Genomic DNA, 576,716 nt, shown 5'->3' with positions numbered 1-576,716 from the left:
GCCATGTTTTCTAGGCTGAGAGTTTGCATACACGATCTGACGTGAGGGTATAAAATATTTGAAAATAGCATGGTCATAGATCTGCTCACTACACTTGCAGGCAATTCACCAAAATGCCTCTCCTACAGACCGGAAGAAAAAGAGCAGCAGCATCCCAGTGCTTCCCCTGAACTGTCTTTGCAGCTGATCTCATCAAGCTCTGAGGGTCTCCAGAGGAATCAAGCTGAAAAGCGTTTAGCATACAGGTTAGCATTTGTCGTTTCCCCGTGTTTTTAAGATCAGAGATGCAATCCAGCACCACCACAAGAGGCTGGCTTTGAAGAAAAGAAAAGGCCTGTGAGAGGCAGCTGAAGCTAGTGAAAGGGCACTGGCCGGCTCTAGAAAAATGTAAAAAGGATTATGCACCAAGGATTATAACCAAGAGGGATTTATCCCAGGAATGCAGAGTTGGTTTCACTTCTAAAAATCAATCAATATAACATACCATATCAATAGCAAAGGAAAAAACGCATGATTATCTCAATAAATAGAGAAAAAGCATTTGACAAAATCCAACATTCTTTCATTATAAAACATATTCAACAAACTAGAAATAGAAGGGAACTTCCTTGGGGGTGGGGAGGGTACAGCTCAGTGGTAGAGTGTGTGCTTAGCATGCATGAGATCCTGGGTTCAATCCCCAGTACTTCTGTTAAAAAAAAAAAAAATCCCATATGATCCAGCAATCCCACTCCTGGGCATATATCCAGAGGGAACTTTAATTCAAAACGATATATGCACCCCAATGTTCATAGCAGCACTATGTACAATAGCCAAGACAAGGAAACAACCTAAATGTCCATCAAAAGATACTGGATAAAGAAGCTGTGGTATATTTATACAATGAAATACTACTCAGCCATAGAAAACAACAAAATAATGCCATTTACAGCAACATGGATGGATTCTAAGTGAAGTCAGCCAGAAAAAGAAAAATACCATATGATATCATACATATGGAATCTAAAACAAAAAGACAAATGAACTTATTTGCAAAACAGAGACAGACTCACAGACACAGAAAACAAACTTACGGTTACCAGAGGGGAAAGGTGTAGGAAGGGATAAATTGGGAGTTTGAGATTTGCAAATACTAACTATTATATACAAAATAGATAAACAAGTTTATATTGTATAGTACAGGGAAATATATTCAAATACCTTGCAGTAACCTATAATGAAAAAGAATATGAAAATGAATAAATGTGTGTATATGTATGACTGAACTATTATGCTGTACACCAGGAATTGACATAACATTGTAAACTGACTATACTAAAATAAAAAATAAAAATAAAATAAAATTAAATTAAAAATTGTTTTAAATAAAAATTTAAAAAAAGAATAAACCTAATTATGTCTCCCCTAAAAAAGCTTTTTAAAAAACCCACAAAAACAAAAAAAGTAAAAAAAAAAAAAAAAAAAAGAAAGAAAGAAGAAGAAAGCAACTTCCTCAGCCTGATAAAAAGCATCTTCAAAAAACCCACAGTGAACATCACATTTAATGATAAAAGACTAAAAGCTTTCACCTAAGGTCAGGAATAAGACAAGGATGTCCACTCTCTTCACTTCAGTTGAACATGGTACTAGAGGTTCTAGCCAGGGTAATCAGGCAAGAAAAAGAACTAAAACACTTGCAGCTTAGAAAAGAAGAAGTAAAACTATTCTACTGACATGGCCTTGTATATAGAAAATCTTAAGGATGGTAACTAGACTTATCATGGCGATCATTTTGAAATGTACAGAAGTATTAAATCACTATGTTGAGTACTAGGAACTAACAGAGTGTTAACACAGGGAATATAGCTAGTATTTTATAACCGTAAATGGAATATAATCTTTAAAAATTATGAACCACTATGTTGTACACCTGAAACTTATATAAAATTGTATATCAACTATACCTCAATAATTTTTAAAAGAATAAATTCAACCAAAAAAGTACAAAACTTGTACACTGAAAACTACAAAACATTGTTTAAAAAAACTGAAGGCCTAGATAAATGGAAAGACATCTCACATTCATGGATTGGAGGACTTACAGTTGTTAAAATGGCAATACTGCCAATATTGATTTGAAGATCCAAAAAAATTCCTATCACAATCCTGGCTGCTTTTTTTTACAATATAGGCAAGTTGGCTCTGAAATTCATATGGCGACACAAAGGACCCAAAATAGCCAAAACAATCTTGAAAAAGAACAGAGTTGAAGGACTTACATATCTCAACTTCAAAACTTACTACAAAGTTATAATTATTAAGGCATTCTGATATTGTCGTAGGAATAGACAGATAGATCAATGGAATAGAATTGAGAATTCAAAAATAAACTCCTACATTTATAGTCAATTATTTTTGACAAGGGTGCCAAGGCAATTCCATGGGGAAAGAAAATTCTTTTCAATAAATGGTGCTGGGACAACTGGATAGCCACATGCAAACGAATGAAGCTGGACCTCTACCTCACTCAATGCATGAAAGTTAATTCAAGGTAGACCATAGATCTAAATGTAAGAGGTAAAACTAAAAAACTTCTAGAAAAAGATACAGAAGCCAATTTTTGTAAACTTGAGTTAAGCAATGGTTTCCTAGATATGATATCAAAATCATAGGCAAAAGAAGAAAAAATAGATAAATTGGACTTCATTAAAATTAAAAAGTCTTATGTTTCAAAGGACACTGTCAAGAAAGTAAAAAGACAACCCACAGAATGGGAGAAAACATTTGCAAATCATATAAATTTGATAAGGAACTTGTATCCAGAATATGTAAAGAATTCTTACAATAAAACAATAAAAAAAAATCTAATTTTTAATATTCAAAGGATTTGGGGGGGTTGGGTTTTTTAATTGAAGTATAGCTGATTACACTGTTGTATTAGTTTTAGGTGTACAGCAAAATGATTCAGTGATAAATGTGCAAAGAATTTGAATAGACATTCTCAAAAACAGATACACAACTGGCCAGTAAACACATTAAAAGACGCTATTATAACTGGCTATTAGGGAAATGCAAAACGAACCACAATGAGATACCACTTTACATCCTCTAGGATGGCTAAAGTCAAAATGATGGATAATAACAAATGTTATCAAGGATCTGGAGAAACTGGAACCCTCATTTGCTGCTAGTGAAAAACTCTGGAAAGCAGTTGGACAGTTTCTCAAAACGTTAAACCTATCAATTCTGCTCCTAGAAATATACCCAAGAGAAATGAAAACATGTCCACACAGAAACTTGTGCACAGATGTTCACAGGCAGCATTATTCAAAATAGCCAAAAAATTGAAATAATTTGAATGTTCATCAACTGATGAATAATAAGGTTTTAAAGAGTGATATATCCCTACAATTAAATATTATTCAGCAGTGAGAAGGGAAGAGGTACGGGTACAGGCTACAACACTGACGGACCTTGAAAACATCATGTTAAGTGTAAGAAGCCAGTCCCAAAAGACCACATGTTATATGACTCCATTTTGATAGACTGTCTAGAACAGGCAAATCTATAGAAACAGAGAGTAGGTTAGTGGTTGTCAGAGGTGAGGGAGGAGAGAGGAATAGGGACTGACTGCTAATGGGTATGGGGTTTTGTTCTGTTTTGGGGGGAGTAATAAAAATATTCTAAAATTAGTAGTGATGGTTGCAAACACTGTGTAAACAATATACAATATTGTGATTGTACACTTTAAAGATACATTTTATGCTATATAATAAAGCTGTTATTAGGGGGGAAAAAGATATAAGGAAAAAGCACAGGACTACGGATCAGACCTGAGTTCAATCCCAGCTCCGCATGAAATAACCTTGGGCAAGTCACAACACCATTCTGAGCCTAGGTTCCCTCTGTGCAAGATGAAGACGACAACAGCCCCTGTGTAGGGGGACTGTACAACCAAGGTCTGACTCAGCGAGGCTGCTCAGCGCACCTTGTTTTCTCCCTCCCCTCCTCTACCACCTAGACTCACTCTTTCCTCCTACACAGCAGAAGAAAAACAGCATCCCATCTCTCTGGAGCACAGATGATTTTCATAACCAGGCACTTCCTACTCTCTATTCAAAACAGAAAGACAAAGAAAGATAAAATTAACTAAGAGACACATTCATAGAGACAGAAAGTAGACAGTGGTTACCCGGGGCTGGGGAGAGGAGTGATGGGGAGTTACTGTTTAATGAGTATGGAGTTTCATTTTGAGATGATGAAAAAGTTCTGGAGATAGATGGTGGCGATGGTTGCCCAAAACGGAATGTACTTGATGTCACCAAATTGTACACTTAAAATGGGTAAAATGGTAAATTACATGGTATATATATTTTACTGCAATAAAAATGCATTACTATAAAATATATCATTAATTAAAGCACATCTTTAATTTGAAATAATTTTATTCAACTCGGCCCTTTCTAGTCAGACAATACGTCTGAGCCAATACGTCTGAGCCAATAACAGGCAGACCTCCTCTCCGCCACCTGGAAGGAATAATGCAGTGAGAGATGGACTCTGGATTCCAAGATAATCAGCTGGGGAGGGGCATGTGCACAGCTCGTTCTGCCCTCATGGACAGATACTGGGGAGGAGGATAAAATGAGTTTAACTCCTCGTGGCAGACTGATGTTGTAAGTGGGCACCATCCCCTCCTGCTGGCATGACATCTTGAATCCCAATACTATTTCTCCAGCTTTCCTGGGAGCTAAAATATGGTAACCCATCCAACCGAAACACTGTCCAGAAGAAGCCATCAACACCATAAACCACATCCAGTCCAAAGGGAAGCATGAGAAGGCCCCTCGGAGCCTTCCGTCTAAGGACCAGGCTGGACAAACAGAAGCTGGCCAGTTGACATCTGTATGTTTTCCCCTTTGTCCATACCCCAATACATGCCCTTCCCATCCTTTTCAAGCTGGTATTGAATTTAGGAAAAGATTATTATAACTTGAAAATGGGCCAGAGGAGAACTGAAACAGGCTGGGTGAGCATCCCCACAGCTAGTCAGGCTCGATGCTCAGCACTGGGTGGCACTAGAGAACAAGCCGACCCCGGTCCTTGCCCTTGTGTTGACACACTCCAGTGGTGCTCGGGAGCCCCAGTGCTCGGAATCACTGGCCTCAAAGCTCTTGTTCTCCAGTGCATCCCCAGGATTCGTACAAGGCGTTAGGGTGTGGTGGTGGAGACATGAGACTTGGAGTAAATGAGACCTGAGTTCAAACCCTGTCACTTTCCAACCGAGCTACCTTGAATGAATGAATGTCTTAACGTCCCTGAGTCTTAGTCTCTCATCTGTGAAGCACAGATCGTAATCTCATCAGCCACATGGGGTTGTCGGGAGAACTGAATGAGGTGATGCTGCAGAGTTTTTTATATGGCACTTGCCACATGACAGCTGCCAATAAAAGGTAGCTGTCATTGTTAATAAGAATAATTTTGATCTACCAAGTTTATTTATTTGTATATTTTACTGGAGGTACTGGGGATTGAACCCAGGATTTTAATTCTTTTTTTTTTTATTGAAGTATAGTTGATTTACAATGTTAGTTTCAGGTGTACAGCAAAGCAATTCAGTTACACATATTTTTTTTTTCAGATTCTTTTCCATTATAGCTCATTACAAGAAAATGAATATAGTTCCCTGTGCTGTACAGTAGGTCCTTGTGGTTTACCTATTTTATATGTAGTAATGTGTGTCTGTTACTCCCAAACTCTTCATCTATCCCTCCCCAGACTTTTCCCCCAGTAACCGCAGTTTGGAGGCACCGAGGATTGAACCCAGGACCTTGTGCAAGCTAAGCAGGCACTCTATCACTGAGTTATTTCCCTCCCCACCCTGAATCTCTTTGGAAAGAAGTAAAGACCAGAAGACACAGACTTAGGTGTCAGGGAGTCCCAAGTTTGGTCTCCATCTGCATCTTCAGATGTGTCAAAATCTTACTACCTCAGTCTTACCAGACATAAAATGGGAATAACACTTACTGCCTAGGGCTGTTATAAGGATATATTAATTACTTTTTGCAGGGCCCTTTGAACCTAAAAGTGCTGAGTTAATATTCCCAAGTAGCAAATGAAAAGGCACATCATTTGTGAGAAGAAAAATACCAAACTAGTGCCTGTCCCTTTGTCATCAGGGATGTGGCCCCCACAGCACCACCTTCCTTTGTCTGACTAATGTTAAGTGAGAGCTCTTCAAATAACACCACAATGGATGACGCACTGCCGCCCCTCCCCTCCATCCCAGGGAGGGAGTGAGAATTTCCAACAACTGTTTTGACAAAATGTGCTTTCAGATGTTTGTCAATAATAAGAGATTACATGTGCATCCTAATAAACCAGTGGCCACATCCCAGTGAGTGTTGTGCTAAGTCAGGGCTCTCCAGAGAAGTGGAACCAACAGAACAGACAAAGGGAGAGAACTGGCTCACAGGATTATGGAGGCTTGGTAAGTGCAAAATTTGCAAGGCAGGCTGGCAGGATGCAGACCCAAAGAAGAGTTATAGTTCATGCCTGAAGGCCAGGCACTCTTCTGAAGTGCTTTAATGACATGCATTTGATTTCATTTAAAATAAGGCTTTTTTCCTAAGTTTGTAGCATTCATCCTTCTGAAGACAAGATGGTTCAAAACTGCCCTAAGACATTTGGAACATCCTCTATCAACTCCTTTCATCCTTACAACAATCCCATATACCAAATACTATTATTATTGCCTCCATTTCACAGATTAGGAAACTGAGCTACAAAGAAGTGAAGTCATTTGCCAGGGAACTTAGGTCCAGAGTCACATCCCCAACCACCCTACTGCCTGCCTGGGATCCTTCTCTCAACTTACAAGCTGCCTGCACCTTATTCCTGAAGGCGGATTGGACCCACAGTGGACTAAGGTGTCTATCAAGGTTCACATCTAAACCCACTGGCCTCCACCATCTGTGGCTTGCTGTGTGCACTTGTTTCCAGAGCATCCTCCCAAGGGCCTGTGAGCCCTCAGAAGTATGTCGCCAGCATCACCAAACCAAGTAATTTGGTCAAACTATCTCAGCAGCTCCCACCTACCTTGACCAAAGTGGTCAGGGGAGTTGTGGATTGCTAGGAAGAGTCTGCATCAGCCCCACTTCCCAACTTTGTAGGGCCTGGCAGAGTAGCTTCATACCAAAGCATATGCTCACATGTTTACTAATATTTAGTACGAAGCAGAAGCTATGTTCTCAGAACTTTAAAAAGTACAGCAAGTCTTACATTACAAAGCATTGCCAAGGACTCTTCCTGCTAAGCAAATATCCTGGTTAATGCAAAGTTGCCGTATGTTCTTTCCATGGATTGTTAATTTAGACAAATCCCATAATCATAAGGCATACATTTTGGAGATCTGAAAAAGACCTTCTGACTTAAGTCAACACACCTTCTCAGGGTCTGGTCCTCTAATCACAGTCTTTGTCCATTATTCGTTCAGACATTAATTGAAGGGAATCCATCCCCAGTGCAGACCATTCCACATCGAGCAGCCAAATAGTAGGAAGATCCCATTTTAATGAGCCAAGAACGATCTCTCTGCAGTCTCAGAGTTTGACCCGTGGATTTAATCTGTCCTTCACTTCATCTTCAGATGCTCGAAGACAGTGAAGATGTCTTCCCCAAACCTTCCTTCCGTCCAGCTCTCAGTTCTGTGACTCTGTCTACCAGCTGAGCATCACCTCCAAACTCATTCCAATTTTGTTGGTGTCCCTCTTAAAGTGTGGTATCCAGCACTGAGCCCCAAACTCCAGGACAAGTTCTGAACAAGAAGAGGAACCAAACAGTCCCTCCCAGTTGATGGACTGGGATACACACATAGCTAACGCCACCTTGCTGTGTCTTCGTAAGCACAGATACGGAGTTCATTTCTGAATACGTGTGCAAATAAATTCCAGACACCTACAAGTCTGTTAAATGATAAGAAGTACTTAAAAATACTCAAAAACATTTTTTAACAAGAAAAGCACAAGACTGATCCTCACCTCCCCCACCCCGAACTCCTCTGTGCCTTCCATTTCAATTAATGTCGTGAGTCCTGCAGCAGTTGATGGAAGACTATGGAATCAGAGGACCTCAGGGCCACTACAGGAGCCGCCTACCTGAGTCTGGGGGTGTTCCTCCCCACGGGGTTACTGGGTTAGGACGTAAGACCTGCCTCACTTTGTGATACACAGTCATGACCTCATATAGATGAGGCAGCCATGGGACTGCGCCTCTCCTGGAAGCCTGCCCTGTGGCCAGACATCCTGGGCACTTGCCCAGCTGCTTTACAGAAGCAGATTCAGCTCTCTTCAGGCCCACTGAGGGGAAGGGAGGGAAATGTGCTGATCACTATTAAGTGCTACACACTACACTGGTTCACATGTCTTCTCTCTCCTAGTCCCGCATCATCTTATGAGGGACGTGTGTTGTCCTCAAGGAGCAAGGAGTGGGTGTGTAACCTTCCCAAAGCCAGGCAGCTGATTAGAAGCAGGTGGAATGAGAATTCCAGCCTGGCTGCCCAGGGTGACATGCCCCTCTGACCAGGCCACCAGGGAAGCCAGAAGGATCACCACTCTCCATCACAGCATGCACTGAACATTGTGCTCTGTGAGATGGGGCTGGAGGGGCCTGGGGGAAGCACCAAGCTGGCCCCTTATCCGGAGCAGGGCCCCGACTCCCAGGAATGCCAGGATCCAACAGGGTCTTAGCCCTGCCCCCTAATAGTCACTTGGGTCCCCACCTTGGGAAATGGGTCCCTCGCTGGCTCACATATGTCTGGGTTTTCTCTGTGGTCTTGGGAAAAGCCTGGGCCACTGGTGGGTTAATCAGTGCATATTAATTAACAACGATGTGCATTTTTCTCCCCTCCCTTCACACTTAGTGAAATGCTCTGGATTAAGCAGATTATTCATGATACACAAAAACTGCCACTTTTCAAGTCAGATCATTCTGGGGTGTATCAAAAGAAGATAGATAAGGGACATTCAAATCACTTTTAGGATGTCTATAGATTCCCAAGGCATTAAAGTTTTCTTGTGTATCTAGCCTGGGGCTGTCTGTAATGTCTCTTGTCTGAATGGGGAGCCAAGATGCAGTTAAATGACTTAAATTAAGAGAGCCATCTCCCAGTGTGTTCTAAGAAAAAAATGCCATTAATCATAATAATAATGGGTGCTTACTTAGGGTCTTTCATCTGTGCCTCTCAAAGTATCTTAACTACCATTAATTATACCTCGCAATGTACCTCTGAGGTAAGTGAAAATTATTATATCCATTTTACAGGTAGATAAAGAACTACCAGGAGAGGAGGATTGGGGCCACACATAAGCCAGTGGCAGAGCAAGCAATTCTAGCCCCCAGGTCAGGGCCCGGGCTGCCCTGTTCTTGTTGGCTCTCCTCTCTGAAGGACGGGGCTCTGGGAGAGAATCAGAGATGCTATTGTGATGCCACTTCTAAGGGCCATTTAAACTGATCACTCTCAGCCTCAGAAAAGAAAAGTGGCCTCTTTATGGAAAGCATAAAAACAGAATATTCTCATGCTATGGGCATTCTCCCTTAGGCCAGATGTGGCCAGTAATCAGTGGGATGTTCAGGACACATCTGAGACTGTGATTCAGCTGCCCTGGGCCCTGACCGAGAGGCTCCTTTCTACAGAGTCAGAGTCGGGTGTCAAAGGAAACCTGAACCAGCAGACGGTCTGTACAGCAGCTCCTCCTCATGCCCAGGGCTCCATCTTCTCAAACGGTCTCTGCCTTTGCTTCTTGGCTTCGGTGCCCCACCCCCACACCACAGGCGCACATGGCAGGGATGTCTGACCTGCTCTTGGGGACTCAGGGATAGCCCAAAAGAAGAGCATGAGTAAGCCGGCAGAGGGAGGGGAAAGAAAGTATCTGACCTGGAGGTAACAGCATCAGGGGGCCGAGAGGTGACAGAGCAAGGAGCTCTTTATGGCCGATGCCCAATGTGAGGAAAGGAGTGCGTGGGAAGAGCCACAATAAGGAATTTTACAGAAGGGCACCATTAGAGAGTGGTAAGCCATGGAAAACACAGCCAAGTTTATATACTGGAGGCTCAAAAGGAGGCCCAGGCACGGGTGGAGAGATGCTGAACTCTCAGGGACACATGAACTCTGAGGTGCCTGCAGGGCCACCAAGTGCAAATACCCAGTGGGCTTCGGGTCCAGAGGTTAAACTGGAGCTAGAAATGGAGACCTGGGGTCATGAGCAATCAGTGGTCCTCTGGTGAGGATGGGATCACCAAAGGAGAATGTTAAAGTGAGAAATGCAACCCTGAGGCCAACCAACATAAATCTGCTCCAAAGCAGCCTTTTTTAGACAAATATGATATCTCACTTCTATGTGGAATCTAAAAAATAATACAAATGGATCTATAGGAAAACAGAAATAACAACATGGCTGGACCTAGAGATGATCATACGAAGTGAAGTAAGTCAGACAGAGAAAGACAAATATCATATGATATCACTTATATGTGGGATCTAAAAAAAATGACACAAATGAATTTATTTGCAAAACAGAAACAGATTCATAGACATAGAAAACAAACTTATAGTCACCAAAAGGGAAAGGGAGGGAGGGATAAATTAGGAGTTTGGGATTAACATATATTAAATAGACAATCATTGAGGTCCTACTGTATAGCACATGGAACTATACTCAATATCTTGTAATAACCTATAATGGAAAAGAATCTGAAAACGACTAGGTTTATATGCAACTAAATCACTTAGCTGTACACCTGAAACTAACACAACATTTTAAATCAACTATGCTTCAATTTAAAAAAAAGACTCACAGACATAGAAAACAAACTTACGGTTATCAAAGTGGGGGCAGGGGAGGGGGAGAGGAGGGAAAAATAAGGAGTATGGGGTTAACAGATACAAACTACGATACATAAAATAGAGAAGCAACAAGGATTACTGTACAGCACAGGGAAAATAGCTTGTAATTACCTATAATGGAAAATAATCTGCTGAAAAAAACTATTGTTATGCTGTACATCTGAAATGAACACAATATGGTAAATCAATTATACTCCAATTAAAAAGAAAAGCAGGCCTAGAAATAATTAAAGAAAAAACAAAAGCAGGCTTTCTTAGAGAGAAAACTATGTAAACTGTGTCTTTGCAAAAGGACCAGCATGGTGCCTTGCACGTGAACGTTTGACGGAAGGAGGTTACAAAAGAAGGAAGTTGGGGAGGGAACGCATCTCACTACCTCTGCTGTTACCACCCTGGGGCAAGGCATCATCTCTTTCCTGGATTTTGCTCATCGCATCCTAACTGGTCTCCCAGCTTTTGTACTTGCTCCCTCACAGTCTGTTCTCAATGCGCAGCCACAGGGCTCCTGCTAAAATCAAGTCAGACCACTTCACTCCTCTGCAGGAAACCCTCTAGCAGCCCCCATGGCACTAGCAGCGCAAGCTGGAGCCCAGGGCGGCGGCGGCGGTGGCCTAGGAGGCTCGGCCTGATCTGGCCCCGCCTCCTCTCTGCCCTCACCTCTTCCCCTCATTCAGCCTTCTGGCTACTCTTCTTGCAAGTGAGCCCTGCTCCCACCTTGGGGCATCTGCCCTTCGGTTTCCTCCGCCTGAAAGCTCTTGTCCCAGCTGCCACACCACCTGCTCCCTCGCTTCTTCCAAGCCTTTGCTTAAAGTCACCTTCACATCCCACATTCCCGATCACCTTTTTGAAACTGCAGCTTCCTCTCCTGCCCATACGCCAATCCCCTGCAGCCAGCTCCACCCTCCCCTGCCCTCAAAGCGCTTGCTGGAGTTGGTCCCACAAATCATATTTACTGACTTTGCCTCCATCTCCCTGAGCTACTCCCTGGGTAGCTCCAAAACATAAGCTTCGTAAAAGCTGGGATTCCAGACTTGTTCCCTGAATCCTTATCTCCATCCTGGCCATGGGTACCACATGTCTCTTCTGCCCCCACCTACATCTCCCCTCTGCTCCCCCGACACAGCCCATGGCGGGGGGGGGGGGGGGTGCTGAACTACAAACACAGGACAGTGTAATGTGAGAGACTGGAGTCACCAGCCGTTTGGTGAGAGCTTCCTGCCACCATGCCCAACAAAGTCCTGCTTCTGGGACGGAGCACTGCCCGCCCCCAGCAAGTGCAAGTGGCTCCATCAGAGGCCATTGCCTGCCCAGGGCTTTTTGGTCTGACCTCTTAGTCTAAACTTGAGCTACCACAACGAGCTGGTGAGGAAGACATATCAGTTATAGGGACTAAAAAGCCATACATATTTTCTCAGCACATCTCAATGTAGCATGAAGATGCGGATCCCACCTCAACTATAGGATGGGTTATTCGCTGAACAGCTGTCTCTTCTACTAGACTGTGTCCGTTTTACTCCACTGCTGTATTCCCAGAACCCAGCAACATGCAAATTGTTAAAAAAAATTTTTTTTGAATGGGTAAATAAATGAGCAAATGGAAGAATGAAAGAGTGTAAGTGGACAAAATTCACCTTGACCAAAATAAAAGACACTACTTCTAGCATCACGGGAGGAGAGAGGAGGAGAGACAGGAATATGGGGAAGTTCAAAGGTGCAGAGCTAAGAAGCTGAGGGAGCTTCCACAAGATGTTTTTTTCTTTACCTGTGAATTGGCAGGGTAAGGGGTTATCTCCTAAAAGGGAAGGTTGGCAAGAAACGGGAGAGAGGATTAAGGACAGAATGAAGGTGTGAAATGGGTACTGTGGGGAATGGGACTGCATATCCACCAGAGACTCAAGAAGGGATTGCTGGGCAGAAGGTGGTCCTGAGAATTCAACTGTGATGTCAAAGCAGCAGATGCCAGCAGCCCAGAAAGGAAACAGAGCACGAGGAAGCCTAATTCAGGGAGAAGTTAGGGTGGCAGGCGGTCAAAATTGCAGACAGAGCTACACCTCAGGTCAACAAGAATTTGTCAGGTTCCTACTATGTGCTGGAGCTGCTCCACTGAGGATAAAACAAAATAGGAGAGCCCTTGACTTGGAGGAGCTAGAAAATGCATCAAGTATGAAGCAGTCCTAAATGCCTAAGTAAAACCAGAGGAGGTCTCAGGCTACAGCTCAGTTGTGAATGTGAAGGATGCCAAGACTAAAGGTGTTTTCTCTTCTCCCTCTCTGTTCTCCTTTTATACCAAAAATCACATCCCCTGCATCGAGAATTCTTTCCCAGCAAATATGACCCACACTAGGCAGTCTTGGAACGCCACCTGGTGGGTATTCAAGGTATTAAACATGTAGCTTCCAGAGGAAAGGTTTCTAGAGGATAAGAACAGGAGAAAAATGCATTCATTCAGCAATATTTATTCCCCAAAACTCCGTAACAAGCGCCAGGAACACAAATAGATACTCTCAAGTTTCTTCTAGCCTAGTAAGAAAAAATGTAATTATTTATTAGGACTTAAACTAATTTCTGAATTGAAAGCTGATATGAAAACAAATTGAATGAGAACTAAGATCTGTTGACTGAATTATGGTTCCTCGCAGAAGAAAACATAGTATCCACTGTTTAGAAAACCCCAAGTCTAGTCCATCCAGGTAAGCTGTTTTTCTTCGAGCCTACCTAATCTCATCTTCCTGAGCTCCCCAAATTTCACTCTGACCAGACACCACAAAACCCCACATCTTCAAAGGAGCCAACAGAGGAGGCAACTCTCGGGGGACAGTGTGGGGATAACCAGACTGAAGTCAACAGTCCTGAACTTGAGCTAAATAAAGCCAGGTGAACTTGTGCAAGGCTTTTTATGTCTCTGAGCCTGCTTCCTCACTAGCTAACTGGAAATCAGAATATCTACCTTTCAGGATGGTTACAAGGATTAAATAAGGTAATAAAGTGGGAAACATGTTTCAAAGTGCTGATCAAATTTTGGTAAGTACTTTTACTAGTTCATAGAAGGGAACCTTCCATAAAGGAAAAACGTATCCCTTTCTCACTGATGAGCCATCACTGGTCCAGGTAAATAAGGAAAAGGTGGGGTGAAGGCAGAGGCCTTATCAAAGATGTTTTTCATTTCACAAAGAATCAAAACTGCATAGAAAAAGTATCTGTAGACAGATTCTACCTTTTATAGTCACATGAAAAAACATGAAGTACCTAGGAATAAATACAGCAAAAAATGTGCAAGATTTTAACAAAGAAAATTACCAAACTTACTGAGAGACATGAAAGATAACTTTATTAAATTAAGAGATATACCATGTTCATGAATTGCAAGATTCAGTATTGTAAAGAAGTCAATTCTTTCAAATCAATTATAGGGTCAATGCAATTCCAGTCAAAATCTCAATAGGTTTTTTAGCAATATTTGACAAGCTGATTCCTAAATTCACATAAAGATACAAAGGGAAAGGAACAGCTAGAGTACATAGAAGAAGGAGAATAAAAATGGAGAGCCAGCTCTGCAAATACCAAGACTTGTTAAGAAGCTATAATATTTAAAATAGTATGGAGGTTCCTTTAAAAACTAAAAATAGAGTTACCATATGATCCAGCAATCCCACTTCTGGGCATAAATCCAGAGGAAGCACTGATTCAAAAAAATACATGCACCCCAATGTTCATAGCAGCACTATTTACAATAGCCAAGACATGGAAACAACCTAAATGTCCAGCAATAGATGACTGGATAAAGAAGTTGTGGTATACTTATACAATGGAATACTACTCAGCCATAAAAAAATAAAATAATGCCATTTGCAGCAACATGGATGGACCTAGAGATTGTCATACTAAGTGAAGTAAGCCAGAAAGAGAAAGAAAAATACCATATGATATCACTTATATGTGGAATCTTAAAAAAAATGACAAAGGAACTTATTTACAAAACAGAAACAGATTCACTGGCATAGAAAACAAACAAGGTTATCAGGGGTGGTGGAGGGATAAATTGGGAGTTCAAGATTTGCAGATACTAACTACTATATACAAAATAGATAAACAAGTTTCTACTGTATAGCACAGAGAACTATATTCAATATTTTGTCATAACCTATAATGAAAAATATGAAAATGAATATATGCATATGTATACCAGAAACTGACACAACATTATAAATTGACTATACTTTAATTTAAACAAAAAACCACTATGGACTGGTACATGGGTCAACAAACAGACCTGTACAATAAAGTCCAGAAAGAGAACTTTGTATTATATGAGTACTTGATACATGATAGACATGGGCAAAAGACAGTTTTTAGTGAGTGCTGCTGGGACAATTAGTTACCCGTATCAGTTAAGCGGAAATCAATTCCAGGTGTATGCAAGTCCTTAAGGTAAAAAGCAAAACTATAAAGCTTCCAGAAGATAAAATAGGAGAACATCTCCATGACTTTAGAGTAGGAAGCTTTCTTAAACAATTACAAAATGTACTAACTGTTAAAGAAAACACTGACATACTTTGACTATATTAAAACTAAGAAGTTCTGCCCATCAAAAGATAGCATTAAGGGAGTGAAAAGGCAAATGACACACTCATCACATGTGTAACTGATGAAAGGACTCGCGTCCAAAACACATCAAGTACTCTAAATCAGCGAGGAAAAAACAGACGATCCCTTAGGAAAATAGGAAAGATATTGGAATGGAAATAGTATTTTGCCAAAACAAAAGCAAAAATATACATATATCCCAAATAACTTTCATTACAGGGAAAGCTTAGATTACAACAACAATGATATAACATTACACACCCATCAAATAGGAAAAAAAAATTTTTAAGTTGGTATTATTAAGCATTATTGGGGATACAGAGCAATGAAGATTCTCATACACTTACTGCTGGGAATATAATTGATACAACTGCTTTGGAAAACTGTTTGGGATTATCTACTATATTTGAATATATGTGAATTTTCCCTCTTAGATACATTCCTTAGAGAAACACATGTACATGTACACCAGAAAACACGTACAAGAATATTCAGAGCAGCATTTCTCAGAAGCCAAAACACTGCAGACGACTCAAATACCCAACAAGAATGTAACAGAAAAGTAAAGTACAGTGTATTCATATAGAGCTGGGGTCAGAAAACTTCTCCTTTGGAGGGTTAGAGAATAAATATTTCAGGTTTAGGTCTCTGTTTCAAAATCTTAGTAGTAGTAGTTCTTTTGTTTTTTGGGTTTTTTTTTTTTACAACTTTATAAATATAAAAAGAGCTCTTGGTCCCGGGCCATAGTTTGCCAACCCCTGATGTAGGAAGCACTGAAAATGAATGACCTACAGCTACCTGCAGCCCCATGTGTGATTCTTATAAATGCAGCAATGAGACAAAGACATGACACAAATATACACACATATATACAAGTCACATAGACAAAAACTATAAATAAAACCCACAAAAATATAATTCCATTTATCTAAAACAGGCACAATGACATTATAGGGTTTAGGGATGTATAAATAGGCCCTAAAATCACAAAGAAAAGCAAGAAAATAGTTACCAGACAAGTCAGAATCACGGAGACTTACGTGTGAGGGAGGGGGTTGTGACCTGAAAGGGACCTCTGTGGCTCTGGCAATATTTTTTTTAATTGAAGTAGAGTTGATTTACAATGTTGTGCCAGTTTCTGGTGTACAGCAAAGTGATTCAGTTATATACATATATTTTTCAGATTCTTTTCCATTATAGGTTATGACAAGAAATCGAACATAGTTCCCTGTGCTCTACAGTAGGACCTTGCTGCTTATTTTATACACAGTGGTTTCTATCTGCTAATCCCAGACTCCTAATTTATCCCTCCCTGCCCCTTTCCCCTTTGGTAACCATAAGTTTGTTTTCTATGTCTGTGAGTCTCTTTCTGTTTTGTAAATTAGTTCATTTGCGTCTTTTTCTTTTAGATTCCACATATAAGTGATATCATATGATATTTGTCTTTCTCTGCCTGACTTACTTCCCTTAGTATGACATCTCCAGGTCCATCCATGTTGCTGGCAGTATTTTATTTCTTGACCTGGATGATGGTAACAGAGGTGCTTGCTTTCCCATTATTTGTTACCTTGTGCACTTGTGTTTGTTATTTGTCAAACTGTGTATTTCTGTTTTATGCATTTCCCTGCAGGTATTGTGTTTGGATGGGTCACCAGCTAAAATAGACAAAGAAAATGGTACAGAAAAGAGCTGAAGAGAAAACTATAGGCAGATGACACAGCACTCAAGTGACATGAGAGAGGATCTGAAAGGAAGAGGATGATGTCCCTAAGAGTAGGAGAGGCGAGTAATGTCCAAATATACGGACACCAAAGGCGGAGGAGCTACTGAACTAGCTGGAGAAGCCCTGGTTAGAACAGCACTGGGCAGTGGAGAGAGGGCTGACCGATTTTTCTGGTCTTCACAGGAGCTAGGACTAGAAGGTAATTCTACAGGTTTCACCAGAGCAAGGACGTAGGATGGGCTGGAAGGGCCATCGGGAGAAAAAGAAGAGGGCTGACAGGACAGGACAGGGCAGTCAGGGGCAGCCTGAGCAATGGAGGATGACAAGTAGTTTGTACTGTCTCTGACGTCTCATCGCCCCCCTCCCTGACACCCCCTCACTGGCACATAGAAGCAGTCAGGAGAGCAGTGTGTAAAGGGAAGAAATGGAGATTTCTGAAATACATACTTTTTAAATCTCTATTTTACAGGTCAAGAAATTTAGAGTCAGGGGAGTTAAGAGATGCGTCCAAGGTCACAGATGAGTAAATGGTACAGATGGGATTGGGGACTGGGACCCTGGCTGGCTGATGTAGTAATCAGGGTTCCCAAGAAAAACAGAACAAATAGGGGAGGGAGGGAGAGACAGAGACAGAGATAGAGAGATTGATTTTAAGGTACTGGCTCTTCCAAGTGCCAAGCCTGCACTCAGTGGAGCCGGCCAGCGGGCTGGAGACTGAAGCAGGATTTCTACATTTCAGTCTTAAAGCACAACTGCTCCTTCAGAAAAATCTCAGTCTTTGTTCTTAAGACCTTCAGCTGATTGGATGAAGCCCACCTACACTGTGGAGGGTGATCGCCATCACTGAAAGTCAGCTGGTTATAAATCTTAATCACCTTCTCAGATACCTTCACAGCAACATCTAGGTTAGTGTTTGGCCAAACAAGTAGGCACCGTAGCCGAGTCAAGCTGACACATAAAATTAACCATCACAGCCGGCCGTGAGCACCCCGTACTGACCAACTCCAGACTAACTTACGGTGACTGGGCAAACTTAGGCAAGAGGCTCAGATAGGAAGCACAGAAAGACCACCATATAATGAAGAAACTGAGGCAAAGCCATGTTAACTGACCTGACCTGAGCCTCCGACCGTCAAGGCTGGGTCTGACGCCCCAGTCTCCTGACTCCAAATACCCTGCTCTTTCTCCTGGCCACTCCACTCTCTGTGGCTCCCCCTTACTTTCCTTCTGCCAGGCTCTGGAGCAGCCTAGGTGCTAAGCCCATGCCTGCCAGACTTGGGCCCCACAGTCCTGCCATTTTTTTTATCCTCCTAATGAGAACACTGAACTGTTCTTGGACATTCATTTTGTTTTTCTAGGCTGTTCAGCAGAACTATATTAGAGATGCTTAAGGCTAAATCATGCCTTAAGGAATGGCGTCCCTTCTCTCTGGGCACAAACAAACCAGCAGCCATCCTGCAGCTCATAGGTCCACAAAGAGATGCCTTCTCTCTCCCTTTCTTCTCAGGCAACCTGGTGGCCCAGGTTCTAAGAACAATTCCATCAGGTCAGAGATTCTACCTGGACCACCTGGTGGGGCATAGTACTTATCAATCAAGGATCCCCCAGGAAGCAGGCCTCTTCTGAATTTCAAAAATCATGCTTGAACCAACAGCCTGTGAAAGAGAGTCCCTTGCTTAGAAAAGCTAAGTCATACTCACTTGCGGGTTCAGACCTAGTAAGCACATTGGGCAACTGCTGGCCAGGGGCCAACTTTACATCAGGAACAAGTAACATCTTGGGAAGTCATTCATCCTAATGGAAGAAGTCCCTCATATTCAGCGGTGGGGGGGGGGGGGTCAGTAACAATTGGAGGAGAGGCATGGATCTGAATACCTCTCAGATTATACACTAGGAGCTGTGATGAGGAGTGTGGACCAAGAAGCCAATGAGTGGTCTGCCTAGTCCCACTGTAGGACATCTGCTCTGTGGCCTGTGCAGGAAACACCGTGCAACATCAGTGGGAGTGAAATGTACCTGCCCCTCTTGGTGTGAGGGCTGCAGCTCTCAGAGGCATGAAAGAGAGATGGTGAGGGACTGTCTCTTCTAGAGAGACATGGCTAGAAAAGTGTAGGGATCATAGGTCAGTTCAGATCAGATCAATTCCCTGCTCTGTGCCAGGCCCAGAGATGCAGAAATGGACAAGACACAGCCCTTGTCTTTTCCAGAACTGACCAACTGGTGGGGGAAACAGACAGATAATACCAATAAGATAGAATAAGTGCTGTGATAGAGACATACCCAGGGTGCCAGGGGAGCCTGGTGGAGGGGCACCCCAACCCGCAAAGGGGTCAGGCTACCTGAGGGAAATGACGCTTGAGCTGAGTCTTTAAGTATGAACAAGAATTTACTAGTGGAGGAAAGTGAGAAGAGCACGCAGGCAGATCCAGGAGTGTAAGCAAAGGCCCAGAAGCATAAACAGCAAGGGTGAACAGGGGAAACCAGCTGAGAGTTCAGAGGTCAGAAAGTAGTAAGATAGGAGGGCAGGGAGCAAAGGCTGGTAGTGAGGGAGGGGCCAGGCTCTGTATGCCCAACTAATAAACAGGTTAGACTTTATTCCATAGGCTATAAAGAGGCCCAAAAGGCTTTAAAAAGGAGCATGACCCATTTATGTTGTTCCAAATTGCAACAGGTATCACTGATTTCTATACGCCCATCTTCCAAACGATCAAGTTCCAGAGCGATCTTTCTAATGTGCAAATCCAACGATGCTGAATGAATGAATGAACCAATCAGAAGTGTTACTCAGGGACAAAGAGAAAGATTATCACCGTGCACTAATGATCCAGCTGAGATGAGAAATCATGAATTTACATAGATGCCAACCTGCACTGCCGTGTCATTTAATCCAGCAACAGACCAGCAGAAAAACACATTTGTGAGATGGTTACAGAGTCGGAATTCTGCCATGTCAGGCCTGAGAGTGAAGGGTATGGGTGAGAGAGTAACTCTGATGATTCGCCACAGGGGTGCAGGCTGGGTAAGAGGAGAGCAGAGCACAGAGTCTCGCCCATAGTGGGTGCTCAGTATATTTTTGTTAAATGATGAAAAGCAAGAGGAATACAACTGTTCCATAATGTGTATGTGCGGTGGAATTGTAATAATTCTACACAATAAAACTGAAAAAGAAAAAAAAAAAAAAAAACGAAAAAGAGGAGTACAACATCTCTGGATTTTACTCCCCAGCGCGTGTTTCCCCCCTTCTGGTAAGATCCTCCCACCCTGCTAACCGCGACCATGATCATGTGCTCCAGAGCTGACCAATCAGAGTACTCCAGCTCCCTGCTCACCCTAATAGGCCTAAAGAGAGTCATGTGACCCACAGCTGGCCAATCAGTGTTCTTCCCAGCACTGCCGCTGGGACTAGCTGGGAAGCCAGCCTTTTTCCTACAGACTGTGGACAGTGGAAGGGTGGAAGTCTAGGGCTCACCACAGCCGTCTTTACCACACAGAGAAGCCCCCTCTGTAACAGTGGGGGATGAGAGAACAGAGCTGAGATAAAGAGTGAAACACTGGCCAAGGTCATCCTAGCCTGCATCACACCTTTATGTGATTTAGGGAAAAGCATCTTTTCCTCAAAAAAGCTCTTTGGCAACGTATCAGAGTACAATCTGAACATGTCTAAGTCACAGGCCCTGAAAATAGGCACAGAGGGGGCTGTGCCCTCTGCCGTGTTCAGTAACCCTAGGCACGGCCACTTAATGGAGTGTTCTCGCCTCAGTGGCTATCCTGCCGTCTTAGAAAGGCTGGAGTTGGAGGGCAGGGTACAAGAACGTGCCTCTGAGAGCGGCAGGTGAGAGAAGCAGTTTCGGGAGAGGTAGGGAGTAGCTGGAGCATGGCACGGTTGCATCTGGGTGTACATATTCTCCTGAGCTTGTCCAGGGCTTTGGGTACCAATGTAGATTTACCAAAGAGGTGATGCTTCCTCACTGCTGCAGGGCTCAGCTGAAACCATCTCACCTCCCTACAGACCTTATGTAGGTTAGTACGTGAATGGCATGTGTTTCACATACAGTGCCATGGGGATGGCTCTCCTTCAGATGTGGTGCCCTTGTGCAGAGCACAACCTGAACAATTGTACACGGGGACCCCGAGTCTAACAAAATCCTCTAACCCTAGGTATTGTACCCCTGACCTTCCCAGTTGAAAAGTCAACAAACTCTTTTTTTCTTTAGGCAAGTTTAAAATGGGTTCCTATCACTTGCCATTGGAAAAGCCCTGACTAATAATTCACACTGACAAGCAGAATGAAGCATAATACAGAGACCAAGGCCCAGACTCCAGGCTCTCGAGGTTTCTGTAAGTATTAAAATGGCAATGGGAAGAGAATAAGAAAGTCTAAGATGTCAGAGGTAGAGTTGTTTCAGGTAACAACAGAGTGGAGGCTAAGGCAGATGGAGTGAAGGGGAGGAAGTTGAACTGAGAGGCTGGGCCATCCCCACAGATATGGAAATTCCCCAAGATGGTTGCAGACATGAGGTAGAAATCCACCTCACAGAATAATGGGCAATTTTCTTTCCCCTCCAAACCTCTCCACTACTCCTTCCCACTTAAACGTGATTAGTTGGTTTATTCCTAAATTTGCCTAGAAGCCCAGGTAACCCATTAATGAGGACTTCTTACTCTTTCTATCTCTGGGGGAAAAAAAAGCCAAACAAAATCCAATGTGTTCACCCTACAGGGAAAAACCCCCGAAGTGCCCCTGAGGCCTGGACATGCACAGTGCCCGCCCTTCCGCTCCCAGCCCGCCACAGAGCAACTGTGATTTGCTGAAGAGGCTCAGAAACTCCGATGTTATCATTTTGCCCTTCTCTCTCCAAAATGACCTCAAGTAACCGCGATGTGATGGAAAGATATGTGAGCTTTAAAGTGCAACAGATCTGGCTTGAATTCCCGTTCTGCTCTTGGGCAAGTGACACAATTTTTCTGAGCCTATATTTCCTTAACTCTAAAATGGGGATAACAATTCCCATCTCATTAGGCTGTTGTAATTAGTTAAATGCAGTCATTTATATAAACTACTGCCTTAGTGCCAGCACACAGTTTCCAGGTCTGCCACCATAATCCTTCCCCCAAGAACCCCAACTGCATCAGAACCCCTTCCATTAATCACTACTGAGCATGAGGATGGCCACGTGGGGTGGGGAAAGAGAACTGAATTAGCTGTCAGGTGCCCAGCACTCCACATGCGGCTTTAGAACTTCAACTGGGCACAACACCCAGCCTGTCTGACCCTCAGTTTCCTCATCTGTAAATGCAGATGACTGAACCCAGAACCCTGTGCATGCTAAGCATGCATTCTACCACTGAGCTATATGCTCCCTCATTCAATAAATCTTTATTGAGCTTCGGACGTTTGAAAGGAGTTGCTACAGTATTTAACTCTTATAGGACCTATTTCAGTCTTAGTAATTTAGTTGACTATCACCTCTTTCTGACTAGACTGAGCTTTTTGAGGGCAGATGGGATTTGAGCAGGATTCAGTGTCTGTTGACTGATCAAATGAACCCAAAGGACTGACCATGTCTCAAATAACACAGCTGTCCTGAGTTGCTTCTCTCTGCCCATTAACTCTACCCTTGGGGGCTGCTTGTTACTCTAGTCAGGCCCAGGAGACCCACCATGTTTCCATCACTGTGAAGGAACCACTCCTTGCCCTCCAGATGACTTAGCAGTCTCGAGGCCCTGACCTGGCATCAGACCCCAGGTTGGCCCGGGGAGGTGTCACCTCTGAGAGCACAGCCTGGCTTCTGCCCAGCCAACATGTAAGCTCTCCAGTCCCTCTGCAGCCCATGAGGCTCAGGGGCCATTAGCGCTGGCTGGGGCCGCTGATATTAATGAAGGATGCTCTCAGAACAACTCAGCTCTGCTTCCTGGGAATCAATCAGCCCACCAGCAACAGAGACAGATCTCGCTGGCAAATGTGTTTCCCTCTGGTGCTAAGCCAATCCAAGGCTGCCTGCTGGATGGGGGGTAGGGGAAAGATTTTGCTTCTCTTCCTCACTTTTGTCTCCTCCGTTCCTTCATCTCCCACCTCCCTTTTACTCTCTTTATCAGTTTTCCTGCTTTCCCATTGTCCCCCTCCTCCTCTTCCTGGTGTCCACCTTCTTTCCTTGGCTCTCTATTTTTCTCATCTTTGTCTAATTCCATCTCTTTGCCACTTTGCCTTTCCGGCTTTTTGTGTATCTGTCTCTCTTTTAGTGTTTTCCTCTTTCTCCCCTCCTTCTACATTTCTAACTCCTCACTCTCAATCCTACAGCCATTATAGAGGCAGGAAAGCACCATTCAGGGCACAAAAGTCAGATTCTAACAGAACACAGAACACCAGGGGGGCGGGGGTAATCAGAGGAGTCTGAGACAATATTTGAAATGATCTATTAAACAGCCTTGAAACCGGGCTAAAGGTTCCCTCCCCTTTCCCCAAATAAAACTCAATAAGATACCATTTCACACCCACAAGACTGGCTAAAAAGCTGACTTGACCAAATGCTGGCAAGGATGTAGAAGCAACTGGAACTCTCATACACTGCTGGTGGAAGTAAAATGTAAAATGGTGCAACCAATTTGGAAAAGTATATTCTTCTTTTCTCATAAAGTTCAACATACTCCATGACCCAGCAATTCCACTCTTTGGTGTATGCCCAAAAGAAGTGAAAAAGTATGATCATATAAAGACAAAACCAAATATTCAGAGCAGCTTGGTTCATAATAGCCAAAATCTGGAAAGTACCCAAACATCTATCAATAATAAAATGAATAAATAATCATGGTATAGTCATACAATGGAATACTACACAGCAATAAAAACAAAGTGGCAACATAATGATGAATCTCCAAAACATTACACTGAGTAAAAGAAGCCAAACACAGAAGAACATGACTCCATTTACATGAAATTCAAAAACAGACAAATTGCTTCAGCTGACTCTGATTGTAGCTTTGTGAGACTGAAGGAGAGGGCAGTGGTTTTTTCATGTTGTTAAGACTAACCTACTGTAATAAAAATGAGAACGTGGAGGTGTGGGACTGGCAGGGTGGCAAGGGCAGGAGAGAGATTACCTGGAAAGAGGCATGAAGTAACCTTCTCATGATAGAAATGTTCTCTCATCTTGGATGACAGTAGCACAAGTGTATATATTTATTAAAACTTATTGAACTAGACACATAGTATCTGCACATTCTATTGTATACAAATTATGTTCATTTTAAAAAAATCACCCATAATTATATGATCCACAGAAAGATACTGCTGTATTTTCACCATACAAATATATCTTCATAATTGTGGTTAAATGATATATACAGTTCCATTTTTCCCCCTCCCCTCAGCTCATTTGAACATCATTCTGTGTATTTTTCCATGCCTTTAAAATTCTTTGAAAAGCATCTCTTTGAAGGAATAGATCATCCCAAAGACGTATCATAACTTACTTCAGCATTTCCCTACTATTGGCTATGTGTGTTGTTTCCAATTTTTCACTATTATTAATGGCAACGTCACAACAAATGTTAAATGGAAACATGTAGGTCTTGAAGTTTTTTTTTTTTTTTACATCAAATTAGTAGTTTAAGAGCAGGCACTCTGGAGCCGTACTAGCTAATTTTGAATCTCAGTTCCACCACTTACTAGTTGTGTGACCCAGACAAGTTCTTAACCTTTCGCTGCTTCAATTTCCTCAATGGAAACAGAGATATTAAAAGTAACTTTCCTCCTAGGATAGTTGTGAGGTTTAATGGGATAATAAATGTAAAGCACTTTGAACTGTGCCTGGCACTTAGTAAGCCCTCAAGAGGTGTTAGCTATTATGTACAGTATTATGAGAAAGGAAATACAACTGGGCTTAGAACAATTGATGTTGCAAACAAGCTTAAAAAATTATTGTTGTTGGAAGACTGGGGGAGGCTGGAGAGAGTTTTTAGACGCCCCAAAGTCTACACTGGGTCTGGCAGCATGCAGACTTGGGATGGCATAACCCACATTTGCCACATCGCTTGACCTTGGCAGATGCTACTGTTCAACTACCACACTGTTCCCAGAGAAACCAGATATAGCCTCGTAATTCCTTTCATTCTAATCAAGTTGACATAAGGGATGGGATGGTTCTCAACCCTGGTACATATTGGAATCACCTGGGTGGTGGGGTAGACCAACTTCCAAGATCGCCCCCAACGACCCCCGCCTCCTGGTAGGCATGTCCTTGTGTAATCCTCTCCCTTTGAGTGTGGGCTTGACCTCATGGTTTGTTTCCAATGAATGGAATATGTCAAAAGGAATGAGGTGTCATTTCCATGAATGGGTTATAAAAGAGGGTGACTTCTGTCTTGCCAGCAGGCTGACTTGAATGAAGCAAGCTTCCATGTTGGAGAGGCCCAGGTGGCAAAGAACTGAAAGTGGCCTCCAGCCAACAGCCAGCTAAGAACTGAGACCCTCGGCCCAGCAGCCTGTGAAGAACTGAGTCCTGCCAACAACCACTGAGTGAGCTTGGAATCCTGCTCCAGCTGACCTTGACAGCAACCTTCTGAGAGACCCTGGGCCAACACCTTGATTGCAACTTTGTGAGAGACCCTGAAGCAGAGGATCCAGCCAAGCTGTGTCTGGACTCCTGAACACAGACACTGTGAGATAATAAATGCACATTGTTTGAAGCCACTAAGTGTTGGGGTAACTTGTTACACAGCGATAGATAATGAAGACAAGTGGAAAAGGAGGTCTTTAAAAATTTATTCTGCTGCTAACTAATTAAATCAGAAGTTTTCTAAGGATAGGACCCAAACACTGGTAGTTTTTAAACCTCCCCCGGGTGATTCTCCTGACTGGGCTTCTTCTCAAACTGTGAAGTGCATGAGAATCACCTAAGTATTTTGTCAAAATGTAGATCTAGGGCGAAGTCCAAGGTTTTGCATTTCCAACAAGCTCCCAGGTTATGTTGATGCCGATGGTCCCCAGACCACATAAAGTAGCAAGGGTCCAGGGACTCGAGACCCAAGACAAGACAGGCCTGGACCAGGTGTATGGCTGGGAAACAGCATGGAGCAGGAGGACGGGAGGTGTGTGAAGGGATATTCCTCAGGTCTTAGCACTCATCTGAGCAGAGGGTGAGGGGAGTGTCACAGCTGCCTTAAGTCCAGGGGACTGGGAAGGAGCTGGCATTTTTAGATGAGATGAGGAATTTTAAAAAGAGATTGCGATTGGCAGGAAAAATAATAAATGATGGAAGTAACCTGATAGAGGTGATCAGGACATGACTTGTGGGACCCAGTACAAAATGAAAATGTGGGGCCCCTTGTTCGAAAATTATTAAGAATTTCTGGGATGGGGGTTATGACTCACACACGAAATCCTGGGTTCAATCCCTAGTACCTCCATTAAGGGAAAAACAAATGATTAAGAATTTCAAGATGGCGAGAGTGGAGCATTAAATCCAAGGCTGGGAGGCCCTCTGAGCACGGGTCACACACCTTGGGGCGGATTAATCTAAAGCAAAACTTACCTGCTCCAAGAAACTATCTTTGGTGCCCCTGACATCCTCTCTCCCCACCTCTCTGCCCTGGGGAACGTCATGCTCTGTGCCCAAGACTCCCTCACACGTTATCCCACCACAAGGCACTGGTCCTGCTAGCTCCTGTGCCTGCCTTCCCAGGAAGACTGGGAGCTGACTGAGGGCAGAAAGAGTGACTGCTTTGCTGTTTTTTTCCCACCAGTTCTCATGGAAGACAGGGTGTGATCTGTTTAAGTCCCCCCAGATCAGGAGCAGCCCTGTAGCTGAGCCCCTGTCCTGCACCCGCTTCCCCTGTGTTCGTGCTTTGCAAAGGGAGAGCTGTGCTGCCCTGAGCCCAGCGGGGTATCCGTATTCCCTCCCTCCAGCCCCTCCCTGGGTCTGTGGGCCTCTCTCAGATCGGCCACTCAGAAAATAGGTTCTGAACAGAGTTCACAAGCTCTAAGAATATTCCTGAACAGTTACTTTTAGCAGAGTGCTTTATGGTCCAGAAAACAGCTGTTCCCAGGGGTCTGGGGGATGGAGAATCGGATGAAGTCAGTCAAAAGGTACAAACTTCCAGTTATAAGATAAATAAGTACTAGACATGTAATGCATAACATCATTAATATGATTAACACTGCTCTGTTATACATGAAAGTTAAGAGGGGAAATCCTGAGTGCTCATCACAAGGAAAAACTGGTTTTTTTCCCTTTAATCTTATATCTATGAGATGATGGATGTTCACTAAACTTATTGTGATAATCATTTCATGATGTCTGTAAGTCAGATCATCATGCTGTACACCTTGAACATATACTGTGCTGTATGCCAATTATATCTCAATAAAACTGGAAGAAAGAAAAAGAAGAAAACAGCTGTGTCCCCCCTCGAGGCTTGGCACTGGCTCCTTGCTGATCATCTGACATTGACTGGTTTCCTGTGGTTGTCTGTGAATTGCTTACAGTGCTAACCTGGACACCCTCAGGATCAGACCCCACTCTCAGGCCAGCCCCCCGATTGCCTTAAAAGGGGCGAGGGAGTCTCCTTCTGGGCCACGGGAATGAACAAGAATTTACAATCAACGTACTGGAAAAATACAGAATCAAACCAATCTACCTGGCAAACTGATCATCCCTTCCTGTACTTAAATCATGTCTCAAAGCAAGAAACTGAAATGTCAAGAGGATGAAAATAATGCAATATATCACAATCTACAAAATTCCATTGAATTTTATCTGCTGCAACTTTGCACATATCGTCCTGAAATTATAGGTAAATGATGGGATGTTTAGTATCTTGCTCTGTGACTTTATACCTAAGAAAGAAGGGAAGGAATAATATTCACTGTGTAGCTAGCATGTGTCGAGTACTGTGTTGGGCACCTCACATGTTACCAGGTTTACCAGCCTAGAGAAGCAGAATTACAGTGATGGGGAGAACAGTCTCATAAGCGAAACAGCCTGGGTACAAGTGAAGCTCTGCCACTTACTAACTCCTGCCTCACTTTTCTTATCCGTGAAATGGAGAGAATGGTAATAGTACTCGCCTCCAGAAATTGATGAACTGATTAAAGGATTAAATGAGTTATTACTTATAAAACACTTAGGACAGCACTGACTTCCCATGGTTAATAATCTACTTTTGTCTCATGAGAGAGTATGATAATGCTCAATTTACAGATGAAGTAACTGAAATTCAGAGCCATGAGTCAAGTTGCCCAAGGTCACAAAGCCAATAGTGCTGTTGCTGGTATGTGAACTCAGGAATGCTCCAAGCATAGCCCAGGACTGAAATTTGAGCTCCCATCATGTGTCAGGAACTGCAGACAAAGTGGAGAACTAGAAGATGAGGTCCTGGGGAGAAGAGGGGAGGCAAAAACAAGCAAACAGATGGAGAAGATAACTTCATACAGTGATAATGCAATGAAGACGATGAGACAGACTGACGTCAACAGGCAAAAACTGAAAATAACCCAAATGTTCATCAGTAGGTGAATGAATACACAAACGGCAGTAGTATATTCACCCAATGGGATGGCAGGGAATGAAAAGCTGATACACATAACAACACAGATGAATCTCAGAATCATTATGCTGGGTGAGAAAAAGCAGACACAAGATACTACATGCTATATGATTCCAGTATACCATCTAGAGAATGCAAATGACTCTACACTGACAAAAAACAACCCAGTGGTTGCCTAGGGCTAAGGGCAGAGAGCAGGATGGACTGACTGCCCAGAAGAAATTTCTGGAGTGATGGAAATGTTCTGTATCTGGATTGTAATGGCTGGTTCATCGGTGTATACATGTAACAAAACCCATCAAGCTTTACACTTTAAATGGACATAGTTTCCTGCATATTAATTAAACCTCATTCAAGGAGATTTAAAAACATGGAATAATAACTATGAGATTGATAGGGAAGGACTACTTTTTCATTTGAAGAGAATGAAATTTGTCCTAAGAACTTATTGATGAGAAGGATGTTTAAAAACACAAACAAACAACCCAATCAAAAAATGGGCAGGAGACCTAAACAGACACTCCTCCAAAAAAGACATCCACATGGCCAATAGGCACATGAAAAGATGCTCAACATGACAAATTATTAGAGAAACGAAAATCAAAACTACAATGAAATATCACCTCATAACAGTCAGAATGGCCATCATTAAAAAGTCTACAAATAATAAATGTTGGAGAGGGTGTGGAGAAAAGGGAACCCTCCTACACTGTCGGTGGGAATGTAAATTGGTGCAGCTACTATGGAAAACTGTATGGAGGTTCCTTTAAAAACTGAAAATAGAGTTGCCATATGATCCAGCAACCCCAATCCTTGGCATATATCCAGAGAAAACTCTTAATTCGAAAAGATACATGCATTCCAATGTTCATAGCAGCACTATTTACAATGACCAAGACATGGAAACAACCTAAATGTCCATTGACAGGTGACTGGATAAAGAAGATGTAGTATATTTACACAATGGAATTCTACTCAGCTGTAGAAGAATGAAACAATGCCATTTACAGCAACATGGATGGACCTAGAGATTATCCCACTAAGGGAAGTAAGTCAGACAGAGAAAGATAAATATCATATGGTATCATTTATATGTGAAATCCAAGATATGATGCAAATGAACTTATTTATAAAACAGAAACAGATTCACAAACATAGAAAACAAACTTATGGTTACTAAAAGGAAAGGGTGGGGGATAAATTAGAGGTTTGGGATTAGCAGATACTACTATATATAAAATAGATAAACAACAAGGCCCTACTATATAGCACAGGGAACTATATTCAATATCTTATAGTAAACCATAATGGAAAAGAATATGAAAAATAATATATATATAAAACTGAATCCCTTTGCTGTACACCAGAAACTAATACAACATTGTAAATCAATTATACTTCAATTAAAAAAAAAAGGATGTTCCAACTGTAAGAAACTAAACAGATCTCATCCAAGGGCACTCAAACATTTTCAAAACATGGCAAACTAGGGGCAGGGGGCACCTGGCCCCTGATGCAATGAGGAATCTCTAAAGAGAATTTAAAAAGAAGAATAAGATCCACCTAAAAGTTTCATTACCATCTACTGGCAATTCTAAACAATGTCAGCGACAAGATACTCCTCCCTGTTCGAGCAGACTGCTCCTATACCAATATTTTCAGTAATGGTCCATGGGATCAGAAAATTCTATGTGGCATACAGGTCACCTTAATTTTCATTAAGTATAGTGGTAAATCATGGTCTTTAAAATATGACTCATAAGCTTTCACCACACCTGTTTTAGTGTGGCAGCACTCCTTGACAGTGCCATGCCTTTGTGACTTTTTCCCTGACTTTTATTGAAATCAGACTTGAATAACTTGATTCCCATCTTGTACATGGGAGACCCAGGCCATTCAGGTACATAATGGTAATGTCAGATCCTGCTGGCCAACTAGCTCACAGATGCCAGCTACTTCAGAAAAACTGGTTTGTTTGTTTGTTTGTTTTTATATTTGTTTGGTTATGTTTGACTGAAAATCTCCTGCAGATCATATTCTGAGATCCAGCAAATGATATCACGTGCTCCAGACCATGTACTCAATGGCTAACGCTTCATTTCTACCAGTGAAGAAACTGAGACCCAGAGATATTAAATCATTTCCATAATGGAATAGCCAAGACCAGGATTCAAGTTAGAATTTTGCCATCCACCACAATACCCCCACTACATATTTACTGAACACATTCTATATGCCTGGCACTGTGCAGGCAGAGACAGCCCACAGAAAATCCCGAAGAAATCGTCTCTGCCCTTTAGAAGTATAGTCTTAGACAATGGACTGGAACAGAGAGCCCAGAAACAAACCCACGGACCTATGGTCAATTAATCTTCCACAAAGGAGGCAAGAATGTACAATGGAGAAAAGACAGTTTCTTCAGCAAGTGGTTTTGGAAAAACTGGACAGCTCCATGTAAATCAGTGAAGTTAGAACACTCCCCCACATCATACACAAAAATAAACTCGAAGTGGCTTAAAGGGCTAAGTATAAGACATGACACTTAAAACTCCTAGAAGGGAACATAAGCAAAACATTCTCAGACATAAATCATAGTGATATTTTCTCAGCTCAGTCTCCCAAGGCAAAAGAAATGAAAGCAAAAATAGACAAATGGAACCTAATTAAACTTACAAGCTTTTGCACAGCAAAGGAAACCATAAACAAAATGAACAGACAACCTACAGACTGGGAGAAAATATTTGCAATGTGACCAACAAGGGTATAATTTCCAAAAAATACAGACAGCTCATATAACTCAGTATCAAAAAAAAAAAAATCTAAAAAGAATAGTCTAATCAAAAAATGAGCAGAAGACATTAATAGACATTTCTCAAAAGAATACATACCGATGGCCAACAGGCACACGAAAAGATGCTCAACAGCTAATTATTAGAGAAATGCGTATCAAAACTACAATGAAGTATCACCTCACACCAGTCAGAATGGCCATCATTAAAAAGTCTACAAATAATAAATGTTGGAGAGGGTGTGGAGAAAAAGGATCTTCCTATATTGTTGGTGGAAATGTAAATTGGTGAAGCCACTGTAGAAAACAGTAGGCAGGTTTCTTAAAAAACTAAAAATTGACTTGCCATATGATCCAGCAATCCCACTCCTGGAAATATATCCAGAAAAGATGAAAATGCTAATTCAAAGAGATACATGCACCTCAGTGTTCATAGCAGCACTATTTTTAATAGCCAAGACATGTAAGTAACCTAAATGTCCATCAACAGATGAATGGATAGTATAAATACATAATGGAATATTACTCAACCATAAAAAAGAATGAAATATTTCCATTTGCAGCAATATGGATGGACCTAGAGACTATCATACTAAGTGAAGTAAGTCAGACAAATATCATATAATATCACTTATATGTGGAATCTTAAAAAAATGATACAAATGAACTTATTTATGAAACAGAAACAGACTCATAGACATAGAAAACAAGCTTATGGTTACCAAAGGGGAAAGGGGAGGGGGAGGGATAAATTAGGAGTATGGGATTAACAAATATACACCACTATATATAAAATAGATGTTAAACAACAAGGATTTGCTGTACAGCACAGGGAACTATATTTAGTATCCTGTAATAACCTATAATGGAAAAGAATCTGAAGCTGTACACCGGAGACTAACACAATATTGTAAATCAACTCTAGTTAAACAAAAAATAATAGAGAAAGAGAGAGAGAAAGAAATATAGCCTTAGAACCCAAGAGTAAAGATCATGAATACACCAAGGAAATGTATTCAATGGCTGAGTGCCTCTTATGCAAGACACGGAGCTGGACCCTGTCATAATAACTGACGGAGATCAGGGGCTCCCCTGCAACCATCCCACTTCACACTGTGTCTTACCTGACTTGCACAGGAGCTTCATTAAGTAGTAATATCAGAATCCCATTTTACAGAGAAGGAAACTGCTGTAAATACGTGTTAAATAACTTGTCTAAGGTCACATAACTAGAAGTAGAAGAGGTGGGCTTCTCCTGGGTCTGAGAGCCAGAGAGACTTCTTACTCAGTGTGCTCCCTGGCAACGCTATTACCATGCAGATGGGATAGGAAGAGAATAAGCTTTGGCACTCACCCTTAAGGGAGGAGGGAGGGAGGAAAGAAGGAAGAAAGGAGAGAGAGAGAGAGGATGAATCAAAGAAATGGTAAATATAATCACAGCTTAAATGGACTCATGCTCTCTCCCTGCTCCCCTCTGTGGAATCCTACTCTAAATGAAGGATCTGATAAACTCAGATCCAAGTGTCACTGAACATGACACAGGACGCTTTTAACTAACCTAGAGCAGTGGTTTTCCACCCGGGCTGCACATTAGAATCACCCAAAGAGCTTTCAGAAAACAGGAATGCCAGGGCCCCACCCCAGAAAATGTAATTCAGTTGAACTGGAACGAGGCCCAGGCCATAGTGGTTTTTTTCCTCATGTGCAGACAGGGTTGAGCATTTCTGGTTCGGTCCAACCCCCTCAGAGGTCAGAGAGTTGATGTCACTTCTCCATGGCCAGAGGGCCAGTAGGTGACAGAGGTGGGATAGGAACTCATAGCATCACTGACTTACTCTAGACTTTATCAAGTCTTGAGCTCATGAAATTCTTCCTTTTCCCTTACATGTCTCAGATTTCAGTTTTCCTCATTCATATACAGCACCTACCATGTGCCAGGTGCCAGGTGCCAGGTGTATGGCAGTGAACAAAACAGCCAGTTTCCTCTCACCTTGACCTCAGCAGGAAAAGCCCAACCATCCGGATGCCTTTCTCAGTCTGGATCATGTTGTCTTCACTCGTTCATGAGTTTCTTGGGTCCAGGAGCCGTGAGTTACTCATCTTTAGAGCCACAGGGCCTACCACAAGCCTGGCAGGGGGGCAGATTTAATAAAAGTTTGATCAATACGATAAATGAATGCAAGTGATTCCTGAATAATCCCCTTACATGGAATTAAAAAAAAAAAAACAGAAAAATGTCAAGAAGACCACTTGTATTAGTCAGAATTTTCTCAAATTTATGTCATAGAAATCCAACTTTAATTTTTTGAGGCACAAGAGGGTATTTATTTACTCATAACTGGCAAAGGCAAGTGTGCAGAATCCCAGAGCTCAAACCATGTCGTGAAGGCTCTGTCTCTCTTCCCAGTTCCCAGCTTAGGTGACACCATCTTGGCTTCACACTTCATTCAGGGCCTTTCCAGTATTCCCAGGTTCATCTCCTCTGATTTTAACAGTCCCAACAATGACCACAGTTCATTACTGGGGAAGACTCCAAGGGCCCCACCCAGTCATCCCTAAATCAAGTACTCTGGATGGTGAAAAGTGCACTCTGATTGGTCAGCCTGCCTCACAAGCCCACCTCGGGGCAGTCGGCAGGGTACCACTACTGTCAGCCTGACCAAGAATACATGGAATTGGCAAGGAGTCCCCCTTACGAAACAGAAGGCACCAGGATAGTGAGGTAGACTGCCACAGTCTTCTCTTTCCATCTTTTGGTTCCACAATCCTACTTGGCATTGACTTTTGTCCTCATCCATGTAACTTCATGGATACAAGATAGGTGCTAAAGAGCTAAACATTACAATGTCTTCAAGGCAGGAAGTAAGGGAGAGGAGCAGCCCTAGTATTATCTGTCACTTTTATCAAAAAAAGCAAAAACCTTCCCCATAAAGACATCCCTTAAACATCACTGGCCAGCACTGGACCACTCTCCTACCCACCATCTGCAAGGGAGGTTAGAAAATCTGGTTTTAACAAACTGTAATTGAATTGCATGACAAGCTGGGATGAGTCCAATTCCTCCCCCAGCCTGTTCTCTTCCCCTCTGTGGTTAATTACTCTTGCTTTAAGTCCCCATAGCATCCTGGGCCTCCCTTATCAAAGAGACAGAAGCATCATACACCAATTGCTCATTTTTCTAGCACCCACCCCCTGCTAAGATTTCTAAAGACTACTATCTTGTTCATAGTTGTATTCTCAGCTCTTAGCACAGTGCCCAGTTTCATCCCACAATGTTTTATGAGTACCTACAAAGTGCCAGGCCCTGTGCAAATAAGTGGGCTCTCAGTGAACACTTTTTGGATGGATGGATGGATGGATGAATGGATGGATGGATGGGGATGGATGAATGGATGTGTGTGCAGTGGGTGGGTGGATGGTGGATGAACGAATGGTGGATGGTGAATGGTTGATGGGTGGGTGGATGGATAGGTGGGTGGATGACTAGTTGGGTGGGTGGGTGGATGGATGGTGGGTGTATGGGTGAATGAACAGGTGGGTGGGTAGATGGTGGAGAGATATCATCACTGTCCAATGAAATGGCTCCACCCAGAGCAGCCTGAGGCTCCCTTGTCCTCCTACTCTCACTTCTCTCACCCCAGGCAGTCACTGTACTTTCCTAAAAGCCTTCTTATTTCATATGGAGCCATCAGATGGTCTCTCCTGGGTACTCAGGCAACAGCTAATACTTTCCCTCCCTTTTGCTATCCAGCATCCAGTTGTATCTTGAATCAATACCAGTAAGCTGGGTGTGAACGGAAGGTGATTACTATTTGCCATTATTTACCTCTGAGTGTGTGCATTCCAACTGCTTCCATTCTCCTCTCTCTCTTTCTCTCCCTCTCTCTCTCCTTCCCTCCGCCCCTTTCTTCTCCACTCCTTGGGAACTGGTTCAACCAGAGTACAACCAGCTCATCTGCATCTCGCCCCAGCGGACCTGCAGGAGGCAGCGGAGGCGGCGGGCGGGCAGGCGGTGCAGCGGCCGCTGCGACAGCGCACAGCCGGGCGCCGCGCCGCGCCGCCCAGGACGCCAATGCCCGGCCCGCGGCGCACGGGGCTCGCTCATGAGGCCTCTGCCGAGCCGGAGCAGGAAGAGCCGCGGCCTCTCGCTGGGAGTCTTCGCCCTCTGCCTGGCCGCAGCCCGCTGTCTGCAGAGTAAGCGCGGGGCGGGCCCGGGCGCGGGGCGCGGGGCGCGGGGCGGGTGGCTGCCGGGTGGGTATCTGACAGGAAACCGCCGCCTCCCGCGGGGTCGGGCGCGGCCGGGAGCGAAGGCCCCGGCACTGGCGGGACTCCCCCGGGCCGGCTCCTGGGCCACTCGGGGTGCGCGCCTGGCGCCCCTCCCCGGGCGTTATCAGAGCCGGAAGCCGCCCGGGAGATAAGCGGCTGGGCCCGGTGGCCGCCGCCTCTGCAGCACTTGTATTACTTTTTCCTGGTGTAGCCCGACTGCAGCCCAGGTGTCCATGACCCCCGGGGCACGCGGGCCCCGCCCCCTACTGCGGGGACCCCCCGCTCCCCTCCCGCGCGTTCCCTGGCCCCGGCGCCGGTCCGTGTGTCTGTAGGCCTCCTCACCTCTCAGATAAACCCACGACAGACTCTCCTGAAGGGAAAAGGTAGGGGGTGGGGGTGCGGCCGAATCCCTCCAGCCGGAGGTGGTCCTCCCCGCTCTGCCCCGCGGAGGGTTTCGGTGGGCGGGCGGGCGGGCCCCGGAATCCCCGCCCCGGCTCGGTGAGTCTGAATCACCTCGCAGCCCCGCAGACTCCCGTGGACGCAAACCGCGGATTAGAACGCAGTTCTGCTTTCTCATTTACTCGCTATCATTGTGGTCATTCCTGTTCTACATACTAGTCAGCTGAGGTTTAGAGAATGCCCAGTGCTGGGCCACGGGAGGTAGGGGGACTATAGTCAGTGCCGGCACTTCCTAAGCACGTATGCGTTCACCGTCCCGGGGACTTTACGCGACTTCTATCCCTTAATCCTGAGGGCAACCCTGTGAAAACAGTGCCACTCTTAATTCCTGCTTCGCCAGTGAGGAAACAGGCACGGCGTCACAGCTAGTCAGTGGTGGAGCTAGAATTTAAACCTGGGCAGTCTAGCACAGTGTGCCCATTGACACCTCTCTCTGTGCTAGAGCCCAGTTTTGGAGATTGCAAATCTCAGAAACCCAGAAACACTGGGATGGGGCACATGCCTCTGGCTGGCTGTGGAGCAAGAAATAGCCTATTGGTCCATCAGGTGTGTAGGTGTATTTGGCATTGCACTGACCTTTTCTATTGTTTTTCAACCTTCCAACACGTGTTTCCAACCAACGTTCTCTTTTTGGAAGGGGGTTGAGGGGGGAGGTAATTACGTCTAATTTACTAATGTTTTTAAATGTAAGTACTGGGGACTGAGCCCAGGACCTCATGCATGCTAAGCTTGCACTCTGCCACTGAGCTACACCCTCACTGCACAACCACCGTTATGCAACAGCTATACAGCTGCCCCTGGCATTTGGGGGCCAGACGTTGGCCACAGTGTTTATTATTCATTTATTCACCCACACATTCACCAGCACTCTCTGCCTTCAGGAAGCAGGCCACAGTGTTACTGGAGATACCATGGTGCACAGCCTTGTCCTCAGACAAGCAAACAGAAATACCAGCTTGGGGTGGCAAGTTCTGAGAGGCAAGAGGTGCCAAAGTTCTGGAAGCCCTGGAGGCTCAGAACCCAGACTTGGGGAACCAGGGCAAGCCTCCCAAAGGGGGCCACACCTACCCAGTGACAGATGGGCAGGAGCAGCCCGGGCAGTGGGACAGAGGGAACGCAGGATGTCCTAGAGAAAAAGGACACATGTGCAAAACCTGGAGAAAGGGTCAAAGTTTTGCAATTCTCCATTGAATGTTTGACTCCTGCAGAGCTATAAGCTCCAGGAAGGCAGGCACCCGTTCTCAGCTCTGGGTCCCCAGAGTTTGTCCAGGGCCAGCTAGAGTCTACCCCCTTAAAGGTACTGAGTGGGTGCGCACCTACCTGATGGAGGCCTGTGCTTCTGGGCCAGCCCTGATGATGTAGAGAGAGCCTCCTCCTGTTACCAGCTCCCTGATTCTCTGCTTCTTTAGCCTCTGTCCAAAGCTTCCACCCAGAAAGTCAGATATTCATCATTTACACTGAAGTCTGAGTGAAAGCATGCCCCGTGAACGCAGACACAGGAACACCCTGCATTTGAAGCCTTTTCTCTATGAATGAGACTATTATGGATTGAATGTTTGTGTCCCCCCAAAATTCATACGTTGAAACCCTAACCTCCCAATGTGATGGTATTTGGAGGTTGGACCTTTGGAAGATAACTGGGTTTAGATGAGGCCATGATGGTGGGGACCCCATAATGGAAGTAGTGTCCTTAAAAGAAGACGAAGAGAGACCAGAACTCCCTCTCTCTGCCGTGTGACCACGTAGCAAGATGGCAGCTGGCACCTTGATCTTGGATGTCCCAGCATCCAGAACTATATTGTTAAAATCACCGAGTCTATGATGTTTTGTTATAACAGCCCAAGATGGCTAAGACAGAAATTGGTACTGAGAGATGAAGTGCTGCTGTTACAAATACCTAAAAATTTGGACGCAGATTTGGGGCTGGGTAATGGGTAGAGGCTGGAGGAGTTTAGAGGTAAATGCTGGAAATAATAGACTTTAAGGGCAATTATGGTGAGATTTCAGGTGGAAATGAGGAACACATTGTTGGGCAGTAGAGAAAAGGTGATCCTTGTTCAAAAGTGGCAAAGAACTTGGCTGGGACCTGTGCTCATGTTCAAGCATTCTGTGGAAGGTAGAACTTGGGGGTGATGAAATTAGATCGTTAGCTGGGGAGATTTTGAAGCCAAGTGTTGAAGGAGCAGTTTGGTTCCTCCTGTCTGCTTACAGTAAAATGCAAGAAGAGAGAAATGACTTGAAAAAGGAATTCTTAAGGGAAAAGAAACCAGAACTTAAAGATGTGGAAAATCTCAGCCTGTCCATGTTACAGAAAAAAGAGGCAGCATGTTCAGAAGAGAACATGAAGCCTGTGGCCAAAACAACCATCTGATGAGATCAGTCTTGGAGTGAACTGGCTCTCATCAGCCACCGCAGCAGGAACACCGATAGTTTAACTGAAGGGGATGAAGACGATGGAAAGAAGGAAGGCTGTCAGATTTGATAGATCCTACAGGACTGACCTTATGGCTGTTCAGCTATGAACGGGGTGCAATACTTCCAGACAAGAAAAAAATGACTCTGAGGGCAATTCAGTGATCATCAGTGCTGTCTTGGTTTCAAATGGGGGAACCACTGCCTTGTTTTCAACAGGCAAGATGGAGGCCTTCCAGAGCCTCCAGAGGGCAGAGCTGCCCAGCAGAGCCTCTGGGGGACACAGAAATGCCCAGCAGAGCTGCAGGGGTGGGGGCACACTCCTGCCTCAGTGGGTCCAAAAGGCAAGACCACCATCCCAGTGGGTCCAGAAGACAGAGCATCAAACCAAAGAGGATTGTTCTTGAGCCTTAAGAGGTAATGGTGTTTACCTCGCTAGTTTTGGGACTCACATGGGACCCATCCCGCCTTTCTTCCTTCTGATTTCTCCTTTTTGGAATGGGATTGACTATCCCCTGCTTGTCCCACCGCTGCAGTTTGGAAGCACATAACTTACCTGGTTTCACAGGTTCACAGCTAGAGAGTAATTTTCTTTCAAGATGAACTGTACCTCAAGTCTCACCCACATCTGATTTTATGTGGTGTTTAGATGAGCTGAAATGAGTCAAGATTTTTGGAGTTGTTGAGATGAAATGAATGTATTTTGCATGCAAGAAGCACATGAATTTGGAGGGGTCCAGGGACAGAATGATATGGACTGAATGTCTCTCCCTCTGAAATTCGTATGTTGAAGCCCTTACTCCTGATATAATGGTATTTGGAAGTGGGGCCCTTGGGAGCCAATTAAGTTTAAATGAGGCCCTGAGAGTGGGACTTCCATGATGGGATTAGCATCTTTATAAGACGAGGGAGAGATCAGAGCGCCTTTTCTCCACCGCGTGACGACACAGCAGGAAGGTGGCGATCTGCAAGCCAGGGAAAAAGCCCTCACGGAGACCTGAGTGTGTTGGCACCTCGATCTTGGACTTCCCAGCCTCCACAACCATGAGAAGTAATGTCTGTTGTTTATGGCCCCCAGTTTATGGCATTTTGTTATAGCGTTCAGACTGGCTAAAGGGCTTCGAGGCCTTTTCCCTCAGAAAGCTGGCAGGCCTTTTGCAGCTGGCCTAGGTGGGGCGCCTTTCTGGGACCCTTGTTCGTTTCCTTTCTCAGCTCTCAACATGAGAAGTTGGCCATCAGGTCCCTGAGTATCAGTGCTCCCTGTCATTTGGAAACAGATAATCCAAGACTGAAGTAGGAAAGTTTGGTTAATGGCCTGAGGCCAAGTCAGCTTGCTTCCTGTGTTCTAACCCCAGCTTCTAAAAAGCAGCCTCTGTCACACACACATACACACACGCACGCACTTGCACGCACGTGCACACTTGAATACACACACGAGCATCCTGTAGCATCTCCACTTTACCAGCGTGGGGCTGGGTAGAGAGGAGCTGGTCCCCCTGAGTCACTCATGGCCCAGTGCCCAGGAGAACCGAGGAGCAGCGGTGGGGCTGAGCCTGGGTCTGGGGACGGAGTGGATAGGCCAGGGCGGCCACAAGCAGGTGGACCTATGGGTTCTGGGCTTAGCTAGAGGTAGCACAGGTGGGAAGGGGAGGGAAGGCCGGTGTAGGAGGGGGGAATCCCCTGGAGGCTCTGGGGAGACCCTAGGCTCCATCATTCCAGGACAAGGCCCACTGGTCACCTGTGCAGCTGTCCACGGGGCACACAATTACTCTGCACTTACTTGTGTCAGACTCTGCACTGGCCCAGATGAAACAGGCAAATGAGGCGTGGTCTGTCTCCGCACTGCACTCTCAGATTCACAGACAGTGGTCTTGTGTACATTAACTGTACCCACCAGAGAGAGTGGTCTTTGGGTGTGCTTTTAAAAAATGCAGCCATGCTGTACTTGTTACTCAGCAACTTAGTTTTTAGAGCAAATCTTTAGCTCTGTCCACGTTGATAGCAGGCATCTTGCTCCTTCTTCTCAACTGCTTTATGTCCATCACCGTATACATATGCTGCTTTATACTTGGCTGGCCCCCTCCTGATGGACATGGAAGCTTTCAGCTTTTAGCCCTCCCTGGGGAAGAGCGGAGCCCTTATTCAGGGTGCCGAGGGCAGTGCTGGTGCTGTGCACATTGTCTGGAGGATGAGCAAGGTGGGGTGCCACTTCCTGGCTGACAGGCGCCCCCTGCACACACACCTCCTTCCCATGGGGGTAGTGCTCAAAAAATGCCTGGAGGATTACACTGAAGCTATTGAGGGAGGGGCAGCATCAATCAGAAGTCACCCAAATTTCTTTATTCATGGTCTCTGGGGGAGTCATGAGTATATTCCCTGCTGGTCTGGGAAGGGGTGCAGTCAGAAGACCCTCCCTTCTCCATTATCCCCAGGACATAAGGACACCTATATATTTCATCTGCTGTAAGACTTTTTTTTCCTCTAATATTTTGATAGATCTAAAGTCGATGCATTTTGATATATCTAAAGTCAAGATGCATGTTACAAATCAATAGCTCTGCTATGACCTCTGTCACCCTGGACTGAAGCTGAGTCCTTCCCTGGAGAATGTGTATTTCTTCTGTCTGTCCCGGGAAGCATCCTCCTACCTGGGAAGTAGGGATGGAGCAGGTGAGACTGAGTCTTGAAAGATGAGTAAGTGTAGACAGCAGGACAGGGTGGAGAAGAGAGTTACAGGCACAGAGCAAGTGCTCAAAAAAATAGGTGCACTCATCCTCGTGGGGCCTGGCAGGGCCTGGGTGTGCTCAACAACAGAAGGGGAGGTGGGGTCGTAGTATACATATGCTGCTTAGCGTGCATGGACCTTAGCAGAGACCTGCTGGGAACCTGACTGGTGCCCTGCTCAGAGACCCCACTGACACTGCACCCCGTTTCCTGTACTGTCAGGGCCCTAGTCTGCCTGCATCTGGGTATTCCCTGGAACATGGACTTGGAGTAAGAAAGTATTTACTTATCCAGCAGAATCAGGAGTAGGAAAGAGGCAGGATTGGCAAGGTCGAAGTTGGAAGATGATTTTCTCCAGTGACTGGCTTGCTGCGCTGCCAAGGCACCAGTCAGCACTGTGAGCGAACGGAAAAGGACACACTGGACAGTAAAGGGAGCACAGGACGTTCCTTGCTCACTGTGGTCCAGGGTGCACAGTGGCCTCTCCCCTGCCGAGGTGCACCCCTGGGGGCAGGTCAGGCCGGTGCCACGGGGCTTCCTTCCCTGCCCCTCTCGGGCTTCCCGGGGAGTCCCCAGCTGGGAAGGGGCAGGGTCCCAGCCCCAGTGCTGGCTGCGAGCCCTGTATATGGGGCCACCTTCCTTCTCTGAGTGCGCAGGGGCAGAAGGGTGGGCTCACTGGCTTAGTGGCTCTCAGCCAAGGCTATACCTTAGAACCTCCTTGGGGGCTTGTAAGACCTAGAGAGGCCCACGCCCTCCCCCAGTTACTTCCAGATCTTCAAGGGCAGGACCCAGCACTGTCTGGTTTCGAGTTAAGCTCCTGGGGTGACTCTATAATGTGTGACTGGGCAGAGAGCTCCTGAACTAGACCATTTCCAGGTCCCCTCCATTAGTCTTGCCTTAAGGAAACAGCTGGTCAGGAAGCAGGCACCTTTCTCCCATCTTTTGTTCTCAGAACACCCACCATTGTGTGTAGAGGCGTCTTGCTTGTGCCTTATTTGTAGTGTGGTCCTGACGAACCTAGAGATACTCTGCCACCAGGCTTAAGTCAGGAGGCCAGGCTGCTTTGCCAAGCAAGCCAAGTTTGCTTTGGTTCAATAAATGGTTCCTCTGGGAGGGGCACCACGCCAGGAGCCAGGGATACTCAGCACATGACCCAGAGGAGAGGTCATATCCTACCGCGTTGATTTGAGGTCAGATGCCCCGGGAACACTGAGAAAGGCATTTAGGTCAGCTAGGAGCTGGGAGGAGACTTCTTGAAGAAGCCTTGAAGGCAAAGTAGGAGGTAGACAGGTCAGGGGGTGGGAGGGGTGTTCTGAGCAGCAGGAAATAGCACAGACTCAAGCTGTCTTCTCTCCCTCAGGGCCAGTAGTGGGTGATATTTCTTTAGTTAAACTGGACTTTTCAACTTTGGTCAGTTTCTTCATATTCAATCTGATAAGTTGCCTAACAGTTAAAGGAAGGGGGCTTGGGGAGGACTTGTATCTTAGGTGCAAGGTGCTGGAACAGTTCCTCTGATAGACTTACATCATCAGTGCCAAGGGATCAGGAGGGCGATGTGGGTCCCTTGGCAGCAGGCACCTGCTGGGGGACCTAACACGAGGCTCCTATGGCTGTTTGCCCTTCTGTACTAATGTGATATCCCCGCCTTGGGCTTACTGTGGGACAGGATCACATCCCTTTTGGAAGCCAATGCCCAGAAGCAGGACACCAGACTCACTCTTTCCAGTCTACAGCAGAGGAGCTGAGAAGAAGGGTGAGTGTGGTGGCCCAGAAGCCACGAGGCGCTCCACACAGGAGAGAGCACTTAGCAGTGTCTCAGGAGGACAAGGTCATCTGCTGAGAATGAGGAGGAATTGGCGGTCCAAAGAAGTTGGAGGGACCTGGTCATAATAATGATGGGAAAAGGAAGAGTGAGTTTGCGTGGAGAACATAGTAAGGTTGGCAGTACAGAGGGCTCTCTCAAAAGTACGCTGGAAACAGGGTGCTTTGTTGTTCCGGAGAGCGTCTGCTGTGGGGCGTTCTCCCACAGGGCTGATGGCTCAGGTCTCAGGTCTGGGCAGAGAGGAAGTAGAGAGTTGTTGATCCAGGGTGAGGGTTTTGCCAGGCAGAGCTGATGAAAAGACAGAGGCCACTGGAGTTTGTAGAATTTCGGCATGAGTGTGTGGGACATGATGGGCCATGGTACCCAGGCTGGATAGGGAGGGAAATGAGGAGGATGGATTGGGAAGGGCAGAGGGAGTTAGAGTGGAAGGACCAGGAAGGCCAATGGAGATGATGAACAGTAAACAGGAGGGAGAGAAGGTGGTGGTTAGAGCAGGTTGCTTTCCTGGAGGGAGAGGGAAAATGCGAGGATGCTGGATGGTTTGTCAGTGGGGATGCTGGAGGTATGTAGGATGATGCCATACCTTGCAGTAGAGTTGCCAACGTATTTAAAGAATGAAGAGGGAAGACTAGGGGGACAGAGCATTCACAATGATGAGGAGGGAAGAGGGTAGAACAACCTCAAGGAAACAGGATGTTTTTGCCAGAGGGTAGGGGAGTGATGGTCTAAACCAATGCTACCCAATAGAAACCTAACGGGAGCCACACATGCAAGCTATATACGTAATTCTAAATTTTCTGGTGGCCACATTAAACGAATAAAAAGAAATGGTGGTCAAAATTAAGTTTAATAATATATTCTATTTTACCCAATATGTGTAAAATATTATTTTAACATGTATTAAATCTGAAAAATTATTAATGAGGTATTTAACATTCTGGTTAACATACTCAATGCCAAGTCTTTGAAATCTGGTGTTTATTTTACATTTAGAGCACATCTCAGTTAGAACCAGCTAATTTCAAGTGCTCAGCAGCTGCTTGGGGCTTGCAGCTACCATATTGGAAAGCCCAAGTCTACACTCTGGCTTCCTGTTACATCTGTCTCTGAAGTCTTTACTAGCACTGAGAAATGTGCTGTTTTGGGAAACATGAAAGAAGTGAAAAACTCCATCTCTGTTCTCAAAGTGCCTTCTTTATTAGAGGCAGCTGTGGGGTAGCGAGTTTGGTTTCAGTCTCAGCTCATTTTCTGCTTGGCAGGAATTTGGGCACTTATGTCACACTTCTGAGCCTCAGTTTCCTCGTCTGTAAAGTAGTGATCAAATAAGCAAGTGCTGGCGAAGCAAAAAGCTTAAGTCCTTAAACCCAGCCCCCTGCCTGCCTCACAGTTGGAGACAGTGCTTGTGAAGTATGTTGTCAGTTGTGTAAAATGGAATTACTACCATTTTCAAACATAAAAATCTGGGGTTCCCCCCAAATCTTTGGCATGCATTCTATTCATATTTTGGAACACATTGTTTTTATGTAAGTAATTCACAAACTTGCTAAAATATTTCATCTGTCCGAAGGATATAAAGTGAAACGTAAAGCTTACTGCCACCCCAGACACCCAGTCCCCTCCGCAAAGACAGTCCCAGTGCCTGGTTTGGAGAATCCCCTTCCAGAGGTGTTCTGTGCATCTTGCGGATAAGTGTTCATCTCTGTGTGTACACATGTGCATATATGCATATCATAGCTCAAGTGGAAACAATCTCTACACACTGTTCTGCCCTGTGCTTTTTCATTATTTTTAGAGATCTATCTTGTTTTTTCAGTGTCTCTGTAGTATTCTAAAGTATGAATATGGATAATTTTTTAACCCATCATGACATAATAAATATATATTTGGGCTCTGCTCCTGGTTCCTAACAGAGAGCTCATAAAACCCTAGTCATTTTCTGGGTGATAAAGGCATCTTGGGTTATAGTATTTGGTCTTAGTCCCTGATTCCCCACACAGAAGCTTCTAAGACCCTTGGAATCTCCAGAGTGATGAGTGTCTTCTGTTTGCTAATGAGATAACTCTTGGAAGCTGAGAGCCAGTTGGCAGAGGAACCACCCATGTGATTAGAGGTTGGAACTTTCAGCCCCACCCCCAATTTCTGGGGAAGGGAGAGGTATTAGGGATTGAGTCCATCAGTCAGATGGTAGTGGTGATTTAATCAATCATGCCTCTGTAATGGAAACTTTTAAGAAAACTGTAACTGAAAGGGTTGGAGAGCTTCCAACTTACAGCTGGTTGGTCAGAAGTCCAGGAGGCCTGGACTTGTGATTGGTGTATGAAATGGGGGGCAGTCTTGTGAGGCTGAGCCCTTAAACCATGGGGGCTGCACTCACTTCCGGGAGTGTCAGAAGTGTTTTTTGTGGAGTGAGACACAGTTTTCCTTTACTGGCCCCTCACCAGTGAGCACATAGGTTGTGTCCAGCCTTTTTCTGCTGCAGTTGGCTATGCTGTGCTTCAGTGACAATACGTACACGTGCATCTTGGCCTCTGTGTGCCCTTATGACTTGTAGGAAAAGTTCCTAGAAGTGGAATTTCTGGGTCAAGAGGTATGTGCTACTGAATATTTTTATACATTTCACCAGACTGCCCTTCCAGCAGGTCGCACCCATTTGTAATCTCCACGGTGGTGACGGAGTATAACTCCTCCACACTCCTGGCAACATAATGTTCTTCACCTTCTCATATTTCCCAGTCTGATAGCATCCAAGTCACTCAGCTTTCCCAGCCTGGGTTTCGCTGGGCTGTGATCATTGCATGTGACAGCTAGTACTTAACAGGGGTTGCCAATAGAATTGGTGGCTCTTGCTATGTTGGAGTGATTTTTCTCCTTGGGGCACCAATACAAGAACCTGAAGGGAGCAGCCTGCCAGCCTCAATCTAAACCTGCATCTGTCCATGTTGTTTGGGTTTGGCTGACATCCGGGTGACTTCCCAAGGCCTTTGCACAGCAAGATCAGGGAATGGGGGATGTTCCCTCAGGGAGGAGCTGAGCTTTGGTCTCCGAGTAATCGGCCACCAAGAGAGAGGGTTATTACCTGAGCTGACAGGAGGGCTGGGATGCTGCAAATTACGTGCGGGCATCAGTCATCAGTGGTACTCACGGCATCTAAACCTGAAAGCCATTGTTGGGGGTTGCTGTGTTGGCCCCTCATGAAGCTGTGTTTCTGAGATTCCAGGCTCACTTGTTTCAAGAATGGCGGAAGTGAGGCAGGGACGTGGATGTAGTAGTTGGAGCTTAAAGCTGTGCTGTGTCTCCTCCTGGCTGTTTGACTCTCAGTGGACTAGGGGCTGGGAAAGGGGTCTTGCCAGCACCTCCCTCAGCCAGATCTGTCTGTTGCTGTCTCAGCTCAACGCAGATCCTCCCCCCACCCACTCTCCTGATCTCTCCAAATAAGCGCGGTTCAACAAGCAGGGCACACGTGTCTTTGTTTGTTCATATGTATGTCATGTATATGATACATATATACATCGTATTTGTATGTATATGTTACATATATATGTATATGATATATGAGTATATGGTGAGCATCTGTGAAGTGCCAGACCCTGTGCTGGGCACTGGGGTTTCTGAGATGAATCAGAAAGTTCTCCCAGCAAAGAGCTCACAAGCCTAGGGCAGACCTTTTGTGTGCACCCCTTCCCCCAAGTCCAGACCAGGTCTGGCTACACCCAGCACCTCAGGCTGTTTTCAGCTGTTTGGGCTCCAGCCCAGAGTTCTCCTGAAGCTGCACAGACAAGCACACATGGTGGGCCCGGGCCGCGCGGGTGATGTGTGCGGATGAAAAGACCATAGATTCTGCTGCCAGGTTGCCCTTCCTGAAGCCCAGTTGAGACACCGCCACACTTCTATTTGAATACCATCCTGGGTCCTCACTGCCTGCAGATAACTCTTTCTGGGGATCCTCACCTGTGACAGGTTCCTCATGGTACAGCCTACCTGTGTTTCTTACTCACTTGGTCCCAAGCATGGGGCTCCATCATGCCCCTCACTGTTCTCTTGGCTGGGATTGCTCTTTATCCCTTCCAAAATCTTATTCTTCAAGCCTCAGCTTCAGTGGGGTCTCCCCCCTTTCCAGCTCCTGCAAACAAACGTCCTGGCTCATCACGGGGATGGTGAAGACTTCCCTGGATTTACATCTCTGCTCAGCCGCATACTTTGGCAAATTACCTAACCCCGGTGACTTGAACTTGCACCTCTGTGAAGTGGGGATGATGATACACTCTTCACCTAGCTGGCACCCAGGGGCCAGTGCCCTGCTGCTGGGGAAGAGTGGTGAGTGCCGGGCTGGGCCAATCACTGGTGAGAGCCCCTGCTAAGAAGGGGATGCGGCGAGACAGCTGACCCATGGCAAGTGTGTTTGGGAGCCAGAGGGTTAAGGGAAGAGTGGCTTTTGTCCTCTCTGTTTACCCAGAGCTGGCTGCCTCTACACCCTCTTTGGTGCCTCTGAAGTTAGCCATTGTCTGTCTTAGATTTTATCTCTGGTCTTCAACATGTGAGGGTCAGGGTAGCCAACTGTGCTGTTTTGCCCGTGACTGCCCTGATTTTAACACTAAAATGCTCAGGTTCTGGGGAAAGTCTCAGCCCTGGGCAAACCAGGAGAGTTGGTCACCAGAGGCTGAATACACAAGGATGGAGAAAAGTGAATGGTAGGGGTTGCAGCTCCTGGACGGGCACCAGGTGCTAAGCCCCTGCTGGGCCTTACACCGCTTGTGCGACCCCCTCCTCATTGCTCTCTTCCCGAGGTTTTCCAGTCCTCGTTCCACAGCGGAGGAAGCTGAGGCTTTTGTCAGAAGGGATTGTCCCCAGGTCTCACAGCTGGGAGTCCCCGCGGTGAACCCATGCAGATCTTTCCACATCAGGTGTCCCCGCTGCACCTGGCCGCACCTGGAATACCCTTTTGTGATGTGACTCATCACTCCACCACCCTGCTCCACCAAGTTCTGAATTAAGACTCTTGAACTAGGCTTTCTGATGTCTAACTTAGCTGCTTAAGGGCTAGATGAGGATGCTGACGATGATGATGCTTGCTTCCTGGTTCTCATCTGATGATCACACTGGCTGGATAAGTGGCTTTCCAGATAAGTGAGGTGAAAATGAGTTGTATCCTCCATGGCAGGCAATATCTGTCTCCCCATGGATTGATGCTCTTGTCCACCAAAATTGTGGTCTGAACCATAGTGACCTTTATTGTGATTCCAGGAAATATATCCTTTGGAAATAATCCATTTTTTAAAAGCAGCAAAGTATTACCTCTGTATTTTACTTGTAAGAAAAGGAATAAGGAGCCATTCTGAATATTATATTCCAGACCGTTGCTCAGTAGCTGGTGTCGCCTGCCTGGTACTTTCTCCCTGATTAGTTCCCAGGGGGGTCTCACCAGCTCCAGTAAATCAGGCTTTCAAGAAGCCCCTTGGTTCAGGTTCCAGGGATTTCTGCCTTGGTAAAATCTTCAGTTCTGTGACCTCTTCCTTAAAGGAGGCATCTGCATCTATCTGGGAAATAGGTAGAATTTAGTTCTTCTTTCCACATGGAATTCAAGTAAAGATGAAGAGCAAGGTACATAAGAAATGACAACATAACGCCATTTGCAGCAACAGGGATGTCCCTGGAGAATGTCATTCTAAGTGAAGTCAGCCAGAAAGAGAAAGAAAAATACCATATGATATCACTCATATGTGGAATCTAAAAAAAAAGAAGACTACAAAGGAACTTAAAAATATAAAACAGAAACAGACTCACAGACATAGAATACAGACTTGTGGTTGTCAGTGGGGAGTGGGGTGGGCAGGGACAGACTGGGAGTTTGAGATTTATAGATACTGACAGGTATATATAGAATAGATAAATAAGTTTATACTGTATTTCACAGGGAAATATATTCAAAATCTTGTAGTAGCTCATGGTGAAAAACACTGTGAAAACAAATATATGTATATTCATGTATGACTGAAAAACTGTGCTGTACACCAGAAATTGACACAACATTGTAAACGGACTATAACTCAGTAAAAAAAAAAAAAAAGGTGAAGAGCAAGGTAAACTTTTAAACTTTAAACTTTGCTCACCAGATTGCTTGGTCTAATCAGGAGAATTTTACAAGATTTTTAAAACACTTTTTAATTACCAATTTAATCAATGTGAAAACTTGAAAATGATGTATAACTTGAAAAAGTTCTTTCACCATCCAGTCTCTAATAGAAAATCGCTTTTCACACAGCATATATTACTCCAACATTTTTCTGTACAAAATGCATACATATTAGCATATATTTATACAAATATAAATAAGATCACAGCATACTGTTTTATAAATTTATGTTTTTCTTTGTTTTGCTTGTTCCTATTTTTTAATTTTTTTAAAGTAAGCACTTTCTTTTATTTATTTATGGGGGAGTAATTAGGCTTATTTATTTATTTCTTTTTAATGGAGGTAGTGGGGATTGAACCCAGGACCTCGTGCATGTAAATTTATTTTTTAATTGAGTAACATGTCATAGGCATCTTCCTTTGCCCACATAAAGCTCATTCTTGCTAATGGCTGCCTGGCATCCATTTTACAAATAAAATCTGATTTATTGGGCCAGCCTCCTTGAGTAGAACATTTGAGCCAGGTCTGAATATTGGTCTAGCCACTAAGTTCCTCTGGACTTGTCCTGGCATGATTTTAGCATGAGCTGCAAGGGTGGTTACTCATTAATTCAACTTTTTAAACAGTAGACAAGCAGCTTGCCTTTAAACTCTTGGAACTGTTGATTTTCCATCATTGCCATACCCTATTTATTCCTATTTCTGTGTGTCAGGCGGAGGAATTCTTTGTTCTGAAAACCCAGTTAAATGCCTGGTTAGTTTGTCTGATTAGGAGGAGGTTTTTATGGTCAAAAGAAAATATAGGAACTAACAAGGACCAGTTGGCCAGTTTCCAGCTGTGTCGGCATCTGGGAAACTGGGCTTTTATTTTTGTTTGTTTTTCGGTATTGCTGTTTCTTGGGCCAAAGTAACAACTGCTCAAAATGGAGATCCCTAAGGCTATTAAAAGTACTGGTAGACACCCAGGAGACTGGTCTGTCAACAACCTGGACCAACATGGTTAACAGAGGGTGCACATGTAATACACATAGTTGATGACCAGGTTTGTCATTAGTTCTAAATACGGTTCCCCAAATCTTACAGTCATCACAATCCCAGCTGCTCATACTGGAGGTCAGGGAAATCAGAAAACATAGATAAATAGATAATAAGTTGATAGTCACCAAGTAGAGAGGAAAACCTCTGTGTTTTGAATCAGTCAGAACTGCATTCAAATCCCATCGTTGCCATTTCCCAGCTACATGGGCATGCTGCTGACTCTCATGTCAAACAATAAAAGTACTGTTAAAAAAAACACCTAATGAACATTTAATATAGTAACAGGCACATAAAGTCTTGACTAAACTGTAGTTCTCTTTGCTGTGTGTTTTAGCTTTTAAATGTGCATAATTTTTAGCTTTTAGATGTGCCTAATTTTTCAAACCACCCAAGCAGCAACATTTCTATCAGAACGGCTCACCCTTCTTGCTACTATAATTATTGGTATTCATTTATTCATTCAACAAACATTTATTGACCAATCACTATGTGTCAGGCATTGTGCTGGGTGTGGGGAACACTGAGATGAAGAAAATACGTAATTCCTGCTATCCAAGGGCTGACTGGGAACTTGACCTCTGTTTTCTTCCAGAGAGAGAGAAAGCATGAAAGCAAATGTGGAAAAATGTTAATAGTTGGTGAATTTAGGTGAGGGTGTATAGATATTAATTGTACTTGTCTTTCAACCTTTCTGTGAGTTTAACATTTTTTAAAATTAGAGTTGGGGAGAAAATATTTTTCCATTACTAAGTCTTGAAAGCCATTATTACCTCCCAGTTTTTCGGCATGAAGTCTGTCAGATTATCTCCAGTCACTTAGCCAAGCCTTGGGGACACTAGTGGGATATGCTGGGGATGGGAAGAACAATGATAAAGTCCTGGAAAAGTAACAGGCCGGGTTACCTGGAGCCACACAGCAGGGGTCCTGGGGCAGCTGGGCACCCAAAGAGTGAGGGGGCCAAACAGGAAGTGGAAGTGGAAACCCGGGGGTGGGCTTGAATCCTGCTCCGTTCACTACCAGTCTCCAGCCAGCCCTGACCGTTGCTCTCAGCGTGAGGGGCCATCTGTCACATTCTCTGCCCTCCACTGCCAGCCACCGACCTTTGATTTGAGCATAGAGGTTAAATATGTGAGCTTTGGAGTCGGAAGCCCTTGTGTGAATCTCCACCTTGCAGGGTGAACTTGGACAAGCTAGTTAATCATGTTGACAATGAAGTTTCTTATTTGTCAATCCTTGATAGAGTTGCAGTGGGTCATGTGACACTTTGCCAACACGGTGTGTGTAAAGCTGTTAGCACAGGCCCTGTGTGTGATACCTAATCAATCAGTACATAATGACACATACCATCTTAGCCAGTGGCACCACTGTTCACCTACTCACTCATGCAGACACGTCCGCCTGATGCCTGTTTGCCTCGCCCACCTCCACATCTAGTTGTCAGCTTGTTCTGTCCTTCATTCTTCCAAAGGCATCCTCCAGACCGCCTTTCACTCTCTCCAAGGCTGTGTCTCCCTCTCTCATCTAGTCCCTGCAGCAGCCACCTGACTGCTCTTCCCTGTTCTACTCTGGCCCCCTCACCTCCAGGTGTTCTTTCTCCACAGCGACTTTCTCAAGCTTAACAGACAATGTCACATTCTCATCCAAGCCTTCCTCCTTCCCGGGGCTTCCCATCACCCTTGAGTAAAACCCCGCCCTGACCCTGTCTAATGTTCTGTACCGCCTCCATCCCCACCGGTCACTAGTGCCTGTTTCATTTAAAGCGCTTGTTAGTCAGAATGATCTCGTGTGTTTATTTAACCCTTGTATATCTCCCTTATGCAAGGGAAGCTCTAGGGAGTAGTGAATAGTAATCCTGTATTTTGTTCACTGTCTTAGCTTGGGCTGCCCTAACAAAATCTACAGACTTGGGGGATTAAGCAACAGAAATTTGTTTTTGCACAGTTCGGAGGCTAGAAAGTCCAAGATCAAGGTCCTGGCAGGGTTTGGTTTCTGATGAAAGCTCTCTTCCTGGCTTGTAGACAACTGCCTTCTCACTGTGACCTTACATGGCCCTTCCTCCGTGTGTGCCCATGGAGAGAGAAAGAGAGGGAGGGAAGGAGGGCATGTCTCTTCCTATAAAGACATTAATCCTATTGGAGCGGGGCCCCACTCTTATGACCTCATTCAATCCTAATTACTTCCTTAGAGACCCCATCTCCAAATACAGCCACACTGAGGGGTTAGGGCTTCAACATAGAAATTGGGGAGGCTACAAACATTCAGTCCATAACGTTCCCCATTGTAACATCATCATCGGAAACTAGAAGAGAGCCTGGAATGTAATAGCCACTCAATAAATATTTGCCAAGTAAATTAATGCCTTATAGAAGTTCCCTTCACTGTAATTCCATATAAGTGGCCCCACGTATAGCACTCCATCCCGCAGGTCAGGGCGTGTCCCTGTTCATTCCCCAGTCGGCCATCAACGCCACGGTGGAAGAGGACATCCTGCTCTCGGTTGAATACTCCTGCCACGGCATCCCCACCATCGAATGGAAGTACACGTCCAACTGGGGAGTGCAGAAGATAGTGGAGTGGAAGCCAGGGACTCAGGCCAACATCTCCCAAAGCCACAAGGACAGGGTCTGCACCTTCGACAACGGCTCCATCCAGCTCTTCAGTGTGGGCGTGAGGGATTCCGGCTACTATGTCATCACGGTGACCGAGAGCCTGGGGAGCAGTCAGTTTGGCACCATCGTGCTGCACGTGTCGGGTAAGACCCCCCCGGGGCCCCGGCGCCTCTCTGGAACTGCGAGTGTGCGGGAGGCCGACTTCATGATATTAAAAGAGACGTTATCTTCCCCCTCCCCTCACCCTGCCCCGTAGAGATCCTCTATGAAGACCTCCACTTTGTCGCTGTCTTCCTTGCTTTTCTCGCTGCCGTGGCCGCAGTGTTAATCAGCCTCATGTGGGTTTGTAATAAGTGTGCGTATAAATTCCAGAGGAAGAGAAGACACAAGCTCAAAGGTAATTCTCTGGACCTTGTGATGATCAGTTCATGCTTTAATGGCCAGAGGTGGCATGTGTTACCTTGTTCTCACCAAGCAACCACCCTTGGCCAGTGTGTGCAACTCGTGTATTTGTCTTTTGCTTTGCAGAGAGCACCACTGAGGAGATTGAGCTGCAAGATGTGGAGTGTTAGCCGAGGCCGAGCCCCGTCACATTCCTACCTCAAGAGGAAAACGTTCTTTTCCAACGAAAGGAGCAAACATGGCCAGGCCACCCCATGGCCTCCTGTTCCGCCACAGCCGCCCATTCCTGATGGGACCACTGGACATTTACAGGGTTGATTGCGTGGGGCTGAGGACTCTGGATTGGATACAGTCAGCTCTGGCACCTGCACGGAGTTCAGGGAGGAGAGCACTGGAGGCTGTGAGCTGAACTTGGCTGCGGCCTTGGGGCCATGTTGACTTGTAACCAGGGGCCCAGGGAGGGCCCTGGCTGTGGCCTTGCTCCACTCTGCTTTGGCTAGGGCATGGCCGTTGGAGGGATTCTTGGATCCAGAGTCAGAGTATTTCCAGATCAAGTGCACAGCCAGCTTCGGAACAAGCTCTCTGTGCCCCGATCTCCTCCGCTGTACCCTCCTCCTGGGAGTTGCGTGAGAGCCTGAGAGGCAGAGGCAGAAGGAAAGAGACTACTGTTTTGTAACGAGCTGCTCAGAGCAGGAGAGGTCCCCGCCATGTCCTGGAGCTTTAGGGAGGGACCAGCACTGGAAACAAGGAATAAGCAGAAAATTATCTTTCCCTCTCTTGCTCCAACATTAATTGCATTTTCCCTTCTATGGCCCTGACTGAGGCCGGCGTGAGGAAAATAGTCCATCTCCACCATGGGCCATGTCTGGCCTCCTGCTGGCCCCCTGACAGGCTGGGTCGCGCTACCTGTGTGGAGGCTGGGCCTGCAGACTGGGTCGTGCAACCGGAAAGCCAGTCAGCGCAGGCTTCGAATCTGTCCCCTCAGTCACTCACACCTCCTGCCTCCAGTCAGGGCCTGGCTCGCTCCCAGCTGGGTAAGGAGCACTACCTCTCAGTCAGGGTATCAAGTGAAGCCCGCAGTGGCGTAAGTCGATTGAAGGAAAGCATAAGGAATCTTCAAGAGCCTCGGAAGCAATAAGCACTATACTATCCGAGTCCTGGAAAATGGTGAAATGCCCGGGGCGTACTGGGGCTCCAGGTGAACCTGGGGACTGGATCCCAGCCGGCCGTGGTCCGTAGTCTCTCAAGCTATCGGCTGCCGTGTTTACATGAGTTCATCCCAAGCTCTAAGGCAGGCGTGAATTTATTTTCCATTCTCTCCTCTCTCTCCAACATTCTTAGCTGCAAGCCAAAGGTACCGCCCCGATTGTTGGTGGAGGCTGAGCTTAGAAGCTGTGTCCCCAGCCCTCAGCTGCAAATTCACCCATGCAAGCATGAAGGAGAGCTAGAACATTGTCTTCTCGCTCACTTCAAGTCTCCAGTGTCTGTGTCTTTTCTGCTTCTCGTGTGGCAGGTAAGAAGTTGCCTGGAGAAGCTGGCCTGAGGCCTTTCCTTAAATAATGAACCCAGGGTTACAGGAAGGGATCTTTTAGAAGAACTCGGATGGGAGCTGTCCGGGACCTAGAGCAGAGCTCCAGCAGCACTACCAGACTTCAAAGGCAAGAGAGCAGTTATCTGCACAGCTGATTTGTAGCCCAAGCACGTGACCAGGAGAAGCGGTTCACCCCAGGCCACCTCTTGGACACACGTGTATGAACACGCACACCTGTGCCCTCTCCATGGCAGCAGTCAGAGGAACCAGGCATGCGCCAGGAAGGATGGGTGACCAGTGCCATGAAGAAGCAGGGTGAGGAGCGCCAGAGAGTAAAGGGGATCAAGGATAATCTGATGATTTCTTCCTCCTCTTTCATGCAGAAAGCCCAGTGGCAGGAAGCTGGTTTGATGTGGGTAGCTGTTGCAGTCTGTCCTCTTGACGCTGCCCGCTTTCCAGAACTATCCCTCTCAGCTTCTCAGAAGTCAGGGGTGGTCACTGTAATAAAAAGAGAAATAGAAAAAGAATACCTAGTGAGAAAGCCCCCCTCCCCACAAACCCACATGTAAATTAAATTCCACCCCCAAGTCTTCCTGAAAGGTTATTCCCTCAGCTTTCCATTCCTTTATTTTGCACTTTTAAAGCTCCCCCCATTTTGAATATTCCTGGGGAGAGTTCTTGATTCTTGAGCCTGAGGTTTTTGTCTATTTTTCAAAAAAGAAAATATTAAATCAGAGGTTTAGCCACTGTAAATGTTCAACTCTTAAGTTATGTTTCAAACTGTGAAAAGAAAAATTGTTTTAAAGGCTGAAATAAAACCTGAAAATAAAGCCCTGGTCCTTTTTGTGTGAGCCCATCCCTGCGGGGAACTCAGAGGCCCTGGGAGAGGTTTCCATCAGCTTGTGACTGACAAACATTGCCAGCCACATCAGTAAACAAAGAACCTGCAGCCATCAAGTCATCAGCCAACCACTGCCGCCCCCAACGGTGAGCTGGAGGGAACTCTGGATGGAGACCAGCAGGCTGGGGCTGCCAAGTCCTCAGCCTCTGCAGCCGCCCGTAACAGTGCCCCCTGGGAGACTCAGGATGGGAAAGAACAGGATACTGGCCCTAGAGAGCTAAAGTACACATCAAAGGAATGATTTCAGTGAGCCCAGACTTTTGCACTTTCCTATACGTAGAAAAGCACTAAGTTCCTTAACTTGAGATACGGGGTTTTCTTTAACAGTCATCTTCTGATGTTCCGACTACCTGGTCTTTGTTGCAAAAACTCTTATATCCTGGCTCCTCCCCTACCTCTTTGGAACAATCTCAGAAAGATCTGAGAGGCTGCCTCCTGGGCTTGAGGTCCTCAGAATGTCTGCTGAATAAAAGGTAACTCTTAACTTGTAGGTTGTGCTTTTACTTTTCTTTTTTTCTTTTTTCTTTTTTTTCCAGCTGACAAGCTGTAGACAAAACCCTCAGCCACAGCCAGGGGCCTGGCAGATTTTTTAAAACGACAATGGACTTCATCACCTTGATTCTAACCATAAACATTCTTTAGCAATTCTGAAAAACAACACGTTATTAGCACCATTATTCTCCCCTGGATTGTAACCAGAAGACTGAAGTTTTTTGCTTCTAGAGTATTAACTGTGGTTCAGTACATTCCTTCCTGCTTCTCAAAAGGGCTAAAATGAGGATATGGTAGTTGTACCACATCGTTCAGTGGTACATAAGATGCCAGACGGAACTTATGTGCTTTGTCAACAGAATGTCCTCTCAGATTGTGATCTAAGAAACCGAAAAGGGACATATTGTTCTTCCTTATCTGATGGTGTTCTGGATACTCAAGGAAACAGGGAAGCCTTGTCCTCTGAAGCCCATGTGAGATGCTAAATACCCACAGGACTTCATGCTCCATCTGCCTTGAAATCCTACCACACAAAGATGAGGAGCAAAGGCAGTGAGAGAGAAGGTTATCAGGATATCTTGTTCCTTCAGGGGTGCAGGGACACGCCCTGAGGATCACTATAACAAGGGCAGAGAAGAGGCGGCAGGACAGAATGCTGGGAGATGGAACCAAGGGGAGCCAAATACGATGGGGGGATCCCCAGGGTCCAGATACAAATGCAGCCTCCTTGACCACACTGGAGGGGAGGCTGGGGGAAAGGAAACCCTTCCTCTGTAATCAGGCTTTATATATCCAGCACATTTCTTCTGCTCAGTTTCCGGGGAAGCCTGAGATGCCTCTAGTTTTATTAAAAGCAGAGCAAGTCCCTGCGGCTTTTGATGACAGTCTGTTAACCCCAAAAGGGAAAGGGAAAAGATCCCAGTTCTTGTCATATTCGAAAGATAAGATTACAGATGGGAGGCGGTGTGTTGTGCAGCAGCAGATTTTAAGGATTTATTTAGGAAGGGAAAAGCACACCCCCAAGAACGGGAGGAAAGGCAGCGGTCTCTGCCCCTTCTCTTATACCCTCCCTCAGAGGTGGCCTTTTGATTGATGGACGGCTCTTGCCCCTCGAATGCTTAGTCGTGTTTGTCCCGTTTGCATATACCCTTACCTGTCGTGTACATGGAAAAACCCATGGCGCAGCCTAAACCGCAATGTTAATTATATTACAATGAGCATTGGGTCATGTCCGGTTAGGTCCTTCTCGCTACCACACAGCTGTGGCTGTCGGGTTCTAACCGATTTCTTACTGGCACTCATTTAGAAGTTACAGTCCCTTTAGGCTGAAGGCAGGCATAACCATCTCCTGGACCATCCTCCCTCTCCCCCACCGATCTGCCCGGTGCCCCCACTTATCTACCTACCTAATACGTCCACAGCTAGCTTCTGCTGAGGCGTGGTGTGTGTCTCCAATATGTGCACCTCTATACACATCCGTCCCCATCCCTACTGTCAGCTTTTCTAATCCTTGACAGCATGGTTGTTGAGATCACCATTTCCACTGCCTGTTAAAAATTAGGTGGGCGTTTCGTTTAATTACAAAGATGATAAATCCTTCTTTAAAATTAAAATATTGACGTCTATATTAAAATGAAAAGTTCACCCTGCAATCCTGCTCAATAGTTAACTTTGCTGTTATCCTTCTAGACTTGCTCATGCATATGTGAACATACCAGTCTATGTATACGTACCACAATAAACGTATTTAATCTGTTTTCTTCTTAGGCAAATGGGATTCTGTTATACATTTTACCCTGAAACTTGCCTGTTCACCCTTATTGTTCCTTGGGCATGATTTCATGTTTCTACTTATCCTTAAACATTGCCTGCACAATGCAATTCATTGCATGGATACATTATAATTGTTTGTTCACTGAAAACTTTAATTTCAAATGATATTTACAAAAAATAAATAATCTTGGGTAATCAATCTTTCTATCACATCAGACTTGTTCCTTCAGCCAAGATGGCTTTCTCTCATTAACCAGTGTGTCCGACTCTCTCTCTCTCTCTCATGAATCGCTTTCTCTTTCAGGGAATTCAGTTAATTTTTTAAAATATTGGTGGGTTCTATGTAAAGTTTATCAGAATCTATTTGGGGGAGGGAGAAAGAGCATTGCTAATATAAAATAAATCTGAAGTTGTAAGTTCAGGTTTGACCTTATCAAGTGTACACATAGGTAGATTAAATATTCTGATGCAGCAGACCAGTGGTTGTTTTTTAAAATTTTTTATTGATTTATAATCATCTTACAATGTTGTGTCAAATTCCAGTGTAGAGCACAATTTTTCAGTTACACATGAGCATACATATATTCATTGTCACATTTTTTTCTGTGAGCTACCATAAGATCTTGTATGTATTTCCCTGTGCTGTACAGGACCAGTGGTTGTTAAGGCAGGTCTGTCCCCAAAAATGCTAAAAGTATTTTCCCCTCAGGTACCTCATGGTTTGAAAGGATTTTTTTTTCATACTAAACAAATTGAACTTATTAAAATAATTCAGTTTCCTGTCTTTATTCATCAGTAATATATAAATGCCCATTTGAATTCCTGGTCAACGTGAGATTATCAGGAGTGTCACTTCAATTTCATGGTGTTCTGGCAAAGAAATCTGATGGTGAAGTTTTAGAGGGCACAATGTATGGATTCCATCAGGCTTGTTACCAATCATAGATCACAGATCTCTCTTGCTGCCTCTTTGGGTCCCAAGACGGTCGGGTTGTAAAGAAGCTTAAAAGAGAAGCCATGAATAAATAGATTTGGGTGGAAGAGGAGATTCTGCCACTGGCCTCATCTCCTTGATATACTCACAAAACTGTCAAGGTTTTCAGATTGTATGTTACTTTTCTATCTGAAACTTCTCCCTCATCTATCGAGTTTCAAGCCAAATATAATGTGTTCCATAACAGTTCACAATCAGTAAACACAGAAACGAATATTGCGTAACACAGGAGTTTTTCTGGTGCCAAAGCAAGGGGAGTCAGAAAATTGGGAGTAGAAAACCTCCTCGGCCGTCTGAGCTCAACTTTTAGAGAAGTGAAAATGAGTGCCTGTGTCTGGGCCCCGCTACCATACTGTAGTCACTGTTTCATTGGACGTTTAGATTGGTCTCAGTTTTTCACTTTTACCGACCTCCTTGATAATCCTTACACAATGATCCTTGTGAAGTATGTCTATAGGATACATTTCTGGAAGTGAATTTGCAGATAGGAAATGGCAAACTTCAGAGCAAAGACCAAGCTCTAGTCACTGACTTTTTGTTTTTTTTCAGTGAAGTATAGTCAGTTTACAGTGTGTGTCAGTTTCTGGTGTACAGCGTAGTGTTCCAGTCATACACATACAGGCATATATTCCTAGGTCACTGACCTTTGAGTAGCACTTGCGTCACAGTACTTGCTTTTTTGAAGAGACAGGGTTTCTCAGTGGTGAACTGCCTATTATATCAGTTCCCATCCTAAAGTGAGAGTCAAAAATACTTGACTTTGGCTCTGAGTATGTAAGGCATGAACAACGAACAGGAGCAGGAAAGTGAACGAATGAAAGACAAGGCGCCGAGCATGGAGACAGGTCGACTACAGAGCACGGCTTTAAAAACGAACAGGAAAAAACTAAAATCTTCCAGCTACAAATGTGCTCACTGTCTTTATCATCTGTAAATGTGAATACAGGACATTCTAAAACACTTTCTCCTAATAATAAATAAAGCTGATATCTTAACCATTTTTCCAGCTTCTTTATTATTATTTTTCATTGAAGTAGATTTACAATGTTATATTAGTTTCAGGTGTACAGCAAAGTGATTCAGTTATACATACATATATGTATATTTCTTTTCATATTCTTTTCCATTATAGGTTATTACAAGATATTGAATATAGTTCCCTGTGCTATACAGTAGGACCTTTTAAAAAAAATCTGTTTTTATATATAGTAGGTGTGTATTTGTCAATCCAAACTAATTTACCCTTCCCTACCTCTTTGCCCTTCGGTAACCATAAGTCTGGTTTCTGTGTCTGTAAATCTGTTTCTGTTTTGTAAATAAGTACATTTGTATTTTTTTAAAGATTCTACATATAAGTGATATCATATATTTGTCTTTGTCTAGCTTAGTATGTCTAGCTTAATCTCTAGGTGCATGCATGATGCTGCAAATGGCATGAGTTCATTCTTTTTTATGGCTGAGTAGTATTCCATTATATAAATATTTATCACATCTTCTTTACCCTTTCATCTGTTGATGGACATTTAGGTTGCTTCCATGTCTTGGCTATTGTAAATGGTGCTGCTATGAACATTGGGGTGTATGTATCTTTTCGAATTAAGAGTTTTCATCTTTTCTGGATACATGCCCAGGAGTAGGATTACTGGATCATATGGTAATTCTGTTTCTAGCTTTTTAAGGAACCTTCATACTGTTCTCCATAGTAGCTGCACTGATTTACATTCCCACCAACAGTGTAGGACAGTTCCCATCCTATACTTCTAATTGGCTTAACTTTTAAAAAAACAGTTGCTTATATTTCTGCTTTGTATTTGCACAGCCCTTTAGAACTTAACATCCATTACCAACTGTATCAGGACCTTTGAACCACTCCTAAAGTTAGCAGAGGCATCCTTGTCCCCATTGTATCTACCTGCCTACGTACCTACCTACCTGTCTATTTGGGAATGGATAACTAGGTTTATTTATTTATTTAATGCAGGTACTGGGGATTGAACCAGGACCTCATGAATGCCCACACTCCACCACTGAGCTATACCCTCCCCCAATCCCGTTTTTTACACATGGAAACAGGTCGAGAGGGTAACCTGCCAAACTGACATGGCTGAGTGGTAGTAGAGCCAACATTCAAAAATGGCTCTTTTGCCAAACTGTTAACTTGGTGAGGGTCCAATTGGTTTTCTCCAACCTCTCTCCTAAATTCCATAGGACATCCTTCCAACTCCAGGTAGTTCAGGTTGAAACATTAAGCTGGAAAATGTAAATAAACACAAGGCAAAAGAGTTGCTGGTGCTCAACTGAGCTGCCTGCCATTTCCCCATTTATTTTACCTTCCACTATTCCTTAGGTAGGTAGTGACCATTCTCTAAATAGTGACTTAAGATAACGGGGAGGGGAAGGTGTGTGAAGATCATGTTGGTCTTCAGTTAGCCTGGTCCTCTCAGATGAAGTGTAAATGAGCAGGTGGTAATATCTGTGCATGCATTCTCAACAGTCCTACCCAAAGTGTGGTCCCTTCACTGCTTCATGACAAGATAATCACAGAAATAGAAATAAAACATTCAAACATTTTTATATTTGATAGCCACTTTATGTCTATTGTAATAAATGGGGGGCTTTTATTTTTATCTTTTTAACTTTTTCTAGTAATTTATTTTATTGTATTATACCAAGGTATCAATCTGCAATGGATGGAAATTATAAAGACAAAAAACAAAAAAACTACTCCTTTGGAGAATGTTTGAGATTCACTGCACTACAGTGTGAGCCCTCATAAGACTCCTTATGTGAGTAGAAGTGTAGAGGTTAGCTTAGTAAAATTAGTTAAGGGCCATGATAGCTTGTGAAGCACCAGAAATTTTTAAAATAATTGCAGATTCATACCAGTCTTTTAATTTTCATGGATAGAAAGATGCAGTACCTTAATCAGAGGGAAAAAAGCAAACAAAAACTCAAAGGTATTATGGTATTTTATGGCTTACAAGCTCCACTTATCTTTTAAAAGAAAAAAGGTAGAGGAATACAAAGGTCTTCTAAAAAGTTAAAGGTTTGTTTCATACAAATACAAAGTAACTTCTTAAAAATTACTTCACAGTCATAAATTATTAAAGGGATATCTTTTAAAAATGGAAAGCCTTACTCATAAGGAAATTACTACCTAGAGATTATTTATGCAAAAGGCCCATAAGCCTACATCTCTTATGAAGGGAAGTTCCTCAGACACTTTTTAGGACTGGGGCACTATTTCCAAGAAGTTCATGTTATTTGCAAAATGTATTCCACTTATCCATTAGTATTTTCCCTGAGAAAAAGCTGAGAGCTAATGGAATAAGACAGGGCAAACCTTTAAACAGAAGAAGCAACCCAGGGCTGCTGGCTGAGGCTGGGGACTGCCAGCAGCAGGGCAAGGCGCGCGCGGGCAGGGGTGCGGTAAGGGAGTGAGGTCACTCAGGTGGGAGAGCAGCCCGAGGTACAATCTGCCCCCCACACCTGCAGCTGGAGCTCTCTAAGGAGCTTCTCAGAGCACTAGACCCAGGCGGGCGTGAGGACGACAGCTGAGGAAAAGGGACTTAACTCACTAGTACAAGAGCTCGCTTTTACAGCTGTGGTGGGGAGGGGAGAACCGGCTCCTCGTGCTGGCATGCACCCTGTAACACTTCAGGAAAAGGATCTGCTTCCCTCAGTGTGAGGGAATTCTTTCCTGTATGAAGGCTGGGTCTTGAGAGTGTTTAAATATTCTTAAGCAATCTTTAACAAATAGTGGAATGAGACAAGCTGATTAAAGACACAGTTCATTTAGGTTAAGAGCTCAGAGTGTCTGGAATTTTTAACCATATGCTTTATTTGATGTCAACATCAGAGGAATATTTTAAAAAGCAAATTCAAACCTATAAGTTAGTAACATTCCAAATCAACTGCATAAAAAAAGTATTTTACATCTCTCCAAACTTGTGTACCCTATAAATGTACATAAACTTGTGCATTTCAAAGCACTTGTCACTTTTAAAGTGAACGGTCTCAAAATGCTAGGTAAACATTTGCTAATTATTCCTTTAAAAAAACAAGACTCCTTTGGAAGATTTCTCTTCCTTGTGCTTATAGTTGATCTGCAAACATTTCTCAAGTCAAAGTTTCTGGGAATTGCTCTGGAAAAAAATCATAGTAGACAAGGGCTAAGTGCAGACATAAGCAGCTCCATTTTATAAACAAAGTTTCGGCCTTCCATTTTATTCCACTGAACTTCTCTGAATGGTCCACGAAGATGATTCCATTTGCTATCTTGTAAAACATCACTTTTTGGAAGGTCTTTACACTGGTTACGGGGAAACTGAACCATAATCTTGCTGCCACTTTCAGGGCCATTACGAACTGTGGAGCAAAACCAAAATATTCAATACTCATTTTCCAAGCTAGAAACAACAAAGATCACTTAACCTCATTTTCCACGACTACCAAAACCTTGTTTGTCTATCCACTTGGAAGGTCTTATTTACAAGTGCATTTTCAGTATCAATATGCTAAAAAAAAATCTGCTAGATACGAGGCTGGTATACCTATTCATGAATTACTGTTTGCAAGATGAGAAGTTGGCTTAGATAAATCAAATGTCCTATTTATTTTCAGAACATCATTTATTTTTTTCTGAAACATTTGCTAACCCAATCATTCAATGAGTTGGTTAATATACACCTACTATATGATGAAACGCAAATGTTCAAAATCAGGAAGGGAACGAAGGAAAGATTACTCTGAGTGAAAACTTCAAATTTTAATAATGCTTTAGTATTCAGGAAAGAAAAGGGTATTTTGAAATCCCTATCAATAAAGACCCAGCAATGACCACGCCCGCAGAGTCACAAGCTGTGATCCTATGGGGAAGACTTTGTAATTACCCACTCTCTCAAGTCTTTAGAGCAGGTATTAGAAAAGATCGCACTAAAACCATAAGCACTCCGAATACAATTGTCAACTAGGTAGTATGCGTATATGCCCGTCAAAGTGCCCTACTCACAGTAGGTGCTTCATAAAACACCTCTCTGTTCCATCTCCTGACCATCTTTAGGGTCAGATATTATTCCTGCAATATTTACAGCAGCATATTTTAAAAAGTCACTTCTCCATTAAAAGTTCTAAACTGCAGGAGCAACAATGCTGATGGCAATTTTCAGATAATCTCCTAGAAAAATGTGTTGTCAAGCAAAGCATTTTTTATAACTACTAGAAAGAGAAGTAATAATCTGTTGCTCTGAGTAACAGCTATGAGCAGATAAACGCTCAGCATAATGATGACATGAACTCACCTGTAGCAGAGAGAAATTACTCCTAAGTCTATGTAACTATTAAAGCTAAATGTGAAGGCCCAACTCCCAAAGGTCTCTTGGCATTCAAAGCAGCAGAAAGTACCTGAAATAGCATAGTCGCCGCTCGGGGAGGCCACGGTGATGGCAGAGGCGTTGCCAATGCTCTCCACGGGCCCCAGGCCCACGTGATTACTGAAGCTCAGCACCTGCCAGCCCATCACCTTGGCGAGCTGCTGGACTGCATGCACCTGATGCTGTGACATCTGTGAACGGCAAGGAGACTTCACTGACAACAGCATGGCTTCCCACTTCGCAGTCACTTGACATCATGACTGTAAACTCTCGTTGGGGTTTTCACTGCCTGGCACAGGAACCCCATCCTATGCGTGAGGAACTCTCCTCTGGGTGACTAGCGGGGGGAAAGGAACAGGACCCCACCTTCCACTGCAGAAGCTAAAATAGCCTGATACTCGCTTCCCTGTCCACTGGCAGCTGGAACACAGGCACACAACCTAAACTGGGCCAACGGGAGCCTCCCACCTGGATGACAGAGCGTGGAGCAGCACTACAGCAGCCGCAGGGCACGCTGAGCGCCCTCCACTTACCCCTTCAGGTGCACACTCCCCCCAGCTCTGCCCGGGAGGCTGATCCATAGATCCTTAGTAAACAGACCCTCCTGAAATTATCCCAAGTGAGCCACCGAATTTCCTGTTAAGACCCTGCCTGAGACACAGGTGCAATTCAGAGTACCTCCTGCCACCGGCGACAAAGGCAGAAGTGTTGGGATGGCATTCCCCTGGCTGTGGTTCTCACCATCCAGCTTCCTTTGATCCCAATCCATCTGCAAGCCTTATTCTCTGGACGGCCATTCAATTCTGGAAGCTACCCAACAGCCTGTCAATACATTTCTCTGTGTGTGCTTAAGCCGACCAAAACCATTTTAGGTGCAGTCAACCTAAAGGGTTGCGATGCCATACCTCACAAATGCACCTTATTTACTTGGCACCACACAAACAAGTCAGTATAAAAGATTACTGCTTCTGGGGGGGGGGGAGCTGTCAGTATTTTAAAATTTTATGTGAAATGCAAATTTATATTTTACGTGAAAAACTCATTAGCATTTCAAAACCTACCCTTTCTCCTGTAACTCCCAGAACTCAGGATTTCAATGGGTTATGACAACTCCACGAGGAAGGCAGGAAAAATACTGTTCCTACTTTACAGGTGAGGAAAGAAAGGTCCAGAAATATGTCCAGTGTCCCAAAGCAAGTTTGTGGTGGAGCTGGTACTAGAACCCAGCACTTTCCGTCCTGTCCCTTAAGCCCTAACTCGTTCTTAGGGCTTAAGGTGAAAGTATCTCATTTATCACTAAGGAGACTGGTCACTACAATTTTGTATCTGATCCTCCTTACTCTAGTTTTCTTGGGTTAATACTTCTCCACTTTTATGTCGTCCCGGAGGGACTGTAAATCTTGGTAAACGTGAGAAATAAAAGTTTGATGGTCTCAGAACCAGTCCTTCATCTCAAATACAAACTAAGTAGAAACAAACCTAGGACAGTTATCAACATTTTCAGTTAGCCAGTAGGTTGTAAAATATGCACTAGAAATTAGATAGCAGAAAAAAATGGCTTTTTATCATTTTATTTCTTACCTGCTTTGTTCTTTCAATGGTTACAAGAGAAAGGGACTCAAGATTTGTGGTCTGCAACTTTACCTGAGACAGAAGGAAATCCTGCAGCTCCTGCTCCTGATGAGACAGTGTGATTACTCTCCCATCTCTGTGTACAACTCGAATCTGCTCAACTCCAATATTCAACTGCAGCTGGATGGACCTTTATAGACACACATACTGAAGGTCAGCAGTGTTCAAAATTACCTCGTACAATGCCATAAACATTAAACCTTAACCTCACAGAAAAAGAATCTAACAGTAGTGAAAACCTACACCAACACCCATGGGGAAAAGTTTTCTTAGGTTCAACGGAACTGTCGGGACTCCCACCAAGCCACCACAGGACACTGAGCACCAGTGCACTCAGAACAATACAGGGGAGGAACCAGTGGCCAGCAGGAGCTGCTCCTCTTCTATGGCGTCCCTGCAGCTGTCAACATGGTGGCAATACGCCTTCGTTGCTATGAAGTAAAATCCACATTGAGACTATGTGGGATCTTCCCTGACTTAGAAACCTCATTCCTCACGGGAGCCACATGCTCCTGCAATAGCTTCACAGGCATGGTTTCTGGGGTTCCCACAAGAGACACCGTCCAGTGGTAGAAGTCATCCGATTGCGGGAAATCCAAAGCCATCACTATCAGGTATATGTAATTCCTCCTAGTCTAGCTCCATTTTACCAATTTGGGATGATTTTTGCTGGTAACAGTGTTTCCTAGTAACACACATGGCATCTTTCCTTACCAAGTTACCAGGGTACTAGAGCTAGAGAGTTAACCCAAGGTCAAATTCTCATACAGAAAGAAAAAAGGTTTGTTAACTCTTTACCCCTCCTGAAATAATCAGCAAACAAGTCAGAATGTGTACACTCTATTAAGTTGGCTTAGGTCAAACAAAGAAACATAGCCAATGAAAATACATACAGGTCACAAGACTTTTCCAAACCAATTTATAAGTTTTCAGCATATGACATATACAAAGAAACACAAAACTCCCCAAATCAAATCATCTAGATGAACAAATGCAGAAAATATAGCATTATCTCTTTCCACATTTGATAGTAACTTTTTTTTTTAACTTTGTTTTACAGCAGACGTTTCAGAATAAAAACATTTTGGCAACTGTCTATATGAAATTGTAACTCTGATGAATTAATGTTTACATATTCCTTTCCAAGAAAAACATAAAACTCAGATACTTAAAGGAAAAGATTTCGAAATCTAACCAAATTTTTAAATTCTCTTAAACAAAGGTGTCAGGGAAGAGGGTCATATTACTATCGATGGCAGCACACTTATGGCAACCACTCAGAGAAGGAATTTGGTAACAATAATCAAAATTTTAAATGACCCCTTCTTTTGACCCAGCAATTATGCTTGTAGGACTTTATTCTATAGATACACTTGTACAGATTATTTTGCAGGCATCCAACTAAAACGTTCACCAATGGAAAGCTGGAGAGTTCTAAGAAAGAGAATTACCTTCGGCTTTAAATACCGTAAGATGACCGGAGCTACAGAAGATGAGGAGAAGGGCGTTCCTCACTTCCTTCTACCTCCTGTCCCATCCTGGTTCTGGCAAGGCTACATTATCACCAACCTCTCCTCACAGAAGTTTAGAACATTTACACTGGGTTCTGTGACCGTAATCCCAGTTGTTTGGTCTTAGTTCTAGATGTAAATAATTTAAAATTCAATGCTGATCAATTTTTTGCTTTTCTTCCCATTTGCGCTCACTCTCTTTAACTTTTTATTATGGAAAATTTCAAACACAAACAAAAGTACAGTGTAGTATAATGAAAGCCGATGACCCCATCACCCAGACTTAATAGTTAAAAACAAATGCCAAACTTGTTTCACGTATTTCATACTTTCTGTCCCTCACACCCCCGAGCCACCTCCATTACTTCCTTAGGTAGAGGGGGAAGAAGACAGTGATCCAATCCACCACCTTTTCCTAGAGGTTTCAAGACTGATTCCCTTTGCATTGTATACTCCTGTATCTTCCACGTTTGATCTTTAAATCATGCTCATCTACTGTTTTTCACTTTAAAAAAAACAGTGAATTAAAACCTCCATACTAAAATACAGCATTATAAATGTACTCTATTCCCTCTTCCTCAGGGTGATTTTGTTTCCAGGTGTGTTTTGCTCACTGGCGAGACCACTGTGTCTAGGTCTGCCTGAAATAAAGCAACGGAAGTTTGAAAAATAAAACATCCTCACAGACCCTGATAAAGGTTTGCTGGTGGCTCTCAGACTGATGTGGGGAAGGGGACTCAGCTCCATCTTTCCAGTGGTTACATTTCAAAGAGGCTCAAACGGAGGCCAAAGATGCCTTTCATGGCCACTAGCTAACTGTATTAACTTGTTCTCCCTCCTCCTCCCCGTTTTACTGAGATGTAATTGACAATGTCACTGTACTCATTTAAAGTGTACAACATGATTTAATATCTGTATATGTTACAAAATGATCAGCACCACAAGTTTCATTACCATCCATTACCTCACAGGGTTACCCACTTTCTTTTTCTTGTGATGAGAACTTTTAAGATCTACTCTTTCTGTTTTTTTAAATTGAAGTACAGTCAGTTTTAAGATCTACTCTCTTAGCAACTTTCAAATATACAACAGAGCATTATTAACCGTAGTTACCACGCTGTACATTACTTCCCTGGAACTTATAAGTGGAAGTCTGTACCTTCTGACCACCTTCACCAACCCCCCACCACTGGCACCACCAGCACTACACATCTGTATATTCACTTGTGATTTATGAGTGTACATCAACTTTTTTCAGGATGCTGGGGACAAAAGTCATCAAAGACATCATTAACAGCTGGATGAGACACAAAACTTAGGCTGTTTCAGGCACACTATGAAAAGCACAGGCTCTATATAAACGGCCCTCCTGACTTCACATGCTCGTGCCGGCCACAGCCTCCAGGCAAGAACTGAGGTGGCCAGAGTCTGCGGGAGCGTGGCTGCTTTCTGCCCACGCTGGGGGTCCAGGTTTTACCAGAGCTCAGCTACGTGACACTCACCTAATAGAGACTATATTAGACATTCTTACCTCTCATTTTTAAAAAACACTCTACAGTTGATAAAATTTACTGGAATGCTATGCCACCCTAGCAAACAAAAACCAAAATCTTCATATACTCACTCAGCAATATCAGTACCTAAAAAGCAACTTAACATATTAAACACGTAACTTATTTCTGATACTTACTTGCATATTTGTTCATAACCTTGTGATGTGATTAAAACTTTCACACTAGATTCATAAACATCATTAATATTTGACCAATGAGCCTGTATCTGAGGATCCTCAATGCGACTTGCTAAGCTGTCAATGGTTGCAGCAGCTCTTTTAAAGAAAAAAAGTTAAAACTTTTATAAAGTCACCATGTAAAATAACAAGATTATAAATCACTTATCAATTTTATGGATATTTGAAAACCAGATGAATACTTTTCGAAAATACCACCATTTGAAAAGCAAAGATTTTAAAGGAAGGTGAGATGCCACTCTGATGTACTGTTCCTCAGCTTCGCATCATGATACATTCTCATGAGAAGTTTATTTCCTTTTAACTCCATTTGTTTTCCCCTACTCGAAAAATCTTACCAGAACACAAGTGAGAAGGGTACTTCTAGGGTACTAACCTCAGCTCTATAAATATAAATTATTCATAACTAGCATCAGTTCTTGATCCCTGGTAACAAATGACTTGGGACATAACCACACCTGAGACCCATTACTGTCATGGAATTATAATCATTTTCAAGAGAAGCTAGAGAGACTTATTGCATAATTAAAACCTATACTCCAAAAGTAAACACGTAAGTGAGAACTAAGATTCATCAAGTGCTAATTATATACCAAATACTGCAATTAGTGCTTTCATGAATTACATCATTTAACCTTACTCACACAATAATAGATACTACTGTTATCTCCACTTTTCAGCAGGTAAAAAAGCAGTTTAGCAATGCTGCATAACTTGCGTAAAGTTACAACAACTGTTTGGGGCACAAAAGCTGAAAGCCTAACTCGAGAGCCAATAATCTCTCCTTTATATTTTATACACACTAATCAACAGCCCCTGCCTAGAACCAAAGCATAAGTTATGTAAGTTAACCAAACTTCTGGAAATTTTGTTTTTAATATCTGATTCTAGCACTTTATCGGAAAGAGAAGGAAAAGCCGGGAGGAAATGAGAACAGCCATTTACGGACAAGGGGCTTTTACATCAATGGGCTTGGGCTCTGCTCTTTTATCCTGCTTCTGCTCTAGTACTGGTTTCTTTCAATCCAGTCTTTTTTTGGGGGGGGGGGGGTAGGTAATTATTTATTTATTTTTAGAGGAGGTACGGGGGATTGAACCCGGGACCTTATGCATGCTTAGCACCCACTCTACCACTTGAGCTATACCCTCCCCCCTCTCAATCCAGTCTTAATTTTCTCTTCTGTGATTTGTTTCCCTAGCAGTGATTCAAAAATTTCTACAGCAGACAAATATGTGCATGAGTGTTCTTCTCAGGACTACATCTACCAACAAACTGGAAATTTAAAAATATTTAGCAATTGAAAATTGGTAAAAGAAATAGAATAGTCACATAATGGGATATTACAAAGCTATTAAAATATCTTTGAAGGCAGTGTATAAAATTTTATACCAGATTTGTTTGTAAAAGAAGAGATACACATGCCCTGACACATACCCAGCTGACCCACGAATGACAGGCCTGAACTGCATGGTTACGCTTACACAAGGATTTCTTTCGCTGAATACATACTACAGTACTAAGAATCTGTGGTTGGTTGAATCCATTTCAGATAAGGAGGAACTGCCTGCACAGAGGCCAACTATAAGTTATGCCTGGATTTTTGACTGTGCAGAGGGTCAGCACCCCTAATCTCTGTGTTGTTCAATGGTCAAATGTGTTTCAAGATACATGACTATATTAATAGTAAGTCTCCCTGTGTATAGCAGTAAACAGATGGGTTGATATATTTTGAACATTATTTCTATACCAAGGGGGATAAATGGGAATATTTTTAAAGCTTTGCTGCTTATAAATCCTGATTTTTAGCTGTGTAATTTCCAGTGAGTTGCACAACTTTTCTAAGCTTCAATCTTCTCATCAGTAAAAACAGGTTAACAGGATCTGCCCCAGAGAATAGGGATTTATAAGTCAACATATGGAAAAGTGCCTTCCAAAGTCCTAAAATGTGCAACAACCAAAAAATATAGAAAGCTGTAAAAAGTTTAAATCAGTTTAGGAATGAGTATCTCCTGGGTGGGCTGAAGTATGGTGTTCTAAGACACATTCCTAGACACTCACCTTCCAAAATTCTGGGGCCAGTGTTAAAAATGATGTATTATATTACATGGGCAATGGATCTGTCTTCCCCAAACTTTACAGGACCACCTATGACCATAAACTCTTATACTGTAGCCACCTCCCTCTCCATGAAAAAAAAAAAAAAAAATTAAAACATGTCAAAAATAACATACATCAGGTAACTGATAGAGGAAAAAGGACTGCAATTTCAAAGAAAAACTTTGTTCATCCTTACCTACTCCTCAGAAATATATGCTTTGCTTGTTTAATTATTTTTTCCAGAAGCCCTTCACTTGATTGTATTGAATTAATTTCATTTTTATCAAAAGCTTGAGGACCTGAAAGTCTCATTCTCTTGTGGCCGAAAGGTGCACTTGCTGGATGAGGCATCGTGATGGAACTCAGGGTCTGTTTGTGAAACTGTTAACGAGAATAGCCATTTTAAACAACCAACACCCACATATTAAGTACTGCACAATGTTCAATCAAAGCACAGCTCACATTTTGGAAACATGAAAGCAATGGATGTGAACCACTTATAAAGGCAGTCTTGGCACACAGATAAATGTTAACATTTAGTCAATGCTTAATTTCAGTTTGCAAAGAGAAGGGTCCCTCTCAAGCTGCGGTTTTTATTTTAAAAGTTTTAAACTATAAAAACAAATATTCTTCAGTAAGTCCCATCGACAGAACACATGCCAACAGCAGACAGTCACTCCACCATACCCTAGATTAGAGGTTCCCAAACTTGGCTACCGATCAGAACCACCTGAGGAACATAAAAAAATGCTGATTCTTTCACCATCACAAAGAACAGAACTTTTGGGGTGAGGCAGGGGATCTATTAAAAGATTCTTGGAGGACTCTTCTGAAAGTAGCCTAACCTGTGAACCAGCACTCTGGAAATACAGTTCCAGATGACCAGTGTATAAGTAGAGTATGTCCCCAAATAACTCAACTAGCCACCCAATCAGAATCATCTTTTAGCATGCGTTTCTGACACCTCTCTGTAACACCTGTGGTGTATTCCTACTACCGTTAGCAGCCATGCTTGGGAGCAGGACCATATTCTGATCATCCCTGAGCCTACGGCAAGGACCTTTCACATCACAGATAGCGAATGTCACTGCCGTATGAAAAATGAGGACTCAGCCGAGGGGAGCGTGTACACATTCACTGCCCTGGATACGCTTATCACAATGCAAGGAAAAACATTTGTTTCATTACCTCTCTAATGAGTAGATGCAAATTATGCTCTAGGACATAAAGATGGTCCTCTGGACTTTGCTTCTCAGTAGCAGATTTTTGGGATTTCTTATCATTTGAGGAATGGCACAAAGAAATAGATAACTGCAAGCCTGTTTATAAAAATAAGTAGGACAGATATAAACAACCTAAAATATGGAAAGGCACAAACTGTCTGCATGAAGTCCAATCACAGCCCATGCTCAAAAGACACATCCTGAACTTGAAGAGGACCAAAATGACTACTCATGAATACAAAAAACTACCACATACTTAACAATTCAAATCTGTTGACCTACAGTGTCACTGCTGACCCTGAGCTGTGCCTAAAGACAAATGAACAGAAGCTATATATATTAACTAATTTGTTTCTTCTTGCTTTTAAATTAAAAATAAAACAAAACACTAAGTTAATATCTGGTCTTACTGACCAGAAGACAGATGTTCTTCCCTGCTCCCATAAAAATCAGGACGAAATTTTTCAGTCCTAAAACCCAGTCCCTTGACAAGACCCAAGAATATACTCAGAATTTATGTAAAAATACAAGTGTAGCTAATTACAAATTGATCTCTAGGGTAATAAGTCTGACTGCCTTTGAATAATATAGTTAAAATCCAATTCCACAAATTTAGAATTATGGCTATTTAATAAATTCAGCATTTTCTAAACAAAAACATTAATTAGAAAAGATGCATGCACCCTGATGTTCACAGCAGCATTATTTACAACTGCCAAAATGTGGAAGCAACCTAAGTGTCCATCAACAGATGAACAGATAAAGATGTGGTGTACATATATACAGTGGAATACTACTCAACCATAAAAAAGAATAAAATCTTGCCATCTGCAACAACATGGATGGCCATAGTACTATGTTAAGTGAAAAAGTCAGACAGAGAAAGACAAACACTGTATCATATCACTTACATGTGGAATATAAAAAATACAACAAACCAGTGAATATAACAAAAAAGAAACACACTCACAGATATAGAGAACAAACTATGGTTAACTAGTGAGGAGAGGGAAGGGGGAGGGGCAAAATGGGGGTATAGGATTAAGAGATACAAACTACTATGTATAAAACAAAAAAACTACAAGGACATACTGTACAACATAGGGCATACAGCCAATATTTGAGAAAAACTATAAATGGAATATAACCTGTAAAAATTGTGAATCACTATGTTGTACACCTGAAACTTCTGTGATATTATACATCAACTAAACCTCAATAAAAAAATTAAAATTAAAAAAATTAAGCATTTTCTAATTGACATCTCATTTAGACAGTAAGACAGGATCCCTGAAAAAATCTTCCACAAATGGTGTTAGCATGGATACCTCAGAGCAACTGTTACTGAGTAATAGCCTTGCTAGTGCAAGTTTTTCACATTTATTGTTTAAAGCCCAGTAGTGACCCTCCTGAGGACACAGAGCAGAGTCAGCAGTGCAGGCTGCGCTGCCCGCTTCACTGTACAGAGGACAGCGTCCCACCTCTTTGCTCTTACTGTTGCTTCAACACACCCCATAGCTACCCTTTTTGTCCCGATCCCAACCCACAAAGTCTTAACTACAAATCTCAAAAGGGCAGGCTGCTCTTACTTGGAAAGGGCTGAGAGATAATCTGGTTTTTCACCACAATGTGAGGGATCTGTGATTTAATTTGAACAGCTTCCCGAGAGAGCTGTGCAAAAATTTCTTTACATAATAGAACATTTTGTGCTGCTTCTAATTTCGTCTGCCAGTGTGGGGAACCTGAAAGACAGGGGATGTATGTACAGATTAATTATCCAATTATATCAGGCACCAACTAGCTTAAATGATGATCTGAATACCCACGACAGAAGTTCAGGAAACATCATATTACAGCACATCCTTTCCAAAATATAAAGATTTTTACTTCTTTCACACAGAGAAAACTGGTAAATAAGTTCAATCTTTAAAAAAATATTGCACAGCTATTCACTAATAGTTAATTAACAAGTTATAAATACATTTCCAATTGCTCTTACTTCAAAGTACCTATTTTTCCTGTATTCAGTTTATGTGTAAATGTAAGCTCAGATAAGACCAGAAGTTAGAGGACAGAACATAACTGTACCTGGTTTGGATTTAGGCAAAGGTCGTTTGAAAAGGTTAACTGTGCCCAGATCACCTATGTCTGGAGCCTGTTTTTGAATCGAAACCTATGTGACAATAGTAATACAAAAACAAAAACAAAAAGTTAGCAAATTAGCCTCCAGGCTATTAATAAGAAATTATTTGAAAAATACTTTGACAAATACCTTGATATATGCAGACCCTTCTAAATCACTAGGAATTTGGACATCAAGGGGACAGTAATCTTCAGGTATCTTCTTATCCAGGTCAATATCTGTATTCTTTATTACTTCAAATGTACCATGATGGGGAAACAGGGATCCTAATGGGGTGTTACAAATAGGAAAGTCAAAAACTGTTAACACAATTTAACACAAATTATGAAGTATATAATAACACTTCACATACACATCACTGAGGCATTAATTAAGTTCCCACCAAAAACGTGTGTTTCAGGGCAAGGGAGAGGCGTGGTAAGCAAAAGGAAGAAAGGAAGCAAGAGAAAAGAGTTATTTAACTTTAAAAAAAATACACTTTAGTCTAATGGCATCATTATAGTACAAACTCCACTGTCCATCCAAACTATTTTATTCCAATGGACTTTTGACAAAATTAATATAATTCTAGAACATACTTTCACAGATAAAATCTTTGGAGATTAAACATTCTGGAGCTCAGTCTCTGTAATAAGGTTGCAACTGAAGGGTTCTGAATTCAAAAACAGAAGGACAAAAGGACACTGTATACACCACTCTCTTTTTCAACCAATTCCTACTTTCATGTGAGGTCTTCCTGTGTATGGCAGACGTTTGGGGAAGTGGTGCTGGGCTGCTGAATTATCTGAGAAATGGATAGTTAAATGTAACGTTAAAACAAGGGAAGATGTTCAAGATTTTCTTCCAGTTAAAACCAGAATGTAATCAAATCCTTTTATAACACAGGTGACTGTCTCATAGAAAGAAATTGGGTGAGGTTCTTGTACATAATTAATTGTTGGGAAGAACTCACCATGTCCAGAGCCAGAAAGTACTGCTTCTACAGACTACCTATTAAAATGTAAAAACGTCTTGTCATCTTCATTCATCTTTGTGATGAAACATGACCTTCAGAACTCAAAACTTTCCAGCTCCCATCAGTGCTGAGGCACGGAGGTCCTCTAGTATTTGACTTAACCACTTCAACCTATCTTCCCTTAATTTTAGGGTAACGATGGCTTGCTCTGGCAAATGAATCCTTTAAAAATATCACCCAGTACTATCGTTATCCCTGTGATCACAGCCAGCGTGCCTTGCTTTTTTTAATCCCTTGACATTCAAAGTTCTTACCCCATTGAGCTGTGAATCTTATGAACTTTTGCTGTCTAGCTCCTCTCAATACACTTCAGCAGCTTAAAGACTACCATAATTATCTCAGGAAACCTACTATTACATATTACAGCTCGAGAACAAAGAATTTATACCAAAAGATGTGAATTCAAGATATCAAACTCTGGTATCCTCCAACGAAGGATATTCCTAACCAAGCGCTGCAGCCTCAGTTGAAGGGGGAAAAAAGCAGGGTGAAGTGTTCTCACCATCCTCTCTCTTCACCCAAGGCGTGACAACGGCTTAGCAGACTCAGGGAGAAAAACAGAATAAGGAAGAATAGAAATGTAACAGAATAAGGAAGAATAGAAATGTTTCTTTTCTCCTTTTATGCCCAGTTTTTAAGGACTATGGGTAAGCGCCTGATTTAGGAGTCTAGTAATACCTCCTTGTTCCTAACTAAAATGTTAATTATGGTTCAAGGTGTGTTAGCACATAAACCCTGTCTCTGAACTTTGTTAGGCGTACCTAACATGTTTTCAAATTAAATATAAACTATTTATAAAAAGGTTATTATAAGTGTAATTTTAACTTTTTCAGACTTACGTATACAGAAAATAAAGCTTCAAAATGTAGCATAATTGAGAAACAACTATTATAGAAGAATATATAACATTACAAGCAACCCTTTATAGTTTTTGACAATAGTTAAAAAGCAGAATTTTTTTCTAACAATTATCTATACCTGCACTTCTATAGCTCAGATCTCCAAGAATCTTATCTCCAACTTTCCGAAGCTTCCAGTGTTGCCTGAGTCTCAAAAGCTCAGAGTTGAAGTCTCTCTGTAGCTTGTTTTCTTGGTTTTCAGTAACTGACTTAGTCAGTCTTTCTGCCCCCTTCAATAGGATTTGTGCTGCTCCGGCAAGTGACTTCTTTTTAGATATCAACTGCAACGTCTGAGGATTCTACAAAAACAATCCCCAAGTGCAGTTCTGTATTATTTTTAAATGATTTCAAAATGATACATTTTCTCAAAATACCTACTCAAGACAAAATGTACAAATTAAAGGAAAGCAAAGAGAAGGGGGAAAGCACATATAACAATGATTTTTTAAAAAATAGTAACCTTAACTTATGTCTTTGGTCAACTCAAATAAAGGCTTGTAATAAACCAAAAGACCTATAACTCGGAACCAACATGGCATCAACCCCGCCCAGCCTGGGTCAGGTGCCCTCTCTCTCCTGCCATTCCTCTATGTATCCCGCTCTCCACCCCACCCACATGCACAGCCTTTCCAGGCACTCATTACACTTCTGATTAAGGTCTATAATCTCTGCTTGAATGTCACCTATGTAACAGTGGAAACCACTATATCCACAGACCCAAGAACAATACCTGGCACATAATATTTGATTTAATAAATAAAGAAATGTCTCCAATGAGTATAGCCATAAAATTATCTTGTATTACAGCAAGCCACTAAAGCGCCTTTCGAATTAAGTCTGAAGTTATGCAGCATTAATAATAATGTACTTCACTGAATGCTGATTTTTGGAAAACTGATGAGAAATCAAAATCTATGTATTATATATACATACATAAATATCCATAATCACTACCAATTTGTGTAGACATACTTCCAAAAAGTCAAGTTTAATAAAATGTTTTCTGGCTGTATAAGAGTCAAAATAATAAAGTTTCATAAGAAGTGTCACAATAATCTTTTGACCATATTAGGGAACCTAATTCTGAATTCCTGGAGAATTCAAGAAACTCCCGAAGACTGTTTGGAAGAGGCACAGAATGGCGGGGAAGGCGGTGGTCTACGAGTGAGGGGCTGGAGGTCACGTTTTGGCTCTCTAACCACTGGCTTTACTCCAATCTGAGCACATCCCAGATCTCTCTGGACCTCAGCTTTCTCACTGTAAAATGAAGGAAGCAGACTGAATGATCTCTTAAGTCTTCCACACAATGTTTCTGGATTCAGAAGCTTTCACCATGTTAATAATTATATTCCATTAACTTTATTTACAAATGGGTTCTTACAACCGCTGCCTCCTCTCCATGCCACCAACTAGGTCATGGTCTGTGCTAGTTTTCCTTAAGCACCAACTTAGTGGCCTCCCCGATTTCAGACTCTCCATCACCAAGTCATCCTTCTGCTGCCTCCCTTTCATTTTCCAATGTTCAAAACTGAATACATTTCCTCAATCTCAACAACTCTACTTACCTTTAAATATCCTCCTCCACCATCTGGCCATTCTAACTTTGCTAACCAGGCCCTAAAAAGTGGTATGGGGGTTGGAGGGAGAAGACTGAGACTGAGAGAGAGAAATAACTTGTTCAGGGTCACAGTGCTAGTGAGGGCAGAGTTAGGATTTGAACCCAGGTCTTGACTCCAAAGCCCTTTTACCATTGTACTTTTGGTAAAAGGTACATATTACAGACCAAGGATCCAGGCTGTAAGAAATTTATTAAGACTTGGGAACCTTTAAAGTACTACATTATGAAAGAAATGTAACTCTTTGAGGGTCACAGGTATACTAATAAAATAATAGATAAAAGAGATGCAGTTTTGTGCCTTTGTTTTGAACTAGTCTGCCTTTAAATCTTCATCTGTACTTAATTTTGCCTGGAAGGAAAAAGGAACAACAGGCACACAGCCTAAAAGATGGTCCTGGGACCTAATCAAATGGCACCATTATTCAATGAGAGCCCACAGATACCTGTTTTGGAGGAAGTGCATCCTGAGAGACGGGATCGAGAGTCATAAATTTTTTGTCCCTGACAATGCTGAGAACATCATAAAGAACACACATCTCTGTCAGGGCACTTCTTAAATTGTTCCTCACTGAATCCCAAGGCCAAAGGGAAGGCTGAAATTTCACCAACCCTAAAAGGAGAAAGAAAAAAAGAAATACACAGGTATTAGTTACACTGAATAGAAGACAGAAAGCTCATGTAGAGGTTTAAAAGCACTAAAAGAAGAAATAATGAATTCTATTTCAAATTGTTCCCTCTATTATCCCATTCTCTCTACCCTTTCTTGAATCTTTAACATTTAAGCCAGAATTCATACATAGCAAATTAAATATGATATATGAGTTCCAAAGTTAAATCTAACATTACAACATGATAGGTAGACATTCTAACATCTTTTTAAATTTATACAAGCCTTCTTAGTAACTTTCTTCCAGCTTTTAAAACCTAAATAATCTGCCCTCTTGGCGCAGCAGGCAGCGCATCAGTCTCATAAAACCTAAATAAGTAACTGTGGAGAATTTCCAATACACAAAGACAAAAAAATAAAAATAACCTATAATGGTAGCATTCAGATATTAAACACTAGTAATATATCTTCTAACTTCATAATCATTTTAAAAAATTAAATTTCATGAATAAACACTCACTATACAGAGTTCAAACTATAACAGAGTTACAGAGTAAAAAGTGAAAGTTTTCCTTTATACCCCTCCCCTGATTCTCTCTCCTCCTGACAGGCAATTACTATTAACCATTGCGGCGTACCCATCCAAATGTTTTTCTACGCATTTACATATACATATCCCCATTTTCCAATAACTTGCTTTCCACCCTCCAACTCAGTCTGTCCTAGAGACACTTCCATGTCAGAACATACGGATCTACTTCATTCTCTTCACACTGAATGATATTCTGGTGCATAGATGTACAGTAAGGTTAACCATTTCTGTTTAATGGACATGTATGGTTCCAACAATGCTAGTAGTGGTTAACATCTTTAACACAAATCTGTGTATAGGTCAACTTTTTCTGTAGGTTAAATTTTGAGACGTGGTATCAGCGGTCCAAAAGAGATGCATATTTAAAGATTTTGACACATACTAAACTGCAAACTGTCTTCCAGAAAGGTTCTACCAATTCACCCTCCCAACACTGGAAATGAACAATCTCTGAAATTTCTACCAATCTTACTCATGAAAACAGTATCCTAATGATGATTTCATTTTCATCCCCCTACCAAAGAGATCTGAAGTCCTTCCCCTGTGAGCTGTTTATGTATCTCTGCCCTAGTTTTCCAATGAGTTCTCTTTTTCTTTTCAGTTTGAATGAACTCTTTGAATATCAGGGCTATCAACCACTGTGTGTCATATGTTTTGCATATACTTTTCCCAGTATGTCATTTATCTTTTTACTTTGTTTATGGCATCTTTTCCCATTATTATTTTTAAATTTTATGTAATTAATATACCTATCTTTTCCTTTCTAACTTCTGTTTCCTAGCTTGCTTAAGAAAGTCTCTCCTACTCCCGAAGTTATGTGATTATAATTTCTTTTCAATATTTTGTTTTATTCTCTCCATGTGCATTTCAATCTTTGTAGAAATATTTCTGTGTGAGGTATGAGGTAGTATTTACCTTTTATTCCCAAATGGGTCCTTAATTGTCCCAACACCACTGGCTTGAAACCATTTAAATTTCCATTTCCACGGGGTTTTTGCACGTAAGTAAATCAAGAATTGTTAATATTTTTTATTCTTGTCAATGAGAATCCAAAACCACTCATACTTTTCCCGTAGTTCTCTAACTAGTTTCGTATTCCCTATAATCCCTACTATATATAGCACCCAGAGTAATGGTTTGCAAACAAAATCATCTGTCTACTTAAAATCCTTCAAAAGCTTTCAGTTGTCCTTCTAATAATAGCCAAATGCTTATCCTGGCCTGCTGGCACTTCATGATTTGGTCCCTGCCTCCCTCTTAGATCTTATCACATACTCCAGTCAATACAAATGTCTTTTCAGTAGGTGTTACTATTATCACCCACCTTGCTTGCACAGGGAAACAAAGTAAATCGTCCGAGGTCACACAGCTAATATAAGACAGAGCCGAGATATGAAGTACAGGGCTCTTAACCAGAGCGTGCCATACTGCAGGCGCTCTATTAAAAACTTAAAACAATTCATCAGTGACAGTGTCTCTCAAGTGCTCCCACTCGAAGAAATATGCAGAAGAATAAGGAGTATTAAGAGTCAAGTAGTGCCGAGCTATTTTTAAAAGTGCCCAGCTATTAAAAAAAAGATGATGAGCACGACTGCTTTCAAAATACTCCCACGCACAGCATCTCACCTGGCACAGGAGAGGCAGTGACACTACCTGGGCGGGAACCGGGACCCCCAGACGGGCCCTGCGGACTCGAGGAACAGACACGGGCCTTACCTTCCTCGTCGTCCTGGTCCGCGCTGGACCCGGCGCCCGCCCAGTCCTGCGCGTCGCCGTCGGCCCCCGCCGCCTCCTCCTCCTCGGAGCCCGAACCCTGGCTGAAGTCGATCCGCTGGGCCAGACGCGCCAGATTCTGCGACATGGACAGCGGCTGCAGGTACGTCTCGGTGCCATCCAGGCCCACCTCCTGGACCTGCTTCTCGCAGGCCGACTCGATGCTGATCCGCACAGCGCGCACCCCGGACATGCTGGCGGCGTCTGCAGGGCCCCCGGGCCAGCCAAAAATTGAGGGAGGAAGCAGGGGCGCCTCCGCAGGGAGCCGGGAACCAGGGAACTGCAGCCTTGGAGGACCCTCAGGAAACCAAACGCAGCTTTAGAGCCGAAAACAAAGACTAGAGCGCTGCGGTTTTCCCAGAATGCGCTGCAGGACCCTCCGCCCACCCCAGCTCGGAATCTCGCGGAAGGAAACTGGCAGGCGACTAAGCCTCGCACTTCCGGCCGAGCACTTCCGGTAAATCCTACTGCGGCGTTGGGAAAAGCTTCCGGGTCTGTAAGAGGCGTGGCCGGAAGTGGGAGAGAGGGGGCCCAGGTGCAGAGAGCGGGAGGAGGTAGGTACCTGGCGTTCTACGTTTTAAGGTGTTACGTGTTTAAAAGTGATGGAGGAAGGATGAAGAAAGCCGAGGAGAGGTAGGGAGAAGGAAATGACCTTAGCAACGAGAAGCCCTCTGAGAATGCTGAGATTTGAGGGCTTAAACCTAGAGTAGAAACAGCGTGTCTGAAGAGTTATGAAATGAGGGCATAGTTTGAGGAAAACAGTTGTGCTTAACGCTACTTAAAATTATAGTGAATAGTTTATTATCTGTTTTGCCGTTAGTTGTAAACTGCATGACGGCGACTCTCTCAGCAAGCACAATATCAATAAATTACTAGCAGGTAATGTGCACGTAAAGTTTATTTCATGCCTCAGTGGCTGAGAATAAGTGATATTTACAAGATCAAGAGACAGTGGTATAACTTCAGTTGAGTCCCCACGAAAATATTTTTGTAATAATTCTACAGGGGAAGATGGATTCCTTTATTTGACAAAACTCTACTTAATTTAAGGTAGTATGTATATCATTTATCATGAGTCTTTCCAAGTTTTGTGCTGACCAAGATACATTTAAATTTTTGAACTACTTTTTAAATGTATTTAAGAAAATACGGTTGCCCTTGTGTTGGTTTCTACTGAATATGTGTAGTGTGTCCTGGGAGTGTGAATTTTCAAGAGGGAACCTATTTTTGGCAAGCTTAGCTGTGATTCTGTTGGACAATTATGTTTGAGAATTACTGTACTTTACGCATAAATTTGTAAAAATTTTTAATACTTTATTTCAACATTTGATTAGTATTTACTGTGGGTTCTATTTGTGCCAGTCACTGTGCTAAGTGTTTTGAATGTATTCCTTATTTAGTCCTTATAAGGTGCTTGTACTTCTGCAGTTCTGCTGGGGCATCTGCTGTCTCAGCTGGGCTTAACCTGATGGCCAGCTGGTCTAGGCTGGGCTCATCTGGTTGGTTCTACTTCAAGTTATAGGCCTACAGGTCATTCAGAGGACTCTGTGCTGTGTGTCTCTTATGCTTGTTGTACTAGCAGGCTGCTTAGGGGATGTTGTTTTCATGGAGATGGCAGAGGTTCAAGAGCTGAGCCTTGCCTACATCACATGTCTAAAATCCACAAATCCCAACCACAAAAGTCAGGGGTGGGAGAGGGGTTACATCCAGATGTTTTAGTTGCAGAAACTGCAGTTACATGGAATGGGGTGTGGATAAAGGGAGGAGCGGGGCCACAATCTGGCACATATGGAAAATAACCCAATTGTGTATCCTTATATCACACCCTAAATAAAAATAAATTCCAAATGGATTGAAGATCTAAGTGTAAAAAAATGTAAGTCTTCTGCAGACTCAGATACATATAAGAATAAGCCCTGCTTCCCTCTAAGCAAAAAATATTTGTCAGATTTTGAGGGTTCACGGAGCTCAGCTCTTCCAAAAGGAAGAACTGAACTCCCTCCCCACTCCCACCCCCTCCATCTTTCAGCACCAACGTCACAGAGGTCAGCCAGCAGAGGAAGCAGAGGTCTGGCTAAATTAAAACCCCAGAAGTAACACGTGGAGTCACAGATTCTAAGCAGAGGTGGCCTGAGTTTTATTTAAAATGCAACCCAGCCCCAACCCAGCTCAATCTCTTGATTACAATGAGATAATCACTCTCACTTTATCTGCCTAACAAAAGAAAGGTGGAAACCCTCACTGGTGGAAGATATTATCTAGTAGTGGTAGTAGTAAGAGGCAAGAAAAGAGTGACTGATAACCCAAAACAAAAACAAATAATAGGAACATATTCATGAATGATCAAAATATTGGTGATGGGAGGCAAGGACTTTAACAGATTAATACGTTAAAGAAAATAGAGGAAAATGGACAAAATGGATGAAAAGATGAGTTTCACCAGAAAATTTCAATCCATAAGAAAAGAATACATTCTAGACTAAAAATAGCTGAAATTAATTACCCATAGAATATGTTTACTAAGAGATTTGACACAGCACAGGACAGAATTAGTGAACTCAAAGATTGGTCAATAGGAAAACCCAAAACGGAATAGAATAGAGGGTAAGATAATTTGGAATGACCATCAAAACTCTTGCAGACATTAAAAGGCTAATGAGGGGATACTGTGACTAACACCCCTTTTCCTGTTTCCTCTGGCCACAATTACCAGTTTTTCTTATTTTTAGTGCCCCACACCCCAGGCTGTAATGCAGTTCTTCTCACCTGGGGCCACTCCAGATGAAGCACCCAGAGAAAAGAGAAAAATGGAACCACAAGAGGCCCATTTCTGGATTCCCCTGGAATCGTTTTTTCTTAGTGTTTTAGGTAACAGCTCCGTTGAGACCACTGGTGGAGCAGTGATGCTCTGATTGCATTGGGGCTAGCCTTTGGGCAGGGCCAAGAGACAAAAAGGAAACAAAAGACACAGGAAAAAGAGACTTTCACAGTGTGGCTTGCTGGGGCTCCCTTTCCTGATTCTCTGGCCAAAAGGACTAACTCTTGGGAGTTTTTGCTGTCCATGTCCATTGAAAAGTTCTGTAACCCAGACTGCCTTGGGTAAAAGAGGAAAGAAAAATCAGGAAACTCATCATCATATTTACTGATTTATTTAATTGAAGTGTAGTCGGTTTACAATGTTGTATTAATTTCTTGTGTGAAGCCTAGTGATTCAGTTATACATGTGTATGTATATATATTCCTTTTCATATTCTTTTTCATTATAGACTATTATAAGATACTGAATATAGTTCCCCGTGCTATACGTTAGGACCTTGCTGTTTATCTGTTTTATGTATTGTAGTTAGTCATCTGCAAATCCCGAACTCCCACTTTATCCCTCCACCCTTCAATCTTTCCCTAGTTTTTTTCTTTTTTCTGTCTGTGAGTCTCTTTCTGTTTTGTAAATAAATTCATTTGTCTCATTTTTATATTCCACATATGAGTGGTATCATATGGTATTTTTCTTTCTCTTTCTGGCTTAGTTCTTACAATTACGATATCCAGGTCTATCCATGTTGCTACAAATGGCATTATTTTATTTTTTTATGGCCAAGTAGTATTCCATTTTGTGTGTGTGTGTGTGTGTGTGTGTCTGTGTGTGTGTGTGTATTCCACAACTTTTTTACCCAGTCATCTGTCGATGAACATTTAGGCTGCTTCCATGTCTTGGCTATTGTAAATAGTGCTGCTGTAAACATTGGTAGGAAACTCATCATCATATTGTTCGTTCTTCAAGTTTTGACCCCCCTATTCAACCGTTCAGTCAATATAGTTTAATTTTCAAGAGTGCTCTGGGAGTTGCTTTCTGTATTTTATCCAAAGCTTGATATTTTGTAATTATAGAAGAAAGTAGGCTGTTGTGGCTTATCCCATCTTGGGCAGTATGAGAAATCCATGTGTTCTTTAGTAAATTTCTTTTTGTGTTCACGGTATGAAGTTTCCTCTGATGTACAGTACCTTACAGGGTAATGCTAATAAAACTTATTACCCTATTTTATTTTAATAATTTGTCCATATATTAGTTGGTGTCTTGCGCTGGACTGGGGCAGGCTGGTAGAGTGCCTGGCACATTGATGGTGTTCAGTAAATTGCTATGAATGAGTGATAGAGCAGGTCACACAGAGGCTTCACAGAGAACCTAAAAGGAAGCTGGGCTTTTAAAACCAAACGCAAATGAGAGTCTGTTTTTAAGTATCTGTGGTAGTGGCAAATATTCGGTTGCTAATGTAACTAATCCAAGAGTTATTCTAAACTTAAAGAAGTCAGTCTTCCTTGCCATAGTTAATACACTTCAGAAAAATAGAATGTTTCAGAAAAATAAGAATGTATAAAGAGAAATGGACCAAAGGTAGGAGTTTCAGGAACAGTAATCATGTATTTGACCAATGAATATACCAGACTTTTTTTGTGAAAAGCTCAGTTTTTAATATTTTATTACTTTAGTCACATAATTGCCTTTATATCCATCAGATTGTATTCATTTTAGATTTGGAGAGATGATGTAAGTGTATCTGATCTCCAAGCTTTTCAAACTGTATCTGCACAAAAGTCTTCACCTGACACGCCTTAAATAATATACTTGAAGAAATGTATATAAAAATATATATTTAAAAGGCTAAAGTTTATAAATAGTCATTCTAATATTCCTGCACCCCTCTTTGGAGAACACTGATGGAGGGGAAAATGTTCACACTCTCATGGGGGAAGAGTCCCCGGACACTTTCAGAGGACACCTCCCCACCCCACGCACATCTGATACCAAATGGGAAGCAGCCCGAATTTGGGACTGAAGCTAGTTAACTCTAGAACTATTTCAGTATAGTAGAGGTTCTCAGCTCAGGTCCTTAAGGCAGATTCTAGTGACCTCAGGTGTGAACTCACCAGGCAAGCCTGTAGGACAGCTCACTTCCCCCAAGGGCTGTGATTCCTTAGTAATTTAGCCCATCTCACAGCTTCCTGTTAGGACAGGTTCTTGGCAGCTCTGCAGTTTTACACTTCACTTTTCTCACTCAATGCACGCAGACCCTCTGCCTGTTAATCTTGTCTTTTCAGAGCCAAATCCTCTTAACCCTTTACCTACACTTCTTTTATTTTTCCTGTCACTGCATCAGGGTGGACACTTGAAAATTAGGCTTGTCATTTCAGTCATAATATGCCTCATAGGAATTCACTAGTATCTGAGACAAAGAAGTTGGCATATTATGATCCAATCTTACTTAATACATACATATACCAGTACATTTCATAGAAAAGCGTTGCATAATATATTGTTATTGACATTTAATCATCCTTCCCAAAGGCAAATAAAATATCCCCACACTGCATAGTTGTCCCTTCCCATTACTGTCCGCCACTTCCCACGTACTGTAAATAGGGGTGGTCACTGAGCATGCAAAGGATGAACGCCTTAGGAAAAATGGTATTACATATAGGAATGGGATGTCACTATGTTAAAAGAATTCTAACCAAGTCAACAGAACAAAAGGGGAATAATTGAACATTAAATAGTAAATCATCATAATCCTTTCGGTATAAAGTTTAAAATGTTTTAGGAAAATGTGTGAAAAATTAAGTACAAAAGAACATACTTCCAAAAAAGAGATTCATGATGCTATGTCCTTAACTTTATACTTAAGAGTTAAAAAAAAGATAACAAACGTCTGTGTATTCACACCAGCTTAAGAAATAAAGCATTACTGATACAGTTGAAGCTCCTTTGTATTCTTCCTAGTTAACATCTGCCTTCCTCCTAGAAATAACCACAACTTATTTCCATGTATTTATTTTTAAATTAGTCACCTATTGCTGTGTAACAAAGTATGCCAAAAATCACAGGCTTAAAACAATAATCATTCATGCTTGAAGCATCTTTAGGTCCTGGGGGTTGGCTGGGCTTCCATTCTCTCCCAGACACTGGCCTAGTTTTCCTTCACTATCATGTTAACTCTGCAGTATCGTCAAGAAGGTACTTTTTGTGTTTTCCAGCTTTTAAAATTGTCTTTAATGATATAATTTGTCTGAATTCTCTAACCCACTGTTACTGGAAATAGAAATCTTATTTAACATTGGCTGTTGGTTTTTCTTTTTCTGCCAAATCCCAGTTCATAATTTCTGCCTATTTTTCTATTGAATGTCTTTTCCTTATTGGTTTGTAGATGTTCTTAATGCATTCCAAATAGTAGTTGAATTTCATCAGCTATGTTTTAAAAATATATTCTCTTAGACTGTGGTCTGCTTTCTACTTTTTTGAACTATAGTTTGACAAACAAGTTTTACATTTTAATGTTGTCAGATCAGGTTTATCTGTCTTTTTCTTTTACATAATTTGTGCCTATGTTCTTTAGGAAGTCCTTTCATACCCTTAGGTCATAAAGATATCCTCTTGTATTTTCTTCTAAAACTTTTAAAGTTTTAATTTTCACATGTAGGTCTTTAATTCACTTACTATTGAGTCCAACCAATTTCTTTTTTCCATATTAATAGCTCATTGTGCCAGAACTATTTGAATACATTTCCCTCTCCTCACTGATCTTCAAAACCACCTCAAAAAAAATCGAGTATCTACATATGTGGGAATCTGTTTCTGGCCTTGGTTTTGTGTTCTATTGATTTGATTGCCCATCACTGTGCCAAAACCACACTGTCTTACTTTAATAATTAGTTTGTAAGTTTTGATACCTATATATCAAATATCCCTGACCTTGTTGTCTTGAAAATTATCTTTGCTTATCTTGGCCCTTTGCTATTCCATATATTTCAGAATGAACTGGTGGGGTTCTATGAAAAGCCCTACTAGGATTAGACTGGCATCAAATTGAATTTATAGATTTGAGGATTGAAACTTCTGTGAGATTGCATCTTCCTAGATATAAATATTTGGACTTCTTTGAGTTTTCATCAGTTTTCATAATTTTCTCCATAATGGTTATATATAATTTTTGTTTAAAATGTTGCTGTGTACTTCTGGTAACATAGTGATTGATTATCTTTTTCAAATTTACATTTTAACCATTTCTTGTTGCTATGCAGAAATATACCTCACTATTGTATACTGATTTTATATTTAAGAAACTTTTTGAACTCAGTCTAATAACTTCACTATAGATTCTCTGGCGTTTTCTAAGAAGTCAATTTTTTTTCTGCTAAAAATTGATTTTTAATATGGCATTAATATAGTTTTGCAATATATATATATAGCATTTAAAAAATTGCTCCTCAGAATGTGCACTAGCGTCATGGGGTCAGGTGATCCTATTTTGTTCATAATGGCCTCTTTGCTGTTTCTTGAACACAACAAGTCGTCTTCAGCCTCTGAGACTTTAAATCTGCTGGGAAGGATGTTCCTCCAAATAACATCATGGCTCATTGTCTCATTTTTTTCATGTCCTAGCTCAAGTGTCTCTTTATCAAAGGCTTTCCCTGATTTCTCCCTATAAAATATGTCATATAGAGCCTGATTCCATTTTTGAGATTTGACTGCTGACAGCTAGCTTTTAAGCCTTACCCTTCTCCTCCCTCCCCTTCTGCCCCCCATTTGTGCCCATAAGAAAGCCTAGCTGCTTCTTTGACACCTGTGGGAAGTTCAAACTGCCTGCAGAACCGTCACCCTGGCCCTACCCCTGAACCACCATAAAACCCCCAAGCCAGTCTCCTCTGCCTGTTCTCTCCGGCTACTTTAGGACTTGTTTGGGAGATGCCCTGCTTTCCCCAGAACACCTCATTATAAATAATACACTCTTTTATACACTGTTGGTATGTGTATGACTTCATCAGTCTCGACATCTAAACTGAATTTTGGGTGGGGAGTCCACCTTTTCTCAGCGTGGGTTGCCCACAACAAAATAGCATCCTCCTCACGGTCCATCCTCTGCTTTATTTTTCTTCATAGCACGAATACCACCAGACATATTACATGTTTGCTTATTATTTGTCTTCCTGTGCTATGTAAATGATAGGTCCAAGCATCAAGTGAAGTAACTGGCATAATCATTCACCCATTCCTTCATTTATTCAACAAATATGTTTTGAGTGCCGACTTTGGCCAGGTTCTGTTAAAGGCATTATTGCTATAGTGATGATCAAAGCCCTTGCCCCTGTGGAGCTTACATTCCAGAGGGCGGGGTAGGTGTTCAATATGTATTTGTTAAATGAATGAATACTAATATTTTTGTCTGGAGGTACGATATTAAAAAGAAACACAACATCAGGTGAATATAAAATTTTTATTCAATTTTTGGCTACAAACTAGTGTTTATTTAAAAATAATATTTAGCAATTTATACTCACAGGACATGTTATAGTTAACATCCAAAGATAATGAAAATATTTCTTGAAGATTTATTATACGCTTAGTACTAAAAAGTTCTTAAATCTGCACATTGTTGGCATTAGGAAGATTAGAGTTGATTTTTGGCTAATTATTATTAAAGAATAACATTAAGGAAAAGTTCAACCATTATAATCAGTAAAAGTACTTTATATTTCATGAAGGATATAGTGGTCATATTTAGCAATCATAAGCAATAATAGCCTCCACTTATGTAAAGTCTACTCACTTCAAGGTTATTATGATGCTGTTTCTTTTCCCTTCTTACAAATAACCAGCAGGGTCCAGACTGCTTCCAATTAGCAATCCAAACAAAGGAGGAATTGCAGCTAACTATCTAATTGCTAATATTTATGAAAGGCAAACTGCAAACTTCTGAGTATCGTTCAATTTCACCAAAAGGAATTAAGTGCTTTCTCTGACCACCTTATTTCATAAAAAAGTGTACTCTGGCTTCTAAAATGGATTTTTAAAACTCAGTACAAAGATGTAACAACTATCAACATTTCCAACCCTGATTTTTCTAATACTCAGAAATATCCACTTAGCAGTTATGAGACTAATTTGGGAAATTGAGTAATAGTAGATTAATGTAAGTTATTACTATTAGCTAGTAGGAATAATCACTTCATTCTTAATCTTGTTTATTATATTTAAGGTATAAACATAACACTGATCTTTAGAATAAAAAAATGAACGTCTCCATCATGTACCTTTGTTCCCAATGATCTCTTTCAGTTAGATCTATGAAATAACACAGAGCACAATGTCAACATACCCTTCATTTCAAAGGCCAAAAAAGTAGGACTTAAGTAGTAAGATCATTTCTATTAGATTTCATATTAGTATCAATTAATGAGTTAATTAATCAACCTTAGTTAATTGTTTTTTCTAAATGAGTATCAGTTAATTTAATCTCGCCCAAATGAATGGGTCTTTTTTGGTTGATCAATGCGATAGAGAAACTCTGCAGGTGAGAAGTATCCAAGGTATTCCACTGTATCTGGGGTAGTGTCGTAGTGGTAGTGTCCTCCCTCTCCATGATGACTGAAACAATGCGTGTGCTCCAACCGCAAATCAAACCCCTAGGACGACAGAGAAGCTATCAGTTAGTATTCCAATTATTTTGCATAGAACTTGTTTAAGGGAGTGTGAGGCCATTTTTATTTATGTTATAATAATTTTATTTTTTGGTAGGTAATACATTTACATGATTCAAAATTCAAAGGGTGCAAAGGTTATATTGAGTAAAATGTCTCTTTCCATCTCCTGCCCTCACCATTCCTTTCCTTGCAGGCAACCAAAGTAAGCAGTTTTTTCTAAGTCCTTCCAGAAGGATTTACTTTTTTTTTTTTTAACTGAAATGCTAGCACTTTGCACTTCCTGTGCTGCGTATTGCTTTTGTTCATTTAATAATATAACTTTCAGATCTTGTGTATCAGATCATAAAAGAGCTTCCTAATTCTTTTACACTTACATAGTATTCTAGTATATGTACCCACCACTTTCAAATGACATTTAGATTATTTCCAATTCTTCTGCTGTTATAGCAGTGCTGTCATGAATAACCCTTTTAACTAATCATTTTATGCACTTACACATATATTTAAGGATAAATTCCTAGATATGTAATCACTAGATCAAAAGATACAACTAGTCAGTATTTTGGTAGATACTTGCTTTGAATTAGTCTATATTATATTCTTCTGTGGTAGAATATTAGTATTAGAATATAATGAACAGCAAATAAGATGACAGGAGACCTGAATTCTGTCCTGATTCTACTATTTAATAACAGGAATTTGTGTGTTATTTAAAACGCCTGTGCCTTCATTTCTCCAAAGGTAAAATCTACTCTGCCTAAGTGACAGGGTTGTCAGCCACCTGCTCCCTTACCTTTCAGTGTAATTCTAGAGACTACCCTAGTTCTTAAATAACAACACAAAAAGGGCTGAATTCTAAAAATCAAGGATTATCATTGTAATATATTGCAATATAAAAGACACACTTACTGGGTCTCTGGAGACAAAAACTGGCAGACAAACCAAAGGAGCCTTCATCTCATAAAAACGCAACCATTTATTCACCTCTTCATCAGAGTTCAATGGGCAGGAAGAAAATTCTGCAGGCTACAATAAAAGGTTATTAAACAAATAAACAGATTGAATATTATCGAGTATTGAAGTTTTAAATTATGTATAATTTAATTAAGTCAAAACCTTTAAGTCTTCATATTTTCTATTGCTATTTTTGGCATGAAAAGAAGTTATACACCCTAGTTTTCAAAAGGACCACCAATCAATATGTATGCACTAAAAGGTATGGATGAATAAATGAAAGAATCTATTACTATGTTTTTATTTTTCGTAGCTTTTCAGTTTTCCTGTGAACACATCCTCATCTTAATCTTAAATGTCATTATTGCTACTGGTAGATGGAAAAGAAAAGCAAGGCATTTAAAGTAGGGTAGAAGCATCAAAAAGAAGAAAATACTTAGGAATAAACTTAAGGAGGCAAACAACTAATACACTGAAAAAGACAAAGCATTGCTGAAAGGAATTTTAAAAGACTCCAGTAAATAGAAAGACATCTTATGTTCATACATTGGACAACTTAATAATGTTAATATGTCAATACTACAAAAGGTATCTAAAGATTCACTGTAAATCCTATCAAAATCCCAATGATATTTTTTGCAGAAATAGAAAAATCCATCCTCAAATTCATATGGAATCTCAAGGGACTCCAGAGAGCCAAAACAATGTTGAAAAAGAATAAAGCTGGATGACTCCTTTACTGATATCAAGCTTACTATGAAGCTAAAGTAATCAAAACTGTGACACTGGCATAAAGAAAGACAGGCATATAGATCAATGCACTAGAATAGAGATCTCAGAAGTTAAACTCTTGCATATATGGTCAAATGATTTTCAAAAAGGGTGCTGACAATTCAGAGGGGAAAGGGCTGGCTTTTCCACAAATGGTGCTGGGGAAACTGGATATCCACATGCAAAAGAATGAAGTTAGGCCCTTACTTTACACCAAATACAAAAATTAAAATCAATCTGACACCTAAATATAAGAGCTAAAACTATAAAACTCTTGGAAGAAAACATAGGGGAAAAGTTTAATGACATTGGATTTGACTTTTTGGATATGACATCAAAAGTACAGGTACAAAAGGAAAAATACACAAGTGGGAAAAAGCTCCTGCACAGCAATAGAAACAGTCAACGAAATGAAAAGGGAATCTATGGGATGAGAGAGAATATTTGCAAACCATACATATGATAAGGGGCTAATATCCAAAATATATAAGGAACTCATAGAACTCCATAGCAAAAATGAACCCAATTAAAAAATTATCAAAGGACTAAATTAGACATTTCTCCAAAGAAAACATACAAATGGTCAACAGGTATATGAAAAAGCACTCAACATCACTATTCATCAGAGAAATGCAAATCAAAACCTTAAGATATCTCACTCTAGTGAGGATGGCTATTTTCAAAAAGACAAGAGGTAAAAAGTGTTGGCAAGGATGTGGAGAAAAGGGAAAACTTGTACACTGTTGGTGGAAATGTAAACTGGTACAATCATTATGGAGATTTCTCATCAAATTAAAACTAAAACTCATATGACCCAGGAACTGTATTTCTGGGTATATACTCAAAGGAAATGAAATCACTGTCTTTAAGAGATATCTGCATTCCTATGTTCATTGCAGCATTGGGCACAATAGCTAAGATATGGAAACAACCGAAGTGTCTGTCAACAGATAAATGGATAAAGAAATAGAGATTATCTATCTATCTAGTTGTGATACGTATATGAGTATTATTTAGGCTTTAAAAGAAGAAAATCCTGTCGTTTGTAACAATGTAGATGAACTTGGAGGATATTATACCAAGTGAAATAAGCCAGTCATAGACAAATATTGCATTTGCATAATATCACTCATGTGAAATCTAAAAAAGTCCAATTTAGAGAAACAGTAAAAATGGTGGTTGCCAGATGCTGAGGCGGGTGGGGTAAAGAGGGATGTTGACCAAAGTGTGCAAACTTCCAGTTGTAAGAGCTCTAATGTACATCATGGCGACTACAGTTAATAATAAAGTATTGTGTACTTGAATTTTAACAAATCTCATAATCCTTTGGTGTTTTCCAATAAGTTTATCTATAACTTTGTTGTAAATAATTTGGAAAAGTAATTTCACAAATGTTACATCTTTCAATGCAGAATCAGCTGGCTTGCCATTTAAAATTATCAGGATAAAAAATATTAAAAACAATACATTTTCTGATGGCTTTACTGTTAAAACAAAGAGGAAATTAGGTTGTAATCACTTTTACACTTCATTCATTTATTCATTCATTCACTCACCTACCAAAAATTATATTGAAAGTCCTAAATGCCCTGGGGCTGTGTTCATATAGTATTCCACCATTAATGTCTTATAAAAATATTATATTTAGCCCATAAATTATAATTTTCATAATGAGTTCTTCCCCCTAAACCACAATCATCTTAATCGCAAAGCCTGTGTATTGAGGTCGGGATTCTAGCAATGAAAATGATCAGTTTCAAAGGCTTAAACTGACATTTATCTTGATCTTTAAAGCAAATACACTGAGAAGAAAGTTCTAATATACTAATAAAAAAGGACTCTATCTGGACATTATTGTACAGTATGAATTTAACATATCCATCATTTAAATTTTAAAGTTAATACAGAGTAAAATATTTTGTTCAAGGTGTCTTTAAGGGTGGAATTCTCAATGTATATTAAAAAACCCTAAGATCTGAAGCACGTACACACACACACACACAGACACACACATGTAAACACAGGCCCTTACCATAATGTGAGTCTTCACTTTTCCCTTCTGAATTACGAAAGTACCTCCCATCCCTACAGGCTTATCTCCATAATGTTTTTCAAGAGTCTGTCTCATACAAGTCACAAAGTTAAGCTTTCCAGTTCTTCTTTTGGCCTGCACCTCAATGACCTAGAGAGGACATAAATATGCATACCATTGTTCTAAGCTTCAAAATTTTATGTAAGTAACTACCAAAGGGAAACATTATATAATCTATGCCTAATATTCACTTGTTTTGAGCACCGAGATATGAGCTGAAGTGTCTCAAACCTCTACGTCTTGATCATTATATATGTGTATGAGTTATATATATCATTTACTCTAATAATAGTCTTATTTATGCTTTCTTGGACTGAGGAAGATTTAGAGCTAAATTCTACACTGAACTCTAGAGGTTCTTATTATATGTCAAGGTAGTAAAGGACTGAGAATGCCTTGATTTAAAGGGATTAATCTCTGATGGAAGGGAGGGGGATGATTACATTTTCTCATTTCCTTTAAAATTCTGGACTCCTGTTACCTCCAGTTTATTAGGTATTCTTACTTCACTATTTCATCTCTCAAAGTGGCTAAAGTAGCGTTCTCTTTACAAAATCTGAGAGTTCTCACAACTGCCAAAACTGAAATCTTTTCTTCCTTTTTTAATAACAGCTTTATTTGGGATATAATTCACATACCATACAATTCACTTATTTAAAGTGTACAATTCAGTGGGTTTCAGTATATTAATAGAGTTGTGTGACCATCATTACGATCAGTTTTAGAACATGAAATCATCTTTTTTTTGGTACTAACAGGAAGTAAGTATGAAGTGAGTCATTAATTCTCCTTCCCTCCTCTTTCTATAATTTTTTGCTACCATTATTTCTCTCTGTCTCAGTCAATGTCTGATCAGTCAGCAGTGAGCAAGTTACATATAAGCTAACTTTAGGTAGACATTATCTATTTCAGCTGCATGGTTCATCTGTTTGACTCACTCACTCCCCACATGAATATCCTAATATTACCTTTTAGTTCTTGGGAAAAAGGGTATTGCTTACTAAGTATTATTCTTAACCTCAGTTTTAAATGAGACTTTCACTCTGCCTGTAGTACTGTCTGATTTTTGTATAACTGGGTTATTTAAAGAGCTTTGACTTAGGTAGCTTTGGATTTCCTTAAGAAAATTATAGTAGTAGCAATAAACGTTCACATTTTTAGCTATCTAAAAACTTTTGGTGAATACTTCATTTTTATGAACACAATCACCTTTCCAGGTTGGCCCTCACTGGCAAAAAGATTAGCCAGTAGTGCAAACCCAAAGTCATGATATTTCTCACTGTATTTCTCCAGTAGGCACCCTCCATCTGCAGGGTTAACACGAGCAAAGTAACTTCCATTCACAGGGGGTTTGTGTTCACTTTCTGTTTGAATAACTGGCATAAACTGAAAAGAAAAGTAAATAAGGTAATTAGTCAATCCTAGTACCTCTATGCAAAGAGAATATCTTGAATACTGTAACAAAATATTTTGTCCTAGACTTTAAGACATTTTATTTGAGATCTAATTTTAAAAAACTGAAAAATAAAATATTTAATGTAATTCAAAATACTGATATTTACAAATATCAAAAAACTGAAAAAACATTTTATAAAATGTTTACAGTATTTCTTGTAGTGCTTCTATATAATATTGTGACATTTGCGTTAAAATGTCTCATTTTAAATTTTAAACTTCATCTATCTTGAACACTAGACAACTTATATTAATGTTTGAGTAAAAGAACTTGTATGATTATTGTCTACTGCTCACATCTGTAAGAGGCTGTGAGAAAATAAGCAGATTGAAGGGGTTATTCCCTCTTCTGTTCATGAGATGTGAAGAAACAGTGATTTTTTATGTTGAAAATACGTTGACATGCACACTAATAGATACTACCTTTTGTAATTAATTATATTACTGGGGTGTAGGTCCCTACTATTTGGTCTGAAAGAGGGAGTTGTGACTAGATCATGAAATAGTCCTGATTGAAAGTTGTCCTCATACCGGCAAATATTATAGAGCAGTTAAGAATCCTATGATGTATAAGGATTAAAATTTTTCACAGTTTAGAGTCCTCAGCAAACCACAGGAGCGCCCTGGATGGACTCATCTAATACTGAGTGTATACCTCAAGAAAATCTGAATTTAGAGATTAGTGCTCTATTTCAGCTGGGCCAGCTGGAACATGTGCTATGCTCCAAATCTATATCAAACATTTCAGATCTGTAGAGAGGTGTGACATCAACCACTTACAATTCATTCAGAAGACAGGATTTCTGACAGGTCAGTAAAAGGAAAAAGGCAAACTAAATGTCAAATCAATAAAATAAAATAATTATATATATCCCGACCTCAGAATTGAATCCAAGAGTCTGAAATGGGCCTGCTCCCGCTCCAAGAATAAAAGCTCCAGGAAGCTGGATTTCTTTTGCGATCTTATTTAGATCATAAACCTATACAAGAGGAAAAACATTATTTAAATCTAACTTACATAAATTCCCTGGCTTACTTCTTATTAGTGTCCGTTCACACTTCTTTGCCACATTGGTCAACAATAAAAAGAGGAATCAACCCAACTTCCATAATCATCACATGAGTGTGAAAAGTAAAAGTACACTTACCTTTTTTTGATTTACAAGTGGCAGTAAATAAGGCACACCTCCTACGTCTGCAATTCTAGTTTTCCCACAGATGCCTAAAAAAAAAAGCCATCTTAAAAATAGGCAAACATAAATTTAAGAATAAAATGCCAGAAGACACTAATTTATTAAGAGTATATAACTTTTCCATTCTTATAGTTCTACAAATAGCAGGTGTTGGAAGATGTAAGTAGCTAGGACCCCTGTCTGATTCTAACTACCTGTGTTTCTAATAGTGTTATAACAAAGCATAACTTGATATAGTTAGTAGCATAAAGGCAGTAGAAAGTTGATGACAGGTCAAGGACTACTGGGGCCAAAATTTGGATTGGATGAAGTTTCTCAAATTAGTCTACAGTGACTTATTCCTTTAAAAATCTTTTTTTAGGGGAGAGGGTTAGCTAAAATTGTATTTTAATTTAAATATTTTGCTCTGATAAAATATTAGTTCTTTTAAAAATCCATATTGGGAAGTCCTCTTGTCAAAGGTGTTTGTTCCCAAGGGTTTTTGTAAAAATGACAAGTAATTAGACGTAACTTCAGATGCTAGGAACTTTCTACTTAGATTTTTAATTAACATCACAAGTACAGCTAGACATAATTTGGGAAAAGGCACATTCCTTTTTTTTTTTTAGTGCAAAGTGAAAAATAATTATCTTTTGTCTGAGAAAAAGTAGTCTTGTCAGTTTCATATTAACATCACTCCACAGTAAATGTAGATAAAATTGAATTTATTCAGCTATACAGAGGATAGATGTACAAAATTCTTTTATGTTCCATGTATAATTAGGGATTTTGGAAATATTTTCCATGGGATCACCAGAAATTACTCATGGATAAGACTCTTTCTCATAAGTGATAGTATTGTTGCAGTTTAGAGAAACTATTAGAAACTATGAGAAGGGCTATTTTAGTAGTCTAGGGAAAAGACAGGTAATGAGCTAAAAGTAGAGAAGAGGAAATTAAGAAAAAGAACAAAGAAAGGAGAATAGGCACCTATGGTGAAGGAATGAGTTAAATTTTAGACATGTTGACCTCAGGTTGTCCTTCGCATATACAGGTGGAGATGTCCTGGAGACAGCTGGAATTACTGATCGATAGCTAAGAAGAAGAGAGAGCTAGGTGAGATGTAGCCATTTCAAAGTTGTTGTATCCAAGTGGTAAAACCACAGGAGTAGGTGGAAAAGCCTGGAGAGACTGTACAGAATAAGAAGATGAGGAAAGAATTCTGGGAAACATCAAAATTTAAGAGACTGTCAGAAAGAGAAAGGATCCAGAAAAACAATGAGGATGAAAGAACATCATGGAGGAAGGAAAGGCACCAAGGAAGAAGAGGCAAAAGAACCAAGGAGAGAGGAGAGCTAGGGGAGAAAATGTCCGGCAGCAACGGCCACCAGCATGAGATACAGAGGGAGACCAAACAATACCAGCGTCACTGGTGACTTGAGCAAGACCAGTTCATGTAGAAAGTGGATAACTATGTTTATGAAAGATCATACATATATATACATACACACATATCTGGCTTCCTTAGTATTACAATTTAAAGATTCACAAATTATTGAAAGCTTTTTCAAACCAACCCTTTGGGTAATAAAATTAAGATGAACCATTTTTCCTTTTTCCTTGTACTCTTCTGTGTTTTCTGATTTTTATTTTATTTTAATTGTTTATTTAATCAATTATTTATTGGGGAAATATATTACTTTTATAATTGGAAGAAGCATAACCAAAAAAAAGTATTATGATAAACACTTTCAAGGTGTGAAGAAAAACTGGCATCTGGTACACAAAAATTCTAGAATTTACAAGTCAACTTAAAATCAAAGACTGTTTAAACCAGAAAGACCCAAAAAGAACATTTAACCCAAATCCCCCTTCCCCCCATTTTAATGTATCTGAAGCCCAAGGTAATGAAATCTGTAAGCGGCAGAGAAAAACTAGAGTCCAGGGCTTCTATGTAAAACTACTTTTTAACAAAGATGTCAGTTATGTAAAAGAGTGAGTACGTGTGAGTGGCTCTCTCCAAATTCCGCGTCGCAGTAGGGTATAATGGGAGAACGCTGGACTTTGGAAGCAGATGGACCTGGATTTGAATTCTGATTATGATTCACACTGAGCTTACTCAGCCTCTCTGAGCTCGGTTTTCTCATGTATAAACTGTGGCTAGTACTTACCTCACAGTGGTATTATAAAAATCAAGACATCAAATAGAGACATGTATCATACTGTCTGACAAATTATATTTACTCAATAGTAATATCCCTTCCTTCTCTCTTTAAACTTTGGCTGGGTGATCACTTGACCCAATTTATTAAAGGGATATAAGTATTTAATAGATGATTCACACAGCGAAAAAAAATGTGACAATGAATATATATATGTTCATGTGTAACGGAAAAATTGTGCTGTACACTGGAATTTGACACAACATTGTAAAATGGCTATAACTCAGTAAAAAAATGTTTAAAAAAAAGATAAATTAAAAAAAAAAGATGATTCAAATACCATGCTTTTAAGATCCCTTCTGGTTTTAAATAAATAAATAAAAACAAAAATTAAAGTGAGCTTCCATAACAGTCATTTAAGCAATTTAAAACAAAACTCTCATGTGGTGTCAAGGGTTCCAGCCTACTGAATATCTACCATATTACCTGTGAAAATTACAAAATACATAAAACACAGTATTTTTTCCAGAAGGGTATAAAGTGAAATTTGAGCAATATTGGAAAACAGTCAGCACAGAAATTAAGCACAATTTAATCTAAAAGTCTGGGCAATATCCTTTAGTTGTAGATAATCTAAGATAATCCTTGAAAATACTCCTGGTTTTAGAAAAAGACTAGGACTGAAAACAAAAGTTCATTGCCAAAATTGCTTACCTTTTACAGGAAAGGTAAATGGCTCCTTAGTCAAATCAGGGCAATCAACTATAGAGACCTGGACATCAGCAAAGTTCTCCTTCAGCCCCTTCTGCAGAACTAATAAAGACAAAGAAAAGAGTTAGTTAACATTAGGTAGAAATTTGCCACCATGTATCAATTCTTCCCTCAACTTTTTTGTGTGCCACACTCCCAACCTAAATTTGTATAATTAAAAAAAGGGGGAAATGGTTTTATTAATGAATGTAATTAGACACTAGACACATAATTAACCACAGGATATAATGTAGACTAAGACACATGAATATTTCCATAAATACCACTACAAACTGTAGGGATTATAAGCCACTGGAGATAAACACTGCACTCAGGTGAGGACTACATTTCTTTTGGGGAGAGGATTCCAAATATTGAAATGTAAATATTTAAACTGCTAGAAAGTAAGCCATTGCATGCAACAACTTCATTAATGCTTACAGACAAAATGTTGAGCAAAAGAAGTAAGATACAAGAATATGTGACTTCACTTACACATGTATTTCAAAAACAGGCAACTAATCTAAGGTGACAGAAGTCAGAACAGTGGTTACCTCTTGGGGTAGAGATGTTGACAAAGTGTGTGAAGCGGTCTTCTGGGATGCTGGAAATATTTTATATCTTGATCTGGGTGTGTTATGGGTGTGATATGGGTATAAACATGTTAAAATTCATAAAACTATATACTTAATAGTAGTGTACTTTAGATATGTTATAACTCAGTCAAAAAGGTAAAACAGCAAACCCAGATTTCTCAAAATTATAAATCTTGGAGCAACGCACTTTTAAGGATGAAAAGTTCTTATAAAACACTTCTCTGATAGTAGTGTTAGCCATTAGTTTGTTTTGTAGAATCAGACTCTCTAAAAACATGAAGTCATCCTAAATGCAGTCATATAGATATTCCACACCAGGTCTTTTATCTATATAAGAACAGAAACCAAGGTGACTGGAAAATCCCCCTGCCTAGTCTAATAACTGCAGATTTATGAATATATAAATTAAGATTCAGTGTATGGAAATATAGTAAAATGTATTTTTTACAAATTACAAAGGGACCAAGTTCTTGGTATAAGATTTTCTGTCAAAATTGAAAATCAATCTTAAGCCAAAAAACTTAAGATTCCATCTCTATTCTGTACTGATTATATCCTGTACATATAGAAAGAAAATAGAAATGTAAACATACAAGAGAAGATAGGTTGTAGAAAGGCACTCAGAGACAAGGTTCCTAGCTGTCCTGTCATATCAGGAAAGACAGAACGATTGACAGAAAAGAATACAAAGAATACTAGCAATACAGATTATTTACTAACTCCCATTCGATTTAGGAAAAAATAGGGAGGTTATAAGAGGAGAGCCGCAACCAACCCGAAGATTAGTGTACTTCCTGACTTCATCCTTAGCAGGACAGGTAAACTACCAGGACGGATAAACTCTGAGAAATACGGATAGGTTTTACAGTTACCCTCAGAATAGAATCAAAAGGCTGTCAGGCATTCTGATAGGCTATGCAGTTTTGGATTAGTACTATTCCTGGTTTCATATTATAATCCTATTTTTATTTTCTTTTTTCTTATCTGTATCTGTTCCTTGTAATTAATCTTATGAAGCTGCCTTAAATTTGGGGTTTTTTTTTTTGGGGGGGGGGATTAGGTTTATTTATTTATTTATTGGAGGTACACAGAATGGACCCAGGACCTGGTGCTTGCTAAGCACGTGCTCTTCCACTGAGCTATACCCTCCCCCTGCCTTAAATTCTTGTTTAAATAAGATGAAATACCTAAAAATATATGCAGAGGAATCTAAGCAAGTTCATTGGCAGTCTGTCATATCAGGAGGGGGGGGGGAAGTAGTAGATTGGGAACATGATTAATACCCAACAGTAGATTATATATTTAAAGAATACTGCAACTGGCAAGAAGTTAATAAAGCAAAATCGTGCAACTCTTTGTGCACCACACATAAATCTTGGATTACTATATTCATTTTCATTCTGTAAAGTTGGTATCTCGTCAAGAATCTTTGAATGATGAATTTGTTTTTTTTTTCTGACAGGCAGAATTTCTGACTTTCATTAAAAAAATTTCCTGGTAAGAATATATGCTTACCAGAGGGTAGAGTGGGTGGGAAGGATTAAATTGGGAGTTTGAAATTTGCAGATACTAGCTAATACATATAAAATAGATAAACAACAAGTTTCTACTGTATAGCACAGAGAACTATATTCAGTATCTTGTAGTAACCTATAATGAAAAAAGAACATGAAAACGAATATATGTGTGTATATGTATGACTGAAACATTATGCTGTACCCCAGAAATTGACACAACATTGTAAACTGACTAGACTTCAAGAAAAACAGGATGCAAAAAAAAGTACAGAATAGACACCAAAAAGGAAAATGAGTTCTGTATCAAAAGTACTATTGCAAAATCATATCTTAGAATGTTTTTATTTTTGATTTTTTCCTTAGAATAATTGAAAAAACCCTCAAAGTTAGTATTGTATTTACCTCCAACAAGCTCCTCTAGACTTGGCACATGGAAAGAATACTCAGCACAAGCCATTTTCTTTCTTCCTCAGGTGCGAGGATGTAGAAAATAAAGCTACTGTGGGCTAATTATCACAAGAGTTCACGGTGCACGGAGCGTGAACAGCTACTGCTCTGGAAAAGAAAGAGTTCAGTTACATAAAGAGGGCCAAAGGGCATTTAGGTTTCTGTCCTCACAAAAAAGCAACCACAGCTTCTAGTATTTAATATTCCAAGTGAGAAATGCCCAAGTAACCTCTTTTAATACTAATACTTTAAATAGCTGACATTTAAAATAGACAGGAGAAACACCAGACCAAGAGCACACGTGATTCATTTGCTTCAGTCATATATCTGGACTGAGCATGCAGCTCTCTAGAAATTGTTGGTTTAAGGAATACAAGTCCTGAAATAAAAGGTAGTTACTAAGGTTTATCAATAGTGTTTCAATGGTTGTACAACAGTATAGGATGCTCAAGCACTTTTTTAAAAACTTTTTTTGGGGGGGTGGCAATTAGGTTTATTTATCTACTTATTTATTTTTTAACAGAAGTACTGGGGATAGAACCCAGGACCTCGTGCATGCTAAGCACGCACTCTCCACCGAGCTGCACTCTACCACACAGCTATATCCTCCTCTGTCAAGTACTTCTATAATAGATCATTTGTGTTTTCTATTCTATGTTTGACATTTAGGCTAAAAATTAGACAAGTTTCTTAGACTATCACTTTTACAAAAGAAAGTTTAAATTACTAAGAGAAATGGAAACTTCCACAAATGATTAGCTTTTGAAATTTAAATTATTACTTTCATTTACAAATAAACATATTTTCTTGGTAGGCAGCTTTAGTGTTCAATTATTCTGATAACCTGACCAGTTATAATTTGATATTTTAAAAATATATGCTAAGTATATTTTACAATAAGTAGACATATATACACAGTGATTAGTATCTTGCCTCAAGCATCCAGGTGATGAGGTGTGCAAGCAGAGATAAATAAAATGCAAGCAGAATAAAACTCCAAAAAACCCCAAGCAAAAGTAATAGGAAGTGGGCAGGGAATCCCACTCTAGGCCAACTGCAACAAGGAATGAAGACAAAACTTAACGCTGTTTCTAAGAACACTGTTGGAGTTCTCATTAAAATTGTTAATGAAACACCTCATTAATCTGAATAGTCTCTGGTACACGCTTACTTAGTAAGTGAAAGGTGGTCCTTCAGCATCACTTGAAATATTCTTCCAACAAAATTTTTTTTAAATTTTCCCAAGATCCACAAGTTTCTTAAGAAACTGAATTTCTGATTTTGATGATAATTTCAAATAACACAACCTCCACAAACATGCTATTCCACACATTTAAGACTTGGCAAATTGTAGAATAGACTACACTGTATAGCACAGGGAAATATACACAAAATGTTATGATAACTCACAGAGAAAAAAATGTGACAATGAGTGTGTATATGTCCATGAATAACTGAAAAATTGTGCTGAACACTGGAATTTGACACAACATTGTAAAATGATTATAAATCAATAAAAAATGTTAAAAAAAAAAAAGAAAAAAAAGACTTGGCATTTACTTTAGTACTTAATCTAATACCAATTTTATTACCATTTAATTACTTATTATGCATAATTTGGTCTCCCAAATAACATATAACCTGTTGACAATGGGCCACAAGCCCTATATAATCATATTTTAATTATCTCAAATATATTTTTGAATTGAATAAGCTATAATTGTTCCGGAATGAGCCATTTAACTTTTTCTTTTGAAATAATTTCAGATGGACAGAAAAGACATACAAATAATTACTGTATACTCTTTACCTAGATTTTCCAAATTCTAACTTCTTATATTTTCTGTATCAGAAACCAGCAAGTACTGATTAAGAACATGTCAAAATCGGCTCAATGACTACCACATATATTTAAAATGAGGATAATAAAAGCACTCTAGATATATCTACTGATAGTAGGAATAATAAAGACTCAAATTTAAATTAAATATAATCCTAATTTTGTACCCTTTACTATCTTTCAAAGGTAAGTCTTTTCTTTCCTCATCAAAACAGGAATAAATTCCAGCCCTCAGAGGCTATAGCCTGAATAACTGGTTTAGAAATGCAGAACATCAGGCAAGCCAACAGCCCAGAAGGTAGAGTGGGAGTGTGTGTATAAGTGTGTTTATATCTGAGTGGGAGGTGGGGAAGAGGAGGTTGGAGTTGGGGAGTTGAGGGAAAGAGGTTAGAAAAGCTCTCACACACATTCAGAGCGGCTCCAGGAGGACAGCTTTGGGCCACATGGAGGCAAACAACATTTACTCTCCAGATTCCATTGCTGGGAGTCAGTGGCCCAGAAGTAGGATCTAGAGAAGGGAAGGATGGAAAATAGGAGGCAGCTGGGTATCGAGCTGCAGAGACAATGCCTAAAGGGGGAGGCCAACTATAGCAACCAAGCTGAGAACTGCTTACTAACTGCATACTGTAAACCAGACACTGTGTTAGACACTTACATTCTCTCAAAACCCACACTAATGTAAACAGTATCCCTTTCACTTTATAAGAGGAAATAGGCCAGAGGAAATATATTATTTACTCCAGATCACACAGTTACTAAGTGGGCAGAAACAGAATTCAATACCAAATCTAGCCCACTGTAAAAGCCAGAACTCATCACATTATACTATGCCACTTACCGGTGAAGGAATGACACAGTCCAGCTCACAATAAGGGAGAATTTGTATAGAGCAATCTTACAGCACTCAGGGTGTACCTGTGATCATCTGTTTGCTTTGCTTGTGTCCCCTAGACTGGGATCTCTCTGAAGATAGGACTTTATTTCTTATATCTGTCTTCCCAGTACCTAGCACATAATAGATACCAGTTCAGCCTTAATTTTTTTTATTGAACAGTTATGATATGCCAGACTTATAAGACTCTGGGACAGGGTTTCATGGGTGTGCCTCTAGTGTAGTTACATAAGACCATGTGCTCAGAACAGCACATGGTTTATGCTTTGTTGTCACCATCTTTAAATTCTTAACTTTGTATTTGAACTTTTAGGACAGATAGGACAGTGGAGCATGCGCAGGATCAGAGGAGAGAGGCTCAGAGTGTGTGTCCACCACCATTCCTTGGTTCCCATTCATATAAAGCATTTATGAAATCCTGTAGGCACAGAATGTTGGGAGTTGATTGAGACTAAAATTCCCTGGATTCCATAGTGGTGGTAGGATGTGCATGCATCAAGAAGTAAAATAAATGCAGGCGAGTTAGTTTTGTGCAGTATCCAGTGCTCTAGTAAGAACGGAGTACATATGCCTGAATGAACTACAGAATACGAACTGTGAAATTTCAGTGATTCTGCATACAAGTTAAATGTTCTTATGTTTGTGTTTAAAACTGGCATAGTACAATATAAAAAATGGTAAAATTCATGCTAATGATTTAAATTTAAGTATTTTCTTTACTTAAGTGACAATAAATAGCAAATTAATGTTAATAATAATAAAATGATTAATAATAAATTAATAAAATAGCATGATTGTTCATGTTACTAATAATTAATAATAGGAAATTAATGCTATTAATTAAAACACCATGACAAGTCGAAAGAGATACTACAGAAGAAAGGTGACAGCTTATATTTTGGTACCTTTAATGGCATTTTTCCCCCTAATTTTGAGCTAGAGATCCTGCGTTTTCATTTTGTACTGAGCCCCACAGATCACATAGCTCAGCCTGCTCCGGGATATGGCGGTGACTAAGGCATGCGATACCTGTCCTGGAGCTTACAGTATTTCCTAATGCCTACAGGACTAGACTTTCCGCGCCTGGAATTGTTCAATGTTTAGAGCAAACGTGAGTAAAGAGACCAGATTACCTTCTAGGTCTGTCCAATCCCGAGATGACACTTAACTATAAATTAAGACTAGACAGTTTTCCTGGTTTTATCATATGATACAAGTCGTCTGAATCAAGCTAGCTCAACCCTTTTTGTACTACTTTGGGGGGAAAAGTCCCACCGTCACTAAACTAGTTTAAACTTTTATCTTAACACTCATTAACCGTTCAGGGAACTAAGGGCGGAGAAAACTTAAAAAAAAAAAAAATCCGCTGCTGGCATCTCTTGTGACACGTTGACCAACTCCTGGGAGGCCGACCCTTAGTTCGGAGTGAGAGTGAGCCAACAAAACACGTCCGAAGGTGGAGAGGGGCACGGGGGTGCTATGGGGCAACACTGGCTTCCAGTACAAAGGTTACACACTTCGAGTCATGGTCAAAGCACGATCCTTTCCCAAGTTAACACAGAAGAGGTTTCTGAAGGCAAAAGTAGACATAATATGACAGAACACAGCCGGCACCACACACACGGATACGCACACCCCCATCCACCCGGGACCGGGTTTGGAAAGTCAGACGACAGCCCAGCAAAGGCGAGATCCCTGGAAGCGGATCAGGCGGAGTGGCTTGTTTCCTCGCAGTTCACATCATTCCGTTCACTTGACCCCCACAATTCTTTTGTAGTTTGTTGAAACGTTCTTGGCTATTCCACTTACCCGATCGGTTAGGGAAGCGTACACCTGAAGCCTCCACTTGGCTCAGTCAACTCCGCCTCCTCTGGGTTAGGAAGCTCAGGCCCCGCCCACTCTAAATCGCTCCTCCTCTCGCGGCGATCAAAATGGCGCCCCGCGTCTAGCCACCTCCCATCTCTCACTTTCTTCCCGTAGTCAAAGTGTTATCGCGAGATTTCGGCCTCACTATTAGACGGCGCGCGTGACCCGCCCGGTCTTTCCCTCCGCGCTGTTGTAGAGGTCGGTTGTTGGCGTGTGGAGTGCTGCGGTGCCGGGGTTGCTGAATGCGGACTTCCGCGGCCGGAGTTGTGGGCATTGGACACGCAGCTGAGCCCCGTGCAGAGCCCGCGCTGCTTGTGCACGCCGTCTGCCGTCTGGACGGGTAGGAAAGAGGACGTGGCCGTCCCGGCCTTGTGGGCGAGGGAGGGGTTGCTCGTCTAGCTTTTTCCGGGAACCCTGCGTGGCTGGGCGGGATCCCGGGAGCCGCAGAAGTCGGGCCCAGAGGGCGGAGGGCTCGCGGTGGTTGTGGGCCTCGGGCCTAGTGGCTGGACTGCAGCCCGCACGTAAGCGGGGATAGCCTGGGCGTGGCCGGTTGTCTGGGGTGTCGGTGTTCAAACGTATTATAGAAAAGTACACGTTTTCTGAATTAGAGGATAAGTGCGAGGTAAGCGTAACTGACGCCATTTCCCTTGCGCGAAGTTAGGTGCTTCCGGGAGACGGTCGGCCAGGGTCACACAAAGTAGGGGTGAAGGGGTATTGTCAGCGCCGGTAAACTGCACTGTCTCGCCACATGGCCCCTCTGCGCAGAATCTCGGAAGCTGCATTGTAGTAGGAATGCTTTCTAGTTTCCCCCAAAGATTTTTGAGTTAACACCGCTTAAGTTTGATAATGTGCAGATAACGTTTTTTTAAAATGCAGTCTCAAATATACCCTCAGTGCTATTGGATCTAGTTTTTGTTGAATTTCTATTTGGGGCACTTGTTTCCTAACTTATTTTTTATACTCTGAATTTTTACTGCCTTCCTTTTTGTTTTGTTTACAGCGGGGAGGTGATTAGGTTTATTTATTTGGTTTTTCAGTGGAGGTACTGGGGATTGAACCCAGGACCTCATGCATGCTAAGCATGCGCTCTACCACCCGAGCTATACCCTCTTCCCTCTTAGATTCCGAATTTTAGAAAACTACAATAAACTATACACCGTGAAATTACCACGAGTCCATTGGACATTTTGCGAATCTAAGATCTGTGTGACCTTACTGATTTCTGTAATTTGAAAGATACTGCTATTGTGGAATTTCTTTTTTTCTCATTTGTCATTACCAAAAATGCTAAACACTAAGAACAGTACCAAAAAATGGAAGAACGGTGGCATCCCCTGTAAGAGATGCACTAGTAAAGCAAGACGTCTTTTATTTATTGTTTAGCCCAAACTGTTGTAAAGTCTTCCAAGGAGTGTTTTTTTTTTTTTTACAAAAGGAGACAAAGGGGGCACTGCTGTAGTCTGTAAGTCTATCATTGAAAACCTTGAATTCGGCGCTTTTAAATTAATACCCATACTAGTAAGTAAGTAATTTGCAAAGAGGTTTCACAGTGGTTCTGAAAGCTAGTGCGAATGGGAAGAGGCTGTAAATGAAAATCCCAGGCCAGGAGGTTTGAATTGAGGTGGTGGATTGTAATGGTTAGTTTTCCTGATATATTGAGGCCACACTCTGCCTTCAGTCTTTGTATGCAAGTTTTTCCCTGTTCTTCCCATCTGCTGTTGAAAAATGGCTTTTTGGCCATTAATAGTACATTACTATATGGCTAAGGATAAAATTACATTTTTTTTATTGTTGTGGAAAGATGTTTGATACTTTTGTCGGAATTACAGTACTCTTCTGGAATCTTGTTCCATTGGTTAGATTGAGAAGGTGCAGCTAAAAGAACCCGTGAATAAAATCTCAAGATTTTAGAATTGATCTAAAGTGAACAGTTCCTATGTGAAAATATTAAAGGCCTTGTGTATGATTTTGCCTTAGTTTACATATACTGGCATAACTGTCATGACTACATCAGTAGTTGAATTATTCTGATCCTAGCTGTTTGTGTTGGCATGTATTTGTTCAGGAAAGCTATGTCATATTTACCCAATTTTATATTGTCAGAAATCTGTTCAAAGCAAAGGACAAGTGACAAATAAGACAAGAGAGGAGCTTGGAGAATACATATCAGGAATGGATTCTCTCAACTGTGTAACAGCATCAGAGTCAACTATGGAAATTGAGAATCAAAGGTAGGTGCATTTTTTTTTTTTGTATCAACAACCACCAAATTTTTGCTGGAAAAGAGACTAGATGATAATGTTTACTGTATTTGAATTACCAGGAAAAAATAAATCATTCTAGATAGTGGTGGTAAAGATAATTTTCTAGAATTAGAAAAGAAAAAGAAAACCTGGTTTGCACAGGCCTTCAAAGTTTTAATTACTTAAAAACAATGGGATGCATTCTTAACCCAGGGAAACAGGAGTATATTTCCTGGGCCAAATTTGTATCTTCCTGACTAAATCATTCTAATTTTATAACAAAATAGGTATCAGCAGAGAGTCTTGCTTTAAAATTAACTTGTCCTGATACTCCACAAGGATGCTGGCTTGTGTATATGATGGAGGTATCGTTACCTCTTCCATTGATCTCACTGGAAAATCAGATACAGCATTTCTAGTACATTCACATCAGATGTCAGTCCGCTGGGCTGTTCTTACTTAGGGGGCGCTCTAGCAGTCAACAAGGCTGCCTTTGTAGAACTTCTATAGAGGAAGATCAGTGCTGTGGCATCATGGGCCATTTGAGGTGGAGTGGTCAGAACTACGTGGTTGGCTAGTACTGAGCCCATTATCTTAAATTATCGCCAGCATGTTTTCCTGCTTTGATTTGTAAAAGACAAGTATATTACTGGTAATAAACATTCAGTAATAAAAGGATGCAATTAATCTTTCCTTTTTTTCTAGTGATAACTCTTCCTCTGGTAGCGGTAGCAGCATATTTAAAACTCAGTGTGTTCCCATTCCACCTAAACGGAGGCAAAGAAACGCTGTTAGAAAATTTGTTCGCTTACCTGAAAGTGTTCAGGCAAGAGATTCATCTAGTGACTCATCTATAGAACCAAGACCATTGACTTTAAAAGCTATTTTTGAAAGATTCAAACAAAAGAAAAAGAAACGTAAAAAGAGGAAATATAAGCCAAAAGGAAGATCAGCGGGAAGACCAAAAGGAAGGAGGAACACTAGAAGGTCACAAATAAGTGAGAAACAAATTAAAGACAAAAGACTTAGTTTCCCATTTTTAGAATCAGAAAATGGAAGAAAAGCATCACCTTGGAGAAAAATTTTAACCTTTGAGGTGAGTCGTTTTATATATGCTGATGCATATAGCTGAAGATGTCTGCCACGAGTTGTTGGTCACTTGTAGAATTCAGATATACCTGAACATGCGGTCTGGTAATACTCTCCTATACTGACCATATATACTGAGTCTTGGAAGATTTTTTTCATTTTCTAAGTCCATGTCTTAAAATATGGTGTTTTTGGTACATAGCAAGCAGTGGCAAGAGGATTTTTTAACTACCTTGAAAAACTGAAGTATGAATACCACCTCAAGGAATCCTTGAAACAGATGAATGTTGGTGAAGATTTAGAAAAAGAAGACCTTGATAGTCGTAGATACAAATACTTGGATGATGAGGGATCTCTCTCTCCTATCGAAGAGTCAGCGTAAGTTGAATCATGGGAATAACTTTGGACATAGGTTTTATAAAATTAAATGCTTTTAAATTGTAACATTAAAACACCGCTCCATATTACGCTATCAGTTTGTTTGAACTTTGATTTAGTAGTGATGTGAGGGCAGATGAAAAGGGCCATTCAGGTTATTCCACTTGAGCTGTGAGCTCAGCACATTGAGACATGGATTTTGGCGTGTTATACACGAATCATTTTTCTCCGTGATTGGTATTGCTATTCCAGCTGTGTCATGATAGAGGATACTAATTAGGTTATAGAAGATTTTGTCCAAGTGATATGTTTTTAATATTACAGAGCAGAAGATGAGATTGCAACAAATCTTCAACATGATGAATGTGATATTAAGTTGGTGGTAAGTGACATTTTTATCCCACTTATTTTGAGAGGGCAGCAGTGATAAAGGAAGAATTTTATCTTGTGTTACCGTCCGTATTTAATTTTTGAAAGGCTTAATGCTTTTGGTGCAGGAAATGCAAGAATAAAAATAAGAATTTTATGGATAATCGATGAGAACATGGACTTCAGTACTTTTGTAAGTTTTAATGTGTGCGTGCTACTGGGATATCAAGTGAGAAAATCAGAAGTTAGTTTGGATTTGTAACATAATCTATATGTAGTCTCCAGTTTAAGTAACCCAGAGTCCAGTTATGTGTAATCACTAAAGGAATTAAATTACTAAATCTAATTCTACTAAATGTAATTTAAATACTAAATGTACTTACTAAAGGAATGTAATTATTAAAGAAATAAAGTTTCAGTTACTGCTTTTATGCAGGAAGATAATTATTTCATAATGAGTTATGAATTACCAAAGAAGAAGAATGTATGTTTGGAACAAGAGGAAAATACTGAAGAAACTGCTTTGTCTAAAAAGAGAGCATCAAAATCCAAAAAGCACTAGACAGAAGACAGAATGGCCTGAAAAGGAGATAGGCATGTGAATGCCAGACAAGGTAAACAGAACAGAGAAAAAGCAACTTTTTATAGAAGGAAATGATAACAAATGTGAATGTATTTGCCAGCCTAATGATAAAAAAGAATGTAAGAAAACAGAACTTTTGAAGAAAATTTGTGATACGCCTAAAATAGTTAATTATTAGAAAAAATATTTTCAAACAGTGAAATTATATATGTAGAAAAAAACTGAGGCTGTTAACACCAGAATTCATCACTTGTTAAATAATAAACAAAGTCCTACTGCTTTTGCCTATGGTGGTTTATTTCTGGGTAAGAGAACTTAAAGGTGTTATTTGAGCATTGAATCATATACAGAAACTGTCATCCTGAAAAGAAAATCTTAGTTGCAATAATCACTAATGATTGACAACCCAACATCTACTTGGGGTACCTGAAGCCCCTCCCCCCATTTTTGTCTTATTAAGACAAATTTAGCATGAAATGCTTAGCACTGTCAGAAGAACTTAATTTCCCTTCCTACTACCTGTAATATTTCAGCTATCATTTTTATCATCACCGTGTGTTGCAGATTATGCTGCTTTGTGTACTGCATTTTACGGTAGCACTTGTGTTTGTTTTTGTTTTATTTGTGGACAAAGACTTGTAGACAGGTGCAAAAGTAAATCCTCTTTTGCAACCCAGAACTCATTGTTCAGTATGAGTTTTGATACAGACAAGACGGAACAGGATACCTAAAACAGACTCAAGTGATGGGTGTTGAACATAAAGATAGCTTCTGGGACTATAGAACTGGTAATTTAAAAGCATAAGATGAGAAATGATCAGTTACATTGATTTAGTACTCTGACTTTAATGTTCACATGAGACAAACATGGCTTCTTTTTTTAGGCTTTTATCTTGAAAAGTGTCTGGACTTTACAAAAAAGGTATGTTTTATGCTTTAGGTGAGTTTGGATCAGATTTGTTTAAATGTAGTATATTGTCATAATTTAAAACCTCCATAGATTGCATTATTGAAAGACATTTTTGCCCATTTTAAATTTATGATGTAATTTTAGAAAAGGATTCTCAGAATTCACATGTTTTATAGTGATACTGTGACAGCTTCACTTTGCTTGCAGGAAAGGGTCCCAGAACTATAATTTAGTCTATTAGAATCAGAATCTTGGATATTCCCACTTTAAACATACACATTTTTAATGAATGCATAATTAAAATGAGGTAGAAGTGTAATAGTGTAATGTTAGAAATGACTACACTGGAAACGATCTCAGAAATCTGATAAAATGTAAAAACACCCAGTTGGTTTTCATTGATTTTAAAGTGGTCAGAACATCAGCCAGATTAACATTTTTTGTTATTTTTATAATTGATATTAAATAACTAATGAGAAAATAGTTTATATGTTCTTAAATTCTGAGGCAAAATTTCAGTAAGTAAAAATTTTGCTATAATCTGGAAATTGCAAAACACATTGCAGTATTGAAGTTTGTAAAAATCAAGACAAATTTACATGTGGAACTGTTCTGTGGTTCACCTGTAACAGCTACTTGGTACTCTGCAGATTTTTATTAGTATATACTGTCTTTTCAAACATTGTTAAAATCCCTACCATGTGATTAATTCATGGATCATTTCTTTAAATTTCATCCTCCATGTTTTGGCTGTTACACAGTTTTGAATTCATCTAAGAAATTGGAGCAGATCACAGCTCTTGCAAATAATTCTTTTCCCGTGGACTTGTAAAGTATAAGCAGTGGTTGAGGTCTATCCCGATGGGGCTTTTTCCGTAGACCTACATCGTTGGAAACGCCTCATAGAGTAACTATGTGGTTTCCTTTACTCACAGAACTACATGTTAGATCTGTGGAAAGAACTACAAGACAGCTGCTAAATAAACTATGAAAAACCTAACAGTCAGACTTTTTTATCTTAGGTATTGGCAACGATCAGTACTGTTCTAAGGTGTGATAAGCTTAGGTAAGTTTAATTTGGTGACAGTGTAATCTCGGGGGTACCATCTCAGTTCAGATGATGAATTTAACTGTTCAACTGCTGAATGATACAGACATGAAATAAAACATAATTCTGACAGAGCTGAGTGTAGCTAAAAATAGATATTAAGTGTATATTTAGGTTTTTAACACTTAAGTTAACCTTAATCTTTTATTTGGTATTTTATCTGTAGGAGTAAATGATTTGAACTTAATGCATATTTAGAGGTAAGTGGAACATTTAATGTACTAAAAAAAAAGTAAAATTTCGGTACAGCATTCCATTATGGTTGTGACTAGTAGTTATATAGGTATAAAACAGAAGTATCAAAATTTTGGCCAAAAATGGTTGCTGTAATATCTGTCCTTAACAGAATTGGAAAAAAAAATTAAACTGCATGGGGTAGGGCTACCAAATGAAAATGCCATTTTTTTGCACCTTTTATTAAACTGACATGTAATGTCACAACATGTAAATATGACAAATATACATAATACGATATTTAAATATCATGACATGTAAATACGTATGCTTGGATATGTTACAATAGGGTGAATTTTTTTTTTTTAAGGAAAAAGCAATTTGAGCAACCATGATCTAGTGCGTTGTTTCAGTGACTTGATAGTTTCTTGTTTCCTATATAAGTTAGGGTAAAAATAACAGTGACTAGGTTTATAGTTTAAAATGGAGTTAATGTAGTTATCTCATTGGAATGGCAATTGTGAATAAAGATCAAATTATTTTACCTGTAATAAATTTTTAAAGATTTGTGAAAATAAGTTTTTCTCAGGTAGTAGCATTTCGCACTTGAAGTTGAGGGATTTACATTTCAGTCTTAGTTGCACTGCATGGTATCTGCATTCAGCAGTTTGTTCCTGCTGGGTGTTCAAAGAACAGTGCAATATAAATTCAGTATCTGGCATCGTTGGTTTTCTTGGCTTTGCGCATGTTAGACCTGGTATTTTTACTGATACAGTATTCCTTTAGTTTCTTACACTGTTGAGTTCGACATAATCTTTAGTAGGAACTAATACTTCTCTTTTTCTAGGGTGTCTGAAATTCAGAACCAAGCAGATCAATCTTCCCTGACCCCAGATACGTAATGTAAGGCTTTCTATTTCTGTTGCTTCTAGCTTATTTGCCTTATTGATAGCATGGTCAATAAAACAGCACAACTTCCATAAAGGCACAGCAGCCTTTTGCGGTGTATATATACACTTGAGAAAATTTTATAAAGCCTCATTCTAGATGAAAATGGGCACTGTTGTTCATGGTGTCCAGAAGTTGTTAATGTGGCTACATTGAGAACACAGGTTTTGCTTCCATCACAGTAATTTTATTGCAGTGGTGACAATGAGACCTGTAACATTTTTGTTTTTGCTAGGTTGAATAAAAACTGAATATAACAAGGCTTTTCAGTATTAGGAAATGATGGAATAATGTATTTTAGATCATTTGCCAATGCCAAAATAGCAATGTACTTCTATATTTAACTTCTAGAGTCCTGAAGTAAATTGCTTGAGAAAATTGGATCCCAAAGATTACAGGTAAGATTTTTATTCTCATATTTAATGAAAAAAAGAAGGCGATTTACTGTTTACCAGTGATGTACGATGTTATGATGATGGGCAAAATGTTCAACTGCTCTGAATGGACTGAATGAAAATAGCCTTTCTGAACATCCATTTTACATTAAGCTGTATTTTTTAAAACATGAAGCTGATTTGGACTTGTATGACCATCATTCAAAGTTTAGGTCTGAATGAAATTTAACCTAATTTGTTTCCAACCTTTAAATGAACTGGATTGAGAAGATACTCCAATTTGCAATTTTAAACCTGAATTGAATACATGCTAGTTGGGAGTTATGTTTCAGGATATTTTGGAAGCTAATCAGCCTCAGTTTGAAAAATTTAGTTCTGTACAACTTAAAAATTTGTTTGTCATAGGTGAGTTTTCTGAAGTGTGCTCATGTTCCACTGGAAATCAAAGCCCAACTAAAAGAATTACGGCAAGTAATTTGTTTCATCTTACCGTACCAAATGAGTCAGGGTATAATGGTCATTACCAAGGCTTTTAGAATGCAGTTTCTTATTTGCTGTGGACATGACCATAAAAAAATTTCCCACTAGGTTTTCTTTCTGCTACTTTGTTAGCGTTCAGCCGACTGGGAACATTTTATTAGCCCTCACTACTGGTATTTCCATTGTCTAGGTCAGCACTGTTCCAATATAAATTAACACAAGCCATGTAATTTTCTAACCACACCCATACATGACTAGTGGTTATTATATTGAACAGTGCATGCCTAGATAGATCCCTGCAGTTCTTAAACCCATTTAATCCTGGGTTTTTAGTTTTCTACAAGTTGCCTGGTTACTAAGGGAGGGGGGAGGCTGGCTTCAGAACTTTACATGAGCATCTCTGAAAACGGAACCTTACTTTTCATATTCTTGTTGGTTGTGTAGGGCTGACTGACAACTGTTGATTGACCAAAAATCATTGAAAGGTATGTACACATTAGAGGAAATAATTTTATAGGTCATTTCAAAGAGGGCTTATGGGACCAAAACCCAGGAGCTCTTAACGCTGTGACCAAAGATTGAGTTCTTCATTGGTTGTAATAGTCACTCAATAGTGCTATGTTTTCCTAATGGAGACACAAGATTTTAAGCAATATCCATGATTGGTGATGTTGGAAAGTAAAAACAAATGTAAATGCCTTCCACATTTAACCGGTGCCTACTCTCTTCTTCAGGGCTGCCTTGAAGATTATATGACTCAGACATTGGAGGAACTAAGGGTTGATGGGCAATGGAAAGAATCAGAACGTGTTAAATTCTTAAAAAGTTTATTGACTTAAATTATATTACACAATAAAAAAAATTTACACTTTTTGTAGAAAAAGTCAGTGTGTATTTTTGGCTCGAAGTTTCTCTAGTGTTCTCTGCGGAGGGAACAAAAAGATCAGTTACTGTTGTGATGTGTCTTAGACATGAAAAGTTGGGTGGGCTGGGGGTGCTGCTCACCTTATGAAATTCTTTGGCCCTTGCTCTGTTTTGGGCATATGCTTCTTGCTTTGCTTTCTCTTCCTTTTGCTGTTTCACTTCAGCTAACTGACGGTATAATCTAAGAAATTTATTATATTTATGACAAACACCTCAGACATGTGAATTCATATTTACTTTTGTGTCTATATACACACTTACCTTTGAGCCCTCTGGTGCATATGGGCTTGTGCAGTCTTTCTGTCTTCAGGAAGAGACACTCTAACTTTATTCACACCCTTCAGCTGAAATGAGCCTGAGCAGAGAACAGGTCACTTAATACAATGCTAGGTTCTCTCTGAAAACTGCTGGATGGGGGGGGGGCGCGCGGTAATCATACCTGTAGGTTTCTCTTTAATTATTTTGGCTTGAGAATTTTCAGAGACACGAATTTTATTCCTTATTTCTTTCTGTCTCTGGGAGGATCTCTCTATAAATGATTTTTTTCTTTTTACAAATGCTTCTTGTAAGGTCTCTGATGTAGCTGGAAAGTTCAGTAGGGTTTCTATTTTTAAAAAAATGAAGCTATAGCAGAGGGAATTTGAATAGGGAACTTCCCACTGGCCCCTGGGTTCACTAACCATTTCAGATGCTCAAAGCCATACATACCTGCAGACACAGCTGGCTTCTCCACAGGATGTTCTGATACAGCTGGATAATCTGAATTTTCTGTTTCTGATACAAGAGGCAGAAATTCACTCACCTAATTACAAGAAAGTCACAGAAGACTTTACCACTTCACTTCAGTGTACAGAGTTACAGCAGGGAATGTAAATCTTACCCATTCTGAACTCCCTTTTGGTGGACAAAGATGTGCACTGTCACAAATTATTCACTGCTTTGTGTTTGCTTGAACATGCAGCCAATCTCTTAGCTACAATTTGAAATCATTTTCTCTTTAGAACTAAAAAATGCAAAATAAAACTTCACTAGCTATAGCCCCTCTGCTGCCTCTCAAGTCTTAACTGGAATTAGTAGTGTCATAAGTATGTAATTATATTTTTATAATGTTAATTTCTGTTGTACAGCATGTTTCATAACATTCAATTTCATATTTTTTCATTATGGATTACTACAAGACATTGAATATAGTTTCTTGTGCTATTCAGTAGAGACTTTAATTTATCTATTTTATATTAGTTAATATTTGCAAATCTCGAACTCATCCCTTACCAAATCCCAATTCATCCCCTCCCACACCCGCCGTAACCATAAGATGATTTACTATGTCTGAGGAAGTATAATTATATTTATGAGAGCTATTAAATTTACCTGAAAACAGCTCTTTGCCTCATTTTCTCTCTCTCCTAGGGTTAAGTTTGCAAAATCTGTTTCAGCAATACTGATATCACTGGTGCTTATCAGTGTAAGATCTGGTTCTTCCATTATACCATGGCCAGATTCTGTCTCCTGTGCAGTAAAATTAAAAAGTCATATTCAAAAATAATATTCTTTAAGCATTCAGAATGTGAGAAAAAATACATTTAAGACCAATGTTGTGTTCCCTCTTCCCACCCAACCCACTTAGGAATACCTACTGCATGAATTACAAGTGCAAATGCTTACAGGGTGAGGCAGGAAACAGAAATGCAGGTTGACTGATGGGCTGAGTAGAACTGGAACACGTGTCCTATCTAAAGGGAGCAGCAGCCAAACGTAAGGGAAAAATCTTTACACTGAACAAGACTTTGCTTATCTGTGGAGGGACGAGGTAAAAGCCATTCAGGTAACTGGAGCTGAAACCAAGCAGATTAACCCAAGGCTCAAAGCGAAAGCACTGAAGCCACTTCTCTTCAGGAATGCTGAAGAAGGGAAATGTGAGTTGGGAAGAAAGTGCTATAAAATTCAACTTTATTTTTCTCACTTTATTGAACATTTCCCTTGATTGTGAGATTGACTGTCTCAGGAATATTAGCTTTGTTGCATCTGTTGAATTTTGTTCACAACAAGGTCTTTCTTGAAAATGTTAACAACACAGATTTCACTTACCCAGACTGGAATAGAGCTCTGTAATGAAAATGATCCAGAACTGACAAAGAGTTCTGACTGTGCTAGTTGAGATAGGTTTCCTGTGATTCTTGGAGCTTCTGCTTTAGTTGAATTCTCAGGACATCTTTCATTTGGAACAGTCAGTGAATATGGTGTCTGAATTGAAGTTCCTATCTCCACTGTTGTTGCACACAATTGAGAGTCAATTTCCTCTACTTGAGGATTTATATTTACAACTCCACAGGTTTTATTTTTATCATCTTCAGTGAATCCTTGACCTTGTAACACTGTGTCAACCCCTCTTTCTGACAGTTCTTCAAAGCCCAGTCTGTCTTTTCTGCCTTCCAGTTGGTCTTTTATTGAGCATTCACTGGAGGCTGAACCACATGGAGTGCTATGCTGTAGATTTAACTGATGAAATACATGAGCCTCACCAGATGAATTGAAGACTGAACTCTGCAAATTTCCTACAGAGAGCTGGAAATGAACACTTTTTTGTTTGTTTTGTGATTCTTCATTCTGTTCAGAGTAGTTCTGACTTTCCACGCCTTGGAAAGAGTCTCTGGCTTCAATGCTAAAAATACTTGGTAGATCAGCATGCTGGCTCCCTTCCTGTGAAGAAAATTCTGGCAGAAGCTCTTGAAAAGATTGTTCAGACCCTATAAAAAATCAGTTAATCATAATTATATGCTGTAAAACTTGGATACAAATACAGTCTGTTTGAGTAAACTGCAAATAATGTCAGGTTACTTGGAATTTTAGGAGTGAGCTGATGTACACACACATAAATAGAAAGCTAAAGGGTGGTCAGTGGTTTCAAATAATTCCACTGCTCACACCATGTATTTCCTCCTCTAGTGTTATTTAATTAAAAAAACAGCTATTAGACATGATGACTTTCCCCCATAACAATACTGATTTCATAACAAAGACTTAGACTGTATGTCTTGTATGGGTTTGTGTGCATAAAATTTGTACAAAAGGTTTTAGAAGGATACTTAAACTGTTAACCGTAAGGGCTGAGGTAGAGCAAGCGGCAGCACTTGATCAAGTTCAATACTGTAAAAATGCAAACTGAGCATACATTACTTCTGTTACTTAAGTGAATACACCAGCAGTGGTGAGGACAGGAGACTACGAGCTGCTAGGCACACTTTCCAAGGAAAGCTTAAACAGCCATAAAAAATGACTGAGTTTTATCATACCTTCAGTATCTTCTGCAGCAAAACTCTGAGCTGCAGCATGAGCCACGTTAGGGCCAGGCTGCTGGTTCAGGCTGGTGCTGAGAGAGGAGTGCAGGCTGGTCCTCCTCAGTGCTGTAAAAGAAGCTGTACTTCTGGGTGACAGGGCGGCGTGGAGGCTTTCACATGAAGAATCTGACCTCTGATGGTAAACAACAGGGAAAGGATGAAATATTAATGTGTTACCAGCTGACTCAACACTCCTTGTTTCTTTGCTATTACTCTTCCTTAATTACCACTTTACTATCACATTAACAACAGGCTTATTCAAACTCAATTCTTTCATTTTAGAGACTTAATTTAGACAACTTATGAATGAACCAGATAAGAGTTCAGAACATGACTGAATCATTTTCTGATAAGCAGGAACTATGTAGAGCTAACTCAGATGTCAGGCTGTAGGAACAGAAAGACCCAGTTTTGAATATTAGTTCCTTTATTGTATAGGAAGAAACTTTTAAGTTTTACAAAATTCTGTCTCCCTGACTGTTTAAGTCTAAATTCCATTAAAGTAAACAAACAACCTGAAAACTAACAATAAAAATGTCTCAAGCATTTTTGGGTTATCCTAGATGGAGATAGGGCTGTTGGGACAAAATTCTAATGTACCCACCTTCAATATTGGTTCCACATTATAATCATTTTATCTGACTACTCATAGCGATTCTGACCTAACTGGTCTCAAGCACTGTCTGGGCACTGGTATTTAAAAACTTTCCATATGATTTTAATTGGTTGCCAAGACTAAAATCATTGTTCTGTTCTAACAGAAGAAAAGACAAACTGTTTGTGGAAATTCACTGCAAATAAGCATCCACTTCATTTTACCTGGTAAAAGTCTTTACTGTCTTGAAAAATCCCAGAGAATGATGACAAATCAAAATCTGGATGTGGTTCTAAGGGTTTAAACAGCTGACGATGCAAATTTGGAAAACTGTGTTCTAGTTCTGGAAAGTCAAAGTCAACTGTTGGAATTTTAAGGAAAAAAAGATATTTAAAAAATAAAGCCCAGAAAAGTAGTACTAAAAACATATTCATAAAAGTGTATTTTAAGGTAACTCCAATTCAACAAAATTACTTCCATTTTTTTCCATTACCAGCAGATGCTTTCAAATTAAGTCTTATTATTTCTAATGTACAAAAGGAGTAGGGGGAGGGAGTTTGACAAAGCCTTTGACAGTTTCCACTTCTGCTAGCCCCAAAGTCTTTATGCGGACAATGAGAAGTAAAGTGCCATTACGGTTACTGCTTTGCTGTAATAAGCTTTGTTACTCTCAGTGAGCTCATTTCAGGATCAATGATTTTTTAAAAAAGCTCACTGTACTGTTAACATGAGCCAGAAATTGTACTTTATGTGCATTATCTCCAACATTCCTCTCATACAGAAATGAAAGAGTAACTTGCCAGTGGGCTCAAGTTAGTAAATGTTCACACTAGGACTTGAATCCTGGTCTGTCCAGTTTTCTGAGTCCTCGTGCTTAGCACTGGCACCACCACCTCGGCTGCTCCAGCTCGCGCCGCAAAGGCGGGGAGACCTGCTCATCTTTTCTCCAGGACCTTCAGTCAGTTTCCAGAGCTCCCCTCTCACTAAATGCCCTCCTCAGCGTTCTCCATGTTGTAACTGTGCTACCGCAGGCCATCAAAACACAAAGCTCAAACAATCACTGCTTCAAACTAAAAAGGATGAAAGGTTAAAAGTTAAAATACTTTTACCCCGCAAGTCTGCTTTTTCAGCCATCAAATTTGCTTCGTTTATATACTTGTCTATCATCTGCTGAATGTGTGTTTGACCAGATGTAAATGTTTCCACTGCAGGTAACAGAGGTTTATGGACGTCCCGAGAGTCCTGCCTTTGATAAGTAACTTGTGTTGAAGGAGCTAAAGAACTGAAAACGTTTGTTTCCTCTTCTTTGCCGGCAGGAGATTCTTGTTCCCTATGGTCCATGTGCTCTGAAAATGACTCTGAAATTGGGTTTAATGAAAATATTTAATGGCTAGGTACTTCCTTTGAGACAAATTTTGGTAGAGAGGCAAAGCAATGTACACTGATAAGGAATCGGTACAACCAAGAACTCTGGTCAGGTAGATTCCCACTGACATTAATGGATCCTTCTCAACGTGCGATTGGAGATTGTCATACAGTTATCTCTGTGGGTCTGCAGGCCTGTGATTTCCAATCATGTTTACAGTATCATACTGTCCAATATTCTATCAGGCAGGAATACTTTTGAGATTTAAAGGAACAGTCCATATCAGTACATTGTGAAAAACAATGTTTGCTCTCACCACTGTACTGGTGCTTGTCTTTCAGTTTATTTACATTTTGATATTCTTACCTCGATCTGTAAGGCTCAAATCTGTGTTTTCATAACTTAAAATACTCCCAGTAGAAACTGTTATTGAAGATAATGGCTCACGATAAACTTCTTGTGTTTCAGCCTAAAAATTAAGAGGAATATTAGGCCACAATGTAGGAAGTAATTTCTAGAAAAAAACCAAGTCACCAACATTAGCAACTAATTCTGAGCTCAGATCAAGTGTAGAAACCTTCAGTTATAAAGGTCAGTGGTAAAACCTTTTCATCATTGCTCAGAACTGATCAGCCTTTCATACACACACACACCCCCCCAGCCCATTCTCACTCACACATCAACAAGTCCTCAGTTACCCACTGTCACCTTGACACACACACACACACACACACACACACACACACACACACACACACACACACACACCCCTACCCCACACATAAACCCTTATTGTTTTAAATGACTTTACACTTTTGCTTCTCAGAAGTACAGAGATCATGCATCAGGTAGACTAGAAAGTCTTCTGATGCTCAGATTTGGCTATTTTCATCATTGATCCACTTCAGTAAGAGCAGATCTCAGATAACACAGGCTTTAATATTCTACAACTTCGTTAAACTAAAAAGAGTATGACGCCAAATAGCTCTAACAAGGCAGCTCAAGACATTACCAACCTTCTCATCTGGCTTCACACTTGGACCCAGATATGGATGTTCTTCCTTCTCCACAGCGTGGCTTAATACTGCATGATTCTCAGCCACAGCCTCCTCGACTTTGACTGAAATGGGGGTGCACGTGGATTATGACAAATCAAATTCTTTAACACCAGAGGACATAATTTCCTGCTTTCCTACAATTTTATTTCATATTTTGCTTTGTAGAGTTGCCTTATCTTAGACCAAAAATTAAAAAATCACTGTCATTATTTTAAGTGAAGAGAAGCAAGAATATTCAATCATAAATACAGTATGCTCTTAAAGTGGAGAAAAGTAAACATAAAAAAGACAAAAACACCAAACAAAGTGCAAAGTGGTTGCTTATGACTGGAAGGACAAGGACGAATTTTACTTCTTTATAACTTTCAGTGCTCTCTAAAATCATGAGCATGTATTGCTTTTATTATAAATTATTATTTGTAATTATATTTGACATATTAAAAATATATAAAAGTTATACTGTGTATTAGAAATTCAGGTATTCTGAGTTAGGTTTTCTCTTACTCCCAACAGCCAACATTTGTGAGAAAGCTGCCCAAAGTATATGGTCGTCTGTGCTCTGAAACAGAATAAAATTAAAACTGCTCCACCAAAAATAAACTAGTTTGTCTCATTATCACCATATAGATAATGCACATTAAAAGTATGTTTCTTAAATGTTTGTGAAACAAATGTTTTCTAAGTCAACTATACTTCAATTAAAAAAAAGTCTTCTAAAAGGTAACCCAGGACACACACACACACACATACGTATCTGTATATGTGAGTGGATGTATATGTTAATTCATAAAATGATATCTATGTTACAGATAGATTTTTTAGAAGTTTCATTATTAACTTTATTAAGTTGAAAGAGAGCAAATACCAAGTAGTATATTAAAATATAATTGTTTTTAAATACAATTTTTTACTCTCTCCCATTCTCGTTTAGTTAAAAATATACTATTTTGACAACTGATTTAACCATTAAACCATTATTTGGTTGTGTCTTTACATATGAAAATTTTAAGTGAAGAAAATAAGAGATGGTGAAATTTTATAGCAAGTTGTTATCTTTTTTTAAGCAGCTCATTTCAAAAGCTAGGTTGGGAGCTGAAAGTTAGGTATCTGTCATTTCATAATCACAATTCTGCAGCTTATAAATCAAAGAAGATTCCCCCAGAGGAGGGTGACCAGGGTAGCATTTGGGTAGTGGTAAGTATTGGAAAATAAAAATGAGAGAAAGAAGCGAGGTTGGAGTTATTTAAGATGCTGATGAATTCAATGGATGGGTCCCTGAAAGCAGTTGGAAGAGAAGTATCACTAGTTTGGATAGGGACCATTAGGAGGTGCCATCATGAAAGCGACGCCTTAAACACAGTAATCTTCCCACACTGCTATGCAAGAAGGCCACATGTTTTGCTGTCCTTCAGAAGCAAAGCACCATTTCCTGCTTTCCTACAAAACAAAGCGTAGAGCTCGAAGCTTGTGGTACCACCTAAAAAGCTACTGAGAAATCACGTTGAGGTGATGAAGACCTGAAGAAACTGGTAGGGAGGGAACAGAGAGTAACAAAAGGACACCCCTCCCCACTTGTAAGACAGAAACTAAACAACCCTGGGAACGATTGTGAGAAAGAGACAAGAAGCCTGAGGGCCAGGAGCGGACGTGGCACTAGCAGTGAGGCCTTGCCGTTCTCCTGGTAAACACGAACAACTTCACAGAACACAAATGTCAGAAAAGGCCACTCTGTGACTATGATGGATGAAGACAAAAATCAGACCATCAGTCCTCACATCTGAACATAGGCAAAACCATGAATAATGTCCAAACCACAAAAATGACCAAGCATCTCCTTATCCCGGCTAACATGAGTGACCGCTGTGTTACCAGTTACAGCTTTACTTAGCCTAACTCCATTATTCCTACCTCCTATGTAAGAATTTTTCTAGGTATCTGATAATAAAATTACCCCTGCTTCCTGACAATATCCAATACTAATAAGCAAAGCCCCTTTTGCTTGAACCGCTCCCCTCAATCACCTAATAAAAGCACAAATCTAAAAAGTCCTTTCTAACACCTCTCACTCATTCACCTCATGGTTCCCCACGGTGCGCATTCTATCTCACCGCAACAAGTCAAAGCACCCTGCTTCTCTTCAGTTACAGGTGTGCTTGGTAGTCATTGGCCAAAGGATGCTGGCAGGTAGAATAAAAAGGAAATGCAAGTATCCACTGGCAAAATCTAAAAGAATAGTGATGGTGTTATTTTAAAATGTCAAAAACTGTAATTCACTGGAAATTTTACTTGTAGGTATTTCAATCTCCAATGAAAAACGGAGATGCTAAAGCCAATTTTTCTGTAAGCCCTCAAAAAGGGAGCAGATCTCCCTCATCTCTCATTCTATTCAACTCTAGATACAACTAAGAAAGCAATTATCCAAGTGTATGTGACCGCTAAAACAAAAAGAAATCTGGTTAGAAAAGGTAACTACTTAACAGGTGCTTTACAACCAATAAAGCAGCACTGGAACTGTGCTCTGTGGGGTCACTGTCACACACATGAAACAGCTTGTTTTAAGTGTGCATGCATCCAAAAGCAAGAAAATTAACACTGGTTGTCTCTGGGTAGAAGACTTAAGTTATTTGAAGTCTTTTCCTTATAACTCTTATTTTCCAATATTTAGAAATAAACATAAAGCAGCTCATTCAGAATGCCATAGAATTTTTTAAAGATGATATTTAATGGAATTTAATTAAATCTGGATTGTTACAAATAGGCTTAAACACCATCTGTAGAGGTTGCCAACTGTAAAAACCTTGTACCCTCACGTACTTCCTACTAGCATTTACTCAGTGCAACAATTTAAAAGCGAAATTTCTTATTCTCTAAATAAACTTCACTTCCCTCATTAAACTTTTCACATACAGAAATAATACATGCCTCTTGTAGAAAACATTTCTTTTACAGTATGTGAATGTATGAAATAAAAAGTGAAACCCAATCTCCAACAAAGGGTAACCTGTACAACACACTGGTGATTCTCATTCTCAAGTTTTCAAATGCATGAACACAGCCTTCTCCCCTCATTTAACACCTTCACGAAACCGCACAGTTGGGTATGATTCTATTAGCGACAGTCACTGAGGTCATTCACCGTTTGTCATTACAATGGCACTACAGTGACTATTTTTTGTCCACAGCAACTCCACTCTCAATTTCTTCCTCTCTCACCTGCTTCAGCAGAGTCGGCATCACGGATGTTCTCCTGGGCAACTGGGTGAAGGTGACCACGTGGATCACGGTCCAGGGGGCTCCCAAGAAAACTTTGTTCTCGACTTATTGAGACCCTCAGGGGGTCCCTGTCTTGATAAAACTCTGATTTACCTGGGAGGTGAAAAAAATGGACTCACTAGATTTCCACAAAAATGGCAATTTAGACTGTGGGTAAAAATCTGAACTCTTAAAGACTTGAACTATGCAGCAAGAAAATAATAAATGCTTAACTTTCACATGGCCTTTAAATTATTTTACTTCAATTTTACTAAGTTTTAGTGATAGACCTACTTCCTATAAAACCAGATAATGCTTCAGTACTGACTAATTATAGGAAAAATGCCTCGAGAATTCACTAACCATTAAGTATTACAAGGTACAATGTGCATTCATAATATAAAGTTGAAAAATAGCCACAGCTAATCTGTGGTATAAGAGATCGAGGCAGGGGTTTACCCTGGGGAGAAAAGGAAGAGTAACCGGGAGGGTACAGGGAAGAGTTTATGGCGTCTCTAGACGTCACAGAGTCTCTAACATTCCAGTTCCTGGCATGGATGGGGTTTACCTGAGGGTGATTATCAAAGTAATAATCACTGTGATAAACACTTATGATTTGTACACTTCTCTGAATGTTACACTTTGATACAGAAATAAAAACAAGCAAATAAAGGAGTGGGAGACACTGAAAAGTAGAAGCTAATCTACTGTGCAGAACCCCAGAAACACTTGGGAATTAAAGGCACCGGGTATTATAAAAGGTGTGTATCAGGGGACTGAAAACAGGAAGAAGGTTTAAAAATATGTACCCTGAACAGATCCCTCCCATCACCTGAGATCCCTGTCCTTCGACATCATCCCCAAAGAAGACTAAAGGCTTTATATTTTGGAGAAATTGAATCACATACACTCTGCATGTGATCAAATTTTGACTCTCAAACTGGAAAACTGTCAAAGGATCACTTTTCCAAGGGGAGAGGTACCATAGTTGACAGGATCTGAACCTGTGTGGGGAAATCCCAATGGATTTCTAGTCCATCACCTTAACCACTTGGCCACAACTACGTGAATCCAAATACACTCTGAATTTAGGGGGATAGGCACTGAGAGGGGCAAGGGTAAAAGGAAGAAACAGAATGCCATAAGGAAATAGAACGCAATAAGGGGTATTAAAAGAAAGTCTGCATCCTCAACTCAGGTCCCCTGAGTCTGGCTCCATGACAGCAACAGCCAGGCTTGTATCAGGCTTGATGGATCTTTTTTTGAAGAAACTAAACTAAATTGCTCAGGGAAAAGAACCACAGATACTAAGGTTAGGGCCCTCAATGAAAAGCCACCTTTTCCAATGAAATCTAGAAGTAAATAAGGTCCCTACCTATAGAATTTCCAATCAGACTTTTAGTGTCCCACTTAAAATGCAAGATATTAGAGAAAAGCTCCTAAAATATCAGATAGAAACAACAACAAAAAAGGGAACAAAAGAACTCAGACAAACAGAAAATACAGGAATCCAAACAAACAAAAACCTGTAAATATTCAAAGTGGGTACTATTTTCCACCCATGAAAAAACAACAGCAGGATGTTGTGGTAAAAAAAAAATCAAGAGAGAGAGCAAGCTTTTAGAAACTACAGTTTGAGAGCCAAATAAAAATTCCCAAGAAAAGTTACAAGAAAAAGCTGAGAAAATTCTCCCAGAAAGTAAAACCAAAATAAAAGGAAATGAACTATACAGAAAAAAAGAAAATTGGAAGAACAATATAATATAGATCAGTGTTTCTCAACATGAACTTCATCACCACCCACCTAAGCAGCCTTTTTAGACTTTCTTCCCTAATTGCCTCCTAACTCTGTGAAATTTAATAATTATAGATATACCGTCTATCTTTTAATGTAGATCTGTGCTTTGGTATATAAAGAGCAAGACTTTTTCATCTCTCCAAGAACCAATCTTCGTCCCCTTTGGGGGTACGAATACTCTTGTTAAGAGTGCATGACACAGGTCATCCAATTTCCAACTGAAAGTTATCCCCACAAACGGAGAAAATGGTATGATATCAAATTATTTTAGCAGTATTTAACATCTGGCCTAACTTTTGCTAAAATCCACTGCCAACTACAGAGATAAATACAAGAAACACCTAGAAGACTTGAAAAGTGACTGCCTCTCGTAAGCAGGACTAAGGGGTAGGGGGCATGCAGGTAAGAGGAAATGTCTTCATGTTGTAGCCTTTCAGCACTATTTGCCTTTTTAAACTACTTGCCTATAATATTTCGATTGAAAGTATTACCCAAAAGAAATGTTGTAAAGGCTATGGTGAAGGCTCCCAAAGAGCACACCAGAGGGATACGTGAATAGTTCCGGTCAAGTTCACTCCACACAAGTGGTGCTCAACCCTGAAGGAAGGGAGTGAGATCATGAAGCGCCTGGTGGGTGAAGCTAGAGATGTAAGACTTAATTTAGACTTATTCCTCGAGTCAAAGGGAAACCACTGAAGAGTTTTAAAAAGAGAGAAATAGAGGAAGATTACTCTGAGCATAGCATGGGAAAATGAATGAGTAAAGCTAGACTAGAAACAGGGAGACACTGGCAGTTGTAGCAGCCCTTCAAGAAAAGAAATGAGAGCCTGAATTAAAAGAGTGGTAGTGAGACTGGAAACAAGTGGACAGATTCCAGAGCTGACCAAGTAGAACGGAGAACTGGTAATTTGTTGGGTGTCGGAGAGATGTAGATAAGGGAAAGTGTCAAGACTTCCATCTGGGTACTTTTCACTGAAGAAAAGACTGAAGGATAAGGAGGTGAAGGTGGGGGAACATACAGCTTTCCCTTTTAGACAACATGGCATTTTTGCAACCTCTAACATAACTCAACAACGGTGAGAACGTCCCAATGCTCACTCTGAATTAGGGAAAGCACCATGTCCCTGAACATTTGTGCTTTGCCAAATAGTGCAAAAAGGAGAAAAGCTTCCAAAGTCTAGTAATAAAATCATTACTTTATGTTATAATTTCTATAACACACAAGAAGAAACTAGAAGGGGGAGTGATTCTTCAGAATTATTCTGAGTCTCGATTTTCTTAAACTCTTTCAGCCAGAAGCAAAGATGTAACATTTTATGGCTCAGGACTAAAATAGCTAATATTAACATTACACTTCTCTGAACCTTCCTACTGACAAAGCTAATCTTCCGCCCTTAAAAAAGGACTTGCTTTGATAAATTTGAAAAAGAAAATTATTTGGTCTGAAATCTAGGAATAATTATAAAATTCAAATAGGCTATTTACTAAGGACTGCAGGGAGGAATTCTAGATAACTGAATCTAGGAAGAAGTACAGTGAAGAAATATATCTGTTCTGTCCTTAAAGCCAGGACTTTAAGCATCAATATTATCCTGTGAAAGATACAGGAAAAGAAGAGTGAAGGTACCAAAGTGAAAGAGCAGCAAGGGAAAAGAGAAGAGACTGAGTAACACCCTAGAGAACTGGTTTAGAACGCAGACATGAAAGGAAGCAGAGGGAAGCAAGGGTGTCAGAATACGGGATGTCAGAGAATTTCTGTCTACAATAAATTGCTTTTCCCCATGCATAAGACAAAGAAACTGGTTACCTAATGACACATTTCTTCAAGCCCACATTTGAAATACCGTTTACGTAAACCATTTTTTTTCCTTTCATGAATACTCACAGGCTAAGTTCCTACAACAAACAAAAATTCAGCATCCTGAAAAAAATGTAGAAAACTGGCAAACTTAGAAAACCATCTGTTTACCTAGCATAGAAGTTCTGCCGCTTGCTGGTGATTCTACCTCTTGTATAGCACTAAGTTCATGTGGGGTCAAGTCCAATCCACATTTAACTTTTGCTACAGGTGGCTTGGAGGGTCTCCTACCCACTTCTTTATCCAGATGCTCACCTATCAAGTCAACAATAAAGTTAGGCACAATATAAATCTGTTAACACACAACAAGCTTTTGTTCAACTAGCAAGCTGCAGGAGGCAGGAAAAACAAGAAGCATCGTCAGGATAATCAGTACAACAAATGCAGTTATCTTACCACTTTGCTTGGCTTTACTATCTTCAGAAAGGAGTTGATTTTCATCCCAGCTGCTCCTATCTGCAGGACTGATGTTTTCCTGATCATCTTTTGCTAGATCTTGGAGATGAGGAAGCCATTCTTTGAGCTTCTGGGTTTCAAAATTATTTTCAACTGTGGGCTTACTTGTCTGAAGAAGTAGACAGATGAGGGTGGGGATGACACGATAAAGGATCATGTGAAGAAATCATTAGATTTACATCTCCCTTCTTAAATTAGAACCTCAACCAAATAAATAGGTCCATCAACCACATTATTAAAACTTTATCTACAGATTAAAAATGAGAAATGCTTCTAATACTGAGAGGGTAATAATTTCATTGAAAAGTAGAACCAACCACAGCTTTGAACCTAAAAATGTAGCCTCCACTGTATCTTTCAATAAGAGATTATACTTGTATCCCTCTCTGCTCTTCTTTTTCCATTACTTTTCCTTAAAAAGACCAGTAAATCCCTAGAACTCAAGTTCTCATGAACTCAACTCAAGCTTCTGGGCATCAAAGGATTTGTAGAATTCTACTTAGGTTAACTCAAAAATTTGGAAGTGACCTTTCAAAATAAAATGGACACATTCATATTTAGGAGAATATATTTTCTCCCATGTAGAGAAACTATGAACAGATGTCTCTGAGTGACCATAACAGAGTCCTCTTAACAACCTGATCACAAGCAACAGGGCCAGCTGTCCATCAGCCTAAAATCACACCACTTTCATAACAGGCAATGATACTGACACTGCCACTTGAGGAAAAAGACAGTACTGATTTTGATTCTGTACCAGTGTCAACAAGTGCTATACAGAAAGCACCATGTCCACTACTTACCTAAGAGGAACTCTGCGGACTAGTTATTTTACAATGTAATCTTCTTGTGGTAGCTCGAAACCCTTTATAACAAAACTTCAAATGGCAACCTACATTTCTAATGATGTTTGAGTTTGGTTGTTATCAAACGACTGGCTGAAATTAGTTGGGCTCTGAATAACTATTAACCTTATAAACACCACGCAGGGTAGATCAGTTTTTATGCTTTAATTTCCATGTTGTTTAAGGTAGAAAACTAAAGCACAGTTTGGGGCAAGCCATTTATTCTCAATAACTAAGAACTTACTTTGGCGTAGGTTTAAAACGAGTATTTAGCTTGGCTGAGTTGGGTCACTGCCAATGTTTTATTCTTGGACATTCGAGTTTATACATACCTGACTGTTTTTAAAGAAATCCTTCAAAGTCTCTTGATGTTTCTGTATCTGCTTCTGTAATGCTGCTTGTCTCTGTACAAGCAATTCTTTTTGGGCTTTTTGACTATAATGCAGAACTTCTCTTTGAAGGTCCAGCTGCTTCTGAAGTCCCAGATTATCTTGCTGAGCTAAGACAGGCTGTGAAAAACTCAAAAATCTATCTTGAAGTCTTGGGCTCACAGAAACGCTTGAGGGGGCTGCACGTTCATTCTTGGCTGAATACAATTCATTGATGTCTTTAGATTTTACCTCAGCAAAAGGCAGTGGAATAAATGAATGCTCTCTTTCCATGGGTAGAAACAAAGATGGAACAGCGTGCTCTGAAGACTCACTTTCAATCGGCTTTGTCTGTCTGTTTAAAGGCAGTTCTTCCTGGGCCTTTTCAGTAAAACGCAGCACTTCCCTCTGTGCACCCAACTGTGCTGACACATGATCTTGCTGAGACAGAACAGCCTGGGAGAAACTCAAAAGCCTGTCCTGAGACCCTGGAATCCCAGGGTGACTTGAGGGAACAGTACTGCCACTTCTGATTGGAGAAGCCTTTCGGGTTCTTTCAGAGTCAGCAACAGGCAGTGCTGTCTGGGATAAGGATGAAGGGGTGCTGGTCTGCTCAGAGGATACCCCTTTCTCCAATTCACTTACTCTTTGCAAAAGCAGTTCTTCTTGGACTTCGTTTTGTGTATCTGACTGCTGTTGCCGTGCTTTCAAATCACCGTGGTGAGGCTGGATAAAATGTTCAGATGACTTGTCCTCAAATTTATATTGCCTGGGCAAAACCATTTCTTTCTGGGTGTTCTCAATAGATGGAAGGGAATTTGTCTGTGAGTACAAGTGTTCTTGTGAAAATGTAATCGGATAATCCTGCTTAGGTGAAACGGGCTCGGGTAAACCTGCAAGCCTTCCAGGCGACCGTGGTACCTCAGAGTGACCCGAGACTACATTATCACTCTTAGTCGAACAAGGTTCTCGGATTCTCCCAGATTCTCTAAGAGGTAGCGGACTAAAAGGATGCTGCACGAGGAAGGAAAGGGTGCCAGCCTGCTCAGGGGATGCTCTTCCCTTCCACTCACTCTGTTCACGCAGAAGTGACTCTCCCCGAGCTTCCTGTCTAGACTGAATGATGGCTTCCCTCTGTGTAGCCAATTGTTCTTGAAGTGCCCTCAGATTATCTTGTTGAGGATGAATAAGTTGTGTTATCTTCAAAAGCCTATCCTGCAATTGTGGGATCTGAAAATGGCCACCATCACTCTCTACTGAAAGAGGTTCCTGGGTGGTAAGAGATTCAGCAGAAGGCAATGAAGTCAATGAAAGCTGTCCTAACTGGGGTATGAATGACAGGCCAGCTTGTTCAGAAGATACGTTTCCTTGGGTTTCCTGGTTAAGATGAAGGGCCTCCTCTTCCGGGTCTAACCTTCGTTGGTGTCCCTCCAAGTCATCTCGCAGGGTTTGTACATGCTGTGAAAGTCCCAGAAGTCTTTCTTGAAATCTTGGGATCTTTGAATGGCTTAACGGAACTGGACTGTCACTCTTGAATGACTTAAATTCCTGGAATCTTTCAGATTCAGCTCCCTGAGACAGGGATAAAGAGGTAGCAGTCTGTTCAGAAGAGGTTTTTTTTTCTAATTCATTTTGTTTGTGCACAATTTCCTGAGTTTCTGGTTTAGCACCAAGTGTTACCCTCTGAATGTGTGACTGACCTTGGAGTGGTGTTAAATTTTGTTGCTGTGGAAGGCTGCACTGTGGAAAACGAAGAGACGCATCCTGAAATGTTGGCATTACCAAATAACTTGAGGGAGTAACACTCTCCTCAGAGAAATAAAAGTTCTGAATTCTTCCAGGCCCAGTTTTAGAAGCTTGTGAAGCAACTGAACGGTGAGCGACCGTTGGTGGGAATGAAGAACTCATCTGCACAGACTTCGAGGCTCCCAAATTCCTCTGTCTACGTAGAAGTAATTCTGCCTGGGCTCCATACCTCGCCTGAAGAGCATCCCTCTGTGTCGTCAGCTGCTCCTGGAGCAACTTCAAACTATCATGCAAAGGCAGGAACTGCTGTAGGAAACTCGAAGATCCATCATGAGATTTGGGGATTTCAGATTGGCTCGAGAGAAGCCCCTTCTCACTCTTAGGTGAATATTGCTTCTGGATTTTTTGAGATTGAGTACCAGCAGAAGGCATTGAAATAAATGTACGCTGAGCTACCTGAGATGGGAGAGAAGGGGACTCACTCTGCTGAGCCCATACCCTCCCATCCAATTCACCCTGTTTATGTACACATAATACTTCCTGGGCTTCCCGCCTAGCCTGAAGGCTGTCCCTCTGAATACTTAACTGCTCTTGGAGAAACTTAAAATTATCTTGCTGTGACAGGATAGGCTGTGAAAAACTCAAAAGCCTATCTGGAACTTGTAGCACCCCTGGATGGCCTGAGGAACCTGCAGTCTCATTCTTGGTTGGAGAAGATTCCTGGTTTCTCCCTGATTCAGCTTTGGCAAAAGGCAGTGAAGCAAACGAATCCAGAGGTACCAATGGAAGGAATACAGAGAGGCCAGTTTGCCCTTCCAATTCTTTCTGTTTGCACAAAAGCAACTGCTCCTGAGCTGCCTGTCTTGATCGAAGAACTTCCTTCTGTAGGTCTAACTGTTCTTGGAGGGCCTTCAAATTATCTTGTTGGGCTGTGATAGTCTCTGAAGATGGCAAAAACTTTTCCTGCATTTGGCCAACTACATAATGGTTTACAGAAGCTATACTTTTGCTCATAGCTGAGAAGGGTTCCTGGATGTCTCCAGACTCAACTTTAGTAGGCAGACAACTAAAAGAACGCTCAGGTACCAATGGTAGGAATGAAGAAGGTTCGATTAGCTTAGAAGATACACTTCCACTGTCCTCTGACACTTGCTGGGAGTCTGAAGTTGGAAAAGCTGTCGCCCTAGATGTTTCAGCTCGTTCTCTAGCCTCCTGTAATGTCAGTGGCTTCTCATGTGACAAAGCTCTTGAAAGTGTATGAGAGTCTTTAGGGACCAATGTATAGTCTCTCTGTTGTGTTTCAGACTGTGAGAGTTGCTTTAGCTGCTCTTGTGGTTCCAAAGCTTGCTTGGCCAAAACATCTGAAGTGATTAATGTTCCAGTTGTTTCTACCTGTCTCTGTGGAAAGCACTTTTGTCTTGGAACCTGAGAATCTTGCTCTGAGTTGGAGATCTGCATAGGCTGCACAGGTTGATGTTTGTCAGGACTTAACTTGGGTCTCTGACCTTGATCCTGATGCTCTGATATAACAGCAGGTTGTTCAGATTCCTGTGGTGGTACTGATGCAACAGAATCAGATACCAGTGGCGTAGCCGACATGGACGGGTACTTTTCTTTTAACATAGTCTGATATTCCAGTAATCGTTTCCGGGCTGTTTCAACAGACTGTCTGTGAAGCCTACCCCAAACAAACAAACATTATTGTTTTTTGATGGAAAAAATGCCCCATGTTCTCAAGTGTCTATACATTAAACTCAACAGATTGCAATCTAGGGGTGGCCATCATCATGGCAGAAATGGAACAATTCAACATTGTCCTTTGAGATATCTACATGCCATGGTTCTAAGGGAATCTCAATTAGATCTTCACATAAACCAAATAATCCTGAAGATGCAGCCACACACTATCACATATAAACTGTACCCCAGCTAATACCTGTTTTGCTGTAACAGCTGTTGTTGGTAGTTACGAATCATCTGCCTATGACTATCTTCATCAGAAATTACAGTGCCTGATGCTGGAGCAGTGCCAACCTAAAAAAGACAAAGCTACTAATTAAAAGGCAAATCCAGAAAGAAGTATTAAACTATTTTACATAAACTGAGGTTCTGTAACTGTAAATTTCCATAATTTTTTTCGTTTTTTAAATAAAAAAGACTAGCACAGGGGGTGGGGTTTAGCTCAGTGGGAGAGGCTTGCCTAGCATGCAGGAGGTCCTGGGTTCAATCCCCAGTACTTCCACTAAAAAAAAAAAAAGACTGGCACTTCCATTATTAAAAAATGAAGAGATCTACCACTCTCCTTTAGTGTCAAGTCCAACAGCTCAACATGCACACTACATAAAAATCAAAGTCACATATATTAGCACCCTCCAGACACTAAAAGACAAAGTCATTAGGTTTGTAAAAACTTATTTGTATACACACATTATTTTAGAAAATTATCAAATACGAATTAGAAATGTATTTTACTTTTCTGAGTGCTAAGATTGCTCCTACTTTCTTATTCACCAACAATCTATGTAGGGATGAGATTTCCTGCATCCTACCCCAGTCTGCAGAGTTTTTTTTCTCTTTTCTTCTTCCAGCTGAGCCCTGAAGCAATCAGTTTCTAATCTTAACTTCTGTTGTTCAATTTGTTCAAGTAATTCCAACTGCTTTTGCTTCTGTTCTTCTATTTCCATTATCTAAGTGACAAAAACACTATTGATCTATTAACAAAAACTCACACAAATGAAAAGTTTATATGCATTATATTAAAAAGAAAAAGGTCTCATGGCCAGGAGTACCCATTATCCAAGAAAAAGTGATGTTCTACCTGTTATTGCCACTGCCAGAGGGAGGAAGGGAGCAAGACAGGAAAAGGGGAAAAGAGAAAAAGGAAGAGAATTAAAGAAGCACAAGAGGATGAAAAAATGAAGAGTAACTACCGTTCTCTGGGAGCACAGGGAAACCTCGATCATCCCTGAAGAACCACCTCCAGAGAGGCAGCAAGTTCCATGCTCAGGTCTTTAATTTTACATTGTTCTCAGTAAGGATAATGCCTAAGAAATTAAACGTCAAGGCCTCTCCAAATACTTTGATTTCTCAGGCATACTCATATATAAGTGCAGTTATCTACAAGCCAAATAACAGCTCATTCAGTCTTTTCTGTCAGGTGTGAAACAGATGGGAAGACAATGGCAGAGGGATGACACATAAACTCTAAAATTATACCAACACACACGAATCCACAAAATAAGAGCAGACGTTAGAGTAACTGTAAGATTTGTGACGACAGGGACTAGTCTGTCTGGTTAACTGTTAAATCCAACACCTAATAGTCCTTGAAACACACATAATAAACATTTGCTGACTAAACAGAAAAAGGGACGTATGTCAAGTTTTATTAAGAGGAACAATTCTACTAAAAATAATGAAGAATGATTTTGTTTTCAAAATAAAAAATGTCTCAGCATGATACTACCTATTTCTAATCAGGCCATAGTGGCTAGAGCTGAGGTCCTGTCTTCATCTTCCTTACTTTCCCTCACTCACAGAAGCCACTGAATTTAAACCACTTACAGTTCTGTAGTACCTCTAGAACTGCACTACCAACACAGTACTCACTAACTACATGTGACTATGAAAATTTAGATCAATCCAAAATAAATACATTTTTAAATGTAGTTCCTCAGATGCACTTCTCATATTTCAGGTATTCAACAGCCCATGTAACTAGCAGCTACCATACTGGACATAGATGTGGAACATTTCCATTACTGTGGAACGTTCTATTGGACAATACTGTTTTAGAATATTGATTAGAAAACACTTATATGAGAAGAAATACTGGCTCCTAGAACTGTCACTCCCAGCTGTATTTTTATAAAAACTACGGCTATAAACTGACTGGCTTAGTAACAATTAGCCTCTTTCAAGGTGATCTGTGTTAAGAAAATCTTTCATTAAAGTAGAAAGGACCAGCCAGAAAGATAAAGCAAGATGCGGCATGATATTGCTTATATATGGAATCTAAAACAAAGGACACAAAGGAACTTATCTACAAAACAGAAACAGACTCACAGACATAGAGAACAAACTTATGGTTACCAGGAGGAAAAGGGGGTGGGAAAGGATAAATTGGGAATTCGAAAACTGCACCTCTTGGGGAGTGATGGAAATGTTAGCTATCTTGATTGTGGTGATGGTTTCATTGGTGTCTACATCTTATCAAAATTCATCAGATTGGACATCTGAAATATGTGTAGTCTACTGTACAGGAACCATACCACAATAAAGGTGTTAAAAAAAAGGAGAAGGGACCAATATTATACCTACAGAAATTGAATTTTAAAATTTCCTCTGAAATACTTTTTTCAAAAAAACTTCTGGGTTTACAAAGCCCAGCTGAATGTTTAATATTGCTACAGAGACTCATTCATTCAACAAATATTTATTGAGTACTTAACTCTGTATAAGGCACTGACCAGAAACTATGTAGGATAAATTAAATTTTTTAAAAAGTCTCCACCTTTAAAAAAAGCTGATAAATTTTATAGGGAAGATAAGATACATATCAGAGTATAAAACATCAAGCAGAAGCAGTAAGGGCCAAAGGAGTAGTATAAGCAAAGATAAAGAACTTCCTATCAAATGAAAGTGTTAAGACAAGGTAGAAGAGATGTATCAAAAGCTGCCCGATGTTAGGACAAATTTCACTGGTCAAACAAAACTACAGTGCCTAGGGAAGGAAAGAAGCCTTTAAAGATAAAAATGTCAAATTACCTGTTTCTGCCTTGCTGCCATTCTAATTCTGGCTGCTTCTTCATGAGGATGAAGCAGAACAGAACTCTGAGCTACAGCTGTGATAGGCTGAGTCTCGTTCATTTCTAAGAGAATCCCCAAAGCAGAAATTAGTTTCAATACTTTTGAATTTGATACCACTATAACGCCCTTTATTCATTTATTACATGTAACTTTATTAGGTAAAAGATTCAGTCAAGCAAATTTAATTTGAGGATGTGACTAAAAATACCTTGTTTCTTTTCAGAGTCTGCAATGTATGAAAGTGGTTTATCTTCACTAGTAAGTGGTCCAGAGTCAACTGTTAGGGTGTCACTTTCAACAACTGTAATAGATAATTATGAACATATCATCACTATCAAATTTAAAGCGGAACAATGTAACAAAAATCTACATTCTGATTAATAATTCAGTCTTGGTCCACCTGAATGATTTATTTACTATAGATGATGACATATTTTATCCAATAAACTTGAGCCTAATATAAAAAGATAGGTGTAAGACTAAAATTATAAACAAAAAGGAAAAAAAAGGAGAACTGATTTAAAAGATAGGCCAACAGAGTTTCCAACACAGTGTAACTGTATAAAAAGAGTAGACTAAGCAGGGCACCAAAGTGTAAAAAGAGAAGATAAAGAAATTTAAATGTATCTTTGACATATTTAGATACTAGGATCTTCATTATTTGTGAAACCAGAGCAGAGAAGGAAGTTAAAGCAGTTCACTTTGATCACACCAGGGCAGCCAGAAGCTCTGTGCGGAACGTTCAGTCACTTACTTTTTCATTCTGTACCTACTATGTGCTGCAAGCACGTTCACCGTGGTAAGAAAAGGCCTCAAGGAGGTTTTACAGAGGAGGTGGGGAATAGAACATTATATAATTATCCTAGAAAAAAACTGTAAAATTAGAAACTGTGATAAGTACTATGTAAGAAAAATAAGGGATTATACAATAGAATACTTCAGGGGAATCTGAATTAGACCAGGAGCTCAGATGAGATTTCTCTTAGGAAGTGGCATTTAAGTGGACACTTGAAAGGTAAGGAGAAATCAGCCAGGTAAAGAATGTGGGAATGTACAGCCCATTCCAGACAGATTAGTGGGTATTAAGACCTTGTCAGGATTAAAAAAAAACTTAGACAAAAGGGAGAATGAAGCCAGATGAGACTAGAAAAAGTCTACTCAAAAACAGGGCCTTTCCCAAAATAACTGTTATGAACTGATGACAAAAGAGCCCTAAGAGTTACAAGCCACAGTATTCTTTTCTCTCCTCCTCCTTTGGTCACCCCTTTATTCCGCCTTTGCTGTTTGCCGTTCCCTAGCCATTTCTATATGCTGGAGTCCCTCATGTCGTCTTATAAGCCCTTTTTTTCCTCACTGAATTTTTTTCCTTACAAGTTCTTCCACGCTCATGGCTTTAAATGTCATATATATGTCTGACTTCCAAACTTACCTCTCTTACTTTGTAAGCTATTCAATTAATTCAGCAAGTATTAACTGAACACCTTTAAGTACAAGGCACTAGTCTAGGCTCTGCAGACGTAGTAGTGAACAAAATCATATTTCTATATTCCAGGACTGGAAGATGGGCAGGGTGGAGAGGTGTAGGTGTCAACACAAGAAGCATATAAGCAAGAAAGTAAATTTATGGTCCATCAGACGCTGATATAGAGTAGAGGTGATAAGGAGTGAAGAATAAGGGGTTGGTGGGGGAGGTACAGAAGCTTGCTGTTTTATATAGTGGTCAGAAAAGGCCTCAGAAAGTGCTATCCGGGCAAACATCTGAAGGAAGTGAGTGAGCATGGAAGTATCCAAGAGACCCACCCCCTCATCCCCACCGAAGACCAGCACTTGCAAAGACCATGTGACTTGTTACTTGCCCATCTGAGGAACAGCCAGGAAGCCAGTGGCTACGGTGCAGCAGTTGGAGAGGAAGGTGTGGCAGAAAATGAAATCAGAGACAGTGAAGGTGAGAGTAGTGTGGAGGGGTGGGGGAGTACAGATCGTACAAAGCTTTGATGCCACTGTAAGCACTTCGGTTTTTACTGAGGGAAATGGGTAGTTGTTGGAGGGCTCCCCCTAGAGGAACAGCACAAGCTGATGTGTTTTAGCAGGATGACACTGGGAAAAGACTATGGCAGGGAGGTGCAAAAGCTGCAGACAGAAAACCAGTGAGGAGGCTACTCTAAGAATCCACATTAGAGAATGAACATTGCTTAAACTAGGATAGTTGGTGGTAAGAAATGGTTGGACTCTGGATATATTCTGAGGGCAGGACCAGCAGGATTTGCTGATGGTTTGGATGTAGAATATAGAAGAAACAAACTAGAATGACAAGCTTTTTGGCTTAAGCAAAAGAATCTTATTGCCACTTACTGAAATATGGAAGATTATAGGAAAAGCAGGTGTTATCAAGAATTCAGTTCTGGAAAAGTTGAAGATGTGATTAGATATACAAGGAAAGAAGCCAAACAGACATTCAAATAAGTAAGTGGAATTGGAGTTCAAATGAGAGGCCAAGCCTAGAAAGACACCCTTGGAAGTCATTAACATATACATGACAACACAAAAGTCCTGACATTAGAGATCAACTAGGGAGTGTCAATACAAAGAGATAAGATCTGAGAAACAAGTTCAGGGGGCAATGACTAGAGTGGTTGTAGAGATGAGATCCAGCCGCAAAGAAAACCATGAAGGAGGAGCCAGTGAGGCAGAAAAACCAAGACAGGGTGGTCAAGAGGTCAAGTGAAGAAATGATTTCCAGAAGGCTTCCTGTTGTACTTATGATTAAATCCAAAATTTAAATACGAACTGCAAGTCACTTCTTTCAGAAGCCTGGCAGCAAAGTATTTCTATACAAATCCAATTGACATTTTTTCAAAAACTCAGAAGATAAAACTCCAAGAAAACAACAAATCAAAGAGGAATTACATCACGATTCCCATTTGTTAGTATGTAATTCAAGGAGATAATACTGATCTTTGTAACTTCTGGAAATACACTTAAATAGTGTTTATCTACCAAAAAAATCATTAAAATTAACATATAAAGAAACCAAATCTCTGGTGGGAATGTGAAATAAACACACAATACAATACATTTAAAAGCTGTTAACATGTTCATACCCTTTGATTCAGGAATTCTCTTCCTTTGTTCCTAAAGAGATAATTAAAGATGTGGGCAAAGACTTTGCTAAAAGGATACTCATTACAGCACAAGAACTAATAAGAAAATTAGAAACAGCCTAAATGTCTCAACATAGATAACTGTTTAGTTCCAGTTCATCAGTTTCATTAGAATATACACATATATATATGAGTGTGTGTATATACATACATATATATGAATAATTCTACTACACTGAAAGTATAGGAGGAGATTCACTAAGGTTTCTAACATGTATTGCCTTTAAATAGCAGCATTATGGGTTTTAAGACATTTTCTTCCTTTTGACCTCTATTCGCTGATTCTTCAGGAATGAGTATATTTTTGTACAACTCAGAAAAGGTTTATGTGCCAAAGTGAGACTATTAGAGGCAGGAGGGTATAGCTCAAGTGGTAGAGCACACGCCTAGCACGCCTGAGGTCTGGGTTCAATCTCCAGTACCTTCACTGAAAAATCATTTGAAAAATAAGTAAATAAATCCAATTACCCACCCCCCCACCAAAAAAAAAAAATTAAAAAAGAAAAAAAGTGAGGCTATTAGAGAACCACCTTGTTCCTGCTCAGAGGATAATGTTCGGTCTTCGCTCACAGTTGCTCCTGATTCAAATGTCACTGCTTTACTTTCAGTCTCACTAACAGTTGTAATCATTTCACTTTCCTCCTCAGACACGGATTGAATTGTCCAGAGAGATTTTTGGCTTCGAATCTTATTTAATAATTTTTTAAAAAGAAGTTTTGAAGGAATCTGGTGGGTCTTCACTGCCAAAGGAACTAAAAGAAAAGAAAACTTTATTCAGCAGCTATTATACACCAGGCAAATTACTCTATCTTTATACTTAGTTACCACGACAACCACTGGTTAAAACAGAAGCACAACTTCACTTTCCTTAGTATTTGTAATTTAACAGCATATACAACGCTATTCAACCCCAATCACAATTTTATAACCAGGAATATTTTTTCAACTTAAATTTAAATAAGGACACCAAAATTCAACTACAATTGACCTTTGAACAACATGCATTTGAACTGTGCAGGTCCATTTATTTGCAGATTTTTTTGATAAATACGTACTACAATACTGTATGATCTGGGGTTCACAGAACCTGCAGATGTGGAACACTGGATACAGAAGGCCCACTGTATGTTATATGCATATTTTTGACTGCGTGGAGGGTTGGTGCCCCAACCCCCAGTTGTTCAAGGGTCAACTGTATTTTTTCAACAGTAGGCATGCAACGTAACTGTCAAACTTAAACGTTATCAGAAAGATGTTTATTTTCGCTTGCTAAATGATGATAGAATGCGTATTTCTTAATGTGTGGGTAAGATTGGCATTCAAAATATGTGCTGTAAGGCTCTACACTCTATGCTAGAGAAGGGTCTCAAATACAGTTCTGTACTTCTTAGTAGGCTACAGAGGAAAACATTACTATTTACAACCTTAACAGCAAATCAAATGCTCTCAAATTATTCCTGGCACTATCTGGGGAAATGTCCCCATTTCCCACATATCTACAAAAAGAGATCCCTTTAGTTACAAAAAAAAAAAAAATTTCTCAAATAACCTTCCAGATGAACTGATGATACAACACCAAAACTCAGTACAGTACTAACAGCTCTCTAAGGGGAAGAAACTTGCAAATACACAGTTCTCTGGCTGAATCAAGGAATAAAATTTAAATTTATGGAGGTTGAAAACTCACAGACTGTAGCTCTGACTCACATTTGAAAAAAACTTTTTGATCGAGTTATAACTTATAAACAATTGTCTGCTGCTTTATCTCAGTCAATACACTCCCTAAAGATAACCATTACTCTAACCTCGCAACCAGATTAGTCTTTCCTGTCTTGTCCCTTGACTTAACTTCAGATAAATATGGAAGCAGACTTAGGTATTCTTTCTGCCTGGATTCTTTCACTTACTATTAGTCTGTGACTTACTCATTTTTAAGAAATAAATTAGTTGTCATTATTTAAAAATAAGGATTTTTTAAAAAGGGATTGCTGGGTTCTTTTGGAAAAAAAAAAAAAAAAATCAAGAGAGCTGGCAAAACCAAGCCAGCAATTCCAAATGGAATCAGCAGGAACTGAAGAGTAACTGTCCTTTATAACAAGACAAGACTTGCAATTCTGACAAACCAGAGAGCTGAATGATATTCCCAATAATAAAACCAAAAAAGCAGGACAAAATAGTAAAAACACTTTCTTAAAGGCACTGATCATCTGGCAAGAAAACAAAAGATTCTGCAGAGGCCAGAAATGAAGTTTAATGAGAATTCAGGGCAAATGAGACCTGAACTCATCTTCTGAAGTTTACATCAAAGCACAGTAATGTACTTTGTGCAGCAGTGTGGGCACAGGAGACGGGGATAAAGCCTAGAACCCTCAACCAAGGAGTCTAAGAGGAGACCTACATAAAATTGGAACCCCAAAGGGCTACCTGTCCAAAGGGTAGGGTGAAGATAAGAAAGCCTGGGTGGTTTTGAACTAAGGCAGTACTTGGAGGAATGGGGAAAGAAGAGGTCAAAACAAAGAGAACTTGGTCTCTAAGGAACTGTGGAGTAAAAGAGATACCTTTACCTTCTGGGAGGTCCCTCTCACGGCCCTAGTTTGGATTACTGCTGACTGTGGTATCATTTACTAACATGAGAAAGATGGGAAGACAAGGTTTCCGTAGGCAAGAGAAGATGATGAATTTATTGTTAGACACTTAGTTTTAGTTCAGAATCGTGGAGACAGAGATGAAGTTTAGATGAGAGATCTAAGTTTGCACTGTTTATCATTATACATGAAGTGGTAATTAACACAACAGGATCTCTTTGGTGATTTGATCAATGTCTAAAAAAAAAAAAATGTTGACCTTCCAAATGAATTCAAAATTGAGCACCTAAATAACTAAAAATCTTCAGAGTATATGTACATATAAATAGAATGACACTTCTACATATATAAAAAGGATCTTTAGTGATAGAAATCTGAAAACATTGCTTCCTCCATCCATCACTCCCATTAGTTTAGTCACTGTTTGCACTTATTAGACCAGACTTTCCTAACTACTGGCAAATGATTAGCATTTTTTTCTATGAAATATTGTAACATTCAGCTCAGAAGTTCTTACTGTCTGCTTCACCAGAATATATTGCTTTAGCTTCTGTCACTGGAATGTTTTCAGTCTCTCCTAAACTTTCTTGTTCCATTGAAAGGTCCAGTTCTTCATCTTGGATCTGATCAGTCACAGTCGGCAAAGGCTCTGGTTCAAGGTGCAAAATCAGGTTTCCTTTCACCTCTCAATAAAGAAGTACAGAGAACATATTTACCTTCCAAAATGACTAAAAAGAACTTGAGCATAAATTCTTAAAGGCCACCATAGTCTCTAAGTCTAAAATATGAGGGTCTCTTTCAAATTGAGAACTCATTTCAAAATAAAAACTGCCTCATCAAAATAAATCTGTTTTCCCACCAAAACATTAAAAAGCATCATAAGAAAGTGTACTGAGTGGGGAAGGTATAGCTCAGCGGCAGAGTGCATGCTTGCCATGCATGAGGTCCTGGGTTCCATCCCCAGTACCTCTATTAAAATAAATAAATAAATAGATAGATAGATAGATAGATAGATAGATAAATAAAATGTACTGAAAATATCTTACTCCTGTCTGCATTATACATGTCTTCAAAGGCAAATTCCAGCTCTCTCTGCCAATCTTCTTTCATTTCACTGCGTTTGTATGGAAGTTCAACTAGCTGTGGTGGCATCCGTGCTACAGTCTGTCTCCTGCGTGCTAGGTCCTCTTGCTGTAGCTGATGGAGTTCTTTCATTAGCTTCTCTTGATTCTTCAGGAATAAAGAGAATCACTTAACAACATTTGATTCACAAACTCTGGATAGTAACATTAATAGTGTGGGAAAAGTGGAGACACCATGAAGAACAGGGACTGGAGTTCCCTCCCCATCTCTACAACTTGTTCAAACACAGAAAGACATGAAGAGGCAGCCCTCCCTATCCACGGCTCTTCCACATCTGCGGATTCAACCACCCACGGACCATGTAGGACGATAGTATTTACTACTGAAAAATACGTGGGTATAAGTGGTCCCGTGCAGTTCAAACTGGTGTTGTTCAAGGGTCAATTGTATTGTTAATAAGTACCAGAGAAATTGGTTCTGGTTAGGCCACAAAGTTTCAAAAGCCTGCCAGTTATAGATCTCCTTTCTCAGAACAGTCATGAAATTACCATCTACTTAAGCCGCCACAGCTCCCGCAATGTACTCTATTCTAGTTCTCCACATGGCCAGCAGCAGATACCAGGCCCAGGTGAGCACCAAGACCCAGAGTGACTGTGATACTTAACAGATACTTCTCATTACTTCACACTCTCATGAATCCCTAAGAACAAATGGGATCTGCATCTCTGTAGGCATAAACAATCTGGCAAGTACGGAAGTTTAAGCACAATGTTTTACTGAGGTTATCTAACCTAATTCTGGTGGTGGAAGATAAGGAGGGGGGATAAGGTAAGACCTCTCACCCCCTGGGATGAGGATGTAGCCAGGTATAAGTGCGGGAAGGAGAAGCAGTACAAGTAAGAAATAACAACTGCAGCACAAAAGTACGGAGATGAAGGCACGGGCGGTCAGGGCGAGTACACAGTTCATTACAGACAGGGTATGGAGGGTGAGGCTGGTTAAGGAAAAAAGATAAAGCTGGAGAGGCAGGTAGAGGCCAAATACAACAGACAATGGCAGGAAATAAGACCCCAGGGCACAACAGGGTCTGCAGCAAAAAAGGTTCAAACAGGGAAGGGGAAACCCTCTGGTTTTGCCAACCATTCTTGTGTAAGAGGCACAGTCTACAGAAAGGTAGAGAGCTTATATAACAAAGTATTTTTCATGTGATTACACACTACTTATTCGTAAATAATTTGTCACTTGGAGGTGAGGTTTTTTTATGTCAGGCTCTGAAAAAGAATCAAATTATGAAGGAATTCATTTATATTAAGATTCAAATCATCTAATTAAATTAACTTCAAAGTTACTTGAATGCTTATTCAAGTAACTGTTTCTGGCTCACTTGAGAATGCGGCATTTTATTCTACTTGAATTATTCATAACAACTACCATGATCACTGACATTTAGTGTGAGCTTATGAAATTCCATGCACAATTCTAAGGGCTTTACTAAACTCATTTAATCCTCACAAAACAGATGATGAAACAGAACTCAGAGAGGTTAGGCAGCATGCCTGTGATCAAACAACTAGGCAGCAAAGAAAGGAGGAAAACCAGGAAGACTGACCATGGAGTCCACTTCCTTAACCACTGAACACTACCAATTTATGGAAGAATGTGCTCAGTTTACAACTGCTTTTTCCACATTTTCTTTTCCTACAAGTTTAAGCCTTAGATGAAAATTACTGGTAATAATTCAGATGTTTAGTTATTTTAATCATAACTTACCCCAGTTTATAAAAACTAAAAATCTGAGTTCAATTATACAAATGAACTTGAAGGCACTTGATTCCCACAGAAGTTCTTAAAAACTCATTCTTCAGTTGAGTGTTTAAAACATCCAAATGCACTCATCAAATTCAGAAAATAAAATCAGACTTCTAAAAAGAGGAATCATTTTTATGCTCTATTTCAAGAATAAACACTGAACAGTAAGCATGACAGAAGGAAAGCTGTAACTATAAAGCTGGTTTTCATGATACATATTTTACAGCTCTGCAATCAAGTCACTTTTTCTTTTTTTTTGAAGTCACTTTTTCAAAGTTCCCTGACAACAAGGATCATGACTCTGCTTGATCTGCAAAGTCCACAAGTGCTCTGCTCAATAAATATTTAATGAATTGAATCTCAAGATTTGCAAAGCATTAATGCAATTCAAATAATTAAATAAGAAAAGTGATTAATTTCTTCTTAGGCTATTTTTGGACTGATTAAAATATTAAACTTTTAATACATTCATCATTTGTAAAACTTTTAGAAGAGCAATGTAACAAAAGCGAGAACAGCTTTACCCAATCTGAATTTGAAACAGGAGGTAAAAAGCAAGAATCAGAGACAGTATGTTCACATTCCCCACACCTCCATTCTTTGAGCCTGTTCACTATCAGTTCAACAGTGCCATCGGCAAGGCCAGCAGGAGGGGGAACAGCCAGAATTTAATTCTTACTTGAGCCAAACGGATCTTTTTCATTGCTTGGAAGCCCCGCGCATGTGCCTTCTCACACCGCTCCACCTTCTCCTGTGCTGCTTGTTTCTGTAGTCCTTCCAATCTTTTAGCTTCTTCTTCAGCAGCCAAATGAGGATCTGGCTAGCAGTCAAGCAACAACATTTTAGACAATTAAATAACATGTGAAACAAAGTGGTAACTAAACAAGACAATCTTAAAATCATGATTTTCTACTTATGTCAGATTAAATGATAACAAGAATTGTATTTTTCAACGACAATTATTAACACCATGTTTGTATGAAAAAAAATCACTTTATAGTGTATAGTTTTACAAGTTGTTTGTTTTAAACCAGAGTACACTATACTCATCCAAACACGTTCCTCCATTATTTTTTGTTAAGAAATTCCATTAAAACAACAGTGTTGAAAACACCCACAAAGCTAGTAGTTAAGAAGCCACAAACATTGGGCAGGGGGTGGGAAGGGATAGACTGGGATTTCAAAACGTAGAACAGATAAGCCAGATTATACTGTATAGCACAGGGAAATAGATATAAGATCTTATGGCAGCTCACCAAGAAAAAAATGTGACAATGAATATATATATGTTCATGTATAACTGAAAAATTGTGCTCTACACTGGAATTTGACAACATTGTAAAATGATTATAAATCAATAAAAAAATGTTAAAAAAAAAAAAAAAAAAAGAAACCACAAACATTAAAGGTCATGTAAGCCACCTGGGGAAGCAGTGAAGCCAACATCTGCTGCTTGGCTATGGCTTCAGGAAGGCTAACTCACCAAAACATCTACTTTAATTTCTGGGTTCCTAGAACTTGAGCATAATCAATGATCATGTGGTTGTACAGTCAACCAGCATCTCATTAACATAATAATAGTAATATCAAATGGGGAGGGGCACACAACCTGAATTTACTATTACACCTGAACATTCACTTTCAAATATAAGCACTTCAAATGTAATTTTAAGTATAAATCTTATTTTACATGCTGGTATTCTATAAGTCAAGTGAAACAATAATGACCATGAAAGCTAGTAACTATATATCTAAAATTATTTATAACTCTCAAATAGTGAGATAAATAGAAATAGTTAATGTATTAAGAAAGAGCACTGGCCAAACAAGTATATGAAAAATATTATGTTCTTTTTGAGCTAATATTTATGCAAATCTAAGTAACAAAAGGTTAAACAAAATTATAATCTCTATAAAGTTATTTAGCATATTAAGATGCATAACATTAAATAAAATAATCTTCAGGAGCAACTTTTCATTTCATTTCATATAGGCCATAAGGTTTTCAAGAAAAAAGTTGTTTGGGAATTTTTCACATCATTTGAGGGTGAACTAAAAGCAGAATGTCAATTTTGGTAAACCAGAATTTCAAGGGAAGGAAAACTTCAAAACATACAGTGTGTATAATAAACATGTTCAATCCAGATATAATGAGGTATATAAAGAAAATCAAGAAAATAAAGGGTCAGAGAAAAATTCGGTACCCCAAACAAGTTTTATTTTGACTGCCCAAACGTCAAAACAAAATTTTCCAAGAATGCTTTAGGAAGACAATCCCTTAAAAATTCGTGTCAATGCAACCAAAACTTTAAACAAAAATCTGGTTGAAATAATTGTTAGATTTCATTTTTAGCAGTTGAACTCAAAAGGTATAGGAAACTGCAAAAATGGTGAATACCAAGCAAAAATTCTTTTTAGAAAACATGTTTCTGAAAGTCTTTTCCATGAATTATAATCTGCAGTGCATAAAACAGTGAGTGATATTATTAAATATGTTACTTCTGCATCTTCTACATTAGACATATGGACTGAAATCTTTTTTAAGCATGACAAGCTTGGTAAGTAGAATTTAAGTGTTTTTGCTTGTCTACAGACAGCAAACAATATAGTGAATTTGATTAGAAAAGTATTTCTAGGATGAAAAACCCATTTTAACAAGTGCTATGTAACTGTCGTTGACAAAGGAACAAACAGGATGAAGGGCACGTGTACTTTCGAATTTCCAAGCATATGAAGTTTTGTGCTTATAAAACGTGAATATAGCACAAAACAAAAGTTAGAGAATAACTGGTCTAAGTAGGAATACAGTAGGTCAGGTCCATCATTCTTCAAAGACCAATTCTATGACACACAAAAGATTTTAGAACTACTTTATCAAGATACTCAAACAACGCATGATAGTAGCTCTTACATGTTAAAAAGGCTGACTGAACAAATGAAAGTAGCTTATTTGGAGAAAGCAGCTGAAGGAATAACCAAACTGTATGCCAGGAGCACGAGTATTTTTTACACAATACCTGCTCTAAAGGTCCTATCATTCTACTCCAGAAAAAATGCAAAATTATTATGCATGTGAAATAAGCTTAGATGCAGATGAAAATGCAGATTTGTTATCTGGAAAACCAAACACATTGCTCTACTGTCACATTTTAAACCCACAGTTTTAAGGACAGAGTTTTCCTAAGTGATGGTGTAAGGAAGTAGACAAAATATCAGAATATTTTAGTTTGTGGGATTGTTTTTATAAAGCTGCCTTATAATTACTGATCTAATCTTCATGTCCAGAAATTGACAAGAAGGTAGGCCTCTTAGTTACTATCAAAGAGGAAAGGTTAATAACTTACTTTGACACTTACTGTGACACCATCAGTGGCGTCCTATACTACAGCTGGAGAGAAAAATGTCTTTCTTCATCAATCTTAGTTAGTATTGAATATCTATTTAATACTGTAAAAATATAGTGTGGTGACCACAGAAGCAAGTTAGCAATAGGCTGAAGTTATTGTTCCTGTATTATAAAATACTGAAGTTGTAATAATATTTTATGATTTTAAACAAGTTTCAAGATTTATTCTTATTTCTCAGAAGCTCACTGTATGAGGATGATACTCATCTTAGGTCTTGATCAAATACTGATTTTTTAATACCTGCTAGTAAGCAATCAACCAAAATGTGTAGTTGTTGCATTCTAAACTCCACATGAATGCTATACGATGAAAGTTTATTTCACTGGAAGATAAACAGATCCAACATGAAAAAAATGAAAACCCACGGTTACAAAGAAATAGCAATCGTAACAAGGAGATATCATTTGTCACTCTTAAGACTGATGGTAATTTTAACCTATACCATTTCATACAAACAAGGGTCTGATAAGATGCCATTTTCATATGTTGCTGATGCTTTTAAAAGGCAATTTAATGACCTGTATCAAGTATTTGTTATCAAATGTTATACAGTTTAGAACCTATAGTTTCTCCTAGGAATCTATTCTAAACATACAATCAAAGCTGTAGAGAAATGTACAAGATGATTTTGTTTGCATTATTTATGAAAGTAAAAAAAAAATAAGAGAACAATTAAATAAATTCTGTAATGAAATATTAAGTGACTATTAAAAATCATGTTTTGAGAAGTGTGTGTATGTTTATATATAATTAATCCATTAATGTATCAACCACATTACACTTTGGTGATGGCATCGTATGTGTTTTTCCTATAGTTCTGCTTACATGTACAGTTCTAAATTTTCACAGAGTATGTATTATTTTTACGATAAAGTTTTATGGTAAAAAAACTATTTTAAAATATAACCATTTAAGTAACCAACTCCTTTCATTCGTATTAAATCTGCATTCATATTAAACATGACATCATAATTCAAAGTATATTTAAAAGATTTTTTTTTCCACTATTGCCCTAAGATGGTTGGTAGAGTTATTCAAATTTGGTATTTGAGAACAATGTACGTAGAACCAAGGTAATACTCAATTCAGTGAACGGAGAAATAATAAAGTGAGGGTCATGAACAAACAGTAAGTCAATCACCTGCTCTGTGTCCACCTCTCTATTTACAAAAGTATAAAGATGATGGTATGTAGAACTACTGGTTTTCACCTTAGAAGTTTTCTTTACGTCAATGTTCTGAAAAATGGAACATAGAAAATACATTATTAGGTTAAGTATTAATTTTCACTGAAAGCAGGATCCAATGAAAAAAATATTTTTTGTATTTTAATAAGTTGTTATTTTTTTCATGAGATCATTCAATTTATCTCCATTAACCTGGAATTTAGACTTAAAGCTACATGATATTGCAACAAGAACACTAAACAGCTGATGCTGCATAGGTTACTCCATGACGTCAGGAGGCACATAATGGCAAGGTGCTCCTCTGTTACTGATTCTGAGCTTGATCGTGTGGTTATGGTGGTTCATGCCCACTGATAAGACAGAGTTCTCTCTTCTTGTGCCTGTCAGAAGTGGGCCAATTAATAAATGAAGAAGGATGACAGATACCCATTTGGTGCCAAAGTATCCTCTCCCCAATTACATGGTAATTGTAAAGAGAAAAATACCCCTTTATAATGGAGATCTCCTGTAGTCACTACTGCAACCAAATCACACAAACACAGAATACAAGAAACTAGTCTAGTCTCTTCAACAATTCTGAAATTTAAAAGTTCCCAAGGGTTGGAGGATATAATGTTTTATTTTGAGAGAGACCACGAAATAAAACAAGCAGAAGCAATGGGTGAACCCTGACTGGATTCTGGTTTTAAAAAAAACGTTTAAGAAAAGACAACTTAGGGACAACTGGAAAATTTTGATTATGGACTGTATACTAAATGGTACTTATGAACTCATCTACAAAACAAAAACAGACTCACAAACATAGTAAACAATCTTATGGTTACTGGGGAAAGGGAGTGGGAAGGGATAAATTTGGGAGACTGAGATTTACAAATGCTAGCTACTATATATAAAAATAGATTTTAAAATTTTTCTTAAGTATAGAACACAGAACTATGTTCAATATCTCATAATAACCTTTAATGAAAAAGAATATGAAAACAAATATATGTATGTACATGCATGACTGGGACATTGTGCCATACACCAGAAACTGACACACTGTAACTGTACTTCAATTTAAAAAATAAAAAAATAAAATAAATACATACATACATACAATAGGGGGAGGGTATAGCTCAAGCAGTAGACTGCATGCTTAGCATGACAAGGTCCTGGGTTCAATCCCCAGTAGCTCCTCTAAAAATAAATCTAATTACCTCTCCCCACCAAAAAAAAAAAAAAAAAAAGAAAAGGTATTAAGCAATTAGTATTAATTTTCTTAGTGTGATACTGTGGTTGCATAAGAGAATGCCCTTATTCTTACCAGAAGCATGCTAAAGTATACAGGGTGAAATGCCAACTCGACAACCTACATACAAAGGTACATAAGTATTTGAAATCTACACACAACGCAAATAGCTATTCCCTTGTACTCTTAACTTCTCTGTATTTTGAAAATTTTCATACCAAAATGTTGGGAAAAAAAGTATAACAATACATATACATATAATTCATATTTCCAAATCACTTATACAATGTTTTGCTTATTTTAAATTTTTGACCTTGGCTTTTTAGGAACATTAGGAATTATGGCAAAAGTCATTGTAAAAACATGGATAAAAAACTGACTGCCTTTTAACAAGGTTCAGAGGGAGTGGCTGAAATATGACCTTTCCACTTGGATCTTACTGGATCAAATGTCACATGGCAGATGGCTCAACATAAAAGCAGGCAGGCTGACAGAACCAGAGGCTTAAAAGATGAATATCTGGTACTTATGCTGATCATACATATGTAAAACACACTCGTCTATACAACAAAATTAGCTATCTGTGTATCTGTTTAAGTATTTTTCACTTCTACTTAATTCTTTAGATAAAAATAACTGTAATTTTGATAATCATCCAAGTAGCCATTTCAATAACCACATCAAGCTAATGTGAACAAGAGAAACAATACCTTTTAAAATTTTCACTTTACTTAATAAGTTAGATTTAAAAAAAAAGCTCCAAATCACAAAATCACACATTCTACTCCCATAAAGAAACAGACTTCTCTCATCACTTTACATAGTCTTATGTAAATTTATTAACTTATGCAAACATAATTTCTTTATCTGTAAATGGTAACTATTTACAATAGCCAAATCCTGAATGTGGGAAAGTCTTTAGAGCAAATAATACAATTTTTTCCCCAATAAATAAAGGCTTTAAAAAAGAAGCCAAACTATTCATAATTTTTAAAAATAAAGAACACAATAGTTTTTCAAACAAAAAAATTTTGAGACAACTGGGGAAAACTGAACATAGACTAGGTATTAAAAGATACTGGGAACACACCAGTATTGTGCTTATAAAAAAGTTCTTATACATCAGAAACACATATTGAAGAATATATGGGTAAAATTATATCCAGGAATATTTTTAAATACTCCAGATACACTCATGTATTACTTGTACAATTAAAAAATAAGTTTAAACAAATAATATTTTGACTTACACTGAATTCTAACAGTAAAGGATTATTATAACCTAGTTCTGGTACTCAGTCAACTACTACAACCGACACTCAAAGTAATTCACCTCAAAAAGAGTTGGAGGAGGAGGTGGCAGACTTGTAATTTTGGCAGATCTCTCTTTTTCCACAAGCAGTGCTTCTTTTCGAGCTTTTATATGCCTTGAAAAATAAGAAATGTCATAAATTAATCTCAGATAAAATTAGCTCTTAGGGTTAAAAATATAACAGCCAAATCTCAAATCCTCCAGTCTGGACCCACAGGCTCAATATGCTGGTTAATAAAAAGTCTATACACAGTGGACATGTAAGAAAATGTTTACCAAGTGAAAGAAGTGTATCTAAACCCATAAAGCTCCACAGTGGGGACTGACCCAATGAATATCTAATGTTCCTTAGTTTAGAATAATTTAGAGTGAAAAAACTAGAAATGATAAAGATGGGCCACTGTATATAATGACCACTGCTGACTATGGACAGGCTCCTTCATTTTCACAACACGCGCAAATACTCATCGCTTACCTGCAAAGTCTGCAACCTCTTTTAATGGTCTTAATTGCATTGACTCTTTTTTGTATCAGAGACAGACAGATTTGGTTGACATGCATTCTGAACTAGCAATACATTTCTCCAGAAACTTAGTAGTTGCTGTTAAAGTCAGACAGGAAGAGAAAGCTCATCTGTTATATGATCTAAGCAAACCACTGCCTCTCTGCGTTATTTTTAAACCAAGTTTAACAAACACAGTGGACATACTATATGACTTTCACAAAGTATATACAATGTTCCCTTTACTTTGAGCTATATCCGTTTCAGTGGAGAATACGGTAAAAATCACTATTACTTTACCAGGTTTTTTGCTTCATTAACATTTCTTTTTGATTTTTCTGTACTTTCAGGGCCTCTTTATGTCTCACTTCCGCTTTTTTTTTCCTTTCTGCTGCACGGTGTGCCAGAGCATTCAAATCAGGTTCCTAAAAACAAATATTACTGAAAATGTCATGTTAAACAAGATTAAAATGCCAAATATATGAGTGGTACCCGGTTAAGGCAAAAATCATGATGGTGTATTCAAACGACTGAGGATTAGGAAAACACTGCACTAAGGCACAAAATTAATCATGGCATAAATAAAATTTCAAAAATCTGATGTCAGAACTTAAGGGCTATTACTAAAAATACAAACTAAAACCAGGCACCAAGGAACATTTTGATTGCTACATTCTTTAAAGAGTTCTTTTCTTCACTAATAGTTGGTATCAAAGACATGCCTTCTTTGGAACCCAGCCTGTTTTATTTTTTGTGACTATCTCTGGGACCACATCTAGTATTAACAACCATAAATCACAATAAACAACAGGCAGCAGTCTTAAATACTGAGGTAAGTTCTACTTTGCCTTTCTAAAAGTCATCGAAGAATTTTTAAGGTCTGTGAGTGAACTCAAGCATATACACATTCAACGACACGTTTTGGAGACATGAGAAATGATAATGAATGATAATGATAATGAAATGGGAAATCTGAATTCACCCCACTGAATCTGTTTCATATGCTCGAAATGATTAACAATTTCTAATTCTGAAGGTTGTTTTTTTATTTACCTAGATACTTAAGGACTGGAAACAAATCATGATAAATTAAACATCACAGGAACATAAGATTTCACTTGACATGACTTTTACTGGGAAGTGACCCTAGCAGCATTCTTAAATTACATTAACTTTACAAAAACATTCAGACTGCCCAAAGCAAATTCTATACATGAAAATATTTGTATCAGCCAAGCACCTAACAACTCTAATCTACTTTTAACAATTATCACTACCCCAGACAGGTAATCAAATAAGTGCTCACATTTTCTTTGGCTTGTTGGTGTCCCTCTCCCATATTTCTTAAACTTGCCAAATATAGTTTTTCCAAGTTCTTTATTTTCTGAGTTTGTGATTCCTCCCATTCTGTCCTTAGCGCCTCTGCCAAACGAGTGAATTGCTGGTTTCTTCTCTGTTTTATATCTTCTCTTATCTGTAAAGCAATACCCCTTTCTTGTTCTCGAACCTAAAGAATGAATATTTAACAGATTACATGAAAAGAGGCTTACTTCAACTTTTTTTGAAAAGCTATTTGGAAACAGGAACTTAAATGAATTGTCTTTAGGTATCAGGTATATCTGTTCTCATGAATATTCATATTATATTAGATAAGGTCTATTTAAAGCAGAAAATCCAAGTGATGTAGGAAAAATTAAAATCTCAAGACTATTTCTAAAGTTCCCTAACTGATCTTCCCTCCTCAAAGCACTAATGAGGTTGCCATTATCATTCTAGCAACATGTAAGAGGCTAAAATGGTCAGCATGATTCAACAATATTTATAGCCCAGGTGAGTACAGATGGAGCTAGATGAGAACTCTGTACCTGATTCATCATCCCCAATTCTAGACAGAATGGCACCTAAAACATGCTTCACAAAAACTTAACTATATTACTCCAAAAACAAACAAAGAAAAACTTCTGGAAAAGAATAATCTGCAACTTCTGAACAAATTTATTTCAGCAGTTAAATCTTTCCCATAAATCTTCTTCAAAGTCATTCTAATCTTCTCGCTTTAAACCAGTTACATATAATTTTAAAAATAAATTATTTTCTAATAATTAGTGAGTCAAATAATTCTTATCCTCAAACTCTTCTTCAATCTGCTTACCATTTCAGCTAACTTTTCAAATGTTCCAAAACTAGTTAATATGCAAGAACCACGGCTCTTGCACAGCCAGAAAAGATTTATAAATGTAACATTTCACAAAGAACACGCTACTGTAAAAAAAAATACTAATAATTTGGGGAAGACAAAGAATTAGAAACTTTGTTCCAAATAAACCTTACTTGTAGCAATCTTAATTTTCTTCTTCTTTCATAATCTTCCTTTAAAATGGAGGCTTCCTCATTAGGACTCAATCTCAGCTTACCAGCATTCACCACCTTTCTTTTCATTTTTGTGTAGTACTTTAAATATGAAGGTTCTGAATTAAAAAAAGAAAAAGTGTATCTATTAAAATAGGGAGGAAAGGACCAGGTACATGCAAATAAAATAATCTGGGGACACTAAATCCAACTTATTTACAAATAGCAATTATTAATTCAGCACTAAAATTAGTGGTTCTCAGATGGATGGGAAGGGGTTTAGTGGCGAGTGAATCAGAATTACTTGAAAAAGTTTTTCCTTATCTCCAGCAGATTATTGTTTACCTACAGTATCTGGGATTTGACTTATTCCCAACTGGGATTTCCAGAGTTTACCTAGCTTAAACATAAAAAAACCACGAAGATTTTTAAAAAATGTGTTAGCACAGAATAAGTGTTTTCACAACTACAATTTAACTCTAGAACTTTGATAACTTGTTCATAACCAGCAGGACTGCCATAACTGCAAGGGCCCCTGGCCCCTACTTCAACTCCCAGTCTGTTATGTATAACATGATCACCAAGTGTCGTTTTATCTTATAGAATCACATCAACCCCTCTACAGTAAAACAGCTCTTCAATAATTACAATGGTGTGATATTTAAATGGATAATCATTTAAAAAAATATCTCTTAGAATTCTGATGTTTGGATGAGTAGAGTTTAGATTCCCAGATCTATTCTTCCATTGCTCCTGTTTACACTCAGGTGTTCGGTCTCCTCGCTAGATAACATGCCCCTACTTGGGGAAGTCTGGTGAGGAGAAATGGAAAAAATGTAAGAATTTATCATTTCTGTAATTTGAAAACCCTCCCCAGGTAATGCTGGTATCTCCTTGTTTCCATTCATTTCCAAAAATGAGATATTTCATGTCAGTACAGGACCATGATTTTATCAACACCAGTCAGTATTTCTTGGGTTTCCTCACGATGACCAGGCAGGCAAACAGGGGAACTGAATGCTTACATCTTTCCAAAGCTAGCTTAAGTGCTACTTTTCCGTGAAGCTGTCCTCCAGTGATTTCCACTCCACCTGCCTACCACTCGTTCCTGGCTTCCCCACCTATAACACACATTACCTCCACATTCGTATGAGGACTGATCTTAGGCTGCCATGGTATTACCTTCCTCTAGTTTTTCATCACTTACAGCCTGCCCTTTTTAGTTAGATTTCTAACAACTGAAGGACAGAGGCTCTAATTCTATTTTATTTTAATATTCAAAATAATTTAATGAATAACTACCAGGAAGTATTTCACATACTACAGATGGATAGTTTTTACTCAGGTATTAACAGAGGATCAGCTAGAAGAATTTGGGGTTATGTAACAGGAACTAACTTTCTCAATGAATTCTCCACCAAAATGTAAACTCAGCAAGAGCAGGAATGGTCTTATTCATGGTTTCGGTTCTATGTCCACAGCCTAAAAACAGTGCTTTGCACATAAGCAGGTACTTCAGTATGTTGGTTGACTGACTGACTCACCCAGTGAGTTAATTCATGTAAAGTGCTACAGAGGTATACGTGGTCACTGTTACCAATCTGATGCCAAAAAGGAATAATTACTTGCGTTTGAAAATCTCTTCTAATGCACCCCACTCAGCTGATACTCATAAGACTTTGGAAATAGTAGGTTAAGTGCCAACTGTTTTCCATTTTATACACGAAGAAACAAAGGCCACTTAGATTAAAGGACTAGATCTAAGTGATAATATCTACTGGCAGAGCCAAGGGAAGAATCTGGTTTTCTTATTCCATATGATTCCCAACTTTCTGATATGCTAAAATATGTGGAGTGAGGAAAATTTTGTTTAAGGTGGTATTTTTTTCCAACTGAGGATTGACAGATAAGAACTAATCAGAGAAAAAACTGAGCAAGATTAAATTTAGTCTTCACAATGCATGTTATTTTTTATTTGAAGGTCTCTGAAAATTCACTCATATTTAAACTATTAAAACTAATTCCTGATAAATCCCATAGACACAGTATCAAGGAAAAAAAAAAGCAAAAAAAGAGGCATACTATAAAATTCCATTTACATGAAATTCAAAAACAAGCAAGGCCAATACACTATGAGAGAGGTTAAAACAGGAGTTGGTCACCTTTCTGGAGATTACCCAGGGGGCACAAAGGAGCCTGCAGGAGTGCTGGAAACGTTCTATATTTTAATCTGTATGATGGTTTTACGCATGTGTGACAGGTGTATACATACATAAAAATTTCTCAAGTGGTACAATTACATTTGTGTATTTAATTCTAAGTTATACCTCAATAAAAAAGAAAAAAACAAATTTTTCAGTATTTCGGGTATCCATTGTCTTATTTGCTAGAGGATTATAGGAAAACATACACATTTGTTATTTTTATCTCCTAAGATGTGACAAAATAATTGCTTTCTCTTGTATATAATTTTCTTAATTTTTAAACTTATTTGGAAATAATTTGACTTAGAATTCCCAGTTTCTCTAAATGTCGACCACAGAACAGCAACCAAAACCAGGAAATCAACACTGGAACAATACTTCTAACTAATCTACAGACCTTATTCAAATTTCATCAATCATCCCTCTAACGTCCATTTTCTGGACCAGGACTGAAGCCAAAGACAACATATTTCCTTTGGGCCCTCTAAGAAGTAGATGCCAAGATGGGATTAAACCCACAGAGATTTTATTAGGAGAAACACTTGTGAGGCAAAATGGGGAGGGAACTGGTAAAAGCTGGGAGCGTTTCAGACTTCTATGCAAATCTGATACTGAGTGAAGGAGGGAGGGAGAGCTGGGTAGATGCCTCTTAGAAGCTTCAACAAAACTTCCGGGGAGTCCTTAAGCCAAAAATCCCTTGTGACTCAGGAACAGGCCTGCCTTCATATCCATGCCATGCTCACTCGTTAACTTGGTGCAGCCCACGGAAGGCGTCCATGTGGACAGACTTCAGAATACAGGGGCTGAAGGTCCCTGTGAACCACATTCTAACAGCAGCCAAGGTTGTTTTATCTCCTTCCACTTCTCTAATCTGAGACAGTTCCTGTCTTTCTTTTTTTCCCCAAGATCTTGACATTTTAAAAAGATATCAAATGGTTATTCTGTAGAATGATCCTCAGTTTGAATTTGTTTAATCTCTTCTTGTGGTTAGACTGAGGTTATGCATTTTTGGCAAGGACACCACAGAACACCCTTCTCCGTACATCACATCAGGAGGTAAATGATCTTGACATGTCTTACTACTGGTGATGTGACTCACTTGATAAAGGTGGTGTCTGCCAGGTTTCCCCACTGTAGTTACTACTTTTTCCTTTTAAAGTGCCTTGTGGAGAGACAGCCAAGGCTATATGAATACCATGTCCCTCATCATACTCTTGCCAACTACGTTTAGTATCCATTGAGAATCGTTTGGAATAATTACTGTGGCATTTGTCAAAAGGTATTTTTCTATTTCAATTATTCCTTCTACACTTATCAAGTGGAAACCTACTGTAAGAAAGTTTCCGCCATTCCCTCACTTTTTTATTCGTATCAATATGGATTTTCAAATTCTAGATATTGTTACTGACCAATACAGGTGAAACAATTTATGTTGCAAAATTTTGCCCTGAGGATTAAATGGCAGCTGGCACATTGTAATCACAAATAGCAGACTTAGAAGATTTGGGTTCAAGATTCAACATTACCACTTAAGCAGGAAGACACAAGTCACTTTGGTCTTGTTTTCTCAAACTATATAAGGAGACTCATAATATCTACTCCAACAGGTTGTTCTGATGATTATGTGACTTAATGAATGTGAAACTGCGAAATATTTTCTAAATATTAAAGACTCAAAAGTTCCTTGTTTTAAAAGCTCAAGTTTGTGGCAGGACTTAATACTTGAGAAATGAGAAGTGAGAGGCACCGAGAAAGAGCAAGCCCTCGGTACGAAACTTTTCCAGGCAGTGTTCTTAAACGGCTACTAGGCTTGAGGCCACGTCCGCAGGTGACCTGGGGGGCAGGGTGGGCAGGACGCACCCAGAAGCGTTTGCAGTAGCGACCGCGAAGGCCCTCCCGGCCCCTCAACTCGGAAGCTCGGGGACCCCTCGAGACCCGACCCCGGGAGGCCGCGCAAAGCCACCCGCGCAAAAGGCCCGGAGCGGCCTCCCGCACGAAGCAATGAGGGGCCGAGTCGGGACGCGCGTGACCATGCCCCGCTGCTCCTCCCGGCCGCCCGCCAGACCCCGGCCGGGGCCCGCGGCCTGCTAAGGCCGGAGAGCCGCGGGCTGTGCTGTCTGCGCGGCACCCTCTTCCTCCCGAGCACTCCCTGCTCCCGGGCCTCGGGGAGTCATGCACGCACGGGGCCGCGGGGAAGCTGGCGCATCCGTCACTCACCCGAGAACCGTGAAGCTGGACTCACAAACCGCGGCTCAGTCTGAGAGAGCTGCGGCGGCCGCCGCACATCAGCCTCCCAACAGCCGTTCGTGCGCCTGCGGGTCGGCCATCGCTGAGCCCCCGTCACTTCCGTCATTCAAACCGCCCGCCAATGGCGCGGCCGAACCGCGGGAATCGGCCTTGTCCCGCCTCCCCCGGGGGCTGCCGGGACGGTCGCGCTGGAAAACCGGCTCCCGCGGCGCGCACGCGCACTCGCACGCGCACGGGCCGGCTGCTACGTAGGGCCCCATTATTTCACGTACCGCGGCTCAGAGGTTTTGCTTCGCGTCTCCCAAAATGCCGTTGTCAAAAGATACTTACCCAGATCCGTGAGGGCGACTTTAGTCTTAAGCCCCATCATGTAGGTGCCTTGGGATATGCATCCTTTTGTGTACTGACTACACAATTCACTTGGTACCATTGCTCACTCTGCAGTTATTTCCTGATAACTTTAAGCTGGTACAAGTGAACCGTTATCTTGATACTCTGCCTCCTGAGGTCCATACACCTAGAACGAGACAAGGATTTATCTGCTGTAAGTAATTTTAATCAGAAAAGGAATGAGCGCAGTTTCATATTTATTGATCATCTATTATGTGCCAAGCACGGTGTGCTAGGTGCAGGAGAGACAAGGCTAAATGGATTATGGGCCCTATCCTAGATTTTGTAGTCTAGGGGGTGAAACATACCAGGAAGCAAAGGATTAAAAAATGCGGAATGCTCGAGAGGGAAGTTGCTGATGTGATCAGATCTGGTTTCATTGTGGAGGAGAGGATGGAGTGAAGACTGAAGGCAGGGAAGCCAATTAGGATACTGCTGCAGGAAGTGAAAGGTGATCACAACAAGAATGGACAGAAGTGAGTAGATTTAAGAGGCAAATAGGAGACCAGACATCAGGAGTTGGTGGTTATCTGCTTTTGGATGGCAAAAAAGAGGGAAGATGGTGATGCCTGGTTTCCATATTTGGCAACTGAGTGGATGAGGATAACATTCTCCTATAACACCCAGAAGAGGGGAAAGTGATGACTTAAGCATTGAATATTTTGAATTTGACCTTCTTGTGGGATATCTTGACAGGAATGAATTCCAGAAATACTTAGGAGGCAAAATTAGCAGTTCTCGACAAACAGTTGCATGTGGGGTTGAAGAAAAAGGGAGAGTAGAGCTAACCTCACAGGCTACTGACTTGAGGAGCACTGTTGATGGTGGTGCCAACAACCAAGAAGAAATCAGAAGTGGGAGTCAGTTTAAAGGCGATGAGCTCAGCTCTGGAAATGGTGAACTTGTGGGACATCCAGTGATGTGCAGTAAGCAGAGGAATACAATGGTAGACAGCCTGCAGATCTGGTCTAGTACATAGACTTGGGTTTCATTTCCATATGAGTTATAACCAAAGCTAGAGAAGTGGGTGAGATCACTTAGGGAGAATTTTCAGAGAAGAGCTATGAGCTAAGGACCAAACTCTGAGGAACACCTAAAGTTAAAGGAATTGGAGAAAGGAAAAGTCAAGTACACAGAGAAGAAATAGTGTGACCCACCTTTATTTTACAGACAAAGAAGCTAAGTTACAGAGAAATTCAGTGAAGTGAACAAGACCACATTTAAGGGAAGGGTGGAACCAGGACAAGAATTCATATTTCTCCCAAATACTAGGGTTCTTCCTGTCTACTTTCCTCTCTGTTTTCTGTCACATTTATCTCAATGAATAATTGTATTTATTCTAAACATACTGTTACTGAGTCCAAACTCATTCTGCTAGCCTATAGCAGGCCAATAAATCAGGAGACAAGGTGCTGGGGCAAGGAATGGTGACTTTATTCAGAAAGCCGGCTGACTGAAAAGACAGCAGACTGCTGTCCTGGAGAGCCATCTTCCTCAAGCCAGAATTCAGGCTCCTTTTATGCTAATAAGGGGAAAGGGTGTGGTTGGTTGTCACAAGCTTCTTGGTGTCAGAATCCTTTGTTCTTGCAGCTATCCATGTAGATCAGGTCATTGTGTTCCTGTAAACCTCCGATAAGACAAGTGTTATTTTCTGTTCTGCAGCTTTTAATCTTTATATGAATGGGAAAGTGTTCTACCCTTAAAGGCCAGAACTTTGAGAAGGGGCAATCCTGCGTATTTCAGGCTATAGGCAACATTCTTTTACAAAAGGTGCAGAACCAGCACGACTAAGCACAGGAAACAGAGCACAGGGTTAGAGCCAAAGGAACAGATCTAATGTGGAGTCAGATTTGTTCTTCCCTGTTACAGTATCTCTTCAACATCCTCAACACAGACTCAGAGATACTCTCCCATAGCCAACAAAAGATGTGCCCATTATTTCATGCCATAGGGTAGGCTTAGTGTCCACCATGTTTTCCAAAGGCACTCTGCACATTCCCCATCATGGCACTTCTCAATTCCTAATGAAATAATCTATTTATGGGGCTCTCTGTTGATTAGACTCTAAATTCCTCAAGAACCACGCGTGCATTTTGTTTAGTTGCTTGCCACATAGACCTTCTCAAATGTTTGTTGAGTGAATGAATGAATAGGATGCATCTCCATACATCCTGGCAGAAATCCTACAAGTGTAGATGTTGAATTAAGGCTTGTTCTGTTTTTAATATGAGGCAGTGAGGAATCAAAGAAAGCCCAGTGGTTGTAGAATCAGAGTGTCTGGTTTAGCATCACAACCCCGAGACTTTCCAGCTGTAGGACACTAAGCCTACGAGCTTTAGTTTCTGGCTTGATTCTCCATCATTGCCAACCAAACCACCCTAGAATATCCAGAATGGCTCGCTTGTCAAGGCTGGCAGTTGATTCTGACTGTCAGCCAAACATTTACCTGGAACTGTTGACTGAAGTGCCTTCATGTGGCCTCTCCATGTGGACTGGGCCTCTTACTAGCCGAGTCTCAAGAGGAAGTGTCCAAGGAATGAGTATTTCCTGGGCAAGAAAGTGAAAGCTGCAAGTCCTCTTAAAGGTGAGGCTGAGAAATAGTTATAGTAAGTTCTGCCACATTGTATTGATTAAGTATCAAAGGGCCGGCCCAGATTCAAGTGAAGGGGAAACAAATACCACCTCTTAACGGACAAAGGGGCAAAGAATTTGCAGCCGCCTTTAACTCGCCACCGTTTCCTTACGATTGTGAGACTCAAACGGCATGAATCAAAAAGAGCACTTGTAAACTCCAAAGAGACATAACCATGTTAGGTATTTGAGTACCTATTTTATATATAAGCACCTTTCTCTCCTCTTCTCACACAAACCCAGCCCTCTAGGACACAGAGGTAGGCATATGACCCAGACGAGGACAATCACCAATTCTCTATCTCCCTTGCCACTGAGACTGACCCAAGGAGAGGTATATAATCTAAACCGGGTCAGAGTTTTTCACAGGAATTTTTCTTACTAGAGGTTGCAGGGATGAATCTTTCCCTCTCTGGGCTCATGTTGGGATGTGAATCTGGAGCTTCCACAGTGAGGTTCCCCACCCTGTGGTCACCCACAACTGGTCTGAAAGAGTGAGTCTGACACTCAGCCAGGAACACGCAGAGAGAATGATGACAGTGGTCAAGGCCCTGGATCCAGCCATTCCTGAGGTGAGCTCATTCTGTAGCTTCCCAATAGGCGCCATTATACTTAAGCTGCTTTGAATAGGAGTTTCTCTCACTTTTTTCCTCAAATTCAAAGGGGCTGTTGATTTACACTTAAATTCTCACAGACAAACAACATCTGGACATCTTACAGAACAGTATAGAATAAAAGTTAAGATCTTAGACCTATAGTCCAACTGCCTTAATTTAAGTTTCTGGCTTAGCAACTCTGTGACCTTGAGCTAGTTCCTCAACCTCCTGAAAAGTCAGTTTTCTCATCTTGAAAAGGCGTATAATAAAGGTATTCAAAGGTTGTGAGGTTTCAAGCCCTTAAGACAATGCCTAGCACAAGGTGTGCCATAAATATTACCTTTCTTGGCTTTTATTTTAACACATTCACTTCTGATTGCAGGAGGCCAAGCCAAAACAAAACAAACCAAGGAAACAAAGAAAAAAACCTTTTAAATGTGTTTATTGGTGTTTGGTTTAATTTTTAATTAGGTCCTTTTGAACTTGATTGTCCTAGGGAGAGGTGTGTATGTTTAGTTTCTAGTGTCCTTACCCCCGCTAGGAATGAACATTAATAAGCAACGATTAAGAGAAAGAGTCCCCATTGGCAGTAACGACATCAGTGTGACTGGTCGCCATGTAATGTGGCCCCTCAAAATACAATGGAAGCTGTTTAGGATTGGAACCGTTTAAGATGCTTCTCTGATGGTAACAGTTTCATCGTTCTGAGTTCCTTTGATTTTTACCCACATTCAGTGTAAGAGACTGGCATTAAAGTCCAGGTTGGGGGGACCCTCAATAATTCTTATGTATAAAATCCAGAAGAAAGGGAATCTCTGCAAGAACAGAAGTAATCAAACTCCCGTCTGACCCCCTGCCAGCTGGCCTTCCTCCCTCTCTGGCATACACACCACAGGAGCTTAACAAGTGATAGCATCTCAGGATAATTTAGAGCTGCTACCAAAAGTGAGATTAAGAGCATCCAGCAAGAGAGGAAAGATGGGCTGGGAAAGCCCTTTAAAAGCTTTAAATATATATTACTAAGGTGTGTGGGTAGGTTTGGGGGTGGGGAGGAAATTGGGCCATTTATTTAAGGAGAGTGAGAAATGAGAGGACGGAATGGGGAAATTAATTGATTTTTGTTTCATCTTTTAAATCTTTTTCAGCTAATATGATATTTATTAATATGACTGATATGTATTAAGCCATAAGGCTGGAGATCGTGAGTTACAAAAAAAGACAGGGAAGTCTAAATGAAAAGGGGAGAAAAGGAGACTGTTTACAACCCAGGCACGCACAGAGCAGCTGAGGAGCATTAGGTGGGATGAGGAGGAGCTTTGCAGCCGGGGTCAGAAGAAGTGGGTTTGAGCATCTGCTTGCCCAACAGTTAACCTTTCTGAGGCTCAGACTGTATAACATGGGGATAAAAATACTCAACACTGGGGGCTGGGTAGGAAAATGGCTCAGTGGTACAGCGCATGCTTAGTTCAATCCCCAGTACCTCCATTAAAAAAAAATACCCAGCATTTATTGGGCACTCCATGTGCCAGGGATGTTAACACCCTTCCTATCTTGTAGAGCAATTGTAAAGAGTACATTTCAAAAAGTTAAGTTGTAAAGACCAACTAGAAAATGTTGTAAATATACTACCTAAAAACATATAAATAACTGTAAAAGATCTATACTTTGGCCAGTGGTACAGACTCCAGGCAGGCAACTTCCACTCTGCAGTTTCTTTGTTACTGCCACTTGGCTTGCTTTAAATGATCCAGCTTTCATACAACAAAAATCAGCACTATCAAAGTCAGAGTTCTCTTCATCCAAAATTATTTCCATTTCCCTGGGAATGTAACAATAATCTATACCCTTGCTACACAAAATGTGATCCAGGGAGTGGAAGCACTGACATCCCCTGGGAGCTTGTCAGAAATGCAGACTGACTCCACCCCAGATCTGCTGAATCAGAATCTGCATTTTAACTCCATCTGCAGGCAATCTGGACACAGTGAAGTTTGAGAAGCACTGCTTGACACAAAGCCCCATGGAAGGCAAATTTAGAACAGAGTAATTTATATCCAAATAGGAAAGGGGAGATAATTGGGTCATAATACGAGTCTACTAGTGGCAGATCATAACACCATCTGAAACGGGGAGAGTAGTTCCTTTTCCTAATGTAGACCCTGGCCACTATATGTATATCGTGTGGTGCAAAGTGTATACTGGATTTAGAATTCTTTTCCCAGCTCTGCCACTTACTAATTTAGGAAATCAGTTACTCTGAGACTCAATTTCCTCATCTATAAAATGGGAATTATAATATCTATCATTTACACGAAGCATTGAGCCCAGAACTGAGAATCCTTTGTTCCTTTCATCTCCCTTGATGAAGCGGGACCGGGAGAGCAATAATACGGTGGATTGGTGCTATCTTTATGATATATCGGCTCTCACCCATAAGCTCTGGATGTGTCTACATATTGGGTGTCTTAATAAGATGGTGATTATCCACTTACAAGTATTTTGGCTGCATTATAGTTATTCATTCACTGACTATTCATTGAGCTACTGTAAAGTGCCAGGTACTTTGGCTGAGGATACAGTGATTAACCAGATATTGAGGATATGACAGTGCACGCGACAGGCATGATCCTGCCCTCAAAAAGGCAGCACAGACATGTGAACAGGCTCTCAAAATACCTAGTATTCAGTGCAACAGCCTTTTCAAATTCCTTCCACGCCCGTATACCCAGTCAGTGCCCTGCTCGAGTGTCAAATGCGGTCGCCACATAACTGGTGAACTAGTGAGGCGGCTGGCAGAAGTCTGTGGGCTTCTTAGGACTCAGATTAGCAGGAAGAAGGAGGCAATGCCTTTTGAGGAGACAACTGATGGGTCTGGTACACCAGAGATCCAACACATGGTAAACACTCTGCTTTCCAGAAAGGAGGAACTCCAGCTGCAAATCTTTGGCACCAGTAAGAAGACAGGTGGAGATCTAAGATATTCTAGCAATTTTAAAGGGAGCAATGTCTTGATAATATAATGCACATAGTGTCATTGTGTGTTGATGGGGTAGAATATTTATTTAAATGATTGTAATGTGGTGAAACAGGCATATTGAAGAGGATTTTGCTCTTCTATATACTGCCAAGCACAGCTGACAGAATAAATTTACGCTTGCTTCAATCTCTTTCTGTTTGGACTTGTTTTTTCCCTCGGCATTCCGGAAAGTGGTGACATGGGACGATCTTTCAGCCAGACAGCCTTCTATAAGCATTCCTGCCTTGCTTAAAACTCATAATGGTTCTCTTTACGTACTACATCAACACTAATGTCCCTTAATAGCTTTCCAGAACCTCCAAAATATGGCATAAAAAAGAGCAGAGCTCAGGGTTTGCATTTATCACTAATAGCTTTGAGCCTTAGTTTCTTTATTTGTAAAGTAGGGATAATAATATCCACCAAGCTCAACTCACAGAACTGTGTGAAAGTCAAACAAAATGATGGCTCTGAGAGCACTTTGCAGACCACCGATGCAATGTTACTATGCAAATGTCATTATTATTATGATGATGCTCTTACCCATCCAACTGTATTTCATGACACCCTTCATGCCACCCTTCAGCTGGGCCACAATATGCTGTGATCACTCCCATCGCTGAGTCGGGGCTCACGCCAGTCCCCAGCACAGTCAGGAAGAAAGCAGACCCTGAGGTCAGACTGCCTGGGGTCTGGGTGATAATAGTCCTTGCTCACAAGGCTGTAGTGAGGATTAAATGGGCTCCTGGTATAAAGCTCTTAGAACCGTGCCTGGCACGCAGCAGGTATTTTGTAAGTTTTAAGTAAGCTGCTGTCACTCCTTCTTTACCATGCCTTTTAGTTCTGGTTCACGTCCTCTCTCCTCCACGAAGTCTTCTCCCTTAGTTTTCTCCCACCTATGAAATGTTGTACCAAAGCTTATGTCACATAGGTTCACTGTTTGTTTATTATTTCATGAGATGATTGTTCTACCCGGTTAGATGCATTAATTCAACATTTAATTAACACCTGCTACTACCAGGTTCTTTATTGGACCATGAGAATAGAGATACAAGACACAGAGTCCTCTCTCAAGGGGCCCATGGCTTCCCCATCTGTGCCCAGATGGGCAAGCAGACAGTTACAATGGGGGAGGTGTTATAGACCGAATGTTTGCATCCTCCCAAAATTCATCTGTTAAATCCTAACCTCCAATGTGGTGGTGTCTGGAGGTGGAGCCTCTGGGAGGTGATTAGATCATGAGATTGGGTTCCACAGTTGGGCTCATGTTTACTCTTCTCCTTTAGAAAAAGCCCCTGTCCTATTTCTATGAGTTGGCTCTTGTCTCCGGTAGCTTTGCCCAGGTTTCAAGTTTCTGTGCTCTTTTCTCCCCCTTTCTTTTTCCCTCCCCTCCCATCTTTGCTCTTAAGACTTCGCCGTTGGAATGCCATTACTGGAATTTCCCTCAGATATTCCAATAGTGATCTAACTCACCCTGCGTGCTCTCTTTGCAGCTTTCACTGAAGAGCCTGATGACTTCATAATCCACCCCCTGAAGTCATCAAGCCACCAGGCCCAGAGGGGTGTCTCTTTTCAGTACACACCCCTCTTTCACCTTCAAAACCAGTCCCAACATACCACGTTCAAGAAGACTTAAAAACCAACAAAACCATTATATGATCTGTGGCTTAGCAAGTATTTCACTGAGAGCAGAATTATCACCATCATGCTCATGCTACAGGTGAGAAAGCTCACGTTCAGAAAGACTAAATACCTTGCCTGATGTTACACGTCTGGAATAGCCAGGGGCCCTCTGGCTCACTTCCCGTGGATTTTCTTGACCTCATCTCGCTGAGTCTCCTTCCTCAGGCTGCCTTCATTCAAGCCAAAGGTTCTCAGGCAGACCATGCCTAGGCTTAGGTACAGGTGTGCGCTCTCAGATAGACTTTCAAAGCCTTAACTCAAGGATGTGAGCAATGGGCCAGCAATGGGCCTTCCTCCTTTTACATGGCAGTGGCAGGACCAGTAGCGGGAGGTGAGGCAAGCACCTCAGATGCTGCTCATTGTGGGCATTTTCTGCTTCAATGCCAGTTGAAGAGAAATTGGTGGAAATTACTATATTTACCACTAGAGGGCAGATTAGTCAAATTTTGGAATGCTTGCTGGCAATTGAGAAGCCGTGGGAATTTTTGGTTTTGTTTTCACACCCTGCTCTCCTCCCCATTAGACAAGAGAAGAGAGACCAAGGTCACCAGAAATAGGAAAAAAACAAAAAACAAAAAACAAAAGCAGTGCCATTGCTGTTGATCAGAACGGGTCCTGCTCATCTTCTCTCAGTGTGTGCAGCCCACTAGGCTTGCCCTAGGGAAGCAAACGGGGAGCACATCCCGGTAATAAAAGCCTGGTATTTAGTGCCTGTTGTATACCAGGCACTGTGCTCTGCATTTTACCTGCATTATATTCTTTGAGCCTCACAACAGCCTTCTGAGACAAATTTTTTAAATCATTACTTTACTGGTGAAGATACAGGCTTATTAAAGTTAAGTGTATTGCTCAAAAGCAGGTACTTAGTAAATGGCAGACATGAGATTTGAATTGATGGGAAAAGGGGGAGTCTTGAAAGGGCCTGATACTGAGTGGTAAATCACCATCCAAAACCTCTAAGAGGGTTTCAGGGCTGGGCACTGTCTTATGGTAGCTACTCTAAGTGGAGAAAATACCTTTAAACAAATTATATACATATATATATATTCATTATGTATGTATATATAAAAAATCAACACAGAATATGTAAAGAAGAAAGCAAAAACTACCTTCATATCTTACCATCTAGATAAAGCATTTTTAATCATTTTAATTAGGCTCCTACAGTAGTGTTCTTATTTTGTTTTTAAAATTTTTAAAAGTATCTATGTATCTACATAGATACACTACAATGTAAATAAACACAGAATCTTTACAATCAATTTTAATAATTGTGTTTTATTCTATTGTACTAGATGCCCTAAATTACTTATCCAATTCCTATTTATAACTTTCTCATTAATTTCCAGATTTGGGGGGGTGGTAATTAGGTTTCTTTCCTTATTTTTTTGATGGAGGTACTGGGGATGGAGCCTAGGACCTTATGAATGCTAAGCACATGCTCTACCACTGAGTTATACCCTCCCCCAATTTCCAGGTTTCTTTCTTTCTTCTTTTTTTTTTTACCATTAAAACAATTGTGTAACAAATTCTTTGTGTCTGCTTCTATCCAAGGCATCCCCTTCTTTTGTTAATTGAATCCTATCTCATCTCCCTAAATTCCTTTGTCATTTTTTCCTCTCTGCTATGCCACTTCTTTAGTAATATCAGATAATAGCTCCCATCTTATGCATGCACCCTAATGTTCATAGCAGCATGATTGACAGTAGCCGAGACATGGAAGCAACCTAAATGTCCATCTACAGATGACTGGACAAAGAAAATGCAGCATGTATCTGCATACTGCACATGCACACACACACACACACACACACACCCCAAAGTATTACTCAGCCATAAAAAAAAAATGAAATAATGCCATTTGCAGCAACATGGATGGACCTAGAGATTATCATACTAAGTGAAGTATGTCAGACCGAGAAAGAGAAATATCATATGATATCTCTTATATGTGAAATCTAAAAAAAAATGACACAAATGAACTTATTTACAAAACAGAAAGAAATTCACAGACATAGAAAACAAACTTATGGTTACCAAAGGGGAGAAGGGTGGAGGGAGGGTTAAATTGGGAGTTTGGGATTAGCAGATAAAATCTACCATATACAGAAAAGATAAACAACAAGGTCCTACTGTATAGCACAGGGAACTGTATTCAATGTAATAACCTATAATGAAAGAGAATATATATGTGTATATATATATATAAAACTGAAGCACTACTCTGTACACCTGAAACTGATACAACACTGTAAATGAAATAAACTTCAATAAAAAAAAATAGCTCCAATCTTAAAAAAAAAAGACTTCCCTGATGTCACTCCACCTCTGGGTACAGCCCATTTTCTTTGTTTCCCCAGACACCTAAAATTCTTGAAAGAGTTGTTTCTACTTACTAGCCTCACTTTCTCTCCTTCTGCTTTCTCTCAAACCCATTCCAGTCAGATCTTCATCCACAGTCCTTCACAAACAGTTCTTGTCATGGTCACCAGTGACTGTCATGATGTCAAACCCAATGGTCATCCTCCATCTTCATCTTCTCCTTGTCTTCCTGACCTCCAAATGTGGGGGCATCCCAGGGTTCAGATCTCAGACCTCTTCTCTACATTCATTCGTTAGGTGATCTTGATTGGTCTCAGGACTAAATACTATCTGTTTGCCTAGACTTCTCCCTGAACCCCAAATTCATAATCTGAGTGCCTTCCAGATATCTCAGACTTGTCGAGTTGGAAGCCTTGATTTGTCTGACCTCACCACACCCTCTTCCTACAGACTACCTCACCTCAATAAATATCATACTTCTCAGCCCCAAATCTCCATCATCCTTGATTCCTTTATTTCTCTTACAACTCATATCTGCTCTGTTGGAACAACCTGTTGGCTCTACCTTCAGAACGTATCTAGAGCTCAACCACTTTCCACCCTCTCCATTGCCGTCCCTCCCCCATCACATCTCACCTGGAATATTGTCATCGCATTCCAAGTGGTCTTCCAGCTCACGCTCTTGCCCACTTCAGGCTTTCCTTCACCCAGAAGCTACAGAGTCTTTACAAACTCAAGGCATTGACCATCACTGCTCTGCTCAAAGCCCTCCAATTCTGCCTATTTCATTGACGGCCAAACCCAATGGCTTGCCATGACTAAAAATGCACCGTGTGGTTGCAGAGCACTCCCCCTCAGTTTCCACCACTTTGCACCACCCCCCACTCTGCTCAGTCTCACTGGTCTGCTCGCTGACCCCGCCTTTGCACCTGCTCTTCCCTCTGCCTGGAATCATCTTTCTGCAGGTTTCCCTATGCCCTGCGTCCCTACTTCCTTCAAGTCCCTGCTCAATGTCTCTTTATCAGAGAGTCTTTCCTAGTCACCCTGTTAGGACCAGCACATTCCATTTTTCTGTTGCCCTTACCTTGCTTTGTTTTTCCTACCATTATCACAGCATGCATGCAACACACACACGTACACACACCATTTCTTTGTCATTTGTCTCTCATGACTATAATGTATGCTCCGTGAAGGCAGGCATTTTGCTTGTTTGTTGTTGGCTGTACCATTAAATCCTAATCTAACGCCCAGCATCTATAAAAGCTCAATCCATATCTATTGAATGAATGAATAATCATCTTCTAGTATAATTATTTCCTTTGGGTAGATTTCTAGAAGTGGGATTACTGATTCCCAGGTTATGAATTTTAAAGGCGTATTTGACACATTTGACCAATTTATATTCCCATCAGCAGAGTATATGAGAGAGCCATTGCCCCAAAGCTCACCAAAAGGGGTTTGTCAATAGTTTTCATCTTTAGTAATCTTCTAGGCAAAATATTTTCTTTTCATTTGCATTTTGGGATTCTTCGCATGTTTTAATGTATAGATTTATTGACCATTTGCAAGTGCGTTATTTGTGTGAATTCCTAGATTATGTTCTTTGTCTGCTTTTCTAGTATACTTATTTCCCTTATTGATTTGTTCTTTGTGTGTTAAATCTTTGTGTAAATTGCCAATTTTTTTCCCAGTTTTCCATTTGTCTTTCAACCTTATTTTTGGTGTTTTTGCCAAAAAGAAGTTAACAATATATTATATGGTCAAATTGATTCATTTTTTCCCCTGGTGATTTCTTTTATTTCTCCAATAAGAATATAGTTACATGAATGAATATTTGAATATTGAGCTTGTTCAGGCTTTCTTAGAAACGTTTACTAAGCGTGTTCTTTACTTGTGGACAAATTTCCTGCTAAAGTATTATATCATGAAATCAGGTAGAAGGAGGTGGTACAGCACTACTTGGCCCATCAAACGTGTGGTTCCAGGAATCTGGGGGCTGTGGGGTGGGTAGAAATGCCTTACCAAGGCAAAATGCCATGAACCCCATTCCCTGGGATGTTCACGGAAGGGTAAGCGGACTACAGCTGTTAAACACCTGTTCATAAAGCAGGTGCCAGAGAGAGAACCTTGTGTATCTCCTGGAAGCTGTACACTCACATTATTCTGCTCCAAGGAGAGACACGCACGTGAACATAACTGCGCGGAATCAGAAAGGTTTACCTTGATGCGCCTCCCAGCTTGCAGAACCGTATAATCACCAGCTATTTCTCTTCCCCTCAGCAGTGCTGGCTGACATATATCTCGCCACAAAGTGGTGCTATACTTAAGCGCGGAGCCAGGTGTCTTCCCAGGCGCTAAAGATGTCCTCAGGAGCAGGAACAATTTCTGGTCTCTATATAAATGATAAGTTCACTCAAATTAATATGAGTGAGGATAGTGCCTCCCATCCATCATGCCACAGATGTGTTAAGGTGTCCTGAGATGTTTATTTCTCCCTGGCCCTCAGGGCTGCTGGTATGGGGCCTGGATAGCCTGAATTCCCAACCCTTACACCTCAAAGTACTGTCTGTGGACAAGCAGCACCTTTTGGGAGTTGGTGAGAAATGCAGAATTTCGGTCCTCAGCTCAGAATCTGCATTTTTCACAAGATGCCTAGGTGGTTGTCGGCTCATTTCGGTTTCAGAAGCTGTGCCTGGAACAACTGACTCTGGTCTTGAACAGCCCCATCATTTTATCCCACTGCAATGTGTAAATATTATCATTATTTGTTTTTTGATTGTGAAAACAGGTGAACACTGATTGTTAGAATCAGAACCAAAAAGAATGTCAGATAATGTTACTGCTGCTGCTGTTTCTTTGTGGCAAAATCTGAATATTATTTAGCACCCGACTTTGTTGGATTTGTACCCGTCTCTAATTGTTCATGTAAATATAAGACTTGCTCCTTTCCAGTGAGACTCTAAGATCCTAAAGAACAATGGGTTTTTTTCACCTTATAACACTTCCCTACAATTTTTTAGTGCCATAAAACAATGTTTTGCAAACTTTGCATAGGAATCACTGGCCGATGGGGTGGGGGTGTCTTGTTAAAAGGCAGATTCTTATTCAATGGCTCTGAGATGCTGCATTTCAAGCAAGCTCTCAGGTGATGCTCTACTGCTGTTCCACTGAACACATTTTTGAGTATCAAGGTTTCAGAGTATTCATCTGATTCTCATAACAAGCTTCTGAGGCAGGTGGGCTAGATGTTTTATCCCCATTTTACAAATGAGGCATTTGAGGAGCAGAGAGTTTAAGTACTGTGCCCAAGCTCCCTCAGCTGGTAAGTGATGGAGTTGGGTCCCTGCATGGTGTTTGCCTCTTGAAACCTTTCTTCCTTTGCACAGTAAGGGACAGAAAAGAAACTGAGACTGGCCGTATAACTAATGGTTAGAGCAGTCTAGGGGCTAAGACCAAAGTTTTCTCCTTTTTCTTTGGACGGCCATGACTCAGGCAGTACATTTCAGTCTGTTCAGACTGTTGTAACAAAACACCATAGATGAGGTGGTTTACAAACAACAGATATTTATTTCTGATCATTCTGGAGGCTGGGAAGTCCAAGATCAAGATGCCAGCAGATTCGGTATCTGGTGAGGGCCCTCTTCTGCTTCACAGATGGCTGTCTTTCGGCTGTCCTCGCATGGTGGGAGGGGCAAGAGGCTCCCTGGGCTGCCTTCTTATAAGGGCACTAATTCCATTCCTGAGGGCTCCACCCTCAGGACCCAATCACCTCCCCAAGGCCTCACTTCCAAATACCATCACCTTGGGGATTAGGATGTAAACATGAATTTTGGGGAGATGCAAACTTTCAGTCACTAGCCATGGTGAATAAGAGTTTTGTACTAGGGGAACATTCTGACATTTTCTCAGTTGTTACAAATAAATTTCACCCAAGATACTAGCTACTTTAGATCCAATGGCTCTCATTCTTGGCTTATTATGGAACTTAAAAAATATAGATTCCTAGGTTCCACCATGAAGATAAGAAATCAGAATATTAGGACATGGAGCCCAGGCCACCTGCATTTTTCAAAGCATCTCAGGTGATTATCATAATGGATGTTAGGATTTTAAGAAACCACTACTCTATCTTTTCATCCTTGCCAAGCCAATTGTTTTCTTCCAGTTTTATTGAGATATAATTGATATATAGCACTGTGTAAGTTACAGCACAATGATTTGACTTACATCATGAAATGATTATCATGACAAATCTAGTGCACATCTGTCATCTCATATAGATACAGAATTAAAGAAATAGAAAAGCATATATTCTCTCTTGTGATGAGAACTCTTAGGACTTGCTCTCTTGACAACTTTCATAGATAAAATACACCAGTGTCAATTATATTAACACGTTGCAAACTACCTGCTTAGTACTTACTTACCTTACAACTGGAAATTTGTACACTTTGACTCCCTTCATCTAATTCCCCCTTCCCCGACACCCCAGCTCAGATAACCACAAGTCTAATCTCTTTTTCCGTAAGTTCGTTTGTCTTTGAAGTATAATTGACCTACAATGATATATTAGTTCCTGTTAGCACAACATAGTGATTCGATATTTCTATACATTTCAAAATGATCACCATGATAAGTCTAGTTAACGATCTGTCACTATACAAAGTTATTACACAGTTATTGACTGTATTTTTCACACTATGCATTTAATACCGGTGGTTATTTATTTTGCAGCTGAGAGTTGGTACCTCTTAACCTTCCTCACCTATTTCTTTCCTCTCCCTTCACCCTCCCTTCTTGCAACCACCTGTTTGTTCTCTGTATCTACAACTCTGTTTCTATTTCGTTATGTTTGTTCATTTTGTTTCTTAGATTCCACATATAAGTGAAATCATACAGTGTTTGTCTTTGCCTTATTTCACTTAGTGTAATACCCTCAAGGTCCATCCAAGTTGTCGCAAATGGCAAGATTTCATTCTTTTTTATGGCTGAGTAATATTCCATTGTATTACACATCGTTATCCATTCATCTATTGATGGGCACTTAGGTTGCTTCTATGTCTTGGCTATCGTAGATAATGCTGCAATGACACAGAGGCACATACATCTTTATGAATTAGTACTTTTGTTCTCTTTGGGTAAATACCCAGGAGTAGAATTGCTGGACTGTACGGTAGTTCTATTTTTAATTTTTTGAGGACTCTCCATACTGTTTGTGGCTGCACCAATTTGCATTCCCACCAGTACTGCACAAGTGTTTCCTTTCCCCACATCCTCGTCAACACTTACTATTTATTGGCTTTTTGATAATAGGCATTCTGACATGTGTGAGGTAGTATCTCACTGTGATCTAATTTGCATTTTCCAAATGATTAGTGGTGTTGAGCATCTTTTCATGTGCCTATTGGACATCTGTACATCTTCTTTGGAAAAATGTCTATTCAAATCCTTTGCCCATTTTTTAATCAGGTTGTTTGGTTTTTTGATGTTGAGTTGCATGGCCAAGCCATCTTTTATAATGGAATGGCTGGTACTTACTCAGAATTTGCTAAGTGTGGACACGGGAAAATTGGCTTTACCAGGGAGCCTTGGCTTTACCAGGGAGCTTGCTAGAAAAAGAATCTCAGGCTCCAACCCACATTCACTGAGTCAGAATCTGCCTTTTAACAAGATCCCCAGGTGATTCCTATGCCCGTGGACTTTGAGAAGCACGGCTTTACATGCATAATCTCATTTCATTTTATCTTCCCAACACGCGTAGGGTAATTTTTCAGATGTGTGGGCACTGAGGTCTCGGGAAATAACTTGCCTAAGTTTACACAGCTATTGAGAATTCAGATTAGGTCCCATATGATTCTAGAACCCATGATCTTAATGGGTGCACTAGTGATTCACACAGTTTCATGTGTGGAAGATTTTCCTGGGGACCTTATCAAAAATACTGTTTTCTGTGCTTCCTTCCTGAAATTTTGATCCAGCCTAATTGGGTCTGGATCCAGAAACCAGCACTGTAACCCATCCACCCCAGAGATTTTGAAGCAGGTTGTCACAGAACACAGAACACGAAGCATTGTGCTTTATGACACTTTCTGAATGTACTTTTGGAGCGAACACTACCCTGTATTTCCAAAGTACTTCAAAATTTCCAAAGGGCTTGGCCAATAGTAATAAAGATTTCCCCACCTTGATGGACCCAGATCCTCTGGAAGCCTCTGGAGCCCATTCCATGCTTTGGGAGAGAGCGTTGAGGAGTCCCACCACAGCTGGACACGTGTGCCAAAGAAGGGGCTTGACTGAATACCAGACACTGAAGTCACGTAAGGGAAGGAGCCGGGCTCTATTTAACAACAAAACCAAAAGCTTGTTATTTTTTCACCATCTACAACACTGAACACAGGCAGGGATGTTGGTTACCTTTTAAAATTTTTATTATGATTTCATGTATAATTTAGGTCACTGGATGGCTGTAACTCCTGCTAATAAATTGGAAACACCCTGAACACAATAAAAATCAGCCAGCACAGCAGAATCGGTTTGTTCATTGCTGACCTCCTTGGGGGCATGGAGGAGTTAAAGAAGTGTGAACAGTAATGAGCCACAAAGGTGCAGAAGCTCTCCTCTCCAATTTTATTTCAATAGAGTTCATTTTGGAACATATGTATGTTTTTGACATACACTCGTCTTCCAGAGAGCTGAGGGTGTAACACACACACACACAGCCTCACCTTCCATTCAGTTGATGATTGCTACCAGGGAACCTACGATTGATGTCTGAACAGAAGGGCAGCTAAAGGGGAAGGAAGTGGAAAGAATGAGTAATAGTAAGTTATTTTGCAAGACTCCCCATTTTGAATCCATTCATTCATTATTGTATTTAACAGTCTTGTGTTGAACACTGATCACACCCCATTTGGTAGATACCTTGAGCCTGTCACAGCTTCCACCCTCAAGGTGCCAGGCTTTCCTGGAGGAGCAGGGTGGGCATAGGAGGAAAAATAGAAATACACAATTTTAGTACATTAACTTAATGAAAGAAATTCTTCCCAAATATATCTCCCTGGAATAGATCTGTCATCAGTGAGAAAGTAATCCAGGCCTTGAAAATGTGACAATGATTTGAGGAAGGGCTACACTCCCAGTGTCCCAGTGCCAGACACTCCCAGCAGCGCCACCACTGAATAGTCAACCCAGACAGACAGTCAGGGAGGGGAACCCCAGGAAAGTACTCATGTTCCCAAGGTTACACTTGGGGAATGTGGTGTAATTAGGACATATGTTTGTCAGACCCAGGGTCTTTCAACCTTGCCACCTTATTTCCATGGTTGAGAAGGGGATAAAGAAAAAAAAAAAAAGTAAAGAAAGAAAACCAGGTAATAAAGAGAAGAAAGGAAAATCCATATGTGAAAAAAATTTGACAGAAAGTAACACCTCTAATGGTGACTGCTGGGGTTTTAGAAATTCAATTCTATAGTGGTGGCTAGAGTCTTGTAAATTTCTAGATGACAAGGCCAAATGGGTGATTTCCTCTTATAAGGCCTGAAAGAGATCCATGTAATGAAACCCCACCACAGCCTTCTCATGTGCTAATACGTGTGTTTGCCCAAGGAGGATGCTAGATTCTGTGATGAAATTTTGTTAAGAGCCTTAAACCCAGAAACGCAGATGAAATCAAGGGACTTTGATGCTGAATTGTCAGAGAATACATGAGTATGTTGCTTTTCCCTGGGTGGTAGGTCTGTCTGTCTTCCCACTCTGAACATCATGGTGTGTTGGGGCTGGAGTTAAGTCTAGCAGTCTGTCTGTCTGTCTGTCTGAAGTTGCTATAAGTGATAGGAATCCAAAGGATTTGTGAATCAGTCATGCTACAGTAACAAATAAAGCTCCCAAATCTCAACATTAATATGATAATAAAGGTTTATTTCTTACTCCTATGTCCAAAAATGGGTCAGCTGACACCCGGTTCCACATCTCCATGCTGGGATCTGTCTGATGGAGTAGCCTCTCCCGGGAACATGCCTTGTCATTGAGACATTGAGAAAATAACACCTTTAATGATTACTTCTGGGGTTTTAGAAATTCAGTTCTGTAGTATTGGGTAGAGTTTAGACAGGTAGAGTTTAGACACAGGGGAAAGAAAGATGGCAAATTGTGTTCTAAGTGTCACTTCTGCCCACTTTTCATTGGCTAAGTGAGCCCATAGCTACCTTGGGGTTCAGTAGGCCAGGCTTTTATAAATCCTCTCACAGGGAGGAGAATCAGAATATTTGGTGATGAGTAGATCAATCTACTATAATGAGTCAGGAGTTCTGAGGAACAAATTTGGGACCTGAATTCAGAAGTCAAGTGTGATGGATAAAAGTAAAGCTGGAATTGGGAGGGAAGACCAGTGAGGCTAGAATCCACCAGAACTGAAGGAGCATAGGGATTCAGAGCAAGGGTGGGGGTCAAGGGTGATTTCCGTGGATACCCTGGGTGGTTTTTGTCTGCTGACCTGTCACTGGCTGGGACATGGATGAGCTGGATGGTTAAAAGTTTCACGAGTGTGCAGAACTATCCTGCCTCTCAAGCTAGGGTCTCGGTCTCAAAAATTCTCTTTTCTCAACTATCACTCAATTCCCTTGGTTGGGGACTTTGTTTAAAAGCAATGCTTGAGGAATCTGTAGATAGGCTAATTCAGACTACAGTGTAAGAGACTGGTAGTCGGCCAACATGTTAACCTTTCCTAGGGATATTTGCATTTCAAAGCTTCCCCAGGACGACGCTTAGACTAAGCAAATACTGCCATAATAGTGGAATATGAGCTAGTGGGGCTTGCCAGTGGGGGAGCTCTTTTGTTAGGGGGTCTTTTCTGGATTATTCTCAGTCCCTTCTAAACAACCTGTATTTATCACACCCCCCAGTATTTGTTAGCACCCAGCTTGACAAGCAATTCAAGCAGACTGGAAGCTGATGAATTCTGCACAGTACTGGGCTACTTTCAGCCAGACAGTGTGAATTTCAAGTGTCTCTGCCGGCACAGCCAGGAAGAAACTAGTAATTATAACACCATACGTATCATTAGGATTCACAATGATAAAATCATGAATTCCTAAACACTTCCACATGGATTAGCATGGTTAATCCTTAAAAGGTCCATGATGGGGGCAGGTCAGGTTTATTATTCCCCATTTTATAAATGCAGGAACTGAGATTCAGAGATGTTAAGTGACTTACCTAAGGTCACACAGCTAGTTAGTCCCCCTTCCATACCTATTTCAGTGCGTTTCCTTCCTGTTGTGCTGCTCCTTCAGCCTTGGGCACTGCCTGGACTGTGAGTGCTTGGAGCTTGGATCAGGCAGGGCAAAAGTGTAAGATGGCGGGGCTGGGGGCACGGTCATCAGTCAAAGCCCCAGATGTGCAGCCCCGCTGAGGCCAGGTCAATGCTTTGCAGCTGGGCGTCACCTCAGCAGCAGGAGTGATAGGGCTGGGGGCTTGTTTTGTATTTTGGTATTCTGCATCTGTGTGGGTATTGATTTCCTTCTCAAAGAGTTCCATCTGCCTTCTATCTAATTGAGTTACTAACCTTCATCCCAGTCCTTTAAGGATTTTTATCCCTGTTCTATAGAAGTGCAGGTTTCCAGGGTGACCAGAAATCCATAGATTGAATCCTTTCTCCAGCTTTCTTGTAAAAGTCCTTATCTGTGGAAATCTTGCTTTTCTTCACCTTTGTTTTCTGTGTGTCTCTCACAACTTTTCTTTTTCACTTCTTGTAGTTAATTTGTTAAGAATAATCCCTGAGAAGCTGTTTTGTGCAGAAGAAGATGTAAAATAAATCACAGACCCTGTGTCCTCAGTGACAGTTGAAAAAAAAAAAAAAAAAGACCCGACAGTAAGGCCAATGTCATGGGGTGGAAAGTACTCTGCTCTCAGAATCAGCAGAGCGGGGATGGGTCTCAGTTTGTTAATAACTAGCTGCGTGGTCCTGACAGAGCCATGTAATTGCTCCCATCTGAGTCTCAGCAGCTTTATCCATGAGATGGGGAAATAACAATGGCCACGTCGACTTGTGAGGATCCGATGAGATGACTTGTCGGATGCAGCTTCACAGGCTTTGATGCGCATAGAAATCACCTGAGAGGCTGCGTCACTAAGTCCGAGGTGGAGACTGGAAATCTGATCTCTGTCAAACTCTCAAGTGATGGGACCACGGTTGAGAAGTGCCGTCTAAAGAAGTGTTGGAACAGCATGTGGCCACAGCCACCCACGAGTGAACATTGAAGGGATAGGGAATCAGAGCAGCATTTATAAAACTTCCCCAGTTCATATTTAAGACCTCCCACAAAGTACTGCTTCAATGCAACATTAATTTTTTTATATTTTATTACAGAAATAATGAGTGATATTTGTGGACACAAGGCTAACAACTCACATCGCAACACTTTTCTTGGATGACGTTCAGACTGATTTACAGGGCCAGGAGCTAAAGGTTTGAAAGCCCAGCATCCTACTTCACAAACAGCTAAGCTAAACTCAATACCCAGGACCTGCATGATTAGAATAATGAACTATCCCAGTGTGCCTCGAAGACCTGTCAGTGGAGTATTACAGGAGCAGGAGGAAGACAAATTTGGGAAGCAGAAACTGTATTTCAGAAATGAGGAGTCCCATCAATTGTTTGCATATCAGATAAATTATTGTTTGGGATGGTGAGATATTTGCTATTTCAATTTGCCTTGAAGTTTGATGGATTTTTGACCTAGAGATCTTTTCTCATTTGGAAAAAGTGGGCCAAATCTTATCATAGTCAGTACCATGTCCCTTTGTATTCCCACGCCCAAATTCTCCATCCCATCCCCCAGGTACTGGACAATCTCAGGAGGGTTGTAGACCTACCATGCTGCTAACCCAAGGCTTTGTCATCCTCAGAATAATGAGCTAAAATTCCACAGTGCTTTATGGTTTAAAAAACACTTTCATTTATGCTATCTTATTTATCCCTATGACTACCCTTTAAGCCAAATAATATTATCTCCGTGATAAATTTTGGAGAATTTATGTGATGTGTCCAAAGTCATACTGAACGTGGCAGAGCTTGAAGGCAAAGCCATCTTTGGACCACTTATTTATTGCTCTTTTCACAATAATAATAATCTGTCCTTATTCAAGAAAGGCATCATTTCTTTTCTTTATAATTTAAAAAAATTGATGTATAGTCAGTTTACAATGTTGTGTCAGTTTCTCGTGTACAGCATAATGTTTCAAAAGACAACTTTTCAATCTTGGACTCATGTTAGAAGCTTTTAAAAAATACTGATGCTCAGGTCCTATCCCAGATCAATTAAATCAGAATCTTAGGGATGGAGCCAAAATCCATCTGTATTAAAAAAAAAAATTCTGAGACTGATTCTAATGTGCCTCTGGAAGTAAGAAATCACTTCTCAAGAAGAAGTTTTTGGAAATGCTAGAGGACAGGTTTGTGTGTGTGTGTGTGTGTGTTTGTTTTTGCTTGTCAAAAAGGAAGTATCTGTTTATTCAGGGCTAGATATTGTTGTACTTGGTTCTTTGTACGTGTGATTTCTGGTGCCTCGCTCAATGCCTGGCAGAGCAGGGGAAAAGAAACCAAAGTTACAGAGCTCCTATTATGGGTCAGGTGCTCTGTTGGTAATTTAGCTGCCCTATACCTCAGTGAGATCGGTATTACTACCTCCTTTTACAGGGGAGGGCACTAAGACATACCAAAGTTAAGTAATTCTTTCAAAATCATACCACTTGTAGGTTTTGGGGCTGGGATTTGAACCTCCATCTGTCAGTGTCAAAGCCCAAGTGTGTTCTGTCATGCCGAAGGTTCTAAACCCTGGCTGAGAGTCTGATTACCTAGACAAGAGTAAGGGCAAGACACTAGTATATTTAAAGTCTCCAGGTGACCCCGACGTGCAGTCAAAGTTGAGAGTCACTGCCCCACGTCATTCTGCCTTTCCAAAGTGCTGAGAATACATGTGTTGATCTTGAAAGGCATTGGGGAAGGGCTACATCAACCTACACACATCTCTCCCCATCCCTTCTTCCCATATTAGGAGGGATAAAGATGTTAATTCCACGGAGAACGCTTTTTAGAATAGCCATTTAAATTTACATGGCAAGCCTTTCCTGAGAACTTGGGTCTGAAGGCCTGGGTATCTCAGGAGTGGCTGGGCAGAGGGAGGGAGCACAGAGGGAGGGATCTCAGAGCAGGTACGGGAAGGTGCAGAAGGCTGAGCTGGGGGAGGGGGTCACAAAGACAACCTGGGACATCTTTGCAGTTTTACCTGGAGTCAGTCCACACCAGGAAGCAGTCATCTTGGCAAGCAGATGTGATCATTAAGACCAGACTCTACAGGGAATAGCCTTGTGACCGGAGATCATTAAGAGGCTTAGAAAACACCTTATTAACTCCCTGAATCCTGGCATGATCTCTGGGAGAGTGGATTTGTGTTTTCAGGGAAATATAGCAGATTCTCCCCCTTGGATGGGGTCCTGGCGTCATTAATTTTCAGTGAGTCCCATGTGTACATGCAATACTTTATGGGTTTCACAGAAGAGGGAGATGCATTTCAGTCTCAGGTAAAGTGATTCTTAGGCACTACCACTGCTTCCAAAACCATATCCGAGTTGTCATTGTTATTTAAGATTCCAATTAAGTGCTTCAGAATTGCTCCTTGGGGGTGGGCAGGGAAGGGGGAGAGACTCGCATCTCCCCATTAGTAGTCTAGCTGTGTTAGAAGAAAGCACAGTATGATTTTTACATCAATGTTTGAAATCTGTCCAAATGAAAAATTCTTAGTCAATTGCATTCAACTGGTTGCTCTCAACCTTAGTTGAAACGGAGACTCCAACCTTCCAGTACCAAACTGAGGGACACCAACTTTAAGAAAGGAAACCTTAAGATCCAGATTAGACGGGGTCCAAACAAATTTGATTTTGGCCAAAGATTATATGCTGCCTAAGCAGAAGGAGAACCATTGCTTTAGTTAAACATTTTGGGTCTCCTAAGCCAACATTTCAGGAAGGTCCCTTAACCTCTGTTAATGACATTTGAGTTGAATCTAAGAGGTGTTAATTGAAGGAATACTTCATTGGAAGATCCAAAATGAAGTAAAACAGACTCCCAATCATTTGTTTATCAAACATCAATCAAGCTGTTTCTATAGGCCAGCTTCTGGCCTGAGCTTGGGGGTATGAAGATATAAGCACGTGGCTGCCTCCATCTTTGGCTTCTAATCCAGTGGGGAGAAGAGACCCACAATATTTCCACGGCCTCCCCTGCAAAGCAGGAGCAGTATTTCCACATCCAGTGCACAGATTAAGAGAAAGAGACAGAAGGCAGCTGGCATGGGCTGTCAGCGTTCCCCTGCTCCTTCCTCATGCAGACCTGAGCCACACAGGGAAGCATGGTGGTACCTCCTGACAGCTGGAAGGTTTAGCTACAGCACTCTTTAGAGCTCTTCAGGGCAGTGATGATACTTGCTGACTACTTCTGTGGGGGTCTGTATTCATTTTACAATGAGGAAGGGGAAGAGGCTCACTCTGATCTAGTGGCCCTTGACTGGTCTCTTAAAGCCACAGAGACCTCTTGCTGGGTCCCCAGCCGTACAGGCACTGGTTGGGTAATTACACCTGGACAACATCATAGCAAAAGGAAATCTACCATTTCCAGGTTTTTCTGTTATTATGACGTGACTCACTTAACCGAGGCAAGAATGCTGGACCTTGAGTTTCCACTCAACAAGACACAGACTAGGACTCCATCAGGCCAAGGGGAGGGCAAAGTGGGAAACATCTGGGGTTGGGGCATTAGCCAGATCAGTAGGTGGGGCTGAGCCAAAGAGCCATGAGAGTGACATATGAGCAACAAGGACAGACAGAAGTCAGGTGACTCAAAGTTCTAGGCTGGAATCAAGGAGCGAATGGGTGAATTTTCTGGTCAGAAATCGACTAAAAGTGAGAAGTTGGAAAACCACAAAGGGCCAACGCACTCCTAGCTGCCAAGGTCAAGCTGGACTAGGAGTTCTCAGAGGTGAGGAATCTTGGCAGCTGTCTTGGCAAGAGTAAGGTTGACATTTGGGTGAGTGTATGCCCACAGGTGGGAGCTGAGAGGTGAGAAGGGAAGGTGGCTGGTTAAGGCAGAAGAAATTAGAGGCCATAGGTTTTTAGGAAGCTGTTTCTATTCATTAAAGCAGAGTAAATTCTTCCACATACATTCTTAGCCTATTGTTGCATTTCTCTGAGTGTGTACATGTGTGTATATGTGTGTGTATGTATATATATATATATATTTTTTTTTTTTTTTCCCCATACTATCTCCCCAGCAGATTTTGAGGCTTACAGGGCAGGGGCTACAAGCTTGCTTACCTCGGTTTGGCACACAGAAAGTTTCATTTGCTTTATCTGACTCCTAATGCAGAATTTTTTACTAACCCCCTAAGGTTTCCACATGAAAGTCATAGAAACGACACTTCTAAAATTATCCATGTCCTTTTTGCTACCGTTGTCTCTGACACAAGGGTCACGCTGGCTTGCAAAGCAGTGACATAATGTTAGAGACCTTGCTTACATGTTCTGCCAAAATACTCTAATGAAATAATATTTATTGAGAATGGCGGCAGCCTTCTCTGTGCTTTCGGTGCTGACCTCAGTGAAAGTTGCCATCAACGCAGCTGATTTTGTAAAACCAGCCCGAAAGATGCAGCTCTCCTCATCTCACCGGTGAGGAGCTGTTCTGTGGCAGCTCCTGGTATTCTGCTCCAGGGCTCTTATTTGCAGTTTTTTTTTTTTTTTTCTTTCCTGGGCTGTCAATCTTCTAATGAGGTATGACATTTATTCTTCCTAATTCCCCAAGTGCTATGATACAGTGAAAGCACTCTTACTGGCTGCTCTGTCTTGCAGGTTTTGTGAAGAAGGAAAAAAAGGCAGGGAGAGGAGAAAAAAGGAGAAGATCTGGGGTGCATCAGGGGAGAAAAACAAAAAAAAAATAGAAGAGTGAAGGAAAATAAGAAAAAAAAAAGTAATACGAATCTTGCTGACAGTTTGAGTTTTGCCTTATTCAGAAAGCTTTTTAAATCCTTCCGTTTCTCTTTCAAGCCAGTCCCCTGTCAGAACTTGAAACAACATCTTTTCTGCCCGCCGTGCAAGCTGTAGGAAACTAAAAAGACACAAAGACAACTATCTAGATACTTTTCCTATTTAGGGTGTGTGTGCTCCATGTGAGTCCATCCCTTAACAGGTCTATGGCAACCGCCTCTGAATTTGAAAACCAAAGACAAATTCTCTATTTTTTTTTTTCCAAAACACAGACTCTGCTTGTAGTTTTCTCACTGTGATGGCTTACTGGGATGGCTGAGAGGACAGTAGTTCAGTTATTTATTTTCAGGCCACTGATAAGGCAGGGGGCCAGGGAGGGGAGATGATGAACTGTCTTATTTCAGTGATTGCTTTTTTTTTTAACAGCACAATGTCCCAGTCTTGCATATACACACATATATTCATTTTCATATTCTTATTCATTAAAGGTTATTACAAGATATTGAATATAGTTCCCTGTGCTATGCAGAAGAAACTCGTTCGCTTTGTAAATTTTGAAGGAAGGAAAAAAAATGTTCCTTTCCCCTCTGTCCTCCTGAACCTCCAGATCTCGCTTGCTCTCCTCCTCAGTCCAGTTTCTGGCTGGACTTCATTTCCCAATTCTATACCCTGTTCCACTTGGGACTGTCTCCCCACAGAAGACTGTCTACTCAGCAGGCAGGTCTCTCTAACATCCTTTCCAGTGAGCCTTTTAGTGGTGCTCCTAACAAAAGACGATATAAAAAGCCAAAACCTAAGAGCCCAGGAAGAAGAGAAGCCAAATTCTCAACAGTGGGACCTACAGTTGTCAGGGCATCAGTGTGTGTGTTTGTGTTTATGAGTGTGTGTGTGTGTGGGGGGAGGGTATGTGTGCGTGTGTGTCTGTGCCTGTGTGCTGAGGGGAGGATGTGGTGATAGAGACTGAGAGGGCGGCGGGGCAGCGATCTTCCTGCGGGTTATTTTTCCCGATTGTTTAAATCCTGCCTCACCTCCACCCAGAGTGGCCCTCTAACCTCCCCTACCTGCCCTTCCTAGCTCCCTGGCTTCCTTCCATCCCTCCAGGATGAAGGGGAGGGAAGGGGAGGCTACAAGTGCCATGTCACATGGAAAACACTTCAATGGGTGTGGAGGTGACAGGGGATAACATAGGGAGGAAGGGGAGGGAGAAGGGAATACTGGGATGGGAATAGGAGTGTCGGCTTCAGACACGAGCTTAGATTTCAACCCCGGGGTTGACACGCAAAAGCCACTTGGCTTCTCTCGTTGCAGCTCTGACATCTGTAAAGGGGACTAAATTAGAATATGTGTTGAAGGCAGTTATAATGCTGTATACATTTAGTAAAAGCTCCGTTAATGTAGTTACTGTTAGCATTTACAACCTGGAGGGAAGAGCTTTTAAGGAGTGGTTTATATTTAAAGACTTGGTGGTTTATATTTAAAGCAATGACTTGGAAGGAGCACGAAGAACACTAGCCCCCCATGCCCCCAACTCTTGTACCAATTCTGTGGACAAACGTGGGATGGGCGAATGCATGCAAATACTCCTGGCCCATCCGTCCTTTCTCCTGTGTGATCCTTCCCCACAACGTGTGTGTGTTGGGGGCAGGGGGTGTGGCTTAACCATTCCCCGTCCCTCCCATCCCTCCAGCCCCCTACTCCCGGCCCTGGCCCACATCTTGTACAAGAAACCCTGGCACTCCATAGTTTGCAGCTGGCCCCCGGCCCCCCTCGGGTCCCTACCTCCAGAGGAAAAGGAGCAAAGTCAATCCAGTGAGAGCTGCTGCAGCTGTGAAAATCATGAATGGCTGTCCTGCCTCCAGCTTTTATAACCTGGAACTGGACCCTCCTTCTGGTTCCACCCACATCTGACACCAGAGCCAGAACTGGTTTAGGAAATGCCACCTCCTACCCACAAGCCCAACTTACAGACCCGTCCCTTGACTGACTAGATATTTGGATGAAGAGAGGGTGGGTGACCAAGGTTCACAGCTGCACTATTTACAGTAGCCAAGTCATGGAAGCAGCCCAAGTGTCCATCTACAGATGACTGGATAAAGAAGCTGTGGTATATGTATACAAGGAATATTGCTCAGCCATAAAAAGAATGGTATAATTTGGCTGCAACATGGCTGGACCTAGAGACGATCATACTAAGTGAAGTCAGACAGAGAAAGATAAATATTATATATCACATTTGTGGAGCCTAAAAAATAATAGAAATGAATCTATATACAAAACAGAAACAAACTCACAGACATAGAAAACAAACTTACGGTTACCAAAGGGGAAAGGGAGGGCGGGAGGGATAAATTAGGATTATGAAATTAACAGATACAAACTACTATACATAAAATAGATAAGCAGCAAGGATCTACTGTACAGCACAGGGAACCATTTTAGTATCTTGTAATAACCTGTAATGGAAAAGAATACGAAAAAACATGTAACTGAATCATTTTGCTGTATACCTGAGACTAATACACTATTGTAAACCAACTATATTTCAATTAACAAAAAAACCCTAATTTAAAAATTGATACTAAATCCAAAATGTATGAGGATTTAAATACAGGAAGTCCTCCTGCCTCCCCTTCCCAGTCTCAGCTCCTCTTCCCAGAGGCCACCACCCCAACCATTTTCTTATTATTTACAGTATTCTAAATGTTCTAGCTTATGAAACAGCTTTTCAGAATATCCCCTTGTCCTTTAAACCTGCATTAAAAAAATAACTTTAAGAGGGAGTGCATAGGTCAGTGGTAAAGTGTGTGCTTAGTGTGCACAGGGTCCTAGGTTCAATCCCCAGTACCTCCATTAAAAAAACAAATAAACCTAATTACTCCCCCCCAAATTAAAAAACCCTGACTTTATATATTCTCTTTTACACTTTTTGTTGGGGGTAGGGAGAACTTTCAGGGCTGTCATAGCTGGTCGGAGTGTGACCATGCCAGCTGCTCACAAATACGAGGCTCATTCCGACGTGAGAACATGGACCGGAAGGGACTACAGAACCTGCAAGCTCCGCCCCTTGCCCCACCCCCACCCCCCGCAGCAGAGCATCCCACCCACGTGCCTGAATGGCCCTGTCCACTGCTCTCCCTCCCAGGACATTTGCTTTCTGCTCTCAGATCCCTGCCCTCCCCGTGGAGGGCACTAACACTAACACAATGTGATCAGGAGAAGAGACAGAAGAGCACACATGCTCAGGAGTTAATGGTAGAGAAATGGAACGAATGTTTCCTTCTGTTTAAGAGCTTGGAGAAAAGGCCATGTAGGGCCGGGAGGAAGCGCTCAACTAGAAAGTAAAAAGGCACACAGGGGACAGAGTCACGTTGGTGACTGCCAAACTGAAAACGTAAGAGATTTTTCCTCTCTTGTTGCTTCCAAACTGCCTAATCTTATATTCTTGCCAAAGGCAGCTTCATGCCTTCCACTTTGCATGTGACATTGTCCCGGTCCAATCATACAGCCTTCATTCTTGATGGTTGATTTTGCTGAGATGCTCTCACAGGGCTGCTCAGCCCTAGTGCTTACGAAGTGGTTTGATTTCACTAATTTTATAAGGTCAACTCATTAGAGGCAAGCTGGGGAGCCCCAGAACAGGCAAATAAACAGTCTGTTAAGCCATTCATTTAAAATGACAATAATAAAAATGTTAATAAACATCAATTTGCACCACGGTTTATGACCACTTTTAACAAGCAATTCTGCTGTGATCTTCGAATTACTTTCTTTAATAGATGACCTCCGTGTTGTCAGATTTGGTCTTGACTCAGTGTGATTATGCTGCTCCCCCCTACCCCCCTGATGTGTGCTTGAGTTCAAATGCCTCTTGGCTGAGTTCCATAACCGAACCCAAGCACCAGATTCCTTATGGATTTTTTGCAAGTGGTGGTCACCTCTGTGCATGATTTGGGATGGAGGTTGTTGGTGATTTAAGTTGTAGAATTAAAACCCACTTAGATAAATGACTGATTTAGGTCCTCCAAAATCCATTTCCAGGGAAGAATTATCTGGACTGGGTCTCTGGACAACTACTGAGTAATTGCCTAATTTACTCTCAACTTTATCTTCTGCTCTTTAGACATTGACTTATTAGACCACAAAAAGTTCTTGAAAACAGATTGGGTTGGGTAATCAAAAGGTTTTATTCCCTCTTTGAGACTCAGTTTCCTTTCCTGTATATATATATCTTATTTAAGTAAGATACTATATCTAAGTGCCTAGCATAGTGGTGCCTGGTGTGTTAGCTATCATTACAATTACTAAACAGTGGCTGCCTCTAAGATTTTCCTGAAGTTCCTCAGTCAGATGTATAAAAACAGTAGGCTCACTTCGGTGTGTTCCTATTTTGACGTATCTTTTGCACAGTAACGGTACAGCAGATCATGCAGGCAGCATGAGCTCAGATTGTGTCTACCACCAAATGATGTTCCTCCATAGAGTTCCTTTCATTTTTATTTTTTATTTTTTGGTTCTTCCTTACTTATATACTCTCATTGACACGAATCTTTTACAGAAAGGGCTGAGATGAGAAATGGAATGTTCTATTTATTAAAAGGTTAAACTGAAATTAACCAGGAAGCCTCTTTTGTCCAGATCTTGTTGAAAATATTTCCAAATGAACAAGTCCCTTATTCTGTCCTCAGTTTCATGAACATGGAAGTTCATCTTTCTGTGATGATAGATGCTCTTTGGGTGTCTGGGTCATTGCTCTGAAGGCTTGCTTTTCTTGTACATGCCTGAAAAGATAAAAGCTGAAGAGCAGGTGCTGGAAACCTTTGACCTGCACCAAAGTTGGCACCGAGAGAAAACTGAAGTTTTCACTGGGTTTACTAGAACGGTGTCTTATACAGTTGTATTTTGTAGGCACTCAGTAAATGTTTGTCAAGTAAATGATAATTGCATCTTTGCTCCCCAATAGTCTCAGTCCCTCCTGCCACCTTTCTCGTCCACCTTCTTCCAGAAATATTGAAGATAGCTTACGAGGACTCCTGAAATACAAATGATGGTGGAGACACTACTTAAGGATGAATCAGTCTCTGCCATTTCACCCCCTTTCTCCTGTTGTATGGCCAAGTTTGTGCTGTGGTGGACCTGGTTCCACTGTCACTGCTGATTGGACCAGGAATTGGGAGATGGGGCAAGTAAAGTATTGCCTGGACAGAGCTCCTGGAGAAAGACAGTTCTCATGTCAGTGTGATGAAACTTCCTTCCAGACATTGTCTCCCCACTTGCGCTTTCTTGGTTTAGTTAGCTTGAGTGGGTTCTGATCTGTCTATCTATCTATCTATTTATCTATCATTTATTTGTTTATTTATAATTTTAAAAATTGGGGGGAGTGTTTTATGTTCTTTATTTACAACAACTAAACTATCCTTGATGAAAGCTGACCCACAGTTTGGCTCCAAGCTTTCTACAGGATGTCCAAAATCAGGAAACACAGAGTAAGCTTATTTTGATACAATAAATTAGTTACATATTCAAATAATATGCTTCACCTCCAGACAACTTTGCACGTGAAGCACCTCTAAATTTTAAGCAGTGAGTCCAATTGTTAATCTGAAAAAAAGGACAATAAATATATAACAGAGTGGCAAAAAGATTAAGTTTCAAAGCATAGGAAGATAATGTATTTATTCTCCTTTTTTCAGAATTAACAATCTGAAATGCTGTGGTGCATTTATTTTGGACACAGATCTGTGTTAGTCAGCATGTTGTCTGAAAAAGTAATTAACATACTGTTTAAAAATAAGCTTATCCTACATTCCCAGACTTTTCAGACATCCTGTGGTAGAAAACAAAAATGAAACGTTATATAGTTGAGAGTGTCATGAGATAAAATAGAACATAACCACTCACGTAGTGATAGTCTATCTAGTGCAGAGATTTTTATCCAGAATATCTTCATGAAATATCTTGGTTTGACATAGTAAACAACACCCTCAGCTACATCTATACAACACAAATATTATAGTTCCATTTCTTGTAACATCTTCCAACGCTGGCAGATGGTGTTACCTCCAGGTGCAATTCAGGAAGAATGCATTTTGAGGGCAGAGGGGACAGTGGCACCAATCACCCCTGTTGGCCTTGCTTCAGCCCCACTTGCTCTCCTTTGTTCAATTCTTTTCAAAAAATATTTATTGAACACCTACTATGTATACTGTGTATATGGGAAAGACCTACAATTTTCCCTTCTCCTGTGAGCCTTCTTTACTTTCACATAGCTGACCCTTCTGGTCACCAAATACATGGGGTTTCCCCACAGCAAGTAATTCTCTGCAACACCTGCTGGGTGTCCCACAATTTAACTCAATATCTAATGCCACCCCTCTGGAGATGATGTCAGATCCCAATGGTGAAGGGCTGAGTCCCACGAGAATGTTCTCATCCTACTTCTGATGCCAGTTGTAAGTAGTGGGTCCCCAGGTTACCCATAACTTCTGTCTGGCTTGGCTACAAATTGGAGGTCCCCATGCCCCATCCTCCTCAGGTTCAATTAATTTGCTAGAGTGGCTCACAGAACTCAGGGGAACATTCACCAGTTTATTAAAGGATATTGTAAAGGATAGCATTGAACAACCAGAAGAAGAGATACAAAGGGTGAGGTCTGGGAGGGTCCTGACCACAGGAGCTTCTGTCCCCAGGGAGCTGGGATGTATACCACCCTCCCGGTGTGGATGTGTTCACCAGCCTGGAAGCTCTCTGCTCTCTGTGTAACCGAGATTTCTTATTTTTTATTTTTTTACTGAAGTATAGATGTGTAACTGAGACTTTAATGGAGGCTTCCTCATATAGACATGATCTATCATTGACTCTATTTCCAGACCCTCTGCCCTCTCTGGAGAAGAGGGAGAGGTGTGGACCTAAAATTACAACCTTCTAATTATGCCTTGACCTTTCTAGTGACCAATGCCCATCCAGGAGCCTTCCAGGAGCCCACAGAGAGTCACCTCATTAGGACAAAAGATGGTCCCAGTGCTCTGTTCTTATCACTTAGAAATGTGCATGGGATTTAGGAGCCCTATGTCAGGATGGGGTCAAATACTGAATATTAGAACAAAAGATGCCCCTAGGGTTCTTATCACTTAGGAAATTACAAGGGTTTCAGGAGCCCTGGGTCAGAAGCCAGGACACAGACACCAATATGCATTTGTATTATCTTGGGCTGTGCTGATTGCTAGGGAAGCATATGTTTGTTTGTTTGTTTTTAATTTTATTTATTTTTAATTTTTTGTTGAAGGGGGAGGTAATTAGGTTTGCTTATTTATTTTTAGAGGAGGTACTGGGGATTGAACCCAGGACCTTGTGCATGCTAAGCATGCGCTCTACCGCTTGAGCTGTACCCTCCCCCTGGGAAGCATATGTTACTAAGATAGAGTCACTGCCCTCATGGAGTTTACCATCTGGCAGGGATGAGAGACATGAACCAAGAGATTGCAACTGAGACAAATAAAAAGCCCCTACTGGGTGCCAGGCCTCCTGAACACTTTACATCCATTATCTCTATTTAGATCTGGTTATGTCAAGTTTAGGGTACTGGGTCGTGGTGAAGTTAGGATATACAGATTTGGGACTTGAATTCAAGTTTGCATGATTTGATAGTCTAGAATCCCAGGCTATCCAAAATGGTAGCCACGAGTCATGTGTGGTTATTTAAAGTGAAAGCAATTCACATTCGATGAGATTTAAACATTTAGTTCCTCAGTCACACTGGCCGCATCGCAAGTGCTCGATAGCCACACGTGGCTAGTGGCTACTATATTGAACAGTGCAGATACAGGGCATTTCCATCATCACAGAAGTTTCCACTGGGCAGTACTGGGCTAGACGCAAAGTCTAGACACAAGCTCAACTTCAGTATCCTATGCCCAGAACAGATTCAAACCCCCAGGAGTCACGATAATCAGAAACTACTGTTTCTTTTCCCTGAGCCATCAGAAAGGACGCTTCTGAATTGGGACCTCGCCCTGGCACACTCTTCAAATGTTGCTGACCTTGGACGTAGATGTTTAGAGGTGGATCAGAAGTTCTGTTTGTAACAAGAAGTGTGCACAATTTGTTGAGATAATAAACCACACCCTTCGATGTGAGACCTGGCATATAGTAGGCACTCAATAAATGCTAACATGATATTAAAGAGTGTGGAATGTGGATTCGCAAGTGCTGGATTGAAGGCCCAGTTTACTGCTTTCCAACCATGTGGCCTGTACAGATCAATCAGTTTCTCTGAACCCCAGTTCCTTAATTATAACATGGAGATATTATCTGACTTTGGAAGACTGTGAAGGCCATGAGCTAACATATTAAAAGCACTCTATTAAGTGAAAGCTTTGCAAAGTAAGGTATTATTTCTGTCCTCCTTTGTGCCCTGAAAAAAATGATTAAAATAATAAATTCCTGACCTTAGCTTGTTTACCTGTGCTTTGCCTCTTTTTCCTGAAAATGGAGGACAGAGAAGATATGGCTTATCAAGGGCCGGAATTACATAAGATTACTCAGGTTTTACTGCAGTTGAAAGAGGAAGGAAAGAATTGGGGAGCAGCGTGACCCAGCATAAATCTTTGCTAATTCCCTGCCAGTCAGAGTCAGGGCTGCGGAGGTGGCCCAGGTGTCTGTGGAGCAGACACTCTCCTGCGTCTTGCATCAGTGAGTCCAGACAGACCTCAGGGGAGGGCTCCAAGTGGACCCCACTGACCACGTGGGACTGCCCGAGGGTTCACGCACCAGTCCTGGAGAGCAACGTGTCCCTGGGGCTTAAACTAGAGTTGCCTCCTGAGAACATCCAGGCAGCAGACTGCCAGGTGTGCAGGAGAAGCAATCCACCTTACATCTAGCTTTTTCCATCTTTCCATTCAGGGGTTGAGGGTTATGAGGAAGTTTTAACCCACTGTTGAAAAGGCTTGCCAGGGGAATTCTTTTTTCTCCCACATCTGCAACACATACTTGTAATCTCAGAGTCAATATCCTCCCCGAAGGCCCCCGAGTCACTGGGATCATCATTTCCATGTCACCCACCCTTCCCCACCACTTCCCTGCTCTGATGTGGGTCACCTGGCACTCGGCTCTCTGCCTGCCCCTCCTGCACCGCCAGGCACAGGCCTCCTAATAGGATGCTTCCCCTCTGTGGGACATCGGTGGAGGGGGACCAGTGGACAGTGTACATGTGCTGTTTACTGTCCATATCCTTTCCTTCACACATCATCACCAAGGGTCAATGAGCGAGTGTATCAGACTTTATCCAAAGAGCGAGTGCAACGAGAGGGAATTTTAATAAACGGGGGTGGGGGATGAGGGAAAAGGGTCTTAAAGGAGAACTTCCAAATGGCTGTCCTCAAAGTCAGTGGAAAAGCATGAGCAGAGTCCACCCTTCACAGGGGAGCCCTGGGAAGCACACCACAGTTCCTAGCCAGAATCTCCATCCTCAGGTAGAGCTCGCTCTCTTGGACAGCGCAGTCTTCTTCAAAGCTCAGAGTGTATCAAACCATCACCCTTTATGGAAATCCTGTGCCCCACCCTGAGGGATGTTAAACAACAAAAATCCAATCAAGTAAATTTGAAGATTGAATTGGTTTTATTCAATGATTCATGAATCAGGCAACATCCTACCTAGCAATAAAAAGGAGCTGCGCTGAGCTGTAAGAAAGGAAAGTTTTCTGCAAGTGGAGAGGGAGTGGAAAAGGGAAATTAGCCAAAAATGCATTGTTTTAGCAAAGTCACCCTCCTAAGGGGAGCGAAAGTGTCCTACCGGGCGCTGACCGGGTAATTTCAGGTGGACTGGTTGAAGATTACATTCCCGGGAGAGGTTATAGCTGCAGTTAGGTTGGGTGTTAAGTCTTCATTTGCTGGCAATGACCTTAACACAACTGACTCCATTTTGGGCCTATTGTTTCTTTTTAACTGGGATTTTCTGGCCCTAAGAGCTGGGAACACAGAAATCCCAATACATTTCACTAAGTCTCTGAGTTGAACCAGCTGGTCTCAAAGGTAACAGAATGGGTCAGGATGGGCTTTAACTGACTCCCTTCAAACTCTCTAAGGGGAGGCGAGGTGCACACGGGTCTCTTCAGCCTTCTGGGACATTCCAGATAAAACTGTTAGAGCACCTGTACACACGGGCACCCTAACGACACACACACACACGCACACACTACAATCTATATCCATATTGAGGAAATGAAACGTATTTCTAATTTGCAACATGGTCCACTGAAGTGCCTCTTGCCAGTTGATGAAATAAAATTATTTTAAGGGCAGGGCTAGAAAATTGTTAAGCATAAAATTCTCTGCTTGTTTGGGCCATTACCCATTCTTTGATGTGCACTGTGCACATGCTTTACATTTAATCAAGTCTATTTAGAAGACCTAGGAATGCCTGCTTGACCAAAAAGAGCAATTTTCTCCTGGAGCCAGCAAGGTAATGCCTTACAAGATAACGCTTCCTTCTCAGTCCTGTAAGGGGTCACCATGACCCACTGCTCACCTTTTACGTGCAGATGTGGACCATGTAAGCCATCAGTATGTTACTTTGATGTATAATCCTTTGTCTTGAAAACATATATAACTGTGCTTTGACCTCTAATAGGCAGAGTAGTCCTTGGAGCTCTCTGAAAGACTGTCTCCCAGGTTACAATCCTCAGGTTGGCTTGAATACAATTCTGTTTCTTTCTTAGATTGGCGATTAATTAATTTTTCGTTGGCACCACAATGGAAATGGAACTTGATATTATTATGCTGAGCTTTGTCAGTCTCTCTAAGTTCCTTTTCCTATGCCTTCTTGGTTTAGGAAAGACTGACCCATTTTGACCATCTACCACTTCAAGGCCATCACTTGGCTACTCAAAATACTTCATCAGGGCTTGAAAATTAAAATTGTTTGCTCAGTTTTTTTACTTTTGGGGCTGCATTAGTTTGCTAGGATGGCTGTAACAAAGTACCACATGTGTTTATACAATGGAATACTACTCAGCCATAAAAAAGAATAAAATAATGCCATTTCCAGCATTTAGAGATCATCATTCTAAGTGAAGTAAGCCAGAAAGGGAAAGAAAAATACCGTATATCACTCACATGTGGAGTCTAAAAAAAGAAAGAAAGAAAGATAGGGGGGAAAAAAGACACTAAATAACTCATCTACAAAACAGAAACAGACTCACAGACATAGAAAACAAACTTAATGGTTACCAGGGGGGAAAAGGGGTGGGAAGGGATAAATTGAGAATTTGAGATGTGTAAATACTAACTACTATATATAAAATGGATAAAAAGCAAATTTCTTCTGTATAGCACAGGGAACTATATTCAATATCTTGTAGTAACCTATAATGAAACAGAATATGGAAAGGAATATATATATATATATATATATATAGTTGAAACATTATGCTGTACACCAGAAATCGATACATTGTAATTGACTATACTTCAGTAAAAAACAAAACAAAACAAAACAAAAAACCCCAAAATACCACAGATTGGGTGGCTCAAACATCAGAAATTTATTTTCTCACACTTTGGACCCTGGAAGTCTGATGTCAAGGTGTCAGCAAGACTGGTTTCTTCTGAGGCCTCTCTGCTTGGCTTGTAGACGGCCGTCTTCTCCTGTGTCTTCACACCGTCATCCCTCTGTGGGTACCCAAGTCCTAACCCCTTCTTATAAGGACACCAGTCATATTGGATGATGGCCCACTCATATGACCACATTTTCAATTAATTAACTCTTTAAAGGTCCCATCTCCAAATACTGCCACCTTCTGAGGCCAATGGGGATTAGGTTTTCAACAAGGGAATTCTGGGGGCTTGGAGAAGGGGGTGGGGGTGGAGACACAATTCAGCTCATAACAGGGGGACCAGATTAAACTCTTGGGCTGGGTAGTTTTCAGCATGTTCTTCTGAAATCTTTGTATTCTGAAGGAAGGTAGCAGGAGGTGCTGTCATCCCCCAGTCCTAGCGACCGCCCCCTCCCCTACCCCGGGCACAGATGGATTGGAAATGGGGTGGGATTGCTCTGGTGTCTATGCAAACAGCTAATTCATTCTACACAGGACTGTAGGACTAACCCTTGTTCTTAGCAACAACATATCACTGAATGCCTGTTCTCCAAGAATGCCAGAAGATTCCCCATGACCTCTAACATCAATTTAAACTTGGGTAATGAGTTTTCCTCTCTCTCCCTGTTTGCTGAAACAATGCTCTGCATACTATGACTCCTTAATAAAAAGTCTTGAATAGAAGCTATTGTGAGAAAGCTCTGGAACCACAAGGACCTGACATGGTGCAGAAGCGTCACCCCTTACTGTGTACCTAGGGGTAATTCACTCAGCTCATTCCACAAACATTTACTAAGCACAGACCGTGTGGCAGCATGGTGCTAAATTTGAGAGCCACGAAGATGAAGATCAAATTCCTCTCTCCAGGAGTCTAGTAGAGGCTGATAGGAAAGTAAACAAATGATTATCATACAGCATAAAATAAGGACTGTAATAGCGGTAACCGCAGGTGCTGTGGGAGCTCAGTGGCCCAGGGGAGGGGAGGTCAGGGAAACATTCTCAGAGGGGGTGGTAATGACTGAGTGATCCCAAAGGATAAAGAGAAGGTCACCGGATGGTTAGGAAGGAGAGCGTTCCAAGTGGAGGTGAGGTAGGCATCCATACATGGGGATAGGAACACCTGAGTCAGAGAGCTGCTGTGAGAATTGATGGTGAAAAGGTATGTGTAGAAAGTGTCCAGCCCAGTTCATGATAATGAGACAGGAGGGAAGGGGACAGGGCACAACCATTAAAAGAATGACACAGCATTGCTGAGGCTAGGACGTTGGTTAGAACCAAGATGGCAGAAGGTCCCACTTCCAGTAGACCTTGAGCCTCATTACATGCTCCCTGTAATACATCAGCGTGGCAAATGGCACTCCCACAGGCGCCCTGACGGTTCCCAGGCTGACGGGAAAAGGTCCAAAAGTGGCCGGGGCCCAATTCCTGGTAATCCCCATCCCTTCCCCCGAAACAGTTGGACTAATCCTCTCACTCATTAGCATGTGAAATTACCCAGCCCATAACACTAGCCACTCCTGCACGCTGGAGCCGTCTCTCCTGCCTTTGGAGATGGCCTGCATTCTGTCTGTGGAGTGTGTATCTCTCTAAATAAACTTGCTTTCACTTCCCTATGGCTCGCTCTTGAATTCTTCCCTGTGGGAGACAAGAGCCCATTGTCTGGTAACAACAGGTGCTGACCAAGTGCGACCCTGTGAGCGCATTCCGCCCTCTTAACCGTGGTGTTCTCTCCCCGAGTTTCTTCTTTGTGGCGAGACTAGGTTCGGACAAAGCAAGCCTCCCGAATGTCAGTGTGAGTTTAGGGTCTGGCAAAGGTCATTCCTTCTCTGCTATGTCAAAACTGTTAGAGCAGGCAGATAGCTAGATGTGAGCAGAGAAAGGGGGACACAGACCAAATGGCAGGAATTGGGCAGAAAGGAGGGGCACAGGCCCGATGCAGGAAACCACACAGCATGTAAGCAGCAGGGATCCTTGGGCAGAGCAAGAAAAGCAGGGACCTTGGGGCTGCTAAGGGATCATGCTTTTTGGGGCCTGGAGAAGAACAAAGAAAGGTGTGTAAAGGCAGGAATTTCTAGTGTCTGAATGTAACCTTTTGCTTATTATGCCCTTATATCAATAAAATTAGCCTTGCAGATCAGAAGTACCCATCACGCACCAATGCCAGGACACTTCGGATCCAGACTAAAGAAGGACAAAAATTCCTCCTCCCTTTGGGAAAGTGGAGTTGGGATGATAATCAGGGAACACGACCCCAAACCCTTTCCTCCCCAGTGAATATTCCACCCATTCATTTTTACACCCTATGTAGCTAACTTGCCAGAGAAACTCAGGGCAGCCGCTCACCTGAGCCTGCCCGCTGTCCCCCTGAGAGTGTACTATCCATCCTGTAATAAATCCTCACTTTACCTTTTTTAACCTCTATGTCTTGTCTCTGAATTATTCCTGGGACGGGACAAGAACCTGGAACACCCATTCCATCAATCGGCAACAAAACCTCCCATCATTCATGCCTCTGAATTCCAGAAGTGCAAGGGGATTCAGCCGCCTTCTCAGTGGAAAGTAAGGGAGTCCAGGAATGCACAGAGAAGTGCAGCGGAGTGGTGTGTGTGCTGGTTCTCACCCTGACTGATTCCCTGCGTGATCATTTCTATCCTGGTAATTAGATTCCGTAATTAAAAATCACTAATGTTTTATGACAGCCCACAGTTGGATTTGGGGCACAAAGGAAAAGGTGGGGATACCAAACACAGGGATACTGTGCGGGGAAATGGTGTCATTCACTTCAGGACCTTTCACTAACAAGAAGTGTTCTCATTTATATACAGAAATGGTGAGACAAAGGAGTGGCTTTTAAAAAATAAAAGAGACACAGAGAGAAGATAAGCAAAACAAAGAAGAGTGATCACTTGGAAAGCCACAGTAATTTACCTGCCTGCTTTCCTTTTCTGGGAAGATTTTTATCTCTGCCTGCACTGTTATAAATTACTTAGTAAAGCTGAAGTCAAAATTGGTTTTCAGTTTCTTCCACCTCCATTTGACCCCTGTGTAAACAAGAAGCCACACTGGGTTTCTTCATATTCTTAGCTGTGGAACAGCCCCCAAGAAACCAGGATTTCTGTTTCCAGTTGACCGTGACCCTGAGGCTAGCAGGTCAGGGATGGCAGGGAGTCAAAAGTAGGTTCCAGGGCCTGCCACGGAGGGGAAGGATTCTCCAGGCTCCCAGAGAGCCTGGCCACCTGCTGGGTTAAGCAGAGCCTGTCCTTGATGTCCCCGACACGTGCAGAGTAGCCAGAAGGAGGGGAACTTTGGAAGAAATCTAGTTCCATTGTCACCCTTGTAGGTAAGGGATTTTTCCTCCGGCCTCTGAGAAGGTCTGCATCCTGTGAAAGGAAATTAGGTAGAAAATTACTTTTTGACAAACTTGACTGAGGCTGTGAAAGTCGTTCTGCCTAAGTTTGAAGAGTGATTGGAACTTAAGGATTTTTTTTTTAAACGATTCTTTCTCTCTTCTTTCCTTTTTGAAAAGCAGATTGCCCCAGGGGGAAGAATTCAGGTAGGCTGTGAGTCCTTTGCTAGCTTGTCTGATTCTGATGGGGAGCTCTTACCTCCATTTGCATGTCAATACCCAGGGCTCTCTTGGATTTTCTAGGTATTCTGGATCAGTCTGTCGAATTTTCTATTATTTCTCTTTGCAAGTGTATCATGTTTATGGATTATGCAGTCTTTCCTACTAGTCTTGGGGGACCACAACCATCATATTTAAGCTGTTGTGTCTATGATTATTTGTTATCTCTTGCTGGGTAATAAGGCATCCTAAAACTTAGTGTCTTAAAACAACAAAGATGCATTATTTTCCTCAGTTCTGTGGGTTGACTGGACAATTTGTCAGCCCCATATGGTACCATCTGGGTTCACTCATACAGCTGCAATCAGCTGGTCAATGGACTAGGCTGGAAATTTCATGAAGGCCTCTCTCACATGTCTGGGGTCTAGGTGTTGACAGTAGCTTCTGTTCTCCTCTGTCTCTCCAGAGGTCTTATCCTCCAGGGCCTCTCAACCTCCAGCTGGATAGCCTGGACTTCGTTACAACATGGCTGCTGGCTTTCAAGAACATGAAATCAGAGTGCCAGACTGAGACACGGAGGGGAAGGGAGGGGAGGGGCACAACCATTAAAAGAATGACACAGCAATTGAAGGTATGACAAAAACTGGTTAGAACCTTCAAAGCCCAAGATGGTGAAAGATTTTATTCACTTCTGGTAGACCTTGAGCCTCATTACACACTCATTATAATATGTTAGCATGCTAAATGGCACTCCCACAGGCACCATGACAGTTCCCAGGCTGACTGTAAAAGGCCAAAAAGTGGGCGGGGTCCAATTCCTGGAAATCCCCACCCCTTCCCTAAAATAGTTGGAATAACCCTCCCACTTATTACTCTATGAAATGACCCAGCCCATAAAAACTAAAACCCTCGCACCCTGGGGCCATCTCTCGCCTTCTGAGATGGCTCTCACTCTTTCTATAGAGCGTCTATCTCCCCGAACAAATCTACTTTCATTTACTGTGGCTCACTCTTGAATTCTTTCCCATGTGAAGCCAAGGACCCTCACTTGGCAGGGCCATCTCAGGGACTCGCCTGAGACCTGGGAAAAGACCATTCTCTCGCATCCCATTTTCCTGCAACAAGACCTCTTAAACTCTTAAGAGATGGGCTCAGAACTGGCACAGTGTCACTTCCGCCATATTCTGTTGCTCAAAGCAAGTGATGAAACCAGCCCATATCCAAGGGAAAGGGAAACTGATTCCCCGTCCCGGTGGGAGAAGCAGAGCCCGATTAAGATGGGAAGGGGTTATTTGCAGCCATCTTTGGAGATCTCTACCATCTTGAATTGATGCTTAAAAACGTATTCCAAGGCGGGGAGGGTATAGCTTAGTAGAGTGTGTGCCTAGCATGCATGAGGTCCTGGGTTCAATCCCCTGTACCTCTATCAAAAATAAATAAATAAGTAAACTTAATTACCCATCCCCCACCCCCACCCCCAAATATGCCAGGAAATTGAGGATTGTTAGTATTGCTGAATGGGTGCTGGATAAACTGACAGTCATTAATAATGATTAAAAAAATATAGTTATTGTTCATGAATGTCTGCTAGGCAGGGTGTTATATGCATGGTCTCTATCTTCTAGAAAACAACTCTGAAAGGGTGGTATTGTTATATCCATCTTACATATTAGGAGACTGGGGTTTAGAGACCCTGTAGCGCAGGGGTTCCCTGCAGCAACTCATGAAGATGCCGAATGGAGCCGGTTACCTCTCTTTGCCACCTTCCCTCCCCCAAGCACCGCCGTGCTCCAGGTGCCCCACCTTGGCTCTTTGCCAGCCTGGGTCACAGCAGCCAGACACCTGTCCCCTCTCCCTGTGATGACTAGACTCTATCCAAGCTTGCTTTCTGCTCAGTGACACAAGATGCTAAAGGGTTTTTAGTTAAACTTATTCCATCAAATACGTTACTCCTTTAAGTTGTCAGCCTTGACTCACCCAGTTAAAATTTTTTCTTTCTTAAAAAGGCACTTAGCCCAGGAAAGTCAAGAGATTCTTGAAGAATTTAGAAGGGTACTTGCTATATAGCTTTTAAGACTTATTATAAAGTTACATTAACTTGAGAATGTGATGTGCGTGCCTAAATGGAACAGAACAGAGCTGAAGACCAGCCCCACCCGTATATAGACTCCCATAGAGAAGAGCCGTTACACCAATAGGGTGGAGATGAGTCACTGGAGAAAGAATAGATGCTTCAGAGAAAGCATCTAGATAACCAGCCATTTATGCAGAAAAGTGCCAAATTAGATCCTTTCTTCACAATGTACCCCAAAATAAATTCCAGGTGGGTTGAACGCCTTAATATCAATAGGTGAAGAAAATACACGACTATTTCCAGAAACTTAAGTGTAGAAAAGGATTTTTTAAATAAGACATTACGGTTGAAACCATATTGAAAAAAAAAAATGAATTGAAGTGACATTAAAATGTAGAACGTCTGTGCAGTTGAAGATGCATGTATCCTGTAACCCAGAGAGCTGGATTATGGGTGGATCTAGAGAAACCCTCGTCTCCTCTGTAGGCATGACAAGGAATGCAAAGGTTGCTCATTGACACATTGGCTACGATGTAAAAATTAGGAAGAGCCTAATTGCTTCCAGCAGGGGAGTAGAAAGAAAAATTGTGGTTTGTTCATATAATGTAATAATATTTAGCTGTTAAGATGAAGAAACTAGATGTATAGGTAGTCACATGGATAAATCTCAAAATCCTGGTGAGTCAAGAAAGCAAGTGCAAAAAATATATATGGAATGATACCTTTAACGAAACTTTTTAAGTGTAGGAAGTTATATTGAACATTTTTTAATATAGCTAACTACGTGCGTAGAAAAGCATGAAACATACACAGAAGGATACACGCCAACTTCAGAACAATGGGAAGGAGGAAGGGAAAATGGGATTGTGCATGGGGGCTTCAGTTGTATCTTTATGCTTTGTTTCTTGAAGAGAATCTGGATTAAATATGATGAAATATTAATATGTGTTAAATCTAGGTAGGGGTAACGTGCTCTCATTAAATGACTTACTATATTTTTATTATGTTTTTAAAAGTTAATGTTTTTGGAGCCCGTAGAGAATGATAGCAAGGCTGTGAGATCCAGATCAGTGTGAGAGGGACATTTTGGAGGATGTCCATGGCCTTAGAGGTCAGCCCTCCATCCCTGGACCATTTCCTTCAGGCTCAGCCCTGGTGCAGCCAAAGCTGCTGCTGCTCTGCTTTCCCCTGACCACTCTCCAGCTGCCTCTGGGGACACCCGCTGCGAGTGGAAAACACGTGAAGCCTTTGTCTCTACTTACCGATCCCAGCTCCCCAAGTTCATTCCTATTCCCCTGTTTGTCCTCAGACATTCGAAAACCAGAGATAAATAACAATGATGCTGTTGAAGGAGAGGAAGTCCACAGGCCTTACTTCTGGAAAAGTCTTTCTGTTTTTCAAGGCTGTGTCATCTGTATTATTTCAGCTGCTTTTCACATCAAGCCTGTAGACAGAGCAGGCATTCTTATTCCCGTGTTACTGTTAAAGAACCTGAGTCATTGAAGAGCTAAAAGACTTAAGAACTTGGGCACTGAAATGACTGGTGAGATGGCTGGAACTAGAAACTATGCTGAACCCCCAGCTTGAGGCTCTTTTCAATATAATGAGTTGAGCATGGTGTGCGGTACTGTAACACTATTGGTCCCTGAGGGAGCCATGGGAGGGGGCCGTCACTGCAGTGGGCTGAATTGTGTCCCCCCAAAAGATATGTCCAAGTCCGAAGCCCCAGTACCTGTGAATGTGACTGTGTTTGGAAATAGGGTCTTTGCAAATGTAATCAAGTTAAGATGAGGTCATGCTAGATTAGGGTGGGCCCTAAATCCAAGGACTGGCATCCTTCCAGGAAGGACACACACAGGAAAGAAGGGCATGTGAACAAGGAAACGGAGACTGGAGCAACCCAGCTATAGCCACGGAACACCAAGGATTGCCAGGAGCAGCCAGAGGCTAGGAGAGAGGCCTGGGGGACAGTTCCTCCTTCAGAACCTCTAGAAGAATCTATGGAGAATCAATCAGCTCTACTGACACATCAATTTTGTTCATTTACTTATTTGTTTGTTTGTTTATTTATTTTCTTAATGGAGGTACTGGGGATTGAACCCAGGATCTCGTGCATGCTAAGCATGCGCTCCCTGACACCTTGATTTTGGACTTCTGGCCTCTTGAAGTGTGCGAGAATAAATGTTGTTTTAAGCCACTCAGTTTGTGGTCATTTGTTATGGCTGCTCTAAGAAACGAACTACAGGCATCGGGTAATTTCACTGGAGGTGACGTCTTAGCTGAGAACTGAGGGGCTTGTGTAAGGATCGTGTTGGGGATGTGTTCGGCCACAAATAACAGAAATCCCCTCCAAAGGGGCTTTAACAAATAAAGTTCCTTTATTTTCACATAACAGGAGGTTCAGAGATAAGCAGTCCAGGACTGGTGTAATTGCCCCATGTCATAGGGGACCCAGGCCCTTCCATGTTTCCACTCTACCATCTCTAACCTGTTGGCATCTTCTGTCCTCATGTTTATCGCTTCATGATTGCAAGATGGCTACTGAGCCACTCAGTGGTGTATTCCAGGCAGAAAGAGCAAAGAGTTAAAAATGAAAGCCTTTTCCAAAAATCATTAGCAGACTTCCACTTAGATTTTAAAGGCCAGAACTGACTTACATTTCATATAGCCATCTCAGCTGCAAGGAAAGGACACAAATATTAATATTTTTAGCTTGCCAGCTTCTATAACAGAAGGACACAAATGAGAAGCTGATAATTGGTATTGAGTAAACCATTCTACAACACCTCTAAAATACCACTGTTTTAGATCGAGTTTTAGAATTAGCATCAGATAGCAAGAAAACCAAAACAAGAGTAGTGTAAACACGTAAGAGTCTGGATGTAGGCTGGTATGGAGGCTCCACAATCAGCAAGAGAAAATATTTCTTTTATCTTTCTCTCCCTTTATCCTTAGTGTTAGCTTTCATCCTTATCATGGACTCATTATACAAAATAGCTGCTGAAGTTCCGGCCATCCCAGTTTCATTCCAAAAACCAGGAAGGATGAAGGGAGATGGCCAAATAGCATATTCTAGCCAACTGTCCTTCTTTTGGGGAGTCTTCCAACCAATATCTCTCACTATATCTCATTGACCAGTGTTAGAAGAGAGGGTGAAAAAATATTGCTTTTATTGAATAAAAACAGGGCTGTCTCAGTAAGGAAGAAAGAGTTGTCTGTTGGGTGGCAAGAAGCCGCTTCTGCTCTGTAGAGTCTGCCCTCTGACTCTACAGGGCAAGTAAGTTTCATCTCAAGTGGCAATTTTGACTTATCTGTTGTCATTTCCTAGAGCACTGGTGTTCAAAAAAAGATTTTGAAGTGACGATCTGGGCTCAGCATGTAGCATGCAGTGGCTGACTGTGGATCGTGATCAAGTTCATGCGGGTGGGGGTAATAATATGTACACATGAGCCTTGAACCACCAATCCTGGCTATGTTAGCCGGTGAACATGAGGGTTTAAGGGAAAACATGCCTCATATCCCTTCCCTTCCCGGTGTGGCTCCTTTGCTGCCTGATGTCTTACTGGCCACCACACCACAGTTGGTTGTTGAATGGGTTCCTCTTCCCTTGGAAAGCGTGGGAGCAGCTCATTTGCTGGTGATGGGGTGACTGTGGGAAGATGTATTCGTTTGCTAGAGCTGCCATAACAAATTACCACGGACTGGTTGGCTTCACAGGAGCAATTTAGTTTCTTGTGGTTCTGACGGCTAGGGGTCTGATATCAAGGTGTCTGCAGGGTTGGTTCCTCTCGAGAGCTGCAAGGGAAGGACTGTTCCCAGCGTCTCTCCTTGGCTTGTAGACGGCCGTCTTCTCCCTGTGTCTCCACATGGCCGTCCCTCTGTCCATACCTGTGCCCAAGTCTTCCCCTTCTTATAAGGACGCTAGTCATGCTGGATTAGGACTCATGCTAGGGATCTTGTTTTAACCTAATTACTTATTTAAAGGCTCTCTCTTCAAATACAGGCACATTCTAAGATACTGGGGGTGAGGACATGTGAATTCTGGTGAGGGGTGAAGGGTAGGGCTGGTCCCACTACAGCCCGGAACAGAAGGTGTTCTTTTCCCCTCTGACCGAAGAAAAATGCTGGCGTTTTCCCTTCAGACGGAAGGGGAGGCTGGAGCTTAGTCACAGGTATCACTGAAGTCTCCTCCATACAGAACAAGTGGCTGAAGGCAGGAAGAGCCCAGCCACACCGGTTACGTGACATCAAGCAGCAGGGGCGACAGTTGCCTTCTTACACGAGTGTGGCGTCACGGGTGGTGACAGTTGTGCTGTGGGGACCAGGACAGGAGCTTCGTCAGGGGCAGAGAGCCGGTCCTGAGAGCTGAGCTGTCACAGGGGAGCCGGCAGGCAGCGCAGGCTGAAACAGGGAAGGCTGTTCAGAGGCTGGGAGGCCAGTCAGGGAGCAGAAGGGGTGGGCTCCAGAGCCAGACAGAGCTGGGTTTGAACCCTGACTCGCGTCCTCCTGGTTATGTTACTAGGTCAGATAGTCTCTCTGGGCTTCCATTTTCCTGTCTATAGAATGAGGACAAGCTTATGGAATTGTGGGACAGAAGATAACGCACACAAAGTATTATCGCATTAACAACCCACACTGGTAACTGTTCGCCAGGTGCTGAGAGGTCCGGGGCCTGGAGAGGGGAGCAGAGAGCAGTGTAGACCAGGTCTGGGCAGCCCAGGCTAGAATCCAGTCCTGCAGTGTAGATAACGTCAGGGTGGGTCACATGGAGTTTGAAATTTCCAGAAGGCTTTGAGGGTTCGCAACTTTCTAAGGTCTTGTCCAGAATCAGACGTAGTTTTAACCAGGTTCCTCGAGGGCAGGAATGAAGTCCATGTCTTTTTGAGTTTTTTTTTTGGCCCCTAAGTCCCAGTGCCTGGTCCCTGCATGATACTCACTTAGTCAACAAATTATTGGGCACCAAATCCTGGCTTTACATACGTAATTTAATCTAATCATCACACGGTACACAGCAGGCGTAATAATCCCTGTTTTTTCTATGTGAGAAAACTAAGGATTTGAGTGGGTCAGTAATCTGTTTAAAGTTATGCAACTAGTTGGAATTGGAGGCATGGTTCCAACCCCGTTCTGTCTGATGTCAAAGACCATTCCCTTTGCCTTGCAAAAGAGGGATGTCAGTCTGGAGCGCCCGCCCTGTGTGTGCCCAGCGGCAACTCAGGGCAGGTGGTCGTCACCTCACACAGTCTCCTTAGGGGCTGAGGCTGTCGCTGCAGCTATGCCATCTCCCCCCCTTTTTATTCATTCATTTATTTATTTAAAAATAAACTGACCTGGCCCTCCTAATCCTGGAATACTGTAAGCACATGACTCAGGTAGGGTCAGTTATAACACACCCGATACCACTCCCCTGTCCTCAGAGACGGGTCCGTGGGTAGTCATGTAGCTCAAACTAAGCCAACCAGAGCCCTTCCCTGGAACTTTTCAAATACACCCGAAAGAGCGCCCTCCTTCCTTTAGAACATTAAGCCTGAAGGCTGTAAGCCCGGAGCAGCCTCTGCCGTGTCCCTTGTCATGTGGAGAAATTCCACTCGCAGCAAAATCAGTGAAGCCACGATGTAGAAAGGAGCCGAGGCAGATTGTAGAGACAGAGTCCCCATGGCATTTGAGTCCCTGCATAGAGGGCCCCCTGAGACCGGTCCCATCCTGACTCTTTCTGTGTCTGTGTAATCCAGTACATCTCCCCGTTTAGGATGCTAGAACTGGGCACCTGCCACTGGCAAAGAATCCAGATAATTTCCCAGTAGGTGAACGGTAAGCACACTCAGCAAACTTTCTATCTAATCAATGGGATAACCAGTCACAGACCAAAAAAGTTTAATTTCTAGGTTTGTTTCTTGGGGACGCATTTCAATGTATGGGTCCCCAATTTTTAGCAAGGCTATTTAGAGCACTGGCTATCCTGTAGCCATGGGTTGGTGGTTCCCAGAGGAAGATATTGTACCTTTCATTGAGAAGATGTTTCAGGGTACAATATTAATTCATACAGGAAAAATTATTATGTAAGTCCCATTTACATAATTCTCTTTAAAGTAACCTTTCACATTGGACCTTTCATCTACACACAGATGTGCAGTTCCTTTGATGGGCTTCTAACAGTGTCTAACTCTTGAATTCCCTTTTTACTTTCAACTATATGATATGTAAAACACTTAACAAGCATTTACATTTGAGTGCTGGTTAGCAGATATGGCCAAATTGTATTTTCAATGAAGCAGCCCATTTAAAGTAACACTTACATCTCGGCTCCCAACAATATTTATAAGAAAACTTCATATTGTGACAAAATATGCAAATTCCACTCTGGGGAGGAGGTGACATTGCTAATAGTAGAGAAGAGTGGCCTGACAAGTCTATTTTTTCATGGTAGATATGTAGAAACACTGCCACTGAGGTTTTGTTTGCCCTTTAAAGTTAATGAATTGCATGATCTAATAAGAACGAATTGTACCTTCCTTCTGTCATAAAGCTCTTAAAGCATTTCACAATCAATTAGCAGCTCAGGGACATCATTATTACCAGACATTTTGCAGTATGAATGTACTCAGAGTTAATACAGAATGGACTTGACTGCTGAGCGGTAAAGGTGGGGCAAGGTTGTAAGCCAAACAGGTGGACTTTGAAGTCGCCGAGAAGCTTTCAACGTCTCACCAGCTTCCTGGCAAGGTTTCCTGGCCCCTTGTTTTTCTTTTTCATCTATTGCTTTTCTCACTACTTATGCACTGACCATTCAATCCAGCACTGGAGCTGAGGTCTGCTGTTTCTGCTTCTCCGAGTTGCACGGCTGCATTGCTGCTCTTGGTTTGATGAGTTAAATGTGTGTACCCAACTGAAACAAAGTCCAGTACTGCATGATTATCTAGTGTATTTGGTCGGCACAGGCCCTCAAGTTGGGTGATTTAAGGTCAGAGTGGATTTTAGGTTCAGGTCATGCTAGAAACTATTCAAGACTTATGCAGTCAAATGCTCTTCCCCTGAGCTATACCCCCTATTCAAGACTTATGGGTCAAATCTAAACATTCAAATGCCACCAACCTCTGATCCAGCCCTTGAAAGGCAGTTGAAGCCCTGTATTAATTATTTGCTTGTAACAATGGGTGAACCTAAAGTCGTCAGTAAAACATACGGCACGGTTTCTGTAGAATCCTTGGACGTAGACACTGCCCAGGAGTTTTTTAGGTTACATGGTACATTTGTTTGATTCAAACATAGGCCAAATTTAAATAGCTCTTTATGGATCTTCCTAAAGGGAATTCAAGGTAGCCTGAAAAACCTCCTATAATTTACTTCTATTCTCCGGATGCTCTCAGCCTAACTGGAGACTGGGTATTCTGTTTAACTTGGTAGTTTAAACCAGGGAGGGCCCTGGGAGCCTGGGATGCCCTGCAAGACGTCCTAAGCTGAGATGGACTACTGAGCTCTTTTTTCTTTTAGCTAACCCCTGCCTCCAAGTGACAGAAAAGTCACATTTTAGCAATCAGTTACAGTGTGGTAGGCTGAGTAAGGGCCCCTCAAGAGATTCCTTGTCTTAATCTGTGAAGCCTATAAATGCTACCTTAGATGGCCCAAAGGGGGAAAAAAAAGAACTTTGCAGCTAGGATTAAATTAAGAATCTTGGAATGGGGAGATTCTCCTGGATTCTCTGGGTGGGCACTAAGTATAATCATGTGTATCCTTATAAGAGGGAAACAGAGGGAAATTTGACAGATAAGAAAAGGCCAGGTGGCCACAAGGCCAGAGATTACAGCGATGCAGCCACAAGCCAAAGAATGCTGGCAGCCACCAGAAGCTGGACGAACAAAGAATGAACAGGTCTTCCCTGAGAGCCTCTGGAGGGAGCATGGCCCTGCCAACACCTCGATTTTGGACTTCTAACCTCTAGAACTATGAGAGAAGGAATTTCTACTGCTTTTAGACACCAATTTGTGGTAATTTGGTATAGCAGCCCTAAGAAACTAATATAAACTGTGGGCTGAGGTGACATAAGGGGGCGGAGAGGAAGGTTCACAGCTGTGCCAGGATCTGCCTCTAATTAGGAAGTCTAGAGAATGCTGCTGTGGTCCAAAACTGGGCTCCAAAAGACAATCTGAGACTGATTGTTTGGACCCAATAATGTTAATTGTTAAAGAAATTAAGGTGAGTTAGAGACTGATGGTAAAAGTTTTGTGACTTCCTCAAACTCGGATGACACCCCAGACGGCAGACTGTAGAGTGGCTCAAATCTGCTCTTTTGTGTGTGTGTGTGTGTGTGCGTGTGTGCGTGCGTGTGTGTGTGTATAAAAATGTTGGAGACTGGTGGTCTGTGGATGCTTTCCTTCATCTCAGCTTTATCTTTATCTCATGGAACTTCATTCTGAGGGTTGTTTTCTCTGGCTCACTCCCCTCAGTTTATGAGACGAGACTTTTCACTGGATGGCTCCTCAGATGGGACAATTGCATCCTGAAAATCTTTTTGAAACCCAGTATCTTGCTGGTTCTTTCAGGCAAAACGGAAAGTCTGGCATCCTGGGGGCTCTGCCTCTTCCCCCGTCAGACTGGCAAGTGTCAGCGCCAGTGGGGCAGCTGGAGGAGTGAGCCTGGAGCAGCGTGGAGAGGAACTCCTGTGCTCTCTCGGGGCCTTGCCAGCTTGGCTGTGCAATAATGCATCTACAGCTGCGTGGCTCTTACTTCTGACAAGAAGCCCCCGAGGGGGGAAGCATTGGGAATGCTGCTCACTCTTAGGGGCTGGAAGAAATTTGGTGGAACAGAACAAAGTGATTCTGAGGACAAAATGGCTCAATCAAGTGAAAAGTGATTTCAGAGCTGACATCAGCCTGACATTAACAACCAGGTTCTTATTATTATCCGCTTTTGAACCTCAGTAGGAGAACTTGCCTACCTTTGATACTGTAAGCACGAAGCTTCATGTTTAAAGATTAAAGCAGCTTTCAGGCGCGTTCGAAGGAAATCACATGGGAATGGGTTTTCACAGCCAGAAGCTGGGCTCCCTCAAAAGGATGTCACTTCTGCAGCAAGATTATCTGCCCCTTCCATGAATATCAAAAAAGCCTATGATTAATTCTTTCCATTAGGAGCCCCATCTCCCGCTACTGTTATGCTTAGGATTGAAACAATGTAGTCTGATTACCATTGTGTCCTTATGCAGTTTGATTGTAGGTGCAAAATGTGAAATGTAGGAAGTTTTTTCCTACATCCTGTCACTCCAGATGAGAATACCCTTCGGAAGTGGAATTAGAAACAATGCAACAGTAATTAAAGACTGGTGTCTTCCCTGGGACTAAACCGCAGCCCATGGTGCCAAGAGTTTGATTGGCAGTATGTAATTAAAAGTTGCTTTAAATGGTTACTCAACATAACCAGCTTCAAGAAGGTGACAGAGGGGAATAGTTCTAATACAGGAATTTTTTAAAAAGTTACACACATTTAGAATATGTATAAAACACCTGATTCAACACTTAAAATTAAATCCCTAGGGTGCACTGAAAGGGCTATACTCCACAGTTTTTGCTTTTTTATTTACATAAAGTGATAATTTAGTGTACACTGTATTTACAAAAAATTATCAGTTAATGTGTACACACTTCAGGGAAAAGAAGTTTGGAGACAACAAAATGATGGAATTTTAGAAGATAAGTTTTAATATGACTGGATTCATCTCTTTGTTTTAAATTGAAATATAGTCAGTTACAATGTGTCAATTTCTGATGTATAGCACAATGTCCCAGTCATGCATATACATATATATATTCATTTTCGTATGCTTTTTCATTATAGTTTACTACAAAATATTGAATATAGTTCCCTGTGCTATACAGAAGAAATTTGTTTCTTTAAATCTATTTTTATATATAGTGGCTAACATTTGCAAATCTCAAACTCCCAAATTTATCCCTTCCAACCCCCTTCCCCCCAGTAACCATAGGATTGTTTACTATGTCTGGAAGTCTGTTTCTGTTCTGCAGGTGAGTTCATCACGCCCTCTTTTTAAAAAAATTTTTTTAGATTCCACATATGACTGATATCATTTGGTTTTTTTTTTTTCTCTTTCTGGCTTACTTCACTTAAAATGATGATCTCTAGGTCCATCCATGTTGCTGCACATGGCATTATTTTATCCTTTTTATGGCAGAGTAGTATTCCATTGTATAAATATACCACAACTTCTTTATCCAGTGATCTGTCGATGGACATTTAGGTTGCTTCTGTGTCTTGGCTATTGTACATAGTGCTGCTATGAACATTGGTGTGCTTGTATCTTTTTGAATTAGAGTTCCCTCCAGATATATGCCCAGGAGTGGGATTGCTGGATCATATGGTAAGTTTATCTTTAGTTTTTTGAGGAAACTCCATACTGTTTTCCATAATGGAACTCCATAATGGCTGCACCGAACTGCATTCCCACCAGCAGTGTAGGAGGGTTTCTTTTCTCCACACCCTCTCCAACATTTATCATTCTTGGACTTTTTAATGATGGCCATTCTGACTGGTGTGAGATGATACCTCATTGTAGTTTTGATTTGCATTTCTCTGACAACTAGCGATATTGAGCATTTTTTTATGTGCCTATTGGCCAATTGTATGTCTTCGTTGGAGAATTGCTTGTTTAGCAATTCTGCCCATTTTTGGAATGGATTTTTTTGTTGTCGTTATTAAGCTGTATGAGCTGTTTATATATTTTGGAAATTACAGTTTTGTCAGTCATATCACTTACAAATATGAGACCTAATTAAAATCATAAACTTTTGCTCAGCAAAGGAAACCATAAGCAAAACAAAATGACAACCTACAGAATGGGAGAAAGTATTTGCAAATGATGCAGTTCATCCCTTTTGATTGCTGTAATTTTATCATTTAAATAGACTGTATTTAATTTATTCATGTAATTAAATATAATTAAAAATTAAAAATTAAAATTTTTGGTTTACTTTATAAAAATTATACCTCAATTAAAAATACTCATTGTTGGTCAATTTGGGTATAACAATTTGGTGGGAGAGGGAAACATTTAAGAGAAATGAAAGGCAGCAGCACAAAATGCTTCTTCCTGCTCCCTCAACAACTTTTACATGAAGGCCCATTTACTGCAAAATCATTTCAGTTGTGATGTCACTGGAGAGTTACCAAAATGTAGAGAAACCTTGTTTTAAAGATTGGAAAAAAATTAAATTGATTTAATATATGTATTTATAAGTTTGAAATAGTTCACACACAATTTGTTACTTTGAGTTTTATTTGTTTTTGCTGGAAACACTACCCCTGATACTCACGCCCGAAGCCACCTGGTTGTCCATATCCAGCCCCACAGCTGGGAAAAGGCACGGACAGAATCCGAGAGCGTGCATTCATGTCCGATGGGCACAGGTCCCCTTAGGTGGCTGGTAGTTTTCTCACAGCTGCACTTACAGCCAGCAGACCCCATTAATTACTCACGTAGCCAGCCCTGGACTTTCTTCTTTTAGAACTTAAGGAAGAGATGGAACTTCCCTGACAACCAGTAAATAGGCATAGAAAGCCCTGACTGGCATTATTAATCTTCCCTAAAGAGAAACACAGCAGGGTCCTTGAAAATGTCAGGTTGAGAACATTCAACAAATCTAAACAGCCCAAGAGAAAAATGTCGCTAAATGAGTTCACAGCCAGCCCCTCACATCCCTACCTTCTACTGCAAATTGCTTTGCGACAGTGGGAGAGGTGGAGAGACCTTCATTCCCACTGGAGCAACGTGGGCTCTTTGTCAGGACTTGGTTCCATTCTGACACTCAGATCAATGATGGTAACAATTCAGATTACTGTCCTTCAGGGACTGGCTGTCTTTTTCAGCGTTAGCAGTAACTCTGTTGTCTCATCAAGCAGTCCAGTCACCCATGGACGAGGTTAGGACTGCTGGTAGGTGTTGTCGGGGAACAAAATTGTGAGCGGAAGTCTTTACCTCAAGGGGCACTGAGCCTGCTTGAGAAGATTACACAGACACACAGTGCTTATTTGCCAACAAAAGAAGGAAGGAAGGATGGAAGAAAGGATGGAAAGAAGGAAAGAAGGGAGGCCAGAGAAGAGGGAAAAAAGAGGTAATTTAAAAACAAACCCCACTGCTTTCCACGCAATCCCTGGTCATTATTTTTAAATTGACTTTAAGCTTAATTTATTAGAAGTGCAATGCTTAATTAAAAAAAAAAACTAATGACTTACTAGCATTTTAAAGAAACAGTATTCAAATCCTAGGCATGAGGGTTCAGACATTACACTTCCAATGTCTTACTACCTTTTTTGCTCATAACGAATCAAACAGAAAAGTATTTCCCTCAAAAAACTCTGCTTTTCACCATGTTCTCGTCCTTATTGCTTGTAATAGTGGTGAAGTAACATTCTTGCAATGTCCATGAATCCTCGAGTTTCTTGGGAAAAATGTGAAAAAGAAGCTTCTCCACTTTTCTGCAGAACCAGCAGAGAGTGCATTTAGTTACACAGCATCGCAAATGGAGATTTCTGCATTCATGTCTCCCCTTTAGTATTTCTCTAACTCTGCGGAATGTGGAGGGGGCTGATCTCCCAGCAGATTCAGCAGAAAAGGAGGGGAGACACAGACTGACTTAAAAGCGTCTGATTAAAATACAATTTTTAATAACTTTTGGGGGGAAATAATATCAAATTTACAGAAAAGTGGCAAGAATCATACAAAGAATGCTCAGAAACCCTCTACCCCATTCCCTAATCCTAAATCCCCTAATCTGGTATTAACTTTTTACCACATTTGCCTTGTCATTCCTTCTGTTTCTGTATGTATTTTCACATACAGGTTTTTTGAACCTTTGAGAATAAGTTGCAGATACGATGTGGCATTACTCCTTAATACTTCAATGTACATGTCCCCAAACCATGACATTCATCTACAGAACCGCAGGACAGTCATCCAGATCAGGAAATGAGCACTCATACACAACCCACATCTAGTCCTCAGAGCCCAGTTGGGTTTCTCTGGTTGTCCCCACCATGTCCTTTTCTGTTCCAGGACCAAACCCAGGATCACGTGTTGCATTATCTGTCATGTCTCCTTTGTCCCCTTCAATGCGGAACAACTTCAGGGTGTACTGCTAAACTTGTTCCTTGGGAGGAAAAAACCCTGGTTTGTAATGGTTGCCAATTTTTATGGTGTAAATATTCCCATTCTAGCCAATTTCAAGTTACCAACTTGATATCACCAACATTGAACCGCAGAGTCGGGAAGAGATGTACACAATTGATTTTCTAGAGCATTTCTGAGCCAGTACCAGCTGGCTCCAAGACATCACTGACTTCCTCTGTCCTTTCTTGTATTTCACGACTACAGTATGATTTTTTTTTTTTTTTTTTACATACAGGCCAGTTACTTTTTAGAATGCCCTTCACTTGGGGTTTGTCTGATACGTCCTCATGTTGAGATTCAGTTTACCCGCTTTGTGGCAGGAACACCACAGATGGGATGCTTTGTTCTTTTCAGTGCATCGTATCAGGAGGCAAGTGATGTTGATTTGCCCCATAACTAGAGATGATAAAAAAGATGTCCCATTCTATTATCACATGGTAAGACAGTGTCTAACTAGATTTCTCCACTGTAAAGATAAACTGGAAGCATTTTATACCTTATGTAATAGGTAATCAATAAGCATTTTATGGGGAGATACTTTGAGACTTTTTAAATGTCTTCCTTAAAGCTTTACCTACTAGTTTTAGCATCCATTGCTGATTCTTGCTGAATCAGTTATTCCTATTATAACTGCCAGATGGTGATTGTTTAGGTCCATCAACACTTTACAATTACTAGTTGTCATTCTTTTTTTTTTTTTTTTTTTTTTACTAGTTGTCATTCTATTATAACATAGATTCTCCCCCTTTCCCCAATTTCTTTATTTGTAATAGTATAGACTCATGGAACCCTATTCTATTCAGTGAGTTATAATTTGTTTACCATCATTATTTATTTTGATACTGAAAGATAGCAGATTTGGTCAGGCTGAGCCCCTTCAGGATGATGCCTACGTTCTTTTGATTCTCATCACTCTTGGATCAATTTCTTACTTTATGGCACAAAATATTCTAGGTGTATCTTGTACTTTGCCTGCATTAGCCCTGGAATTTACCATTTTCTGTGGAACTGTGGTTTCTTTGAGAGAATGGTATTTACATGTGCTCAGTCTGCTGGGGTTCTGTTGCTCCTGGGTCTTTTCAGAGGTAGGAAACATACATACATACACACACACACGTGCACACACATAGACACATGCATTGTGGTGGACATGAAAATGTACCCCTCAGATCTCCCTGCAAGGAAGGACTTGTTGCAGAGAAATGCCTTGCCCAGTATCACACCTTTCTTGGGCAGCCAGCCAACATTTAATGCTTGATCGAGGAAAGGGGGTGAAGACTGGTCATCTTGGCACAACGAGGAACAACCCTGACAGATCACGTGTGCTCCAGGGTGGAGCTGCCCAAGACTGCCTCAGGCCTGCATTGTGGTTCACCATCTCTTTCTGCCTAATCTGTTTCCATGCATGTGTTTTGATCCCTAATAAATATTCTACACTCCAAACTTCATCTCAGTGTTTGCTTCCGGAGAACCCAATCTGCAACACACACGCACACACACACCTATTTCTACATTTATAAATATATGAGTTCAGACCAATATTTCCAATTCCAACCAATTGCCATGGGTTAATGCTAGTCTTCCCCTCCCCACCATCATCAATATATTCGCTTAGGTTCTCCGTCCCTACCTATGTAAGCAGTCTCCTAACCAGGCAGGTTATCTTTTCATCCCCAGCCTAATCATGCTGGCCCTGCTGACCTCACTGGCTGTATTAGCTGAATCCTCAGCACCGAACAAGCGGAAGGGGAGTCCAATTCATTTCATAAGATAGGGGGTTCTAAAACTTCATATAAAAATACATTTTATTTGGTTTGAATGTTTCAACGGTTTTTGATATCTGTTTCCATTTCACTGATGGCTAAGGTCTATTAAAAATGAAATTCCTTATTATAATTTCATCTTGTGTCAAATGGAGAAAGAGTGTTCAGACTCAGCATTCTGGCACCTAAGAGAGAAGGGAAATGTCAGGAGAAGGCCCTAATTACTTTCGGAAGTTGCTCAGTAAAAATAGCAATCATTTCCAGCTGAGTCTTTGCAGGGAGGCGGAGTTTGAATTGACTTCTCTAGGATGCATTGGATTTGAATAAATGGATCAGAAATGAATCAAGGAAACAGAAAAACGGGACATGGTGCCAAGGAATAGGTAGAGGGGGTAAGCATAAGGAATATCGGGGGATGTGATTAGATCAATTTGGCAGGAGAGAAAAATTCACTGGGGGAATGAGGAACATAAACCTGGAATGTTAGCTTGTGGAGGATCCTGACCATGCTTCAGATTTTATTTTATAGGCCACGGAGAGCTACTCTTCATGCTTTGAGTATAACGCAAGAAATGAGTCTAGCAGCAGTGGTCAAGATGCATTGGTGTGGTCCACAAACGATAAATGCTGGAGAGAGTGTGGTGAAAAGGGAACCCTCCTATACTGTTGGTGGGAGTGTAAATTGTTGCTATGCAAAACAGTATGGAGATTCCTCAAAAAAACTAAAAATATTGTTACCATCTGATCCAGCAACCCCACTCCTGTGTATATATGCAGAAAAGACAAAAACTCCAATTTGAAAAAATACATGCACCCCAATGTTCAAAGCAGCACTGTTTACAGTAGCCAAGACATGGAAGCAACTCAAATGACCATCAACAGATGACTAGATAAAGAAGCTGGGATATGTATATACACAATGGAAAACTACTCAACCATGAAAAAGAACAAAATAATACCATTTGCTGCAACATGGTTGAACCTGGAGATTGTCATTCTAAGTGAAGTAAGCCAGAAAGAGAAAGAAAAATACCATATGGTATCATTCATATGTGGAATCTAAAAAAAAAAAAAGACACAAATGAACTTATTTATAAAACAGAAACAGACTCACAGACATAGAAAACAAACTTATGATTACCTGGTGGGGGAAGGGGATGGGAAGGGATAAATTGGGAGTCTGAGATTTGCAGATACTAACTACTATATATAAAATAGATAAATAACAGGTTTCTACTGTATAATACAGGGAACTATATTCAGCATCACCTATAATGAAAAAGAATATGAAAAGGAATATATGCGTGTATATGTAGGACTGAAACATTATGCTGTACACCAGAAAGGGACACAACATTGTAAGCTGACCTCGCAGCTGTGAGCCTGCCTTAGTACCCCTGCCATGCTCAGTTGCTGTTGGACAATGGTCCCTGGGAAGTATCGCCTGGGTGCTATGTAGTCATGGATTTCAGTGCAGCACCTGGGGCCAGCAAGTCGCACTCTTTGTAGTTGGATATCCAAGAATCTTATTCTCATGGCCACCATATTCTTCTCTTGATCAAGTCTTACCTGGAACCAGGCAGGGAATAGATTAGGTTCCACAACTGGTATTAGTAGGGTAAGCAGAGGACTTGGGAAATGCCTCATGAAGGCAGAAAATGACAGGAGTTGGTGACTGGGTGGGTCAAGGAGCAAAACAGAATGTCAAAATGTGTCTCATCTAGGCTGCTGGGTATCCTTAAGAGAAAGAGGGAAGGAAGTTAGAAGCAAGAGCTTGTCTGGAGGAAAGCTGACAAATCCAGTTTTAGATGAACTGGAGGTCCTTGGAGGACATGCAAGTGGAACTTTCAAACAAGCAGCTGGACACAGCAGACAGGCTCTTGGGCAGAAGCTCAGAGAAAAAGATTTGATGGCCACGCACGTAGAAGAATTTGTGGAAGGCATGAGAATAGGTGGGTTTTGAGAGATCGTAGAAAGAAAAGAATGAAAGATTCTCAAGCAAAGGCAGATTTGAACAGAACTGTATGCTGAGAAGGAGGAGCCAGTGGAAATGAGAGAGACCTGACAATATTAAAAAGGACAAAATCCTAAAAAAGCCTAGAAGAAGTGGAGGCAAGAGCTCAGCGGAAGGAGTGTCTAAATGTTGGAAAGAAGACACATGTATTCCGTTCCCAAATACACATCCCTTCCCTCGCTCCTAGCAGAGGAATTCTAGCCCCTTCTGTAGAGGTCCTGCCCGTTATCCTCAGACTAATTAGCATCATGCATTTTTCACTACTAACAATATACCACGTAAGCCAATCATATATTCACAAATTAAAAATGTAAGTCGCTTGGCTTTTTACACAGCGTTTGCTTATTGAAACTAATTGCATGGAGCAATTAATAAAGAGACCTATCTTGCAACTCACTAGGGAAGGATCATCCATAGATGTCAGGATTCTGGTATTTTATTCCTGCATTAAACATAAGGACACGGGGCTTGTTAAACTGGCTTTTTATTTGGGGATTTGTGGAGTTAGCATCTTCTGAATGTCTTCGGCGAGATAATTTAGGTAAGAAAGTTTGTGCAGATCTTTTACTGCAGGTGAAAACATTCCAATGAAGTATTTTACAGAGAGCAGAACACAGTCATTAATAACGCAACATCCTCACCAGTCACGCATATTTCTTTTTTATAACAAGCATCTTGTTTGGTAACGGCAGGACAGCAGAGTGAATACCCTGCCACGTTGAAATTCATGAAGTCCAATCCATTTTGCGAAATGCACATATGAAGACTTCCTGCTCTACTCTTTCCAAATTGCTGTCTCCATCCTTATGACTTAGGGATTTGGGGAATAGTCTCCTGGTAATGATATTTTAAAATGCATCTCCCTTGCAGTAGACCCATTATGTCGATTGACCCACATAAGAAATTCTTCAAATACAGCCTGCCTTGTTTATATGAGGATAATTATCTATGGAGGATGCCAGGCTGAGAAGGAGCAGGGGAAGGGACTAATGGCTGCATTGGAGGACCGTCCTGGGACTCAGCACCTTTGTAAGAGCCGCTAGTAGTCCATGCTGTCAAAATACATCAGGCAAATCAAAAGATGAGAATTCCTCTCTTTTGTAAGATCAAAGGGGAAAATGAATAAAGTGTGTACTCAAGTAGCGCACTGGGTTCAATTCCTTTCCCTCCGCTGCTCTGCCAAACCCAGCTTCTTGAGACTAACTGGGAGAAGAAATGTCTGATTTCTGGAATGTTTTCAAAGGAATGTCATTTTAATATTCCAAAAAACAGCACAGTGACTCAAACCAGATACAAATTTTGCCAGGTGGGTGTCCTGGGAGGACCAGTTCCGTGACTGGAGCTGACAGTGATTTGTGGTTAGCGTAGTGACTGTGTGTGCAGCAAGCTGATGTTTCTAAAGTGCTGTCTTTAAACACATTTTTTTTTTTTTTTTACTTTTCAAACTTCAATATTCTTCCTGCAACTTTGTTTACCCTAGTAAGTAAGCTTTTGGAAATAAACTTTCATCATGTTCCTGTTTCATGAATTCAAATTTAGTGGGACCTCAATTAAGGATTTATTTGTGTGTGTGTGTGTGTGTGTGTGTGTGTGTGTGTAAAGCCATTTTATTTTTAATCCAGGAAGGAGAGAAAGTAAACACCAAGTTATAGGACACAATGTCATATAAGTTCTGAGGGTGGGAATAAGGGCGTGATCTCAAGGGAAGTGAATTGATTTTTTTAAATATATATATACCGTGTTCCAATACTGAGTTAGATGATTTTGAAGCAGAAAGCAGGATTTCTAAATCTCGGCCCAGAGAGTCTTATAATTTAATCAAACCATCTATTTCTTATAATACCAAAATATTCCTTCCAAAAGACACAGCGAGACCTGGGACCAGGCCTTGGGATAGAAGAGTCACTTCAGTAGACGACCTAGAATAAAGCCAAAGAAACAAAAAAACAAAAAGCCTGCTCTATCTCAAAACAAAAACAAGAAAATCTTAAGCAAAATCAAATACCGTGAGAGTGAAACAGATGAACTCAAATCAGCAAGCTTAAACTCATGCACTCATCTCACAGTAGAGCATCGTGACTTTTCTCTCATAAGCGATTTGCTTTTATGTTGGGCACAATTTTAACTCACTTGAATGAGTGGCTTCTTAGCCAGCTGGAGGTTAGAAGCAGCCTGTTCCATTAGGGTGCTGGTAGTGGCAGCTCATAGAAGGAAGAAATATAGTCACTATGACTAGCAGGTGTCCAAACTCAATGCCTGCCAGTCCAGAGTCTCTGACGTAGAGGGTGAAGTGCTTCAGTCATTCCCACATCTATTTCTGTATTACAGCACGGAGAAACAGGACTCTGAGTCATCAAGCAAAGATTACTTTATGTCCAATGGTCTCACGGTGAGGTGGGAAATTGTCCAAAATATCAAAATGTTTTTGAGTAGAGTTTCTACTACATTTAAATTCTATTGATAAGGAATATTTTGTTTCTGGCAGAGACAGAAAAACACTATTTTTTCTTTTATTTCACTCATTCTTTTCCTCATTTACTTGCTCATTAGTACTTTTTTTAAATTGAAGTATAGTTAACTTACAGTGTTGTGTAGGTTTCAGGTGTACAGTGTAGTGATTCAGTTACCCATATATATATATATTCTTTTTCATATTCTCTTTTGTTATAGGTTTTTACAAGATACTGAATGTGCTAAACAGTAGGACCTTGTTGTTTATCTATTTTATATACAGTAGTTTGTATCTAATCCCAAACTGCTACTTTATCCCTCCCCCAACTCTTTCCCCTTTGGTAACCATAAATTTGCTTCCTATGCCTGTGAGTCTGTTTCTGTTTTGTAAAAAAGCTCATTTGTATCATTTTTTTAGATTCCACAGATAAGTGATATCATATGATATTTGTCTTTCTCTGACAACTTTACTTAGTATGATAGATAATCTTTAGGTCCATCCATGTTGCTGCCAATGACATTATTTAATTCTCTTTTATAGCTGAGGAATATTCCACTGTATAAATACACCACATCTTGTTTATCCATTCATCTGTGGATGGGCATTTAGGCTGTTTCCATGTCTTGGCTATTGTAAACAGTGCTGCTATGAACACTGGGGTGCATGTATCTTTTTGAATTAGAGTTTTCGTCTTTGCTGGATATATGCCCAGGAGCGGGATTGCTAGATCAAATGGTAACTCTATTTTTAGCTTTTTAAGGGATCTCTATACTGTCTTGGCTGCACCAATTTACATTCCCACCAATGATGTAGGAGGGTTCCCTTTTGTCCACACCCTCTCCAGCATTCATTGTTTGTGGACTTTTTAACGATGGCCTTTCTGACTGATGTGAGGTGGTACCTCACTGCAGTTTTGATTTGCATTTCTCTGATAATTAGCGATATTATACTTGCTTATTATTTTTATCCATTCAACAAAAATTGATGGGGCTGAGGTGTTATCATATTAAGACATTAAGGAGACACTGCAGTTTCAGATGGTCTGATTTCCAACTGGTCTTAAATCACTTACATAGGTCTAGCAAGTCTCAGGCTCCAGATGCAATCTGAGGAAATGTTTCCCTGATGAAAGGAAAATTAAGAACTTTGGAGTGGCCATGAGAACCAAATCACAAGCCAAGGCAGTTCCTTTGGGAAAAGTTTAATTGTAAGTAAATGAGTGCTCCTTGTCATTAATATAGATCTCCTGCATATGAACAGAGAAAAACCATTGAGGCAATGTTATAGATTCAAAAGAATAAAAGGAAAAAGGAACAGCGGAGAAACAAAGAAGAAAGAAAAGGAAGAAAACAGATTAAAAGCAGGATAAGACCCCCACTCAGAGCAATGCAAATAGGATTCAAGCTACTTCTCAGCTCAGGATAAAAAAACTCTTCAAAGGCACCAAAACAATGCACCAAACCAAGAGGCACAGAAGACCAGCCTGAACTATGTCCTAAGGCAAGGTTTACTTTTGCTTGAAAACTCTCAAAGTTCGGTTCCATTTATATATTCAGTTCAGTTCAGCCAATTTCTCAGACTTTGATTGAGCCTTAAAATATGGTAGGCCTGTTCAATCGATGAAATTTAAAGTTAAAACTGTCCCTTATCAGTTAGTTCCAAAAATGTTTGGAGATACACACACACACACACATGCTCGTAATTTTATTACTTTAAAAAGTTGTTTTTATTATTATCATTTTTTTGCTGGTAGAGGAGGAAATTAAGTTTATTTATTTATTTTTAAATGGAGGTACTGGGAATTGGACCCAGGACCTCTTGCCTGCCAAGCATGGACTCTACCACTGAGCTCTACCTTCCCCTCCAGTTACTTTTCAATAAACTTAAACAAGTGTATGATTTCCTTGTGATGGTTTTCTTTTCTTTTCCTCAGCAATTGGAAACCAGCAATGTCGTCTTAACACAACCAAGAGCTATTATAATAAAACTGGTTCAATAAAACTGTGAAGTTGGCTAAACTGATTTTCTTTGCTTTCATGAGCTGCCTTTCCTGCAACATTGTTTAATTTCCACATTTATTAAGCACTTACTATCTGTCAGACATTAAAAACCCTGTCCTCAGAAAATATTTTGGTATCAGTTATTTATTTACTTACTTACTATCTTAATTACAAATGAATATCTATCTATATCTATCTATCTATCTATCTATCTATCTATCTATCTATCTATCTATCTATCTATCTATCTACCTATCTATACATTCTTTCAAGTGTCAGGGTAGGTACTGGTGCTCCACCAATAAATAAGATTGATATATTTACAGCCCAAGAGTGTAGCCTGTAAGTCAATGTGTTGCTGTCCCTAAGATATCTGCTTTAAAATTTTCTCAGATTGAGGAATAAGACTTTGAACTGTAGAGGAGGAAAAAATCTATTCCTCTACCCTCTTATGCTATGTATCTGGTGCTTGCAAATTAAACTGACAAGTGACAGATTAACAAACAGGCATATGCATTTTATCTGAGTTAATATTTTAATTTTTACATGCACAGAGATCTTCACAGAAGAGAAATGAAGACTCAAAGAGGCAGTTAGACCTGAGGGCTTATATACCATTTTAAAAAGGGCAAGAAAAATGACAAGACAAAGGAAGAGGAGTTTGGGTTTCTGGGGGAAATAAGTTGTGGGAAGGTAAATATATGGGGAAACTAATGGAAGAGAAGGATTATTTTGGTAAGATTTGTTTGTGTAGACCCACCTCTGGGCTGGCTTTCTGTCTCCAGTGACAAGGATTGTTTTCCTCTTGGTATGAGAGAGGGGAGAGGGAACACCTTCACAGAGGGAAATTTTTAATCTGCTTTTAGGGGAGGGCAAAGAGCTTTTGGCCTTCTATTTGTCAAACTCCCTGGTTCCACCCCAGTGTGATGCTCTTCCATGTCCATCTCCCCTGTCTTCTTCAAACCCCACGCCCCTGACCAGGTGGAGCTGATTTCCCTGGGCTGTGAGCTTCCCTGTTGATTATTCATGTAGGTGAAAAGAGGGCCTTGGAGACATCGAATCTGCATGCCTCAGTCTATACCTCAGTGACCTTGGGCAAGCTACCTAACTGTCTAAACCTTGGTTTCTTCAGCTGTAAAATGGGACTAGTAACATCTGCCCCAATATCTCCGTGAGAATTATATGTGTGAGAAATTCTAACAACAACTAATATTTATTGAGTACTTATGGAATGCCAGGCACTTTTCTAAATACCTGGGGTGTATTTATCTCAGTAAATCCTTAAAAACAACTGTATAAGTAGAAATCATTGTTATCATTCTCCTTTTATAACAGAGGAAAGGGGGACGTCTGAAGTCATATGGTTATTTAGGTGCTAGAGCTGGGTTTGGGATCCTGTCTGTCAGTCTGCTCTGGTTTGTAACCACCATCTTACTGGCAGTCAGCAGAGGCTAATTCTTCTTCTTTTCTTTTCTTTTTTTTTTTTTTTTTTTAACATTTTTTATTGATTTATAATCATTTTACAATGTTGTGTCAAATTCCAGTGTTCAGCACAATTTTTCAGTTATTCATGGACATATACACACTCATTGTCACATTTTTTTTCTCTGTGAGTTATCATAACATTTTGTGTATATTTCCCTGTGCTATACAGTGTAGTCTATTCTACAATTTTGAAATCCCAGTCTATCCCTTCCCACCCTCCACCCCCCCGGTAACCACAAGTCTGTATTCTCTGTCTGTGAGTCTATTTCTGTCCTTTATTTACACTTTGTTTTTGTTTGTTTGTTTGTTTTTGTTTTTGTTTTTTAGATTCCACATATGAGTGATCTCATATGGTATTTTTCTTTCTCTTTCTGGCTTACTTCACTTAGAATGACATTCTCCAGGAGCATCCATGTTGCTGCAAATGGCATTATGTTGTCGGTTTTTATGGCTGAGTAGTATTCCATTGTATAAATGTACCACATCTTCTTTATCCAGTCACCTGTTGATGGACATTTAGGCTGTTTCCATGTTTTGGCTATTGTAAATAGTGCTGCTATGAACATTGGGGTGCAGGTGTCTTTTTTTTTAAATTGAGTTATAGTCAGTTTACAATGTTGTGTCAATTTCTTGTGTACAGCACAGTTTTTCAGTCATACATGAACATACATATATTCATTTTCATGTTCTTTTTCACCATGAGCTACTACAAGATCTTGGCTATATTTCCCTGTGCTATACAGTATAAACTTGTTTATTTATTCTATTAATTCTCTGTCTCCGATGCTTGCCTGCTGGCCCACTTGTCCTCTCTGCTGACCCCTACTGGACACCAGCAGGACAGCACCAGTACTCCCTTGGGCCGAAGAGGGCTCACTCTCACTAAAGCTTGTGGTTCTGGCAGATGAAACGTGGCAGGAACTGTCTCCTCAGGGATCCCCCTGTCCCTGCCCTATTGCACCACAAGAGCAATCGCCAGTCTCCGCCCACAGGTCTAATCAGCTGCAGAAGCCCCGAGTCTCTGGTAGGCAAACGTGGAAGTTCTCAGTGGTCTGGCATTTGGACCCTCCTCTCCCAGTTTTGAACCAACACACAGACTAGTCCCTTAGACGCAGGGCAGGGAAACTGGTTTGATGAGGGATTTCCAGGCTTCAGTTTGTTATCTCTCCTGATAGCTGTTCTCCCGTAGTTGAAGGTTGTAGAGTGGAAGAACAAGAAATTTACTCTGGGTAGGCCAATGAGAAGGAACCACCAGAGGTGAATTTCAGCTCAAAGTAAAGACTTGTTTATTTTTTTTTCCTCAACAATTGAGCTTGTTACGGTCTATAGAATGGGATCACGAAAGGATGAGTTCTCTGTCTGTGGAACTGTTCAGGCCCAAGGAGGACTCCTGGTCAAAGGCACGGAGCAATGTCATGGTTCCACGTGGACTCTGAAATCAAGCTGGGTTGGAATCCCAGCGACGCTGCTTACTTGCGCATTGGAGGAGTCACTGCATCGTGCTGAGCTTCCTCGTGTATGAAATGGAGTAAGGGCTGGGGAGAGGGTTAAATAATAGCACATATGAACAGCACCTTGACTGGCGCCACACTTAGAGGGCACGCCACAGTCTTTATTTAACTGACATTCGTAAAGGCCTTCTTACATGTCAGACACTCTTCCCGTTGCTTTGCAAATATTAACCCATTAATTCTCATGACGATCGTACGAGGGAGTACTGTTTATTCTATCTGGGTGAAATAATGGATACAGTGATTTCTAAGATTCTGCGATTCAGGGACCAGGATCCTCTGATGCTAGTTACAGCTCCAGCCCGGCAGCTCTTGGCGAACAGAACTGATGTTTGAAGGACTGTTTGATTATATTAGCCACCAGCTTTCGTGAGCCTAAGGGTCAGGCATATAGATGGATACATCCCTGAAGTCTCATACAGCCCAGGGCCCATGAAAATACCTCCTAATCAACCATTTCCTCCCTCATCAACATGTGCATTAACACATCTTCCCAGTATCTTTGAAAGCATTCTCTGGCTGCCTGAGAAAATCTCTCCTCTTCCCTCTCCTTCTCCTCCTCCCTCCCCACCTTCTTTTCTTCTCATAATTAATTGCTATCATGTATTTAATACTTATCTATGCCAAGGTCCATGTTAAACTGCACACATGTATGTGCATATATAAACACATACATATATATATGCATATGGACACACATATTTGAGAGGGACAGGAGCAAGTTATGTTTGGTAAATTCTTCACTATATGTGCAGTCTGATTTCGGTTGAGCCCTTGCTTATTTACATAGCTCCTCTGAGGTGCCTGGGATCCATTCCTGTCCCTGAAGATCCCGTGCTCCCTGTCTGGGAGCCCCTGCTTTAGCTAAGCAAACAGCAGAACTGAGGTTTCCCATGACAACAACTTTCTCATTATTTAAGAGAAAAAACAAGTGCTTTATAATGAAAGGTGATCCAAAAAAGATTGCAGTAAAAGACAAGGCGACCAGAAGATAGAAAATGAACAAGAGCATCTAAAGAACCAAATAAGACCATGAGAGACCAGGTCAAGCTGGTAATTGTGTGTTAAGACTAATGCATTCTTCACAAGCTAACATTTTGCATGAAGGATTTTCTGTGAGTAAATTCATGTGTTCTTTTTTGTTGTTCTTACAGATTTTTCTTAAACCACAGAAACACATAGCCTATAAGAAAAGAGGAATAAAAAGAAAAGCATTCCTTTATTTATTGATATAATTATTCAATAATCACATATTAAATTTTTATTTTGGCCAGTTTGCGGTCCCTTAGTATGGGAAACATTTGGAAAACTATAAAAACAAATTAATAAAAGGGCAAAGAAATGGACTTTTCTAAAAGACTAAAGACAGTTGTTTGTTCAAGGAAAAGCAATGGAAATTTATCTGCCAGTAACTTTAATTATATTAGAGGTTATTATAAACAATAGTGGTCAATTATTTTTCTTTACCGGGCAGAAAAAATAAGAAATAGGTTTCAGCTACAGCAAGCAGAGTCGAGAGGCTGCAGTGGAATCTCATTAGAGAATTACTGAGTCTGGGTGATTGGGCTGTGTTAGACAAGGGCATGGTATGAAATGAAGACCTCACCCTCCTTTCTGTTGATCTCATCACCCATCACACCCACACACCCTCCGTGTCAGTTCCAGGGAGACAGATTGTTGGAGTGACTACTGCCAATTGCCTGATGAGCATCGCTGGGAGGTCTCTGCCGAGTCTAACCGGATTTGGCTCCTGGCAGCCCTCCTCCCAGGCCCCAGCTGGGGCTGTGGGCAGGGCAGCAGGCTCAGGGTGAGGAGGCCTGGCCAGCAGGTCCTCCTCCACAATTTGCTTCCCTTCTTTGGAGCCCAGTTTCCTCGTCTGTAAAATGAGCCAGCTGGTCTTAATGCTAGTGATTCTGAAACTTCAGTGTAGATGAAAAGTCTTACAAATGTTGGACTTTTTTTGCAGAGGGGGTGGTGCTTGTTTAAAACCCAGATTTCTACCCCCTTTCCTACGGACATTTTTATTTCGTTAACCCAAGGTCCTGTGTATTAACAAGCGTCTGGTGTGCGGGATCCTGGGCTGGGGTATGCGTTTGCTAGGGCTCCTTAACAAAAACGCCGCAGCCTGGGCGGCGTCAACAACAGAGCTTTATTTTCTCACTGTGCTGCAGCGGGGAGGCCCAGGACCAAGCTGTCGGCAGGACTGGTTTCTCCCGATTCCCCGCCCCTCGGCTTGCAGATGGCCTTCACGTGGCCTTTGCTCTGTGTGCACATTCCTGGTGTCTTTTTGTGTCTCCTACTCTCTTCTGAGAAGGACATGGGTCAGGCTGGATTAGAGCCCACTCTAAAGACCTCATTTTAACTTACTCACCTCTTGAAAGGTCCTATCTCCAAATACAGTCACATTCTGAGGTGCTGGGGGTTAGGGCTTCAACATATGAATTTGGTGGGGTACAGCCCCTAACAGCCAGTTAATCTGCACAATTCCATGGCTGATGAAAGCTAGATCATACCTCTTTCCAGGCCCAGCTTCCTTTTTGAGTCGTCTGATAGAACAATTGTGGGATAGTGAAACTCTTATTTTTTCAGTCTCTCCACTTCTTCAGCCAGAGTTCCCAGTCCTACTTTGGTGACTTCTGGCCTTAACCTCCTGGACCTAATTGCCATCACCACCCTTAGATAGCTAAGCTGCCTGCCATCTCCCGCCCCACCACCTCCTACACTGATTTGAGATCTATTATTGCCTCATTAGTTTCCTTATTTCCTATCTTTCTCCCCTGCTAGACTGTAAATTTCATAGCTCAGCCTACCTATATAGTGTGTTTTGTTCCCAGCACCACACACAGTGCCCGGCATACAGAGGCACTCACTAAATAATGATGCATGAATAAATAAATGAACAAGTGAGCTGAGTTGAGATGACCTTAAGGTCCATTCCAACCATGGAATTGAATCACATTTCCCCTTTATTCTTTTTTTTTTAATTGAAGTATAGTCACTTTACAATGTTCTGTCAATTTCTGGTGTACAGCATAATGTTTCAGTCATACATATACACACATATATTCCTTTTCATATTCTTTTTCATTATAGGTTACCATAAGATATTGGATATAGTTCCCTGTGCTACACAGTAGAACCTTGTTTATCTATTTTATATATAGTAGCTAGCGTCTGCAAATCTTGAACTCCCAGTTTATCCCTCCCCACCCCTTTCCCTGCTGGTAACCATAAGTTTGTTTTCTATGTCTGCAAGTCTGTTTCTGTTTTGTAAATGGGTTCATTTCTGTCTTTTCCCCCTTTATCCTTTCATTAGGATAATGTTTAAGAAACTTCTCTCCAGCCAGAGGGAATAAAATATGTGAATTCTATCCACAATGATATCCATGCAGAGGCCTGGGAGAGGTGAAAATTATGATCACTTATCATCCTACCAATGCCTTAATCACCAATGTCTTAATAGTGCCCTGGACCTAGGCTTCCCGGACGGTACTACCCTGAGACAGGTCAGGGACAGAAGAAGGCATTTCATCAGCCAAGAACAGATGGCACACACCACCCATGATGTCTAAAGTCCTGCATGGGTGAGTCTGCATGTGAGACAGGCAGGGAGGTGGGACCCTCCATCAGAGTGCTTGTACCTGGACAAACGTCTCCTAGAGCAATAGAATACAAAGAAACTATAAGGGACTAAAAATAACTGCACACATGCACAGTTGGGCAATTATGAGCATTAGTATACCAAAAGGCCACAAGCCAGCTGCCACTTCTGACATGCAGGGAGCAAAAAGAGGGTCCTACGCATGATCCCTGCACACAGCACCACAAGGGGGTGGGCAGGCCACCAAAGCTCCGCCTCCTGCCCGTCCCACCCATCCGCCCCGACCCTTACCCTATGTAAGGAACCGGCTTGCCCTGCCTCTGGGAGTGAGCAAGAACACCTACTTCTTGTATTCGTGCTGTAGCACGAGCCCCAGTAAAGCCTTGCTTGAAATTCTCGTCTGGCCTCTGACTAATTTCTATTGATTAAAGGGTCCAAGGGCCCAGGGCAGTAATACACAGTCCCACAACTGAAGTCTAGATGTGATCATCCGTCTTGTTACAGATAGTCCAAAGCTCTTTTTTATAAACTTTGGGCCTGAGACATTTACTAGGAAAACAGTTACACTTTTTAACTTCTGCCATTCTTTTAGGTGGATGGAAAGATGCTGGACTGTGTCAATAAAAGAAACAGTAATAATGCAATAAGACTGATAATAAAAAATAAAGTATCAATAATAGTTTAAACAGAGACAATCTGCGGTACACTGAAGATAGGTGAATTTTAACGTGCAGTTGGGCTGGATCTACATACATGAAAGCTTGATCATGTCTTCGGCCTATAGGAAGGCAGTATTTTCAGACAGCACACAGGTGTAACTTGGCTGAAGGCCTCAACCCCAGGTTGAATTGATGCTTTTTCCTTGTATTAGATTTGAGAGCAAATTTTTTTTTTTTTCATATATGTTTCCTCTACTGTATCAGTGGTTCCTGGAGAGGAATAATCACATCTTACTTATTTCTGCATCTCCTGCACCTGCTACATGGTGTCAAAATTGTTTATTGAATGAATGACTAACAAGGAGATTTAAATAATATGGACTAGTAGATATTACCAAAATGTTTCATGGCAGCTTAGACTGAGACTCATTTAATTACTGCCATGATCATTCTAATATATCCCCCTCTCAACACTTTTATTTATAGAATTTTCAAAAACTGGTTTTAGTCTAAGGCTCAGGTTTCTTGGAATGGGGAATGTCATGCATGTTTTGGGGAGGGAAGGAGCCGGGAGAAGGATGCCTGCATGGCCCACCTCTGGGAATGCAAAGTGATTTTCAAATGATCCCAAGCCAGACATAATCAGAAAAGTAAATATATGGAAGGGGAGTCAAATACCCGTAACACAATACAAAGCATTTTAAAAAATCATCATGTGCTCCAAATTATACACATTGTTACGCCACTCAGATGTGTACACAATGGTAAATTGACTCTAATTCTTAAAACCAATAGTCCCATTCACTGAGAAATCAGTTTATAATAAAGAGTTATTTAGCTTCCAAGCTCCTGGGGCCATAGCCAAGCACCAGCCAGAGAGGCAGTCACAGGGGAGCATTATTAATTATCTGTCCAATTATTCCTCTGTCTCTTAGGAACAGCAACAATACACGCTCCACATCTAATGAGGGAAGGAAGGATCCATCCGTGCCCAGCCTGAGACTTCGGGTTTTCCTAACATAGAGACTGTCCTGGGTTGACACCGAGGACAACTCAGCAGGTAACGCAGCTCCTTAAAAAGCCTTCAGAGCTGCACGGAAATTTGTGCCAGTCGGGGAGACTGACAGAAGTTTTCTGTACCAGGAAATTGCTTCCTCCCGCCTGCCCCATCACTTTCCCTTCTCCTGCCCCACCCCCCCACTTCCATCTCTCCCCATTCTCAGGATAGCCTTCCCTTAGCACTGCTGCCTTCTTGAGCTAATCTTTCTCATTGTGCTCCCAACCAAACCGTTTCTTCTTCTTTTTTTTTCAAACGGCTTGGGGAGATGGCAAAGGAACTATGAAGCATCTTTAAGTAGAATAAGGCTTTTAAAAAGTTGTGGTAAAAGACATATAAAATGTATGATCATTTTCGCCATTTTAAAGTGTACAATTTAATGGCATTTACTATGTTCACGATGTTGTGCAAGCATCACCACTACCCGGGTCCAGAAGATTTTCATCATCCCCAAAAGAAACCCCATCACCATTAAGCAGTCATTCCCCATTCCCTTTCCCTCAACCCCTGGCAACCACTAATCTGCTTGTGCTTGCTCTTGGTTTGCCTATTCTGAATATTTAATATTTAGTCTGTGACCTTTTGTGGCTTGCTGCCTTCACTTAGCAAGGTTCATCCACTTTGTAGCATGTAGTAATCTTTTTTATGCCTGAATAGTATTCCATTGGGTAGATATGCCACATTTTGTTTACTGATGCACATTGGGTTGTTTTGTCAACTAAACTTTTTTTCTCTTTTTTTAAATTTAAAAAAGTTTTGTTTGTTTGTTTTTACTAATGAGGATTGACTTCTAACAGGTTGTCACCCACAGTTTAAAAACCATGGCTGAAATCCAACCATCCATTTTTTCAGTCTTTTTTCACTTGAACTTTAACACCATTAGATGGGTCTCTACTTCTTGAAACTCAGCTTATTTTTGGATCACTCTCTCTTGGGCTATTTCCCACTTTCTTCCTGCATCTCAACCTAATGTGTTATATGTGCTTCAAACATATGGGTTCAAAACTGAACTCATTGTTCCTGCCTCCCTTTCCACCTTTCAAAACTGCTCTTTCTCTCCTGGTCCCTGGCTCAGTTAATCTCTCAAGATATATGAAGAACTCTTACAACCCAAAATAGGACTTTAAAAAAGAATATATACAAATGGACAAGCACATGAAAAAAACGCTCAACATCATTAGTCATCAAATAAAATGAAAATTAAAACACCATAAAATGCCATTATACACCCACGAGAATGTCTAAAATTTAAAAGACCAACAATGCAAGTGTTAGCAAGGATATGGGGCAGCGTATATTGCTGGTGGGAATACAAAATGGTGCAACCACTTTAGAGAATTGTTTGGCAGTTTCTCGTAAAGTTAAGTCTACGTTTACCATGTACTCTAGCAAGTCACTCCTAGCTGTTTCCCCGATGAGAAAGAAAAACATATTTCACACAAAGACTTGTATATAAATGTTCATAATAGCTATATTTGTAATAGCCCCAAATTGAAACCAACACAAACATCCATCAACAGGTAGCTAAGTAAATAAAACAGGGTACATCCACACTGTAGAGTACTATTCAGCAAAACAAAGGGACAAACAGTTGATACAGACAACATCCTATATGAATTTCACAATGATTATGCTGAGTGAAAGAAGCCAGACCAAAAAAAAGTGTACATTGTATGACTCTGTATGAAATTCTAGGAAAGAAAAACCTTTCAGGGTCAGAAAGCATATAAGTTGTTATCTGAGTTGGGTGGGGTCGGGCAATTTTTTCACTGACTGTCAAGGGCATAAGAGAGCTTTTTGGATGATGGAAATATTTTATGTCTTGGTTGTGGTTACCTGGGTGTATACTTTATCAAAACTACTGAAATTTGATACATTTAGATTTTATGTAAAGCATAGCTTTATAAATTTAATTTAACCAGCCAGCTAGAATTATTTAAAATGTGTTCAACATCTTTTCTTCCTTTTTGTCACCTCCTACAACTAATTAATTATTCAATTCTCCTGACTCGACTTCAGACATTTCTCTCAAGTTCTCCCTCTCTGTTCTTAGCGATTTCCCCCTCTGTGAAGATTACCCCCACCTACCCAGGCAGATGTAGGTGTCTCAACACCTTTTATTTCACCCTAACATAACATTGCCTGGTTATCATTTCACTGTCATTGAAGTCCATTTCCTTTTCAGACTGTGATTCAATGTTACAGACCATTACGTTCATATCTGTACCTCTAACAGCTAAATGTTTATTAAATTAGAAGAACCAGGCACATACATTGGCCATATTTCTACTGATGATGAAGTTAGCAACATCAATTCTCCTATTAGAATTGATTTTTTCTTCTCCTGCCCCCCGTAATCTTTTGCCAATGCCTCTCTTGTATCACTGATTATTTCCCCCACTTGTTCGTGAACTTTAAAAAAGTTTTGAAACTGTTGAAGCACCTAGAAATGTGAACAGAGAATAATAACCTTCCAGGTACCCATTCTTGTCATTCTTAGCATTTTTGCTGTATTTGCTTCAGATGTTTTAAATAAGTACACATAACTTTTATAGGTACAGTTGAAGGCTCTTAGGACCCCTTCCCAATGCCTTTCCCTTTCTTCACTCTCAAAGGCACTCACTCTCTTAAATTTGATGTTTATCATTTATTTGTATATTTTATACAATGTACATATGAATTCATAAACAGTGTATGGTGTTTTTACATATTTTAAAACTTTATACAAGTAATATTGCACATATTATTCTGCAACTTGTATTTTGCTTTGTCTCAACGTTATATTTTGATTTATCCGTGTTGACACAGGCAATTCTAAGTTAAATGAGTGAGATAAAAAATACACACATGCAGAAATGTTCAATTAGGTGTAATCCAACTCTGTATATGCAGGGAACGTGTGATATTGTGCAGTCATTGCTCTCATAATTTGCCTGCTACAATACATGATTTGATTGATTTAATGTCTGGCTTTTAACTAGACTCTAAGCTTCACGCAGGCTTAGATCGTGCATGTCTTTGCTTTTCCATGTGTCTGGACCTTGCTCATAGCAAGTCCTTCAGTAAATATTTGTTAAAGAGTGAACAGACTCCAGGAAAAATGGATGAAGTAACATAGACCTATAGGATGATGCAAGCCTAGCTTCCAAGTCTTGGGTCAGAGACTCTTTAACTTTCAACAAATAAGATTCAAGGACAGGCTAAGTTGTGGAGGCATGTGCCCTGTTAGACCAGAAAACACACCCCTCCCCAAAGGTTAGGATTTGGCAATCCCTATACAGTGTCAGAAGCCAGCTGGCTGCCAGCACTTTTGAAAACATGGTGATACGTTTACCCTCAAAGGCAAAGTTCAAGGGCACGACTTGGCTGTCGGAGGGCTGCCTGCCTGCCTGCGGCTTTAACAGCCTGCTCTCCACGTGTGCGCTGAGTCAGCGGGAGCTCCTCGGGGCGTGGCGGGTCTGACTCACCCTCCGCCATGCAATTTGGAGAGGAGGATTTGGCCTGAAGACATTTCACCTGCTACCTCTTTGGGGCTTAAAGTCAAATTTAGCATTTATACTTTTTTTTTTTTTTTTTTGCCCTGGTGTAATTTAACCTTCAGCTACTCTTTGTATTTCCTAGTTCATGATTTGCAAACTATTAAATAAAAATCTAAATGTGGAGCTGGGGCTGGGGGAAGGGAGCAGAATCTAGTTCTTTTTAGTCTTTTGCCAAAATTCCAAACCTTGTAGGTTAAAGATACAACCAGAAATGTTGTGTCACTTTAGGATATACTAGAGGCTGCAGGATTAAAGTGTTTGATGCCGTTTTTATTATTAAAAATCTTTTTTCAACCTTAAAAATAAAATGGGTGAGCCTATAGGACCCTGAAAAATCCTCACCAAATGGCTAATCAGGGCATCATATTAAAATACCAGAAATATGCTCCTAATGAAAAAAGTTATCCTGTCAAGTGTTCATAAAAAGTAGTTTGAGATTGTGAGCCCCCCTGAGGCCAGACTACATTTGTTAGCTATTTGTGACAGGCCTACCTTCGGGGTGTCTGGTGCTTGTTAGGCACACAGAGAACAGGAATTGGAATCAGAGAACTCTGTGCTCCAATTCTGCTCTCATATATCCCAACTCTAGGACCTTGGCAAGTTCCTAAATTCCCCAAGTTCCATTATTTTGTAAAATGGGGAATCACACCTCCTCACAAGGCAGCTATGGTAATAAAATGAGACATGTGTCCTGCATGCAGTCAGTACTCAATATATGTTATTATTAAGAACTTAAGAGCTGGGATGCTGGGCTCTGCCTTTTGTTGGCTCTGTGACCTTGGGCAGTCTCATAACCTCTCTGAGCCTTGGCTTCTTTGCAAAATGGGAATAATAATATCTACCCATCAGAATTGTGGTGAGGAACAGATTTTAGACTATTGGATTTAATGGCCGAAAAGAGTCTACTGATTAACTAGGGTTAATTACGGTTGCCAATCTTTTATTTTTCAAGGAGAACTGTTCCAAAAAATAAACTATCATCTACCTTCACCATAGAAGAAAGAGTATTTTAACACCAAAAGAGTAGAAAGCATTAATTTCTTTAAATGAACATATCTTTAAAGAAAAATGTTTTCCAATGTCTTTTTTTATTTAAAAAATATTTTACTTATTTATCATTATATTACTTAATTATTTTATTTTGGCAGGCGTGGGGGAGTAATTAGGGTTATTTATTTTTAGAGGAGGCACTGGGGATTGAACCCAGAACCTCATGTATGCTAAGCATGTGCTCTACCACTTGAGCTATACCCTCCCCCATCCAATGTCTTTATTTATATTTTTTTACATTTTTTATTGATTTATAATCATTTTACAATGTTGTGTCAAATTCCAGTGTAGAGCACAATTTTTCAGTTATACATGATATATATATATTCATTGTCACATTTTTTTCTCTGTGAGCTACCCTAAGATCTTGTATATATTTCTCTGTGCTATACAGTATAATCTTGTTTATCTATTCTACAATTTTGAAATCCCAGTCTATCCCTTCCCACCCTCCGCCCCCTTGGCAACCACAAGTTTGTATTCTATGTCTATGAGTCTGTTTCTGCTTTCTATTTATGCTTTGTTTGTTTGGTTTTTTTTTTAGATTCCACATATGAGCGACCTCATATGGTATTTTTCTTTCTCTTTCTGGCTTACTTCGCTTAGAATGACATTCTCCAGGAACATCCATGTTGCTGCAAATGGCATTATATTGTCGGTTTTTATGGCTGAGTAGTATTCCATTGTATAAATATACCACATCTTCTTTATCCAGTCATCTGTTGATGGACATTTAGGCTGTTTCCATGTCTTGGCTATCGTAAATAGTGCTGCTATGAACATTGGGGTGCAGGTATCTTTTTGAAGTAGGGTTCCTTCTGGATATATGCCCAGGAGCAGGATTCCTGGGTCATGTGATAAATCTATTCCTAGTCTTTTGAGGAATCTCCATACTGTTTTCCACAATGGCTGCACCAAACTGCATTCCCACCAGCAGTGAAGGAGGGTTCCCCTTTCTCCACAGCCTCTCCAGCATTTGTCATTTGTGGATTTTTGAATGATGGCCATTCTGACCGGTGTGAGGTGATACCTCATTGTAGTTTTGATTTGCATTTCTCTGATAATTAGTGATACTGAGCAATTTTTCATGTGCCTATTGATCATTTGTATGTCTTCCTTGGAGAATTGCTTGTTTAGGTCTTCTGCCCATTTTTGGATTGGGTTGTTTGTTTTTTTTCTTATGAAGATGTATGAGCTGCTTATATATTCTGGAGATCAATGTCTTTATTTTTGACTAGTGACAACTTTAGTCTTACACCAGTGTTAATCCACATCCATGGTTTGGAAACCAGTAATTAAGAGGATTAAATGCAGTGATGTGTGTAAACAGCTGAGTATAGAGCCTGGCACACAGGAAACAATAAATATAAATGGTTGCTATTTAATATTATTTTATCATCATAAATTAAAATACTTGACTCTTCCATTATAAAATCTGATAAATGAATGAACTAAATGCCTGTTATGTTTGTTATCAGTGGACCTAAAGAAGGAAAAGAGGAAATGATATGAGTGACCAGAAAACAAACTTATGGTTACCAGGGGGTAAGAGACTAGGAAGGGATAAATTGGGAGTTCGAGATTTGCAGATACTAGCTACTATTTATAAAATAGATAAACAACAAGTTTCTTCTGTATAGTACGGAGAACTATATTCATTATCTTGTAGTAATCGATAATGAAAAACAATGTGAAAACAAATATATGTATGTATATATATATGACTGAAACATTATGCTGTACACCAGAAATTAACACAACATTGTAAACTGATGATACTTCAATTAAAAAAAAAGAAAATGATCATTCCCATGTATATGTGGAATCTAAAAAATACAACAAAGTAGTAAATATAATAAAAAAAAAGAAAGAGACTCACAGATATAGAGAACAAACTGGTGTTTACAAGTGGGGAGAGGGGAGTGGGGAGGGGCAAGATAGGGGCAGAGAATTAAGTGCTATAAACTACCAAGTGTAAAATAAACTACAAGGATATATTGTACAACATGGGGAATATAGCCAACATTTTATAATAAGTATAAATGGACTATAACCTGTAAAAATTGTGAATCACTATGTTGTACATCTGTGACATAATATCGTACATCAACTATACTTCAATTAAAAAAAAAAAGAGAAACAGGAAAGAAGAAAGGAAATATCATGGTCTCTGGACTCCCTGGAAAGTTCCTAGTGGAATATAATTTCAAATCTGAAATCTCTGGGATATTACCAGAGACGGAAACTTCAGGTGAGCCATTGGCTGGGAGCAATAACGGCCGAGGTAAGGATGGAACTGGAGGAGCAGAGCATGTCTCTAAGGCTGCTGTTAATCCTTGCTTCCTCACAGTAACCTGAACATTTGATGCTGATGGTCCTGTCCTCAAAGAAGCCTTTGTCATTTCAGTGACTTTGAATCAGACTCTGAGAACTTGGGTTTGGAAATCGGAAAATTGGTTCTATCATGAAATTTGAACCCTGCTTCTCTTTGACTAGGACTTTGAGTAATTTATTTATTGAATAAATTTATTTATGTGGACCTGTTTTCTCATCTGTAATATGGGGCACAAATAAAGACAGTGGCTGCCAGAAAAAAAAAGAATATTATTGGCAAACATTTACTGAGGGCTTCCTGTGTTTCAGACACTCCTCTTAAGAATTTTACACGTGATCTCATTTGTGCTTCATAAAAGCCCCATTTTTACGGATAAGGCAACGGAGAGGCTGTGGAACTTGCTCCAGGTCGCCCGTTAGTAGGCGGTGAGTCTGAGATTCCAGTCCAGGCCGTCAGACTCCATCACCATGATCTTCTGCCTCCCTACAATAAATGTAAGATATACAGTAAATTCCAAATTAAATGATAAGTTGTAAAAACAGAGGAAAGTAGCAAAAGACGATTGAGAAGGAGAGCAGCAGAGTGTGTGACTGAACCAGATATTGGGCAGCAAAGAAAAGCACATGAAGTTGGGCCCATCACCCCCCATCATACCCAGTTTAATGTAAACCTGTCATGCTCGGGAATGTGTCAGATACCATTTTCAGTGCAGTTGAAGAATTTGATGTGTCAAGGGCTTGGCACACCACCTTTGCTTTCTGCTGGGCTACTCCATCTGGGTTTTCTTAAGTGAGACATACCTCTGGTAGTGACAGTGGGAAGAGGTTAGGGGTGAGAATGAGGGGAAGTTTGCCAGTTTGGCCCTGAGTCTTGTTTAAGTGTTTTAAATTCTCGGTATTGCCAAGACGGCTAAGGGAGAGGGCTGGGAGGGCACTGTGGTCCATCCAGCTGGAGCAGGGGTGAGAGGCCAGGCGGACCGAGGTAGCCTCCTTGTCGCTAATCACCCTCACAGAACCCAGGCTACAGTATCAGTCTCCCTGAGAAGCAGCCACTGCTTCATTGCTCTGCACCAGCTCCAGGCCTGGGGCCAAAAGCCAGCTCTGGAGACTGGTCTGTGCAGAATAGAATGAAACAAGAGGTCACATTTTCCCAGAGCCTCCCTGCCAATGCGTGGCCAGTGCCCAGCTCAAACTGGCAGTCGTGGCCACCCAAACTTCCCTCCAGCCAAAAGCAGAGTGACTGGCATCTTGGAGATGGTTCAGTCCCAGCCAGGCCCTGGAACATTCCCAAGCTGACGCTCCATGGCAGGGACCCACTGAGGTCACAACCAAGGCCCCAGTGTCATGGAGGGGGGCTGCCAATGCCAGTCGCTCTTTTGAAGACCGGGCACCCCTGTCTGGGTTGATTGAGGTTAACCTCCGGGGTTCACTGGCTGCCAGATCACACATGCTTTCTGTCATTTCTTAATTACTAGTATTATTTTCTAATTGAAGTATAGTTATGATGTGTTCAGTGAGAGATTCAGTTCACTATATATATTCTTTTTCATTGTAGGTTATCACAAGCTGTGGAATATATTCCCTGTGTATACAGTAGGTCTTTGTTGTTTATTGTCTCATTATTTATCTTGTTTCTTATTAACCCAAACACTTTAGCCTTGACTCCAGTGCTACTCAGTACAAAAATGATACCCTCTTTGGGGTTCAGACTGATTGCCCTTTCTGTGTTCCCGGCCCAGCTCGAAGCCGTTAATGTGGATTATCTGCCTCTCACAATCCCCCTCGGCAGAAAGTGACAGGAAAGCACAGGGAGGTGGGGCAACTCACCGAGGGGCGTAGTGAGGGAGCTTAGCGCTCAGGTTAACTCCAAGGTCTAAGAGCGCTGACCCATGTCAGCACCTCTCTCCCATGAGAGTTGTGAGCATTATTATTATTTACGTGTTCGCGTCTCTATTTTCTTCCCAAATGGACTACAAGGTCCTTGAGGGAAGGGAGCATTTCTTACTGAAGTGCTTCCATCATGCCTCAGTCACCTTGGATTGCTGTGGGTACCACAGGCTGGGCATTTATTTCTGATAGTTCTGGAGGCTGGAAGTCGGAGATCAGGCTGCCAGCCTGATCGTGTTCTTGCTGAGGACCTTCTTGGTCATGTCCTCACGTGGCCTTCCTTGGTGGGTGCATGCAGAGAAAGACGTTTCCCCTTATTATAAGGACACTAATCCCATCCATAAGGGATGAGATCTAATCATGACCTAATCATCTCCCAAAGGCCCTACCTCCTAATACCATCTCATTGGGGGTTAGGATTTCTAAGTATCAATTGGCAAGAGGACACAGGTGGTCAGAGCATAGCAGTTTTCATTCGTGCCTTTGGGAAACATTTATTGATAAGCTATTATGTGCTGGGACCGCACTGAGCATTTGCCAATACAGAGCCAAGAAAATCATCAGGTCTGTTCTTTGGATGCTAATAGTCCTAGGAGGGTAATACCCAGGGAAGTCGATGAGTTACTACGGAATAACCAAGCCCACCTGGCATGACATATACTGTGCTGACAGACCTGAGCAGTTATTTATAGACTATTAACATATTTTATTTTAGATGCAATAAACAAGAGTGTTAGTCCCAGATAAATTAGTCCAACGGTGGGTGTAGCATAATCAGAGCCATCTATCTGGTCTTCACTTCTAGTTCCTGACACAGAGCTCCTAAACCCCTTGGAATTTCCTGAGTGGTGGAGATGCTGGGGGTGGTTTTTGTTTTAATGAGGTACTCTTGGCGGGTCCCCAGATAGCTTCAGGCTGGGGGCTTGTTGCCAGAAAGACCCAATCTTGATCAGTAAGCTTTAAGCTTTTAGCCTCACTCCCCAGCCTCCAAGCAGGGGAGAGGGGTTAGAGATTGAGTTAATAACCCATCTTGCCTACATAATAAAACCTCCAAAAAAAAAAAAAAAAAAAAAACCACCCAGAAACCTAAGCCTCAGCGTTTGGAGAGCCGCTGGTTCGATGAACACATCGAGGTTCTGGGAGGGTGGTGTGCTCAGAGAGACGTGAAAGCTTTATGCGCTGCCCCCCACTTCCTGGCCCTCTGCATCTCTTCCGTTTGGCTGTTCCTGAGTTCTAGCCTTTATAATAAATCAATAATGGTAAGTGAACTGTCTTCCTTGACACCATGAGCCATTCTAGCAAATTACTAAATCTGAGGAGGGGGTGGTGGGAACTCCCAATTTGTAGCCGGTTGGTCAGAAGTACTGCAGGTGCCTTGGGACTTGTGATTGGCGTCTGAAGTGAGGGCAGTCTTGTGGAACTGAGCCCTTTAACTCATGGGATCTGATGCTAGCTCCAGGTTGTTAGTGTCAGAATTGAATTGAACTGTAGGATACCCTGCTGGTGCCTGGAGAATCAGAATCAGTTGCTGGTGTTGGAAAATACCCCAGTGGCATTCTTCAGAGGGCAACATAAATTTGTCCCTAATTAAACAAGAATGTCAGAGATACAAACATTTCTGTCAAAAGCGAGTCACCAACTCAAAAGCACATACCATTTCATTTTTACGAATTGCATTAAGATCAAAATAAGAGATGGGTGTTCAAGCATTTTATGTCCAGATTCTTACAAAGCCCTCCTAACTCATCTCCCTGTTTCCACTCTTGTCCTGCTTTAATCTCTCCCCATCAAGTACCCAAGGGATCTTTTTAAAACAATAAATCAGAGTGTGTCACTTACCTGCGTAAAGCTCATCAATGACTTGCAGTTGTTTTTAGATTAAAACACAGATTTCCTACCATGGGCTGCCGGGAACTGCATGCTCTGGCTCCTAACTCTGCAGACTCATGACGATGATGATGACTGACAGACAGCATTTACTGAGCAGCCACTGTGCACTCTACATGCTTTCTCTCTTTGAGTCGTTACGACGGCCTTGGCTCTCGTGCTCTTGATTCACACAGCAGCCACACTCTGCTCCTTTTTATTCCAAATAACCCGGAGCCCTTCCCCATGTCTGGACCTTTGCATTTGCTGTCCCCTTCGCCCAGGATGCTCTTGTTCCAGTTCTCAGAGCTGCCTGGTGAGCATCCATCAGGAGTCCGTGCAAATGTCACCTCTTTGGAGAGGCTGTCCTTGACTTAATCTAATCAGCTCCCCCTAATTGTCAAATCCTTTCCAGCTGAAACTGCAAACTGATGAGGACTTATTGGAGCCTGTCATGGTCATGTTTCTCTTCTTGGTTTGTCTCTTTTCCCACCTAGAACATTTTGTAAGCTTTGTATGGCCGTTTACTCTCCAGTCTTGCCCACTAGCACCTAACTGTGTGAGGAACAGAGGAGGTGCTCAATATGTATTTGGTGAATGATTTCTTAAAAATGTTAAGTAACATATTCTAAACAAAAAGTCTTGTATATTTCTTTATAAGTAGTGACCACCTCACCATGTCAATATTTGTAAATTAACAGGCCTGGTTTTAGTATGGTCCCTAGATGGGCATGCGTTTATTGCTTGAGGGATGGTACAAAAAGCAGGTCAGGTGAACCTTTGGGAAACATACCTCAGTGTTTCAAATGTAACTGGATGATCAGGTGAGTCCTGCCATGCAGTTGAGAGCAGAGAACTATCGGGGGAGGGAAAGACAACTGTCTGGAGCTGTCGGAAATTCAGCTGGTACCTGCTCTTTGATGTGGGCTGAGCCTTGGGGTAGGTGGGTTGAGGATGGAGGGGTGAGGAGTGGCAGGAGATGAGGTTGAAGGTTAAACCACAAAAGATGGAGAAAGGTGCTGAGTACCATGCTAAAGAGGGCGGACTTTGAGCTGAAAGCCATGGTCGACCATGGAAGTGGGAGACAGCTTAGGAAATCAGAGTGATTAGATTAATGCCACACCAGAGGGGGCATGCACTGGGGAAAGGAGAGCCTATGGGCAAGACACAAGAGCCTCCCTCTGTTACCATGGTGCAGTAAGAATGAAGAGGATGCTATGCGTTGAGTTAATACTCACCATGTTTGCTCAGTAAATAGCAGATGTTCAAAATATGCACGCTGAAATACACAACACATCATATGAACTGGTTAAAGGAAATTTGGGCGAGAGAGAGAGGTGTACGCTTCCTTAACCCAGCGTGATTATTTATGTATCGGCATTACAGGCATTGCATATTCTTAAACGAAGGATCGTGGATACAATTTGTAGGTGAGTCACAGGATTAAGAACTAGAAGGGCTTTCAGAGTGGACCTGTGTCCTCATTCCTCATTCTCACCTGTGTGGCCTTGTCCTTGTCACCAGGGCTTCCTTAACATTCCCTGACTATGCGACATGCTCACTCACCGCCAGAGCTTTGCTCTTGATGATTTCTCTCCCCCATCCTTACTGGCTGAGATCCTGCTCATTTTTCTTGGCCAAGACACATAGTCTTGTGCCTTCCCTGCCTTTACTCGGATAAAATCAGTGGCTCTGCTCTCTGCTCCTGGGTCATTCGCGTTGAGATCTATCATTGGAATACACACTGGGACACAACTGTGACAATTAACAGGGTGGACTGTTTTTATTATACTAAAGTTTAGTTGATTTACAATATTGTGTTAGTTTCAGATGTACAGCATGGTGTTTCAGTATTTTTGCAGATTATATTTTATTATAAGTTATTACAAGATAATAGGTATAAATAACAATAAATCCTTTTTGCTCGTCTGTTTTGTATATAGTAGTTTGAATTTGTTGATCCCATACTCCTAATTTGTCCCTCCCCTCTACCCTCTCCCCTTTGGCCACCACAACTTTGTTTTCTATGTCTATGAGTTTGTTTCTGTTTTGCATATACATTCATTTGTATGATGTTTTAGATTCTGTATACAACTGATATCATATACTATTTGTCTTTTTCTGTCTGACTTATTTCACTAAGGGTAATAGTCTCTAGTTCCATTCATGTTGTTGCAAAATGACAGAATTTTATTATTTTTCACAGCCAAGTAATATTCCATTGTATATATACCACATCTTCTTAATCCAATTGTCTGTTGATGGGCATTTGGTTTGCTTCCAAGTCTTGGCTATTGTAAATAGTGCTGCTGTGATCATTGGGGGTACATGAATCTTTTCGAATTAGTGTTTTTGCTTTTTTTTCTGGCTATGTAGCCAGGAGTGGAATTGCTGGGTCATATTTTTAGTTTTTAAAGGAAACTTCATGCTGTTTTCCAAAGTGGCTGCAGAGGGAACTCTTAAATGAGAGACTGCCTGGGTTTGCTCTTAACTAGCTGGATAAATTACTGAAACACCCTGTGCTTTAGCTTCCTCATCTGTGAAACAGAGATAATAATAGTATGAATAACACAGTCCGTCTCATAGGGTTGTTAGAAGGATCTGATGTGTGTGAAATGCAAGGATAAGCCTTGGCACATAGTCAGGCATTAAATGTGTTAGCTACTTCCCTGCTTGACTGTGGGTTTCTGAGAGCAGGGGGTGTAGCTCTTACTCATTTCCATTGAGGAAACTGAGGCTCAGAGCAGTTAAGGGACATGTCCATGGCCCCACTGGAGCATGCACACAGGGCCCTGTGAGCCCCAGGCCAGTGCTCTTCGGTTGACCATTGAATTGGTCACTCCTGAATGTTGAGTAAGCTGTCCTGTCTGTGTGCCTTTAGCACAGAAGACTCAGTGCATTTACACTCACTTCTCAGGTTGCCTTTTATGACATCTATGAGAGCGACATGTGCAGTTACAGAACGTAAAAAAAAAAATGAATGTAAGTGTAAACTTCTGAAATTACTGTGATTTAGGGAATGATAGGTGTTATTTTTTCACAAGTTTTATGTAAGGTGAGTGCATGCTATTGAATAATCTGAACAAAAGTTGTAAATAAGCCTGAAGCATCCTGATCTCTTGGATAGGGGCTGATGGCAGTGCATGTCTAATCTTTCAAGCATTTGTAAAATGTGTAATATTTCTAACAGTTGAAGTGTGAGATATTTCTTCATGATGTTTTTTGGCCTAAGACACCATGAAGCAGAGGCATACTCATGTTTTGCGGTCCTGATTTAGGACCTCCATTCCCCAAATGTGTGTGCTGGGGGAGGCAGGAGAGCAAGGAAGGGTCCCATTTCCTTCCCTCAGAGCTAAGACCGCTTGCCCCCCAAATGCAGGTGTCCACCCTGCCCTGACTCTGGGCCTGACTCTGAGGGGGAATTTAAGGAACCCAGATCTATTGCAAGTTAGCTCTGCTGTTGGGCCCACTCTGATCCGGGTCCCGATTCCAGGTAAGGGAACTAACTTATTGATTGCCCCATCTGTGTCAGGCTGGTACATGCTTTATCTCATTTAGTCTTCCAATAAAATCACATGTGATGAAACAGTTGCCTAGAAAGGTTAAGTGATTTGACTTAACCAGGATTCAAAACCCGGTGCTTGGTGGAAACAACCCAAACGACCATCAACTGGTGAATGGACAAACAAAATGTGGTATATCCATACAAAGGAATATTATTCGGTCATTACAAGAAATGAAATACTGACACCTGTTATGTATTAGTCAGGATTCCTCATAGAAACAGAACCAATATGTGTATATATATAATATATATATATTAAAAAAACCACACATATTATATATATACATATATAAATACATACAACATATATTATCATATATAATACATATTAAAAATATCAATATTGGTTTACCTATATACCCATGTATCTCCTACCACTAGGATATATATTATATAAAATGTTACTACCTAAGGAATTTGCTGACATGATTATGGTGGCTAACAAGTCCCAAGATCTGCAGCCTGCAAGCTGATACGCAAGAGACCCAATGGTGTATTTCCAGGCCAGGTCCAAGGCCTGAGAACTAGGAGAGCCAATGGTGTAAGTTCCAGTCTAAGTCCAGGTTCAGAGACTGATGTCCCAGCTTGAAAACAGGCAGAGAGAGACAGAGGACAAATTCCCTCTTCTCAGCCTCTTTGTTCTACTCAGCCCTTGAGTGGATTGCATGAGGCCCACCCACGTTGGGCTAATTGACTGGTCCACCAATTCAAATGTTCATCTGGTCCAGAAACACTCTCACAGACACGCTCAGAAATAACGTTCAACCAAATATCCGGGCATCCCATGGCCCAGTCAATTGACACGTAAAATTAACCGTCACAGGCTACAACATGGATGAATCGTGAAAACATTAGGCTAAGTGAAAGAAGCCAGACACAAAAGGTTACCCATTCTGACTTCCTGTCTGCTTACAGCTCTTGGCCGGCTGCTCCTTCACCTCTCAGTGGTTCCACCTGCTTGTCTCAACTCTCATCTTCAGCCGGGCATCGTGGGGACTGGATTTCCACGGCCTGGTGCTGGGCCAGCGTGCCCTCGTCCCATCTCAGGGAGCTGGCCAGACTGACCTGTGTCAAATGCTTTCCATGTCCTCGTCCCCGCTCACTTTATGTCTTTTCTCCCCGAGGACACTTCCTTACTCTCCTGTCTTGCTCCTGACTTACTGCTCTGCTCTTCTCCCTGCCTGTACCTGTCAAAGGGTCCCCAAAGTGACAATTAGTCCTCTGCAGAAATGGAGTGAAAGCTACTCCTTCTGGTCTTTCGTGCCCTTCCCCAGCTGAGCCCATTTTCCCAGAAAACATGTGTCACTCACACCCACCCCTAATTAATCTTTCCAACATGCACATCTAAGGAGAGATGGTGTAGAAGGGAAGACGCCACATGATCCAAAACAGGCAAGAACAGAAACATTAGGAATTTTGAACACAGAAGGAAAGAAGGAAAAACCATCACAAGCTCAAAGGAACATAGGTGGGGACACTTGGGGTCTTCCAGCATCACTGAAATCACACAATGCAGGCAGCTACACCTTCCATCCAGTTCCCCCATCCCAAGGCTCCTGCCCTCTCCTGTGGGTACTTAATGCCACTGAACATTTCTTCTGCCAACACAATCCACATTCCACCCCCTGAGCAGCCTCAGACACCTGGAGACAGGGCTTATCTTTGAATAAACAGCCATACTTCATTTGCCATGAATTTCCCAATGTCCCTGCCTGAGAAGGATGATATCATTAGACATGTAAAGGGAAAAAAGAGCCCTTTTCATCTTGTAGCTACAAAGGAGGCAGGCTGCATCTAGGAGAGGTGGCACAGCAGGGAAACAGCGTAAGTGGGGCCGGGCTCACCTGTCGGGAGCGGGCTGTAGAATGACTGGGAGCCCTGTCAGACTTCCCCAGCGGGGAGAGAGAGGTACGGAAGCTGGGAAATAGGCTCAATGCTTTGGCCTGAAAAAAAAAATCTGTCTTCTGCTGACTGAGAGAGTCAAGCAGTTTCCACCTCCCAATCCTAGCAGGTACTGCAGTAAATACAAAGAGTAGACCCAAAGAACCAGTCTCTGCCCTCAGAGACGATTTTGCTCATGGGGATGGGGGTAGGTGTGCTGGGGAGGTAAGGTACAGCCTCCAGGCCAGGCGATACCTGCACACGTTTAACGAGTGGTGGATGATAAATGGGGTTCAGAGGAGATGGGAGATGGGGCTGAGAAATCTTCTTGGAGAAGGGGAGCCAACCCTGAGGAATGGGGGGATTTGGGACATGGAGGGGAGAGGCATTCTGGGTGGAAGCCCCTTGTGACCCATTCAGGGGACGGTGAGTAGAGAAGTCTGGCTGAAGCAGAGAACAGAAAGGGCAGAGGAATGATGGAAAGGAAGGTCAGGGGAAATGCCGGGTGGGGGGGGGGGAATTGATGAGTTGTGTGACTTTGAATGACCCTGCGCCTAATTTCCTCACCTCTAAATGGCCACGAGAAGAGCGTGGAATGCTGTTCGCGAGCATCATTTAAGACACTTGCTAGGAAGTCCTAACCCAGCACTCGCTACTGTCTGGACACTCCAAACGGCTGGCCCGGCCGGCCGTTCTGGGCTGAGATGCCTGAGCGCAGGCTGCGTGGAGCCACAAGGGCTAGGGAGAAGGGGAGGGATTCCAAACCTCCGCAGTGAGGGAATTACGAAGGAAGTGACAGCAGCTTGTGGAAGGTGAATCCCCCTCTGCTCTGACGGGGGCTGGCAAGGGCCGAGAGCTCTGATGGGAGACGCAGGTCCTGGAGTTACCAGAAAGGGAAGCCTTCCAGTAACCTCTCAGAGCCTGCTTGAGGCAATCACACAGAGCATGCCGGAAATCTCCAGTGCTCTGGGCCGGGAGGGGCCCCCAGGCAGAAGCAGGATGTGTGGGCCAGGACCGGACAGACTCTCCCCTCCCTTATCAGTCATCACCGCCCGTCATTTTTCACTTCAGCGAAAACTTAGTAGGTATATTTAAATGCATCCAGGCACAATAAAACCTTGTTTGAGGTTTAAAATATAGCTTGTCAGATGAGTATTTAGTGGTGTGTTTTAATATGCATAAGTGCAAACCAGAATTTAATGTGTAAGCTAAAGTACACGTTAGCAATTTCATAAGTGATCTAAAATTGCAGTGTACACGAGTAACTGGAGGGGCGGGTGGGGCGAGGGGGAGAGAGGAAATAAAGTATCATAAAATTTTGGGATCCTTTTCCTTTCTTTATTCCCCGAAGTAGGGCCTTGAATTCCCAGGTGAATTTATAATGGAGTTTCCTCCTACTTATTTCTTGATGATTGTATCTTACGTTTTCATTGAGAGTGAATTCACGTAACATAAAATTAGCCCTTTTACAGTGTATAATTCGGTGGCATTTAGTCCATTCACAGGGCTGTGCTGTGTGACCATCATCTCTTTCTAGTTCCATAACATTTCCATCACCCCAAAGGGAACCCCTGCATCCATTAAGCAGTCACCCCTCACTTCCCCCTCCCTCCAACCCCTGCCAGTCACTAATCTGCTTTCTATCTCCATGGATTTACCTACTCTGGACTGCTCTCTATTTTTAAAATTTACTGTTTTTTGCTTTCGTTTCTTTCTTACGATTCATACAAATGTGTGTGTTTCTCTGGACCCCAGGCAACGCCCATTGCTTTGGAAGAATTCAGAGGTTTTGATGCTGGGAGCTCATACGTCAAGTTGTTGAAAGGAGAGGAACTATGGGAGAGAAGCCAGCTTTGTAGACCCAACAGAGGTAAGGCTAGGAGACGGTCCTCCCAAGTTCTTCCCAAGGGGGCTGTTAACCTTTCTGTATTACCAGCCCCTTGGCAGCCTGATGAAGCTCTTGGAGCTCTTCTCAGGATAATGATTTGGATAAAATAAAGTGTACAAGATTACAAAGGAAGCCAATTACATTGAGATGCAGTTATAAAATATTAAAGTATTTGGGTCAAGTATTACATTACATATACTTCTTTATTAACACATTGAATAATGAGACCTTGCTGTGGGTCTAATTATACTGTAATTTTAAAGTAGTGAGAGGTGTAAATTCTATTTCAAGATATTTGCAACATTGCCATGTGATATGAAAATACCTGACTTCTATTGTGGCAAAGTCATAGATATTGCTAATAATACTGTGGTTTTGTTGCTTACATTCATAGTTGAAAGGAATGTGACTGGAAACCAGTGAAAACAAAGATATAATTTTCCCCCGACCAGGTTCATCCACAGACTTTGATTAAGAATCTTGTTCTGGGATAGATGGTTTGTAATTGATTTTCAGCCGTGGATTTCTTTGAGAATCTAACAAAAGCTACTCAGAGACCATCTCACACCCCCTCCCCAGAAGGCATTGATCTACAGATGCAAAAACTGTATCATGTTTGTGGACCTCCTGACACCCATCTACAGACCATTTCCAAGTCCACGGACCTGAGGTTAAGATCTCCAATTCTCCATGTACTGACAGGCAAGGATGCTGTACCATTTGGCATTCCTCGGCTGTAAATAACAGAAACTAACTCTGGAACCATGTGGTTTGAGAGGATCTCTGTAGTAGAAGCTTCTGGACGGTCTCATCTGCATCCTATATCGAGAATGTGTAAGTTGCATCCGTGGCCAGGCTTTTGACCCTCAATCATCGTTCTGATATCTGAGTGGCCTAGCCAGTGTCAGGTGGCCCCTGGAGGAGAGCTGGCCTCTTTGATCAAATACCTCAGCAGACTATATTTAATGAGGAAGGATAATTTCTCAGAAGGAATTTGAGGTGCTATTACCAACAAAAAGAAAAAAGGAAAGAAAGGAAGAAAAGAAAAGAAAAGAAAAGAAAAAAATTTGTGTGGATATGGGGCAGGCAAAAGAGAAAATTGGCTTGAAGTTCCATGAGAGTGTGATGGATATTGATTCTTTATTATTGTTATTGTTATTGTTATTGTTATTATTATTACAAGACATACTTTCTGGGAACATTTTGATGTTTCTGAAACCAGGATACAGCTCTCAATGTATGCACACATGGAAAGCAGCCCTCCCCTCCTCCCCATGCCCAGAGAAGTAAACTGTCGTGAAATCAAATCAGTGATGCATATTACAGCTGAGGAGTCTTAGAACCCAAGAACTGTGGCCTCACAGATTCAGTCAAAGCCATATAAGCCAGACTCCTTGAAGCTTCAGAATGTGCTGCCGTTCCTAGGCCCTTCATGCCACTTTCTTTTAATCTCTGCTCTTCTAAAGCATCCTTACTTGGTCTAAATTGGTTCTTCTCTCACATCAGATGTTTGCCACAGTACTAAATGCTGAGATGAAATCCAATTCCATTAGGCAGGTGTTCATGGAGCAGAGCTACTAGTCAGCTCTCTGCTGGGCAGTGTCAGCAAGGAGGACAAAGCAGGGCCACCTGCTTTCTGAGAGCTTAGAGCTTAGGTGTAGAGGCTGCACCCACACACAGGAACCAGGTGAAACCCTCGCCTGGACTGCCAGCCCATGTGATCCTCACTTAGTGTGCTCACCTAAGCGCTGCAGCCGGGAGTCAGGAGGGGAGACAGCAGAGTGTGGGCTGAGTAGTGAAGGAAGACCCTGGGTGTCCCTGTCCCTTGCCTGTACCTGTTGGGACACAGGACTCCCTCTCTGAAAGCAATGAGGCACAGAGAAGTTGCACTCCTTGTCCGGGTCGTCATCCAAGAAATACAGAAGCCTTGGGTGAAGAGGACCACGTGCCCGGTGGGCTCCTGACAGGGCCAAAAGCCATTCACCTTTCAGGTCTCTGCTTTAAGGTCACTTCCAGAATGTTCTTTCTAGACCTCTCAATTTAAAACGAGATCCCGTTATTAAATTTTCTCATGGCACCTTGTTCTTTTTCTTCAAAACACTTATGATAATTTGTAATTACCTGTTTGTTCTTCTCTCCACTGGTCTGTGGACTCTCCTAAGGAGGGAAGTTCTTTGTTTGCTCTATGTCCACAAAACTCAGTACAGTGCCTGCATACACGAGGTACTCAGGAAACCTGAGTGGAGTGATTGGAGAGTCAAATATAGGCTAGAAGCCATACCAGTGCTTTCTGATAATGATGAACTTGGTGAGGGACAAGGACACAATTGATAGGAAATAACTTTTGATGTTAAAAATGTGCCAGGCCAAAGGGACAGCTGGTATATGAGACACTGATGAAGATCTTGAGGGCTATAGATCTGAGAGTTAAGGTAACTAAGAAGCGTTGCTTTTGGGCTTGGAATTTAAAACCTGTCGTGAACTATTTACAACCAATGGACTGAAGGTGGGGCTCGCCCATGCCCTTCCACTCATGCCTACAGTCCCACCTCTGTTTGGACTCTGGGGAGTTGTGTGTTAGTGTGATCTTATTTTCCCAAGCAAAAACTAAAACAAAAACCAAACAAAACCAAAACAAACCCCCATCCCCCCCCAAAATGAAACCCTGAAAGGACTTAGATGATCATGAAGACAGGCAAGTTAATTAAGCTCTTATTTCTTCTTGAAATAGAAACTTAACATTTGCTGGCAGGGAGAAGGTTATGCAGGAATTAAGCTGAAAGAATCCACCGGTGTCCCCGGATCGAGAGTTTGCTTTGGTTGCTGGCAGCGGGGGTACAGGTGGGATTCTTTCCCAATCTTTAGCTGGAGACGTGAATTTCAGAAACCCGGAGGCAAGGAGCATGAGGATCTTGGCTGCACTGTTCATTAGCACTCCCGTGCCTTTGTACAAATGAACGCAGAGTCCCTAAAATTTTTCTTCTATGGGATTTTACAGCTTTATGAAAACAGGCAAGCCTTCCTTTACTGGAGAATCAAGTAGGTATAATTTTATTCAAAAGCTTTGTTTAAAAAAAAAGTAAATATATATGATATTACTACCAGTGAGAAAAAGGCATTTTTATGATAATACTTGATATTTATGCAGTAGTCTTCTCTGAAGAATTCCAATTCCAGCTCAGTGTATGAAATGGGTCAGCTAGGTTCTGGTGGAAATATAAATGTATGGGACTTCATGCTATACCACTTGCCAGATACAAGAAGTTGGATGTTTCCCCCTCTCAGCTGAGGGAAGATAAATTTCACCTTTTTTCTAGTTCTAGAAGAGCCTTTCCAGAATGTCAGCTTCTGGGAGTTCATATCAGATTTAAGACCAACTGAGTACCTGCAGAGGGAAACATTGCCAAAGGAGTTAATTGTTTGACCTCTGTATTCAGCTGGGCCTTGGGTGAATTACTTAAATGTTCTAGGTCTCAGTTTTCCCCTTTGTAAGACAGGGATTAAATACAGTGTCTCCTCTTAGGGTTAAGTAGCCCCCCTCTGGTGGAACAGTGTTGGTGACTTAAGAAGGACTCAGTCTGCCACAAGCACACACACACACACACAGACACACACACGTGGGTGCATGCATACACATGTGTGCACATGCACAGACATACACATACTCTGTCACTGACCAGACCCCAAGCCCAGGGCTGCATTCCCAATCAGATATCTCCAGAGCCACTGACAGTTCCCTCCTGACACACGGCCACAGACGCAGTCGTGGGAGTGAAGCCTTTTTAGCTCCACATTCTAACCAGCTCTAATGTGCCTGCCATGTAGGTAGGAGGCAGAAAAGGGAACAGGCGGGGTCCATGTGATTCAAATCACAGCAACAGCAGTTGAATGAGTGATGGTCCATTGACTAGCCTGAACCCTTGCAGGGGGTCGCCCAGGTCTCTGAGACTGTAAGGCGGTAACTTCCAAGGCTTTCAGATAGCATGGACCAGTCACACTACAAAAACATTTAGGGGGAAACTGAGACTGCCAACTTTAAATTTGGCTGCAAAATGGCTGGGGAAAAAACCCCAAGCTCTCACAAATATAATATTCATTGATAAAAAAAATGGAATGCATTTAGCTTTACATTGCTCAGATAAGATCTCCTCTTGTCAACGAGGAGCAGAAACCTCTCCGTGGACCAGTGTCCGTCAGCAGCTGAGCCTGGGACCCTGCTGCAGAGACAGCCCAGCTGGGCATGGATGGAGCCGAGGGCGCAGTTTCATGAACATGGCACGGTGACCTCTGCTCCTGGTGGCTGCAGCCAGGCCACGAGCCCAATTTCAGTTTTGAGGGTTTCTACTTCTGTAAACACTCTGAGGCACGCTGCCTTCACCATTCCAGACCTCCTCTTTCTTACTGCGCTGCTTATCTAATTTAGCCCTCCAGACTGGCAAAGCACAGCACAGCACAACACAGCACATCTCTGATGCACGAGGTAGTGTTTCCTCATTCATCTTGAGTACGAGTCCTTGTCCTCTTCACAGCATCACACAGGGACCCAGCATGGTGTGTCTTCCACAGACCTATACTCACCATATTCTCTTCGTTTTTTTCTCGTCCTTCCTGCAAAGCTAATGTCATACAGACTGAGTCAGAAGAATCACAAGAGATATATTTCTCATTAATGCATTTGTTTAATAATACTGAGAGCCGATTGTGCCCCAGGCTCTATGCCAAGTGATGGGGATATAGTTGTGGGCAAACAAGTTCAGTGCCTTCTCTCATGGAGGGAGAACATGACAGATACAAACAAACAAGTATGTAATTATAAAATGTAATGAGAACATTGAAAACTTAGGAGTGTCAGGAAAGCATATAACAGATGGAATAGTTAAGAAAAGCGTCCCTGAGAAGGTGACATTTAAGCTGAAGCCCGAGAGAGAACATAGTGGACATTCATTGGTTTTGGTCATCTTCGATCCACTTTCTCTTCTTTTGGTAACGACATCTGCTGATTGTCTCTGGAGGCTTTCATTCAGGGAGTCCCATTCTTCTTGGGTTGGGGTTATGACCAAGCTAGGTCATGTGATCAAGCCAGGTCAAGCTGGCTTTCATTCAGGGCTTGGAATTTTGAGTGGAGTGATGCAGGGACAGAAAAAATCGGAGCGGGCAGTGTGCTCAGTGATGGGTAGAGCCAAACCAATGCCTCTGGAGGGCCAGATGAAGGGTTTGCATTTTATCCTAAATGCACAGGAAGGCTATAAAGACATTTTGAGCACCAGAGGATACTTTTAGTAAAAACCAACATCTCAAAGGAAAAGCAACCCAGTAAACAATCCAATCCAATCAACAGTGTAAAGATCTCTGAATTGGTCATCTCAGTTTTGCTCTGAGCCACTTCCAGGACACTGGGAATTTATAAGGTTCTTCTAAATCTCTTAGCTTCAGCTTCCTCATCTATGAAATGAGGCAGTGTGCAGTTGATCTCTCACATCCCTTCCTTCTCTGATGTTTCATGATCTATAGTGAAATCTTCTCAAATTGCACAAGGTGTCCACCATTAAGAAGTTTATAACAAAAGAGGAGAGAGAAATACCCAGCCTCTATAGTACCTGTTGTGTTCCATGGAGTTAAGAGTGTTTAAAGTAGTTTATAAGCCCATTTTGCAAGCTCATTTTCCTGTTGGCTACAAAAGGATTTTATCCAGTACTCGGCTCAGGAGCCATTCAATGAAGAGCTTTAAAAGAAGGCATTACTTAAAGTGTGACACTCTGCTAAACTGAGACTTATTAACTCCAACTGAATGCTTCATGAGAGAAAACACTAGCGAGACTGCTGACTCTCAGTTGACTTTCACCAAGACCCTGCAATGGTTGAAATGCCTGTGTGTGATGTGTGTATCAGTTATCTCTTGCTACCAACACTTAATGGCTTAAAACAACCACCGTTTTATCTCTTACGACTCTTGGATTGGCTGGATCATTTTTGGCTAGTCTTTCCCGGGCTTACTTATGTGGCTGAATTCAGCTGGTGGGTTGGCTGGTGCTGCTACAGATGGGATGGCAAGCCTTTCTCTGTCTGGATATTTCATTTTTAAGAAAGTTGGACCAGGTTTCTTCACTTTCTTCACAGCCTTTCAAGAGGGCAAGAAGCAAGGCACAAATGCTCACCGAACATCCCTGCTTTTGCCTTCTTTACCGATGACCCAGTGGCCAAAGGATGTCACATGGCCGAGCCCAGGGTTAATATGGGACGGGGCTGCACCAAGGGCATGGATAGGAGGTGTGATTCATTAGAGGTCATTAATGTAACAGGGTGTGAATTTTCCCTCTTAGATATGCATTGCTAGTTATGCAACTTTAACTTACGGTGCTTTCCCAAAGACACAATGTACATGTTATTACTAGTGTGAGGAATCATTTGGAGTCACCTTATTAAGGGACTGAATTCTACATCAAATGGCTCTGCTTGCCTCATAAACTTATTCATTAATTTTTAGCAGTGGCCTTGGAAAGTTATGTACATAATATTTAGAGGAAAAAGACATTTACAATTATAATGAATTAAAGCAATCTATACTGCAGTATCACTGCCCCAATTTGGAACTTGAGGCTTGCTAATTTCATACCAGCATCATCTGTCTCCTCCCAATCGCTCTGCCTTAGTATGTGCATGCCTGACATGCACTCGATCTCAAATTCCTTCGAGGGCAGGAATCCTACCTCACACATGTTTGTTTCCCTCACGCTTCCAGCACTTACAATACTCTGTAGATGCTCCCAAAATGCTTGCTGAATAAATGAATTAATACTTGCCTTTTATTAAACACTTATATGTCCCAGGGACTTTATTCACAGACTGGCTCACCAATTCTCTCAGTGTCACAGGTAAGTGTTATCCTCCACAGTTTACAATTGAGATAGGGACAGAAAGCCCAAGGTAGACGGGCTAGGATTCCAGCCCAGTCCCATCTGATACCTCTTCATTGCACCCACTGCTGCTTTCCTTGTAGAGCAGGAAGGGAACTGTCAGATTTGAAAAGGTGGCCTCAAGTTGTTGAGAGAGGGTCAAAGAGAAAACAGAAGAGGCTGTCGATAGATAGGAGGGGTCTGTAAACGTTCAAAACAAACACTTGTTCATTAAGAAACTGGCCATTGAAACCCAGGTGGAAAACCTATAGAAGAGCCAGTTCTACGGCTCTTAAAAAACCCGGCAGGTTAATTCCTGGGGGTGGGGAGAGGAGGGACTGGAAAGATCTTACTCTCAGGCCTGGTTCTGTTGGGCAGGTGACAGTACCACGCACACAAGGGTATTAAGGTTGTCCTCAGATGAAACGGTAGCCATTATTTTACATTTTGCCTATTGTTTTTATTACCTACTAGATCAGTAATAACGCTAACAGTAGCTACCATATAGATACTACAGTATAGATGGGGTGGAGGGGCTGTGCAAAGTGCTTTATATACAATGCATGATGTCCATTAATCCTCACAACAACCCTATGAGTAGATTTTATTGTTCGTAGAGATGAGGTAACTGCCCAGGGAGATGCGCTTTCCCGAGAGTTCTCAGCGTTTAAGTGGTCGATCTAAAACCTGAGTCTGTTTAACTAAAAGCCCTGAATAACATTGAGCTGTGGGGCCTTGCGCGGCTTTGGTGCGGGTTGCGGGGGTGGGGCGGCGGGGAGAACGTTGTGAATCCTATTTATTCATGCAAAGCTGCGCACGTGTGTGTAATTTACAAAAAACAAATCCAGGTCGGGATACCTGTCCTCCAGAGGTTTAAAAGCCTACGTGGGTGGAGAGCGGCCCAAATCTCTACTCGCGCATTCACTCCTTCGCTCCCTCAAGAAGTATTTATTGCGCACTTGGGTATTCCAGGCAGGGCGCTAATCTAGCTCCAGGAGAGAGGATGATGAACACGAGAGACTTGGTGTTTGTTCCCCGAACCCGATTTCACTTTCTCATGGGCGAGGCATTCGGATTCAGAGAAGCAGGAAATGTATCAACCCAGGTTGGGAGGGGAGGGCGGGGCACGACCCGCACCGGCTGCGCGGGCGCGGGAGGGAGGGCGCCGAGCAGCTGGGTGGTCAGGGCAGGCTCCCCGGAGGCGGCGGCGAGCTCGGGGCCGGCACGCGGGAGGGTCTCACGCCTTGCGGAGCCCGCGGGGCGGAGAGCGTGGAGGAGGGCCGGGGGCGGGGCTGGCGGGGGAGGGGGCGGGGGTGGGCCGGGGCCGGGCCCGGGCCCGGGCGGGGCTGCTGGCGAGTTAGGGTTAGGGCTAGAGGATTCGGCTTCCCGGCGGCAGAGGGCGCCTGGCGCTGCGGTCCGGCGCGCCAGAGCCGCCCGCGCGGGCGCCGAGAGGAGAGGCGAGGCGAGGCGAGGCGGGGAGCGCGAGCGGCGGCAGCCACTGCCACGTCTTCCCGGCAGTGGCGGCGGCGGCGCGGGAGGAGGTGAGCGGCGGCCGCGCGGGCGGGCAGGCGGGCCGGGAGCGGCGCGGGCGGGCACCGGGCGGGCGGGCACCGGGTACCGGGCTGGGGTGCCGGTGTCGGGACAGCGCGGTTCCCGCCACGCCGGCTCCGCCTGCGTGCCGTGCGGACGGCCGAGGCCCGGGCGCCGAGCGGGTCCCGAGCGCAACTCGTGCCGGCGGGGTGGGCGGGGGCCGAGGGGACGCGAGCCCGCCCGCCCGCCCGCCCGCCCGTCGCGGCGCCGGACGCGGGATCCTCGCAGCTGCGGGGCCGGGAAAAGTTGGGGCGGACCGTAAGCCCGCCTGGGCCGGGCGGGAAGTGCGGGTGCGCGGCGGACTCCAGGGGGCGGAGGGCCGCGGTGAGAGGGGTCCCGGGCCGGGAAGGCGGGAGACGCGGGTCCTGTGCGGGCGGGGAGAGAGAGGGGGTGCGCTCAGGGTCTCGGGCTGGAGTGGGGAAGTGTTCGGCTGGGGCCCTGCGGGTGAGGAGGGAGGGGACCCCACTGCGGGGCGGCCGCTGCGGGGACGGGAGGCGAGCCGGTGGCGGGGTAGAGCGGTGGGGAGTGGGCTTTGCCTCCTCGCCGCCTCTGTTGGGGCAGACCCTGAGAGGGGTCAGGCTCAGAGTTGGGGACGCCAGTGGCATCTGAAGACCCGGTGGGGAGTTCCTGTAACCGGTGGAGGAGGGAGCGGCGCTGTGCTTCCTCTACCGCTTCGGGTCAAATACCGCCCCTCTGCATCTGCCAGGTTCACCTCCCAGACTGCAGTGCTTTTGTCCTGGGGAAGTTGAGGAGGGACCCCTGAGTGGATGAGATATTTAGGAGTTCCAAGGTGAGTAGGATTGGACTGCATGAAATCGTAACTGTTGCCAGGAGCTGTCTAAAAACCCAACTCTGACCTCCTCCCACACCCACTCACCCCGTTCCCAGTACCCGCAAAGTCTGGATTTCCTGGGCTGGGCGAGCAGATCCCCAAAGCCCAGCAGCACATCTGCTCACAGGGTCGTGGGTATCCTGAAGCGGAATAAGACGTGGCCTTTTATTCTCTGGGACTGAGGTTGGCTGTTTCAGAAACAAGTGGAGATGCTGGATGCTTTATTAAAATAATCTGTGTGGTGCCCCTTGACGATGGAGATGAATCATACTAGCTTTTTTTTTTTCCCCCAAATAAACTTTGTATTCAAGACACAAGTATGCCAAGTCATTTGCAACAGCGATAGAGCTGGAGACCCACACTCTGGGCCTGAGCCCTGGTGCTAGTCCTAGTGTTATTAGCAAGGGTTGTGACCGGGGATGAGTCACTTCCCCTCTCTGGAACTCAGTTTCCTCATCTGTGAAGTGGGGTATAAATAAAGAGCTAGACAGCCTGATGGAGGCAGGAGTAGGCTTCTGAGGGAGACTGAAATCTTTTTCCTCATGAAACTAGATGGGCCACAGAAAATGGGCCACAACCTGTTATAAAGAAATAGGATGGACTCAAAACAGCTGAGAAGCAAGGAAGACTGCAAAACATAAAACAAAACCAAAACTTACAATACTTGTACTAGATTTACAGTATGAGATACTGTTCTCATGCAGGGAGTCTCTTGCAGGCTGTCCAGCTGTCATTACTGTAAGGTATTTAACTGTGCTTAAAAATTTTTCATGTCTCATCGGTGGACCTGAATTTTTTTTTTTAACCTTCAAGCCTAGAGCGGATGCTCAGTGGGACTGGTCTTGGCACAGCCTTACTCAAAGGACGTCCCCAGGATCTGTCATTGCCATAGTCTGTAGGATTTCCTTCTGTCTGATTGATGCTGTGCTCCTGGTACCACTGCCCTTCTGTCATCCTTTCCATCGTGACTTGAGAAGTGGTGAGCTGATTCCTGTTGCGCCTGGCATTTCTGAACTTCCCAGGTTTCTTTTCAAGTGAGTGAAATTAGTAAGCAAACAGTGCATTAGAGGCAGCACATTAAAAACAGCTCTGGGTAGTAAGGTGTCCACCTCACCCCTATTCCCCAGACCCCCGGGCAGCCTGTCACTAGACCTTCTGGGTCACCTGCTGGCCATCTCGTTTTGGACTCTGAGTGTCATCGCAGAGTTGAAATGACGTGGCTGAGTCAAACAGCGCATTCATGATCAAGCCATGGTACTGGGAGAGGAGGATTATAATTTTTTTTTTTTTGTATTTTATCATAACTCAATGTTCCTGTCCTTCTGTTCTCTTCCATTAGATTTCAAAATCCATATTGGGTTTGACCACATCATTTTCAGTAATCCTTTTCTGTCAGTTTCTTGGAAGTGGCTGTTAGTGGTTATCTCTGAGTTTGAGGTAGTGGTAAAATTGTATCCTCTCCAGCAGGTAATTAAGTTGAATCTTTAAGATATCTATAGTGTATATATGTGTGTGTGTGTGTATAAATAACTGAGGGCTGTTAAATTAATAGCAATCATGATGCTAATAATAGTCATCATCTGAGCCCATAAGTCTATCAGGCACTGTGAGATGAGGAAACAAAGCTTAGACAGGATACAGCTGTAAGTGTTGCCACTAGCTTACACAAGTTACTGATGGTCTTTGCAACCAAATAGCATTTTTGCGAGAGTGGAAAAGGAATTCTTAGCTATCATACAGGTTTGTGATATTAAATGAGATGATGTATATGAAATGCAATGTGTAAACTGTAAAGGGCCTTCCAACTTGGGACAGTGTTTTAACACAAGCATTTGGGGGCACTGGAAGCTTATGAGTCCATGAGTTGTGTCTGGTAGGCTTGGGGTATACATGCTGATCCCTCTGAGCCCGGTTTCTGAGTATGTAAACTCAGGGTGATATTGTCTGCCTTGCGTTAAATGAGATACACTTGGGAATTGCAGGGGATGTGGTTGTCATCCAGCCCTTTCCCTCCACTTACCACAGGCACTCGGGGTAGTGGGATTGGTTAAGTTTTCCAGTAGGAATTGTCCTTGAGGGAGAAAGGCTTTTGAAGTACATTTTTGTACTTATGAATCGTTCTTTTAGCTGTTGCCTTCCCACCCCCACCTGCAGCACATTCAGTGAGCGTTCCAGGCCCCAGCGTCATCCAAAAGGAGGGAATTGACCCAAACCAGAAACCAGAAAAGACAGATCTTCGTTAGGAGTTTGAAGATGGATGTAGCTCCTTTCCCTTTGCCTATTTTATGCCCTTCTCTCCTTTTTTATTCGTTTTGTTGGGCAGGGAAAAGATACTGAATTTGGGGGTTTCTAGCTGAAAGGGGACATTGTTAGTGTAAGTTGGGGGAGTGGGTGCAGGGCAGATATGGGCCAGGAAGGAGATGAGAGAGTTGATTTGACAGTAAAATCTGGAAAGTTTGGCATGGGGGACATCTCTGTTAGATGTAGGATTTGGCTAAATATGGGGCCAATATCCATCTCGTCCTGTAAGACTCTCTTGTGGGGCTTTGGAGTTTCTGTGCTCCAGGCAGGTTTTGACTGGTGGCGGCGGCACTGTAAATGAGTTTCCATAGTAAGTTGTGTGGGGAAAAGGAAATTAAATTCCAGGAGGGTGTTTGTTGTGACTGATGCCAGAATTTCTCTGAGAATTTTATTAAGATTCAGTCAGTCTATAAAAGTACTTCTTCATTCTCTGAAGATATTAATTAAGAAATAGCTTTTAAAAAAAAAAACCAGAAGTGTCTCCTTTGTGAGCCTTTAAAATGTAATCTTCCTAAATCTTTGGGAAAAAATGAAGTCTAAAAAAATCCCAGAGCCATAGATTTTAAAAGCAGTTCCTCCCCAAAGTACTGTTTGCCTTCTCTTCCTGTCTCTTCCCTCCTCTTGCATTATTTTGATAATGAGTTAATTTTGGTTTCTTTCACATTTTGGTAGCCTCATTTTTCTGTTTATGACCCTTAATTTTTAGATCTCAAATGTGTCTTCTTTTCCCTTGAGTTTCTGGGATTCATTCGCTGCGGGGTGGCAGCACAGCGAGGCGGTGAGGAGGGCAGACTCAGGAGCCAGGCTGGGGACAGGAGAGTCGCGGTGCTTCTTGGACACCAGGCTCTCCACAACCTGGATGGGCCCCCGCCGTGGCCCTGGAGGCCGATCGCGTTATTCCTGTCGCACAGATGAGGAAATGGGCACAGAAACGCATGGGTCCACGTAGCCAGCCGGGCGTGAGTCTGAGTGGCAGCCGTGATCTCTGCATGCCACACCTGCCCTGCCAGGTCGGACTCCGCCTGTGGGCTGGGGCTTCATTAAGGGAGTGAAGGTCAGGTCTGTGCTTTAGAAAGGTGGCCCCATGGGCTGCGTGGAATAGGAAATGAGTAGAGAAACGGGGCCATCGGGGTCACTGGCATGAGAGAGGACAGGCTTGAACCAAAGGCAGTAAGATGGTGGCAGTGGTCAGCGTGGATGGTGCTCGGTCCTCTGGACGCAGGGTTGAGACAGGGAGGAGTCAAATCCCAGCCACTCTTTTCCTCTCCTCACCCCTCCCAGCGCCGTCATCGCCGCAGGCTGGGTACTGGAGATGCTAACTGTGCAGACCAAAAGCCATCCTTGTAGAAACGAAAATCGCCTCTTAAGGCCTCTTGTGAGAGCCAGAGAAACGAGCCTGAGTAGAACCCCAAAGCGCCTTCCCCTCTCTTTGACCCCCCCACCCGCACCCCAGGCCTTATCGTTTCTACCTTTCCTGGAGCATCTTAGGATGGAATTCAACTTCTCAGACCTCATTTAGGGAAATGCTGATTTGGATATTCAGATTTAAAATAAAGGCGTCAAAAGGAAAAATCCCCAAAGAAAGCAGCCTCTCTGGGGTGTAGTTGGCATCCGCTGTTCCCTGGTGGACTCAGTGAACCCCCTGGGAGCGTGGTCCTTGGTTCTGGCTGTTTCCCAGGGGCTGATCTGCCTCTAGGCGGAGGTGATTTGCGGTCACCAAGCCTGCAGAGCCTGGTGGGGAAGCGGGAGTGGTGGTGGGCGAGTTCTCAGTGGTGACCACCCTGGGAGGAGGTGAGACAACCCCCTGAAGGATGCAGCCTCAAAGAGGAGCCGGGCCATGCTCGGGAGAACCAGAGTCAGAGCAGGGGGACGTGACTGGTCCAGGTGGTTAGTGTTCACATTTTCGCCTCGATGATGCACTGTTGCCACGTCAGGACTATGCTGGTCCTACGCCCTCTCCCCTCGTCAGTGCCAGAGTCCATAATAAACTAGCCCGGGCTGCTGTTTTGCAGATTGCATAATACCCGTGCCCTTCAGATGGTTTGTTCTTGCTGGGTCCCAGCCCGTTGGTTGGGTGCCGGTTTTGCTTGGGCTGCATCCTCATTGCGAAGAGGCTGGGAGTTACTTTACTGGACTGGCCACTTCCCGGGGTCCGCAGTCACTGCCGTCTCTGCGGTGACTCACTGCGTAAGACCACTCCCCACCATTTAATGGTCGCCCCTTTCCCTCCAAGATGTGACTTCTTTTCCTGGTCCTGAGGGCAGTCCTCTAGCCGTGGGTTGTTAAAGTGCCCAGTGAGTATGGTGCATTGACAGGGTACCTGTTTTAACGGGAGGGGATGTTGCCCAGGATGTTAGCTGTCAGGCCTCCCTCCTGAACATCATGTCCTAAGCAAAGCCCCTCTGTTTTCTTTTTTGCTGCATATGTGTTTGGGGTGTGTGTTTGTTTTAATTATTACTAGGAAGCAAAAAAAAAAAAAAGGATATTTATTTATTAAATGTCTGAATTTACAGAAGTGATACTATGGACGGGCAGAAAAAGCACCTGCACCTTTGTCCAGGTTCCCACTGGTTCATGTCTCCTTGTTCCACATGGTTGCCGCTTTGTTGGCAGAGCTGTCTGATTTGTGTACTGGTTGAGTTTGGATTTCAGTATTGAGTTGAAAAGAGGCCTGCCTGGTTGTTTGCCGAAGTGGAGGGACTGGAACGGTTTGGCTCCGGGCTGCCAGCCTTGGCTCTCCCTGCAGCCCCAGGAGCCTGGCACGTGGTGCCTTTGTCGGGCAGGTGGAGTTTGGCCAGGCCGTTCCTTTGCCTTAGCCTGGGAGCAGCTCTGCTGGTGGCAGCGGTGGCCTCCCCTCTGCTGTAGGAAAGGGAATTCTCTCTTAATCCTGGCTTTCACTTTCTTCTCATCCTATGGGAGTGAGAGGGAGGAAAGTCTTGGAGCCAAGTTCAGGGCAGGACAGGTTTGCGGCTTCCACAAAGCTTTTACAGAAGTTTTCCTCTGATCCCACATTTCTCTTCTGCCCTGCTGATCCTGACTTGGTCCATCATCTGGGGCTTAGAGGCTGCACTTGAAGTGTATCAGTCACTCTTGGGAAGACTTTGGAGTGTGGCACCAAAACTTGTTTGGATTGATGTGACAATTTCACATCAGAGCATGACCTCTGTTTTGGTGGTGGTGGCTTTTAATCAGTTCAGTTGCTTTTTTTAAAATGATACAGATAATACATATGATGCTCTCCCATTCACATAGTGAAGTACATTGCAGAAAATGTAGCACCCTCCGCCTCCCTGCTGGGTCCTCAGAAGTAACCAGTCGTAGCAGTCTGATGCATATCCCAAAACTGTCCATCAGTCTGTACTCACACAGCTACATATAGTTTTGTTTCTTTTGTAAGCATAAGTCTGATGCATCATGTATATTGTTTCACTATTTTGTCTTTTCACATAATGTAAGATCTTGTAGATCTTTTCATGCGTGTGGTTCTTTTAATTTGTCTGCAGAATGTTTTATAGTACAGATACCTCACAATTTATAAGTCAGTCCCCCATTGATAGATGTATAAACTAACTCATTAGTTTTGCCATTTAGTCTTCATACATATGTACTGTTATGCACATATGCACATGTTTCTCGGCGTGGAATTGGTGTGCCACGGGTTCTACACGTAAACTGTCACAGTAGTCCCTACACTGTGTTCTCGAGGGCTGTCCTGCTTTAAACTACCAACAGTGTCTAAGGCTGCCCATTTGCCCACAGGTTGCCATTCTGCTCGGTGATGGAAATGGCCAGTGTTTAGTAGGCATCTAATCCATCCCAGTGCGGCTGTCAGATTCATTTGGCTTCTGGGTCTTAGTGGGCGGGTCCGTCATAGCTGGAGGATGAGGGAGCTGAGCCCCCCAGGACCAAGGACTGAGGCCCAAGGCTCTGCTCTGGGTGGCGGGAGCGTCCTGCTGCCAGGGGTGGCAGCGTGGCCCTGGAAGCGATCGCTCTTGGTGTCACGTCCTCTGCGCTTTCCCCAGAGGCTGGCTGCTGTAACAGAACACTTAATTTGGCGTAACCTGCCAGAGTCTGCGAGCCTCTCCCCGAGGAAGCGAGCCTGTGTGAGTGGTAGCACGTTGATGCTGGTTCTGGTCTGCGCGGCCAAGTTGGGGGCGGGGGGAGTTGAACTGGGCGGGGGGGGGGTGCATTTAAAGATCACTTGCCGGAAAGCCAGACTCCCTTGTTTCTGGAACAGCCTCCACGCACGTGGTGAAGAGAGATTCTGTGCGCGGTGGGGCTTTCCTTCCAGCGGCGTGGTGCTCTGTCCCCCTCTCTCCCGGCTTCTATGTGGGACTACTGTGACAGTTTGTCCCTGAGCAGGGACTCTTGGAAGGGGTTCTCGGGGCCTGACCTGCTGGAGGGGGCATCTGGAAGTCCTGACAAATAGGCTCACTGGGCCGTCCCTGCAGGCTGAGCGGCCCGTGGGTTTTGGGGGGCTCTGACTTGCTGAATGATGGTGTCCTTTACCTGCTGTTCAAAGGGGGCCACAGGGAGAAGGTGTGGTGGAGGGGGCAGTGAGGGGATGGGGTGAAGAAATTCTAGGGTCCTTTCCAGCCCCACTCAGTCGTTTGTGGCTGTGTGACTTACGCAAAGTTACTCTTTCTCCTTGGGCCTCGGCTTCCTTATCTGTAAACCGGGAATAACGTTAGTACCTTCCTCACAGGGTCGTTGGGGGGATTAAGAGAGTCATGTTTGTAAAGCTCTGAGCACATTACCTAATAAGTAAGCACTCGGTAATTGTAAGTAACTACTACTCTTATTTGTGTTCTCCTTTCCTTAATAAGTAACTTAAACGCATGAATGTGTATTATGTTTGCTAACTATAAAAACGCACAGAACCTGGTGATGTTAAGGAGTGGGGTCAGGAGATCAGGCGCTGCACAGAGGCGCCCGGATCGGCTGGGGCTGTGGGAGCGTGTTGGGGTGAAGGTGGCAGGTTTGGCAGGAGAGCACGTTTGATGTTCTCCTACACCAGTCCTGCTGTGCAACTCCAGGGCCCCAGAGCAGAGGCCATCCCCTCGTTAGAGTGAGGGCTGGGGACTCTCTGTCTAGCCTCTGCCCATTGTTTTTAAGTCCAAGCTAGGCCGTGAGAGCTGAAGTGTCTGCCGCTGGCCTGGCCGTGCAGAGCGGAGGTGGGCCCAGTCTCTGTGCCCTGCGGGGTTGAGGCTCTTCCCCCAGCCCAGCTCTCCTCGCTGCCAGGTGCTCCCACTTCCAGATATGAGGAAACAGAACTGTGTGGTGTTGGGTGCTTTGCAGCATCTGCTGTTCGCTGCCCCTGAGGCCCCTCTGAGCTGAGGTTGCCGAAGTGCAGGGAGGTAAAGTCAGGTGTACCCAGGGCGAGGCACGGCTGGGGCTCACACTCGGGTGTCTGCCTGGCTCCAGAGCTCGCGCTTTCCCCTCTGCCTGGTTCTGGTCCTAGCTGTGCTGGCCCCGGGCTGATGTCTGTGCTGGTCTCGTGCCCCTGACCCCAGATGGTGGCAAGTTCATTTGAAGTCCCTGATTTGTTTGCTCATGGTTTAACCAAACCGGAGGCCCAAGACCTGCAGGTTGAGCACAAGGAGGGGGGTACCCGAGGCTCCAAAGCAGCGCCGGCCGCCCAGGTCCAGCTGCACAAAAGAAACCTCATGCTTGGGGTGGAACTCGGTGGGGGGGCCTGGTGTCTGCGGGCCTGGGAGGACCAGATCCCCCAGTGAGAGTGCAGGCAGGCCTGGGCAGACTGTGTGGCTTACAGAGCGCCAGATGTAGTGGCCTGTGACGTGAGTCCAGGTCACGCGTGTGAAAGATGTGCCAGCAAGATAATAGTGGCCTGTGGTGAGAGAGAGATTTCAGTGGTGCGTGGTGGCTGCCAAGGGTGCTGCCCTAAGTGTAAGTCAGCCAGACAGAGACATCGCCTGGGCTCCAGGGGTCTGAGAAGACCTCTCAGAAACGGCACAGATTAAAACAAGCCTTGTTTATCTCTTCGAGAGCAGGTGAATGCGGCTTCTGATCCACCCTCAGCTGCAGGTGAGGACGCCGAAACGGGGGGTTTGTGGGGGTGAGCTGCCTGATTTAGGGTCACGGCCCTGCTGAGGGGATGTGAGCCTGGAGCCAGCCCTTCCTGCGCTCCACCCCACACTCGTGCTCAGTGAGTACTGCGTGCAGCAGCTGCCCTGAGGAGCCAGGACTGCTTAACAAATGAGTGAAGCAGGTCCCGATTCAGTTCCAGTCCTGGCTCTTCTGTCTCTGAGCAAAGCTAGGCCATTAGCCCCTCAGTTGCCTTCTGTAGGTTGGGTGTGGCACCCCTGCCTCCCCTCTAAGCTTGTCTTCATTCACTCAGAATCTATTCAGCCAGATGCTGTTCTGGGTGTTGGGCGTTTCACACCAAACCACAGATGTTAAAATCCTCTTCTCTTGGGGCCTGTTGTCTCCTGAAGGGTGACAGACAATCACTGGTTACAGTTCATGGTGTCCGTCCTAGTTTCCTGGCGCTGTAACACAGGCATGCACACTGGACGGTTTAAACAATGGGAACATGCTCCCTCGCAGGCCTGGGGTCCGAGAGGCAATCTGCTCCCTGCTTCTCCCCCAGCTTCTGGTGGTGCCGGCGTTCTCAGAGCCCTGAGCGGTGGCAGCGGCTCTGCCCTCCTCCCTGTGTCTGTGTCCTCTGTTTTCTTAGGACAGGGTCCCTAGATTAGGGCCCACCCTCCTCCTGCGTGTCCTCATCTTAACCACGTCCATCTGCAGAGACCCTGTTTCCAAAAGAGGTCCTGTTCTGAGGTGTCAGGTGGATCTGGGTTGACGGTGGGGACACTGTTTTCCCCAGAACAGTATGGGAGGTGGTGGTGATTGCTGAAAAACCATGGGGGCCCCAGGGCAGGGGGCAGTGAGGTGGTGAACAGTGGTCCAGGCAGGCCTGGCTGAGCAGGTGGTGTCTGAGCTTCCATCTGGAGGAGGGGACGTGGAGAAGGAGCTGAGGTGTGGAGGGACCGCATCCTAGGCAGAGGGGCCAGCAGACACGGAGGCCTTGGTGGGAGTCCCGCGTGTGTGTTGTGTGTGTGTGTGTGTGTGTGTGTGTGTGTGTCAGTGTCAAGGACCGCGTCGGTCCCTGCCGTCTTTGTGAGGCTTTGGCCTTTAGCAGGACGGGAGCTGCTGTTGTGTCTGGGTGTGGACCAGCTCGCTGAGGATTTTTCTGAAGTTCAACGGCCATTGCAGGGCCGTGTCCGTGTGCCTAGGTATTTTGCAGCAGTTGTTTCTCTGCATTTTCTTTTTGAAATGTCAGTGCTCTGTTGACCCTTGCTCCACCACCTTTTCCTGTCTATTCTTTCTCCTTCTAGTTGCCTTTTCACCCACCCGCTTCCCCACACTTAAACCACAAGCACGGAGAAGAGAAAGTAGACAGTAGACAAGGCTGGGGGTGGTCGGTGCTGCCCGGAGGCCTGGTGTGTGTGGCAGCCCCGCTGGGCGCCCTGGGGTCGCCTGGTGAAGGTGCTTCTTGCCCCGGCAGATTTAGAAAATGCTGAGGTCAGTGTGAGCTCAGTGCGCTCAGCTCCCCGCATCCTTCTGTGGATTTAGTCGCTCTGCCGTGAAGAGAGTTGAGTCAGCTGTCTCAGGCAGCAGGCCTCACTTGGCCTTGAAAGTGCAGGGCGGGGAGGGACGTGCAGGAGCACCTGTGGAGAGACCAGGGGACTCATCGGGTGGTCATTGCACCCAGCCCTGGGGCCCCCTCTGCTGCCCACTTTGTCACCAGCCTGCAGGGTTCTACTTTGTTCACATTTGCCATAAAAACACTCCGAGTATAGTTATTACAGAGAATAAGGCACTGTGGGCGTGGCTTGCCCTGGGCGTGCTGGCCGGGAGGTCTGAGGTCTGTGCCAGTTTGGTTGGTGTGGTCCTGGAGGAGTCATAACTTCGGATTCCTTGGCGTCAGAGCCGAAGGAAATCTCCTTATCTGGCCGACGTTTAATTTCCTCTCCGGGCCTCCAAAGGAAAGGTTCTGGCACGTTTGTGATTAGGGCTGCGGAGAAGTGGGCCGTGGGTGGCCCTGATTTCAGACCCTCTTCCCAGCCACCCCCACGAGGGTGGTGCCAGGAGCAGCCCGTCCGGGGGAGATCTGGGAGGCCGCTGGCACGGCCGCCCCTCTGGGGAGCACCGCTTTGGACGGTAATTACGTGTAAGCGGAGATGGAAATAGAATCTCCCGGCGCCAGGAGCAGCTGCTCCTCTGTAGGATTTCAGGAGCTGCTTTTGGGCGCCACTCCCTCCCCACCTCCCCGCCTCCCAAACAGAACACACCCATCTGACAGCGGGGAAGACTATTCCTAGTTAGAAACAAGCACTGGAAATGTGTTCCACGGGGTTGGGGTTCCTTCCCCAGAGTTATTTCTCGGGGTACTTTCCCAGCACGGCGAAGAGCTTCCTTCTTTGCCAGACTCTCCAGGAAGCTTTGACTCAGGTCTCGCCAGGAGTCTGCAGTGTCTGGCTTCCTTTCCACACTAGAGGCAGAGAGGCCTTGCCCCAGCGTGGGAGCCATGCAGGACACCAAGTGCTCCCATGAAACAGCCTCCTCATCCTGTTCCCATGCGGCCTTTGTCTCGTGCTGACGTGCCCCAGGCGCTTAGTAAACAAGTACTTGTGGATGGGCAGGACTGACTGCATGCAGGCTCTGATGGTTTTACCTTTTTGTTTTTTCAACTGGGCTCCTGGCAGGCAGCATCTGTGAGTAAGCTCAGGGCCGTCAGTGCTCAATCTTTGGCTGCATATTGGGACTGGTCCCATCCCTGCGGCCTTGGGACGGTCACTTGCCTCCCTGGGCCTCGGTTTTCTCATCCTTCACCTGGGGATTGCATGCAGTGGTTGTCACGCATGTCTCCTTCCTTGCGTCCCCCGCAGCCCTTTGATGGGTCCTGGGGTGATTTGCAAGCACTGACTTCCCTGGTCACCGTGGGAGCTGCTTGAGGGCAGCGGGAATATGAGCTCTTTGTCCCGGGGAGCCTGGCATATGCAGAGCGCCCACAGAGCTCCCCGGTCGCCCTTGTCCTGCTTGGCCAGACGCCAGAGTCTTGCTTTCCGGGTGAACATTGACAGGAGGCGGGGACAGGTGGTGGGGGTTGGGTATGACTCCAGGGCAGGCGTCCCCACAGTTGTTCAGCGTGAGCTCCTTGTTCCTGTCTCAAGTTTCATGCAACTTTTGATCCTTGCCCTGGACAAAGTCCCTTTATATCTGGATGTTGTCGTGACAATTGGTTTTACAATTACTAGTAAGTAGGAAAGAATGGATCATGATGACAAAATTATCTGTACATTGCATTCTAAATTTAAGAAATGTCTATGCATTGGGAAAACACTATAAAGAATTTTATTTCAGTGGTTGTCTCCGGGTCTTGGTATTACAAGAGATTTTTGATCTGTCTATTTTTTGGCGTTTTCTATGGTCAGCATGTGCTATCTATATAATATGAGCTATTAAAATTACTATAAATAATCAGTAGCTGTTTAGTAGGGGTTAATATGTGCTCCACACTGCAAGAACTTGCCATTACAGTCTTATTTACTCCTCGCTATGAACCTGTGAGATCTTTTTTTTAAATACAGATGTGAACCTGTTTTATTTTATTGTGGTGAAATATATGTAAGACTTACCTTTTAAACCATTTTTAAGTTCTGTGAAGTATATTCACTGTGAGATCCTTTTTTTTTAACCCTTTATTTTATAAATGAGGAAGCTGAGGCTTAGAGGAACAAAGCTGCCTAAGGTCACAGAGAGTAAGTAGTTCCAGAGATGGGAAGTGGACCCGGGGTGCTGGGACTCAGAAACCTGGCATCTGGCTTGTGGCTGCTGGAGTCCGTGATGACTCACCCTGCCCCGTGCCCATCGCTTGTTTGCAGAAAGCCACCCCTTGAGTGTGTGTCTCTCCGTGAAAGCTCTAGTGCTGGCCTTTGTTTATTTACAGGGAGGTGGGCGGTCAGCCTGGCTCGGGGCGTGAGTGGCTGGCATAGGTGCCCTGCCGACGGGGCCAGGGACGGTGGTCTCTGCACTCCTGCTTGTCTCTGTTAGGCAGGGTGAGGCGTTGGGGCTGCTGTGAGGGCGAGGAGGTGTTAGGGTTCTGTCTCTAGAAGGTGCTGAGCACTGGGGGCAGTGGAAAGAGCGGTGGTCTAGATAGAGCTCAGATACCCGGCTTCGTCAGGCCTGGGTGCGCCGCGCGGGCTGATTTTAGAGACAGGACGTTGAACTTGGAATTGGAAGGTCTGTGATGTGGTAGACATGCTTTGGCCTCAATTTCCTTATTTCTAAGTGGGTGAGAAAAATGCTTGTTCTGCTTGCCTCCCGTGATTGTAGACGATTAAATGTCATGATGTTGGGGGAATGCGCTGAGTAAACTAAGGGCTATTGGGTCAGTTTCTAGGATGGGACTTCTGAGTGCTCAGTGGTGTGGGGAGAGTGTGTGGGGCCGACCCTGGAGACGTGAGGAGGATGGATTAGGATGTGAAGGGTAGCAGGTTTGCTCTGGCTTGTTTTCTTTGGTTTTTACCATGAGCTTGCTTCTTCCACCATCACTTAGTTGGTGAAATGCAGTGTTCTGTTGTCTGCCTAGCACTGTATGTTGAAATGCCCTGGGATTTTACTGGCACGTGACTCTGCCAAGGTCCTTGGATTTACCCTCCCAAGGCTCACATCTCCCCAGTGAAATGAATTGTAAGTGGAGGAGATCGTTTTGTAACTACATGGTGGTTGAAACTATGCAGCAGCTTTCTGTGGTCTTGTGTGTCTTCCTTGTTTTAACAGCAAGTATCAGTCTGTCTGTTTCTGTTTTCCAATCTTGAGCGGCCAAGCATGTAAGTGGGCTGGGACCCAGAGGACTGTCACTGGTGGGGGATGGCACTCACCTTCTCATGGGGGGCGCAGGGCTTGCTTCTCGCTGACCCAAGACACGGTGTTGTGCGAGACATTACAGAGTATTGAGATACAGAAGGCAGGGTCTTAGCTCTCAAAGAGCCCACTGAGTCCTGGAGAATATGCAGATACTCCAGAAACAACTCTGAGGGTGAGAGGTAGGTAGCTTGAAGAGCCACTGCCAAGAGAGGTTATAACCTTCCGTCTGAATGAATGAAAGTGCATCCTTGGGGCTGGGCGGAAGGGTGAATTATCTGCATGACTTCTGGGATGCTTTGCTTTTTAACAGCCACTTGAATCAGCTGTTTTAAAACTAGGGTTTCTGTCTGTCTACCCTCAAGATAATTTTTTGAGCCATCTCTGTCAGTGCACATTTCAAGTGATGGGAAAGCCGGGAGGTTCTGTGCAGTACCCTGCTGAAGTCAGCAACCCCATCTCCCTGTCCGCTTGGTTTTGGCTTTGAGAACGGTGCTGGAAGACTAAGTAGGTCGTGGAGATCTATTTTGAACTGAGTGTGGCTGGGTTGCGTGGACATTTAATTTCCGGAATGAATCCCGTTGGACTTGTTTGCCCAGGCAGTTGGCGGTGGGCACTCTCTGGCTGGTCGGGTGGTGTATTTATAAAGCGTGAAGAGTCTGGAGGTAACAGGAGACGCCGGCTACTTCTCTGTTCCTGTAGGGGCACTGGTGATGGAGAGGTTTCAGAAAACCTCCGGAGCCGCGGGGTGTAGTTTTCCCACCTCACTTCCTAGAATTTTCAGCATTGTTGGTTCTCACTAATTTCACGAAACCTTTTTCTTTTAAAGACTGAAATTTAATTTTGACCTGGCATTTGCTGGCTCCTGCTTATGTTGGTAGGAGCTGCCAGTGGATGATTTCCTGCATGGGGAGCCTTTTAGGCACAGTATCTCATTTAATCCTCACAACAACCTTGGAAATAGGGATTACTGTCTCTGTTTTATAGGCACAGACACAGTGAGTCAGGGTGATGCAGTCATTGGCCAGCAGGCTTGGGTATGTAAGTAGCAGGGCCAGAAATTTGAACCCATGTCCTTCTGGTGAAAGTCTGGCCTTTTGTACACTCCACACTGGTCTTGGAGCCCTGGGAGTGGAAGGCGTGCCCCACCAGGGATGGGGAGCATGGTAGCAGCAGCTCCTGGGCCTGTTCTGAGGCAAGATGTGACCTTTCTTCCAGGAGAGCCAGCCGTGGGTGCTGAGGAGGCAGGCCCCCAACTCAGAGGGGCTTCTGTGTGCAGATGGAGTTGTATCTTAGGCTATCTCTCTGATATAACTGCACCCCAGAATCCTCAGAACCTCCTCTCTTTGTTGGATTCTTCATCTGTCTCACTCTTTTTTTTCTAGTGTTCTTGCCCAAGACCTTGGATGAGGGCAGTGAGGTGGTGGGGTCCACGAGATAACATAGGTAGTGATGGAGCCATTTAACCCTCTCCTCTGTGTGCACTGGATGCTGACCTGGGTATCCCTCCGTCTCCAGTACTCTGTGCTTTCCCTGCAGTTTGGAGGAATAAACACAAGCTTTTGGGTGTGTAATTGCTTTGTCTTTCTCTGCAGTTTCTTCCCCCTGAGCTACTAACAGAGTCCTGGCGGTGATGCCGCTGCTCATGGTCATTTATATTTGTTGACATGTTGGAGTTTTTGGGTCTTTGCACAGGCATTGCCTCACCTGGTGCTCCCGGTGAGTCCTCGTCACCCTCAATTCACAGACAAGGATTCTTAAGGGACTTCTCAGACCTGAGACTTTGAGGTAGCAGACTCCACAGCCTCTCTGGGAGTTTCAGAAAAAGCATCAGAGGAGGTGTTTATTTAAAATCAATTGTCTTCTGGAATTGGAGGCACACCCTCCTCGAGTGCTGTCCCTGCTGGCTGGTACGCAGGGGGCTCACGGGCAGCAGGGCCCAGGCCCATCCTTAGTTCCCCTCCCTGCCACTTCCTGGCTTTTTACTAACCTTCTGAGTATGTAGTCTATAAATCGGGCATAATAATGATATCAAAAAGAGCTGGGTGAGGTGTAAATGAAACAGTGTACATAAAATCACCCAGGACTCAATTCTGTCTTTATTGTAAACCTGCGTGACTTGGAGAAATCACGGACCTCAGCTATGGGGCAGAGCCTTAGTAACTGACCTCTCCTGAAACCCCCTCCTCCAGAGCAAGAGGGAGGGGACAAAGCATAGGGGAACCCTGAATAACTCTGATTTTTAGCTAGAATTTTCCTGAGATTTTCTTTTTCTTTCTGGTTTTAGGATAGGGTGGCTGACGTTTGTTTCACTTGCTAGGACCAGTGCTAAGGGGTGTCCTTGTTAACCACATGGCCCTCTCAAGTGCCCAGGCTCAGTATTTTAAAAAACAAAAAAAAATGCCAAAACAGAATTTTAGTAACAGGTTTTTTTTTTTAATTGAAATATAGTTGATTTACAATGTTGTGTTAGTTTCAGGTGTACATCAAAATGATTCAGTTGTACATACATTTATATACCTATTCTTTTTCAGATTCTTTTCCATTATAGGTTATTGCAAGATATTGAATATAGTTCCCTGTGTTATACAGTAGCACCTTGTTTATCTACTTCATATATAGTACTGTGTATATGTTAATCCCAGCCTCCTAATTTATCCCTCCAGTTCAGTTAACTGTGTTTGTTTCCCCTTCAGTTAACTGTAAGTTTGTTTTCTATGTCTGTGAGTCTATTTATGTTTTGTAAATAAGTTCATTTGTATCATTTTTTTTTAGAGTCCACATGTAAGTGATATATGATATTTGTCTTTCTCTAACTTAACTTCGTTTAGTATCATGATCTCTAGGTCCATCCATGTTGCTGCAAATGGCATTATTTCACTCTTTTTTTATGGCTGAGTAGTATTCCATTGTGTATATATGTATGTATATATATGTATGTATATGTATGTATGTATGTATGTATGTATATATATATATATATATATACACACATACCACATCTGTTTTATCCATTCATCTGTTGATGGACATTTAGGTTGCTTCCATGTCTTGACTATAGTATATAGTGCTGCTATGAACATTGGAGTGTATATATCTTTTCGAATTAGAGTTTTCATCTTTTCCCAATATGTACCCAGGAGTGGGATTGCTGGATCATATGGTAACTCTATTTTCAGATTTTTAAGAAACTGTCATACTGAGAAACAGGTATTTTAAATGTACACATTGGATACATTGATACTTTTAATGCACACACGTACAATGACTGTATAATTATCTTAAGATGACTTTGAAAGTCTAAATCTGAGGTTTCTGGCCTCACCTCTCAGGAGGCCTACTTAAGCACCTAGCAGATTCAGTCTTATATTTTTGACCACCTAATGGGAGGCCTTTCACCCTCTTCTCCCCTGCTTGTAAGTTTGGTTCTAGACAAGTATAGGGCAAGTTCCAGAGAAATCGGAAAAGTGACCAGCGATTTTCAATCTTTGGGGATTCCAGTTTTGAGTACATTTGCCATGTAATCTTGAGCAATTCGTCTTACTCTCAGTCTCAAGGAACTTACAGTCTCATCAGGGAGGTAGACCCAGCGTTGTGGCTGTCCTAATATTGCTGTGGGTGCAGACAAGGATGCTTTTCTTCCGGGCTTGAGTCTTGGCTTGGTGGAGGTAGTTACCAGTTCTTAACAAATTAGAAATTTGTGAGCTGTGGTTTTTCCTACTTAAAGAATTGCATGTAGGGCTAAGGGGTGGACTTTCCAGCATAAGCTGCCCTCTCCTTGGGCTCCTGGACTTTGTTACACCCTCTGGCACAGTGGGTTACAGTTACCTGTTTACCTATCCACCTGCCCAGCTTGACCGCATGCTCTCCAGGGGCAGGGACTTGGCCTGAGCCCTGCTATAGAGCAGACATCTCACATGTCATACTTGCATGTGGAATGCAAGTGATACCTACATAAAAGAGCTGAAGGAGTTGGGGTCACTTGCCGTGGTGGAGCAGGCTGTGGGGTGATTGCTATGTCAACTGTGCCATTTATTTTGCAGAGTTGGCTCTCAACCACCAGGGGGCTCTCAACCATCGGGAGCTGTGTGGGGCCAGGGAGGCCGAGGGTCCCCTGTAGAGCAGGCCCCGCCCACAGACCAGGCTTGTCTCCCTCCCCACCCTAGGCCCATGGCGCCTCTGTTGAGGAACGCAGAACCGGGTACCGGGCAGGCGTTTCATAACAAGCCCGAGGGGTGAGTAGTGTTATCTCCTATTTTATAGGCCAGGATCTGGAGAAGTCAGCCAGCTAAGGCAGCAGGCAAGTCAGTCTGCGTTTGACTGCAGGTCTGCTAATCCCAGGCCCTTAACTAATCTGATACTCTGCTGCCTCTGCCCCGAGGACGCATTTGCCCATACGCAATTAATTAGCCTGACAGCCCAGAAAACTTAAATTAGATGTAAGGAAGGACTTCCTCATATTTTTTGCCTTTAAAAAAAATTAGATTTAATTAGCTAAAGAGGTGCATTCTAGAGCAGGGCTTTTCAAGTTGTCCTCCAGCACCCATAGTCATGGTATCAATTTAGTGGGTTGACACATTGAAAAAAAAAAAAAAGGAAAGGGACATGGGGTAGGGGATTAAGAGATACAAACTGTTATGTATGAAATAAATAAGTGACAAGGATATATTGTGTAACACATGGAATATAGCCAGTATTTTATAATAACTTCAAATGGAGTATAATCTATAAAAATATTGAATCATTATGTTGTACACCTGAAACTAATATAATATTGTACATGAACTATACTTCAATTTTAAAAAAAGGGAGACAATTGAAAAGTGTCAGCACATTAGTATGTGTGCATGTATCCCGGATCACGATGGAAACACACTTCTGACTGGAAATACATTTCATGGCCAGAAATGCCCTAGAGAGACGGGACTAGTTTAGGTCAGTACAGGGTAGATGGTAAAGTCCTTGCGGGCGGGGATCTGTTTTCTCTTCCTTTGTATGTTCCTTTCATCCTTAACCCAGGGCTGAGTACGTAGTTGTCACTCTGTCTGTCTGGGAGAGCTGGTTAAGAGTTTTCCCTTCGGACTGGGAGATGTCAACACACGTCGTGCACTGTCCTGAGGGGGAGAGAGGGTGGTGGTCCTTCCTGTGCTTTGTGTGTGAGGAAAGCAGAGAGCCATCACACGTGTGGTAGGTAAGAGCCTGGCTCTGAAGCCTGAGGAATCTGGATTTGCATTCTGTGCGTGCAGCGTCCAGGTATGTGGCTCCTGGTGACTTTCTCAGCCCTACTAAGCTTCATTTTCTTCATTTTTAATGTGGGCGTGATAAGGGCACCTACCGCAGGGGTGTGGGGAGGATTGGAGGAGATAACTTGAACAAAGTGCCACTAGCCCAGTGCTTGGCATCTGATAAGGGGTCAGGAAGCATTATCTGCTGCTCTTGTTTTTGTGATTAATATTAAGAGAGATTAAGTGACTCATGCGGGGTCTGCTGCGGGTGGCCCCATTTAGAGCTCTGGTTCTCTGGTTGTAGATCTCGAACGGAACTAGAGGCCCAAACCCGTGGTTTGGTTGTGCAGGGAAAGGAAGTGCGTGTTGCAGTGGAGCAGGTGTCTGTGCAGGGAGGTGTTCTGGTTCCATAGTTTAGAGAGAACAGAACGTCTTCCACGTACAATGAGATGAGACTATCGTCTTGTGGACTCTGAGAACATAATGGCATTTTTTAGAAGAGTCAAGTACTTTTTATTTAATCAAAAAGCATGTTTCAATTTAATGTTATTTTTTTAACCACAGTAAAGTAACTGTTTCCTGAAACTGAACATAGCCACGTATATGATTAAACCGGTGATTTTGTGATGTTTTTCGTGGAAGCGCCGAGATCTGGTAAATACTGATTTCTGAAATCACCAGCTGGGCCCACTGTCCAGTGAGAACGAACCACGTGAAAGTAAGTATGTGACTTGTGGAAGGTGTAAGACACCAGACAGAATCCCAGAAGGACTTGGTTTGGGTTTTGGCCCTAATTTTTCAGGTCTGAGTCTGATCAATTCCGTTGTCTAGGCTGGAGAGTCTGGAGCCTTCTTTCTCCCCAAAGTTAAAATATTTTTGTTCTTTATATCCCATAGTGCTGATTGGTTTTTTCCCTTGGCGGGAAAGGTGGTACACACTAAAAATTACCCAGTGATAGAAAGTTCCTGGTGTAAACTTTAGTTGAAAATGTGGCTTTCTTCCTTGTTTGGAAGCAGACAAGTATAAGGGCTAAGAACACAGATTTTAGCTAGGAAACCTAGGATCCCTTACTGCCTGTGGTCCTTTTTTTTTTTTTTTTTTTTTTTAACTCTTATTTATTTTTTCCCAGCTTTATTGAGGCATAATTAACAAATAAAAATTGTATGTATTTAAGGAATACAGGATGATTTGATATACATCTGCATTATGAAATGATGATCACAGTCAAGTTTTTTAACGCATCCATCACCCCACAGTCACCACTTTTTTGTATGTGTGATGAGAACACTTAAGATCTACTCTGGTAGCACATTTCAGACATAGAGTATTATTAACTATAGTCACCATGTTGTACATTACATCCTAGAACATATTCATCTTATAACTGAAAATCTGTACTCTTTGACCCTCATTTTCCCATCTTCCTCCCCCAGCAGCCATCATTCTGTTCTGAGTTTGACTTTTTTTAGATTCCACATGTAAGTGAGATCATACAACGTTTGTTTTTCTGTGTTAGGCTTATTTCACTTAGTGTAATGCCTTCCCGGTTTATCCATGTTGTCAGAAATCTGCCTGTGCTTCTAATAAGCTGTGTGACTTTGGGCAAGTAGCTTAACCTCTCCATACCCCATCTGTGAAATGGGTAGTAATAGTGGATTGAGGATTGCATGGGATAATATATGTAAAGCCCTCATGGTAATGTCTGCTCATAAACTCTTGAATACGTGGGTGCTGTCCTCGTCCTCCTCCTCCTCCTCATCAGTATTGTTAGTGGAATACCTTCCAGGAGACCAGGATTGTAGACTTGGCTTTGCCATTGTTAACGTCTGGTCCTGGGTATGTGGCTGAACTTCTCTGAACCTCAGTATTATTTTCTCTAAAAGAAGGGAGTGGTGCGGATGCTCCATACTCCTTCTAGCTCGAATCCTCTGCTTTGTATGCCGAGTGTTGTTTCTTCTCCAGCCCAAGCGATGTGATGCTGGCGGCCAGGAGAGTGAGATCCCACTCACTGTTCAGACCTGTAGCGCTCTGCCAGGTGTTGGAACTGATAACCTTTGTTTTTCTTTCTTTGATTTTGTATTCTCAGTGTATTTCCCTTCCCCTAGCTTCTGCCAAATGATTCCTCATGCTTTTCTGTATTCTTTCCAGTGTATTCAGACCATAGGTATACCTGGTGGGCTGGAGTTAAGGCATGGCTTGGCAGAGTCTCACACAGAAGGGATGTTGCAAATAAGTGTGATTCCATTACTTTGCCAATGGTTTTTAAATCATTCTGTGTTTGTCTTTATCATGTTCCCAATCCAAGCACCAGGGCTGCCTGTATCCAGGGCTGACCAGGGAGAGCTGCTCACAAGAAAGGAATAACTTTTCTGATCCATAATAAGCTACCTTCCCTCTTTGTTTCTTTCCTGGCCTTGGTTTTAGATTGAACTTTAAAGGGCTTACTAGAGCTAATCTGGGTGTAATTTTATCTTTTTGCACGTTTGTCTTTGCTAGATCCTGCTTTTGCCAAAAGTCAGGCTGTGGAGTTAGTCTCTGGCTTGCCGCAGGTGTTTCAGGTGTATCTGTGTGTTCTCTGGGACAGACGTGCACAGAGAATTAATTGAGTTGTCATCAGCCCACTTCCTGCCTAATTGAACACCTGCCCGGTGGATGCTGCCAGCGCGCCTGCCTGTTTGCTGATTTGCCAGCCGCCCCTGCCATGTCGGTGTCTTGCCTGTATCAGAGGAGTCAGTTTTGTCATTTGTAGCTAGCCTACTGTGCCCTTCAGGGAGTTATTTCCTTCTTGACTTAATTTAAAGGTGTCAACGGGTCCTCTTTTGGTGAAGTCCCTCCGCATTCCCACCTTGCCACTGTCCTCCCAGTTCAAATCATGGGTGATTATCAGCCTCATAAAAGTTACTAAAAGACCAGGTGCAGAGAGAGGGTACGTGAGCGCCCTGCGCTGCTTCTCACGCGCCCTTCACTCTTCTTGGTCCCGGACTGAGTTTCTAGCAAGTCTTTCTTATAGTTGTGCTCATGGTTTAGAGCGGATTAGAAGTATTATTTTAAGGATGGAACATAATTTTTTTTAATTAAGACTTTATTTTTTCAGAGCAGTTTTAGGCTCACAGCCATATTGAGCAGAAGGTACAGAGATTTGCCCTGTTCCCCCTGCCCACGTGCACGACCTCCGCCGTTACCCATCAGCACCCCCGGCAGAGTCATACGGTTGTTACAGCTGACGAACCTGCCTTGTCACACCATAATTACCCAGAGTCTGTGGTTTACCTTAGGGTCTGCTCTTGATGCTGAAGGTTCCGTGGGTTTGGACAAATATGTAATGACACGTATCCATCGTTATGGTATCATGCAGAGTGGTTGCACTGCCCTAAAAGTCGTCTGTGCTCCGCCTGCTCATCCTTCTTGCCCCATTTACCCCTGGCAACCACTGATCTTTTGCCATAGTTTTGCCTTTTCCACAGTGTTGTAGAGTTGGAATCATACAGCATGTAGCCTTCTCAGATTGACTTCTGTCAGTTAGTAATACACGTTTAAGGCTCCTCCATGTCTTTTCATGGCTTGATGGCTCATTGCTTTTTTAGAGCTGAATAAATATGCCATTGTCTGGATGTCCCACGGTTTATCCATTCACCTACTGAGGGATATCTTGGTTGATTCCAAGTTCTGGCAGTTACGAATAAAGCTGCTATAAACATCCAAGTGCACGTATTGCATGGACATAACTTTTCACATCTTTTGGATGAGCGCCGAGGAGTGTGATTGCTGGATTGATGGCAAGAGTATGCTTAGTTCCATAAGAAACCGTCTTCTGTCTTCCAATGCAATGCAAGACTATTTTGCATTCCCATCAGCAATGGATGAGAGTTCCTGTTGCTCCGCATCCTCACTAGCCTTTGGGGCTATTATCAGTGTTCCGGATTTTGGCCATTTTAATAGGTGTGTAGTGGAATCTCATTTTAATTTGCATTTCTATGATGACAAATGATGTGGCAAGGTTATTTTTTAAAGAGTGCTAGGGTTTTTGTTTGTTTGTTTTGTTTTTTGTTTTTGTCTTTCCAAGGAGAAAAGTGGTTTTACTAAAAATGAGAGCCAGAGCAGAGAATCCAGTCGTCCTTGGTAACAGAAAGCCTTCCCAGTTTAGGGCCTGTGCTGGGTCCTCTCAACTCCTTTCTTTGGTTTAAAACTCTCAGAGCCAGCCTTGTGGCTTTGAGTGGATCCTTGTCTTAAATGTGATTTTGTTGTTAAAAATATTGTGGAGACACAGCAACCTTTGTTAATTATTTGGTAGGATTGCACATCTTAACTTTCTCTTCCCAGTGTTCTTGGCCTTTTAGAAAGAAGTGTACTGTTTGGATTCCTTCTGCCCATATTTGAACTAATTGAAAGGAAATGTGGGACTAGAAAAAGATTTTTTTAAATTTCTTTGATCTCACTGAGATTTTGCATTTTGCTTTCAGTTTCCTTTTGGCTTTTTCTTTGTAGTATTTCCTATTTTCAAAATATTTTAAAGAGTTCCTCAAAAAGTTAAACAAAAAGTTAAGTGCATGGTAATGTTTAAACATTATTGCAGGACCCCGCAATTCCACCCCAAGTATATGTGTGAAAGAATTGGAAACAGAGATTCAAATCTTTATACAAATGTCCGTAGCAGGAGGACAGATAAGCAAAATGTGGTATATCCACACAATGGAATGTTACTCAGCCATAAAAAAAAGGAATGGAGTACAGATATGTACCACAACACGGATAAACTTTGAAAACTTTATGCCATGGATGAAGGAAGCCACAAAAGGCCACGTGTTGTAGGATCCTATTTATATGAACTATCCGGAGTAGGTAAGTACATAGAGACAGAAGGGAGCTAGGTAGTGGCCAGGGGCTGGGGGGGGGGTGGGCATGGGGACTGACCGCTTAACGGTACAAGTATTCTTTTGGGGTGATAAATGTTTTGGAACTAGAGAGAGGCGGTGGTTGTACAACATTGTGAAGGGCCTAAAGGCCACTGAATTGAACACCTCACAGTGGTTAATTTATGTTATATGAATTTTACCTCAATTAAAAAGTTTCTTTTTTTTTAATTGACTATGTTTTTGGGGGTAATTAGGTTTATTTATTATTATTATTATTTTTTTTTAAATGGAAGCACTGGGGATTGAACCCAGGACCTTGTGCATGCTAAGTATGCACTGTACCGCTGAGCTGTACCCTCCCCAGTAAAGTTTCTTGAAGGGGCAGCCCATACGTGCTCTCGCCAGGGGTGGCTTTTCCAGGGGCAGCGCACAAGAGATGGCCTCCAGCGAGGCTCTATAATGAGGGTGCAGCGAGGACTGTGCAGCCCCCTTCCCGGGGCTGGGATCTGGCCTCGCCACTCTGCACAGCCAGTCACTGGCAGGGACTAGTCCAGAGAGCTGTCCCCTTCCCTCTCAGCCTGTTCCCTCTTCTGTAAAGAGGGCTTGCTGTGAGCATCAGGTGAGATAATGGAGGAAAGAGCCTGGCACACTGTGAGTGCTTCATGAACATTAACCTGTATCTCTGGTCCACAGAAGGAGAGCACGCCCTGGGCTCGGGGAGAGAAACCAACTGCTGGAACTAGAGAAATGGGGGTGATCTGAGGAAAGGATCCCAAACTCCCGTTCCTTAGATTCCTTTCAGATGTCACCATAACCACGTGCAGCCGGCAGAGCTGCGACAGCAGAGAATGTGTGTGGAGCACTGAGAACAGTGGCTGGCAGGTGGTGAGGGCGACAGAAGTGCTGGGTTACATTAAAGAGGAAGAAGCCCCCGAGAGGACTGTGGGGGCCCGTGCCTCCTGCCCGCTTCCTCCCTCGCTCTCGGGCGAGCGCTGTGCGCACAGCGGGTGTGCCTGCCTCCTGTGTTAGCGCTTCAGTCTGTGCACGGAATCGGGCTCCTGGGTTCCTCTTTGTCGCCTCGGTTTTGGGTTTCTGATTCCTGCCTTCTTCCTCAAAAGAAGGAACTTTACCATCGCCTAGGCCGGGATGAACCTGCCAGCAGAGTAGAGGACTCGGAAGACGTGGACCGGAGAAGAAGCTCCCTTCCCTCAGCCGTAAGGGGGCAGAGGGGAGGCAGGGAGGCGAGTCTGACTGTCATGGGTGGAGAAGTACAGTTTCTGTTTCTTCCCAGCACAAAACTGTGGCGTGGAGATCTCTCATGTTAGGATATAACTCGAGCTCTCTCCCTTCTCTGATTCTGTTTGCACTGAGCATCTTTGCAGCGCAGTTAGCACCATGTCATGGCCTGGCCGTCCTTTACTGTGGTTGCCGCACAGCCTAGCGCCCACGTAGTGTCAGCCGTGGTGTGGAACGAGCAAGGTCGCTGGACTTGGGGTCTGAGGAGTAGTGGCTTAGGGGTTGTGTGCGCAGGGTTTCTACCTATTTTTATTGTTTAATCTGCCTTCAATAAGCCTTCTTCCTTCATTTGGAACTAGTTCCCCCAACACTTCTCTGGGGAAGTCCTTCTCACGCTTGGGACCTGCCATGTGTGGTTCCTGACTGTGTGTGTAGGTGGATGCGTGACCTGACTGGGCCAGTCAGGGCTCTCTCCCTGACTCATTTTTTCCCCCCAATAGTAAAAGGGAAGGATTTATTATGAGGCTCTAGGTATCTCAGAGGCAATATTGCAGGCATGCGATAAGATGTTAAAGCGGGGCTTTTCCCTGCCTCTGTTTCTACAAGCCGCCAGTGCAGAGGTATTCTGTATCAAAGGGGACACAAGGCAGCCTGCTATGTGGAAACTGCAAAAGAAAAGCATAAAGCCGGCTTTACCACTTTTGGACCTCTCAGCTAGATGACAGAAATTCAGGGGAGGGGGTTCAGCCTGTGAAGAGGAGAGAGGATTTGATGGAGAGATGTCTTTGGGGCGCTGCCGTCCGTTGCCACCAGCCCACCACCCAGTTTAGGGCTGGGGAGGAGGGAGGCGGGGCTGACACCATTTCAAGCGCATCTCCCTGAAGTTTTGAACTTGAAGCCCAAGAACCTTTTCCTCGGAGGTGGTGAAGCTGGAAAGTGGGGTCTGGAACTCTGGTGGCCTTGGGTTCCTGTCTGGAGGAGAAGGCTGGCCTGCCCGCGGGTGGGAGGAAGCTGCAGTCAGAGAAGCCGGGAGAGGGGTGTGGTCCCCTGGGAGTCCCCGGTGGCCCTTCGTTACCGTGAGGTCTCTCTTGTTCCTGCGCTCGCTGCTGGGAGGTGTTCTTTTGTCCTTGTGACAAGGTCTTGAGTAACAGGCATTGTGACCTTCAGCCACTCCCTGAACTTCTCTTAGTCGTGTTTTTTTCCCTCCTGTGCGCAGTAGGGTAACAATAATCGCCTCACAGCTACTGAGACGATCAAATGAAATAACGTACGTGAGAGCGTTGGGGGGACTGTAACATAGGGGATGGGGGCTGTTACAAGTTCATGATTATTTTATTAATTACCCGACACTAATGAATTGATTCTGCACATTGTCGGTTTCTTAGATTAAATTAAACATTATTTCAGAAACAAATGATGCTGTGTTAGCATGTTCCATTTTTTTCAAGTCACAGAGTTAGAGTAAGCTTGACTTGACTTATGTATTTACAGGAAATGAATGACTGGGTCTTGATAAGTTATGGCCTTCTCAAGCCTTAAAAAAGCTTTCTCTGAGTTGGGCCCTACTTACGTCTTGATGAGTACTGAGTGTGGACTCCATATCAGATGGGCTGCTCTCCTGCCTCTGAGCCAGGGAGAATATTGCTAAAATTTTAGAGTGATTGCACATTTATTTGGCTTTGGAGCTAAGTAGCCTTGGGTTTGACTATCAGTGTTGCCACTTACTAAACTATGTTGTCTTTGGGCCTCAATCTTACCATCTGTAAAATGGAAATAATAATCCCAACCCTGCAGATTGAGGATGAAGATGAAGAAGCTATATTTAAGTTCCTTAGTTGTGCATCATATGTGGTAGGTACTTAATAAATACCACTGTTGCTATTAAAAATGACAGCTTTAGTAACAGTTGCAATGAAAGGGGGTGAGACTAGAAAATATGAATATGAATTTGGTACTTAATGCCAAAATCCATTAATCAGTACAAAAAAATCAGTGAATCACCTACTGTTGGGTGGCTTATCTGTGTAAGGGGCCGGGGTGGATGCATAAGAAGGTGTGTGACACCGTCCTGTCTGTTGGGGGAACGGGTCATGTACATATAGGAAAAACAGGTGACCTGCGAGGAGCTGGGCTTTGGAGGATGGCAGAGGGCTGGAAGTGACGAGGCATCCCAGAGAAGGCCTCGAGCTGATGGAAGAATATAGTGAGGGAAGTGATGTAAAGAAGTGAACATCCAGGATGATCTTTCGGAGAGGCCAAATGATGTGCACCCGTTATGCCTCATTTTTCCTGTTTCATTTTTTCCTTTGTCTTCTTGATTCTATCCCAGACCTGCTGAGTGTTTCTGATCATTATGATGAAGGTCCACACCCATCACTCATTCCAGGGTTTTAATGTTTTTGCAGATTCATTTTCTCTGTGAACAGTTGGTCTTTTGTTGACCCACAACCCCTGAATGACCAGAATTCTCCTGGTGGATTCTGCAGCCCCCCAATCCCAATTGCTCTGCCTTACTTTAGTTTCCTGAACTGTAAGTGGCCTTTTGGGGAGTTTTATCATGTTGAATCATTGACCGAGCACCTTCTGGAGGTGGCAGGCAGGGCAGGGCGCTAGGGAGATGGATGAGCCAGGGTGGTCCCTGCCCTGAAGCAGCTCACTTAGTAGAGGAAACAGATGGGCAGATGGGTTCTAATTAAATGTGATTAGTGCTTTCTGTTGGTCAGATAAGGAAAGACATTTGGCGGGAGCCCCAAGTCCCCTGGTCTGCCATCCGTCACTCACTGCTGGGCTGGGTCCGCAAAGGCTGCCCACTGCCTCAGCACAGTCTGGAAAAACGCATTCTTTATCAGTAGCTACAGTTCTGATGTGAGATCTCTCTACATGGTTCCCTGCTTGGTGAAAAGTGTTTATGTGCAAGTTCCTTTGTCACCTCACCCAAATCCTCCTCCAGGCAGGAAGTCTAGACAGAAGAGTCTGATTGCACCCTCTCCTCCCACAGATGTACACCTGCTCCTCCCTCCCCACCCCACCAGGTTCCCCATCTCAGAAATAGCACCATCCCCAACCCAGAGGCCCGAGAGTCACCTGACACCCCCCCCCGCCCGTAACTCATCCTTCACTGAGTCCTGTCTGTTCTTTCTCCTCTGTTGCCATCACCCAAGTCCAAGCCATCGTCTCCAACTGGAGGTCATGACCCAGGTGACTGGGTTCTGAAATTCATTTAGGGAGTCTTTGCCAGCATTTAAACACTAAAAAGAAAAAAGAAGTGGAATGGAGAGCATGATGGTGGAGCGCACATAGTAAGGTTGAGTTTTATTTGGTGAAAGTTGCATTTGTGTGTAATGAACAGAGAAAGGTTAACGTTGTGAAGGGCTCTGCAAACATTGACTGACCTCCCCCCACAGCAGCTGATGTCCCAGCATCGTCATCATCATCCCTGCCGCCCAGGGGAGCTGAGGCTCAGGGAAGTTGAGAAACTGGCCCGGGTCACAGAGAATGTCAGGCTGGTAGCTTGCCTCTCAGGACAGCATGTGTTTGTGTGTGTGTGTGCACGTGTGCACGCTCGCATGTGGACATGTACTGGGTTGCAAAGTAAAGTCTTCCTCATTCTGCAAGTTGCGCTAAAAATAAAAGTTGGAAGGTTTCTGTTTGACTGTACGTACCATCACTCTTACCCGCTCCAGGGCTCTGAGCTGCAGCCACAATACTTAGGATGTGGATTGGCTGCTGCTGGTCCTCTGTAGAAGGGCCCCCCTGCTTTTAGGAGGGTGTGTGATCTGTGTGCTCACAAGGCCTGTGCAGCCTAGCCCTGCTGGCATCTTCCCATCTCTCAGTTTCCGAGACCCCCTGGGGCCTCTGCCTGTGCTCCCAGACCTCTCAGACTCAGGCCCTCTGTGACCTGTCCCCGCAGTACCCTGGAAAGCAAGTTCCCACCACTTCCTACACCCACCAAGAAATAGTTCCTTGTCCACTGGATGTCTGTCTAGGGGCGGGGCACAGAGCCTGGCTTGCAGCCCCCACCCTGAGGACCATGTCTGGTGTGTCAATCAAGGAATGCTTGCTTGGGTGTTGCATTAGCTGTGGGTGGTGAGGACAGGCGGGATCTCCTGTTGGGCTTAGATGAAGAGCTGTGGGCGCACATCTGTAGGGTGGGCCCTCTGATCCCTGAGGGGGTGGGCGGTGTGGCCTGGTGAGAGACTCCTGGGCCCCACAGCGAGAGATGGAGGCCCTGGCTACACCACTTCTTTGCGGTTCAGCCATGGGACAGAGAGTGGGGGTGATGACAGCGTATCCACCCACATCCTGAGGCTGATCATGATAGTTGGGGAGAGAAACTGTGCACAGAAGTTACATGGCGCAGCGGTCTTGGCTGCTCAGGAAGGTGGTGGTTTGGTGTTTTCTCCCTTCTTACTTGGGCCTCCTTGTGCTTGGCGTGCCCTTTGTGATTGAAGAGGCCCACGAGGTCAGGGGCAGTTCTCTCATCTGGTGAGTGAGTGCAGCCCTGGGCCAAAGCCATTCAAATTCCTCCTTGCAATTCGCATATTGGTGATTTTTCAAACATTGGTATTTGACCTTGGGAGCTTTCTGGCCTAAAGTAGTGCGGTGACAACTCCATACTCCACGTTGGCCCTGAAATCCTAACTGCAGTGATAGTAATTCCAGCTTTTGTTTACTGAGCATCTGCCTCCTGCCAGCTGCATGCGCTGGGTCCCTCTCCTCCCGCCAGCTCTGTGCAGGCGGTGGTGGACTCCCTCCTCGCAGGAGAGGAAACTGAGGCCCAGTGAGTCCGAGAAACCTGCCACGTTCTTCCAGTTGAGTTCTTTATAGGGCACTTCTTATTTTAGTTACAACTATCCTATAGATTTTTTGGTTTTGTTTTGACTTAGAGAATAATGACTGTAAGCTCTTTGGAAACAAGTTTTAATAGTTGTCTTTTGTCTGTTCTCTGTGTTCTGTGCTCTTGACTGGTGTAATCCGTCTTTTCCTGGGTGAGATTCTTGCCCAGGAGGTCTGGTTGTCTGTGTGGTGGACTCCCCTGGGGACGTCTTCACTCTGCAGGTGCTTCCTGCTCCCTCCGCTCCCCTCCCCGAGGTGATGAGTGGATGGAGTACAGGCTCTGGAAACAGGAGTGGATTTCCTCTCCTCCCTACTTTTTATTTCTAAAGGCTTCTGTTTGCCTTCTCTGTGCTGCATTCATTTTCCCTCTTTACTGCTGCAGTTTATTGCTCTTTGCTTTATTTTTTATTTTTTAAGACTTGTCTGAAATGTGTCTTGATTTTGGTATCTTTAGATCTTTAAAGCCCTGTGCTCTGTTACTGGTGACTTCCCTCCTTTTGCAGAATTCTCTTTGGTTGCGAGTCTATTTTGCAAGACCCTGCTTCTTTCCCTTCCATCATTAAATTTTAATACTTTTCTGTTCCTGCTCTTTTGTAGAAATTTGTATTTCATTTTTTAGATTGTAATAATGGACCCTCAGTGTCCTAAAGTTTAACCTCCCATCAGATTGACTTGTTTTTAGAATCACATGTTCATGGAGCAGAGCGCAACTTCATAGTGTCCTTGGTCTTTCTGAACAAATCTGTCTGCATCATTTTGGTGCTCAACACCCCTGCATCGACTCTTGTAAGATCAGTTCTGAACACACATCACAGTGTGGGGGACCACTGCTGGCCCCCTCCTGCCGCCTCGTCACCTTCTCCTCCCCTGCCACGACTCCCCTCTGTTCATGACCAGTTGTTCTCAAACTTTTCATTTCAAGACCCCTTTAAGACTTAAAGACTCATGAGGTCCCCAAAGAACTGTCGATTATGTGGATTATATCCAGCAATTGTTACAGTATTAGAAATACAAATAGAAAAGATTTGAAACTATTCGTTAAATTAGTTTAAATAGCATTAATAAACCCATTACATAACACAAATAACCAAAAGAAACCTATTTCCAAAGCAAAAACATTTAATAAGAAGGGTGACATGGTTTTACTTTTTTCCAGATATCGTTTATGTCTGCCTTAATGGAGGACAGCTGGATTCTCATAAATGCTTCTGCTTTCATTCTGTTGCAATATGCTGTGTTGGTTGAACTATGTGTAGAAGATTCAGCCTTACGCGGCCATGTAGTTAGAAAAGGGAGGAGTGTTTTAATAGTCTTTTCAGTTAATTGTGGATAGTCTTTGAAACTACATTAGAATTTGACAAGAGGTGGTTTCTCAAGGGTTTGTTGCAGCATGGAACCTGAGACCATGTATCAGTGAACCTTTCATATTGTTACGTTAAAATCTATTGGTCTGTCTTGCACTTTGAAAGGATCTTTTATGCCTTCTGTAACGTCATGCATGAGCCATTTGGAAAATATCACATTTGTTAATGTCACTACTGCTCTCATCTGAAAAGCCTTTAAGTATCAGGATGCCCTAAAGCTCACAGTGGCCAGTGCAAGCTTTTCCAAATTTTAAGTTTTGCTTGAAAGCTCAAATTTTTCTTTAGCAGCAAATACTGTCAGTTTTCCTTGAAATAACAAGCTCACTTTATTCATTCTAAAAATACTCAAGTCTCAGTAACTATATAGTTTTTCTGTCAGTCATTCTTTCAAGTTCAAATGGTGTTGGGTGGAAAAGAGTGGCCAATCCATCTTGCAGGTCAGTCGCACGAGTGGTGTTTCCTCCCGACGGCCACCACACTTCTCTCGTAGCAGACCTGCTTGATGAGCGCTTCCCGGTTTGTCATGCATGGTATCAAAAAGATGTGTATTCAAGGTTAACCTTTATTAAAATTAATAATTTTTACTGCTTTGTTAGGACATTCTTAGGTGAAATTGATTTTTTTTTAAACCGTGGAAATGTGGTGGTGGAGGCCACGGTGGTGGCTGGCACAGTCAGCTGCCGCTGCCTTGGTTCTTGCAGGGGCACCGTCAGTGCAGACATCACACAGACGGTGGTTTGGACCTCGCAGCACCTTTCTAGAGGGTCTCGGACCATACTTTGAAAACCACTGGATTAGACCAAACTGTCTTCATTCTCCTGCTCACACACACTGGACTCTCTTGCTTCCCATCTGCTCGGAACACTTTTCTTCACCACGTCTCCCTTCTTGTGTGTGAGTGTGCAAACATACACGTGTATACATGCGTGTGTGTTTGTGTGTGTCTGTCACTTCAGTTAACAGTGGTTCGTGGGTCTCCTCCGATAGACCGTAGACTGGGAGCCAGCTTTCCTGTTTATCTTGGTGGCAGTAGCACCAAGGGCCATGCCTATTAAGTGGTAACTTGTTTCATGTTGGCTGTCTTTAAGGGCTTCATAAATGTTTTGTGAACAAATGAAGAATTTGGTTTGGTATTTTTCCAGGGTTTCCTTAGAACATTGGCTCTCTGATATCAGTAAGTGTTAAGCATGAAAGGTCATCCACGGCTAAGTAGATCTGGGATTGTTCAGATAGGTATTTAATTGAAGGCTTTCCTGTGTTCTCTGTTGTATAATGTGCATTGTGAATTTTTGAGGGGGATGGGAGGCTGCAGAATGTAGTATTTATCCAGTTGAATAACACGTGAACCTTCTTTGTTTGGCATGTCTCATAGGATTAGGATCCTTGGAATTTTCTTCAGGAAATAACTATGTAGCCTGGCTTTTCCATTTTTACAGATTAGAAAATTCATTACCTATGTTTATTCATGCATTAATTTATACCTCAGATATTTAGTGAATACCTTTTAAGGTTAGACCCTGGTAGATTTAGGCATACAATGACAAGCAAAAAAACCCCAGACTTTGAGAAAATATTAATACACTATTTGTGAGGATTAGATGGTTAAGTGGGAGATTCAAGTATCATCAGCTCGATCATCAACCCTGAATTACAAGTGTCATGTCAGCTCTGTGTTGGAAGGTTCCGTCACCCCTCTGTATCCATGGGGGATTGGGTCCAGGACTCCCATACACCTGCAGATGCTCAAGTTCCTTATATAAAACAGTGTAGTAGTTGCATATAACCTATGCACATCCTCCCGTATGCTTTAAATAATCTCTGCATTACTTTTAGTACTTAATACAATGTAAATGCTGTGTAAGGTGTTATAAATTCCATGTAAATACTATGTAAATAGTTGCTAGTGTGTGGCAAATTTCAGTTTTGTTTTTTGGAACTTTCTGGAAATTTTTTTCTTTTTTCTTTTTCTTTGTATGTATGTATATATATTTTATTCAAGTGTAGTCAGTTTACAATGTGTCAGTTTCTGGTGTATAGCATAATGCTTCAATCATATCTGAACATACATATATTCGTTTTCATATTCTTCACCGTAAGTTACTACAAGATATTGAATATAGTTCCCTGTGCTGTACAGTAAGAACTTATTGTTTATCTGTTGTATATATAGTAGTTAGTATCTGCAAATCTCGAACTCCCAGTTTATCCTCTCCCACCCCTTCCCCCCTGGTAACCGTATTTGTTTTCTGTGTCTGTGAGTTTTTTTCAAGTATTTCCCACCCGTGGTTGGTTGAATTCGCAGGTACTTAACCTGCAGATACGGAGGGCTGACTGTACACAGCACTGAACCATTTGCTTTTTGTTTTTTTCATTTCTCAAAGCTCTGCAGAGTCTGTTTAGATAGTCCTCTCAACACTTTGTCACTGCTAGCATCCCTGTGATCCAGAAGACTGAGGGGGAAGCTCAGCAAGGATGCGGGCCGTTGGCTGAGCCGTATCCGCTGAGAGTGCAGCGTTTTGGAGATGAGATCTTTTAAAACAAGAGCCAGCCTCCTCTCAGTGCCTGGCACATAGTAGGTGCTTGTGTGTGTTGATTGGCTGAACAAAGAGTGAATGAATGTGCTTAAAGACTAAAGAATAAACCCCACGCCATAGTCCCATCACCCCAGTGCCCAAACTTGCTGCGCCGTACAGGGTGGGCTGAATGAAATGTATACATGCTTTCCATGCTCTGCGCCTCTGACCCGGCCTGTGCGGGAGGGAACCGGCTGCTTGTTCTTCACTGCCGCACAAAACAAAACACAAAGCACACCCTCCTTTCTGTTTTGATCCATTACCGCCCATATGTTGGGGGAAAATGTTAACACGCTCTTCCTATGAAAATGTTTAATCAAAGGATGTGATGTTGATACAGTAAAATGGGCCTGTGTTCTTCTGACTGCCTGGACAGAAGAAGGCAGGCAGGTTTTGTGACAGAATGGGCTTGAAGTCAGGACTTCGGTAAGAAGATTAAGCCAGCGTTCAATGTGATATTTCATTCTGTGAAGTCAAACATTTCCATGTTTACTAACCAGTGCTTTTGGCTCTTGGCACGTGGCCTGCACCACTTTGGGCTGGATGAGCTCTGGGAATGTGTGAAAAAAACCCTCCTACTGCTCCATCCCCCACCACTGCGGACAGAGAGACAGACAGGACAGCATTCACCAGCTCTGATTATCCTCTTGTTTCAAAGCCTGAACCTTCTCCAGCCATCATGTTCCTGCCAGAGTCTGAAAACTAATAGGCTTAGAGGGGCCGAGGGTTGAGTGGGGTCACTTAATGGATGGAATGCATCTGGGCAGCTGAGTTTCCACGTGTAGCTCTGAGACTGAATTAAGAACATTCTCAGGGAGTTTTCTTGATCTCTAATTTTTGTGATTGAGTTAGAGTTGCCAAAGTATCATGAGTTGCTATTTAAAAAAATTTTTTTTTTCTGTCTCATTGTAAAAGAAATTCACATTAATTGTAGAAATCTGGAAAAATATCAAAAGGCATAATGCTGAAAATTACCGAAAATAATTCTAGTATTCAAAGATAATCACTACAAAACGTTTTGTTGTACTTGCATGCATTTTTACATGCATAATTAAGAGCATTGTGTATGAATTTTGATTTCTACTTTTCCCATTTAACATATGAATATTTCCGCTTGCATGGAGAGCAGTACAGCATGGGAACTTGCATCAGTTTCCTGTGGGTGCAGATTTCTACAAACTGGCTTGAAACCACAGCAACTTGTTCCTGGAGGCAGAAGTCTCAAGAAGCACAGCATCAGCAGGACAGAGCTCCCTCTGGAGGCTCTGGGGGGGGGTCTGGTGGCTGCTGCCATTCCTTGGCGTGTGGTCCCATGTCTCCAATATCTGCCCCTGTTTTCACATGCCTTGTGTGTGTGAGTGTGTGTGTGTGTGTACACGAGCATGTGTGTGTGAGAGAGAGAACGAGAGAGAAGCCTCCCTTGTGAGCATTTGTGATGGCATCTGGGGCCCACCTGGTAATCGAGGGTATCTCTTCATCTTAAGATCCTTAAACACATCCTTCAAACACCTCTGCAGAGATGCCTTTTCTATTTAAGGTAACACGTGCAGGTTCCAGGCTTAGGACCAGATGTCTTTGTGGCCGTCACTCACACTACCGTAGGATTGAACCCTTTGGAACCAGACTGGGTGGGCTCAAATCCCAGTGCCGATTCTTACTATCAAGGTGACGTTGAGCAAGTGTCCTAACTCTCAGTGCCTCTGTCTTCTGATCTGTAAAGTGGGGATAGTAACAGTCAGTACCTCAGGATGAAGAGGGCTGGTATCTGTCAGGCGCCTTAAAGTGTAGGACAGTGCCTGGTCCATGTAAGGATATTGTAGTTGTTATTTTTATTAGAAAAATCTTTGCAAAGTATCATTTTAATGGCTACATGAAACTTTATTGACGAATCCACCATAATTTGTCTAATCATTTCCATTTGTGGGCTATTAAGTTTATCTCCAATTTTTCTGCCTCGTGTATGACACTGCATGGCTACCTTTGAGCAGGAAGTTTTGTCCCCATTTCAGATTCATCCCCTAGGGCAGTTCTGAGAATGGAACGGCAGCCTGAGAGGGTGTGTCCAGTTTTCAGCCATTTGATATGAGTTTGCCACACTGCCTTCCAGAAAGACTGGGCCTGTTCTACCCCCTCCAGTAGTTGAATAATGAGAGTGCCCATTTTGCTGTGGCCATACCTGCATCGAGCGTTCTCATTTTCAACATTCTCGAGTATTTTGACACGGTCTGCCCTTTAAGGCTGAAATGTAATGTAGCAAAGGGACTCAACATACTGGTTCCTTTAACAAAGAGTGTTCTTGCAAGGCAAGAAAACCTCTAAGGAGAAATGAAATCCTTGCTTTGTCAAGTTTCCAAGCACCTTCTCCATCCTGTTATGAAGTCTGGAAACTTCCTGAGTGTTTTCGAGGTTACAGGGTGGGCTGTTGGGGGAGAGGATACGTTAGCAGCAGGGCAGTGCTAGGTGCACAAGGATTTTAATACAACAATTTTGTTTTCGTTCACAAACTGGACAGTGAAAACTCTGCGCATTTGATGGAATGAGGGAAGCCCACCTGAACAGAAAGCAGATCAGTTTAATCACTTTACAACTGAAGCCGTGTGAGGGACAGGAGGATGGGGGAGGGAGGGAGCAGCTCCTGCGCTACCTGCTGGGTAAGGTGGGAGACTTGCCTGTGGAAACGCTGAGGGGACAGACTGCACCTGCTCCTCACACCCCTGCCACCTGTCAGCTTCCGTTTCTTTCCTGGGGGTGCACGTTGCAGTCTGGCCTTGGCCAGCCCGGGCTCCTGGGCTGTAGAGGAAGAGCAGGAGCCCCAGCTGAGTGAAAGGCAGGGTGGTGAGTCTTCCCTCCAGTAGTGAACTGATATGAATGTACAGTGCACACGATGTACAGCTGGTCACATGTGCTTTCAGCAGCGTCCGGACCAGCTTTATGGTAGCCCCAGAGACGTGTCCAAATAATGTGACCTTATTTGGAAAAAAGGACTTTATAAATGTAATTAAGAAAAGGATTTTGAGATGAGGTCATTGTAGATTATTGAGGTGGCCCCTAAATGCCACCTTATAACTGAGAGGAAGAGGGAGGTTTAATACACACACAGAAGGCAGTGAAGGAGAGGAGTGATGTGGCCACAAGCCAAGGAATGCCAGCAGCCACCAGCAGCTGGAAAAGGCAAGGAGCAGATTTCCCCCTAGCGTCTCCGGAGGGAGTATGGCCCCACTGACACCATGATCTCAGGCTTCTGCCCCCAGAGCTGTGAGAGAATAAATTTCTGTTGTTTGACGCCACTCAGTTTGGGGTAATTTATTATGGCATCTGCAGGAAAATTGTGTACCAGTCTGTGCTCTGCTCAACAAGACAGTTCCACTGATTGTGTGCTTGGCTGTGTAGCAATGTCAAATGCTGTAAAAAGCTTGCAAGCTGCTCTTAATTTTTGTGCTTTTCTTGTTGTGAACCAGCAGCAAAGAGGTGGTGGATGGCACTGGTTTGCAGACCCCCCTCTGAGAGGTACTGGTCCAGTCTCCCTCCTTGGTTTTGTGAAAGGAAACAGAGGCCCAGAGGGGAAGTGGTTGGGCTGAGAGTAGAGCGCAGGTGTCTGCTGCTTGGAATGGGTTGGCAGGACGTGGCACCGGCCTCCTGGGGGCTGGGTCTGGGGTGAGCGGACAGGAGAGCTGCCCTTCAGCCTGTCCTGCAGGTCAGCGGGCGTCCCTGTCGCTCTTTCGTGCCCCGCAGAGTGAAAGCTGATGCTCCAATGAGCCCCTGGACCCCTGAGCTGCCCAGAAGGCCAGAAGCCAGGGGACACTTGTGAAGCTAATGAGCCAACAGCAGCAGGCAAAGCAGCCTGTCAAGGGTAAAGGTCACGGCTTGCTGTTGGCTTAATTTCCACCTGACTGCTTTAGTCTGGTTTGGGTCATATTTTCCCTCTGCAGCCCGATTTTAACATTCGACTTTCTCCGAGTGGTAATTATCTCTTAGGGGATATAGGATGAGACTACAGTCCTTTTGACCTTTACGCTGCTTGAATACAGCCCATCCCACTTGACCTGGCCTTCAGGCCCCCTGAAGAGCCGGCTCCTCTCCAGCCCTGCCCCCAGCGCTCCCTTTCACACACCCCGCTCTCTGAACCTCACCGCAGTCGTGCCCCTTCCTAGCGGGGACTAGAAGGGCTAGCTAGAGTCTTGAAGCCCTATAATGGGTGAGTTCATGATCACCTTAAGAACCAACAGGAAAATAGGTCAAGGGGATAGTGGGTAATCTTTTAAGATCTTAGGGGAAAAAAATTTCACATTTGCTAAAACAGATCAGACAGCACAGACAACTGATACCAGCTACTGGCGTGTGAACTAAGTCATCTGGTCTACCATCCAGTGCCGGTGCGCCACCAGATGGCTGAAGCCACAGGCGTAAACCAGGCGAGACGAGAAGAAAGACTCTGGCTGAGCCCAGCACTAACTGCTGACCCACCAAACCAAAAGTAAATGAAATGTCTATCGTTTAAGACCCAAAAAAAAAAAAAAAAGGCAGCCCAGTAAATCAAGACTTACCTTTGAGTTGCTACACTTCTAATTCTGGTAATGATACGCGTTGTGTGATTATTCGGTCATTCCTCCCTTGCTGTAGCACTTAATGAGTCTCCCACTGTTGTATTTTCATTGAAATTCTGATTTGTTTTGTTTTATTTCGGATCATACCCGCGTTAAGAGCCCCCTTTCCCCAGTATCTGGGTCTCGGTCTTAATCTTTAATACCGCCGGGAGGTTCTGAATTATTTGTTGGGTCTGCTCTCTGGGTTTCACACATCTCTCTCTCCCTGTCCTCTCAGAGGACAGCAGTTGTGGGACCGTAGTTCAGAGGCCCAGGTCACTTTCTCTCGTCTTTTATTTTTCTTGAGGCTTTGTTTCAGAAGCCTTTATTTCTTTACCCTCTACTTGTGTTTGTCTTTCTAGACCCAACCCTGGGTATCTTATTTTTAAATAAGTGATTTTTGGTTGCAAGAAACAGAAATGCTCTCACACCAGCTTGAGTTACAGAGGGTCTGGTGCGGGAATCTTGGGAATGGGGGGAGCAGAGCTCGATCAGCTGCTGGGAGCTGGAGTGGGAAGGGCCCTCGGACTTAGAGGCTGCGTGGTCCTGTGCTCTCAGGTGTGTGTCCGTGTGTCAGTTTCTCTGGATCAGGGCTCACCGTTGCCTGCCTAACTTTGCATGTCTTTATTCTCAAATGAGGAAAGAAGGGAGTAGGGGAGTGGGGCAGTATGTCTGACGGTGACCAGTGTCCATCCCTAAACCAGCCAGTTGCGGGAGGGGAGCCACGTGGCTGCCCTGTCAGCATGGACTTGGGGTGGATGTCACAACTAAGAGGTCTGTGGAAGGGCAGCCCCGCCAAACCTGTCACACCTCTTCTTCTGGTTTCTCAACAGGAATAACCCAAGTCACCTTTCCTGGAAATCAGTTTGCTGAAGCTATTGAAACAGCAGCTCTTGAAGTTGAAGAAAAGGTAAACAGAAGTGAACTTGTGTCTGCTGAAATTATCTTAAGAGGAAACCCATGTTTGGAGGCATTACCATCCCTGTCTTTCCTCCAGCACACCCAGTTCTGTGTGTAATATTCCATCCCCCTCTGCCTGGCCAAAGTCCTAGTGCTCCCTCAAGGCCTCTATCAAATGCTGCCTCCTTGAAAATGAAGGCTTTTCCCTTCTCTCCCAGCTGGCAGTGGCTTCTCCTGCTTTTGAAGCCCCCACAGCGCCATCTCCTTCTTAGTGATGTGTATCCTGGTGGGCTTACATTATCTTTCGTGCCCCTCTGACTGTTCTCCCCCAGCTGTGTCGAAGGTAGGGGCTCCTTCTCTGTGACCCCCCCACCCCACTGTAGCATTTCCACACTTGATTCGAGTTGCCTGTTCGCATGTTTTCCTCTGTCACCTCCTCGAGGACGTATCTGAGTTGTGCCGGGAACGTAGTAGATGCTTCACACACATTTACTGAAGGAACAAGGACTTGACCTGCTCTAGGCGGCCAGCCCCTGTGTGGATTCGCTGTGTACCTCCACCGCTCCCCCCGCGGAGGGCCGGGACTGTAAAGCGTTCTCGTATCAGTTCTGTTCTTTGAGCATTCATCGGACATTGCTAATCTTCTCTCGTGGTCCTTTGTGTTTTGGCTGTTGGTGAAATGAAGCTAATAGCAAAGCTTTTGTATCTGATTTTTCTTTTTCATGGGCAATTTGGGCCCATGTTAAAAGTGGTACTCCAGAAACTGGAGGGGGAGGGAGGTGACAGCAGGTGGGGAAACCAGTGATGGTGAGAGCACAGCTCCCCAGCCTGTCTGCACCTCCCTGGGGCTGATGTTGAATGGGGCTGCACGAGGTGGGGCTTGGTCATGCCTGTGGCCGTGGCCCCTCCTGTCTGCTGGATGGCACACTGCCTCCTCCATCCAGCTATCCATCCATACGATCTTATAGGCTACCTCAGTCGACAGACAGTTGCATCTGAAGCCACCTCCCTGCTTTTTGCTTTAAATGAATGAGTTGACAGATTCCTTTTCTCACCTGTTTTTACTACATCTGCTGAATATCCTGAATAAGTTCCTTACTAATTTTACCAGTTGTGTTGGGCACCGTACTCTTCTCAAGAGGACTCGTCCCAGCCTTCGCTACCTGACAGTAACCAGCATTTGCCTCTTGTATTTAAGGAGTTTTTCCCCTTTCAGAGGGTGCTTCTACACACAGCACCAGAGTTTCTTCTCCCACCAGTCCCAGGAAGCAGGCAGGGGCAAATGGTAACTTCCCATTTCAGGAAACAGGCTCAGAGCAGTTAGGTGTCCTGGGTGGGTCCGCATCCCCAGTGTGGATGGTGTCCTGTTCCCTCCCCTGCATCATCTCGGTCATTCCCCTTGGAAGCCTCTGCTGCCGTCACACAACCTGGGGGCTCCATCTCTCACCCACTCCCAGTGCTCCTCTCAGCGGTGGGGCTGGGGGGAGCCGTGACCTGCTCTGGGGAGATAGGGTCTGACTCTGCTGTTTCTCCCACTCCCAGCTAGGCTGCTTCCTTGAACAAGTTGGTATCTTGCTCCCGAGACCTTCCAATCAGTCTTGGAAGTTTTATTTCTGTTAGGGCTTATTTAAATGCAGGAAATTTAATTAGTTTACATGAATGCTGCACTGTCTTCCTCTGTGAGTGAGCTGGAAGACACTAACAGGGGTTTGAGCAGCTCAGTCTAGCTGCATCTAACAATTTCCTTCCCCTGCCTTCTCCTTTAGATAATTGCAAATGGTCCCGTCAGTCAAGGCGGCAGAGCACAGTGCTTTACTGCCATGTGGAATTGTTTAGTTAAATGTGATTTTTTAAAAAATGGCTCAACTTTTAATTAGAAAGCAGATTGTCGAATGACATTCTGATTTGTTCTTTGATGGTGGAGCTGCAAAATAGGCCCATCACGATAAGAAGCCAGGTTCAACTCCAGAAGGAGGCTTATTAACTTAAGAGCAGGATGTGATTTCTGTGAGTCATTGTTTTCCTAAAATAGGCCATCTTCTCTAGTCTTTTTGTTGAGAGACCTTCCTCTGCCTCTGATACCACCTCAGATTAACATTTTCCTGGGGGGAGATTGGAATCCCCCAAAAAGGGCAGTGCTCCCAGTGGTGTAACTGCCAGGGCACAGAACTGATTCCAAGTCCTTCTGCTGGGACTTCTTGAAAACATCCATGTCAGGAAATCAGCAAACGTGTTAAGATGCTGGTAATTGAAGAAAATATCAGGTTACGTACTTTACTTCCCATTGTGATGTGATGCAGACACCATTTTACTGTTTACATGACTGTTTTCTTAGCCCCAAGCCTGGTATCTGCTTTACTACCGAAGGGCGTCGTAGAAGCACCTGCACACGTCCTGGGCGAGTTTGGCACCGTGGGCTCCCCATGTGGTGCGCCCCACGCCAGCCCCACCCCTGGCTGGCACCGTGGCGGACATCCAGGTGCCTGGAGAGCAAAGTTTGTAATGGGAATAGCAGATGAGGGGCTCTTAGTCCAGTGTGGTTGGCACTGTGGTGGAGGTTGTTACTGGATATCATGGGAGCACAGACATGAACCCCTCACTCATCTTGGGGACTGGAAAATCATGAAATGCTTTCAAGAGTATGTGACCCTTGACCTTCAAGACCCATGAGTCTTGAAGGCAGAGTTTGCCAAGCAGAAGGAGTGATGGGGAGGAAAGAGGTGGAAAAGGGTGTTTCCGATGGCTGCATGGGTGGAGGCCCGGGAGGCCAGCAGGGGCATAGCATGCCCAGAGGTCTGCGCGGAGGACCGCCGTGGCCACTGCAGTTGGAGGCGTGGCTGGGCTGGGCACTGAACGGTGGGCAGAGGTCAGATCCTAAAGTGGAACGCCCCGTGGGCCTTTACACTGGGGAGACACTGGATCAGGTTTGATTGTACAGTGGGGATGCTGTGGGCTCTCTCCTTCCACGTCTTCTCCCGAATGCTGGTGATCCGATTCAGACACGCCAGCGTGTTCATCAGTTCCCACGGGCATGGGACCCAGAATTCCACAGACTTCCAAGTTTAAGGATGACTGCAGGCTCTCTCCCGGAAGTCACAAGGCTGTTATTAAAAGTTACTGACATGCGGTTGGTGTTAAATTACAGTCCGCCTCCCCTTTCCTCGGGTTCTGCATCGGTGGATTCAGCCAACTGCCGATTGAAAATAATTTGAAACAAGGAAATTTCCAGAAGTTTCCAAAAAAAGCAAAAATTGAGTCTGCCACATGCCAGCAACTCTTCACGTAGCATTTACATTGTGTTTGGTATTACAAGTGATCGAGAGATGATTTAAAATGTACGGTAGGATGTGTCATTGTTGTATACAAACACTATTCCTTATATGAGGTACCCAGGGGAGGCAGGATCCTGGAACCAACCCCCTGCAGATCCCGAGGGACAGCTACTGCCCTGCAGGGAGTTTCTGGATGACTCTGTCTTGTCCTCCACTGGGAGTCTGATGTGTTTCAGGTTCCCATGGAGCACGGACTTGACACAGGCTGTCGGATTTCCCATAGATTTGGGAAACGGCATTCCAGCAGTGCAGTGTCACCACCATCTCGAGTTTGTGACACTTTTTAATTGCAGGAATCCAGATGTGCAATTATCAATTACTGTCAGCTTGGCTTTTATTAGTTTAGCACCATTTGGTCAGTGTTAACCTTGAAGTGTGGGTGGTGTGTATTTACGCCAGGGATGTCTTTTGTCTGACGAGTTTCCAACAACTAGGCTTTAAAACATGGATGAGGTTTAGATGACCCCTTTGCTGAAGAAGACGTGTACATGCCCTGCATTTGCTGCTACGGTGATTCTTCGCAGTTACTGAGTATGTTTTGCTGGTAAGGGGAAGTGTGGGATGGGTCCACACCCATCCACGGGCAGTGATTTTCAGGGGATTTAGAAATGTTCGTGCTGTTCAGGGCTTGAGAAAGGGGCAAGTTCAGGCAGGGAAACTGAGGTTAGGCTGTTGCATAAATCTGCATGAGCAAGACAAAGGCCTAACCTGGCGGTAGTGAGGGTGGAGCAGGAGGATATGTTGAGAGATATTTAAGAAGTGGGACTGGTAAGATTTAGGGGACAGTTTGATACAGGGAATGGTGGGGAGGCATCCATGAAGACCCCCAAACTTCTGGTTTGGGCAACATTAGTAAGAGGGGCGGACTTGGATCATTCAGGAAATACTTACTGAGCCCCTGGTTGGGGGAAGTGGGCAAAAATGATTAACTCTTTAAAAAGAAAGAAGGGTGGGACAAAAGAAGAGGTGTTTTAAAGGTATAAGAAAGGCCAAAGGGCACTCAGTTTTGACTGAGGGGACCAGGCGAGTTTTCTCAGTGGCCAGTGTGTGAAGCAGGCCAAGGAGAGAGGACCTGGGTGCAGGTGCAGGTTGGCTGGTTCTGCGCCACGCACAGCGGGATGGGAGGACGGCTGCTCGACGTGGCATCGGGGACGGGGCTGGGCTCTGCACACAGAGCCCGGAGGGCCGGGCCGAGTTCACACTGTGTCTTGTTGGCGCCGGGGCTTATTAGTTAGAGGACTAAGAGCAGACTTGGTTTCAATGAAATCATTCTGTCTGGAGACTGAGGAATTAGGAGGTTGGAGGCAGGAAGACGTGTGGGGTGAGGGCAGGCGGAACACGCAGGCTCTGGGTGTCTGTGCAGCGGGGGTTTCATTTGGAGATGGGTGGGCCATGGAGTCTAGAGTCAGTGCAGAAGGAGAATGATCAGCCTCCACGAGGGAAGGCAGGGTCGAAGGTGACCCGGAGACCCTCCCTCACTTAGGTGGCGTGGGTACCGGAGGTGGCTGCGGCCCCATGTGGTCAGCGCGGGCGGGCTCGTTGCTGACGCGGAGCACTCGGTGGAGCCCATGGATGGACCACAGGCAAAATCAGCAGACTCGGTCGTCAGCACCCGAAAGCCTCTTGCTCTCTGCCGTTTGCCCAAACTGTCCTCATCGGCTGTTCAGTTTGGTGAACCAGCTTAAGGTTCAGCCAAAAAGGTGACTTTCAAATTAAAGATCAAATACTCATCACTTTGTTAGTGCGAACTCCGCTCCGGCAGCCTGAGTTCATCGTCTGATGGGACCGTTCTCCTCCTTCTACCCCAGAGCGACCCTCTGGCAGCAGGAAGGCCTGCAGTGAAGCGCGCAGGATGGGCTCCAAGATGTTGGCCAGTGTGTCTGTAGCGGCCTTTTTAGGTTGATCTTCTCGCCCAAAGACACACTGGTTTCAGGTTTGCTCCTGCCCCTCCTCCCCCGGCTCTGCGCCAGGCTCTCGCCCACTTTTTCTTAGGCGTGTGCTCTGAGCAGAGATGCTGCCCCCTGTACTCTCTGTAGCACAGCACAGCCCCGCCTCCCAGTCCCCTCCCGCTGCTTTGTCTTCATAGCACTTCGCTCCTTGACACACTGTATGTCGTTTGCCTCTTGTCTGTCTCCCTTTCCTAGAATATGCGTTCTGTCAGAGCAGGAACTTTATTTTGCTCATTATTCCATCCCCTCTGCCAGGACAGTGCCTAGCACATCGAGGCTGCCCTGTATTTGGGGAATCAGTGACTGGTCAGGTGGATCCGTCAGTGCATCAGTCTGTACATTCACAGTTGAGCAGTGCCTGGTGGGCTGGGAGGTAGGTGCCCTGTAAGCATTTGATTGAACCCGGTGAGTGAGTGGCTCTGTGTGTGATTAGCTAGCCCCCAGCACTTAGGTGCTCAGCCAGGTGTCTGCTGAAAAAGTGACTGGGTTAGAGTGTTTGCCTGTCTCTCTGAGGCTGGCCTCCTGGTGGGCTGAGCCCCGGTTTCTGTGTTTGAGGAAGGCCCAGATGTGCAGTCTTGGCTGCATTTGGTCACAGCTGCTATTTGTGTTTGATGGTGCACTCAGCCCCTCGCTCGCTCTCTCTGTCTGTCTGCTATCAGCCAGGCGCTGTAATTAACTTGCTGTAATTTAGTTGAGAGATGAATTTTTCATTTTAAAGGGGCCGTAAACAACTGGCACTTGTGATATCTTGGTTGTTAATGAAGTTAACGCCGAAGTTAACATGAGGACAGTGTTAGGCGTCTAGGGGAGAAGGGGCTGGCAGCCCACGCCTGGCACAGGAGCACGAGGAGGGCAGAGGCGATCCTGCGGACCTATGGTTCTCCACGCCGGGGGCGCTCCTCAGCATGTGGGCAGAGCCCAGGGTGAGCGGGGGTCACGTTTCACAAGGATTTGGGGTAAGTAACAGGTAAAGAATATGAAGACAAATACGGCTGTCCGTTGGAGGAGAGTTCAGCATAGCATGGTGGTTACACGCAGGTTCTGGAACCAGTCCGTGTGGGTTTGACTCTGTCCTACCACTTATGTGCTTCGTGGTCCTGGGCAAGTTGCATAACCCCTCAAAACCCCATTTCTCACTTCTGAGACGGGAGCCTGGGACGCAGTAGAGCCTTTGGCATGGGGCTGTTGTCAGCATTTGGTGGGAGCCAAGGCAGCCTCTGACCACAGTGCCGTGCACAACAGGAGTGAACAGCAAGCGGTCATGTTACCTACGAGTGCTTGACCGTTTAAAACAAAGGAGGAGACAGTTAAAATTCTGGCGGTCGCTTTGCCCCAGATCTGGCCTCTAGGAATAAATGTCCACTCAGCTCTGCCATATTTGAGATAGACAAGCACTGCCTTAAATAAAAACAGTGCATACAGCTGGCTGGCTTCTGCATCTTCAGGAATTTTCCCCCAGCCTTGCCTTAGTCTTGAGCTGCCACAGAGTTGGGCTGTCATTAACAAAGTGACACGTTGGTGATGCTTGCTTTCAGTACCTGCTGTCTTAAAGTACCTCACTGAATAGCAGATGAAGTTGAAGGAACCTGCGGGTTTGGATGAAGAGTTGCTGTCTAAGGAGTGACAGTACTTACAAGAGCTTGTAGCTTTTCCGAGGGCCTTCACATCTGTTACTTCCTCTTCACGCTCACGAGGGCCTTTTATTCATCATGGTACAAAAGACTCCGGGCATTTCCCCGACTTCTCCTGGGAACGGGGTTGAAACATTCACTAGCCCTCCCTGTGGGGAGGTCTTCTCCGTCCAGTGTTTTTTCCCACCAAGAGTCGCCTCGTTTAGTGAATTGAACTGGCTTTTTCCCCCCTAATGAAATGAAACAAAATAGAATATAGCAGAGTGTGTTGCACGTAAGAAGCTTACACAGCATCGTGTAAAACTTTGGTTTTAGCTTGTACGGTGTATGCCGCTGTTCATTGTATTCTTTCTGTGTGTCTTAACTGTTTCGAAAGGCATAGTTTTGGACCCTCTTACAGGAGTTTCAGGTTACTTCTTTTCTGTTTAATTGTCTCCCTTGTCCTTTTCAGGGTTGTTTGCTTCAGGTCAACTGGTGAGAACAAACTGCTGCGCTTGAGGTTGCTGGTGTGAGTTTAGCTTTAACTCGCATACGAAGAAGGGCGGTGGGTTTTCTGGGTTAAACAACCAGACCCAGCCAGACTCCCACCGTCACAAGGGGTCCTGTCCAGGGCCAGTCCCACTGGTGCCTCAGAGCCTGCTCCAGCTCCCCCAGCCCCCAGGGGTAGCTCGCCATCAATTCTTTTTCCTTCCTTCTCCTGGTCCATTTCCCCCTATAACACAGACATTCTATAATTGCCTTAAAAAACAAACAAAAAATGAACAAAACTTTTGTCCTCATATCCCCTTCTGATCCTGACCCTGTTATCATAGTGATGATGATGGTGGTAATACAGACACTTACTTAGTATTCTGTATGGACAAGGCATTACTCTACTGTATCAGCTCATTAGGGGATTATGATCCCCATTTTTCAGATGAGAAATCTGAGGCACAGGAAGTTAACTTGCCGGAGGTCACAGGGCTGATAAGCGGCAGAACTCAGATTGCAGTAGAGGCAGGCAGCCCCTGAGTCCTGCCTTGGGAAGCGTTGCCGACTGGTGGTCTCCATCCTCTAGACCACCCCCTCCCTCTTAGGGACCTGCTCAGATCCGGGCCCCCTCCCCACCTCCCCACCAAAACTGTCCTCTCAAATCACCCATCCCCTCCGCGCAACCAAACCCTATGGGTGGCCCCTGCTTCCTGGAACACTTTCTGCCCTTGCCTTCCAAGATACATGCTCTTCCCATTTCCTTCCTCTCACACCTTTTCAGTCTCTTTTACAGCTTCCTATTTAACTCTCCAAGAAGGGCAAAAGCCCTTCTCTGTCTGTGCCTTGCCCCCACCCCAGCTCATCCCCCCCCCCCCGCCCCGCGCCTCTAGGCTTACAGTGGCGACAGCTGCCACGCCCCGTCTCAGCCCAGCTGTCTCCCTGAAGCGTGGACTCACACACTGCACTGCTGCTCGGTGCTGCACCCCCTGCGCCCCTGCATGGCGCCCTCACCGCCTCCCCCCGACCCCCAGCTTGCTTGGGCCCAGTGTCTCACACTGCAGTACAGCTCCGTTTGGACCACAGCCACGTTTCCAGTGCTGGAGCCACCCATGAGTAGTGTCTGCTGTGTTGGGCAGGGCAGATTTAGCCCCTCTTGGATACAGGAGCTGGGACTGACTGTATGCTCTGAATTGTCCCTCAGTTGCCTGAGCCAGCCTTCTCCTCCCATCAAACCTCTCGGCAGGAGACGGGGTCTATGGTACAAAACCGAACAGAGCAGAACTCCTTGGTATTTCCCCTCTTAACGTGTGTCTGCACTGGACAGACCTCCCTGGAGAGCGAGTTACCATGTACCATTTATTGAGCACCTGGCATGGCCTGCTAAGATCATACTTCAGTCTTTGTCATTTTTTTTTCAGTAACTCTACAAAGCAGGCTTTCTTATCCCATTTTACAGAGAAGGAAAGTTAAGGCCTGAGAGACGAAGTACCCTGCCTAAAGTCAAATAACTGGACGTGGCAGAGCTGTGGCTCAAACCTGGTTTCAGACCCACGTTCTTACCTCTGCGCCGGGCTGTTTCCTTGGTGTGGTTTAACACTGTATGTACGTTATGATCTCTTGGTTGGAAGAAATACATATAAAGATTTTAATAAACGTGTGTGTGCATGTGTATATGTATATACACATATATAGAAAAAAGATTCGAAAGCTCAGAGAAAAATCAAGCCTAAAGTGATTCTATCCACAAGGACGTTTCCCCACCTGCCTCTCTGCTTCCCACCCCCCACCCAGACGCAGCAGGACCAGTTGGGATGTTCCAGTGCTGACCAGTTGTCAGGGGCTTGCTGGTGGGGGAGGGGGTGTTGGTGGAACTCGAGTGTTTGTGACGTCTGCCGTTGCCTTGGTTAGGGGAGCTGGAGGCAGTGGGATGGCCAGGTGGTGGTCACAGTCGGGCCATAAAGCTGGAACTCAGCTAGCGGCTTGTCCATCCTTCCTGGGCTGCACGCTGGGAAGGAGCCAGACCGTGCCTCTGGGGTCGCATCTTTGGTTTTGTCTCCGAGAGGAGCTGGTGAGCAATGACGTGGCCCCGAAGTGGGTAAGAGTGCTGGCCCATGAGTTATCTATCACAAGTCACCACCATGTCGGGGAGTTTGCGCCAGGGTTTCGATCAGCTGTGCACTGTGCACTTTTCAGTTCAGCCGACATTTCCTTCACGGAGAAACTTTCTCGATGAAGGAAGCGGTGTGCTCATTTACAGTCTGGCACAGCTTCTCTCTGCTTTCGGCAAGGGACAGCTTATGGCCTCGCTCGTAGCAGCCCTAGTCTGCGCCCTCCCCTCCAGCTCCGCAGGCCCAGCGGGTGCTGCTTTATCTTAACGCTGTCCCTGGCTGTTTTGAGGCCGTGCCCTTCTTGGCTCGTGGTCCGCAGGGCTCCACGCTCTCCTCTGCTTCACTCGCCTCCTCTCCGCAGGCCTCTTCACTTGCCCTCCCCCTCCTGCCCTCTGACCGTCAGGTGCGCGGGGCTCGGGCCGGGCTCTTTCCTCCAGCTACCTTGTCCTTGGGGAGCTCACCTTGTCCAATAGCTGATGACTTCCGAGTACAGAGCTTCAGCCCAGCCCCAGCTTTGGCTCATGTCGTGAGCCGCCTCCTTGATTTTTCCATGGCAACGTCTGCTGGGCGTCCTCACACGTGGACAGGTGTGAACAGAGCACTGATGTCCACTGCCCGCCTTTCTCCCTCACCACCTGAGGCAGGGTCACCACCCAGCTGGTTACTCAGGCTCCAGCCTTAGGTCCACCCATGATTTCTCTCTCCCTTATGCACCACATCTGATCTGTCACTAGGTCCTGTCGAACCCCCACCGTGAAACCCAACTCCCTCCTCGCCTGCGTCACTGCCGACCCTCCCAGCCAAGTGGGAGCCGCCCCGCCCCTCCCTGGCCTGCTCCAGGAGCCTCCCTTCTTACCCCACAGACCTGCCAGAAGGAGCTTTTAAAACTTGCGGCTCCCTGTGTGAAGCCCTTCAGTGCCTTGTGCTGTTCGTGGAGTGAAACCCGACGCCTTTCCATGGTCTGCCAGCCCCTGGATGACCTGGCCTCTGCCGCCCTCTCAGTCACCCCCTGTCACCCTCCTGGCTCCTCCCCTCCCTGTGTCTGCCGCTCTTCCCAGCTTTCGTCCTGGCTGGGCCCTCTTCCCTGCCCTCCATCGTCATCTCTGGGATGTGTTCGCTCCCTCACTCCCCACCACGCCGACCTGGGCCCGAGGGAGCGTGTGGGCCACTTGAGGCCCACCCCACGGGTGAGGAGAGCAGGGAGGCCGCTGCTTGAAGGACCCAGACTTGAGACCAGTGTCTTCGTCCTTTCAGTCCTGAGCAGACCTGCACCGTCCACTGGTAACTGGGGGCTTCTTTCAAGTGCATGCTGCTCATCACGGAGGCTGGCGCCTGTGTGGGAGGGTGTAGGCCGCGGCCAGGGGGCAGCAAAGCTCCGGCCCGCGCCGTCAGCCAGCGTGGCCGGGGCCCCTGTTAACTCCGGGGCCCCCAGTGCTGCCTTCCTGCGGGGGGTCCTATGAGTGGGGGTCCTGTAGGGGAGGGGGGATCCTGTGGAGGGCCCTGTGGAGTGCTGGGTGAGGGGGTCCTGTGGGGGAGCCCTGTAGGGGGCTAGGTGAGGGGCCATGGCAGGATCCTCCTTTTTTCACAGACCTGATAGGCCGTTGGGTACAAGTCAGAGTGCTGCTAATGGCTTGTCTCTTTAAACAATTTCATGAAGCTGTGTCAGGGAGAGAGTAGACCTCGGCTCATAACTTTGGACAAGGGGTGCAGTCCTCTGCTCTGTGAGATACATTTACAGACGGTGACCACTAGCAAGGCATTTTCCCTCTTGCTCCTTGGTCTCCTCAGCTCTGAAGTGGGGGTACTACGCCGGCTCTGTCTGCCCGCAGGCTGTTGGGGTGGGCTTCCTGAGTGTCCGCGAATGGGGCCTGAGTGCCTGCTCTGCGCCAGGCTCCGTATCCCGGAGTCTTGTCTCGTCCTCACCACTGTCCTGCGAGGGGGGCACTGCCATTCTCCGTACACACAGACACAGAGACACAGACACACAGACAGACAGACACACACAGAGACACACACAGACACATGCACACATAGACACACAAAGACACACACACAAACACAGAGACACACACAGACCCACACACGCACGGCTGAGGCTGAGCCGCTCGGGGAGCCCTGCCCAGGCCGCAGGGCAGGTGGGGAGGGGAGCGGAGGGCCGGCCTGTGCTTTCTGGGCCGGGCGGGCAGGTATCTTCTTTTCCGATCCTTGGTCACTCACTTTGTGAGAGAAATCGTTCTTGTGGTTAAGGTGATGAGGTTGAAGCCCCGTGAAGCCCAAAGCCGTTCAGCCAGTGAGTGGTACGTCCTGAGTTTGAAGCCAGGTCTGCCTGCAAGTTCTCTGAAAGTTGTGAAAAGGAGCGTTTGTAAAGCTAGGGTTCCTCCACCTGTCAGGTCTTAGGAAGGCAACAGTGGCTGTTTTGAGAAGCCTGATGGAAGTTGTACATTTCCCTAAACGGGGCCGCCGGAACTTTAACATTTGCTTTTGGCTGGCATCCGGTCATCCCAGTGCAAATTATCAGCCCTCCTGCACCGTGAGAGACTCTGCCTGACTGTGGATAATACGAAAAAGGTTCTGGGCTCCACCTGGGGCAAGAGTGGTGGTAAGAGATTAGATCCGTCTACCAACAACAGGGTTTCCACAGACCTTTTCCGACTCGGAATCCACATTCCACATCCTGCCTCTCAACACACCGGCTTAGGTATAAATGTCATCTTCCTCATCAGGGTTGGGATAGGCCACCTCTGCCCTGGGACAAAACTGGGTACTCAGTGTCTTGTTACAAAAGCCTCTTTGTTAGTGGAGCTCCTGCCTCCACGCTCCTCCCCCAGAGTAGTATGACGGCATTTGCCTGTTTTATCTCCCCGCCCAGTGTCCCGCCCTCACTCCTCCACTGTGCTGAGAAGACACTCCCGCTGCTGATAAAGACTAAAGACGGGAAGGCTGAGCTCGCCACATGCACACGGGGACACAGAAGAGCTGGGTGCTGAGGAATTCGTCCCGGGGGCGGTGACGGCAGGTCCGTCCGGTTTCCAGGGGCAGGAGTGGTGGCCCCGGCGCCCCCGGCCCCAGCAGTAGCGTCCAGGTGACGATGAGGCCCGTGGCCTCCTCGAGGCCCTGGTGTGAGTTGGGCTCCGGGCATGGCCACACAGCTCTGTGTCCTGCTTGCTTCCTGAGCCTGGTCCTCTTTCCTTCACAGGGAATCCTGTGAGGCGCCAGAGGTCTCTGATTAAACTCCTCAGTTTAAAGTCTGTTTCTGTTGCTTAAAGCTCAGTCTTGTATGGAGCTGTTGCTGCATAGTGACCCGTGGGCTTTTATTCATTCCCCAGGCCCCTGACAGCACTGCTCCCCGACCCGAGCACCTCCACAGGGCACAGAAGTGACAAGATCCAGGTTGTGTGGGTGGCAGGACCGCAGGCGCAGCCAGTCTCCCTGCATGGTCTGTCTGACCTGATCTCCGCTCCGCCTGCCGCCCAGCGTGCAGCCCTGGACCGTGGGCTCTGTGAGGGCAGACCTGAGTCTTCCACCTCCTCCTCAGCTCTGGAGCAGAGCCAGACACTAATAGGTGTTCAGGAAGGTTTGGGTGGATGGGTAAAGGAACCAATGGGGAGACAGAGAAGCCAGTGCCTCTGGGCTCTCTTCCGCCCAGTGAGGCTGACCTGGCCTGTGATCAGGCCCCGGGCTCGGGCAGAAAGGGAGCCACATGCCTGGAATCCACAAGGTTCAACCCCAGAGCCTGGCTGGGGAGACTGTGGCATTTTGAACAGCGAAGTAAGTAGGTGGAGCCTTGGATGGGAGAGATGGGCCCCTCTCCTCCGAGTGGAGGCAGCGTGGTCAGTGCTTCCTGGCCCTCTGGTGTCATGGAAGTGATCGTGTTTATGTGGCACCTGGGGCCTATCCTGTTGCTTGTGGAGCTGAGAGGCCTTACATTAGCACCCCGGTTACCTGCTCACAGCACACCTGCAGAGGCGCTGACAGAGCTGGAACCCCGGGCGTGTCGGCTTGTCGCCACTGCCCTCCCCTTAGAGGGGCTGACCTCTGCTGCGGCCTCGCCTGCTCTTACCCCTGGTCTACTAAGCTGCAGACACTCTTCCCAGTTTAGCGTTTGCCTTTAAGTCTGCGATTCCCTTTTCCTTTCACTCCGTTCCTTCTTGATCGTAGTTCTCTCTGCAGGAGCACCTGTGTCCTAACCAGAGGAGTGTGGCCCTTCCTCCAAAGCCCTCTCCAGACGCGCCCTCCAAGCGTCCCCCAGGAAGGATGCGGCAGCTCAAGGGGAAGCCCAAGAAGGAGACGTCCAAGGACAAGAAGGAGCGGAAGCAGGCCATGCAGGAGGCCCGGCAGCAGATCACCACGGTTGTGCTGCCCACGCTGGCCGTGGTCGTGCTCCTGATCGTGGTGTTCGTGTACGTGGCCACGCGCCCCACCGTCACCGAGTGAGGGGCCTCCCCCGGGCGAGGAGGCTCCGGAGGGCAGAGCAGCAGAGTGGCTTCCATCCGCAGCTTTTCCTGACGCTGAGCTCCGAGCAGGAGCGCCCTGTCTTCTCTGGTCTGTGACTTGATTAAAGTTTCTCCACGTTTCTCGGGAGGGAATAGGGAACCTTTTATCAGTGAACGTGCCATACACCTTATGGTCCACTTCATGTGCCTTTCAGACTTCAAAGCTGTGTGTGTGTTTCTTTTTCTCTCCTACAATCGATACGTAGCTCACCTGGTGAGAGGCGGAGTCTCTGGGTCGCGAATCAGTTGGAATCAGTGCTCACCCCACCCCTGTTGTTTTGAACATGACTCTTTCCTACACGTGTTCACTATTTCCAAAGGGACTGAATTTCTTCTCTGTGCTTAATGTGATTTGAAAACTGTCGACTCAAAAGTGAAATATTTATTTTTTGAATAAAGGAGATAATAGCCTTAAACTGGACATTGAGCTTGTTTTGCCAGGAGGTGGCCTTGCTCTCTGCGGGGAGTGCAGGAGGGCACTGTCTGTCTGTGGGGCCCCCGGCCGGACAGTGTCCCTCTCCCCTCCAGTCCCCTGGGCCTTCCCGTCTCCACTTCATTCCTTGCTGTGAATCACTTCCAGTAAAATTGTGCTTTTTGACCAGATCACTTTAAGTTTGAGAGACTTTTGAGAGGGCAGGAAGGGTGCATTAATTGGTCTGTTTCAGCAAAATAAGAGTTCTAATTGGAATGTGACCACAGTGCTTTTAACACAAGTCAGTGAACAGCAACACAGACTGGTCCTGGGGGTACAGGTCAGGCCTGGTTCCGTCCCTGCCAAAAGGGTGCAAAGATAGTCCGGCTGAGTCTCTGGTGTGCACGGGCCGTGCTGGAAGGCTTGCTTCTTTGTGTCCTGAGGGCATCGTTAGCCGTCCCGGTGGCTGATGGAGTGGCCCCTTTTTGGAAGTCAGATTCAGGGTAACTGTTCTGAGGGTGTCTGTTCCCCTGTCATTGCTGATAATGGGGAGGTGTTTATGGGGAGAGGAGTGGTGTCTCATCTCAGTGCTGCAGGACTCGCTCGCTGATTGCAAAGGCGTGTCCTGGGGACTTGGAGCCTCTTGGAGTGAGTCTCTGAGAAGTCACGCAGCTGTTGGAAGGAAGGACCCCAGCTGAAGCTTGGCGGCAGGGCTGCAGGGCCGACGGATCTCTGTGCACCTCCAGGGGAGGCCCTGCGCCGCCTCACATGCTCTCTAGTGCCTGTGGCCCTGGTGAAGCATTTACCTAGTGCGAAGGCTGCTAGCACACAGTTCCTCTTAAGTTTCTGTTTTCCTCCACCTTACTTGGTTCTCTCAGGAGCCTCAGCGCTTGTCAGTCCAGGAAAGCCTGAAGGCTGCTGCCCCAAGGATGGCTCGTTCAGGGCGGGAGGGAGGAGGGGGGCGTCTGCGCCATCCATGCTCCTCACCGTGACCGCAGCGCCGTGAGGTGCAGAGTTCTGCCCGCTCCCACCCCAGGAGTGGCTGCATGAGGCCCCTGTGAGGACAGGCTGTCCACCCCAGTAGGGAGGGCCCCGGCCTGTGTCCTGTGTGCTGTGTCTTGGCCTGACCCGTGTTCAGTTCCCAGCCTGCCTCAAAGCCGTGGATTACCTAAGCCCACAGTTTTCCTGTCTGTGTTACGTGGTCAAGGCCCTTTGAGGGAAGTGGGCCTCGAGCAGAAAGCAAGGCTTTGGAGCGAGCCTGGGTTTTTATTCTGGTGTTGCCGCTGGAACCCTTCTGAGTCAAGTTCCCCAGGTGAAGATGAGGCTGTCCTGACTCTTAGGACTGCTGAGAGGAATCGGTGGAAGTAGGATGTTTGTGATGCTAAGCCTAGCGCCTGGGACATTCGTCACTCTGTGTAATTTATCGATTTCACACGTGTACACGTAACACAGGTAACATGTACCTGCACATGCCATTTTATGCATATTAGCTCATTTCTTTCTCATGCAGCTCTAGGAGGGAGGCACTGTTAGAGCTCCATTTCACAGATGAGGAAACTGAGGCAGGCCAAGGAGCTTGTTGACGTCATACAACTAGTCAGTGGAGGAGCCCAGGTTTGTTTATTTGTATGCTTTCGTTATGGGCAGTTTCAAGCATACACAAAAATAGAACAGTAAGACAGTATACCTCCGCACCCCTTCCCCAGCTTCTTCAAACCCCCTCACACGGCCACTCCCCTCCCCTCTGCTGCCCCCCGCACCCTGGCACCCTCGTGCGCGCGCACACACACACTGGATTATTTTGCAGCAAGACAGGAGATGGGCTTTCAACCCAGACAGTCTGGCTCCAGAGTCCATGCTCTTCATTATTAAGATCTGTTACCTCTTAATAAACACTAATTTCCTCCTCTCCATCCTCCCAGCCTAAAGAAACCTTTCCTGCCCAGGTGTGTGAACAGCGCTGATCCGCCCACAGTGCTGATGCCAGGAACAGCCTTGGACGCCGTCTTGGGACCAGCAAGCCGTGATTCAGCTCTGCCCACCGAGGGTCTAACACCCCCCTCCATCTCACCCCCACAGCGATCGAGGGCTCCTTATGAAAGCATCTCAGTATTGTGCTTTTGACTGCGGTGTGAGAAAAGCGTGAGCTCTGGGAGGCAGCGACCTATGTGAATCCTTCCTCACCCGCTTTCTAGCCAGTGACCGCAGTCAGGTCCCATAACCTGAGCTGCGGTGGCCTCCCATCTTTCAGGTGAGGTTCATTTTACTCTGCAGAGGATGTTGGGAGGATGAATGGAAATAGAAAAGCTTAGGACACTGCTCAGTACATAGCCACTCCCTTCCTTCTGGTCAGTGTGTTCAAACCTCACAGGACAGGCACGAGGGCCGGCCTCCCAGGGCTCCACTTGCTGGACGGACACCGGACAGTAGATCCTTGAGGTGCTTCTGGCTCCTATTGTCACCCACTGTTTTCTCCTTTTCTGTCATCGGGAGGGAGGTCTGCTGGAGTTGAACTGGATTTTTAGGGGAAGGCAGTTACCAGGAGGGCTTGGTGAAAGCAGGCTGAAAATGGACTTTTGAAAGTTAACCCAACTTTGATGTGAGCCACCTCCTGGCAGGAACGAGACACCAATTTATGGTGGACTTGCTGGGTGGAACTGAACAGTTCTCAGGGTAAATGATACTTCATGTGGGGGCATTGGGTAAGGGTTTGAGACGCCAGCTTCCCAGTTGCTCAGTGGCTTCAAGGCAAAGCTAAATGATTTATGAGGAGTTTCACAGAAAGTCGTGCTGGGGCTCTGCAGTCAGATCTGGGGCTCTTGGCTTTCCGAGTCCTCATTTTCAAGCCCTAACATTTCTTGAAGAGCAAATTCCAAAAGAGGGATCAGGTTAGAAACAGGAATAGAGACATCATCATTGGTTTGAAAGGTGGCACTTGATGTGTTTTAAGAAAATCATGACACCAAGATGTGTTTGTGTGTCTGCTTGAATTGCTTCCCAGTGGGTTCAAAGGCAGAGCAGCACACGCCCGTCTTTGCTTCCTGAGTCCTTCGTGGGGTAACAGGAAGGAAGCCTGCGGCCAGACTTACTTGTAAATTGGAGATGGTAGGACCTGCCTGAGGGTTGTTTAAGAAGATTAAAGAGATGGTTGTCCTTCCCTTTTCCCCCTGAAAGGATCTCATATCATTATTTACTTGCTAGAGGTAGAAAAAGAAGGAAATCCCTTGAAATTACGGCTCTTAGATTTTGTTTTGGAAATCTGCCATCACATAAATGTGTGTGTATGTGTGTTTTTATAGCTCTGTATTGAAAATGCCCCACATGGTCTGTCACCTGAAGGTGTCTGCCTTACTTTGAATGCAGTTTTTTAGTTTTATTTTTTCAGGAACCACAGCTGATTCTGTTTTCTCTATAGTATTTGCCACAGACTTGCTTAAGCATAAAAAATGAGATACAAAATCTTTGGATCAAGGAAATGTCTGAGTAGCTCCCTCCTGATCCTTCTGTACTGGAACTAGGTAAGGGCGTGGCCATCCTCTGCTCCCACGCTTCAGAGGTCAAGGAGGAGCAGTTGTGCACGTGTGCTTTGCTTCACCCACTCTGTCAGGCTCAGTCTTTCCTTATGGGTCTTTGTGTACTGCAGGAGCCAGGCTGTCCTTTTCTGTTCCATTTTCTCATTACTCTACAAGGCAAATGTTTCTGACTTCAGTGTATTTCAGTTGGGTCATCTGTATTTTCTCCCTGCCTGTCAGTTCTGTGGAAAGGAGCCAGTCTTTTCAAAAAGCTTTTAAATCCCTTCAGCTGTTGAGTAATTACTTCAGGAAGGTAGAGCAGAGCAAGCTTTGGATGCTCAGTGATGCCACCGTTAAGGGTCTCTCTCCTTCCCTTGTTCACTTTCCCATCATTACATGAAGGTTGTCTTTGAACCCTCCCAGGAAGGACACTTCTCCAACCTGTGACTGTTCCTTTTCCAACTGAAGCAGGGCACAGCTGGCCACGTGGATCACTGCCGCGCTTTCAGAACGCACAGTGAGCCTTTTGGGATTAAGCCCAACTCCTAAGGCGTCAACTCGTTTGAATTCAAATAAACTGAGGAAGCCCATTATGAACTCCTCTTGCAAGCCCCTCCACCTTGAGATACTTCTACTTCTAACTGCACTGCTGGCTCACTGAAAGTCTCCCCATCTGTTTCATCCACCCCAGGTTCTCCAGAGCCACTGAAATTCCCTGCTTACACAATCCTCCCAGGTTGGGTTTCAAAAGATGTAGCAATATCTACAAAGGATGTACTTAAAGCAGAAGTGTACTGAAGATTGAAAATTTAAAAGATGGAAAAAGATGTGTCAGGCAGATTGAACAAAACCTACTGCAGCAATTTTAATAGTAGCAAAACAATTATAAGATGAACATGCCTTTAGGGGCAAAGGATGACACATTCTAGTAACATAGTAACAAACGATGATATGATCTTGGATATCTGTGTTGCTAACAATATAGCATCAAAATATATAAAGCAAGTGACTATCCACAGACTAGAAAGAGATCAACAGGTTCAGTTGGAGATTTTAAGATATACCTTTCATACCTTGTAATAGCCTATAATGAAAACATGAAAAGGAATATACATATATGTATGTATGTGTGTGTATGTATGTGTGTATATATACATATATATATATATATATATATATATATATACTGAATCACTATGCTGTACACCGGAAACTAACACAACATTGTAAACTGACTATAATTTTTTAAAAAAGATATACCTTTCAGAAGTGGATAGATCAAAACCTGAAAAGGGCAAAGATGTAGATTTGAATCCTAAAATTAAACTTGATCCAGTAGATAAATATAGATCTTTTCACACAACAGAGAATAAACATTTTTTAAGAGCCCACATGGGACAAAAATAAAAATTAGCTTAAAATGATCAAATTTGATGAAAAAGATAAACCCATAGATTCAAGATGTACAACAATTTCAAGCAAAGAAAACCACACTCAGGCACTTCCAGGTCGCATTGCTGAAAACCAAAAGGTAACTGTATTGAGGTAGAAATCAGAGAGGCCTCAAACTTCTCTTCTTTAGCTTTTGGCACCAGGAGAGCAACGCTGACAAAATTCTCGGGAGGAAAAAGCCCAACCCAAGACCTTTTTTGTCTTTTTCCTTTGTATCTTGTTCATTTAACCGATACTTACCGTGCAGCTATGTGCCAGCTGCTGTTCTTGGCATTGGAGGTATGTCTGTGAGCACGAGACACACCTTCCTGTCCCTGTGGTGTACACTCTAGTGAGGGAAGGTATCAGTCCAGCCACCACTTACGTCTGAGTGTAATACACCAACGTTTATAATCATGGGAAAATTAAGGAATATATTTCTCGTGAGCATTTTATGAAAAAACTACAAGAGGATAAACTCCAAACAATTAAGAGATAAATGGATAAATCAGAACAAAAGAATTTGCTATAGGATGAAGACAGAACCTGCTGTGGAAATTAGGTTACGAAAACGCTGTACCAGAAAGAAGTTGGAAGTAAGAGGAGAAGGTAAGAGGTGGCTTAAGTATTCAGATTTCTTTGTGTTTTATATTAGGAGCAAAAATTAAAGTTGATAATATACTTTATAGTATACAGGTAAGTACTGAAAGAATAAAGAGAAATAATCAGCTAGTTTAGTGGAGGGGAGACTGAGGAAGTGACAGCCTACTGTTATTTTGTTATTGTTTATATACGCTGTCAGACAGAAGCTAAAGAAATAGAGAATTCATAAGTAAAGATAACCATTGAAGGTAAGACAGTATACAATTTTTTTAAATGAGCAGAACACATACACGAGCAAAGGAAACAAGTCATATATTGGAAGTAATTTTAAAGCATCAATGAAAATAGAAAGTGTAATGTAAAATATAATGACAGAAACAAGATCAAACAGCTGTCATGTCTGTAAAAGTAAATGGTCCAGATACACTTAAAGAAAAAGACCCAAATTGGATTATACGGAAAACCCAAGTGTACACTACATAAGAAAAATACACCTTAAAGTGATTTAGAACAGTTGAATGTAGAAGGATGGGCAAAATGTGTATCAGTGATACACGTGGACAATAACAGTACATTAAAGAGATGCTGAGAGGAACATTCACAGCTTTAAATACTTATATCTGTAAACATGAAAAAATGACCTTGTCAGGGAGACAAAAAGGAAGCAGTGTTCACAACCTCACTGTTAATGAGAGCAAAAGGGATAAAAAAAGATAAAGGACACATGGTGATAAAGTATATAATTCACGAAGATCTAAAAATTATGAATATGTATAAAATGATCACATTTTTCTTAACAAAAATGACAGGAACTGCAAAGGATGATAGGTGGAAACATATTGGTAAGTGGAGACTTTAGTTCACCATTCTCAGCCCGTGACAGAGAAAGTGAATAAAAGATAAGGGTTTAGAAGACCCAAACACCACCATAAAATAGATCTGATTCATATAAATCAAATTCTGTCTAAAAACAGAGGCTATGCCTTCTTCCAGAAACATTGACAGAGATTACGTTATTTATTTAATGTTTGTCTACTTCCTCTAAATGATCCGTGAGATGGGAAGGGAACTAGTCTGTCTTGTTAGCACTGGCCCCCCGAGAACTAACAGAGGTGACCGATAGTATTTTTGAATAAATGAAGGAACATATAATGCACAAAAGAAAAATGCAAATGGCCAGTTAAGCATGGGAGGAAAAAAAGCACAACCTTATAGACAAAGGTATTTCTGTTCAAATAATAATAGAAAACCACTTTACCCATCAAACTGGGACAACTTGAAAACCCGTGCTCTAAACCCTTGCTCCGTATATAAATGCCTGCCTAGCTGCTGTGTCAACGCTGCAAAATGTCAAGTAGAACAGAGAACACAAACGCTTCTTCCCAGTTCCTGACCCTCCCATGCAGACAGCCAAGGTGAGCCGTGACCTTGAGGGAATGTACTGCTCGAGTTAGGTCACATCCTGACAGTCCCTCCGTTTCAGCGGGGGGCGTGTCATCCTGCTAGGTGCTCAGCTGAGGTCAACCCACTTCTGAACAGCCCCCAGGAGCTCTGCTGACTTAGCTGGTCCCACCCATCGCTGTGCGTCTGCCCCGCTCTGCAGCTCTCCCCCAACGGGGTGTCTCCCCCAGGCTGGCGTTTGGCCTGTTGCAGACAGGTCAGATTCCTTCATGGAACTCAGCACATTTTCACATAGCAATGAAGGTGCATATTTCATGCTTAGATTTCTAGACTATCCCACAAAAATATATATATTTGAATTTTAGAAACTTAGAGTTGAAAGGTCTACCGGGGTTGCTGGTTCAGTCTCCTACGTCTTCCTGTACCGCCTGATAGACTCGGATTCAGTACCTGGGATTAGGAGAGCCTACAACTGCAGAAGACGGGCCCCAAGTGCTGGTGTTAACAAAACAATACAAAAAGCTGGAGGAAAAGGATTTTGAAGAAGATTCCACACCCAAATACTTCTTCCTCCAAGTTAGGCTTGACCCCCTGCCTTCTAGCCGCACCACCTCCAGTAATGATGGTAACTGATCTCAGCTACATCCAGAGTGAGACTTGGAGGCCACGTGCTTGAAGTAACCGTGGGGTTGGGGGACAAGAATGGTGACAAGCCCAGATGTCATGTTAAGCCCTTACAACCACTTTAATTCCTCACGTGCTGGCGCAGACTATGATTGTTTAAATAAAGACCTCTGGTTAATGATGGCAAGTCAAACACGTGCTCCATCTTGATGATAAAACAACAGTGAAGGAAAAAGAACTGAATTCCCAGGATGAAGAGAAAGCACATCCAGTCCCCAGGATGCAGAAAGGAGGGTCATAACCTTCAGACAGAAAAGTTAAGCATCTTCTCCAGGTGAGTTAATAACCCAGGAGAAAGGACATCAGGACACTAATGTAAAGGACGTGATCTATTTGGCTAGAGCCCTGGGTCGGTAAGCTCCCCCAACCCTCACCCATGGACACAGAGTGCCCCACCCTTAAATACAATGAGACAGCTAAGGCTCACAATACAATTTTTAAAAGAGGTCAAAATGGTCACAAAGCAATGCAAAGGAAACAAAGTCCATACCGACTGAATAATGATTATTGTACTGGATCAAACATTTCCTAATATGAATGTGAATATGGATGTTTTAAATTTGGTGTTAAGTTTTTGTGTGTGTGCTGCACAGTGGACAAAACTGAGAGTGTAAATGGAAAGACTGAGACTGTTAACACCAGTCAATGCAATTCAAACGGAACTCCTGTTCAAAGAACAATCATATTTGCATGGCCCACAACACAGTTGAAGAAAACAAACACCAGCGTCCATGATGTAGTGAAAAATCCAGGATGCAGCAGAATAGGGGAGGCATTTAACTGGAGAAGATGAGCCCATGATGCTGGTGTGCGAGCAACAGCAATGAGAGAGAGAGGATTTTGAAGATTCCAAATCCAGAGGAGGTTACATACCCACTGCTCATAACCCCTTCAAGTCAGCCTGGGGAGTGGACACGTGCCGCCTAGAAAACCACTGCAGGAATTTTAAGGACTAACGTCTGAAAGCACATTTTTAAAACCCCGATTGTGTTTAGATTTCCACAAAGTTTTGGCATCTAAAATGCCAGTGAGTGAACACGTGGTGTTTCTTGTTTGCATTAAGCTCTGTAAAATTACCACAGCCTGTGGGCCAAATTCATCCCACCACCTGTTTTTGAATAGATGGAGAGCTAAGAATAGTTACTTTTTAAAAATTAAAGCTTTTTATTTTGAGATAATTGTAGATTTAAATGCAGTTGTAAGAGGTAACACAGTGATCCCGTGTGCCCTATGCCGCGTTCTCCCCCAACGTTCATTTCTTCCAACCTGTGTGTCAGTAACTTAGAACTACCAGGATATTGACCGTGGCACAGTCAAGATGCAGAACAAGATGCTCTGTTCCCTCTTTACAGTCACACTCACTTCCCCTCATTGTCCCACAGCAACCACTAACTGGGTCTCCACTTCTATGGTTTTGTCATTCCAAGAATGTTGTATAACGCAGTGTAACCATTTGAGATCGACTTTTTTCACTTAACATAAATCTCTGGAGAGTCCTCTAGGTTTTCTATGAATCCATTGGTGGTGTTTTCTTTGTTTTTAATTGCTCAGTGGTTATTTCATGGTATGATACTGCTCCCCCATCCCCAATTTTTAAACTATTCACCTGTTGAAGGACGTCTGTGTTGTTTCCAGTTTGGGGCTATTATGAATAAGGCTGCTGTGAACATCCGTGTAGAGCTGCTGGCGTGTGAACATGGGTCTTTACTTCTCTGGGATAAATGCCAGGGAGTGCAGTCGCTAGGTCATAAGAGAGCTGCCAAACAACTTCCCAGAGTTATGATACCACTTTACCTTCCTACCAGCCATGTGATCCAGTTTCTCTGTGTTCTTGCCGGCATTCCGAGTTATCAATATTTAAAATTTTTAGCTTTTCTGATAGCTCTGTAGTGACATCTTATTGTGGTTTTCATTTGCATTTCCCTAATGACTAATCATGTTGAACATTTTTTTGTGTGCTTATTTGCAACTTGTTTTCTCTTCCATGAAATGTGTCTTCATATCTTTTACCTGTATTCTAATTGGATTATTTTTTTGCTGTGGAGTTTTGGTAGATTTTTATATGCTATAGATGCCTAGCCCTTTTTCAAATTTGTGGTTTGCAAATATTTTCTCCCTGTAGCTTTTTTCATTCTCTTAACAGGGCCTTTAGCAGAGTGAGAGTTGGGTTTTTTTTTAAATTTTTAAAAAACTTTTATTGTGTTATAGTCAGTTTACAATTTTGTGTCAATTTCTGGTGTATTAGCACAATTTTTCAGTCATACATGAATATACATATATTCATTTTCATATTCTTTTTCACCATGAGCTACTACAAAATCTTGTATATATTTCCCTGTGCTATACAGTATAATCTTGCTTATCTATTCTATATATACCTGTCAGTATCTACCAATCTCGAACTCCCAGTCTGTCCCTTCCCACCCCCATCCCCCCAGCAACCGCAAGTTTGTATTCTATGTCTATGAGTCTGTTTCTGTTTTATATTTGAGTTCATTTGTCTTTTTTTTTTTTTTTTAAGATTCCACATATGAGTGATCTCATATGGTATTTTTCTTCCTCATTCTGGCTTACTTCACTTAGAATGACATTCTCCAGGAGCATCCATGTTGCTGCAAATGGCATTATGCTGTCGTTTTTATGGCTGAATAGTTTTCCATTGTATAAATATACCACAACTTCTTTATCCAGTCATCTGTCGATGGACATTTAGTTTGTTTTCAGAGCAAGAGTTTTTAATTTTGATGACTTCCAGTTTTTCCATTTTTCCCTTTGTGCTCTGTGCTTTTTCCTTTATATCTAAGAACTCTTTGCTAGCCTAGGTCTCATAGTTTTTCTCCTCTTTTTCTGTTCTAAAAATGTTATAGTTTACATTTAAGTCCATGCTCCATTTTTATATAATTAATTTTATAATTTTTAATTACCAAAAAAAGTTAATTTTTGTATAAAGCATGACAAATTCTCTTAGTTTTCACTCACCTTAGAATGTCTTGACTTTTCTCTTCATTCCTGAAGGGCTGACTCACCATGTATAAGACTCTGGGTTAACAGGTCTTTTCTTTCAGCACTTGGAACAGTGTGCCATTAACTTCCGGACTCTGTGGTTTCCGATTAGAAATCTGCTTTAATTAAAATTGTTTTCTCTTTATAGGTAAGCTGTTGCTTCTCCCTTGCTGCTTCCAAGATTGATTTTTTTTTCGGTTTCCAGAAGTTGGACTATAATGCAGGCTCCTGCCACTATCAAACAGTAGAGCATTCCTGTGAAACCTTTGTGAGCCAAAATGATGTAAAGCAAAGAAGCAATTCTTTTTTTCATAAAAGCAAAATTTTCCCTCAGATTTCTTTCAGTTAGTGAAAACAGGTACTAATGGGGGTCTTCCATTAAAAGCAAAAGAAAGTGGTTTTCTTTCTTTTCTTTTTTAATTGCAGTACAGTCAATTATAAAAGCAAGTGGTTTTACGGCAAACTTTCAAAAAGCAGGGGTACCTGCGTGTCCCAGTGTGGGTTTCCTCGGGTTTACCCTGTTTGGGGTTTGCTCAGCCTCTTGGGAAGTTTTCAGGCATTACTTCTTTGGGTACTTTTCCAGCCCTGCCCCTGCTCTTCTTTCCTTTCCAAGACTCTGATGACATAATTGTTAAGTCCCTTGTTACAGTTTCGCATGTTTCTGAGATTCTGTTGATTTTACTTTTTACTGTTTTCTGTCTGTTGTTCATACTGGGCCATTCCTAGTGGTCACTGATTGCTCTGTCCACCTCCTCCATTCTGCTGAGCCCCTCCACTGAGTTTTAATTGGATATAGTAGTTTTTAGTTCTGAGGTTTCCATTTGATTTTACTTTACGTCTTCTCTTTCTTTGCTGAGACTTTTTATACTTCTGCTTTTTTCAGTTGCTGCTTGCTGAGTCATTTCATGATGGCTGCTTTAAATCTTTGTCAGCTCGTTCTAACATCTGTGTTATCTCGGGGTTGTCCTCCACTGATTGGTTTTTCTCATTCAGGTTGAAATCTTCCTGGTTCTTGGTGTGGTGAGTGAGTTTTGATGAAACCTGGATATTGGGGGCATGATACTTTGAGACTCTGGGTCTTATTCTGACAGTGTTAGAGCAGAGAGATGGGGTGCAGTGTCACTCCTGTCAGGTGGTACTGGAAGCCCAGGTTCTTGATTCAGCTTCTGTTGACACCTGAGAGGGGAGAAGGGCTTCTCACTGCTGCTGGGTGGGGTGGGAGTTCTGGCTCCCCCGTAGTCTTTTAGGTACCACCCTGGCTGGGAGGAGCAGGGGTGCCTCATTACTGCTTCCTGCGTGGACTCCAGCCTCACTGTGAGGGTGGGAGGGTGTCCACCTTACCACGGATCTGGAGCCCTGGTGAATATTCTGATTCTCCCCCAGACCCCCACTGACACCCCCTAGTGGAGAAGGGTGAGGCTGCCCCACTGCCCGGTGGGGGCTCCCCACACAGTGTCCACTGGGACCGCTGAGGCCATGCCTCCTCACCTGCTGGTGGGGATGACAGTCCTGCTGTTCCGCTGCCTTACTTAGGCTTCTCTGACACCATTGGGTGGGGCATTTGGGATGAGAGTGGAAATCTGGGCTCTCTACTTTTGCTGGTGTGGTGGGGTGTGTTTGGTTCTGTGGCATTGACTGAATTAGAGGGGTTGCTGTCTGAAAGTTTCCTGCCTTGCTCTGCTGCCTTGTCTCTTGTCTGGAGAGAGCAGGCTCTCCGGGGGCTTTTTTGTTTGCACCCATTGCCCTCTCAAGGTTGTCAGCTTTTTTGGCTCCAAGCCTGGGCTCCTGTAACACAGTACTACAAACTGGGCGGCTTAAACAACAGACCCCAAATTTGGAGTGCCTCATACGTCTAGCATAGTGTCTTCAGTGACATAAATGCATCTTCTCCAAAATGAAGCTGTTTGGCCATTAAATCCAAGTACTCATATTCTTAATATTCAAAATAGTGACTAAACTAAGTTTTTGTTTTCTAAGCTCTGAGATGGTTCTTGACTCATGTTTGTTTTTTTAAAACACTGTCATTGAGATATGACTGACGTATGACAAGCTGTACATATTTAATTTTTACAACTTGATGAATTTGGAGATAAGTATACATTTGTGAAACCATCTATGCTGTTGACATATCCATGACCTCCAAAAGTTTCCTCCCTATTTGTTATTATTTTATTGATTTATTTTCAGAGCTTCATGTGTATGTATATGTATCTATGTGTCTACATTGCATACATATGCATATGTGTATATGAACATATATACACCTGTGTGTATGTATATTTATATATTTATTTATTCTCCCCCAATTCTTGGATATGACTCTTGTTAATAGAAAAACGTTTGGTTATAAGCTAAACTTTGTATGTAGCAAATGTTATGTTTGACACCAAAGAGCTATTTTAGTTTGATTACTCATAATTTTATCCATCAAAGTCATTTGGGAATGACTCATCAAATAGTTGATCTCAGCCAAGAGATATGTTTGCGATTGGAAATGGTTTGAGCTCAAACAGTACCGACTTTTGGAAGATTTTCCTCAATCTGATAAAAACGAGGAATTTCAAAGCTGTAATGTTCTTGCTTTCAGAAACAAACAAACAAAAACGAAATCGTACCAAAATGGGCAGACTGTTAGCTCCGTTCTTTTCTGTCACTTTAATGTACACAATTTTCTGATAGAGATCTGTTGTGCACACCTCAAATACAACAGAACATCTGCTTAGTATGGGTCCTTTGGCTTCATCTTATATAATAATCTTTTGGGCAGTTCACCATACCTGATAAAAGACATGTTGACCAGATAAGTGAGAAGCCTAGACCATTATTTTGTATGAAGCACACAGGACCAAACAAATTTTTATCGCTTATGGGTTCTGCCTCTTCAACCATTATCATTTCTGTGTGAGTAAACACAATTCAGGAAGTCACACATCAGGCTTTTCTTAATCTAGCAGAGGTCTTGATTATCAGTTGTCAACTGTTGATGTCAAAGCAAGTGTGGTTCATTCTAACCGCGTATATCCTTGGGCGTATTTTGTTTTGCCCCTCCTTAGCAGGCAAGGGAGGAAAGTGTGTCAGTTTAAACTGTTAAGTGCAGCCTCCGTCACTGGGTGCCCTCCTGAGAGGGTTTACCTATGAGCATCATGCTGGGTGGGTGGGTGGGCGCTCTGAAAGCAGCGTTCTTGATGGGGTTTCGAATAAGGAAGGAGAACACTGGTCTGTGGGCAGCGTCCCTGCTGCCAGCAGCTCATACTCCGGGAGTCACAAGTCTTTGATTAAAAAATCTCCCAGGCTTGGATGGACTAGGGCATTCACAAAAAGGGTTATTGTCACTGGTGACCCTGGGGGGTGGGGGTCACTGTAAGCCCTATACCTGTTTAGAGGGAGCAAGGCCCAGTGGAAGTATTGTCGACTTTGCGGTCCCACCGACTGGCCGTTGTCCAGATTTCTGACCTTGAGATAAATTACTCAGTCTTTTAAGTCTCAAAATAAATTGACACTACTTTGAGGGATTATTATAAAGATTAAATTGAATGTAAAAGTCACCAATCACTGAAACTGACTCAAAAAGAAATAGAAAACTTGAATGGATCTATACCAAGGAAAGACACTGAATTAATAGTTAAAATTTTCCCACAAAGAGAAGTCCAGTCCCAGACAGCTTCACTGGCTAACTCCACCAGCCATTTGAAGAAGAAATGTTAGTCCTTTATAAACTCTTCCAGAAAATAGAGAAGTAGGGGAAACTTGCCAGTTTATTCTATGAGGCAGGAGTTGCTCTGATAACAAAGTCAGACTAAGACATGACAAGAAAACTACAAACTACTATTACTCATGAGGATTGACACAAAAATCCTCAACAAAACATTAGCAAACTGAATCCAGCAACATATAAAAAGGATTATGCATCACGATGGAGTAGGATTTTTCTCAAGAATGCAAGATTGTTTATCCTAAAAATAAATTTGTATAATATACTATATTAATAAAGGACAGAAACCACATGATCATCGCAATAGATGCAAACAAGGCATTTGACAAAATCTAACACCCAGTCATAAAGGCTCTCAGCACACTAGCAATAGATGGGAACTTCCTTAACCTGATTAAAAAACAATCTACAAAAAAAAAAAAAAAAAAAAGCTAACATCATGCTTAATGGTGAAAGATTGAAGCCTCTTCTATAAGATCAAGAAGAAACCAAACATGTTGCTGTCACGACTTCCAGTTGACATTGTACTGAAATTTCTAGCTAGTGCGATCAGGTCAGAGGGAAAAAAATGCACCCATAATGGAAAGGAAGAAGTAAAAGCTGTCTTTACTTAAAGATGACATGATCCTTATGTAGAACATTTTGAGGAACACACACTCCTAGAATAAACTCAGCAAGATCACAGATGACAAGACCAGTGCACAGAAATCAGTTCTATTTCTATATAATAGCAATGAATTTTAAGATAACAAAGTTAAAACAATTTCATTTATAAGAACACCAAATAGAATAAAATACTTAGGGATAAATTTAACAAAAGAACTTCCAGACTTAGATATTGAAAACTGTACAGCATTTCTAAGAGAAATTAAGGAAGATCCAAATGAATGGAGAGAGATTTTATGTTCACTGTTTGACTGGAAGACTCAATTATTAAGATGGTAAATCTCCACGAATTGAGATTCAATTTGGGTCAGTTTGGAGAGAATTACAATTTTAATTCTCTATCAAAAATCCCAGCAGGCTTTTTTTGGTGAGGGGAAAAAATTGAAAAGCTGACAAGTTAATCCTAAACTTACCTGAAAGTACAGAGAGCCTGAAAAGAGTGAAAACAATCTTAATACGCTGGAGGATTTACACTTCCCAGTATCAAAACTATTACAGAGCTACAGTAATTAAGACTGTGTGGTACTGGCATAAGGCTAAATATAAGATCAATGGAAGAGAACCAAGAATTTAGAAGTAAACCCTTATATCTGTGGTCAATTGATTCTTCAACAGAAGTACCGAGGCAATTCAATAGGGTAAAGCATAGTATTTTCAACAAATGGGTGCTGGGACAATGGGATATTCACATATAAAAAGACAAATCTAGACCCCTACACTATGCAAAAAATGTTAACTGAAAATGGATCATAAACCTGATGTAAAACCTGAAACTATAAAACTTCCAGAAGAAAATGTAGGAGAAAATATTTGTGATGTTGAGTTGGGCACATGTTTCTTAGATATGCCAAAAGTACAATCCATAAAAGAAAAAAACGATGAATTGTAGTAACTCAAAATTAAAAACTTACATGCTTCAAGAGGCACCATTAAGAAAATGAAAAGAGAAGCCACAGACTGGGAGAGAATATATGCAAATCATATATCTGATAAAAATCATATATCTGATTTTTGATATCCAAAATATGTGAAGAATTCTTATAACTCAATAAAAAGAGAAATAATTATAGAATAGGCAAAAGATTTGAATAGACCTTTCACCAGAAAAGATCTCTGAATGCGCAATAAGCACACAAAAAGATGCTCAACATGATTAGTCATTAGGGAAATGCAATTAAAACCAGAAGGAAATAGCACTTCACACACACTGAAAGGACTATAATCAAAAGGACAGACGGTAACAAGTATGGGAGAGGAGATGCAGCAACCGGAACCCTTATAGCTGGTAGGAATGTGAAACGACATAGCTACTTAGAAAACAGTCTGACAGTTTCTTTTAAAACATAAATTTACCATGTGACTCAGAAGTTCTACTCATGGGAATCTACTCCATAGAAACAAAAACATGTCCACACACAGACTTGTATGTAAATGTTCATAATAGCTTTACTCCTAATAGCCCCAAACTGGAAGCAGCTCACATGTCCATCAACTGGTGAAATGGATAAAGAAACTGGTTTATTGATACAACAGAACACTATTCAGGAACAACAAAAAGGACAAAATATCAATGCATGCTACAGTATGAACCACAAAAACAAGCCAGATGCAGAAACCCACATGGTATGTGAATCCATTTGTATGAAATGTCCAGGTGAATCACAAGGACAGGAAGCACTTAGAGGCTGCCTGGGGTTGGACATGGGAACGGTGGGTGATGGCACACGGGCACTGGGGATCTTCTGGGGGTGATGGAAATGTTCTAAAATTGGGTTGTGGCAATGGTTGCATAACTTTGTAAATTTAGTAAAAATCATTGAATTGTATCCCTAAAATAGGTGAATTTTATGGTATGTAAATTATTAATAAAACTTAATGATTAAGTGAGTTTATATTATAGTGGCTGGCGAATGGTTCTCAGTAAATGATAAGTCATATTCTCTGAGGATGTGTTTCATCTTCTGAGGTCAGGCCTGATGCCTCAGAGGGCAAGGATGGCAAGCGCTCACCGCCAGCACTTGCTGAGTACTCCCTGTCCCGGGCTCTGATAACCGCTTCACGTGCACTGCCTTCTTTAGCTGCACAGCAGGTCTCTGACATCGCGCTGTTGTACCTCTCCTACAGATAAGGAAATGGAAGCTTCGCTAAGGTCGTAGGGTCAAAGCATGGAGAATCCTTCGCCTCCAACATCTAACCTGTCCTACTGTGTTGGGAAACTTCAAGACCTAAGAATATCTAGTCTGGTCACGGGGCTGGCTAGGTGGCTCTGAGCATCTCTTTAGTTGTTCTATGCTTGGTCCCGATGAAGACTTTGCTGTTTGAAGCCTTGCTGTTTTAGATGACCTGAGACTTTGCTGTTTGAAGCCTTGCTGTTTTAGATGACCTGGCAGTTCTGCTGCGTGATGAGATTGTTGGTCACCATAACCTGACTTGGACTCATGTTTCTCCTTGTTACGAGACTGTGACTCCTCCTCTTCTTTTTTCTGAGGTGTAAAAATTTTCATTTATTGAAGTATAATTGATTTACAATGTTGTGTTAGTTTCGGGCACATGTCAGTGATTCCATTGTGTGTGTGTGTGTGTGTGAATATATATACACACACTTTTTCAGAATCTTTTCCATTATACGTTATTACAAGATAATGAATATAGTTCCCTGTGCTATACAGTAGGTCCCTGTTTATCTATTTTACACATAGTAGTGTGTATCTGTTAATTCCAAACTCCTAATTTATCCCTCCTCACCTTTCCCCTTTGGTAACCGTAAGTTTGTTTTCTATGTCTGTGAATCTATTTCTGTTTTTTTAAATAAGTTCATTTGTATCTTTTTTTTTCGATTCCACATATAAGTGATACATTTGTCTTTCTCTGTCTGACTTATTTTACTTAGTATGATAATCTCTAGGTCCATCCATGTTGCTGCAAATGTCATTATTTCATTCTCTTTTATGGCTGAGTAGTGTTCCACTGTGTGCATGTGTGTGTGTGTGTGTTGTGTGTGTGTGTGTGTGTGTGTGTGTGTGTATGGTGTATACATACACCATACCTTCTTTAATCCATTCATCTGTCTGTGGGCACTTAGGTTGCTTCCACGTCTTGGCTACTGTAAATAGTCCTGCCATGAACATTGGGGTGCATGTGTCTTTTCGAATATAGTTTTCTCCAGATATATGCCCAGGAGTGGGACAGCTGGATCATATGGTAAGTCTATTTTTAGTTTCTTAAAGAACCTCCATACTGTTCTCCATAGTGGCTGTACCAATTTATATTCCCACCAACAGTGTAGGAGGGTTCCCTTTTCTCCACACCCTTTCCCACATTTGTTATTTGGAGACTTTTAAATGATGGCCATTCTGACCAGTGTGAGGTGATGATACCTCATTGTGGTTTTGATTTGCATTTCTCTAATAATTAGCAGTGTTGAGCATCTTTTCGTGTGGCTGTTGGCCATCTGTATGTCTTCAGTGGAGAAACGTCTACTAAGGTCTTCTGCCCATTTTCTGATTGGGCTGGTTTTTGGTATTGAGCTGTATGAGCCACTGGGACCCATCTTGACCCTTGTTGGAGGATGGGGATGAGCAGCCCCAGAACACAGCCCAGTTGGTTTCTGTGACTCATCCCAATGTTTTTGCCTCACGCCTGCCCTGGGAGTCCCCAGAGGTCATGAAAACTTTTCCCCAAGCTTTTCCCTCAGCGAGGACTCAGGAGGCCCGTAGTCCATTCATTATCACCCTTGGGCCACGGAGCATCCGCACTGAAGGAAGAAAGAGACTTTCGTCCACTTGAATGCTTTATCCCTCAGCATTTAGCTCTTGGTGATGCTCTGAGCTATGGGGCTGGAAGGGTAGGACAGAGTTTCAGCTGCTAGTTGGGCATAAATGCTTGAGGCCCAAGCCCCTCTGACACTTCTTGCTGCATTGCTCGCATCCTGGGGGATTCTGATGCTCTCATTTGCTCTGTTATGCACCATGGCTAATGTTCTATATTAGATTCCTGTTACATTAGTTACAACATATAAAAGAAGTGTATAGATGTTCAGGTGGTCCTCTGTGAGGTCAAGTATGAGTGAAAATCTCCCCCACACCCACCAGCATTCAGACAAATTCAGTCTTGTGCACTTTTCTGCAGCGGACAGTCTGATGCAGCTAGTAGTTTGTCTTGTACCTAAACTGCCTCCAACTCCCTCTACTTTTTGCCTTTGCTAAAGGCATTCCCCATGTCTGGACTTAATCCACCCCTTAATCACTACTTCTCAAATACCTCCCATGACCAGGACCTGCGCTAGGTGCACAGGGGAGGGAACGAAGCCCAAGAACACACCTCTTTTCTAGGGGCTCTCAGGCCAGTGGGAGGGGCTGGAGGCGCACGGATGCAGAGGACGTGCGTGTTAGCTGGGCTGACGAGGTGGGGAGCGGCTGGCCCCACACCACTACCACTACAGCTTGCTTGGGTCAGGATAACCAGAGCTGGGGCATAGCCAGGACTTAGGTGAGCTCATCTGTGCCAGGCCTGTTGGGGCAGCCGGAGCTGCCGAGCTGCCGGCTCTCCCAGAGGGACAGGGAGGCGCTGTCTCAGGATCGTGGTCCTGGGGGGACTCCAAGCGCCACCCAGCCAGAGCCACTCTGCAGACAGTAACCCAGAGTTGTCTACTGTTTTAACTGAAATTTGGGGGTTATCTGATTTTCCGGCAGCTCTCCCTCCCTCCAATTTGCTTGATTCTCAAACCAGTTAATATGCTCCTGGATCATTAAGAAGTAAAAGCATATACTCAGGCCATTACGAGGCAAAGTAAACTCAAGCCCCACCTCGTCTCTCAGCTGACTCCAGTGTTCGGAGGCCTGATTGCTCTTTCCCCTGCGGCCCTCCATCTACTCCTTCGTGCTTTAGCTCAGGCTTGGGCCCCACTGGCTTCTGCAGCACGGACGAGGTTCTAACCGCTCTCCATGACGTGGTTCTGTAGGAACAGGGATTCTGTGCTAAGGTGATAACAGCAAATCTGCCTCCCACACCCCCACCTGGGGCAGCTGCTCCACGGCCCCCTGGGTCTGGGGAAGGGACGAGAGGGGAGGGGAGGCGAGCGCAGAGCAGCAGGTAGGCCTCACTCCTCTCCTTTCAACGTTCAACCAGAGCTGCTTGCTTTTTATCTTGACTATCTATGTTGGGCTTCAGTATATGATTCCTTTTGAACACTGAATCCTGCTGTCAAGCAAAAAATATTGAAAAACCACTGTTTTAAGAAAGCTGGTATTAAGAGGAAGGCTGAACTAGTGATTGTAAAGAAGTTTGCTTGTGGACTTGACATAAGAGTCTCAAGGGGCAAACGCACTGTTATTCCTGGACATCCTCCAAGTTCACGCTCTCTTGACTCTGCTACGTTCTAAGATCATTGTAGCCGAGATCTTTGTTTCAGCATGCAATGTTCAGTCATGTCTTAACCCTGAAGAGCATGCAGCGGCATTCAGACTGAGGGGATTATAAAGATACATATGTTTAAATGTTTGCATTATTTGCATTTGCACTGGGGATACAGTAGTTTTAGAATTTGTTTGTAAAATGCCCTTTTCCTAAACATACTTTTTATTCCCATGTTCTAAAGATAACACTGAAAAATATTTTATTTTCTTTGTGTCTAGGCTAGAAATTACTAAATAATTTCAAAATATGGTAACCTTGATTATTTTCCTCATGGGAGAATTTTGGGGTACACTGAGGGATTTGTCCTGAGACACAGCTTCTGTGGAAACAGCACTGTTCACCACCTGCTTGCTTACGAGAGGCGATGCTGGGATGTGATAAAAGCTGGAGCCAGGAATCAGAAGCCAGGCGTTTCTGATTCTCCTGCTCACCATGATTCTAGTAAGTTCTTAACAGCTTGAACCCCAGGAACAAGGATACTAGCCTTGATGAATTCAGAGGCTTGTTTTGGGCTGAAATGACTAATGCTCATGAATGCTTTTTGCAAATATCAAGAGCTCTACAAATCCAGGTGGCTGTGTCACCTGACGAGAGCCAGGCTCCGCCTCTTCCCGGGTAATGACGCTTGTCGCCTAGACATCCTGACTCATCGCTCTGTATGCTGAGGTTCAGTGTCTTCAAAGAGAAAAAGAAAACTGAAAAAGCTGTAGGACTTATCTGGAGTAACGGCGTAGGGATTTTTCATGATCTTTATATAAATGTCATTTTTAAAGAAAGAAAAATGGATTATCATGCTTTTATATTTGTATTTGAATTGTATTGCGGACCACCCTGCTATCACTGCTCTGTACAGGCTTGGCATTTATGTTTTCAGTCCAAAGAACTTCTCCTTCCTTAATTGTGTTTAGAACAGAGGTGTTACAGAGGAGGAGGTAACGACACTAATGCTTCGTATTGTCTTTATCTTGTTTCTGTCCAGGAAGGAATCAGTGCTAACAGGAGAGCATTAATCTTTGGCACATGTTTTAAGTGTGTGAACAGCACACGCCGTGTCTTTTGTGTTAAAACAGAGAGCCATTACAAAGATGACTGCAGAAACTGTAAAGCTGTGTCTTTTTTTCTTCTAAAAGAAATTTTAGGATATTACATAGCTTAAAGTACTTCATATTTTTCATCTTTAAAAATCCCTGAGTTTTCAAACCTAGTACATCAGAGCTGCCCTTAATCCGTGTAGAGTTGGAACAGTGAGTCCCCTTCCCTCATCTCGTGTTGTTACAGAATAAATGGGTTGTTTCAGTAAACATGATTCATGTGGGAAAAAACTGCGTATTTAATTCCAAACTATTCCTTAGACTGGAGAAAAAAATCTCTTTTGGTGCAGTCATGTTTATTTTACAGTAACTCTGTGGCTGAACAATTTATTATGTTAACGCAGAAATACAAACAGCTTTATCGAACAAAATACTTACTATTTTCTAGCTGCCTTACAGAAATAATTTACTCAAGAAAACAGAACAAAATTTCTCAGTTTCATTAATCAGCTTGGTAAATATTTTGCCAGAGCTTTTTTTTCTTGGGGTAAGAGAAGCAAATAAAAAAGTTTAAAAGCTCATATGTGTCTATTTTGTTTTAGCTTGGTGTATTTATTAAGCGTAAATTCTGTGTGTCTTTGCAGTTCATCAATATGTGTATTTAGGAGTCTTTCCAATTCTTTTGCTCGCTTCTCCTCCTCCAGAAGGAAATGCTGTGCAGCCAGAGAAGCTGGGAAGGATATATCTGGGGGAGACTAAAGAGAGAAAGAGAGAAAAGTTAGATGAGGAACACAACGCCTTTTAAAATCTTCGTAATTCCGAGCATGGTTCATCCCTGACAAACTAGCAAACCCTGCAGCTCTTACTGAAATACTGTATCTTATGCTGAACTCCCTCTACCAGTGTAACGCAGTCACTGCTAATGAAATCCTCAAGGAAGGAAAACATCACAGCATCCTTACATTAAAAAGCTCCAGTGTCCTACTGCAAATGCTGGGACAATGTAATTACCACAGAACTTGCCTAAAATGTACTCCACTCATTTGCAAAACCAATGATTTGCATCTGAAAATAGGCAACTCCAAAAAGCTAAAGATCATAGTAGACTGGGCAAAGAAAGCTTATACAGGAAAGTAAATTAAGGACTGGTGTAAAAGGGGGCTCCTTGCTGCGTGGAGTTAGCGGGTGGGGAGGGCTGGCGGCATGATGTATCTCAAGGGAAGAGTGGCTGCTTATGGCAGGGCATCTCAGTGCTGCGGCGTATCTTATGTGTCCAGTTACAGCTGAGAACGTCTCAGTGATGAGGGCCCAGTTGCACCCTGCGTGGTGGTATGGAAGTGCTCATCTAACCGTGACCTCAGTGCTTATTTATACACACACACACACAGAATCTGTGGCTGAGGAATAAAGGGCAATATCAGATACTCTTACAGTGCTTCATTCAAAATAATTTTAAGCTAATTAAAAAATAAAGTTAGTGAAATTCGTACTTTAATTTTTTAGTTCTGTGGTCCTCAGACTCTTCTTTTTCATACTCAGTGAAGAGGAGGTTCAGAAGCAGAATTCACACAGACACAGCAGTACACATCCATGTTCTCGCCCCAACGGTATGTTTTATGTTAATGATGTTGTCACAATACATTCTGAAGAAGCCTGGACCATCTGGACAGTCCAAGGACTACAGACTATAAGACATCATCTGTTGACATAAACATCATGCTAAGACCTGATGAGCAGGAAGTAGCAAGCATGTCGAAGGCCTGGAAAGACACAGGTACTCTGGAGAGTGAAAGATGACCCCCCAAGTGATTCAGGGCTTGACACCGTGTTTGTAGGTGTCTGGTGATATAGACATGTCAGGACATCTCTTAAGCAGAAATGGGAGGAAGGAAAGGAAGGAAGGAAAAGGTGAATTAATTTCTGCTGTGGTATACTATAACACATCTTTTTTATCCAGTCATCTGTTGATGAACACTTAGGTTGTTTCCATATCTTGTCAATTGTGAATAATGCTGCTATGGACATTGGGGTGCGTGTACCTTTTCAAATTAGTGTTTTTGTTTTTGTTGGGTTTTTTTTGGATATACACTCAGGAGTAGGATTGCTGGGTCAAATGGGAGTTCTAGTTTTAGTTTTTTGAAAAACTTCCATACTTTTTTCCACAGTGGCTGCACCAATTTACATTCCCACCAGCAGCGTACAAGGGTCTGTTGTCTCGGCATCCTTACCAACGTTTGTTACCTGTGTTCTTTTTTATTTTGATTTTGTTTTGCGTTTCCCTGATTAACAATGTTGAGTATCTTTTCATGTGCCTGTTGGCCATCTGCATTTCCTCTTTGGAAAAATGTCTATTCAGTTCTTCAGCCCATTTTTTAATCGAGTTGCTTGTTTTTTGCTGTTGAGTGGTATGAGCTGTTTGTGTATGTTGGATGTTAATCCCTTATCGGTTATTTCATTTGCAGTTATTTTCTCCTTTCAGTACATTGTCTTTTCATTTTGTTTATGGTTTCCTTTGCTGTGCAAAAGCTTTTAGGTTTAATTTGGTCCCATTTGTTTATTTTGGCTTTTATTTCCTTTACTTTAGGAGAAGGATTCAAAAAAACTGCTGTGATTTATGATAAAGCGTGTTCTGTCTGTTTTCCTCTAGGAGTTTTATAGTATCCAGTCTTACATTTAGGTCTTTAACCCGTTTTGAGTTTATTTTTGTATATGGTGTTAGAGAATGTTCTAATTTCATTCTTTTACACGAACTTGCCCAGTTTCCCCTGCACTACTTATTGAAGAGATTGCCTTTTCTCCATTGTCTATTCTTGCCTCCTCTGTCTTAGATTAATTGCCCGATAAGTGCATGGGTTTACTTCTGGGCTCCCTGTTCTGTTCCATTGATCTATGTGTCTGTTTTTGTGCTAGTAACATGTTGCTTTGATTAATGTAGCTTTGTAGTAGAGTCTGAAGTCAGGGAATGTGATTCCTCTAGCTCTGTTTCTCTTTCTCAAGACTGTTTTGGTTATTCAGGGTCTTTTGTGTTTCAAAGTTTCTAAAAAATTATTTGTTCTAGTTATGTGAATAATGCCATTTGTATTTTGATTGAGATTGCATTGAATCTGAAGATTGCCTTGGGTAGTATGGTCATTTTAACAGTATTGATTCTTCCAATTCAGGAACATGGTGTATCTTTCTATTTGTGTGGTCTTCAATTTCTTTCATTAGTATCTTAGAGTTTTTAGAGTATAGGTCTTTTGCCTCCTTAGGCAGGTTTATTCCTAGGTATTTTATTATTTTAGATGCAATGGTAAATGGGATTGTTTCCTTAATTTCTCTTTTTGATACTTCATTGTTAATGTATAGAAATGCAACAGATTTCTGTATATTAATTTTGTATCCTGAAACTTTACCAGATTCACCGATGAGCTCTAGGGGTTTTCTGGTGGCATCTACGATTTCCTTATTTTATATTTTGGTTTTTGTTTTGGGGGTAATTAGGTTTATTTATTTACTTGTTTATTTTGATGGAGGTGCTGGGGATTGAACCCAGGGCCTTGTGCACGTGAAGCATGCGCTCTACCACTGAGCTGTGACCTCCCCCTATGATTTTCTATGTATAGTTATCATGTCATCTGTAAATAGTGACAGTTTTACTTCTTCCTTTCCAATCTGGATTCCTTTTTTTTTTTTAACTTTTAAAAATTGAAACATAGTTGATTTACAATGTTGTGTTTGTTAGCTTCTGGTGTATAGCATATTCACTCAGTGTGTGTATATATATAAAATATATATATGTTCTCTTTCATTATAGGTTATTACAAGGTATTGAATATAGTTCCTTGTGCTTGTTTATTTTATATATAGTAGTTTTTATCTGCTAATCCCAAACTCCTCATTTATCCCTCCTTCTCTTCCCCTTTGGTAACCATTAGTTGGTTTTCTATGTCTGTGTGTCTGTTTCTGTTTTGTAACTAAGATCATTTGTGCCATTTTTTTAGATTTCACATATAACTGATACCATATGATATTTGTCTTTCTCTATCTGACTTACGTCACTTAGCATGATAATTTCTAGGTCCATCCAATTTGCTGCAAATGACACTATTTCATCCTTTTTATGGCTGAGTAGTATTCCATTATAAAAAGACACCACAATTTCTTTATCCAGTCATCTGTAGATGGGCACTTAGGTTGCTTCCATGTCTTGGCTATAGTATATAGTGCTGCTATGAACATTGGGGGTGCATGTATCTTTTTGAATTAAGAGTTTTCTCTGGCTATATCCCCAGGAGTGGGATTGCTGGATCATACAGTAACTCTAGTGTTGTTAAGGAACCTTCATACTGTTTTCCATAGTGGCTGTACCAAACTACATTCCCACCAACAATGTAGGAACGTTCCCTTTTCTCCACACCCTCTCCAGCATTTATTGTTTGTGGACTTTTTAATGATGGCCATTTTGGTGTGAGTGGTACCTTACTTTAGTTTTGATTTGCATTTCTCTGATAATTAGTGATATCCAGCATCTTTTCACATGCCTGTTGGTCATCTGTATGTCTTTATTGAATTGTCTATTTAGGTCTTCTGCCCATGTTTTGATTGGGTTTTTTGTTGTTGTTGTTGTTGTTGTCATTGAGTTGTATGAGCTGTTTATATATTCTGGAAATTAATCCCTTGCCAGTCTCATTGTTTACAAATATTTTCTCCCCATCTGTAGGTTGTCCTTTCATCTTGTTTATGGTTTCCTTTGCTGTGCAAAACTTATGTTCAATTAAGTCCCTTTTGTTTATTTTTGCTTTTACTTATATTGCCTTGGGAGATGGACCAAGGAACACACTGCTATGATTTATGTCAGCGAATGTTTTGCCTATGTTTTCTTCTAGGAGGTTTATAGTGTCTTGTCTTATATTTAAGTCTTTAAGCCATTTTGAGTTTATTGTTGAGGATGGTGTGAGGGAGTGTTCTGCTTCACTGACTTACATGCGGTTGTCCAGGTTTCCCAGCACCACTTGATGAAGAGACTGTCTTTTCTCCATTGTATAATCTTGCCTCCTTTGTTGAAGATTAACTGAATCTAGGTGTGTGGGTCAATTCCTTTTATTTATTTTTTTCTCTGGTTGTTGTGGCTAGGACTTCAAAACGATGTTGAATAAAAGTGGCAAGAGTGGAGTCCTTTTCTTGTTCCTGATCTTAGAGGGAATGCTTTCAGCTTCTCACTGTTGAGTATGATGTTAGCTGGGAGTTTGTCATCTATGGCCTTTGTTATGAGGCATGTTCCCTCTGTGCCCACTTTCTGGGGAGTTTTTATCATAAATGGATGTTGAATTTTATCAAAAGTTTTTTCTGAATCTACTGAGATGATCGTATGGTTTCTATTGTTCAACTTGTTAATGTGGTGTATCACACTAATTGATTTGCAGATACTGAAAAAACTGCACCTTGCATTTTTTATTTATGTATTTATTTTACAGCATCATATTTTTAAATTGAAGTATAGCTGATGTATAATATTATATGTTACAGATATATAATACAATAATTCACCATTTTAAAGGTTATACTCTATTTATAGTTATTATAAAATATTGGCTATACTCCCCATGGTGTACAGCACATCCTTGTGGCTTATTTTATACCTGATAGTTTGTACCTCTTAATCTTCCACCTCAGTCTTGCCTCTCCCCCTTCCCTCTCCCCACTGCTAACCACTAGTTCCTTCTCTACATCTGTGAGTCTGTTTCTTTTTCTGTTATATTCACTAGTTTGTTGTATTTTTTCAGACTCATGTGTAAGTGATATCTTACAGTATTTGTCTTTCTCTGTCTGACTTATTTCACTTAGCATAATGCCCTCCAAGTCCATCCATGCTATACACCAGAAACTAATACATTTTAAATCAACTGTACTTCAATTAAAAAGCAAACAACCAACCAACCAACCCATTTAAAATATGGGCAGAAAAATTGAACATTTTTCCAAAAGAGGAAATGCAGATGGCCAATAGGAACATGAAAAGTTGCTCAACATCACTAATATCAGGGAAATGCAAATCAAAATCATAATGAGATATCACCTCACACCTGTCAGAAAGGCCATCACCAAAAAGAACACAAATAACAAATGCTGGCAAGGATGTGGAGAAAAGGAACCCCTGTACACTGTTGGTAGAAATGTAAATTGGTACAGCCACTATGGAAAACAATATCGAGGTTTCTCAAAAACCTAAAAATAGAACCACTCTATGGCCCAGCAATTCCACTGCTGGGCATATATCTGAGAAAAGCAAAAACATTAATTCAAAAAGATACATACACCTGCTATTAACAGCAACAATATATATAACTGCCGAAATGAAAGCATCCCAAGTGCACATCAATAGATGAATGGGTAAAGAAGATGCAGCACGTATATGCAGTGGAACACAACTCACCCATAAAAAGGAAGGATATTTTGCCATTTGTGGCCCTTCGTTCACTTTTTTTTTTTAACTTTAAAAACCAGAATTTTATAACTGGCATAAACATTTCCATTGCATCAAAAACAACAAAATACCTAGAAATTTAACCAAGGATTCTGAAAACTGTAAAACACTGATAAAGGAAATTGAAGACAATACGAAGAAGTGGAAAGATATCTTCTGCTCTGGGATTGGAAGAGTCAGCATTATCAAAATGGCTGTACTACCCAAAGCAACCTACAGATCCAATGCAACCCCTGTCAAAAGTCATGACATTTTCCACAGAACTAGAACAGACAATTATCACTACAAAAAAAGGACAAAGTTTGGTAGGTCTTTTCATGTTTTGGAGGCAGCACATCCCACTCTTGGGAGGAATAATCTGACTCATTTATTGATTTATTGCGTGACACAGAAGGCTGTTCTTTTTTTTTTGGTTGGTTGGTTTTATTTGTTTGCTAAATTTTTTTTTTTTAAAACAAGGCCCAGAGCAAAAAAGGCCTCTGCAGTAGGTTGGGAATGGGGGACAAGCCACCCTGTTACTTGGGCCAGATGACTTGGCAGATCCCATACTAGGAGAATTTGTGGTAGAGAAAAATGCCTTGTGGAGCCTCTGGCAAGTTTTGATGGGAAAGCTATGTTGCAGACCCTTAAGATTCTGGAGCAAGGCCATGCCATCTGCGGAGCAGAATACTGTATACTGTTTGCAAAACAGTTCCTGTCGTGCTGTTGAGCCCTGGTTGAGACAGAACATCTAGGAAGTGGACAGGATGCCGTGATGTAGCCTCTGTCCTTGGCCACCCCAGTGGAAATTATGCATGAGCCCAGCAGCACCATCTCCCTTTCACCAGGGTTCATCTAGCTACTGTTCCTGTTGAATGATGTGCTTGCAGTAGAGGTCAAAGTTAAGCTCCTGATATGGCACCATCCCTTAAGGAGACCAGCCAGCCTCTTGGTGGCAATTGTGTTACATCAGGCCCCTTACACCTTGGAAAGGGCAATGTGTCATCCCTACCAGAACTGCCATGTATTCTTTGGTTTGCCTTTCCTGCCTGCAGGGCCTTGGCCAGCACCACTTGATAAGGGCTCACGGAGTAACTCACTGGTTCTACCACATACAGCATGACGTGTACCAGAGGACGTGAGCCTGAGAGCCTTCCTGGAGGCACAGCTGAGGCACTAGCTTCGAAATCACACCCTGCGAGGATGGGGTGCCATTCTTCAGGATGCGGTATAGACTTTAAACCAGTGCATGTTTTGTGCTACTGTTTCCAACAGGTAGAATACAGGGATGTGGGCACAAAGGAGAGGATGTCGGAAGGCCCCACTCTCTGTTGACCCGCTTGGAAAATGTGTGCCTTCTCTGTCTTTAGGCTCTGTTGGTCTACCTGTCCTTGACCTCAGGGAACGCCTCTCACCAAGTGAGACTATCAAAGTCTCCCTAAGCTTAAAGCTTTGGCTGCACCTAGTCACCGTGGGCTCCTGATGCTGACCGATCACAGGCACAGAACAGGGGCGCTAGACTGGCAGAGGTAGCTGACCCTAATCGTCGTGAAGAGCTAAGACTGCTACTACAGGATGCAGGCAGTGAGGAACAGATCTGGTACTCAGGTGGTTCACTGAGCTGGCCTTTTGATACTCTCACGCCCAGTGCTGACTGTAGATGACAAACCACATTCTGAGAAGCGCATGGTAACCAGGCGCTCGCCCTACAAGACAAGCCACCTGGACCAAGAGAAGTGCCAGCTGAGGGGGAAGGGAACCTAGAATGGGTGAGGAGATGAGGATTATCAGTTAAGTCCTTGAGACTAATTGCAGCCTCAAGGGCTACAGTTTGTCCCACTAACCTTCCTCATCTAAGTCTTCCCTGAAATTACGACCAGCCAGAATCTTGGAGAAGCTCTGCCTGGATGGAATGAACAACATGAAAATTCAGAAAATGGATCTGAGTGGGTCAGGAAGTGGATCTCATAGAGGACGCTGTCGGTGCCCTAGCCGGATCCCATCACTAGGCTGGTGCACCTCTCCTCCCGCTGCTGCGGGTGCTCGCTGCGCACAGCTGGCTGATTCTCTGGACATCTCAGAGGCAGTGACTGATTGACACAGGGTCACAAAACACCAGCCAGGAAGGCAGTGGAAGAGGAAGACTCTGAGCTCACCCCCTCTCATGAGTACAACAAAATCACGACTGCAGAACAAATGTCAGTGACAAAGACTGGAACCTATGAGAAAAGATCGTCTACAACTACAGCCATCAGGAAGGAGCCACAACCAGACAGGTAGGAGGGACGACTCGTGATATAATCAATACCCCTGTAGGCAACGCCCAAGCTGGAGAATAATTATACTGCAGCGGTCCTCCCACAGGAGTGAGAGTTCTGAGCCCCCTGCCAGGCTCCCCAGCCCTGGGTCCAGCTCTGTGAAAATAAGCCCCTGGAGAATTTGGCTTTGACGGCCAGTGGGGCTTAACTGAAGGACTGGGGGAAACAGAGACTTCACTCTTAAGGGGCACACACAAAATCTCATACACACTGAGACCCAGGGCAAAAGCAGTAATTTGACAGGAGCCTGGGCCAGACCGGCTTGCTGGTCTTGGAGAGTCTCCTGGAGAGGCGGGGATTGCTGCGGCTAACCCTGGGGACACAGACACTGGCGACAGACATATTGGGGAACACTAAATGTGTGAACACTCCTGGTGGCTGACATCTTGGATCATTAACATCAAGACCTGGCCTCACCCAGTAGCCTGTAAGCTCTAGTGCTGGGAGGCCTCAGGCCAAACAACTTAACTGAGCCAGGACACAGCCCCACCCAACAGCAGACAGGCTGCCTAAAGACTAACGAGCTCACAGCTGCCTCTGGACATGCCCCTAGACAAGGCCTAGCCCACCAGAGTGTCAAGACCCAGCTCCACCCAGCAGTGGGCAGGCACTGGCCCCTCCTGACAGGAAGCCTGCACAAGCCTCCAGAACAGCCTCACCCATGAGGGAACAGACACCAGAAGCAAGAAAACTACAGTCCTGCAAGGCAGGCCAGACCCTACCCTCGGACTAACTGGGCCCTGGCCCTGCCCACTATCAGGCCAGAGCAACCTTCTGGACACCCCAGACCCCATATCCAAATCAGGAACCACTTCCCCCACCAACAATATGAAATGAGCTCTGGGATCCCTGGGCCCTGCAGTCAGACTCCAGGAACTAGCTCTGTCTGCCAGGAGTCCAGCACTAACCCCAGGATCTGGTGTCACTTGCCAGTGGGTGGGCAACAGCCCCAGAGTCTTCAGGACCCTGACTCTGCCCACCATTGAGCCAGCAACAGCCCCAGGGCCCCCTAGGGTTCTGCCACCAGCCACCTCGTGACCAAGCCCCGCTAAACAGCAGCCAGCATTATCTGCACAGGCAGGGCCTGGCAGCCAACCACTCTAGGAGCCAACAAGCCCACCAGACCACCCACATAGTCAGCCTGCCACAACACAAGGACCCATGCAGCCCTCTAAGGGGGGACCCATAGAGCATGTAGCTTGGGTGACAAGAGGAGAGTTCACTGCTAGGACGCATGGGACTTCTCCAAGTTTGAGAAACGTAAATAACATACCACATACATAAAAATAAAAATAGCAACATAGACAAAATGAGGCAGCAGAGGAATGTGTTTCAGACAAAGAAACAAGATAAATCTCCAGAAGAAAAACTAAGTGAATTGGAGATAGGTAATCTACCAGAGAAAGAGTTCAGGGTAATGATCATAAAGATGATCAAAGACCTTGGGAGAAGAATGGATGCACAGAGCAAGAAGCTAGAAGTTTTTAACAAAGAGTTAGAAAATATAAAGAACAACCAAACATAGCTGAAGACTACAATAACTAAAATGAAAAATATACTAGAAGGAATCAACAGTAGACTAAATGATTCAGAAGAATGGATCAGTGAGCTGTAAGACAGAGTAGTGGAAATCACTGTTGCCAAACAGAAAAAGGAACGAAAAGAAATGAGAACAGTTTAAGAGACCTCTGGGACAACATCAAGTGCACTAATATTTGCATTATAGAGGCCCCAGAAGGAGAAGAGAGAGAGGGCCCAAGAAAATATTTGAAGAGAAAAACCTCCCTAACCTGGGAGAGGATACAGTCACCCAAGTACAGGAAGCACAGAGAATCCCAGACAGGATCAACCCAAAGAGGAACACACCAAAACACACTGTAGTCAAAATGACAAAAATTAAAGAGAGAATACTGTTTGTAGCCTTTTTAGACTGGCTTCTTTCATTTAGTAATATTCTAACCCAATGACATTCTGGAAAAGGCACAGCTACAGAAAAAATAAAAAGATCATGGTTTCCAGGGGTTTGGGGAGAGGGAAGGAGAAAGGAATGAATAGATGGAGCACAGGAATTTTTAGGGCAGTGAAATTACTCTGTATGATACTATAGTGGTGGCTACATGTCATTATGCATTTGTCAAAACCCATAGAATATACAACATCAAGAGTGAACCCTAACGTAAACTATGGACTTTGGTTGATAATAATGTGTCCATGTTGGTTCATCGATTGTACCAAATGTGCCACACTGATGAGGGATGTTGAGGGTAGGGGAGTATATATGTGTGGGTGGGGAGGGCTATGGGTGAACTGTCTGTATTTTCTGCTCAATTCTGCTGTGAACTTGAAACTGCTCTAAAATATAAAGTCTACTAATTAAAAAAAAGAAAGAAAAGAAAAAAAGGGAGAGGGCCCAAATTAATAAAGTAAGAAACCAAAAAGGAGAAGTTACAACTAACTCCATAGAAATACAAGGAATCCTAATAAGCTACTATGAGCAGCTATATGCCAACAAAAAGGACAACCTAGAAGAAATGGGCAATTTCTTAGAAAGGTACAATCTCCCAAGAAGAAATAGAAAATATGAACAGACCAAGTACCAGGACTGAAATTGAAGCAGTAATTATAAAACTCCGAACAAACAAAAGTCCAGGACCAGATGGTTTCACAGGTGAATTCTACCAAACATTTAGAGAAGAGTTAATACCTATCCTTTGGAAACTATACCAAAAAATTGGAGAGCAAGGAACACTTATAAATTCATTCTTAGACCACCATCACCCTTATACCCAAATCAGACAAATATATCACAAAGAAAACTACAAGCCAATATCACTGATGAATACAGATGCAAAAATCTCAATAAAATAGTAGCAAACCAAATCCAACAACACATTAAAAGCATCACACACCATGATCAGGTGGGATTTATTCCAGAGATGCAAGAATTTTTCAGTATCCACAAATGAATTAATGCGATACACCATATTAACAAATTGAAGAATAAAAAACATATGATCATCTCAGTAGATGCAGAAAAAGCTTTTGATAAACCTCAACATCTATTATGATAAAAACTCACCAGAAAGAGGGCATAGAGGGAATATATCTCAACATAATAAAGACCATATATGACAAACCCACAGCTAACATCACACTGAGCTGTGAAAACCTGAAAGCATTTCCTCTAAGATCAGGAACAAGACAAGGATGCACATTCTTGCCACTTATATTCAACATGGTTTTGGAAGTCCTAGCCACAGCAATCAGAGAAAAAAAAAAAGAAATAAAAGGAATCCAAACTGGAAAGGAAGACGTAAAATTGTCACTATTTGCAGATGACATGATACTATGCATAGAAAATCCGAAAGATGCTACCAGAAAACTCCTAGAGCTCATCAGTGAATCTGGTAAAGTTGCAGGATACAAAATTAATATACCGAAATCTGTTGCATTTCTATACATTAACAATGAAGTATCAGAAAGAGAAATTAAGGAAACAATCCCATTTACCATCACGTCAAAAATAATAAAATACCTAGGAATAAACCTGCCTAAGGATGAGAAAGACCTGTACTCCAAAACTCTAAGATACTGATGAAAGAAACTGAAGACCACACAAACAGATAGAAAGATACACCATGTTCCTGGATTGGAAGAATCAATACTGTTAAAATGATCATACTACCCAAGGCAATCTTCAGATTCAATGCAATCTCAATCAAAATACAAATGGCACTATTCACATAACTAGAACAAATACTTTTAAAATTTGTATGGAAACACAAAAGACCCTGAATAGCCAAAACAGTCTTGAGAAAGAGGAACAGAGCTAGAGGAATCACATTCCCTGACTTCAGACTCTACTACAAAGCTACATTAATCAAAGCAACATGTTACTGGCACAAAAACAGACAATAGATCAATGGAACAGAATAAGGAGCCCAGAAATAAACCCTTGCACTTATGGGCAATTAATTAATCCAAGAACAGAGGAGGCAAGAAAATACAATGGAGAAAACACAATCTCTTAAATAAGTAGTGCAGGGAAAACTGGACAGGTTCATGTAAAAGAATGAAATAAGAACATTCTCTAACACCATATACAAAAATAAACTCAAAATGGATTAAAGACCTAAATGTAAGACCAGATACTATAAAACTACTAGAGGAAAACATAGGCAGAACACTCTTTGACATAAATCGCAGTAATGTTTTTTTGGATCTGTCTCCTAGAGTAATAGAAACAAAAGCAAAAATAAGCAAAGAGGACCTCATTGAACTTAAAAGCTTTGTACAGCAAAGGAAACCATAAACAAAACAAAAAGACAACTTACGAAATGAGAGAAAATATTTGCAAATGATGCAACCAACAACAGCTTAATTTCCAAAATATACACATAGCTTATACAGCTCAATATCAAAAAAACAAATAACCCAGTCAAAAAATGGTCAGAAGACCTAAAGACCTAAAAGAAGACATAGAGATGGCCAACAGGCACATGGAAAAACCCTACATCACTAATTATTAGGGAAATGCAAATCGAAACAACAATGAGGTATCACCTCACACCAGTCAGAATGGCCATCATCAAAAAGTACAAATAATAAATGCTGGAGAGGGTGTGGAGAAAAAGGCACCCTCCTACACTGTTGGTGGGAGTATGGGAATATAGATGCCCCTTACGAAACTAAAAATAGTTACCACACGATCCAGTAATCCCACTACTAGGCACACATCTGAAGAATATGAAAACAATCATTTGAAAAGATACATGCACCTCAGTGTTCGTATCAGCACTATTTACAATAGCCAAGATACGGAAGCAACCTAAGTGTCCATGGACAGACAATTAGATAAAGAAGATGTAATATACACAATGGAATATTACTCAGCCATAAAAAAGAATGAAATTTAGTCATTTGCAACAATGTGGATGGATGACCTAGAGGGTAGTACACTTAGTGAAATAAATCAGACAGAGAAAGACAAATTCTGTATATTGTCACTTACATGTGGAACCTAAAAATTAAAACAAATGAATGTATAAAATAGAAACAGATTCACAGATATAGAGAACAAACTAGTGGTTACCAGTGGGGAAAAGGAATGGGGTAGGGGCAAGATACAGGGTATGGGATTAAGCATACAAACTACTGTGCATAAAATAAATAAATAACAAGGATATATTTTACAGCACAGGGAAATATAGCCATTATTTTGTAATAACATATTGAATCACTATGTTGTACACATAAAACTAACATAGTATTATAAATCAGTTAAAAAGTTAAACTATACTTCAATAAAAAAAAAAAACAACAACAAACATCATAATAGAAATAGCCAGACTTCTTATCTCCAGGGGAATCAACTCTGTTTTGCAATTCATGCTCCAAGCTCCTGATGAGACCAGGTTAAACAAATCTCTAGCGGAGACCTCATCCTTACCTAGCCTTCCCCCTCTCCCCTAGCCTGTTTCCTTCACTCCTGCTGAGAACACTGCCTCAATAAATCACTTTCACAAGAACCTCCACCTCAGGTTCTAGGAAACCCGACCTCAGACCAGTGACTTCCTAGATTCTGGCTTGAGTGACTGGGTGACATCAATGCCAGTTATTTATTGAGTGAGAAGGGAAAAACAGTAAAAGAAGCCCATTAAGGGTAAGGTCTTATTTAGTTTTGATTCCCCAGAGTCTAGCACAGAGTATACTTTTAATCATTTTTTGAATTGATATATTAATGAATGAAATGTATTTAATGAAGGAAATGTATTCAATTTTGAATAATCCTTAGTTAGAGGTGACTTGGGACTCAAACAGATTGTCAAGTAGACAGTGGGATATATCAATCCAGATCTCAGAAGATAGGTCTGGATCAGACATATATTGGGAAGTTATAGGTAATAATTAAAGCCATGAGTCTGACTGAAATCATCCAAGATATACAAATAAAAGAAGAAGAAGTTCAAAACGGAACCCTGGGGAACACTTGATTTCAGGCACCCACTCCCATGGCCATGTTCCTGACGTGGTCATCAGTGGTAACTACGTTATTTACTAACAAAGATTTTGTGCAATCCACCTATTTTCTTTCCAACTGACAGTCCAGTACTCCCACTTTCTCATATCATTCCTTCTTTCCTAACTCGGTGTATATTCCATACCCATCATCATAACCACTTGGCAATTTGTCCCTCCATTTAACCTGGCTGTATCTTAGCTACTTGGTAAAACCCAGGCCTAATTAAACCGCCTGCACCGTGCCTATATCTGGGGCATCTGAATGCTGGGGCAGGTGGGTGGAGGAGAAATTACATTACTGCAGGGACTGCTTTCACTTTAGATCATGACCACAGATGTCAAATGGTTAGTTACCACGGCCTGGCCATCTACTCCTCCTCCCTAGTCTGTCCACGTTCTCACTTATGGCCCTGCGAGCTGTATTTTAGGCCATCTTCTGTTTCAGAGACTCTTCAGTCTACCTATACTGCTGATTCTATTTCCTCTTACCTTCTTAATGACTTTGCTTTTGCAAATGAACCTTGTCCCTCTGGGGGTCCTATCCACCTCCTTCACCATCAAACTGTCTTTCCTCTCCTTGGGGATTCCCACTGGACCACTAAATGCTATGGTCTAAGGCCTTGTCTTGGGACAACTTCTCCACTTACACGCTTTTAAATATTATTACCTAGTCTGACAGATTTAAATATCAGCCTTATGCTGATTACTTCCGTATTTTATTTCCAGCTCTGATCTCTTCCTTGAATACCAGATCCATCTACCCTATTGCCTGTTTAACATCTCCACTTGTATGCCTAATAAACACTTTAAACTTAATATCTAACCTAGAAGTCATGATCTTCTCCTCTAGCACAGCTCCTTCCTAGTCTTTCATGTCAGACAGTGGTACCAGTCTCTACCCCAGGCTTAGGCTGAGACCCTAGGAGTCATCTTTGAGTCCTCTCTTTTCCTTACTCCCTATAGCCAATCCACTGTCAAGTCTGCTCTGTTCTCCAAAACATCTCCTGGATCTAACATGTTGCTCTACTTCCACTGTTCCCAAGCCAGGATCATCATCTCTTGCCTAGACCACTTAAATAGCCTGACAATTGTTCTTCACACTTCTACCTTTGCCCACCTATAATTTATTCTTCATTTGGCAGTCAAATGGATATTTTTAAATTTTTTAAACAGATCACATACTCCCCCACTGGCAACTTTCCAATGGCTTCCCACTGCTTTAAAATAAAATCCAAATTCCTTCCCATGGCCTACAGTCTTTACATATCTGAACTTCCCCTGCCTGTTTCTCTGTCCCCATTTCATTACATTCTCTCTTTGCCCTTGTAAGCTCCAGACCACCCCCTTCTCCTTTTCTGGTTCTCAAACTTACCAAAGTTGTTCCTGTCTTAGAGGTTTGCACCAGTGGTTGGTTCCCTCTGGCTGACACTCTCTTCCTCCAGATCTTTGCAGGACTGGATCTTTTTTGTTATTAGGTCTCAACCTAAATGTCCGTTCCTCAGTAATCATTTTCTTGGCCACTCAACCTAAAGTCCTTCCCCACACTCTCATCACCTCCTATTATATCACCTGCTTTTCTTTTCATCACAGCATTTATTACTATTTGATATTTTCTTATTTGTTCATTTGTTTCTGGTCATTAACTGTTCTCTCTTTCTGAGATAAAATGCACATAAAAGAGATTAACCATTTTAAAATAAACAATTCAGTGGATTTAGAACATTCACAAGGTGCTAAAGCCACACCTCTATCTAGTTCCAAAATATTTTCATCATCCCAAAGGGAAACTCTGTACCCACTAAAGCATTTCTCCCTATTTCCTCCTCACTCTTTGCCCCTGGTAACCACCAATCTTCATTCTGTTTTTATGGATTTACCTATTCTGGTCATTTCATATAAATGGAATCATACAATATATGACCTTTTACATCTGGCTTCTTTCCTGTAGCATAACGTTTTCTGGGTTCGTCCACATCATAGCCTGTATCAGTACTTCACTTCTTTTTAATGGCTGAAGAGTATTCCATTGCGTACACATGCCACTATTTGTTTATCCATTCATCCGTTGATGGAGTTCCCTTCTTTTTTTCACCAGACTGTAGACTTGTCAGTCTCATCAAAGATGTGTTTAGAACAGAACCTGCCATACAGTGGGTGCTTAATACACATTTATTTTATCAGTGAATGAATGAATGAATGAATGATGAACACCAATACTTAAGGGACAGGTATAGGAGGGAAACCCCTAGAAGCAGATTGGGAAAGGCAGCAGGAGAATCAGTGGAGAAGAGTGTCTTAGAAGCCAGAGAATATGAGAGTATCAACGGAAAGGGATTAAGGAAGATGGCTTCTTTAAACTGTGTATTTAATGAACAACTACGAGGTCACTGGTGGTCCAAGCATAAACAGTGCTGGTGTAGAAGTCAAAATGCAGCAGTGGGTGGAAACCACTGGACTGAAAACAGTGGGCTGGGCCATGTCTTTCAGGGAACTCTAGGGCCTCCACCACAGCTTAAGTCCCCATGCCAAGAGCCACAACAGCACAGAATTTTCTTTCTTGGTTGACTCTGGAGTTAGGAAGGGAGTAATTCAGAATTTTAGAGGTGGAAAGAAACCCAGTGTTCGTTAAGTTACACAACAAACACTCTTGCATGTTTTTTATGTGCCTGCTGGTGCCAGGCACTATTTTAGGTGCTGGGGTTAAAACACTAAACAAAAATAGGAAAAGATCCTACTTTAATGGAGATCAAATTCTACAGGCAGGAGCCAAACAAACAAGCAAACAAATAAAATGTCTTATGGTAAAGTGCTATGAGAAAGACAGAAAACTGGATGAGGGGACAGGGAGTGAAGAGGGAGGTGCTTCTGTGCGGTGGCTTCTCAGGTGCCTCTGATGAGGTGATATTTGAGCAGACACTAATAATCCTAAAGTCCTAAAAACATCTGATATTAGAACAACAGAACACTTAGCAATTTATCACTTTTTTCCCTTCTTGCTGGACTGGACTGTGGCTTACGCTGGAGTCCTTAAAGATCAAAGTTTTGTTGATACACAATTTGCTAAGTCCCCTTAGAGGTTCCTATAGTTAAAATGAGGAAGTTTATTTACTTTACTTTATTGATATGAATTTTATTCTGTTCAAATAATTTTGGCATTTTATGTTGAAATGAAACAAAAGAGCATTTCAGGGCTTTAGATAACTCTAAAACTGTAGAAGTTAATGGTTTTAAGTCTCCTTCCTCCACAGTAGCTTATATCTTAATACCAGTCTCGACCAAAAGGTGATAGATTCCAGAAAGGCAGAAAAATACTCATGGGATAATTCATCCAATTTAAACATTTTCTGTTTTTGTTTTGTTTGCTTGTTTGTTTTTACAATTTGTATCCAATATTTGTAGATTATAGAGAGGAACTGAAATACTACATAATATACTTTGAATATAAGCAAAGGTAATGGCTGAGAATACTACTAGTTTCTGAAGTGAAAACCCACATATCTTTAAAAAATCTATGATTATTATGTTCAATAAATCAAATCACAAAGTAGAAAGCTTTAGCAGAGAACTGGAAACTAAAAAAGAATGAAATGAAAATTCGAGAACAGAAAAATACTAAAACTGAAACTAACCTACATGAGACCACTTCCTCAAGACTAGGAGAGATGGCTCTTTCATCTTATGCAGAGAAACCAACACAGAGAGTCAAGGAAAATGAAGAAATGGGGGAATATGAAATTAAAAACCCTTCCTACCTGTTTTATGAGGTCAGTACAATCTGATACCAAAGCTTGACAAGGACAACAAAGGAACATTACAGGCTAATTTCTTGTGAACATAAGGCAAAAATTCTAAACCAATATGAACAACCAAATTCAGAGATCAGGTGTGATATAGTCTAAGAATTCAAAATTGGGTTAACTATCTCACATCAAGAAAAAACACATTAACAGAGCAAAGGAGAAATTACGTAAATTCAATAGAAGCAGAAAAAGCATTTGATAAAATTCACATCAATTCATGAAAACAAATTTACTAATCTAGGAATAAAAGGAACTTCCTTAATCTTTTAAAAGGAACCTACCAAATATCTACAGAAAATATAATACATAACAATGAAATATTTAAGGCTTTCCCTTAAATGTGAGAGAAAGATGCTGGAAATACTACTACTTCTACCCAACATTTACTAAAGGTCCTAGTTAGCAAAATAAAGCAAGAAAAAGGAAAAAAGGTATAAAGGTTTGAAAGCAGGAAATCAAATTGATTCTAAATATAGAAAATCCAAAGAATTTATAGGACTGGAAAACATGTGTGAGTTCAACTGAATATTTCCATGGGAAAAGGGATTAAGAATCCTACTTTGCACGAAATTAATTCCAGATGTATACTTAAAAAAAAAAAAGAGCCAAAGCCTCTGGAAGATAACATAGGATAATATTTTTATAACTTTGGGACAGGCAAAAAGTATTAAATAGGACACCAAAAGATTAACTATAATGGGAAACATTTGTAAGTTTGAATGCATTAAAATTAGGAACTTCTAGTCATCAAAAGATTCCATTAAGTGAAGAGGTTAAGTAAGAATAGGAGAAGATATTTGTAATACACATAATCAACAAAAGGCTTATATCTAGAATATATAAAGAACTCTTAATAATCAAGAAGAATAAAGACAATGCAACAGAAGATTAGGCAAAGAAATCAAATAGACGCTTTGCAGAGGAGTATATCAAAATGGCCAATAAATTTATGAAAAGGTGTTCAACCACATTAGTTACCAGGAAACAAGAGTTAAAACCACATTATGGTGTTATTACACACTGACCGAAAGAGCTAAAATTAAAAAGGCCAGTAACACCAATACTTGCTGGGGTATGAACTGGCTCCAGCAGGGAAACAGCTTGGCAGTACCGGTGAAAGCTGACATTATGCATATCCTATGACCCAGCAATTCCACTCAAGTATCGATCCAGTGGAAATGTGGACACGTGTGCAACAAAGGACACTCACAGGAATGTTTTTAGCAGCATTACTTATAACAGACTTAAGCAGGAAATAACTCAAATGTCTGTCGACAGCAGAATGGATAAACTGTAGTATCACTGTATGTAATACTTATATACAATATAATGCTATAGAGAAACAAAGATGGATAAACTACAGCCAACTATATGGATGATGACTCTCAGAAACAATGTTGAACAAAAGAACGCATATAGTGTGATATCATTTATATAAAATTTACATATGGCCACAACGTATTTATGACATTAAAAATCAGGACTGAGGTTACCTTGGGAGCGAGGAGTGACCGGAAGAGGACAGGAAGGGAGCCTGTGGAGTGCTACTAATGTTCTGTTTACTGCCTGGGTAGGAGCTACACTGCTGTGTTCCCTTTGTGGTAGTTCATCAAGCTGTCTAATTCTGATTCGTGCGTGTTTCTGTACTACGTCAGAGTCAATAAGAGAGATTTTCTTTTTTTAAACAGGTACAAAAGATCACTTGTAGCTCTTTAAATACACAGATCTTTGAGGGCTCGTAGAATATCCATGGGTGACCTGCATTTTTAAAAAAGTGCCACCAGTAATTCTGGCCTGTGTTAGAGATGCAATACTTTGTAAAACATGATGGATCCTTTTCCTTTTACAGATAGTCATTGCCAAACAACTCGCAGACCCATCCTATTCAAGGAGAAACTTTTTTTTAACCACTAATGTACATATTAGTATATCATATCAGCGTAAGAGTAACCACCCTGTAAAGGGGGAAAAAAGTAACAATCAGCAACTCACCATGGGGAATACTTCATCATCACTAACCAAAGGACTTGTCATTTCTTTGGTATGAAATGGCAAAGCTGGCAAGGGAGGCGTGGCGCTTCTGTTTGGCTCACGATCATGGCTGAATCTAAAAGAGAAGGGCTGTTGTTACTGCCACCAAGGACACCTGCTTATTTACGTAGCTGAAGATTTAAATTCCTCTGACATCTGACTGGGGGGAAAACACAACAAAATGTTTGGGCTTGTTATCTGGGTATTTTTTTGAAAATCATTTTCCTGATAATTTCTACTCCACTTAAAAGACTTCGAACGATTAATAATGAAGCAGAAAACTTTTGTAATTGTTAAAAATATTCTGCTAGACTTAATGGCTTCCCTTTCTGTGTTTTACTGTTGTATCTCTTTGCCATTTAGTTAAATAACAAGAAACCAGTTTGAGAAAAATTTCAAAACGGTCACCATGGCTGCCCTTGACAGTTCTAAATAGATACTCTTCTTCTATTCTCTATTTCACCTAAGTTCACTGGCTTTCTTAACAGAATTATACTTTTTTTTTTGATGCTAGAACAACTGTCCATATAATAATTCTAATTTCTATAGGGCTTAATAATTTATAGGATGTTTTCAATTTACATCATTTCTGAAACTCCTCCACACTTAGCTGTATGACCTTGAGCAGGTGACTATATCTTTCTGTGACTTTAATTTTTTCACTTACAAAAAAGGGTTGTTATGAGGACTGAACTCAACAATTTGATGAAAGGCACAGTACATAATTTGTTGTTTGTGCTAAAATATAGAGTTGAAGATGAGCCTGAATACACCAGTCAGATTTTTAAATTTTGGTATGCTAACTAAACAAAGTAATAATAATAAAAAGAAACAAATGAACTTACCCTAGAATTTTACACAAAAAGGTCCTAACAGTATGGGCTGTTTGGGACTAAATAAGTATCTTTCTGAACATTAATTCTTGAAAGTGGGGCTTAAATTTCATCAAACCCATCTAAGGTCATGAAAACATAAAAATCCCCTCATTCAAAATTATTTACTTTTACTAATAATTCAAATTATTACCAGCATTAACCATTTCCAAAGCCTTCATATTTTAACCACACAATTCAAAAAAATTTACATTATTTTTCTCTATTCTTACCCAAAGACTATCTATCTATACAGGCTTGTTTCTTATTATGCAAACATTTTCAAAGCTACGCATACAAATAGCAGTAAAAGTTAAGTGAGGCATCTGTAAACCAGTACATAAAAACAAACACAGCATGCTTCCATTCTTGCTTATCTTGAAATAGATCTTTTTTTTAAAAAAAATCCATTCTCCCAAACCATAATTACCATGGAAACAGAACAGCAAATTAAACTGAAATAACATGGTTTATGATGTGCACAATAAAATGCAACATCCCACTGTTCAAATAGAATTATGACAGTTGCAGAGTACATCTGCAGAGAATCTTCAGCTGAACCTTTTAATCTGAGTGAGGCTACCATCTATATATTGCAAAGCACAGTGGAATAAAATAATATAATTATAGAAGTGGTTCAAGAAATATATCTCTCTGTAATCTCAATTATACAGAGATTTCAGGGAAAGTAATATTTGTCCTAAATTATCGAAATAATCATCTCAATTACCCGCTTTGCTTTGGTGTATAGATACAGCTTTATGGTCCTAATTACTAAAATTTATATACGGACATTCTTTTTATTATAAGATCAATAAAATATAGAGATTGAAAGGAAAGACTACATTATGAAGTAAAGTACTTTTGCTTTAAATCATCTTTATATCTGACAAGTTCTTCTAGAATACAGCTTCTCAAATACTTCATAAAACCATTTTGCAAAAAATGCTAAGTGTATCAATTTAAAACCTATCTTAAACATTCTCTCAGAAGGCTTTTACTGCCCTCGCACAAGCTCGTCTGTCCGGTTACCTTTTCCACAGGCCCTGAGCCGAAGTCTCTGCCTACTTTGCCAGGAGGGCAAGACCCAGCTGCTTTGTTGGGGAACAGAACTCGACCCAACTTGAGTCAGCTTGAGACTTGAGTCAGCTCTGCACAGTTCACAGAGCTGTCTGATGTACACCCAATCCTGGCCCTCCATCAGTTTTATAGCCCTCCCTGGGCTGTAGCAGAATGTCCTCAGCGTGGAACAGGATTCTGTCACAAACTGTGCCAATTTACCTGCTTCCAGCCTCGCCTCCTAACACTCCACATGCTGCTCCTTTGCTCTGTGAACCACTCATTACTTCCTGGCCTAGATCGCTCCTCCTGCTGCACTTTTCTGTAATGGAGCCACACCGTGGTACAAAAATTTACTCCATACAGTTTTTGCTTCTGGATGACTACCCATTCCTTGACATGGGATCCTGTAGAGTGGTTATGACAAATCTGACTTTGTGGCTTTTTAGTTTTAGAAACTTTATTGACTAGATTTGAAGCAATTTTAATGATCAATACTTGTGATTGCCAAAATCTTTCCAGTACATGATATAACTTTAAAAATCATATATTCACTTTTGAGTATGAGGCACAGATAAAACTCCATTTATTACAAAATCGATTTGCCATTAAAATTAGTTATATACTAATAGCTCTGGATACCACTACTCCAAGTTAGTGTAAAAATTATCCTTAAATATCAAAATTCTAACTTTTAAAAAACTTTTAAAACATTCAATACATCCTCACCAGATTCAATTACATCCCATTTTTTTAAAAAGTGCCAAATAACTTTTTTATTGGAAAGCAAATCCTTTGGAATATCCTAAAATTCTTCACATTTTAAGTGGATGAGCATGAGAATTTTCTTATCACTTCTAATAGGAGTGAAAAACAACGAAAACTGAGTTACTTCCAAGTGGATAAAAGATTATTTTAATCATGTATTATACAAATCTTCCTCAGTTAAAAGCAAGAAGTGGCTAAAAATTAGGCTGCAGACTTCAAAATTTTGCGAAACATTGCCTTCATATATCTTTACCTAAAAGCTTTTTCTTTTCTAAAATAGTTTAATAAGACCATATTTCATTAGCCATTGATATGTAAGTATGACGCATGTATTTTTCCAATTATTTGATACCTAATAAATTCCTATAGCTTTTACTATTTGACTTCACTGAGCTGTGCTGTGTGGGAGGGAAAGGATATTTCATTTTTCAGCTGCTAAAATGGATAGATACATGCTTCACAGTTCTCCACTGGTGAGCTCACAGTGTCCTTGCCTCTCAACAACTCTTTCCCCACAGTGGGTTTCACATGGTAGTAATTTATTCAGAACATTCGAAATGCTGTTTCTTTTAAAAATCAGGTCACTGGAGAACACTGAAATCAGACAAGCCATTAAAACAAATTTAATGAAACTTTCAACAAATGCGACTGGCAGGACACAAGCCTTTGCAGCAGGAACAGTCGCCCGAGCTGCTTATTAAGATAGTCTCTTGCTGAGCGCTCTGCCTCTTCTGCTGCTTTCCGTGGCCCCTACGGTCTTGTTTTTGTTAGGCACTTTTAACACATTCCGTACTGCCCCGATGAAGAGAAAAGGGAGAAATCCAAACAATAAAAATACTCTTTAAAAATAGTAAAAGGCAGAGTGACTTGTCTTTTTGTTTAAATAACAATGCCTAGTACCTTCATCTGAGGCTTTAAAGTTATTCCCAACAAGTAGGAACAGGAAACAATGTTCTGCATCTAATGGGTGCTCAACAGTGACTGACTGGATATACAGGGACCCTTCTGAACATCGCCAGGGGCCTGCTTTTTTCTTCCAATGGGAAAACTATACACGTGGGGTGGTGATCTGACCCACGGAGAAATGAATCTGCAGAGTAGGGAAGCACTTTGTAAAGGGCTCATTCTATATGAAAAAATATATTCGTGCCCCCCAATCAAGATTAGACCCCTCTGGACAGACTTTCGGTGACACTGGCCAGTTGGCATGGGCATGCCCACCAGAGGACCGGCCCATGGCGTGGCTCAGCGACCTCTTTCTTCCTCCCCACACTGCCACCACCGCCCTGCCACAGCACCCCACCAACAGAGCTCTTCTGGGGTGACAGCCAGTCTTCCCTCGTTCCCTCCCTTAACCACCTGAAGAGGGGCTATTACTTTAGCACTTTTGAATGCTTGCTGTTTTGTACATCAGATTAGAGTGTTTCCTTCTAACACACACAGGGCTGGGGGGCTGAAAGCAGGAGGGAACTGTACTACAGCCACAAGAATGCTGAGCATTTTTTAGTATGTTCCATGGATTTACAGATTTATCCACCTGTAGAACTAAGTACGCTTAGTTATAAAGACAAGCTTGGCATCACTCCTTCCCCACAGGACTATGTTTTGAGGAAATGTCAGGTTCAGCCATTTGTCTAGTCACCGAAATATACTTCTTAAGCACTGTGAGTTGTTGGAGAAGCATTAATATTATTATAAATGTTAACAACTCTGTTAGTAATAATAATAATAGTATCATAATGGCAGCTAACATTTAGGGAACTATTTATTTTATATGGAACTATGTTTTCTGCTATAACCCCCACATAAACCTTATAATTATTATCCCCATTTGTCAGATGGGAAAACAAAAGTTAACTTAATGTCCCAAAGTTGCAATTATTAATTATATAGTATGAAAACAGTGTATAAGTTTTTCATGCTAAGTATTATAAGCTTCTAAGCAAAAGTCGTATTGAAGTTGGGTCTGGACCTATTAATTCACCACTTCTCAGCACCACAGAATGTTAATAAATCTGATATCAAACAAGTTTGGGGAATACTGCACACCGTACCTGTTCTTGGAAACTCACAATGTAATTAGCATATTAATGGCACTGGGAAACCCCATAGAAAAGAAACTTGTTTGTTCAGCTGAGCATTTTCCAAGTTTGGGAAAATGGTGAAAGGCTTCCAGAGACAGTTCTGCTCCATAAATATTTTATTAAAGTTGAAGAAATTAGTCAGATTTTTTGGCTGTTATATGTACTTAAATTCTGAACTAAGACATTTTAACGAGCATGGGGACAACGTGGGCAGCAGATACTGATTTTTCACATGCTTCTCTTCACTCAGAGAAAACCTCTCCTACACATCCATAGGTTCTTTCCTATGAAATGTCCTACAGCTGGTCAGAAATCACCCAGCAGGAGTGTCAATATAAAGTGTATATATTTTTGAAGTTAAGTCAGACATGGTATCTTCCTATATATTGTCATAAAAAATAAGATTACTTATCTGTATATTTCGTGTGCCACATCAGGTTCTAAGAAGGGTCTGAAGTGATGAAAACTCATTTGAACACTCTACCCACTTCACTGTTATACTTCGTAAGCTACTGACAACACAGAATTTCATATAAAACAGTGTATCTAGGCTACTGAATTATCACCACAAAATAAATTTTAAACTGAAGAGAAAGTACGTAAAATTATAATTGAATTGTTTAAAATAAATTTCACTTAAATGTGAATACATTTATGTCCTTATGTAATGGAGTCAGCATACCCGTCTTCATTTTTTCCCATTTTATTTGGCTTTGATAGGCGTACCTTCCTGTTCCTTCATAGGTATTTTGACTAGCCCATGCTGATTTTTCATTGGCATGAAGTTTTGCAAGATCACTTCGGAGCCTTTCGTTCTCATATTCCAGTTTGTTAATAGATGTATGCCTTGACTGTTCCCTGTTAGTGAAGTCCATACTCTAGAGAATAAAATAAACCATTATTTAAAAAATTGTTACTTACAAGTGATACACATTTTCTGTGCATTTGGACACATGTGGGGAAAAAACCATCTCATTTGAGTCGAGTGATGTGGCTCTACTAGTGTGTACCTCCTAAATGCCCCTCCCACCCTCACCCTCTCACAACACAGATGCTGTGACAGCTGCCACTGAACACATCGCAATGAAAGTGACACCTCCACTACTGCCCATGCTCCAACCAGAACAGGCTTGCTGCATGCACCGTTCTCTGTATCTAGAACAACTTGGCTAGATTTATGAGTTTCTGTGTTTATAGGGTATGCCTTCTAGTGTTGATTAATAATGGAAACAGAATCAATGCAACTTTCAATTTTAAAAGATTTTTTTCTGATTAAAATAATACATGTCATTACAGAAAATTACATATTGCTTCCCCACTGTTGGGTGATGCAACAAATTATATATTAAATCTATATAGACTGGGGTCTGATTCTGGACTGTTCTATACCAACAATCTTAAGGTTGGGACTGTGCCAGTACCACACAGTTTTGAACAATGTAGCTTCATGATAAAGTTCTACTATCTGGTATGGGCAACCCAATTTTAATATCTTCATAAAGGAATAAGAAACATATTTAAATCACAAAATGAGAGGTACAGAGCAAGAATAAAGATTCCTGATGCTGTTTTAATTAAATGCTGTCAAAAGTTTCTGAGGGAGAGTCTAAACTTTCCCTCTCACAAAGTTTTAAAAAACAGGATATATTCTCACATGAAAACTCATGAAAATGCTTTAAATGATCCCACATTTATAGTGCTATGATCTGAATTTCCTGATTAAATAACAGTTCTCTGCTTTCAGAAGATAATATTTTAGCACAAAAAGTATAACATGAGTAAAATATCTTTTTAATGTTCCAAATTTCTAAGTTTAAATGCTCTTAAGACTATAGATGATTATGGCTTAGAGCTTTCATTTTGAAGTTTCTAAACTTAAGGCTTTGAGTGCCATTTCATATGGGTTGCTGGTCATAAGGTCATTCAAAAAATTTTGACTAATTGCACATTTAAAATTATTTGTATATTATCAATGGCTTGTAGCAATGTGTAATGAATGAAAATATGAAAAAAGAATATGTATATATATAACTGAATTACTCTGCTGCACCAGAAACTAACACAACATTGTAAATCAAATGTATTTCAATAAAAAATGGGAAAAATAAAATACTTCATGTACTATTATATTAGTATCAATATTTATAAATAAGTATAGAAATATATATGTATTAGGCACTCAAATGTTTACCTATGTTTTATTTTTTGTTTCAAAGGCCAAGTCTGTTTATTATAATTTCTGTTTACTGCCTAAGGTATTATAGCAGTTTATAAATCTTTGGAAAGGTCTTACTTTTGAATGAAAAAAAAAAAAAAAAAAAAAAGCTCCAAGAGGGCAAACTTCCTCAACACGATACAGAAAGGGTTATATATGTATACGTCTATTGACTAAGGCGACCTCTGGGAAAGAAGGGCCATTGAAGGTATTTCGCTGCTTATTAGGTTCTTGTGTTTATGTCTCAACTTTGCTCATTTGAGATAACACTAGTGCACATAAAAAAGTAGTTTATAGTCTGCTTTAAAAGAGAAAGGATTATTCATTCTAAAAGTAGAGAATTGTGACAAATATAAAGGAAGCAAAATCTGTCCCTCATAAGGACAATATTCATATGAGCAGATCTGTTTGAAAAAGATCTTGGAAAAGGTTCAAAATTTTATTCCTAAAAAGACATCTACTAGTCAAAATACATAATTCTTGATGGTCTGCTGCTCTGTTATAATTTTATTCAAAATTTTTCCATAAAATTAGACTTCATCTGTGACTCTGTGGTCTAGTGTTGGTTTAAAGTAATTAAGAATGATAGTAATAATTTTTTAAAAAACCCACAATTTTCTAAATGTACCATAATTAAATAAGTGGTGTGAGATTGACCTCAGAATTACACAGGTAATGCATTTACACTATTTGTATTAAAAGCATTTTCCATTTCCCTTGATAACATTTCTGGGGCTCTCTAATGTCATGTTTTTCTTAAATACTTTTCTAGCGATTTCAGAAATGTATCTTCCATTAGACGGTTATCCCGTGACAACAGGCACTGATGGAACTTTACTTCTGTATTGCTGATAGGTTATTTTACAGGCTCATCATCTCAATTTCTTGTTTCCCTCCCCAAATTTTAGGGTTTTGTAGTTTTTTAAAAAATTTAAAAATTAAAAAAAATTATTATTATGATTTATTTGTGGGGGGAGGTAATTAGGTTTACTTTTTTTTTTCTTGACAGAGGTACTAGGGACTGAACCCAGGACCCCGTGCATGCTAAGCACATGCTCTACCACTGAGCTATACCCCCTCTTACTAGGGTTTCATAGTTTTAATCCTTTGTGTTTCTTGAAATGGCAAAACTTCCTGGTGCCTGTTTACTTGGACACACTGGCTTAAGGCCATATGAGTTACTAAACTGCCTGTATTTTGCATGTGCACTTTTTCTCTTAAATTCATGTATATTCTATAGTAATAGGCTAACAAAGTATTTCTACAGAAGGACTGGTTTTGATCATGTTTTAAGATTAATATATTAATTTTTAGTATGCAAATGGATGTTTCAGATGCTTATGAGGGTACTAATTTTTATGCCGTTATTTTATTTAGCAAACTTTATGGACAGAGAAAGGCAAATTAGTCTTAAAAGTTACCATAACTTCTGAGTTCTGATTAAATCTAATTTTATGATGCCTCCCTTAAATGAAAGAGAATTTAACAAATATAGGTCTAAGTAAATATGGAATCAAAAAAACTATCGTGATAAACTTAATTCATTGTTAGTTACCCAGCGGCAGAATAAGATAAACCCCTCACTTTTCTCCATATAGTCAAGATTTTGCACAAATCCAAGGAAAACATCTTTTTCAAAGCAAAAAACATCTTGCTAGTTCTGTTCCTACTCTAAGTATCTCACTGAGACCCCAGGAGAACTTACATACCAGGTGCTTGGTCCCATCACTAAATTCTCCAGAGGAGAATGGGAGTTGCCACAGCTCCAGGTATGCAGTGGGTAAGGACTGAGTGCAGGGCTGCTGTTCCTGTTCCTGGGTGGGTGTCATTTTTCAACCTTTCTGCCTTTAGTGTAAATATTCAGGGAGTATCACAGTTAATTAAGCAGAAAAATTCTCAAAGCTCTGATATTCAGAAATGACCTACCTTTATATCAGTAAGTCCACTTGTCTAGAAAGGAAAAAGTAATTGTTATTTTAATATTATACAAACACTATATATTTTAGAAGATCTAAAAATAATGATGTAAATATTATGTTTCTTATTGCCTGAGGTAAAATTTCAGCACAAATTACTTAATTCTATGCTTACTTATTCACTCCAAATATTTCAGGGAGAATTAACTAATTATGGAATTTAAACATGTAACAGGTAGGAGTTTCCTTCATGAAATCTTTAAGCTAGTAGGTGCTAAATAAGTGACATAATAGATCATAAAAGCTTAAAAAGCCAGGACTCATATTGGACTCTTTATTTATTATTCAGTGGACACTTGAGATTGTTCTCTTTGGGCAATGGCTTGACTATTTCAATTACCAAACTCAATTCCAATTCTTCACATATAAAAAATGGAGAGCAATTATAAAGTCAACTTTACGTATGAGGGGAGTGTGGCCAAGATGGCATAGTAGGAAGATCCTGAACTTGCCTTGTCCCAGGGGCACATCAAAATTACAACTACTTATAGAGCAAATATCTGTGAGAACAACCTGAAGACTAGCAGAGAAGCTTTTCCATGACTAAATATATAAAGAAGGAACCACAATGAGACAGGGAGAAAGGATGGAGACATGGCATAGTCAGGACCCACATCCCTGGATCAGCAACTCTCAAAGTGCAGAAATGTCACAATTGCAGAGGTCCTCTCCAAGGAGCAAGGGATTTGAGCCCTACATCAGGCTCCTGAGCCCACACACAGGGCACTTCAAGAGCACATAGCTCTGGTGAATGGAGGGGAATGTGCTGCTGGGCCCCACAGGACATCTTCTACATAAGGCCACTTCTCCAAAATCAGGAATCATAACCAACCTACCTAGTATGAAGATATAGAAACAGAAAAGTAGGCAAAATGAGATGGGAGAGGTATATGTTCCCTATGAAGAAGCTAGGTGAAGTGGCAATAAGCAATCTATCAAATAAAGAGTTCAAGGTAATGATCAAAAAGATGCTCAATGAACTCAGCAGAAGAATGGATGAACACAGTAAGAAGTTTCACAGAGTTAGAAAATACAAAGAAGAACCAAACAGAGCTGAAGAATACAATAAATGAAGTAAAAAATACACCAGAAGGAATCAAAAGTAGATTAGATGATAGAGAAGAACAGATCAGTGAAGACAGAGAAGGGGAAATCACCCAAGCTGAACAGAAAAAAGAAAAAACAATTTTTAAAAATGAAGACAGGTTAAGAGACATCTGGGACAACATCAAGGATACTAACATTCACATTACAGGGGTCCCAGAAGGAGAAGGGAGAAGGAAAGGAGCAGGAGACTTACTGGAGGAAACAACAGCTGAAAACTCCCCTAACCTGGGGAAGAAAACAGACATCCAGGTCCAGGAAGCACAGACAGTCCTAAACAAAATGAACCCAAAGAGATCCACATAAAGACACATTATAATTAAAATGGAAAAAATTAATGATCAAGACATAATCTTAAAAGCAGTAGGAGAAAGCAACTAATTACATACAAGGGAACTCCACAATACTGTCAGCTGATTTTTCAGCAGAAGCTCTGCAGTTCAGCAGGGAATTGCATGATATATTTGAAGTGATGAAAGGGAAAAACCTACAACCAAGAATACTCTACCAGCAAAGCTATCACTCAGATTTGAAGGAGAGAGAAAGTGTTTTACAGATTAGCAAAAGCTAAAGAAGTTCAGCACCACTAAGCCAGCTTTACAGAAAATGTTACAGGGATTTCTCTAACTGGAAAGAAAAGGCCACAACTAGAAATATGAAAATTAGGAAAGGAAAAATTTCATTGGTAAAGGAAAACATACTGTAAAGGTAGTAGATCAACCACTTATAAAGCTAGTAGAAAGGTTAAAAGACAAAAGTAGTAAAATCATCTACATCCATAATAAATAGCTAAGGAATACACGAAACAAAGAGATATAAGACTTCAAAAATGTTAAACATGAGGGGAGAGTAAAAATGTAGAGTTGTCAAAATGCATTTGAACTTAAAAGATCATCATAAATACAGTCATCAAATCACAAGGAAAAAAGCAAAAGAACAAAGAGAACAATGAACAAAATGGCAACAAGTACATGTTTATTAATAATTACTTTAAATACAAATGCCTAAACACTCCACTCAAAAGACACAGAGTGGCTGAATGGATAAAAAACAAGACCCATGTATATGCTGCCTCCAACAGACACACTTAAGATCTAAAGATACACACAGACTGAAAGTTAGGGGATGGAAAAATGTATTCTTTACAAATGAAAAAAGGTATTCTATGCAAATGGAAATAAAAAGAAAGATGAGTTAGCAATACTTATGTCAGACAAAAAAAAAAGACTTTAAAACAAAAACTGTAACAGAGACAAAAGACATTACATAATTATAAAGGGATCAATTCAAGAAGAAGACACAACAATTGTAAACCTAACATAGCCCAGAAAATAATCCACACTTACATGGTCAATTAATCTATGACAAAGGCAGCAAGAACATACAAGAGGAAAAAGACAGCCTCTTCAATAAATGGTGTTGGGGAAACTGGAAAGCTACATACCAAAGAATCAAATTGGACTATTCTCTCACATCATGCACAAAAAAACCCACAAAATGGACTAAAGACTTACATGTAAGACCTGAAATGAAAGAACTAGAAGAAAACATAGATAGTATGCTCACGACATCAGTCTCAGTAATATTTTTTTGGATCTGTCTCTTTAGGCAAGGGAAACAAAAGCAAAGATAAACAAGTGTCTTACATCAAACTAAAAAGCTTTTGCACAGGGAAGGAAACTATCAACAAAACAAAAAGGCAGCTTAACAAATAGAGGATATTTGCAAATGATACACCTGATAAAGGTTAATATCCAAAATATATAAATAACTCACACAACTCAACATCAAAAAAACAACTGATTAAAAAATGGATACAGGATGTGAACAGGTATTTTTCCAATGAAGACATACAGATGGCCAAAAGACATGAAAAGATGCCTAACATCACTAATCATCAGGGAAATGCAAATCAAAGCCACAGTGTGACCATCTCATACTGTTAGAAAGGCTATCATAAAAAAGACAACAAATAACAAGTGTTGGTGAGGATGTGGAGAAAAGGAATGCTCGTGCACTACTGGTAGGAATATAAATTGGAACAGCCACTATGGAAAAAACTATGGAGGTTCCTTAAAAAATTAAAAACAGAACTGTCATATGATCCAGCAATTTTACATCTGGGTATTTACCTAAATGAAACAAAAATACTGACTCAAAAAGATATATGTACCCCAATATTCAGTGAAGCATTATTTTCAATAGCCAAGATATGGAAGCAACCTAAGTGTCCACCAACAGAAAATGAATAAAGAAGATGTGTATATATACAATGGAATATTACTCAGCCATCATAAAAAATGAAATCTTGTTATTTGGGACAACATGGATGGACCTAGAGGCTATTATGCTAAGTGAAATAAGTCAGATGGAGAAGGACAAATACTATATAATCTCACTTATATATGGAATCTAAAAAACAAAACAAGCAAATAAAACAAAAACAGACACAAGGACACAGAGGAAAAACTGATGGTTGCCAGAGGGGAGGTCATGAGGATGGTTGGGTGAAATAAGTGAAGGAGATTAAGAGGCACAAACATCCAGGCATAAAATAAATCAGCTATGGGATGCAATATACAGCATACGGAATATGGTCAATAATGCTGAAGTAACTTTATATGGGACAGATGGTTACTAGACTATTGTGGTGATCACTTCATAATATATGCATCACTAATCACCAGGGAAATGCAAATCAAAACCACAATGTGACCATCTCATACTGTTAGAAAGGCTATCATAAAAAAGACAACAAATAACAAGTTCATTTCATAATATACGCAAATGTTAAATCACTATGAAGTGCACCTGAAACTAACATAATATTTTATGTCAAGCATATTTCAATTTAAAAAATTTCCTATATGAAATACAATCTTACATAAAATATATGATTAAATTTTTAATAAGCATCACATGGAAAGCTACATCAATGGCATTCTATTTTATGACAGCCCCACTAATCAATCTTTAGACAAATATATATTATATATGTATATATAAGTGCTAAGTGCTGCAGACATAATCAAAAATCAAAAAGTGACCTTGCTTTTATGGAAAACACAATAAAACTGAGCAGACTAACATGTATGAAAAAATCGTGAATAATACAGATACGGTATAATTATGCGTTAAGTTATGTTGCACCAAGTAGGAACTCAGATGTTTTTTGAATCAACGAATGTCAACTGTTGGGACTGAGGTCATGCAGGAAGTGAGATGAGACAAGGCTTTGGTGATCGTTTAATGATATTAGTGATGGTTTCCATGATAACTTATTCAAACCTTTTAGACTACAGGTGAGTCCTGTAAGTCCTCAAGTATTCATTGAGCCCTACCCTATACCAAACCTTACATGAAGAAAAGTATAAAGTACAGTCCACTTCTTCCTTCAAGAAGTCCACGACTTCTTGACAAATCATATGAGACAAATCATACCTACACTAAATAATTAAAAAATGAAAGAAGACAATTCAAATACTGTTTGTTATAATTAACAGTGCTGTTGGAGAAGGGACATGGGTAATGGGAAATGAATTCATGGAGGAGATAAAATTTAATCTAGTCCCTTAAGGGACTGATAGGATTTAGTAAAGAAAGGGTATGTCTTTACTTTGGTAAAGGAAAAGCACTCAGGTGGAGGACATATAATGGATTGATTCATTCATTTATTCACTCACTCATTTGTTCATTCACTCATCTGAAAAATGGGTGAATTTTTCAGTGCCTCCTATATTCAGCACTATACTAAGTACTGAGGTACAGCGGTAAACTAGGACACAACTGCCCTCAATGAGCCGACTGGTAAGGGGATGGCTAGTTGACAAGAAACAGGTAATTTTAATATTGTGGTATGATAGACGTTAAGTAAAAGATGCTATGGTAGCTTCAAGGAGGGATACTTAACAGAGGAAAATCAAGGAAAATTTTGTATAACATGAAATTTATGCTGAGCGACTTAAAAAATTAATAGGGCATGACCATGTGAAGTAGGGAAAGGGGAGTTTTAGGTAGAAGGAAAAGTATGTGCAAAGGCCTAGAAGCAAGAGAGCATGAGAAATGAGCATCACATGTGCAGATGAGACCAAGACTGGTCTAGCTACAATGGGGGCTTTGTGTGGGTCACTACAGAGAACCAAGGGGGTGAGCCAGATGAAGGAAGCTACGGAATGTGAAGAGTTCTGATTTCCTACGGGAAACTGAGCACGTGTTCTTGAATGGAAGAATGGCACAAGGAAAGGTTACATAAGAAAAGCACATCTGGTGTGCCAGATTTAAAAAGAAAGAGAGCTAAACCACACAAGCTTAGAAATAAGAAAAGAAACACAAATGCAAAATACAGATGAGATGCAAAGGACTTTAGGATCTTACTACCTTCGGTAACAAGGAAACATATTGGAATGGGTAAAGATTTCCTAGAAAAATAAAAATTACCAAAAACAACCTAAGAAGAAGTGAAATTTTTATGTGCCAAGTACCCTAAAAGAGAATGGAAAGGTAATTGAAGATCTACTTCACTGAAACTTCAATATTCAGATGGTTTCACAGCTAAGTTCCTTCTAACCTTTAAAGAACTGTAATTCCAATATTACTTAAATTATTCTAGACAACTCATATAAATATGAAAAGCTCCCAATTTATGTTATAAAGCCAGCATAGAAAAAAGAATTATATACAAATCTCATTTATACACACAAACCTTAATTTCTAAATAAAATGTTATCCACTAGAATCCAGTAATACATAAAAACTGTTAGAGTATGACTGTCACATGCTGAAGTCCTAATCATTATCAATACCTCAGCATATGACCTTATTTGGAAATAAGACCTTTATAGAGGCAGTCAAGTGAAAATGAGGTCATTAGGGTGGACCCTACTCCGGTATGACCAGTATTCAATCGAAAGGGAGAATCTGGACACCGAGACACACACGTGAAGGGAAGATGATACGAAGAAACAGAAAGAAGATGGCCAGACGGCCATGTGAAGACAGAGCCCTGGACGGATGCATCTTCATTCCAGGACTGCCAAAGATTGTTGGCAAATCACTAGAAGCTATGAAGAGGCAAAGATGAATCCTCCCCAACAGGTTTCAGAAAGAGCATGGCCCTGCTGACACCTTGATTTTGGACTTGGAGCTTCCAGAACCTATATGACAGTAAGTTTCTGTTGTTGTAAGCCACCCAGTTTGTGGCACTTTGTTATGAAAGCCCTAGAAAATGAATACAATGACCAAGAAGGTTTATTCCAGGAGTTCAAACGTGGATCAATATCAGGATCATAGTCTATTACACATCAACTAACTAACAGACAAAAACTACATGATGTCATAGATGCTAAAAAGGCATTTGACAAAACCAGCAGCAAATTTTAAAAGCTCTAAGTGGATTAGGAATAGAAACATATAATAAAGACCATAAATCAAGAACAAATATTATCCTAAACAGTAAAACTCTAAAACAATTTCATCTAAAGTCAGAAATTAGACAGATTTGTCAGCAATCATGATTATTATTTAATATTCTCTTGGACTGTTTTAGCAAATGCAATATGACAAAAATTACTGATATGAATAGTAGAAGAGATAAAACTATTTTTGTTGATAAAATTGTATATCTCAAAAAACTTTAGAAATTTTAGTAAAATTACTACTAGAATTAAAAGATAATTTGGCTTTTTTCCTATATTAGCAATAAATTCTTTTTTTAAATTAATTTATTTGGGAGGCATTAGGTTTCTTCCTTTCTTTATTTTTAGAGGAGGTACTGGGGATTGAACCCAGGACCTTGCGCATGCTAAGCATATGCTCTACCACTGAATTTCCACCCCTCCCATCAGTAAATTCTTAGATATGGAAAAAGTAAAACATTACGCTTAACCATAGTGACAAGAATTATACAATGCCTGAGAATAAATTTAAAAAGAAAGGCACAGAACTTATACAAAGAAAATTGTAAGGCCTTATCTAACAGCACAAAATAAGGGATGAAGAAATGGAAAGCCATAGAGTATACTTGGATGGAAAAATTTACTATCACAAAAATGCCAATTCTTTTAAAGATAATATATAAATTTAATTCAGTTCCAAATAGAATCCAAGAGGAAATTATCAGGAAAAACTGGATTAATTGAGCTTAAAATTTATATAAAAATTTAAATTTGATTTCTGTTTTATATCACATACAAAATTATAATTCAAATGGGATTAAATATTAAATGAAAAATATAAAGATCTTTGAAGAAACTCTAAGAAACTATATATATTGTCTAGAAGTTGGAAAAACTACGTTACTCAAGGAAGGAAATTCACAAGCTATAAACAAAATGACCTGTATGTTTGACATAGAAGTTCAAAACTTTTTGTATGGCAAAATGATATCATAAATAAAATTAGAAACAACAAATTTAGAAAAATGCTGTTAAAAATTGACAAGAAAAAGACAGCCCAAAGAAAATGAACTTGAGCTTTTTTTTTTTATAACTAATTCATAGTACATTGTCAATAAGTATGCAAAAATATGCTCACTGTAGTCAGGGAAATGCAAATTAAAGTACTGCTGAGAAATCACTTTACACCCATCAGACTTAACAAAAATCTAAAAGAGCAATAACATCTATTGGCAGTAAGGATGAAAGAAGAAGGTACTCTTATACAAAAATGATAGACATGATTTAACAACAAATATTTTAAAATTAAAACATACATATACTTCGAATCAGCAATTCCATTCTTAGGAAGCTGTTCCAAGATGTATGCATAAGGATGTTCTTCACAGTATTGCTTATTTGTACAAAAACCTAGAGACAGAGCTGTTAATTATGAATGAGTTACGGTTGACCCTTGAACAACATGAGTTTGAACCGTGCAGGTCCACTTACACATGGATTTTTTTCACTAAATTTGTATTACAGTATTGCAGGATCTGCAGTTGGTTGAATCCTTGAATATAGAGGAGTGCCAATTGTGAAGTTATGCACATGTACACCAGAGACAGACACACTGTAATTAACTTCAGTAAAAAATAAAAATAAAAAATAAAGTTATGCACAGATTTTTGACTGTGCAGGGTCAGTTCCCCTAACCCCCATGTTGTTCAGAGTGAACGTAATTCTGAAAAATAGCTGAATAACTTTTGATATGTTCGCATCGTGGGGATATTATTAAGCAATTACACAGAAGCACATAAGACCTGTATCAGTTGACTTTCAAGGATTTTCAAAGGATATTTTGAGTGAACAAAAATAAGGCACAGAGAAGTATGTAAAACGTAATCCAGTTTTAGAAAAAGTTAAAACCCCTAACCCATATTTAAAACTACAAGATGATATATATTGAATAGTTACCATGTGTTATCTGGTGGGTGGGTTACGAGGTGGCTAGAGAAACTGAAGAAAGGAGAAGAGAAGCAAGGAAAAAAGAAAGACTTCACTAAAGTCACTAGTATATAAGTTATGATTCAATTCACTAAAATTTATATATATTTTACATAAGTATATATATTTATTTTTTCTAAGAAGTTAAGAAAAAAGAGTTTCTATACTGACTTGTGGAGAAGTCCATGCTATAGTCAAAAAACAGTTTAGAATAATGTATATATTACACATGTATTTCTGTAAAAGAACACTCAACTCATCACTTCTATATGTGTGCACGAGCAAAGAAAAAGTTACAGAATGCGACACACGAGTTGGTCAGCACTGAATAGCTCTGGGATCCAAACTTGGATTGGAGATAGGAGAGGGGATAATTAGCTTCTTTTTTACACATCTTTATGGGTTCTATGTCTTGAAAAAAAATGAAAACAAATAAATGAACAAAGCCAAATGTCTACAGGAGCCAGAGTGAAGCAGGCTTAGTTGGGGCTGTCATGAAGCAGAATACATACCTAAAAACATTCAGACTGAAATTTTAAAAAATAACACAAAAACCATTTTGTGAGAGAAAAAAGACACAGAAGAGGGCAGGATCCAATTTACTTTTTTGTGTGCCCAGTGTTTAGAAATACAAGTCCTAGTTGTCACACAGATTTTACGTAACAGATTGGGAAACCACATATACTTTACTTTTTATCCATCTATACTCCAATCACAGGATCCATAACAAGGCCCAAAGAAGGCAGAATGCTTCCAGAATGCTTCTGCTCTTTGATGCTAGAATAGGGGCTATCAGGAGAACATATGCGTACTATCACAGAAATGCAGCATCATCATAGGCAGAACACCCTTTGACATAAATCCTAGCAATAGTTTTGGGGATATTGTTTCCTAAAGAAAAGTAAAAAAAAGAAACAAACGGGACCTAACTAAACTTAAAAGCTTTTGCACAGCAAAGCAAATCACTGGCAAAATGTAGAGAAAACCTACTAATGGGAGAAAATATTTGCAAATAATATGACCAATAAGGGGTTAATAACCAAAATGTATAAACACCTCATACAGTCAACATCAAAATTCAGACAGCCCAATTAAAAACTAGGTGGAAGAATTAAATAGACATCTTTTCAGGGAGGACATTCACATGAAGAGATGCTCAACATTGTTAATCATCAGAGATATGCAAATTAAAACCACAACGAGATACCACCTCACACCTGTCAGAATGCTATCATCAAAATGAATACAAATAACAAATGTTGACGAGGATGTGAAGAAAAGGGAACTCTCGTACACTGTTGGTGGAAATGTAAATTCGTGCAGCCACTGTGAAAATAGTATGGTGGGTCCTCAAAAAACTAAAAATAGAACTACCAAATGACCCAGCACTTCCACTCCTGGGTATATATCTGAAAAAAACAAAAACACTCATATGAAAGGATACATGCACCCCAATGTTCATAGCAGTATTATTTACAATTGCCAAGATAGAGAAGCAACCTAAGTGTCCATCAACAGATAAATGGATAAAGAAGGCATGGTGTGTATATACAATGGAATATTACTCAGCCATAAAAAAGAATAAAATGTTGACATTTGCAACAACACAGATGGACTTGGAAGGCATTTTGCTAAGTAAAATAAGTCAGACAGAGAAAGACAACTACTGTATGATATCACTTATATGTGGAGTCTAAAAAATACAACAAACTAGTGAATATAACAAAAAAGAAACAGATTCACAGATATAGAGAGAACAAATTAACAGTTACCACTGGAGAGAGGGGATGGGGATGGGCAAGACAGGGGTAGAGGATTAAGAGGTACAAACTACTCTGTGTAAAATAAACTATGAGGATATATTATAGCACAGGGAATATCACTAATATTTTATAATAACTATAAAGAGTATAACCTTTAAAATTGTGAATTACTATCTTGTATATCTGTAAGTTATATAATACTGTACATCAACTATACTTCAATTAAAAAACATGAAAAAAATATATAAAAATACTGACAAAAAAGCAATACAGTGTCCTGGCCTAAGGAAAGTCCATGGAGAACACCTAATCCTACTCCTCACTTCACAGCTGAGGAACGTGAGGCCAGGTTAAGCTAATGCCATTCGGATCTCCACCCCCCCCATACCCTGAATGGCAGAAAATTATTTTATTTCAGAATTTTCACTCAGGGCAAATAAATGGTAAACAAGTAACAGTGGTATTTCATTAGTTCAATAAATAAAAGTTCTCCTATTTGCATGTAAAAAGCAACCCTTAACTGTTACATTAAACTACCGAAATGAAAGGCACAGAACTTAAGTTGCCTTATGTAAAAATGTAAAGACGCTGCTTAAAGCCACAAGGTCAATTCTCAATCATTCATTGATTCATCCTTCTTATTCAACATTCACTGAACACTTTTTATACCCCTGATGCTGGGAGGTACTGGTGATACAAACATTTAATAAGGCATGGCCCTTGTCCACCATCCCGTGAGGAAGTGATAAGCTATGAAACAAGTCAGACCAAAATACAAAACAAGTGTAGTCAGAACCATTCATTCTGACTAGAGTTTCAGGGGTGACTCCAGCAAAGGGAAGGTTGACGTGTGGGTCATGGATGTAGGATTTCAGAGGCAAGAGCAAGAGCAAAAGCATGGAAGTAGCGTGTTTAAGGAAATAGTCAGAATTGAGCCCAATCCAAGAAAAGTACAAGGGAGAAAAACCAGAAATTCAAATGTTCTAGCCTGAGGATGAAAGTAAATTCCATCCAAATGTAAGATAATTTGCCAGCCCAAACCCCGCATGCCTGGCACATAGGAAGCGTCCAGTAAATAATGTCTGGGTAAATCCTGACCACCTATGTAACCTCTCTGATCGATTTACTGAATGATTTCAGCATATTACCATGTACTGTCCAGGGTCTAAATCTCCCATCATTCCTTTCAGGTGTGTGTTTTCACTTCTGACAGCTTTATATCTCATATCTGAGAACTGAAAGGAGATTTGTAGTTAAAATTCAATGTAAAAGTCATAATAAAAGTTCACAATTCTATTAAAATTAATTTTATTTTGTTAATATAAATATTTTGAGCGTGGCCAAGGGAAACGCTTCACGTCTTAGGCAGGATCACCGTAAATCAGGTGTTTTCATTCAGTGCTCCGACCTTTGGGAGGCCCCATTCTACCTTTTCCGACTGGTGCTAAATTAAAAAGATAATTACAATAATGATTCACCACTTTTTTTCCTTTTCCATTCCAAAATTCCATTTCTCACTTCTATTTTTCTACCATATGCAGATTATCACCAGAAAAACCACAATTTCAAAAACATGCTTAAGTAACACTGTCCATTACATTTCTTCATTACCTGATTAATTTTTACAACATGCAAATAAGATTTTCATGTTCAACTTTGTTCTTTCTGATATTTCTGCCGAATTTCCTTCTTTTTTGGGGACTACTTTGTTTTGTCTCTTATTTTTTCCCCAATTTCTTCTACTTGGCAGTACTTAGACATAGTATCTCTGCTTTTTTACCCTTTTATTTACCTAGGGCTCATTTCTACACAAAACACTTCCCTTAAAAAGATTTACTTTGTAAATTACAAAATATATCCTCCTTGATGAAACCTAAAAATATAGAAGAATATAAAGGTGAAAATAAAAGTTATTCATAATCCAACTACACCGATCACTGTTGACACCAGTAAAATATCATTTCCTTTACAGGTGCAACCAATGCTATTGTCCCATCTATGCTGTTTTCCTGTATATTATACCAGTTCCTCACAGTTTAAGGCTTATAACTGGGCAAAGGTAGAATCTTTTCTTGCTTTTATAATACACAGGATTTAAATAGCCCTGTTATTTGTGAAGTAATCCTCATCTGCCTAGAACATTACTGAATGATGCTTGCAAAACCTCTGTATTTAGGGTAAAAAAGCAGAGAAACCTTACAGTTTCAATAGCAGGCCACTAATTTGATGATGAGTAAGGGATGGAGGGAATTTCAAAATAAATAGAAAGGGGGGGGGAGGAAAGACTTAGAAGTTACTTGCAGCATTTTAACAGTATGATGTTGTAATTGCTGTTTTTCTCCGTGAACCATGCTATGCATTGAGTGAATGTTTAGTAAATATGAACTAATCTTCATGTTTCAATACCCATTTTTTAAAACCCTAAAATAAAGACATGAAATGGGCATGGAAAGTGTCCAAGACAACTTGAATAGAAGCTTTTTTTGAGACAAAAATGTTAATGGCAGAGAACGAGGGAAAACAAATACAGGAAGAAATCTCTGACTAGCGCGTACTGGGAGAGGGGTGATCAGAACATGGGTCACTAGGAAATGGCAGCATAGATTGAATGAAATTATCTTGTGCTGCCACTTATCCCCGGTTCTCGTTTGATGACACTTTGCATTATCTCACCAAGGCTTCATGTGACTCCACAAAGCACTTCCATGATGTTCATCTCGGAAACAATACAGGAAAATACAATGCTTCCGTGAGGCAACAATGACGGCTACTCTCTGCACAGAGCAGGAGAGTGGCCTGGACAGACCCTGTCCTGCCACTTGCATACCTGTTGTTTCGCTAACATTTTCTCTTTTATTTCTAACTCCAATTTCAACTGTCTTTCCAGAAGGGCAGCTTTCTTCATGATAGTTGCTATAGTGATCTCCTTCTGATGAAGCTCCTCTGTTAGGTCGGAGATTTCACTCCTCATTCTTTCCTGCTCAGAGCTATGGTACTCTTCGTCCTGATAGAGCTGGCTTCTCATCTGCAGCAGGTAGAGTCCAGAAAAGAGTAACACACCCTTTATAAAGCTGCTGCAAGGTCTTACTGGCCATGTTCAGTCCTCCTATCCTATCTTGAAACTTTGGCCCCACGTTACCCTCCTTTTCTGATCAATGCTAAATTAAAAAGTTACTCCCAATGATTCATTTACCTTTTCCCTCCCAATTTTAAAATTTCTTTTTCACTTCTGTTCTCTATTGTATGTACATCATTACCAACTACTGATACTACTTTGATGACTACTTTGACAGGAAGGTAGGGAAAGTATTATCAAGCTTCCCCCAGATTCACTGAGGCATAACTGTTATACAAAAAACTGCATATAGTTAACGGACACAATTTGGTGAGTTTGGACATACACTTGTGTTGCTATCATCACAATCAGGATAATAATCATATCCATTACCTCCAAACGTGTGTGTCCCTTTGTTGTTTTAATTTTGTGTGCGTGTGCATGCATGCTAAGAACATTTAACACAAGCTCACCTTCTTAACACACTTTCATGTGCACAAAACCTGTGAACCACAGCAGTGTGCTGTGAGCAGCAGATTGTGGGACTTACTCATCTCGTTATAACTTACTTCATACTCATCAAATCACCACTCCAGATCTGGTGCAGTGGTAGAGTTCTGGACCCACAACCCAGAGGCTGATGGACCATTTTTTAGGGAGAAAAAATTGGCTTAGAGAGGATGAGTGACTTGCTCAAAGTCATAAAGTTATTCGCTGGCAGAGCTAGGACTAGAACTTAGGACTTTCAGCTTTACATTCAGTGATTTTTGGACTAAATTATGCTCTACTATTTGTGACTAAATACCATGTTTTACAGAATCATGTTATAACAAATTTCAAACTGAATGTGTCCATGAAAATGTATCATCTACTTTCCTTAAGCCTGTAGAGTCTCATATTCTTAACTTTAGCTGAACCTTTCACAGTAGAAACCTCTGCATCACCTTGGACTCCTCCCCACCATCATCCTCCCTAATCAAGTCAGGGAGCAAATTCTGTCCTCTCTACTTCAACCTCTCTTAAATCTCACTTCTGCTCTCCATTCCTGTTACTACTGTCTCACTTCAGCCTCATACCATCTTTATAGAAGTCATTCATGTCTCTAATTCTTGAGGTTCAGAGATAAAGTATACAGTCACCAATCTAAAAAAAAAAAATCATAGTCCATTGTGGGAAACAGAAAAAAAAGTTACAACACAGTGCAGCAATGGATGTCAGCGGTAGCACATAGTAGAGTGGTGCTTATTCCACCCTGGGATGTCAGGTTAGGATTCCCAGAAGAAGGGACATCAGACGAATATTGAAGGATGAATGGAAGCCAGATGGAAGCCAGTGGCAGAGGTGGGCTCCCAGGCAAAGGATGCACTGAAGGCCCAGGGTGAGAGAGGGAAGGCACCCTCAGCGAACTAAAGGGAGTTTGGAGTGGCTGGGACTTATGTGTTGTGAGAAATAAGGCTAGAGAGTTAAGTTGGGGCCATCCACAAAGAGATTTATATTAACTTACCTCAGGGAACGTTAAAATTGTTTTTTTTAAATTTCATCTTTAAACATTTCAGGACATAACTCTAAAAGAATAAGGGTGCACGCTCTCTTTTTTTCTATCATAACCAGAATACTATTATAATGTCTTAAAGTATTAACAATTCCTCAGTATTATAAAATACGCAGGCACTATCAAATTTAAAATTGTATCAGAAGTGTAATAAATGTTCTTTGAGCTTGTTTATTAGAACTCAAATCTAAACATCACCCACATACTGAGACTGGCTCCTATCTTTTCTGCTTTGCAGTTTAGAAAATTAAGGTATGTAACTCTTCACAGTCACATTTCTGGTAACAGGCTGTCTGATTCCAGGTCAGCGTCCACAAGCAGAGCCCTAGAAGGTGGTTCCACAATGGAAAAAAGCCAGAGTAGGATGACCTAACATGGAAAGTACTCAGGTCAGGAAGGCAAAGGTGGTCCATCCTCAGGCTTTATACCGTCAACCTGTCATCTACTCTTTTTATTTACATTGTTGGAATTTCAGAGTTGGATGTATCTTAGAAATCACATAGTCTAACTCATCATTTTAAAAAACTGGGGGGAAAAAAAAGACTGGCAGAGAAAGGAACTGACTGGGTCTAAGTTACCCAGCTCCTAAGAGCAGAAGAGAAGACTAGGAGACCAGAGTACAAATACCCTCACTCTAGGACAAGATTACAAGTCTCCAATCTCCTCTCTCCATTTTTTCCCTTACAGTTTATTTGGTGAACAATGGGTTTGTTTTATCATTTGTTCCAGCTTGGACTTGCTGACTTCATCCCTGTGGTATAGTGTAACATGTTCTCTTAAAATGGAACTTTTAAAATGTGAAAAAATGGGTATACTACTATGAAGGAGTAAACTGTTTTTTTTATTATTTTCCTAACATTTAGATATTAAAACATGATATACTGCAAAACTTCTTTTTAAGTGAGATTAATTTACCCAGCTCTCAATTATTTTTGGCTTAATTAAAATGTCAATTTTATCACAAAATAAATGACTGAAAATCATTCTATATTGAAAAAAGAAGGAAAAAATACTTGCAAGATTCTTAGTATATGGCTCTTCTGGTTTTATTATAAGAGAATGAAAATGCCCTGTACAAACACTTGCTGGAAACCATAGCTATCTGTATACAATTCATTCATTACCTTTTCTGCACAGCAATGCATTATCTAGAGTCTCCTAGAGACTGTGAGGAGATTTATACCTTGTATTCTCTCCCTTCATGTCAGAACTGTGCAAAAATCAGTAGATTTCTTATATTACTAAATTTTATTACTCTACCTAAATCTATGAAGTTAAGAATGGTGTAAATATGCTTTAGGTGGCTTTAACCAACCTTTTATCATAATGTATTCACTGAGACGCCAATAAATAACAGGTTTTTAAAGTTATAGTTTTAAATATCAATAAAATCAGTTTCATGGGGTTATGTGAAAAATATAAGGGAAATGATCATTAATTCATAACACCTTTTCTACACTTACTAGTTGCCTGAATATCAATTCTTTGGGAGACAGATTTGTCTTTCACATCATTGTATTTCCTGCATAAAAGCAGTCCAGCAGAAGTCCTACTAGATGCTCGGCAAATGCCTGCTGAATTTACACAAACAACTGAATTTAAAACCCTATACGACCATGAGAGACCTCAGCCTTAATATTGATTAATTCATTCTCTAAATATTTATTTTCACTTATTGTGTGTCAGGCACTGTGCTGGGCCCTGGATGATAATTCAAAGCCATGTCCTTTTAATAATTGTTCAGATTACCTAGCATTGAATATTCTGTGTAACCCTTAAACCTTAAGACCAGAGAAGTGGGTAGTAGCCAAGATAAACTCATGGAAAGAAAGTCACTAGGGAATTTTACTAAAGGAAGAAGGGGAGATACTTTTTGTAGAAGCCGAGAATCATGCTGTCTTCAAGGGCAATGCCCAGGTCTGTTCATCCTTGTGTTCCCAGCTCCTGGCAGAGCACCTGGCGCATGTCAGCTGCTCAGTGACAAACGTGGGTAACCAACAGTAACAACAGCCAGCATCTACAAGGCGCTTCCTCTGAGGTAGGCAGGTCCTTTTCTAAGCTCTTTACTTGCATGATTTTATGGATTTTAACTTAAAGAAGAGTATTAACTCTGGAGCCAGACTGCCTGGACACAAATCTGGCCTGTGACACTTACTAACTGTGCAATATTGGGGGAAATTACCTACTTTCTCTGTGCCTTAGTTTTCTCCAACATAAAAAGAAGGTAATCTTAGTACTTACCTTATAAAATGGTTGTGAGGAATACATGAATTAGGATTGGCTAAGCCCTTAGAGCAGCTTCTGGCACATGGCAAGAGCTATTTAAGTAGCAGCTATTATTAGCTCATTTGACCCTAGCTCATCACAACCTTGTGAGGTAGGTACTAATTATCGCACCTCCATCCTAGAAATGAGGACCCTGAGCAACTCGCAGAGGCAAGGTCCCCAAGCTCATGCCCCTAACGTGTGGCTGAGCGCCTGGGTCTGTGCTCCCGCACTTCCTGCTAGAAGCTACCTCTCACAGAGCCCCAGCCCCCGACGTTTCACGGGCAGTCTCCCAGCAGCAGAGGGATGACCTAACGTTTGCGTTTTTTATAGCATCACACAGCAAAGTATCAGAACAAGCAGCTTGGTAGGTTACTATCTTAGTGGAAAATATAGAAGCAAAAAGAAGGGAGTGAGAGGAAAGACTTTTTTCCACTTTTGTCTTCAAAGACTTCAGACCTGCCTGGAAAAATGGAGCTCATTATTTTCCATACCTTGTTCAATTCTTTTTCATGATTTGGCTGATCTGAGGTCACTAAAAACAGCTCTTTCCTTTTTTTTTCTGGTTCTTTAATAGAAGGTGAATAAGATGATTCAAGTCTACAAATTAAAACGGGTAAAAACTAAGCTTAACTTGTTAAACTGTTACAATTATAATGTTAATTGAGGCCACTGTAGGTTGCAGAGTTAGATTATTAGTCTGTTGGAAACATTTTTAGTTACAGGAATGGCAAGTTCTAATACATTCAGATCCCGTAAGTATTTACATATTTAACTGAGTGCAAATGGTTTTAGCAAAAAAATAAAAGGTAGTAATTAATATGGAATTTCTATTATACATTATAAGTTGGCTGAATACTGGATTTGCATATACAGATAAAATTTTTGGGTTAAGAAGAAAAGACTGTTTCTTATAATAAAACAGCTTAGGAATCCATTTTAAAAAAGGAAATACACCTGACTTACTCCTACACTGTGGAAAGGAACTATGTCAGGAGATGTCAGAGGGGAGTAACTACTCCATAAAAGTGATCCAAAATGATTAAATCTGACAGTCTACCCCAAGAGAGCTCAAATACATCTATTCTTTGGCTGCTCAATTTATAAAATGGAATTGCAACCACATATGGACACTAGAGAGGAAAATCAGAGACTAGTAAAAGTACTATTTCCACAGGAAGTTTGGAGAACTATAAACAAGGTAATGTTCACTTCCATATCAGGGAAGTTGGTAAAAATTTTAAAAAATCATTAAAACAGAAAAATAAGGATAACCAGACAAGAAAAGCAGCATGCTTTCCACTATTGCTGGACTAGCCTAGTAGAGACTCCAAGTGAACATAATTTTAATTTCCAATGAACTTCTTTAAAAGTTCCGCAAATCAAAAACTTAAACCACACAAACAAAACAAAATCTAAGTAATGACAGAGAAATAACTAACATAAAGATTGAAAATAACTTGACTGAAGTAATTGAAAATTTATACCTTTTAAAGATATAAATTAATAGTGATATCCCTGAGGTACATGTGTCTGGACTGGATTGCTTTTTTCTGATTATCAAATATATATGTTAACTGTAGAAAACAGAGTTTATCAGAGTATATACTTCTATAATGTTATCATCTACGAAAAACCGTTAGCATTTTTGTGCATACTAACTGCCTTTTTTGCCTATGCATATGTGTATAAAAATATATATGCACTGTACATTATTTTACAGTACATTAGGGTGTACTGTACACATTATTTTTCAGTCCCTTTTTATTTCCCACTCAATAATATATGGTGAGCATTTTATCCAATATTCTCCTAAAACATTATTTTGGGATCAATCTTAAATTTTTCTTATTTGCTATGATTTTGAAAAAGTGAAAAATGAAATTTCCTATTTTTCAATTCTTCCTAAGCAATTCAGGGAGTGAAATGAGGAACTAAATGGTAAAAACTTCATGATGATCTTATAAATTTCAGTGAATAAAAGGAACAAATGTCAAACTTTAATGTGGACAAGTTCAAGAAAAAAACAATAATCACAATAATATAAAGATATAAAGAAACTATCATTTGTCACGTAGGAAAGGAGTGTAGGAATTATTTTTACTAACTCTCAGAACACAGCAGCCCAAGGTGCTTCTATAAGTAAAGGAAAAAAGCTAACAAAATCTTAGCATTATTGAGAACAATTCTGAAAATGAATGAAAACATTAAAGTGCTATTATTATAAAACTATTTTGTGTCTACATCCTGTAGCCTGGTCTGCTTCACTTTAATACAACTGCAAAGAAGAAACAAGAGTCCAAGTGAAAAAAAAATCAAAACAATAAAGAAGATAGGACCACCTTCATGTAAGAACAAACTAAAACGATTAAATCAATGGGAAAGATGAGGGTTGAGAAGATTATGTGCAAAATCTAAAATACAATGGAAGCTGTGAAAAGTTAAATATCTACCTTTTTACCAAATCTCATTATGCTAGAACTAAAGATTAACCTCCAAACGAGAAAGATGTAGTTTGGAGACCAAAATATATACCAACTTAAACAGAAGATAGCAAGCAGGCATAATAGAAGAACTGTATCAGCCAAATACATGAATAACTATGAGATTTTAGATTGAATCATGCATTGAAGGGAAGTTGGCAATGTCTGGAATTCAGCACTGGCCCTTGTGAGACAGCTCCAGAGAAAGTACCTTCAATGTTCTTCACAAACCAGAGCTAGACATGGGTTGAATGGTTTGCTCTTCTAGGAAATTTCTTATGGTTTCAGCCATATATGTACTTTGTGTGAAGACATTTCTCACCAACTCACCAGACTGGAACAGTGCCTTGCATATAATATACTTCCAATGGATTTATAGCTTGCATGTGGAGCACTCAATGATGCTGACTGGCTCATAGGCATTCTAGCATCCTTGGTAAGACATACAATAGATCACTTTAAGGGATCTTAACTTGCCATTTGTTGTTAAGAGCTGACCTCAAAGAAATGCTAGCAGGTCCCACATCTTTGAAGAAATAATTATTGCCTTTAAAACAATGTAATCATCTTTCAATAAAATATCCCTCACCATTTGGCTATTCAGTTTTAAAAATCTTATCATTCGTCTGGCATTAGCCTTCAGATATGGGAAGGGTTCAAGTTCTAATGAGAATTAGAACATCAGTGAATGGTTAGAATAGTCACAAACACTTAATAATCCTCAGCAGTCCCATTTCCTTTGTGGTTACGGAGTACGTAATATCTGATTTTAAAAAAGGAAAAAAAAAATCTGTTCTCACAAATTCCTTAATGGAACTGACAAGGTGGTTAAGAGTAAAAGCCAAAATAAGTACATTTATGACTGAAAAGTTAATAACAGGTTTAAGGCCATTAAAATAAAAACATTTGAAAACTATACAATAAATATTATCAACATATATAATACTATTGTTTTTACAATATCCTAAAGAATGAAAGTTCTAAGAAAATTTCTGAGTTAAGTGTAACACCTAAGTATCCACAAATCAGAACACAGTATAATTTTCTAGGTATGTAAAGATACTGATTTGGAAGATAAAGTAATCACTAGCTTTATTTTTAATATCTAATATTATCTAATAATTAACAGCATGTTAATATAAAGCAGACTTTTAATTCTAGTTTCAAATATAAAACCTAAAATATTCAAACATCATATTTTGAACAGTTTTCCTCATGCTGCTGAACATAAAAAATATACCTTTTTTTATTTTCTTGAACACTTTGGCTCTCTCCTATTTTTAATAATTCTCTGTGCAACTGCAATCGTTCCATTTCTATGATTCGCAGGAGATCATCACGTGACTGTAACTCACTTTTCACCTCTGAGAGTCCTGCTTCCATGGCCTAAATAAAAACATCAAAAATTGTCAGTGCTGACATTTGGGTATCATGATGTAGAACACATTTTACAAGCATTTAAGAGCTACAAACCGGCCTAATTTCAAATGAACTGATATTTAGTCCTTCGTTGGCTCTGTCTTACAGAATTTCATTCCCTCGTTTGCTTATTCAACGAATATTTACTGAGAACATTTGATAAGTGATAAAACAAAGAATCATACCAATATGGCCATACTGTATGTAAAGCTGAAAGAGGAAAACATAAACGTATGAATAAAATATCAATGCATAAAATTTGGGTTAATGCAAATAATTCCTTATTCAAACAAGATAATAGTCAAGAAAGATCTAATTTCAAAGCTGGGCAACAGAGTGTATTATAAACCATGGATTATGGTTCCAGAATCGCCCAGAAGAAGCCCTACTTTAGCTGGTAACTAGAAACACCAGCAACCCTGTGAGTGCAGTGTTTTATCTGGTTAATAGAAGGGACTTGAACAAGTTTAGAAGCTCCAGAGAAGCTGGGGAGAGCAGGGGTACTACTAATGGGGTCAAGTTCCTGGGGAGGTGGGTGGGATGGGTTCCAAAGCACGAATGGAGGGACTGCCTAAAGCAAAAGAGAGTTCCTCCACTCTCGCAGTAGGAAAGGAAGAAGATGAAAGGTAGACACAGATATGATTTGGGGATAGGGAGGTAAGAGAGGGCTACCTGTTGGCTTCTATCTTCCTTGTGAAGTAAAAAGGGAACATCAGCGGAAGGAGAGGTGGAGGTGGGGGTGTGGGAGGGGTTTTTTGAGGGCAGAGGAGGTTTGAAATGGCCTGCAATGAGAATGGGAGAGTTAGGTGGTTGGAGCAACACAGCAGGATTCCTGGCAGTGTTGAGACTCATTTGAGCTTTGTGACCATCACCCGTTGAGCGAACCTCTCCAGCAATGCTTGGCTGTTCTCTAGGAGAGAGGAATGGCAAGAGTCCTTGTCATCAGGCCTCTTCCACTCAGTTATACAGAGAAACTAATATTTATTAAGTGTGCCTCACCCAGGCTATCAAATCCATCACCATTTTGATAGATGAGAAAACTGAGGGCCAGGATTGGTCCGAAGTTATACAGCTCATAGGTGGCAGATTTAGGAATGGAAAAATTCAGATCTCCTGTCTACTAGTCCAGGTAGAACATTCAAGATACAAAAATAATTTGTTTCATGCAAAGCAAGTGAAGCAGACCTGTAGCTTATTGGTAAAGACTGGGTAGGGTGTTCTGAGGGCAAGAGGTTCCACTGCTAGTAAAGGCTGTAAAAAAACACTAGAGATATTTTAAAAAATCATTTGTTCAATAACTCTTTATACATCTATGACAGATTTACTCAAATATAATCCACATATCATAAAATTTACCCATTTAAAGTGTACAATTTAGTGGATTTTAGTATATTCAGAAAGTTGTGCAAGCATCACCATTAATTCCAGAACATTTCCATCACTCCCAAAATAAACGCAATGCCCACTAGCAGCCACTACTCACTTTCCCCCCCCAGTCCCCTGGCAACCACTAATGTATGTTCTGTTTCAATGGAATTACCTATTCTGGACAATTCATACAAATGGAATCACGTAATATGTGGCCTTTAGTGACTGCTTTCCTTCTCTCGGCACAATGCTTTCAAGGTTCATCCATGTTGTATCATGTATCAGTACTTCATTCTTTTTATTGATGAATAACATTTATTTGTATAGAAATACCACATTTTGTTTGTTTATTTATTCAACCACTGATGGACATTTGGGTATCTCTTTTTTGGTATATTATGTATTACGCTGCTATGAAATTCACATATAAGCTTTTACGTGGACATGTGTTTTCTTATTAATTAATTCTTATCCAAAAATTCACAGCTTAGAATTGTAATTGTGCAGATAGTATAGGACATATGGGTTCCCAGATAAACATTTTTTTTTACCAAAGCCTTAAATATAGCACATTATTTGCCAGGAGACCTAAAGATGGGTTCAGTGAAGCATTTAGCTGCAACACTTTAGCCTCAGAAATTCCTGGCTACCTTGGAAATAAGTATGAAAACATATTCAAATAGGTGATTTAATACTTTTTAAAATAATGTCCCTGTTTCAAACCCTGGAGATTTTTCAGATGAGGTTAAAATTCCAAAAGAAACAAGCATACAAAAAATGTGAAACAATAGATTAGCAAGTAGAAAGACAAATTAACTTAATGTGAATGTCATCCACTACTTTGCCCAACTGAAGAAGGCACTATCTGGGCTCCTGCTTTTGCACATTCGCCATGAGGGAGCAATCTAACACAAAGCTGCTTGTGGAGGAGCAGGCCTGCCTTCACCTGGGGGGAGGGGCACAAAAGGGCTCCAGCTCCAGCCAATGAAATGTGGCGTCAACACTGGCTAGACTTCACCCAAATTCTGTAAAATGTGATAATAATAGTCTATTTATGTACTGTTATTAGAAAGTAACACCTAAGACAGTGACATTTGGAGATCTCATTAAGGGGAAAAAAAGCTTATTTGTGATCTAGCTACACAGGTAGGAGAATCTATGTTCAAATTGAAACTTTTTATACTATAAATCAATAATAATGATTTGACACATTTTTCTAACATGAAGGAATATGCAAAAGATTTTTATTATAATTGACAGCATTACATAAATTGACTACAAAAGTACAAGAAAAGCAGCTTTGTTGATATTGGTAAATTGAGGTTTTTTTGACTTACGCAATATCCTTTTGAATCCAATGTTAATACTCAGTTGACATGAGAATAAGTGAATTTATTTAACTTAGATGTAGTCTGAAAATTGGCATGCTTTTGCATAAAAGTCAAACCAATTATTTGTCCATGTGGATGCAAATATTCAGGGAAATGATTCTCAGGTACTTGATTCAGTTACTGGAACACTTTCAATTTTGTTTGGAACAACTTGAGCATGTAAATCTACTTTTTTAACTGTAAATTTTATGAAATCTAAATACAGATCAGGTATTTCCCGTGAATAATTAGCATCCAAATTGAGATATGTTGTAAGTGTAACATAGATACCAGATTCTGAAGACTTAGTATGAAAAGAAATGTAAAATATCCCATTAATAATTTTTTACATCGATTCCATGCTGAAATGATAACGCTTTGGATATCTGCTGTGTTGAATAAAATATACTAGTATCATGCATTGATTTCACCCATTTCTTACTATTTCTTTTAATACAGCTACTAGAAAAACTTAAGTTGTATTTGTGTCTTGCATTACATTTCTATTGGACAGTGTTGCTCCAGTACCTTAATGATTCATTAACAAGCACCCCCAAAAAGTCTTTTTTTTTGTCATAGTTATTAGAAAAAAATACAGAACAGTTTATTTCTGCAATTAACTTCCAATGGGGAATATTGCATATTTCCAAAATGTAAGTGTAACGCAGCACAGGAAATAAATATATGCAACAGAATTAATATGTATACTGACACATTTCAAGGTTGTAGAAAGACAAGTGAGAAGACGGAATTCATGTGAAAATTCAGATGCAGCTGGCATCAAAGTGTGTTGTAAACTAAACAGAATTTTATATACAGTAAGTGACAGTAATTCAAATTGAAATGGTTGTCTTTTTAAATTCATGTGCAAGATGTGGAACAGTATCACATGACAGTTTCACAAAAAGAGAAGAGAAACTTCTTTCTAAATATATGCACTGGTTACAGTGATTATTCACCTCTAATTATTCCCATTTGGTAAAATATAAATTTTGTAAAACAAGTTTAAGGCCCATCTGTTTAGTTTAAAATTTGCCTGATGGTTTGAGAGAAGCAGTGATTTTTAAACTTTCAAATCAGCTATCAAAAAGTAAATAATTTATCTTTTCACTTAGGACTTATTCTAAAGCAAAAGAATGAAACACAAGTAAAATTTGGAAATAAAACAGGGAAAAGGCCAAACAAAAGCATTATTTCAGTATTCGTTTTCTAGATGCATCAAAATTAATTAGTGTTTTCCTGGGAGTAGAAATCTTATCTTTTAGAAAACTTGAAGTATTTGAAGGAAATTACTTCTCAAAAATCTTTTTCATTAGAACTATAACATATTTTTGTGTGTAAAACATACTCCAGAATAATTTGATTTGTTTTTTATACATTCAATTCCTTTGTAAAGTACAAAATGGAGATTCTTAGTTTAAATTTACTAGATCCAAGGATAATTATTTTCTTAAATGAACAAAAATTTGTAAAAATAACTTTGGTAAACTTTCTTATAGAAATTGGTGGATGATCAATCAACCAATCAATAGCAGTGACATCAAAATTTATCATTAACTCTGGAAAACATCACAAAGTAGAGTTAGAGAACTCCTGGTGAAGAATATGAGAAAAACAACATTTCAAAATTTAAAGCAAGGTCTCTCAAGCTCAGCACTACATACATTATGGTCTGGATCATTCTTTTGTTGTGGGGATCGCCTCGTGCACTGTGAGATGTTTAGCAGCATCCCTGACCTCTACCCACTAAATGTCAGCAGCACCCCTCTCCTCTGTAGTGACAACCAAGAATGTGTCCAGGCATTGCCAAGTATCATCTGGGTGGGGAGAAAAATCACCCAAGTAGAGATTTAAAGGAAAGTCAGAGCAACTGGGCAATTAATATAGTTATTTTATAGGCTCAAGTATAAGTATCAATAAAAAATTTTATAATTATATGGACTTGTGTGAATAGCTGGGCTTTTATTCTGTTAGTATATATATATATATTTGTTAGTATATATTCAGGAACATAATTCATTAAGTTTGTTAACATATATACATAAGGAAAAGTCAAGGTGGGTAACATGGACCTTCCTAACGCATACTACCTACATGATCAACGTGTAGCCCAGACAACCCAGAAAGCCTTCTCAGGGGTGCACATAAGCCCCTGGAAATTTGCAGAGATCTTGGGTGAGGGATGAGTCACACCCTGCTGGACTTGTGTGGAAGGGGAAGTCAATTAAATGGTATTGCTAAAGGACAGGGTGGCCTTGGCCATCAGGTGGTTCGCGTCCTCAGACTTCCAGCTAAGCTTTCACTCTCAGGCTGCACTTTCTTCTTCTTGTCAATACCATCACGCCCGTCCCAGTGTGATAGGTGTGAGCAACACAGGTTGACAGCCTTTACTTGGAGAGAAGGTAGGGAGTGTAATCGGAACTGGGAATGTTAGTTTATTCATGTTTCTCAAGGTACACTCTTCCTTTATTTGCAACATTCTTTTTAAAATAAGATTCTCCAATGTAGTTCCTGGAAAAGTAGAAAAGATGAAGTTCTGAGAAGGAGAAAGGTGGGGTTGGTCAAGGAAAACGTTACAGAGAAAGTGAGTCATGCTGCCATGAAGGGAGAACAGAGGCTCCTTCCGGAATACAGGGCATGAACAGTGATTCCTATTCCACAAGCGATCCGAGAACCAAAAGCTGAACCTCAGACTACAAAAGAGATGTTCCTGGGCTGTAATAAGTCCAAACAGAAATCTTTCAGGGGAGAATAAGAGGCACTGGGGTTAGCAAAGAACCTGGACCTCAGTGAAGGGTAGAACCAGGTTTCATAACTAGCCTTTCTGGCGAAATATGCTTCAGGAAAATTAAAGATAATAGAAAAAAATAGGTTTGAGCAGAAAATAGATTTCTAGGAACTAGAACCAAAAAGACCTCAAGAAGAGACAAAGAGAATTCCTTAAGTCTGAGTAACAGGAAAACTAGGGGATAATATTCAGAAAGTACCCAGAGAGACAATCTCCTTATTTATTGACTGTGATTCTGGTGCAGGCTCCAGAAGTACAAAGACAGGTGCAAAATGTAAAATTAAATCGTCTCTAAATCAGGCCCAGAGGCACCACCAGTTGGCCCCTACCCATGGAGATGGAGGGGATGCAGCCCCGGACACGGAGAGAACCAGCAGCCCTGCAGACCCAGCTCTACCAGGACTGGTGACTACACACTAGAAACCACTTGGACAAGCTCTAGAGCAGAGGAGGAAGGACTAAGCTCATTTGTATTCTAGAGAAGCCAGAGAAAACATCATCTGTACCTTTTCTATTTCTAGAAAATGGATGACTTTCTCGGTGTTTAGTATTTGTGGCTTATCTTGGTTTGTTTACATCTGCTTTCTAATCTGTATTAGAATAACACCCCCTCCCCAAACAAAGCTGGAGTTTGGGAAGGGAGCTGTACTTCTCTTAGAAAGGCCACAAAATAGGAGGAGCTGGGAGCTTGTGTTCTGCCCCCTTGTCAACTTGGGGAAAGGGGATCCCAGAAGTTAGATGCTGGCAGAGAAAGAAGTGAAAGAACTGGACCCATATGTGACCCCACATACCACGTGGCAGGATGAGGGAAGGAGAGGTGGCCCCACACCAAGAAATGACCCTGGGAGTTTTAGTGGCGTAAGATCCTGAGGTGGAATGTCTTACAGAAGTGAGAGTCTGCAGACAGTGACCAGGAAAGATGACCTTGCCTGGGGAGGGAATAGAGCAGAACCAAGAAATGGGCCAATCGACACAGAGGAATTGGTAGAAAGAGGCTGAATGTTTGCAGGTGGGAGACAAGACCTAGAATAGGAGAGAAAACCACAGAATTTTAATTTCAAGTAACTGGGATAGCCATGAATAAGAAATACAAATTTTGTGAAGAAATTGGTAATGATCAATTTTGATGAATGCTGCATTAAAAAAAAATAGGTTTTTGAGTTAAAAAAAAAATTAATGCTTGGAAAAACCATTGATCACATCTACCAAAGTGGAAGTTACCTAAAAAAACTGAAACTCTCTCTAGGCTATTGTTTCGTAAACAATTATGATAAAGTTAATTAGCAATTATGACAAGGTTAATTAACAGGGAGTGGCATGAGGGTCACTCCCTGTTAATTAACCTTGAGAGACTGAATAGTGGGGACAGAGGGTGTTGTGTGGCTAAAGGGCCATGGTTTTTAGGAATAGAGGTCTGTGACAGACTGTTACATTGCACTGTAATATATTATCATTAAGTCACTGCAGAATCCAAGTACATCTAGTGAACTTACTCAGCAAGTGAGATTATAGATTAAGAGAAAATATAAGCTGAATTTACACATGTAATAAAAAAATTAGCTTTCTAATCCATATACCTGTTGAGTCATCACTTACACAACTCATGGGCAATATCAGTTGAAAAATAAACTTTCACCTGGCACTGTCTTTGGTATATTTTCAGTTCTTGTAAGAGTTTCTGATTTTCATCTTGTAACTTATTCCTGCTTAATGCTATTTCACTCACAGCTGATTTTAATTTTTCAATAATGAATTCATCTCTTTCACTGGTTTCACAACTGGGATCTGGTCCGCATATCAACCGAGGAATTTCAGAGCCACTGTCTTCTATGCCCTGTTTTTTACCATTTAGTTGAGTTTGGTAACTTTGTGCCTGTTTCTGAGAAATATAAAAATTGTGTCAGTTAAGTGGGGAATATTGTATTTAAGCTTACATAAAGTTAAAGAATGATAGAAAAGGATTAAGAAAAACATCTTTAAATATATTATTAGATAATAAAACTTTATCCTTCATAATTCAGTCTTGTGTTTATTCTAAAACCTGAATTTCAGATAGCATAAAGAGAAAACATATTTGCATAACCTCTAACAAAGATGTAAAGTAGGGTAGATGACTTTGGGTAGAGAATTCTTATTTAGCAAAAAAACCAAAATATAAATGATATAAGAAGGAGAAAAAAGTATGGATTCAAATACACAATAGTTGAAAATGTCTCTATGACCAACAATAAACAAAATAAAACAAACAACAACTGGATTGTAGAAAAACGTTGTCAACACATATAACAAAGGTAATTTCTGATGTACAAAAACCTCTACACATGAATAAGCAAAAGACAACACAAAAGAAAAGTGGGCAAAGTTTATGCACAGGCTAAGAAACACATGAAGAGATGCTCAACCTTACAAGTAGTCAGAGAAATGCAAAGCAAACCAAGCCAACATTACTATTAGTCCATCAAGTTGGTAAAAATCAAAGGACTGATACTCCATGCTGGCAACAGTATGGGCAGTCTTGTTGTCTGTTCGTGAACTGTAAATTGCTATCATCTTTCAGAAAGTAATCTGCTAACAGTTATTAAAAGTTTGAATGAACATACCCTTTGGCTCACCACTCATTCCTAGGACTTTTATGTAACGAAAGGAAAATATTAGTCTTTAAAGATGTATATACATGGATATTGTTACAATATGATAATAGCAGAAAACTAGGAAACAACCTGAATGTTCATTAATAAGGAAATAATTGAAAGAATCACAGTACATCTACTATATACCATGGTATATGTGATGTATAATTGCTATATACAATGAAATATTATAATGAAGTAGACTTTTATACAGTGACTTGAAAAGCTATCCATGGCTTATTAAGTAAAAAAGCAAAATTAAAAATACCACAATTTCCACATAAACACATATTTACATGTTTCTATAAACAAAAAAAAGTATGTGGAGATAAACACCTAATTGTTAACAGTGTTTATGTTAAATGGATAACAATGGAATAGGGGATGAAGCTATCAATTTTACATTAGATTATTTTGTATTACTGAATTCAGGGAACGTGTATAACATATAATTCAAGTAACTTAAAGAATGAAAAATAGTATATATCAAAAAAAGTTAAAAAAAAAAACCCAAAAAACCAAAAAAACTAGTTTCTTACCAGCTTTAATAAAAATTCTGAGTTCCTTAGGTAAGTCTTTAAGGCTTATTCCAATCTCTGTCCAACTCAGCAGCCTTACCGTCTACTGCCCCTCCCCGCCTCCCACATGCACTCCCAGCCAACCAGCCCACTTGCTATTCTCTGAATTTGCCTTTTGCTCTCTTGCCCCACTGACTTTGCTCACATCATTTTCACTACCTGGGATACATTCTCTCTTGTCTCAAAATATATCCTTTTTCCACAGTCCAGGCCTGCTGGAGGATGTTTCCTGACTTTCTCAGTCCAAATTTTTCTCTTACTCCTTTGACCTCTAAAAGGATTTGGAGCCTTTCCATTCACTTGTCATTAATTATCTGTAACTGGTACATGTATTATCTCTGTGTCTAGAGTATAAGGCTCTAGAGGGCAGGGACCAAGCAATCTTAGACTTTCTCAGTGACCAGCCGACAGGCCTGCAAAAACATGTTATCTAACGACATAATAACAATGGACACTTTTAATAGCACCATCTTCTGAGACATACAGACTAAAGTCACCACTACGGATATTTCATGCACTGGTACCTTTACCCAGTGTTGGACCCACTCTGGTTATTTTCCCTTAGGTGGTATTTCTATGTGTAAAAAGATTACATGCTGAATGGTAAAGAGAGAAATAGTATTTAACCTCTAGTTTCTTCTAATTTAGAGGATAATATTAGATAATGTACCTGAAATTGATTACACTTCTCAGATAATAATTTTTGTTGAGCATCTAAAGAAACCAGATGAGTCTGATACAGTATCTCTTGCTTGTCCCATTCTCTTGACTTTGCTCTAAATTCCTTTAAGAGTGGAGGGACAAACATAAATTGAAGAAAATTACTCATTTTAAAGCACAACGAACAGGACTTCTTTCCTTTGTACATCTTCATTCCAAGAAAAAAAAGTAAATTCATTCTTTTCCCCACTGGGAAAACAAAAAAAGTATCAAATCACTCATCTTAGATTTACTACTAGATTTATCTTTTAATTTTTGCTAGAAAAGTATGGAATTTAATCCTGTTTTTTTTAAATTAAGCATTTTATTTGTTAAAAATGTAAAAATTTCTCTTGTAACCGATGTGGATCACTAATAAGGAAGTTTCAAACATTTTTTTTTGCATCAACCAGTACTTTCTTTGTATTTCCTGAGCTGACACCAGAAGTTTTTTTCCTTTTTTCATTCTCTACACTTAGTCACCAAACCTGTTCCCTTGTTTTTTAGGCGGTGGGGCTTGGATTGATTTAGTGACTCTGTCCCCTGTGGCTTTCAAAGCTACTGTCCCAGGTGAAGCCAAGATCCACCTGTTCTTGAGAACAACCATCTCAGGCCTCCCTCAGGCAGCACCACCTGGGCTAACCTGGGGAAGAAGTGGTAGAACTACTTGCTACAGCATGCTCAGCTCTTCAAATTCACGCTCAAGTAGTGTCTTCATGGAGTGCGTTATCTGCTCACAACTCTACAAGGGGGAAGGATATGGCTTTGAGAATGCCAAAGAAAATGGCACTGCTTCTCCATTTTGCCTAGGGATGGCTATTATGTCTTTCTGTTCAGGCTGTAAGAATTGAAGGGTAAGGACTATGTATTTGATTACTTTTTTTTGTATTCTCACAGTGCCTGATAAAATGCCAGGCATCACTTACATTCCCTGAGTGTACAAACAAAAGCATGGTGTTAACATTTCCTAGAATTTAAATACTTCTCACTAAGTTTTTCTAAGAAAACAACGTGGTTGGAAACAAACTCTAGAGCTACTAAGTCCATGACGATGTATTACTGAATACAGATACATGGCATGAATGTATTGATGTTTCCAATCATCAGTTCAGGAAGATAGGCACCTAGTCCACCAGGTACTGTGGTGGGAAGACAATGTGGAAATACCTCATGATTAAAAGAAAGATTTGAAAGAGAATAAAAAAGGAATGTATAACAAAGTAGGGAATGTACATGTAAACAAATTTTACAGCATAAGAACCATAATAGTGCCACATAAAAGCCATGCAGAGGTTGCAATGATTATCTCAGCCACCTCTAATAACACATCAAATTGGAAAATTGTTCTGGCCAGAGTGATTGGTGCCGTTCTGAAGATGGCTGAAATGCTGGAAAATAAATATAGGAATTTAGAGAATGAAAGCTACATCTTGCTTAAAATGAGAACACAGCATTTCATATTTCCATAGAGAAATGATTTTAAAGAATATTTGGGGAAATTATCACTTTATAAATCCACAAGTCCCAAAATAATCAGTGAGGGAAGGTTATAAATTAGGAGGCTTTTACAGTAATTAAAAATGACCTCAAATTGAGTGGTGGTAATAAAATTAGAGAAATACAGATAGACCCTCTTTTAAATATATAATAGTATCTTGATAAATAGACTATATTCATTAAGATAAAGGGAGACAGTTCATTTAAAGTTATTGACTTTGATTCTGACATTCAACAATTTAAAATTAGGTACACGAAAACAGGATCTTCAGTAACAGTGACGAATTTACAAAACTAGGCTCTAATAAAAATAGGTAACATTTCAAATCAATACAAAGTAGATTAAAAAATTGCTGCTCACTTTTAACTCACAGTCTTTGGAGTCAGAAGTCAAAATGTGGGCAAGGTTGATTTGTCCAGTTCATATCTTTCATTAATACTAATATTTAGCATCATCCACCCAAAACCCTCAATCTTGAAAATATTTCCCAGCATGCTTTAGGAAGAGGCAGAAGCATTAGCTTCAGTTCCTCACAAATTCTACAACAGGTACAAACAGGCCAAGAATAAGGCCAAACAAAGCTAAAAATGGGTGCCACTGACATATCAGCCAGTGCTTATAATAGTCCTGGCTCCACTGGTCTTAGAGATGTATTGGTTTTAAGATCAGCAAGCAAGCACAATGTATCCAGGAATTATGGGGCCACACAGAGGCTGAATGAGCTTCATAAGGATAGTTGTAGAGACTGAAGCTGTGAGTCCAGGTTCCAGAGGGTCTGCGGACTTGCCTAAACCTCCAGAGTAAGTTCTCCTTTGCTGGAAACCTTTTCTGGGTTTAAAAACCTTAAATGGTTAAGAGTGGGTCAGGGTCCTTAAAATCAAGAGTTTCTGGTGGAAGCTACATTTTATATATATATGTGTATGTGTGTGTGTGTGTGTGTGTGTGTATGTATACACACACACACACACACACACATATACATATTGAATCCCTCTACTAAATCTTCAGAGAGAATGAACATTTCTTTGGTGATTACTGTATGTCAGGGACTCTACAAACCTCCACCTGTGGGATAGTTTTAATTTTTTATTATGAAAATTTTCATACTTACATAAAAGTAGAGAGTAGAACAACTCCCACACACCCTTCACCCAGTTTAACTACCGTCGACTTGGTCCATCTTCATTTTGTCTCTCTCTCCATCCTTTCTTGGAGTATTTTAAGACAAGTTCCAGACCTCATGTATTTTCACCCTCAATGCTTCAGTGTGCATCTAAACACACATATATTTTCTTCTTTCATAACCACAGTGTCACATATTTTTAGCTCCCATTTATTGGTGAAAAAAATGGAATCACTGGGAGGTTAACAGTTTGCCCGAAGATCGCAGGGCCAGTAAACGAGTCTGTCGGACCTATTTTAAGCTATAAACTGTCATATTCCTCCGCTACAGCATGTTGCTTCCCACTGCTCGATCACTGTACCAGTGTATGAATGTTTATCCCAAAGGAAAAACATGCTTAGATATAGGCTAAAACTGCAACAGTCCAACTCTTATACGTTAATTTTTCAGATGGCTCTAAGTAAAAATAGGTACATGAAGTGTTTCCAAAATAATACAGATTAAACTGTATCTACATAGTGTGCTTAAAATGTTTCATATAAGTACAGACATATCAAGCCATATTTTGCTACTAATTTACACTATAATTTCATGATATATATTCTAGGTAAATATTTCATTCCCTAAACATAAAATGTGCACAAAGTACTTAATATTAATTTAAGGCTTTTTCTTTGTCCAAATAATTTATATAAATGTGGTTCTCCCATTAAAACCCGTGAGAAGTTAATCAAATGGAGAATCAGTACCTTAACTTCATTTTCAATGAAAGCCCATGTATATTACATCGCACATCTTTGGGCATCTTCTGTGAGACCAGCATATTTCAGAAGCTGGTCTAGCACACCATTGCAAGAGCCAGGGAGTTATACACAGTGGATTCTCCTTGAGGGTCAACCATACTTAGTGGTAGTAATTTTGTACTTAAAAATGTACATTCATTACTCAGTAGAATATAAAATTTGCAGGGATTTAAAAACAAAACCAAAGACTTTCAACAAAGTTCTTGCAATAGGTTGGTTTTAGGGCTGTGATTCCAGATATTTTTTTTTTCTGCTCTTAAAAATATTTTGAAGGGAAAGTTTGAGAAGGACTGCTAATTGAAGAGCCAGATGATAATGATGGAGTATGAAACATGGCAATGACAATTAGATAAGAGAAAGACAGAGTTAAAAGACATTAGACAAAGGAAAGGAAAATATGGGCTGGAATACAAGCAGTAAGAGAAAAGAACAGATCAAAGATCGCTAAGATGTTTCCACCTGGGTGACTGGGAAGTACAGAATCATTACCTATTAACAAAGTAGAAGAAACTGAAATCTGGTTGGCAGTGAGGGGAAGCTGGGGTTTAGGGCTTGAGAACAATGAAAGAAATTGAGTGGGATAATATGATAGGAGTCAACTTGAGGTCAATTAAAAAACAGTAATCGAGCAGCACTGGGAACTTAGCTATGGTTAGAGAATAGGAATTCACAGGAGAACCTGCTGTTAAGTAGCAGGAATGCTCAAGGGCACAGTGAAGAAAAAAGCTGGTTTGCTTTTTCTAAAGTTGGAAAGTTAAGGGCATTAAAATAAGTGTATCTATGACACGGTAAACCTTTTTAGGGACTGAGATTTTAGAAGTTCTGGGTGATATGGGGTGGCTATATTAGAGTGGCACTACTTCTTTAAATAAAAAACCCTGAAACTTCAAGCTCTGTTCTGAAAACTGTTATGAGGTTTCATTGGGATTTAAGTACCTAACAGTTAAATAGCCATTAAAAGATTTATTAGATATTCACTTTAAGTGACCCCAGGGATGTCCTTCAATTTTACTCAACATCTGCAGTTTCTCTGAATTTTTTTTTGTTTACCTCTCCAAAAATGCTGATATGTGTAAAGAGGTATAAATCAAAGTGATGTTTTAATTCACTAAGTGCCTGAAGGGAAGGTGCACTAGGAAAATATATTCAATGACAAGTTGGTTTGTAACGGTGTTTGTTACCACAGCTGTACATGCCATTGTATACATTAGAGACAAACAGCCCACAACAGCAACAACGAAAATCAATCTTTAACACACAGGGAGAAACTAAGAAAATACAGCTCACCTCTAATTTCTGGTTCAAATTGCTCAGTTCAAAGGGTACTTCTTCTCTGAGGTGTGACACTTCTTTTCGTCGAAATTTATTTTGTTTCATCTGGTGTAATCTCAGTTTTTCAAAGCTACTAGTCAGTTTGGAAAACTGTAAATAATAGAGAATGCTAACATTTTACTATTGGTTATTTCTAACTTGCTTTCATAATAGTTCTTTTCTTGTGTACCTCTTTCAAAATTTGTCATGATTAGGAAATGCAGTAAAGCTTAAATGTTCCAATTAGCGAAGATAGAACCAGTTATTAAAACTAAATTATTGAAGCTGAACACAATTCGGCTTTCATGTAAATCTGAGACTTCATTAACTGTGCAGTTAAACAGCGATTCACTTGATAAAATGTTTTGTTCAGTTTTGTTTTAACCATATGTAGCAAAGCTCACAGTTTGGAAAAAAACACCAAAATTTTTTCCTTACTTTTATTTAGTGCCATCTTGTGTTGACAGTATTAAATTCAGTAACTCAATCTAAAACAACCAATTTATACTTCACTTAAGAAAACTGAGTATTTAATTTAAAAGATATAAACAACATATACTACTGATTCATGTTGATATAAGTTTAAATAAATTTAAATATCAAACCTGATATAATCTTTTTCTTAGCAGTAATTCTTGTTATAACTGAGACCTTGTATTATTTTTTTTTCTTGTTCTCTACCTTTAAATAATAGATTAAAAGCTGCATGGTCTATCAACATCTGTGAGGAAACTTCTAAATAACTTTACAAAAGTTTTTTGTTTTTATATTTTATTTTGAAATAATTATAGAATCACAGGAAGTTGCAAAGATATTACAAGAGGTTCTGGGTGGTCCTCTTCACCCCATTTCCCCCCAATATTGACATCTTATTAAGCTATAGTGTAGTATCAAACCCAGGAAACTGACATCAGTACAATACATGCTCAAGCCTATCAATAGTTCACTCCTTTTTACTGCTAAGTATTATTACACGTTACGGATGTAAACACAGTTTGTTTGACTATTCATATATTGTGACATTTTGGTTGTTCCCAGTTTTTAACCATTACAAATAAAGCTATGGACAACTGTGTCTACTTTATCTGGCAGTAACATAGTCATTTCTGCTTTCTTTTCCTTTTTCACATAGTTTTAAAAATTGAGAATATAATTCACCTAACCATAAAATTCACCATTTTGAGTATACTTCTTTGGGTTTTAGTATATTCACAAAGTTGTATAATCATACTATCTAATTTCAGAATTTTTTAATCACCTCCAATAGAAACCCTGTATCTATAAGCAGTGACTATGCATTTCCTTCTTCCCCATGCCCCTGGCGGCAACAAATCTACTTTACGTCTTTATAGATCTGCCTATTACGATCACTTCATATTCATGGAATCATATAATATGTGAGCTTTTGTGTCTGGTTCATCCATGTTGTTGCACAGAGCAATACTTCATTCCTTTTAACGACTGAATAATATTTCGTAGCACAGATATACCATAATTTGTTTACCCATTCATCAATTGATGGACATTTGGACTGTTTCCACGTTTTTGACATTATGAAAAAAATGCTGCTATGAACATCTGTGTACAAGTTTTTGTGTGGATATATGTTGTTATTTCCCTTGGCTATACACCTAGGAGTGGAAGAGCTGGGTCATATAGAAACTCTTAAGTTTAACTTTTTAAGGAACTGCCAAACAGTTTTCCAAAGTGGGTGTACTATTTTCCATTTCTACTGGCAATGTATTGGGTTCCAATTTCTCCATATCCTCACCTATACTTGCTATTGTTCATCATTTGATTATAGCCATGAGTAGGTGTGAAGGGGTATCTCAATATGATTTTGATCTGCATTTCCCTAATGACTAATGATGTTGAGCATTCTTTCATGTGCTTATTGGCCATCTGTGTATCTCCTTTGGAGAAATGCCTATTCATATCTATGCCCATTTTAAAGTTTGGTCATTTGTCTTTTTATGGTTGACTAGTAAGAGTTGTTTTCTTTTTAAATTCTGGATACTAGCCCCTTATCAAACAAGTGATTTGAAAATATTTTCTCCCATTTTGTGGGTTGTCTTTTTACTTTCTTTTGGTATCCTCTGAAGCACAAAGGTTTTTTAAATTTTGAAGAAATCAAGTGTATCTAATTTTTCTTGTGCTTTTGGTGCCAGATCTAAGAAACTATTGCCTAATCCAAAATCACAATGACTTACTCCTGTGTTTTATTCTAAGAGTTTTACAGAGTTTAGTTTTTACATTTAGGTCTTTGATCCATTTTGAGTTAATTTTTGTCTGTGGTTTCAGTAAGGGTCCAACTTAGTTCTTTTTCATGTGGATATTCAGTTGTCTTGTCACTGTTTGTTGAAAAGATTATTCTTTCTCCATTGAATTACCCTGGCACCACTTCTACTTTCTTTTGATTAATATTTGCCTGGTATATATTTTTCTTTTCTTCGTTTTTTCTCTTTTTACTTTCAGTTTATATACATAGTTATGTTTGAAGTGAGTTTCTGGAACAGAGCATATACTTGGGTCATATTTTTTTAATTTACTCTGTAAATCTTTATCTTTTAACTGCTGTATTTGGGCCATTTTTATTTAATGTAATTATTGATATGTTAGGGTTTAAGCCTGACATTTTATCATTTTATGTTTGTTCTCCAGTTTTTGATTTCTCTGTTTTAGCTTTCCTGACCTCCTCTGGGTTCTCTGAACATTTTTTCAAGAATTCCATTTTGATTTATCTATAGCATTTTTTAATATATTTCTTTGCACAGATTTTTCAGTTAATGCTCTAGGTATAATATTATATATACATAACTTATTATAATCTACTGGTGTCAACATTTTATTGGTTCAGGTGAAGTGTAGAATCTTAGTTCTTTTTATGTTCCTTAACCATGACCCATTTATAGCATTATTGTCTTAAATTTTCCTCAAAATACATTAAGAACCACTTTAGATATTATAATTTTTGCTTTAGCTGTCAAACAATTTAGAAAATTCAAGAGAAGGAAAGTCTTGCATTTACTCTTTTTTCTTTTTTTTTACTTTTTCCAATTTTTTTCTTCTTTTCTGATGTCTCAAAATTCTTTATCATTTCCTTTCTGCTCAGAGAACTTCCTTGAGCTATTCTTTTAGGGTAGATCGATTGGTGACAAATTCTCTTAGTTTTCCTCCATTTGAAAATGTCTTAATTTCCCCTTCATTCCTGAGCATGGAATTCCGGGTTGACATTCCTGTTTTTTCAGCAATTGAAAAACATTCCACTTCCTTCTGGCCTCCATGGAAATCCATTATCTGAACTGTAATTGCTTACTGAAGCATTTTTATAACAGCTGCTTTAAAACCCTTGTCAGATAATTCTAACATCTATATCAACTTGGTGTTGCCATCTCTTAACTGTCTTTTCTCACTCAAGTTGGTTCTTGATATGATGAATGATTTTTTTTAATTGAAACCTGGACATTTTTGGGTCTTGTGTTATGTGACTCTGGATTTTATTTAAATATTGTGTTTTAGCAGTCCTCTTCTGACAACATTCCTGCAGAGAAAGTGGAATGCTGCCTCATTACTGCCAGGTGGCAGTGGAAGTCCAGTTCTTAACTTGACTTCAAATGGTAACCTGGGGGACATGTTCCTCGTAACTGCTGAGTGGGAGTAGGAGGGGGAGTTCAGGTTCCCCACATCTCCCACTGACATCACCTTGACTGGAAGGGCAAAAGTGCTTTGTTCCTGCTTCTTACATGGCCTTCAGTGACACTGTAGTGAGGGGAGTAGCCCTGCTACCACTGAGAGGTGACGAGTGTCCTGACTCCTCATTAGGCTTCCCCAGATACCATTCCAGAGAGGAGGGCTGCCTCATCACCATCAGATGGGCAGAGAAGTCCAGGCTTTCCATGTGGTCTCCACTGACACCATGGGTTGGGGTGGGCCTTATTAACACCCAGTGGTGATAAAAGTCCCGGCTTGCCACTCAGTCTTCTCTGACTCCATCCAGCAGGGGGCCTGGGCCACCTTGTTACAGCCTGGTGAGGGTGGAACCCAGGTGGTCCACCCGTCTCTGCTGGTGAAGTGGGTTTATGGCCATAGTATTTTTCTGGGGCTTTTGGATAGAGGGGAGCCATTATTATCTAAAAATGTTGAATCTTCATAGGCTGCCTTTTTCTGGTCTTTCAGTTTTGGGAGCAGGCCTTCCTCTGGGCTCTTTTTGTTTGTTTGTGCCCCCTGCAATGTCTGGGTTGCTGGCTTCTCTTATCCAGTCTGGGATATAACAGGCAAAAAGAAATTCCAGGGAACTCATCACCATCTCGTTCCTTGGGTCCCAAAGTCCTAGTTGGTCGGTCTCTTCTCTCCACTTCTCAGGGCCTTCTTAGATTGTTTTATAAATAATGCCCAGGGTTTCTAGTTGCATTTAGCAGGAGTAATAGGGGAAAGTATATCTATTCCACTTTTCCAGAAGCAGACATCTCAAATACATACATAATTATAGTTTTATAATGGTTACAAGGAAAAGAAAATATCCCGTTTAAAAAAAGGAAGCAATACCTACAAGAAAGTTTTGACAGAGTTGAGTTATTCAAGGCAGAGAGTGGTAAATAATATATCCTTAAGATATTTTAGGAAAATGAAGTTGTAAATAAATGAGGAATTTCAAAGAAGGATGCAATAGAGTGAGCTAGCAGCAGTAAGTCTGTCACCAAATATCAACTTCAGGCTAGAAAAATGACATATTACTAGCTGTTATGCAAACCAAGTCAAATAGACAGTACTTTTTTTTTTTTTCTGTCTTTTCCCTCCTTTCCTCTTCCTTCTCTTCTGGTCTCCCTCAACTCTCTTCCTTCCTTTCTTTTAACCAGAGAAGAAAAGAGAAGCAGAAAACTGCAATGGAAGCAGATGGCTGTTCTCTCAACAACACAGTGTTTCCAAAGTGTATTCTATCAAACACCTGTTACAGTGTTTACACTGTAGATGTGCTCAGTATTAGCTGGTTTTAGTTTGAAAAATAAAAAAGGTTCCATGGCCAAATATGTCTGAAAAATGAGGGATTAAAAAGGCTAGATGGATGTCTTCAAAGCAGAACTTCTCACAGCCGTATTTTGCTACTGTGCACTGTGAACGTCCAGGAGCAGAAGAGGAGGGAACAGCATTTCCTAAACTCTCAGTGTTTGAGCACAGAACAAATTTTTGTGAAATCTCCATAAGGATATTTGTTGGTTAGCCAGAAGCCAAGGAATAAAATAAACTGCAAAGCATCAAATGGCAAGGATTCCTATATTAAATGACTGTTCAGTGCCTGTGTAAACAAGCCCCAAACTTTTTAACAAAAGACATGAAAAAAAAACCACTCCAGAAATTAAAGATTTGGCAAGCTGCGACTGAGCTAGCTAACTATAATTTAGACATGGTACTTAACTTGTATCTAGATTTCTGTATTTTTTTCAGACTAATTCCGGATCATGATCTCTTTGTTTATACTGAACAATTATAGTGATTCAATATTTATGTTGCTACAATATGGAAACAACCCAAATGTCCATCAACAGATGATTGGATAAAGAAGATGTGGTATATTTATACAATGGAATACTACTCAGCCATAAAAACTGACAACATAATGCCATTTGCAGCAACATGGATGCTCCTGGAGAATGTCATTCTAAGTGAAGTAAGCCAGAAAGAGAAAGAAAAATACCATATGAGATCGCTCATATGTAGAATCTAAAAAACAAAAACAAACAAACAAACAAAAACAAAGCATAAATACAGGACAGAAATATACTCACAGACAGAGAATACAGACTTGTGGTTGCCAGGGGGGTGGAGGGTGGGAAGGGATAGACTGGGATTTCAAAATTGTAGAATAGATAAACAAGATTACACTGTATAGCACAGGGAAATATACACAAAATGTTATGATAACTCACAGAGAAAAAAATGTGACAATGAGTGTGTATATGTCCATGAATGACTGAAAAATTGTGCTGAACACTGGAATTTGACACAACATTGTAAAATGATTATAAATCAATAAAAAATGTTAAAAAAAAGAAAAATGCCATATGATATCACTTATATGTGGGATCTAAAAAATAAAATACAATAAAAAAATAAGGACACAAATGAACTACTTATTATTTATAACTTAGATGATTGATTTCTTGAATATGTGTAAGCACATTTGACTGTCCTTTATGATTGGATTACCGCATTCTGTTGATTCTTATTTTATGGTTGGCTTTATTCCTTTGATAACCACGTAAGTTTAAAAACCTAAAGCTCTAAACTGTTCTTAGAAACAATGACCAGTACACATATGTAAACTAAAAAAAGTGTGCAGTATAGTGTATATATGTATTTACAAGCAATATAATGTATATGTGAAGTCAAATTGTAATAATTCTACCTAATAAAACTGAAAATGGAAAAAAATTTATTTTGCTATGTTAGAGGTTCATCTTTATAGAAAAAAGCAAGGTTGACTGACTTAAGTGTAAATTGCTTAGAGTCTTAGTTAGGAAAATCCATATAAAGTTTCATAACTCAAGTAACCATCTAGCAGCAGCTATTTAATTTGCAGGCAAAATGTCTAGGGAGACTTAAGAGCCAGTCTTGTAAGATCACACCTGTTAAGTGGCATCAAATGTTTCATATTCCTACCACAATGGCTGATCACCTTCTTAAAAAGATACTTAACAGGGAGCTTTAACTACCCTGGGCTCCTTTAACTACATTATTATTTATAAAATCTCTGCACTCCCAAAAAAGTTGGCTGTAAAGTAAAATTTCATAATCAAACCATATTTCCCACTGATTCAACTACTTAGTTAAGCAAGGATATAGCACCTACCAGACCTAAGATGCTCAGATGATTATTGCCCTACGTGTTATCTGTGGGTAAGAAAGAGAAGAGCTTTTGCTTGCCAGCACAGTGGGGAGGATAATACAGGGATAAATCATAGAGAAGTCAGTACCCCTCTCATCACACAGGCAGAAGCCCTGCAGTTTATCAAACAGCCCTACCAGTAACAAAGTAATAAAAAACAGTTTTGTTCTTTCAATGATCTAGTTTGTAACAGTAAACCTCCATATTTTAAATTGCCACAGCAGAAAGGACATCCCCATTAGGGAAGAGTGACCACAAAAGACAGTATTTTGTTGTTGTTGTTCACATAGCTAATTATTATGATATAATTAATCAACAAGGCACATGATAAACAGAAAGCCATTAGTCTGCACTGTGCTAACAGTTAAAGGGATACAGAGCTGACAATCTAATAAAAGAGACAAAATCAATATACATAAAACAATGAAAGACAGGGCCAAATCTATAACTTGTAGCTGAAATGCAAGAACTTTTGCTTGTGTTAAAAACAATTCATTTTGATAAAATTAATACAATTTTATAGGTCAAAACATATGATATTAAGTTGTAATAAATCTCCTTACTTGAGCTTTCAGGGTTTGTAGTTGTCCTTCGTAATTCTGAGTCATTGCTAAGTTACATTTTTCCAAACTGTCCAACTTCTGTCTAAGTATCCCCACCTGCATTAAGAATAAAATTTAATTTTGATTTTTTCTAAATTTTGCCTGATAAAAATCAGAAAGTGTGCAAAAGAGGAGTGCAATTCAAATAAAACCACCATACCAAACCAAGAATAAATATTTGCCCTATGGATCTTAAAATACTTATTAATAATTAAATTCACAAAAACCAAAAATTGCGAGCACTATTCTACTGGGTACACATTAGGACAGTACAGTATAGATGCCTGACGAAAGATCCTTCTCATCATCACATTTTAACCTGAGGTTTGGAGTTTACTTTGCATTATCTTTTTGGGAGGCCACGCTGTTGTAAGAACCTCTTCTTACACCCCCGCCCCGTATTTTAGGCGCTGCTGCCTTCAATGGGAGCTCTGATTTAATGGTACTCTGGAGTAAATATTACATTTTTATAAGAACTAACAAATTAAAAAGAAAAAGAACACTGTCTAAGGAGGAGTTCTTAGGCATCTGGCTTACAGAATTTGCTTAAAAAGCAGACGAGGCCCCTGTTTGCACATCTGTGTCATCACAGGTATAGAAGTGAGAAACTGGTGCCTTGTATATGCCAGATCTGATGACCTGCCTCTACTATGAAGGGAAACCAGATGCTGATAACTAAGTTAACCAGGCCAAACAATAACATAGTTAACTATTCCAAAAGCTAAGTTCCACTGAGAAGCCAACAGAGGTAGAAAAACAGCTGCTGAACAAGTTGACTGATGATGTTTCATTTAGTACATGAAACCTCAGTAAACCTTGTCTTATGCCTTGCCCAAAGAAAAATGCAGACACCAAAGTGTATTTTAGGTGAAGCGTATGGTTTTCCTTAAGTCCCCTGCAGGCCCGAGAGCACTTAGACCTCCTGTTACCATCACCAGCTTGGCCATAAGTGGCCTCTTGGGGGCCCAGGACATTTGTCCTAAGTGGGCACCCAAGTATACACACACCTCCTTCACTGAATTCTTTTCTTTCCTTCCCTATAATCAAGAGTTGACTTTTCACTTCTTTCTGGAACGATTTTTTTAGCAGATGAGAAGAGGCAAATGCTCCTGAACTCCGCTTTCTCCAAAGACACAGCTTTGATGACACAGCTATGATTCTACAGCAGCAAAAGCACTAACATCTCTGCTTGCAAACAATATTTATTTCCCATACCAATTAAATGTTTCTTTACTTTCCTAGATGGCACTGACACTATACGTCTGTCTGCACTGGCAAATTACTGTGGGTTTAGGCTCTGCCTGTCACTTATTTGATAGCACACATTTGGCACACTAAGAATTTCAAGCCATAATGAATACTATTGCTGATGCCTGATGAAAAGTATGTATAAGGAAAAATAAATACTATTTATAACAGTCTGAAGAGGGGGGAGGATATAGCTCAAGTGGTAGAGTGCGTTCTCAGCATACACAAGGTCCTGGGTTCAATCCCCTGTACCTCCTCTAAAAATAAATAAATAAATAAGTAAATCTAATCACCTCCCCCAACAAAAACAGTCCGAGGAATTACCAACATAGTAACACATCTGTGCACTACCTCTTGACCTTTCTGATCCAAACAAGTTTGTGCATTTGCCAACTCTTGATCCCGAAGATCTAATCGTGTCTCCAGAGCTCGCATCTTCCTTTCCCAATCCAATTTCTTGTTGCTTACCATGATGTCAATCTGTTCCATTAACTCCTGAAGCTCAGCCTCACAAGGAGAAGCTCTGACAATTGTAGCAAAGGAAAATATATTTAAAAAGAGCAAAATGTGAGGACAAGAAAAAGTATGATACTGCTTTGAATAGCTTGATCACCATTTCCTCAAATTGTTCAATTATTTACATAGGAAGACTTCCAAAAACTAGAGGTTAACATTTTAAATTTAAACTAAAAATCTAATTTCAGAGGTAACAGTGTATATATTTTTTAATTTTTAAAAGTATAGTTGCTGCCATAATATAATGCAATTTGTTGATAAAGTCACTGCCTTCATTTCTCTTATGATGTGCAAAAAGTTTTGACGTGACCCAAAAGTTTTGACTTAAGACAAGGGAGTCCTAAAATGAAAAAAAAATGTTGCATAAATTATGTCAGAAATATGGTCATAATAAAGACAGTTTAACAATAATAATTTTTAGAGTGAGATAATTATAAGGGAAATTCTAATTATGAAAAAGGATCCCATGCTCTTACATGTAAATACACATATCCTATGTTAATCATAGCTGAAGGAGGTTTGACGGCAGGCAACCTGGGGCTTCAGCCGCGCCTGCCAGGGACAGAGGAGCAAGCCCAGGCCAGGTAGGACCAGATTCAAAGGTACTACCCCTGGGCTACACTGCCGCCTCTCCAGGAGAGAGACTTGGCATGATCTGGCTGGTGGTGTCTGTTTGGAAGGAATCTTACTGGTCAGGGGTGGGCAGACTCATGTAAGGTTTTAGACAATGGAGATACCACTAGTCAGATAGGTGGCAACATCTTGGGCCTAGGAAGGTCTACTGTATTTGAAATAAGACCCTTGGTGATGACTAGAATTATAGTGACTGAGAGTTGGTGAGGTTGCTGGGTGCTCCCAGGCAGGGTTCCCCTTCAAAGAAGCTGAAGCCTTCCCCGAGGACCTGGTATAAGTCCAGGCACTCAGACCGGACAAGCAGGTAGATGCTGAAGCCTCAGACTTCAGCCTAAGGAACACACAAGTGTTCAGATTAGAAAAGCAAGTTATTTCAGTATCCATTCAACGGTGGTGATGGGGCTTCTGATGTATTTGTGTAGCTGGGAGGAAGGCAGGAGAAACAGGTGTAAAATGACATAATTTCCTCCACTTGGTTTCACCAAATCAGAATTTTAGGGCTAATTAAGAATCATTTGGCATTTTGAAAAAACTGATGTACAGAGAGACATCAAGGTCACATATTAATTAGTGGAAGAACCAGAACTAGATCCTAGGCAGTTGCTTCACATCTTAATTAAGCACCTTGCTGTATGCCACACGGCAGGACATGGTGTTTCGAATAAGAACTTGCTTGGAAAATGCAGTACAAGTTAGCTGAATTGTGATAAGGTTAGAAACAGGTATTTGAACTCGAAGAACTCAGAATTTCCAGAATCACTTTCTAAAACACCCAGAGTCAAACTGAATGAGGAACGTCCCTTTGGTTCATTCAACAGAGGATTCAGCAGGTTTGACATCAGAGAGGTTTTAAGTACAAAGTGCCATTCTGAAGTCTTTCTGGCATTCCTGGGCTAAGGCCCAAAGGCGCTCAATTTTTACTTGAAACCTAAACAAGCCTGAGAAAAGGAAGCACTAATTCCTCTATAAATAACCTGATTGGATTTTAATTGAGGCTTCTGATGTGGGGAAAAACAGCAGAACAAAAGGAATGGTTTTCACACATTCTTTTTTATAACAACATACATCACCCTTTACTGTAAATACATTTTGTCAATTTTTTTTTCTGCTAGTGTTAGCTCTGAAAGAAAATGGACTGTATCAGTCTGTCTCACCAGGGCTTAGCACACAGCAGCTGCTCAGTACACCCTTGAAGAGTGAACAAGTGAGTTTTCCCATTGCTATCTTCTTGGCATATAGGAATGCACTGTGCTAATGGAATTAAAATATAGGACTAAAGTGGAGTGTGGCATAATATGAGCTACTCAATACTGTCAAGCAAATGAATGAATGGTTTATTTTCTGGCTATACAAAAGCCAGACTTTTACACTTCAGGGTGGGAGGACTTCTACAAGTCTTCCAGTCAACTACCCATTCCGTGTTTGCATAGAATCATCCATCATACCCAACTGATCAGACTCAGCAAGTCTAGGACAAAGCCCAGATTCTCCACTGGTATCAAAGGCATCAGGGGATTGCAGTGTATGTCAAAGTCTGTAATCTATTTTGCAGTATCACTGTCAAGAGGTCATCCAGCCTAATTACTGAATTATAGCTAAAAGTAGATATTTCTCAGGCACTATTTCTTTGTCCAAAAAATGTTATTTCCCATCATCACTAATGTTTGCTGACACAGGAGCACTGCAATGCCTATTTTTACTGCATTACTTGAATGGTTGCTGATATTTTCAGTCCATTCATCTCTTTCATTTGTGATAAGCTTAATGTTGGGATGCAGAAGTATAAATCCCATTATTCCAATAAAGCATGCTTAAATGTACTTATAAAGGCCTTACTCTAAAGCCTTCGTCATAATCATCAAGGAAGGACATTTATAGAAAGAAAATTAATGTCGTAGCTTCCAAGTCTATCAGTGTTCTATCAGAATTCTAGGTACATACAAATTTAAAATCTCATTTTTTATGTTCTAAAATAAAAGAAAGTTCTACTAAAAAACCTACATCACAGATAAACTTTCTCTTGAAACTTTTCCATAACTATTCACATTCTGAGTAACATCTTGGTTCACAGATCAAATGAGGGAAAGAGATAGTGAAACACTAGCAAGCACTGATTCTCTTTCTTCAGGGGGATTTTTACAATTATCTAGACGTATAAATAATTTCATTATACTCATAAACTTACATACCTGAAAAATTATTTCATATGAATACACTGAAACATATAATATAATTAATAACAAACAAATGTTTAATAACACATGCATTAGCTTGGACTCTATAAGCCAGTCCCTAAGGCAATTACAATTCCCTCCTGCCAAAAGTCTATTTGATGAGAGACTGCAGTGCTAGCACATGGGAGGATAGATGTTTTACCCTTTTCCTATTTAAAACTACAGCCGGCTATTTATTTCTCTGGATACAAACAGCAAAGAATTAGGCAAACACTGATATAATCCGTTTTTCCACTGCTATAAAACTAAGAAATACACTGTTTCCTAAATGTTGGAAATTTCTAATGAACCTTCTAATGCCAGCTTGTTCTGGTAACTTCCAAATCTGCATCTTCAGTCTGAGCTCCCGAGCTCCAGATTTCTGAAACCAACTACTTATTCCATACCGATGCTCCCAGGGCATATCCAAAGGCATCTCAGTTTTCACAAGTTCAAAGCAGTGCTCAACTCCCTGCACCACAAACCTGCCCCGACTCCAGTCCACTCCATCTCCTTAATTGGCACCACTGCTACAGTTACTTAAGATTAAAACCCTTCATGATTTTAGATTTGTGTCTCCCTCAAACCCCAGAACAACAGTCCTACTGGCACTGCCTCCAATAAATATCCTAAATTCTGACCACTTCTCACCATATCCAGTGACAAAATCCTGGTCTGAGTCATCCTCATCACCTTCCTGCTTCCATTATTATCTCCTATGTGGCTAGTTGTCTACTCAACATCCATCTTTCTTTTCTTCCAAACCAACAGATCTCTGATGTTATTCACTGTGGAAATGTGTCCAGCTAAAAACACAGCTGCATTTCCCAGGCTCCCGTGGCGCTAGGCATAGCCATCTGACAAAATCTAGCCTGTGACATGTAAGCAGAAGTTGCCATGAAGCTATTGAAAGGAAGGCCACAGCAACTGCCACTGGCATCCTACACACCCCTCACGATACCACTTTGGGCGCTCAGCCTGATTGCCAGTGGACAGGACCTGCATTTCTTTGAGTGTCTTCTCTTGCTACTGGAGTCCTCTTTGCCACCTGTGTGATAGGCCAGAAGTGACAGGGAACTGAATCCTCCCAGGAGCAACCTTCAACCAACGATCATCAGTTACTGGTGTAGACTCACTTGCTCCATGGATGGGATAACTGAGGGGTGTGGCTTATACTGGGTTCCAGAGTTTCCCATCAGGATTTCACCCCAGTCACCCTTTGCGGTAGCTGGTTTGGTATCTTGCCCTTCCTTGTTTCACCTCCCCATTCCCATAGATGATAGATGGGAAAACGGCCCCCAAAGAACAAGTTCTCTGGAACTTATAAATGTTATTTTCTTTGGAAGAAAGTTCTTTGTACAAATTAAGGGTCTTGAGATGGGGAGATTATCCTAGATTACCTGGGTGGGTCCTAAGAAAGAGGCAGACGGAAATTTGACACACACAGGAGAAGGGACTATGAACATGAATAGAGACAGATGTGAAGATGCAGCCTTAAAGATCAGAACGGTGCAGCCACAAGCCAAGGAATGCTGGCAGTCACCAGGAGCTGGAAGAAGCAAGGAACAGATTCTCCCCTCAAGCACCTGGAGGGAACAAAGCCCTGCTGACACCTTGATTTTGGGCCAGTGTTACTGATTTCGGACTTCTGGACCCCAGAACTGTAAGTGAATAAGCTTTGGTTGCTTCAAGCCAGCAAGTTTGTCATATAGCAGTTTCATCTCCCAAATAAATTACTTGTATCCAAATCCTTGTTTCAGGGCTTTGGCTTCCATAGGAACCCCAAATAAAATGCTCACACACACTCTTTTGTTTTCACCCATTGCCCTTCCTCTGCTCCCTTTCTGGAAGGCAGATGTGATGCTGGAGGTGGTTTAACCATCTTGCAATCATTAGGTGACAACAAACAATAAAGCCACATACTGAGGGTGATGAAGCAGAAAGACACATCTGGACTTGTAGAACCAGCTGATCATTTGAGCTTCCCTTGGATGTGTGACAGGCATCGCACATCAGGCTTGCCTTCTCTCCAGTCTTCCTTATTTGGATGTGGCAGCCTTATCCTTGCAGCCGGTGGACCAAAAGCCTTTGGATCAACCTTTGCTTCTCTCCTTGCACATCCCACACACAACCTATGGTCTCTTAAGTATTATCAGCTCTTCTGTCACAACAGGCCCAGTTGTTAGACCTATTTCTACCACCCTTGTCCCAACCATGGCCATCTCCCACCTGAATTACATTCAGTTTGTCTGTCTTTTCTGCCCTTGCCTTGCTATGGTCTATTCTTCACATAGCGACCAGAATGAGCCTCTCAAAACTATGTTAGAAAATGTCACTGCTATGCTCGAAGCCTTCCAGTGACCGCCCCCCACCCTTTTACATAGTGAAATCTAAAGCCTTTACCAAGGTCTGCAAGGCCCTACAGGACTTGGTTCTCTTTGCCTCTCTGCCGTCACCACCTCCCACCTTCCTCCTGGCTCCTCCTTTCTAAACACACTGGCCTTTTTTGTTCCTTGAAAACGTATGCATGTTCCTGCTTCAGAACCTGTGCTTTTGCTATTTCCTCGCCTGGAATGCCATTCCCCAGGGCAGCCATATGAAGAGAGCCCTCACTTTCCACAGGTCTTTCTTCAAATGTTACCTTGTCAGGTTTACTCTGTAACCCTTTGCTCCCATAGCCTGCTTAATTTTTCTTCAAAGCAGAAATCACCACCCTCCTGACAGAACATATACTTCTTTATCTGTTATCATCTCTGCCCGCCTCCACTCCACTGTAAGCTCCATGGCACGGTACAGCCACAGTGTCAGCTCTGAACAGCCAACCTCCAGAAAAATAAAAACCCTAATTTGTCTGGGTATTGTGGTATGAGACCCTGGATCTTACGTAAACTCTGTTTTGGCACGCCTTTTCTGAGAATGCACCATCAGAGAAATGGGGTGCTGCCTCATTACTGCCCGGCCACAGTGGAAATCTATGCTCTTGACTAAACCTCTGCTAATACTGGAGAGAAGGGACTCCCCACTACTGCTGGGTGAAGGGGGGTTCGGGCTCCCCACTGGCCCTCTGCCAACACCACCATGGCTGAGAGGGCAGGCACGGACACGGTGTGAGCGGGTGGCCTGGTTATCGTTTATTACTCAATGTGTTCTGCTTTTCTTTACCATTGCAAGTGTCTATGTATCTCCCCTGGGACTGTCTGTAACCTGAGGCGAGAGCTGGATATTCCGGGGCCCCTGGGCCACAGCACCAATCGTGCCTCATGTCCCACTTCAGTTTCCAACACGAATGGGTACAGACTGTCTTGGTACTCGGACCAGCTGTCTTTGTGAGTCAGCTGTTCTGCTGATCTGCCAATTTTTCCCTATTCTTGAACTTTTAATTTTTTCCTATTCCTAACTTGAAAATGATAAGATTCTTAGAGAAAACGTGGAAACCATTTCACCACACGATCCCACAGCGCGCCCGGCTCTGTCGGGCTCTTTTTGTCCACTTCAGCATCCGTGCAGGTAACAGTGACTCCCGAGACCCCGCCAGCGGATTTCCCATATGCAGCTATGCCACGTACGCCCGTGCTTTAGCACGGCAATATGTGAAACATGCTTCCCTCACTCTGTAACACTTCCTATTATAAGAAGCTACAACTTAATAACAGCTTTTAGAAGAAAAAAATAATGATAGTCAAACTCACATATTGATTTCGAGACACAACCTAATTTAAACAATATTAAAAGACAGAAACAGTGTGTCTTAGTATGTCACCCTCAGAGATACCTCAAACGCAGGCCCCAGTCCACCTTGTCTCTGGCCCTTGAAGCCATTCCTACGTAATCAGGAACCGCACACTCCCCCAGTTTAAAAGGTTAGCCCTCGACACCTCAAATGCATCTATAATGACTGTCCTGGATTCTGTATTTTTCACACCTTGTTTCCCATACAACCTCATTTATAGGTAATTTTGAACTTTTGACTCCATTCGTCTGGTCCTTTGAATTTGTATCTTTGTATCTGATGTTCCTGTGGTTTGAAACTCTGTTCCCTTTTACTGGTCATTATTCTTACAGTTAATTCATTCATTCCAAAAATGCTGACAGCACACTTCCCAGTGTCAGGCACTGTGCTGGTCCCTGGGGCAGGACGGGGGGAAGACAAACACTGCTCAACAGAGCTGGGGCCAAAGAACCCATTGGCCTACAGTGTTACTGGATGACCTTCTGAACGTACCTACTGCCACTGGTACTTGTACCACCACTTTCCTTGCGTCTATTTTTGCATTTATTTTTCCTTTTCTTTTTGCTTTTTGAGTTTAGTTCAAGGAAGGAATAGCTTTTACATTAACTACTGTCCAATGAGACCACTTTTTTCCTGGGGAGAGGACTAATGAGGTCCTCCTGTTTCTATAATCTTCCTTGTTTGTCACTTCTCTGTTTCACGAGGGCTCTGACAAGACGCTCACAGCTATTCCAGGTAGTTCCAAGGTGCCAGACCACCGAGCACCTGGAGCATCAGGTCAGGCTGAGTGTGCCTGTGCCCTGCTGTGCCTGCCTACATTTAGGCATATCATGGCTTTTCTCTCTCCCTTTTTAAAATGTAACTTGTAACTAATACAACTAACCTCTTATAAACATAGTCTTGTAAAATGTATGAGCAAATTTATCTCACACAGAGGTAATTTTTAATCTTTGCCTTAGCTTGGTAGCAGCTTAACATATCTTTCAAAGGAATCTTTCTCTTCCCTTCTTTCCTCCTCCTCTTCCTCCCTCCTTCCCTCTATCCTTTACCTCCCCTTTCTTACTAGTGTCTTTCCCTCCTTTTAAAATCACTCACTAAATTCCTACCATCACTGAAAACTGTGTTAACATTTCAGGTTCTACCTTCAAAGTGTGAAATATTAGAATTTTACCCCAGGTCCACTTCACTGTTTCTTCAGAGATAAGATTCTAGCTTGTTAAATTTGATTACTCTGGAGATGAGTATGTGTGTTTTGTGGGGGACAAAAGCATGATGGAGGGATAATAATGAAGTACAGTCTGGATCATTCAGATCGCACAAGAATCAATCAAATTAAAAAGAATTTTCAATAAGCAAAAATAATACATGACTACAATTTATTAAACTACCAATATATATTGACTTATATTAGAATTTTTTTACAAACAATAATTAAAACTGTATTTAACTCGTAAGAAGCTGGTAAGTAAAGTTGTGATTATCAGTTAATATGTCTCAGAGGGAAAGGATAAAGGTTAAGAAAATTGTACACACAGAAGATTACTGCTTTAAAGGACTATTCTGAATTCAGATGTGAGAAGTTACGCTTTAATGTTCACCTTCCTTGGTTCTTTGAAAATATGACTTTCACAGCATATAAAAAAAATTCACAGATCATGTAGCAGTACCTAGATTTGTAGGAAGGATTTGATAAGAGTCTATGAACAAGATCAATGAGTAAGCTATCAATCACAGAATAAAAAGTAGAGTAAATCATTCAGGAGAGATGAAACCGCAGTTGAAGATGGATGAACATACACATTTTGCTCCCTTCCCAAATCCTATTAAAATAAAACAAAGGAATATTTTTAACCTACAAGGTTAAACCTACAAGGACAGAAAAAAAAGGGAACCTGCAGTGGAGAAAGCCAAGAAGCAACCCACTAGGTATTTCTGGAAGTAGGGAGTGAGCACTGGCAGCCCAACTTATACCCTCTAAGCAGGAGAATTCAAGATCGTGTTCTCTGGAATCTGACCAGCCAGAGACAGAAAGTGACTGACTGGCCTGATGACCAGCCGTGAAGTCCCCTGCCAACAAGCCACGCCCCTGCACACTGGAGCTTCCTGGCAGCTTTCGACTCCACTACTCTTAAATAGGAGCTAGCAGTCGGCAGTCAGAGACATCTGAGGGAAGCAGTTCACACAATTAGGTCAAATATAAACAGAAAGACATTTTTAAAGAAAATTATGCGGAAAGAAGAAAAATTCAAAAAATGTATAATTAAGATATTAGAGGTGTTGGCTCCAGGAAAAACAAAATGTACAGGAAAGAAGAGGTAATCACAGTACCCTATAAGGCTCAGAGGTGAAGAGTATTTATTTATAAAGTCATAACAAGGCAAACAGAATACTGATCCAAACAAAATCATGGTCTACTGGGAGAAGGGAGGAATGGGAAGAGTGTGTGCGTGTGTTGTGGGGGCATGAAAAGTAACTATTGTGGATGCCAACAGATAATGCCCAAAACTGAAAAATCAAAAAGTACCAATATAAGCATGTTATTTTGAGATACAGAGATAAATACCAAAAGAATCAGCAAAAAGAACCAAAAGCAGTTTTGGGGCATAGAAAGCTGGGGCGGGAACAGGAGATTGCTGGGTTTTTGGTAACAGTGATAAAGAATCAAATTACTTTTAAAACTACATACATGTATAACTAAGTAAAGGAAAAATCTAGATGAATGTTCTTTTTCAGTTAGAAAAGATATTTTAAAGAAGAAATCCATCATATGTGCATTTATACAAGGAAAATGACATTCTTCAAAATAACACTCCAGAATTCAGGCATTTTGGGATTCTACGTATATGTTTTCTTGACCTTAGCATTACTCAGTGCACTTGTGGGATTCTTATTTAGAAATGACCTTCAGAGATAAGTTTATCAAACATAAGCTTTAAACATAATCTTAAATATATGAGACATGACACATTGGCTGGTGGTTAAGCTGAGCCCGCGTGGAGCTGCAGCTGCACTGTAGTTAGTGGGCTGATTTCTCTTCTACAGTAGTGGAGGCTTGGGGAGGGTAGAGCTCAGTGGCAGACCATGTGCTTAGCATGCACGAGGCCCTGGGTTCAATCCCCAGTACCTCCATATAAACAAATACCTAATTACCCCCCCAACAAAAAAAAAATAAAATAAAAAATAAATAATAAAGGAGAGTAGTGGAGGCTACTCTAGGAGAAAGGCAGGGTGATGGAGTAGTCGTTGGGGTTTGGAAAGAGGCACAGATTGAAGGGTGTGAAGAAATATACCAGAGCCACGCCCACAGAATGACTGACTATAAAGGAGTTAATATAAGGAGCAAGAGAATTTCAAACACTTCTCATTCATATTTTTAATAAGAGTCAACGGTTTAGTGCATTGATAAATAAAAGCAATTTACTATGTAAAAGGAACAACAAAATAAACATAACAAAAAAGGAGTTCTTGGAGATTAAAACATGGCTGCCAATATTAAAGATCTCAATAGGAGGAATAAAAAAACCAGAATGTAATCACTGCTGAAATGAAAACGAGAAAATGGCTCATTTTCTCTGACCTGATGACCAGACAGTGAAGACCCCTAACCAACAAGCCACGCCCAGGTACACCGGAGGGACCCGTCAACGTCACAGAACTTCCTCCAGAAGAAGAAACTCCTCCAGAAGGTACAGCACAGAGACAGTAATGGACATTATGAGAAAAAAGAAAAATATACAGATGTTCTAGGGCTGAAAATGGAGTTAATGATCAATCATGCCCACATGATGTAGCCTCTATAAAAATCCCCAAAGTGTGGGGTTTTGAGAGCTTCTATGTTGATGAACATGAGGAGGTGCTGGGAGGAGGTGTGCCCCTTCCCACACACCTTGCCCTTGGCATCCTTTCCATCTGATACCCATCTGTATCCTTTAATAAACTACATAAAAGTCAGAGTTCAAAGTTTAAGTGTTTCCCTGAGTTCTGTGAGCTACTCTAACAAATTAATCAAATCCAAGGAGAGGGTCCTTGGAACCTCCCATCTATAGAATTGGTTGGTCAGAAGTACAGGTGACAACCTGGGCTTGCGACTTGGGTCTGAAGAGGGTGGCAGGCAGTCTTTTGGGTCCGAGCTCTCAACCTGCGGGAACTGAGCTACCTCTGGGTAGACAGTGTCAGAAATGAGTTGAACTGCAGGACACCCAGCTGGTGTTCTGGAGAATCGCTTGGTGGAGGGAAAAAAAAAAACCTCCACATGTTTGGTGACCAGAAGTGTCAGAAGTGAAGTGTTCTCGGAGAAGGTAAAGGAGACAGAGGGAGGAAAGACATAGTAGGAAAGAATTGGGTTTTTCCCTACATAGGAAGGAAAAGACTGAATGTTTTCCTTTACAAAAGAGATGAACAAGGCTATTACAGACCAAAGCAAGTTAAAAAGAAAACAGAGATGGCAATATCAATATCAGGCAAAGTACAACTCAGAAACACTCACGCTTGTGAGATACTTTATAAAGCCAAATCATACAATGTGCCAAGAAGATATAATACCCATGTGCCTCAACATACTGAGCAACAGAACACTGAAATACATAAAACAAAAACTGCTCGAAATATAAGAATTGGACAAAAATCAGAATTACAGTAAAGCTCTTTCTTAAAATTTGACAGATCAAATAGACAAAATATAAGGTAATAATGTATTTGAAAAGCATAATTTGAACATAATAATAATAAGTAAAACAGTTTGATTATATATGTATAACCTTTTTAACCTTTTTACTTAACCAAAAGAGAATATACATTTGTTTTCAAATGTCCAAAGACTTTTATAAAAGTTAATCATGTGACAGATCACAAGAATAAACTTAATGAAACTGAATTATCATATAGGTTATATTCTATGACCGTGGATGTAGGGGGATTAGAAAGTAATAATAAAAAGATAATTAAACTCCCCTGGAAGTTACATCTCCTAAATGCCACTTGAGTCAAAAAGGAAATCAAAGTTGAAACAATAGATAATTTAGAAAATGAGAGTGGGAACACTAATCCTACGACCTGCAGCAAAGCTGAGCCCAAGAGGAACTTTAGCTTTAAATGCTTCTGTTATTTTAAGAAACTATGAAGCCCAGAAATCATGGAAATAACTGAACTATATCTTTCAACTCAAAAATCAAAACAAGATAAGTAAAATAAAACATAAAAGGACAAATAAATGAGTAGAAATTCATGAATAACAGAAAACAAAGCAAAATGCAGACATGGTTCTCTTAAAAAGGCCAATAAAAGTAGATCATTTGTTCATTCTGTAATTATTTATGTTCTGGGCACACATTCTAAAAACAAATGAAAAGGACAAACTCACTTAAATATGACCATTTCAAAAACTGGGAGGAATCTGGGATAAATAAAACTCATACCCTGTTATAACCCAGATGTCAGAGAATAGTGATTCACCACATCATAAATGCTCTGTGTAAAAGCTCCTACTGGAGGCCTCTGCACCTTTGTCCCTGCTGTCTGGAACTTTCTTCTCCCAGACTAACCTCTGCTCGAACACTGCCTTACCAGGGATTCCTTGTTTGACCTCCCCATCCACACTCCTCTCACCCTTACCCTGCTTTGTTCTTCTTCATGTTACCATACGGAACATGCTTTTAGCTCCCACTGTCTCTCCCACTAACATATAAAGTCCTTGGAGGAGTGGTCTGTTTTGTTCACTGCTGTCTTAGTGCTTAGACCAATGAATGGCTCATTGTAGACTTCGGATATTTATTAAATGAGGGTTGCTCCACAAAACGTTACTGTGTATGTCGGTGACACAGTTTGATAAGAACATAACAAATCGCTCACAAACGAGATTTTATTATCTTCATGATCTAGATATTACTCAGTAGTGCTTGGGACAGAGGCAAAGCCAACCTGGCTCTCCACGCTTTGGAGACCACGGTCAACAAGGTCTGGTCCCATGTCTGTTGTGGTGAGTGGTGGGTTCCTCATGGAAACCTCTCACTCTGAAATTCTCATTCACTCTGGCTTGTAATTATGTTGTACCGAACAATCTCTATGGTCCCCCCCACTAAATTCTCAGTTCTTTAAGGTCTGTTTCTTAATGGTCTTTGTGTGAGTCATAGAGCTTAGTGCCGTGCCTGGCATACGTTCAGTACGCCACAATTTTCCCCAAATGAATGCATGAAGAGAAACAGCAGTCTCCTTGGCCTCAGATTTGTAAGAGTGAAGTGATATCAGGTACCCACCCTGAGGTTCAAGATCGTCAATCTGCATCTTAACCCTTAGTGCCATCGTCACACCTGGGACCTGACATCTGCTCAATCCAGAATCCCACCCTGGCTCTGTTACACATACTAGGCATAGGCAGGCTGCTCCTCACATCTTTTTGCCATCCATTTCCAAAGTAGCAAAGAATGCTGGGTTTAGAGCTAGACATCTGAACTCAAATGCTACCTCCTCCACTAACCAGTTGTATATTCTGGGGCAAGTTCCTGCTTTATTTCTCTCTCTTTCTGCCTTTCTGAACTCAGTATGACAGAAGCTGTCCACCAACATCCATTCTTCTTTTTATTACAGTACCTCTAAGCTTTAGCTGGGCATATGGCTGCCCAGTTAGAAACCACATTTCTCAGCCTTCCTTGCAGCTAGCTCTTGCCCTGCGGCTAAGTTCTGGCTAATGGGCTATGAACAGAAGCAAAGCTTGTCATTCCCAGGTCATACTCCTAAGAGGAATAGTCTTACTCTCTCATCCCGCCCCTCCCCCTTCCCTCTGGCAGGAGCACAGTCCTGATGGTGGGAGTTGAAGCAATCACTTTGGGACCAGAGTGGAAACCATGTAGTGAGGATGGCAGAGCTGCCCTACCAGCCCTGGTCTGCTCATCTCTGGACTTGCGCATGAAACAGAAATACACTTTAATCTTATTAAACCCCTGTACTGGGGAGTCTCTTGGTTACAAGAACTTAGACTATACTGTAACTAATATGTTCAATTTTCTTAGTTGTAAAGTGAAAATGACACCTAGCAGGCTGTTGGGAGGAGGCGTATGCAGTAGGACTTTAAAAGTTATTATTATCCAGACTTGCACAGCTTCCCTTTAGCCTGATGTCAAAAGTCACGGTCTGAGCAGAGTAACTGCAAGTGAGATACCGGGAGTGGTTGCACTTGCACCAAAGTCAGTCACAGTCAACATTAGGCACTACAGTACCACTTCTTCCCAGAGTCCTCCCCTGCCTTCTCCACTCCCCCTCACTCCCCACCCTCCGCTGTCCCAAGCTTGGGGTCAGCCAGTGGCCGGCTGGCTAATGAAACAGTAGGAAGAGAAACCTTTGTGGTGCTGGTAGCAGGAAAGGGGCAGGGAAACAGATATTTGTTAAAAAAAAAATTAATCTCTTACAATGGCAAATGCTATACAAATTCTATTCCCCATCACTTCCTGAAACTTTTGGTAAAATATCCAGTTCCTGTTGCTGTTTTGAGGCTATGTTTAAGTTTCAGCCTCAAGGGCAAGTCTGGAAGGATGCTTGGGCACTTGGTGCAGAGAAAAGAAGCAAGCTGGCCAGCAGCTCCTGCACTGTGGAAACACAAGAGCACATGAGGCCTATACGGGCATCCATGACCCTAAATTATGGGGAAAACTCACTGAAAAGTTGGAAAATGGTGATTGCAAGTGCAGATCCATAGTCAAAATTGGAAAGACTCAAAAATACAGATCCTTAAAGGTATCGGAATTTTCCCTCAATCTCATCACAAATAATTGGTATATCCTTCTGTTATTAATTTAAAATTCACACATCATCAGGAATTTTGGCACAGTAAAGTACCAACTTATTAAAAAGAAATTTCTTAACACTTACCCCATTGTATTATTGTTCTCCATGTCAAGAAACTGCTGCATCTGGTTTGTATTTCTTGATTTTCAATCTGTGAGGGAGAAAAATGATCTAGATTCCTAAAATGCTTACATGTGTTAACCTACAAAACAAGAAAATTTTGCTACTGGCAAACCATGGTATTACAAGAATTTTTCTGAGTGTAGTAGTTCTTGGTTCCACAAAATGTAGAAACTTGCACAATTTTGGGGGGTGTGTGTTCTATCATGCATTTATGACCTTGGCTTAGTGATAAGTTGAAATAGGTGGTACCGACTGAAATGAACAGTCATTCACTATCTACTGAGCAACAGCTTGGTGCCAGGTACTTTGCAAAGTGCTCAGTACATGAGATAAGTAAAAGAATTCCTACTCCAGAGGAGTTCCAGTTAAATATTCTCAAGCTTTCCTTCCCTGTGGATCCCCTTGAACTCGGCCTTTATTTGAACGAACTTTCTTTGACTCTATCTGGGTTTGGTTAGAATATACCATGAGATTTAGGACAAAAAAGCTAAGAATTGCTTAAAAATAGAAATCTGATAATTCCTCAGTGGCTCTGTGGGCACCTGCTCACTCTTTCGACAAAATCGGGATGTTAGTACTTGCTTAAAGTAAAAAAAATGATTTTCCCAGCAACAAAATTTTAATTAAAAAATAATCTATGAGGACAAATGGACAAGTATTGAAAAGGACTAAAACGCCTCTGAATTACTGAATAAAAGTCAATTAAATAGCATTCAAGACAGCAGAAAGAGGAGGAAGACTCGCGGGCTTAGGTCACTCTCAAATCCAAGGGATTTAAGAGCTCTGGAATTGCGTGTGGAGCAGAAGGGCGAGGGGCTGGAACCGGGAACGAAAACTTGAGCAGAACGGCAGATGAACACGTTTTGTAGGTTCTCAAATCCCTCAGTTTAACACCAGGGAAACTGAGGCACAGGCGAGCCAGCTGACTTGCCCAAGGCCACACAACTAGAACTAGACCTTCTAATTTAGGGAGAATCGCTCCTCTGGATTCTGCAAGGTCCGTAGGGGCCTCTCTCCACCCTCCGCGCGCCCCGCGCCCCGGGCCCCCCGCCGACCCCGCGCGGGGTCCAGGGCCAGCCTCCGCGGACCAGCAGGTGTGTTGGGGTCCCCTCCCCTCTCGGGCACACCCGGCTGAAGGGCGAGGGAGAGGCCCAGGGCGGGGCGGCTCCGGGGAGGCCGGGGCGGATTACCTGCGCTGCGCCGCGCTATCCCGAGAGGTCTGAGGCCCCGGGAGTAGGAACGCCGGGGTCACCGCCAGCCTGGCCCGCCCCGAGGGGCCCCGCCACCCGCCGCCGCCGCGCTCCCGCCGCCAGGGCCCGCCCGCCGCGCGGCCTCCGAGGCGGTTACGGCCTCTCCCTCCCCGCCCGCGGCCGGCCGTCGCGCCGCCGCCGGTTGCCACGGAGACGCGGCGGAACTCGCCGCCGCCGGGGTCGGGTGGGGGATGGGCGGGGCGGGGCGGGGCGGGGCGGCCTCGAGAGGCTTCCCAGGTCCTCACCGTCCCGCTGTTGTGCGCCTAGTGTCTGCTCACTAGACCGAGGGTTCCCCAAGACCACATTCGGGGTCCTCTCCTTGTGGCTCCCACTGCCTTGCAAAGTGTCCGGGGATTGATGTGAGTATTTGTCGAATGAATGAATGAGCGAAATAACGCCAGAACCAAGTGTAGCTGCGGAGAGGGTTCTGAATGCAATTTTCTTAAATCATTTTGGCCTTTCTCCCCTCTTACCCACGTTTGAAACATAAAAAGAAATAGGGTAGAGAGAGCTGCCTTTCTATTCACCAAAGTGTCTTCTGCTGGGAAGAGATGGATTTTTTTTTTTTAACTGCATTGCTACTCTGGTCGGTATAACAGCAGCGAGATACCTGTCGTTCCCACTCAGCGCATTGAGAACACCCGTAGAACAACTCTGTGAGTTAGACGGAGCAGACAGGATTGCCTCCCTTTCACGAAGAAGGAACTAGCTCATAAGAAGAGGAACGTGGACGGAACTCAGAGAGACTGATTCCAAATTCTATTTTTCACGAAATTCCAAGAATAATTGATGACAAGCTCTGTCTTACGTCCCTATTTTAAAGAAATGATTGGAAAGAATATATACGTATATACTTGTAGTACACACCCACATATACACATTTTTTTCTTCTTACTGAGTGATATTTTTAAGCACTCGAGTTTTGTGTTTGGAAAATATTCCAGCATCTATTTTAGGGACAGAATTCCTTCCCAATACATTCAGTCGATTAATTCTTAAAAATCTTTTATTTGCACTCCACTTTCATAACGTTAACATTAATTTGCTACTTTAATATGGCTATCAATTTAATATCCCAATCCCTCCATCCAAATTCCACCTGAATTTCAAAAAACCATTCGCTGTTTCTTGACAAATGAGTTTCATAGATGAATTGTGTAAATTAACTTAGTACTAGTTCTAAGTGTTTCATAGCTCTCATGATTGCCAAGAGTGATCATTTTATCTTAACTTGAGACTTCCATTATTCTGTAAACCTCATAGTCTCTATTCTTTTCTAAAACTGAATGGATCAATGTATTTATTCTGACCCAAGTAAGAGGAAAATGGAACTAGGAATGAAATTTAATGGAGTTTCAGGATGCCCAATATCACTCACAACATGTAACTCTTTACCATCGGTAAGTACTTTAACGTTCGTTATTTCCTTATAGGCTCAAATGTACCACGTGACACAGTGTAACAGGTGTTAGTATAGCTCCTTTCAGCAGATTAGGAACCTAAGGCTTAGAGAGAATAAAAAACTTGTCCTAGAGGATACATCTAGTTCAAGTGCAACTAAGATAAGAGCTAGATCGTCTTACTCCAAATCCAGTGTTCCTCAAACTCTGTTCAAAAATTAAGGTGAGTAGGTTTCTTTAGCGGACAGAATCTCACATAGGTAATAGTAGATGTATTTAAAGCCATATTTTCATGAGAAAGAATGGATGTGAGTGGGGCTTGCAAAGCATGAGTATGTGGGAATTTACATACTGTGACAGATTTTAAGAAAATTTCAATATAGAATAGAAATACCCCATTTAATTTAATACAAATAAAGGTTTTCATTCAGGATGAGATTTAAGGCTTAAAGTGCAAGGAGCCCCACCACCACTGCCTTTCTGTTACTCCTCGCCATCAGGAAAGAACTACAAAGACTTGAATTGAAATGTAACTGTTATTAGATCTTTTCAGGTGAAATCATTTTGAAAGGAATGAGGAGAGGAACGAGAATGATCTGTGGAAGAAAAGCTAAGGGACCAATTATATAGAATAAATAATAATCAGTCATGCACTGAACCTTAAAAATTGAAAACCCTTCATTATCAAAACAGTTTTCATGCCAATATTTATCATAGTAGTACAGAAAACAAATATACAACTTCAATATATAACAAGGTTATATAAATTAGCTTGATGTCTATCTTTTTATCAACAAGGGAAATATTTATTTTTGTATCATTTTCAAAAGAAGTTTCAAAAATTACATGTTACAATAAAAAGCTATGACTACCTTATGCATGGAAAGTATTTTAGAAAAAAAATTTAAATAATACTACAAATAATGAAATTACCATAGAATTGGAAGAAATCATTAAGGGGACGTAGTCCAGCCCTTGATTTTACACAAAGAAACTCAGACCCAAAGAATTATAATGATTTAACTAGTTTCATTTCTAGTTAATGAAAAAAATAGAGATTAGAACCCAGGTTTTTTTTTCCCCTTATTGTAACATGCTACTGCTCTAAGTGGAAACAACTTTAAGGAGTTTTAAAGAGAAAATAACCATTCAGGAAGAAGAGATTCAGTCTTCAGAACCAAGGCCACCCTAGAGACAGCACTGCCCAATAGAAATATAAAGCACACCACCACCGTGCAATTTAAAATATTCTAGTAGTCAAATTTAAAATTAAAAACAAACAGGTGAAGTTAATTTTAATAATATATTTATTTAACCCAGTATATACAAAACATTATTTCAACATATAGTCAGTACGAAAAAATTGAGATATTTTATATTCTTTTTTTTTCCATAATAAGTCTTCGAAATCTGGTGTGTAGGTTATTTATTTTTTACATTTTTTTATTGAGTTATAGTCATTTTACAATGTTGTGTCAAATTCCAGTGTAGAGCACAATTTTTCAGTTATACATGAACATACATATATTCATTGTCACATTTTTTTTTCACTGTGAGCTACCACAAGATCTTGTATATATTTCTCTGTGCTATACAGTATAATCTTGTTTATCTATTCTGCACATTGCCTGTCAGTATCTACCAATTTTGAATTCCCAGTCTGTCTCTTCCCACCCCCAGCCCCCTTGGCAACCACAAGTTTGTATTCTATGTCTTTGAGTCTTTTTCTGTTTTGTATTTATTTATATATATATATATATATATATATATATATATATATATATATATATTTTTTTTTTTTTAGATTCCACATATGAGCGATCTCATATGGTATTTTTCTGGTATGTAGGTTATACTTCCAGCACAGTCAGCTCATAGAGCCATATTCAAGTGCCCAATAGCCACACGTGTCTGGTGGCTACCATACTGAACAGCACAGCCCTAGAATAAGGGTGCCTGGAACTGAAGCCCTTCATTAAGTGTGAAGTGTCATGCAGAGAGAGAGATTCTAAATAATTTGGGTCTGATTTGAAAGAGGTTATGAAAGCCTCTTCCCTCAAAACCCTCATTAACCTTGTCTGGGTTGCAAGAGGGATTGGACGTCTGAGGAAAAACGCACGCCTGGTCCCCTTAGCCAGCCGAGTAAGGCTTTTCACTGAACCATGGCTCATAGTCCTGTTAATTCTCCTAGTCAGGGCAGCTTTCCCAAAGAAAATTCAGACTTGATGGGAGGGCCTTACCTCTGAGCCTTCGCTGGCCAGGGGCCCAGGTGCCACAGAAGCAAGTTCTCCTGGTGGGAATCAGGAACACCACGTCTCATTTTAGCTTCAGAAAACAAAACCCAATTCTTTGCAAAATAGCTATCATGATTTTCTTCCCTATACTTTTCCTTCTTAGAGATCCTTAGTGTTTTGGTTCTGTGGTTTTGAAAATGTCTTCCTCTCTCGGATATTAAGAGGAACCAAAGACTTTGTACAGTCTTGAGCTAAAGTTATCTGGGTGGAATAGATTATTTCCTGGAGTCAGGCATGGCAGGGTTAACGCGGAAGTGAAAGGTTCCCAATGGGGAAAACAAATGTGGGACCAAGCATCAGCTCTTTCCAAGAGCTCATCTCTGTTAAAACCTTTCAGGTCCTGAGTTAATATGATAGTCAGAAGTTATTGGGTCAAAATCTAGGAAAAGGCAAGAGAATCCAGAGAAGTTAGCCCAGGGCTCAATGCTGCTTTTGCTTGGAAGGCATTTGATGCTCTGGAAGGAATAACCGCAAAACTAAGCAGCAGTTCTGGTAGTCCCGTGAAGCAAAGGGGCCAAAAAACAAAGCTTGGGCTCGCCTCCGATAAGGAGTCAATGACACCCTCTGCTTTTAAGCTGGAACCCCAAAGAGCTTTGCCTTCAGGAAGACGGTGAAGTGGAAATAAGTCAGTTCTCTCACCAATTTGCAGCCCAGCTTTGGATCACCTAAGTAATTCAGGACAATCTCAACCTTTGATCATGGATGAGGACTGGTTCATTAGAATTAAGACACCTGGAAGAAACAAGCAAAAATTTTCTCTGGTGAAGAATAAAATCATTCTAGGCCTCAAATTCTTCCTAAGAATAATTTGTCAAATACAACGATAAGAACACACTCAAATATAATCTAGGACCAGAAAACAAGACACCATCAGGGAAAACCAGTAGAAAGTACAAGCCACAGAAACAGAACCACAGAAGCTTTAGATACGGGAATCAGACAAAGATTATAAAAATACGGATAATATATTTAAAGGAATAAAAGAAAAGATTGAAAATATCTGTTATTTTGTTGTTATTTAATTTTATTGAAGTGACTTCTATGAACTGAGAATTGCTTTCTGTGCATCTGTGTGTGTCATGTTTCCTGGTTATCCTATAAACAGTGGTTAATGTGCAGCTGGTTGAATAAAACTGAGATAGAGATACAGGAAGAAGTACTTCAAACAAATTTTAATGAATAAGCATTCTGTCATCACCCTGAGAGACCACAGCACCTGTTTTAGAGAGATACCAGTGTTTTATCCATTTTAGTGTCACCCTTCAGTGATCATGTGGAACAAAACACAGGTTGAAGAAAAATGACTCTCAGGACCGTCATTTCTTAGGTTTGTGTTGCAAGACTACTCATCGCATTGCCACCATTATGCCTCTTTTTGTTCCCGGTATAAAGCATGTTAGCGTGGTCACTGTTGCCACTGAATGTGAGTTGTTATGCCTATAATAAAACGCTATTCCAAGAGGTATCCGAGTTCAGCATTGAGGCAATGGGAGTTTGCCACATTCGACAGGAAAAGAAAGAAAACCAAAGCATTTTTCTCTTTTCTTTTCCTTGGACTAAAATTATGAAACCTCTTAGATATGTTTCAGAAAAGGGAGCAGAGAAATATATATACCATGAAATCTAGTTCTTAGTGTCCTCACGCAGTGCTTACCACCACCTACTCGTACTCCACAGTGCTTGATTCTACAGAAGGCTTGCTAGAAAACAAATTTTGACAATTTAGGGAGTGATCGTCTATAAATTTACATCATTTTGCTGGAACATTTTGGGATGTCACCTGAAAAGTATACTCACCTTCAGTCTATGGTAACCTCAACATCCAGAAACCCAAATTATCTCTGAGAGTTCGCCAGTTGCTTTGTACAGAAGGCATTCACTTCATTATCATGGTGTTGTGTTGAAATTCATTATGCAATCCTATCTCTGAACTCACTGGAATAATTATCTCCGCTTGACATATCTCTTTAGATGGTAGGGACTGAGGATCATTGTGAAAAGAGACCACGTTTTCTTTTTTTCTCTTTTCATTGTGAAACGTTCCAATTGCATCTCTCACTTTAACTGGGCCTGAGTCACTTACCCACTGATGGCTGAATTAAGTTTGTTAACAATGAAGGAAAGGAAAATGCTCATTCTTCTGCAAAAACAATCAATAGCAGTAAGCAGTGCCCTCCAGGCAGGAAAAAATATAATTTCAATGTTCATCATTTAAAATTGTAGAATTTAACATTGTACATCAACTATACTTCAGTAAAAAATAAAAATAAAACTCTGGAATTCTTTGCTTGAACCCTCGTTTTTCTTTGAACATAACAACATGACAGTACAACTATACAAATGATTTATTTCTGAGAAAATCAGCTGAGCATTATAGAAAGAATATGAGCTTCGAATTCAGACAGACAAGAGCCTGAATCCCAATTGTATCATTTAGTAGCTATATGATTGTGGCTAATTTATTTAATCTCCTTGAATATTCGTTTCCTCAGTTCTATGGTGGGAAATAACAATTGTTACAGGGCTGTAATAAATATTAAATTAGGTCAGTGATGTATGTATATAATGTACTTGTCATGCAGTAAGTACCCAAGAATGGTTGGAATTAGCATCATCATATTGTTGTTACTATCATTATAGTTATTTGTTATATAACTAATCTGCTATGGTTAAAATATTCAGAGAGAAAAAGTGTATGGCCACTTTTAGAAACAAATTAACCTGAACAAGTTATAAAATGAAGATCTTAGAGAACACCTGGATGATAATTAAATATTGATAAAGGGTAAAGGAAAGATAATTAAATTAATTGGTTGCTAAGATATTTTTTTTCCAATTAAAAGCCAATCCCATGGAGTTAAATGAAGACTTTCTGCACATCTGCATTGCATTTCCTAGTCTATCATTCATCCATTTGAAAACAGCACATTTATGTAATGTGAACTATATGGCAAGCAGTGTGGAAGAGCAAGGGGTAGGAGCATGCAAAGAAAATTTCATCTGAAATAAGCGAGGTGATTTTTTAAAATCATAAACATACAAAAACATGCTTATCTTCACCAAGAGTTAAAGAATACAAACTAACAAAAATATCAGATAAGACTGAGAAAAATTAGAAAGACAGACAACATTTAAAATTAGCAAAGATATAGAGGCACTCTCATCGACTGTTTGGGAGAGAATAGACTGTTACAATTTTGGAGGGGAGGCAATTTCTACCTAAATTTAATATGTGCAAGCCATAAATTCCGATTTTAAGAATTTATCCCACAGAAATAATATCTTGAGGACATAAACACAGATGTACAAAGAGGTTTTGTTGCAATACTGCTGATAATCGTGAAAAAGGAAGGGGGAGAACAACAGGATAGCATCTGCCTATATTCATTATGTATTATTGCTGGATAACATCCTCAAAATTAGCAGTTGAAAACAACAAATATCTATTATCTCACATTTCTTTAAGGGTTATGAATTTGGTTTTGGCTTAGCTGGTGGGGGTGGTTCTGGTTCAGCGTCTCTCATGAATTTATAGCCAAGATGTTGGCCAGGACTGCAGTCTTTGAAAGCTTGACTGGGACTGGAAGATCTGCTTCCAAGATGGCTCACGCACATGTCTGTTGGCAGAGGCCCTCAGTCCCTTTCTGTCTGGACCACATGAACCTTTCCAAGTTGCTGCTTGAGCATCCTCATGACATGGCAGCTGTCTTCTCCCAGAGACATGATCTAAGAGAGAGCAAGAAGGATGCTGTAATGACATTTATGACCTATTCTTGGAAGTCACACATTATCATTTCTATAATATTTTATTCATTAGCACCAAGTCACCAAGTCCAGTCTAAGCCCAAGGGAAAGTTAATTAGGCTTCTTTCTTTCTTTCTTTCTTTCTTTCTTTCTTTCTTTCTTTCTTTCTTTCTTTCTTTCTTTCTTTCTTTCTTTTTTTGGAGCGAAGGGTGTTGAATGATTTGTGGACATATATTAAAACTATTCCAATTTGTCCTCTGGCCACAGATTAAAATTACGTTCACATACAAAATATATTCATCCCCTTCCAACACCCTCCCCACCAACCCCAAGTTTCATCCATGTAAGCATCAGTCCAGAAACATGTCAACTTAATCAGATCCAGGTGAGGCTGAGGCTTCTCAGGAGTCATTCCTTAAGTGTAACTCCTTGAGTATGGTTCCTTAGGTCTCAAGCCCTGTGAGCTAAAGAGACAAGTTCTATCTATGTATGTATCGATGTGTCTGTCTGTCTGCCTATCTATCTATCTATCTATCTATCTATCTATCTATCTATCTATCTATCCATCCATCCATCTATCTATACACACACACATGAGGGAATAACTTGTATACATACAGGTCAGGCACAGGATAACCACTCTAGACATTTTTGTTCAAAAAGATTTAAAAAATGGGAGACCCAAAGCCATCACTGTTCTATAGCAATTCTGAAATCTACTTGGCCACATGTAAGAAGTTTCTTGATTCAAACTCAGTTCTACTCCTCCCCAGGAATGAGTGTCCATGGCTCGGCTTCACCCTCTGCATTCCTGGTTCCCTTTTCTGATTCATTCTTTCTTTTCCCTCAAAGTTGGCCTAGTTTGGAGCTGTGTAGTTTTCTGAGCAAAATTTTGGCATTCCAAATGCCTCCTTTCATTGTGTCCTATCTCTGTCTCCTTCAGCCTAAGCTGGTGGTATTTCTGTAATTATAATTCTTCTTACAAACTTTGGGGGTCTCCTATGAATCTTATCAGGATTCACTTCATTAGACAAAACCCACACTCAAAAATCTCTTCAAGGTAAATTCTCCCCTACCTTGGGCTTCTGCTGAACTATGGCAGGATAATAGCCTTAAGCGTCCTCAAAACTCTGTTGTTTGAACAGTTCCTGGGGGTACCATCTTAGATCTTTCTGAGGTCATAAGCAAGGCATTTTATAGGTACACTCTTAGCCTCATCTCTAAACCATGTCACTCTTAGCCTCATCTCTAAACCATGTTTTCTTGGCAGTGGCCTGGAATGGATTATTGCTGGAAAGCCATTTGTTAATTTTAGCTTGGATGCCATCTGGAAAGGCTGGGAATTTTAAAACCATCCAGTTCTGGCTTCTTCATGTTCAACAATCCTTCCATTGGTTTCTCTCTTTCCTCTCACAGTTTATTATAAACAGCAAGAAGAAACCGGGTGGCACCTTCAGCACTTCACCTGGAGGTGTCCTTAGCTAGATCACTCAGCTCATTAGGTACATTTTCCTACTTTCCATACGACCACAGGGGACAGCATTCCTAAACTTTCTGCCACTGCATAACATGGATACCCTTTTCTCCAGTTTCCCTAAAGCTTTCCCTCCCTTTCCTTTAAGTCCTTCCCACAGCCTCCCGAAGGTAATCAGGCTTCTCTTAACACTTTCGGACACTCTTCCTCCAAGCCCTTACAGACTTTGGCCACTACCCAGTTCCAAAGCCATTTCCACATTTTTAGATACTTATGATGATAACACCCAACTTCCAGGTATCAAAATCAGCATCAGTTATCTACTGCTATGTAACAAATGACTCCAAAGTATAGCTGATGACACCCATTTATTATATCACAGTTGCTATGGGTCAAGAATCAGGAAGCAACTTCACTCAGTGGTTTTGGCTCAGGGGCTCTCATGAGATTACAGTCAATGTGTCAGTCAGGACTGCACTCACTTAACGGCTTGAATGGGGCTGGAGGACCCCCCTACCAAGATGGGCCACTCAAATGTGTATTGGCAGAGGGCCACAGTTCCTCACTGGCTGTTGGCATGGGACCTATGTTCCTATGTCCACATAGGCCTTTCTTTGGAGCTGCTGTCCTCATGACACAGAACTGGCTTCTCATGCAGTGAGTGATCTGACAGAGAAAGAAAAGAGGAAGCTGCAATGTCTTTTATGATCTTGTCTAGGGAGTCACACACACTGTCACTTCCGGAGAGGGGAATTAGGTTCTAGTTTTTGGAAAGGAATATCAAGAATTAGTAGACTTCCTTTGTTTTATGAATGTATTTCAAAACCACCTCGATACCCATTAAAAATAATGATGTATGTTAAAAAAAAACTAAGTTCAAAAAGTATTGTTGATATATCATTAAGTAAGAAATAATGGAGCAAGTTTTATAATGATATGTATGGCATGATTTTGTATTTTGGGAGAAACAAATCTAACCTTGCATACGTAGGTATAAGCATAAAAATTACTAGATGCCTACAGATTGAAATGTTGATAATGCTTACAGAGGTGTGGTAGGTGGTGGGGAATGAGCCCAATGGGACAGAAGAGGAGTGAGTTGTACATATTATGTCAAAAAACTGAATTATAAATGGTGTTTTTTTACTTCTTTGTGTTTTTCTGTGTTTCCAAACTTGCTAAAATAAACAAGTGTTGCTTATATAATTAGAAGGTAGCAAGTCTGCATAACAGGGAGAAGTTTAATTTTCAGTTGTAAACATTGAAATGAGATCAGAAGAGAACAGAGATGAGGCCTTACGCACTGAAGATCTGATTTGTTGAAAGTGGATAAAAGCAGCCATATAAGTTGTGAAAAACATAATTTCAATTCTATCTATTGAATCACAGGGTAAGTGTGGACAAGATTTTAAGAAAGAATACATACAGACTCATAGACAGGAAACAAACTTATGGTTACCAGGGGGAGAAGGGTGGGAAGGGATTAATTGGGAGTTTGAGATTTGCAGATACTAACGACTATATGTAAAATAGATAAACAACAAGTTTATACTGTACAGCACAGGGAACTATATTCAATATCTTGTAGTAACTTATGGTGAAAAAGAATATGAAGATGAATATACGTATGTTCATATATGACTGAAGCATTATGCTGTACACCAGAAATTGACACAACATTGTAAACTAACTATACTTCGATAAAAATATATTTAAAAAAAGAAGGAACATATACAAGGGATTTCTGACTAACACAGAAATACAGCAGATTCAAATATACCTTCCCTACTGTTCTTTCCTGAAATTCCACTACAATGTCAATAAAGGATGAGATAGACACACCCTACACCACACCACACAACACCACACCACACCACATCACACACACACACATTGAGGGAGAAGAAGAGAGGTGATAGAGATGGAGAGAAAACAGGAGAAAGAGAGAGGGATTTAATGAGAAAGAGAATGAGAGAGAGAAGGGGGAGAGAGAAAGGGAAGGGGACAGGAGGAGAGAGAACACGAAAGAAGACAGGTGTAATTCTTGCAGCTGGAAAGCTAACGGGTGAGTGGTGACTGACTTCGTAGACCAGGGGAAGCTGAAATCTAAGTCTACAAGGGCCAAAGCTAAGAAGTATGTCAACTCATGTGAGAGATTTTCAAAAAGAAACCTCTGGAATTGAATCCACCAAGTTCATCAAAATGTAAAGGAATAGGTAGAGAGCAAAACAAGAGTGTTGGTTGAACAGCTACACAAGGTGCACCCAGACCCTTTCCTCTGTACCACTCCCCAGCTGGGTAACTGCCTCTTCCTGAATATGGAAAAAAATTAGAGATTTACTCTCTGGAAATGTCAAAACAGAAGCCTCTGGACTTAGGGCATTTATTTGGCAAAGAGAAGGACAGAGTACTGTACTGAGGAACTGAATGAAAGCCTCTATTCCAAATAACCTCCACCATGGCTCAGCTCTTAGGATGCTGGCAGCTGTATTTATTTATTTTTTTTAACATTTTTTATTGAGTTATAGTCAGTTTACAATGTTGTGTCAAATCCTAGTGTAGAGCACAATTTTTCAGTTATACATGAACATATATATATTCATTGTCACATTTTTTTCACTGTGAGCTACAAGATCTTGTATATATTTCCCTGTGCTATACAGTATAACAGTATAATCTTGTTTATCTATTCTACATTTTGAAATCCCAATCTGTCCCTTCCCACCCTCTGCGCCCTTGGCAACCACAAGTTTGTATTCTTTGTGAGTCTGTTTCTGTTTTGTATTTATTTATTTATTTATTTATTTATTTATTTATTTATTTATTTATTTATTTATTTATAGATTCCACATATGAGCGATCTCATATGGTATTTTTCTTTCTCTGTCTGGCTTACTTCACTTAGAATGAGATTCTCCAGGAACATCCATGTTGCTGCAAATGGCATTATGTTGTTGGTTTTTATGGCTGAAGAGTATTCCATTGTATAAGTATTACCACATCTTCTTTATCCAGTCATCTGTTGATGGACATTTAGGCTGATTCCACATCTTGGCTATTGTAAATAGTGCAGGCAGCTGTATTTAAAGGCAGGAGGTTGGAGGATTCCTCTCTGAGGAAAGTGATCAGCCAAAGAAGAAAATGAGAAAAACAAATTTGACACTTGGGAGACATCTAATGAAATGGCTGTGTTCTACTCAATTATCCTTCAGCGAAGCCTAGTCTTTAATAAGTCCTACTCTCTCTCACAATTTTAAGGCTTCTTTCTGAAATATGAGCCAAAATAAGAATGATGAGAGATTTGGGGGAAACTTTTAACATCAGAGAGACCAAAACAAATAGAAAAAGGTAAAACAGACGAAACAACGTAGGAAGCAGGAAAACAAACAAAAAAATGATAGTTATCTTAAGGGATAATTACATCCCTGTATTACATCCATCACACACACACACACACACACACACACACACACACACACACACACACACACAAATTATAAAAAGAACATTTAGAAAACAAAATAGACCTCTTAGAAAATTTAAAATATGATACAAGAAATTTCAATTCTGGAATAAAGTTTAGAATGCATTAATGATAGGTATATAGAAAGCTATCAAATAAAAAGAGTTAATTAATTCCAGGGAAAACATAACATTATACAAGAAAAGAATATAATAAATTACTCGGCTAAGATAAAAATAATATTCACATAGACTAAATAATACAAACCCAAATCCTCATCTATTAAAAAAATGTGATACAGCTATGCTAATTATCAGAGAAATGCACATCAGAATTACAATGAGATATCACCTCACACCAGTCAGAATGGCCATCATTCAAAAGTCTACAAGCGGTAAATGCTAGAGAGGGTGTGGAGAAAATGGAATCCTCCAGTCCTATTTGTGGGAATGTAATTTGGTGTAGCCACTAGGGAAAATAATCTGGAGATTCCTTAAAGAACTAAAAATAGACTTTTATTACCCAGCAATCTCACTCCTGGGTGTATATCCAGAGAAAACTAATTTGAAAAGATACACGCACTCCAATTTCATAGCAGCGCTATTTACAATAGCCAAGACATGGGAGCAACCTATATGTCTACCAACAGATTATTGGATAAAGAAGTTGTGGTATGCATACACACACACACACACACACACACACACACACACACACACACACACAATGGAATACTACTCAGCCATAAAAAGAATGAAATAATGCCATTTGCAGCAACATGGATAGACCTAAAGATTATCATACTAAGTGAAATAAATCAGATAAAGACGAATATAACATATCACTTATATGTGGAAATCTTTAAAAATGGCACAAATGAACTTATTTACAAAACAGAAGCAGATTCACAGACATAAAAAACAAACTTATAGTTACCAAAGGGGAAAGAAGGAGCAGAGGGATAAATTAGGAATTTGGGATTAGTAGATATAAACCACTCTATAAAAATAGATAAACAACAAGGACCTACTGTATAGCACAGGGAACTATATTCAATAGCTTGTAATAGCCTACAATGAAAAAGAACAAGAAAAAGTATATGTGTATATACATATATATATCTGAATCACTATACTGTATACCAGAAACAAACACAACATTGTAGATCAACTAAACTTCAATAAAAATAGTCTTTAAATGTGATACAGCTAAACGTATGGGTAGATAAAGGAGGCGAAATCTGTGCCGTGTTCAAGAGACTTACGATGTATCTTCAACAGTGGGGAGAGCCTAGAAAATATGTAAAGTACAAAATTAATAAATAGTAGAATAAACTTGTTCATTAGAAAGCTGCAGTAGACATTTGTCATTTCTTTTCAGGCTGTCCAGTGCCTTTGGAACAACATCCTATTATATTTGTGGAATATACTGCCGAGTGAACCCTGCATCCCCAAAATGGCCCCCCAGGTCCTGTTCCAGTGTCCTCTGCAGCTAGCACAGACACCTGTGACCTGGGATCTGCCACCAGACTCACTCACATGAGATTCTGACCTGGAAGTAAGCAACCTGAGGAAGGTGGTCCCACGTGGAAAACATTTGGTTGGTGAGGGCTGTGGCAGGATCCCTCAGCTTTGGAGGTTGAGTTCCAGAGCGGAGTGGGCAGCCATGGGGCAACTGGTGGTAGAATGTGTTTCCTTTTCGGGGCAGTTATTCTTGGAAGCTTAGCGATACCATGAGTTATCTAATATCTGGAGTCAGTCTGATGCTTGCAGGTACATAACAAGTCTCAGAACTACAGAGGCAAATACCAGAAGAATAGCTAAAGAACTTCAAATGGTTGCCTCTGGGAGTGAAAATCAAGGGAAGAGGTTGATCATGAAACTATCGTCTTTCATTATAAGCCTTTGCCTTTCTCTTGGGCTTTCTAACCATGTACATATATAAGTTTGATACAGATTAAAATTGAAAGAAAAGAAAACAAAGAGATAATAAGAACCATCTTCTGGAGAGTATAAAGCACCCCACAATGCTACCACCTCTCCTTTTGTTTTTTGTCTGTGGGAGACATTACTAATTGATAACAGAGCTCATCCCCTTCAGAGCCTGGAAACAGCCTCCGAATCCTTCCCAATATTTATTTCTAGATATACTGGCGTTGGGTCTTCAGTTAAAAACCCTTTGCCCTTTTTGGCTTAAGAGGAAATACTCAACCTCATATAAGGCTGGACTTGCATTTCTGAACTTCAGTGATAGCAGGCTCAGAATATGTTTTATGGTATGCAGAATTAAAACCTACATCCCGGTATATGTAATTCTGACACATATCTTAATTAAAGGATGTAAGTCAACGCTATAGAACTCTATTATTCCAGTGAAATGGCTGCAGTTGAAACAAGTCATTTAGGTTTCTGAACATTCACATGAAGGTGTACTTTGAAGCTTTACGGCACTATGATTAATAGAATTTTATTACCTGAGAGTGTTCAAAGTAGTGTAATCTCTTCACTAGCAGTAATGGCATAGCATATTATAAGAAAATCATGTTCCTTCAAGTCAACATATAGTTAATTCACATTTGGAGATGAGGCTACCGTGACAGCAGGACAATTTAATGAGGTTTGAACACCTTCAGAAAAGGAATTATTAAAAGGAAGAGAACAGAAGTGCTCTGTGATAGAAAAACATAATACCGGAATTGCCCAGGCAATTTTTTACAGTCATTTGCAAGGACTTATTGACACTCTTTTATCATAGTTTTCTTTCTTTCTTTTTTTTTTTTTTCATTTCTATTACTACAGTGGTGGGATTATTTGTTCTATAATGAAAATGAGTTTCTGCATAAGCTTCAGAAAGCACACTGAAATCCATCAGGCACAGTGTCTGTTAAAATCTCCTGGCATCAAAAAAAAAAAATTTTAACTGGATTTATTTTCAAGCTTTTTATGAAATGTAGAGCAACTGAGAACTAATTACAGATCTAATAACCCTCTCTACTATTTCTACAAGTTAGATCACTGCTTTATGTAGAGAGGGCGACATCAAAAAATCACTTCCTAAACAGCACTAGGGTGAACATGAAATTGAATAGAAGGAATGCATTTTTTTCTCTCTGAATCTACCATCTTCATTGTAAAGGCCGAGAAAGAAGCTATGAGATGAAAGTGTGAAATGTGTAGAACAGGAACAGGCGGGCTCCCTCAGGGTTTCCTGACAGAGCCATGGCATCTGTGCTGTTCCTCAAGCTAGAAACCTCTGCACTGTCTTTGATTCTTCCTTCTCCTTCGCTTCTTTTTTTTTTTCTCTTAAATTGAAGTACAGTTGACATAAAATATTGTTAGTTTCAGGTGTACAACACAGTGATTTGGCAATCAAATACATGACAAAATGATCACCACGAAAAGTCTAGTAACCATTTGTTGCATATGAAATTATTACAGTATTATTGACTATATTCCTATATGCTGTGTGTTACACCTTGTGACTCATTTATTTTATAACTAGAAATTTGTACCTCTTAATCTTGTTCACCTATTTTTGCCCAACTCTCTACCCACTCCCTTCTGGCAACCACCTGTTGTTCTTTGCAATTATGCATCCATTTCTGTTTTCTTTTGTTTGTTGATTTGTTTTGCTTTTTAGATTCTACATATAAGTGAAATCATATGATAGCTGTCTTTATCTGACTCATTTCATTTCACTTAGCATAATACCCTCTAGGTACACACATTGTCACAAATGGCAAAGTTTTATTCTTTTTTATGGCTGAATAATATTTCATACTACATCTTCTTTGTCCATTCATCTATCAATGGGCATTTAGGTTGCTTCTATATCTTGGTTCTTGTAAATAATGCTGCAATAATTTTAGGGGTGCAAATATATCTTCAAATTAGTGTTTTATTTTTCTCAGGTAAATACACAGAAGTGGAATTGTTGGATCATGAAGTTATTCTATTTTTAATTTTTTGCAGAACCTCCACAGTGTTTTCCATAGTGGCTACATCAATTTACATCCCACCGACAGTACATGCGGGTTCCCTTTCTCCACATTCTTACCAACACGTCTTATTTGTTGCCTTTTTGATGGTAGCCATCCTAACAGGTGTGAGGCAGTATCTCACTGTGCTTTTGATTTGCATGATTAGTGATGTTGAGCATCTTTTCATGTATCTGTTGACCACCTGTATATCTACTTCGGTAAAATGTCTATTCAGGTCCTCTGCCCTCTTGTTAGATTTTTTAAAAAAAAATATATTGAGTTGTACAACTTCTTCACATATTTTGGATATTAACCTCTTATCAGATATATAATTTTCAAATATCTTCTCCTATTTAATAGGCTGCCTTTTCATTTAATTGATAGCTTTCTTCCCTATGCAAATCTTTTAAATTTGATATAGTCTCATTTAAAAAATTTTTACTTTTGTTTCTGTTGCTTGAGGAGACAGAACCCCAAAATTTTTGCTAATAACAAATGTCAAAATTTGTACTTCCTTTGTTTTCTTCTAAGAGTTTTATGGTCTCAAGTATTACGTTTAAGCCTTTAATCTATTATGAATTTATTTTTTGATGTGGTGTGGCAAAGTGGTCCAGTTTAGTCCTTTTGCGAGTAACCATCCAGTTTTATCAACGTTATTTTTTAAAAAATCTTTCTTTTCCCCATTGGATGTTCTTGCCTCCGTTGTTTTAGATTAATTGAGCATGTGAATGTGGGTTTATTTTGAGGCTCTCTATTCTGTTCCATTGGTCTATGGTCTGTTTTTCCCCTAGTACCATACAGTTTTGATTACTGTAGCTCAGTAGTATAGTTTGAAATCAGGGCATGTGATACCTCCAGCTTTGTTCTTCTTTTTCAATATTGCTTTGGGTTTTTTGGGTCTCTCATGGTTCTGTACAAATTTTAGAATTATTTGTTCGAGTTCTATGAAAAATGTCATTGATATTTTGATAGGGATTGCATTAACTCTGTAGGTTACCTTGGGTAGTATGGACATTTAAACAATACTAATTCTTCCAGTCCATGAGCACAATATATCTTTTCATTTATCTGTGTCATCTTCAATTTCTTTCATCATCTTGTAGTTTTCAGTGTACAGGTCTCTCACCTCCTTTGTTAAATTTATTCCTAGATATTTTATTCTTTTTGATGCAATGGTAAATGGGATTGTTTCCTTAATTTCTCTTTCCAATATTATCATTACTAGTGTATAGAAATGCTACAGATTTCTGTATATTAATTTTATATCCTGCAGCCTTACTGAATTCATTTATTAGTTCTAATAGTTTTCTAGTGAAGTCTATAGGGTTTTCAACAGTCTGCAAACAGTGACAGTTTTACTTCTTTCTTTCCAATTTAGATGCCTTTTCTTTCTTTTTCTTCTCTGAGTGCAATGGCGAGGACTTCCAATACTATGTTGGATAACAGTGACAAGAGTGCGCATCCTTGTCTTGTTTCTGGTCTTAGAGAAAATGCTTTCGGATTTTCACTGTTATGTATGATGTTAGCTGTGGATCTGTCATATATGGCCTTTTATACGTTGAGATGTATTCCCTCTTTACCCGCTTTGTTGAGAGGATTAAAAAATGAAACAATAAACTCCCTAAAGGCATAAAGTGGCTCATATGTGTTTTTAGTTGTTTATTTGCTTTTGGACAATGTATAAAAAAGAATAGTATGCTTTTTTGGTAAGGAAACCTAACTTGGTTGGCAAGGATATGGGGTGGCAATTCAGGTCACAGCCTTAGCTGTGACAGGGCTAATTATTTTTCTTTATTTCTGGTTCATCATCAGTTACATTTTGAAAGTTTAGTGTTTAGTTTTTGGTACTGTATAAAGAAACATAATTCAGCAGAGTGGTTAGGGGACGAAGACTCTAGAGTCAGACAGAACTGAATCTGAATCCCAGTTCCATGACTTACCTCCTGTGTGTCCTTGGGAAAATGAAATGATCTCTCTCAGCTCAGTTTGCTCGTCTGTAAGGAGAGAGCATATCGTGGTAGAAATCTTCCATTTTTGCCTGTCTGGTATTTTCCCTCCTTCTTTTGGAGCCCCTCTTTCCTGTAGGGACAACTCATTCCATGTGGTCAGTTCAGGTAGAAGCTAAACCCACTCTGTCCTATTGGCATGGCTGGGTGTGACCTGGGCCTGGCCAATCACATTACCCTCCTCCTTAGTCAATCTCAGCTTCAGGATAAGCAGATCACCCAAGGCGGCCAGACAGCTCTCTGGGGTTTTACTCGCAGAGCCGTGGAGAAGATGCTTCCTTTCTGTTTGGGTTGCTAAGGGGATAGAGTAAGTTTGAGTGTATTGATGTCCACCATGATTGCTGTATGAAGAGACAGAGGTAGGGATAAGGCTAGAGATAGAGCTAGAGGTGGAGACAGAGGTGATTACAGAGAGAGAGATGGGAAGAGGAGCAGGGAAGAGGAGTTAGGGATAGGAGCAGGAACCCAGTCAGAGACAGGGAAAGAGATCGAGTTATGGGCAGGCATAGGAACAAGGACAGAGTCAGAGGGAGGGACAGGAGCAGCACCTTACCAGCACTGTTTGAGCCCCGGATCCAGCTAAACCACGACACTGAGATCCTGGGGCTCCATGAGCCCATACATTCTTTTTGCTTAAACTAGATTGACAGGGTTCCTATCATTTACAACTGAAAGAATGTGAACACAGTGCTTACCTCATGGGATTATGGCAGAAATTAAGTAGAATAAAGCATGTAGAGCACATACCTCAGTGCTTAGTAGGGCCCAGCTGACAGTGTAAGATGCTAAATACACAGTAGCCATGATTAAAACTAATTAAGTACAAAATGTACTTATTTATACATTTGTGCTATTTTTTACCCTAAAAATTCAAGATGAAGAAGATAAAACATAAAAAAATTTAGAACAATATACTATAAAGTTCTAGTGTGATTTTAAAAAAATACATTGAGGTTCTATCACCTGGGAAACCAAGGAATTGGAATTAGGGTATTTAAAGTGGGGGGAGTTCTTCAAAATGGAATGGGTTCCTAGTTGAGTCTTCATTCATGCTTTTCTTTTCATTCCATTTCCATACATCAAGGGACTATAATGTCCTTGTTACAAGAGATACAAGGAAGAAAAAATTGATTCCTTGCTTTTGAGAAGCTTACAGTTCAGCATGGAGACAGAGGTACAAAGGATTTCAAAACAATTAATTGACCCAGCGCAGTGCATCTAAGAGAAAGGAGACGTGGGTTTGCTCTGTCTGGGGAAATCAAGGAAGATTTCAAAGAGGCAAGTGAGCATTTGAGCTGAGACCTGAGTTTCCCAGGTTGTCGAGCACAGGGAGGACATTCCAGACTGAGAGAACAAACACAAACCTCAAGCGTGAGGATGCATAGCAGTGCTGCCAAAACCTAGAGTCACGGTCAGGAGTAACGGCAGGTGCGAGGCTGGACAGAGGCCGTCATCAGATCTTGGCAGGCCTCCTATGATCAGGCGAGGACGTCACACAGGCGGCTCCTGGGAGCACAACGAAGAACATGGAAGACAGGGCGCAGAGCAGGGGACAGATGGCATCCAGGGCAGGTGTGGAAGAAATGACGAGGACACTTGTAGCTGTTAGGATACAGCCTGTAGACCAACAGCTGAAAAACAATGCTTTGAGCAAGACAGAGGTTAATCTACAGATAAGCAGCCCAGAACAAGTGAGGTCCCCCAGGTGTCAGAGCACAGGGCTCCTTCCAGCTCACCGTGTGGACCTCACTTGATATTTGCACACGATGGCCGCTGGAGCCTAAGTCATCAGGTTATGTTCTAGGCAGCAGGTTGATGGAAGAGTTCCACCGACGGTAGGGTACGCACACCACACAATTGCATGCATGTCTTGCCTAAAATGAGGTCATTTGTCCACACCTAGCTGTAAGAAAGACTGGAAAATGTGTATTTGGATGAGTAGCAATGTACCCAACTAAAAAGCAGTATGCTGTTCCTAGAGACGGGATTAAAGGGATATTAGGAAGCAATATCCTAACAGAGCAGCTGGGCAGGGATGAGGCTGAGTGCAGAGCTTTCTGGCATTGCTCAAAGGGAGAAGCAAGAACAAGCTGACATGTGCAGGCAACAGTGATCACAAGGACAAGAGCACATGTGTGCATTCACTGGTGTATTTGCTTTGTTCCATAAAGATCTGTACACATGTGCCCATGTGCACCTACACTCACACACTCATACACTTACATGAGCACACTATACAATGGATCAAAAATATTAGACTACAGTTCCAAGTAGGCTGGTTACAGAGATTAATCATAAACACGAAGCAGCCCTGTCAATTCCAAAATCCAGATCATTCAGCTTTCTCTGTAATAACAGTCAAACCAGAAACGGCATTTATAAATATTTTTAAACATAAATTCTTATGCTGTGTTCCTTACAAAAGTTTTCAAGTTCAAGGGAACTCTGAATATTCTACGATGCCCAAGGATTTGGGGGGGGGGATTGGGTATTTTTAAGAGCTAAGATATAAATATTTGAGGTAATTAAGTATTGCCATTAATTTGCTATTTGGGACACTATGTGTATCTGTCAGTAGGAGACTAGTTTTCCGATTCCCAGGAGAACAAGTCATTAAAATTAACAGTCCAGAGGGTTTTAGCATCAGCACAGAACGAACTTATGGAATCTATGACACCGTTAGATTTCCATCTGTGCCAGGAGCTGTTGCTGATCCACGTGAGGTTACCCAGGCACTATTTCAAAATGAAGTGAATTGTAGGGACCTTAATCATTTGCAGACTCACTGTGTGAGGAAGACACATGCCAGGTGCCACAGAGCAGATGCAGTCCCCAGTTTACCAGGATCATGTCACAATTCATTCCCACGATGGCAGTCTGGTGTTCAAAATCCGCTCGAAACTAGACAAACATATGCTGGATGGCTGCATGTTTCTCAGGCTACTATATTATATCTAGCAGGTTGCTGGATAAATTAATTTATTCCTGATCTGCAAGAATCATTTGGAATTGTCTCTGGACATCCATGTCAAAATCTTAAAGTGCTAGACCATAAACCAGGATGAAACTTACAGGTTTGCCAGGACCATGACAGAGCCTCCCACATTTGATGCTAATATATTGTAGAGTATGTGCTAATGAATTACAAACAGTGTCACACAATCTTTGCACGTTGTCATATTAATTCAAGATTTCAGAATTTCAGAACACATTTTCAATATGATTCAAGTGTATAAATATTAAGGAGGCATTAACCTTTATCAAAAATGATTTTTTCCTGTGTTAAAAAGATCAAAATTTCACATATAAGAGGGCACCCAATTTGACTTTGCTGTATAGTGGTTGATGAAGAGAACTGTATCTGCCCCCCAAATTATTCATGTGAAACTGTGAAACCTTTCATTTACACTTCTCTGGGGACGGCAGGAGTGGGGATGGGAGTCGGGGAAGAAAGAGGAACATGGCAAGTAGGGAGAGAAAAGAGTAAATTAAAGGATGTCAGTTCTTTAATTAACATGCTGCTTGTCGTCTTTCAGCACAGAGAGTAACAAACCCACCTGCAAGCACTAAATAAAAGGAGCCTTCGAGAGATTTTCTCATCCTAGACAACCCTGCAGAGTTTGTGTCAATTTGGAGTCACTGATGCAAACATTTTGTTCAAATGCTTTATCGTTTGCTAGCTGCATGACATCAATGAGAATATTTTCAAGGTCAAGTGAATATTTTGATAAGTCAGAACAGGGGCTTCTATGAACTGGCTTCCTTGAGGTTGATCAGGGACCTTGGGGAAGCAAATTGGGAGCTTCACCTCAAGTCTCCAGACCAGTGATATGCTTACACAGCTATCAATTCCCTTTAAAAAGAGAAAGAGAGAAGAAAGAAAGAAAGAAAAGAAAGAAAGAAAGAAAGAAAAAGAAAGAAAGAAAGAAAGAAAGAAAGAAAGAAAGAAAGAAAGAAAGAAAGAAAGAAAGAAGAAAGAAGAAAGAAAGAAAGAAAGAAAGAAAGGAAGAAAGGAAGAAGGAAGGAAGGAAGGAAGGGAAGGAAGGAAGGAAGGAAGGAAGGAAGGAAGGAAGGGAGAGAAAAAAAAGCACTTTCTCTCCAGCAGGATTTACAACTGGAGTCAATTGGTTTCAGCCTCAGGAAAGCCCAGACCAGAAGAAAATAAAACAGTAAAACTCCTTATTTTTGTCTTACCTTGTCAGAATCTTCAGTTTCGGGGACAGATGTTTTGGGCAGCTTTACGGCCACCGCATCACCCCCTCCGCCACTGGGGCAGCAATCATGCTGAACTTGCTCACCGCCGTGTCTCCACTTGCTGGCCCAGTGCCCAGCACAGAGCAAGGGCTCAATAAATATTTGTTGAACAAAAAATGGATTCAAGGACCACGCGATTAAAACCACCTCTTCGAACTGACTTAGGAAACATCCCAGGGAGTTTTAAGCAGTAATTATAAGTCTTGTATTTTTGACTCATGTCAAGGGACTTGTGAATTTCTAATATGCTAACCTCTCATTTTGCAAAGAATCTTTGTTTGTGCTTCTGGACTTATATACAAGCAAACAACTGAGGTATTTATCAACTCTGGACTATAGAAAATGAGGCCAAACTGTAAGAGCTTTCTGTTTTAAAACAAAAAAGATGTACTCTTTGGGGGGGATAATATAACTTGTGGGACATTTTAAATTGTGATTACATAGACAATTCTAATAGTACACCAACCCATGGAAGAATAGTACATTTTATCCAACATTTTCATCTCTTTCATTTGGAAGGGAAATTCTTTAATGAAAACAGCTTACCCAGCAGCCACTAGGGGTCATCTAGTGTGGTCATAGCACCAGGGGATCTCTGTTCCCCATCCTACCGAGCATTATCTCGGATGAGAATTCCCATGGATGCATTTGGGAGAGGAGGGGGAGTGAGAGTGATGGTTTCACTCTGAGTGAAAACATAGTGGGACATCCAGGCTCACGTTCTTCTCCCTGCTCTCCATTCCCAAGCACTGCCATCACCAACAGACTCGGTTTCATTCTTTCCTGGTTTATAACTCTAAAGGCTATGTCTTGTACGTTTTGTCATTTGCTGGATACTTCTTAAATTATGAATGTTCAATACTTAATTCGATTTGTACATGGTTGCTGTGGCACTGACTGCTAGTTATCATCCAATATGTTAAATAAATCAGCCAAAGATGGTCTGTGTGTATTGACCCCTTGCTTGTTTATTACTTCACTGCAGGTTGAAATCTATTAGTTCAAATGCCTACTGGCATCATGCTCAAAATGTTACACATCTAATCATTTAAAAACTAGCCCCCCAAAGCAGATTTTTAGCCATTTAGAGCCTGACTGCTTTGCACACCCTGCAAAACCTTACCCTACACCTGATGGTCATGGTAAGACAGAGCCTTGTCGTTCTAAGATCCCAAGCTGCTATGGCCCTTCAGAGCTCTCTGACCCAGGGATTTATCACCTAGTCACAGAAGCCCCCCTCCCACCCACCTCTCCTGGGAGTTCTCTTGCCCTCTTCCCCTCCTGGATGTTTGCCCCCACACTGCAGCCTCTGTATTTTCTCTATCAGTGATGGACTTCCCTTCTCATACAGCCCTATCCAAGCACTATGCATGTGAGAACACAGCGAGAAGACAGGTGTCTTTGAGCCAGGAACTGAGCCCTCAGCAGACACCAAATCTGCCAGTGCCTTGATCTTGGACTTAGACTCCAAAACTGTGAGAAATAAGTGTTTGTCTTTTAAGCCATCCAGCCGATGATATTTTTGTTCTAGCAGTCCAAATGGACTAAGACAACAGTCATCACAGGAGGAAGCTCAGAGCCAAGGCTCAGAGAAGTAGGGGTGTGAGGGATATTCAGGGAATAGCCAACAGTTCAGCTGATTGAAATGATACAGCCCATGCAGGGAAAGACGGGGAGAAAAGTTTGAAAAGTCTGTTTGGGTCACATTATAAGGCCCTTGGACACCAGGGTCCTGAACGCCACTGATTTTGGCTGGAAGTCGAGGGTCCCTAAAGGCTTTTGAGTGAGACAGTTGATGTGACTGGAGCTGTGTGCCTGTAAGATGTATCTGGAGACAGCGAGAAGGCTGGACTGAAGACGGGAAAGACGGGACTTTAAAAAGACACCACTTCAGTGGCTTTGCAGTAATCCAGACAGATAATGAAAGTCTGAACTAAAGTGGTGGAGGGGGAGATGCAAGAGACGTTCAGAGGTTATTGATCATATCTCCAACCGTAATACAGATGATGCCATCTGACGTGTCTCACCCCTGTCTATTTTTATCAGTGATGCTATAGGTAGCTTGAAGCAAAGTGGCACTGCTAACAGCATGCTCATATTTCTTCACATTGAGCACGTCAAAATGCTCACAAAGAGATCCTGAGCTTCCCAGAAATACACAGAGCATGTAGGTAATAGGCCAAACTGACAGAATTAAATACTTAAATAGAATAAAAACAAAATGGTTAACTAAAGAGCCTTGCTGGCGGGAAACAACAATTTCCCATAAAGACATTATTTAATTAAAAATGAAGTTCGTAAGTTCATATATTGATTTGGTATCTTTCTATAAAATATTTTTGCATTTTTCCAAAATACCTACTAGCTTCATATATTAATAAAATTTAGGTTAAAATTTTCATTGGGAAGGAAATAATCAAGCATACTGGACTTCTGCAATGTATGTGATACAATTATCTCAAATAACATTAATTGCCCAGCTGTTGCTAACAGTGCCCAGGCAATTAGGACATAAAAACTGCAGCCATAATAGAGAATTATTTCAGAAGTTACTTTGAAAAGCTTTTGCCTATAGTCTCAGCAGGGTGTTCGTCCCTCTGACATTTTTTTTTCTTACCTCTTTCCTTTCCCCAAAATATGAGGCAGTCCTTTGGTTCCCAAAAGTCACTTGGAAGAAACCAGTGACCTATGCTATACCGATTATTGCTTTCCACCACTGAGTGTTTCCATTTCCACAGGGAATTGTTCAGAACTCATAACCCAACATAGGGAATCTATGAAAGATCATTAGCTTTTGCACATTAATAACAGAAACTCTGACTAAAATTGGCTAAAATAATAAGGACATTTATTTTCTCTTACAACAAGAAGTCTAAAGGTAGAGCAATCACAGCCATACCATGAAAAGGATTCCAGGTCTCAGCTTTGCCCCCTCTATGGCTTGGCATTGTCATCAGGATGTTTCTCCACATGACCACAAGAAGGCTGCTAGCAGCAACAATTACAACACACCTCCTTTCTCATACCAAGCAGGTGAAATAGAGACAAAACTTCTTGCCGTTTGATATAACTGTTCTAATTTAGGACATGTGCTCAACCCGAGACAATAACAGACCAGGAGAATAGTTTCGTGATTAGTTTAAACCACGGCTTCTGATCTAATCACTGTAAGAGGGATGGAAGGTTCTATGATTGGATTATACTTGTCAGGATCCATGCAAGGAGCTAGAAATGGGATGAAAACCCCCAAAACGCAATGTTCTCTTGGGAAGGCAGAAGTCAGAGGTGGGGAGAGGTGAATGCTGGTGCAAAAAGATGTTCAAAATGCAAAAGCAAAAATATGATCAGTGAGTTGCAAAACCAATTACTCTGCAGAAATTTCAAAGTAGATGGCAGAGATAGCAGGGAGCTGATTAGATGAGTCACTCCTATTAAGGACTTAAAATGGTAGAGAGATGAGACTGAGAGAGGCTTTGCTGATGGGCTGTGGGTCTCAAGCCCCCATCCTAAGGGCGAAGGGTGGCTATTTCTGTGTGGACAAGGTCGCCTACCATTTCTAAACAAAAGATGTTGCAGCCATCAAGCCATCAGCCACGGCAGCCTCCCCTACCCCATTACTTGGTGCACCCTAGGGGGAATTAAGGATGCAGAAAAACAGGATATTGGCTGTAGACAGTTAAGATGCATGTCAAAGGAATAATTTCAACAAGCCCAGACTCTTTTATCTTCCCATACGTAGAAAAGCACTAAAATTATTAACTTGAGATGTCAGGGTTTTCTTTGTGATTAGCAGTAATCTTTTGATGTTCGACAATATGTTTCAGTTGTGTTTTTTTTCCCCCCAGCAAAACCTCCTATGTTTCCTGGCTTCTCCCTTACCTGTTTGGAACAGTTCCTCAGAGCTATCTGAGATCCTGTCTCCTGGGGTATAGTTCTCAGTAAGGTCTCAGGATAAAACATAACTTGCAACTTTTAGGTCGTGTGTGTTTTTTCCAGTCGACACCCAACACAAGCTGAGTAAGAGGGACTGTAAGGGAATCGTTTGGGTAGCTTGCTGTTTCCCCGGCAGTTAGAGAATCAGCACGGATGTGGCTTGACTCTCTCCTGGAAAGCCAGAGGCCGGAGATGGGCTGGCAGGCTGTTGTGGCGGCAGAGTGAAGGAGGGTTGCTGCTCTACCGTGATGGACCTGCAGTCACAGAGTTTTGCGGACAAGGAACGTGTGAATATTTCCTGTGAATGGGATGTGGGCTACATGGGTGAACGTGAGAGCCAGTGGGAGAACCACCTTAGATTCCTTCCATTAGGGTCACTGGAGGAAAAATGAAACCTCAACAGAAAGCAAGCTGAGCGGGATCACCCATTCCCTAGAGCTTGCAGAGGAAGGACTTGCAGGAAGAGCGTGTGTTTGCCCAGCTCAGAAACTGCAGGTGAAACACTACCATGATATCAAGGTCTTTATAAAGAACCTCCGAAAGTGAGTAACCTTTAAACATCTGCCAGACCCAGAAAATGCAAAGCCATATTACAAAGATTGGTCAGATGAGAACTCTCCTTTCCCCTTCCTTTCCAGTCTCTCCTGTCTCTACTCCCCAAGGGATCACAAGCTGGCAAACAAGCTGGACAAAGAAGAGCGAGGAAAGAAAGACGGACCATACCCTCGAACCTCCTGCAAGTAGCCAGCCTACAGCAGGACCTGGTTTTGTTGATTTTAAATTTAAATCAAGCTTACGGAGCGTTTAAAATTATTGAATTGACTCTGTCTTTGCATTCTGAAATGACTTTTGAACCTTGTATTTGTTCAGAGAGAGTCCCAGACCAGATACTCTCCAGGAGTTCTCACCCTGGAACTACTTTACATTGGCCATGATCTACGTGAGCAAAAGTGATACTCCATGCCATGCCTTTTTTCTATTTTTTTGGTGGGGCCACGTCTTTCAATATCCAGGAAGCTAGTGACCAGACTCTGGGACCTCTGCTACCACTGCCTCAAAAAAAAGCAAGTACTTTGATGACTGTGCTTTCAAAAAGCAGCAGCAGAAGCGTGGCCTCTCGTGCATGACGTCACTTCCTCCCAGGTCTGACGCGCGGCTACCTGCCTGCTGGCATCTAGAACAAGCCGAAGGGAGTCTGGGCATGCAGTCTACGCCTTCTCGGCTCCGGCATGGGGCAAGCACACCCTGTCAAGGGTTGGCATGGAGACGAAGGAGCCAGCCTGCAGTACCTGCCACAGTGCTCACACCACACGCCTGGTGGCCTAGATCCTGCATAGTTTCCCTGCATGAATGTATTTATTTAAGAGATAAGATTAATAAGAAATTGCTTCATGGCCTCACTGTACATTTGGAAGCCCACTACTTCCGGGCATCCAAGAGTGAGCTCCAGAGCCAGGTGACACCCAGGTGTGACCCCCTCACTGTCTCTTGCTAAATGACCACCTTTCTCCAGGTTCCTCCCTTTTCTTGAGCAATGAAGCTTCTCCCCATAGGTCTCTTCAGAACCTGTTTACATCCTACCCACCCTTTTAGGTCCCCCTGAAGCACCTGCTCCCCCAGGAGTCTTTCCTTGGCTTTCCAGGATCCCTCCTTTCCTACAATTTCCAGCACTTCCTGTTCTGAACAACATTTTTTTACATGGAATTGTATAAGCCTTGGATTCTTTGTATACTGTATAAGTCTGCTAATTAATTCATTCATTCAACAAATGTTTAAGGAGCCCATACAAGGTGCTTTGCTGAATGCCAGGTAGTAAACAAGACAGGCATGGGCCCTGTCTTCTTAAAGCTTACAGACTACTGTGGAGGAGACAGACATGAAATAAGTAAACAAACATGTAAATACAGAATTACAGACTGCAACAAGATCCAGGAAAGAAAACTTTCAGATGTGCTGAGAAAGTGAATCAGTGGTCTGTCTTAAATTAAGTGGTCAAAGAAGATGTCCCTGAGAAAGTGAAATCTAAAACGGTGAGGTCTAAGGAGGGGTCAGCCAGGTGAACAGGAGGCAGAGAAACATTTCAGGTAGAAGAAATCATATGTTTAAAGGCCTTGAGTCACGAAAGAGATGAAAGCACTTGAGGAACTGAGAGGACAGTACGTTTGGGACATTGTGGGGGCAGGTGGCAGGAGAGAGATAAGGTCAGAAATATGAGCAGATCACATGGGTCCTTCCAGGTTGTGTTGAGAACCTTGGATTTAAAGCCAAGGATACTGAAAAAATTTTTGAAGGATTTATAGCAGAGCAATAATACGACCCAATCAATGTTTTAAAAGAATGCCCTGGTTCTTCAATGGAAAATGGATTGCAGAAGGGCAAGAGTAGAAAAAAAGAGACTAGCTAGGGAGCAATTACAAAAGCCCAGACAAGAAGTCATGGTGGTTGGCCACTGATGGTGGCTGCACGGGAGATGGAAAGAATGGCTTATAATTGAGATCGTAAGCTTCATGTCTTTTGTGCATGCCAGGCTTCTGGCTTGGGGAAAACCTATAGCTCTACTCGGTAAGTAAATATAATTAATCAATACAGTAATTAGTTAATTAATTGCATGCTGTTTTAACCATTAAAAAAAGGAGGAGCTGATCTATGTTGTTCACTGAATCAAACAGTTCACGGCAGGTGAGAAAGCAATTATGTAGACACATAGTCAATCTGGTTTGTTTGATAAGAAGACAGACTTGTTGCAAGAGTCAGCCTGGTTACTTTAGCCATATTAACAACTAAATAATATACACCACATGGTTATCCCAAGTTATGTTCACTATACTAGTCCAAGATAATATCAATTTGGTTTAAGTCATTTTCATCATTCACTAGCTAGAGTTTTGAATGCACAACTTAGGGCATTATAGTATATAACAGTGGTTCCTAAATATTTTTTATTCCATAAACAAGTATTTCTTTTTTTTTTCAAAAACTGGGGGAACTGATTAATGTTGACACCTTTTAGCTTGTCAAGAATGAATATTAAAACAAATGAAAAATCAAATAACTACTCTCACAGCGAGGGTTCTTAGCTGCAAGCAATAGAAACTAATTCTGTCAGATTTAAGTAGGAAAGAACTTATGATAAGAGTTTTGTGTGGCTCACAGAATTACCAGGAGGGCTGGAAACTTAGGGCCAAGCTATCAAGAACACTGTCCAAATCTTTGATATGATGAAGACCCCACAGCCATGGCCAGTGTCATTAAGCGGTAGATGCCATAGGTCAACCGCTAACATCACCAATGCTGCTGCTGGATGGCTCCACGAATGGACCCATGGCCCTGGGAACTAGATATAGTCATTGCAGCCTCCATTACTCCTCCCCCGAATGGATGCTGGGCAGCCCTTGCTTTATAATGCCACTTCCAGTTCAAAGACTGGTGTGAACTTATAATTAGCGGAGCACAGCACAGGGGCTTTTGTCCTCACTGCAAGAAAGATGAGAGAGTGAGCTTCCAGGGCTGGAGAGAAGGGTTTCAAGATTTATACAGCGCAGAAATTTCCAAATATAGGAATAGGGTTTAGATACTGGGATCCTAAAAAAGAGTGATAACTACCATCTACTATCCCCATCGATTCATAAGAGAAGAAAAAATTATTTTAATTCTAAAACGTAAAAGGGGAAAAATTACAGTATTTGGAACAGCGTATTAATGGAAAAAAGTTTTTTATTTTTAAATAGAAAAATTATTGCATTGCCTTTATTGTTTTCTTTTCTTCATTCATGGTGAAACTCTGTCTCGAGGCAGCTTGATCCACAGAACCATTCTGGGGACCCGTGTGTCTAGAGGACACGGGCTTTGGAGTAACAAACTTGGTTTTTGCTTTCAGCTCTACCTTACTTAGCAGCTGTGTAATCCTAGGTCAGCTAGATCTGAGATTCAAGGTCATCCTTTGCAAAATGGGGCTAATAATTCCTAACTCTTAGAGTTGCCCACACACATACATAGCCTCTCCCTTTATCAACATCACTCACCATGTGGTACATTTTTCACCAAGGATGAACCTCCATTGACACATCAGAATCCTCCGAAGTCCACAGTTTACCTTAGGATTCAGTTGTATATTCTGTGGGTTTGAACAAATGTATAATGACATATATCCATCATTATATCGTATAGAGTATCTTCACTGCCCTAAAAAAAGTCTGTGCTCTGCCTATTCATCTTGTTTCCCTCACTTCCCACCCCTGCCCCCATCACTGGCAACCACTGATCTTTTTATTGTCTCCATAGTTTTGCCTTTTCCAAAACGTTATATAGTTGGAATAATACAGTATGTAGCCTTCTCAGATTGGCTTCTTTCACTTAGTAATATGCATTTAAGATTCCTCCATGTCTTTTCAGGGCTTGATAGCTCATATATTTCTTAGCACTGAGTAATATTCCAATGTCTGGAGGCACCACACTTTATCCATTCACCTACTGAAGGACATCTTGGCTGCTTTCCAGTTTGGGCAATTATGGTTAAGGCTTCTATAAATATCAGTGTGCAGGGTTTGGTGTGGACATAAGTTTTCATTTCCTTTAGGTAAATACCAAGGAGCATAATTGCTGGACTGTATGGAAAGAGTATGTTTAGTTTTGTAAGAAACCTCCCATCTGCCAAAGTGGCTGCACCATTTTGCATTCCCACCAGCAATGAATGAGAATTCCTTTTGCTCCACATCTTTGCCAGCATTTGGTGTTGTCAGTGTTCCAGACTGCAGCCATTCTAAGAGGTGTATAGTGGTATCTCATTTCGATTTGCATTTTCCTGATGACATACGTGGAGTATCCTTTCATATGCTTATTTGTCATCTGTATATCTTCTTCAGTGAGGTGTCATCTGTTAAGGTGTTTGGCCCATTTTTAAATTGGGTTGTTTGTTTTTTTTTAATTGTTGAGTTTTAAGGTTTTTTTTTTTTGGTTTGTATATTTTGGATAACAGTCCTTTATCAGATGTGTCTTTTGCAAATATTTTCTCCCTCCTGTGGCTTGTCTTCTAATTCCCTTGCTATTGTCTTTCACAGAGCAGAATTTTTTAAGTTTAACTTTATTTCTTCCATTGATTATGTTTTGGTGTTATATATAAAAGATACCAGCATATACAAGATCATCTAGGTTTTCTCTTATGTTAATTTCTAGGAGACTTATATTTTTGCATTTTACATTTAGGTTTATCTATGATCCATTTTGAGTTAATTTTTGTGAAGGGTATAACATCTGTGTCTAGATTCTTTTTTTTTTTTTTTTTTTGCATGTAGATGTCCAGTTGTTCTAGAATGATTTATTGAAGAGACTAAAATTTATATGGAGAGGCAGGAGACCCAGAATAGCCAACACAATACTGAAGGAAAAGAACAAAATAGACACATGAAGAAATGCAACTATCTCTTCAAAACCCTGCTTTCAATTCTTTTGGACATATACCCAGCAGTAGAATTGCTGGACCATATAGTAATTCTATTTTTAATTTTTTTCAGGAACCACCATACTGTTTTCCATAATAGCTACACCATTTTACATTACTATCAAGTGTCCAAGGGCTCCGATTTCTTCACACCCTTGCCAAATTGTTCTCATTATTATTTTTTGACATTCTAATTGGTCTGAAGTGGTACAGTAGACCCCCCTAATGTGCAGTTTCAGTTTCAGGGGTTTCAGTTACCCACTGTCAACCACGGTCTGAAAATGTTAAGTGGAAAATTCCAGAAATAGAAAATTCCTAAGTTTTAAGTTGCATGTTGTTCAGAATAGCATGATGAAATCTTGTGCTGTCCTTCTCAGTTCCGCCTGGGATGTGAATAATCCCTTTGTCCAGTGTGTCCCGCCCCTCATCGCTTACTAGCCATCTCGGTTATTAGCCTGACTATCAAGGTATTCCAGTGTTTGTGTTCAAGTAACCCTTATTTTACCTAATAATGACCTTTACTTAATAAAGTGTAAAAGTAGTGATGCTGGCAATTCACGTATGCCAAAGAGAAGCCATAAAGTCTTTCCTTTAAGTGAAAAGGTGAAAGTTCTTGATGTACTAAGGCAAGAAAAGAACTTTGTACTAAGGTTGCCAAGATATACTGCAAGAACAAATTTTCTGTTTGTGAAATTGTGAAGAAGGAAAAAAAATTCATGTTAGTTTTACTACTGCAACTCAGACTGCAAAAGTTATGGCCACAGTGTGTAATAAGTGCTTAGTTAAGATGGAAAAGGCATTAAATTTATACAATAAGCTATTGAGAGAGAGAGAGAACCATATTCACATAACTTTTATGTAGTATATTGTTATAATTGTTCTATTTTATTATTACTTATTGTTAATTTCTTACTGTACCTGGTTTGTAAATTTAACTTTATCACAGGTATGTACATACAGGAAAAAACATGGTATACACAGGGTTGAGTACTTGCTACCCACAGTTTCACAGCATCTACTGGGGCTCTTGGAACCTGTCCTTTGCGGATAAGGAGAGGGTGCTATATCTCATTCCTCTTTGAATTTTAAATGCTAGATTAAAAATAGCTTGTACAGACATAAAAGAGTAATCACACATAACAAAGGTCCACTAAGTCAAAATCTAAGGAAAGTGAAAACTCAGGGACAACTTCAAGCCACTTTTGCCCTGATTACTTTCATCCATCCAGAAGAAACAAAACTTTATAAATGGGCCTTGCTTTTGACAGCCCTGCATTCCAGCGGAGGTATAATTCCATGTCTCCTACCCGAGGCGGGGAATCTGGAGGATAATACACGCAACGCGTAAGCAGGGACCGGAAGGATCACACTTTTGGGTGAAGGTGAAATAGTCGTGATCCTGCCCTCAAAGGGAGGTTTACCATGAAGTTAGTGCAGCTTGTGCTTCCAGACCCCACATTAATATCAACCTCTTCTAAGGCGCCTGGAAGACCTTGGACATGTTTCAAGTTAAGAATCTTTAGTCTCAACAGAAACATATTCAATGCTCTTACATAAAAACTGGTGTTCTGTAGCCTTAGTAGCAAGAAGCCATCAGAACTGGTTTTAAACTCCTGTTCAACAGATCAAGGACACTTGTCTCAGGGAAAGTCAGCCATTGGTGTCAGCCACTCCCTCTTGAAAGTCAGCCAGTCAGAGATTCACTCCAGTGAACATGCCTCTGAATGTCAATCAACCAACAAGAGTCTCACCTGGTAACCACTTCTACAGATGATGTCAACCCCCTTCCCCCCTGAAAGTCACCAAGGCCATAACTCCTCCCTTACCAAAGCCCTGTGTAGATCAGTCGGCTCCACTTGGAGAGGCTGTGCCTGATCAACGTAAGTAATAAATTTCAGCTCTGTGTGCGTGTGTGTGTGTGTGTGTGTGTGTGTGTGTGTGTATGGCTTTCTTTCCAATATTGAATGGTGGTTCCATCCTTTGACAATGTGATCGTATGTTTCTGTAACATTTGCAAAAGTAAGATGTTTTAACAGTGAGCAGGTAAGACTGCTGTCTCTTTCTAACCCTACTTCTCTCTGTCAAACTTCCTCTTATGTTTGGGCCTTAAGGGGCTACACTGTTTACATAGCATAAAGCTGTAGTCGTATTCAAATACTAGGGATATATGTATGTGAAATCACGTGTTTGTGTGACTTTTGTTTTATGTATCTCAACATTCAGTATTTTTAAAAAGGCAAATTGTGATGCCTGATGGATGACAGAAAGTGAGAGAAATATTTTTATTAAGAAACTTCCCGACAGCCTAGGACACTGTATCCAGTAAATATCAAGAATTAGCCAACATGGATGGACCTTAAGATTATCATACTAAGTGAAATAAGTCAGAAAGAGAAAGACAAATACCATACAGTATCACTTATATGTGGAATCTAAAAATATGAACTTATTTACAGGGCAGAAACACACTCACAGACATAGAGAACAAACGTATGGTTACCAGCGTGGGAGAGGAGTGGGGAGGGATAAATGAGGAGTTTGAGATTTGCAGATACAAACTGCTATATATAAAATAGATCAACAATGGTTTCCTACCGTATCACACAGGAAACTATATTCAATATCTTGTAATAACCTATACTGAAAAAGAATATGAAAATGAATATATATAGATATAAACATACAAATGAATCACTAAGCTGTATACTGGAAACTAACACAACATTGTAAATCAATAATACTTAAAAAAAAAGGATTAGCAAACTAGCTGGGTATAAAAATCACCTTACAAAATCAATACATGACAGCAGTGGAACTGTAGAACAGCACAGCTATCTATTAATAACAGAAAGGATAAATAAGTTACACTATAGTCATTCAGTGGTTTATATACAGCAATAAAAATGAATGAATTATAGGTACATGTAAGTTTATGGATGAATTTTACAAACTTAGTGTTGAACAAAAAAGCAAGACACAGAACAATCATAACACACATTATAGTTCTGTCTATATACATTAAAAATCAGATATAGATTATGCTAAGGAAAGAAGCCAATATATACTATATGGTTCCACTTAAATAAAAGGCTATTGGAGGCAAAACTAACCTACAGAGACAGAAAGCAGATCTGTGGCAGTCTGGGGTTGGGATTTAAGGCAGATGGACACAAGGAAACTGTTTTTGAGTAATATAAATTCTGTATCTTGATGGAAGTGGTGGTAACATAGGTCCATACATTTCCAAAACTCACTAAACCGTATTCTTTAAATGGAGCATTTTTTAATACAGAAATTACACCACAATACATAAGATGTACAAAAGTTTAAAATAAGCACAGTGGTAAAACTACAAGGAAAAATAAGAAAACGATTGTCCTAAAAGCCAGGCCAGTGCTTTCCTCCAGGCAGAGGGGAGCTTCTAGTCTTGGCAATGTTCTGTCTCTTGGCCTAAGTAGTGGCTGGATCAGTTTCACTTTATAGGTTTTTCTTGTTAAACTGTAAATTTGTTTCATGTACTTTGTGTGTGTGTGTATATTTCACAGTAAAGCAAAAACTGAAACAACTAAATTCATAAAAGAGTGTTTCCCTATTTTGCACTTGTGGAGCAGAAAATCACGAGGCAATTATTACCATTCACATTTATTTAAAACAAGTTATGCCAAATGCCTTGTTTCAAAAAATATTTCTGATGCATATAATTTCCCTCTGATGTAAGTATGGGATTTGGTCTCTGCTTTAGCACTGAGTACAAAAGGAACTTCTCTAGATTTTAAGAAGGAGACTCAAGGTAAGAGAGGTTTAATGTCCTTATCACGTAAACCAGATTCTTTGTATTATGGTTTGACTCTCAGATGTATACTTTTCGGACAAGTTTTTTCCTTCATGCTTCATGATTATTACCATGTTTGTATTCCCCGTAAATTGCTATATTTTTTCCCCCACAAATGAGCTGATGACTTTATGAGGCAGGAAAAGTTAGATTATGCCATGATAATACAAAATAGCAAAACTTCAGAGGATTAATAGAGTACATGTTTATTGCTCAGTGATTCAAGTCTTCTTTTGGCCTGGGTGGCTCTGCAGACAGGTGTTCTCCCCAGGGTGCATGGTGCCAATGCTGGGCTGCTTCAGTCTCACAGCACCTCCATGCCAACAGGTACTTCCATGACAGGACGTGGGGATGGGATACCGGGGCAGTCAAGCACTGGCAACGAAATACTTCTGCGTGCAAGTGACACGTGCCACACATTTCACTGGCTAAAGCAAGTCACGTGTTTATTCCTATGTTACGGGGAGAGCGAGGGCAGGCAGGAAAGTGTAACTCTCCTATCTAGCCAGAAGGAGAGGAGAAGGGATGTGTCAGCAAGCCGTATAAATGCTCGCCAGAGTTAAATGGTAGAATCAGGCCAAAATAAATTTTATACTTTGTAAAAATGAATTCAGTCCCACTTGAATGGCAAGCATAATGATGATAATAATATCTTACTTTTGTTTAATACTTTGGAATTTATGAAGCATTTTCTCAATACTTCTTATTCATTTATTCAGGAGAATTTAAAGCACTGATTATGGGCCAGGCACTATGCTAGGTCCAGAACATGTGCATAAGACAAGGCTCTGCCCTTCTGCGTGATGATGTCATGTGGTCATTGCAAAATAAAAGCCTCAATGGGTACAATGATGGCAGGGAAGAGAGAGCTCAGCATTAGGGATGGAAAGAGGAAGACTTCTTACATAAAGTGATATTTACTTGAGTCCCAGGATCTCAAAGATAGTAGGAACTTATCAAGCAGAAGTGATGGGGAGATGGGGAAGGCAACACAGGGAGTGAGAAAGGAAGGTGCAAAGGCATAGAGAGTCATCTTAGGCGCTCCCTCAAACCCCCAGGGATTAGGAGTTTGCCACTCTCTCAATGTTACAGACGAGAAAACTGAGGCACAAAGAAGGAAACAGTTTTTCTCAGCTCACAAATCTACTACAAGGCAGAGCAGAACCCAAGTCTTTTAACTCCAAATTCAATGTTCTAAACACACATCATTACCATCTAAATAAAAGACACTTTAAATAATGGATGTATATAATTCACTCAACATATCTTATCCATATTAATGGTGGGCATAAAAATCAGTATTCAGTAAAGGATGGTAAAATGTAAAGCTCTAGATGACTCTGCCTACTACGCATGAGGTAGTTATGCTCCATATGGGCAAAAATTGTATCTCTCTTTTTTTTAATTGGGGTATAATTGATATATAACATTATATTAGTTGCAGGTGTACAATGTAATGATTCAATATTTGTATATATTACAAAATGATCACCACAATAAGTCTAGTTTACATTCATCAACATACATAATTACAAAACATTTTATATTGTGATGAGAACTTTTAAAATTTACTCTTTAAGCAACTTTCAGGTATGCAATACAGTATTATTAACTACAGTCACCATGCTGTACATTATGTTCCCCTTATATTTATTTTATAACTAGAAATTTGTACCTCTCATGTCCCTTTTTTATCATCATAGCTCTGGTTTCAAGTATGGTATCTGATACATTATAGGTTCTTTATAAACATTTATGGGAGGAAGGAAGGGAAAAATCTCTTAAGTCTTTATCTTCAAACTAATGGGAAAAGTTTCCTTAATCTATTTAAGCACTAAAATAATCCCTTAATTTGCCTTCCTAGCCCGTCCGGTCCACCAAATGTTTTTGTGTGAGACAGTTCATTTTTCACTGTCATACCACGGTTAGGACACAGAAGTGTGGGTCACAGGGCAAGAGCCCAGTGCAGTGCCATGAACATGGGAATGGTAGCTATCCCCTAGGTGTGCACTGAATGGCTGAGTGGCAAAATCACATCTGTCATTATTCATCTGAAACAACACATCTGTGTGGTTTAAACCTTCAGAGACTAGAGATTTACTGCACATTAGTGATTACTTCAAACATTGGAGATTAATGAGGCATGGGAGATTACCTCAGACTGTAGTGATCTCAGGAGTTTAGTAAACACTGCAAGCTCTCCAGTCAGGATTGAAAGGTCTGATGGGGCCACCGCAGGCCTTATTTATGAAAACTCTGGTTCTGCACCAGTGGTGAGTCTGCCCTTTTTTACTGTGAGAGAAGATTCAAAAGGCGGTCTGGGGTGACTGCACACCAGGACTTTTCCCACTGGTGTATCAAAATGCTCCAGCCAGTCACCTTTAGAATTAACCATCTTTGTGTGGCTGTTCAGACAGCCCTGTCGCTGAAAACACAGAAGCTAAAGGGCCACCTGCCTACCAGTCAGCAGTGTTTTAACAACGTCCTATGCATCAGAGAGTACGTTAATCAGTCACTGAAGTGGATACTAGAGAAACAAACATAAGGCATAGTCTTTGCTCTTAAGAAGGATACAAACCAGATGGGGAGATAGGAGGATAATAAAGTAAGTCTTGAATCAAACGCTAAATAATTGGGCAATAGGTCTACAAGAAGGGAGAGGCCCCAGGGTACCGGGACCACCTAGGAAGACTTAATGGAGGGAACAGGACTTGAGATTGCTCCATTTTGGACACATGCTCCAGCCTATGGATTCCTGTGATCCAGGCACGTAGTAAACACACACATATATTTCCTGTGAAAACATGAAATGATAGGCGTCATGAAGTTATTCATGGGCTGCTCATCCTGCCTAGAACATTTTTCCTCCACTTTTCAGCTTGGCTGAATCTGTCTTCAAGTTCCAGTTCCAAGAGGGCGTCCTTTTCCAGAGCCTTCCCCACCTCCTTTGGCACCTGGGCAAAAGTCAGTCTTTGTGCTCTCTTAGCCCTTTGTATGTGTCTCTGATGCAGTGCTAACCGCGTTGTACTGGAATGAATTGTTCATGTGTCCTTTTCCCCACTCCATGCTGCCAGGCAGGGCATGAGACCTCATTAACTACCGTTTGTATGGGTCAATGGATAAATTAACTGGAGGAGAGCTTTCTAATGAGAGACCAGTGGGAGATCTGGTAAGATGGGTCCAGACTTTGATCCTTTTAAAAGACAAACCAAAGTGGGGGGCAGATAAGGAAGGAAGACAAAAAGAAAGGAAGGGAGGGAGGGAGGAAAGAAGGAAGGAAGGAAGGAAGGAATGAAGGAAGGAGGGAAGGAAGGAAGGAAGGAAGGAAGGAAGGAAGGAAGGAAGGAAGGAAGGAAAGTGTATATTTCAGTAGGTTAAGGAAAAAGACTAGAGCTGGCTTTTTTTTAAATGACCCAGAGAATAAAAGCCCTCCGTAATCCCACTTCTCAGGGTATCTGTTGTTAACATTATTTGTATTTCCCTAGGAGTTTTCCTCTGCCTATAAATACATTGGCAAATTTCCCTACAGTCTATATTCCCACTAATCATGTAGGAGATTGTCCAAAAATCCAGTCAAGGAACAAGTATTTATTGAGTGCTTATGAATTGCTGTATGATGGTAGACAAGCCAGACATTACCCTTACCTTCCATGGATTTTAGAGAATAGTGGATAAAACAGCATCTAAAAATTATGAATTGTTAAGTTGATGATTAAAATGTGCAAAGATTCACCTCCGCCGTTGCGCTGCATGTCAACAGTGGCATGATGTGATGAAAGCTCTGCTCAGATTAAGTTGGCAGCAGAACAGACTGAAAGAGAGAGATGTTGTGGGGACTTGGGCATGGGCAATGGTAGTGGGAATAGAGAAAAAAAAGTAAACCCAAGAAATAATTTAAAGCAAAAGTTCTCAATCTGTGGACCATTTGGGGATACGAAAGATAAACTTTAGGATTTTTGAACCCTCAAATTGGACTTTATGTGTCGTTTATCCATGTATTTTTCTACGGACAGTAAGTGTGATAGGTTCCCCTAATCTCTTTGTGAGGCAGTAGAGCATAGTGTTTTAAGATTATTGATATTGGAGTGAGAAAACCTAGGCTCAAACACTGTGTCACTTACTGGCTCTGAAACCTTAGACAAGTTACTTAACCTTAACCTGCAGATAACAAAGCGACAAAACAGCAATAGTGCAAAGTGCCTATCACCCAACTATTTTTATTCTACAGGAGTCCAATACCCAAAAGATAAAAATCAATGTTTTAAAGAAAGAATAGACAAGGCTTGATGTCAGATTGATAACGAGAGAGGACAGAGGAAAAGGAGCAGAAGAAACGGGATGCTAGTACAGGAGATAAAATGGATTAAGATTTCTCACAGGAGAGTGAAGGGCTCCTAGAACAGTCCCTCTGCAGTGCACAGTGTTTAAAATGCTACCTGGGGCTGGATTATAGACTCGCTTTCCCAAATTTAAAGAGTTCGGATCACTTTGTTGATTATCAAAAATGTTGACTTATTTTCATTGAATACTAAAAGCAGATGTGGCAGAGTTGGGGCGCGGGGAGGAGACGAAAGCTGAGTGGGAGAATGGGGATGGACAAGGCGACTTCTAAGCTCCTTCAAATTCTGAGCATCCACAAGTAGACGCTAGCAACTGATGAAACTGTTACACTTGGCTGGGAGTTGGGGCGGGACCTCAGGACATTGTTTACAGATAATAACATATGTAGAGTTGCAGAGACACCCTGACAATATTCAACGTTGTCAAGGATCATGCAACTTAAACATGTGTATCTCTTGGCCAGACTACACCATCCTTAGGTGCACTGTCAGTTAATATATTTATTTTACTGTATTTTTCCCTTTTCCTTTTATAATTTGGAGAATAGTTTAAACTATAGAAATACTATAAACTGACCATGAAATTATTTTTATATTTCCTTCATTAATTAATGTTTGTATATTATCTTTTAATTGTCTTAGAAATAATAGTGTGTTGTTTTTGTGTTTTATAATCTTTTTCTGACTTAAAAACTTTTCTTCAATGCACAAAAAATGGAGGTGACCTGGGCCTCTCTTGTTTTCTAAGCAATTGTAAAGATCTGCTAAGCTACTGTAATAAAGGTGGTGGAGTGGGGCACCTCGGGCTCCAAGAGAATTTCTGCTCCAGTCATATCTTGAAATTTGTTAAACAAAAAAAAAAATAAAAGAAAAATGCAGGTTATTTCCAATTACCACTGAACAAATGTTTGTCTTCAATAAAATGGGTCATAAGTGCTTTCTGACAATCCATTATTTATTTGCCTAGAAATATGGGGAAACAAAAAAATTAAAATCTCTGGTCTTCTGTTCTTAAGATCTCGATCTTACTGTGGCATCAAGATTTAGGTTTAGGAAATAAAAGTAGACAAACCCTGGACAGTCCCTCAGGAGGCCAATTTCCTGGTTCCTTCCTTTTATGGTCAAAGAGGACAGTTTGTCTTTAATGATGTCTTTAATGATTTAAAGCCCAAACTATATCTTCCAGGCTTATGATGTTAAATGCACACTTCCTCAACACAATGTGTAAAACACTAAGCACACACTATGTTCATTGTCCCTTTTGGAAAAAGAAATGGTTCCTCGCACTCAAAGTTACCAGGATTTGTGTCCTGTGACTTTGTCACCTGGCCAAAATTGACTGAACCAGAAATTGGGGTCAAAAGTAATTGTAAAGAGCTGAACATAGTACTAAGAGCTAAATATTTAATGAGCACTTCAGTCTGTGAGTCAAACACTACGCCAAGGCCTCTGCTTGGTTGTTTTATTTAACCTTCACAATAGCCCTATGAGATTGGTGGGAATATTATCAAATGCATCTTAATAATAACACACGTATAGTTACAGGGACACCCTGACAGGATGGAAAAAGTTGTCAATCATCATCCAGCTTTAACCACGCATCTCATGCCCAGCCTACATCACAGAGGCTTAGAAACTGGTCCAATGTCACAGGATGGTAAGTGGGGTTGCTAGGGCTTGAACTCAGGGTCTTTCTGTCTGCCTGACTCCGGAGCCCTCTCTCCTCACCCTTAGCCTGGGAGGCCACCTCAGTCTGCGCAACAAGGATGTTCTGTACCGTATGGCTTGACTCAATCAAATCCTCTCTCCCTGGAGGGTATGCTGAATGTGACATTTTTAGAGAGGATGGAAGCAACAGGAACATAAAAGAAGCAGAGAGAAAGGCTTAGGAGAATGGGTGTTAGCAGGAACCAGGAAGAGTGAGATGATGGCTGTGTCATTAGGGCTAAGGTCACAGAAATGCTGGACACACTCAGTGACCCTGAAAGATAGTCAACATTCCGGCATTTATTAGGCCTGATGGGTCACATTTCCTCAAAGAAGTCACCTCATACATCTCTGCCCTTGCTCCCTGAGCAACCCTAAGTGACAAAGAAATGATCTGCTCAGGCAACAACTAGGTTCCTAAATAAACTGTCATAGCAGAAAGCTAACTCCAGCTCCTAAAAGAGCACACAAGGTGTGCTCTTTAATTAACGACATAGATTACCAGCACTTTAAGAGAATTTAGGAGCTAATTTGCTTATGAACTGACACCTGCTAAAAGCTTACTTGAAGCAGTTTCCGAGCTGTAGTCTGAGAGTCTACCTAGTTTTCCAGACTTTTAGCTTCTTGAGATTCTCTGCCAGCATTAAATTAGGCCACCGTTGAGTGAAGATTTAATATTAATAGTTTTTGCTCTAATGGAGAGAGTCATGTAAGGAGTATCATTTAAAATAATAAATTCCTTCTGTTTCGCTGGGAGGAAAAGTTCATTTTTTCCTAGGTGAAGAACATGCTTCTTTGATTATAAAGATAATTTTAATAACCGGAAAGGTTTTCTGCCTTTTCTTAGCTGCCAGGAAACTCATAGTGTAAAGTGAAAAGACAGCAACTGATGGACTTCAGATGCCTGGGACTATTTACATAGTTTCTGTTTCAGGTGCTTTTTGTTCCCACTTTTTAAAAAAATGACCCATTTTAGATATTTTACTATAATAAGTTATCCCCGGAAATTTTTGAAAGTGTTAGGTTGAACCATCTGAAATCGCCAATAGCCAATCATTCTTAACCTACAGAAGGAACAATTCTAGATGGCTCAGCGTATAAATCAGAAGTAAAGACATCTGGATATACGTGCATGGGAAAAGTCCCAAAGGGAACATGGCAAAAATTTGACTGAAATCCTGCAGTGGGACAATATATGCTTTTTATGTTTTACTTCCTGCTTTTTGTATTTTTCAAATTTTGTATTGCTTTTACTTTATTCATCAACATTGTTGCTTCTTCCTCTTTGCCTCTATCATAGATTGTGCCTTAATACCTTGTACCTATTACCCTTTAATTATTACTTTGTACCTAGAGTCCTGCACTTATTATGCTGTGCTGCACCTTTTAAAAAAAAAACCTATGTGTCTCTCCTGTGAATTTCTTGAGAGCAAACACTATGTCTTATTTATCTTTATACTCACTGTACCTGGCACATAGGAAGGCTTCAACAAATGTTTCATCAATTGAATGAATAAATGTATCCATGTCTGGTTTTAACCAAATCAGAACACAATTTGTATATAGTTTTTTTCAAGTAATTGATTTTTCTAAAAATAATTGAATAAAGCTTCGTAATGACTTCTCATACTTTACATCTTCTCTTCTACTAATGTGCTAACCTTTCAATGACATACATTCTTAAATTACATTCAGGTGACATTTACATTTCTTTTCAGTTTATTCTGACCCAGAAGTAGCTTTTAGCATTGCCTGACTATAGCTCTAAGATCATACCTGGATGTTTTCCAGATTTCTTAAATTGAACAGAGGCCATGTTCAAAGGATGTCCTTGACTCTCCTTTCTGGCTTGGAATTGTTTCTTTTAATGAACCTAGTATCCATCCCAATTTTACAGCAGATAACCTTGAGGGCATATTTGACTCAGAACTTTCCTGTGTGTGTTACATCAGTCAGTGAGTGTAGAGTTTACAGCATCTCTTTGAGAATGACCAGTTTCAGATCATAATGATGCCCTGGGCCTGAAATGTATCAACAGCTCCGCTCTTCCACATACACGGAGGTGATAGGCTATGATAAAAGCCAGTGCCTCTCTAAATCTAATGTGCATACAAGTCACCTAGGCAACTTGTTAAAATGCAGATTCTGATTCAGTTGGTCTGGGGTGGGGCCTAAGGTTCTGCTTTCTAACAAGGTGCTGCTGGTCTGAGCCCACAGTCTGAGGAGGAGGACTACAAGCCCTCTTGTGTAGCCCCTGGTATCTATACTTAAGTGCTCCAATTTGGAGTCTGAAGACTGCTCAACTCTAGTAAATACAAGAGCTTCACAGGCTGGCGGCGTTGCATCTAAGCCCTGCCCCAGGTTAGCTAAAGTCTTTGATGGTTCTCCAACCCCCTCCATCCTTCTAAATGCCTTCTCTCTGCAAGGTGGCTTGGGGTAGTTTGGGGTTCCCACTGTGGCTTTCCACCTGGGCATCCATAGCCTTTCTCTATGCTCCAAATTGTCCTGTCATGCATCCAACCAATTCAAGTTACCACTGGAAGCTAATCTGAAGAACCAAGGCTCAATAATGTGTTAACAGACAACACAGTTTAATGTGGTGATTTAGTTTGAAAACGGAAGTCTGTGGTTTGTATTCTGTCTCTGCTCTTCAGCAGCTATGAATCTCAACAAGTCTTTAGTGCCTGTAGTAGACTGAATAATGCCTCCCATAGAAGTTCACATCCAAACCCCTGGAACCTGTGAAAGTTATCTTGTGTGGCATAAGGAACTTTGCAGATGTGATTACATTAGGATCTTGAGATGGGGAGATTATTCTGGATTATCCAAGCATGCCCAATGCAATCACAGGAATCCTTATAAGAGGGAAGTTTGCAAATAAAGTGGGAGAAGCAATGTGAAGGTGGAAACAGAGATGAGAGTGACGCAGCCACACACCAAAGCCGTCTCTAGAAGCTGGAAGAGACAAGGAACAGACTCTCCTGGAGCCTCCGGAAAAAACCAGCCCTCTCGACATATTGATTTTAGTCTCGTAAAACCAATTTTAGACTTCTGGCCTCCAGAACTGTAAGTGAATAAATTGCATTGTTTTAAACCACTAGGTACATGGTCATTTCTTAAAGCAGCGTCAGGAAATTCATACAAAATTTCTGTTCCTTAGTCTGTAAAATGAGGCTGATGGTAGCAACGCTCATTGAAGCATCGATGTGAGTTGACATGAGGCTAAAAGCACTGATGTGATACCTTCCTGAGGACACCTGAACCACATGCACCTTACCTACAGAAGCAATGCTCAGAGAAGAGGACGAACAGATTTAAAAGAAAAAAATAAGCCTTGGTTGAGATCTTCTTTTGTGTTAGGCACTAAGTTTCTGTTCTGAGGGAACTCACAATGAGCTGCGCGTGGACATGGGGCCGTCACAGAGGCAGGTGTAAAGGATCAGAAATACTGAAAGAGTCTTTTGGTAGAGGAATAAGAACAGCCAACACTAATAAGTTACTACTAATACTACTAATAGTTTAAAGCGCCTAGACCCATGCCTCGTATCTTTCCTTAAATATGCCCGTCTTTCACGGGGCTACGTGAACCCTCAAGGGACAACTAACCCTGCTTGGGGATGGCGTGGGGGTTAATTTTATGTATCAACTTGACCGAACCACCGGGTGCTCAGATATTTGGTCAAACATTATTTTGGGTGTCTGTGAGGATGTTTTCCGATGAGTTTAACATTTCAATTGATACACTGAGTAAAGCGGATTGCCTTCCCTACTGTGGATGGGCTCCACTGGCCTGAATAGAACAAAAACGGTGACCTTCCCTGGAATAAGAGGGAATGCCTCTTGCTTGACTGCCTTGAGCTGAGACACTGATTTTTTTTTTTTTTTTTTTTTTTTTTTTTTTTTTTTTTGGTGCCTTCTGGCTCAGACTGAAACATTGATTCTTCCTGGGTCTCAAGCCTGCTGGCCTTCAGACTAGAATTACACCATCAGCTCTCCTGGGTCTCCAGCTTACTAACTGCCGATCTTGGGACTTGTCAGTCTCCATAACTGTGTGAACCAATTCTTTATAATAAATCTCTTTCTCTCCCTCTCTCTCTTTCCATCTTCACGTCCTATTGGTTCTTTTTCTCTGGAGAACTCTAGTACAGATGGCTATCCAGAAATGCTTCACAGAGGAGGTCACTTTTTTCCGAGAGATGTTGAAATCATAAATGATCTATTTCTAAATACTCTACTTCATAATTATAGATTGTAAATTCTTCTGTCATTGATCCATTTCAACAACCACTTAGGGTTTAGCAAATGCTTATTGGGTGCCAGGCCCTTCGCTAGGCACAAAGGCGAGGTCAAAGGAGACCTCAGTGCTGCCCTTTAGTGAGGAAGTAAGGCTGGAAGGCTAAACACTACAGAGCACTCATGTGTACACAGGATCTTTTGAAAGTGGCAGTCCCATTCTTACAAAAGAAAAACGTGCTGCTCAGTTAAGACTGCCAGATAAAATACTGCATGGGATGTGCAATTATTTGTTATTTATCTGAAACTCAAATTAAGTATCCTGCATTTTTAACTGCTACATCCGGCAATTCTTATGTCCAGTTCTCCTGCTCTGGTATCGAGATTGGGAAGACACGTCTCTCCTTGACGCTCAGAAAGGAAGCTGCCCTTCTCTTCCCTTCTAGATGACTGCATTCAGCTCCGCCCCCTGCACCTGGGACTTTCACTGCAGACATCGCCCTTCACACTTGCTGACAGAGCAAATCCCCTGTGTGTTGTTTCAGAAATGGTGGGGGCAAGTCCTGCTGGGACACAGGAGAATGCCCAGGACTCGGCCACTGGGGAATGAAGGGGACTTGCCTGGCCTGATTCCAATTCTATTTTTCCCAAAGCCCTGCCCGCCTGCATTTGCTGCTCGAGGCACTTCTACCAGGTTGGGAAATATCCAAACACTCCTCAGTGGCTGATGAAGTGGAGGTTGAAAGCAGAGGATTTAGAACTAGCCAGCTTGCATTTGAATGGTTACTCTGTCACTTATTTGCTCTATGAACTTGGGCAGGTGACCTAACATTCCTAAGCCTCCATGTCTTCACTGATAACATGCAGACAAGTACTCTCCTGTGAGGATTAAATGCAATGAAGACATAAGGACGGTGCCTGGTACATAAGAATATGTGCTCAATAGATGGTGGCCGTTATTATTAATACTTCTGGGTGTCTTTTACACCTAGTTTATTACTAGCATCAGTGATGAGATTTGATCAAGGGATCAAACCCGGGATGATGAAGGAAACTGAAAATGATACAAATATATGGAAAGATATCCTGAGTTCATGGACTGGAACAATTAATACTGTTAAAATGTCCATACCACCTAAGGCAACATACAGATGGAATGCAATCCCTGTCAAAATACCCAGGACATTTTTCACAGAACTAGAACAAATAATCCTAAAATTTATTGGAACCACAAAAGACTTGAATCATTTTCAGTCTCCTTCATCAATGTCTTACGGTTTTCAGAGTGTAGGTCTTTCACCTCATCGGTTAAGTTTATTCCTGGGTATCTTATTCTTTTCAATGCAATTGTAAATGGGATTGTTTTCTTCTTTTTTCTGATAGTTCATTATTAGTGGATAGAAAAGCAACAGATTTCTGTATGTTAACTTGTATCCTACAGCTTCACTGAACTCATTTATTAGTTCTAGTAGTTTTTTGGTGGCGACTTCAGGGTTTTCCACATACAGAATAATGTCATCTGCAATGAGTGACAGTTTTACTTTTTGTCTTCCGATTTGGGTTCCTTTCATTTCTTTTTCTTACCCTATTGCTGTGGTAGGACTCCCCAGTGCTATGTTAAATAGTAGTGGCAAAAGTGGGCATCCTTGTTTTATTCCTGATTCTAGAGGAAAGGCTTTCAGTTTTTCACTATTGAGTATGATGTCAGCTGTGGGTTTGTCATAAGTGGCCTTTATGATGTTGAGATATGTTCCCTCTATACACATGTTGATGAGAGTTTTTATCATAAATGGATGTTGAATTTTGTGAAATGCTTTTTAAGTGTCTATTGAGATGGTCATGTTATATTTATCCCAACTTCTGTTAATGTGGTGTATCACATTGATTTGTGAATATTGCACCATCCTTACATCCTTGGAATAAATCCCAAGTGTATGATTCTTCTTATATATGTTGAATTCGGTTTGATAATATTTTGTTGAGGATTTTTTTTGCAACTATATTTATCAGGGATATTGGCCTGTCATTTTCTTTCTTTGAAGTGTCTTTATCTGTTTTTGGTATCAGGGTAATGGTGGCCTCAAAGAATCATTTTGGGAATGTTTCCACCTTATCAATGTTTTGGAATAGATTGAGAAGGATAGGTATTAACTCTTCTTTATATGCTTGGTAGAATTCCCCTGTGAAGCTGTCTGGTCCTGGATTATTGTTTGTTGGGAGTTTTTTGGTTACTGATTCAATTTCAATACTGTAATTGGTCTGTTCAGATGGTCTGTTTCTTCCTGATTCAGTCTTTGAAGACTATATGTTTTTAGGAATCTATCCATTTCTTCTAGTTTTTCAAATTTGTTGGCATATGACTGTTCACAGCATTCTCCCATGAGTGTAATTCTATGACATCAGTTGTATTTTCTCATTTTTCATTTCTTATTTTGTTATTTGGGTCCTCTCTCTTATTCTCTTAATGAGTCTGGATAAAGACTAATCAATTTTGTTGTCTTTTTAGAATACCAGCTCTTGATGTCATTGACCTTTTCTTTTCTTGTCTCTATTTTATTTACTTCCTCTTTAATGTTTTTACTTCCTTCTGATGAAGGGCTTTGTTCTTTGTCTAATTCCTTTAGATGGTAAGTTAGGTTGCTTATTTGAGATGTCTCTTACTTCTTGAGGTAGGTCTGTATCACTATAAATTTTGCTCTTAGAACTGCTTTTTGCTGTGTCTCATATCTTTTGGAAAGTTTCATTTTTATTTTCATTTGTCTCAGGTATTTTTTATTTTCCTCTCATTTCTTCATTAACCTACTTTTTTTTTTAATAGCATGTTGTTTAGTCTCCACATGTTTGTGTTTCTCTCATTTTTTTTTTCTTGTAATAGATTTCTAGTTTCATACCATTAGTTGGAAAAGGTGCTTAATATAATTACTATCCTTAAATTTGCCAAGACTTGTTTTGTGGCTGAGCTTGTGATCTGTTCTGGAGAGTGTTTTATGTGCACTTAAAAAGAATGTGTGTTCTGCTGTTTTTGGATGGAATGTCCTGAGGTTATCTATTAAGTCCAACTGGCCTAATGTGTTATTTAAGGCCACTGTTTCCTTATTGATTTTCTGTCTGGATGATCTGTCCATTGATGTAAGTGGGATGTCAAAGTCCCCTACTATTATTATATTATTGTCAATTTCTCTCTGTATGTCTGTTAACATTTGCTTTATATGTTTAGGTACTCCAGATTAGAAGCATAAGTGTTGATGAACAGTAAATCCTCTTCTGTATCAATCCCCTTATCATTATATAATGTGTTTCTTTGTTTTTGTTATAGACTTTGTTTTAAAGTCTACTTTGTCTGATATGAGTATTTCTACCTCAGCTTTCTTTTGTTTCCATTTGCATGGAATATCTTTTTCCATCCCCTCATTTTCAGTCTTTGTGTATCTTTAGCTCTGAAGTGAGTCTCTTGTGTGCAGTATACCAATGGGTCTTTTTTTTTTTTTTCTTACTCAATCAGCCATCCTATGTCTTTTGACTTGAGCATTTAGTCCACTGACATTTGAAGTGATTACTGATAAGTATGTACTTACTGCCATTTTGTTATTTATTTTCTGGTTTTTTTTTTAGTTCTTCTCTGTTCTTTTCTTCTTTCAGTCTCTTCCCTTGTGGTTTGATGACTATCTTTGGTATTATGTTTGTGCTCCCTTCTCTCTAGTTTTTGTACATCTATTATGGGTTTTGATTTGTGGTTACCCCGGAGTTCATATATGTTGACCTGTACCTATAGCTAGTTGTATAAAGCTGATAGCGATTTAAGCTCAAACATGTTCTAAAAGCGCTACGTTTTTACCCCTCCACCCATGCTTTGTTTCTGATGTCATATTTTACATCTTTATGTCTCTCCTTTAACTGTTTATTGTTGTTTTAGTTGATTTTACAGTCTCTTGTCTTTTGACCTTCATGCTCGCTTATTCCTCTGGTTGATCCTTTACTACATATTTGCCTTTATCAGTGGGATTTTTCTCTTCCTATAACTTATTTCTTATTATAGACTTTTCTTTTTCACTTAGAGAACACCGTCTGACATTGCTTTTAGTGTTGGTTTAGCCCTGATGAGCTCTTTTAGTTTCTGCTCATTTGAGAAGCTCTCTGTCTCCTTGTCAATTCTGAATAATAACATTGCCGGATTGCGGGGTAGGTTTCTTTCCTTTCAGCACTTGAAGTAGATCACGCCACTCCTTACTGTCTTGCAAATTTTCTGCTAAAAAGTCAGCTGATACCCTTATGGGGGGTTCCCTTTTACGTGATTCTTTGTTTTTCTCTGGTAGCCTCTAGAATTCTCTCTTTATCTTTAACTTTTCCCACTTAAATTATGCTGTGTCTTGGTGTGGGTCTCTCTGGGTTCATCTTGTTTGGGACTCTGTGCTTCCTGGACCTGGGTATCTATTTCCATCTTCAGGTTACGGAAGTTTTCAGTCATAATTTCATCAAATACATTTTCTACTCCATTCTACCTCTCTTTTCTTCTGGGACCCATATAATGGGAATTTTAGTATGCTCACTTAGATAACAGTGAAGGAATTTTAAAATACAAATTTATCTCTGAGTATAAATTTGGCAAATCGCATGTGTTTGCTCTGTAGTGTTATTATTGCTGTTTTCTAAGTAGTCTGTAATTACAGTTCGATTTCCCCTTTGATCTAAGTTTTGTGGAGAGAGTTTAATTATTTTCAGGAAGTTGGAATTTTTTTGTTCTTACTTCTGTTAATAATTTCTCCTTCTGTTGTATGTTGATCACAGGATATTGATGGTAAATTCTCTGTTTAGTTTTGGAATCCCTAGAGATTTTGTTTGTGGCTTCCATATATATAATCAATTTCTGTAAATAATCCTATGAGCACATGAAGAGAAAAAGCAGAGCATTCTAATTTTCCTAGGTGTAAAATTGCACATATATGTATTTCATTACTTCATTATTAAATTATTCATCTTCTCTGTATTAAGATTTTTCAAATGGGTGATCCATGAGTGAGCTTCAGGAGAGCTGTGTGTGCCTCTTTTTAGGGGAAAGGCTTGCATTTTTTTCAAGTTCTCAAAGGGATCTGTGACTCCCCCACCCCCATCAAACATTAAAAACTCTGCTCTATATCTTACTTGATCTGTCAAAAACTAAGGAAGGAAAATTAAATTACTAATATTAATTAAAATCAACATTAAAAATTATTCTGAAATAAATAAAATTATAATTATTTTATTAATATACAGGATTCCTGAGAAACTGTTATAGTGCGATTTACTATTTATCCATCCTGTAAATAGTGCTGAATGGCTTTGTTGATTATATTCCAGGCCCTGGAATGAGATTCACAAGGAAGCTGGGCTTCTACAAGGAGGCAGAATAAGGGCTAAGTCCCTTTATCAAAATTTATTCTGGAACAAGCGGGTCACATGTATTCCATTTTCCCTGTGAGTTTTGCACTCAGCCTTTTGCAATCTCCTCTGATGAATTCTTCATTTCTTCTCTGAATACTCCTCCTCAGTTAATGCTCTGAGGAGACAGTCCCATTTTGGAAAGCTAATCATGTCCTTAAGGTGACTCAGTTCAAAGTCACGTACTTCCTAAAGTGAGGCAGGAAGGTATATGCATCAATTTCTAGGATGGGAATGACAGCCACTTAAAAACTGACAGTCAAAATTACACGTGTACTCGGAACACGAAGTATCTGGTGACAAACAAGTCATGCATTTTTAAACAATGTACATGAAGAATTTAGAGCCCACCTTAAAAGAAAAATTGAACAGGTCTTAAAAGAAACAGTGAGAATTGAAATGATAACATGTGCTTTACAAAAGTCCCTGTACCTAATCCTCAGAAGTATTAGAAATTCTCAGGGCTGACTTATCCACTAGGTACACAAAACTAGGTTCCTATGCACGATCCTTTCAGGGCCCATGAAAATGTCTTAATTTAAATTTTGTTTAAAAGCTAAAGAGAAAACAACTATAATAGTAATAATGAATCTGCAATAATCATTTCAGCCTGGATTATTTTTGCCTTATACCAATGCAGTCATAAAATATATAGTTCATAAATATACAAATTATATACATATATTTATATATTATATATTTATATCATGGGTCCCTTTTTTTTTTAATGGAAGAAGGGACCCATGAAGGCAAAAGTGCCTACATCCCAGGAAGGTCATAACGGGACCATGGAAATAATTATCTGCTCAACATGACAAATGGTCAGCATCTAAGCGGACGCCTTGTGAAAGTAGTTTGGTATGTGTTTGTGCATGGTTCTGAGGCGTTGTTTAGAGTAGATTATATTCTCTTCGCTGAAGGAAAATCGAGGCTGTGTAGCCTCTTTATGTCTGTGCTTCTTCCTGTTTGCTTCACTCTGGCTCTTTCTCTCCATGAACCCCTTTTATTTGCTTAGCTCCTGCACATTGCCTAGTGGTCCCCAGCCCCAACTCAGCATCAGAGCTATCCGATGCTGGACTTTTGTGGATCTGAGTTCAAATTCTCTGTTGGAGCAGCCTCTAGTTGGGCGTTCACCATACATTCAATTAGCTGTAGCTAATCTTTCCCCTCTCTTTCCCTTCCTTCCCCAACCCTGCACTCACTCCAGCATGTCCTTCAACCCCCGTGGCATGTGTGGCTGGCCCTTCTGTAAGCTCAGCTATTGAAATGTCTTCTACTGGATAGTTTTAAGATGACTCGATTCCTCTCAGGGCAGAAAAAAATCACAAGAAGAATGAGCCTAGCAGTAAGCAGTGGTCTCACCATAATTACATTATTATACTTTCTCATGCCCTTGATTGTCATTTTGCCACCTATTCAACACAAGCGAAACAGAAGGCTCCTCCCCAGGAAACGCCATTTACAGAGACTATGTCCAATCTGGGCATCGGTGGAGAGTCACATTTCATGATCAGGCAGGACTCCTGCCTCGAGACCAAGTCATTCTTGGAAGATGAGCAGACGCCCCACTGCGTCCCTTTTTGCTGGATGAGTGACCTATCTGACTAAGTATTCACTTCACATGCACTTCCTGTCACTTCGGGATTGTAATACGCCTTCTTCATTAATGGTTATGTATCAGGAACATCTGAGTAGATGTGACTTTCATAGCAATTTGAACTTTATTTAATCATCACAGTGTCACATACCTTTCTGCCTTTGTAGAATTTTAACACTCAATAAGCACAGTATTGTTTCACTATAAAGAAGTAGGACTGGTGCAGAGCAATTTGGTATTACTAAGACACACTGTCTGTCTCAGATAAGATGAACTCTGAGATACAAAAACTTACCGGTCATATTTTCAATTTATGTGTGTCACTCCTATTTAAACTGAAGAATAAGAAAGCTTTATGGTCTCTCTTGATAAGAAGAAAGCTTTGAGCAAACAATAGTAATCAATGACAGTTGTTTTTCTTTTAGTATTATCTTATTAATAGTGAAGTAGGAAAAATTCTGTGATGGATATTGTACCAGCCACACTTGAGTTCCGAAGAACATAATCCATTCAACACATTGAAGAGAAAGGGATTTATTAAAGGATGTTTTATGGTTTACTGTACTATTGGGAGGCAAAGAAAACTGCCCTCTAGGCTGAACTTTGAAGGTCAGCTCCCAGGATGACTGTGGAACAAGGTCAAGCCTCTGCAATGGCCAAGTGGCTGCAGACTTAGGAAGCTGATTTCCCAGCTGCCTGCTCCTGGACACACTGCCTCTCCACCAATGCCGCTGTCCACACCAGCCAAACGGTGTGACATCCCCCTCTCTTCTCATGTGGCTTAGTTCTGAATCAAGTCTCATTTGACTACACTTGCTTTGTGAAGCTCTAAATGCAAGGAAGTCAGAGAAGTGTGGTTTTTTAGCTTTCTGGCCTCTGCGTGTTAAAAGGGGGCTGGAAAGGAGGCTGAATGAGCCAATTTAGAGTATTAACCATGAGTATGTAATTGGGTAATACTGAAATTTTGAGTAACATTGAAGGTGCAAATCAGATATTGTCATCTTCTAGGTTTATTTTTTTCCACTTTCGGAAATGGAATTGAATTCATCATAATCTTTGGTTCATGGTATACTCACATCAGTGATCTATGTATAGACTCCAAATTACTTAATAGTATAATAAATATCATGGACCTACCTACCACCAAAATGAAAGCTAGGTCCTCTACAATAACCTGCATGTAACCAAAAATCCCGATACTCCCTTACCTAGGAAACCATCACCCTGAATTTCACATTTTATTGCATCTATATGTATTCTTGCAAAATACCTTTTTAACAATTTTAGTAGTTTCTGTACTATTATAAAAATAAGATCATACTTTGTGTAACATTTAGTTCTTACTTTTTTCATTGAACATTCTATTGCTAGATTCATCGAAAGTTTCACATTTCACTGTAGTTCATTTCAATTGTCTTATTCTGTTGCTATATATGACAATATTCCATTATGTCAACATTCACCCGTTTTTCTCTTAATGGACATTTGGACGGCTTCAAAATTTTGATACTGTGAATAGTGCTGCTGTAAGCATTCTTTCATACATACAAGAGTTCCTTTGGGGTATTTACCAAAGATTGAATTACTGGGTCATGGGAATTTTTTAGTTTAGATTGGAGTTCTATATATTGAAGGGTCATCAAAATATATAATTTTCAGCCAAATCAGGTTTAAAAGTAATAAGCTAACATAATCATCAAAGAATATGAAGATCTTAGAGTTTTTTTTTTTTTTTCTCAAAAAGCCTATATTCCATTGGGAGAAACAATTAAAAGTTTTATCTTTGGCATTTTTGTACCTACTCCTCTTCTGAAATATCTCCTACCCCAGGGACCCAACACACCCTTCCCATTCTTAGCTGAGAGTGGCCAGCTAATAGAAGTTCCTTGATATTCAACAAATATCCTTCTTAGACTGTAAACTTAGGACCATGATCTGCATCTCTCCAAACCCTCTTCCTGTTCACAGCACACTCCCTTAGCCATGGAAGCACAAAGCTATTCTGCCACACTGCAGGGAACTCTCAGGGTTCTAACCACATTAGTAGGAACTGGATAAGGACATAGAGTGTCCATTAAATCCAGCTTGATTTAGTGTAACAGAAGCATCAGAGTGTGACCAGACTTCTGATTTACATCAGGCTGCCTAAGCTATAGAGAGAACCCTTAAATTTCTTATCTGTCATAGGATAGGTTCCCCTGGAAAAAGACTCTCATATAAGGATGTATGTGCATGTGGTTCAGAGGACTCTCAGTTACAACAGCTGTCAGGGAGCGAGGAAAGCAGAACTGAACAAAAGAAGTTGAACTGCCATGCAGTTGCAACAGAGACCTCAGCTGAATTCCTGGGATGCTCTGCTGCTGAGATGACCCCTCAGCATTGACCCCTGAGTTGAGCAAGGAGCCAAGACCTTTGTACCCCATAGGGCCCAGTTATAGGACACATGCTGCCCCCAGGAAGGGATATAATTTTGAGTGAGATAGCATAGTGATCCAGTTATATGTGTGTGTGTGTGTGTGTGTGTGTGTGTGTATACACCTTCTCATTCCTTTTCATTATAGGCCGTTACAAGGTATTGAATATAGTTCCCTGTGCTATACAGTAGCACCTTGTTGTTTATCTATTTTATATCTAGTAGTTAGTATCTACAAATCCTGAGCTCCCAACTTAGGCCTCCCCACCCCCTCTCCCTCCTGGTAACTGTAAGTTTGTTTTCTATGTCTGTGAATCTTACAGCCATTCTTGATTGGGTCTGCAGTGCAATCTAATTTCAGTTTCACCTGCAAACTGAGCTGGCTCACCAATGAATCATCCTATTTCCTCTTTCATTAGCAGGTAAAAATAGACCCATCTTAGCGTGAGCTAAGGGAGAGGCACCAATGCAACAATGGTGGATGGCATGGGAGTCTAAATAACCTGACTGGCTTACTAGTGCCCTTTGTCCCTGCTCACGCTGGTCCCAGATATACCACTGCCATCTTTTGGAGAATTGCTTCTGGAACTGCCAGACTTTATGACTTAGCGAGTCTGACAGAATCCTGCTCATGACGGGCAGTTCTGGTCAAATCATCACCTGTATCCTATGGTCAGGCTGTATCGTGGCTCTTTTTCAAATAACGTATAGTTCTCTGCTGTAGATGACATGCCTTGCTCCAGAACCCTAGAGCTCTGTGTTGTGATTTTCTTACTGAGTCCTGTCAATACGCTTCACATGGCCTCTCTACACACCAGACACACATCTAATACCATGAGGTCTGTCACGGTATATGGCTCAAGTTGTAGGGCCACTTGTTCTACAACCCGAACTGCTGCAAAGCCTACTCCTATGCTGGTCCCAACTCCCAGCTGGCAGCCTTCCATGTCAGTTGGTGAGTAGGTTACAGTAATTGACAGGTGTGGCAGTTGCTGCCTTCAAATCTGAGAAGGTCTTCCAGATGTTGTGCTTCTTGCTTAATGGTGGGAGATACACACTGAAATAATTTATCCTTTCCTTTGGAGGGGATGTCCCTGCATGGCCCACACCACTGGACTCCTAAAAACTACCAATGTGAGTTCTTGAGCTTTAAAGGGTTTACTTCCACTCCCTGGTGAACATGCCTTTCCAAGGCTTCTAAGGTCTCTGATGTACTACTGTTTGCTCATCAATCCAATTAGCAGGTTGTCATAGATACGGTAAGTTAACTTGATGTAGAATGGAATGACCAGGTGGTCTTCGTCCATTCAGACTATATGATGACAGAGGATGGCAGAGTTGCTATAGACCTGGGGCAAGACTACAAAAGTATACTGTTATCTATCCCACTTGAATTTCAAATGATCCTTCTTCACAATGGGATGGAAAAGCAAGCATCCACCAGATCAGTGTCCACATACCACATACCCAAGACTGTTAATCCGCTCTAGCGAAGATCCTACAACTAACATAGCAGCTGAAGTTGGAGCTACTACTTGGTTGAGTTTGTAATAATCCACTTTCATCCTCCAGGATCTGTTTGGTTTTAATAGGGACCAGACTCGTGAATTAAATGAACGAGGGTATGATGGGGCCACCATGCCTATATCCTGTGAGTCTGTAAGGGTCGCATCAATCTCTGCACCTCGTTAGCAAGTCCTCAGCATCTTGGCTGTTTCTCTTTTCTCAAAATGTGTCCTACAGAACACAAATACTATGAGATGCCCACCAAAAAGAATTCCATAGTCAAACAAGTTTGGGAAATGTGGCCTAACGTATACCACTCTTGCAGGCTCACAAAGCACATTAACATAGTAAAACCTCTGAGATGACTTACGGTATAACAGATTGTTTCCCAACGTTAGTACTTCCAAAGTTTGTCTTCTTTTAGCAGTCCACGCAACCAGAATTCTAGTGAACAAACTTAGGCTAAAGCTCTTTAATCCTTAAAGAGATTCCTCTTGGCTTCCAGCTTTCAAGGACTTTTCTAATTGATTGCCCTTCAATTAGGTAATGAATGTATGCCTTTCATTTCCACTGCTCTGAGCCTGGTCTAAGTCATTATGATCTCGTAAACCCAGACTGCTGCAATAGTCTTCTACCAGTGACCTTCCCTTAACTTTCTCTTACTTTCAATCTTTTACAGACCTGAGTAAAGTCAATGGCCTAGAACTGCACTCTTTAATAAGTAGCCACTAGCCACAGGAGGGAAATATAACACACACAGATGAAGCTACTTGGATTAACTAGAAAATAATGGATCAACCAAATCATGTACTTAAAACAGCCTATAATAGTGTGATTCATGTTAAATACATGAAAGCAGAGGAAAAAACTCTTAATTTCCAAGCATTGTGTACACAATTTCAAAGCCTGAGGTCTGAGTACTGTTTTATGGTGATTGACTGCCTTGCCCAACAATATACCAGATGGAGGCTTAAGAAATCGTCTCTCAATGCTAAAATAGTAACATTTACAAAGACGAACCTTGCTCCTCTGACTTTCCAATGGTTAAGGAATAAGCAGGGGGTCAAAGCTGGATTTCTTTTAACAGAATTACCTGGAGTGATAACATTCTAAATAAAGATTACATGAAGTCAACATCAAAGTTAATCAAATTACTCTCTCAGTTTCTTTTACTTTAAGAAGGTAACTACCAGTCCCATGTAACTTTCTTGGCCTGTGCAAAAAGTATAATATAAATTGTTGAAATTCATAAGACGACAATGGGGCTCTCTCTTGAAGGTGCAGGTCTCAGGGTAAACCACAGCATGTGGGTTTCCCAGAAGCCAAATATTCATGCCATTGAAATCTGGATAAAAGGAACTCTGAATTCTAGCATTTGAGAGAGGAAACTGAAAGGGAAGAGGGTGCAAAAGGGCAAGATGCAGCCTGAAGGACGAAGGACTGGGGATGTCAAATGGCTGGCTCCAGTTCCATTTACTAATTTACTAATTAAACATTTAGACTAGGAGATGCAAAGTAAGATGAATTTGGGGTCCGTAGGTAAGACAGATGAGGGAAGCAACACAGTAAAATAGCCTGCCAAGCCTTAGATGCTGTGCTTCCAAGTAAGGGAGGCAGGAGAGGACAGCTGGGGCTCATGCCTGCTCCAGAGTGCACGTCCCATCTAAGGAGGGCACGGCCTCCCCACACTGGTCAATTGTTGCCAAATGGAAATTCAGGCCTTGGGTTAGCAGAGCTCCTGATTTTATAGGAGAAATCTTTAAGTCTGATATTATAAGAGCAATATTTTAAATATCCCACTTAAAATGTCAAGAGGAGCAGGAGACGTTGCAGGGATCAGGGAGGGATGTAGCATATTTAACTCTAGAGCTGCTTTCATAGCTCATGCTTTGGACATCATTGACTGACCAGCAAAATCCTTGACTGGCTTCCTTCTCTGAGGCTACCTTAAGGTGGTATTTACAACAATCAATGTTGTGATCTACATTGATTGTCTAAATGAGTCACATGCAGAGCGGGTGGAAATAGCTCAGTGGTAGAGCACATGCTTAGCATGCATGAGGTCCTGGGTTCAATCCCCAGTATCTCCATTAAAAAAGTTTTTTAAATAAATGAATCACACATAAAATGGGCCTCAGGCTAGATTTAAACATGTAATTTGTAAATGCAAAATCTGCATCTTTGTTATTCAGTGATGATGCATTGAGAATAGTTTCCTCAGTCAGCTGCCCAGTCGTTTTTCTCCGTAAGTCAAGGAAAATGAGGCTTGAAAATGACCTTTTTCACTTTTCCGATGTTAAGCCCTTCAAAAGTACTCCTTACAGACATTCAGTCTTCCAGCATTGGCCTGAACATTAATGTTGAGATCCCAGATGCCAAGTGAATCCTGGGAATATCTCAAGGGAGGAAATCTTTACAAAAACAGGTTTATCCTCTTCATTCAGAATAGCTGCCTGACATCACACAGGCGAAATCTTGCTACAACAGTGTTTGGATGTTGTATAGATGTTGCCATTATAGAGAAAGCTGCCTACAGAGGTTCATGGCCCAGCAGTTAACTCCATTGTGATTTCGTGCTTACATTAGGATCAGGAAAATGTTGCTCATGTGCCCTTTCTCCCATAAGAAAGTTCCAGAAATTCCATTTTGTATTTTTATCTTAAGCACTCCAGAGACCTTCCATGAAACTAACTGAAACTTTACGTGGCTTAAAATCACCCACACAGAAAATATCCTGCTGCGCTGATGGGGAGAAGGCAGGAGCCCCTTCAGTCATCAGAGAGCAGCTGTGAAGTGGCCCCCAATTCCCTGGGACGGTTGGGCCAAGAAAGCCCTGGATGCGAGGGTAGAGGAAGGAGACCTGAGCCCCTCACAGTGGCTACTTTCAGAGCTAATTGCAGCACTGTGGTCAGGCTTAATCTCATAGCCATAGCAGCAAGTGCTCTGTAGAGCAGAGAAAAACAGAGGAATTGCCCAAGATGTCACTTTTGGGGATGGGGGTTGGGGAGAGATATGGAGGGCAGAGGATAAAAGAGGATTAGGGTCAGAATCAAAAATTCAGAATTTTTTATAGGCAGTAAAATCTCTCTGCTTTCTAACTAACCCCATCAGTCTATCAATTGTCCACTTGTGATATTCCCTTGCTACATTATTTCTAACTCCATCTTGCTGTTCCCTATTTAATTCCTGTAAAAAAGGACACTAATATTGCTCATTTTAGCTGAATTTTACTTATATAAACATTGTGATTGCAGCAGGGGGAAAGAAACCCACAAGAATTTCAGATATCAAAATTATTAAATTAGATGATAAAGCAAGTATGCTGACCTTTTTAAAGGAAATAAAAAAAACAAGTTTGAAAATACCATAGGGAATACAAATTATGAAAAGTGACCTAACCCATTTGAAAAAGAACTAAATAGAACTTCTAGACGTTTTAGAAACTCACTGTATGGACTTAACACAAGATTGAACAGCTGGAGATAAAATTAGTAAACTGGAAGACATATCTGAAGAAATTAAAAAGAATGAAGCACATAGAGATAAAAAGATGGAAAATATGGAAGAAGAGTTGAGAAACATAAAGAATAAAAGAATATGTCAATTATATCTAAAAAAAAGAAGGTCTAGAAAACATTTAGTTGGAATTTCAAAAAAAGAGGATCAAGAAAGTGGGCTGGAAGATAATAGTTAAGAATTTCTCCCAAATGAAGAAAATAATATATGGTTTCAGGAAGCAGAAACAATCTTAAGAAGGATAAATAGCAATAAATTAATCATAGGCAAATAAAAGTAAAATTGCAGAGTACAAAAATAGAGCAGAATCTTAAGATCCAGCACAGATAAAACATTACTTTAAAAATGCAACAGTTGGACCCAAAGCTGACTTCTCAGCCACAAAGCGGCACACAGAACATCTTCAATGTGCTGGCAGGTGCCCAGGTTGGGAATCATTGATTCATGTCACCTCGTCATAGTGATGTCTCTGTACTGATCTCTACGCTGAGAACTTCACACAAAAAAATTAAAGGGACACGGAGCTTGCCACATCAGATGAAAAGGATCTGCTGCAAAGTGATGTCTGTGCATACAGACACCTGGAAGGAACCAAAGCCAACATTTTTCTTTCAGGACATTGTCCCTTTTATTTCTCTAGCAGCCATTATTTGCCTAGGACTCATCACAAGTGCTGGACAGTGCTCTCGTGCTCAGGTCTATTCTATTTTTGTTTATTAAGTTTAATCTTACCAAATTCATCTCCAAATCTGCCCCTTCTGGCAGCATAGTGTAGGAAGTGAGAGCACGGGCTCCAGGCTACCGCTTCACTTGTGACGTCAACAAGTGACACATCTCTCTCTGTTAGTGAAGAGCCTCTTGGATGCAGGCATCAGAAAACCTAGCTCGAAATGTGTTGTTCTAAGTCAGGGTCTATCTGGTTCAGACACAGCTGAGTCCAAGCACAGCTTTATCCAGGATACATCACACAGTACCTCTTGGGCACGGTGCTCTCCATCTTGTATTTTTGCATCCTTCTCCCTGCCCCCCATGGAGCTTGCACCCTGGTGGAAGAAACCTGGTGGATGCCTCAGCCAGCACGTCTAGCATCCTGCCTTGCTGCCCCCTGTCTGGACTGTCTTTGTTTTCTCTCACCTTGCTGTTAGATTCGGTACCCTGCCTTCCCCACTAAGCACTGCTCTATCCTAGTCCACGCCAGCTTGCTTTGGGTGAACTGCTTTTCTATAAACCAGCTGGTTCTCAGAGTTCCCTGACTTTGTGCCCACGACGGCTGAAACTTCAGACTTTTGCACTATAACTACACACACTCCACTTTTATTCCTCCAGTTCTGTTCCTTTTCACTATGGTAGAAATCCACACGATGGCAGGTTTAGTGGCCCTCAAGTATGAATATACTCTGAAAAAAAATGCTCTCTGCCCATGAACACCTTCTACAAAAGACCTTGTTCTCCAAGAAGAGGCCTTTCACAGGCTTTTTTAAAAATTTAAATTAGAAAAAAAAAGAGTATCTTTTAAGAGTTATGGCTTAAAGATATGCCGGTTGGTCAAAACTGTTTTTCCTGTGATCTCACTGTCAAATATGTCCCATTCACCAACCCTGCCAAGTCCCTGCCTTCTGGGTTAAAAGTTCTCCTTTTACAGTGCTAGGTGGATTCCCAACACAGATTATGCCCTTGCTCACCAAAGACACGTACAAGAGTGTTTATGGTAGCACGATTCACAATAGCCTCAAACTGGAAACGATCCAAATGTCTAGCAGCAGTAGAAGGGAAAAATATGTTGTGGTGTATTCATACGATGGAATGCTGTATGTCCCTGAAAGCAAACAAACCATAACTACTACACCAAACAACATGAATGAATCTCACAAGCTAAGAAAGACCAAAAAAAAAAAAAAAAAAAAAAAAACAAAAAACAAGTCAGGCACAAGAAAGTGCATGAAGTATGATTTCTTTTATATAAAGTTCAAAACTAGGCAAAACGAATGTAGATTTCTGAAGTGGTCTGCTTCAGGGTGAGAGGGAGGGACAGCGTTTACAGGACGGTATGGTGGGGGGCTATGGGTGCTGATAACATTCCACATCTTGGCCTGGTTTCATAGCTATGTTTGTTTTGCCATAATTCATTGAGCTATACATTCATGATTGGTATATTGTTTTTAACTAAAAAAGGTTTTTCTTAGTAAAGTTGACCATTTGCTGCATTGACCATTTCTGCAAAAGAGCTGTTCCTTCTCAGGAAATTCCTAGGGGCCAGGCTTGGCTGGGAGGGTCATTTTCCTGAGTAGCTGCAAGTGTGTGTGTGTGTGTGTGTGTGTGTGTGTGTGTGACGAAATTGTACTCCACTGGGAAAAAAGCCAAGGTTAGAGGAAAGCAGACAGTTCCAAAAAGAGTGAGGTTATAATTAGATGATGAAAAAGGAGGCAGAAACTGATGGAATCAAGACTCAGAAAGCAGGAGAGGTTGTGGAGCACAGTGGTTGCATGTGGGTCCTACAGCCAGAATCCTGGAGCTGACATCCCAGATCCACTACCTCCTGTTTCACCTCAGGCAGGTTACTGAACCTCTCTGTGCCTCGGGCCCTCATTCAGGAAATGCACGAGAAGTCAAAGTGTGGTACTTGTCAAGCACTCCCATCCATGCCCGTCCCATGGAGGGGACTCAACGCATGTCAGATATCATTACTACTCCATCTGCACCATTTTTGCTCTCACAATTCACATGCTAGGGTCTGGCTGGCCAGTGCTCCTGATTCTCATAGGAACGCAGGGAGACACATTTTCTCCCGCCCAATCCCAGTTTTACAGCTCCCACAGAAAATACCTTCTCTGGACATGAAAGCTGTGACTAGAGAACAGGGTCACATTATAAAAAATAGTCACTCAAACCAAACTATATAATGCAAGAGGAGGGGGCACGTTAATCTCCAAAACACCAGAAGTGATGGATGACTCGGGAGATAGCAGAGGAAGGCACAGTCCAGGCGGTACGCCCACGGGCCACCTTCACTCACAATTAAATCGTCCTTGTCTGCACGCAATGTCAGAGTGTACATTAAACCTGAATATTTGCCCCAGAATTAACTCTGGGCTGAGCCAGGTCAAGATTGCTATTCCTGTGGTTACAAAAAAACCACAGTCCATGAGACCAGAACTTTTATTCTATATCCTACTAGGTTTTTATTCTGCGGCTTTTAGGTCAATGCTCTGCTTCTCACTGTTTCATCTCAGAGTTTCTGAATGCTCTCCCCTAACAACCAATATAAACACAATGGACAGTGTAACAGTCAAGAACCTTGGTGTGGAAGTGGAGGCACATTAGTGGCAAGGCATTCAAGGATGCGAATATAAAGCAGAGAGAAGCACCATGTAGCAGGTTGGGGGGAGCTCTGAATGAAGAGCGCGCGGGGTGAGGATTGAGGAGCTGGGAAGAGACCGAGCGCTAAATTCAGTCGCTAAATTTCAGGTGTTATCAGAATACTATGTAGATATGTTTGTCGCCAGTGATAAATATAAGAAATGCTTAGAATGATATCTTAAACAGGGTAAGTGCTAAATAAATATTATTCAAACGAATATAGGAATGAGTGAATGAAAAGAGGGGAAATCAGGCTTTTGTAATCATTAGCATATAGGCGTTTTGATAAATCACGGACTTTTAGAATCAAAAGGGGCCCCCAAAGTTCCTTGTCTATTGGCCTCACAAGTGGTTTCAGCTTGAGCACCTCAGAGTCTTAGGTGTGGATTAGGAGCCAGTAAGAAAGAAAGAAAAAGGAGTAAACACGGAAGCACAGCTTTTTCCGGAAGCACACAGTGTTCTAGAATAACAGGTCGCTGAAGGGACAGGTTTTAGCAAGAAAGCCATCATGGGAGAGCTGGGAAGGACCTCAGAGAGGTCATTTATCCTGTCATCTCTCCTCTGGCTGTAAAATACAGAAATCATCAGTTAATACCAACAGTATTCCACATTTGTATAGTACTTTTGGTTCCCAAAGTGCTTTCAAAGACATTATCTCCATTAATCCTCATCAGAAAGCAGGTATTCTGTGCTGAGATCAAAAGAAATGACAAGCCCAGAAGTAATGGGCGCTTGCTGACTCACAGGAGTTCAGTTACCTCAGGGCAGAAATATGCAATGTCCTGATAAAAGACTGCTCCACAAAAATGCACATTCACTCATTTGGTAACAGGGAGAGTTGCTGACTTAATTGGTATCTTGTCTTTTTGAAGCTGTAAGTTTATCAGTCTTAATTTGGAAATTATCTTTCTCTCCTCCTCCTAAGACCATAGCAAGGAGAGTCACAAAGGTGCTTTGGATGATTATCCAAGTGGGAAGGGGAGAGAGGAAGGGGGGAGGGGCCCCACCCTGGAGATGACTTCTCAGGGGCTGGGAAGGGTAAGGGGTGCGTGAGTTCTGGGCCTCACCTGGTACCTGCGTACAGCTCGTAAGCAGTATTTGAGAGGGGCAGGACTTAGATGGGGGGAGTTGCCGGCAGGCGTCAGAGTGATGGCTGGGAGGGGTACAGTGGAGCCCTACCTGAGCAGCAAGCACAACTGGAAGCAAAAGAGCAGAGCCCGACAACTGCGCTGCACAGCACCAAAGGCAGGGGTACGGACTGCATGACCCTAACCCTGGGGTTTTGGTATAAACCATAAGGAGTGAAAGGAAAAATTTTAAATAATAAACTAACATTGGACTTGTTGCTAATCTTGGTAAGTATATATTTGATTTGATCGAGGAGCATAAAGACATCATGTTTTTTGCTCTTGAGTGTCATGGAACAATTGTGCTGCGGTTAGTCTCTATTCAGTAAGTATTTATTGAGCACCCACTGTGAATGTGAACACACTTTATGACAGGTGTTGGGGGTGTAGTGAGAAACACGACAAGGAAGGGAGGTCCCTGTCTTTCAGAAGCTGGCTACACCTATCAGGAAAGACAGACAATTAAACAAGGGATAAGACTGCTGTGTGCTGAGTGCTGCACTGGGAGAAGTACAGGATCTGAGACACCAGAGACCAGGCCTCCATAACCTGGTCTGGGGGCCAGGGAAGGCGTCCCTACAAAAGCCACGTTTAAGTGGAGGCCCGAAGGAGTCTGTTCTGCGTTACACAACACTCCATTCCCACCACTACTAGGCTGAGCACTTGCCGCGGTTACAGGGTATTCGCTTTTTCCAAACTGCTCACTCAGCTTTGAGCTCCTGAGGGTCTTGGAGCATAACATAAATTAAAAAAATGAAAAGAAAAATCTTTGTATCCCCAGCACCTCCTGAAGCGCTCCTATACTAATAGTAGGCTTTTAATGTATGGCTGCTAAGTGAAATAAATGAATGAATAAATGAATGAATGAGTGAGTGAGTGAGTGAGTGAGTGAGTGAGTGAATGGAGTCCTAATTACACTATACGGCAGAAATGCTCGTCTTTATCTGCAAAGGACCTAGGCTGGATGCTACGTCCCAACTGAGCAGCGCCTCCAGTGTCCTGCGCGCAGCCAGGTGAGACGCACCCGCTAACTAAGGCTACACTGCCACCGTGAGGGCAATGCAGGTAATGCAAGCGCCGGGATGGGGCAGGAGCCGATGCCCGCTTTGATTCTCAGCTTCAGGCTGATGAGATGCAGAGAGAGAAATTTAGTTCTCATTATATCTGATGCTATGCTGAGGAGTAGCATAGAGTAACGGTTAAGCTTATGGTTAAAGCCATTCTGCTCAGGTTTAAAATCTCTACCATGGTTTCCCCACCTGTAAACCTAGAATAACCACAAGCTCTACTGGCCAGCACTATCGTGAGGGTCATACAAGGAATACATGTATATAAGGTGCTTATACCTGTGCTTGGTACAAAGCAAGCACTCAATGAAAGGGAGATGCTATTTTCTCAGCTTCCACCTTCCTAGACTATTCCCAGGCCAGTAGGTCTCAAACTTTAGCACACGTCGGAATTATCCGGAGGGCTTGTTAAATGACAGATCACTGGGGCCCAACCCCAGAGTTTCTGATTCAGTGGGTCTGGAATAGGGCTGGAGAACTGCACTTCTAACAAGCTCCCAGGGTTGCCATGAAGCTGCTCCAAGGATCATACTGTGAGAACCATTGGTTCTTAACATAAGAACCACTGAGCTCGGCTTCCCACCCTTAGGAAAAAGTAGAAGTTTCAAATGTACTTTTTTTCTGGTGGGGGGAGGTAATCAGGCTTATTTATTTGTTTGTTTATTAATGGAGGTGCACACTAGGCACGTACTCTACCACTGAGCTATGCCCTCGCCCTTCAAATTGTACTTTTTTACAGAGGCTTCCTTGATTAAATTCCATAGGCAGAAAAGAAAATATTTAATACGTTGCCTGTTCTGTATGAAAGAAGAAATAATATATACAAGTGACTTATTTCTTGCAAATAAGCAACTTAGGAAAGATAAATCAGAAACTAATAGAATCATTTACCTGGAGTGGGGTAGAAAAGAAGAGATAGAGTATACTATTTTTTTGTATACAGGTTTAACTTTTGGAAGCATGCTGGTATTTTGCCTATTTAAAATATTAAATTAAATCAAAAAGTTCGTGGAGAGGAGCCTAGAATTGAATAAAAACAGAAAGAGATTAAATTTACAATGTAACAAATGGATGACAGGACTACATAGAAGGGGGAAAAAAGCAGAAGGAATCCAAGTCATTTGGAACATAGTAAGATATATACCCTCAATCTAACGAAAAACAGAAACACAAATGAATATTGTGTGGTAATGACATGACTTTAGCAATACTGAAAGTGTTTTGTGTTCATCAGTATAAATAGAATGACACTTCTGGGGGACCAGGTTTTCCTCGTGGGGAAAAGAAGGTACAATTTATGGAATGGGAAGAAATAAGGAAAAACGTATGCTCTTCGCTTAAAATCAGAGATATTAGTAATCACGATTTTCAAAAATCAAAAAATAATATGAAATATGTATATATATTTCCCAGCTCGCTCTGCTGAAAAAGCCTAAAAGTCATGCTATCCCAGCTAGCACATAGATCTTGGTGTTTAAATATCACCTCCCATTAAAATACCTGATTTGAAAGTAAAAGATAAAACTACAACATTCTGTTGTGCAGAAAATAAGGGAAGGCTTTAAAAAAATGTGTAAAAGGGCACATAAAAAAGACAGAGGAAGAAGCTTGAAGGGACTTCTATTGACCAAATCATTGACAATTTGAGCAAAATAATAATAAAGAATCATGATAGTAATGGATTACAACACTTTGGGGGGGACCAATCAAAATCCACGAGTCTTTAATGATACTAAGAAAAGAAAAAGAAACAAAGAAACAAATAATAAGGATGGCAGGAAGGCTTTTCTTTATAACAGAACATCAACTAATAAATGTAGAAGGAATAACAGAGTTAGAAAATCACCACTTTAAGACATCATACTAATATTTGGTTTAGATAAGAATCCTTAAGGAATGCTAAAACCATTAGGTGGAAGTTTGCTGAGGAATGAGCATATTAACACATTCTCAAAATTTCTCCTCATGGATTATTAACTATAAGAGGAAAAAAGTACTTTAATGGCAGACAACACTGTAGCTAAGCGATCACTGACAACTGGACAAACTGGTATCACGGTTCCTGATAAGATACACCGAGAAGGACATAACTCATGTCACATTCCTGCCAAAGCTGTATAACCCACATTTAACCATGAGAAAACTATCAGCCAAACCCAAACTCAAGGACAAGCCACCAAGCAGCCGGCTTGCACTTTTCAAAAATGCCAACGTCAGAAGAGACAAAGAAAGGCTGGGGAACCATTCCAGATGAAAGAGTCATGACAACCAAACGCAAAAGGCATGATTCTCTACCGGATGAACAATTAGGGAGAAAAACTCACATTGTTATAAAGGACATTATTGGGGCAACTGCGAAAATTTTTTACATGAACTGCCTATCACATAATAGTGTTATATCATCACTGCATTTCTAAATGCTCACGGCTCCATGCAAAAGAATGTCTCTGTTCTTAAAAGATAGCTGCTAAAGCATTTGGGGGTGAGCAATCGTGATGTTCACAACTTGTTCTTAAATGATTCAGCAATAGCAATAATAATATATGTACATATAGTTATGCAGGGAGGGAGATAAAGCAAATGCGGCTAAGTATTAGCAACTGAGGAATCTCAGTGAAGGATACATGAGAATTTATTGTTTTAATTTTGCAACTTTTCTGTAAGTTTGAAACTTTTGCAGAAGAAAAAGGTGAAACAAAAATTTTAAGGTTTTAGGTGAAGTTGTCTCCCCAACTAGATGACATGAAAAATTACTTTCCCTTTAAACCCAGCAGTCTTCCATTCACTTTTTTTTTTCACTGTTACACTTTTCTGTCGATAACTTTTACTTCCTTCTCTTGGTGGCGAGAAGGTGATGGGCACAGTTTGGATTCAGTGCATTTACGGTGTCTCGGGGAGATCCAACCAGACAGGAGCTCAGCGGCGAGGTCTAGGCTAAGACATGGAATTAAGTGTCGGGTGGTGCCACTCCCTTGAGAGTTCTCCTGGGGGGAGCTTGGAGAATAAGAGCGTTGCCATGAAGGAGACTGAGAAGTGGCCCCCGTGAAGGGGGGACCTGGAGGCGCCACATCTCAGGAGCTGTGGAAGGACAGAATTTCAGCATGGCAGCCACAGTCAACAGTGTGAATGCCCCAGGGAGTAGAGCAGACATCTGAGAAATCCACTGCATTTGGCAAGTAGGCGGTCTTTGGTCACCGGGGCCACAGCAATTTCCAGGGGATGGAGTAGGATTCAGGTAAAGCCATGCTGCGGTGCATTAAAGACTAACTGTGGGGGTGAAATTGCTGAGTCTGCAATTTGGACAAGGGGAGCAATTTTGAAGACCAGGGGAGCAACACCGTAGAATTCACGGTGACAGTTGGGTGAAGGCAGATTTTTATTTTTGATTTTTGAAGCTGGAAGGGATTTGCCCAGGGAGAGGGGAGGGCTGGAGAATCTACGGGGAATTCCTAGATTAGCAAGAGCCAGAAGAACCAGCGGGCAGGCATCTGGACACGGTGGCGGGGCTGGCGCTGAGCAGGGCCTGGCAGCCTGCGGGCTCCGGGCCTGCCTTCTGCCCTGGGTGCCCTTTTTCCCTCTACAGGGTTCACCCCTCCTCTCTCAAAAGCAAACCAGAACACTCCCTTCTTTCCTAATATCTTCCCTGACGAGCCACCCACAGGACCCTGCAAAGCAGAGCAGCAAGACGTGTAAAGCTTGGCATCTGCAGTCAGAAGACAGCTTCGATTTTTTTTTTTTTTTTTGCTTGACTTCCTGGCTGTGTTACCCTTCCTGAGAAGCCATTTCCTCATCTTTAAAATGGGAAAAAATACTGTATTTCATAGGTTTTTCTGAGCATAACTTAAGATAACATATGAAATCACTTTAAAAAACTCGAAAGGGAAATGTGATTAGGTAGCTTCCATTTTTCAGTTTCTGTTGGGTAGGGGTTGGTTAGCTTGCTTGCTGGCTTGTTTGTTCTGGTCTGTGTGTAATTACTATGGCAAAGTTGTTTGTCAGAGACTTACCACGTGACAGACCCTCTGCGGCTCTCAGGATCCGGTAATGTTCCAGTGACCAGGAGACCTGGCCATTGCTGAAATGTTCTCCACAGTCACTGGTTTCTGACTTGGCAGCTCACATAGGGTCACATGCCTTTGCTGTTTGGGGGCATAAAAGAAAAGGCGTTTATCAAGACAGACATGGATTCTGATGGTGGTTTACAACTGTAATGAATTCAAGTCAACGGGGAGCCAGTTCGCAATGACCACAGTGTAACTGAGAACAGCTTAGAATAATCTAATTTTCCACTAGGTGGCAGCAGAGGCCATGGTATTATCTTAATCATTGTTCCTCTCCAACAAATAGGTGTTTGAGAACCTTCTGGAATAAAAAAAAAAAAAAAAGATCCTGCCATTCTGGAGGGAGTAATTATTGCTAAAATGATGACAAATGGTTTTTGGATGCCACTGTTGGTCTCCTGAGAGAGCTAAACTCCAGGTTCTTTTTTTTTTTTTTTTAAAGGATTTTAGCTTCTGACATTCTAAATCACCTGAATTTATAGAAACAACTACAGCAATAATAAAAAGAGCTAACATTTATTAAGCATTTGCTACATGTCAGGCACTGTTACAAGTGTGCAGGGCCCTGAGGCTACCCTCCTTAGAAGCTTCACAGGGACCAACAGCCCCTCTTCTAATGAAGACCTAAGCCCTCCACAGGCCCGCTCCCATAACCACAGCGCTAACTGCACAGACATGTGCCCACAGTTTAACTACCTTGCCTGGGAGAGGAGGAGTTTAGTTGAGCACATTAACAGTTTAATCAAAAGCCCTTTACAGGGTTGTATAAATAGTTCCAGTTACAATTGCTGTTTCTCAGAGCACCTGTCTTCTTTTTTAAAAACTTTTTTCCTTAGACTCATGTGAACCCTTGGTTGGGTCTCCGGTGGTGGTTCCCTCGTCTTGGGAAAGTCTGGTGACTTTCTGGGTGACTCAGTGGAGTCTTTATTCAGGCCCCGAGGCTGCGAAGCCAGACAGAATGAGTTTGACGCATGCAGCACAAACCTTAACCATCAGAAGGAAGTGGAAATTACAGGGAGTGGCTGGCATTTGACTCCATCCCCTAAATGACTCCTAAACACTCATCTTGATCCTGAGCAGAGCAACTACCGAGAAGTAAAATGACAGGGCTGTTCTGGGAACATGCTGACCCACAAGCAGCCCTGCTTTGGCTTTTTTCTATCAAAATACAACACAGAAATCAGAGAGCCCTTCTAGCCGGTTCCTACCCAGCCACCTACACAGCCTGTTAAATTTTGAAATTATTTCTATATCTGAAAAATGCTGTATAAGTGTAGACAAAATTTCAAAAGGCACAGCAGAGCATAGAGTTAAAAAGCAAGTTTTCTCTCCCACACCTGTTCCCCACAGGGACCCACTGTAACCAGCTACCAGTTTCCAACGCTGCTCAGCTTTGGCACCTGGAGAGAAACGCCGGGCTTGGCAGAGTGACAGCAGAGATGCTGGCTCCTGACCCAGTGGCTAGGGGTAGCTCGGTAGTGGAGCCTGTTAACATGTGAACACCCCCTAATGATTCTCTGGGGCTCAGAGATCATGGCGCGTGGAAAATGAGCCAGGGAAAATTGAGAATTAATGATAAGATGGCCTTATTTGTACCCATAGACCGGTGCGGCCTGGGCAAATTCAGTGTACTATTATTACAGAAATAGCACATGTTCTCAGATGAAAGTTTAAAAATACAGACAAGTGTATCTCCTTATGTAAGTGCATACATATACATTTATAAATGCACATACACATATATGTGCACTTTCATATGTATCTCTGATTATATACTGGATGCAGTTCTTTCCTGAAATACGGACCCAAGAATTAGCAACCAATGTCTCCATGAGCAAAGAGCTGAGATTCCTAAGATCACTAGGAGTCTCACCGCACAATGTTGGCTGGAACCGTGAGAAGAAACAACCACTGCGCAGCGGCACCCAGGCTGGGCAGGCGCACGCCAGCCCCTGGCACTGGCCCAATGCGCATTCCCAAGAGTGAGCACTGAAGAAACCTTCCCTGCTGAACATCTTTTTCTGTGTCTCTGCTGCCGTTCCATTCTTGTGGCTCCTCCTGCAGCATCTTCTTGATCCACTGTTACTCCTCTTCTGCCCTCGACCCTTTAACGGGAAGCTTCCCCAAATCTTACACTTGGGAATCTTTTTTTACATTCTCACTTATTCAACAAACATTTGAACGAGCCAGACACCCCATTACCTCCATTCAAATGACTCCAGACATGGCTGAGCACCAACAAGACATCCAAGTTCTAAACAAGACATTTCTGATTGTCTGGTGCCCTTCTCCACCTAAGGTCACCCATGGCCATCTCAAATTCAGTATGTTTAAAACCAGACTCACCATTTTAGCCTTCAAACACAATCCCTTTTCTGTCTTTCCCATCTCTGCCAAGACCAGAACCCTCCCCCTAGCATGAGCTTAACTGTCAGCATCACCTCGTTCCCTCCTCCCGTCTGGCCAGCCGATCTCACTCTGGGCATGACAGCGTGCCCGCTCTCACCCTCCAGAGGCCTCCTCGCACCTCACTTGCTACTGCAGGGGTCTGTTACCTCGGTACGCTGCGTGCGATCAGGCTGTGCCCCACCGATCATCCTCTACACTGCTGCCTAGTCTTCCTAAAACTCAGATCTAATCACAGCAGTTCCCAGAAGAGAAGCCTTTATTTTAACAGTTCTCGACTGAGATGTCCATCAAAATGCCCAGGAGTTTTGAGAAAGTTCAGATTCCTGAACTGCCAGTGAGACTTACTGACTGAGTCTCTGGGAGGCGGGGCCTGGGCTTGTGAACTTTGAGAACGCGCCCCCAGGGATTCTGATGGAGACGCGTGGTTAAGAGTCACTGATGTAACGGAACCTCAGTGCCTGGTGAATAAAGCTCAGATTTCTTATTGTGATATTTAAGGCACCAACTTCTGCTCCAAGCCTTATCTCTTATTCCTTACATACCCTGGAGTCTGGCCACAACTGATTACAGCAGTGACTGTTTCCTGAGTGCCTCCTGACGTCACCCCTCTCGTTGGTCTGTTCTTGCTACCAGGAATATCCTTTCTCCTCCGCTTCTTTTTCTCTCAATTACATCTTTTCTTCAAGGGTAAGCTTAAATGAGACTAACTCAGAAAAAAAGACATTTAAAGTACTTAGAAGAGCTCTTACGTGATTCATCAGCCCTCCATAAATACTAGTTAATGCTGTTACTATGATGAGAATAAATTTTAAAATCCTACCTCAGTGAATCTTTATCTTTCCCTAAATCAAAACTACTCTCCCCCTCTTTTGTATGCCCATCACACTTTGTTTCCACTCCTTTTAGGGTACCAGTCAGAGCCTACTTCGCTTTCCAATGATTTTTGCTCCGGCCTCACCTCTCCTGATGACGTACAACCTTGCTGGCAAACTGTCTTGGTCACGGACCACATCATATTCTAAACCCTACTGTCACCACTTTGGTCTCACTCTCAGTATATGCTCGACAAATTTTTACTCTACATGATCTATGTTAACTACCACCCCAGGCAGAACCAGATGTTCGGGGGAATTTCCAGCCTTCCTGCCCAGCAGGTCTTGTCTCACGGCTGAGCAGGAGAGAAGCCTGACTTGGAGTCCTTTAAATTAAAAGTGGCAAAGAGAATTTCCAATTAGAGCTGGGAGAAGACAACGTTAACATTTGTCTGAGCACACACTGTCTGCCAGGACATGTGGTCTGTTTGCCCTTGGAGCAGCTGTGTGGTGTGGGCTGCTTCTGGCCTACCTTGTGTTCTTCCCTCCCAGTGTTTGCTTAATGTAACATTTATGCCTGACATTTGCTCAGCACACCTTTCCAGTTCTTTCTGAGCTTTGGAAAGAGGAAACAGTTCACTGGGTGGCAACATCAGGCACTCAGATTCTCCTCTGAGAATTCAGGACCAGAGGCCACTGAGCAGGGCAGAATTTGTGACTGATGTGTTAGCAGTGCTCTTTGAAAAGTATAACGTACTTTTTGTTAAAAGTCAAATAAATTGGATAATTTGTCATCATTATCAGCCAGGTGGATACTTCAATTGTTCTAGGAGGGTGAGTTTCACAGAGCAGCGGCCTTACCCAACTGCACACCCCTGGGAGAGGTGAGGGTATGGGTCCATGGCATTATGTCCCTGTGAACAGTACCAGAAATGCAGGTCCATTTTGCTGGGAGAAGGGACAAGAGTGGCTCTCTGGGCACATGCTCCCATGCTGGAAGGTTGCCAGCACTAGGTAACTAGGTGACTAGGGTGGCCATGTAATTTACTATTCAAACTGGGCCATTCCAAACAACAGAGTAAACTGGGACTCTCTCAGGCAAACTGGGATCTTAGCTATCAGAGCACAGATCATCCCAGTGGGAACTGGGTCAGTGACGGCCACTTCTTTCAACAACAGACAAGTGCCAACAGAGAGCATGAGTCCTGAAAGCAAGTACAAGGATTCTCTGGAAGTGCTGGATTCATCCTGAACAAAGCTAAGGGACTGACTCAGTAAGTCTCTGGACTGTGACCGAACATAAGGGCAGGCTTCTCGATTAAAAAAGCAAGTCATGTTGTGGGTCAGCTGGGGAGAGTCAGGGCTCTGCTGTAAACACTGCCCTGTGGCAATGGGGAGGCATGGACTCCGCTTGGACACTGGGGCTGATACCTGAACCTGGGGGTGGGGGTAGGGGTTGTCACACTACATGCATCTGAAGTTTTCTGGACTCCCCAGCCAAAGGTCTTCCCAGGGCCTCTCCGTATCCTGACCTTGTCTTCAAGGCTCAGTCAGAGGTGAACTGCTCTGTGAAGTATTCTCGTTGTCCTTCAAATCCCATCACTTTCTCCCTCCTCAGAACCACTGTAGCCTTCTCTACTATAGATTGTGAGATTCAGGGAGAAATTCATCACCAGCCCAACTAGAAGGCATCTCTGCTCACTTTAAACCCCTGTAGCGCTGAGAAGCTGTCCAGCCCAGTTGGCCCTTGGCACATGCAGCTGTGTATGGACGGGTAACTGTCCTTTTGCATGGACTGTTTCGTCTTCCCAAAATTGTTTGGGCATACGAACCATATAGTATTATTCCCCTTGCATCCACATGACTCAGGTATCAATGAATACTCGTTGATTTTGAGAAGCTAATTTTGTATGTAGAACCATCCTGGCTTTGTTCTGAATGGAAGAGCTATTTACTTTAGCAAAACTTACCGGGGCTTTCCCTTTATTGCTCAGCACATCACCAGAAAAACCCATCCTAATCCAGTAGTAACATCAGACTTCTTAGAGACGTAAGGGCATGGAGTCAAAATTTTAGCCTGCAAGGTGATGCTAGCAGCCTAAAGCGTGTAGTGGAAATGGCAGAATAAATAGAAGCTTTGAAATCAGACCAGAGTTGGGGTCCTGCGTCTGGTTCTAATTCACTATGGGGCTTTGGGATTCCCTTCCTTTCTGAGCATCAATTGTGTATTTCTAAACACTGATAGCAACATCTATTTTGCAGGGCTGGTGTGAGGATTAAATGAGATAACACACAAGTAAGACTTAACATGAGGCCTAGAACAGACTAAGTGTTCAGTAAATGCTAGCCAATCCTCCAGCTGAATGGGCCCCTGATGTTGTTCTAGGGGATGCCAAATCCTGTAATCCTAGGACAGAAGATGAGGGCAGATGTGAGAAAAAGAGGAATAAAGAGTCTCAGTGATTGCACCTGATGCCTGGAAAGGAGTGTGGCAAAAAACAAACGAACAAAAAACAAAAACAAGAACCCTGGAGTGTGAACTGGCTTCTCTGGAACCTTTTGCTTTAAATGTAACCAATGGTAAACTGTATCCTCAACCTGAAAATATTTCAGCAAATTTGAGAAACTACAGACAAAAGCACTTACCAAAGTTTGGTCCTTGGAACACTAGCCCTAAGAGTTAATTCATGAAAAATGCTTCTGATGTCAAGTGAGTTTGTCATATACTGCATTCTACATCCCCCTCTTGGAGACAGCTGTGCACATTAACATATTAAAGGCTATGAAACACTCTTGTGTTTCTCAAACTCATTTCACCATGGAACCCTTTTCATATAATATCTGTTTAGAGGAACTTCACTATTCCAAGAAACAAATTTCAGGAAATACTGCTTTAAAAGTGGCACTCAAACTTTAGCATGCATTAGAACCGCCCTTGGTGGGCTTGCTGAAACACAGAAACAGCTGGGACACACCCTCAGCTTTTCTGAGTCAGGAGGTCTGCGGTGGGGGCCAAGAATTTGTATTTCTAACAAGTTTCCAGGTGATGCTGACACCACCTATCTGGGGACCATACTTGGGGAACTACTGTGATGGACTACAGAAATTCCATCAGGCGCTCTCATGTTATTTCCTAGAACGATGCTTCTCAAACTTGAATAAGCACGCATGCCAATCACCTGCGGTTGTTTTACAGAGATTCTGATCTGTAGATGGGGGGGGGGGTGGCCTGAGATTCTGCATTTTAAAAAGACAAGGATATTGCTGGTTCGTGGACCCAACTTTGAGAAGTCAACAGAACACAATGCCACCCAAGCTCTTTTGCTTTCCAGGTAATGAGGGATCCTCCTATAAAAACTTTTAGTATCTCTGTAAATTTCGAGTTAACCAGAAAAGTAAACGGATTTCCTTTGTCTAGCTGGGTAAGCACACACAAAATTTCATACACGATTTGTGTGGAGGAAGTCTTCTGCTGATATAATCTACCACAGACTTGAGGATGAGTCTGAAGTCTTTTCTGCATATGAAAGCTCATATTCATTAGCTGTGGGTGACAGCGACACAGTGACTTAACTAAGATTTCTCTCTCACATCAAAGTCCAAGATGCTATGCCCAGCTCTCCTCTAGGAAATTATCAGGAGCCAAGGCTCCTGCTGTCCCTGGAGTGTTGCCCTGATTTGCGTGGTACGAGGACCACACTGCACATATTCCTTCTGCTCAGATCTCATTGGCCAGAGTCTAGTCATATACCAGAGATGGCTAGGTCGCCACGTGCACCATTAGAAGTTGTATTTCAGTGAAAGAAAAAGAAGGGACAATGGATAATCTGTTACAGCAATGATGATAATAACGTAAATTGCGGAAGGAGAGGGAAAAGGGGGCATGGGAATAGCAATTTGCTTGAGGATCATTCATGTAAGGCATTAAGATATGCTTGTGGTGTTACTCCAGCTTTGGCGGAACGTTCTGTTGTAGGGCACACATTTTAAATGTTTCCTGGTTTATATTTCTTTGTCAACAGTAAAAGAAGAGAAGAATTACAAAGACAGTAGATGTGTCAGCAGCAAATCTTTATAAACCAGTTAAATGTGTTTCAAAAGAGTCCTGCAAGAAGCCAATACCTGTGATTAGCAGCAGTTAACAACATGCTCTCCTGTAGGTCTGGGCAGCATATAGGAGAGCAGCCTTTTTGGGGGAATTCTTTGACCACTCAGTTGTAACAACCTGGAATTCAGCCTAGTCTGGGCTAGAGCTTCATTTACTCCAGGACACGCCTGGAGAAACCAAGCTATGGAATGTGCACAGCAATTGAGAGGCTGCAATGTATGGTCAGGTCTAGGAGGTACCCTCATGCATGGGAAACCTGCCCCATGAGTGGAAAGTCTACTCTGTCCCTATCCATACTGTACTGGCCCAAGCCCAGAAGGTGTGAGGCCAAGCAAATTTTACACCTGGATCTCTGTATCTCAGAATCAAATTTTGCTAACTGACATGGAAATAAAGATTATAATTAAAAGCCTTCTTTTTACAAATCTAAATGTTGTGATATAAATAACCTGTCTTTTATTTCCTTAAAAAGCCACATGTGAATGATTGCCAATGAAGATAAAAGTCAGACTTGTTAGACAGGAAAAAATTTCTGGACACAATTAATGTAGATCCAAAGAGCTGATTAGAGAGTGAATTAGGAAACATTTATATTATGCAAAATGAACTGTTCTTTGGTCAATTTCTCACTTCTCTGACTTAATACAATAGCCCGTCTTTAAGAAATCAATCACTGATCTAATTTATTATCAAATGGATGCGGTCTATTGAGAACACCAGGTCAAAGTGCTTAGCTGTTTCATGAAGGAAAAAATCAAACAACAAACAATTACATGTTATTATGACTGAGAAACAAAACTGACAGGAATAGAACCATATAAATGGAGCCTAATGTGGCTGGCTACCAGCTTGGCCTTAAAGGAAACAGGTTGGTGACATTCTCTTCTTAAAACAGTACCTTCTTCCAAGGACTTCGTCTTATAAACTTCTGATGACATAAGCTGGAATGCAGTCTTCTGCCTGGAACATCTGTCGCCTGCCGTCTGAGTGGAAGCTTTCTAACTTCCACGCCACTTCTTTTTATTACCCAAAGGCAGGCTGTGTGTTTGTATTTACGCTCTCTAACGAGGTCCACGGGGGATCGGCCTCTCTCAGGCAGATTTCCCCAGTGAGGTGCGGTTCTCCTCCTCCCCCACGCGGCTGGTGTCGCTCCGTGTTACTGAGTTGTGAGCCAGCTCCTCAGATCACCATGGAAAGTGTTCTAAGTGGCAGGAATTCTAGGATGTGTCTCTGGTGACCCACTTACCATATGTGAGTCTTTCACATACTCCCTTTGAACTGTGATAAGAAGTACGCTACACAAAAGCTGACTGACACAGCCTGTCAGAGCAAATCCCAGAACAGACCATGATGTTAACATCTTGAAACAGAGGGGACTTATCAAGTTAAATTTTACACGTGAGGATCATGAATTCTTAGTGTCCAGAGAAAACCCAGACTTCTGTACTCAGCATGACAACAGTTTCATGAGAAGACAACACAGGTTAAATAATTTCCGTGTAGGTTAATATTTAACCAATACATAATACTTAAAATGGAAAGCAGCACATTTTTGAAAGCACTCTTTTTCTTTTGAGCCTTCTGGGGGTCACTTGGGATTTATTTAAGTACAAGCTTTAAAGCCTTCTTACCATTTATGTTAAATACCAAGAGGAACAAATAACATGTGGGAAAGTAAGTGTGTGTCTCCTAGCACTTGTCATGAAGTTCGCGTTTTCTGTTGCCCTTCAAAGAGCAGTATTTTCAGAGGACAGTGCTGAATCAGTAAGTAGTGACATTTATGTCAGAGGTAAGCCCCAACTGAAGCTCAATTAACTGATTTCCTAACTTTTCATTAGCTATATGAGAATGGATAGACAGACATGTGCAACGCTCTAATCACACCACCAACCAGTGGTCCACAGGGTGGAAGTGCACCCACGACTCACCAGCATAGGAGTCAGGTCCTCCCTCGTGTGGCCGTGAGGCTCAGTGGTTTGCAGCACGCCTCTCAGCATTGCAGTTGAACTTGGTTTTCAGCCGTGGAACTTTGGGCAAGTTGCTTAATGTCTAAGCCTCAGTTTTTTCAACTGAAAAATAGGGTAATATAACACCTGCCCCCTAGTGTTGTGTGTAGGATAAATGAGGTAGTTTATGAATGCAATTCACTTATTACTATTACTACTTTTAACAAAATTAACTAGACCATTGTGATGTGAGGACTCTTCTTTTCTTACCTTTTCAACAGAGAAGAAAAGGTAAAGAGCAAGAATCTGGTTTAGGGGATCAAACTAAACTAAACAAACCTAGCTCTTACCATCTTACTCCCTCTTTTTAGCCCCATCTTCGCCCCACAGCCAAACGGCAGAAAAATGGAGCCTCGATGGACAATTTTTCCAAGATAATCTACAATCTGATGGCTCGGCCCTAGGACACTATATCCTCAGTGGGGCCCTCCAGGAACTGGACGGGGGAAGAAAAATGAGAGGAAGGGACTCCAATTTAACAGCTCTGAAGAAAGGGAGGAGGCTGGAGATGATGGATGGATAGGCAGAGTGAGTGACATACAAGAGGGGCTCTCACTTGGCACTCTGATCCCACTCTATCCAGCGTGCTTTATTTTTTTGGTCAGGGGCCTGGGTGTTTGGCCAAAATCAAGGCAACAGCTGCTTCAGTAACTGCTGTCCTACCTGACAATAACCATCCCCAACAAGTTACTGACGTGGCCATGAAAGCCCACAAGATTCCACATTTTAAGAATTTTCTGGCATGGAGATGTGATTTCCCATTGCTTTAATAAATGTTTCTGGAGACAGTGCAGTTGAATCTTGAGCCTACTGGTGGATGTTGAGCAAATCGCTTAACTTCTCTACTCTTAGTTTCTTCATTTGTAAGTTGGAGATTACACGTGAAGTCTTTTCAGGGAAGTAAATAAGGTTATGTATGTGCATTTATAAGGGTCTCACCAGGAAACAGATGGCAAACACTCACACAAGCTGCTAACTGAGGAGACCTGAGGAGGGGAACTGTTTACAATGATCCGGGCTGGCGGGTTTTTAGGAACACCAACAGGAAAGGATGTGGCATCCTAGGGCAGGCAGTGAGGAGGGGGAGCATTCCTGCCTCTAGGCCTCCGCCCACAACAGGAGGAGTATTTACAGGGACCCTGGAGAGGGCTGCCAGACAGAAGCTGTGACTTTCACAGAGGGATACGGCCATCCTGCAGCACCTTAGTAAGGAGGGTACCAGAGGGATGAATTCCTGACCCATCTCACCTCTGTCCTATGACCTCCTCCCACTGACTCCAGTGATCAAAACAAACTGGAAGCCCATTGAACATTCTACAAAGGACAGCCTTCTGGGCCCAGGGCAAGGTGGGAGATGCGAGACAATTGTACAGTGCTCTTAGGTGCGCAGCATTTTGCCCAGTGCATAAACGGTATGAAGTCACAATCGTCACATCAAAGAAGAGAATACACGGACTAGGTTTCAAAGTCTAGCTCCACCTTTGTGGGGTGGAGAGCAAATAATTCAAGAATTTTTCAGAAATGTTCAAAGCTTTATAAATATAAACTTTCTGAACATTTTCAGAAATATGTTTCAGTCTGCTTATAGCCAAGGGGATTTTTCCAATGCCACTGCCTTGCATGCTCAGTGGTACATGTTCCAAGCTTAACTGTATTGCTCCAAATTTCTGGGAAAAGACACTAAGTATGGTTGATCTGGGAGTAAACAATAATTCTAATTATTTACCAGTTCCTCAGTTTGGCCTTCCTTTTTCTCTGAAGTATTATGTTTTTCTAGGGAGTCCTTAGGTCCATCAATGAAACAACAAATATTTCAATTCAGCATTTTCAATAAATGTCACACTATGTGGAGAATTTACCTTTTCCCAATCCAAATGAAAAAAAGACATAATTTATTAAGACTGGTGATATAATTCTGCATATACATAATTTTAAAGCAGGATATAGCAGTAGTTGAGTATATTCATATTTTAAAAATCAGTTTCTTGTAGGTCAGCTGTCTTTAACAAGAACGTACCCTCTCATTTTGACTATAAAATTTCAAAGGACTTTTCAGAAAATCTACTTTCTTCAGGGTCTTTCCCAGCCATTCACAAGCAGATTCTGACAGCCATCTCCCTGGCCATAGAGATAACTGACATGAAGAACCAAAAATTTGAAAATAACCTCAGAACAAGAAAACATAAGTTTAAAAAAATTATAAACTTCACATTACAGATGACTTCTTGAATATTCATCTTAACAAAAATGAGTAACTGGCAAGGACCATGACTTTCCCTTTCTGTAAGTTTAGTGCTTGTTTTATCGCGTACTTAAAGAATCCAAGGAGACATAATGAAAAACAAGTTCTTGACTCATTCTCCCTACAATTCCTTTTCTCAACAGGCAACCACTTCCAACACCTCTGTTGGAAGTATGGTATTTGGTATTTACCTCCATATTTCTAAATAATATGCTTGTGGTAGTATTAATTTTGCAGTTTTAGATATTATTTATTTTCTCTCAACCATGAAGAGTGAGAATTTAGCTCTTTTACAGAGCCTTCATATAGAATATTACTCTCCACCCCACCCACATCTCCAAAGTTGTAATATATTCTCTGTTAAAGTCCAATTTTGTGCTTTTATTAGTACGACTCTACATGTATTATTCACTGCCAAGGAAGATGGCGCACTGCACTTCAGTTTGTCCCATCAACATTTTGTTCTTAAAGGTATCCCCTCCTGGTGCCTTCTGTCCTTCTGCCCCGATCTGGACTGCCTGCTCTTTGGGCCAGCTGCACAGCTGTGACCTGGAGCTTCCCTCTGGCCTTCTCTTGGGATTCACCTCTCCTGTGTGGAATCTCTGGTTTCCTGGATCCCATGGCAACGTCTTCCTAGGTTTCCTCCTCAATTGTGATGGAGCATTCCTCCTGTGCTTTCTAAGGAGAGGAGCATAGCAAGTATGCCATTTGACCTCTTACAGGTCTTAAAAATGTATTTATTTTACACTTTCATTTGACTGATAGTTTGGCTAGATATGGGATTCCAGGGTGGGTGTGTTTAAGGTGCAATGCAATGCCCTGCGGTCCTCTGGTTTTTTATGTTGCTACTGGGTAGTTAGATGTAATTCTAATTGGATGTGGTACACACACCTTGCCTTTTATTTTTTTCATCTCAAGAAAGTGTTAGGATCTCCCTGTTATTTTTAGTGTTCTAAAATTTTTACAATGATATGTCTTGGCTTAAGTCTGTTTTCATTTGCTGTCTTGGGCATTCCATGTCTATTAAGTAATTCTTCTAATTTGGAAACAGTCTTCAATTCTGAGAAATTCTGCTGTATTATTACTTTGATTTTTCTTCCTCTCTTTTATCTCTCAAGTTTCTGAATTAAGATCTTGGACCTGCTGGAAGAATCCTTAATTTTATTTTTTTTCCTGTTTTCTTTTCTTTTTATCTTTTTGTTCTACTTCCCATTCCTGAACATTCCTTTTTCTATAACATTCTATTCTTTTCTTACGGATGCACTACTTTTTAAAAAAATTTATTTGAGACTATCACAGAATTTTTTTTTTTAGCTAAACTTTTTCTACTTGCAATCTCTTTCCTCCAGGCACTGAGTTTTCAGTTAATTTTACTCTAATAAATCGGTTAAATAAAACAAACATATTGGTAATAAAAGTAAGGTTATCAGTAATGATTACTCCAACAAAGAAACTCTTAAGAGGACCAGTGCTGGTCAGCATGTTCCCTGAGTTCCTCAACAGAATACAGAAGTCATTAAGGTGGACATTAGTTAGAAGATGGTGAGAAATTATCTCTATCTACATTGGAAACACAAGAGAGTGAATGATATCTGTCTACATTGAAAATGTAAGAGAGTGAAAGAGGAGTCAAAGTAGAGTAGACACCTAGGATTTGATCAGCTCAGGTTCTGTTTTTGTAAACTGTTCCCTTCTCCACACTGTCACCTACATGGTTTCATCAGTACCTACCATGTCTATGACCCTGTTCACCCCTTGCATGACTATTATAGGATGGGAACCTGATCCAAGGTGATTCAATCACAATTCTTTCCCGAGAAATTTTAAAACTGAAACCAAAAAAAAAGAAACTAGTATCTTTCTGGACACCTGACTTATAAAACGTAGAAATTGAATTTTGAGGAACCATGTTTCCTGCCAGGTGAACCTGAGAAGCAGAGGAGTTCAGTAGCAAAAAACCTGCACAGATACACAAGCAGATGCACGGAGACAAGCCATGACAGGAGAAGGAGCATCTCAGAGGCATCAAAATCAGCTGTTCCTGACGCCAGTGCCATCTCTGTCCTGGGGATCTCAATATCCTCCTCAAATTCCCCCTCTGTCTCAAGCTAGTTTAAGCGGGCCTCTCTCTCTATTGCAACAAAAATTCCTAACTAATACGCTGTTTATTTGATCCTTTCTATGAACTATGCAATGGACTAATGCTCTAAATATTTACCTCATTAAATCTTCACAACAACCTGTGAGGTTGGTAAAATTATTTTACACACAAAGAAACGTCTGAGATCCAGCTATTGTACAAAAGGTAATGGTACCTAGATGTTCCACAGGTGTCTCAAATCAACATGTCTAAAACACAACTCTTTCTCCGTCTGAAAAATGGGGAAGGCTATTCTCACAGCCTGAACTGCTCTTCTTCCTACATACATATAACCGACACCGTCTTACCTTGGGGTGCCAGCTTAAATGTCCTCAGAGAAGACTGTCCTGCCCACCCAATCTAAAGCAGGTTCTCCAGTAGCACCCTGCTTCCATTTTCTTCACTGACAATTGCCATTACATAGCTTATGTTTTTAGTTCTTTTTTTAAATTAATAGACTTTTTTATTTTTTTCAGTTTCAGGTTCACAGCAGAATTGAGCGGAAAATACAGAGTTCCCACAGAGCCCTCCCCACCCACACATCTATACTCCCCTACCCTCAACATCCCTCGTCAGTGCGGCATATTTGGTGCAATTGATGAACCAACATGGACACGTTATTATCAGCCAAAGTCCATAGTTTACATTAGGGCTCACGCTTGATGTTGTACATTCTATGGGTTTTGACACATGCATCGTGACATGTAGCCACCACTATAGCATCCTACAGAATAAATTCATTGCCCTGAAAATCCCTTGTGCTCCATGTATTCATCCCTCCCTGTCTCCCCCCAAACCCTTGGAAACCACCATCTTTTTATTGTTTCTGTAGCTGTGCCTTTTCCAGAATGTCACTGGGTTGAATTGTACAGTTTGTACCCTTTTCAGGCTGGCTTCTTTCATTTAGTAATATGTCTTTTAAGTTTCTTCCATGTTTTTCATGACTTGATAGATCATTTCCTTTTTTTTAACTGCACATACATTTTTTAATTTATATATATGTATTGTTCATTGTTTCTAAGAACGTTTAGAGCTTTAGTGCTTTAAACTTACATAGTTATCAAAGGAATAAAGCCAACCACAAAGTAAGAATTAACTCAAACACATCACTTGTCTCTTCTGGGATTTTATCTTGTGCCTTGGCCTAGGAGATATTCCTTTGCTGCCTCATAGCATCTACCTTTCTATGTGTTTGTGGCTTTGGGATTGTTGTTTTCTTATTTCTAGCATCTGCCCCTGGTGGATGAGGCTGGACTAGAGGCTTACGCAGGGTTCCTGGCAGGAGGAGCCAGTGCCTGCCCACTGCTGGGTGAGGCTTGGTCCTGGACCTCTGGTGGGTGGGGCTGTGTCTAGAGGCCTTTGTGACTAGGAAGTCTGCTGATGGGTGGGGCTGTTCACACCCTGTATGATGTTTGGCCTGAGGCTTCCCTACAAACTGTTGGGCGGGGCTAGGTCTTCGTGCTAATGACCCAATCAAGATGTCAGCCTCCAGGAAAGCTCATGTAGATTAGCACTCCAAGAATGTCCACTACCAGCTTTTATGCCCCCTGGGTGAGCTGCAGCCGTCCCCCACGCCCCCAGGAGACCCTCCAAATCCAGCAGGCAGGCCTGGCCCAGGTTCCTATGAAACCACTGCCTCTGCCCTTGGACCTGGTGCATGTGGGTGTCTGTGTACGGTTTCCAAGTGAATGGAGTCTCCATTTCCCTCAGTCCCATGGGGCTCCCAGAACCAAGCCCCGCTGGCCTTCAAATCCAGACGTCCTGGGGTCTTCTTCTCTTCCCAGTGCCAGGACCCGGGCTGGGGAGCCTGACGTGGGGCTTAGAGCTCTCACCCCTGTGGGAGGACCTCTGCCACTTAACTATTCTTCAGCTTGTGGGTCGCCTACCTGGGGGGTGTGGGGCCCAATTATATCGCAAGCACGCCCCTCCTACCATCGTGCCGTGGTTCCCTCTTTATAAAGTTTCCAGTTGCAGAAGACCTTTTTCGCTAGGTTCCAGTCTTTTTCTCGATGGTTGTTTAGCATTCAGTTGTGGTTTCACTGTCTGTTTAGTTCTTTTCTTTCGTGTGCTCCTATACCAAACTACGGACTCCAGTTCATACCAGCATCGTTTGCCATCACAGACCCTGCATCCAGCACAGTCCCTAGCACAAGGGGAGGTATCCCATATATGTGTTTGGGTAAATCAAAGATGTCTAAATATTTCATTTCATGTATCCATGAGGCTATATTTAACAACTTTCAATACCTATTTATTGAGTCACTAGGACATGCAGGGCACTCTGCTAGGCCTTGTTGAGACAAAGACACAAAGACACAACTTCTCTCTTGCAGGCATTGACAGCATAGCATAAGACTCAGACAGAGAAATAATTATAATACAAGAGGAGCAGTGTTAAACAGAGCTGTGAACAAAGTACAGTGGTTACAAAGGAGGAAGTAACTGAGCTATGATCCAGGAAGTTAAAGTGAGGAAAGGAAAAAAAAGGAATCTGTCAGGGTTCAAACAGATTCTTTATGCTGGTTCTATTCTAACACAGCTTTCCCTTACACCCCTTTCCAACTTGTAAGACCTGGAGCAAAAGTCACAGTGAATATCTTCTCGAGTAGTGATATGTGAAACCATAGCTCTCCTGAATTTTGTGATTATGCCTATCACGTGGCTTATCTCCATACTGAGCCTGGCTGCCTGCCTCCGCCCAGGCCTCCATCACAGTCAGACCTTTTTTCCATCCGCTCTGCCAGATCTGCTTTTCCTGATGCTGAGACTAGAGGACAATGGCTTTTGATCCCTTTTTAACACTCAAAGGATAACGCTGCTCTTTCAACACATTGATCCAAGTCTTCTCATTACAATGGGTGTTTTCTTGGACAATTACCTGTCTGATGCCTGCTTCTCTCCCACTGATCTCTAACTAGGTGCCTCACCCCAACACGGGTTAGGGACTATTCCTCAAGTTACGATCCAAGATAAGAGTTCTTTTATCTCTGTCTCCTTACATCTTTGTTACGTGTCAGAAACATTTTAAAATAAAACCTTTCTTTGGTGTTTGCATATGTATGTGTGTGGGGTTGATCTAAAGAAAAACAGAGGGTTTTGACAAACCACTAGCAAAATCTACAAAGGATGCAACAGGAGGAAAAATAGAGCTATTATGTAATTATGTACTTTTTAAAATCTTAGCATTTAAAATATTTATCACCATCACCATGTAGTTATATCAGTGATCCCAGAAGTTAGACATCCCCTCACCAAAAAAACCAAATCAAACCAAAACAAAAACAAAAAGTTTTCCCTCAGAAAACCCTACTGAAATAGAACGGACAGAAATAAAAGTCGTGTCTTGTGTCCTGACTTTAAAAAACGGTAAAATGAAAAAAAGAGCAATTTCAAAATTAAAACATTTTCATTTCTATCCAGAAGCCTGCTTCGTCCACTGATGAATATTAATTGGTACCTACCTGAGAGACAAGCTTTGCATATTGAGAGCCCCAAGTCCGGCTGCAGATAGAATTTCATCTTTGCCATTTACTACTTCACTATCCTTGGGAAGGTTACTTAGCTCTGTGTGCTTAGATCCCACATCTGTAAAATGGAAATACATTAGTATTACCTCACCGGTTTGTCATGCGAATAAAACAAGACAATGCATGTATGGCGTTTGTGAGTATTTGACCCTGCATCCATAAAATCACTCTTAACCTTTATTTCCTTTCAGCATTGCGACTTAAGTCAAGCATCTTTGAAAGGCACTGAAAAATCCTTAAAGTAAAACTATTTAACTAAATTAATGCTATTTGAGGGTACACTATATCTAAATAGAAGCAGAGAGAGACCAATAACCAAGGAGCAGTTAGAACTCCAAGATGGGGCAAATCCCGTCCTACTCAGCAGTCTTCAGGGTGACTTATAGAACGCTAAAGACTTGCAAATTGATGGGCTCCTCAAATTTAAGTACGTGGTCAGCTTTAAAGATACCCTCCCATTCCCCCCTCCACCCCCCCGGCCCCCGCCAGGGAGCTATAGGCCTGGATCTGCCAGTTCTACCCTCAGTTATCTCCAACACGTCCCTCCTCTCCGGTTATCCTGCCTTCTCCAGCCCGGCCTCCTCTCGTCCCCGTCTTCTACCCCGAGCGCCCCTCACTGGCAGCGCCAGGGAACCCCAGGAGGGCTCCTCGCGCCCCGGAGCGTCGGCGGCGCCGGCAGCCCCACTGCGCATGCTCTCCGCCGCGCGGGCGGGGTGGGGAGCGCGAGGCCGGGAGGCGGGAGGCGGGCGCCGGGTGCGTGTGGCGTTCAGTCCCGGAGGCCTCGGCCTGACGCCGGCCACGCAGCGGCGGGAGAGAGCGCCCCGGAGCGGCGGCGTCCTGGAGACCCCGGAGAGATGGAAGCGGCGGCGCCGGCGGCGGCCGAGGCGGCTGGGCGCGAGGAGCTCGGTGGGTGCTGCGTGCGGGCGGGGGCGCCGGCCGACGTGGCGCGGGGATGCGCGTCTGCGGGATGCGCGGATGTTCCGGGCCCGCGCTCGGCCTCGGCCGGGGAGGTGGTGCGGAGGTCCCGGAGGGTGCCGACCTGCCCCATGCGTCCGGTTTCACGCTGCTTGTCCCTAGACGGGGAGAAGCGCCGGGTAGTTTTCCTGCTGTTATTGGGGTTTCCTGGGGGTCAGGGCTTTCAGGATTGTGGGTCTGGCACGGGTTTGAATGTAAAACCACCCAAGCAAACCTCTCCGGGACAGTGACATGAGCCAAGGCTTGGAAAATCACTGACATCGGAGGCGACGTCTCACAGAAATGGACGGGTGTGTGTGTGTGTGTGTGTGTGTGTGTGTTGACGGGTGGCGTGTGTAAATGGACGGGTGTGTGTGTGTGTGTGTGTGTGTTGACGGGTGGCGTGTGTAAATGGACGGGTGTGTGTGTGTGTGTTGACGGGTGGCGTGCGCAGTGTGTACGCATCAAAAGCAAACCAGAGCCTGCGCTGTGACTCTCACTGGATTTTTCCTACATTGCTTTAAGGAAGTTGTTATAGTTTGGCTTTTCAAACTCCTCAGCCCCATTCGGAGTCCCTGGTGAATCCTTAATTTACCCTCTGCCACCCCAGGAGTGGCGAGCAGGACGTGCTGGCCAGACTGGACAGGAGATACCTGTAGTTGGCTCACTTGGAAAAGTTTGTTTTCCTGCTTTCCTCTGGTCTCTTATCTTCAGGACGACTCGAAATGCGAAACATAGTTTATGGTTTCCGCTGTCAAAAGGAAAACAAAAGTAGGGATCAGAATAGTCATAATATTGTTCCTCCCAGTTAAATGCATTAAATTTAGGAATATTTTTAATCCGATGCTGAAGGATTAAACGGTTAAAAGAGAAGTTGAATAAAGAAATACTTTAACTAATAGGTTGACCCTTCTGTAGTAATGTGCAGGGCACTTTGCAGTTGATTTCTTGCAAGTCACAGTAACGGTAGAAATAAACGTAACTTTTTTTGAATGTTTACTGAGTGTCAAGCGTTTTAAGTGCTTTACATATGTTTTGTCTCCTTTAATCCTTGCAACAATGTGTGAGATAGGTACAGTAATTATCTCTTGTTTTTATAGATACAGTAATTTTAAGCTCATTAATGGCAGTACCCAGATACAAACCCAGGTTTATCTGACTTTTAAATTCATGAATAAACCCATCTTAGTGAGGATGTGGAGGATGTGAGTGCGTTCTCATGCATTGCTGGTAAGAGCAGTATAATATGTTTATCCTTAAAAATGCACATATCCTTTGACCCAGCATTTTTACTTGTAGAAATATTTCCCAAGGAAATAAGTCACATAACCTGTCAATAGATGTTCATTACATTATTTATGAAAGAAAAAATCTGGTGACTATCTAAATGTGCAGTTAAAGGAAATTGTTTAGGTAGATTGTGATATAGCCATATAGTCATATGCTGAATAGCCATTTGAAGTCATACAGGAAGATGTTCACCCTATACATTTTTACTAACTGAAAAAGGTTTCGAAATTATTTTAATTTTTTAAAGTTATGTCTGTTCATTAATTTAACACATATTCATTGAGCTTCTTCTATGTGCTAAGCCCTGTTTTAGGCACTTGGGATTTATTCGTGAACAATACAGATCAAAATTCCTACTCTCATAGAATTTATATTCTAGTAAGAGGAAGCAGACAATAAACAGCAAAGACAATTATCAGTTCATTTATAGTGTATTAGGCTTAAAGTGCTACCGAAAAAAGAGCAGAATAAGGGAAGTCAGGAGTGAGGGTAGGGGCTGGGCAGTTTGTAGTATTTTGTAAACTGGCAGAATGGACCTTTTTGAAAAGATGGGATTTAAGCAAAGACTTGAAAGAGTTGGGGGAATCATCAAGTGGATATCTGAGGAAAGACAGTTGCAGGCAGAAAGGACAGCTAGGGTAAAGACAGAAACAGTGAAGAGGCCAAGAAGAGTAAAGCAGAATGGCCAAGAAGAGTAAAGCAGAATGACCAAGGGGTGATGAGGGCAGATTATGTAGGGTCTTGGAGGTCCACGTAAGGACTGTGGCTTTTAGTCTTAGAGACTGGGGAGCCAGTGCAAGGTTTCAGCAGAGGAGAGACACGATCTGACTTAAATCCTAAAAGGATCACACTGGCTGCCGTGTGAAGAGTAGACTGTAAGGGGCAAAAGTAGACATGGAAGGGTATTACAGCGGTTCAGCAAAGAGATGGACGTGTCCTTCACAGCAGTATGGTAGCAGCAGTGGGAGGGAGAGAATGATTAGACTTTGAATATATATAGAAAGTAGAACCAGAGTGATTTCCTAACAGATTAAATGAGGGGTGGAAGTGAATCAGAGGAGACTGGGGGACTCCAGGGACCTGAGTGTCTAGAAGAATGAAATTGCCATCAACTGAGATGTGGTGGTGGTTTTATAATATGTCTATGGATTCTTGGATGTTACTCTCTTTAAGAGAAGGAACTTGAATTTCCTTCCTTTTGAATGTGGGCTGGATTCAGTAACTTGCTTCTAATGAACAGACTGTGGTGGAAGTGATGATGTTTGACTTCAAAGCTAGGTCCTAGAAGACATTGTGCCTTGTTCTCTCTTTTTATTTATTTATTTATTTGGAGGGCGGTAATTAGGTTTATTTATTTATTTATGTGTACTGGGGATTGAACCCAGGACCTCCCACATACTAGTCATGCACTCTACCACTGAGCTATACACGCCCGCCCCCCCCCCCCAGCTCTGTCTCTTTTTTGGGTCAGTCACTTGGAGGGAAGCCAGCTGCCATATTGTGAAGGTGCTCAAGCTGCCATAAGGAAGGGCCTGTGGTGCAAGGAACTGAGGCCTCCTGATGACAGCAGTAAGTTGTTACGCAGTAATAGATAACCAGTACAAAAGGGTAAAGCCAAGAGGAGCGGGTTTGGTGGTGAAGATCAGGAATTCAGTTTGAGGCATGCTGAGTTTGAGATGTCTGTTAGACATGAAAGTGCAGATTGTTGAGTGGGTAGTTATATTTATGTCTAGAGGTAGTGAGAGGTCTGGTCTGGAGATAATGAATTTGGAAGTCATCAGCATACAGATAATAATTTAAAGCCATAGGACTGAATGACAACGTACTGGAGTGAGTGTATATGTTTGTGTATACTGTATTTTTTTATACATATTTTTATCTGATGATTTTTTTAAACTTTTTTTATTGAAGTATAGTCAGTTTATAATATTGTGTCAATTTCTTGTGTACAGCATAATAGTTCAGTCCTGCATATACATATATGTATTTATTTTCATATTCTTTTTCATTATAGATTACTGCAAGGTATTCTTGCAGTATGAATATAGTTCCCTGTGCTCTACACTAGAAACTTGTTGTTTATCTATTTTATATATTGTAGTTAGTATCCACATATTTGGAGCTCCCAATTTATCCCTTCCCAACCCTTCCCCCCAACCCCCCTGTAACCATAAGTTTGTTTTCTACATCTGTGAGTCTGTTTCTGTTTTGTAAATAAGTTCATTTGTCTTTCTTTTAGATTTCACATATAAGTGATATTATATGGTATTTTTCTTTCTCTTTCTGGCTTACTTCACTTAGAATGATAGTCTCCAGGTACATCCATGTTGCTGCAAATGGCATTATTTTATTATTTTTTATGGCAGAGTAGTATTCCATTGTATAAATATACTATAACTTCTTTATCCAATCATCTGTAGATGCACATTTAGGTTGTTTCCACGTCTAGACTATTGTAAATAATGCTGCTATGAACATTGGGGTACATGTATCTTTTCAAATTAAAGTTTCCTCTGGATATATGCACAGGAGTGGGATTGCTGGATCATATGGTTAGTCTATTTTTAGTCTTTTGAGGAATCTCCATACTGTTTTCCACAATGGCCTCACCGAACTACATTCCCACCAACAGTATAGGAGGGGTCCCTTTTCTCCACACCCTCTCCAACATTTATTGTTTGTGGATTTTTGAATGATGGCCATTCTGACTGGTGTGAGGTGATAGCTCATTGTAGTTTGATTTGTATTTCTGTGATATTTAACAGTATTGAGCATTTTTTTCATGTGCCTGTTGGCCATTTGTATGTCTTCATTGGAGAATTGCTTGTTTAGGTCTTCTGCCCATTTTTGGATTGGGTTGTTTGTTTTTTTCTTATTAAGTTGTATGAGCTGTTTATATATTCTGGAAATTAAAAATTGTCAGTCTCATCTTTTGCAAATATTTTTTCCCATTCCATAGATTGTCTTTTTGTTTTGGTTATGGTTTCCTTTGCTGTGCAAAAGCTTATAAGTTTAACTAGGTCCTATTTGTTTATTTTTGCTCTTATTTCTATTGCCTGGGTAGACTGCCCTAGGAGAATATTGCTAAGATTTATGTCAGAGAATGTTTTGCCTATGTTTTCTTCTAAGAGGTTTATAGTGTCTTGTCTTATATTTAAGTCTTTAAGCCATTTTGAGTTTATTTTTGTGTATGGTGTGAGGAAATATTCTAACTTCATTGATTTACACACAGCTGTCCAGTTTTCCCAATACCATTTGCTGAAGAGATTGCCTTTAATCCATTGTATATTCTTGCCTCCTTTGTCAAAGATTAATTGACCAAAAGCCTATGGGTTTATTTCTGGGCTCTCTGTTTTGTTCCATTGATCCATACGTCTGTTTTTGTACCAATACCATGCTGCTTTGATTACTGTAACTCTGTAGTATTGTCTGAAGTGTGGGAGGGTTAGTCCTCCAGCTTCATTCTTTTTCTTCAGTATTGCTTTAGCAATTCTAGGTCTTTTGTGGTTCCATGTAAATTTTAGGATTATTTGTTCTAGTTCTGTGAAAAATGCCCTGGGTAATTTGGTAGGGATCACATTAAATCTGTAGATTGCTTTGAGTAGTATGGCCATTTTAACAGTATTAATTCTTCCAATCCAAAAACTTGGGATATCTTTCCATTACTTTAAGTCATCTTTAATTTCCTTAGTGAATGTAAGTCTTTCACTTCCTTGGTCAGATTTATTCCTCAGTATTTTTTCATATGCAGTTTTAAAAGGGATTGTTTCTTTACTTTCCTTTTCTGATATTTCACTGTTAGTGTAAAGAAATGCAACTGATTTCTGTATGTTAATCTTGTATCCTGCTACTTTGCCAAATTCTTTTATCAGCTCTAGTAGTTTTTGTGTGGAGCCTTTAGGGTTTTCTATGTATAGTATCACATCATCTGCATATAATGACAGTTTTACGTCTTCTCTTCCAATTTAGATCCCTTTTATTTCTTTTTCTTGTGTAGTTGCTGTGGCTTGAACTTCCAATACTATATTGAATAGAAGTTGTGAGAATGGGCATCCTTGTCTTGTTCCAGATTTTAGCAGGAAGGCTTTCAACTTTTCACTGTTGAGTATTATGCTGGCTGTGGGTTTGTCATAAATAGCTTTTATTATGTTGAGATATATTCCCTCTATACCAACTTCGGTTGGAGTTTTTACCGTAAATGGATGTTGAATTTTGTCAAATGTTTTTTCTGCATCTATTGAGATTGTCATGTGGTTTTTGTCCTTTTCTCTTGTTGATGTGGTGTGTCACATTGATTGATTTGCATATGTTGAACCATCCTTGTGTTCCTGGGATGAACCCAACTTGATCATGGTATATAATCTTCATTATGTGTTGCTGGATTCTGTTTGCTAATATTTTGTTGAGGATTTTGCATCTATGTTCATCAATGATATTGGCCTATAGTTTTCTTACTTGGTAGTGTCTTTGTCTGGCTTTGGTATCAGGATGGTGGTAGGTTCACAGAATGAGTTTGAGAGTATTACCTCTTCTTCAGCCTTTTGGAAGAGTTTGAAAGGATTGATGTGAGCTCTTCTTTGATGTTTGATTGAATTCCCCAGTGAAGCCATTTGGTCCTGGACTTCTGTTTGCAGGGAGGTTTTTAATTACTGATTCTGTTTCACTTCTAGTGATTGGTCTGTTCAAATGATCTATTTCTTCTTGACTTAGTTTTGGTGGACTGTATATTTCCAGAAACTTTTCCATTTCTTCCAGGTTGTCTAATTTATTGCCATATAGTTGTTCATAGTATTCTCTTATGATTATTTTATATTTCTGTGATGTTGGTTGTAATTTTTCCACTTTCATTTCTTTTTTATTTTATTTTTTTAATGAGTTATAGTCAGTTTACAATGTTGTGTCAATTTCTGGTTTACAGCACAGTTTTTCAGTCATACATGAATATATGTATATTTGTTGTCATATTCTTCCATTTTCATTTCTTATTTTGTTTATTTGTGTCCTCTCTCTTTTTTTCTTGGTGAGCCTAGCCAGAGATTTGTCAATTTTGTTTACTCTTTTAAAAAACCAGCTCTTGGTTTGATTGATTTTTTTTCTAATTTTTTAAATCTCTATTTTATTTATTTCCTCTTTGATCTTTATTTTTCTTTCCTTCTGCTGACGTTAGGTTTTGTTTGTTCTTCTTTTTCTAATTCTTTTAGGTGTTTGGGTTTTTTGGTTTTTTTTTTTTTGAGATTGTTCTTGTTTTTTGTGGAAGGTCTGTATCTCTATGAACTTCCCTCTTAGGACTGCTTTTGTTGCATCCCATAGATTTTGTGTGGTTGTGTTTTCATTGTCATTTGTGTCAACGTATTTTTTTAATTTCTTCTTTGATTTCATTGTTGACCTGTTTGTGTATACTCTAAAATGTTATAGTGGTAATTTCTAAGTGGCAAGGTAATTTTAATTTCAAAATTGTTGCTTATCTATATATTTCCTGATTTTCTACAATGATGAAATATTATTTAATTTTAAAAAGAATTTTAAAAATTGGGTGTCTATATGAAAAGCACTGGTAGAGTTGTTAAGATACAGGTTTCCTTAATCTGTCTTTCCTTTATTTCATAGGTGATGGGGACCTCTGGAAGGTTTCTTGCTATGCATATTTTATCCACCTCAGAAATAAATAAAATAGTTACTATTCCTATCTTATGTAGTAGTTTACAGATCTTGGTGGCAACATTATGTTATTTTTTAAAAAAGGAATGGTTTCCACTTTCTTTTATTTTATCCATTGCCAAAATATAAATAAGTGGTTTCCTTTATTTTGCTATTCTAAAAGTAATGCAAATTTATTACTTTCTTCTTATTTTTACATTTTCCAGGGAAAGACAGAAAAAAGTACTCATGCTCTCATTGTCTGTATATATCCTTGCTAACTTACTTTTTTTAAACTTACATTTTGATATATTTCCTTTCTTTCGTTTCTATTTAACTTTTTAAAACATCATTGCAGTCATACTGTGATTGTCCAGCTTTTTCCTACTCAGCAGTTGATACACTTTACCTGTTTTATTCAAACTTCAAAACCATAATTTAATGTCAGTGTCACAGTTTATAAAATGGATGTGCTATAGTTAATTTAGCAATTTCCTGATTGTTGCACATGTAAGTTGTTTCCAAATTTTCAACATACAGAATGTTTCAATTAACATCTTTCTGCAGAAATCCTTTTCTTCATATACTAGATTTTCAGAAGTGGAATTACTAGGTGAAAAGGATAAACATTTCAATACAAATTGCTAACCAATACATATTGCTAAACACAAAGATTTCAATACATATTGCTAAATGAATGTGATTGTTCTGTATTCTAACTATAGCTGGAAATTTAGGTTGATTTTAGGTTAGGAAATTGAGGTTAAAACAATTGTCTAGGCAATATCAGAGAGCATACAAGCATTGTCTAAGACTGTTCCAATTATGCACTGTTAATATATACATATGGTGATTGATGTATGGTTTATAATATTGAATGAAGGTAGTGTTTCTTATTCATCTATATTCTTCCATTTGTAAATAGAAATAATTTTGTCTAGGTAGTTTTCTGTCCATAGCTTAAGAGTGTTTTATTTTATAAGGCATTGTTAATTCTTTTTTTAAATTGAAGTCTGGTTGCTGTACAATATTATATAAGTTATAGGTGTACAGTATAGTGGCTCAATTTTTAAAGGTTATACTCCATTTATAGTTATTATAAAATATTGGCTATACTTCCCTTGTTATAGCTTATTTTATACCTAATCTTTGTATATGTCTTAATCCCATACCCTTATAATGCCTCTCCCACCTTCCTTCTCCCTACTGGTAATCACTAGTCTGTCCTCTGAATCTGTGGGTCTGCTTCTTTTTTGTTACATTAACTAGTTTGTTGTATTTTTTGGATTCCACATACGTCATACAGTATTTGTCTTTCTCTGTCAGACTTATTTCACTTAGCATAATGTCCTCCAAGTCCAGCCATGTTGGTGCAAATGGCAAAATTTCTTTCTTTTTTATGACTGAGCAGTATTCCGTTGTGCAATCTGCAGAGTAAATGCAATCTCTATCAAAATACCAAATGCATTTTGTGTAGAACTAGAACAAATAATTTTTAAATTTGTATGGAAATACAAAAGACCCCAAATAGCCAAAACAATTTTGAGAATGAAGAACAGAACTGGAGAAATCATGCTTCCTGACTTCGGACTATTCTACAGAGCTCCAGCAGGACTTCCTTAAAAAGGCTAAATAATAGTTCATTGTATGTATATACTCCATTTTCTTTGTCCATTTATTTGTTGATAGACATTTAGGTTGTTTCCAAATCTTGGCTATTGTGAAAAGTGCTGCAGTGAACAGGGGCATGCTGGTATCTCTTCAACTTCCTGATTTCAGTTCTTTTGGATAAATGCCCAGAAGTAGGATTGCTGGGTCACATTCTAGTTCTGTTTTTAATTGTTTGAGGAATCTCCATACTGTTTTCCATAGTGGCTGTGACATTTTGCCTTCCTGCCAGCTGTGTACAAGGGTTCCAGTCCATCCTCACCAACACTTTTTGCCTTTTGTTTTTTGATAATGGCCATCCATGAAGTGCTACTTTATTGTGGTTTTGATTTGCATTTCCCTGATGGTTAGTGATGTTGAACATCTTTTCATACATCTATTGGCCATTTGTATGTCTTCTTTGGAGAAATGTCTGTTCAAATCTTTTGCCAATTTATTAATCAGATTATTAGATTTTTTCCTCTTGAGTTGTAGGAGTTCCTTATATATTTTGGAAATTAGCCCCTTACTAGATATATAGTTCACAAATATGTCCTCTCACTCTGTAGGTTGGCTTTTCACTGTTTCCTTTGCTGTGCCGTAGCTTTTACTTGGACATAGTCGCTCTTACTTGTTTTTGCTTTTGTTGCTTGTGCTTTTTGTGTCATATCCATGAAATCATTGCTAAAACCAATGTCTGAAACATTCCCCCTATGTTTTCTTGTAGGAGTTTCATAGTTTCAAGTTTTATATACAGCTTTTAAGCCATTTGAATTGATTTTTGTGTATGGTATAGAGTAAAGATCCAGTTTCGTTCTTTTATAAGTGAAAATCCAGTTTTCCCAGCACCATTTGTCGAAGAGACTGCCTTTTCCCCATCATGTATTCTTGGCTCCTTGTCAAAGATCAGTTGGTCATTTATGCATAGGTTGATTTCTGGGCTTTCCATTCTGTTCCATTTGTCTACATGTCTGTCTTTATGCCAGCATCATACTGTTTTAATTACAAAAGACCCTAAATAGCCAAAACAATTTTGAAAAAGAAGAACAAAGCTGATCGTACTTCCTGATTTCAAAATATATTACAAAGCTAAAGAATCTTCCAACATCTTAAAGCATAACTTTACTCTTATGAAAAAATGCTGTGCTGAGTTTCAGTTAGCAGTGGGTTAATGGCAGCTGCCTGAATGCTGATCTCTCCACATGTCCTCCCCGAAAATCTGTTAGGAGCACAAGTAAACACATTCATGAGATTAATCTTTTAACATTAGTAGGAGACCAAGGATACCACAAACTTCAAATAGTCTATAAATAGAAAAATAAATAGCAAACTTCAAACAGATTTCCTGTTCTTGCTTCAAGCCTGGAGAGTGGAAGAGGGGTCTTTAAAATCTCTGTGGAAAAGAGGAGGAGGAAGCAGGAGGCTTGGAAGAAGCACAGTGAAAATCTCCCTAGAAAAAGAAAGTCTAAACAGAGGTCAGGTCTAGGAGTTGGTAATTCACAGCCCTGAGTACAGGGAAGGAATTTGAACATTAGCAGGAATAGAGGGGGCAGCCTTGGCAAAACATTGCTTCTGGAGGAGAAAGAGATTTAAAAAAAAAAAAGCAGTGGAGATGCCCTTCAGATACCTGGAAGTAAAGAGAAAAAAGGAAGTAATGGTGGGGGGTGGAGTACTGAAGAAATGGAATCCTGAAGAAATGGACGAAGACCAGAAGACATGCCAGTAACCCTTCATAACTCAACATCACCCATTAAATAAACTGACCTTCATTGTGCTGACAGAAGGAAATAGTCTCAAACTAGGATCCCTGTCCATGAAATGCCCAGCAATAGGAGAAATCATAAATAAAGAAGAAATTACCAGGTGTCCAAGAGAAAATATACTGAAATAAAAAATTAAGTCATTGAATTTCAAAGAAGAATTTAAATGAGGTAAAGAAAGACATTTAAAGGGTCCTAGAGAAAGTGACTGAAATGGAAGACAGGTAAGATCCAACATGTAATTGGAGCCTCTAGAAAAGAAAAACAAAATATTTGAACCAAATCATTTAAAGATGTACTCTAAGAACATTTTCCAGAAATAAGAGAAAACCTGAATCTACAGATCCAAAAGGCCCACTGTGTCCTTTTTGACTCGGAGTGCTTAATCCCAAGACTTACCAGTAAGATCATTAGACTTTAAAAACAAGGGAAAATTCCTCAGGACCTCAAGCAAAAACAACAAATTCCATAATGGCTGAGAAAATGAGTGGGACACCAGACTTCTCAAGAGGAGCATACAAAGTGAGGTGAGAGTGGAGCAGCATTGTCAAGAAACCCAAGGACAGAAAGTGTGAGCCAGGGACGTTATGTCTAGCTGTCCTTCATATCAAGGCTATAGAGAAATAGCTTAAAACATGTAAAAACTCAGGGAATACTGTGTGCATGAGCCCTTCCTGAGGGATCTGCTGGAGCGGTGCTTCTCAGAGAGTAGTACCCAGACCAGCAGCATCGGAATCACCTGGGAACCTGTTAAAAATGTGTGTCCTCAGATCCATCTCAGACCTGCTCAGTCAGAAGCTTTGGGCTGGAGTCTATCAAGCTGTGTTTAAGCAAGCCCTACCAGTCATTCTGGTGCACATTCTCCAGGAGCATGACCTTCTTCCAGCCAAGAGACAATTGAGGAGACTTCAACAGAGGACTGAGAGCAAGCATTTACTATATTGATTGTAGCTATAAGTGCTAGGCAAGGGTGGGGACATGATTGGAATAACAGCATGTAAAGCGTTATATGTGTTGCCAAAGTAGAAAGAATACAACTGAAAAATGGGAGAATAAGACACAGAAAGGCTGAAGCAGAATAAGACCATTAATTGTTGTAAGGGTGGAAGTCAGAGGAGCCCATTTAAAACTGACAAACAAGATAGTGAAAGAGTAAGGGAAAAAAAGAGGAATAAAAGCATCATAAAAGATAAAACGGCAAAGGTAAGTAGTAGAATAACTCAGTTAAATGCAACACATGATCCTGCACAGAAACAAATTACTAAGAGAACTTTATCGGTACAGTTGATGACATTGGAAAATAAAATGCAGATTAAACAAAAGTATTGGTCAATATTAAGTCAGATGAATTTGATAACTGTAATGTGAATATTCTCGTTTTTAGGGAATACATGCTATCAATAGAGTAAATTGGCATGATGTGTGTAACCCACTCTCAAATAGTTTATAAAAAGTGACGTACATTTGAGAGAGAAAAAGCAAACATGGCAAAATGTTAAAATTTGGTGAAAGTGTAAAGGATGCTTAGGAGGTTTTTGGTATTATCCTTGCAAATTGAATGTAAATTTGAAATTATTCCAAAATAAAAAGTTTTAAAAAGTCATACGTCAGTCAGTCATTCCCAACTAAATCATTTAGGTTATTCCAGTTCCCTGTTACACAGGTTTGTTGTATGTATTTGAATGGAACAAATTTTCACTTTTTTAAAAATATCCCGTACTTCAGACGTTGCTAATACATATCTGTCATCTCAATAAATTTGAATTTAGTGAATTTTACTAGAACAGGGCAATAATGACTGGTATTGTCTTTCTCCCTGGAAGGAGAAAAATCATGCTAAAAATTGCTAGATATAAGAACAAATTTTGATAACTAAAAATTCAAAGATTTTGAGGGTTTATAATTTTCTTAAAGTATTTAAAATATGATTGCCATTTATGTATTCAGTATAACTTGAAGCTAACAAGAGATGAAAATTTGTCTCTTCACATTTTCACCCCATAATTGTCACTATTTACTATAAACCTCATGTAGACAAGGCAGAAAACATTTTGCTCTGAATACTTGTTTATGCTTTTCACTCTGCACTGCTTAGTCCAAGCAAAATATCCAGCAAATAAGTCTAGTTGTTTCTTTTTAAACATACTGAAACTCAAGAGTATTAATGTGGATTAACTTAGGATGGAAATAGTAAAGATGAGTGCAAATAATATGTCCTGTTATTAAAAAATTAATTTATACCAGTTTTAACCCAATTTTTAAAATGATAGTGAAGCACTTTGTTTTTCTTTTTAAAGATATGGATGTAATGAGGCCCTTAATAAATGAGCAGAATTTCGATGGGACATCAGACGAGGAAGATGAGCAAGAACTCCTGCCTGTTCAGAAGCATTACCAGCTTGATGATCAAGGGGGCATTTCGTAAGTGTTAGGGTGCATGTGCTGTTTTCTCTTTTCATTCAGTATATGTCTTGTACTCATCTTCTATAGGCATGGCACTTAACTAGATGCTACAGAAGACATAAAGATGGATAAGACAGAGCCCCCACCCTCAAGGCATTTATAGGCTATTTGGGAAGGAAGAAACACATTTAAATTACAGAGCAGTGTGTAGGAATTGCTACAGTGATGGTACATATCAAATGCTAGGGATCTTGAAAGAAGGGAGCTCTGACTGAGAGGAATAGAAATTTTAAGAGATGTGGCTTCTGAAACGGTTGGGTAGTAAACACTTCTTTATGTTAAGTGAATGATATGAAACAAAGGCATGGTCTCAGGGAAGCAGTGGAACATTTTTTAAACCTTTTTTTAAATTATTATTTTATCATCATTAATACATTTAAGTTATTATTCTAATAGTAATTTAACAGTTAAGCAAAGTAGCATTTTAATTGATCAGAATAGTATAAACTAGGAAAAAATTTTAAGCAAGATTTTTCTGTTTCGTAAGTTGAAAATTTGCGCTATTTTTCCCAGTTTGCTCTTTCTTAATCAAGAGACCTCCTTCAAATGCCTCTTAGAAACTTTTCTCAGGTGAAATCCCTTGGGAGTTCACGACGTCTAAAAGTTAATTAGTATTTATCTTCCTGATGATAGACATAGTTTTAGAGTATTTTTTAGAAATTTCAATTAACTTCCTCTGAGGTTGATCATGATAGCTCAAACATGTTTAAAATCATGATTACATAGATAGTGCAATAAATTGCTATCTTACCAGCCTCGCTGCATATGATCTTCAGTGTTGTTCTGAATATCATAGCAGCAGAGAATCTTACGAGAAAGTTACTTTTTCTTTATTACTTTAATATGTTCAAAAGTACTTTTATGTAATCTCCATAATAACCCTCTGTATTCCTCTTTTAAGTAGCAAAGATAGGACTTGAATCAAATATGACTTCTGGCCCATTCAACTTATGGTTGAATGGAGATGTTATTTGATTCATTGCCTTAGATTAATTTTCAGTTCCCTTCTAATGCTAGACCCATGATCATGTGATTTTTAGTAGCTTTTATTCTAAAATACTTAAATCTTACAACTTTTACTTTTCAGGTTTGTACAGACTCTGATGCATCTCCTTAAAGGAAATATTGGAACTGGCCTTTTAGGACTTCCACTGGCAATAAAAAATGCAGGCATAGTGGTAAGACTTGTCTTTGTAATGTCTTTGTGATTAAAATACAGGTATCACTCTTAATTTGCAGCAAAAATTACAAGTTAACATCTGGCCTAGTCAAATATAAGCTGCTCAGGTGACAATTAGATAATCATTTAGCTATTGTATTGATAAAATTATGTGAACTATGATAATAATATCTAACAAAATGAGAATTAATTGCTCTTTTTATTTCTCCTTAATTGCTTGTTTATAATACTTGACAGAAAGATCCTAAAGCAGTATTTGATTTTTCCAGATATGATTATATCTTATTTCTTTTTGCATTTTCAGGAATTTAAGCAATATAGTCATATCAACAAATATATTTATAGAGCAGATTTTTTTATATTGGTGAAATTTTATAGTTTTTTAGGTTCCAAATAATATAGGTAGTTTTCAGATTTAAAGAATAATGGTTAAGAAAAGGAATATCAATATATTTTGAAAACAGATATTCAAAATATTGTTAGAGCCAATTATTTTAATTATAGAGAATTGTGGTGGGGGAGAATTCACTTATGAAGTAATGAAATTACATTTAACTTTTTTTTTTAACTGACCAGTTTTCTAAAGAACAGTTTTAATTATCATCTTTCTCTGCATTTTACTTTGTCCAGCCTAATTTCCAGAAACTTAAAAATTTCTGATTATAAAAATAAACTTTGGCAGTATTTTGTCTCACATATCCAGGTATTTTAATTTTAGTAAATAAACACTTGAAATTTTTTACATGCCACTTTTTCACATACTTATTTTCTAGGCAGTGTTTCTCACACATAGTAAGTGTTCAGCGAGCAATCTATAAAAGTAGATTGCCCACAATCCCAGATGATACAGTGCTTTCAGTCATTTAGATAAGAATTCATGGTTGCATATAATTGTAATGGTGGGACACTGACAGTCACAGACTTGCCACCTGATGTTAAATATGATGTTGTATTCTATCCTACTTTGCATGTCTATACTCTACATTCATAGGTTTGGACAGCCAAGTTGATAAGATGGAATCATACGTCGTTTTAAATATTACTAAATTCTTTGTGTGTCAGATGTATTAATTTTCCTTTATGCAAATGACTAATCATTTTGTGTAGCAAATATTTATTCATTGTAAATTAGTAGTCAGTTGTCTCATCGTTTATAAGGTAACTGAATTTTTATTAAACTTAAATATTTAAATCGTATAAAATTTTTCACCCCACAGCTTGGACCGATCAGCCTTGTGTTTATAGGAATTATTTCTGTTCACTGTATGCACATTTTGGTACGTTGCAGTCACTTTCTATGTCAGAGGTAAATGTGGATTCATTAAGTCTAATTTATTTTAAAGCTGTGTATTTATTGAAAGCATCAGATAGTCTTATATTTCTATTGTGCTTTATAACTAGAAATTGTATTTCCTATAATCTGTTACATAGACAAATCTCAGATAATGAATATGGAGACAGGTAGCAGTTCATATGATTTAAATCTGATCAGAATACATCTACTTCTTTTAAAATTAGTGAAATAGAATGTTTTTTTAATTTAGAGTAAATGAAAAAAATCAGGAAAGACATATGGGAAAAATGGGGGCAGAAGTACTACTTTTACTTAAAGAACAATGATCTTCAGTTTGTCGGTAATTTAGTTTGGGGTGTAATGCCGTTGGGGCTTTTTGCTGATGTGTGGGTTGGTAGATAGTCAATAAAATAATACTCTTTTTTCTTTAGTTTTTGTATCATGAAATGATTCTGTTGGACAATGGACCAACTTTTAAAAAATAAATATCTATTCTGGTAAACTAATATTCTAATCTTACCTCTTTTTTGTTGTTGTTAAATGTTCTTAAAACTTTAGGCAAGTCATTTATGATCTTTAAATAATAATATATACTTGAAAGAAATGAGAGAGACCGTGGCTATGTTGATGATTAAATAAGGTAATTTATGTGACAGTATATTGTAAAGCCTTATATAGATGTATTAAATAATGCTATTCTAAGAATGGAATAATGCAGGCATGAACAGTATAGTTGATGTTTTCAGGTAATTTGAAATATTTAAATCAGTGAAACACAAATATTTACATTACATGAATTCTACAAATACATAAACTTTAACAGTGGATAAAAACTAACACATTGGTAAAAAGGATATATACAAATTTCGAATTTCACAAGATAACTTTAGGAGTATGCAGATCTTGAAATTTTGAAAACTCTGTCTGCGTATAGCCCATTTATTTGATGTTCTTTTCAAGGGATAGATTTACAGACCAATCAAAAAATATTTTTTTCATCTGCATGTATGTCATTAAATTTCAGGTTTAAAAAGTCAACATTAGGTTATAGTGACACTGTGAGTTTTGCTATGGAAGTAAGTCCTTGGAGTTGTCTTCAGAAGCAGGCAGCCTGGGGACGGTAAGTAGTTGCTATGTTATTAATACGTGGTTATTGAAGTTACATGAATTTTTAAGTATTTTACTCTGACAAGATACATTAATAGAAGTATGTTATAGTTGGGGGGAAACAATCTTTAGAGTTAGACGTACTTGGGTTCAAATCCCAACTCTACCAGTGTACAAATGTATGACGTAGGTCAAAGCACTTTTTATTTTGTTCTAGTGTTTTCACTATCAAGTAAGTTTATAGTAATATTTACTTCACAATGGTTTAAATACAATAATATTTATAAAGCACCTAGCTAACTTGTGATATAATCATGTTTAAATAATTTTTAGGTAAAGGAAAAAAGCAAGAAAAATGTTATGTGTTTCAAATAAAATTGTGGTGTTTAGCTACATGCTCCTAAGACATCTGAAGTGCGTATTTTAGCATAGTCTTGTTTTTATTACCACGTTGTTTAAATGGAACTGTTACTGTGGACATGGCTAGTCAAAATCAGGCGAATGTAGGACCGGAAAATAAGCATAGACAATCCACAGCGCACTCACTGTGGTACATATGATATGTGGTAGAAATTAAAAGAAGAAAAGAACAGTGTTAGTATAGTAGGTTAGGGTTAAATATGGCCTTTCTGGGGATTTTGGGGAAGTTTTATGAGCTGCTTAGAACTCCCAGTGTGTTGTGTAGGAGAAGGAAGAAGACAGAGCCTAATGCCCTAGGGATTTGCTTCCTACTCTGTCTTCATTCTTCTTTTGCCCCAGTCTACGGGTAGCTTTGTCTGCTTTTTCTGTCAACAAGAATGGCTTTCAGAGAGAAGTGGCTGGGATGATTGTTGCTAAGGATACTAAAATCCAAGGTGGATGAAGAGACTTTAAGGGAATATTTAAATGTAATTCATCAGAGAGAAGAAACTTGAATTCATTTCAAGGTACCAAGGTTACTTACACAATGAGATCCCTGAAGAACCATGGAGAACTAGTGAGTAATGGCAAGAATGAAGACAGGCAAGGGCCCTTCCAATTTCGAATGGGAGGAGATTTTTAGACTAGATTGCTTGACAGCTTGACATTAACGGTCAAACAAGAGACGTAATGAATTAGTAAGTGCCTGCTATTGTAGTCACTCCCTGTTCCCAGAACAGCAGGGAGATATGGGCTGTATATTAATAGCATGTCAGCAGACTTACAACTTGATTATAATCACACCCAAATAATGCTAATTTGACCGGTGATTTCCTTTCCCCTCTCCCATACACTATTTTATGTGGCTGGAATTTTCTAGAGTACCTCAAAAAATATGAACAGAGCTAAGCTACTGGAGAGGTCCCTGGTGATATGATTTAGGGCCTTACCCCCAGACCTCTCCCTTTCCATAGCCTTATTGGTGATTTGGATAGCAGATAATATGCCCTTCAGATTTGCAAATGACAGGAAGCTGGGAGGGCTGGGTAGGACACTGGATTGATCTGAAAAAGATCTTGAGAAGTAGGAGAAATGGGCTTAATCTAAACAATGAAATATTTTCATGACATCACTTTATAGACAGATATGCTTAAACTGTTGAATTTCAGAAATAAATGATGGAGAAATTTTGGCCTTTTAACTTATGTAAAGCCCTTTGGCTCAATAATAATTCTAGCAATAGATCATAAATACAGAAATAGTAGAAAGTAAATACTTTACGCCTATGTCTTATTTTAAGGAAGTAAACAGAATATATACTCTTATAAGATGTTTTAAAACAGTTCAAAGGAGAAAAAAATACACTGACATCTCAGCGGCTCGTTTATTAATACTTGTTTGTGGGGCTCTCTTTCCAGGAGTGTGGTTGACTTTTTTCTGGTGATAACACAGCTGGGATTCTGTAGTGTTTATATTGTCTTCTTAGCTGAAAATGTGAAACAGGTAAGTATTCTCTCCAGTTTTTGAAATCATTTTCTTCCAGTGCCATAGTGTGGCATCATATTTCCTCTGAAAATGTGTTCCTTTCATAGATCATTTATCTTTCTAGATTTTCGTTTAGTCTTCTTTTTTGCAAGTTGAATTTCTGCTATTATTGCAGATTTTGCTTTTCTTGCTCTTACGTCAGTAATGCTTGTTCTTTCAGATCAAAACAGGCATAATTTACTGATACGGATGTTTTGGTAGCATATTTTTTACATTGATGTCTTATAAAGAAATATATAAGACTTTAGCTAGCAGCCTAAAAAGTGAAGTTAAAAAGTGGGCATTACTAAAATCCAATAATTATTGCTATTGTCCGAAAAGACACTATGTCCTGAAATGTACGGTGTTCTGTAATTCTCTCCATATTGTAAAGGTTTGTGTTTTAAGAGGAGGTAGTTTGCAGTCTTGGTAGAGACTGTCATTTTGAACAAACATGCAAAGCACTGAAATAAAAAAGCTCCCCCCTCAGAACAATGCCAAAGAAAATTTCTTTATGTGCTTTAAGTGGCAGTTGGCCTGCTTTTATTATTCCTACAGTTCCCCATGTTCTTCTTTAATTATTATTTTAATCCATAACATTTATTAATTATCCACATGTGCATAGTGCGATAGTAGGCATTATACGTGGTAATACATAGTGCTTCTCTTGTAGGTATTTTAATGCAAAATGATGTGACTATGCGTTCTATAGAATCTACATGTATATACATAAGTATATGTTTGCCTTACTTTTCTAAGTGTATACTATACTTCATTTAATATTTAGACCAAGAATTCACCAATTCTTTTTTGTAAAGGGCCAAATAATAAATATTTTCAGTTGTGCAGGTTATATGATATCTGTCTCAACTCAGCCACAGACAGTAATACATTAGATGCGGCTGTATTCCAGTCAAATTTTATTTGTAGAAATAGGTGGTGGGTTGGATTTGATCTGCGGGCCATAGTTTGATAAAGCCATGAGCTTAGGTATTTAATGTTGGAAAGGCTTTCTTTTATAAATAAGAGAACTGATACATTTATTAGCATTACTTATTGCAGATGGTGTGCTTTTGATTTTACAAGTGTTTAATTCCACAAGTCACATATTTTTAGGACTGCTGTTACTCAGCTAAGAGACTATTTATTGCCAAGACAAGACATACCATCTTACTGCTCATTTGCACAGAATATAGTGGAAATGGTGCCTTTCTGGGATTGTACAACACGGTAGCACTGTGTCTTTTCTGTCATCTACAAGAGCTACCAACAAGCTTGATTTAAATTTATGAATAATGTTAATAATGCCTTATAATCTTCTATCTATAAGCTATGATATGTATCATTTAATTTTTACAACTACTCTGTAATGTAAGTGCTATGCTTGTTTTATGAATGAGGAAACGGAGTCTCATAAAGCATGAGCAATGTGCCCTAAGTAATGTGAATTAGGCAGAAACCCAGGTCCCTGACACAGCTGCCACTCGGTATATTAATTGTTCACCACTGGACAGGACACTGTCTGATTTTAGTTGTGTGTGTGTGTGTTTGTGTGTGTCTGTACATGACATAGAGTACATGTGTACGTAAGTATATAAAATAAATATCTGTAAGCTCAGGATTGGTGACTTTCTCCTATGAAATATCAGTTGCTTCCAAAGTTGAATGGAAGTAAAAATTTAACTCATTTGCACATACCCTAAGAAGACCAGGTAGAAAAAGTGACTCTCTGGAAGTTGAGGAGAAACTTGCTATAGATGAAAGTTCTCCTGAGGCATGCAGAGCAACATGGAGAAAGACATTCAGTTAGACTTGAGAAAAGTGGAAAGCAACACTGGCCACCTCACGTCAGCAGGGCGGACAGATGGTCACTGAAACAGCATTATCAGAGATTTTCACTCTCTCTCCAGAGCTGTTCTCATGTTTGATAGCAACGTCCAGTAGAAGACACACTGGTTGATTAAACCTTACTAATTGCTACTACTTTTACAGTTAAAACCCATAAGATTATTACTGCCTTAATCTCCTTAAAATTGAAGGTGCAGTATTTCACCAGATCAAAGAATTAAGGGTTTAGTTCCCATGCAGATGTGCGCACCTTCTGCTCTGTAACTGCCACATGGCTGTTCCTGGTCCCATTAAGCCACTGTGGACAACTGGCAAGGGGGGAGAGAACTGTGTTGCTTCCAGTGATTCTAACCCATCGTGCTGATAGTAGTTCCTCTCTGTTCTTGCTCTGAGATGCTCAAGAAAATGTCAGATAGACAAAATAGTGTATGTAGGCAAGAAGAATGGGGAAAGGATGTTACATCCAGATTAAAAAACGTTATGATACCAGAGAGCATAGACCTTAGAATCAGATCTGAATTCAAATCCATACTCTCAGTTTAAACTCATGCGTTGGGCAAGACCACCCCCCCCCCGCCCTTATCCATGGTCAAGCCTTGGTTTCCTTATTTGTAAAATGGGAATAGTAGCAAAATCTCCCCATATTCTTTGTAAACTTACTGTGAGGCTCCGCTGACAAAAGGTTTGTGAAAGCCTTTATAAAATGCATCGTGCGTTTTACATGCAGTACGCAAGTGTAGCATGTTATGGCTTTAATTCTGCATTTTAACTTTGCTGAAGAACATAATTTATCTTTGGAATTAAATTACTGAATAATCAAAAAGTTGATAAACAGTGGATTTTAGTAAATTTGAGCTCTCAATGAAAACAACTGAATTTATGAGTAATTTTATTTTATAACATTTATTTCAGTGTTTTGCATTTTGGTAAACATGTGAGATCATAGGAAGTCCTGTTAGATAGACAGTCTCTGTCTCTAGAGGACACCAAAGGACTCAAATGTTTACCTGAATCTTGCTCTGGGTATGTATCTACACTTTTACTTTATTTTTTAATCTTGAGAATTTTTATAATCATCTTTCTACCAAAGAATACTAAATTATTATGAGAGACTTATGATAGAATTGATTTCAAATTCCCAAACACCTAACAATTCAGGCAGCCCTTGTAAAATTGATTATGTAGCAGCTTTTCTCTTCCCAGGTATCCTTGTCAGAGCTTAAGGTTTGATCATGATCTAGTCTGATCATTGGAGGTACTTCTTTGGTACAGAAGTGTTTGGCTGTAAATAATTGGGTTAGAGAGGAAATTGGGTCAACAAATCAAATATGTTCTTAAAATCCAAGTGATGTGAGTGAACAATTTTGCTTCTATTTCAAATTACAGAAAATAAAATAAAAAGTTTTGATGATCAGTTATAAGATACATAAGAGCTATACACATCTCAAATGGTGTGTGGTGTAACCTGAGCGTTTGTCAGTCCAGTGTGAGTTATACATGGCCTGGGTAGCTTAAAACTAGTAGAGATACTCCCTGCAGCTGAAGGTGATGTGTGCATTTGTAGTGACACTAAACATTGTTCATCATGGATAAGTGAAAAAAATGAAAGGAAACACCTGAATTGTTAATCATATCAAAATTATGTTCTGTACTTCTCACTTTTTGGCCTGTCAATACCATATTTAGGCATTTAAACCTGTTTCCTCAGCTATAAATTGAAATTTATTTATTAATACTACCACCCACCTCAGAGAGTTGTTTTGAGCATTAAATGAAATGTTATATATGAAGTATTTAGCTCAGTACTCGACATATCAAAAGTACTCAGAAAATACTTGATATTATTACTTTAGGGTCGTGTTTTTAAGAATTTATGTATCCAGAGACTTGATAACGTCATTGTGTTCAAAGGAGGGTTACAGTGTTTGGGTCAAATAGATTTCCACAGGTACTTAAATTATAGCATGATCTGCCTCTGCTGTGAGTTTTTAAGATTATTTTAAAAGTCCTTTGTAATTTCATTTCTATTTTTGTTAAATTGGATTGTGTGATTAACTGAGTCAGGGACAATTTTTAATATATGGAGCCTATAAATTGTTGTATCTCTTTAGAATGCTGAATATCTGTTTATAGAGGTAGCTGAATAAATTTTGAGGTAAAGTTGATTTATCTTATAGAAATTTCTTGCTCTAATAAAAGTTTATTTACTGTCTAGCATATGGCCATACGTGGAGTTAGTAGATTCTTAATAAGTATTTATTGGCAGTGACGATAATTCATCAACAGTTGCTTTATAAAATACCTTTAAAGTTCAGCTGCGATTTCTAAATTTTATTTTGACTACTGTACATGTCTAAGAGGTTCTTAGACGTTGTTTCTTACTCTGAAGAAAATACATTAGTAGAATACCCAGTGGCCATTCTAGACAAGCCTGCTTCCACTTCTGATTAGCTCAGAAGCAGACTGAGCCTTTGCTGGCATCATGAGCATCATAGTCACAAGGTATAAATTAGTAAATCCATCCTCATGGTTTTCCAGTGAACTTGCTTTTCACAGTGTGATTTAAAAAAAAGTTATTTCACAAAGAAGCTTATCTTATTTTAAATATCCTTAAATTTGACATATCTATATTTCTAGGAAGCTAGAGTAACTTGAAACAATGTAAATATTTTGTTTATTATAAAGGAATTTATCACAGAGTCTATCTAGAACGTAATTCTCTGTATGTTTCTCCTTTATGACTGTAAGTTGATGGAAGTTTTTCCTCCCCCCTCTTCCTTGTTCCCCTGGTCATCCTGTACAGGTTCACGAAGGGCTCCTGGAGAGCAGAGTGTTTGTTTTGAATAGTACCAATTCGTCAGCTCCATGTGAGAGACGAACTGTTGACCTACGGATATATATGCTTTGCTTTCTTCCGTTTATAATTCTTTTGGTCTTCATTCGTGAGCTCAAGAATCTGTTTGTGCTTTCATTCCTTGCCAACGTATCCATGGCCGTCAGTCTTGTGATAATTTATCAATACGTTATTAGGGTAAGTATGACATGTTCTTAGCTGTGTCGTATGTTTCTTAATAATTAATTTTTTTTTTCACCTTGGAGGTGAAAGTTGTGATAAGTAAAAACCCTACTTCGTATGTGGCGCACAGGAGACAATCTGGGGGACACTGCTTAGTTGAAAAAGCATGTGACAGAGATCGAAAGCCCAGTATTTGTAGTCAGATCTGGGTTCGAGTCTTGGTCAGCATGCTTCTGGGCTTTATGGCATTGCTTCAGAAGATGCAATTACCTACCCTATTCAATTTGTGAGATTTAGGATCACGCCGTAGTACACCTCCTGACGTGAAGCAAAGAACTCACTAGTATTTCATTTATTCCTTTAAGATTGGGACAGACCACAAGAGACGGGAGTATAGATGTAATTTTATAATTTTCTTTCATTTCTGAACCTTTATTTGCTGCCGCCACTTCAGCTCACTGCCACTGCACTAAGCTGTACCCTTGTTATCTGACGTATGCAGTAACCTCACCTGATTTCATTGCAGTCTGGAGATTCTTAACCCAGTTCCTTAAAATAATCTCCTGATGGGATTCAGGGATCTTCAAGTCCCTTAAAATTGTTTGTAAGACTCAGTGTTTCTGTATGTGCTGATGCCTCTTTCTGCTGAGCAGCTGGATAGCTTTCATCTCTCACAGGGGCCAACGACTCAGAAAAGCTAGAGGATCCCTGTTCCAGTCTTTCCTGATACGACCCATTTCATACTCTGCTGCCAAAGCAGTTGTCCTGAAATCTCCAATAGCAGTTGATTATAAGCTCTCTTCTGATGGATCTGTTTCATTTTTGCCCCTGTCTGAATTCCAAAGCCTGTGGACTCTTTGTTATAGCATGTAAGAGTGGAAGGGGACAGCCAGGAATGCCTCATAAGGCTTTCTGGAGTGCGTAACCCCTTAGCTGGACACGTAGGAGTTACTGGAGCGGAAAAGGAGGTTCCTAAGGTAGAGGGAACCGTGTGAGCCTTGAAGAACAGCTTAGTGCTATCCAGTGATCCAAACACTTTAATGCTTTTTTCATTCTGCTCCTAGCTTACGTTTTCCATCGTGTCTTACCATTATATCACATAGTTCTCCCTGTGCTTCAGATGTTCTAAACCTCTCTGTTCCCCCAGTTTCTCCCTGTGTGCTCACACTTCTGCTTCTTTGTTCATCCTCTTGTGTTGGCCTTGAAGTCCACATCCGGTCAGGTAGGGCAGAGAACACGGGGTGGTGAGGAGACTTGGGGTGGCTGGGAGAAGTGGCCGTTGTGGGGATCTTGAACAAGGTATGCAGTTCCAACAAGGAACAAGGCTATGTGAGTCAGGACCAAGGAATCAAAGCCAGAGTCCAGGCATATGCACAAGTAACCAAAGAGTGAAACACTGAAACCAGGAGGGACTTGTGCTGAGGGGCAGCACAGGGTTACAGGGCAGAAAGCCTAAGTCGGGAAATCTTAGAGACCGAACGAGCAGTGGGAACAGAGTGGAGAGTGGATTTCCCTGGGCACTGTCAGCAGTGGTTGATAACGGGCACTGTGGCTCTCGGCTCAGGTGTTGAACATGCTTATGTGTTTCCTGTTGTGGCAGGAGCCAGTCCCAGTGAGAGCAGCCTGGGACTTGCAGGTGGAAACAGGTAATCGGAGCATTTAGCTCAGATGGAATGTGTGGGCTTGAGGGAAACAATTGCTTCCGGCAGTGAAATCCTAACAGCTTGGCTACATTTAACACAGGACACTTAAAGTGTTTATTGAGAGAACTATTCACATTTGTAATACACTTTTGCCGCTGTGAAGCTCAGAAGTGTATGATTTTGCTCTTTCGTTTTAAATTCTTAAAATAAATTAAAACCTGTAACTTATCTTGGTTTTTTTTTTTTTTTTTCTTTCTCCAGAATATGCCAGATCCTCACAACCTTCCTATAGTGGCTGGTTGGAAAAAATACCCTCTCTTTTTTGGTACTGCTGTATTTGCTTTTGAAGGCATAGGAGTGGTAAGGATTTAGTCTTTATTATTTAAAAAAAAATTTAAGTCAACACAAGGAGTTATGTAGTCAAGCTACATTTTAAAAATGTATGTTTTTTCTTTTTATCTTTTTCCCTAGAAAACAATTTGCAATTTGGTGTGATAGACTTGAATTATAGTTTCGTTCTCCTCCCACTAACCAAGAGTTTAATCATAGATGTATCGCTTAAACTCTCTAATTCTCTTTTTCTTAATTTGTAAAATGAGGGCATTAGAATAGGTGATTTTTAACATTTCATTATGGAAAATTCAGACCTATACAAAATTCAAAGAATGGTATGATAAACTCCTGTGTAAGCACCCAGCTTCAGAAATCATTAACTTACGGCTAACTTTGTTTTACCTATATTCCATCTGCTTTACCAAGTCTAGGTTATATTCAAACTAATTCCAAACATCATATTTTATTTCCTAGATGGTTTGAAATGAATTGAAATTGTTACAAAGTTACTGTTACATAAAAAGAGTGAAATGTAAATTCTCCCTTCAGATTTGGGCATATCATATTTTATTTGAGAAATAATGTTATCATAAAGCTAATACTAAGAGATGCAAGCATCGTGAGGATGCTGAGCTCTTAAATATTTCGATTCAAGGTGCTTCTAGTTTATTTAAAGCCTAGATTGTGTAGATTTGGGGAAAATAGAATATTGCTATTTACTCCATAGCCTGTATTTCACAGTCTGATGGTTTGGTATGGGAGCAAAGCCAGTTATATATTTACATGAACTACAGACAAAATTGATCTAAAAGACAATTTTATGCCATTTTGCTTGGGTTTCTGCTCTCTCTGAATTATCCCTTATGGAATTCTCACTAATTCTTACAGCCCCACTTATTCCTATTACAGACATAACTGTAGACTTTCATTTCTGTCTTTCACTAGTAAGCTCAGTTAACTGCTGGACATTTCCAGTTAAGTGTTGTTCTTCTCACATCTCAAATTCAACACATTCCAAAGTCTGACACATACTTTTTTTTTTAATCCGAAACCAGTTTCACTTTCTCATTTCTCTGATACTTTTACTTTCAGTCACTGAAGCTTGAAACATCAAGGTATCTTCACTCTGTCCCTGGTTTCCTCATTCCTGTCCATAATTAAAACACGTTGAGTCTTCTTTTCATATTTTCCCAAGTCTGTTCCATAAGTGAGCTTGTATGTAAAACATGGACGGTGCTGCTTGACCCAAAAGGAGCCTCTGTGAATGTTAGTGTCCTTCCCTCTCTCCTCTTCCGGCTGCACGGGCACCATCCTTGACCTCAGCCCCTATGTCAGGTCTGGATTATCTCCGGGACATCCCAATTATTCTCTGTTCTCTTTTCTATTAATCACTTTAAATTTCCATTTGGACCTGACTAACTCACCTGAAAAGTGGAGATATCATTAGTTATTATCTCCTGAGGTTATTGTGAGGCCTTTGTGAGATGCTATGTGCCAAGCTTTTAGAAAAGTACCTGGCACATTGTAAGCACTCAGTAAATACTTAGTATTATTATTACTGCTTAGTGTCTTTTACTGTATGGTCAAATTGTATAGCCGAAACCTCCAAAGATTTGCCTAAAAAATTGAACTTTTCAACTAGCCTTTTTTTTTTTAATTTAATGGTTTTTTTTCATAATGAAAATATTTATCTCACAAAATTGACACACAGTAGATACAGATGGATGGATGTAGAAACAATTAGACACATGTGTACACATGGGTCAGTGTAGGTCAGTATACATAGGTATATTTCCTAGCTCTGTCCACTTTGAGAGCTGGAAGCAGTGACACCCAGTAGCAGTGAGCACCCCCAGCACCCAGACAGTGGTTTCTAAATACTATCCTCCAACAAAAGAACTGTAGTTGTTTGGATAAGTGGCTGATTGTAGGGCTGAAGCAGGGACATTCAAGATGAGTCTGGAGCATCCTGTAGTGTCAGGAAGCATAGCAGTGCTCAAAAAGCAAACGAATGGATGCATGTCAGAGGGACACAGGAACCAACCTGATAGAATTCCCAAAGACCAAAGCCAGAACAATACATGCAACGAAATAAATAACAGTGTTTCGGATTCATACTTAAAGTATAGAACAAATATACGTGCATTTGTACTGATACAAATAAATGATTAAATAAATAAGTACATAGGGCAGATTTCCAAATAACTTATGTAGATCCCCCCCCTCCACCTCCCAAGAAGCTGTAACTTAATCCCCCCCAGTCCCTGGAGTGACTTGCTCCAATGACTAGAGCATGGTCAAGGGGAGGGCAAGAACTTTACAGGCAGGGAAACCTGGCAAACACTGCCTTAACCAAGTGATCAAAATGAACTTCAGTGATCGATCATGGTGATGGCATGTGTGTTGAGAAGGGCAGTTCACCTCTGTGGTTTCTTTTTCTAAAACCTACAATCCCAGTCTGGTCATGAAGAAAACATCAGACAAACCCAAATAGAGAGGCAGGACCAGAGACCTATCCAATATCCCTCAAAACTGTCAATAATGAACAATAAGGAAGGGTTGAGAAACTTATCACAGACCAGAGGAGGCTAAGGAGACAAAACAGCAAAATGCAATGTGGTTCCTGGACGGGACTCTGGAGCAGAAAGGGGACATTAGTGGAAAAACGAGTGAAATCCAAATAAAGTCTGGAGTTTAGTAGCAATGCGCCAGTATTGGTTCTTAGTGGTCACACATGCTCTTTGGTTGTGTAAAATGTTAACAGTAGGGGAAACTGGTCAGGAGTGTATGGGAGTCTTCTGTTTATCTCTGCAACTTTTCTGTAAATCTAAAATTGTTCCAAAGTAAAAAGCTTATTTTAAAAAGTTGACAGACCGGTTTGCCTGCTAAGAGCTGATTTCAAATCTTTTTATTTTAAGAATTAAAAAAATCTGTAGTATGAGAGATATGTAACACTTAGAAAATACATCAACAATTATAAGTTTTATCTTAAAGGAAAAAAGACTTGCATGTCAACTATAGAAAAGTTGATTTGTGTTACATATAAGATGGGGTACCAGAGTGTTTTAAACTACTTGCATTCTCTTTTTAGGTCCTTCCACTGGAAAATCAAATGAAAGAGTCAAAGCGCTTCCCCCAAGCATTGAATATTGGCATGGGAATTGTCACAGCTCTGTATGTAACATTGGCTACCTTAGGATATATGTGTTTCCGTGATGAAATCAAAGGCAGCATAACTTTAAATCTTCCCCAAGATGTATGGTAGGTAAAGATGAGTTTGTTAACCTAGTTTGTATATTTTATTGATACAATTTACCAATCTTTCATGATAAAAGGGTGTTCTTGATTTTATGATTTAAACATTTAAACATTTTACTGTGATTTCTTTATTTGTGTAATCTAGATTTTTTTTCATAATCTTCAGAGATCATCTATCATTTTACAGATTCTTGTAGGATTTTTTTTTTTAAGATTAAAAATTGTAGGGTGTTCCAGATTTGAGTAGCATGTTAGGAGTAGAACATAGACTCTTTTAATATGGACTCACTTTAATAAAAAATTTAATAGTTATCCTTGCTGTCAAAAAATCCAACACTCTGGGCTCCGGATACAATGGTACAGCCCATCACTTGTAGCGCTCACTATTTTACTGGTCAGCTTTACCGGTGTATGTGCCCCAAGTCCTGTCTGCACACAGTTAGGACACATTATACAGTTGACCCTTGAACAACATGGGTTTGAACTGCATGGGTCCACTTACATGTGGATTTTTTTCAATAAACATATTTGAAAATGTTGGGATTTGCAACAATTTGAAAAACCTCAGACAAACTATGTAGCCTAGAAATATCAAAAAAATTAAAGTCAGGCACGTCATGAATGTATAAAATACACATACCTACAGAATATGTAGTAATCGGCTATCTATGCTATCAGTAAGGCTTCCAGTCAACAGTAGGCGCTTAGCAGTTAAGTTTTGGGAGAACCAAAAGTTATGTGCGAATTTTCAACTGTGCAGGGTTGGCATCCCAACCCCTGCATTGGTCAGGGGTCAGCTGTAAATGAATAAGATAATATAGTGCATCTTAATATTTTCTTTAATATTAGAACCATATTCTGCTAAATGAAGCAATATATAGGATTTTTCCTTCTTCCAGAGATTGGTCTTCGGAGATTTAAAAAAGATATTGGCAATGGTTATGATGCAGACTTGCTCCCTTATTTATGAAATGGAAAGTAACTCCTTAGTTTTAATAAAAGCAAAGAATAAATTTTGATTTAATTAACATCACACTGCTCCTTTAACTGCTTGGAAAGAAGTCTATGAAACCTTAAATGTTAGCTATTAAATCTTTTGACTGGCTTGCTGATGAGCGTTTGACTGCCATTCAGGAATCATTTGGATCCTGGGTCTTCACTGGAGTGAAAACTTGTGAGAACGTATGTAGGGAGCCATTTATGATGGCAGGAATGTGCCTAGATAGTTTCCAGGATGAACAAACAGCACAAATGCAACATGTTTTACCTTTTTTTAATTATAGTTTTACTTCAGCTGTGACATAATTGTAAACCTGTTTCAAGATGGAAACATGTTTCAATGTTACACATTTATTTCACGCTGGAGACATGACTATAAACAAGATACGTGGTTGCTCAGCATATATTTCATTAACCTGTTTTATATTATATATTATGTACTTTTGTCTCCTTCAAATGTGCTTTTCTATTTTTGTAATAGTTTAATATGGACTAGAAACTTCAACAGCTTAATGTAAGAGAATCAAAAGTAAAATTATGGTAGTTCAGTTCCTCTTTCAAATACTGTGTACAGTGTCTAGAAGATAGAATGGTATTTTTCTCTACTTAAAAATAATACTTAAATTAAATCCTAAAAATAATCTTTTAAATACATTTGACAAGTACCTTTAACATCAACTATAAAATGTAAGTGGGAAAACAATCTCAGAATTCTCCCCAACTCGTATTCATGAAAGTATTCAAAGAAAAGTTTAAGGAGCGGGGACTGAGGTGGGAGTGCGCACAGGAGGTGAGGGGTTCCTGTCCCTGGGGAGTAAAGAACGCGCTGAAGGATAAATGGGCAGGATACAGAGGGAGAGCTCTAGGCATTCACAGCGCAGTCCTGAGGTGACAGCTGTCCCTGCCGTAGCTCTGGTGGAGCCTTCCCTTTCTCTGCATCCCTCCCCACCTCCCGTCTTGTCCCTGATGGCTTTGGCTCTCCAGTAAGAATGGAACTAGTCTCAAGCCTTGGTTAAGAGGGACTATCAATTTCTATCCAAGAAAGCCTTGCTGGACACCTGCTTTTTATTGAGAAGAGGAGGGCCTAGTACAGGTGTCCTAAGAAACAAAAGTCTGCAAAACAGAACAAAACAAAACGGAAAGGCAAGTCAAGAGACTCTTCTCTAGAGAACTTCTGTTGAGGAACACCTCCTCATTGTGAAGATACGCCTTTTGTGGGCCCCAGTCTGTCTATTTATGGTCTGCAGCTGGTACCGTTGAAATAATAGCCATGGCTGAGGGACACGGGAGGGCAGATCCTTGTCTTTTTACAGTGATAGTCTTCTGTAAAATGAGAACTTCGAACTAGAATAATCGTGGGGTTACAGCTAAGCTTCCTGTCTTGATACGCTGTGTATGAGCCCGCTCTTTCCTCCCCTCGCTGTGCTTAAGCAGGGGGCCTCGCGATGCAGAGACAGTGCAGAGTGCTCCCGATCAGCTGAGTGTGGAAGCCCGTGACTGTCACCATAGGGACGTCATAGTCACTACCTGTGAGCAGATGTCGGGCCTTTGATGCCACGTTGACTGAAAGTCTCAGAGTTCGTAAGGGGTGTTTCTGAGTGATTAGAAGCAGCCCCAGAGTAAAGCAAGTATGGATTATAGTGGCTCCAAGTTACTATTGATTGTTTATTACCCTCAATCTTAGTGAGGCATCATCTTTTAAAACTAGTTGTGAGTAATGTTGTTTGATACATTGCATTTAGTGTTTCAAGTAAAGGGTATATTTTAAAGATGATAATAAAGCAAATTTACAATTCTGAGCTAGAACATTAGCACCTTGAAGGCAGGAACCCTGCACCTTCCGGGTTTATGATGCATCCCCACACTGTAGCACATTATTCAGCACTTACCAGGCACTTAGTAAATGCTCGTGAAATAGCATCCTAGGCACGGAAGCATCTCACTTGTTACCACCAGTCTGAGTCAGACGATGTTTTAGCAGTGATTTTCTAACACTTCCTCTAAAGTAGCCCAAACGGCAGGCACACTTCTACTAAGAAGTATCAAGGGTGGTAGATTTACATACAGACAAACACTGAGAAGCAGTAAGGTGACTTCTGCTGTCTCACATGTGGCATTCTTTGTGAAGCAAGTATTAGGGAAAATTCAATCAATTTGATCAGCTAGGCGATCAGCTACGTGAACTCTGAGGAGTTTGTTACCTAAGATTTAGGCAAGAATGGACTCACCGGGAGGCACAGTGAATAAAGAAATAGAAAATTTAAGGAAGCTGGTAAAAGGAGATTCATATACTCTGGACTGTTTCCTTTGTCCTGACCCTCACGCATTCTTAATGATCCCCTTCCAATATTAAAGTTGGCTATAACCAGGAATCCTGGCCCAAACTGCCTCTGCCTTTCCTTTCCCCTTGCCTCTGTCATTTTTTTCATCAGAATGACTGTTATTAATTATATTAAATTTAAAATGAAGAGCATCTATCAAATTCATTTATTCACCTAAGAGATATTTGTTGTATGCCTTTTATGTACCGGGTGCTGTTCCCAGGCACTAGAGATACAGCAGTGAACAGATAAAAATCTCTTCTTCAGAACACTTACATTGTGGTGAACGCAGCACAAAAGCTTGGTTGTTCAAAGCATTCAGTCTAGTGATGAATACTAGATAACTCTGTCTTATTTTTTTTTTCACTTAGAATGACATGAGGTCCTTGGTAAAGACTAACTAGCTCTTAAAAAGGCTTCTTGTCTTCTTGACAGAGCTTAACCCTCAAGATTCTTAACTTGAATGTCATGAAAGATCCAAGAGGGAAAGTAGGTTATTAGATTCTTTCCAAGAATAGCTTCTGTGTTCAACCTTGAGAGAAAGAGAATCAGTCAGCCACTTATTTCCCAGGCTGGCTTTAAAAAAATTGAAGGTATTTATATCTTTAAATTTAGGTTAAGTATTGATTTGTTAGCCAGTGTGGGGAAAAGAATAGAAACATTGCCATTTTTGAAGTCCTGTGTGTTCACTGGAACATTTCGTTGTTTTCCCCCCATAATCTGATTCTGTGTATTGACTGCAAAGTGATTATTTTAAAAAATACATTTCTGTGTTTTACTAAGATACTATATTTATAACAGACTTTCTTCAAGCCAGAATCATTTTATTTTTGAAGTATTTTTACTTGTGATATTGATTGGCTATAGTTTCTAAGAATTACCTATCCATACCCATTTTTGATCATTAATATTAATTTAATTAATATTGAATAAGTCTCTATCCCCTGCTAAGTGCATGGGGTGTTACACGGAGAAGAATAAAACATAGTCTCTGACTTTCAAGAACTTTGGCACTGAGTTTTTAAATACATTTTAATGTGCACTTTAAAGTGGACCAAATATTATTTAAATTTTGTTTTATGTTCTTATATATCCTCAAAGCAAATTCCTGTCACTTAAAGCAAGTTTTTTATCCTTTTGAGAGACAGTTTACTGGGTAGATTCTTTCAACTCTTCATTTCTAAAACTTAGTGCACATGGACAATTCCCATAGATACTTAAACCAAAATGAGAACAAAGGCTGATAGTATACATAGAAAAGTTGAGTAGAGGAAATAGTTTAGAGTGCTTGAAAATATAGATGTCAAACATAGAAATGTGAGTTCTTGAAACAGAAAAGAAGTAAGAGCGGAACACTTGATTTTAAAAGATGCAGCATTTTTCTTAAACACTCTCATTTCTGTATTTCTCTTCTTTGGTGGGTGATTATGGTGGACTTCTGCAAGACCCAGACCATTTTATTTCCCATTTTTACTCTCTGTAATGCCAAAGAATAGTAATTACATATAATTAATATTACAGAATGGTATTAATAATAATCAGATTCTCAACCTTTACAGTTTGTTTTGTATCAATAGAGAAGTAATTATATGCATAATGATGTAGTTTTAAATATATTATTAACTGTATTTTTTAAACATGTTAAGTTAAAGGTCATTAAAAAAGGAATGTTCTAATAATAAACTGATAAGAATGTTCATTTAATTCTCCACAGTTACATACCAGAGAATGTGAAGCAGGAGTCTTTGGTTATACATTACGTTTTGATAGTGTGACCATGTGTGTTTAAACTTTAACCGTGAGGCTGAGAAGTAGATCTTGAGATCATTTTAAAGTTAAGATTGTATTGTTGCCAGCTGCGCGGAGTTTCTTCTTTCCTTAATTGTGCTGTTCGTAGTGTTTTCAAATCTGTTTCTACTCAGCGTTGTCCCTTCCTCCTTCACTCATATGATGAACACGTTATAGGAGGAGACTTACTGAATTCCTTCTTGCTTGGCCACAGTTTACAAAACTGTTTGTAATCTTAAATACTTTATTAAGACTTAAGAAACAAGCTTTAAATCCTAATTGGTGTTGAGGCCTTTCTTTACCAAAAGTGTAATATTTTATGTCCCTTTGAAATGATTACATTTTTTCCTAAGAAAGAATCACTCTTCCCTGTCCATGGGCCACTGAGGGGGGCATATAGAACTGTTCTAAAGTGGGGCGATGGTGGCCGTCAGTGATGGTTCTCCTGGAAGAGGGCATACGTGTTGATCACTACCCCTAATGCTGCAGCACATTCAATCCATCGTCTCCTCTCCAGTTTATGTCTTAAAGAGTACAGGGGTGATTGAGTTTTTCTTTTCACTGTTGTAAAATACTCAAAATTTCAAAATATATGGCACGTTTATTTTCTCTAACCCAAGGGCATAGGTTCTATAGAGTCCTGCAATTCTACATTTTCTATTGTTATCAACATTTAATAAGTCTTCTCTTGCCAGACAAAAGGAAGTTTACCAAAGCCTTTATCAAGACATGCATGCTGAGTTTTGACAGGAGGCTTTTTGTAAAGTAGAAATATAAAGTTATTAATAAAACTGGAAATGGCTGTTCTGTTTGGAACCACTGGGCATCCAAAGAGAAGTCCACTTGGACAAAGCAGCAACAACCCAGCCCAACACCGTTACTTCCCTTGTTGGCATAACTTTAACGTAGTTGGAATTCCTGTATAATCTGAAGAACGTTTTGAAATATTTAGATGCCCTCCTTTGGGATTTAAGAATGATGACACTTCTGCAACTAATGATGTGCTACCAAGGTTTTTCACACAAGGAGAACTGTAACTCAGAGTTCAGTATGAAGTTTCTCTTCCAGGTATAGATTCCTGAGATACCAGAGACATACAATATGCTCAGTTCTTTAAAAGAAAGTTGAGAAGATGTTAGGTCTTCATGGGACTCAGCCTAACCTTCAGAACATTGGCTTAGCCTAAATGAAATCTTTCCAGCAATGTATCCTAAACCTTTACATGCCACATTCAAGCCTTCTAGACTTGTCAAAACAAATCGTCCATCTGTCATCTAAAAATTTAGTAGAGACCAGCTGGCTTTTTAAAAATAAACGAGCATAAGATTGTTTACTAAGTCTGAGAGTCTGTTTCTGTTTTGTAGGTGAGTTCGTAGTGTCTTTTTTTTTAGATTCCACATATGAGTGATATCATATGGTATTTTTCTTTCTCTTTCTGAAAAATAAAAGAGGGAAAAAAAGAAAATGAAAAAAAAACAAGCATTTAATTAGTAAGATACTGGCATAAGTTTGTATTGGATTTCTCGTCTAGCTTAACATTAAAAATAAAAAAGAAGCTAGATTGGTATTAAGGCAGCAGCATGCATGAACCTGGCAGGCATGATGCTGAGTGAAATAAGCTAGACAGAGTAAGATAGATACTGCATGGTATCACTTATATGTGGGATCTGGAAAAAAAAAAAAGTCGAACTTAAACAGAATACATTAGTGGTTGCTACGGGCAGGTGGATGGGGGAAAAGAGAAGAGTTTGGTAAAAGGGTACAGACTTTCAGTTATAAAATGAATAAGGGCTGAGCATCTAATGTATGACATGGTGACTGTGATTGATAATACTATATTGTATAATTGAAGTTTGCTAAGAGAGTAGAATCAAAGTGTTCTCCCCAAACAAAAGAGGCAAATACTCGAGGTGATGGATATGTTAATTAACTCTGTAGTGGGAATTCTTTCATAATGTATACATATGTCAAATCATCAGGTTGCACACTTTAGATATACTATAATTTCATTGGTCAGTTGTACTTCAATAAAGCTGAAAATAAAAGAATGACTAAATTTTGAATTTTTTAACAGGTTATATCAATCGGTGAAAATCCTGTATTCCTTCGGCATCTTTGTGACATATTCAATTCAGTTCTATGTTCCAGCAGAAATAATCATCCCTGTGATCACATCCAAATTTCATGCTAAATGGAAGCAAATCTGTGAATTTGCAGTAAGGTCCTTCTTGGTTACTATTACTTGTAAGTATCAATATGTATTTAGATCATAATGGTTTTTTTATTGTTGGATTTCTTGTAATGAAGTTACTTAATACATATTTTTTATATTTTTTAAAACAATTTTGTTCATAAAGCTAGGATCCATTTTGGTTTAAAATTCTGTTATTCTGCTGCTATAGAAGAAAAACACAAACCGGACCCTATCACACTTAAAACAACTAATCAGATTATTACCCTGGAAATGACATCACTCATGATTGAAATACAAGTGTATTTAGATGCATAAGAGATGCATATGTCAGATGGGTAAGAGACCCCTTATTATGTTGTTGATACACATTTTACTTTGGTTTTCTGGTTTTCCTCAGGTTTTTTATGTCTGCTCACTTTTGTGTATTTAACAGTTTAACTCTTCATAATTGCCTATAGGGATGGGTTTTGTTTTGCTTTGGTCTCTAATAATTTTGGTGGCTTATTTTACTTACTATTTGAAGGAGTGTATATAATCTCTTATTTAAGTTTCACATTATAAAATGCCTCCAAAAAGTAGAATGAATAATGGAGACTTGTGGAGAGGGAGCTTGAGTGCGGTATAGCGGAAAAAGAGTGACTTTTAGAGTCACACTGACCTGATGGCTCAGAGTCAAGCCTACCACCTACTTGCTGGTGTCATTAGGTAAGGTACGTACCATCTCTGAGCCCCTTTCCTCAACTGTGAAATGAAGATGAGACATTTCCAATTATTAGCAAAGTAGGTAGAAGTTGTTGCCATCATTATTGTCACCACTTCTATTATAACCACAAATAGAAATACGACTGCAGCACTGAGCTAACTAATGGCATTGCCTAGAATGATACCACGGACGAGATTACTGGTTTTCAGGGGAACACACAGCTTTGGACGATATGAATAACCATCTTGGCCCATTCAAGGTTCGAGGATGGTAGACCTAGAAATTCCGGGCAACTCTGAAAATTGCCTTGAGCAGCTTGGACTTACACCTACATTTAAAGAACTGGGTGTATTAGATTTTGTTCAAAGAAAAAGCAAAGCTGGGGAAAGTAGATGAAACTTATCTTTCAAAATAATCATTTAAACAAACTATGTCAACTAATAAAGCAAATCACATTGAGAAATGAAGTTACTGGCGCCCCTACTCTGATGACTGATGAAACGTTCAGTAGGAAAAAGTTAAGTTAAAACGTTTCAGAATATTTTTTATGCATTGCTTTTATTGATATTTTGACAACTGTACTAAATAAAAAGACTTATTTCAAAGTCCTTTTATCGATAGATGGAAGACAGCTCTATTGTGAAAGTACATCTCCTTTGAAAGCTAGTTACTGAAACTCTCTGAAAGGAGCTTGAGGAGGGTGTTAAGGGGTCCGGCACTTGGATCACTTCATCTGTTCCTGCACAGCGGCTGCTTGTCCCGTGCCGAGCCGCCATCCACTGAGGGACAGACCATGCTGCACATCTGCTGCCGGGAGTTCATTGCCAGAAGCCAGGGCTTTTCCTCAGGAGCTGAGTTCATGGCACAGAGGAGTGCAGCCTTTTCTTTGCTGCTGCTTTGTTTTGTTGAAGATAGTTAAAGCTACTTAACTGTATATGAGGGTAGTAGGACAGAGAGAACACAAACCATGCAGTACTCCTTTCTGCCTCAGTGAGACACAGCATCGGATGCCGAGCTCTGTTTACGTCTTCGGCACATCCTTCCAAACTGAAGTAAAAGCCAACTGGTATTCATGACAGGGCTGTTCTGTATCTGTTCCTCAAAGCACTGGGAAAGATTCAGGCGCAGGCTCCTTACTGACGAACATGTGGAGGGCTGACAGGACCTCGTAATGTTCCGAGAGCAGGCTGTGCAGCACCAGCAGTGAGAGAGGAGGCTCGGCTGGGCGTGCGTGGAAAATTGAGTATCTTCACTGTTCCATAATCCTTCCCCAGCACTGACTCCACATAGTAAGGGTCTTCAGCGTCATGGGCATATCAGCGTGGGTTACACGGGTTATGTCCAAGTCTCCACTGAGCATTTGAACCCTCATTTCACAGTGTCTTCTTAATGGAACTCAGAAGCTTGAAAAGATGGCTCAGACTCTTCCTGCGTGTTCCCTGTAGGCACTTACCTGCTAAGTAGATTCACACAGATGAGGAAGAAGAGTGGATAGGAAGTGGCCAGGGGCCACCATTGACTGTAATAAATGCCTTTTATTTTCAAAGCGAATCTATAGAAAAAGCTATTACATTTTGACTTGAGACCAGTATTTTGATTCCATGTTTAAATTGAGTCAGCAAAATACGTTAAATACTACTTATTTCTGTTATTGTCCAATTCATTGATCCTTCTACTATTTCTGATTTGAAAAGTCCTTGGCTTTGAGAGTATGCTTTCTCCTTTTAGAATGACTGCATAAAGCACAAATCTTTAGTAGCTTCTAAAATACTAACAAAAAACACTAAAATCTTTCATTCAAATTAGTTGCCAGCGCAGGGGTCGGGGGGTAATACCTCAGTGGTAGAGCGCCTGCCTTAGCATGCGTGAGGTCTTGGGTTCTATCCCCAGTACCTCCATTAAAAAAATACTAAGTTAGTTGCCACTGCAGATGAGAAAAAGTACCATTCTTTATCCTAATACTCTGTCTTAGAGTAAGTAGCTATATGAAGAGGACCATTCACTGTTTGTGTAGTTAAAATGTATATGCTAGCATGTTTCCCACAGTTTTGTTGTTGATGTTAATATCAAGCACTTTATTTTTTTCTTTGATATATCTGCTTTCACCATTTAGATGCAAAAAAAATGGACTTAAATTGGCTCTTTTTTTTCATATTAGAGGAAGCTTTGTGCCTTAAGGATACATTCTTTTTTTCTATAATACAGTTTTGGGAAACACTGAATAAGCTTAATTAGTGCTCAGTACATCTGTTCAAAATAACCGTCTATGAATGACATAGGGCAGCCTACTTCCAGTAAACCTATAGTGGACATTTGTAATGAGTAAACTCTCCATATCCCAAGCCATCCTTTTACGTATTGTGTTTGTGATTTTGAGTTCTTCTGTGTCGGATTTGCCTAACGTGTATATACGTCTTTCTTGTCTACTAATAACATTTCCAAAAAACATTTCAGGCCACTTTTACTAGCAAATATCGACTGGTTGGTTATGTAACACTTAAAGGATGACTTTATCTAATTGATAAATTTCATGATTTAGAAGTGTTTGATAAATGGAGTTTTAGTCTGAATGAATAAATTCTAAAATACTGTATAGTGTTCCTCCACATTGTTTTTCCAACAGTATCCCACTTGATTTACTAGTATCAGCCTGGATTATTGAAAAACACTAATGGGGAAAAATGGATTTCAAAATGAAAGCGTCTTCAGATGGCAAGGCTGTACTCATGCTTGTCTGGTTGTCCTGTTCAGTACTGCCACCTAGTGTAAGTAGGCTTATGCCTTACAGTTAGTTTCCTTGAGAGAAGAACTAAAAGGAGGTAGCAAGCATCCTTTAAATAGGGAATCCACTTTATAAATTATTTCCTGTCTAGAGTTGCAGCTCCCTCAGAGTCAGTTATTGTATTTAGGAAGATTCATTATACTTCAGTCCTATAGGTGTGAGGCTAGGTTTATAATTTCAAAAATAATTTTTAGGGTTTTAGCTTTCATAGTAATTTAAATAAAAAATGGTAAACAATAATGTGTGGTTCTAGGAAGCGTGGTGGTTTCAAATTAATCCCACATCCTCTTGAAAAATGTTGAGAGCCACAAAGAGAATAGGGGAGGAGAAAAAAAACCATAAACTAAAAATGAAGAAGTAAAGAAACCAGTAGTCTGCAAACTCAAGACAATTACAAAGAGCACAAATTGAATTATATATATTGCACAGAAAGTTCAGTAAGAGACAAAAGAAGCTAGAAATGAGAAAAGCAAAAGGAAGTAAACTTAGAAATAAGAGAGAGGAATAACAAAGATAAGAGAGAAAATCAGTATCTTTTGAAGACAAGTGAGGGAAAGCCAACACATGCATGGAGAGTCGGGTGATGCAGTCAGCACTGATGGCAGTGGTGGTGCAGTTGTCACTGCGTGCGTGTGAGCAAACTCAGTTGTTATTTCTGGTGGCAGCTCCAAACCTCAAGAAATCATTCAATGAACCATTTCAGGACAATTTGGAGAAAGAATATGAGTCTCAGTTTTTGCAAACCTTCTCTTGATACCTTTTAATAAGGTAAAGATCAAAAAAGCACCAGATTGAAACTTACGGAAAACTTGTCAATAGCTCGGAAGAAACTCTGTTAACAGTAATGGTGCTTTTTTTTTTTTAACTTGTCATTTTGAAATAACTTAGAAAAGTTATAAGAGAAAGTAGAATTACCATAAATCCTTTATTCAATTTCCTCTAATGTTCACAGTTTACAAACCATGATACAATTATTAAAACCAAGAAACTTAACATTGATACAGTGCTACTAACTAATCTGTAGACCTTACTGTGATTTTGCCAGTTTTCCCACTAAAACTTTTTCTGATCTGGGAACCAATCCAAGGTCCCACTTAAATTTAGTTGTCTTGTCTTCTTGGTCTCCTCCGGTCTTGACAGTTCTTACCTTTGTTTGTTTTTCTTTACCTTGACGTTTTTGAAGTGTTAGTGATTTTGTAGAATTTCCTTTGATCTGGATTTGTGTGATGCTTTCATATGATTAGATTGAAGTTAACCATTTTTAACAGGAATTCCATAGGTGATGCTTTGCACTTCTCAATACATCACATCATGGTATCAATGTGTCTTATTACTAGTGACGTTAACTTTGATCACTTGGTTAGGATGGTGTCTGTCAGATGTCTCCACTGTAAAGGTACTCTTTTTCCCTGTATAATTAGTGAGTATCTTGTAGGGAGATATTTTGAAGCTATGCAGGTATCTTGTTCTTGTGCAGTTTTTGCCCACTGATTTTGGCGTCCTTCAGAGACTTTTCCTGCAGTAGTTATTACTGTAGTGTTTGCTAATAATGATTTTCTATTTCCCTTGTTTCTTCTATTTTTGTTAATTTGAATTCTAATGTAAGGAATAGCTATCTCTTCTCTCATTTATTTAATAATTTGGTTATATCATACCACCCCATGTTTTCTGCATTGAAGAATGAGCTGTAATAGATAAACAACAAGTTCATACTGTATAGCACAGGGAACTATATTCAATATCTTGTAATAACTTATGGTGAAGAAGAATATGAAAACAAATATATATATATGTTCATGTACGACTGAAGCATTATACTGTACACCAGAAATTGACACATTGTAAACTGACTATACAAATATGTATATATATATATATATATATATATACACACATATATACACACACACACACACACACATATACATATACATATACATACAGAAAAAAAAAAAAAGAATGAGCTGTGTGCAGAGTAATGAAAATACTTTGGAAATAGACTATCCAAACTTCTTCACCCAAAATTTCAGAGTTAAAAATTAAAAGGTGGAAGCAAATCTGTTGATAAGTCCAAGTCCGAGAAATAACACTCAACTGTTTTGGTTTCTTTCTTTGTTTTCATTTTTGGCTCAGAACAAAACATGACAGATTCTTCCACAAACAATAGTTTAGTAGTGCCTTCTTGCATTCATTACTTTTAGTGTGTTGAATATATCTCCAGTTACTATTCATGAAAGTATTAAATGTTTACATAAGAGAAATTTGCATTTGCATTTGCATTTGCATTTTCTAGGTGCTGGTGCAATTCTGATTCCTCGCTTAGACATTGTGATTTCCTTCGTCGGAGCCGTGAGCAGCAGCACGCTGGCCCTGATCCTGCCGCCTTTGGTGGAAATTCTTACATTTTCTAAGGAGCACTACAATATATGGATGATCCTGAAAAACATTTCTATCGCCTTCACTGGAGTTGTTGGTTTCTTGTTAGGTACATACGTAACTGTGGAAGAAATTATTTATCCTACTCCCAAAGTGACAGCTGGCACTCCACAAAATCCCTCACTAAATTTGAATTCAACATGCTTTACATCTGGTTTGAAATAGTAGTAGCAGAACTGTGAGTCTTCAACTTTTGTTTCTAGTCTGAAAATGATTAAAATAAGAACTAGTAGAATACATTGCCACATACTTATAAATAGAACCAAACCGTTTTCTTTTGGCACCAGATTGATATTTTGGCAGTAAATTGTACTTCTTTACCAGTGCTGATAAACTACAACAGATTCTTGGTTTTAAGTATTACCGGCAATTTAAAAAAGCTTAGTTTTGAAAGTGTAAAAAATTAAAATGTTAAAAAGTTAAAGAGTAAAAATACTTGTGTTATTCTTCATTCAATGAGAAATATTTTAACCAAGATTCTCTCTTTTACCCCCATGTTACTCTCTTGCCACCCAGTAGAGGGGAGAACAGGGTTTCAACAATAAGAGAATTAAAGAAAGATATAGGTAACTAAAATCTGACCATCCCGGTGAATTTCAAAGTATACTTTGTGTGTAATGGAAAAATATGTCGATTATGTTTTTATTAGAGAGCCAAATACTTACGTTTAGCCCCTGGAAATTTAGAAAACTCTCATTAGCCATAATTGTAAGCATCAGAAGATCCCCCAAACCAGTGTTACATTTGCACTACTCTGTGATAGTAGCTGACCTTCATAATGAAAACTAGGAGGCACTGTGCACAATTCTGACTTAGTGTTTCAACCAAATTTGAAAGAGACCTGAAAAGTTATCCAATACAATTTCCTTTTTTTTTTCTTTTTTTACCTGATGAAATCGATACCCAGGACTGTTAAGTAACTTGGTCAAGACCACTCAGCCTTGAGCTCAAGAGAACCTGATCTTTTGATTCGCAGTCCAGGATGTTTTGTCTTTCCCATTACATTCAAGAGAAAGAATAAGTTACGTTCAGTTTAACCTTAGTGTTGAGTCTATGTAATTACATTTTCATACTTTGAAAGTCATGATGTTTGACGAGTGCACGTGACCCAAGCAGAAAGTCGGGGAGCTCTTTAAGAAGCCTGCGCTACAGCCGTTTAAGCCTCAACCTGGGAAAGAAGCGATGCTCTTTGAAGTAGAATAGAAACCACCCGCTGGCTTAACTGCCGGCTGGGAGAGGGTGCTCAGCTGTCCTGTTTGTGGCTCGAGCTCCCCTTACCGTTTCTTCATTTCTAGCCTTGTAGGCACCGTCTTTTCCTAAAGGCAGAAAACAGAGCTGACAAGATGCAGGATTTGTGCTTTCTTGCCAGCCTGTGGCTTTTCTTACCACAGCCTTTTACTCATCTGAGTGGGCAGAATAAGAGGCTCAGGCCTGGGGAAGACCGAGATGATAATGATCTCTCTACTAGATACTGAGACGCTCCAGGCTTCTTCCAGAGAAATACTTTCAGCTCCTCCATCCTCTTCAAGCCCAGTTATTGACCATATCAAATAATCTCAGTGAGCATGGAGGATGAAATGGTTAAGTTTAAAACTGAGAATTCTGATTTTTTTTTTTAAATTCGTCCTTTCACACTCATTGAGCTTTTTAGTCAGGCTGGTGTGCTCTAACTTCTAATACTACAAAGTGCCACCCAGATCACTGTAGGGGGTATAGTCTATATTTTTATATGTAAATGTTAACTTAGCTCAAGTATTTTTTGCTGAACATTACTAACAAGTCATCAAGTACAATCCTAAAGATATATCAGAAGCTTTATTTTGGTACAAATTCATAAGAATCAAAACTTTTTTAAAATGCTTGCATTAGGTATCACGAATAATTGTGATGTTTTTTATGTCAAATCTGTTACGTTGAGCCTTCAGTCATAGTGGGAAATGCGGCAGAAGTTATGGGAAAAGTAACCGCCGTTTAAAATGTTTATATAATCTTGAAGCTAAGAGTAAATTAGGTGTTTTTTAAAAAAAAATGTATAACTTGGCATAAAGTGACTTAAAAACCATTATTTAATAGAAAGCACTGTTAGGTGTTTGTCAACTGTCTTCAGGTAATATTTCTCGTCTGTGTGTGAAATTTTATTTTTATACTTTGACCTTTGTTTATATTCCTTATGGAATGCATCAAATTCAGTGAAATTTCAAATAGTTGATCATAGCAATATATAAATTTTAAATTCAGTGAACAAGTGTTGAGTATATTATCAACCAGGCTTCCTTATGCACTGAGTGCTGAACTGGCATCCAGTACGCAGTTCACTAAATTATCAGTACTTAAACACAGAGGAAACTTGAAATGCAGGAAGGAAGAGGGGTTGAGAAGGGAAAGAGTAATTTTAATTCTTAACAAGAAACGCTATGTACAGATAAGTATAAATGCACTCTTATTTAAGAATTTTTGATGATGTATTTTATTTGCAAAAAGAATGGGCACTATTTTTCCTCTGAAAATTTAGTTTTAATGAGTCATAACATTTTCTGAAGATTCTTGGAGAAGATGAAGATATTTTGATTAAACCAGCTGTCGACTTTATTTTGGGGCCTGGAAAGATGAGAGTGGTTGCACCTGTCAAATTTTGTATCCAGCATCTTTGGTCCATTCCACGGCTGAAATGACTTCAGCGTTTCTCCTGCCACCTCAGTGATGTACCCTCTTCTCTGAAAGCTAGTCAGGTGCCTAAGAGCCTCTTCTGCTCCTGGAGTGGAAGAGAGAGAGGATGGCTTTATTTAGCTCTGATGACCTCTGAGCTAAGTCAGTCACCACTGTTCCCTTACAGCCAAAGGGGTTCCACCAATTTCAGAGTCAACTTGTCAAAACACTGGTTCTTAGACATTGTTTGTTTGTTTGTTTTTTAATCAGAGGATCTTCTTTTCCCCACATGGCTAGATTTCTCTACAGTTGAATAAATAAGAACAAATTTTTTCTTACTTAAAGACCAAGTTGTATGGCGTTGACAAAATGAAAAAAGTACTGTATTAGCAAATGCCATGTTATGTTTTATGTGCCCTCTGGATTATCCTTTATTAAAACAATTTCTGTCTCCTGTCTAGGTGATGCACCTAACATTTTTATAAGCATTTTATGCAGTTTGCATGTTGTAAATGTCCTAACATGGCCTAATTTCATTCAGTATTTTCACAATAGTTACAGAAAAGCTCTTTAACTGCAAAGTGGTGCCCCAATATTAATTGAGATGTTAAAGTTCTACATTAGTGCCATTTCCAGCTGTGGCAAGGCACAGGCCTGGCTCCAGCTCACCTGTAGCTCCTCTCCTGGAGCTAACATGCGGCAGATGGCAGCATTAGCATGAGTGGTGCGTTTTTTTCTTACTGATACATGTACCCACGCCTTTCTTCACTTAGAATGGAGAAGAGACTCAATAGAGCTAATGGAAATGATAAATACAATTACTTAAATGATACCAATGGCTCAATGAATGTTTTCTGTTGAGGAATAAAATAATTTGATAAAAATATGGACCACTGATACTATAAAATGAGCTCTTAAAAAAATGAGTATTTTAATCTTTTTAGCTCAACTAGCTTCCCCTTCATAAGAAAACTTGAGAGACTTTGATCCAAAAGGCATCACAAGGTGCTTCCTAACATTAAATGGCTGACTATAACAGTCAATATTTTGGCAGTAGGATTAACCAATCTTATTTATGCCCACTGAGCTGAACAGCTGTCTAAAAGTGGTTGGTTTTGACCTAGGAGATAAGAGAACAGCTTCAGAAATGCGATTTACTGCCCTATGATAAAATGAAGTGACAAATCCCTCGTTCTTAAAATTTTATATTAAGGTCACCTAGTTCTTATGTATACATGTACACACACAACACTACTGTGTGAGTTAGTTATTGGTACTAATTTACTATTTAAATTGGGTCCAGAAAGATGATGTATTGAAAAATCATTCTGAAAATTATTCCATTAGAGTTTTTGTGATAACAAATAGGAAAATACATGCCTATACCATGAATAAATTAAGCTGTGGGTTTTTGTTTTTCAAAATGATGTTTGTCTGAATGAAAACTAAATATCTGCACTTGAGTCTGTTCTTTTTCTTTTAACTTATTTTTCTTTATTATATGAAAAAAGTCTTAAAGTACTGTAACTGAATTTTCAATAAAATATTATTTTGCTTGCAAGTGCCTTTTTAAATACATTTGTCTTTTATAAGGTTAAATGACAGTGACAAAGGTCATAAGCTGAAAAGGGCACAAGTATGCTATTCTCATGACAGCATTTTAGCCAGTCTTTGCGGTTAATTCTTTGTCATGTGACCTTCAACCTTGGAAGTTTATATTACGCACCTCTAAGGTTTAAGAGCAGAGGCTGACTAAAAATGAAAGGTTATACTCTAACCATGGCGTGAACTTCCTCCAGAGTGCGTGCAGGAAGGGCAGTCTGCATCTGCTGCATCTGTGCGTCCATTTACCCCTCTTAAGGTCAGGAGTGTGTAAACGCCACACCAGTACACTTTGCCTGTATTATGCCAACCCCAAATCAAAGGCCGTCAGGGTATTGATACCTTTATGTCAATAAGCCTGCCCTTGTGAACCTAACGTAAGGATATACCGTAGTTGATCAGAAGAGAAAGACTATCCCTATAGGTGCATTGGCAACATTATGTTTAATAGTGAAAAACTGAAAACAACCTAAATGTTCAACAATGGGGACATCATGAATTACTATTATCTTGGCCTAGACTACAATGAGGATCTTATTATATACTGATGTTACACTGACGATTAGTAATTTGATAAAGAATAAATGCATAAAACTAATTTTTAAGTGTAGCTCTGTAAAAAATACACTTTTGGACCAAGGCAAGGACATATGCAGAGAGAGGAACCACAGGGCTAGGAAAAAGAGGGGTTTTACTATTTCTAAGTGAGTAGTCAAGAGAAGGCTGGGAGAGAAAGAGAAATAGGGTTTAGAGAGGGGAACAGGGAGTTTATAAAGCTTTAGTAGTAGTAGTACATGCCCTTGGCAAGCAGCAGGAGGAACATAAAGACCAAGAACAACCAACCAAACAGAAAAGTACACAGTGGGGATAGGACTGGGTACTGACATAGAGATGCAAATACATTGAAAAGCCGTATGGAATACTTGCTGGAGGGAAAAAAATTAGCTAGTGGTTACCGGTGGGGGGAGGGGATGGAGGAAGGGCATATAGAGATAAGGGATTAAGAGGTACAAACTATTAAGTGTAAATTAAGTGTAAAATAAGCTACAAGGGTATGTTCAAAAGCAAGGGGAATAGAGCCAATATTTTATAATAACTGTAAATGGAGTATAATCTTTAAAAATTTTGAATCACTTAATTGCACACTTAAATAAATTATAAATATTGTACCTAAACTATACTTCAATTAAAAATTTTAAAATATTAAAAAAAAAAACACTGATGGAAACTGCATTTCAGTGACAGAAGATGCTCATCAAACCATCATGCCTGCAACGTTTCACTTTTCAGCCGGTGCAGTACAGTATGTATATGAAGGAGGTAACTTGGTAACTTAGTGTTACCGTAATACAGAAAGCCACAGGAGAAGAGATGTTTTAGTCAAAAGTTATTTTGGAGCCATGATACAGACTGGTGATGTATTGTGTTCAACTCTGACAGAGGCCCAGATTCTTACAAGATTAGAAGGATAGCCCCTCAGTGGAAATCCACATACTGCCTGGTTTTCAAAGGTTAATTAGCAGTCTATGGTAATGGTGCCTCCTGATTGCAAATGTATGTTAAAGGAAACCGTGAAAATTGTAATTACCATCAACTTGGAGCTATTGAGTGAACATCTTTTCAGCATGTTCTGCCAAGAAATGGACAGTGAAGACAAAACACTGCTTTTCCCTACTGATGAATGCTGGCTGGCAGAGAGAAGTGTGCTCCTAGAAGCTGTGAAGTAAGGGATGGGGACATTCCGTCATGACGTTAATAATGCCAATAAAGACCATTTCTATCATTTCTAATGCATGGTGCATCTCAGCAATATCTCTGATTATCTTGACAATCCTGAACTTATTACTCACTGCAGGATGAACTATTGCCAATTTTCCATGGTAAGGATGAGGTGTCAGGATGAAAATAAGACAAAACAAGCTATGGTACGAATGCCTCAGTCACTAGGAATTTGACTCATTCGCAATAGTTGATGATTTTTGTTCTCATTAGAGAAAACAAAACAATGAAATCTTGTATATGTTTAAAAGCAAGATACAGCAATTGGGGCGGGGGGCAGTATGTGTTGGAGGCACAGCTCAGTGGCAGAGCACATGCCCATGCACGAGGTCCTGGGTTCAACCCCCAGTACCTCCATCAACTACATAAATAACCAACCCTAATTACTTTCCCTGCCCCCACCAAGAAAGCTGCAGCAATAAAATATGAAGAATTGCTCTGTAGAGCACAATGCAGTCAAAGAGTGATTAAGAATTTGCCACTACCCCCAAGTAAATCCAATCAAACTGCCAGGTTTCAATTTGATTGTGGACTTAGAGTCTGAAGGTACTACTCATTAAGTCTCTCTATTAATTCTGGGTCCATGTTTGACCTGAATATCCAGAGTTATCAGCCATCAAACATTTGTTGACATTCCCGATCATCTATAATTGTAATTTTAACCCTCTAATTTAGCAGTAAATGAGGCAGGAACGAAACATACTGCAAGTAGAACCTAATGCTTGAATTGAGCCAAAAGCTTAGTGAGAGGTTAGCAATGAGATCAGCCCTCTTCCACTGACATAGGACAATTTTTCTTACCATTTATATTATGTTCCATTTTTATAATTTAAAAATAAATAAATAAACCTAATTATCTCCTCCTCAAAACAAAAAATAAAAAAATAAACAACACCTGCTCTGTAATGCATGGTGCAGACCAGCCTCTGACGAGGTCTGTTTTAGTCCGTGTGGGGCCTTTGGCATCCTTCCAACAAAACAAAACCACATTGTCACCTCTGAATTTTCAAGAGGACATATCCAAAGAAGATAAAAATGGATGCTTGCAGGCTCCCAGACTTCTCACTAAAGTGGTATTAGGGAGATTGGACCGTACTTCAAATGTATTCCCCCAGCAGCGATCTCATTAATATGCTGGGGGTTCAAGGTAAACACTCTCTAGGGCAACCGTCCTCAATACATTGTATTTACTGTCTGATAACCTCACCCGCAGTGGGAAACTAACGCTTCCCGCTTATGATGAAGGTGGTGAACATAATCACCACAAAGATCTGTGGGAATGCCTTTAAAATGCCAAACGTCGCACATCTCAGGAAAGTTATCTGTCACTTCCAGCACTGTCTGCTCCCACACTACCCCACAGTCCGCGAGTCCCTGCTGCAGCTTTAGGGGCTTCCAGGGGTGAGTGGGCTGGTCTTAGCAGAGGTGCGCTAAAGCACAAATACTAGTTCCCATCACTCCTTGAGAGCAGGGCAGAAAAACACGTCCATCAGAGTGAAGGCAATTTGGCCTTTTTCAGGTAAACATTATGGTTTTTAGTATCTGCAAAAGGATCGTAATTCACCTGTGGGTGTATTTCATCTTACTCCTGAAAGTAACATAAACTCATGCGGTCAGAATGGGGCACCAGCTCACCGACTTTGAACTGTGGTGTAAGCAGGTAACACGCACGCAAACCTCTATGCCCCAAAGGACCCCTGGGTTCCCGAGGCAGGAGTCAACCACGCATCCGGAAGGGAGACTCTCTACAGACTGTGACTGACCATGCTCCTAGTGTCCAGCAGCTCACAGGGTGCTCCAGTCACAGCACTGTGCTCTCTCCTCTGCAGCAGGCGAGGCAGCCATGGAAGAAAACAAGCGTTAAATTCACAGGCCGCTCTGGCTGCAGTGACCGCTGCTCCCACCACAGCAGGCAGGGCACGTGGAGACGTCCTACAGTGCACTGGAAACCCCAGCACTTGCTGACTAGGATGCCCAGGTCCCAGGCAGAGGTGGCCATCGGAGGGAGTCACAAAGTCAGCACGCGTGTATTAACAGTTAAGGCTCCTCGGCTGCACACACAGAATAACAGACGACAGTGTGCGTCCCAAGAGCATCACACCAACTGCATACATATTTGAAAAGATACAGTCGAGTCGTCTGAGCAACGCCTTTACAGAGTACCAGCCCTATTCAGAAGCTGTGCATTCTTCTTTGAGCGATGCCCTAGCTCCATAGATCAAACCACTTAATCTCCTCGTCCCGGGTAAAAGCTCTTCTCTGTCAGCTGGAGCCATCTGATGGAGCTCTAATATGTCAGAGCTATTGTGGACCTACATATTTTTGATTCTGAAACATTTTCTTGAAATGGGGGACCTGTCCCCTCTTCCCCAGGGAGCCCAAGGCTCAGAGTGGCCTCTTACCATGTGATAGTGTGCTGTAATGCACTCACCCTAAGACTTGAATTGTGGGAGATAAACACTCTCGAGAAGCAGCACTGATAAATTAGTTTACATATTATTAAAATTGGTTCCCAAGTTTCCCCTCGAACTTATTCTGAACATGTGTGCTGCATAATTTAATATGAAGTGTATAGCTTGGGGTCTTATATACATACTGAGTATTTGTGGGGTGGGGTCCAAAAACAGATAAATACTCTCATGAGAGTCCTCCACTTATTCCATAGCAAAGCCTCACATTCATATTTCTTTGAGGAAACACATCAGAAGCTCTGACCACTTGGGGTCTTTTGCTGAAAACTGGTCTGTGTGGGATTGTCTGCCATTGTGCCACTCTGAAAAAGTGAGGGGGCGGGGAGAAACAGTGTAGACTACTTCTCACGCTATGATGATGGACAGCTGCTAGAAAAATGTGTTTGCAATTACACTGAGTGTTTACCCTTCTAAGTTACATGGCATTGGCCACAGATATGAGTCAACACAGAAACATCCTCATGTTTGTCATTTTGTTATAACGATCAGCCTATATAAGTGTAAAAACCCATTGAGGGCACGGCTGACTGCCCCCAGAAACAAGGTGTTTGCATTCACCAGGGTCACATCATGGCCACATCAGAATGGTCCTCAAACAATTCCCCACCTCTCAGCTGAGCTCCCGACCTGGAGCACCAGCAGCATCTTACTTTCCTCTGGGAGTTGTGTAAGAGCTGCAGCAAAAAATATGTGTGAGCCTCCAAGGGATTCAGACCCGCAAGGTGCTGAACATGATAATGAATGACCCGAGTACAAAGAACAGGTTTTACATTCCTATGTGCCCTTTCCCTCTGATTCTGACCGCCATCATGTTGTCCACGTCAACCTATCACCAGTAAACCCATGTTACTCTGCAGCAGGGACCCCCACAGCCCGCTGGACTTGCATCAGGACTTGTTCACGCTTGAAAACTAAAGCTGGACGTAAGCCTCTAGGTTCAGCTCTGCCAACGAGCCTCTGAAAACCCCTGATGGCTTCTGCAAAAGATAGTGTCTGGTTTAGACTCCCGAAATGGAATTTTGTGGTCAGAATCAACACGATGAAAAATTTCACATAGAAATTCTCAGTTTCTTAAAAAATTACTTTTCAACCTCTGCATCATTCTTCTTGGCCACTTTGGACTCACTATCACAGCTCCTGAATGTTCTCAGAGTCCCTGTGTTTCAGATGCTTTGTGTGTTGGGGGGACTGCACAGAACATGTCCCCGCTGTATGTCTGGAAAGCTGGCCAACCCCTTGGCAGTTTGGTGCCGCTGCAGGCTGTATCACAGGCTGAGGAATGATCTGTGTGGTTCAGAGATACCTTCTCTGCTCCAGGCTCTCTGGTAGCAAAAAATAAAATACAGTAGCCAGCAGGTCTGCCTCAACCAGACCCTCAGGGCTATTGGACACATGCCCCTCGAACACTGTCCCTTTAACATCATCTGCCATAGTCTTAACAATCTGGGTTTCTCACTTCAATGTTGCTATTGTAAGCATCTAAGTATGTCAATCAGGATGGACTATAGCCTGGCTATTTTAACCCCACAGTGGCTTTTTTCCTTTCAGCTATACTACACCAATATTATAATCTACATACATACAAAATATATGTACATATTATATACTTATTTGTAATATTAAAAATTCCAGTAACACATGCCTGTATCACAATTTCCAACTCTTAGCAAGCTTTTCACTTGGGTATTTCTGTGCATCTAAGGAAAAGGTAGCGGTGGTATTTGCAGCTCTTTTATTGCAGCTTCTCTCATATTCATACAACAATCATCACCATGATATAGAAGACAGGGATTTGTGTCCAAAAAACCCCCACCACGTTTTCTTAAAAATGTATATATGCACAACCAATTTTAAACATACTTTCCTACTGGCCCTTAGAAAGAAAATGTTTTCGCTGACCTTGTGTGGTAGGTATAACTGGACACGTGGAGTGAGAAGGTACAGCAAACCAGTCTCCCATCATTTCTCATCATGCATCATTCAAGTGTGTGAGAACTGCCCGTATTCACTCTCAAAATGATTGCTTCAGGTGGCTTGCAGGTGAGACTCAGGGACCAATCAGGGTGACCTAATGGGATTATCAGTGTGAGCGCAGCCTGCAATGTGGAGAGAAAAGGAGTGGGCTCAGATTACCCCTTGGTTTTTGTTCATGAAGGCAAAAATTAAGCACACATGGAGAGACACATCTTTCCTTCCAAAAACCAGGTTAGTTACTATACAGACCATCTATATCTTTGGATTCTTCTATCACGACCTGAGGCGTGAAGGAAGCATTTGAGCCATTTCAAGCCAACAAAGTGTCCCTCATTCTAATGTCCCCAAATAAGATCAACAGGGGTCTGTTTGCTTCAGCTGTCTTTCTGGAGACTTGAATCCTACTGGAGTTACCCTGTAGGTCCAGAGATACCCCATTCAGAAAGCTTCTTTCTTACACACTGTCAGGGAGATCAACATTGTGCCATCCGGAGGCTGACCAGAACCAGGGAGTGTTTGACTCTACCCCCTCCCCTTTTAGTATAAAAGAAGCCTAAATTCTAAGTCAGGCAAGATGATTCTTTGGAACACTAGTCCACCATCTTCTTGGTCTGAATAAACTCACTCTTCTCTGCCCCAACAACTCATCCCTTGATTTATTGGCCTGCCATGCCAAGAGTACAATCTTGGACTTGGTAACACTTTCCTCCAAGATCATTGTCTAAAATGAGTGATACATATGCTGATGGAATGTCTTGTTTTGTTTCAGGTATCATTCTCTCCCTTTTTTGCTTGTATTGTTTGTTTTATGAGGAGGAGGTAATGAGGTTTCTTCACTGATTTCTGCTTGGACAAGGTACTGGGGACTGAACCCAGGACCTCTTGGGTGTTGAGCATGCACTCTACTACTTGAGCTATACCCTTCCCCCTCTCTCTCTTTTTTGAAATTTAAAAATGCTTTAATGGTATAGGAATGGGGGAGTGGATTTTTGTATTGTCAGCAATCACCAGAATCGTCAAAGGTCAGTGGTGAGAATTTTTGAGTCTGACTTTGGGAGAATTTTATACTTAAAAAAAAAATACAATTTATTTTCTATATGATAATTTATTTTAAAATACTTTAGTATTAACAATGTGGTATAAATCTACATGCAGGTTAACCTTATATTATTCAGAAAGATTTGTTTAAGGGACTGTCACTCAGCCCAAGAGCCCAACAGCTCCACCCTCTCCGCCACTGCCCTGGGGAGAACATTTTCAGCAACTGGGCGGCTGGTGAGCCTGATTCCTTCTCCCGGCTTTTCAGCATAGCTGGTTGCTGGGTTACACATCTTCTGGTGCTTGAAGGCAGCTGTTCTCATTAGTTGTTACTAGCTGTGAATGGTCCCTGCGTGCTTATACCCTGGTAATAAAAGAGGAGTCACTTCGTGTTTCCAAAGGAAATAGGTACCTTCCTATTTCCTATAGGTTCAGTTCATAGGGCAACAAAGCATTTTTCAGAACAGATAACTCTTCCACAACTCAATAGGCCTGGCACACCACAATGGGGCTCTGCACGTGGCCTCTGTGCCCAGAGAGAAAAGAAATGTTCAACTGCGTTGTGGGCTTTCCCAGTCACTAACCATTTTAATTATCTTTAGAATAATGGCGACTCCAGATCTGTTCTCTCCAGCCAGGAACTTTCACCTGAGCTCCAGACAGACAGATCCATCCAGCTGTCTACTGTCTCCAGTGTCCCACACACGTTCATTGTTCCCTCCCCAAAGCCGGTCCCTTGCTGCTGTTCCTTCTCCCCTATCTCTGTACCACACAGCACATCATTACATCAGCCACCATCCAGAACCCCGTGTGTGTGTCCACATTACTTAAATGTGAATGGTTTAATTCAACAGAATTTTGCTTTTCATTCACAGTGGGGGAGTGTGTTTTCATTCTGTCAGGCTTTTGCACACGTGGCTTTCAAGGTCACTCTGGGCACGGCCACCCAGGCAGCCGACCAGGACAGACAGAGTAGATCTGGCCTGCAGCCTGTAGTTTGCTGACCCTTGCTTGAGAATGTCAGCTCCAAAGATCACAAGCCTTTCCTGTCTTGTTCGTATTTCCTGTGCACTCAAACATACTTGACCTTCTTGGGGAAGATAGAAACTTCATATTGTGTCTGAACTGAAATCTGCCAGGAGGACTTTTTATTTCAGTCATCAGAGACGTGTAGAATAAGGAGGTAACACTGCACATCCTCCCAACTGGCAAAAGTGAAACCTCTTGCCCTACCAAACGGTGAGCAGGAGAGGAAGTACACCTCCTACCGCTTTGAAAACCAACGGAGTGTTAGTAAATGTGAAGATGGTGCACTCCTAGGAGTATTCTCGAGCAAAACATGCCCCAGGATACATGGCTCTTTGTGGCATAAAAGAACACACACAGTATGATTCCTTTATATCAAATTCAAAAACAGGTAAAACTAAACAATGCGATTCAGGTTATATACATTGGTCATAAAATGATAAAGAAAAGCAAGGAAATGATTATGATGCAATTCAGGGTAGTGATTAGGTCTTTGGGTGGAGAGGTTCGTGATGGAGAAGGGGCACAAGGGGGCTTCTGGGGTATGGACAGTATTCTCTTTCTTGACTAGAATGGTAGATAAATGAGTATTTGCTTTGTAATTATCACTAAATCTCCTTACATGCCTTGTGCACTATTTGTATACGTCACAGTTCACAACTGGGAAAGAAGCAGAGCATGCAGCATTCTATTTTATCATTTGTTTGTTTTTAATTATTTTTACTGGTTTATAACATTATTAAGTTTCATGTATACAATATTATATTTCGACTTCTGTAGACACTACAGCATGCTCACCACCTGAAGTTTAGTTTCCATCCGTCGCTGCACTGCTGATCCCTTCAACCATTTCGTCCTCCCCCCCACGCCCTTCCCATCTGGTAACCACTATTCTGTTCTCTGTATCTGCGTGTTTGTTTTTTGTTTGGCTGGTTTTTTTCATTTATTTATTTTTGTTGTTTTTTGGACTTTTTTTCTTTTTTATTGATATATAGTTGATTTACAACATTGTGTTAGTTTCTGATGTACAGCATAGTGTTTCCATCACACACACACACACATATATATTTTCGTTTTCGTTGTAGGTTATTACAAGATACTGAATATAGATCCCAATGCTGTAGGACCTTGTATATCTATTTTATATATAGCTGTAGTTGTATATTGTTTTTTGTTTGCTTTTGTCTTATATTCCACATATGAGTGAGACCACATGGTATTTGTTTTTTAAGTAAGACCTGTGTTGTTCTTGCCTAACCCCCTAACGGTGCTCCTTTCTCGTTCTGCTTCTATGAGCACCTGAATGCAAATATTCCCTGACTTTCTCTTTCTCATTTGCTGAGAAGGGCAATAAATACCTTAACACTTGGATTCTCCAAATGCTTACTTCAACAAAATTATTTTCTCTATGAAATATCATAGTAACGTAGTTTCTTTTAATATTTTAAAAGTCTGATTTAAGTTTGAGCCAATCATTGAATTCCACATATAGCAGGTGCTCAAATTTTTCAGACGAATGCATATCCCGTGCATGCAATTATTTTCAGTATGAAAAATCTACCTCTTTTTTTCTTCCTTGATTTTAAGTTACACTGGAAGCTTCTGCGGGGACTTGCAAACATTGTTGACAGTATAAGAAACCAGAGTTGAATTAATTCCATTTTTTTATAAAGAGGAAGAAAATGGATTTTGCAAGCCTCTGACAGCTAAGGATGAGGTTAATTCGAAGCAAGATTCTGGGAAGGGTGAGCATATAGATTTGATTTTAGTACTCTTAAGAAACAGAATGTGAATATTTTCTTGTAGAACTAAATAGTAGGCAAAGATTTTTTCCTGCTGAGTAACCAGCATGAGCTTTTTTTCCCCAATTTTTGGTAAGAATTATATAACGTACTGTCTCAAATTTTGCTGTGAGCTGCTAGGAAACAGCTTCAGGCTCTCCTGTATGCAAACCTTCACAGTCTGCACAACTGGACTCTATTTTCTGCCCGTGGTCAGTCTCCCTGTTCTGATTTAAAACTCTTTGGTCTTGCTTTATAGCGCTTATTTGTGCTTTACTGTTGTACTGTGTGTTTCCCTTATGACACATTCAGATGCTTAGGGAACAAGAGAGAGACAGCAGGAAGAGGGAGGAGGTGAGAAAGGAGACCAGGGAAAGCAGACTTGGAAGAGGACACCATGAGCATAGGGTCCAGCATGGTTTCCTTAAGCAACAAGTCATGGTGGACAAATCTAATTTCCTTCTTTAATAATAAAGAATTAGATCGGCTACATGGGTAAGGAAGGTAGGGAGCACAGGTACCTCTGTTCGGGCAGGGCCCTCCCTGACGTGCTGTGACACCTTTCTAGTCGGCATGGAGAAACCTACAGTAACAGCAAAGCAGCAGGGAAATTCAGAATGCTCGCTCTTAAGCCAAGAAGGTGAGTTTCTGACTGGCAGAGATTGTGCTTGGGCCCAGGTCCTGGCCTCTCAGTATCTTCACCAGTGACTTGGGTAAAGACCTAACGAGCATCCTCATCAAAGTAGATCACAATGTGCACAAGGCATGGAGTGCAGTGTAGCACAGCCGGACGAGGCACGGGCTGGGAGCAAAGAGAAGCTGGTTTCAAATTCTACCTCCGCCTTCGTGTTAAGAGTGTCATCTCGGGCAAGTCGCTGATGAGCCCTTTCATAACCTTTAAAATGAGGAGGTTAATAATACTTGCTTTTAGACTTATTATGAAAATTAAAGGCAGCATACACAGCACCCAGTGTAGAGTAGATATTCAATAAATGTTGAAAATATTTGACTGCATAATTAGGATCAGAAGAGATCAGGCAGACTGGAGAGGTGAATCGAATTTCATAAAATAACATGAGATGGTTTTATCTTATAATTCAGATTTGATTAAAAACTAATAAAAAAGTAAATACACAAAAACAACTTGCAAAAATCCAGGGAGAGGAAACTGTGGGCATAGCTCTCTCTACAAACCTGTCTGCACTGGACTCTGAGAGGTTCGCTTTGTGCAAGCCTTTTAGCCAAAGCAGATCCTGTAACAAAACCGGGAGTCAAAAAGCAAACTCCCCACGGGTCACCTGTGTGACCCGGCACCGCCCCAACCACACGAGCTGGTGGTGATTCTCCCCTGGGAGTCTCTGCCTGGCGACGTTCCGGCGGAGGAGCACATAGATCCTACCCCAGTCATTTACAGCCCCCAGGGCAGCAAACGAAAAGCATTTGCTAAGTTGCATCTCTCTCATTCACGTTTTCCTAAATCCATCTCACCACTGTTTTGAGCACATCCTGGGAAAGCTCTGGCCCTCCTTAGAATTCAGAAGTAGAACTTATTTTTGGTGGGGGACCAGAGATCTATTTGACGAATATTTCATCTGGAAAGGTTCATGACAGCTCTCAGTTCATAGAGAATAAAAATAATCTCTTGAACTTCTTTATTTGTGTCTGAAGAGGCCAGGAAGGTTAAGAGTTTCCCACACTAGCCCCTTCACCAGGTCTAAGGAGAAGCATAAAGGTGGCCTTTATTTTTTGGCCGCACTTATTCAACAGAATTTGGTGAGTTGCTACCACGTCAGGCACCACATTAGGAACATAAAAATTGTCAGCGGAAATACTCAATAGCCACTCTATAATAGGAAGAAAAAAGAGTTTTATTTGAGCCAAACTGAGGAATATAGCCTGAGAGACGCAGATTTAAGAAGCACTTGGATTGTGTTCCACCAGACTACTAAAAGCTTATAAAAGCAAACCCCATAAAATTACACAAGTTGTTTGTCAAGAATTATAATTGGAGCTGGCAAGAAGTAAGGGTGCTTTTTAAGCAAGGATGGGTTGGGATATAAACGGCTGCATAGTTACCAAGGGAAATCTTGAGACAGTTAAGTTTGCAGCTGGCAGCTGCTAGCAGATATTGTTTTGAGAATGGCTGGTGGCGTCTTTGAGTCTGATAGAGTTCAGAAAATTCAGGTTCTCAGTAACACAGAAACATGTCTGAAACCATGTCCACAATGGCCACCCAGTTCCATTTTAAATGCCTGAACCACAGTTACCCCATTTTGACTTTGTTAATGCATTCTTTTCTTTAATGGTTAAAGCCGATGTACCATGCATGTTTAATAAGCCACAAACAGGCTGTTCTGGTTGGCCTGAAGTTCAAGTTAAACCATGTATAAGCCAGAATGACTTCCCCATAACTCAATATGTGAACATTTTTTTCCATCAAAATGAATAATTCTGTCTCGTGTTGGTCCCTTAACGGGCCACGCCCTATCATGCCAGTGGTCACAAGACACCCTATAAAACATCACCGCTTGTCCCTCAGTTCTGGCTCAACTTCCCCCAAGCAAATATTGCCACCATGCTCTGTGACAGGCAGTTCTGTGGAATCCCCAACCTGCTTGCTTATTTAACTCCTCAGCTGGTCTTGTATGATTTATATCCCAAACTGTTACCTTGGCTCTGACCCAGAAGCCGACACAAGGCTGCATCTGGTGATGGTCTCTCCACCCGACACCCTACCCCACAGGCAAGTCGAGACCAGGCCTGGGTCACTGCAGGCCGGCCAGCAGCTTCCCCCTGGGCCCTCACCGCCCAGGAAGGGAGACAGGGCAAACCCCAGTGGATCTGTCACCATGCAAGTCCCTCCAAACCAACCTTCCCATCCCACAGCCAGCACAGCTTGAAGGCTCCTCACAGACCCCCCAGAAACCCCAAGTGCTAAGCAGGTGAGCTCTCTGAATTCTCCGTGGGAAATAATCTATGCAAATGCACAGTGATTTAATGCCAGTGTGAACAGTGCTCCCAGGACCTGGAAGGTCTAGAAAATCTGTGGGACCCCTATTGCCTTCAACTGTTGCCTGATGGATGACAAGCCTGCACCTGCTTCAAAGCCAGCCCTGCCTCTGCTCTTGACATCCTACAGCTTGGCTGTGCAGCTAACAGAATGGTCCACACAGCTGGGTCCCCGGCTTCCAGGTGACTTCTGCCACGAGCAAGTCTCAGCACATATGCTCACGCTAGAATCAAGGAGCATTTTTCATAGGAACTCAAACTGTGACTGCATTTCACAGCCAGGAACTCTTCTTTTCTGCCATTAACCCATCTCAGCAAAAATGAGAGTGCTCTTCCCCACCAGAATGTTTCTACTGAGAGAAACTGCAGGGTGTAGCCAGAAGACCTCTGGACAAAGAAAAGAAAACTAAAATTTATTGAGCCCTTCCTGTTTTTCCAGTTCTTTTGTCTTCATCACAATTCAATTAGCTAAATATTTTTGTCTCCATTTTATTGATGAGGAAACTTCGAGACTTTGGATAACCTGCTCAATACCACGTGGATAATAAATGGCAAAGTCAGGATTTGCACCCAGGTCTACCTGGAAAGCTCACCCACCTTCTCCACCACCAGCCGCCTTTGAGTAGAGGTCCAACCCCAGCGCCATCACTTCCCTGCTGAGCCCAGTGTCTCCTCTCTCAGTACCTCACAGTACTTGTGATAATCAAATGTGAAGGCATTTGAACCACTCTGAAGCCCTCAGGCTGAATGACACCCATGAGGCCAGAGCTGTTGGCCCCAATGAGTCTGCATGTGCCCCCCCATCGCTAGAACCTGAGGTCACAGTTTAGAACTGAAAGGCAGGTTCCCCACGGGGTAGGCAAAGTGACGGACACTGTCAGAAGGTTCAGGCTTGGAGCCATCTCTACACAGGGACTGGAAGGAAGATGGACTCAGAGTCCATCTTGTCTCGGCACCTGGGCTAAGTAAAAGTGGGTAATACCTAGTGTGATTCAAGTATGACTATGAGCCTTGGGGTCACGTGTGGTTTTCTCCTTTCTGAGTAAGGGGAAAAGAGGGTCTGTACGCTTTGGGAGAGGGCATTGGCAGCAGTGGAAGCCAGTGGTACTGACAAGGGCAGTGGGCAAAACCAGGAGGAGCCTCTCACCTTCCTGTGCAGGGAATACTGTTGGTCAAGAGAGGGGACGCCAGGGTGAGGGACTTCCAGGAGCAGCTGCAGAGAGTGTGAGAGGAGGGGGAAACTACGGAACCCTGGGAGGGACTCCCAGAAAGGCATCTTTGAGACACAGCAGCATCCAGGGTAAGGGTACAGGAAGGACCTTTGTACTGGAATGTACGAATTAACCACAGAAAAGAAATTCAACTCATTATGGTTGGTTAGGTTTCATCTGTACGTTAAGTTGTTGGGGAAACAAAGCATCTTTCTTTCTAATCTCACCAAGATTCACATCATCTCTACAATTCATGAAACCTGATTTTTCTTGTGAGGGTACCAGCCAATTTGCATACAAGCACATGACACCAAAATGAAAACAGCGTCTCTATCATTTTAAATTAATGATAACCCTTCCCCCCCCTTATAACAAGGTCAGTGCATATTCATGGGAGAAAATTAAAATACACAGACAAGCAAAAAGGAAATAAAATACTCATTCTCCCATCACCCAGAGATGGCTCCTGGGTGGAATCTTGCATGGAATTATCCTTCCACATGTATTTCTACACATATATTTTCTAGAAATAAGATCACGTTATCCTCGCTGATTTTTGTGCCCTTTTATTCACTCGACAGCAAGTTTTTAAAATATCAATAACTGTTCATCTTCAGTATCATTTTTGATGGTAGAATGGTATTCTATAGTATTGATGTAACTTGATGATTCTTCTATTGATTGAATATTTAGATATTTGACAATTGAATTTTTAATTGTGAGGGGTATGTTGAATATAGGCCTAAAAATATAAAAAATAGAATAAAAATATCCATGTCAAAATTGCGTTTTGGCGACTATGAAAAGGTAATCATAAAAATTCTTGCAGTTAAATCTTTGTGCTTATCTTTAATTACATCACCAGGATAAATTCTTGGAAGTTAACTACTGGCTCAAATTGTATGCATATTGACGCCCAAATTTTTATTTTTAAGATATTCAAATGTATGGAAGAACCAAAACAGTAGTACAATAAACATATAACCTTCATCAAAATTCATTTTGCCACATTTGCTTTATCTCTCTATATAATTTTGTATTGGAAAGTATTAAATATTGTAAGCATCATGACATTTCACCCTGTCGACTCCAATTTGCATCTTCTAAGAACAAAAGTCATTAATCTGCTTAATCACAACAGCATTATCTTACCCCCAAATTTTGACATTGATTCAAAAATGCTAACCCTATTTCCCCAATTATCCTCCACATATCCTGTTAGCTGTCACCCTCATTTCCAGGATGCAATGAAAAGTTATGTTTACCTTTGGTTGCCGTGTTCTTTTAGTCTCTTTTAATTTGGAATAATTCCTTTGCCTTTCATTTTCTTTCACAACATATTCATTATCTATTGCTGTATAATAAATTACCTGAAAACTTAGTGACTTAACTCTAAACACTTATTAACTCACATTTTCTGCGAGCTAGGAATTTGAGAATGGCTTAGCTGGGCAGTTCTGGTTTGGGGTCAGTCATAGGTCACCTGTGGCTGAAGTTATCTGAAGTCTGATTTGAGGCTGGGGGACCACTTCCAAGGTGGCTTACTCACATGGCTGAAAAGATGGTCTGGCTGTTGGCAAGAGGTCTCAGATCCTCCCCGCGTGGACCTCTCCAGAGGACTATTTATGTGTCTTTTTTACGATACGGTGATTAGCTTCCTCCAGAGCAACTGAGCAAGAGGAAACAAGGCAGAAGCCACAGTGTCTTTCATGACCTAGCCTGGGAAGACATACACATACAATTCTGCAATACCTTGTTAGTTACACAGGTCAGCCCTAGTCAACATGAGAGGGGATTACACAACAGCATGAACACCAAGAAGCTAGGATCATTGAGGGGCCCCCTGGACGGTGGCTATCTCACATGACATTGACATTTTCAAAAGTCCAGGCCAGCTATTTGTAGGATGCCACACGTTCTGGGTTTGTCTGATTGCTTTCTCCTTACTAGGTTCAGATGATGTGTATTTCCCATTGTGTTCCATCAGGAGGTGCATAATGCAGTTTGTTACTGGTCACTTGAAGTTTGGTTACATGGTTGAGGTAGTATGCGTGGCATGCACACTCAGTCTTCGATCCACTATCACTTTCTTGACCATCTCTCTTGGCCAAGCATCAAAATCACACATGCCAATGTCTAGGCTGATTTCTCCACCAACAAAAAAAAAAAAAAAAAAAAAAAAAAAGAAAGAAAGAAAGAAAAGAAAAAGAAAAAACGGAAAGTTTCATTGTATTTTTGTTACCTGACCAAACTTGGATCTGCTCACCCAACGTGCAGCAAAGCCAATCTACTGACACTGGGTTGTGGTGAAGGAAAGCACAGTGTTTATTTCAAGGCACCAAGCAAAGAGTATGGGCAGCAAATGCTCAAAAGACCCCAACTCCCAGATGGCTTTTGGGGAAGAGTTTTTAAAGGCAGGATGAGGGAGAAGTTCACAGGG

At 41.0% G+C, this 576,716-nt stretch overlaps 8 protein-coding genes, 4 long non-coding RNA genes and 12 other non-coding genes across 69 annotated transcripts; 14 read left to right on the top strand and 10 right to left on the bottom strand.

Annotated features, from left to right (window-relative positions):
• The first annotated feature begins 35,589 nt into the window (after positions 1 to 35,589).
• On the top strand, positions 35,590 to 58,278 carry VSTM5 (V-set and transmembrane domain containing 5). The gene is made up of 4 exons (XM_031460581.2): positions 35,590 to 35,715; positions 52,797 to 53,123; positions 53,237 to 53,377; positions 53,509 to 58,278. Exons 1-4 carry the CDS (start codon positions 35,625 to 35,627, stop codon positions 53,550 to 53,552), a joined length of 603 nt encoding a protein of 200 aa, XP_031316441.2. The 5' UTR covers positions 35,590 to 35,624; the 3' UTR covers positions 53,553 to 58,278.
• A 4,603-nt stretch (positions 58,279 to 62,881) lies between these two features.
• Positions 62,882 to 81,730, bottom strand: MED17 (mediator complex subunit 17). Its single transcript, XM_010988905.3, has 12 exons — positions 81,249 to 81,730; positions 78,777 to 78,943; positions 76,795 to 77,014; positions 74,931 to 75,067; positions 74,747 to 74,831; positions 74,248 to 74,400; positions 72,624 to 72,754; positions 71,632 to 71,816; positions 69,279 to 69,416; positions 66,090 to 66,207; positions 64,477 to 64,636; positions 62,882 to 63,441 (listed from the first exon to the last, which is right to left on the bottom strand). The coding sequence occupies exons 1-12, from the start codon at positions 81,496 to 81,498 to the stop codon at positions 63,230 to 63,232; spliced, it is 1,956 nt and encodes a 651-aa protein (XP_010987207.1). The 5' UTR covers positions 81,499 to 81,730; the 3' UTR covers positions 62,882 to 63,229.
• A 72-nt stretch (positions 81,731 to 81,802) lies between these two features.
• Positions 81,803 to 98,828, top strand: LOC135322690 (uncharacterized). The gene is made up of 2 exons (XR_010383476.1): positions 81,803 to 81,859; positions 98,275 to 98,828. It is a non-coding gene; the product is annotated as an uncharacterized LOC135322690 (long non-coding RNA).
• C12H11orf54 (chromosome 12 C11orf54 homolog) lies at positions 89,551 to 107,348 on the bottom strand. Of its 2 annotated transcripts, none has more exons than XM_031460577.2 (9): positions 107,234 to 107,348; positions 102,648 to 102,800; positions 100,097 to 100,195; positions 97,197 to 97,270; positions 96,927 to 97,028; positions 95,803 to 95,979; positions 94,534 to 94,683; positions 91,686 to 91,802; positions 89,551 to 90,758 (listed from the first exon to the last, which is right to left on the bottom strand). In XM_031460577.2, exons 2-9 carry the CDS (start codon positions 102,700 to 102,702, stop codon positions 90,585 to 90,587), a joined length of 948 nt encoding a protein of 315 aa, XP_031316437.1. In that variant the 5' UTR covers positions 102,703 to 102,800; positions 107,234 to 107,348; the 3' UTR covers positions 89,551 to 90,584. The 2 variants fall into 2 exon arrangements, with proteins under 2 accessions (XP_031316437.1, XP_010987208.1); XM_010988906.3 differs by having other exon boundaries at positions 102,648 to 102,795; positions 107,234 to 107,332.
• A 123-nt stretch (positions 107,349 to 107,471) lies between these two features.
• Positions 107,472 to 116,850, top strand: TAF1D (TATA-box binding protein associated factor, RNA polymerase I subunit D). Of its 5 annotated transcripts, none has more exons than XM_064492825.1 (14): positions 107,472 to 107,630; positions 109,394 to 109,521; positions 110,239 to 110,629; positions 110,825 to 111,000; positions 111,325 to 111,382; positions 111,498 to 111,983; positions 112,837 to 112,874; positions 113,885 to 113,928; positions 114,137 to 114,170; positions 114,992 to 115,047; positions 115,444 to 115,490; positions 115,893 to 115,954; positions 116,412 to 116,452; positions 116,702 to 116,850. In XM_064492825.1, the coding sequence occupies exons 2-6, from the start codon at positions 109,463 to 109,465 to the stop codon at positions 111,510 to 111,512; spliced, it is 699 nt and encodes a 232-aa protein (XP_064348895.1). In that variant the 5' UTR covers positions 107,472 to 107,630; positions 109,394 to 109,462; the 3' UTR covers positions 111,513 to 111,983; positions 112,837 to 112,874; positions 113,885 to 113,928; positions 114,137 to 114,170; positions 114,992 to 115,047; positions 115,444 to 115,490; positions 115,893 to 115,954; positions 116,412 to 116,452; positions 116,702 to 116,850. The 5 variants fall into 5 exon arrangements, with proteins under 5 accessions (XP_064348895.1, XP_064348892.1, XP_064348893.1 ...); XM_064492822.1 differs by having other exon boundaries at positions 107,473 to 107,630; positions 111,806 to 111,983; XM_064492823.1 differs by lacking the exon at positions 113,885 to 113,928 and having other exon boundaries at positions 107,473 to 107,630; positions 111,806 to 111,983.
• LOC116155509 (small nucleolar RNA SNORA40) lies at positions 112,549 to 112,675 on the top strand. The gene has a single exon (XR_004139400.1). It is a non-coding gene; the product is annotated as a small nucleolar RNA SNORA40 (small nucleolar RNA).
• LOC116155502 (small nucleolar RNA SNORA18) lies at positions 113,708 to 113,837 on the top strand. The gene has a single exon (XR_004139393.1). It is a non-coding gene; the product is annotated as a small nucleolar RNA SNORA18 (small nucleolar RNA).
• LOC116155518 (small nucleolar RNA SNORD5) lies at positions 113,974 to 114,045 on the top strand. The gene has a single exon (XR_004139406.1). It is a non-coding gene; the product is annotated as a small nucleolar RNA SNORD5 (small nucleolar RNA).
• On the top strand, positions 114,784 to 114,921 carry LOC116155565 (small nucleolar RNA SNORA8). The gene has a single exon (XR_004139449.1). It is a non-coding gene; the product is annotated as a small nucleolar RNA SNORA8 (small nucleolar RNA).
• Positions 115,179 to 115,314, top strand: LOC116155498 (small nucleolar RNA SNORA1). The gene has a single exon (XR_004139389.1). It is a non-coding gene; the product is annotated as a small nucleolar RNA SNORA1 (small nucleolar RNA).
• Positions 115,555 to 115,627, top strand: LOC116155564 (small nucleolar RNA Z40). The gene has a single exon (XR_004139448.1). It is a non-coding gene; the product is annotated as a small nucleolar RNA Z40 (small nucleolar RNA).
• On the top strand, positions 116,002 to 116,122 carry LOC116155501 (small nucleolar RNA SNORA32). Its single transcript, XR_004139392.1, has one exon. It is a non-coding gene; the product is annotated as a small nucleolar RNA SNORA32 (small nucleolar RNA).
• Positions 116,483 to 116,610, top strand: LOC116155566 (small nucleolar RNA SNORA25). Its single transcript, XR_004139450.1, has one exon. It is a non-coding gene; the product is annotated as a small nucleolar RNA SNORA25 (small nucleolar RNA).
• On the bottom strand, positions 116,778 to 161,543 carry CEP295 (centrosomal protein 295). Of its 15 annotated transcripts, none has more exons than XM_031460568.2 (30): positions 161,427 to 161,539; positions 156,988 to 157,124; positions 155,963 to 156,163; positions 154,957 to 155,081; positions 154,176 to 154,269; positions 151,567 to 151,662; positions 147,698 to 147,838; positions 145,173 to 145,356; positions 144,644 to 144,811; positions 142,072 to 142,293; positions 138,589 to 138,681; positions 138,339 to 138,442; positions 136,121 to 136,258; positions 135,508 to 135,605; positions 131,790 to 135,249; positions 130,553 to 130,721; positions 130,268 to 130,411; positions 126,462 to 126,614; positions 123,207 to 123,310; positions 122,557 to 122,659; positions 121,934 to 122,182; positions 121,049 to 121,185; positions 120,185 to 120,362; positions 118,980 to 119,638; positions 118,263 to 118,400; positions 117,600 to 117,693; positions 117,331 to 117,495; positions 117,153 to 117,246; positions 116,973 to 117,072; positions 116,778 to 116,890 (listed from the first exon to the last, which is right to left on the bottom strand). In XM_031460568.2, exons 2-30 carry the CDS (start codon positions 157,093 to 157,095, stop codon positions 116,852 to 116,854), a joined length of 7,758 nt encoding a protein of 2,585 aa, XP_031316428.1. In that variant the 5' UTR covers positions 157,096 to 157,124; positions 161,427 to 161,539; the 3' UTR covers positions 116,778 to 116,851. The 15 variants fall into 15 exon arrangements, 12 of the variants coding, with proteins under 12 accessions (XP_031316428.1, XP_031316430.1, XP_031316424.1 ...); XM_031460570.2 differs by having other exon boundaries at positions 121,049 to 121,167; XM_031460564.2 differs by having other exon boundaries at positions 116,778 to 117,072; positions 161,427 to 161,543.
• LOC116155504 (small nucleolar RNA U2-30) lies at positions 122,744 to 122,811 on the bottom strand. Its single transcript, XR_004139395.1, has one exon. It is a non-coding gene; the product is annotated as a small nucleolar RNA U2-30 (small nucleolar RNA).
• Positions 123,011 to 123,090, bottom strand: LOC116155506 (small nucleolar RNA U2-19). Its single transcript, XR_004139397.1, has one exon. It is a non-coding gene; the product is annotated as a small nucleolar RNA U2-19 (small nucleolar RNA).
• Positions 127,484 to 127,565, bottom strand: TRNAS-AGA (transfer RNA serine (anticodon AGA)). The gene has a single exon. It is a non-coding gene; the product is annotated as a tRNA-Ser (tRNA).
• Positions 145,026 to 145,098, top strand: TRNAG-GCC (transfer RNA glycine (anticodon GCC)). Its single transcript has one exon. It is a non-coding gene; the product is annotated as a tRNA-Gly (tRNA).
• A 98,835-nt stretch (positions 161,544 to 260,378) lies between the features above and the next one.
• SMCO4 (single-pass membrane protein with coiled-coil domains 4) lies at positions 260,379 to 314,559 on the top strand. 20 transcript variants are annotated; one of them, XM_064492813.1, is made up of 7 exons: positions 260,388 to 260,520; positions 261,276 to 261,359; positions 300,093 to 300,169; positions 305,696 to 305,813; positions 307,523 to 307,579; positions 308,999 to 309,140; positions 313,821 to 314,559. In XM_064492813.1, the coding sequence occupies exon 7, from the start codon at positions 313,905 to 313,907 to the stop codon at positions 314,082 to 314,084; it is 180 nt and encodes a 59-aa protein (XP_064348883.1). In that variant the 5' UTR covers positions 260,388 to 260,520; positions 261,276 to 261,359; positions 300,093 to 300,169; positions 305,696 to 305,813; positions 307,523 to 307,579; positions 308,999 to 309,140; positions 313,821 to 313,904; the 3' UTR covers positions 314,085 to 314,559. The 20 variants fall into 20 exon arrangements, 17 of the variants coding, with proteins under 17 accessions (XP_031316423.1, XP_031316421.1, XP_064348883.1 ...); XM_031460552.2 differs by lacking the exon at positions 305,696 to 305,813; XM_064492814.1 differs by lacking the exons at positions 260,388 to 260,520; positions 261,276 to 261,359; positions 305,696 to 305,813 and adding exons at positions 285,742 to 285,881; positions 312,977 to 313,212.
• Positions 314,560 to 335,843: 21,284 nt separating this feature from the next.
• Positions 335,844 to 425,794, bottom strand: DEUP1 (deuterosome assembly protein 1). 6 transcript variants are annotated; one of them, XM_064492809.1, is made up of 14 exons: positions 425,705 to 425,794; positions 424,476 to 424,542; positions 409,875 to 410,046; positions 408,237 to 408,332; positions 400,767 to 400,901; positions 396,027 to 396,140; positions 393,785 to 394,027; positions 386,444 to 386,589; positions 383,215 to 383,320; positions 378,676 to 378,873; positions 376,997 to 377,083; positions 362,138 to 362,289; positions 356,590 to 356,704; positions 336,369 to 336,768 (listed from the first exon to the last, which is right to left on the bottom strand). In XM_064492809.1, the coding sequence occupies exons 2-14, from the start codon at positions 424,514 to 424,516 to the stop codon at positions 336,592 to 336,594; spliced, it is 1,782 nt and encodes a 593-aa protein (XP_064348879.1). In that variant the 5' UTR covers positions 424,517 to 424,542; positions 425,705 to 425,794; the 3' UTR covers positions 336,369 to 336,591. The 6 variants fall into 6 exon arrangements, with proteins under 6 accessions (XP_064348877.1, XP_064348879.1, XP_031316404.1 ...); XM_031460544.2 differs by lacking the exon at positions 396,027 to 396,140 and adding an exon at positions 365,553 to 365,576; XM_064492807.1 differs by lacking the exon at positions 396,027 to 396,140 and having other exon boundaries at positions 335,844 to 336,768.
• A 3,214-nt stretch (positions 425,795 to 429,008) lies between these two features.
• On the bottom strand, positions 429,009 to 432,153 carry LOC135322601 (uncharacterized). The gene is made up of 3 exons (XR_010383255.1): positions 431,256 to 432,153; positions 431,074 to 431,158; positions 429,009 to 430,190 (listed from the first exon to the last, which is right to left on the bottom strand). It is a non-coding gene; the product is annotated as an uncharacterized LOC135322601 (long non-coding RNA).
• A 67-nt stretch (positions 432,154 to 432,220) lies between these two features.
• On the bottom strand, positions 432,221 to 513,828 carry LOC105100557 (uncharacterized). Of its 2 annotated transcripts, XR_010383470.1 has the most exons (10): positions 513,684 to 513,828; positions 513,098 to 513,221; positions 495,866 to 495,997; positions 456,334 to 456,425; positions 445,489 to 445,630; positions 444,059 to 444,112; positions 439,404 to 439,429; positions 439,170 to 439,209; positions 437,573 to 437,753; positions 432,221 to 433,184 (listed from the first exon to the last, which is right to left on the bottom strand). It is a non-coding gene; the product is annotated as an uncharacterized LOC105100557 (long non-coding RNA). The 2 variants fall into 2 exon arrangements; XR_004139360.2 differs by lacking the exons at positions 432,221 to 433,184; positions 437,573 to 437,753; positions 439,170 to 439,209; ... (1 more) ...; positions 444,059 to 444,112; positions 445,489 to 445,630 and having other exon boundaries at positions 456,061 to 456,425.
• Positions 513,829 to 513,897: 69 nt separating this feature from the next.
• On the top strand, positions 513,898 to 556,172 carry SLC36A4 (solute carrier family 36 member 4). Of its 2 annotated transcripts, XM_031460540.2 has the most exons (11): positions 513,898 to 514,069; positions 526,749 to 526,872; positions 528,002 to 528,092; positions 529,312 to 529,400; positions 530,413 to 530,508; positions 532,313 to 532,397; positions 537,070 to 537,297; positions 539,187 to 539,285; positions 542,350 to 542,519; positions 549,699 to 549,868; positions 555,597 to 556,172. In XM_031460540.2, the coding sequence occupies exons 1-11, from the start codon at positions 514,018 to 514,020 to the stop codon at positions 555,902 to 555,904; spliced, it is 1,512 nt and encodes a 503-aa protein (XP_031316400.1). In that variant the 5' UTR covers positions 513,898 to 514,017; the 3' UTR covers positions 555,905 to 556,172. The 2 variants fall into 2 exon arrangements, with proteins under 2 accessions (XP_031316400.1, XP_031316402.1); XM_031460542.2 differs by lacking the exons at positions 513,898 to 514,069; positions 526,749 to 526,872; positions 528,002 to 528,092 and having other exon boundaries at positions 529,312 to 529,371.
• Positions 556,173 to 558,179: 2,007 nt separating this feature from the next.
• On the bottom strand, positions 558,180 to 575,618 carry LOC105094613 (uncharacterized). Its single transcript, XR_837677.3, has 3 exons — positions 575,542 to 575,618; positions 566,137 to 566,333; positions 558,180 to 558,491 (listed from the first exon to the last, which is right to left on the bottom strand). It is a non-coding gene; the product is annotated as an uncharacterized LOC105094613 (long non-coding RNA).
• Between the last annotated feature and the right edge of the window lie 1,098 nt (positions 575,619 to 576,716).

This window comes from Camelus dromedarius, chromosome 12 (assembly GCF_036321535.1).
Source record: "Camelus dromedarius isolate mCamDro1 chromosome 12, mCamDro1.pat, whole genome shotgun sequence".
Classification (NCBI taxonomy): domain Eukaryota; kingdom Metazoa; phylum Chordata; class Mammalia; order Artiodactyla; family Camelidae; genus Camelus; species Camelus dromedarius.
This window is presented reverse-complemented; position numbering and strand designations above follow the sequence as displayed.

What these genes read in the sequence shown, in the direction of transcription:
- VSTM5 (XM_031460581.2), top strand. Translation starts at nt 35,625, where the DNA reads ATGAGGCCTCTGCCGAGCCGGAGCAGGAAGAGCCGCGGCCTCTCGCTG. An exon ending in CGCAGCCCGCTGTCTGCAGA is followed by an intron (nt 35,716 to 52,796) that starts GTAAGCGCGGGG and finishes TCCATCCCGCAG; the next exon opens with GTCAGGGCGTGTCCCTGTTC. An exon ending in CATCGTGCTGCACGTGTCGG is followed by an intron (nt 53,124 to 53,236) that starts GTAAGACCCCCC and finishes CCTGCCCCGTAG; the next exon opens with AGATCCTCTATGAAGACCTC.
- MED17 (XM_010988905.3), bottom strand. Translation starts at nt 81,498, where the DNA reads ATGTCCGGGGTGCGCGCTGTGCGGATCAGCATCGAGTCGGCCTGCGAG. An exon ending in TGCATCTACTCATTAGAGAG is followed by an intron (nt 71,817 to 72,623) that starts GTAATGAAACAA and finishes TCTCGTTAACAG; the next exon opens with TTTCACAAACAGACCCTGAG. An exon ending in GGTTATGAACAAATATGCAA is followed by an intron (nt 66,208 to 69,278) that starts GTAAGTATCAGA and finishes GTGTCTATAAAG; the next exon opens with GTCCATCCAGCTGCAGTTGA.
- C12H11orf54 (XM_031460577.2), bottom strand. Translation starts at nt 102,702, where the DNA reads ATGGCTTGTGCTGAGTATTCTTTCCATGTGCCAAGTCTAGAGGAGCTT. An exon ending in CTCTTGGATTCAATTCTGAG is followed by an intron (nt 95,980 to 96,926) that starts GTCGGGATATAT and finishes TTTTCTTTTCAG; the next exon opens with TTTATGCCAGTTATTCAAAC. An exon ending in AAGTGAAGACTCACATTATG is followed by an intron (nt 91,803 to 94,533) that starts GTAAGGGCCTGT and finishes CTTTTATTGTAG; the next exon opens with CCTGCAGAATTTTCTTCCTG.
- TAF1D (XM_064492823.1), top strand. Translation starts at nt 109,463, where the DNA reads ATGGATTCTCTCAACTGTGTAACAGCATCAGAGTCAACTATGGAAATT. An exon ending in GAAAAATTTTAACCTTTGAG is followed by an intron (nt 110,630 to 110,824) that starts GTGAGTCGTTTT and finishes TTTGGTACATAG; the next exon opens with CAAGCAGTGGCAAGAGGATT. An exon ending in AATGTGATATTAAGTTGGTG is followed by an intron (nt 111,383 to 111,805) that starts GTAAGTGACATT and finishes GCTTTTATGCAG; the next exon opens with GAAGATAATTATTTCATAAT.
- CEP295 (XM_031460564.2), bottom strand. Translation starts at nt 157,095, where the DNA reads ATGAAAAGAAAGGTGGTGAATGCTGGTAAGCTGAGATTGAGTCCTAAT. An exon ending in ACCAACAAGCCAAAGAAAAT is followed by an intron (nt 155,082 to 155,962) that starts GTGAGCACTTAT and finishes ATTTGTTTTTAG; the next exon opens with GAACCTGATTTGAATGCTCT. An exon ending in CATGTATAATGCAGACAGGA is followed by an intron (nt 144,812 to 145,172) that starts GTAAGATATTTT and finishes TTCTTTATTGAG; the next exon opens with AGGTGAAAGGAAACCTGATT.
- SMCO4 (XM_031460563.2), top strand. Translation starts at nt 313,905, where the DNA reads ATGCGGCAGCTCAAGGGGAAGCCCAAGAAGGAGACGTCCAAGGACAAG.
- DEUP1 (XM_064492809.1), bottom strand. Translation starts at nt 424,516, where the DNA reads ATGCAGCAGTTTCTTGACATGGAGAACAATAATACAATGGG. An exon ending in TACAAACCCTGAAAGCTCAA is followed by an intron (nt 400,902 to 408,236) that starts GTAAGGAGATTT and finishes TATTATTTACAG; the next exon opens with TTTTCCAAACTGACTAGTAG. An exon ending in ATGATGAAGTATTCCCCATG is followed by an intron (nt 336,769 to 356,589) that starts GTGAGTTGCTGA and finishes TTCTCTCTTTAG; the next exon opens with TCTCCCCCAGATATATCCTT.
- SLC36A4 (XM_031460540.2), top strand. Translation starts at nt 514,018, where the DNA reads ATGGAAGCGGCGGCGCCGGCGGCGGCCGAGGCGGCTGGGCGCGAGGAG. An exon ending in TAGCTGAAAATGTGAAACAG is followed by an intron (nt 532,398 to 537,069) that starts GTAAGTATTCTC and finishes CATCCTGTACAG; the next exon opens with GTTCACGAAGGGCTCCTGGA. An exon ending in AATCTTCCCCAAGATGTATG is followed by an intron (nt 542,520 to 549,698) that starts GTAGGTAAAGAT and finishes ATTTTTTAACAG; the next exon opens with GTTATATCAATCGGTGAAAA.